At 44.4% G+C, this 437,500-nt stretch overlaps 4 protein-coding genes and 1 long non-coding RNA gene across 6 annotated transcripts; 3 read left to right on the top strand and 2 right to left on the bottom strand.

The window, feature by feature from the left end:
- The first annotated feature begins 83,398 nt into the window (after positions 1-83,398).
- On the top strand, positions 83,399-100,483 carry LOC115163648 (28S ribosomal protein S22, mitochondrial). Its single transcript, XM_029715693.1, has 7 exons — positions 83,399-83,896; positions 98,255-98,402; positions 98,566-98,730; positions 98,865-99,120; positions 99,194-99,338; positions 99,698-99,803; positions 99,930-100,483. Exons 1-7 carry the CDS (start codon positions 83,823-83,825, stop codon positions 100,017-100,019), a joined length of 984 nt encoding a protein of 327 aa, XP_029571553.1. The 5' UTR covers positions 83,399-83,822; the 3' UTR covers positions 100,020-100,483.
- A 4-nt stretch (positions 100,484-100,487) lies between these two features.
- Positions 100,488-120,999, bottom strand: LOC115163647 (coatomer subunit beta'). 2 transcript variants are annotated; one of them, XM_029715692.1, is made up of 23 exons: positions 120,582-120,999; positions 119,584-119,721; positions 119,335-119,421; positions 119,088-119,214; positions 118,804-118,952; positions 118,452-118,598; positions 116,809-116,908; positions 116,447-116,589; positions 115,951-116,150; positions 113,651-113,761; positions 113,464-113,552; positions 113,230-113,336; positions 110,827-110,970; positions 110,560-110,690; positions 107,195-107,402; positions 106,949-107,059; positions 106,448-106,662; positions 106,093-106,185; positions 105,531-105,711; positions 103,866-103,937; positions 101,940-103,709; positions 101,838-101,894; positions 100,488-101,632 (listed from the first exon to the last, which is right to left on the bottom strand). In XM_029715692.1, exons 1-23 carry the CDS (start codon positions 120,582-120,584, stop codon positions 101,540-101,542), a joined length of 4,476 nt encoding a protein of 1,491 aa, XP_029571552.1. In that variant the 5' UTR covers positions 120,585-120,999; the 3' UTR covers positions 100,488-101,539. The 2 variants fall into 2 exon arrangements, with proteins under 2 accessions (XP_029571552.1, XP_029571551.1); XM_029715691.1 differs by having other exon boundaries at positions 101,838-103,709; positions 120,582-120,998.
- A 3,499-nt stretch (positions 121,000-124,498) lies between these two features.
- Positions 124,499-132,255, bottom strand: LOC115163646 (retinol-binding protein 2). Its single transcript, XM_029715690.1, has 4 exons — positions 132,080-132,255; positions 126,339-126,517; positions 125,339-125,440; positions 124,499-124,654 (listed from the first exon to the last, which is right to left on the bottom strand). Exons 1-4 carry the CDS (start codon positions 132,150-132,152, stop codon positions 124,601-124,603), a joined length of 408 nt encoding a protein of 135 aa, XP_029571550.1. The 5' UTR covers positions 132,153-132,255; the 3' UTR covers positions 124,499-124,600.
- A 63,830-nt stretch (positions 132,256-196,085) lies between these two features.
- On the top strand, positions 196,086-436,753 carry LOC115163883 (calsyntenin-2-like). Its single transcript, XM_029716093.1, has 3 exons — positions 196,086-196,475; positions 376,879-377,001; positions 436,554-436,753. The coding sequence occupies exons 1-3, from the start codon at positions 196,394-196,396 to the stop codon at positions 436,751-436,753; spliced, it is 405 nt and encodes a 134-aa protein (XP_029571953.1). The 5' UTR covers positions 196,086-196,393.
- On the top strand, positions 323,662-324,582 carry LOC115163645 (uncharacterized). The gene is made up of 2 exons (XR_003869782.1): positions 323,662-323,694; positions 323,831-324,582. It is a non-coding gene; the product is annotated as an uncharacterized LOC115163645 (long non-coding RNA).
- Positions 436,754-437,500: the final 747 nt, after the last annotated feature.

Genomic DNA, 437,500 nt, shown 5'->3' with positions numbered 1-437,500 from the left:
CCATGGCCGAGCAGGCTCACACAAGTCTAAGATCACGATACGCAATGCCAAGTGTCGGCTGGAGTGGTGTCAAGCTCACCGGCATTGGACTTTGGAGCAGTGGAATCGCGTTCTCTGGAGTGATGAATCACGCTTCACCATCTGGTAGTCTGACGAACGAATCTGGGTTCTGATGCCAGGAGAACACTACCTGCCCCAATGCACAGTGAAACTGTAAAGTTTGGTGGAGGAGGAATAATGGTCTGGGGCTGTTTTTCATGGTTTGGGCTATGCCCCAAAGTTCCAGCGAAGGGAAATCTTAACGCTACAGCACACAATGACATTCTAGACAATTCTGCGCTTCCAAATTTGTGGCAACAGTTTGGTGAAGGCCATTTCATGTTTCAGCATGACAATGCCCCCATGCACAAAGTGAGGTCCAAACAGAAATGGTTTGTCGAGATTGGTGTGGAAGAACTTGATTGGCCTGCACAGAGCCCTGACCTCCACCCCATCGTACACCTTTAGGATGAATTGGAATGCCAACTGTGAGCCAGGCCTAATCACCCAACATCAGTGACCGACCTCACTAATGCTCTTGTGGCTGAATGGAAGCAAGTCCCCACAGCAATGTTCCAACATCTAGTGGAAAGCCTTCCCAGAAGAGTGGAGGCTGACATAGCAGCAGGGGGAGGGGTGTTGAATCAACCCCATGTTAATGCCCATGATATTGGAATGAGATGGTCGATGAGCAGGTGTCCACATACTTTTGGTCATGTAGTGTATATTATTTAAAACATCTGCTGCTTGGTCAGACAGACAACCGAAACACACATAGAGAGTTTGGGCAGAGATTCTCAATGATATGATACCCATTATCAAAGACTCTCAGAGTATGTGTGTCCTCATGGTTTTGATATGGTGATACCCAATATCAAATATGTGGTGTTAGTTGGTTGAGAATGTGACCATAAGGAGGAGCTGGAGCTGGTTGCCCACCCACCTTCTAAAGAACTACTAGTCTCCCCTCATGACGCACAACCCACACACATAAGTGCACAAACACACCCATACAGGTAACTACCAGAATAAAGGAAACACTTGAGTAAATGAGGGATACAAAGTATATTGAAAGCAGATGCTTTCACACAGGTGTGGTTCCTGAGTTATTGAAGCTATTAACATCCCATCATGCTAAGGGTCTCGTATAAAATGCCCAGTTGCCCACTGTTTTGACAACCATGGTTAGATGAAGAGATCTCAGTGACTTTGAAAGAGGGGGCAATCCTCCCCTACTTTCCTCCATGTATGTCAGACTAGCCATCCTCCCCTCCTGTCCTCCCTGTATGTCAGACAACCCATCCTCCCCTCCTGTCCTCTCTGTATCAGACTAGCCATCCTCCCCTCCTGTCCTCTCATTATCAGACTAGCCATCCTCCCCTCCTGTCCTCTCTGTATCAGACTAGCCATCCTCCACTCCTGTCCTCTCTGTATCAGACTAGCCATTCTCCCCTCCTGTCCTCTCTGGATCAGAATAGCCATCCTCCCCTCCTGTCCTCTCTGGATCAGACTAGCCTTCCTCCCCTCCTGTCCTCTCTGTATCAGACAAGCCATCCTCCCCTCCTGTCCTCTCTGTATCAGACTAGCCATCCTCCCCTCCTGTCCTCCATGTACGTCAGACTAGCCATCCTCCCCCCCTGTCCTCCATGTACGTCAGACTAGCCATCCTCCCCCCTTGTCCTCCATGTATGTCAGACTAGCCATTCTCCCTTCCTGTCCTCCCTGTACGTCAGACCGGCCATCCTCCCCTCCTGTCCTCCATGTACGTCAGACTAGCCATCCTCCCCTCCTGTCCTCCCTGTACGTCAGACCGGCCATCCTCCCCTCCTGTCCTCCATGTATGTCAGACTGGCCATCCTCCCCTCCTGTCCTCCATGTAAGTCAGACTAGCCATCCTCCCTTCCTGTCCTCAATGTAAGTCAGACTAGCCATCCTCCCTTCCTGTCCTCCATGTATGTCAGACTAGCCATCCTCCCCTCCTGTCCTCCATGTACATTAGACTAGCTGTCCTCCCCTCCTGTCCTCCATGTACGTCAGACTAGCAATCCTCCCCTCGCCTCCTCCATGTACATCAGACTAGCCATCCTCCCCTCCTGTCCTCCATGTACATTAGACTAGCCATCCTCCCCTCCTGTCCTCCATGTACGTCATACTAGCCATCCTCCCCTCCTGTCCTCCATGTACGTCATACTAGCCATCCTCCTCTCCTGTCCTCCATGTACATCAGACTAGCCGTCCTGCCCTCTTGTCCTCCATGTACGTCAGACTGGCCATCCTCCCCTCCTGTCCTCCATATATAACAGACTAGCCATCCTTCCCTTCTGTCCTCCATGTACATCAGACTAGCCATCCTCCCCTCCTGTCCTCCATGTATGTCAGACTAGCCATCCTCCCCTCCTGTCCTCCATGTATGTCAGACTAGCCATCCTCCCCTCCTGTCCTCCCTGTACGTCAGACCAGCCATCCTCCCCTCCTGTCCTCCATGTATGTCAGACTGGCCATCCTCCCCTCCTGTCCTCCATGTACGTCAGACTAGCCATCCTCCCCTCCTGTCCTCCATGTAAGTCAGACTAGCCATCCTCCCTTCCTGTCCTCAATGTAAGTCAGACTAGCCATCCTCCCTTCCTGTCCTCCATCTAAGTCAGACTAGTAATACTCCCTTCCTGTCCTCCATGTATGTCAGACTAGCCATCCTCCCTTCCTATCCTCCATGTATGTCAGACTAGCCATCCTCCCTTCCTATCCTCCATGTATGTCACACTAGCAATCCTCCCCTCCTATCCTCCATGTATGTCAGACTAGCCACCCTCCCCTCCTGTCCTCCATGTACATTAGACTAGCCATCCTCCCTTCCTATCCTCCCTTCCTATCCTCCATGTATGTCAGACTAGCCATCCTCCCTTCCTATCCTCCATGTATGTCAGACTAGCCATCCTCCCTTCCTGTCCTCCATGTAAGTCAGACTAGCCATCCTCCCCTCCTGTCCTCCATGTATATCAGACTAGCCATCCTCCCCTCGCCTCCTCCATGTACATCAGACTAGCCATCCTCCCGTCCTGTCCTCCATGTACATTAGACTAGCCGTCCTCCCCTCCTGTCCTCCATGTACGTCACACTAGCCATCCTCCCCTCCGTGTACATCAGACTAGCCATCCTCCCCTCCTGTCCTCCATGTACATCAGACTAGCCGTCCTCCCCTCCTGTCCTCCATGTACGTCATACTGGCCATCCTCCCCTCCATGTACATTAGACTAGCCGTCCTCCCCTCCTGTCCTCCATGTACGTCATACTAGCCATCCTCCCCTCCATGTATGTCAGACTAGCCATCATCCCCTCCTGTCCTCCATGTACGTCAGACTAGCCATCCTCCCCTCCTGTCCTCCATATATAACAGACTAGCCATCCTTCCCTTCTTTCCTCCATGTACATCAGACTAGCCATCCTCCCCTCCTGTCTACCATGGATGTCAGACTAGCCATCCTCCCCTCCTGTCCTCCATGTATGTCAGAAAAGCCATCCTCCCCTCCTGTCCTCCATGTACATTAGACTAGCAGTCCTCCCCTCCTGTCCTCCATGTACATTAGACTAGCAGTCCTCCCCCTGTCCTCATTGTACGTCAGACTAGCCATCCTCCCCTCCTGTCCTCCATGTACATTAGACTAGCAGTCCTCCCCTCCTGTCCTCCATGTACTTTAGACTAGCCTTCCTCCACTCCTGTCCTCCATGTATGTCAGAATAGCCATCCTCCCCTCCTCTCCTCCCTGTAAGTCAGACCAGCCATCCTCCCCTTCAGTCCTCCATGTACGTCAGACTAGCCATCCTCCCCTCCTTTCCTCCATGTACATCAGACTAGCGATCCTCCCCTCCTGTCCTCTCCGTATCAAACTAGCCATCCTCCACTCCTGTCCACCCTGTATGTCAGACTAGCCATCCTCCCCTCCTGTCCACCCTGTTTGTCAGACTAACCATCCTCCCATCCTGTTCTCCATGTACGTCAGATTAGCCATCCTCCCCTCATTTCCAACCTGTGTGTCAGACCAGCTATCCTCCCCTCCTGTCCTCTCTGTATCAGACTAGCCATCCTCCCCTCCTGTCCTCCATGTAAGTCAGACTAGCCATCCTCCCTTCCTGTCCTCCATGTAAGTCAGACTAGCCATCCTCCCCTCCTGTCCTCCATGTACATCAGACTAGCCATCCTCCCCTCCTGTCCTCCATGTACGTCAGACTAGACATCCTCCCCTCCTGTCCTCCATGTACGTCAGACTAGCCATCCTCCTCTCCTGTCCTCCATGTACGTCAGACTAGCCATCCTCCCCTCCTCTCCTCCATGTACATTAGACTAGCCATCCTCCCTTCCTGTCCTCCATATACATCAGACTAGCCATCCTCCCCTCCTGTCCTCCATGTACATTAGACTAGCAGTCCTCCCCTCCTGTCCTCCATGTATGTCAGAATAGACATCCTCCCCTCCTCTCCTCCCTGTATGTCAGACCAGCCATCCTCCCCTTCAGTCCTCCATGTACATCAGACTAGCCATCCTCCCCTCCTGTCCTCTCTGTATCAAACTAGCCATCCTCCACTCCTGTCCACCCTGTATGTCAGACTAGCCATCCTCCACTCCTGTCCACCCTGTATGTCAGACTGGCCATCCTCCCCTCGTGTCCTCATTTTACTTCAGACCAGCCATCCTCCCCTCCTCTCCTCTCTGTATCAGACTAGCCATCCTCCCCTCAGGTCCTCCCTGTATGTCAGACTAGCCATCTTCCACTCCTGTCCTCTCTGTATCAGACTAGCTATCCTCCACTCCTTTCCTCCATGTAAGTCAGACTAGCCATCCTCCCCTACATGTACGTCAGACTAGCCATCCTCCCCTCCTGTCCTCCATGTAAGTCAGACTAGCCATCCTCCCCTCCTGTCCTCCATGTAAGTCAGACTAGCCATCCTCCCCTCCTGTCCTCCATGTACGTCAGACTAGCCATCCTCCCCTCCTGTCCTCCACGTATGTCAGACTAGCCATCCTCCCCTCCTTTCCTCCATGTATGTCAGACTAGCCATCCTCCCCTCCTGTCCTCCATGTATGTCAGACTAGCCATCCTCCCCTCCTTTCCTCCATGTATGTCAGACTAGCCATCCTCCCCTCCTTTCCTCCATGTATGTCAGACTAGCCATCCTCCCCTCCTGTCCTCCATGTATGTCAGACTAGCCATCCTCCCCTCCTGTCCTCCCTGTATGTCAGACTAGCCATCCTCCCCTCCTGTCCTCCATGTATGTCAGACTAGCCATCCTCCCCTCCTTTCCCCCATGTATGTAAGACTAGCCATCCTCCCCTCCTGTCCTCCCTGTATGTCAGACTAGCTATCCTCCCCTCCTGTCCTCCCTGTATGTCAGACTAGTTATCCTCCCCTCCTGTCCACCATGTATGTCAGACTAGCCATCCTCCCCTCCTGTCCTCCCTGTATGTCAGACTAGCTAACCTCCCCTCCTGTCCTCTTTGTATCAGAGTAGCCATCCTCCCCTCCTGTCCTCCCTGTATGTCAGACTAGCCATCCTCCCCTCCTGTCCACCATGTATGTCAGACTAGCCATCCTCCCCTCCTGTCCACCCTGTATGTCAGACTAGCTAACCTCCCCTCCTGTCCTCCATGTACGTCAGACTGGCCATCCTCCCCTCCTCTCCTCCCTGTACATCAGACTAGCCATCCTCCCCTCCTGTCCTCCACGTATGTCAGACTAGCCATCCTACACTCCTTTCCTCCATGTATGTCAGACTAGCCATCCTCCCCTCCTGTCCTCCATGTATGTCAGACTAGCCATCCTTCCATGTATGTCAGACTAGCCATCCTCCCCTCCTTTCCTCCATGTATGTCAGACTAGCCATCCTCCCCTCCTGTCCTCCATGTATGTCAGACTAGCCATCCTCCCCTCCTCTACAACATGTATGTCAGACTAGCCATCCTCCCCTCCTGTCCTCCCTGTATGTCAGACTAGCTAACCTCCCCTCCTGTCCTCTTTGTATCAGAGTAGCCATCCTCCCCTCCTTGTTCCCTGTATGTCAGACTAGCCATCCTCCCCTCCTGTCCACCATGTATGTCAGACTAGCCATCCTCCCCTCCTGTCCTCCCTGTATGTCAGACTAGCTAACCTCCCCTCCTGTCCTCTTTGTATCAGAGTAGCCATCCTCCCCTCCTGTCCTCCCTGTACGTCAGACTGGCCATCCTCCCCTCCATGTACGTCAGGCTAGCCATCCTCCCCTCCTGTCCTCCATGTAAGTCAAACCAGCCATCCTCCCCTCCTGTCCTCCATGTACGTCAGACTGGCCATCCTCCCCTCCTCTCCTCCCTGTACATCAGACTATAGCCATCCTCCCCTCCTCTCCTCCCTGTACATCAGACTAGCCATCCTCCCCTCCTCTCCTCCCTGTACATCAGACTAGCCATCCTTCCCTCCTCTCCTCCCTGTACGTCAGACTAGCCATCCTTCCCTTCTGTCCTCCATGTACATCAGACTAGCCATCCTCCCCTCCTGTCCTCCCTGTATGTCAGACCAGCCATCCTCCTCTCCTATCCTCCGTGTTTGTCAGACTAGCTATCCTCCCCTCCTGTCCTCCATGCAATTCAGACTAGCCATCCTCCCCTCCTGTCCTCTATGTATGTCAGACTAGCCATCCTCTCCTTCTGTCATCCATGTACATTAGACTAGCCATTCTCCCCGCCTCTCATCCATGTATGTCAGACTAGCCGTCTTCCCCTCCTCTCCTCCATGTATGTCAGACTAGCAATCCTCCCCTCCTGTCCTCCCTGTATGTCAGACTAGCCATCCTCCCCTCCCTGTATGTCAGACTAGCCATCCTCCCCTCCTCTCCTCCATGTATGTCAGACTAGCAATCCTCTCCTCCTGCCCTCCCTGTACATCAGACTAGCCATCCTCCCCTCCTGTCCTCCATGTATTTCAGACTAACCATCCTCCCCGCCTCTCCTCCATTTAGGTGTAAGATGGATGAACAGGAAGAATCAGCCCCCATCTCACAGGGAGGTGAACTAGGAGTCACACTCTTTTCACACCTTCTCTCTTTTTCTTTCAGTCTGAGACACACACGCACACACACATGTACACTCTCTCTAGCTGGTCTCTCAAACGTTGGCATTCTCCCTCTCAGCTCAACCGTAGCGCCCACCAGACGAGAAAGAGGGGAAGCTCCTTATCTCTTTCTTCTTCTTCTCTTTCCCTCCCTCTCTTGATCATCTGTCTGTTTCTCCCTCTCTGGGAGACTCCATCGTATCACACTAATCAGTGGATCTAAGATATGAAGATATGAACTTAAATAGTTTTGCTCATTTGGTTCTCCTAGGGGGTTTCACAGACTCGTCTCTGAAAAGTAGAGATTAACTTCTGTCTAGACATATTTTAACTAAATAAAACATCATATTTTAACCCAGTGGCAAGGTCAAGGTCATGAGCACGGGTTCAACAGGATGCCAAGGTTAAAAATAGATGAATGAATATGATCTATATAAAGCCTTTGGCCTTCCACACTCCAACTGTAAAAAGCCCATTAGTGATTTAGAAGGAAACAAACACTCCTCTCCTACTTTGTAGTCTTCCTTTCTTTCCAATCTGCACACTTACTCACTGGCACAGATCATTTCATAACAGGCCCGGGGAGGCGTTCGTTTGTGTGTATACATCAAAGCCCTGCACACGCACACAGAGGAACACGCCCGAAATAAAAGGAGCGCAAGAAAACAAACACAAGTCTTTGTTCTGGTGGTGGAGTCCCGTCTCGGCCCTGATTAGAGAAGAAGGAAAAGAGAAGGAGAGAGCGAGAGAGAGGGAGAGGGAGAAAGAGAGAGAGAGAGAGAGAGAGAGAGACAGACAGACAGAGAGAGAGAGGGAGAAAGAGAGAGAGGGAGAGAGAGAGAGAGAGAGGAGGAGGAAGGCTCAGATCTTCCGAACTCTCGCTACGATGTTCCGATCTCAACTCCCCGTCACAAACGCTCCGGAAGCAGAAATTATTTTAGAAGGGTTCAGAATACTGAAAGAACCGGAAAGTGTCCGTTGTCGTACCCTCGGATTGCTGGGAAGTGGCCCTGTGATGGGGTTAGGGACAGTGGCACGACATGGCTAATAGCTGATTACAACCTGCAGCATGCTCTTGTTACGTGCCATTGAAAAAAGACAGTGGATCTTTCACTGAATGTGGGTTTGAAATGAAACGCTGAAGATCTGCAATGAGCACCATGGAATAATGCATCTATCTAGTAGTGCATTCCAACTGGCTTTTTAACAGGTATGTCTGAGTTCATTTGAAGTGAAATGCCTTTTTTTGAGCTGTCAAAATGTCTCACTTCTAACCTTTAACCCCATCACCCCTCCCTGCTCCCCTACAGCCCAGAACTAGCTGCCAGGATCTCAGACAGCATGCTCTGAGTAAACTTAACCCAGTGGCAAGGGCAAGGTCATGAGCACGGGTTCAACAGGAAGCCAAGCTTCAAAAATAGATGCATGAAAATAATCAATATAAACCCTGTCAGTAGTGTCACTCTGATTCCACAACAAGGGAAGGCAGGATTCAACAAACAGCAGTATAGAGTGAGAGCTGCGTCTACTTTTTCTGATTCATGTGATTTTGGGCTGCACCTCCAATCCCAATGGTTGAAGAGCTGTCCAGTGTCCACTCCCCTCCTAAATCTCAACAGAAACACATCTTACATCATAACACTGCTACAAATGCCTTGATTGCAACTGCTACCACTTCCATCACTATGCATTTCAATATGGCATCACATTTAGCCTGGTTTGAATTGATCTATGGATGTGAAAAAATAGTTGTATGTTTGTGTGGTGTGTGAGATTGTATCTGACTGTTGTAAATCACACACAGGTGTGTTCCCTTCCTGCTTCCCATGACTGCCTCCCAGCTAACCTTCCGGCCACATACCCCCTCTCTTTCTCTCCCCCTCTCTCCCCTCCTCCCCTGTAACACTCTCTCTAACTCTCTTCCCCTCTAACTCTCTCTCTCTCCCTCCCCCGCTAACTCTCTCTCTCCCTGTTTAAATCCCTCTCTCTCTAACTCTCTCTCTCAATTCAATTCAATGGACTTTATTTGCATGGGAAGCATATGTTTACATTGCCAAATCAAGTGAAATAGATAATAAAGACATTTCAAATGTCATATTATGGCTATATACAGTGTTGTAACGATGTGCAAATAGTTAAAGTACAAAAGGGAAACAAATATACATAAATATGGGTTGTATTTTCAATGGTGTTTGTTCTTCACTGGTTGTCCTTTTCTTATGGCAACAGGTCACAAATCTTGCTGCTGTGATGGCACACTGTGGTATTAGATATGGGAGTTGATCAAAATTGGATTTGTTTTCTAATTCTTTGTGGGTCTTTGTAATCTGAGAGAAATATGTGTCTCTAATATGGTCATACATTTGGCAGGAGGTTAGGAAGTGCAGCTCAGTTTCCACCTCATTTTGTGGGCAGTGTGCACATAGCCTGTCTTCTCTTGAGAGCCAGGTCTGCCTACGGCGGCCTTTCTCAATAGCAAGGCTATGCTCACTGAGTCTGTACATAGTCAAATATTTCCTTAAGTTTGGGTCAGTCACAGTGGTCAGGTATTCTGCCACTGTGCACTCTCTGTTTAGGGCCAAATAGCAATCTAGTTTGCTCAGTTTTTTTGTTAACTCTTTCCAATGTGTCAAGTAATTATCTTTTTGTTTTCTCATGATTTGGTTGGGTCTAATTGTGTTGCTGTCCTTGGGCTCTGTGGGGTCCAGCTTGCTTAGGGGACTCTTCTCCAGGTTCATCTCTCTGTAAGTGATGGTTTTGTTATGGAAGGTTTGGGAATCACTTCCTTTTATGTGGTTGTAGAATTTAATGGCTCTTTTCTGGATTTTGATAATTAGCGGGTATTGGCCTAATTCTGCTCTGCATTCATTACTTGGTATTTTACGTTGTACACTGAGGATATTTCTGCAGAATTCTGCATACAGAGTCTTAATTTGGTGTTTGTCCCATTTTGTGAATTCTTGGTTGGTGAGTGGACCCCAGACCTCACAACCATAAAGGGCAATGGGTATGTATATTTTTTTGTGTGCTCTAGGTCAACTGTGTCTAGATGGAATTTATATTTGTGGTCCTGGCAACTGGACCTTTTTTGAAACACCAATATTTTTGTCTTATGAGATTTAATGTCTGGGCCCAGGTCTGACAGAATCTCGAACTCTCTCTTTTTAATTCCCCCCCCCCCTCTCATGTGGTACCTGTAGCTAGCATAAGGTCTTATGACAATAATACACAAAATGTACAGTACCAGTCAAAAGTTTGGACACACCTACTCCTTCAAGGGCTTTTCTTTATTTATTACATTGTAGAATAATAGTGAAGACATCGAAACTATGAACTAACACATTTGGAATTACAGTATGTAGTAACCAAAAAAGTGTTAAACAATTCAAAATGTATTTTATATTTTATATTCTTCATAAAGATAAACCCTGGAACAAGTAGGTGTGTCCAATCTTTTGACTGGTACTGTATATGGTATAACAACAAGACAACATGTCAGCATAATATCACACTACTGTATGTTTTCATTCAGCACCTTGTGTCTGTCATATATCATCTATCTCCCCATATGTTATTGTAAACGCCATTCATACAAATAGAGCATACTCAGGGTTAAAGCACACTCAGGGTAATGCTACAGACACATTACAGATAGGGTTAATATAGATTCATTACTCCCTGTGTTAATATACAGTGCCTTGCGAAAGTATTCGGCCCCCTTGAACTTTTCAACCTTTTGCCACATTTCAGGCTTCAAACATAAACATATAAAACTGTAATTTTTTGTGAAGAATCAACAAGTGGGACACAATCATGAAGTGGAACGAAATTTATTGGATATTTCAAACTTTTTTAACAAATAAAGAACTGAAAAATTGGGTGTGCAAAATTATTCAGCCCCCTTAAGTTAATACTTTGTAGCGCCACCTTTTGCTGCGATTACAGCTGTAAGTCGCTTGGGGTATGTCTCTATCAGTTTTGCACATCGAGAGACTGAAATTTTTGCCCATTCCTCCTTGCAAAACAGCTCGAGCTCAGTGAGGTTGGATGGAGAGCGTTTGTGAACAGCAGTTTTCAGTTCTTTCCACAGATTCTCGATTGGATTCAGGTCTGGACTTTGACTTGGCCATTCTAACACCTGGATATGTTTATTTGTGAACCATTCCATTGTAGATTTTGCTTTATGTTTTGGATCATTGTCTTGTTGGAAGACAAATCTCCGTCCCAGTCTCAGGTCTTTTGCAGACTCCATCAGGTTTTCTTCCAGAATGGTCCTGTATTTGGCTCCATCCATCTTCCCATCAATTTTAACCATCTTCCCTGCCCCTGCTGAAGAAAAGCAGGCCCAAACCATGATGCTGCCACCACCATGTTTGACAGTGGGGATGGTGTGTTCAGGGTGATGAGCTGTGTTGCTTTTACGCCAAACATAACGTTTTGCATTGTTGCCAAAAACTTCGATTTTGGTTTCATCTGACCAGAGCACCTTCTTCCACATGTTTGGTGTGTTTCCCAGGTGGCTAGTGGCTAACAACTTTAAACAACACTTTTTATGGATATCTTTAAGAAATGGCTTTCTTCTTGCCACTCTTCCATAAAGGCCAGATTTGTGCAGTATACGACTGATTGTTGTCCTATGGACAGAGTCTCCCACCTCAGCTGTAGATCTCTGCAGTTCATCCAGAGTGATCATGGGCCTCTTGGCTGCATCTCTGATCAGTCTTCTCCTTGTATGAGCTGAAAGTTTAGAGGGATGGCCGGGTCTTCGTAGATTTGCAGTGGTCTGATACTCCTTCCATTTCAATATTATCGCTTGCACAGTGCTCCTTGGGATGTTTAAAGCTTGGGAAATCTTTTTGTATCCAAATCCGGCTTTAAACTTCTCCACAACAGTATCTCGGACCTGCCTGGTGTGTTCCTTGTTCTTCATGATGCTCTCTGCGCTTTAAATGGACCTCTGAGACTATCACAGAGCAGGTGCATTTATATGGAGACTTGATTACACACAGGTGGATTCTATTTATCATCATTAGTCATTTAGGTCAACATTGGATCATTCAGAGATCCTCACTGAACTTCTGGAGAGAGTTTGCTGCACTGAAAGTAAAGGGGCTGAATAATTTTGCACGGCCAATTTTTCAGTTTTTTATTTGTTAAAAAAGTTTGAAATATCCAATACATTTCGTTCCACTTCATAATTGTGTCCCACTTGTTGTTGATTATTCACAAAAAATTACAGTTGTATATCTTTATGTTTGAAGCCTGAAATGTGGCAAAAGGTTGAAAAGTTCAAGGGGGCCGAATACTTTCGCAAGGCACTGTAGGTTCATTACTCGCTGGGTTAATATAGGTTCATTAGTCCCTGGGTTAATATAGGTTCATTACTCCCTGGGTTAATATAGGTTAATTACTCCCTGGGTTAATATAGATTCATTACTCCCTGTGTTAATATAGGTTCATTACTCCCTGGGTTAATATAGGTTCCAAAGACAACTGCCTCGTTACTCCTCAGCATTTCAATTGGTGTGTGTGTGTGTGAGTGGAGGTGGCTGCAGACATCTGGCCAGACAGAGGACCCTCTGTTCCCTATATGTTTTCCTTGGGAGCTCAAGGCTGAAACCTTGGTCTACTACCTATCTCTCATCATGATTGAGATGAGAGCCATTCAAATCATCAAGGTCTATGTCTGTTGGCTGTACAGCACTGCAGGTTATATACTTTCACTTTCTCTATATACTGTAGTACATTAAGACAGGGATATTATCAATATTATGACAGTGTTGTGTACACATTATGACAGGAAATGGGATATCAAAAGATAGTAGTAGTTTATTCAGGTTGCATCCTCCTACATCTCCTACAGTCTAGTCTAGTGGTGGTAAATCTCTCTCACAATCCTGTCAACATGGTACTTTCCAAGTATTTACTACAACAATGTGTGTGGTACTTTTTGGAACTAAAATTAGTGAGTACCTAGAAAATGGTTGAGCTAGTTTACAGAAAGCATTTGTGTTTTTCATTAAAAGCCTGAGAGAGAATAGAATATCAGTTGAGACTATATCAGGTGAGATTATATCAGAGGAGACTATATCAGGTGAGATTATATCAGAGGAGACTATATCAGCGGTGACTATATCAGTTGAGACAGTACCAGTGGAGACTATATCAGCAGACACTTTATCAACTGGGACTATATTAGCGGAGACTACATCACCGGAGACAATATCAGCGGAGACAATATCAGCTGAGACTATATCAGCTGAGACTATATCAGCTAAGACTATGTCAGCTGAAACTATATCAGCGGAGAAAATATAAGCCGAGACTATATCAGCGGAGACTATGAAAGCGGAGACTATATCAACGGAGACTATATAAGCGGAGGCCATAACAGCTGAGACTAAATAAGCGGAGACTATATCAGCGGAGGCTATATCAGCGGTGACTTTATCAGCTGAGTCTACATCGGCGGACACTATATCAGCTGAGACTACAACAGCGGAGACATTATCAGCTGAGACTATATCAGCGTAGACTATATAAGCTGAGACTATATCAGGGAGACTATATCAGCTGAGACAATAACAGCTGAGACTATATAAACTGAGACTATATCAGGGAGACTATATCAGCTGAGACTATATCAGCGGAGACTAAAACAGCTGAGACAATATCAGCGGAGACTATCAGCAGAGACTATATCAACTGAGACTATATCAGCGGAGACTATATCAGCGGAGACTATATCAGCTGAAACTATTTAAGCGGAGACAACATCAGCTGCGACTATATCAGCTGAGACTATAACAGCGGAGAATATATTAGCTGAGACGATATCAGCGGAGAGTAAATCAGCGATGACTATATCAGCGGAGATTATATTAGCGGAGACTATGTCAGCGGAGACTATATCAGCAGAGACTATATCAGCGGAGATTATGTCAGCAGAGACTATGTAAACTGAGACTATATCAGCGGAGACTACATCAGCGAAGATTATATCAGCTGAGACTATTTCAGCAGAGACTACATCAGCGGATACTATATCAGCTGAGACTCTATCAGCTGAGACTTTGTCAGCAGAGACTATGTCAGCTGAGACTATATCAGCGTAGACAATATCAGCGGAGACTATATCAGCTGAGACTATATCAGCGGAGACATTATAAGGCGAGACTTTATCAGCGGAGACTATGAAAGCAGAGACTATATCAGCGGAGACTTTATCAGCTGAGAAAATATCAGTGGTGACTTTATCAGCTGAGTCTACATCTGCGGACACTATATCAGCTGAGACTACAACAGCGGAGACATTATCAGCTGAGACTATATCAGCGTAGACTATATCAGCTGAGACTATATCAGCGGAGACTATATCAGTGGAGACTATATCAGCTGAAACTATATCAGTGGAGACTATATCAGCGAAGACTATACCAGCTGAGAACATATCAGCAGAGAATATGTCAGCTGAGACTATATCAGCGGAGACAATGAAAGCGGAGATTATATCAGCGGAGACTTTGTCAGCGGAGACTATATCAGCGGAGACTATGTCCGTAGAGACAATATCATCAGAGAAATATCAGCGGAGACTATATCTGCTGAGACTATATCAGCGCAGACAATATATGCAAAGAATACATTAGCTGAGACTATATCAGTAGAGACTATATCAGCGGAGACTATATCAGCGGAGACTATATCAGCGGAGACTAAATTAGCTGAGACTTTATCAGCGGACACAATATCAGCTGAGACTATATCAGCGAAGAACAGACCAGCTGAGACTAAATCATCGGAGACTAAATATGTGGAGACTATATCAGCTGAGAATATATTAGCGAAGACTAAATCAACAATGACTATATCAGAGGAGATTGTATTAACTGAGATTTTATCAGCTGAGACAATATCAGCGGAGAATATATCAGCTGAGACTATATCAACTGAGACTATATCTGCTGAGACTATATCAGCGCAGACAATATACACGGAGAATACATTAGCTGAGCCTATATCAGTAGAGACTATATCAGCGGAGACTAAATCAGCAGAGACTATATCAGCGGAGACTATATCAGCGGAGACTAAATTAGCTGAGACTATATCAGCGGAGACTAAATTAGCGGAGACTCTATCAGCGGAGACTATATCAGCGGAGACTCTATCAGCTAAGACTATATCAGCAGAGAAAATATTAGCTGAGACTACATCAGCGAACACTATATCAGCGGAGACTATATCAGCGGAGACTGTATCAGCTGAGATTATATCAGCAGAGACTATGTCAGCTGAGACAATATCAGCGGAGGCAATATCAGCGGAGAATATTTTAGCGGAGACTATTTAAGCTGACACTATATCAGCGGAGACTTTATCAGCGGAGACTATATCAGCTAAGACTATATCAGCTGAGACTATATCAGCGAAGAACAGACCAGCTGAGACTAAATCATCGGAGACTAAATATGTTGAGACTATATCAGCTGAGACTATATTAGCGAAGACTAAATCAACAATGACTATATCAGAGGAGATTGTATTAGCTGAGACTCTATCAGCGGAGACTATATCAGCAGAGATTATATCAGCGGAGACTATATCAGCTGAGACTATATCAGCGTAGACTATATCAGCGGAGACTATATCAGCTGAGACTATATCAGCAGAGACTATATCAGCTGAGACTATATCAGCGGAGACTATATCAGCGGAGACAATATCAGCGTAGACTATATCATCTGTGACTATATCAGCTGAAATTATATCAGAGGAGACAATATCAGCTGAGACTATATCAGCGTGAGAAAATATCAGCTGAGACGATATCAGCGGAGACTATATCAGCTGCGACTATATCAACGGAGACCATATCAGCTGAGACTATATCAGAGGAGAATATATTAGCTGAGACTATATCAGCGTAGACTATATCAGCGGAGACTATATCAGCTGAGACTATATCAGCAGAGACTATATCAGCTGAGACTATATCAACTGATACTACATCAGCGAACACTATATCAGCAGAGACCGTATCAGCGGAGACTATATCAGCTGAGACTATATCAGCAGAGACTATATCAGCTGAGACTACATCAGCGGAGACTATATCAGCTGAGACTACATCAACTGATACTATATCAGCGGAGAATATTTCAACTGAGACTATATCAGCTGAGACTTTGTAAGCAGAGACTATATCAGCTGAGACTATATCAGCAGAGACTATATCAGCTGAGACTACATCAGCGGAGACTATATCAGCTGAGACTACATCAACTGATACTATATCAGCGGAGAATATTTCAACTGAGACTATATCAGCTGAGACTTTGTAAGCAGAGACTATATAAACTGAGACTATTTCAGCGGAGACTATGTCAGCAATGACTATAACAGCGGAGATTATATCGGTGGAGAATATATCAGCTAAAACTAAATAAACTGAGACTATATCAGCTGAGACTATATCAGCGGAGAACAGACCAGCTGAGAGTAAATCATTGGAGACTACATATGTGGAGACTATATCAGCTGAGACTATATCAGAGGAGACTAAATCAGCAATGACTATATCAGCGGAGATTATATTAGCTGAGACAATATCAGCTGAGACACTATCAGAGGAGAATATATCAGCTGAGACTAAATCAACTGAGACTATGTCAGCGGAGACTATATTAGCGGAGATTATATCAGCGGAGATTATATCAGCGGAGACTATGTCCGTAGAGACAATATCATCGGAGAAATATCAGCAGAGACTATATCAGCTGAGACTACATCAGCGGAGACCAAATCAGCGGAGACTACATCAGCGGAGACAATATCAGCGGAGACTGCATCAGCAGAGATTATTTCAGCGGAGACTATATCAGCGGAGACAATATCAGCGAAGACTATATCAGCTGTGACTATTTCAGCGCAGACGATATCAGCGGAGACTATATCAGCTGAAACTATATCAGCGGAGACAATATCAGCTGAGACGATATCAGCGGAGACTATATCAACGGAGACTATATCAACTAATACTATATCAGCTGAGACTATATCAGCGGAGAATATATTAGCTGAGACTATATCAGCGAAGACTTTATCAGCGGAGACTATTTCAGCTGAGACTATATCAGCGGAGAATTTATTAGCTGAGACTATATCAGCGAAGACGATATCAGTGGAGACTATATCTCCTGAGACTATATTAGCTGAGACGATATAAGCTGAGACTTTATCAGCGGAGACTATTTCACCTGAGACTATATCAGTGGAGACAATATCAGCGTAGACTATATCAGTGGAGAATATATCAGCTGAGACTATATCAGCAGAGATTATATCAGTGGAGAATATATCAGCTGAGACTATATCAGCAGAGATTATATCAGTGGAGAATATATCAGCTGAGACTATATAAACGGAGATTGCATCAGCAGAGAAATATCAGCGGAGACTATATCAGCTGAGACTATATCAGCGGAGACAATATACGTGGAGAATACATTAGCTGAGACTATATCAGCAGAGACTATATCAGCGGAGACTAAATCAGCTGAGACTATATCAGCGGAAAATATATCAGCTGAGACTATATCAGCAGAGACTGTATCAGCGGAGACTGTATCAGCGGAGACTGTATTAGCGGAGACTAAATCAGCAGAGAATATAACAGCAAAGAATATATCAGCAGAGACTATATCAGCTGAGACCATATCAGAGGAGACTATATCAGCGGAGACTATATCAGCGGAGACTAAATCAGCTGAGACTATATCAGCTGAGAATATATCAGCAGAGACTATATCAGCTGAGAATATATCAGCAGAGACTATATCAGCTGAGAATATATCAGCAGAGACTATATCAGCTGAGAATATATCAGCAGAGACTATATCAGCTGAGAATATATCAGCGGAGACTATATCAGCGGAGACTATATCAGCGGAGACTATATCAGCTGAGACTAGCCACTTCCGGGTTTGGAGCGAGTAGTCGTGCTGCACCCCGCTCCGCAGGTAATATTACATCTCTTTACATTGCAACGGTTTGATTTGTTTGATCTGAGCAATTCTTTAGCTAGCTACTTAGCTGTCTTTGTATCAAAGATAATTGTGTAGTTTAGAGTAATTATCGAGGTTAGCTAGCCAGCTATTTTCGAGTTCCAGGTCTCCGGCAGCCTCTGGAACTGCCGATCTGCGGCCAACAATGCAGAGTTCATCTCAGCTTATGCTTCCCTCCAGTCCCCCGACTTCTTGGCACTGACGGAAACATGGATTACCACAGATAACACTGCTACTCCTACTGCTCTCTCCTCATCTGCCCACGTGTTCTCGCACACCCCGAGAGCTTCTGGTCAGCGTGGTGGTGGCACTGGGATCCTCATCTCTCCCAAGTGGTCATTCTCTCTTTCTCCCCTGACCCATCTGTCTATCGCCTCCTTTGAATTCCATGCTGTCACAGTTACCAGCCCTTTCAAGCTTAACATCCTTATCATTTATCGCCCTCCAGGTTCCCTTGGAGAGTTCATCAATGAGCTTGACGCCTTGATCAGTTCCTTTCCTGAGGATGGCTCACCTCTCACAGTTCTGGGTGACTTTAACCTCCCCACGTCTACCTTTGACTCATTCCTCTCTGCCTCCTTCTTTCCACTCCTCTCCTCTTTTGACCTCACCCTCTCACCTTCCCCCCCTACTCACAAGGCAGGCAATACGCTTGACCTCATCTTTACTAGATGCTGTCCTTCCACTAATCTCATTGCAACTCCCCTCCAAGTCTCCGACCACTACCTTGTATCCTTTTCCCTCTCGCTCTCATCCAACACTTCTCACTCTGCCCCTACTCGGATGGTATCGCACCGTCCCAACCTTCGCTCTCTCTCCCCCGCTACTCTCTCCTCTTCCATCCTGTCATCTCTTCCCTCTGCTCAAACCTTCTCCAACCTATCTCCTGATTCTGCCTCCTCAACCCTCCTCTCCTCCCTTTCTGCATCCTTTGACTCTCTATGTCCCCTATCCTCCAGGCCGGCTCGGTCCTCCCCTCCTGCTCCGTGGCTCGACGACTCATTGCGAGATCACAGAACAGGGCTCTGAGCAGCCGAGTGGAAATGGAGGAAAACTCGCCTCCCTGCGGACCTGGCATCCTTTCACTCCCTCCTCTCTACATGTTCCTCTTCTGTTTCTGCTGCTAAAGCCACTTTCTACCACTCTAAATTCCAAGCATCTGCCTCTAACCCTAGGAAGCTCTTTGTCACCTTCTCCTCCCTCCTGAATCCTCCTCCCCCCCCCTCCTCCCTCTCTGCGGATGACTTCGTCAACCATTTTGAAAAGAAGGTCGACGACATCCGATCCTCGTTTGCTAAGTCAAACGACACCGCTGGTCCTGCTCACACTGCCCTACCCTGTGCTTTGACCTCTTTCTCCCCTCTCTCTCCAGATGAAATCTCGCGTCTTGTGACGGCCGGCCGCCCAACAACCTGCCCGCTTGACCCTATCCCCTCCTCTCTTCTCCAGACCATTTCCGGAGACCTTCTCCCTTACCTCACCTCGCTCATCAACTCATCCTTGACCGCTGGCTACGTCCCTTCCGTCTTCAAGAGAGCGAGAGTTGCACCCCTTCTGAAAAAACCTACACTCGATCCCTCCGATGTCAACAACTACAGACCAGTATCCCTTCTTTCTTTTCTCTCCAAAACTCTTGAACGTGCCGTCCTTGGCCAGCTCTCCTGCTATCTCTCTCAGAATTACCTTCTTGATCCAAATCAGTCAGGTTTCAAGACTAGTCATTCAACTGAGACTGCTCTTCTCTGTGTCACGGAGGCGCTCCGCACTGCTAAAGCTAACTCTCTCTCCTCTGCTCTCATCCTTCTAGACCTATCGGCTGCCTTTGATACTGTGAACCATCAGATCCTCCTCTCCACCCTCTCCGAGTTGGGCATCTCCGGCGCGGCCCACGCTTGGATTGCGTCCTACCTGACAGGTCGCTCCTACCAGGTGGCGTGGCGAGAATCTGTCTCCGCACCACGTGCTCTCACCACTGGTGTCCCCCAGGGCTCTGTTCTAGGCCCTCTCCTAATCTCGCTATACACCAAGTCACTTGGCTCTGTCATATCCTCACATGGTCTCTCCTATCATTGCTATGCAGACGACACACAATTAATCTTCTCCTTTCCCCCTTCTGATAACCAGGTGGCGAATCGCATCTCTGCATGTCTGGCAGACATATCAGTGTGGATGACGGATCACCACCTCAAGCTGAACCTCGGCAAGACGGAGCTGCTCTTCTTCCCGGGGAAGGACTGCCCGTTCCATGATCTCGCCATCACGGTTGACAACTCCATTGTGTCCTCCTCCCAGAGTGCTAAGAACCTTGGCGTGATCCTGGACAACACCCTGTCGTTCTCAACTAACATCAAGGCGGTGACCCGTTCCTGTAGGTTCATGCTCTACAACATTCGCAGAGTACGACCCTGCCTCACACAGGAAGCGGCGCAGGTCCTAATCCAGGCACTTGTCATCTCCCGTCTGGATTACTGCAACTCGCTGTTGGCTGGGCTCCCTGCCTGTGCCATTAAACCCCTACAACTCATCCAGAACGCCGCAGCCCTTCTGGTGTTCAACCTTCCCAAGTTCTCTCACGTCACCCCGCTCCTCCGCTCTCTCCACTGGCTTCCAGTTGAAGCTCGCATCCGCTACAAGACCATGGTGCTTGCCTACGGAGCTGTGAGGGGAACGGCACCTCCGTACCTTCAGGCTCTGATCAGGCCCTACACCCAAACAAGGGCACTGCGTTCATCCACCTCTGGCCTGCTCGCCTCCCTACCTCTGAGGAAGTACAGTTCCCGCTCAGCCCAGTCAAAACTGTTCGCTGCTCTGGCACCCCAATGGTGGAACAAACTCCCTCACGACGCCAGGATAGCGGAGTCAATCACCACCTTCTAGAGACACCTGAAACCCCACCTCTTTAAGGAATACCTAGGATAGGATAAAGTAATCCTTCTAACCCCCCCCCCTTAAGATTTAGATGCACTATTGTAAAGTGGTTGTTCCACTGGATATTATAAGGTGAATGCACCAATTTGTAAGTCGCTGGATAAGAGCGTCTGCTAAATGACTTAAATGTAAATGTAAATATCAGTGGAGACTATATAAACGAAGACTACAGCGGAGACTTTAACAGTGGAGACTTTATCAACTGAGACTATATCAGCGGAGACTATATCAGCTGAGACTATATCAGCTGAGACTATATCAGCGGAGATGATATCAGTGGAGACTATATCAACGGTGACTTTAACAGCGGAGACTTTAACAGCGGAGACTTTATCAGCTGAGACTATATCAGCGGAGACTTAATCAGCGGAGATGATCTCAGTGGAGACTATATAAACGGAGACTTTAACAGCGGAAACTTTAACAGCGGAGACTTTATCAACTGAGACTATATCAGCTGAGACTATATCAGCGGAGAATATATCAGCTGAGACTACATCAGCGGTGACTATATCAGTGGAGACTATATCACCCGAGACTGTATCAGCCGAGACTGTATCAGCGGAGACAATATCAGTGGAGACAATATCAGCGGAGACTATATCAGCAGAGACTATATCAGCTGAGACCATATCAGAGGAGACTATATCAGCGGAGACTATATCAGCGGAGACTAAATCAGCTGAGACTATATCAGCTGAGAATATATCAGCAGAGACTATATCAGCTGAGACTATATCAGCGGAGATGATAACAGTGGAGACTATATCAGCTGAGACTATAACTGTGCAGACTTTAACAGCGGAGACTAAATCAGTGGAGACTATATCAGCTGAGACTATATCAGCTGAGAATATATCAGATGAGACTATATCAGCGGAGACTATGTCCACTGAGACTAAATCAACAGAGAATATATCAGCGGAGACTACATCAGCTGAGTTTATATCAGCAGAGACTATATCAGCGGAGACTAAATCAGCTGAGACTATATCAGCTGAGAATATATCAGCAGAGACTATATCAGATGAGACTATATCAGCGGAGATGATAACAGTGGAGACTATATCAGCGGAGACTATAACTGTGGAGACTTTAACAGCTGAGACTATATCAGTGGAGACTATATCAGCTGAGACTATATCAGCTGAGAGTATATCAGCTGAGATTATATCAGATGAAACTATATCAGCGGAGACTATGTCCACTGAGACTAAATCAACAGAGAATATATCAGCGGAGACTACATCAGCTGAGACTACATCAGCTGAGACTATATCAGCTGAGACAATATCAGCGGAGACTATATCAGCGATGACTGTATCAGCGGAGATTATATTAGCTGAGACAACATCAGGGGAGACTATATCAGCTGAGACTATATCAACTTAGACTATTTCAGCGGAGACTATATCAGCGGAGACTATATCAGCGGAGACTATATCAGCAGAGACTATATCAACAGAGACTATATCAGCTGAGACTACATCAACTGATACTATATCAGCTGAGAGTATATCAGTGGAGAATAGATCAGCTGAGACTATATCAGCGGAGACTACATCAACTGAGACTATATCAGCGGAGACTACATCAGCTGAGACTATATCAGCGGAGACGATATCATTGGAGACTATATCAGCTGAGACTGTATCAACAGAGACTAAATCAGCGATGACTATATCAGCGGAGGTTATATTAGCTGAGACTATATCAACTGAGATTATATCAGCGGAGACTATATCATCTGAGACTTTATCAACTGAGACTATATAACTGAGACTACATCAGCGGAGACTATATCTGCAGAGACTATATCAGCAGAGCCTAAATCAGCGCAGACTATATCAGAGGATATTAAATCAGCGGAGACTATATCAGCTGAGACTATATCAGTGGAGAACAGATCAGCTGAGAATATATCAGTGGAGACCATATCAGTGGAGACTATATCAGCTGAGACTATATCAGCGGAGACTAAATCAGTGATGACTATATCAGCGGAGACTATATCAGCGAAGACTATATCAGCTGAGACTATATCAGCGGAGGCTAAATCAGCAGAGATTCTATCAGCGGAGACTATATCAACTGAGACTATATCAGCAGAGAATATATCAGCTGAGACTACATCAGCGGAGACTATATAAGCGGAGACTATATAAGAGGAGACTGTATCAGCCGAGACTGTACCAGCGGAGACAATATCAGTGGAGACAATATCAGCAGAGACTATATCAGCAGAGACTATATCAGCAGAGACTATATCAGCAGAGACTATATCAGCTGAGACTATATCAGCTGAGACCAAATCAGCGGAGACAATATTAGCGGAGCCTATTTTAGCGGAGACTATATCAGCGGAGACTTTATCAGCGGAGACTATATCAGCTGAGAGTATATCAGCTGAGACTATATCAGCGGAGACTATATCAACGGAGACTATATCAACGGAGACTTTAACAGCGGAGACTATATCATCTGAGACTTTATCAACTGAGACTATATAACTGAGACTATATCAGCGTAGACTATAAAAGTGGAGACTATATCAGCTGAGACTTTATCAGCGGAGACTATATCAGCGGAGACTTTATCAACTGAGACTATATCAGCTGAGACTATATCAGCTAAGAATATATCAGCTGAGACTACATCAGCGGAGACTATATCAGAAGAGGCTATATCAGCGGAGACTGTATCAGCAGAGACTGTATCAGCGGAGACAATATCAGTGGAGACAATATCAGTGGAGACTATATCAGGGGAGACTTTTTTTACAGAGACTATATCAGCGGAGACTATATCAGCAGAGACTTTAACAGCGGAGACTATATCAGCGGAGACTATATCAGCTGAGACTATATCAACTGAGACTATATCAGCGGAGACTATATCACCGGAGGTTATATCAGCGGAGACTATATCAGCGGAGACTATATCTGCGGAGACTATATCAGATGAGACTATATCAGCGGAGACTATGTCCACTGAGACTAAATCAACAGAGACTATATCAGTGCAGACTATATCAGCGGAGACAATATCAGTGGAGACTATTTTAGCGGAGACTATATCAACGGAGAATATATCAGCTGAGACTATATCAGCGGAGACTATTTTAGCGGAAACTATATCAGCTGACTATGTCAATTGAGATATGCTTTGAGAATATAATTCCTATCAGAGATACACACTGCTGGGCTGTTGTAGGAGTGACAGTTATGAAGAAAAAAAACCCCATGGGACCCTTTGTGGATAGAGCACGGCATGCACACACACACACACACACACACACACACACACACACACACACACACACACACACACACACACACACACACACACACACACACACACACACACACACACACACACTTTTCATGGTGCTGTAGGGAAATAGATGATGTCTAAGGGGAAGTTCACCTGTGTCTGCTTCCCTATCTCTCCTCTGTCACAGACTGCCCTCATCTATCTGTCAGACCAGAGGTGTTGACACACAACATGTTCCCTGTATCTGGGAACAACTAATACCTCCCTCCTCCTGTTCACCCAACACCATCCTATCTACCACCTCCATCCCTCCTACCCCAACATGAGGCCAGAGTCCTCCTGGGAACCAAGCATCTCCACCCACCGCCCTATCAGATTGTTGACATATATAGAGATACACTCGCAATGAAAATATTTTCCTCTTCTGAACACTGACATTGGCCTACATGCTCTTTCTCCCCTTTGGGAGAGCTTCTCTCGCTCTCTGTGTGTGTGTGTGTGTGTGTGTGTGTGTGTGTGTGTGTGTGTGTGTGTGTGTGTGTGTGTGTGTGTGTGTGTGTGTGTGTGTGTGTGTGTGTGTGTGTGTGTGTGTGTGTGTGTGTGCGTGTGTGTGTGTGTGTGCTGACATGTGCACTAAATGTCTCCCACTGGCATTCCTTGCCTCTTTCTCACTACGAGGGAGGTTGACAAGGAGAGGGGGGTCAGACTGAGGGTAGACAGTCATTTTAGGGTATTAGTTAGACTTGGGGGGATAATGGGATAGGGGGCATCTAAGCATGCAATGTGTTGTGTCAATAGAGGCTAACATAGGGGCCTTGTTGGTCAATCCAGTGAGACAGAAGGTCAATACGTCGGAGATAGATGGATAGTAGGGAACCAATGTGTAAAAGAGTAGACGAGAACAGGACTCACTCACAAATTCCTGTCACAACGGCTGGAACATAGTGCAGCAACAAATGCTCTCCACTTCTGTTGGTCTCTGGCCATCTTCTCCACTGTGCCCCAGCTCTGCTGATGTTGCTGTAGTTCTGTCCCCACTGTTCTCCACCACACCATGTCTTGGGGCCTGCCCACCAGAGTCCAATGGATAGCTGTTCTTGGGATGGGGGATGGAGTAAAAGGAATGGTTCTGGGAGCAATACAAACCACAATGTGGCGTGCTGGGGTAAAGTGAGGGGACTGGAGGTGATGGTAGCTATGATTCCTGGCTGAAGACCTAAAAGGCTAGGTCACTTCCTCAAACCCCCCTATACTGCCCCGACGCTACCCCAAAGGATCCCAGTGAAAACAATCACTTGTCTGGGACCCCCGAGGACCCCAGTGGACATATACATATGTGGAACTGCCTGATTATTTTTACCTGACACAGGAAGGACCCCTCTGATAATAAACGGTGTGTGTGGGGTGATGACAGATCTCGTTAACCCATTTATGAACGAGAGGAGCACTGGAATGGAGAGACAGGGGCGGTGGGGTGTGATGTGAACGTGAACATAGACGGCTCCCCAAGGTTTGCTCCAGACCTTTAAAAACACAATGGAGATCACACATACACCTACACACACAGCATAGACTACCATCCTTTCACTTAAATCCAAGACCGATTGACTTCCAAGATACAGGGATAGTCCTCAATTAAAAGCTTTAAATTAATTCATTCTGTCACGCCCTGATCTGTTTCACCTGTCCTTGTGATTGTCTCCACCCCTCCAGGTGTCGCTTATTTTCCCCGGGGTATTTATCTCTGTGTTTCCTGTCTCTCTGTGCCAGTTCGTCTTGTATGTTTCCAAGTCATCCAGCGGTTTTCCAGTTCTCCTGCTTATTGCATTCTCCTTTTTCTTGTCCTCCTGGTTTTGACCCTTGCTTGTTTATGGACTTTGTACCCGCCTGCCTGACCATTCTGCCTGCCTTGACCACGAGCCTGTCTGCCACTCTGTACCTCCTGGACTCTGATCTGGTTTTGACCTTTTTGCCTGTCCCCGACCATTCTCTTACCTACCCCTTTGGATTAATAAACATTGTAAGACTCCAATCATCTGCCTCCTGTGTCTGCATTTGCTTCATCCCTGTGCCTTCCTGTACCATCGTCTCAATCCTGCTGAGAGGAACTACAGTGTTGGCCACCGAGAACTCCTGGCGGTGAAGATGGCGTTGGAGGAGTGGAGGCAGTGGCTGGAAGGAGCAGAACAGCCATTCCTGGTCTGGACCGACCATAAAAACTTGGAATATCTCCGTTCAGCCAAGCGCCTCAACTCAACTTTAGACTATCCTGGGTCTAAAAATTTGAAGCCTGATGCTCTCTCCCGCCTATACAGTTCCTCTGCCACACCCTCAACCTCTGAAACCATTCTCCCTACCTCATGCCTTGCTGGCACAACGCTCCCAACCTGGACCTGATGGGGGTCCGGCTAACTGGCTGTTTGTCCCTTACCCAATCCGGTCCCGGGTCCTGGAATGGGCTCATTCCTCCAGGCTAACCTGTCATCCAGGGTCCCGACGTACACTAGCCTTCCTTCGACAATGTTTCTGGTGGCCCACAATGGTCCCTGACGTCTCTGCCTTCATCACCGCATGCACTGTGTGCTCAAAACAAGACTCCGCGGCAAGCTCCTTCTGGCCTCCTGCAGCCACTACCGGTTCCTAATCATCCCTGGTCTCATATTTCTGGACTTCGTCACTTGGCTCCCTCCGTCTGATGGCAACACTGTCATTCTAACAGTAGTCGACCGGTTCTCCAAGTCCGCCCATTTCATCCCTCTCCCAAAACTACCTTCTGCCAAGGAGACAGCCCAGCTTATGGTGCAGCATGTCTTCCGGATCCATGGACTCCCTGTAGACATGGTCTCCGATCGGGATCCTCAGTTCTGGAAGGCATTCTGCACCCTTATTGGGTCGTCGGCCAGCCTGTCATCCGGATTCCATCCCCAAACTAACGGTCAGTCGGAGCGAGCGAACAAAGACCTGGAGACCACCTTAAGGTGCCTGGTCTCAACCAACCCCACTCCCTGGAGCCGTCAACTGGTCTGGGTGGAGTATGCCCGAAACACTCTTCCCAGTTCTGCCACAGGACTCACCCCATGGAGCACTCGAAAGGGGAATCAGCCTCCACTCTTCCCTGAACAAGAGCAGGAGGTCAGGGTACCCTCGGCCCAGATGTTTGTCCACCGCTGTCGACGTACCTGGAGAAGAGCCAGGGCGGCTATTCTCAAGACCAACTCCAGGTATCGTTGACAAGGGGACCGTCGCCGGACCCCAACTCCCCACTACCGCATTGGGCAGAGGGTATGGCTTTCCACTCAGGATCTGCCCCTTCTGGAAGAGTCCTGCAAGCTGTCTCCCTGGTTCATTGGTCCTTTTCCCATCTCCAGAGTCCTGAGTTCCACTGCTGTCCATTTTGTATTACCCCGTACCCTCCATATTCACCCTACCTTCCATGTGTCTAGGATTAAGCCTGTGTCTCACTGTCCTTTGACTTCTGTCTCCAGGCCCATCCCTCCCCCCCGCGTTATCGGTGGCTAGCCAGCGTATACGTTGAGACGCCTCCTGAGGGTTCGACCACGGGGCAGGGGTTTCCAGTACCTGGTTGACTGGGAGGGTTATGGTCCGGAGGAGAGGTGCTGGGTTCCTGCTAAAGACATCTTGGACCCGGCCCTCATTGCCGATTTCCACCGCCGACACCCCGGTCAGCCAGGTATGCGCCCAGGTAGGACGCCAGGGGTACTGTCACGCCCTGATCTGTTTCACCTGTCCTTGTGATTGTCTCCACCCCTCCAGGTGTCACTTATTTTCCCCAGTGTATTTATCCCTGTGTTTCCTGTCTCTCTGTGCCAGTTCGTCTTGTATGTTTCCAAGTCAACCAGCGTTTTTCCGATTCTCCTGCTTTTTGCATTCTCCTTTTTCTAGTCCTCCCAGTTTTTACTCTTGCCTGTTTCTGGACTCTGTACTGCCTGACCATTCTGCCTGCCTTGACCACGAGCCTGTCTGCCACTCCGTACCTCCTGGACTCTGATCTGGTTTTGACCTTTTTGCCTGTCCATGACCATTCTCTTGCCTACCCCTTTGGATTAATAAACATTGTAAGACTCCAACCATCTAACTCCTGTGTCTGCATTTGGGTCTCGACTTGTGCCTTGATAAATTCAAAAGTCATTAGATATTTATATATTACGGTATATGACCATGGATTGTAGTATGTGTTGAATGCAATGTGGGGAATACCAAACCCCCTGAACAACACTGGACAGGGTCACAGGGGACCAAACCACAGCATCTAGGAACCAGAGCTTTACGGGCTGACTAAAGTCTACCTACTATTGTCTTGCCAGCTACATCAACACTAAGTCCTAGTCAGATGTTGACCACAGACAGATGTTTGGCTCCTGAAGATAGCCAATAATAATTGACTCAGAGAATGACAGACAGAAATGTACTGTGGCCCATCTAACAGTCTTGACTAAGACACAGAGAGACAGGCCCATACCAACTCTGCCGGCTGCCACCCTGTTGACCACAAGAACAACCTAACTCAGAGCAGGTGAACAAGTGTATATCCTGACCCTCTATAGAAGAGCTGATAGGCCACAGCACTATGACATTCACTGAAAACCAGGAAGAAAGACAGATGGAAGAGAAACATCTGGACAGAAAGAAAGTGATGAATAAAATGAAAAACGACAGTGGATAATAAGAAAGAGTTTAGGAAAAGTAGAGAGGAAATCAAAGAAGATAATGAAGAAAGATTGAATAAGAGATCAAAGGGGAAAGAAATGTCCAGTGCAGTTGACATCCCAGGCATCCCATTGCTAGTTGGCCTGTGGCCAGCGTTCTAATGAGTGTCCAGTAGGAAATGGACTGATTCCCTCTCCCGAGCTTCAAACCAACTTCCTGAGGAGTCCCCACTCCTTTGAAGGGGGCACGTAGAGGGGGTAGTGTGCCACTAGGTCGTCAAGGTGACGGGACGGCCTGGCAACAAAAACAGGAAGTGGGGGTAAGGCGGCGGCGCTCTGATTGGACTACTCCCCACCTCGCTTGTGTGCGTGCCCTCAGATAAGAGGCTGAGTGGTGATGCATTCCCCGCCCCTTACCTCTCTATAATTTGACATATTTGTGTTAATGGGACGGGCACTTAAAACAAACATGAGGATTATCAAATTGTGATTTAAATGTACTAAGCCAAGCACACACACACACACACACACACACACACACACACACACACACACACACACACACACACACACACACACACACACACACACACACACACACACACACACACACACACACACACACACTGTACCATGTATGTAGGATCAATACACTCTTTTGGCTTATCCATCTCTCTCTCCCTCTCTCACACCCACACCAACACAAGGGCAGGGCATGGTAACTCCCTCCCCTATATCTCTCTCTTTATCTTTCTCTCCCTCAGGCTTGTCTGTCCTTGAGCTCCATATCAGACAAAACACTGACCCTCCTTCACTGAAAGCCAGTTGTCTGAAAAGCTTAAGGGTTCTACCAACTTAACCAACCTGGGGAATACAATCTATGTGTAGGTGGCGCACATACATGGTAAGGTAAGATTGTGTGCTTGTGTGAGTGTGTGCTTGTGTGCGTGTGAGTGTGCCCGTGTGCCTGTGCGTGTGCGTGTGTGTGTGTGTGTGTGTATATGAGAGTGCGTGCTTGTGTGCGTGTGTGTGTGAGTGCCCTCACCTGAGCCCCCAACACCTGAGAGAGAGATGTGGGATCTGAGAGTTTGTCACAACTCTAGGGGCTGCTCTCACATGTACCCAGACAAAGACCCCAACACCTGCAGGTGTAGAGGTCAGGGGTCAGGGTGGGAGAGAAGGGGGAGAAGGGTGACTGTCTTTAAGCATGAGCAGAGAAGAACATGACTGGGTGTGTGTATGTGTGTCCATGTGTTCATGTACCTGTGAGTGTGTGTGTGTGTGTGTGTAGATATGTGTGTGAACATGCACGAGTAAAGAGGGATAGGAATAGGATGTGTGTGTAACATGCATGAGTAGAGAGGGATATGAATAGGATATGTGTGTGTGCAGGTTTGTGTGTGTGTCTCTCTCCACGTCAGTGCCTCTCCATACAGCACAGGTGTGCAGTGGGGCTATTGTGATCCGTCGGTATCGCCCCTCACTTCTACCTGTCAGCTACCTGGACTTTGAAGTCTGCAAAGCCTTTCACACTCCCTGTGTGTGTGTGTGTGTGTGTGTGTGTGTGTGTGTGTGTGTGTGTGTGTGTGTGTGTGTGTGTGTGTGTGTGTGTGTGTGTGTGTGTGTCAGCATTCCAACGGCTCAAAGCTTCACACACACACACACACAGACAAAGGGACGGAGGGGGAGCGAGAGAGGGAGAGAGGAAATAAATAACAAAAGAACAGGAGGAGAGTAAAGTATATGAAAACACTTGTTCTATATCAAAGACATAAGCTCCCAACTCTACACCACCACCATGTCCTACAATGTTATGTGTATTTCACTTAAGACAAACAAAAAACTCTATGTATCTCATCACTTAACTTGCATTGAAATTATACTAGTAGGGCAAATTCATTTGATATGTATTTTTTATTTTTTATTTACGTGGCACAACTATACCCCCCCACCCACCCGTTCTCTCTACCCTCTATCAAACTCCCTAACCATCTCTGGTGATATGAAGTTTGGCTTACTTGGGTAATCTAGTCTCTCTTTCTTTCAGCTATTTTCTTATGCACTGTAAATATGCAGTAAAAACAAATAGATCTCTTCACTCTCTCTCCCTCTACTCTCCTCCTTCTCTCCACCCTCCCTTCCTCTCTACCACTGTCCCTGTCAATATGTGCTATTAGTTATGTCTGGATGTCTCTGGTATCATGTACTGGTTAGTTATGTCTGGATGTCTCTGGTATCATGTACTAGTTAGTTCTGTCTGGATGTCTCTGGTATCATGTACTAGTTAGTTCTGTCTGGATGTCTCTGGTATCATGTACTAGTTAGTTCTGTCTGGATGTCTCTGGTATCATGTACTGGTTAGTTCTGTCTGGATGTCTCTGGTATCATGTACTAGTTAGTTATGTCTGGATGTCTCTGGTATCATGTACTAGTTAGTTCTGTCTGGATGTCTCTGGTATCATGTACTAGTTAGTTCTGTCTGGATGTCTCTGGTATCATGTACTAGTTAGTTATGTCTGGATGTCTCTGGTATCATGTACTAGTTAGTTCTGTCTGGATGTCTATGGTGTTTTCAGTCAGGCTGGCTGATGGCTACCGTCGACTCAGGTGATGACAGATGACAGACCTCTGATCACACAAACACACCCTTACCACGTGTGTGTGTCTCTCTGTGTGTGTGTGTGTGTCTGTGTGTGTGTAACCACACTTTTGCTGGTTATAATCTATGTGACCAGACATGCACGTCTTTTTAACATCTGTTTGTTTGGAACAATGAAAAGGATAGATAAAGGGAAGGGTGGTGTCTAGGTGCATTCAGGTTCCTTTTTGTATTTGACCGTTGCACTTTAAGGGTTGGTTTTACAGTTCACGTTAATTAGTGCAGAGATGTGTGTGTACTGGTGTGTGCATGTGTGTGTGAGTTGAGCCCATGTCTGTGTATCCCAGGTGTGTTATGGTGCTTTTATCCCAGGCAGATCCTGGGGAATGGTAAGAATTTCTCCCAGCCGGTCCGGTCACAGTTCCCCGGCCCAAGCCCCATTCTCACTCCACACCCCTGCCCTTACACCACTGACAGACAACCCGCAAAGAGCAGACACCTGGCCTATCTCTCTGACACACACACACACACACATTCGCATGCACTCGTACACATGCACGAAAGCAAGCACACATACTGACAAGCATGCACACACAGGCTTATAAACGGACTCACATACACACATTCATGAACACACATGATTACAAACGCACTCACATACACACATTCATGTACACACAAAGACACAAACACACAAAGACTCAAGGCACTCTCATACACAGATGCATACTATAACTTGTACATACACACACACTGACACAGAGACACACACCCTTGGGAGCAGCGGGGAAACCCTGGGATCAGCAGAAACACTCTAGAGAAATAAGAGAAGTGAAGAGAGACCAGATGGAAGATAGACCTCAACACCAGTCATCAGAGAGAGAGAGAGATATAGGAGGAGGGAGAGAGAGATATAGGAGGAGGGAGAGAGAGAGAAATAAAGAGAGAGGGGGAAATATAGGGAGAAAGGGAGAGTGAAAGAGAGAAGAGAGAAGAGTGAGAGAGCGAGAGAGAGAAGTGAGAGAGAGAGAGAGAGAGAGAGAAGAGAGATACAGTGAGAGGGGGTGAGAATTGAGAAAGAGAGAGAGCAAGCGAAGAAAGGAATACGAAAGTAAAAAAAGAAAGCTGTGTGAGTGAAGGAGCCAGCCCATTATGTCTTGTTTGTGGAGGCTAAAAGGTTAAGGTTGTCTTCTGTCTGTCTGAGTGTCAGCGAAGGTGGAGCCAACCTGTCAATCAGCCGTTAACACCACCTGAGTGTTCTTTCAACCCTCACTTCCTCTCCTCACCACTCCCTGTCAATCACACCAAGCCTCACAGACACCACACTCACTGTGTGATTTTGGTTTTACTATCCTTGTGGGGACCAGAAAAATGTAAATAAGTGGGGACATTTAGCCGGTCCCCACATGGAAAAATGCAATTTTAAGGTAAGGGATTAGGTTTAGGGTTAAGGGTTAGCTTTAGGAGTTAGGGTTAGGTTTAGGGTTAGTGGTTAAGGTTAGGGTTGAGGTTAGGGTTAAGGATAGAGTTAGGTTAAGGGTTATGGAAAATAGGATTTTGAATGGGATGCAATTGTTTGGTCTCCATAGGATAGTAAAACAAATGTCTCTCTCTCTCTGTGTGTGTGTGTGTGTGTGTGGGTGTGTGTGTCCCTCAAATAAGATGTGCATCTAAGTTGTTGGTGGAATATTTATTTTATTCATATTTTTGAAGTTTAACAATCATCTCCACTTGAGTGATTTAAAGCATTGTCTCCTCAATAGACCAACTTAAGGAGCGACAATAATTTAGCTAGAAGAGAATCCCGCACCTCTCTCCCTTCCCCCTTCCCCCATCCCAAACACCCCAGGGCATGACCCGCTCTGTCTCTTTTTCTACACATCTCCAGCCAAGACAAACATAAGGTGTGATACATTCACCTTCTCCTCCACCCTTCAACCCCTCACCTGGCCTAGTTTCAGCACATATAGGGCTGAGGGAAGGGCTTCACCACCATGGCAAATCTGACTGCTGCAACAACCAGGGGCGGACTGGGACAAGAATTCAGCCCTGGCATTTTATCCACACCAGCCCACAGCACTGCGCAAACATATTTTTTATTTATTTACTGTAACTGTAGCAATTCTGACATTTTGCATCGCAATATGCAATGATTGATTGATTCATATTATGCTGTAAATGTGCTGTGATTGGCCTTTTTTATGTACTGAGTTGATGGGTAAGTTTTATGTGATAATATTGGAATGATTCAACTTTTTACGTGGAAATTGGTGAAATTTGCAAGCCCTTGCACAATATGCAAGGAATTTATGCTTTTTCTTAAAAAGTTTGCAATCATGTGTTCTCCCTGAATCAATGCCTACCCTAAGTCTTAATTACTAGCTCAGGGCTCCAGACTAACATGTCACTGGTGCCACTAACTTTTATACAACTTCAACTTTTATCCAAGAAATAAGTCATTTTTTTATATAACACCTTTAAGCAAGAATGCATGACTCAAGATATTTTGTGCAACCTAATCCAGTTATTTTCATGAATGTTTGTTTGACAAGACTATAGTTGCTATATATTTACAGTCAAAATCTGACAAAATAGCGCTACCTAATACCATGGGCTAATTAATTTGGGGTTCAGCACCTGAGGAAGTGTAAACACAAAACACATTAACTAGATCGCAAACTCTAAATATAATAACCTTGGCTAATAGCCATGTGTTCATCCAACAGTAAATGTAATGTCCTTAAAAGACTTTTCAGTTGTAGGCTACTACCCATTACCAGGGGTGGGCAACTCCAATCCTCGAGGGCCTGATTGGTGTCACAGTTTTGCCCCAGCTAACACAGCAATAACTAATCATCTCCAATAATCACCTAACCATGATCTTCAGTTTAGAATGCAATTTGATTAATCAACTGTGTTTGCTAGGGATAGAGAAAAAGTGTGACACCAATCAGGCCCTCGAGGACTGAAGTTACCCACCCCTGCATTAGACCTATAGGCCTATGCCCTCTCAATGGCCTGTGTGCACTTTAAAGCCTATCACGGCATGTGTGTAGGTGGCAGAGAAGTCAGGCGCAGGAGAAACAATCTTGGTGGCACTGGAAAAGTTTAAAGTAAAACAAACTCCTTAACCAAAGTGCAATAAAAAAGTAACATGGGTACAAAAACCCGTTGCGCACCAAAAATGACAACACGTGCAAAAACAACAAACAATCTCTGACAAGAACATGAGGGAAAACAAAGGGTTAAATACACAACATGTAATGAATGGGATTGGAACCAGGTGTGTAGGAAGACAAGACAAAACCAATGGAAAATGAAAAATGGATCAATGATGGCTAGAAGACCGGTGACGTCGACCGCCGAGCACCGCCCGAACAAGGAGGGGCATCGACTTCGGCAGAAGTCGTGACAAAGCCATATCAAATATCTCGGTTGCAAAATAGTTGCTATTGAGCTGAATATTGAATGTACCTACAGAAAGCTGAGGCCCTTCTCTCTTCGAAAAATTATTTTAAAAAACTATTAACAGGCCCTTGGGCCCTTGGCCATGTCACCTTTTTTATTTATTTGTAATTTTACAAATAAAAAATATTTTTCTGTATGTCAATTTTGACCAGCCCACCCAACTAAAAAAATGGTCCAGGCCATCTGGCATTTGCCAGAATTGCCAGCTGGCCAATCCGCCCTTGGCAACACCCAATCCTTCAAATGAAACCAGTTCAGTTTCGTTATATGTTACTTCTAAGCTGTTAGTGAGGGATACAGACAAATTACATTATTGCTATAAAAGTGCAAAGTAAGAAATACAAAGGATCACCATAGCATGGAGCAATAAAAGACAGCAGGATAAAATGAAAGAAACAACAGAGAGAGAGAAAGCCACTCTAAGTGCATGTATCCACACAGCTGTAGTGTCTCTGTCACTGTTGATCTCTGTTTCACTGAGAATTCCACTGTGGGCCTCTAATAGGCTGGAGAGGCCCCTGACTGCACACAGTGACATGCTATTGGTTCCCCAGGGGCCACGGACCTCCCTCCCACACAGACAGACAGCACACACACTGGCCCTGTCACAGTCAAAATCAAATCAAATCAAATTGTATTGGTCACATACACATGGTTAGCAGATGTTACTGCGAGTGTAGTGAAATGCTTGTGCTTCTAGTTCTGACAGTGCAGCAGTATCTAACAAGTAATCTGACAATTCCACAACAACTACCTAATACACACAAATCTAAGTAAAGGGATGGGATAAGAATATGTACATAAATATATGGATGACCAATGACCGAGCGGCATATGCAAGATGCAATAGATGGTATAATATACAGTATATACATATGAGATGAGTAATGCAAAATATGTAAACATCATTATTAAAGTGGCATTAATAAAGTGACTAGTGATCCTGTCACAGGCGTCAACATGAGCAGACCAAGGTGCAGCGTGGAATATGTTCATCTTGTATTTTAATGCCAAAAATGAACACTTTACAAATAAAACAAATATGACAGCTGACAGTTCCGTCAGGTACTTACAACAAGACAGAAAGCAACTACCCACAAACAACAAAGGAAAAACAGGCTGCCTAAGTATGGCTTCCAATCAGAGACAACGGTAGACATCTGCCTCTGATTGGAAACCATACATAGAAAAGCCAAAACATAGAAAACAAAACATAGAAAGCCCACCCACCTATCACACCCTGGCCTAGCTAAACAGAGAAAACACAGCTCTCCTAGGTCAGAGCGTGACAGTACCCCCCCTCAAAGGTGCGGACTCCCGGCCGCAAACCTGAACCTATTTGGGAGGGTCCGGGTGGGCATCTATAATTGGCGGCGGCTCTGGTTCGAGGTGTAGCCCCCACACCGCCCGCTGATCACCCCGCTTCTGTGTCCCTGGAGGAACCAGACCGTGGATCAGCGCTGGAGGCTCTGAACTGCCGACCGCCGCTGAAGACTCTGGGCTGCAGGCCGCTGCTGAAGACTCAGGGCTGCAGACCGTCGCGGAATACTCCGGGTTGCAGACCGTCGCCGAAGACTCCGGGTTGCAGACCGTCGCCGGAGACTCCGGGCTGCAGACCGTCGCCGGAGACTCCGGGCTGCAGACCGTCGCCGGAGACTCCGGGCTGCAGACCGTCGCCGGAGACTCCGGCCTGCAGACCGTCGCCGGAGGCTCCCGACTGGGGAGCGTCTCTGTAGGTTCCGGACAGGGGACCTTCGCTGCAGGCTCCGCACCATGGATCATCATTACTGGTTCTGCGCCATGGATCATCACTGGAGGCTTTGTGCCATGGATCATCACCGGAGGCTCCGGGCCATGGACAATCACTGGAGGCTTCGTGCCATGGATCATCCTCACAGGCTCCGGGCCATGGATCATCACTGGAGGCTTCATGCCATGGATCATCCCTAAAGGCTCCGGGCCATGGATCATCAGATTTCCCACTTCCTGGTTGGATTTTTCTCAGGTTTTTGCCTGCCATATGAGTTCTGTTATACTCACAGACATCATTCAAACAGTTTTAGAAACTTCAGAATGTGTTCTATCCAAATCTACTAATAATATGCACCTTCTGAGCCTGCGTAGCAGGCAGTTTAATTTGGGCACACATTTCATCCAGACGTCAAAATACTGCCCCCTACCCTAGAGAAGTTAATGACTTCTCCCCATCTTAGCTACTGTTCTATCAATATGACACTGACAGTTTACAATCCAGGGTTACTCCAAGCAGTTTAGTCACCTCAACATGCTCAATGTCCACATTATTCATTAAAAGTTTTAGTTGAGGTTTAGGTTTTAGTGAATTATTTGTCCCAAATACAATGCTCTTAGTTTTTGAAATATTACAGACTAACTTATTCCTTGCCACCTATTCTGAATCTAACTGCAGTGCTTTGTTATTCAATGTTGCAGTCATTTCAGTCACTGTAGTAGCTGACGTGTATAGTGTTGAGTCATCCGCATACAGACACATTGGCTTTACTTAAAGCCAATGGCATGCCTTTAGTAAAGATTGAAAATGGTCCTAGACAGCTGCCTTGGGGAATTCCTGATTCTACCTGGATTATGTTGGAGGCTTTAAAGAACACCCTCTGTGTTATGTTAGACAGGTAACTCTTTATCCACAATATAGCAGGGGGTGTAAAGCCATAACACAAGTTTTGCCAGCCGCAGACTATGATCGATAATGTCAAAAGCCGCACTGAAGTCTAAAAAAACAGCCCCCACAATATTTTATCATCAATTTCTCTCAGCCAATCATTAGTCATTTGTGTAAGTGCTGTGCTTGTTGAATATCCTTCTCTATAAGCATGTTGAAAGTTTGTTGTCAATTTGTTTACTGTAAAATAGCATTGTATCTGGTCAAACATAATTTCTTCCAAAAGTTTACTAAAGGTTGGTAACAGGCTGATTGGTCGGCTATTTGAGCCAGTAAAGGGGGCTATTCTTAGGTAGCGGAATGACTTTTGTTTCCCTCCCAGCCTGAGGGCACATACATTCTTGTAGACTTAAATTGAAAATATGGCAAATAGGAGTGGCAATTTGTAAGTCGCTCTGGATAAGAGCGTCTGCTAAATGACTTAAATGTAAAATGTAAAATATCGTCTGCTATTAGCCTCAGTAATTTTCCATCCAGATTGTCAGACCCGGTGGATTGTCATTGTTGATAGACAACAATCATTTTTTCACCTCTTCCACATTAACTTTACAGAATTTAAAATTACAGCGCTTGTCTTTCATTATTTGTCACACCCTGACCTGAGAGAGACGGTTTATTTCTCTATTTTGTTAGGTCAGGGTGTGGGGTGGGCATTCTATGTTTTATATTTCTATGTTTTGGCCAGGTATGGCTTCCAATCAGAGGCAGCTGCCTATCGTTGTCTCTGATTGGGAACCATACTTAGGCAGCCCTTTTTAACTCCTTGAGTTGTGGGATCTTATTTTTGTACTGCTCGGTAAGCCTGCGAGACGTGACAGTCGTTTACCATTGTTTATTATTTTGTTTAAGCGTCCTGAGTAAAAATAAATATCAAGATGAACACTTACCACGCTGCACCTTGGTCTACTCCTTTGGACAACCGTTACATTATTTGGTAAGATATATTTGGATCTTCAGTGTCAGCATTTGTTGCTGTCATGCCTAAATTTGCTAATCTTGCCAATGAAAAAAAATCATTGAAGTAGTTGGCAATATCATCTGGTTTTGTGATGAATGAGCCATCTGATTCAATGAATGATGGTGTTCGAGCCAAATAGTTAATTTGTATACAATAACCAAAGCATTATTAGTTGAATTATTTACTGCACACAATAGCCTTCATTTATTGCACTTATAAGGTATTAGAATTAGAGGAATTATGAGGAACATTTTCGTTTTCCCATCTTTTATATCAGAAAGTCCGTAAGTTTTATATGCTTGAACGAAGTAGCATCCTTTATCACGTTTCAGGTAAGAGCCAAATGCAGACTGTGTTGAAGTAACAATGTTTATTACAGCAACAGGGGCAGGCAAACGACAGGTCAAGGCAGGCAGGTGTTGATAACTCAGAGTAGTGGGGCAAAGGTACAGGACGTCAGGCAGGCTTTGGGTCAAGGCAGGCAGAAAAGGTCAAAACTGGGAAAAACAGGAAGAATCAATAGACAGGAACAGAGGGAAAAATGATAGTAGGCTTGACGAAACAAAACGAACTGGCAACAGACAAACAGAGAACAGATATAAGTACCCAGGGATAATGGGGAAAATTGGCGACACCTGGAGGGGGGGTGGAGACAAGCACATGGACAGGTGAAACAGATCAGGGTGTGACATCCTTTTGTTTGTAAACTTGCAATCCGAAGTGCCAGACTGCCATCATCTCTACGGACGTGCAGTAAAGCCTGCGGTGAGTGTGTGTCCGAAATAGCCCCTCTCTCGCCAGGGCAGCGGTCATATTTATTGGACGGAATAGAGAAAATATGCCATTACAGATGGAGCTGTGTTTGCCTTTTTTCCGAGAATTTCATTTAAGGTGCTCCAAAGCTTTGTACTATCATTCTTTATTTCATTTATCTTTGTTTCATAGACAATTTAGCGACACATTGGTAGGGATTAAATGAGCTGGGCTTGGGTCATTGATAAGTCATTGTCTCAACGCAGCCTTATAATGTTGTGAAAGGATCCAGGAACCCAAATGATTTGGGTGGATCCCATCCTCCTTGTAAGAAAGCCTGTCCAGTTGGTAGAGCATGGTGTTTGCAACGCCAGGGTTGTGGGTTCGATTCCCACGGGGGACCAGTACGGAGAAAGTTGGTAGAGCATGGTGTTTGCTCTACCAATGGTGTTTGCTCTACCGACCAGTACGGAGAAAGTTGGTAGAGCATGGTGTTTGCAACGCCAGGGTTGTGGGTTCGATTCCCACGGGGGACCAGTACGGAGAAAAAATGTATAAAATGTATGCATTCACTACTGTAAGTCGCTCTGGATAAGAGCGTCTGCTGAATGACTAAAATGTAAATGTAAATGTACTGCTGTGAACTCAAATCTCAGTTTTGGACATTATTTCCTTTCTGACCAATTTATTCATCACTGTGCGTGAATACCAAAACTGTAAGTAAGGTATATGTTTTCCCCCTGTTTTACTAACGACGTTGTCAATAGGTTAAGAATATTTTAGTCATTATTACAACTTTGTGTCTCGTTTTTTTATGCTAGCTATCTAACATTGTTAGCTACATGTTCGCCTGTCATTGTTAGCTGGTTAGTCTGATGTTGCTAACTACTTGTATTTTTGTTTCAGTCATTGGATTAATATAACAGATGAGAGCTGTAACGTTATATATTTTGTTATTGCTAAATGAATGTACCTTATCTTATGTCACGTCCTGACCAGTAAAAGGGGTTATTTGTTATAGTAGTTTGGTCAGGGCGTGGCAGGGGGTGTTTGTTTGTGTGTTCTATATTTTCTATTTCTATGTTCATTATGTTCCCTATCTATGTTTTGTATTTCTGTGTTTTGGCTTGGTATGGCTCTCAATCAGGGACAGCTGTACATCGTTGTCGCTGATTGGGAGCCATACTTAGGTAGCCCTTTTTCCACCTGTCTGGTGTGAGATGTTGATTTTGCATTGCTGTTTGTAGCCTGCGAAACTGTTCATTGTGTTGCATGTTGTTTATTGTTTTGCTGGTTCACCGTTTATATTAAAATATGATGAACCCACGCTGCGCCTTGGTCTCACTCTAACGACGGACGTTACATCTTAGTATTGTAACGCGTGTCGAGGACCAAGACGCAACAGGGAAGTGTATACTCATCTTCTTTTTTTAAAATTGAAGAAGGAGAAACAAATGAAACACGTATACAATTAACGGAAACGACACTAACAGTTCTGTCAGGTGATAAGCACAAAACAGAATACAACTACCCACAATACAAACAAACCCCTAATTATAGGACCTTCAATCAGAAGCAACGAGGAGCCGCTGCTTCCAATTGAAGGTCAAGAACAAAACTGCACATAGAAACAGAGTGACTAGAATAAACATAGAAAATACCCTACCATAGAACATATACCAAACCTCTAGACCACTCTAATCAGACACCCCTTGTCTATACACAGAGACTAACAATCCCCGAAACATATAAACAAAATACTCCCTGCCACGTCCTGACCATACTAAACACTAACAAATAACACCTTTACAGGTCAGAACGTGACAAGTATTGATGCCATTGTATTCATGTTTCTTAATTACATTTCCAGATAATCAAAACTGAGTGACATGGCACAGAATTGCAAACATTGTTAATCTCCGATCAACATTAAAGAACCTTAAACTGAGGAACCGCCTCTCTCTCGCCGTCTCTAATAGGAGTACCATCTTCATAACTTCACCTACTCAATCAGTGTATAAATTCCAGAAGCATCACCCTTTAAGTCACTCCTTATTATACAAGCTTTTTTTTCCAGAAGTTATCAAAATTGTAAATACATTTTACACCCACAGAGCTGCAATAGTCTTGTTGCCAGTTACAGAGGGCTAAAAGTCTGCTGAACCGTTCAATGCCACGATTTAGGGAGTGCAGAGGGCTAGATATTATGGGGCGTTTGTTGGTGTCAAGTAGTGAGCCAATCAGTTCTTTAAAAATCTTCAGCTGTTCTGAGCTGCCCTTCATAAATCCATTGAATCCCACATGAACTATGATAGACTCAATTTCCTGATGCTGATTTAAAATGTAGTAGCTTATTGGTGTCCTGTACTCCTGCTCCTGGATAGCACAACGTTTTTGTTTAAGGTACTGAGACATTTCTCACCACTGGACTGCCCAATACAACGGCCGGAGAAGGAATGTAGAAATCTTCCCATTCCCACCCCTCACACAATTCATTGAGCCTTTCACGGGCCCACAAGAAGCAGGATAGCATATGCTCTCTCTCAGATTTGGGGCGGCAGGTTGCTACTGGTAAGAGGATTTGGCCACTAACCGAAAGGTGGCTAGATCAAATCCCTGAGCTGACAAGCTAAAAAGCTGTCGTTCTGCCCCTGAACAAGGCAGTTAACCCACTGTTCCTAGTCCGTCATTGTACATAAGAATTTGTTTTTAACTGACTTGCCTAGTTAAATAAAGGTTAAATAAAATATAAAATAATAAAAAAAATAAAAAAAGATCCAGAGAGAGGGAAAGGAGCCGAACTTGAAGACGCTGCTAAAGTCAGCATAGTTGGACAAGGGTGTAAAAAACACAGCTTCTACAGCGCTGGTAATGTTTGTTAGCTATTCCAGGTGAAGCGGGCTCCATTGCAAACTACCTAGCTAGCTGGCTAGTTGGTATCAGGTGTTCACACAGGTATTTTAGTTCCGGAGTTTTCGGCATCAAGTCGGTGTCCCCCGACAGCAGCTGGTGGAACCTTGGGAGACCTTCAGGACTGGAGAATCTGCTGCTTTGGGACTGCAGGTGAGGTGTGCCTGCTCTGGGACTACAGGTGAGAAGTGCCTGCTCTGGGACTGCAGGTGAGGTGTGTATGCTCAGGGACTGCAGGTGAGGTGTGTCTGCTCTGGGACTGCAGGTGAGGTGTGTCTGCTCTGGGACTACAGGTGAGGTGTGCCTGCTCTGGGACTACAGGTGAGGTATGTATTCTCTGGGACTACAGGTGAGGTATGTATTCTCTGGGACTACATGTGAGGTGTGCCTGCTCTGGGACTGCAGGTGAGGTATGTAATGTATTCTCTGGGACTACAGGTGAGGTATGTATTCTCTGGGACTGCAGGTGAGGTATGTATTCTCTGGGACTGCAGGTGAGGTATGTATTCTCTGGGACTACAGGTGAGGTATGTATTCTCTGGGACTACAGGTGAGGTGTGTCTGCTCTGGGACTGCAGGTGAGGTATGTATTCTCTGGGACTGCAGGTGAGGTGTGTCTGCTCTGGCACTGCAGGTGAGGTGTGTCTGACTGGGACTGCAGGTGAGGTATGTATTCTCTGGGACTGCAGGTGAGGTGTCTCTGCTCTGGGACTACAGGTGAGGTGTGTCTGCTCTGGGACTGCAGGTAAGGTGTGCCTGCTCTGGGACTACAGGTGAGGTGTGCCTGCTCTGGGACTACAGGTGAGGTGAGTATTCTCTGGGACTACAGGTGAGGTGTGTCTGCTCTGGGACTACAGGTGAGGTGTGTCTGCTCTGGGACTGCAGGTGAGGTGTGCCTGCTCTGGGACTGCAGGTGAGGTGTGTCTGCTCTGGGACTGCAGGTGAGGTGTGTCTGCTCTGGGACTGCAGCTGAGGTGTGTCTGCTCTGGGACTGCAGCTGAGGTGTGTATTCTCTGGGACTACAGGTGAGGTGTGTCTGCTCTGGGACTGCAGGTGAGGTGTGTCTGCTCTGGGACTGCAGGTGAGGTGTGTCTGCTCTGGGACTGCAGGTGAGGTGTGTCTGCTCTGGGACTGCAGGTGAGGTGTGCCTGCTCTGGGACTACAGGTGAGGTGTGTATTCTCTGGGACTACAGGTGAGGTGTGTCTGCTCTGGGACTACAGGTGAGGTGTGTCTGCTCTGGGACTACAGGTGAGGTGTCTGCTCTGGGACTGCAGGTGAGGTGTGTCTGCTCTGGGACTGCAGGTGAGGTGTGTCTGCTCTGGGACTGCAGCTGGGGTGTGTCTGCTCTGGGACTGCAGCTGAGGTGTGTCTGACTGGGACTGCAGATGAGGTGTGTATTCTCTGGGACTACAGGTGAGGTGTGTCTGCTCTGGGACTACAGGTGAGGTGTGTCTGCTCTGGGACTACAGGTGAGGTGTCTCTGCTCTGGGACTGCAGGTGAGTTGTGTCTGCTCTGGGACTGCAGCTGAGGTGTGTCTGCTCTGGGACTGCAGGTGAGTTGTGTCTTCTCTGGGCTGGGTCTTCTGTCCAGGTGAGTTGTGTCTTCTCTGGGCTGGGTCTTCTGTCCAGGTGAGTTGTGTCTTCTCTGGGCTGGGTCTTCTGTCCAGGTGAGTTGTGTCTTCTCTGGGCTGGGTCTTCTGTCCAGGTGAGTTGTGTCTTCTCTGGGCTGGGTCTTCTGTCCAGGTGAGTTTTGTCTTCTCTGGGCTGGGTCTTCTGTCCAGGTGAGTTGTGTCTTCTCTGGGCTGGGTCTTCTGTCCATGTGAGTTGTGTCTTCTCTGGGCTGGGTCTTCTGTCCAGGTGAGTTGTGTCTTCTCTGGGCTGGGTCTTCTGTCCAGGTGAGTTGTGTCTTCCCTGGGCTGGGTCTTCTGTCCAGGTGAGTTGTGTCTTCTCTGGGCTGGGTCTTCTGTCCAGGTGAGTTGTGTCTTCTCTGGGCTGGGTCTTCTGTCCAGGTGAGTTGTCTTCTCTGGGCTGGGTCTTCTGTCCAGGTGAGTTGTGTCTTCTCTGGGCTGGGTCTTCTGTCCAGGTGAGTTGTGTCTTCTCTGGGCTGGGTCTTCTGTCCAGGTGAGTTGTGTCTTCTCTGGGCTGGGTCTTCTGTCCAGGTGAGTTGTGTCTTCTCTGGGCTGGGTCTTCTGTCCAGGTGAGTTGTGTCTTCTCTGGGCTGGGTCTTCTGTCCAGGTGAGTTGTGTCTTCTCTGGGCTGGGTCTTCTGTGCAGGTGAGTTGTGCCAACTCTTCGGAAACTGGTACAAACTGGTGTGTGTGCCTAATAAATGTCTCTTGTTGTGTATGTCTGAGAATGTGTGTCCAGGACATAATTTTTGAATATTATGCAATAGCAAAATAAACTCAGAAGAAAAAGAAACGTCTTCTCACTGTCAACAGTGTTTATTTTCCTCCTCATGGCCTGTTCCAGATTTGCCAGTTCTTGCTGTGAGATGTTACCCCACTCTTCCACCAAGTCACCTGCAAGTTCCCGGACATTTCTGGGGGGAATTGCCCTAGCCCTCACCCTCCAATCCAACAGGTCCCAGACATGCTCAATGGGATTGAGATCCGGGCTCTTCGCTGGCCATGGCAGAACACTGACATTCCTGTCTTGCAGGAAATCACGCACAGAACGTGCAGTATTGCTGGTGGCATTGTCTTGCTGGATGGTCATGTCAGGATGAGCCTGCATGAAGGGTACCACATGAGGGAGGAGGATGTCTTCACTGTAACGCACAGCGTTGAGATTGCGTGCAATGACAACAAGCTCAGTCCGATGATGCTGTGACACACTGCCCCAGACCATGACGGACCCTGCACCTCCAAATCGATCCCGCTCCAGAGTACAGGCCTCGGTGTAACGCTCATTCCTTCGATGATAAACGTGAATCCGACCATCACCCCTGGTGAGACAAAACCGCGAGTCGTCAGTGAAGAACACTTTTTCTCAGTCCTGTTTGGTCCAGCGACGGTGGGTTTGTGTCCATAGGCGACATTGTTGCCGGTGATGTCTGGTGAGGACCTGCCTTACAACAGGCCTACAAGCCCTCAGTCCAGCCTCTCTCAGCCTATTGCGGACAGTCTGAGCACAGATGGAGGGATTGTGTGTTCCTGGTGTAACTCGGGCAGTTGTTGCTGCCATCCTGTACTTGTCCCACAGGTGTGATGTTCGGCTGTACCGATCCTGTGCAGATGTTGTTACCCATGGTCTGCCACTGCAAGGACAATCAGCTGTCCGTCCTGTCTCCCTGTAGCTCTGTCTTAGGCGTCTCACAGTACGGACATTGCAATTTATTGCCCTGGCCACATCTGCAGTTCTCATGCCTCCTTACAGCATGCTTAAGGCACATTCACGCAGATGAGCAGGGACCCTGGGCATCTTTCTTATGGTGTTTTTCAGAGTCAGTAGAAAGGCCTCTTTAGTGTCCTAGGTTTTCAGAACTGCGACCTTAATTGTCTACCGTCTGTAAGCTGTTAGTGTCTTAACGAACGTTCCACAGGTGCATGTTCATTAATTGTTTATGGTTCATTGAACAAGCATGGGAAACAGTGTTTAAACCCTTTACAATGAAGATCAGTGGTTACTTGGATTTTTAAGAATTACATTTGAAAGACAGGGTCCTGAAAAAGGCCCGTTTTCTTTTTTTGCTGTTCAAACACCTGCAGTTGGTTGCTTCCCAATGCATTTAATTGAATTGTGTGAAAAAATATCATTCTACAGCATGAGAGAGATAGAGAGCAGAATTATATATTGTTTAGAGAGTGAAAGATAAATAAAGACAAAAAGAACAAGAGAGTTAGAGCGAGAGAATGAGCGAGAGAATGAGCGAGAGAATGAGCGAGAGAATGAGCGAGAGAATGAGCGAGAGAATGAGCGAGAGAATGAGCGAGTGAATGAGCGAGAGAATGAGCGAGAGAATGAGCGAGAGAATGAGCGAGAGAATGAGCGAGAGAATGAGCGAGAGAATGAGCGAGAGAAAGGATAGGAGGTGGAGTTGGCAGGGCTCTGACTTCTCAAAACAGACAAAGGGATGGGAGGAGGAAGAGGGAGAGGCAGATGGAGCTGGAAAGATAGAAAAACACAGAGAAAGAAAGAGAGAGAAAGAAAGAAAAGACAATGATAAAGTAGGACTCTAAAACAGAGATGTAGACAGACAGAGAGTCTATAGAAGAAGCAAATAGAGAGAGAGAGAGAGAGAGAGGATTAGGCCAGGCGGACGGAGGGATGGAGGGAGCATCAACACACTCCTTGTCTGCTCCACAAGGAGCTGTTAGCTATCTCTCCATCATCGTCATGTCATCACTCAATTAAAAGGTTACGCTTTGTTTATTCTTTCTATTACTTTGGAAAACATCAACAAGCACTTATTACCAGGACACACAGCCTCCAGTCGGGCTACTAATTGTGTGTGTGTGTGTGCGCGTGTTTGTGCATCTCAGTGAGACTATGACTGAGATTGTGCAAGATATGTCTCAGAGAGTTTGACTTATGCCAATGAAGCTCATTCAATTGAATTTGTCTATAAATTTGAATTTGTACATGTGAGTAACACTGTCTGTTCTTTGTTTGTTTGCAACTACAGGGCCTTCGAAAAGTTCAGACCCCTTGACTTTTTTCACATTTTGTTAGGTTACAGCCTTGCTCTAAAATTGCTTAAATTGTTTTTTTTCTTCTCATCAATCTACACACAATACCCCATAACGACAAAGCAAAAACAGGTTCAGAAATGTTTGCTAATTTATTAAAAATAAAAACTGAAATATCACATTTACATAAGTATTGCGACCCTTTACTCAGTACTTTGATGTAGCACCTTTGGCAGCGATTACAGCCTCGAGTCTTCTTGGGTATAACGCTACAAGCTTGGTACACCTGTATTTGGGGAGTTTCTCTTATTCTTCTCTGCAGATCCTCTCAAGCTGTCAGGTTGGATGGGGATCGTCGATGTACAGCTTCTTTCAGGTCTCTCCAGAGATGTTTGCTCGGGTTCAAGTCCAGGCTCTGGCTGGGCCACTCAAGGACATTGAGACTTGTCCCAAAGCCACTCCTGCGTTGTCTTGGCTGTGTGCTTAGGGTTGTTGTCCTGTTGGAAGGTGAACCTTCACCTCAGTCTGAGGTCCTGAGAGGAACTCTAGTGCAGAGGAACTCTGGAGCTCCGTCAGAGTGACTATTGGGTTCTTGGTCAACTCCCTGACCAAGACCCTTCTACCCAGATTGCTCAGTTTGGCCAGGGCGGCCAGCTCTAAGAAGAGTCTTGGTGGTTCCAAACTTCTTCCATTTGAGAATGATAGAGGCTACTGTGTTCTTGGGAAGCTTCAATGTTGCAGAAATGTTCTGGTACCCTTCCCCAGATCTGTGCCTCTACACAATCCTGTCTCGGAGCTCTACGGACAATTCCTTCGACCTCATGGCTTGGTTTTTGCTCTGACATGCACTGTCAACTGTGGGACCTTATATAGACAGTTGTGTGCCTGCCCAAGTCATGTCCAATCAATACAATTTACCACAGGTGGACTCCAATCAAGTTGTAGAAACATGTCAAGGATGATCAGTGGAAACAGGATGCACCTGAGCTCAATTTTGAGTCTCATAGCAAAGAGTCTGAAATAAAGTATTTCTGTTTTTTTATTTTTAATACATTTTCAAAAATTTCTAAACCCCTGTTTTCGACTTAAAAAAAAGTTATCCATTTAAGAATAAAGCTGTAACATAACAACATGTGGAAAAAGTCAAGGGGTCTCAATACTTTCCGAAGACACTATGAGAATGAACGTATTGGTTCGACCGTGTGTTCGTGTGTGTGTGTGCGGGTGTGTGTGTGTGTGTGTGTATGTACCAGGAGACAGACAGAGATACGCAGGTAAATTGGGAAGCAGTAGATAAAACAGCTAGGCATGTCTATGTTGAGTCATTACTCATCTCTTCCTCCCTCCCTCCCTCTCTCTCTATCTTCCCATCTGTTATCTGTCTTCACAGTCGTCCTGTAGGGTTTAGATAGTCATCTCCCCAAATCTCAGACAGAACACACACCAGCACATACATACCAAAGAACATGTGTGTGTCTAGCTTCAACTGCACATGTGTGTTTGAAAGTGTGTGTGTGTGTGTGTGTGTGTGTGTGTGTGTGTGTGTGTGTGTGTGTGTGTGTGTGTGTGTAGAGCAGGAAGCACGCTTCTCTGTGATGCGATGCTGGCGATAAGGGCGGTGGGGGTGTGAGTGTGTGTGTGTGGGGAGGGAGGGAGGGGTGACGTAGTTCAGTGGCAGGACACCGTCGTGCATGCTGGTATTCGTGAGAGGTTCCCACATACCAGGGCGGGGTGGAAGGTGGAGGGGGCGGGGGAAGGGGGGTAAGGGCGTGGGCCCAAAGACTGTCTGCCAGCTACTGACAATAACCACTGTAACAGCACACCAAAACATCTGACTACTGCAGTGAATCCAACAAACACTCATCCCTCAATCAGACTGGCTTTACCGTATTTACACAGTAGACAAAACATTATTTCCCCCTATGGTCAAATGAGCTAGCAGAATGCTAATACTCCTAGGTAAAGCTGACATGCACCCTCTCTACCAAAGCCAGACAGTCTGTGGGGTCATTGGTCAGATATCAGTCAGAGCTACAGTTACTAGTTATCATTGAGTTATCATTTGACATTCAAAGAGACTTCATAAGGGAGTCACTAGCTGTATTTGTCTGAAGCAGGGTGAATAATGCCATCTCTGGGATGGGGTAGCGGGGCAGTGTTGTGCTATGACGACTCTATTAGCCAACATATTCTTAAACCTGACATAGGGGTGTCATATGGCATTCATAGAGCCTTCATAAAGGCCGTAATTGTTGTCTGGAGCAGACTGAGTGTATAGTGTAGTCTGTGGTGTCTGGGATTGGTAGTGGGGTTAGTGTATAGTGTGTTGTGTCTGGGTTGGTAGTGGGGTAAGTGTATAGTGTAGTGTCTGGGGTTGGTAGTGGGGTAAGTGTTGTGTGTAGTGTCTGGGGTTGGTAGTGGGGTTAGTGTTGTGTGTAGTGTCTGGGGTTGGTAGTGGGGTTAGTGTATAGTGTAGTGTGTAGTGTCTGGGGTTGGTAGTGGGGTTAGTGTATAGTGTAGTGTCTGGGGTTGGTAGTGGGGTTAGTGTATAGTGTAGTGTCTGGGGTTGGTAGTGGGGTTAGTGTATAGTGTAGTGCCTGGGGTTGGTAGTGGGGTTAGTGTATAGTGTAGTGGCTGGGGTTGGTAGTGGGGTAAGTGTATAGTGTAGTGTCTGGGGTTGGTAGTGGGGTTAGTGTATAGTGTAGTGTCTGGGGTTGGTAGTGGGGTTAGTGTATAGTGTAGTGTCTGGGGTTGGTAGTGGGGTTAGTGTATAGTGTAGTGTCTGGGGTTGGTAGTGGGGTTAGTGTATAGTGTAGTGTCTGGGGTTGGTAGTGGGGTTAGTGTATAGTGTAGTGTCTGGGTTGGTAGTGGGGTTAGTGTATAGTGTAGTGTCTGGGGTTGGTAGTGGGGTTAGTGTATAGTGTAGTGTCTGGGGTTGGTAGTGGGGTTAGTGTATAGTGTAGTGTCTGGGGTTGCTAGTGGGGTTAGTGTATAGTGTAGTGTCTGGGGTTGCTAGTGGGGTTAGTGTATAGTGTAGTGTCTGGGGTTGCTAGTGGGGTTAGTGTATAGTGTAGTATCTGGGGTTGCTAGTGGGGTTAGTGTTGTGTTATGACGTCTCTATCAGCCAGGCTACAGCAGCAGGGGTCTGCAGTGACGGACTAGAATGTGTCTCTGGCTAACAGGCCGGCTCTGGCCTTGCTGGGGTGTCAACTGATGCACAACTATAACACTGTCAGCTTCAACCCACCCCCCTCCCCCCATACACACAGGAACAGTGTTTAAAAGTGGTTGTCGGGGCAACTGAGAGGACAAAACAAAAGCAGCGATGTGTAGACCGCTAAACAAACATACAAACACAATGGCTGTGGAGGAAGATTGAGAGATGCAGGGTGAGTGTATGTGTGTACATACATATGTGTGGGACTTATGGTTAGTAGAGTGCATTTATGTGAATGAGCTTGTCCTGTGTGAGTGACGTTATCTGAGAGTTTGTGTGTGTTTGTGTCTTTGTCATTGTGTGTCATTTTAAACCCTAGCATTTCCTTCCTAAGGCGTTGCTCTACTGGAGGTGCAGTCATAGTGTGTGTGTGTGTGTGTGTGTGTGTGTGTGTGTGTGTGTGTGTGTGTGTGTGTGTGTGTGTGTGTGTGTTTGATTTTTATTATGGAAACTGTTATGAAAACACACTTATCCGACACACTTATCCCCACTCTCTCTTTCTCTCTCTCTCTCTCTCTCTCTCTCTCTCTCTCTCTCTCTCTCTCTCTCTCTCTCTCTCTTCCTTCCTCCCTCTGTGCTTGTGAGTGTACCTCCACAGTTTACCTCTTCTGTCAACATGTCTCAAGAGTTTACACACATACACACACAAACACACCTCATAACCCTCCTACCATTGCACCCCAAGGGCTAGAGGGCCCATATGTTGTATACCCCCGTCTACCCAAATGATTGATACACTGAGTGTGTGATAGCCATCTCAAAGCCAGTGCTAGGCGTGTGGCTCATCAACGTGAAAGACAGGATGGATAGAGGGATGAAAAGAGCGAAAAGGTAAATATTTAGGCCAGTTATCACTGGTGTTTACTTTAAGAGCAGAGATTGTTTGTTTGAAGCCTCTTTCTGTCAGACGACGTGTAAACTTGGCTACCAGATAAAGAGTCACCCTCTTCGTTCTAAAAGAGAGGAGAGAGGGAGGAAAAGAAAACAAACAGAAAAACAAATTAAAGAGTGCTTTTCTCATCGCTCTTATCTTCATCAGAAACATGTACTGTACCGTGGCACAACAAATACTTAGGCCCCAAAACAGAAATAGAGAAATAGAGCACTTACACTGGGGCTGGAGAGAGGAGAGAGTTAATACATTTTCTCTTAACTCTTCCTGATGTGACCACGTAACCTGAGCAGGAATAACTCTGGGCCCTGGTTATTAAGCTACTGGCCGTACAGGAGAAACTCCCGGCCTTGGTTATAGACCTTCTGGCCATACAGATAAAACTCCTGGCCCTATTCACAAGTTAACACATCTGAAATTTAGGCAGGGTGAAAGAGGAGAAGTTTAGGGGAGAGAACCCCAGGATGGAGGGAATAAACTGGGACAAGGGTGAAAAATAAAAGTTGTGAGGAGAAATGAGGACAGGACACGAGACATGAGGAGAAAGAGATGGAGCGATAGAGAGCAGGTAGAGATGGAGCGATAGAGAGCAGGTAGAGATGGAGAGATAGAGAGCAGGTAGAGATGGAGAGATTGGGAAGAAGGTTCTGTGTTTGAATGTGAAATAGTATTTTTGTGCGTAGTGTTCTTAAGATCCAGGTCCAGTTCTGTGCTCTCTGGCTGGTGGTCCAAAGTCGACTACTTCTCATTCCAATCAAGTGTTTACTCAAGAAATAGAATAGACAATAAGGGGGTGGCGGGAGGAATGAAGGAATGGAGTTAGCGTGGTGCACATTCAGTCACTTTAAATGACATACCTTGGCCAGACAACTCGAGTGCCCAGAAATTGCTTTCCACGCCGTGCACTGATTCTGGGCTAACAGCATTACAGTAACATGATTATCCCCCTTATCCCCCCTCCTCCTCTGCTCTCCAACCTCCCCAATCTCAACCACCCCTGACCCCTTAGACTGCCTCCCCCGGGACCCCTAAAACAACACACCCCTACGAGGCTCTGGCAAGCTCCGAATACACCCCACTCTAAAACTCTGGACCCCCTGCTTCCTCTAACCCCTCTCCCCTTCTCTACAACCCCCCAAAAGTCTGCAATCCTTTCTTGTCCCCCTATAGCCTCTCACCCCTCTCCTCCCACCCCTCCATAACCTCCAGCCCACCTCTCCCCTCTTGTGCCTCCCATTCCTGGACTGCCCAGCCCTCTTGATTTAGTCTGACTCTGATTATGATGATATGGAGAGGGTCAATACGGATTACAGATGAAGAATCTTCATTTGAGCCAGTTTGCTACAGCAGGAAAATAATCATGCAGCAACGGGAAAGGTGAATTATTATGTGGATTATAATTAAAGGAAATGTTTTCTAGGGGTTGGTTAGGGCAAATTATGAAAATGTAAATTTTTAGAAGCCTTTTTAAACCTTGAATACAGAACAAATTTGCATTTCCTGAAGTGCAGGAAAATTCTCAGCAAAAAAAGAGTGATCAAATTAAGATCCTGCCCCTGTATACTACCAACAGGGGTAGAACTTCACATTTCTAAATCATACCTTAGATTATAGTACAGCTGGGAATGAAACCTAACAGTGGACAACTTGGCTACATTATCTAACCCAGATCAACCTACATTCTAAATCAATAACATCATGTTATTAGGCCATTATAAACAGCTTTGGCAATAATATCTTTACAGCCATGGCAATAAGGAATATTTGAATTTAATTGGAAAATAATGAGTCTCTAGTTGCTGTTCTCAGACCAGTCTAATTGTGGACATCAGTGAATGAACACACACACCAGACAGACCCTATACACAAGTGGAGGTTGCTGAGGGGAGGGTGGCTCATAACATGGAAACCATGTGTTTGGTACCATTCCATTGATTCCGCTCCAGCGATACCATTCTCCTCAATTAAGGTGCCACCAACCTCCTGTGTTATACACTGATCTGGAATCAGCCCCAGCCATGGCAGTAATGCTCTCTTCTGGCCTTATGGGCACATTTGACCCTGATGTGTTTTAAATGGGAATTTGTTTTCCTCCCCCTGGATATTTTTTACTTTTTTTTTAACCTTTATTTAACTAGGCAAGTCAGTTAAGAACAAATTCTTATTTTCAATGACGGCCTACCGCGGCCAAACCCGGACGACGCTGCCTTATGGGTCTATCACGGCCGGATGTGACACAGCCTGGATTCGAATCAGGGATTGTAGTGACGCCTCTTGCACAGAGATGCAGAACTAAGCGCCAACTGTACAAGGCTGCGAGTGCATCTAATCTCCTCCCTGCTTTTCCCAATACCCAATAACTGTCTTCTCTCAATCAACAACTAGGGGATTAATGTGTGTGTTGGCAAAGGCTACAATTGTGTGTCTGAACAGTAGGGAGGGAGAAAGAGCGTCTGTGAGAGAGTGGTCAGATATAAGAAAATGAAAAGACCGCGCGCACATTCTCGAGATATTTTGCGTTCATATGAAAGGCTCTCGCGTGGCGGGACAGCGCGCTATTTCAGCTGCAGGTTATTGTCGCTGAAAGATTCTCTCTTACAGTGAAAATATTGTGGTACATCTGCACACACTTAGCTCTTGTCCACACACCTCGTGTGGAGTATGTAAAAAGTAAAGAAGGGAGCCTGGGAGGGCTGTCAAATGTGTTGAAATGTTGGTTGGCTCACAAAGGAATAAAAACATTATCTAAACGTCATAAGCAGCCATAACGCCCTCAGCAGCGCTATTGATCAACAAAGCCGCTAATTGGAACAGGACAGACAACTCACCCCACGGCTCTTTACTTGAAAAGACACTCCTTCCACGGCCCCCCATATTCAGATACCCGCGCGTTTCCGTGCGTTTGTTATTCAAAAACAAATGACAGGTATTCTCTACTAATATCTTCTAATACTTTCAACATTGTGATGGGTGAAATTGAGAAAATGAGAATGGACTCACTCAATGGAAGAGGAATTCTTTGATGTGAAGTGGATGGGAGGTCTTCTTGGTTTTTCCAACTGCGCACCCAACACAAAGAAATGACTATTTGTAACGTTTTTACTAGACCTATATGCGTTAATTCTGTAGACTCGTGCACGTCACGTCGACTTATTATACAGACAAACAAGTCAAACCGGGTAAGGTCGTTACAAATCCAACCGGCATCATAATAGGATGACACAGTTTATTTCATAGGGTGAAACTGTATATGGCGCGAGACCCCGGGAAACCCCACTCTCTCCTCCAAGCCTTGGGAGTTGTATGCAGCACCATGGAAACGACGGCCTTGCCTGCCTCTCTCGTTATTTGGTCAGTATGTTGTACAAATTTCCCTGTGTAGCAGAGGTATAGGGATCACCGCCGCGAACTGTGCCCAACCTCTTTACCTTATGGAGTTCGTTACTGTGCCACCGAGTTCAGGCCTGACAGATCCAATAACCCTGCGCGATCGTTCAGGGGAGAAATTGCTCGGAGCTATCTGCGCCGAAAAACGCCCCTCGCCTCACCCCGCTTTAAAGCTATGATCCTTATCGTAATTAATTCAATAAAGTGGTAATGTGCTGCAAACCTCGGCCCCCTCCATCAGATGTGGACCGAGGGATATAGGCTTTCTGGCCGAAACGGTTTCAGTCAGTTCAGTGTCTCAGCGCCGCTATAGGTAACAAGGAGCAGACAGGAGTTTAGACAGCGATATGTAGTCTATGTCTGCACCGGCGCGAGTAAAGAGGCTTAATCGAATTTGCTTTAGACTTTAAAAAGATACTTTCTGGGGTTTGTGTTAATAACCTAATAAAAATAGAAAGCGAGAAAGTCGAGCCAAGGTCAACAGTCAATGGAGGCCATTTTTAATTTGGAGAACTAGAGCCGGCTTTGTGTAATAGGCCTACAATCCTGCAGATGGACACGGTGGCTTCCAGCGGTGGTAGAACATCAGAGGGGTATTATGTCGACGTAATTACTGCAACAACTGTTATTAAGGGGACCCGAGGAAGGCTAAATGTCTTAATGCAAATAAACGAATCACCCTTTTATATAGACTACCCTATGTAAAGGATGAGCATAGAAGCATCGAATGAGAGACTTAATTAGCTGAATATGCTGTAATATTAGGTTACACTTGCTGTAAGCACATGTTGCTTGTGCGTAAACTTGTAACCTCGTGCGCAAAGTGGAATGCTTATTTTTGAGGCATAGCCTAAGTGTTTGTTTGAAAACAAACAAACAAACAAACAAACAAACATTTAAAATATGTGTTACCCTTAGTTAATAACTTTAAAATCTGAGTTTAAGCATGTATCAAAGGCCTGGGTGAACTTTTTACCCGCAGCGTTACCTAAGGTTGCAACGGCGCCCCTCAACTCTGGACCTCGAAGCCAGTTCCACTGCATCTTTTCCTTGTTCCCCTCTAATCAGGGACTGATTTAGACATGGGACACCAGGTGGGTGCAATTCATTATCAGGTAGAACAGAAAACCAGCAGGCCCCGGAGCTCGTAGCCCGTAGCCTACTCCTACATCTAGTCCTTGATGTTGGAAATATGTTTTTTCGTTTTTCAAAACCTATTCCACTCTGCTATTGACAAGTAATGGAATCGCAGTGACCACTACATTTACCCACCGTGCCAAGACGCATTACCTGAAATAATATCAATATTATCAGTGAAAACACTGACCATGTCAACACAACGATTTAGGGTAATTGGGAACGCGACCCGGTTTAAGATATAATAATAATAATAAGTACTACTGTGTATTGTTTTTCTTAAACACTAAGTAATTCTACGGGTTTCTTGATTCAAATACTGATTGTTTTAGGAAGGGTGAAGGGTTTCTCTGGCGTCATATAAAGACCCTGAGCCATGGTGAGTGAGTGAGTTAGAGAGGGCGAGGTATTAAGACCCCGAGCCATGGTGAGTGAGTGAGTTAGAGAGGGCGACGTATTAAGACCCCGAGCCATGGTGAGTGAGTGAGTTAGAGAGGGCGACGTATTAAGACCCCGAGCCATGGTGAGTGAGTGAGTTAGAGAGGGCGACGTATTAAGACCCCGAGCCATGGTGAGTGAGTGAGTTAGAGAGGGCGACGTATTAAGACCCCGAGCCATGGTGAGTGAGTGAGTTAGAGAGGGCGACATATAAAGACCCCGAGCCATGGTGAGTGAGTGAGTTAGAGAGGGCGACGTATTAAGACCCCGAGCCATGGTGAGTGAGTGAGTTAGAGAGGGCGACGTATTAAGACCCCGAGCCATGGTGAGTGAGTGAGTTAGAGAGGGCGACGTATTAAGACCCCGAGCCATGGTGAGTGAGTGAGTTAGAGAGGGCGACGTATTAAGACCCCGAGCCATGGTGAGTGAGTGAGTTAGAGAGGGCGACGTATAAAGACCCCGAGCCATGGTGAGTGAGTGAGTTAGAGAGGGCGACGTATTAAGACCCCGAGCCATGGTGAGTGAGTGAGTTAGAGAGGGCGACGTATTAAGACCCCGAGCCATGGTGAGTGAGTGAGTTAGAGAGGGCGACGTATTAAGACCCCGAGCCATGGTGAGTGAGTGAGTTAGAGAGGGCGACGTATTAAGACCCCGAGCCATGGTGAGTGAGTGAGTTAGAGAGGGCGACATATTAAGACCCCGAGCCATGGTGAGTGAGTGAGTTAGAGAGGGCGACGTATTAAGACCCCGAGCCATGGTGAGTGAGTGAGTTAGAGAGGGCGACGTATTAAGACCCCGAGCCATGGTGAGTGAGTGAGTTAGAGAGGGCGACGTATTAAGACCCCGAGCCATGGTGAGTGAGTGAGTTAGAGAGGGCGACATATAAAGACCCCGAGCCATGGTGAGTGAGTGAGTTAGAGAGGGCGACGTATTAAGACCCCGAGCCATGGTGAGTGAGTGAGTTAGAGAGGGCGACGTATTAAGACCCCGAGCCATGGTGAGTGAGTGAGTTAGAGAGGGCGACATATAAAGACCCCGAGCCATGGTGAGTGAGTGAGTTAGAGAGGGCGACGTATTAAGACCCCGAGCCATGGTGAGTGAGTGAGTTAGAGAGGGCGACGTATTAAGACAACCGATTTTGCATACTTGTAAATACGAAACAAATATAACTAAAAGGCTATCATGCAATGGATCGACCATCTTGTTGGATAAAAAACAATGTAAGGTCCTAAATCCAGAGTTGTGTGCTAAGGAGGGCTCGTGCGCCACAAGGCCACAGGCTCAGCCTCATCTCCCATTACAGCTCATCCATAGCGACAGAAAACGGATAGGAAGAGGGGCGGGTGGCTGCTTTTTGGCACGGATATAAAAACATTTTTCAGGGAGATAAAGACAGTTCTCTAGATCTCTAAAATTAAAGCATTGTTTTCTCAAGTGGACATACTCAAATTAAAATCCTCTGTATCACTTGATCTCTTTCAGTATAGAGAATGTGGCCTTTCCTATTTTACCTATTGTAAAAATTGTTAAGAGTGTGGAAATGTTATGTTATGTGTGGAATTGCGCAAATCAAACCATTCTCTTACCAGTCACCAGTGGTCACAGCAGAAGGGGGGAGGGGGGGTGTATTTGACCAACGTTTGCACCCGCCCCCCTCGGATTGATTAAATTGGATCAAGATGACACCAATAATTGGTTCAAGCTGCGGCCCGCGCGCAGACCCAATGATCCATATCTAACTCCTTTTGTTGCTAGTGTCCCTTTTCCCGCGCTGGGCTCCATTTGGAATTGTTTAGTTTGGCTCTGTCACAAGCGTTTTAGCGCAATCCCCGCAGAAAACAGCGGCGCACTGACATCATGAGAGCGACGGAAAGGTTACATTTTTCACAGATGTCTGGGAAATGATCGGCTCTCTCTTTTTATGGTCACTATTTAATCGTTCTCATGTTCTCAGAAGAATGGCTGAGGCATTCTATGTGAGGATTTCTCTTCACAGGGCAACATTGATGAAAAGTGTTGAGAAAAATATTTCATAGTTTGTTAGTGGAGGGAACTACAGATATATGTTAAAAAATTGCTGTCCTTTGGTCTCATAGGGAAATTAATTAGAACTAATTCAAATTCGAATTCCTATTTTACATTGAAAGGCCTGCTTATGCATGTTTGATAGTGTTTAAATATGTAATTCTTTCTAAATTAGTGATTTATTTTCGATGTACTTGGCCAAGCCAAATGTTTTCGATTGGGAAGATTGTTTAAGATTGGGACTGAGACACGTGGATATAAAAACATAATCAGAAACAATATACACCTCGGTATTCCAGAGAGTGTCCTGCCATTGCCAACTAAATAGGTTTGACATGTTTGTTTTGCTTCTAGATTCCGGACTACTGGAATCTACTTTCACCCTTCAGGTCGTTGATTTGTCCCAGCACGACGCGTCACCTTGACTTCACCTCGTTCCCCACTCCAGAATTTCGCAAAAACGCATCAAGACAGTAGCCTATAAGCCTAAAAACTAGGCCTACTTATTATTAGGCCTATGTGATTTATTATTTTACACACCACATGTTCCCTGCATTTCAGTTTTCCACTTCTGTAAATGAAAGGCATTACATTACAGGTGGCGCACGGGGCAATAGGAATAATCAAATCAAGTAAATGGTGCGGTTATCTTATCATAGGTCGTGATCAGAAGCGTCTCCGCTTTCCCCAGCTTTTGCCGATGCATTCAATTACGCGCGCATTATCTAATGCCCTATGTCCGAGCCCTTGTGATCCCGCTGCGCTGGGAAGATGAGGAAAAACACTCCCTGTCACATCCGCTTGAGAGAAAGCCGTGTGGATCTCATCTCTTCGTCACCAAGGCTACTAATCACATTTCCATCCAGTAAGGCGCATGCAGGATTTCCTGATTCTTCCCGCCCCATTAGCTAACATGTTTTATATGTGCTGGGGTCAGGCCCAGCGCAACTCCCAGGAAGAAACACTATACCTGCCTTTTGAGCAGGCTGGAGGTAGATTCTGGGAGGAAACAACTGCTATCCCAAGAGGAGAAGGGCAGGGACTATATTTCACCTCAGACTAGAGTACAATAATAACGGAAAAATATTAATCCAATAAAAAAAAAAAAATCATTTCAGCAATGGACAGGACTTGATGTACCTCATCTACTATGTTATTTAACTAGTGTTTTGTGCTGTATAAAACGGTATAACCATTAAACACATACAGTATATTCCATGATAGTAGCCCTAAATATGCCTACGTGCAGCTTTCTGATGATTTGTATGAATAAAACTGCAGAAAAACCTGCTACATCAATGACATGAAAGAAAGACTAACAATTCTTACCATGGCTAGTCCAGTAGTGTAGCCAGAAATTAGTTGGTGGGTGGAATCATTTGAACTTTTAATCTCAGGCTATTCTAAACATTTTGCCATGAGGCTAAAATACCATTTTGCATTTTTAAAGCTAATTAAAGCTAAAATATAGGTGTGTTGACTGTTATAAAGGCACTGGATTATGAGCTGTCTTGTTTGCTAAATGAACAAATGAAATAGGCAGTGGCATGGTCCATATAGCCAAAGAAGCACAGTGACATATATCTCAATGCAGTCATATTCGTGGCTTATTGGCTTTCAGGTATTCCATTTTGGCCACCCATGCGAGTGAATGTCTTTCCACTTAATCTGCTATGAATTCTATCTGATGGTTTTTGCATGTTTAGGTAAAAAGACACACAATCTGATTGGGTGGGCCTGGCTGCCCAGTGGGTGGGCCCCTAGAGACTAATAGAGACGCAGTGAGAGCAGACACAGAAACTCCCTGTGTGTGTGTGTGCGTGTGTTTGCGTGTGTGCATGTGTGTGTTTGCATGTGTGTGTTTGTGTGCGCGTGTGTGTGTTAGCTGCATTTCTATTATGTGTGAAGAGTGATCAGAAACAGGGTTGAAAGGCAGGGGTGATAGATAAGGTACCAGAAGGTTTGGAGAGGGGTACAGGTCTACTTTAGTCCAAACAGATGTAATGATATTGGAAAGGGGTACAGGCCTACTTTAGTCCAAACAGATGTAATGATATTGGAAAGGGGTACAGGCCTACTTTAGTCCAAACAGATGTAATGATATTGGAAAGGGGTACAGGCCTACTTTAGTCCAAACAGATGTAATGATATTAGGAGAGGGGTACAGGCCTACTTTAGTCCAAACAGATGTACTGATATTGGAAAGGGGTACAGGACTACTTTAGTCCAAACAGATGTACTGATATTGGAAAGGGGTACAGGCCTACTTTAGTCCAAACAGATGTACTGATATTGGAAAGGGGTACAGGCCTACTTTAGTCCAAACAGATGTAATGATATTAGGAGAGGGGTACAGGCCTACTTTAGTCCAAACAGATGTAATGATATTGGAAAGGGGTACAGGACTACTTTAGTCCAAACAGATGTACTGATATTGGAAAGGGGTACAGGCCTACTTTAGTCCAAACATATGTAATGATATTGGAAAGGGGTACAGGCCTACTTTAGTCCAAACAGATGTAATGATATTGGAAAGGGGTACAGGCCTACTTTAGTCCAAACAGATGTAATGATATTGGAGAGGGGTACAGGCCTACTTTAGTCCAAACAGATGTACTGATATTGGAGAGGGGTACAGGCCTACTTTAGTCCAAACAGATGTACTGATATTGGAAAGGGGTACAGGCCTACTTTAGTCCAAACAGATGTACTGATATTGGAAAGGGGTACAGGCCTACTTTAGTCCAAACAGATGTAATGATATTAGGAGAGGGGTACAGGCCTACTTTAGTCCAAACAGATGTAATGATATTGGAAAGGGGTACAGGACTACTTTAGTCTAAACAGATGTAATGATATTGGAGAGGGGTACAGGCCTACTTTAGTCCAAACAGATGTACTGATATTGGAAAGGGGTACAGGCCTACTTTAGTCCAAACAGATGTACTGATATTGGAGAGGGGTACAGGCCTACTTTAGTCCAAACAGATGTACTGATATTGGAGAGGGGTACAGGCCTACTTTAGTCCAAACAGATGTACTGATATTGGAGAGGGGTACAGGCCTACTTTAGTCCAAACAGATGTACTGATATTGGAAAGGGGTACAGGCCTACTTTAGTCCAAACAGATGTAATGATATTGGAGAGGGGTACAGGCCTACTTTAGTCCAAACAGATGTACTGATATTGGAAAGGGGTACAGGCCTACTTTAGTCCAAACAGATGTACTGATATTGGAGAGGGGTACAGGCCTACTTTAGTCCAAACAGATGTACTGATATTGGAAAGGGGTACAGGCCTACTTTAGTCCAAACAGATGTAATGATATTGGAAAGGGGTACAGGACTACTTTAGTCCAAACAGATGTACTGATATTGGAAAGGGGTACAGGCCTACTTTAGTCCAAACAGATGTACTGATATTGGAGAGGGGTACAGGCCTACTTTAGTCCAAACAGATGTAATGATATTGGAAAGGGGTACAGGCCTACTTTAGTCCAAACAGATGTAATGATATTGGAAAGGGGTACAGGCCTACTTTAGTCCAAACAGATGTACTGATATTGGAAAGGGGTACAGGCCTACTTTAGTCCAAACAGATGTACTGATATTGGAAAGGGGTACAGGCCTACTTTAGTCCAAACAGATGTAATGATATTGGAGAGGGGTACAGGCCTACTTTAGTCCAAACAGATGTAATGATATTGGAAAGGGGTACAGGCCTACTTTAGTCCAAACAGATGTACTGATATTGGAAAGGGGTACAGGCCTACTTTAGTCCAAACAGATGTAATGATATTAGGAGAGGGGTACAGGCCTACTTTAGTCCAAACAGATGTACTGATATTGGAAAGGGGTACAGGCCTACTTTAGTCCAAACAGATGTAATGATATTGGAGAGGGGTACAGGCCTACTTTAGTCCAAACAGATGTAATGATATTGGAAAGGGGTACAGGCCTACTTTAGTCCAAACATATGTACTGATATTGGAAAGGGGTACAGGCCTACTTTAGTCCAAACATATGTACTGATATTGGAGAGGGGTACAGGACTACTTTAGTCCAAACAGATGTACTGATATTGGAAAGGGGTACAGGCCTACTTTAGTCCAAACAGATGTAATGATATTGGAAAGGGGTACAGGCCTACTTTAGTCCAAACAGATGTACTGATATTGGAAAGGGGTACAGGCCTACTTTAGTCCAAACAGATGTAATGATATTAGGAGAGGGGTACAGGCCTACTTTAGTCCAAACAGATGTAATGATATTGGAAAGGGGTACAGGCCTACTTTAGTCCAAACAGATGTAATGATATTGGAAAGGGGTACAGGCCTACTTTAGTCCAAACAGATGTACTGATATTGGAGAGGGGTACAGGCCTACTTTAGTCCAAACAGATGTACTGATATTGGAGAGGGGTACAGGCCTACTTTAGTCCAAACAGATGTACTGATATTGGAAAGGGGTACAGGCCTACTTTAGTCCAAACAGATGTAATGATATTAGGAGAGGGGTACAGGCCTACTTTAGTCCAAACAGATGTAATGATATTAGGAGAGGGGTACAGGCCTACTTTAGTCCAAACAGATGTAATGATATTAGGAGAGGGGTACAGGCCTACTTTAGTCCAAACAGATGTACTGATATTGGAAAGGGGTACAGGCCTACTTTAGTCCAAACAGATGTACTGATATTGGAGAGGGGTACAGGCCTACTTTAGTCCAAACAGATGTACTGATATTGGAAAGGGGTACAGGCCTACTTTAGTCCAAACAGATGTAATGATATTGGAAAGGGGTACAGGCCTACTTTAGTCCAAACAGATGTACTGATATTGGAAAGGGGTACAGGCCTACTTTAGTCCAAACAGATGTAATGATATTGGAAAGGGGTACAGGCCTACTTTAGTCCAAACATATGTACTGATATTGGAAAGGGGTACAGGCCTACTTTAGTCCAAACAGATGTACTGATATTGGAAAGGGGTACAGGCCTACTTTAGTCCAAACAGATGTACTGATATTGGAGAGGGGTACAGGCCTACTTTAGTCCAAACAGATGTACTGATATTAGGAGAGGGGTACAGGCCTACTTTAGTCCAAACAGATGTACTGATATTGGAGAGGGGTACAGGCCTACTTTAGTCCAAACAGATGTACTGATATTGGAAAGGGGTACAGGCCTACTTTAGTCCAAACAGATGTAATGATATTGGAAAGGGGTACAGGCCTACTTTAGTCCAAACAGATGTAATGATATTGGAAAGGGGTACAGGCCTACTTTAGTCCAAACAGATGTACTGATATTGGAAAGTGGTACAGGACTACTTTAGTCCAAACAGATGTACTGATATTGGAAAGGGGTACAGGCCTACTTTAGTCCAAACAGATGTACTGATATTGGAAAGGGGTACAGGCCTACTTTAGTCCAAACAGATGTAATGATATTGGAAAGGGGTACAGGCCTACTTTAGTCCAAACAGATGTACTGATATTGGAGAGGGGTACAGGCCTACTTTAGTCCAAACAGATGTAATGATATTGGAAAGGGGTACAGGCCTACTTTAGTCCAAACAGATGTAATGATATTGGAAAGGGGCCTACTTTAGTCCAAACAGATGTAATGATATTGGAAAGGGGTACAGGCCTACTTTAGTCCAAACATATGTACTGATATTGGAAAGGGGTACAGGCCTACTTTAGTCCAAACAGATGTAATGATATTGGAAAGGGGTACAGGCCTACTTTAGTCCAAACAGATGTACTGATATTGGAAAGGGGTACAGGACTACTTTAGTCCAAACAGATGTACTGATATTGGAAAGGGGTACAGGCCTACTTTAGTCCAAACAGATGTAATGATATTGGAAAGGGGTACAGGCCTACTTTAGTCCAAACAGATGTAATGATATTGGAGAGGGGTACAGGCCTACTTTAGTCCAAACAGATGTAATGATATTGGAAAGGGGTACAGGCCTACTTTAGTCTAAACATGTAACGATATTGGAGAGGGGGGTTTCTCAAGGCTGAGAGTGGGTGCTGGCCAAAGAGGCAGGGAGTTGTTCTTTACTATTGGTAGATGTGTTGGTGCGTACACTGTATTGAAACACTTCCTCTGTTTTGAAACCCCTCTCCACATGTACGTATGAGCTCTGAGCAGTGCAGCCCCGACTGTTGAGGGTGATAACATTACTAGCATCCGCTACATGACTCTCTGAAGAGAGGGAGGGAGAGAAAAAATATAAGTGAGAAATAAAGAGAGAGCATGAGTGACTGAAAAATAGATTGAGTCAGAGATGGAGACGGCGAGAGAAAGAGAGAGAGAGATGAAATGATCAAAAATACAGACAACAAATTCCAATTGGCTATACTAAAATTCTTTAACATCATCCTTAGCTCTGGCATCTTCCCCAATATTTGGAACCAAGGACTAATCACCCAATGACCCCAATAACTACCGTGGGATATGCGTCAACAGCAACCTTGGGAAAATCCTCTGCATTATCATTAACAGCAGACTTGTACATTTCCTCAGTGAAAACAATGTACTGAGCAAATGTCAAATTGGCTTTTTACCAAACTATCATACGACAAACCACGTATTCACCCTGCACACCCTAATTGACAAACAAACAAACCAAAACAAAGGCAAAGTCTTCTCATGATTGTTGATTTCAAAAAAGCCTTAGACTCAATTTGGAATGAGGGTCTGCTATACAAATTGATGGAAAGTAGTTGGGGGAATAATATACGTCATTATAAAATCCATGTACACAAACAACAAGTGCGCAGTTAAAATAGGCAAAAAACACACACATTTCTTCCCACAGGGCCGTGTGGTGAGACAGGGATGCAGCTTAAGCCCCACCCCCTTCAACATATATATCAACGAATTGGCGAGGGCACTAGAAAAGTCTGCAGCACCCGGCCTCACCCACTAGAATCTGAAGTCAAATGTCTACTGTTTGCTGATGATCAGGTGCTTCTGTCACCAACCAAGGAGGGCCTGCAGCAGCACCTAGATCTTCTGCACAGATTCTGCCAGACCTGGGCCCTGACAGTAAATCTCAGTAAGACCAAAATAATGGTGTTCCAGAAAAGATCCAGTCGCCAGGACCACAAATACAAATTCCATCTAGACACCGCTGCCCTAGAGCACACAAAAAACTATACATACCTCGGCCTAAACATCAGCGCCACAGGTAAATTCCACAAAGTTGTGGAAGATCTGAGATACAAGGCAAGAAGGGCATTCTAGGCCATCAAAAGGAACATAAAATTCGACATACCAATTAGGATCTGGCTAAAAAAACTTGAATCAGGTATAGAACTCATTGCCCTTTATGGTTGTGTGGTCTGGGGTCCGCTCACCAACCAAGAATCCACAAAATGGGACAAAGACCAAATTGTGACTCTGCATGCAGAATTCTGCAAAAATATCCCCCGTGTACAACATAGAACACCAAATAAAGCATGCAGAGCACAATTAGGCCGATACCTGCTAATTATCAACATCCATAAAGAGATGTTAAATTCTACAACCACCTAAAAGGAAGCGATTCCCAAACCTTCTATAACAAAGCCATCACCTACAGAGAGATGAACCTGGAGAAGAGCCCCCTTAGCAAGCTGGTCCTGGGGCTCTGTTCACTAACAGACCCCACAGAGCCCCAGGACAGCAACTCAATTAGACCCAACCAAATCATGAGAAAACAAAAATATAATTACTTGAGACATTGGAAAGAATTAACAAAAAAACAGAGCAAACAAGAATGCTATTTGGCCCTAAACAGAGAGTACACAGTGGCAGAATACCTGACTACTGTGACTGACCCAAACTTATGGAAAGCTTTGACTATGTACAGACTCAGTGAGCATAGCCTTGCTATTGAGAAAGGCCACCGTAGGCAAACCTGGCTCTCAAGAGAAGACAGGCTATGTGCACACTGCCCACAAAATGAGGTGGAAACTGAGCTGCACTTCCTAACCTCCTGCCAAATGTATGACCATATTAGAGACACATATTTCCCTCAGATTACACAGATCCAAAAAGAATTTGAAAACAGACCCGATAAACTCCCATACCTACTTGGTGAAATACCACAGTGGGCCATCACAGCAGCAAGATGTGTGACCTGTTGCCACAAGAAAAGGGCAACCAGTGAAGAACAAACACAATTGTAAATACAACCCATATTTATGCTTATTTATTTTCTCCTTTGTACTTTAACCTTTTGTACATCGTTACAAAACGGTATATATACATAATATGACATTTGTAATGTCTTTATTCTTTTGGAACTTTTGTGAGTGTAATGTTTACTGTTAATTTTTTATTGTTTATTCCACTTTTGTATATTATCTACTCCACTTGCTTTGGCAATGTTAACATATGTTTCCCATGCCAATAAAGCCCCTTGAATTGAATTGAATTGAATTGAGTTGAATTGAGAGAGAGAGAAAGAGAGTATCGTGAGAGAGAGTTATCCAGAGACTGAGTTGAGCAGTGAGGGTTAGGCTGATTCTATTTCACTTAATGTAACCAGGGAGGGCGGCGGAGCCCCAGTGTTGGCCGCACACGGCCCTTTAGTGTAAATAGCCATCACAGCCCTGACGCTCCGGCACATGTGAACACGCCGTAGCGGTGTTATATGACTCTGTCTAACTAAACAGCGCACAGACACAGAAATTCCTGCTGCGCCTTTTTTCCCATTGCCCCAGAGAGAGAGACAGAGAGAGAGACAGAGAGAGAGAGAGCGAGAGAGAGAAAGAGAGAGAGAGAGAGCAAGAGAGAGAGACTGAGGAAACATTTTCTTGGCAAGCAGAGAAATAAAATTATCAGAAAGAGACATGCTTTACAACGAGAAAGGAAGGGGAGACAGAGGGAGACAGAGGGAGAAGGAGAGAGAAGGAGAGAGAGAAGCAGAGATCTCCTGGAGTGAAGAGTTCATCATCTCTTCATAAATACATGTATGCAACTATGTATTGAGTTCAATGGTCTCCTGGGGGACGGCAGCACCATGACCTGATCGGCTGCAAGCCTGAGGTTTAGGCGCCTGATTGGCTAAGGCATTCCACATTCCGACCCACTTTGACATGCACTCTTATTGATGTCGCTGTATCACATTATGGTTGACGTTTTCTGTACGCTGAAAGAGCAATGAAATGTGCAAAAATAGCCATATTACATACAATACTATTTATCTCAAAATGGTCAACTTGAACAACCAGTGGGGTGAGCGAACCATAGTCTGACTGTGGTGGAGTTGTGTTTGGTCTGGTTGTGTTTTAAGTTGGGTAGCAGTCTATATCTACATGACCACTCATACTGCACTTACTGCCGTCACTCATCGACCACGTCACATGTGTCAGCTCGGACCGGCAGCCCTGGCAGCGCGCGGCGCATTCCACCACAGGGTAAAACAACACGCTACATCCTCCTATTGTGCCCACCTTATACCCACCACCCCACCTTCCGCCTATGTCCCGCCTCTAACCCAGGGCATATGTGTGGGTGCCATCCTGTCGCAGCCAGGCAGGCGTGATGGTGTGTGCATGCTTATGCATGGTCACGCGTGTGTGTGCCGCCTGCCGAGGTGTAGAGGGGAACCGGATGCGCACACGCACACACACACACGCGCACACCCACACACACACACACACACACACACACACACACACACACAGGGTTCTCCTTTAGGCCCCATGTAAAACAACCTGTGTGTGTGCTGTTTCCTTCTCGTATAATGGAGGCTTTTATCCATAGCGATCTAAGGGCTGAGGGTTGCAGGAGCAGGGTATAAGCTGAGAGTTGAAAGATGAGGCAAGAGCAGCTCTCCTAAGGCAAGATCCTCTAGGTCAGAGATCATGGAAGATGTGAATGTTAGCCATACAAAAACACACTTACTAACTGCTTATGAAGGCGTTATGTATAGTTTATGAATGTGTTATGAAGTCCTTAAGTAGGAACAAATATAAATTGGTACTAAATCACGTGTTACCAATGTTTCTGACATAGCGTAAAGCTAGAATACAGAAATAACTTTATCACAAGAGACTGTTGGCCATTAGCTTTGACATGCAACATTATTTGCAACATGTAACCATTATGACACTCTTCTGGTCTGTTATTATTGACACAACTGTTCATGTCAAATTCCTGAGTGGACAAGTAGGTTCTAAGACAATACAATAGCCTACAATACAACTGCATCACCTCTCATTTGGGTCGACCACCACCATAAGCATATTTCCAAGAAGTGAGCTGCAGAGTGACTAGTGACTGACCACAATTCATCTTTTAAACGATCTTTCGACATCATATTTCTGTATTCAGAAAGTGTGTGGTTGTAGTGGCGCCAAAGGACCTGCTACTTTTTGTTTATCAAACTCACCGATCAGGAGTAGTGGCGTTGGTCATGCAAAATTCCAACTGATCACACCCGGATCCACACCGAAGCCCTGGCACCTGGCCAACGGGGATTTCACTCCACTCCCAAACCTGTTGGGAAGGAGAGAGGAATGAAAGAACACAGCAAACCCAGGGGTAAACGAGGGAATTAACTCATTTAACCAGGAAAATATATAAATTAATGATTGAATGAAAGATTGGAAGAGTGTGGGAAAGAGTAGAAAACTGAGAATAGGTAATTGGGAGATGACGCCCATTGAGTCAGCCATGAGGTCTGTATGGGTTGTGTTAAAAAGAGCCCTCATGGAGTGAATGAAAAATGTCTGTGAAATAACTGAACCAAAATAATCAAACCCAACCCACTTCCATCCCCCACGACACTCAGAGGGTGAATGCAGTTTTATCAGTACTATATATCAATTTTTTGCAACTTTTAAAGACTGATTTGTGACACAACTGATAATGGACACTCCAAAATCCTTTCCCTAACTATTCTGGAAGACTATTTTTCCTACTCAGGCCTATGGCAAATATGGACGACAACACAATAAAGCGCTTGGATTATTCAATCATCGACATATATTGAAAACAGTTCCTAACTCTACTTAGTACTGACAACACATTTCCAAAACAGAAATAAGAACACTATCTTATCTTTTCCATGTTTGGGATTGTTACTATTTGATTGACCGCAACTATGTCAATTTGCCAATTTCCTAAACAGAGTCATCCCAAGAAAGAAAACATCCAAGGAAAAGCAAATATTAACACAAATATGTTATTACAAATACCAATGCATTTGAGAATGCACATGCATTCACACACACACACACACACACACACACACACACACACACACACACACACACACACACACACACACACACACACACACACACACACACACACACACACGTACCAGGGCTGTCTCTGTGGTAATCTGAGACCGGAGGGGACCTTTCAGAGGAAAGCAGCTCAAAGCTAAGTAAGAGCAGCTGATGTTGCATCATACTTCAAACATTCTTCAAATTAACATTATGTCAAAGGCTACAGAGTGCTCTCTCTCTCTCTCTCTCTCTCACACACACACACACACACACACACACACACACACACACACACACACACACACACACACACACACACACACACACACACACACACACACACACACACACACACAGACACACTAACTCTCTGCCCAGTTACGTTCAAGCTGGTAAGGGGGAGAGGGGAGTTCTAAATCTGAAACTCTGGACCTTACAATATTTTCCTTAATTTATAAACACTGTTATTTGTAGGTTGTGTTTTAAAGCAGTGCGAGTGGAGATTCTCACCAAGCAAGTGAACAAACGTTGCAGATGTTTCTAGAACGTTCCAGGACAGCTGTTGGAATGTTTTCCCACCGCATGACAGAGGACAAGAAAGCACAGCCAATGGCTTCCCTGACCCAGGTCACCTGACCAGGTCACTTGACCAGAACCCGACCATTGGCGCTGTGGTCAGCTCAACCCAGCCCACGCGGCTGTGTGTGCACAGATCTAACGCCAAACGCAGAAAGAAGATGTCAGTCAGCGACTTCAAAAGCGATCCACTCCTACACAGAGGGAGATTCTGCAGCCAACGGAATGGACCCAGGTCCATGTATCCTGCTGGAGTGGGTGAGGTCAGACAGACAGACAGACAGACAGACAGACAGACAGACAGACAGACAGACAGACAGACAGACAGAATGACAGACAGACAGACAGACAGACAGACAGACAGACAGACAGACAGACAAGCAGGCAGACAAGCAGACAGACAGAGACAGACAGGGAAGCAGAGAGACAGACAAATATTTTGCACACACACACACACACACACACACACACACACACACACACACACACATACATACACACATAAAATACGCTACACTCAGAAATACGCAAGAACACATATTTCCTGCAGGAATTTGTGACAACTCCATTTATGTAAATTGTATTTCACTTTCTGCACAGTGGTCTCTATTTAGGTGAAGGCCCGTATGGATGTAGGATCTTAATTTTATCTCTTTTGTTTCTGAGCATTTTCCTGCACAGCAGGAAGTGCAAACCTGTAGTGTATTTGCATTTTAAAAAGGCTTCTAAGTTTATAATTTCCACTTTGAAAATTTCAACTTGATTTGCCCTAACGAAAAGTATCAATCCCTACAAAAATGTCAATGGATTATAATCCACATAATAATTCAAATTTCAGGTTGCTGCAGGATTATTTTCCTGATGTAGAAAACTGGATCAAATGAAGATCCTACCTCTGTACAAACACAGCCATAACACCAGTGGCCAGACTAACAGGTGTTATATGAATAATCATCATAGGAACATGTGCTAATGAATGACTAGTTAGAAAACAGCCAGGCTGTAAGTGATTGGTGCCGACAGACATGTGAAAACATCTTACATGTCTACCACTAATAAGGACTAAAGACTCAGAGAGCTCTGAAAAGAAACATAATCCTTCTACGTGTGAGTGTATCATCTGTATATGTATAAGTGATGTGTTTGTAAAACAATGTTGAATATTCTAAATATAGCCAGCAAAAAACAGACCACCACCTCTCCTGTAGAAACCTTCACAATCTGAGATCTGAGGAGCTCATTATGAGTGAGAGGTGACTGACTAACCCACCCACCATCCTGCCAGTGTCACTCTACCCAGAGAAGTTGATGGCCTAGGCCTACAGACACTGTGAAGAGCTGGGAACCCAGTCAGATTGTAGGTGGCCCAGGCCCCAGGCCTACAGACACTGTGAAGAGCTGGGAACCCAGTCAGATTGTAGGTGGCCCAGGCCCCAGGCCTACAGACACTGTGGATGAGCTGGGAACCCAGTCAGATTGTAGGTGGCCCAGGCCCCAGGCCTACAGACACTGTGGATGAGCTGGGAACCCAGTCAGACTGTAGGTGGCCCAGGCCCCAGGCCTACAGACACTGTGGAGGAGCCTGGAACCCAGTCAGATTGTAGGTGGCCCAGACCCCAGGCCTACAGACACTGTGGAGGCGCTGGGAACCCAGTCAGATTGTAGGTGGCCCAGGCCCCAGGCCTACAGACACTGTGAAGGAGCTGGGAACCCAGTCAGACTGTAGGTGGCCCAGGCCCCAGGCCTACAGACACTGTGGATGAGCTGGGAACCCAGTCAGACTGTAGGTGGCCCAGGCCCCAGGCCTACAGACACTGTGGAGGAGCCTGGAACCCAGTCAGATTGTAGGTGGCCCAGACCCCAGGCCTACAGACACTGTGGAGGAGCCTGGAACCCAGTCAGATTGTAGGTGGCCCAGACCCCAGGCCTACAGACACTGTGGAGGCGCTGGGAACCCAGTCAGATTGTAGGTGGCCCAGGCCCCAGGCCTACAGACACTGTGGATGAGCTGGGAACCCAGTCAGACTGTAGGTGGCCCAGGCCCCAGGCCTACAGACACTGTGGATGAGCTGGGAACCCAGTCAGACTGTAGGTGGCCCAGACCCCAGGCCTACAGACACTGTGGATGAGCTGGGAACCCAGTCAGACTGTAGGTGGCCCAGGCCCCAGGCCTACAGACACTGTGGAGGAGCTGGGAACCCAGTCAGACTGTAGGTGGCCCAGACCCCAGGCCTACAGACACTGTGGATGAGCTGGGAACCCAGTCAGACTGTAGGTGGCCCAGGCCCCAGGCCTACAGACACTGTGGAGGAGCCTGGAACCCAGTCAGACTGTAGTGGTGCTGCATCAGCCAGGTGGAGGGTCAGGGAGAGGAGCTGTTCTCATCAACAGCTATAGAGAAAATATAAGATAATATCCCATAATATCCCAATGAGCATTCCTAGCGCCCTCTAGTGTTCAATGTGAGGGATAGCACATAAAGAGTCCCAGAGCACTTACAGTAAATATATTGAAAGTAATACAAAGAACCAAAAAAAAAGATAGACTGGGATGGGAAGAAGGAGAGGAAGAGGAAGAGGGAGAATGGTCATCTGATGTGCCTCTTAGTCACACCAGCTGGTGGCTGCATGTATGGTGTTATTAGGTGTTATCAGTGTGTTACTAGACAGTGTTTGTATGGTGTTATTAGGTGTTATCAGTGTGTTACTACACAGTGTTTGTATGGTTTTATTAGGTGTTATCAGTGTGTTACTACACAGTGTTTGTATGGTGTTATTAGGTGTTATCAGTGTGTTACTAGACAGTGTTTGTATGGTGTTATTAGGTGTTATCAGTGTGTTACTACACAGTGTTTGTATGGTGTTATTAGGTGTTATCAGTGTGTTATTGGACAGTGTTTGTATGATGTTATTAGTGTGTTACTAGACAGGGTTTGTATGGTGTTATTAGGTGTTATCAGTGTGTTACTACACAGTGTTTGTATGGTGTTATCAGTGAGTTACTAGACAGTGTTTGTATGGTGTTATCAGTGAGTTACTAGACAGTGTTTGTATGGTGTTATTAGGTGTTATCAGTGTGTTATGGTGTTTGTATGGTGTTATTAGGTGTTATCAGTGAGTTACTACACAGTGTTTGTATGGTGTTATTAGGTGTTATCAGTGTGTTACTACACAGTGTTTGTATGGTGTTATTAGGTGTTATCAGTGTGTTATTGGACAGTGTTTGTATGATGTTATTAGTGTGTTACTAGACAGTGTTTGTATGGTGTTATTAGGTGTTATCAGTGTGTTACTACACAGTGTTTGTATGGTGTTATCAGTGAGTTACTAGACAGTGTTTGTATGGTGTTATTAGGTGTTATCAGTGTGTTACTACACAGTGTTTGTATGGTGTTATCAGTGAGTTACTACACAGTGTTTGTATGGTGTTATTAGGTGTTATCAGTGAGTTACTACACAGTGTTTGTATGGTGTTATCAGTGTGTTACTAGACAGTGTTTGTATGGTGTTATCAGTGTGTTACTAGACAGTGTTTGTATGGTGTTATTAGGTGTTATCAGTGTGTTACTACACAGTGTTTGTATGGTGTTATCAGTGAGTTACTAGACAGTGTTTGTATGGTGTTATTAGGTGTTATCAGTGTGTTACTACACAGTGTTTGTATGGTGTTATCAGTGAGTTACTACACAGTGTTTGTATGGTGTTATTAGGTGTTATCAGTGAGTTACTACACAGTGTTTGTATGGTGTTATTAGGTGTTATCAGTGTGTTACTAGACAGTGTTTGTTAGGTGTTATCAGGGTGTTACTAGACAGTGTTTGTATGGTGTTATTAGGTGTTATCAGTGTGTTACTAGACAGTGTTTGTATGGTGTTATTAGGTGTTATCAGTGTGTTACTACACAGTGTTTGTATGGTGTTATTAGGTGTTATCAGTGTGTTACTACACAGTGTTTGTATGGTGTTATTAGGTGTTATCAGTGTGTTACTAGACAGTGTTTGTATGGTGTTATTAGGTGTTATCAGTGTGTTACTACACAGTGTTTGTATGGTGTTATCAGTGTGTTACTACACAGTGTTTGTATGGTGTTATCAGTGTGTTACTACACAGTGTTTGTATGGTGTTATCAGTGTGTTACTAGACAGTGTTTGTATGATGTTATCAGTGTGTTACTAGACAGTGTTTGTATGGTGTTATTAGGTGTTATCAGTGTGTTATGGTGTTTGTATGGTGTTATCAGTGTGTTACTAGACAGTGTTTGTATGGTGTTATCAGTGTGTTACTAGACAGTGTTTGTATGGTGTTATTAGGTGTTATCAGTGAGTTACTACACAGTGTTTGTATGGTGTTATTAGGTGTTATCAGTGAGTTACTAGACAGTGTTTGTATGTTGTTATTAGGTGTTATCAGTGTGTTAGAGAACAGTGTTTGTATGGTGTTATCACTGTGTTAGCAGACAGTATTTGTATGGTGTTATCAGTGTGTTGTCAGTAGACAGTGTTTGTATGGTGTTATCAGTGTGTTGTCAGTAGACAGTGTTTATATGGTGTTATCAGTGTGTTGTTAGTACACAGTGATTGTATGGTGTTATCAGTGTGTTGTTAGTACACAGTGATTGCATGGTGTTATCAGTGTGTTGTTAGTACACAGTGATTGTATGGTGTTATCAGTGTGTTGTTAGTACACAGTGATTGTATGGTGTTATCAGTGTGTCAGTTGACAGTGTTTGTATGGTGTTATCAGCGTGTTGGTAGATACACAGTGATTGTATGGTGTTATCAGTGTGTCAGTTGACAGTGATTGTATGGTGTTATAAGTGTGTTGTCAGTTGACAGTGTTTGTATGGTGTTATCAGTGTGTTGTTAGTACACAGTGTTTGTATGGTGTTATCAGTGTGTTGTTAGTAGACAGTGTTTGTATGGTGTTATCAGTGTGTTGTCAGTAGACAGTGTTTGTATGGTGTTATAAGTGTGTCAGTTGACAGTGATTGTATGGTTTTATCAGTGTGTTGTCAGTAGACAGTGTTTGTATGGTGTTATCAGTGTGTTGTTAGTAGACAGTGTTTGTATGGTGTTATCAGTGTGTTGTTAGTACACAGTGTTTGTATGGTGTTATCAGTGTGTTGTCAGTAGACAGTGTTTGTATGGTGTTATCAGTGTGTTGTCAGTAGACAGTGTTTGTATGGTGTTATCAGTGTGTCAGTAGACAGTGTTTGTATGGTGTTGTCAGTGTGTCAGTTGACAGTGTGTAACTCTGCTCTGCTCTTCATCATCAGAGAGTCATCAGACTAGGGAACACACAGTACATCCCTCTTTCTCTTTCTCTGTTTCTTACAAACACTCTCACACGCAAATCTTAAATCTCTCCAACCGACAATAATAACAACAACAGATGTCAGGATTTTGCATGTTACCCCACTTCCATAACATTCCCCAGCGTTCCCCTCTGCTCCGCATTGCTCCTTTTTCTGTCGTGACAGGGCTGACAGCGATTGATCACCTCTTCTTCCGACAATTCTGATTCGGAGCCGGGAGCGTCTCTGGCTAAAATTAGTGGAAGGCTCAATCAACAGTCTAATTCGGAGCTGGAGTATGTGTGTTGGGGGGAGGAATAGGGGAGTAGGGGAACAGGTTGTGTGTGTGTTGGGGGGAGGAATAGGGGAGTAGGGGAACAGGTTGTGTGTGTGTTGTGGGGAGGAATAGGGGAGTAGGGGAACAGGTTGTGTGTGTGTTGGGGGGAGGAATAGGGGATTAGGGGAACAGGTTGTGTGTGTGTTGGGGGGAGGAATAGGGGAGTAGGGGAACAGGTTGTGTGTGTGTTGGGGGGAGGAATAGGGGAGTAGGGGAACAGGTTGTGTGTGTGTTGGGGGGAGGAATAGGGGAGTAGGGGAACAGGTTGTGTGTGTGTTGGGGGGAGGAATAGGGGAGTAGGGGAACAGGTTGTGTGTGTGTTGGGGGGAGGAATAGGGGAGTAGGGGAACAGGTTGTGTGTGTGGTGGGGCGAGGAATAGGGGAGTAGAGGAACAGGTTGTGTGTGTGGTGGGGGGAGGAATAGGGGAGTAGGGGAACAGGTTGTGTGTGTGTTGGGGGGAGGAATAGGGGAGTAGGGGGAACAGGTTGTGTGTATGGTGGGGGGGGGGGGAATAGGGGAGTAGGGGAACAGGTTGTGTGTGTGGTGGGGGGAGGAATAGGGGAGTAGGGGAACAGGTTGTGTGTGTGGTGGGGGGAGGAATAGAGGAGTAGGGGAACAGGTTGTGTGTGTGGTGGGGGGAGGAATAGGGGAGTAGGGGAACAGGTTGTGTGTGTGGTGGGGGGAGGAATAGGGGAGTAGGGGAGCAGGTTGTGTGTGTGTTGGGGGGAGGAATAGGGGAGTAGGGTAACAGGTTGTGTGTGTGGTGGGGGGAGGAATAAGGTAGTAGGGGGACAGGTTGTGTGTGGTGGGGGAATAGGGGAGTAGGGGAACAGGTTGTGTGTGTGGGGGGGAATAGGGAAGTAGGGGAACAGGTTGTGTGTGTGGGGGAGTAGGATAACAGGTTGTGTGGGGGGGAATAGGGGAGTAGGGGAACAGTTTGTGTGTGTGGGGGGAATAGGGGAGAGGGGAACAGGTTGTGTGTGGGGGGAATAGGGGAGTAGGGGAACAGGTTGTGTGTGGGGGGAATAGGGGAGTAGGGGAACAGGTTGTGTGTGTGGGGGAATAGGGGAGTAGGGGAACAGGTTATGTGTGTGGGGGAATAGGATAACAGGTTGTGTGTGGGGGGAATAGGGGAGTAGGGGAACAGGTTGTGTGTGGGAGGAATAGGGGAGTAGGGGAACAGGTTGTGTGTGTGGGGGAATAGGGGAGTAGGGTAACAGGTTGTGTGTGGGGAGAATAGGGGAGTAGGGGAACAGGTTGTGTGTGGGAGGATTGGGGAGTAGGGGAACAGGTTGTGTGTGTGGGGGAATAGGGGAGTAGGGGAACAGGTTGTGTGTGTGGGGGAATAGGATAACAGGTTGTGTGTGGGGGGGAATAGGGGAGTAGGGGAACAGGTTGTGTGTGGAAGGAATAGGGGAGTAGGGGAACAGGTTGTGTGTGTGGGGAATAGGGTAGTAGGGGAACCGGTTGTGTGTGGGAGGAATAGGGGAGTAGGGGAACAGGTTGTGTGTGGGGGAGTAGGATAACAGGTTGTGTGTGTGGGGGGAATAGGGGAGTAGGGGAACAGGTTGTGTGTGGGGGGAGTAGGATAACAGGTTGTGTGTGTGGGGGAATAGGGGAGTAGGGGAACAGGTTGTGTGTGGTGGGGGAATAGGGGAGTACAGGAACAGGTTGTGTGTGTGGGGGAATAGGGGAGTAGGGGAACAGGTTGTGTGTGGGAGGAATAGGGGAGTAGGGGAACAGGTTGTGTGTGTGGGGGAATAGGGGAGTAGGGGAACAGGTTGTGTGTGGGGGGAATAGGGGAGTAGGGGAACAGATTGTGTGTGGGGGGAATAGGGGAGTAGGGGAACAGATTGTGTGTGGGAGGAATAGGGGAGTAGGGGAACAGGTTGTGTGTGTGGGGGGGGGGGACAGGGTGTAGTGGAGGCTTCTGAGTGCTGGGGCAGATCAGTAGCTGGATCCCGTGGGACTTCCTGTTCCTGTGGGACACTGGCTCTGATTACTGTCACTGACCAGAGAGTGCGTTCCCTCCCATCTTTTGTTCGCTTTCTTCTAGTCCCTCAAAAGTTGAGGTTGATGTGGTACGCAATGAGGCCCGGGCCCAGTGTAGCTCCCTACTGAGAAGCACCTTTCATACCTCTTTTTACTCAACCCCTACTGAGAAGCACCTTTCATACCTCTTTTTACTCAACCCTACTGAGAAGCACCTTTCATACCTCTTTTTACTCAACCCCTACTGAGAAGCACCTTTCATACCTCTTTTTACTCAACCCTACTGAGAAGCACCTTTCATACCTCTTTTTACTCAACCCCTACTGAGAAGCACCTTTCATACCTCTTTTTACTCAACCCCTACTGAGAAGCACCTTTCATACCTCTTTTTACTCAACCCCTACTGAGAAGCACCTTTCATACCTCTTTTTACTCAACCCCTACTGAGAAGCACCTTTCATACCTCTTTTTACTCAACCCCTACTGAGAAGCACCTTTCATACCTCTTTTTACTCAACCCCTACTGAGAAGCACCTTTCATACCTCTTTTTACTCAACCCCTACTGAGAAGCACCTTTCATACCTCTTTTTACTCAACCCCTACTGAGAAGCACCTTTCATACCTCTTTTTACTCAACCCCTACTGAGAAGCACCTTTCATACCTCTTTTTACTCAATCCCTACTGAGAAGCACCCCCCCCACACCCAGTTTCCCCAGCTTGACCTCTGCCCTCCTCAGAGCCTGGTTATTAGCTTCTTTATCAGTGCCACGCTCCCCCCCCCTCCTTCTCACAGGCCTTCTCGCGTTGCATGTAAACCAAGACAGGCTTTAGTTGGAAACAAATGCAGTCCAAATGCCTTTCGAACGGTGGAGGTGCAGCAGTGTCTGGTGGCTAGTTGGTTCTAGTTTCATTTGGAGGGGGAGTTTGGGGGTAGTCTGTGTGATTGGTGTGATGATGAGTGTGTACATGTGTGTGTGTGTGTGTGTGTGTGTGTGTGTGTGTGTGTGTGTGTGTGTGTGTGTGTGTGTGTGTGTGTGTGAGAGAGAGAGAGAGAGAAGGGAGACAGTAAGGGGTGAAGTTGGGGTGAAAAGCATAAGAAAGGTTGGGAGGCATATAGCTTAGTGCATGGCATGGGGCTAGTCTGGGCTTGACTAGAAACCAGTGAGCATGAACAGATGTAGGCAGGTCAAGGGAGGTCAGAGGGTGCAGGTGAACTATCCCTCTAGGAATGATCTCTTTCTCTCTCTCTCTCTCTCTCTGATTCCATGATGGTTGGAGGCACTAGCTTCACTCGGTAATAATCATAAAAAGATGCAGGTTGTAGTTGTGGAGGAACCCATCGCTATGTCACTGTGCCCTTCTCTCTTCCTCCCTCTCCTCAATCTCTCCCTCACTCCTATCTGTCTTCTCTGTCCTCCTATCTCCTTCTCTCCCATTCTCACTCCTCTTCGTTCAAAGACGAGGAGGAGAGGAGGAGCTGCTGTCCTTGAGACTGAAGCCACAGAGATGCCCCTGTTTTTCAGCTGACACATACACACACACACAAACATTTTACATGTATCTAACCCTTAATTTTTGGCACTAAACAGTCTCCATATATACTTCCGTAGATTTTTTTAATTGGTACCGTGGCCTTCAGACGAGTCTTGTGAGGCCTGTAGGCGTCCTAGACCAAATCAACTGACATGTACAGTACGTGTTCGTTAGAGTCTCACCTTTCCACAGAGGGGTGTAGCCCAAACTGTTCAGACACTACAGATAGAAGTTGACAGATTGGCTGTACTGACTTCAGACGAGTCACAAGACATTTGTTGGGGTTGTAGAGCAAAACAAAGAACACCGTAGTGTTTGTGAGAGTCTCATCTTTCATAACAGTTTGTCGGCTAAACCAATTGGACACTACAGACTATTTTGTGAGAAGACCATTTACCGCAGATGCAGAAGTGCGACATAGGGGCACGGACATGGACCTTAGGGGGTTTAGAACACTTATTTCAGAAGCATTTGAGAGTTTTCGTCTTCTTTCTACGTCAGGGTCAATAAATGCTGTTCTACTAAAAGTCATTGACATTACAATTCACTCTGAATTAAACATTATTTTAACTATACAGCATTGGTAGTATTTATTTTCTCACATTTTGGTCATATAGTTTTTCAAGAAGGACCGTCCTCCTTCATAGTAACAAACCTTTCGGTTTCACCTCTGAATCCGTTCTCCTCTGTAAAGCCTCCTCTGAATCCGTTCTCCTCTGTAAAGCCTCCTCTGAATCCGTTCTCCTCTGTAAAGCCTCCTCTGAACCCGTTCTCCTCTGTAAAGCCTCCTCTGAACCTGTTCTCCTCTGTCCACCCTCCTCCTCTGTCCACCCTCCTCTGAACCCGTTCTCCTCTGTCCACCCTCCTCTGAACCTATTCTTCTCTGTCCACCCTCCTCTGAACCTATTCTCCTCTGTAAAGCCTCCTCTGAACCCGTTCTCCTCTGTCCACCCTCCTCTGAACCTATTCTCCTCTGTCCACCCTCCTCTGAACCTATTCTCCTCTGTCCACCCTCCTCTGAACCCATTCTCCTCTGTCCACCCTCCTCTGAACCCATTCTCCTCTGTCCACCCTCCTCTGAACCTATTCTCCTCTGTCCACCCTCCTCTGAACCTATTCTCCTCTGTCCACCCTCCTCTGAACCCATTCTCCTCTGTCCACCCTCCTCTGAACCTATTCTCCTCTGTCCACCCTCCTCCTCTGTCCACCCTCCTCTGAACCCGTTCTCCTCTGTCCACCCTCCTCCTCTGTCCACCCTCCTCTGAACCCATTCTCCTCTGTCCACCGTGCAGAAAGACAAATAAACATAGACTGACTCGCTCCCTGAGTGCCCCCCTCACCGCCCGCCATAGCAGCCCCTCTATCAGAGAGCCCCTCCACTCAGGTTTCACTTCTCTGAGCTTCCTGCTGCGCCCAGTCACGCTGACACACACCCTTACACTCAACCAGTCCAATATTGAATGCGTGGGTGTGAGAAAATATGTAGGCCTACATGTGTGTCTAGGTATTTCAGGTTTGTGGTCAATCCCATGTCAATTTAGGTAGTGAATTGGAATTCAAGAGCTGAAAAACACCCTAATTGCACTTTACATTTCTTGAATAGAAATGTTTATGAACCTCCTGCTCGATTACCTGAATCTAAATGCAATTGACCCTAACCCAGATGTAAATATAAAACATAGACACTGCATTAGGAAACGTAATGTAACAAAATGTAGAAAAAGTCAAGGGGTCTGATTACTTTCCGAATGCACGGTATGTGTGTGTGTTGAGCTTGATCCTGACTCATCATGGTTGTCACCAAGCTTCCTGTTTGTATTAAACAATCTCTGTCCAGAGAGATAAAGGAGGGGGAGGGTCAACAGATATGTAGAAAGAGAGACAGATTTCTTCTCCCTACTCTCCCTCTATCTTACAGAAAAATAAAGACAACATAGAGGACAATTAGAAATCCCTCTCAGAGCACTCCCTCTGAGAGCACTCCCTCTGAGAGCACTCCCTCTCAGAGCACTCAGATGTGGGTAGCAGGATTAGGGCTGTCAGCAGCGCGACAGCTGCGTACATCTGGAGCTGTTGGCCCCTTACAGCTCAATCCTCACATCGTTACATACAGCTAGCTACAGCTACCCCACTGTCTGCCCTGCTTTACTCTGCTGTGCTACACATCACGTCATTACTGACAAACACACACCTTTACCCTGCTCTATCTTACATCCCCCATCTACTGTCTAGCCCTTCCCTGGGGGAAGGATTTATGTGTGACACATGCTGTTTTTCATGATGACGTACAGATAGGTATCTCTGGTTACGTGACTGTATAATATGCTGGTGGCTTGTGAGTGTGTGTGTGTGCCGTGGGCTCACTGTGAGAGATAGCCACCTGGTCTTTCATAATCCCTCTATAGAAGATTTAAGCAGTGATCACTCCTACATGTTACCTGGGACGACCAGAGAATGTCTGCCAAAGCCAGGCTATTTTTTCTCAATGAATAGATATTCAACAGTCCAAAAAGTCTCCTTGGTTTCGCTCTCCTTTTATTGTGGAATACACTATAGTGCACAATGACAATTCAATTGCCTACCATTATAGAACTGTCCAATCAGTTGCTGACTTATGGGTCAGAATGAATAATTATCTAACAAAATGTTTGTGACTTCCTTAAAGTTTTCATACAAAAATATCGCCCTAGAATCTATCCCACGACCATTTATTATTAAGAATGTTTCAAAAATACTTGGAGATATTTTTTACAGACCAAATCATAAGGTGTTTGACAGTAAATATGTGCTAAAGTGCAACGTTACGTGTCTATGTTTTTGTAGATGTCTACATTTTGTTTTGTATGGCTGCATGAGAAAGTGTTTTGTATGTCTGCATGAGAAAGTGTGTGTGTGTGTGTGTGTTCCCTATCATCCAGACAGATTTCATAGCTATCTATCAGACAGTGCAGGAACACATTGTAACGATGGTGTAGGAATGTCTAGTACTCTGACTCAAAGCTTTGCCTCAAGGATAGGCAGACGTCACATAGCAGTGCAGAAAAACAACCAAATGGCCAAATATAGGAATAGCTGAATTCTTACATCAGACACAGTTATACCATGCAGAGAGAAGGAAAGATAATTGCTGTTTTTTAAGCATGGGCGCCCAAAGAGCATGGCACTCCAACATGTTGACACCCATGGCATCTACATTTAATCTATTTATTTATTTATTTATTTATTTTTGTAATGAGAAAAGACTGTCTGTATTGGTAAGACAAACATAATACATGTGTATGGTACTTACAATTTGAGGACAATACTAAATTCCTAATTCCAATCTAGGACTACATGTCACAGTTTCATGAGCATCACCACTGTAACCATGAACGACTTGCAAGTGGACACAGAACAAATGATCAATTAGCGCCATCTTGCGAACATCCTTTATAAAACACTCACACAATCGAAAGACACCATCTCCCATGATTCCCCCATTTCTAAGTCGTATGTAAAGGTCACGTCAGTGTGCGCGATAAGGTAACTACAAACATGGCAGCGCTTTTTTCAATATGATGCTTATGTAGAAGCAATTCTCGGGTCAGAAATGTCGATGAAAACACACGTGTACTTGTCAGATGTAGCAGAAGGATGCTGTGCAGTGCACCGTCTTACAGTAGTAAGTCGTTTATTTTGTCGCCACACAGAGAAATGGGAGTTCTACCGCTGACCTTGTAGCATGTGCAGCTATTGTTGTCTAACGTTAGCTGCCTATGCTAGCTAGCGTTCAATTTTCAGTATTTTAATGGTACTAGTAGCTATACTCGAAGCGATTTACACAAATGTAGACGACGTACATTTTTGCCACGTTCAAAACTGGGAACTCAAATCTCCGATTTCAGTGCGTTCAAGACAACTTAGAACTCGGAGAAAACGAGCTCCGACTGGAAAAATCGAACCGTCATCCAACTAGGATTTCTTAGTCGGAAACTCCGGCCTCTTTCTAGGGCTCCGACTCGAAGAGAGATCACTGGCATCGTGATTTGACCATTTTTTCCCAGTTCTCAGTAGACTTGAAGGCACCATTAGCATTTTTTTCAGCATAAACTACTGGTGGTTTCAAGACAACTGGGAACTCAGGGGGGAAAAAAAAACGTCAGTGATATTCTGCTCGGAAAGTCGGAGCTCTTGGAAGTTCCCAGAGTTCTCGACATTTCCCGACTTGGATGAAGATTTAAAAGATTTTTCCCAGTCGGAGTTTTTTTTTCTTCTCCCAGTGTATTGAACAATCGGAAGTTGGAGATTTCCCGAGGTCTGAGTTCCCATTTGTTTTGAATGTGACAGCAGTCAGACTTAGCGCATCACATGCATATTATCTGGCTACCATTGAGTTAATTTAAAGGGAAAATCCACCCCAAATAACTAATTCCTTTAATTTACAGTGTTAAGTAACTATGTGAGAACAATATTTTATGTGAATAAATAAGGCTGGTAGCAACGTGGAAATCTGTTGCAGCTGAAGTCTACTACAAAACCGACAATGCAATGCTCTCTCCATGGGCTGGCTAGGTAGCTAGATAAAAAGCAAACGTAGTTAAACATTATAGCCAACTATCAATTTAGGAGTCCACAATCTCGCCATGTTCAACCTGCAGATCGATGTGTCTCGCAGAGTGGAGTCTGACATTCGCAACGGCACTATGCAATGCACCCTGGACTGAAGAGGCAGACATATGAGAATTGTGGTGGACCCTCCTGTTATATTACACATTCCTCAAGGTAGGAATATTGCAAAAATATGAAAAATGGCTCATTTGAGAGAAGACAACGTCCTGCGTTATGACTTAGGCCATTATTGAAATCTGACGTATGATAGACGTTTTTGCGATCTAAAAGTCATATTCCTATTAACTTCCAGTGTAGTGAGTGGCTTTATTACAATGCTACGTCATAATGGCCAAATTTCTGCCTGCTTGAACGGCAATAGCGCAGATACACATGAACAGGGGGGCAACTTTAGTTTTAGAAGTGGGTGGGGGGGACATAACCTGGCGGTGAGTCTGGGGGTCCTCCCTCAGAATTGTTTTAGGCATCTAAAGCTAATTTCCTGCATTTCTACTGGGGCTGTCCCTGACACACAAATAAACAAATTATTGGTCGACCAAGAGTCGTTTTTTTTCTTCAACCAATCGATTGGTCAAAAAAATATAAACGGGAAGAGTGCGCTTGTTTCATATGGAAAAGCGTTGCGGTAGCTATTGATAAAGAACATCGAGATGAAGCCGCTGCTTTATAAGTGGGATGCACTGAGTGCTACATCCTGAGGGGTTCGTGCTGATTGTACGGAGATTGTGACAGATGGTTAAATAGCATCCCTTGAGAAGGCATGAACAAGATGTTTGTCAGGAGAACTGCAGTATTATCATAAGGAGAAGTGTACTTGGAATACGGAGTAGGAATGGAGGAAAAAAGAGAGGCAGAGGAGCTCCAAGAGGGTACGCTTGAGTCGGTTGAAAATGGTGGAAAAAAGGGAGATGGTTTGTTAAAGAAGAATGGTAGAAAGTGTTAGCAGAGAGAGTTGAAGACAGGAGGAGAAATGGAAGTGAATGAAGGCGGAGTATCGGCGGTGGTAGGTGTGGTGACGTTCTCGTAGCCCGAGACATGCACCGAGGTTCAGGATAAAGATGAGTCTTTAGTTTTTGGGAAAAGTGGGCCGTTGGCTTTTGGCTGATCCATTTGTGGTTTCAGGGTGGGTGAAAACAAATTATTGAAAGGAGGGATTACTGGGGTAGTGGTAAAAGTTGACCAACTGAAGGGGAAGATTCCCTGGTTTCATTCTCTTCATTTGTTGCGATACAGACAGGGTGGCGAAATGAGTCGTCTGTTCTCTTGAGTTTTGATGTTGAGTCTTTGCCCGACAGTGATGTTAGGATATACGTTTTTCTGTATGAGCTTTTGTGCCGAATACATTACATTGTTACAGGTGTCAAGCTTTCGGGCATGTGGCAGAAATATGTAGGAGGGAGGTTCTTAGGTGTGAGAAGTGTGCAGAAGGGCATGAGACAAAGGAATGTGTAGCATTGGGGAAAGTAATGGTATGTGTTTATTGTAGGGGTGCCGAAGGGGCTGGGGATCAGAAATGTCCTGTGTGAGAGAGGCAGGTTGAGGTTTCCAGGGTTAGAGTAGTGTGGAATTTGTCATGCTGAGGCAGTGAAGAACGTAAAGGAAGATGGGTCAAGGTGGAGGGATCCTGAGAGGAGTGGTGTGAGTAGTAGATCTGTATCTGTAGAGGGATAAACCAACAAGTGATATGTTTCACAAAAATAGGATTTATAGCAATGGTTATCAATAGGTATAGACCGACATGACATTGTTGGCTGATACCGAAATCAAATATTTTCCTTGTCAAAAAACCCAATACTGATATTTAAAGTTTAGGTCCTTTTTAAGCATTCTAGTACAGTTAAATATTTGAAACAAACACTCACCAAAAAGTTATTTTGTCAATATTTACATATGTCCCCATTACCAGTGAAACATAATCAAAACCTATTTCTTTCGCTTACTTGCTGTGCTGTTTCCTTGTTCATTTGTTTCATTCTCAACCAGGATTTCAAGCAGTGAAGTTTCAGCTCTGTCTGTCTGTGGCCTCTCTTCCTTGGTGCGCACTGCCACTGTGTCCATTTCCATCTTGTCCAGCTGTTTGTAACATTTCAAGCGTCGAATTAGTGGTCCTTGTACCTAGCATGGCGGCGACACAGTAAAGAGGCTCACAGAGAATGCCACCGAATCACTTGCTCACACCCTCTTTTAAAGTACTTTTGCAAGTTGTAACCCCACTGTCTGTGTCGGCAGTTATGTTGAGCAGGCGTTTCAATGCCATGACAGAGGGTATCGCGTCTGCTGCAGACGCAGTTGATGAGCTTATTTTTTGAGTCAGTTGTTCAAATGGAGCTAGGAGTATGTTCATGTTTTAAAATGCCATGGAAATGGCAGCAGCGGTATGAGAACCAGCACATTATTGAGCATGCAATACGGCTTTCCTCAGTACGAAATCCCCGTCGACCCATGCTCATGGGGCTGACATCGCTGGTCCAAATGTCAGTTGGGAAGCTAATAGCAAGTAGCTCATGGATGTGCGTTTCAACAATACTGTGTAACACCGTTAGAGCAAGATCTGAAAAAGAACGCCTACTTGGTAGTGTGTACCGGGGCTCGACCAGTCGGCGAAAGCCAACATCATCCACGACAGAGAACGGTTGATTGTCAAGGGCAATGAATACCATTATCTTGGCATTTAATGGATTTGGCATTAGTTGTCTCGCTGAAATGTTCTTACTCTTTCAAATGAATGCTCCACTTGTTGACTGCTCGATCCACACAGCAGACATTGTGGGCTAGGTTAGGAATGCTGTGTTGCACGTGTAGCGCTATATTTTTGAGGCGTCAATACGTCATCTACCTAGGCTATATGGGTATGGGCCGATGTTGGCATTTTTAGCTAATATCGGCCGCTTACCGATTATATCGTGCATCCCTAGTTATCAACTGTACTGCAGGGATGGAATGTAAGTCGCAGAAAATGGACATTGTGGTGGCAGCTGCAGAGAGGTATTTGGCTGTGAGTAACTTGACGTCAGTTACAGGGTTTAAGTGGTGTCGTCCCATCCTTTCAAGCTGTTGGCATGAGGTAGAACTAAATAGATTTAAATAGTGGAGTATGGTGGTGTTTATTGATAAAAAAAATGGTGTATTGTTAGATGGTAGGGTATGTTAATTATTCTATATTTTTTTTCAAACAAAGTATAAGGGAGTTTTTCTCTAGTCTAGTAGGTGGTGGTAATGCAACATTTATTGGATGCCAACCGCCGTTAAACCTCATCGAAGAAGGAGAGAGCCTAACCAGGAAAAAACCAGAAAAAACCTGTTCCTGAACCCCCCTGCTGCTGGCCTTGGCAGATTCTCACATAATGCCCCAGAAGTTTCTGGTAATAGGCTACACCAGCGGTCGGAAACCTTTACCATTTGGAGTGCCAAGTTATCCTACCATTTCTACCAATCTGAGTTCCAGTTATTATTTTCATATGCACATTTTCGTGGAACAGTTTCATTTCATGTTTAATAGTCTAAAAATCATTATCTGGTTAATTGCAAGGGTTAAGAAGTAATCAGGTATTTTATGACGTTTCCACTGGATCAGAGCATTATATTTTCCCTTTCATGTAGAGTGGTTATTGAAAGGACAGAGCTGGAAATATTGTTCAATTATCACTAGTCTAAAAACAGATTTCATTTAGTTGCTGTTTGAGGTGAAGAAAGATTACTTTGAAGCTCCACAGGTCATTAGTGGTGGTGAGTTAAGACAATCAGAAATACTATCAGACATCCCCAAATGGGCACATTTGTAGACCTACAAGTCCTATTTCTATATGAATAATCAGGTGCGCGTCATTACTCAACATTGACAGGAGCGTTTCAAACAAAAGACAATTAATAAATTAACAAGACTCATAAATGGAATGAAATAAACTTGTTTCTCACAAGTGTAGCATAGGTTGAGTTTTGCATAACACATGTCCACTCCGACAATGAGAAATGTAAATGACTGATAGTAATAATACAGGGCCTACAATCAACACCTGCCAAATGTGGGTAGATTTTGGCGTTGGCGGGTAAGATGTCCATTTCACCAGCCACATTGTCGGGTGGTCAGGGCTCCACAGTGCGAGCATTTCACTCCCATTTGGGAATAAAAATAGACAAGTATGATCATGTAGTAATTGTTTTCAAAAGTATTTGTGCCGTTTTGTTTCAAAGTTGGTAAATTAATCACACAAAGTCAAAAAATTACAAATCCTATGGCCTATCCCACCTCGAGGTGCAACACTGCCTGGCTAGGGGCTGTGTGCACGTGAAGAGATGGGTGAAAGATTTGTTTTTAGATTTGCTGTGCACAGGCATAAGTTTATCTGAAAGGAATGTCTACTGAAGTGAGACTGCCCTTTTGTTCCTTGGCTATTTACGTTTTGTTTACAAGCTAGGTTGTTTTTCAATCGTTAAGTTTCAACTGCTAGGGAAGAGAAGATAACACAGCTATTAGTCATATTCCGTCTCACAGGCACATCAATCTCGAGTCACGTTACCATGGTAACCTCCCACCCTTAAAGGTGGTCGGTGAATTTCTTCTCTTTTGTGATATTTAGGTTAAAAGGTTCAGGTCACCAAAAATCTGAAATTAAACAATATACCACAATACGTCTTACCAGTAATACATGTCGTTTTAGAAACAAGTCCCATGTGTCTCAGTTGGTAGAGCATGGTGCTTGCAACAACAGGGTTGTGGGTTCGATTCCCACGGAGGACCAGTACATAAGTGTGAATGTATGCACTCACTACTGTAAGTTGCTCTGGATAAGAATGTCTGCAAAATGACTAAAATGTAACAATGTAACATTTTAAATGTAAACATTACAAAGCATGTTCATTTTGTTTTTGTTTTGTGATGTAATTTTAGCCGGGAAAAATATATTTTGTCTGTTAAAAAGTCTGAGTGACTGGTACATTTTACATTTTTAGTCTACTTGACACAGTGGCTGCTGAACCAACAACTACATTTTAGGCCAGGGGTGGGCAAACCTTTTGGTTGAGGACCACATCGGGATTTAGAATTTCAACGGAGGGCTGCATTTTCTTGGGGGACCAATTGTTTGTTAAATTCAATTTGTGGGGGCATCCCGAGTGGCGCAGCGGTCTAAGGCACTGCATCGCACTACAGACCCAGGTTCGATCCTAGGCTCTGTCACAGCTGGCCGTGACTGCGAGACCCATGAGGCAGCGCACAATTGGCCCAGCGTCGACCGGGTTTTTTATTTTATTTCACCTTTATTTAACCAGGTAGGCTAGTTGAGAACAAGTTCTCACTTACAACTGCGACCTGGCCAAGATAAAGCAAAGCAGTGCGACACAAACAACAACACAGAGTTACACATGGAATAAACAAACATACAGTCAATAATACAATAGAAAAAGTCTATATACAGTGTGTGCAAATTAGGTAGTAGAAAGGCCATAGTGGTGAAATAATTACAATATAGCAATTAAACAATGGAGTGATGTGCAGGAAATGAATGTGCAAGTAGAGATACTGGGGTGCAAAGGAGCAAAATAAATAACAATATGGGGATGAGGTTGTTGGATGGGCTATTTACAGATGGACTATGTACAGGTGCAGTAATCTGTGAGCGGCTCTGACAGCTGGTGTTTAAAGTTAGTGAGGGAGATATGAGTCTCCAGCTTCAGTGATTTTTGCAGTTCGTTCCAGTCATTGGCAGCAGAGAATTGGAAGGAAAGGAGGCCAAAGGAGAAATTGGCTTTGGGGGTGACCAGTGAAATATACCTGCTGGATCGCGTGCTACGGGTGGGTGCTGCTATGGTGACCAGTGAGCTGAGATAAGGCGGGGCTTCACCTAGCAATGACTTATAGATGACCTGGAGCCAGTGGGTTTGGTGACGAATATGAAGCGAGGGCCAGCCAGCAAGAGCATACAGGTCTCAGTGGTGGGTAGTATATGGGGCTTTGGTGACAAAACGGATGGCACTGTGATAGACTGCATCCAATATGTTGAGTAGAGTGTTGGAGGCTATTTTGTTAATGACATCGCCAAAGTCAAGGATCGGTAAGATACCCTCGTAAAACTGACTATGTTTGGCAGCATGAGTGAAGGATGCTTTGTTGCAAAATAGGAAGCCGATTCTAGATTTAATTTTGGATTGGAGATGCTTAATGTGAGTCTGGAAGGAGAGTTTACAGTCTAACCAGACACCGAGGTATTTGTAGTTGTCCACACATTCTAAGTCCAAACCGTCCAGAGTAGTGATGCTGGACGGGCGGGCAGGTGTGGGCAGCGATCGGTTGAAGAGCATGCAATTAGTTTTACTTGCATTTAAGAGCAGTTGGAGGCCACGGAAGGAGAGTTGTATGGCATTGAAGCTCGTCTGGAGGTTAGTCAACACAGTGTCCAAAGAAGGGTCAGAAGTATACAGAATGGCGTCGTCTGCGTAGAGGTGGATCAGAGAATCACCAGCAGCAAGAGCGACATCGTTGATGTATACAGAGAAGAGTGTCGGCCCAAGAATTGAACCCTGTGGCACCCCCATAGAGAGTGCCAGAGGTCCGGACAACAGGCCCTCCGATTTGACACACTGAACTCTATCTGAGAAGTAGTTGGTGAACCAGGCGAGGCAGTCATTTGAGAAACCAAGGCTGTTGAGTCTGCTGATAAGAATGTGGTGATTGACAGAGTTGAAAGCCTTGGCCAGGTTGATGAATACAGCTGCACAGCATTGTCTTTTATCGATGGCAGTTATATCGTTTAGGACCTTGAGCGTGGCTGAGGTGCACCCACGACCAGCTCGGAAACCAGATTGCATAGAGGAGAAGGTACGGTGGGATTCGAAATAGTCAGTGATCTGTTTGTTAACTTGGCTTTCGAAGACATAGGTCTGTAGCAGTTTGGGTCTAGAGTGTCTCCCCCGTTTGAAGAGGGGGATGACCGCGGCAGCTTTCCTATCTTTGGGGATCTCAGACGATACGAAAGAGGTTGAACAGGCTAGTAATAGCGGTTGCAACAATTTCGCCGGATAATTTTTGAAAGAGAGGGTCCAGATTGTCACGCCTGGCTGATTTTGTAAGGGTCCACATTTTGCAGCTCTTTCAGAACATCAGCTATCTGGATTTGGGTGAAGGAAAAATGGGGGAGGCTTGGGCACGTTGCTGTGGGGGGTGCAGGGCTGTTGACCGGGGTAGGGGTAGCCAGGTGGAAAGCATGGCCAGCCGTAGAAAAATGCTTACTGAAGTTCTCAATTTTCATGGATTTATCGGTGGTGACAGTGTTTCCTAGCCTCAGTGCAGTGGGCAGCTGGGAAGAGGTGTTCTTATTCTCCATGGACTTTACAGTGTCCCAGAACTTTGGGGATTTTGTGCTACAGGATGCAAATTTCTGTTTGAAAAAGCTAGCCTTTTTTTGTGCTGGTCAAGGGCAGTCACGTCTGGAGTGAACCAAGGGCTGTATCTGTTCCGGGTTCTACATTTTTTTTGAATGGGACATGCTTGTTTAAGATGGTGAGGAAAGCACTTTTAAAGAATAACCAGGCATCCTCTACTGACGGAATGAGGTCAATATCCTTCCAGGATACCCGGGCCAGGTCGATTAGAAAGGCTTGCTCGCTGATGTGTTTTTAGGGAGCGTTTGACAGTGATGAGGGGTGGTCATTTGACCGCAGACCCATTACAGACGCAGGCAATGAGGCAATGATCGCTGAGATCCTGGTTGAAGACAGCAGAGGTGTATTTGGAGGGCAGGTTGGTTAGGATGATATCTGTGAGGGTGCCCGTGTTTACGGATTTGGGGTACATGGTAGGTTCATTGATAATTTTGTGTTTTTAAATTTGTGTTTTTGGTGGTCTTCCTAAGCCAGGATTCAGACATGGCTAGGACATCCGGGTTGGCAGAGTGTGCTAAAGCAGTGAATGAAACAAACTTAGGGAGGAGGCTTCTAATGTTAACATGCATGAAACCAAGGCTTTTACGGTTACAGAAGTCAACAAATGAGAGTGCCTGTGGAATGGGAGTGGAGCTAGACACTGCAGGGCCTGGATTAACTATCACCAGAGGAACAGAGGAGTAGGATAAGGGTACGGCTAAAGGCTATAAGAACTGGTCGTCTAGTACATTTGGAACAGAGAGTGAAAGGAGCAGGTTTCTGGGTACGGTAGAATAGATTCAAGGCATAATGTACAGACAAAGGTATGGTAGGATGTGAGTACAATGGAGGTAAACCTATGCGTTGAGAGACGAGAGAGATATTGTCTCTAGAAACATCATTTAACTTCTATGGGCTAGGTGGGACGCTACCTGATATTCCACTGACACAGCCAGTGAAATATCAGGGCGGCAAATTCAAAAACAACAAAATTCTACTTTCTCAAACATACACCATTTTAAAGATACACTTCTCCTTGATGTAACCACATTGTCCGATTTCAAAAAGGCTTTACAGCGAAAGCAAAACATTAGATTATGTTAGGAGAGTACATAGACAATAATTATCACACAGCTATTTTCCAAGCAAGGACATGTGTCAATAAAACCCAAAACACAGCCAAATGAAGCACTAACCTTTGACGATCTTCATTAGATGACACTCCTAGGACATTATGTTACACAATACATGTATGTTTTGTTCGATAAAGTTCATATTTATATCCAAAAACAGCATTTTACATTGGCGCGTGATGTTCAGAAAATGTATTCCCACCAAAACCCCCGGTGAATGTGCACATCAATTTACAAAAATACTCATAAACGTTGACAAAATATATATAACAATTATTAAAAAAATTATAGATAGACTACCCCGCTCTGTCAGATTTTAAAATAGCTTTACGGAGAAAGCACATTTAGTACATAGCTCAGCAAGCACGGTGAGCTATACAGACACCCGCCAAGTTCGGGGCAACCTAAACTCAGAATTAGTATTAGAAATATTCTCTTACCTTTGCTGATCTTCGTCAGAATGCACTCCCAGGACTGCTACTTCCACAAGAAATGTTGTTTTTGTTCCAAATTAATCCATATTTATGTCCAAATACCTCTGTTTTGTTCGTGCGTACAGATCACTTATCCAAAGGCATAACGCGCGAGAGCGGAACCAGAGACAAAGTCAATGTTCCATTACCGTACTTAGAAGCATGTCAAACGCTGTTTAAAATCAATCTTTATGGTATTTTTAACGTAAAATTGCGATAATATTCCAACCGGACAATAGCATATTCATTCAAGGAGAAAAAGAAGGAACTGCGTGCTCGGGTGACTGCGCATATCCAATCCCTTTGTTGCCAGGCAGACCACTCAGAAACTGAGCTCCTATACTCTGCCTGGTGACAGGAGAATGCTCAAACCACTTTCTGAAGGCTTTAGACAGCCAATGGAAGCCTTAGGAAGTGCAACGTAACCCCACGGATACTGTAGTTTCGAAAGGGACTAGAAAGAAGAAATACAATTCTCAGATCCTCCACTTTCTGGTTGACTTTCTCATGTTTTTGCCTGCCATATGAGTTCTGTTATACTCACAGACACCATTCAAACAGTTTTAGAAACTTCAGTGTTTTCTATCCAAATCTACTAATAATATGCATATTGTAGTTTCTGGGCCAGAGTAGTAACCTGTTTAAATTGGGTACGTTTTTCATCCGGCCGTGAAAATACTGCCCCCTAGCCCAGACAGGTTAACCTGTTGGGGATAGGGGGCAGTATTTGCACGGCCGGATAAAAAACGTACCCGATTTAATCTGGTTACTACTCCTGCCCAGTAACTAGAATATGCATATAATTGTTTGATTTGGATAGAAAACACCCTAAAGTTTCTAAAACTGTTTGAATGGTGTCTGAGTATAACAGAACTCATATGGCAGGCCAAAACCTGAGAAGATTCCAAACAGGACGCGCCCTCTCTGACCATTTCTTGGCCTTCTACACCATCTCTATCCAAAACAAAGGATCTCTGCTGTAACGTGACATTTTCTAAGGCTCCCATAGGCTCTCAGAAGGCACCAGAACGTTCAATGATGACTTTGCAGGCCATGGCTGAAAAACAGTAGCGCATTTGGTAAGTGGTCGATCTGAGAACAATGAGACTGGCGCGCGTGTGCACGAGACGACTCCATGTTTACATTTTCAGTCTTTGAACGAAAACAGGGTTTCCCGGTCGGAATATTATCGCTATTTACGAGAAAAAAAGCAGAAAAATTGATTTTAAACAGCGTTTGACATGCATCGAAGTACGGTAATGGAATATTTAGAATTTTTTTGTCACGAAACGCGCCGGGTGCGTCACCCTTCGTTACCCTTCGGATAGTGTCTTGAACGCACAAACAAAACGCCGCTATTTGGATATAACTATGGATTATTTGGAACCAAACCAACATTTGTTATTGAAGTAGAAGTCCCGGGAGTGCATTCTGACGAACAACAGCAAAGGTAATCCAATTTTTCTTATAGTAAATCTGAGTTTGGTGAGTACCAAACTTGGTGGGTGTCAAAATAGCTAGCCTGTGATGGCCGGGCTATCAACTCAGAAGAAAAAAAAGCGATAATATTCCTACCGGGAGTCGTTTTCGTTCAAAGACTGAAAATTAAAACATGGAGTCGTCTCGTGCACACGCGCGCCAGTCTCATTGTTCTCAGATCGACCACTAACCAAATGCGCTACTGTTTTTCAGCCATGGCCTGCAAAGTCATCATTCAACGTTCTGGTGCCTTCTGAGAGCCTATGGGAGTGTTAGAAAATGTCACGTTACAGCAGAGATCCCCTGTTTTGGATAGAGATGATCAAGAAGGCCAAGAAATGGTCAGAGAGGGCGCTTCCTGTTTGGAATCTTCTCAGGTTTTGGCCTGCCAAATGAGTTCTGTTATACTCAGACACCATTCAAACAGTTTTAGAACCTTTGGAGTGTTTTCTATCCAAAGCTAATAATTATATGCATATTCTAGTTTCTGGGCAGGAGTAATAATCAGATTAAATCGGGTACGTTTTTTATCCGGCCGTGAAAATACTGCCCCCTATCCATAACAAGTTAACATTCAAAATGGGTGAATCTTTCCTTTAAGTTACTAGCTAGCTCGGGTCCATCGTGACAACAATGACGCAGAACCCAAGCCGGCTGCACGCATGTGCCATCGTGCATAAATGTATTTTGTCCCCCTACACCAAACGCGATTACGACACGCAGGTTAAAATATCAAAACAAACTCTGAACCAATTACATTTAATTTGGGAACAGGTCGAAAAGCATTAAAAATTTATGGCAATTTAGCTAGTTAGCTTGCACTTGCTAGCTAATTTGTCCTATTTAGCTAGCTTGCTGTTGCTAGCTAATTTGTCTTGGGATATAAACATTGAGTTGTTATTTTACCTGAAATGCACAAGGTCCTCTACTCCGATTAATCCACACATAAAACGGCCAACCGAATCGTTTCTAGTCATCTCTCCTCCTTCCAGGCTTTTTCATCTTTGAATTTATATGGTGATTGGCATCTAAACGTTCATAGTATTACTACACTGACCGGCAACACAGTTCGTCTTTCAATCACCCAATGAGGAGATGGCACGTGGGTACCTCCTGCTATAAACCAATGAGGAGATGGGAGAGGCAGGACTTGCAGCGCGATCTGCGTCAGAAATAGTAAGGAGTTCTATTTTAGCCCTTGGCAACGCAGACACTCATTGGCGCGCGCAATAATTGAATAACAGATTCCTACACGACGCGAGCGGTGTGGTCAGCCTATTAGTTGCACTCCGCCAGTTTCCATGTGTTCTTTGTTTAGTGGCTGGCTTCAATATAGCTACTTTCGCAACTATCAAAAAATGCTGGGATACACTTTTTCACAAAATAATAATCTCACTGGGCCAGAATTACCTCAGGCATGATCATTGGAGCAATGCTCGAAAGACCTGTCGCTGCAGCTACTCCATCCCATCTATTCTTTAAGTACCGAGTCCACCTTAAGATTCTCTGGAGAACATGTAACAATGATCTCAAATCAAATTTATTTATATAGCCCTTCTTACATCAGCTGATATCTCAAAGTGCTGTACAGAAACCCAGCCTAAAACCCCAAACAGCAAGCAATGCAGGTGTAGAAGCACGGTGGCTAGGAAAAACTCCATAGAAAGGCCAAAACCTAGGAAGAAACCTAGAGAGGAACCAGGCTATGAGGGGTAGCCAGTCCTCTTCTGGCTGTGCCGGGTGGAGATTATAATAGACCATGGCCAAGATGTTCAAATGTTCATAAATGACCAGCATTGTCAAATAATAATAATCATAGTAGTTGTCGAGGGTGCAACAAGTCAGTAACACAAGAGTAAGTGTCAGTTGGCTTTTTCATAGCCGATCTTTGAGAGTATCTCTACCCCTCCTGCTGTCTCTAGAGAGTTGAAAACAGCAGGTTTGGGACAGGTAGCACGTCCGGTGAATAGGTCAGGGTTCCAGCAGGTCTGGGACAACAGGTCTGGGACAGGTAGCACGTTCGGTGAACAGGTCAGGGTTCCATAGCTGCAGGCAGAACAGTTGGAACTGGAGCAGCAGCACGGCCAGGTGAACTGGGGACAGCAAGGAGTCATCAAGCCAGGTAGTCCTGAGGCATGGTCCTAGGGCTCAGGTACTCTGAAAGAGAGAGAGAATTAGAGTGAGCATATTTAAATTCACACAGGACACCGGAAAAGACAAGAGAAATACTCCAGATGTGACAGACTGACCCTAGCCCCCCGACACAAACTACTGCAGCATAAATACTGGAGGCTGAGACAGGAGGGGTCAGGAGACACTGTGGCCCCATCCGATGAAACCCCCGGACAGGGCCAAACAGGTAGGATATAACCCCACCCACTTTGCCAAAGCACAGCCTCCACACCACTGGAGGGATATCTCCAACCACCAACATACCATCCCGGGACAAGGCGAGTATAGCCCACAAAGATCTCCGCCACGGCACAGCCCAAGGGGGGGCGCCAACCCAGACAGGAAGACCACGTCAGTGACTCAACCCACTCAAGTGACGCACCCCTCCCAGGGACGGCATGGAAGAACACCAGTGACTCAGCCCCCGTAATAGGGGTAGAGGCAGAGAATCCCAGTGGAAAGAGGGGAAACCAGCCAGGCAGAGACAGCAAGGGCGGTTCGTTGCTCCAGCCTTTCCATTCACCTTCACACCCCTGGGCCAGACAACACTCAATCATAGGACCTACTGAAGAGATGAGTCTTCATTAAAGACTTAAAGGTTGAGACTGAGTCTGCGTCTCTCACATGGGTAGGCAGACTATTCCATAAAAATGGAGCTCTATAGGAGAAAGCCCTGTCTCCAGCTGTTTGCTTAGATATTCTAGGAACAATTAGGAGGCCCGCGTCTTGTGACCGTAGCGTACGTGTAGGTATGAACGGCAGGACCAAATCGGAAAGATAGGTAGGAGCAAGCCCATGTAATGCTTTGTAGGTTAGCAGTAAAACCTTGAAATCAGCCCTTGCCTTAACAGGAAGCCAGTGTAGGGAGGCTAGCACTGGAGTAATATGATACATTTTTTTGGTTCTAGTCAGGATTCTAGCAGCCGTATTTAGCACTAACTGAAGTTTTAGTGCTTTATCCGGGTAGCCGGAAAGTAGAGCATTGCAGTAGTCTAACCTAGAAGTAACAAAAGCAAGGATACATTTTTCTGCATCCTTTTTGGACAGAAAATTTCAGATTTTTGCAATGTTACGTAGATGGGGGGAAAAAAGCTGTCCTTGAAACAGTCTTGATATGTTCTTCAAAAGAGAGATCAGGGTCCAGAGTAACGCCGAGGTCCTTCACAGTTTTATTTGAGACGACTGTACAACCATCCAGATTAATTGTCAGATTCAACAGAAGATCTCTTTGTTTCTTGGGACCTAGAACAAGCATCTCTGTTTTGTCCGAGTTTAAGAGTAGAAAGTTTGCAGCCATCCACTTCCTTATGTCTGAGACACAGGCTTCTACCGAGGGCAATTTTGGGGCTTCACCATGTTTCATTGAAATGTACAGCTGTGTGTCATCCGCATAGCAGTGAAATTTAACATTATGTTTTTGAATGACATCCACAAGAGGTAAAATATATAGTGAAAACAATAGTGGTCCTAAAACGGAACCTTGAGGAACACCGAAATGTACAGTTGATTTGTCAGAGGACAAACCATTCACAGAGACAAACTGATATCTTTCCGACAGATAAGACCTAAACCAGGCCAGAACTTGTCCATGTAGACCAATTTGGGTTTCCAATCTCTCCAAAAGAATGTGGTGATCGATGGTATCAAAAGCAGCACTAAGATCTAACAATCATTCCAGTGGTTGACGATTGAAAAGTATCTAGAAAGCTTGTATTCAAAAGGTTTGTACATACCATCTTTGGTTTGTACTTGGCACCATTCTTCCTGTTTCGCAGCATCAGTGAGATCACTTCCTGTGTCAATATGCGCAATGTGACTAGCTCTGATGCAGGTCGTACCTGCAGATCCGAGACCAGAGCTAGCTTCATCCATCTCTGAAGTCATTAATTTGTTTCTAGGTTCTCCAGATGCCTATGTGAGGCATCTGCAGAGGTGCAGGACATCCTAACCAGAATCACAGGCTTGGACCTGAAGGTGTTCAGACCCATCAAACAGGAGCTGAAGCCCCCCACATACAAACTTATGACAGATGCACAGTTGAAGGAGGTATGGACACACACATACACATGGTAGGGCAGATAGTTTGTCTGTCATGCGGAGTAGGGAATGGCTCTACATCTGCTGCAACATTTTGAACATTTCATTTGGCAGATTACACCCCTGTACAGCTAGTGTCAGTCTTGTTAATGTGTTCCTGTTTGTGTTGTAGGCGACCCAGAGTGCAAGGGAGCAGGCCCAGAGGCTGCTGAAGATGCCTCCAGTGCTGCTGGAGAGGAAGCCCATCAACGATGTCCTGTCTGAGGACAAGATCCTGGAGGGCATGGACACAGCCAGATACGTCTTCACTGACATCACCTTCAACATACCACACAGGGTAGGAGATCGAGGAAGTGTGTTTGTTTGTGTCCACCAACGTTACATTCAACATGCAGTACAATGCCTCAAACAATTAGTGCCCTTTTGTCATGTTTTGTTCTCTCTTCCATGGTCACCACCTGGTGTTTCCAGGAGCGGTTCATAGTGATCCGGGAACCCACCGGGACACTGAGGAAGGCATCGTGGGAGGAGAGAGACAGGATCCTGCAGGTCTACTTCCCTAAAGAGGGCCGCAGGCTCACAGCACCCCCTGTCTTCAAGGAGGAGAACCTGAAGATGGTGTTTGGCCAGGATCGTCATGAGGATGTGTTGGATCGGTGCCAGGTCCAGTTTGAACCTGACTCCTCAGAATACATCAGGGTTACACTTCTCAACAGGCTGTCCAGATGTATGCTTCAGTTATTATTACCCATTAGCAGTTAGTAAAACCCTCTCCCTATTGGCTGTGCTCTGTTGTCCAGGGCATGCTGCCACCTATGAGGATCTTGAGAAGATGGGGAAGTATGATCTGCTGCGTTCCACCAGACATATTGGAGGCCTGGTCTGGTACCTGGTCAATGCCAGGAGGGTGGATGGACTCATCATAGACATGCTGCAGAAAGACCTGTGAGTCTGTGTGTGTTAGACCAGTGGCTACCAACCTTTTTCGGTTACTCTAACACCCACTGAATTTAGCTCTGCCCGGAGTACCCCTGAAGTACCCCCTCGTGAATTTTACCAGTAAGCCTATGGTCTCATGAATCTCCTGGTACCCCCTGTGGATAGACCAAGTACCCCTTGTTGGGAACACTGTGTTAGAGGCTTGTTTTTCTTCTACATGACACCCCATGCCATCTGTTTATGACTCCAAATGCCATATGTTATAAGTGTTTTGTAGGCATTGGGACAAGTAATGATTTAATAACACCATAACTGTCATTGTTAGCCCAGAGTAACATCTCATAACACTGGTTGTGTTGTTCTAGATGGCAGGATGCAGTGAGTCTGGTGGGTCTGTTCAAGGTCCATCCACACAGTGAGACAGCCCAGGAGGCCTCCAACCAACAGGCCTCTGGACTGGACCTGCTCAACGTGAGGCCCTACCAGCAGACACTAGTGTATCTCAGAACCGGATTTATAGGTTGCACCAGTCACCATATTGGTAGACGTGATACACAGTAACCCTTTGTTTAACCTCTTGTGTCTGTTCCCCACCAGATCTACGCTAAGCGGGAGTCCCAGAGGGCAGGATACGTAGTGCTGGCCCTGCAGGCCTACGAACAGACTTCCGCAGAGAGCTCCGTCTGACCGTCATGCATCACACCTAACCACTGGAGAGCTCTGTCACATCACAGCATAGCTCCATCTAACCGTCCCATACATTTCACACCCACAACAATAAACCAACGGAGCAGTGACATTCTCCCCAATGACCTGCCTATCCATGACCCAATCTTTAATCAACTGGACAATTACAGTAAACAGAATTACTTAGTCCTGGAACTATGGAGCTCATATGAACCACTTGCAAGCCAAGTGTCCATAGCCATTGAATGGCATCAAAATGTGCACATCATTGGGATGCACCAAGCTTGTCTTCTATCGACACAGTGCAGATATTCACTTCTGCATTTCAACCTTGTCATTTGTCCATAACCTTAATCATACTGTATCTCAACATTGGAACTGACTGTATGCTGTTTAATTATCATGATGCATGTACATACAAAATACATTTTTTAAATACATTTATTAAATCTGAATTATTCCTATGGCCTGATTCAGACAAACACTTGTCATCTTTATTGAGTTGATAACAGTTAATTACACAACATTTTCTAGACCAGTCATACATAAGGCACTTGGGTTCACATCTGTAACAATGAAGCAGGTTCCTTATTAAAAACAGCAGATGCAGCATGCTTGCCAAGACATGTAGAGGTATACTGAAGACAAGCTCATGACCTGTGGAGAGGACCTAACCTAACTAATGAAAGATAGATCAAAGCCTGGTTAGCTAGGGGTAAGAGGTACAGTAGTAAACTATTCCCATCTTCCTATGTGAGAGGATAAGGTAAACATGTCAACACTATCATTCTTTACTGTAGGTCAATGTGAAAGTTGGGTGAAGTACTAAACAAAAGATTTCACCATTTTTTTTACCTTTACTTAACTAGGCAAGTCAGTTAAGAACAAATTCTTATTTTCAATGACGGCCTTGTTCAGGGGCAGAACGACATTTGTACCTTGTCAGCTCGGTGATTCGATCTTGCAACCTTTCGGTTGCTAGTCCAACACTCTAACCACTAGGCTATGCTGCCGCCCCATTAGTTGGATTCCATTGCTAAATGTTTGCAATGGAAAAAGTTTACTCTAGGAACCAACCTGAATTTGTGCAATAGAAACTTGTTTTCTATTTGGAGCAAACAGTTTCTATTGCAAAATATTTTGCAATGAAATACGACTATGGAATACAACCCCGGGTTGTGTTCAGCATGTGCGAAACCAGAGAAATTGATTTGACACAGTACATTTGACCTGTTCAATAAGAAGGCAAATTTTGTTTCCCGTTTTAAAACATTTCCGTTTGTTCCAAATGAATGAACCCAGTCCACCCCATTATCACCCAAAGCATTATCCCACGGTGTTTCACAGTTAATGTGTAAAGATGGAAAGACATGAACTCATCCACCCCACCTTTCACCAGTTTCACTGTAAAGGTAAAAACACCCCTGTCCCCCACACACACACACACACTCCCATTCACTAGGAGTATGAACAACACTATGTTCTTTGGTCACTTTAAGGACATTTCTCCACCAAGACTTTCAGTCGTCTAAGAAGTCATCGTCCAGATTGACGTCTGTGGTGTCGATGTCATCATCCAGATCAAACATGTCCAGGTCCAGGTCGTCAAGGCCCTGGAGGAATAAGTCATGTATGTGAGTCAGTGGAAAACTGTAGGCGAGGGTGAACTACCTTGCTGGTAAATTGTTGTCCCGTAACATTTATATAGAGTACATCATTGTTCAATATCAATACAAATGAAAAGATGATTTCCAATATAGATTAGCATTCTAAATACTGTGCAAGTCATGACAGGATGTATAGACTGGTTAGGTTTACCTCATCATTCAGGTCCAGCAGGTCCATGGATGCTGTTGCTACTGCTACAGGCGCTGCCTCCTCCACACCTTTTCCCTCTAAGAGGGCAACTAGAGGGGCTGCCTCCTCCACACCTTTTCCCTCTAAGAGGGCAACTAGAGGGGCTGCCTCCTCCACACCTTTACCCTCTAAGAGGGCAACTAGAGGGGCTGCCTCATCCACACCTTTACCCTCTAAGAGGGCAGCTAGAGGGGCTGCCTCATCCACACCTTTACCCTCTAAGAGGGCAACTAGAGGGGCTGCCTCATCCACACCTTTACCCTCTAAGAGGGCAGCTAGAGGGGCTGCCTCATCCAAACCTTTACCGTCTAAGAGGGCAGCTAGAGGGGCTGCCTCATCCACACCTTTACCGTCTAAGAGGGCAGCTAGAGGGGCTGCAGGGGCTGGCTCTGCGCCTGGTGGAACCACCTGGGTGAGGGCTGGTAGGGGCTCTACTGCTGGGGCTGCTGCAGCCTCGTCCTCTACAGCTGGGTTTGTAGCTGGATCTATGGCTGGGGCTAGGTCTATGGCTGGGGCTAGGTCTATGGCTGGGGCTAGGTCTATGAGTGGTACTGGGGCTAGGTCTATGGCTGGGGCTAGGTCTATGGCTGGGGCTAGGTCTATGAGTGGTGCTGGGGCTAGGTCTATGGCTGGGGCTAGGTCTATGAGTGGTGCTGGGGCTAGGTCTATGGCTGGGGCTAGGTCTATGGCTGGGGCTAGGTCTATGAGTGGTGCTGGGGATAGGTCTATGGCTGGGGCTAGGTCTAAGGCTGGGGCTAGGTCTATGAGTGGTGCTGGGGCTAGGTCTATGAGTGGTGCTGGGACTAGGTCTATGGCTGGGGCTAGGTCTATGAGTGGTGCTGGGGATAGGTCTATGAGTGGTGCTGGGGCTAGGTCTATGGCTGGGGCTAGGTCTATGAGTGGTGCTGGGGCTAGGTCTATGAGTGGTGCTGGGGCTAGGTCTATGGCTGGGGCTAGGTCTATGGCTGGGGCTAGGTCTATGAGTGGTACTGGGGCTAGGTCTATGGCTGGGGCTAGGTCTAAGGCTGGGGCTAGGTCTATGAGTGGTGCTGGGGTAGGTTCATTCTCTTCTACAATGACTGGGGCTTTTTCAGATGCTGCTATGGGTTCTGCTACTGCCTCAGTAATGGGTGCTTCTGCTGCCACTGCCACTTCTATGGTAACAGGTGCTTGTTCTGTTACTTCCTCTGTAACCATGGGTTCTGTTGCTATGACTTCTAGTACTGCTGCGGCAAAAGGTGCTTCAGCTTCCACCTCCGCTTCTATGGTAACAGGTTCTGGTTCTGTTGCTATAGGCACTGGCGCTTCCTCGGCAACTGGTGCTTCTGTTACAATGAGTTCTATGACCGACTCTGTAACAGGTGCAGCTGTTGCTATGGACTTCATTGTTGCAGGTCCTTCCACAACAGGCTCCTCTGGTGTTGCTATGACTTCTTCCTCTGGGGTGGACTGTGCTACCTCTGGCACCAAGAGGGGTGCTTCTGTGTCATTTTCTATGGTGACAAGAACCTCTATCTTAGTGATGGTATCTTCCACTGATGTTGCCTCCTTTGGCTTGGGAGCTTCCACTTCAACAATAATGGGTTCCTCCTCTGCCAGCTCAATGGATTCTTCCACTGCAGCCATAGTTGGTTCCACTACTGTCACTGGGATAGATTCTTCTACTGCTGGGGTAAACTCCACTACTGCAGCTGCAACAGGTTCTACCTCTTCCATGACAATGGACTCTTCCACTACTGGAGCTTCTGGAGCTGCAGCCTCCACCACTGCTGCCATTACAGGGGTTTCTACCACTGCTTCCAATACAGGGGTTTCATCCATGCTCCCAGCAACCTAGAACAGTGACAGTAATGTACTTTAATTAAGATTGACAAGTTGACAAATCACACTGAATGGTTGTGTCTAAACTAGGTCTTATGTAAGTAGTACTACATATCACAGCTGTGGCCATGTCCAGTATTCCAGTAGGTGTGAGATTTCAGACTTTACCTCTGGTTCAGCAGGCACTACTTTTGGCACATAGTCTGCAGATTCCCCCAGGACATTCCTATTCTCATTGGACTGAAGAGTAGAGAGGCAGAACAGCGAGCGGAGAGGCAGAACAGCGAGCGGAGAGGCAGAACAGCGAGCGGAGAGGCAGAACAGCGAGCGGAGAGGCAGAACAGCGAGCGGAGAGGCAGAACAGCGAGCGGAGAGGCATTATTACGACAGTACTATTACAAGTACTGTACAAGACTTATACTATAATAACAAGCATTATTATAATATGATTTATTTGACCAGAAAACAAGGGCAGAGGTACAAAGGTGTTATGGTAACTGTAAAGGTCAAATCATTGACCTGTATTTTACTGGTGGTCACATACATTGTGTCTTCATCAGTGCATCACATGAATCTATAATGCTCGGCTAGTATTGCACCACTAGGTGTTGCTAGCACACTACATAACATAACTAACATAACTATACTGAACAAAATATAAACACAACATGCAACAATTTCAAAGATTTTACTGAGTTACAGTTCATATAAGGAAATCAGTCAATTGAAATAAATTCATTAGGCCCTAATCTATGGATTTCACATGACTGGCAATACAGTTGGTCATAGATACCTTTTTTTTTTAAAGTAGGGACATGGATCAGAAAACCAGTCAGAATCTGGTGTGACCACCATTTGCCTCATGCTTTGCAACACATCTCCTTTGCATAGAGTTGATCAGGCTGTTGATTGTTGCCTGTGGAATGTTGTCCCACTCCTCTTCAATGGCTATGCGAAGTTACTGGATATTGGCGGGAACTGGAACACGCTGTCATACCCGTCGATCCAGAGCATCCCACACATGCTCATGTCTGGTGAGTACTAGGACATTTTCAGCTTCCAGGAATTGTGTACAGATCCTTACGACATGGTGCCGTGTATTATCATGCTGAAACATGAGGTGATGGCGGAAGATGAATGGCATGACAATGGGTGCATTCAAATTGCGATAAAATGCAATTGTGTTTGTTGTTCGTAGCTTATGCCTGCCCATACCATAACCCCACCGCCACCTCTGTTCACAATGTTGACATCAGCAAACCGCTCGCCCACACGACGCCATACACATGGTCTGCAGTTGTTAGGCCGGTCAGACGTACTACCAAATTCTCTATAACGATGTTAAAGACGGCTTATGGTAGAGAAATTAGCAACAGCTCTGGTAGACATTCCTGCAGTCAGCATGCCAACTGCACGCTCCTTCAAAACTTGAGATATCTGTAGCATTGTGTTGTGTGACAAAACTGCACATTTTAGAGTGGCATTTTATTGTCCCCAGCACAACATGCACCTGTGTAATGATCATGCTGTTTAATCAGCTTCTTGATATGCCACACCTGTCAGGTGGATGGATTATCTTGGCAAAAGCGAAATGCTCACTAACAGGGATGTAAACACACATTTTTTTGTGCACATGGAACATTTCTGGGATCTTTTATTTCAGCTCATGCAACAGGGGACTTTACATGTTGTGTTTATATTTTTGTTCAGTGTAAGATGGAAAGAACATGTTCAATCAGGGTTGTGTTAAATAGGTATGAAACAGAAGAAAATGATCCAAAACGGCTGCAAAAGTTTTGCCACAATGTGCCCAAGATGTGTGTATCTACTCACGGTGATGAGAGGGTACTCTGCGGCGGGTCTCAGCCTGACGTTGGTCTCCTTGAGGTAGTCTTCGGCCAGGAAGGCCTCCTGTAGGCCGGGGAACAGGTTGCTGTAGTCTGTAGGGTCGGCCAACGCATCAGCTGCCTTCTGGTTCACCTTCCCCAGGCTCTCCTTCCACAGCTTCACCACTCTGGAGGCAGAGAGGTCAGAACACGTGTATACGCACAAACGCACACACTCACACAGACACGCACGCACACACACAGACACACAGACACACATAGACAGACACATACGCACGCACGCACGCACACACACATAGACACACACACAGTTGTGCAGGTTAGCGTTTTTCTGAATCATGTGCTGGAGGTAGCTCTGCAGAGTGGTCACTTGTCATAAATTCAGATTTTAACAATACTGCTAACCCGAACGCTTAACCCTAACCTTAAATTAAGACCAAAAAGCTAGATTTTGTTTTCATGCATTTTTTTAAAATATAGCCAATTTAGCCAAGTTGTGTCTCCAGGGCAAGATTGAGATAATCAAGGTCAAGCTGCCAGGGCTGTACCTAGACACATGGCTGGGCAGGTATGTTCGGGCCAGGAATGCAGCCTCTGGCAGCCGGTTGGTTTTAATGAGGAGCTCCAGACATTTGTCCAGTCTAGAAGGAAAAAACAGAAATATGGAAATACAATGACTAATGATGAAACCAAGGACATTGACATTTCCAGATCATAAACATAAAGCACACCAAGATCCAATAATGAATTATAAATGATGAAACGATAAGAACAATTTATTGAGAGATGATGATGTACATATAAACGTTAAACCTAAACACCAACCAGTACTCTCTGCTCACTCCTCCTCACCTCCCCCTGTAACATCTACCCCCGCACCCTTCTCTCCCTAAACACACTTACTTCCCCTGGAGGAAATAGGTGAGGAAAGCCACGTTGGTCTTGCCGTCTCTCTCTGCCCCCTCTGCCAGCTTGCCCACCATGCTGGCGTTACCCGAGGCTGTGGCCAGCAGCAGTAGCCCCCCATGGTCCTGGGCATGGTGCAGACACTCCTGGGCCAGGACAAACTGGCACTTAGTGGTGGCCAGCTCTGCCAACTGCTTCCACTTCTGCTCCGACTGCAGGGCACCGTGCCAGGGAGAGAGGATGTGGAGAGGGAGAGAAAGGGACGGGGGGAAGAGAAAGAGGGAACAGGTATGTCATGTTAGAAAGACATTCATCACAAACACAAAACAGAAGCCCTATTCACTCTGCTTTCGATTAGTTAAAAATATGATAAGATATACCCTTTAGGTATATATATCCTGTAGGTCTCCAAATATGTCTGCAAAGATCAACATTTGGCCCTACATTTCTCAATACTTCCCTTGCATTCCAAGACTTTCTCTTTACGTGTTGTCTCACCTCTGCCTCCACAGCCAGCTGGTAGGCGATCTTCAGTTCTCCTAGCTGCAGAGCCAACTCAAACCTGTGTTCTGGGTCTGTGGACACAGCCAGGGCCTGCTGAATGAAACCCTGCAGAGAGATGGAGAGAGGAGAAAGGGTTACACACACAAAAGATACACATAGACACTAGAGAGGACACACACAGAAATGGTGTGCGTTAAGACACACACCAATGTAAAAATACACCCACCCTCCCAGTCTCACCTGTTTCTCTAAAAAGTGGGCGACCCTGGTCCTCATCTCTTTAGGGATGGTGGGTAGGACCCTGTCGGCCATCCCAAAGTCCCTCCTCATTACAGCAGTCTGGTACTCCAGCACCGACACCAGCAGAGAGTAAGTAACGATGTTCAGCTCCTTATCACCCAGATACAGACGGTCATCCTTAGGGATGTAGCCCAACAGGTACATAGTTCTATAGCAGACAGACAGGGAGTCAATACAACACCAGTATTTTAGACAGACAGGTACATAGTTCTATAGCAGACAGACAGGGAGTCAATACAACACCAGTATTTTAGACCGACAGGTACATAGTTCTATAGCAGACAGACAGGGAGTCAATACAACACCAGTATTTTAGACCGACAGGTACAGTACATAGTTCTATAGCAGACAGACAGGGAGTCAATACAACACCAGTATTTTAGACAGACAGGTACATAGTTCTATAGCAGACAGACAGGGAGTCAATACAACACCAGTATTTTAGACAGACAGGTACATAGTTCTATAGCAGACAGACAGGGAGTCAATACAACACCAGTATTTTAGACAGACAGGTACATAGTTCTATAGCAGACAGACAGGGAGTCAATACAACACCAGTATTTTAGACAGACAGGTACATAGTTCTATAGCAGACAGACAGGGAGTCAATACAACACCAGTATTTTATAGACAGGTACATAGTTCTATAGCAGACAGACGGGGAGTCAATACAACACCAGTATTTTATAGACAGGTACATAGTTCTATAGCAGACAGACAGGGAGTCAATACAACACCAGTATTTTAGACAGACAGGTACATAGTTCTATAGCAGACAGACAGGGAGTCAATACAACACCAGTATTTTAGACAGACAGGTACATAGTTCTATAGCAGACAGACAGGGAGTCAATACAACACCAGTATTTTAGACAGACAGGTACATAGTTCTATAGCAGACAGACAGGGAGTCAATACAACACCAGTATTTTAGACAGACAGGTACATAGTTCTATAGCAGACAGACAGGAAGTCAATACAACACCAGTATTTTAGACAGACAGGTACATAGTTCTATAGCAGACAGACGGGGAGTCAATACAACACCAGTATTTTAGACAGACAGGTACATAGTTCTATAGCAGACAGACAGGGAGTCAATACAACACCAGTATTTTAGACAGACAGGTACATAGTTCTATAGCAGACAGACGGGGAGTCAATACAACACCAGTATTTTATAGACAGGTACATAGTTCTATAGCAGACAGACGGGGAGTCAATACAACACCAGTATTTTAGACAGACAGGTACATAGTTCTATAGCAGACAGACAGGGAGTCAATACAACACCAGTATTTTAGACAGACAGGTACATAGTTCTATAGCAGACAGACAGGGAGTCAATACAACACCAGTATTTTAGACAGACAGGTACATAGTTCTATAGCAGACAGACGGGGAGTCAATACAACACCAGTATTTTATAGACAGGTACAGTACATACAGTTGAAGTCGGAAGTTTACATGCACTTAGGTTGGAGTCATTAACTCATTTTTCAACCACTCCACAAATTTCTTGTTAACAAACTATAGTTTTGGCAAGTCGGTTAAGACATCTACTTTGTGCATGGCACAATATATTTTTCCAACAATTGTTTATTGACAGATTATTTCACTTATAATTCACTGTATCACAATTCCAGTGAGTCAGAAGTTTACATACACTAAGTTGACTGTGCCTTTAAACAGCTTGGAAAATTCCAGAAAATTATGTCATGGTTTTAGAAGCTTCTGATAGGCTAATTGACATCATTTGAGTCAATTGGAGTTATACCTGTTGATGTATTTCAAGGCCTACCTTCAAATGCAGCGCCTCTTTGATTGACATCATGGGAAAATCAAAAGAAATCAGCCAAGACCTCAGAAATAAAATTGTAGACCTCCACAAGTCTGGTTCATCCATGGGAGCAATTTCCAAACGCCTGAAGGTACCACGTTCATCTGTACAAACAATAGTACGCAAGTATAAACACCATGGGACCACGCAGCCGCCATACCGCTCAGGAAGGAGACGCGTTCTGTCTCCTAGAGATGAACGTATTTTGGTGCGAAAAGTGCAAATCAATCCCAGAACAACAGCAAAGGACCTTGTGAAGATGCTGGAGGAAACAGGTACAAAAGTATCTATATCCACTGTAAAACGAGTCCTATATCGACATAACCTGAAAGGCACCTCAGCAAGGAAGAAACCACTGCTCCAAAACCACCATAAAAAAGCCAGACTACGGTTTGCAACTGCACATGGGGAAAAAGATCGTACTTTTTGAAGAAATGTCCTCTGGTCTGATTAAACAAAAATCTAACTGTTTGGCCATAATGACCATCGTTATGTTTGAAGGAAAAGGGAGAGGCTTGCAAACCGAAGAACACCATCCCAACTGTGAAGCACGGGGGTGGCAGCATCATGTTGTGGGGGTGCTTTGCTGCAGGAGGGACTAGTGCTCTTCACAAAATAGATGGCATCATGAGGCAGGAAAATTATGTGGATATATTGAAGCAACATCTCAAGACATCAGTCAGGAAGTTAAAGCTTGGTTGCAAATGGGTCTTCCAAATGGACAATAACCCCAAGCATACTTCCAAAGTTGTGGCAAAATGGCTGAAGGACAATAACGTCAAGTTATTGGAGTGACCATCACAAAGCCCTGACCTCAATCCTATAGAACATTTGTGGGCAGAACTCAAAAAGTGTGTGCGAGCAAGAAGGCCTACAAACCTGACTCAGTTACACCAGCTCTGTCAGGAGGAATGCTCAAAAATTCAAGTTAAACAATTTAAAGGCAATGCTACCAAATACTAATTGAGTGGATGTAAACTTCTGACCCACTGGGAATGTGATGAAAGAAATAGAAGCTGAAATAAATAATTATTTCTACTATTATTCTGACATTTCACATTCTTAAAATAAAGTGGTGATTCTAACTGACTTTAGACAGGCAATTTTTACTAGGAGTAAATGTCAGGAATTGTGAAAAACTTAGTTTAAATGCATTTGGCTAAGGTGTATGTAAACTTCTGACTTCAACTGTAGTTCTATAGCAGACAGACAGGGGAGTCAATACAACACCAGTATTAAGGTGAGCACATAGCTTGAATGAAAGGAAACATGACACACAATGACTTAAGGAAATGACATTCTGACATAACATTTTGTTAGGCATGAATCCTTTATGTTTTAGGCCCTAGGGAACTGTAAGAGTTGAGCGAGATTTGAAATATTGAAACACATGCATAACAGGTCATTTGAGGTCAACAGGTCAATGGTTTGTAGCAGTTTCAGCAGGTAGGTATAGTCTTACCTGTCCAGGTGGGCGATGGTGACAATCTCTCCTCCTACGTAGTAATTGAGTCTGTTGACTGAGCTGGTGTAGATGAAACAGTCTCCCACCCACAGACCTGTCTTCACCACCTCCTGAATCTCACCCAACACCTAGAGAAAGGGGGGTGAGGGGGGAGAGAGAGACCGAGAGTGGGAGAGATATAGGTATAGAAGAAAATGTTAGAGTAGAAATACAAAATAAATTGTCCTGTCCAGAATCTAATCTCTAGATGTCGCGTAGTCTCACCTCGAAGGCGTCCTCTATCCCATCCTCGGTGACTCCCTCCTTGGTCTCCTGTGCTGTTGCCACTTTCTCAGCCAGGTAGCGCAGCACAAAGAAAGACTCCTCCGTGGCGATACACACCAGCTCCCCAGACTCTGACCAGAAGACCTGAGGAAAGAAGAGGTGGTTACAGGAGGGTTGTGTCACTGTGGATAGGAGGTTAGAGAAGGGTTGGGTCGCTGTGGAGAGGGGGTTAGAGAAGGGTTGGGTCACTGTGGAGAGGAGGTTAGAGAAGGGTTGGGTCGCTGTGGAGAGGAGGTTAGAGAAGGGTTGGGTCGCTGTGGAGAGGAGGTTAGAGAAGGGTTGGGTCGCTGTGGAGAGGAGGTTAGAGAAGGGTTGGGTCACTGTGGAAAGGGGGTTAGAGAAGGGTTGGGTCGCTGTGGAGAGGGGGTTAGAGAAGGGTTGGGTCGCTGTGGAGAGGGGGATAGAGAAGGGTTGGGTCGCTGTGGAGAGGGGGTTAGAGAAGGGTTGGGTCGCTGTGGAGAGGGGGTTAGAGAAGGGTTGGGTTGCTGTGGAGAGGGGGTTAGAAGGGTTGGGTCACTGTGGAGAGGGGGTTAGAGAAGGGTTGGGTCGCTGTGGAGAGGGGGTTAGAGAAGGGTTGGGTCGCTGTGGAGAGGGGGTTAGAGAAGGGTTGTGTCGCTGTGGAGAGGAGGTTAGAGAAGGGTTGGGTCACTGTGGAAAGGGGGTTAGAGAAGGGTTGGGTCGCTCTGGAGAGGGGGTTAGAGAAGGGTTGGGTCACTGTGGAAAGGGGGTTAGAGAAGGGTTGGGTCGCTGTGGAGAGGGGGTTAGAGAAGGGTTGGGTCACTGTGGAAAGGGGGTTAGAGAAGGGTTGGGTCGCTGTGGAGAGGGGGTTAGAGAAGGGTTGGGTCGCTGTGGAGAGGAGGTTAGAGAAGGGTTGGGTCGCTGTGGAGAGGGGGTTAGAGAAGGGTTGGGTCACTGTGGAAAGGGGGTTAGAGAAGGGTTGTGTCGCTGTGGAGAGGAGGTTAGAGAAGGGTTGGGTCTCTGTGGAAAGGGGGTTAGAGAAGGGTTGGGTCACTGTGGAAAGGGGGTTAGAGAAGGGTTGGGTCGCTGTGGAGAGGGGGTTAGAGAAGGGTTGGGTCGCTGTGGAGAGGGGGTTAGAGAAGGGTTGGGTCGCTGTGGAGAGGAGGATAGAGGAGGGTTGGGTCGCTGTGGGGAGGTTAGAGAAGGGTTGGGTCGCTGTGGAGAGGGGGTTAGAGAAGGGTTGGGTCGCTGTGGAGAGGGGGTTAGAGAAGGGTTGGTTCGCTGTGGAAAGGGGGTTAGAGAAGGGTTGGGTCACTGTGGAAAGGGGGTTAGAGAAGGGTTGGGTCGCTGTGGAGAGGGGGTTAGAGAAGGGTTGGGTCGCTGTGGAGAGGGGGTTAGAGAAGGGTTGGGTCGCTGTGGAGAGGGGGTTAGAGAAGGGTTGGGTCGCTGTGGAGAGGGGGTTAGAGAAGGGTTGGGTCGCTGTGGAGAGGGGGTTAGAAGGGTTGGGTCACTGTGGAGAGGGGGTTAGAGAAGGGTTGGGTCGCTGTGGAGAGGGGGTTAGAGAAGGGTTGGGTCGCTGTGGAGAGGGGGTTAGAGAAGGGTTGGGTCGCTGTGGAGAGGGGGTTAGAGAAGGGTTGGGTCGCTGTGGAGAGGGGGTTAGAGAAGGGTTGGGTCGCTGTGGAGAGGGGGTTAGAAGGGTTGGGTCACTGTGGAGAGGGGGTTAGAGAAGGGTTGGGTCGCTGTGGAGAGGGGGTTAGAGAAGGGTTGGGTTGCTGTGGAGAGGGGGTTAGAGAAGGGTTGGGTCGCTGTGGAGAGGGGGTTAGAGAAGGGTTGGGTCGCTGTGGAGAGGGGGTTAGAGAAGGGTTGGGTCGCTGTGGAGAGGAGGTTAGAGGAGGGTTGGGTCGCTGTGGGGAGGTTAGAGAAGGGTTGGGTCGCTGTGGAGAGGGGGTTAGAGAAGGGTTGGGTCACTGTGGAGAGGGGGTTAGAGAAGGGTTGGGTCGCTGTGGAGAGGGGGTTAGAGAAGGGTTGGGTCGCTGTGGAGAGGGGGTTAGAGAAGGGTTGGGTTGCTGTGGAGAGGAGGTTAGAGGAGGGTTGGGTTGCTGTGGGGAGGTTAGAAGAGGGTTTGGTAGCTGTGAAGAGGGGGTTGGATCGATGTGGGGAGGAAGTTAGAGGAGGGTTGGATCGCTGTGAGGAGGAAGTTAGAGGAGGGTTGGATTGCTGTGGGGAGGAAGTTAGAGGAGGGTTGGGCGCTGTAGGTGGCTTTTCACCCTCTTGACCTGAGCTAGGTGCTGCCTGGACCTGCTATAATCTGTAAATGGTCATGTGTCTGAAAGTTGATACAGATCACCTGTGGATTAATAAGTTTAATTACTGTAGCCGACTCACGTGTTTAGGCTGGATCTCAATGCGGCGGACCAGTTCTGTGTTCTCCCAATCGTAGAAGGCCAGACCACTCACTGACCTCACGCCCAGCAAGAACCCACCATGGATACCTGCAGGGGATGATACACACATATCATTAGGTATAACATGTCAGCAGATCATCTGCATGCAGACACACACACACCCACACATAGGGAGTCAGTTCATACTGGATCAAATATGATATGTTTGTCTTACCTTCTGCCCCAAAGTCTGGTTTAAAAGACTTATTTTCCTTGAAGTTCTTGAAGATTTTGACCATACTGGTGCTCTCCCGAGTAGCATACCTGCCATAGAAACAACAGTGGTTAAGTCAGCCTGACCATACTAGACCGTGGATGGTCCATAGATGACTGTGTATGAGTGTGCGGTTGACTTGATTTACTCTGAGGAGTCGTGGCCCCAGACAAACTCCTGTGCTGAACCGAAGCTCTTGTTCCTCAGGGCCATTGCAGTGTAGATGATGTACTCTCCATCCCCACACACCACCACAAACCTGTAACACACAGACACACACAGACACACAGACACACGAGACTAGTTAGTGTGTGATCATACACCAATGGAGGCTGCTGAGGGGAGGACGACTCATAGTAATGGATGAAATGGAGTCAATGGAATGATATCAACCACGTTGGATACCATTCCATTTACTCCCTTCAAGCCATTATTATGAGCCATCCTCCCATCAGCAGCCTCCACTGACACGAACACACACACACACACACACTGTCCATTTATGGTCCTGTAAGGCTCAGTTGGTAGAGCATGGTGCTTGCAACACTAAGATTGTGGGTTCGATTCCCGGGGCACACCAGTACATACAAATGCATGCTCGCATGACTGTAAGTCACTTTGGATATGCTATTTAGCATCTGCTAAATAGCATATATACAGTACCAGTCAAAAGTTTGGACACACCAACTCCTTCCAGGGTTTTTCTTTATTTTTTACTATTTTCTACATTGTAGAATAATAGTGAAGACATCAAAACTGTAAAATAACACATGGAATCATGTAGTATCCAAAAAAGTGTTAAACAAATCTAAATATATTTGAGATTCTTCAAAGTAGCCACCCTTTGCCTTGATGACAGCTCTGCACACTCTTGGCGTTCTCTCAACCAGCTTCATGAGGTAGTCACCTGGAATGTATTTCAATTAACAGGAGGGCCTTGTTAAAAGTAAATTTGTGGAATTTCTTTACTTCTTAATGCGTTTGAGCCAATCAGTTGCGTTGTGACAAGGTACAGTAGGGGTGGTATACAGAAGATAGCCCTATTTGGTAAAAGACCAAGTCCATCCGGCCGTGTATCACATCCGGCCGTGATTGGGAGTCCCATAGGGCGGCGCACAATTGGCCCAGCGTCGTCTGGGTTTGGCTGGGGTAGGCCGTCATTGTAAATAAGAGTCGGTTCTTAACTGACTTGACTAATTAAATAAAGGTTTCATATTATGGCAAGAACAGCTCAAATAAGCAAAGAGAAACGACAATCCATCATTACTTTAAGACATGAAGGTCAGTCAATGCAGAAAATGTCAAGAACTTTGAAAGTTTCTTCAAATGCAGTCGCAAAAACCATCAAGTGCTATGATGAAACTGGCTCTCAAGAGGACCGCCACCGGAAAGGAAGACCCATAGTTACCTCTGCTGCAGAGGATAATTTCCTTAGAGTTACCAGCCTCAGAAATTGTAGCTCAAATAAATGCACATCTCACCCTCAACTGTTCAGAGGAGACCGCAGTCTTCATGGTCGAATTGCTGCAAAGAAACCATTATTGCTGCAAAGAAAGCATTACTAAAGGACACCAATAAGAAGAGACTTGCTTAGGCCAAGAAACACGAGCAATTGACATTAGACCGATGGAAATCTGTCCTTTGGTCTGATGAGTCCAAATTTTAGATTTTTGGTTCTAACCACCGTGTCTTTGTGAGACACAGAGAAGGTGAACGGATGATCTCTGCATGTGTGGTTCCCACTGTAAAGCATGGAGGAGGCGGTATGATGGTGCTTTGCTTGTGACACTGTGTGATTTATTTAGAATTCAAGGCACACTTAACCAGCATGGCTACCACAGCATTCTGCAGCGATACGCCATCCCATCTGGTCTGCGCTTAGTGGGACTATTATTTGTTTTCCACAGGACAATGACCCAACACACCCCCAGGCTGTGTAAGGGCTATTTGACCAAGAAGGAGAGTGATGGAGTGCTGTATCAGATGACCTGGCCTCCACCACCTGACCTCAACCCAATTGAGATGGTTTGGGATGAGTTAGACTGCAGAGTGAAGGAAAATCAGCCAACGAGTGCTCAGCATATGTGGGAACTCCTTCAAGATTGTTGGAAAAGCATTCCAGGTAAAGCTGGTTGAGAGACTGCCAAGAGTGTGCAAAGCTATCATCAAGGCAAAGGGTGGCTACTTTGAAGAATCTCAAATATAAAATATATTTTGATTTGTTTAGCACTTTTTTGCTTACTACATGATTGCATATGTGTTATTTCATAGTTTTGATATCTTCACGATTATTCTACAATGTAGAAAATAGTAAAAAATTAAGAAAAACTCTGGAATGAGTTGGTGTGTCCAAACTTTTGACTGGTACTGGATATATATATTTTTTACATTTGATGAGCAACTAGTACACACATGCACACAAACACGGTAACACACGCACACACTGACCTGCCGTTGGGGTTGTGCTGGATGGTCTGGGGATAGATTTCACAGCTGCCCATGTCTTTGACGGCCAGGGACAGCCTCTCTCCGTCCTGTATATCAGCCTCTCCCATGGCCTTCAGGTTGGCCTGCTGCACCTCAGAGTGCTTGGCCCACATGATCTTACCGTTAGAGTCCATAGACATGGCTGGTTCCTCACGGCCCAACTGGGAGGGACGGGGGGATGAGGAGAGAGAGGGGGGAGAGAGAGGGAGAAGAGGGGGGAGACAGTGAAGAAGATGAGACAGAGGAAGAGAAGGAGTGATGTTCAAATCATAATATTTCAACTCCAGCTGAACATACAACTTGGACATACATGGGTGACATGTCGGCCTACAGAATCGAACTGGCCCTGTTTGAAAACAATGCAAGCATTCTATATGATTACCAACAATACTAATAATCTGATCACTGACCCCACGTCATTCTTGATGTGTAGTTTAGAGTTTCCTTAAGTTGGTACCTTGATGATGATGCTGCCTTCATCATATCCCAGCGCCACACTGTTGGCGCCTCGCTGGCCACACACACACCACACACGTTCCATCCCATAGTTCAGTGTGTTTTCCAGGCGGTACGTGCTGGAATGCCAGACTCTCACTGTGCCTGTATGTCCATAAGAAGATGGAAGAAGGGAGGAGAGAAAGAGATTTACATGTGAGAGGGTGGTCAAACATAGATAACGGATCCAGGGAAGACTAGAACTAGTCAACATGACAAGAAAACACCATGTTATTACCACGGTACAATGTTACTATGTTATAACATAGGTAAACACCTTGTTATTCCATTCCAAAGGGATAAGGTAAACACTACACTACCCACCGTCCTCGGAGCCTGTGAGGATGATTGGCAGCTCAGGGTGAAAGCTGACACAGGACACATTCTGGGTATGGCCCTCTAGAGTCTGCACACACGTCTTATTCTGGAGGTAGAGGAGAGGACTAGAGTAGAATCAGTCCACTCAATATATATCATCACTAGGACAGACGCGTAGTACTTCAACTGTGTGTATTTTCTGATCTGAAAAGTGTGTGTGCTGTGCATATTCATATGTGTTCCATTCTTCGTTTGAGAGTGTGGAAAAACTGTGTGTACGTGTGCATATAAACTGTGTGTACATGTGCATATTAACTGTGTGTACATGTGTACAGTCGTGGCCAAAGGTTTTGAGAATGACACAAATATTAATTTCCACAAAGTTTGCTGCTTCAGTGTCTTTAGATATTTTTGGCAGATGATACTATGGAATACTGAAGTATAATTACAAGCATTTCATAAGTGTCAAAGGCTTTTATTGACAATTACATGAAGTTGATGCAAAGAGTCAATATTTGTGTTGACCCTTCTTGTTCAAGACCTCTGCAATCCGCACTGGCATGCTGTCAATTAACTTCTGGGCCACATCCTGACTGATGACAACCCATTCTTGCATAATCAATGCTTGGAGTTTGTCAGAATTTGTGGGTTTTTGTTTGTCCACCCGCCTCTTGAGGATTGACCACAAGTTCTCAATGGGATTAAGGTCTGGGGAGTTTCCTAGCCATGGACCCAAAATATCAATGTTTTGTTCCCCGAGCCACTTAGTTAACACTTTTGCCTTATGGCAAGGTGCTCCATCATGCTGGAAAAGGCATTGTTCGTCACCAAACTTTACCTTGATGGTTGGGAGAAGTTGCTCTCGGAGAATGTGTTGGTACCATTCTTTATTCATGGCTGTGTTCTTAGGCAAAATTGTGAGTGAGCCCACTCCCTTGGCTGAGAAGCAACTCCACACATGAATCGTCTCAGGATGCTTTAATGTTGGCATGACACAGGACTGATGGTGCCCCGATCCCGCAGCTGAATCAACTTTAGGAGACGGTCCTGGCGCTTGCTGGACTTTCTTGGGCGCCCTGAAGCCTTTTTCACAACAATTGAACCGCTCTCCTTGAAGTTCTTGATGATCCGATAAATGGTTGATTTAGGTGCAATCTTACTGGCAGCAATATCCTTGCCTGTGAAGCCCTTTTTGTGCAAAGCAATGATGACGGCACGTGTTTCCTTGCAGGTAACCATGTTTGACAGAGGAAGAACAATGATTCCAAGCACCACCCTCCTTTTGAAGCTTCCAGTCTGTTATTCGAACTCAATCAGCATGACAGAGTGATCTCCAGCCTTGTCCTCGTCAAAACTCACACCTGTGTTAATGAGAGAATCACTGACATGATGTCAGCTGGTACTTTTTTCACTGCTGAAATGCAGTGAAAATGTTTTTGGGGGATTCAGTTCATTTGCATGGCAAAGAGGGACTTTGCAATTAATTGCAATTCATCTGATCACTCTTCATAACATTCTGGAGTATATGCAAATTGCCATCATACAAACTGAGGCAGCAGACTTTGTGAAAATTAATATTTGTGTCATTCTCAAAACTTTTGGCCACGACTGTACATAAACTGTGTTTCCATGTTTATTTCCATGTGTACCTGGTAGTCCCAGATCTTGACCAGGCGGTCGTCAGCTCCTGATATAAGATAGGGCTTGTCCCCTCCGCTGTAGTAGTCGATACAGTTGACTCCTTTCTCATGGCCCTCCAGAGTGAAGTTAGGGGCGGAAGATCCCAGCTGCCACACCTGCAACAGCCAAGGGCCAAATAATACTTCAATGTATTACTGAAATGTAGTGGTAATAATTTACAACAACTGTATAGAATTCATGAAACATTACACATCTATAAGCAGTTCAACATAACAACAATCAAACCAACAACTGTAGTGCTACAAACACAAAGATTAGTGTGTGTGTGTGTGTGTGTGTGTGTGTGTGTACTGTATGTACCTTAATGGCCCTGTCCAGGGAGGCGCTGGCGAACTGGTTGTTGTCTTTAGGGTTGATGACGATCTGCATGACATAGTGGGTGTGGCCCTCAAACACCTGACCACACACCCACTTCCTGTCCCAGTCCCAAAGCTTGATCAGCATGTCATCTGGACACACAAACAAACACAAACACACACACGATCATGTTCACAATATTCAATGGTTGATGTTTGTAATTTATGTATATAAAGAGAGAGAGAAAGAGAGAAAGAGAAAGAGAGAATGAAACAAACACAACATACCACTGCTGGTAAGGATGTAAGGTTGTGTTGGGTGGACTGCGATGCAGCGGATGTAGTCAGAGTGGGCCTCAAACATGTGAGCTCTCTCCAGAGTGTTGTAGTTAAACACACGGATCTGCATGTCATCCTGGGGAGGACCAGAGAAGAGCAAGAGAGAGGGGGGAGAAGGTGAAGGGAGAGAGGGTGGAACTCTGAATAGGACAGATAGATGCATTATAAGCAGTTATAAGGGTGTTATAACACTTACTGCTCCAGCAATGACCCAGTGCTTCCTCGCCACAAACTTAGCCACTCTCACAGGCAGGTCACACACCTCGAATGTCTTCACCAGGGTCTACACAGATTCAAAAGAAGCACCAGCATCATGCTCATCATCATCATAGAGAAACAATCCATTCATATATCACTCAAGAACATAATGTGCAGCAAGGTCTACAATGAATGGATGAATGAATGAATGAGGCCTGAATCCTAAATGAGAATGAATGTTGTTTACCTGTGTCTCATGGTTCCAGACACAGACACTGCCATTATACAGGCTGGCAACCATCCATGGTTCAGTTGGGTGCAGGTCCACACTCTTCACACGGTCCGACCGAGCGGTCAGCTTCCGCTTGATGTCCAACCGGAGAGGCTGAGAGGGACAGAGGGAGAGAGAGAACCCAATATATTAAGTCATATTCTACCTCTGACTCCTAACTTAACCAATACCAGACACAGTATCTTATTTTGATACTAACCAGATTACTCTTCACTCCTATGTATATGCAGATCAGTTGAACGGAAACAATAAATAAAACATCTGATTTGACAGAGACCAGATCTGAGTATGTTTTTATGGAGACAGGTCAGATACACTTCCCTTTTTTCTCTTTTTTTTTATATGTATTCAAATTAGTCTGATTACGCTTATCAATAAAACTATAAGTGTATCCAAACCATAACAGCTATACACTTGTAGGCCTACAGTAGATACAACGTTTCACAAAGTGGCACCAAGTCAACTGTTAAGCTTGTGGGGAGGGTTAATATGGGGGCGTGTCTGTTTACTGAAGCTCATTCCACCACATTCGAGGTGCATGAATGATTCTCTCTGGTCTGGAAATTCCCAGGCATTAGCCATTTGCGATAAAGTAGTTTAGGAAAAAAATCGTTATATAAAGTTGCATATTGAAGTACTAGCATATTTAGTAACTGACCAATCGATCAGAGACTTCATGAGTCTTTTGAATACCATATTGTTACATTATTGCCATTTCTAGAGTTTCTGAAATATCTTCAAAAACTCGATCATTCACAACTAGCCAGGCATAGGTTAATTCATTGGATGTGGTCTAAATTTGTTTTCAATCAGGTAGCAATCGTAAAAAAAGCTATTCACATTTTTTTTTAAAGCCTAAAACGACTGGCCTGAGCGGCAGCGGGTCTTTATCAATACTTTCACTCTAAATCTATGTTGCACTTCATTCAAAATCTATGTTTTCATTTCCTTACCATGTTTCTACGTCTGCGGGTAGTGTTTGGTCAAAGTGCCCGGCCACCCTGAGAAATGAGTCGGGCTGGTAGACTAGTTTGGAGCGGAGAGTCTTCTTGGCGACGTGGATTCTATGGAGCTTCCTGGCTGCACTTCGCAAGATCCGGTGGAGCAATAGTACAGTCTGTACCTAACATGACCATACTATGCGGTGTGTATGTAGGTTACAGAGAAATGTATGGACGTTCGACTACAGGCTAAATGTAGCCTACCCACTTTCCCCTCCAAAAAAGATATACATAAATAAAAACGAATAAATGAATGAATTATAAAGATAATCATTAATTTGAACATCTTAAACATTGCCTAATGTCCTATTTGTACAAATGATCTCCCTATTTCTAATGTGTATAAATATGCTAACTTGATGAATGAATAGTCTTGCAGATGTTTATCAGGCTTACACTACAGTACCTAGGCTTACCCAATATAGTCCATGCAGTATTCAAATCAAATGAAACTTTATTTGTCACATGCGCCGAATACAACAGGTGTAGACTTTACCGTGAAATGCTTACTTACAAGCACTTAACCAACAGTGCAGTTCAAGAAGACTTAGGAAAATATTGACCAAGTAGACTAAAATAAAAAGTAATATTAAAAAGTAACACAATAAGAATAACATTAACGAGGCTATATACAGGGGGCCACAGGTACCGAGTCAGTGTGCGGGGATACAGGTTAGTTGAGGTAATTTGTACATGTAGGTACATGCTGGAGGAAACAGGTACAAAAGTATCTTTATCCACAGTAAAACGAGTCCTATATCGACAAAACCTGGAAGACCGCTCAGCAAGGAAGAAGCCACTGAGCCAAAACCGGCATAAAAAAACTGACTACAGTTTGCAACTGCACATGGGGACAAAGATCTTACTTTTTGGAGAAATGTCCTCTGGTCTGATGAAACAAAAATAGAACTGTTTGGCCATAATGACCATCGATATGTTTGGAGGAAAAAGGGGTAGGCTTGCAAACCGAAGAACACCATCCCAACCATGAAGCACGGGGGTGGCAGCACCATGTTGTGGGGGTGCTTTGCTGCAGGAGGGACTGGTGCACTTCACAAAATAGATGGCATCATGAGGCAGGAAAATGTTGTGGATATATTGAAACAACATCTCAAGACATCAGTCAGGAAGTTAAAGCTTGGTTGCAAGTGGGTCTTCCAAATGGACAATGACCCCAAGCATACTGGCTTAAGTAGCTTAAGGACAACAAAGTCAAGGTATTGGAGTGGCCATCTCAAAGCCCTGACCTCAATTCTATAGAAAAATTGTGCGCAGAACTGAAAAAGCGTGTGCGAGCAAGGAGGCCTACAAACCTGACTTAGTTACACCAGCTCTGTCAGGAGGAATGGGCCAAAATTCACCCAACTTATTGTGGGAAGCTTGTGGAAGGCTACCCGAAACGTTTGACCCAAGTTAAACAATTTAAAGGCAATGCTACCAAATACTAATTGAGTGTATGTAAACTTCTGACCCACTGGGAATGTGATGAAAGAAATAAAAGCTGAAATAAATCATTCTCTCTACTATTATTCTGACATTTCACATTCTTAAAATAAAGTGGTGATCCTAACTGACCTAAGACAGGGAATTCTTACTAGGATTAAATGTCAGGAATTGTGGAAAACTGAGTTTAAATGTATTTGGCTAAGGTATATATTTAAACTTCCGACTTCAACTGTAGGTCCTGAATGGCAGGAAGCTTAGCCCCAGTGATGTACTGGGCTGTTCGCACTACCCTCTCTAAATGCCGAGATGCCGAGCAGTTGCCATACCAGGTGGTGATGCAACCGGTCAGGATGCTCTCGATGGTGCAGCTGTAGAACCTTTTGAGGATCTGGGGACCCATGCCAAATCTTTTCAGTCTCCTGCGGGGGAAAAGGTTTTGTCGTACCCTCTTCACGACTGTGTTGGTATGTTTTGGACCATGATAGTTTGTTGGTGTTGTGGACACCAAGGAACTTGAAACTCTCGACCCGCTCCACTACAGCCCCGTCGATGTTAATGGGGGCCTGTTCGGCCCGTCTTTTCCTGTACTCCACGATCAGCTCCTTTGTCTTGCTTACATTGAGGGAGAGGTTGTTGTCCTGGCACCTCATTGCCAGGTCTCTGACCTCCTCCCTATAGACTGTCTCCTCATTGTCGGTGATCAGGCCTACCACTGTTGTGTCTTCAGCAAACTTAATGATGGTGTTGGAGTCGTGTTTGGCCATGCAGTCTTAGGTGAGCAGGGAATACAGGAGGGGACAAAGTACACACCCCTGAGGGGCCTCTGTGTTAAGGATCAGCATGGTAGATGTGTTGTTGCCTACTCTTACCACCTGGGGCAGCCCGTCAGAATGTCCAGAATCCAGTTACAGAGGGAGGTGTTTAGTCCCAAAGTCCTTAGCTTAGTGATGAGCTTTGTGGGCACTATGGTGTTGAACGCTGAGCTGTAGTCAATGAAAAGCATTCTCACATAGGTGTTCCTTTTGTCCAGGTGAGAAAGGGCAGTGTGGAGTGCGATTGAGATTGCTTAATCTGTGGATCTGTTGGGGCGGTATGCAAATTGGAGTGGGTCTAGGGTGTCCGGGAGGATGCTGTTGATGTGAGCCATGAGCCATGACCAGCCTTTCAATGCACTTCATGGTTACCGACGTGAGTGCCACAGGGCGGTAATCATTTAGGCAGGTTACCTTCACTTCCTTGGGCACAGGGACTATGGTGGTCTGCTTGAAACATGTTGGTATTACAGACTCGGTCAGGGAGAGGTTGAAAATATCAGTGAAGACACTTGACAGTTTGTCCGTGCATGCTTTGAGTACACGTCCTGGTAATCCGTCTGGCCCAGGGGCTTTGTGAATATTGACTTGTTTAAAGGTTTTGTTCACATCGGCTACCGAGAGCGTTATCACACAGTCATCCAGTACAGCTGGTTCAGACCAGAGTTCAAACCATGCTGGTGTTGCAAGAAGCACGTTCCAAACAACTAAGCAATCACATACTTGTGTCATAACAATTAGAATGTTATACGCTCCCAGCTCTATGCCTACGATGCTTTATGGTCGAAGTGTTCTACTTTAAATCGTTTAACTGCACCCTTTGTTGAGGTTTTCAAATCTGTCAGGTCTTGATAAGAAAGCCTGGGTGATGTGAGGAATACTCTCCCAATCTTGTATTCAAAGTCCACACCTCCTCACTGTTGCATGCTGAAAGGTTCCGTAGACCTGGTGTTCTGTCATTGATAATCACTTAGATCTGTCCCTGTGAAGTAGTAGATCAGGTCGCAGGCCTTCACAACCCAACTGAACATCATATACTGTACGCTATTCATATATGTCTTCTTCTGGTCATCTACTGTACAGTGTACAATCTATTCGATTGATTTGCCAATTTACACATAGTTCTGTTCTCTCACAATGACGCACTAATTTGAGAAGCTATGTTATGTTTTTAAAAGTTCATACTGTTGTTTTTATTTGCAAGTACTGTCAACTCTGGTCAACATACACCCATATACATATTAATTTAACTTAAAGTCAATGCATCCCATCTGCTTGGGTTGAATTAAGTATTTATTAAATGTATGTACAATCACATCATAAATACATAACATAATTATGCAGGCAGAAACACATGTATGTAATGTTCTTCTTGCTCTTTTGCACCCCAGTATCTCTACCTGTACATCATCATCTGCACATCTATCACTCCAGTATTAATGCTAAAATGTAATTTTTTCACCTCTATGGCTTATTTATTGCCTTACCTCCCTAATCTTCTACATTTGCACACACTGTACATTGATTTTTCTATTGTGTTATTGACTATATGTTTGTTTATGTGTAACTCTGTGTTGTTGTATTTGACGCACTGCTCTGCTTTATCTTGGCCAGGTCACAGTTGTAAATGAGAACTTGTTCTCAACTGGCCTACCTGGTTAAATAAAGGTGAAATAATAAAAAAAAAATACAAAAATTACAACAAATACGGTTTTAGGGTTTCTTCTTGAACACTTGTTTGCAGACTTTGTCTTCAACATAGATGTCCTGAAAGAAAAAGAGACGGACAGAAAGACAATGAGACAATCACATAACATGTAGTCTGCATCCGAACCGGCACCCTATTCCCTATACCAGGGATGTAAAGTCATTCCATGGAGGGTTGAGTGTCTGAGGGTTTTAGTTTTTTCCTTTCTATTAATACCTAGACAACCAGGTGAGGGGAGTTCACTAATTAGTGACCTTAATTCATCATTACAAGGGTGGAGCGAAAACCCGTAGACACTTGGCCCTCAATAAAATGGGTTTGACATATGTGCCCTATATAGTCCACTTCTGGTAAGAAGTAGGGCCCTATAAAGGGAATAGGGTGCCATTTGGCATGAAGCCCTATAGGGATTATAGTATTCCTTCTCTTTCTCAGAGCTGGAAATCAAGATTGACTTTACAACTTCCACTGTACTGATTGACATACGGAAGTACACCTTCTCACTTTATTATCATGAAAAGTCCAGAGTGTAAATCTGAATGAGGATATGTATAAAAACTGAAGGATTGATAGCTGTCTGTCTCTTTATCTCTCTCCTCAGAAATTTACTAAATGTATAGAGCTTCTGTTGTCTTAGGTATGAAGAATCTGTAACGTTCTGTATGTTCAGGTTGAAGTCTAGGACATTTCTTTCTCTCTCTTTTCTGTGTCTAAACCCCTCCCCCCATCTGTCTTGCTCTCACCAGGTGTAGCAGGTCTCCTTCTATCCATTGCTTCCAGCCACGATTGGCCTTCTCTCCCTTCTGCACAGCCACCAACTTATCTCCATCCCAGGTAACCAGTGTCTGAAGAACACACACACACACACACACACACACACACACACACACACACACACACACACACACACACACACACACATACACACACACACACACACACACACACACACACACACACACACACACACACACACACACACACACACACACACACACACACACATAGTTAGCTTACCATAGACAAGCATTTACCCAAATGTCCCACAGCTAAGATATCAGGCTGGTATCATAGAGGTAACATAGTAAACGAAAATACGTGAAACTCAAATTAGTATATGTTACATTTGGTATGGTTGCATAAGACAGAAGGTTACTTAAGGCAAAAACAAAAGTGGGGTAGTTGGTCAGGGTGGATGGCGTGAACATCTAGCAACCCAAAAGTTGTGTGTTCTAATTGTAATTGGTAACATACCATGCACATTTTAATTCAGAACATATCATACTAAGTGGATGATGTATATCCACAAATTAAAACATACCATACCAAATGTAACATATCATACTAATTTGGGTATCCCGTATTTTCGTTTACTATGTTACGTCTAACCCTGAGTCCAGGCTGAAGATATGTGTTTATGTTTCCATAAAGCCAGGGTCAACAACCCACAGCAGTGCTTATGGCTGTCTCTTGAATTCTAATCTGAGAGAGACTGGACCAAACCTTTTAAGATGCTTGGATTGTGGGCTATGTGTGTGAGGGCTATGTGACCATACAGTATGCATTAACAAACTGAGAGTCAAGGGAAAGCAGGAGATGAAAACCTATAAGAAATGTAAATAAAAAATGGTGGAATAGAATAAAAGGAGAGAACATGATGGAGAGGGTAAAGGTTAGGGTTTGGAACCGGTTAGGACGGAGTGCAGTGACACTCTGACGTGGTCATAGTGGTTGTGGTCCTACCTGGATCGTCCTGTTGTCCAGTCCCTTAGTGACCTCCTCAAACTCCTCCCCGACGGTGAAGTTGACCTCGTAGTTCCTGAAGGTGCTCAAGGTCTTGGTCTCAAACTTGTCTCCGTTCTGGACGATCACCTTGGTCTGGGTCAGGTGGGCAGCGATCTTACGGGTTGCAAAGTCAATATCTGGAGGAAACACAATGAAACAACAATGTCAATGTTTAAATATGCTCTGCACTTTCCATGACATAGACTGACCAGGTGAATCCAATCCCTTATTGATGTCACTTGTTTCATCCACTTCAATCAATGTAGTTGAAGTGGAGGAGACAGGTTAAAACAGGATTTGTAAGTCTTGAGACAAATGAGACATGGATTGTGTATGTGTGCCATTCAGAAGGTGAATGAGCATGACAAAATATTTAAGTGCCTTTGAACGGGGTATGGTAGTAGGTGCCAGGCGCACTGATTTGAGTGTGTCAAAAACTGCAACGCTGCTGGGTTTTTCAGAATGGTCCACCACCTGAAAGACATCCAGACAACTTGACACAACTGTGGGAAGCATTGGAGTCAACATGGGCCAGCATCCCTGTGGAATGCTTTCAACACCTTGTAGAGTCCATGCCCTGAAAAATTGAGGCTGTTCTGAGGGCAAAATGGGGTGTAACTCAATATTAGGAAGGTGTTCCTAATGTTTAGTACACTCAGTGTATACTGTAAACAGGATAAGTATGAAGTATGAACTTCTTAGGGCTAGGCGTCCCGCTAGCGGGACAACTTCCGGTGAAACAGTAGCTATTACAGTGAAAGCATGCCAAGTGATTGTTTGAGGACGGCGCCCCACATCAAAATATTTTTCCACCGGCACAGGTTTCATAACTTCACAAATAGCGATTAAATATTCACTTACTTTTTTAAAATCTTCCTCTGATTTGTCATCCAAAGGGTCCCAGCTATAACATGTAGTGTCGATTTGTTAGATAAAATTCTTATTTATATCCCTAAAGTCAGTTTAGTTGGCGCCATTGATTTGAGTAATCCACTCGTTCAACATGCAGAGAAAGGAATCTGAAAATCTACCCCTCAACTTTGTTTCAACAAGTCAAAATACGTTTCTATTTACTCCTCAGATACCCTAAAATGTCATCAAACTATAATATTTCTTACGGAAAGAAGTATGTTCAATAGGAAACCGATTTTACAGGTGGGTCTTGTCTTCATGGCGCGCGCAAACACGAATTTCCAAGACTGTGTCCCTGTACTAAAACTGATATTTGTTATTCGTTTTGGAAGTTACAAGCCTGAAACCTTGATAATAGACTGCTGACACCCTGTGGAATCCATAGGAATTGCCTCCTGGGAGCTAGACTTGAGTATGCCCTTATACTTGCCATTGTAAGAGCATGGTCTCTCTCAAAAACAAAATTCCGGATGGTTTTTCTTTGGATTTTCTTCTACCATATCTATTGTGTTATATTCTCCTACATTATTTTAATGTTTCTACAAACTTCAAAGTGTTTTCTTTTATATGCATACACTGGCTTCAGGGCCTAAGCAACAGGCAGTTTACTTTGGGCATGTCATTCAGGCGGAATTTGAGAAAAAAGGGGCCGTGCCCTAATTAAGCAATAGGGCCCGAGGGGGTGTGGTATATGGTCAATATACCACAGCTAAGGGCTGTTCTTATGCACGACACAACTATTGCTATTATAAACTGGGTGGTTCGAGCCCTGAATGCTGATTGGCTGACAGACCGTATATCAGACCTTATAGCACGGGTATGACAAAACATTTATTTTTACTGCTCAAATTAAGTTGGTAACCAGTTTACAAAAGCAATAAGGAACCTCGGGGGGTTGTGGTATATGGCCAATATACCATGGCTAAGGGCTGTTCTGTATCCTTAAGAACAGCCCTTAGCCGTGGTACAGTTGAAGTCGGAAGTTTACATACACCTTAGCCAAATACATTTAAACTCAGTTTTTCCACAATTCCTGACATTTAATCAGAGTAAAAATGTTTAAAGCCATTTAGGATCACCACTTTATTTTAAGAATGTGAAATGTCAGAATAATAGTAGAGAGAATTATTTATTTCAGCTTTTATTTCTTTCATCACATTCCCAGTGGGTCAGAAGTTTACATACACTCAATTAGTATTTGGTAGCCTTGCCCTTAAATTGTTTAACTTGGGTCAAACGTTTCGGGTAGCCTTCCTTAAGCTTCCCACAATAAGTTGGGTGAATTTTGGCCCATTCCTCCTGACAGAGCTGATGTAACTGAGTCAGGTTTGTAGGGCTCCTTGCTCGCACACGCTTTTTCAGTTCTGCCCACAAATTTTCTATAGGATTGAGGTCAGGGCTTTGTGATGGCCACTCCAATACCTTGACTTTGTTTTCCTTAAGCCATTTTATGACAACTTTGGAAGTATGCTTGGGGTCATTGTCCATTTGGAAGACCCATTTGCGACCAAGCTTTAACTTCCTGACTGATGTCTTGAGATGTTGCTTCAATATATCCACATAATATTCCTGCCTCATGATGCCATCTATTTTGTGAAGTGCACCAGTCCCTCCTGCAGCAAAGCACCCCCACAACATGATGCTGCCACCCCCGTGCTTCACGGTTGGGATGGTGTTCTTCGGCTTGCAAGCCTCCCCCTTTTTCCTCCAGACATAACGATGGTCATTATGGCCAAACAGTTCTATTTTTGTTTCATCAGACCAGAGGACATTTCTCCAAAAAGTACGATCTTTTTCCCCATGTGCAGTTGCAAACCGTAGTCTGGCTTTTTTATGGTGTTTTGGAGCAGTGGCTTCTTCCTTGCTGAGCGGCCTTTCAGGTTATGTCGATATAGGACTCGTTTTACTGTGGATATAGATAATTTTGTACCTGTTTCCTCCAGCATCTTTACAAGGTCCTTTGCTGTTGTTCTGGGATTGATTTGCACTTTTCGCACCAAAGTATGTTTATCTCTAGGAGACAGAACGCGTCTCCTTCCTGAGTGGTATGACGGCTGCATGGTCCCATGGTGTTTATACTTGTGTACTTTAGTTTGTACAGATGAAAGTGGTACCTTCAGGTGTTTGGAAATTGCTCCCATGGATGAACCAGACTTGTGGAGGTCTACAATTGTTTTTCTGAGGTCTTGGCTGATTTGTTTGATTTGAAGGTAGGCCTTGAAATGCATCCACAGGTTCACCTCTAATTGACTCAAATTATGTCAATTAGCCTATCAGTTGCTTCTAAAGCCATGACATAATTGTCTGGAATTTTCTAAGCTGTTTAAAGGCACAGTCAACTTAGTGTATGTAAACTTCTGAACCACTGGAATTGTGATAAGTAAAATAATCTGTCTGTAAACAAATGTTGGAAAAATGACTTGTATCATGCACAAAGTAGATGTCCTAACTGACTTGCCAAAACTATAGTTTGTTAACAAGAAATTTGTGGAGTGGTTGAAAAACGAGTTTTAATGACTCCAACCTAAGTGTATGTAAACTTCTGACTTCAACTGTATATTAGCCATGTACCACAACCCTCGGGCCTTATTGCTTTATTATAAACTGGTTACCAATGTAATTGGAAGAGTTGAAAGTAATATTTTGTCATACCCGTGCTATACGTTCTGATATACCACGGCTTTCAGCCAATCAGCATTCAGGGCTCAAACCACCAACCAATTTCATATAGACTCTGTTCACCTTGGTTGGACAGTGAGGTGTGTATAGTATACTGTTTTATTGTGTTCCCTTGTGCATTAGCCACCAGTCCCACTCTTCAGTTATGAGACTGGAGCTCAAGTTCTAGAATTACTATTCCACTCAGACCAGCTCTGTTGACCATCTCATTTACCCTTTTTAAAATGGCCTTGTACCAGAAATAGAGCTGAAAAAGTTAAACTGTGAGCCTGCACTGCATTGCATTGGCCACAAAGTGTAAATTCAATTCCTACCCATCTCTCTTTTTGATGAAGCTCTTTTATTTACCCATCCAAATATGTTCTCCCTCCCTCTGTTTCCATATGGCTCTAATTATCGATCTGTTCATGGAAATGAGAGAGCGTCACGGAATGGGAGTTATAACACGGAGGGAGTTATAACACGGAGGGAGTTATAACACGGAGGGAGTTATAACACGGAGGGAGTTATAACACGGAGGGAGTTATAACACGGAGGGAGTTATAACACGGAGGGAGTTATAACATGGAGGGAGTTATAACACGGAGGGAGTTATAACGTTATGAATTGCAAATAAAGTCATGAATAATAAAAGACTTGTGGTTTATCAACGCCATGCTGAGTGGATGGATGAGGGCCTTCGCTTTTCAGCGACATGCCGACGCCTCTTGGCAGAGCTTGGGATGGGATTTTTTATTCTCTTGAATGGGGACGATAAAAATGCTTAAAAGAGTAAATCAATATTTGTTCGACGTGGTAACAAGCGGGAGCCATTCACACAAACATTGGAGGTTAAGTCGCCATGACAGAAGCTCAATAAGTAACTGAAGCAGCACCACATCCTCTTTTCACTCTCTCACAATCTCACTCACTAACACTCTCAAATAAAGTATTTAAACTAACATTGTCTCTGACATCCCCCTCTCTATCAGACACACTCGTGCACACACACATAGACATATGCACACACACACACACATACACACACACAACACACTCTTCCTCTGTCAATTCCCTCTCTCCTCTCCACTCCTTCCTTCCCTCCCTTCCTCCCTCTCCACCATCTCGCTTTGCATATCTAGTATCTCTCTCTGCATATCCAGTATATCTCTCTGCATATCTAGTATCTCTCTGCATATCTAGTATCTCTCTCTGCATATCTAGTATCTCTCTGCATATCTAGTATCTCTCTCTGCATATCTAGTATCTCTCTCTGCATATCTAGTGTCTCTCTGCATATCTAGTATCTCTCTCTGCATATCTAGTATCTCTGTTTGCATATCCAGTATCTCTCTCTGCATATCTAGTATCTCTCTGCATATCTAGTATCTCTCTCTGCATATCTAGTATCTCTGTCTGCATATCTAGTATCTCTCTGCATATCTAGTATCTCTCTCTGCATATCTAGTATCTCTCTCTGCATATCTAGTATCTCTCTCTGCATATCCAGGATATCTCTTTGCATATCTAGTATCTCTCTGCATATCTAGTATCTCTCTCTGCATATCTAGTATCTCTCTGCATATCTAGTATCTCTCTCTGCATATCTAGTATCTCTGTCTGCATATCTAGTATCTCTCTGCATATCTAGTATCTCTCTCTGCATATCCAGTATGTCTCTCTGCATATCTAGCATCTCTCGCTGCATATCTAGTATCTCTCTCTGCATATTTAATATCTCTCTCTGCATATCTAGTATCTCTCTCTGCATATTTGATATCTCTCTCTGCATATCTAGTATCTCTCTCTGCATATTTAATATCTCTCTCTGCATTTCTAGTATCTCTCTCTGCATATCTAGTATCTCTCTCTGCATATTTAATATCGCTCTCTGCATATCTAGTATCTCTCTCTGCATATTTAATATCTCTCTCTGCATTTCTAGTATCTCTCTCTGCATATCTAGTATCTCTCTCTGCATATCTAGTATCTCTCTCTGTATATCTAGTATCTCTCTCTGCATATCTAGTATCTCTCTCTGCATATCTAGTATCTCTCTCTGCATATCTAGTATCTCTCTCTGTATCTCATGTCCCTATTTTCCAACAGACATTAGAACAACAGCTTACCAATGGCCTTCATGATATCCTCAAAGTTCTCGTTGGTGACCATCACCCATTGTCCATTGAAGTCTGCAGGCATCTTGGCACCGGCCGGGTTTGTGTTACTGTATATGCCCTGTATCTGTCTGTGGGGAATTTGCTCACACACACACACACACACTGCAAGAGGTAGAGTCAGATTCTATGGTCCCAACCCTTTATATTCAGCCTGTTTACGTGTGGAACTAAGGGGCAGGGTTCGCCTGATAACACTCTCTATATTTCTTAGAGAGAGAAGGGGCAGGTGTGTGTGACTGTATATGTGTTTTACGTGTGTTTGTCCGTCTGTGTGTGTGTGTGTGTCAAGTGTGGAGGCACTTAGCGTCAGCTAACCCACTGCCTCTTAACAGGCTAGCCGGATCCCTTGTTCATTGTAATGATGCAGAAAGGAAACAAGATGGAGAGCACCAGCTAGAGCAATGAGAGCTAGTTCCCCTGTCACCTGTCAACACAGACACTAAAAAGCAATGCTGAGGAGAAGGTCAGAAGGTCGTTTCTCTCTTCTGAAACAAGAATAAATATAGACTAGGTTTCCAGTTCAAACACAGAATATACTGAGTGTACATTTGACTATTTTCTTCATGTTAAGACAGAAAAATAATGGGAGTCAAAGCAACACACTGGCATTTGCATTTTCTATCCTGGTTGCTAGATGTGTAGGTGCTTTAGCCAACTCCTATGCTTTAGCCCAGGGACACTGGCTAAAGTATTACAGATCTGGCAACCAGGCTCGATGCAATCTGCAGGGAAAGTAAAAAAAACTTCCTGTACATTTTCCCAGATTGTGATTGCATGTTTGCCAATTAACTCTATATCTGTAAGTGGTTTGTGGTTATATTTGCCTTGACTTTAATTCTTCCTAATGAATTACAATAACCTACCGTATTTCTGACTTGAAATCCCTTCTCATAAACAATGTTGATTAGTGTATTTGTGTGTGTGTGAGAGCGAGAGAGAGAAAGCAAGAGATAATGAGCTGATTACTTTGTTATCTGCCACATATGGCTGATATCACTAGGATGGTCCCATAATCTGCTGCATGAAATCTATCATATCAGCAAAGGAAGGGGGGACAGAGAGGAACACCGGAGGGACAGAGAAAGAGAGAAAAAGAGAGAGAGGGACACAGAGAGAGAGAGACTAAGAGAGTGAGAAAGAGAGAGAGAGGCAGAGAGAGAGAAAGGGACAGAGAGCGGGACAGAGAGAGATGTAGAGAGAGAGAGACAGTGAAGAACAAACACCATTGTAAATATAACCCATATTTATGTTTATTTATTTTCCGATTTGCACATGATATGACATTTGAAATGTATATATTATTTTGGAAGTTTTGTGAGTGTAATGTTTACTGTAATTAGTTATTTTTTATTTATTTCACTTTTGAAACATACATTTCCCATGCCAATAATGTCCCTTAAATTGAAATTGAATTGATAGAGGGGGGTAGGAGCAGAGGGAGAGACGCATCGAGAGAGAGAGGAAGTGAACATGAGAGGGGTATACAGAGTTCAACCTAGGAAAGACCTCTCTCAAGGTCTAAAACATAGAGAAAATTATAAAATGCCTTTATCTTTCAAGCATAAGGCATATGGTATGTTTACAGTAATGTGCATGATGTTTCTGCTATGGTATGTTTACAGTAATGTGTATGGTGTGTATACAGTAATGTACATGATGTTTCTGGCATGGTATATTTACAGCAATGTGAATGATATTTCTGCCATGGTATGTTTACAGTAATTTGCATGGTACTGTATGTTCACAGTAATGTGCATAATGTATCATTTAGTATTCCTATTGTGACCTTGAGCTCATAAACACTGCATTAAGGACATAGATCATGCATGAGCTTGGTGTAGGTTGAACCCAGTGTTATTCATTTATCAGGATTGAGTTCACTGTTAACCTAAACCAAAATCTTATTCCATAAATACATGCAACCAACAACAGCTGAACAACGGCTCTGCATATATTGTGTTGTATGTACTCCTGACTACACAATTCATTTACCTGCGGGGACAATAAAGTTGTAATTTAATTCAAATTGAAACGGGGCAGTATTTCACACGATTATTGCATTTGCATCACATCAAAATAACAGTTTGACAGTTTGACTGTGATGTGAATTGAACTCTTGAGTTGCTTTGAAGGGGTGAAAGGTCGATGTCTGAAATGTTTTATCACCCCTCTGATAAGATCAAAATAGCACTATTATCATCGGAACTTTCACCCCGTCATTGCCACGCAACTGAGTAAAGTCTCACGGAATGGAAATGTTGTCATTCACCTGAGTAAGTGTTTCTTAAAACTAGTGCTGGCTGAGTAGCCTTGTTCTTCCTTCATAATGTAAAAGCCTACAGAATGCAGAATCCAATTACTTAACCCTCTAGAAAACCTTTTTGCCCCCGATTTTCCATGGTGTTTTACTACCCTAATGGCACAGCATTGCCCTGAGGCAACCCATAAAGATTCTGTGTGTGGGGGGTAAAAGTGTTTTATATTATTGAAGATTGTTTTATATTGTTGATACATTATCAGAAAGACAAAATATTCAAAAAAAATAGGATAATCCAAAATGAGTGCAGTAGAGGGCTGATTATGACAGTTTTTCTCAATTGCTAAAACAAAATTTCTGAAACCTTGCTCCATTTCCTGAAAACATTAAACACAAAACCTCATCTTCAAGCACCATTTACATAACCTCTGACTCCTCTCGCAAAATGAAACATTCGCCTTCAAAACAGTTTTACCTGTGTTCAAAATCAAACACTGCTCTCAAATCATAAACAAAGTGATCAAAATGATATACACTCTCAAGCAGTCAGTTAACAATACACCGCAAAAGTAGAAAACAAATTGTTCAAAACATACAATTCTCAGGGAGAAGTAAATTATTTATCTAAAAAAATATTCAGATTTTTCCGTCATTGTCTTTTGATGAACAAAAACATGTTCTATCATAGTAGCTCAAAATTGATCAGAAATTACTACTCTGCTTTGCTCTTTGCAATTTTGTTTTTGTTCTTCCTCCTCCTTGTACCCCTATTTTTACAGTACTGTACCCTGCATCTCACAAACTTGTCCTTTGTCTCTGTGATACTGTAATTCTTGTTCTTTGTTGATATGAACCTGCAACCAGTCAAAATCTATTGAGCAGTCAGTACTGTTAATAAATGGAAAGCACAATGTTCAGGGCGATACAATTTGTCCATTGTACAGTATACAGCCTACAATGCACTGTACTACAGTATACAATACTAAAAGGGACAAAAATCAAAGGAGTAAACGTGATCAATGTGCTTCTTCTTGTCTTTGGGCTGGGTCAGGCCAGAGTACTTCGTCGACATCACAAGCAATATTGTCCCTCCTGAGGCAACGGGGGAAGAAGCCTCTTGTGTGCCGTATCCAGCCCTGACATGATTCCTCACCTATATCACCACAGGCTAAAACCATGGCTTGCAGCAGATTTACTCTGGTGTAGGGTTGTCTATCATACACTTTCCATCTCCAAGAGGACAAAAACTCCTCAATCGGATTCAGGAAAGGCGAGTATGGAGGGAGGTACAAGTTCATAAACTGCCCATTGATGTTAAACCATTCCCTTACCTGAGCAGCTCGGTGGAAACTGACATTGTCCCACACTATCACATAGGTGGGAATGGGATTCTCATTTAGCTCTTGACCCTGCTGCTCTTGAACCTGCTGCTCAAATAAAATATCTCTTAGATTGGCAATAAGTCTTAGAAGGTGCCGGGTGTTATATGGCCCGATTGTAACATGGTGATGTAGAACACCATGGTTGCTGATAGCAGCACAGATTGTGACATTGCCACCTCGTTGACCAGGGACTTCAACAATGGCCCGCTGTCCAATCAGGTTTCGGCCTCTCCTTCTCCTCTTTGTTAGATTGAAGCCTGCTTCATCGACAAAGATGAACTCATGGGGTCTGTCCAAGGATTCCAAGTCAAATATTGTCTGTGTAGAAATACAATATACTGTATGTAGGATTTTGTAAGTCGTACAGAGACAGTGCTATACTGTAGAGTACAATTAGGCCTACTGTATGCACTTCTGATTCACATACATTGTATGTACTGAAGAGTAATGTCATTCACATAGTATGTGTTAGTACTGTAGACAATCTGGATTACAGTAAATGTTTCTGAATGTACACTTACTTGCACATACTGAGCTCGCAGTTCTTTCACCCTTGGTGAGTTGCGCTCAAAAGGTACTCTGTATACTTGTTTCATTCGCAACCTGTTACGATGGAGGACACGGTCAATTGTGGAAATGCTCACACTGTCGATTCCCTGGAGGTGTGTGTTGTCTTGTATCACTCGTTCCTGGATTTCTCTGAGTCGTATTGCATTATCTTGAAGGACCATGCCAACTATAACGGCCTCTTGCTCCCGAGTGAATATAGCTGTCCTTGCACCTGCATGTGGCAGTCTTGCAATTCTACAAAAAGTAGTTGTGCAGTTACAAAACATATTCATGCAGTACAATACATACAGTGATTAACTTTACAAATGTCTATTGAAACAGCTGCATATAGTGTAGTACAGTAAATTTGCAATTACAAAAATACAGTAGTATACTGTACCTGTTCTCTTCTCTCAGTGTCCTTACTATGGTGGACACAGAAAATCGGCTCAAATTGGGTTGCACTCTAAGTCCTGCTTCCCTCATTGTCAGTCCATGGACAAGAACATGGTCTATAACTGTTGCTTGAATTTCATCAGATATTTCCACTCTTTGTCTTCCTCTTCCTCTTCGTCCTCCTCTTCCTCTTTCTTGCCCTCCTCCTCCTCGTCGCCCACCTCGCATACGCACTCGTCCTCGTCCTCTCACATTGTTTCTTCTATCCATTCTCAGACTTTCTCCTTCCCACCTTCAACAACCTGTTTGCTCTCTGAACTGGCTTATATTGGTTGTGTCACATCATTTGAAACAGGTTAAATCCATTTTGAGTGGTTGTGTTCAATCAATGACATGTGTTCTCTATTTGTATTTGATTGTTGCCACTTGTGTTTACCAGTATGGATGACATGTGCATTAGAGTGCAGAATGTGTTTTGAGAATGAGAATGTGTTTAGAGTTTTGCTGAAAAGTCTAAGTGAGATCTGCAAATTGTGTTTTACCATGTGAAATGGTTTAAGGTATTGACAACAGACTGCATAATTAGCTAAATGAGTCCAGGCAGCTGAGAACTTTGTTCAGCCAATGGGTTTTAGTGTTTTAGCAATTGAGAAAAACTGTAATTACAGTGCCTTGCAAAGGTATTCATCCCCCTTGGCGTTTTTCCTATTTTGTTGCATTACAACCTGCAATTGAAATTGATTTTTATTTGGATTTCATGTAATGGACATACACAAAATAGTCAAAATTGGTGAAGTGAAATGGAAAAAAAGACGTGTTTAAATTTATTTTTTTATTTTTTATAAAAAATTTAAAAAACCGAAAAGTTGCCACGTCCTGACCAGTAAAGGGGTTATTTGTTTTTATAGTTTGGTCAGGACGTGGCAGGGGGTGTTTGTTTTATATGGTTTGGTCAGGACGTGGCAGGGGGTGTTTGTTTTATGTGGTTCGGGGTGTGTATGTGTATGTAGAGGGGTGTTTGATTTATGTATTCCGGGGTTTTGGTCATTGTTCTATGTTTGTATATTTCTATGTCTGTTCTAGGGTGTTTAGATCTGTGTTTAGGTAATTGGGATTGGGGCCTTCAATTGTAGGCAGCTGTCTATCGTTGCCTCTGATTGAAGGTCCTATAATTAGGAATGTGTTTGTCATGGGAATTGTGGGAGGTTGTTCTTTGTACTGCTGTGTGAGCCGACAAGACTGTTCGTTCGTTTATTGTTTTGTTTATTAGTCGTGTTCACAATAAAAGTTAAGATGAGCACTCAACCCGCTGCGCCTTGGTCCAATTACTACGACGACCGTTACAAAAGTGGTGCGTGCATATGTATTCACACCTTTTGCTATGAAGCCCCTAAATAAGATCAAGTGCAATCAATTACCTCCAGAAGTCACATAATTAGTTAAATAAAGTCCACCTGTGTGCAATTTTAGTGTCACATGATCTGTCACATGATCTCAGTGCATATATATTCACCTGATCTGAAAGGCCCCAGAGTCTCCAACGCCACTAAGCAAGAGGCACCACCAAGCAAGCGGCACCATGAAGACCAAGGAGCTCTCCAAACAGGTCAGGGACAAAGTTGTGGAGAAGTACAGATCAGGGTTGGGTTATAAAAAAATATTAAAAACTTTGAACATCCTACAGAGCACCATTAAATCCATTATTGAAATTTTTTTTAAGAATATGACACCACAACAAACCTGCCAAGAGAGGGCTGCCCACCAAAACTGACGGACCAGGCAAGGAGGGCTTAATCAGAGAGGCAACAAAGAGACCAAAGATAACCCTGAAGGAGCTGCAAAGCTCCACAGCGGAGATTAGAGTATCTGTCCATAGGACCACTTTAAGCTGTACACTCCAAAGAGCTGGGTTTTACAGAAGAGTGGCCAGAAAAAAGCCATTGCTTAAAGTGTTCACCAGAAGGCATGTGGGAGACTTCCCAAACATATGGAAGAAGGTACTCTGGTCAGATGAGACTAAAATTGAGTTTTTTGGCCATCAAGATAAACGCTATGTCTGGCCAAATCCAAAACCCCTCATCACCCCGAGAATACCATCCCCACAGTGAAGCATGGTGGTGGCAGCATCATGCTGTGGGGATGTTTTTCATCGGCAGGGACTGGGAAACTGGTTAGAATTGCAGGAATGATGGATGGCGCCAAATACAGGGAAATTCTTGAGGGAAACATGTTTCAGTCTTCCAGAGATTTGAGACTGGGATGGAGGTTCACCTTCCAGCAGGACAATGATCGTAAGCATACTGCTAAAGCAACACTCGAGTGATTTATGGGGAAACATTTAAATGTCTTGGAATGGCCTAGTCAAAGCCCAGATCTCAATCCAATTGAGGATCTGTGGTATGACTTAAAGATTGCTGTACACCAGCGGAACCCATCCAACTTGAAGGAGCTGGAGCAGTTTTGCCTTGAAGAATGGGCAAATATCCCAGTGGCTAGATGTGCCAAGCTTATACAGACATACGCCAAGAGACTTGCAGCTGTAATTGCTGCAAAAGGTGGTTCTACAAAGTATTGACTTGAATAGTTATGCACGCTCAAGTTTTTTTCAAAATATTTTGCATCTTCAAAGTGGTAGGCATGTTGTGTAAATCAAATGATACAAACCCCCCCCAAAAATCAAATTGAATTCCAAGTTGTAAGGCAACAAAATAGGAAAAATCCCAAGGGGGGTGAATACTTTCGCAAGCCACTGTAGGTGGGTGATTATATTTACCTATTTCAAAGGTGTTATTTTCAATATCCCAACTCCTTGAGACACCCTTGAAGAGTGGGATCACAGCCAGGGTCTGCCAATGGCAATCATGGGGCAATTAGTGCCTTGCTTAAGGGCACATAGCCATATTTTTCACCTTGTTGGCTCGTTGGGGGTCGAATTAGCAACCTGATGGTTACTGCTCCAACTCTCTAACCAGTAGGCTACTCGCTGTCCTGAGAGTATCGTGTGCTATAGCCACCCACTTTTTGTTATAGACTGGGCTCACCAGCAACAACTTCTATGCCAAACATGGATTGTATTGTCTGTTAACCACACGAGGGTAGTATTGTAACATGGAAAACAAGTCATTTTTACTTGTGCATGCTCTTCACATGCTCAGACTCTGCAGCAAACACTGGGCAAGCCAGAAGCTTCAAAGATTTAAACCATTTTAAGGCAGTCTGACAAACCTGTAAAACAAATGTCAAATAAAAATGTGAGGAAGACCTGGGAGACACTATTGATGATGATGAGGTTTATTGCACTGGTCATCCCCAAAGCCAGCACTTCCTTTGGCTGCCTTTCCTTCCAGTTCTCTGCTGCCAATGACTGGAACGAATTGCAAAAATCTCTGAAGCTGGAGTCTTATATCTCCCTCTCTAACTTTAAGCATCAGCTGTCTGAGCAGCTTACCGATCACTGTACCTGTACACAGCCAATCTGTAAATAGCACACCCGACTACCTCATCCCAATATTATTACTTACCCTCTTGCTCTTTTGCACCCCAGTATCTCTACTTGAACATCATCATCTGCACATCTATCACTCCAGTGTTAATGCTAAATTGTAATTATTTTTGCCTCTAAGGCCTATTTATTCCCTTACCTCCCTAATCTTCTACATTTGCACACACTGTGCATAGATTTTTCTATTTTTCTTTTCTATTGTGTTATTGACTGCACGTTTGTTTATGTGTAACTCTGTGTTGTTGTTTTTGTCGCACTGCTTTGCTTTATCTTGGCCAGTTCTCAATTGTAAATGAGAACTTGTTCTCAACTGGCCTACCTGGTTAAATAAAGGTGAAATAAAAAATAATTTAAAAAATGAATGAATGGATACAGATATGTTTGAATGCCCAGTCCTGTTCATATAATCTCAAACATAAATTACTACAGTTTAAGACCATCCATAGAATGTACTATATGAAACTGAATATCATGCATTCGTAAATGTAGTTCCTCTGCTGGAGGTGTAAAACAATAAAGGGGACATATTTGCATATGTTATGCCCTTGTGAAGGCTGGTTGAATTCTGGCAAAGAGTACGTTCTTTTATCTCAGTATGTCTACAGATTAATCCTGTTTTTGTTTGCTTGGAAATGTTGATACTGGAGAATGTTACCAGAAGAAACTGTGTAACCTAGCATTTATAGTGGCTAAGAAATGCATTGCCATTAAAGGTTGGTTATCCACCCACAATGTAACAATGGATGGCAGAGATGTCAAGTTATGTATCACTAGATTTGATTTAATACAAGATTAAGGGTATACTGTGCAACTTTCAAAAGGTCTTGATGCCTTATATGGAATACTGTATTACAGACTTCTTGTCTCAGTCTGTAATACAAACATGTCTCAAGCAGACCACCATAGTCCCTGTGCCCAAGAACACCAAGCTGTCTAAATGACTACCGACCCAGAGCACTCACGTCTGTAGCCATGAAGTGCTTTGAAAGGCCGGTCATGGCTCACATCCACACCATTATCCCAGGAACCCTAGACCCACTCCAATTTGTATACCGTCCCAATAGATCCACAGATGATGCAATCTCTATTGCACTCCACACTGCCCTTTCACACTTGGACAAAAGGAACAACTATGTGAGAATGCTATTCATTGACTACAGCTCAGCGTTCAACACCATAGTGCCCTTAAAGCTCATCACTTAGCTTAGGACCCTGGGACTAAACACCTCCCTCTGCAACTGGATCCTGGACTTCCTGACGGGCCTCCTTCAGGTGGTAAGGGTAGGTAACAACACATCCGCCACTCTGATCCTCAACACTGGGGCCCCTCAGGGGTGCATGCTCAGTCCCCTCCTGTACTCCCTGTTTACTCATGATTGCACGGCCAGGCACGACTCCAACACCATCATTAAGTTTGCCGATGACACAACAGTGGTAGGCCTGATCCCCGACAACGATGAGACAGCCTATAGGAAGGAGGTCAGAGACCTGGTCGTGTGGTGCCAGGACAACAACCTCTCCCTCAATGTGATCAAGACTAAGAAGATGATTGTGGACTACAGGAAAAGGAGGACCGAGCACGCCCCCATTCTCATCGACGGGGCTGTAGTGGAACAGGTTGAGAGCTTCAAGTTCCTTGACGTCCACATCACCAACAAACTAACATGATCCAAGACAGTCACACCAAGACAGTCATGAAGAGGGCATGACAAAACCTATTCCCCCTCAGGAGACTGAAAATATTTGGCATGGGTCCTCAGATCCTCAAAAGGTTCTACAGCTGCACCATCCTGACTGGTTGCATCACTGCCTGGTATGGCAACTGTGTGGCCTCCGACCGCAAGGCACTACAGAGGGTACGGCCCAGTACATCACTGGGACCAAGCATCCTGCCATCCAGGACCTCTATTCCAGGCGGTGTCAGAGGAATGCCCTATGAATTGTCAAAGACTCCAGCCACCCTAGTCATATACTTTTCTTCTGCTACCGCACGGCAAGCGGTAACGGAGCACCAAGTCTAGGTCCAAGAGGCTTCTAAACAGCTTCTACCCCCAAGCCATAAGACTACAAACATCTAATCAAATGGCTACCCAGACTATTTGCATTGCCCCCCCCCCTCCTATTTTACGCTGCTGCTACTCTCTGTTATTACCTATGCATAAGTCACTTTAATAACTCTACCCACATGTATATACTACCTCAATTACCTCAACTAACCGGTGCCCCCGCACATTGACTCTGTACCGGTCCACCTGTATATAGCCTCGCTATTGTTATTTTACTGCTGCTCTTTAATTATTTGTTACTTTTATTTCTTATATTTTTATCTTCTAAAAATGTGTTGGTATTTTTCTTAAAGAAATAAAGGAGAGCCGCTCACTATAGGAGCTCAGATGCAAAAATATTTATGTCCAACGTTTGGACAGACAAGCTGTCTTCATCAGGGTATAATTGTAACGAAGCCTCTCTATGGAGGGGGTTGTGTGCAATCAGTAGCAGGAGAGCAGAAGGGTTCCAGGAAAATCCACACAACGACACATACAGGGGAGAAACTTCAACTCCCTAATGCCTACAAGCAAAATGTTCACGGTAACACATACCGTACAAACAACTAACAATGCCCGTGGTGCAGGCACGCTTTAAATGTTGCCTACAGCAAAATAATCCCGCACACAGCCTAACCTGCTGCGGGGAAATATAAAGCCACCGAAATCAACAAAACAAGACACAGGTGTGTAAAACCAGACAGAACTAAATGAAAAGGAAAATGGGATCGGTGGCAGCTAGTAGGCCGGCGACGACGACTGCCGAGCAACGCCCGAACAGGGAGAGGAGCCAATTTCGGTGGAAGTTGTGACAATAATGACAAACACTGCAGGATGACTAATTTATATAGTGTCAAAAGACACACACAGGTGTCTGTAATCATGGCCGGGTGTGGCCTGATATCATTGGTTAATTCTCATATATTAAAATAGCATACAAAAAACATAAATGGATAGCGTTCGACCATAGATACAATTTGGCTACATAAGCCTCCAAACATTTACAGTAGCAAAATCACAATGGTATTTTTCTTAAACTGGCATTGTTGGTTAATTAAGGGCTTGTAAGTAAGCATTTCATTGTAATGTCTACACCTGTTGCATTTGACACATGTTACATATACGATTTGATTTGAAAAGGAGCCTGTATTGAAAACATGCCCACGTCCTGGCCCTGGAGGTCTGCCGTAATGTTGGTTGTCACTGTGGCTTTGGCCTAACACACCTGAAACCAATAATGAATGTTTCACTAAGATCCTAAAGCTGAGTGGGGTGCGTTGGGTTGGGGCGCTGCAGTTTGGTGGAGACTAGGGGCAGGACAGGGCAATCCAGCTATATTGATTGAAAGTAAAAGAGCTCTACATTACTATTAGGCCTATGATATGAATTACAGTGCCCTTCGTAATTATTGGGACAGTGAAGCATTTGTTCTTCTTTTGGCTCTGTACTCTAAAAGTTTGGCTTTGAAATCAAACAAAGACTATGAAGTTAAAGTGCAGACAGTCAGCTTTAATTTTAGGATATTTTAATCGATTTTGGGTGAACCGTTTAGAAGTAACGGCACTTTTTGTACATAGTCTCCCCATTTTAGGGGAGCAAAAGTATTTGGACAAATTCACTTGTATGTATATTAAAGTAGTACAAAGTTAAGTATTTGGTACCATATTCATAGCACGGAATGACTGCATCAAGCTTGTGACTCAACACATTTGTTGGATGCATTTGCTATTTCTTTTTGTTGTGTTTCAGATTATTTTGTGCCCAATAGAAATGAATGGTAAATAATGTATTGTGTCATTTTGGAGTCACTTTCATTGTAAATAAGGATAGAATATGTTTCTATACACGTCTACATCAATGTGGACGCTACCATGATTACAGATAATCCTGAATGAATCGTGAATAATGAAAGTTACAGACACACAAATATCATACCCCCAAGACATGCTAACCTCTCACCATTACCTTAACTGGGGAGGTTAGCACTTTCTTACTCATCATTATTCACGATTCATTCAGGATTATCCATAATCATGGATGCATCCACATTCATGTAGAAGTGTTTAGTACCTCAAATTGGCTTTAGATGCCCCCCAAAAGTTGGAGAGAGGACCCCAGCCCCCCCGCTAGGTTATGTCCTGCCACCTTCTAAAACCAAAGTTGTGCCCCTGAACACAGGAGTCTAGACAACTGATTTCATAACCCATCTAATGGGCTGGCTGCAAATATGACAGCTCGTGTGTGCTTCGTTTTGGAGGCATCAAAGATCAGTGGTGTAACGTAAATAAGTAAAAATTCTTTGAAGTACTACTTAAGTATTGTTTTTGGGTATCTGTACTTTAATTGAGTATTTATATTTTGGACAACTTTTACTTTTACTCCACTACATTCCTAAAGAAAATGCACTTATTACACCCATACATTTTCCCTTACACCCCAAAATACTCGTTACATATAGAAGACTTAGAAGATTTTTTAAATGTTCTTTATGCTCTTAAAGAGCTGTTCTGTGGCCACTCACAGTCTCCTGAATAGAAATCTGTGTGCTCAGGTGTCACAGAGACAATCAAAAGGTTTCCAATATACCAGTACAGTACAATATAATAACTTTTATTTCATTCTCAGGACTGCAGGAGGCTGTTCCAAAATCACCAGCTTTCAACCACTCTATGCTCCATCAGAGAAGTCTGACATAGCTGTACAAAGCAAAAATGTTCATAGTACTGTACATGCACATGTAGGATCTTAATTTGAGCCAGTTTGCTACAGCAGGAAAATAATCCTGCAGTAACAGGAAATGTGAGTTATTATGTGGATTATAAATCATGGACATTTTCGTAGGGGTTGATACATTTTTCGTAAAGGAAAATCAAGTCTGAAATGTCAAGTGGAATTTACAAACTTCAGAAGCCTTTTTAAACCACAAATACACAACAAGTTTTAAATTTCACCTGCAACAGGTTGATCCAATTAGGATCCTACACTTATACACGTGCACACGCACACACACACACACACACACACACACACTTCCAGGCGCCCAGGACAAAAAGGGCCAGGACAAAATGTATTGAATGCCCATTCTGTTCACCACAATAAAAGCCTTTCTTACAGGAGGGCACTTGTGGAGACGGTCTTTATTTATTTTCTATGTGAAGCCCAGGTGAGTGGCCTATGTATGTGTGTGTGCGTCTACAGATGTAGGATCTTAATTTGAGCCAGTTTGCTACAGCAGGAAAATAATTCTGCAGCAGCAGGAAATTTGAATTATTATGTTGATTATAATTCATGGAAAGCCAGTATGAGGGTTTGTGCTCAGACTAGAATGAAAGGCAGCCGGTGCGTGGGAGAGAAAATATCTGTAGAGTTCAAAAGGTACTCGCACTCAAAACCATGAAAATGAATAACCTAAAGATGCAGCGATGCAAAAATAATATAAGGAATTTAATCCATCCTCGAAAGAAGTCCTCCCTTCGTCAAATCAGACATCCTTTTTGGTCCTCCCTTCCTATAAGCAGAAACTCAAACAGGAAGTACCCGTGCTAAGGTCTATTCAACGCTGGTCTGACCAATCGGAATCCATGCATCAAGATGTTTTTGATCACATGGACTGGGATATGTTCCGGGTTGCCTCTGAGAATAACATTGACGTAAACACGGACATGGTGACTGAGTTCATCAGGAAGTGTATAGGGGATGTTGTTCCCACTATTACTATTAAAACCTACCCAAACCATAAACCGTGGATAGACGGCAGCATTCCCGCAAAACTGAATGCACGAACCACCGCATTTAACCATGGCAAAGTGACTGGGAATATGGTTGAATACAAACAGTGTAGTTATTCCCTCCGTAAGGCAATCAAACAGGCAAAATGTCAGTACAGAGACAAACGGGTCAGACACGAGACGTATGTGGCAGGGTCTACAGACAGTCACAGATTACAAAGGGAAAACCAGCCACCTCAAGGACACCGACATCTTGCTTCCGGACAAGCTAAACACCCTCTTTGCCCGCTTTGAGGATAACACAGTGCCACCGATGCGGCCCGCTCCCAAGGACTGTGGTCTCTCATTCTACATGGCCGGCCTGAGTAAGACATTTAAGCGTGTTAACCCTCGCAAGGCTGCCGGCCCAGACGGCTTCCCTAGCCGCGTCCTCAGAGCATGCGCAGACCAGCTGGCTGGAGTGTTTACAGACATATTCAATCTCTCCCTATCCCAGTCTGCTGTCCCCACTTGCTTCAAGATGTCCACCATTGTTCCTGTACCGAAGAAAGCAACGGTAACTGAACTAAATGACTATCGCTCTGTAGCACTCTCTTCTGTCATCATGAAGTGGTTTGAGAGGCTAGTTAAGGGTCATATCACCTCTTCCTTACCTGACACCCTAGACCCACTTCAATTTGCATACCACTGGGTAATCTACATGTCTCTCCTATAGTAATATACCACTGGGTTATCTGTAGATGAACGTCACTTCCTGTTGTACACGGAACGAGGAAGAGCTCGGTTTTCTTTGTTTGAAAAGTTTGTTGTTTAAAAGTATATTGGAAGGTTCTTGGTAGCAACCTAGCTTCTTATTTTGGATCCCACGATGCAGTTGCCATCAGTTGCTGGGACTGCTTGTATCTTTCCAGTGATCCTGCCAACCAAGGACGGGTGTGAGGAGCTATTTGGTATCGCAGCTAGCCTAGCTGCTAGCTAGCTGGAAATAAAAGCTAGCATGGTGTTCTTGAACGCAGCCCATGACGCGGTTAGCCATTGTGGCTGGGACCACGGATTGTCCTGGGTTTGTGGCTGTCTAGATCCCTGCTGTTTGTTGTTTTACATTTTTCCCATGACTTGCCCTGTCTGTAACTGTGAGGAGTAACAGCCTAACATACGTTGCTAGCTATCATGATAAAGACCAATGCTGGCTGGAGTACCACTGAGTACAGTGCCAGTGGTGTCTCTCTATCACACATGAAGGATCTTTGAAACAAACAAAAAGAGACCTACAAGCAGTTGTTACAACAACAAGAAAATAGCTTCAAGTGTTTTGTCCAAATACTCCTGAATTCTACTAATAAAAGAATGGATGACCTGACCAGAGAGGTCCAGGACCTGAAGAACAGTTTGCAGTTCTCCCAGGGTTAGCTCAATGAGTTGAAGCAGGAGAACAGCAAAATGACATCAGTCTGTAAGTCATTGAGAGTGGACATCAGTTCTGTATGTGAATCCATTATAACAATGACAGATAAATCAGACTATCTCGAGGGACAATCAAGGCGGAACAACATGGTTGTGGATGGAATTGCAAAATCTGGACGGAGTCTGAGGACAAAGTGAGGGAAATGATCTCTGAGAAATTGAAAGTGGACCACAGGAAGATTGAGGTGGAGCGTGCCCACAGGACTGGAAAACCCACCACCGGCCCAGGTGACAGGCCCAGGCTAATAGTGGTCAAGTACCTGAGGTTCAAGGACAAGGTAGCTGTTCTGGAAAGAGCCAAGAACTTGAGAGGAACGTATCTTCCTCATCGAGGACTATCCTGAAGCTGTGCGCCAGAAGAGGAAAGAACTGATACCAGCCATGAAAGCTGCCAGAGCGCGTGGGGACATTCCATACATCCTCTATGACAGGCTCATTGTCCACCCTCCCAGAAGCCTGGATGGGATGAGAGAGCCAAGCCTATGGGTTCATAGCCTCAACCCCGCACCACACACACACACACACACACACACACACACACACACACACACACACACACACACACTCACACACACACACAATTGATTAATGGACTGCTGAATGTCTATTTTTTTCTCTTGCTTTGTGTGCTCTTTTCAATATTATGTCTATCTTTCATAAGCTACCCAGGAAAAGGCTGAAAATAGCCCATATTAATATATGTAGCCTTAGAAATAAGGTTCATGAAATCGATAACTTGCTAACATCAGATAACATTCATATATTATCATATTAGACATTTCTGAGACTCACTTAGATCATTCATTTGATGATACATCAGTAGCAATACAAGGATATAACATCTATAGAAGAGACAGAAATGCTTATGGGGGAGGTGTTGCTGTATATATTCGGAGCCATATCCATGTAATGCTTAGAGAATATCTTACGTCAAGTGTTATTGTAGTGTTGTGGTTGCAGGTTCACTTGGCACATCTAAAGCCTTTTCTTTTGGGGTGTTGCTATAGGCCACCAAGTGCTGTCAGTATCTAAATAATATGTGTGAAATGCTTGATAGTGTATGTGATGTAAACAGAGAGGTCTACTTTCTTGGGGACCTAAATATTGACTGGTTATCATCAAGCTGTCTGCTCAATAGGAAGCTTCTTACTTTAACCAGTGCCTGTAATCTGGTTCAGGTTATTAATCAACCTACCAGGGTTTTTACAAACACTACAGGATCATCCACATGTATTGATCAAATTTTTACTAATGCTGTAGAACTTTGTTCTAAAGCTGTATCCGTACCCATTGGATGCAGTGATCACAATATAGTGTCTATATCCAGAAAGCCAAAGTTACAACAGCTGGGCCTAAAATAGTGTATAAGAGATCATACAAAAGATTTTGCTGTGACTCTTATGTGGATGATGTTAAAAATATTTGTTGGTCTGATGTGATTAATGAGGAGCATCCAGACGTTGCACTTGATGAATTTATGAAATTGCTTCTTCCAATTATTGATAAACATGCACCTGTTATGATACTGACTGTTAGAACTGTTAAGGCTCCATGGATTTATGAGGAATTTAAAAACTGCATCGTTGAAAGAGATGGGGCAAAAGGAGTGGCTAATAAGTCTGGCTGCACATCTGACTGGCTTACATCTGCCTGGCTTACACATCTGACTGGCTTACTGGCAAATCGAGAAATTATGCGACTAAACTCAACAAAAAGAAGAAGAAACTTTATTATGAAGCCAAGATCAATGATATAAAGAATTATGGCCTTTTTGGAGGGAGTACTTTAAATGAAATTATGGGCAGAAAGACAAATTCAACTCCGTCTTTCATCGAATCAGATGGCTTATTCATCACAAAACCATTTGATGTTGCCAATTATTTTTATGATTATTTAATTGGCAAAGTGGGCAAGCTTAGGCAGGAAATACCCACGACGAACAAAAGTCCATGGAGAATAAGAGCACCTCCTCCCAGCAGCCCACTGCACTGAGGATAGGAAACATTGTCACTACCGATAAATCTACGATAATCAATAATTTCAATAAGCATTTTTCTATGGCTGGCCATGCTTTCCACCTGGCTACCCCTACCCCGGCCAACATCTCAGCACCCCCTGCAGCAACTTGCCCAAGTCCCCCCCCCCCCCCCCCCGCTTCTCCTTCACCCAAATCCAGACAGCTGATGCTCTGATCTGGATCCCTACAAATCAGCTGGGCCAGACAATCTGGACCCTCTATTTCTAAAAATATCCACCGAAATTGTTGCAACCCCTATTACTTGCCGATTCAACCTATCTTTCGTATAGTCTGAGATCCCCAAAGATTGGAAAGCTGCCGTGGTCATCCCCTTCTTCAAAGGGGGAGACACTCTAGACCCAAACTGTTAAAGACCTATATCTATCCTGCCCTGCCTTTCTAAAATCTTCGAAAGCCAAGTTAACAAACAGATCACCGACCATTTTGAATCCCACCATACCTTCTCCACTATGCAATCTGGTTCCGAGCTGGTCGTGGGTGCACCTCAGCCATGCTCAATATCCTAAATTATATCATAACCTCCATCGATAAGAGACAGTACTGTGCAGCCGTCTTCATCGACCTGGGCAAGGCTTTTGACTCTGTCAATCACTGCATTTTTATCGGCAGACTCAATAGCCTTGGCTTCTCAAATGACTGCCTTGCCTGGTTCACCAACTACTTGTCAGATAGAGTTCACTGTGTCAAATCGGAGGGCCTGTTGTCCGGACCTCTGGCAGTCTCTATGGGGGTACCACATGGTTCAATTCTTGGGCCGTCTCTTTTCTCTCTGTATATATCAATGATTTCGCTCATGCTGCTGGTGATTCTCTGATCCACCTCTACGCAGACGACACCATTCTGTATACATCTGGCCCTTCTTTGGACACTGTGCTAACAAACCTTCAAACAAGCTTCAATGCCATACAACACTTCTTCTGAGGCCTCCAACTGCTTTTAAATGCAAGTAAAACTAAATGCATGCTCTTCAACCGATCGCTGCCCAAACCCTCCCGCCCGAATAGCATCACTACTCTGGACGGTTCTGACTACAAATACCTAGGTTTCTGGTGAGACTGTAAACTCTCCTTCCAGACTCACATTAAGCATCTCCAATCCAAAATTACATCTAGAATCAGCTTCCTAATTTGCAACAAAGCATCCTTCACTCATGCTGCCAAACATACCCTCGTAAATTTGGCGATCCTACCGATCCTTGACTTCGGCGATGTCATTTACAAAATAGCCTCCAACACTCTACTCAGCAAACTGGATGTAGTCTATCACAGTGCCATCCGTTTTGTCACCATTTTACATTTACATTTACGTCATTTAGCAGACGCTCTTATCCAGAGCGACTTACAATGCCCCATATGCTACCCACCACTGCAACCTGTATGCTGTCGTTGGCTGGCCCTCACTACATTTTTGTCGCCAAACCCACTGGCTCCAGGTCATCTATAAGTCTATGCTACGTGAAGCCCTGCCTTATCTCAGCTCACTGGTCACCATAGCAACACCCACCCGTAGCACGCGCTCCAGCAGGTATATGTCACTGGTCCCCCCCAAAGCCAACACTTCCTTTGGCCGCCTTTCCTTCCAGTTCTATGCTGCCAATGACTGGAACGAATTGCGAAAATCACTTAAGCTGGAGTCTTATATGTCCCTCTCTAACTTTAAGCATCAGCTGTCAGAGCAGCTTACCGATCACTGTACCTGTACACAGCCAATCTGTAAATAGCACACCCGACTACCTAATCCCCATATTGTTACTTATCCTTTTGCTTTTTTGCACCCCAGTATCTCTACTTGCACATCATCATCTGCACATATATCCAGTTTTAATGCTAAATTGTAATTATTTCGCCTCCATGGCCTATTTATTGCCTTACCTCCCTAATCTTCTATATTTGCACACACTGTACATGGATTTTTCTATTGTGTTATTGACTGGTCGTCTGTTTATGTGTAACTCTGTGTTGTTGTTTTTGTCGCACTGCTCTGCTTTATCTTGGCCAGGTCGCAGTTGTAAATGAGAACTTTTCTGAACTGGCCTAAAAGTTAAATAAAGGTGAAATAAAATTACAATTAAAATTAAAAATTGTGTTAGCTAATCCAAGTTTATAATTTTAAAAGGATATTTGATTATTATATATATTTTTTTACTTTCGCAATTATGTTAGCCCAGCTGAAAACTGTGGTACTGATTAAAGAAGCAATAAAACTGGCCTTCTTTAGACGAGTTGAGTATCTGAAGCATCAACATTTGTGGGTTTAATTCCTTTCTCAAAATATCCAGAAACAAAGCCCTTCTGAAACTCGTCAGTCTATTCATGTTCTGAGAAATGAGGGCTATTCCATGCGAGAAATTACCAAGAAACTGAAGATCTCGTACAACGCTGTGTACTACTCCTGTCACAGAACAGCTCAAACTGGCCCTAACCAGAATAGAAAGAGAAGTGGGAGGCCACGGTGCACAACTGAGGAAGAGGACAAGTACATTAGAGTGTCTAGTTTGAGAAACAGACACATAACAAGTCCCCAACTGGCAGCTTCATTAAATAGTACCTGCAAAACACCAATCTCAACGTCAACATTGAAGAGTCGATTCCGGGATGCTGGCCTTCTAGGCAGAGTTGCAAAGAAAAAGCCATATCTCTGTCCAGTGTCTGTGTTCTTTTGCCCATCTTAATAATTTTTTTATTGGCCAGTCTGAGATATGGCTTTTTCTTTGCAACTTTTACTTTTGATTTTGACCCTCCCTTTGTTCAGGGACACATTATTCCATTTCTGTTAGTCACATGTCTGTGGAACTTGTTCAGTTTATGTCTCAGTTGTTGAATCTTGTTATGTTCATACAAATATTTTCACATGTTAAGTTTGGTGAAAATAAACGCAGTTCACAGTGAGAGGACGTTTCTTTTTTTGCTGAGTTTATATAGGTACGCTTTATTTTATCTGGTTTAGCGTCCCAGATAAAGTTAAATATTTTTTGCTCATATGATTTGAAAAACGAATCATCAGGAGGAGGCAGCGCCATAAGTAAGTGAGAAAACTGAGATATGACTACGGAGTTAATGAGGGCAATTTTTTCTAAGTTTTCTAATGAAATTCATTGTGGAGAGCTTATTTAAATATTTTGTGATATGAATACTAAGTATGTCTACTTCACCATCAGCCCATTTTATAGGTAAACTGCAGGTTATTGTAAAAGTTGTATTTTTTAAAGATCCAATACATAATATTGTACACTTATCATAATTAGGTTTTAGTCCAAAGAGTACAGAAAAGTTATCTAGATCTTCAATGAGACATTGCATGGATCTAGCTTGCGGACTTAATATAAAACTTGAGTCATTGGCATACATGGCCACTTTTGTTTTTAAGCCTTGGATTTCTAATCCTCTAATGTTGATATTGGATCTGATTTGAATAGCTAGCATTTCGATGGCCATAACGAATAGATATGGTGACAGCAGACACGTGTGCCTTTTTAAAAGTGTATGTAGTTTTGTCCTTGAGCTGTTCTTGTCTAATGATGTTCTGTATTATGTCATTCTGGATTATGTTTCATGTTTTGTGTGGACCCAAGGAAGAGTAGCTGCTGCTTTTGCAACAGCTAATGGGGATCCTAATAAAATACCAAATACCAGATCCACAGACGATGCAATCGCCATTGCACTGCATACTGCCCTATCCCATCTGGACAAGAATGCTGTTCATTGACTACTGGGTCCTGGACTTCTTGACAGGCCGCTCCCTGGTGGTGAAGGTAGGAAAAAACACCTCCACTTCGCTGATCCTCAACACAGGTGCCCCACAAGGGTGCATGCTTAACCCCCTCCGGTACTCCCTGTTCACCCATGACTGCGTGGCCACACACACCTCCTACTCAATCATCAAGTTTGCAGACGACACAACAGTAGTAGGCTTGATTACCAGGAGACTGAAGAAATTTGGCTTGGCCCCTAAGACTCACAAACTTTTACAGATGCACATTTGAGAGCATCCTGTTGGGCTGTTACACCGCCCGCAACCGCAGGGCTCTCGAGATGTTGGTGCGGTCTGCCCAACGCATCATTGGGGACACACTGCCTGCCCTCCAAGACACCTACAGCACTCGATGTCACAGGAAGATCAAAAAGATCATCAAGGACATCAACCACCGAGCCACGGCCTGTTCACCCCACTATCATCCAGAAGGCAAAGGTCAGTACAGGTGCATCAAAGCTGGGACCGAGAGAATGAAAAATAGCTTCTATCTCAAGGCCATCAGACTGTTAAATAACCAAAACTAGCTGGCAACCACCTGGTCACTCAACCCTGCACCTTAGAGGCTGCTTCCCTATATACATAGACATGGAATCACTGGTCACTTTAATAATGGAACACTAGTCACTTTAATAATGTTTACATACTGCTTTACTCATTTGATATGTATATACTGTATTCTATTCTACTGTATTTTAGTCAATGCCACTCCGACATTGGTCATCCTAATATTTATATATTTCTTAATTTCCTTCTTTTACTTTTAGATTTGTGTTTGTTGTTGTGAATTGTTAGATACTACAGCACTGTTGGAGCTAGGAACACAAGTAATTTGCTACACCTGCAATAACATCTGCTAAATATACTGCTCAAAAAAATGAAGGGAACACTTAAACAACACATCCTAGATATGAATGAAATAAATAATCTTATTAAATACTTTTTTCTTTACATAGTTGAATGTGCTGACAACAAAATCACACTAAAATAATCAATGGAAATCCAATTTATCAACCCATGGAGGTCTGGATTTGGAGTCACACTCAAAATTAAAGTGGAAAACCACACTACAGGCTGATCCAATTTTGATGTAATGTCCTTAAAACAAGTCAAAATGAGGCTCAGTAGTGTGTGTGGCCTCCACGTGCCTGTATGACCTCCCTACAATGCCTGGGCATGCTCCTGATGAGGTGGCGGATGGTCTCCTGAGGGATCTCCTCCCAGACCTGGACTAAAGCATCCGCCAACTCCTGGACAGTCTGTGGTGCAACGTGGCATTGGTGGATGGAGCGAGACATGATGTCCCAGATGTGCTCAATTGGATTCAGGTCTGGGGAACGGGAACACAATCGGCAACATTTTACATGTACTTGGCACTTTAGAGCTATTTGACCAGTCAGTCAAATACACAATAGTTGCTTTGAGGATCAGAATGTGCTGTTGGACTGAGGTACACTACATGACCAAAGGTATGTGGACACCTGCTCATCAAACATCTCATTCCAAAATCATGGGCATTAATATGGAGTTAGTCCCCTCTTTGCTGCTATAACTGTGTGGCCTACCACTTCGCGGATGAGCCGTTGTTGTTCCTTGACGTTTCCACTTCACAATAACAGCACTTAGAGTTGGCATACATTTGACAAACTGACTTATTGGAAAGGTGGCATCCTATGACGATGCCACGTTGAAAGTCAATGATTTCTTCAGTAAGGCCATTCTACTGCCAATGTTTGTCTATGGAGATTGCATGGCTGTATTCTCAATTGTATACACATGTCAGCAAAGGGTGTGGCTGAAATAGCAGAATCCACTAATTTGAAGGGGTGTCCATATACTTTTGTATATATAGTGGGTCGTGTCTCTGGCTATCATTAAATGTGAAGGCTTATTTTATCAATTCAATTCTCTGTAATTAATATTACGTGATTAAACTAATCATGTAAATTTAATTAACTAGGAAGTCAGGGCACCACGGAAAATCTTCAGATTACAAAGTTATAATTTCCCGAATATAACTCTTCAGATATTTTAATATCTGATCAATTAGTCTTCTATTAATGAATTGTTCTTTACCTCACGTCAGTCTCATTTCAAACGTCGTAGAATTATTGGTTATGTCACGTCCTGACCAGAAAAGGGGTTATTTGTTATTGTAGTTTGGTCAGGACGTGGCAGGGGTGTGTTTGTTTTATATGGTTTGGGGTTTGTTGGGATATGTGTTTATGTAGAGAGGTGTTTGTTTAGAGTATTCCGGGGTTTTTGGTTATGTTCTATGTTTTGTATTTCTATGATCTGTCTATGTTGTGTATTTCTTTGTGTTGGCCTGGTATGGCTCTCAATCAGGAACAGCTGGACATTGTTGTTGCTGATTGAGAGTCATACTTAGGTAGCCCTGTTTTCACATGTCCCTTGTGGGAAGTTGTTTGTGCATTGCTGTGTGTAGCCTGCAAGACTGTTAGTCGTTCGTTCGTTTTTTTCTTGTTTTTGTTACGTGTTCTAATAAAAGTTAAAATGAGCACTCAACCCGCTGCGCCTTGGTCCACTTCATACGACGACCGTTACAGGTTATCTGCACGAACCCAGCCTAAACCATGAATCACCCATACACCAATTGGCTTAATCATTTATTTACTAACTAACTAAATAATCACAGAAATGCATAAACAAACAGTAGATATTGGTTACTAACAATGATAGGGAAGATTCCCTAGTGGGCTAAGCCGATATGACGGCTTGGTGGACAAAGGAAAGGGGTTATGGACTGATAAAGGAGTGGGAAAGACAAAATGGATTCACTATACACAGTGGATAATTATATTCATTGAAATGCTAATCCTTTGCACATGAATGGCCGCTCATTCAGGAATAATTGCAATAAATATATTTACGCCCGTATATCATTGTTGTCTTCTCTGTTAGAATCGTCAGTCCGTCTGCTGTAGAGTCAGTTCATCAGAGAGTCTCTGGTTACTTCCCCAGAAGTCACAATGTCTTTCATGGTTGAAGCTTTATCAGTGGCTCCGGATAGTGTCTATTGTAATGGATACGTCAGGCGTCCATTGTTCTTAGAATAGATGTTTCGGCGGTTGTCGGAATTCGCATCCTATGTTTACATAATATCTAGCTGCAGTCTAGTAATTATATCTAAGATTTTCTCTTATTCTGTAGGGATCGATAGTCTCAGAGTTTAACTATTTCCAGCCGTGTAGCCAATGCTCCACGTGGTATGGTTTTCTAGTCTTGGGAATTCAACCATTTGCAACCTCATCTCACGCTGGGTTTTGCTTAGTCTGATGTGAATTTCCTCAGGAGTGGGTTTTATTCATAACAATAGAAAAGGGCAGTTCCATGATGCCAGATCATGTCTGTGCTCACGGAGGTGTGGCCGCTGACTAGTTCAACTTTACAGGGAATTCAAATCTCTCAAATTAAAGTTTAACATCACATTACATCATTTCACAAATAGTTTCATCTTTACTCATTCATTTTATTCAAGAATTAGATGCAAACCCCATAATTGAGAAATGTACACATTCAGAGATTTAGTTGTGTGTGTTTCCTGTCCTTCAGGGAGGTCGTTAAATGAAACACACTCAACATTGCCACACTCTCAAAAGTGGACATATTGTTTAATTCTCCCATTTTGGGGATTTAGGAGTTTGGCCAAGTGAAATCCTTTGTTCACTCTGTGCTCTCTCTCTCTCTGTATGACCAGGGGGAGAGAGTCTCCGCCAGGAATTTACGACCTGTGCAATAAAACCTGGGTTTAGGAGAGAGAGAGTGAGAGAGAGAGAGAGAGAGAGAGAGAGAGAGAGAGGGGGAAGCCACAATCTACATCCAGAAAGGGCCACGTCATGACAAGTGCATGTTAAGGACGCTTCCAAGGAACAAGTGTTGGAAAACACTTGATACAGAACTTGTGGCAGGATATAATCAGTGGCACCTGTTGAAGTTAGCATAGGGCTAACGTGTGCCATGTTATCTGATGGGACAAGCTACAATGTAGCATTCGGTCACATAAGTAAATCGCCGATTTTAATTGACGGTTAAGCATTTTGAGCTGGAGAACTCATTTACCTTCAAACCATTTTTTTATGTTCGGAAGTATGACCCCACTTTGAATAGTCCTTAGTCTATTGTTGTGATTATTGTTTTTTTGTACTGCAGGTGTCTGATGTCAAATCCAGTCCAGTCCAGTCTTTGTGTTTACATTGCAAAAATGTGCTATCTCAAGCTTACTCACACATAAGGATATAGTTTGTGCGTTCTTTGCACTGTACATACTGAAATGCCAGCAGAGAGAATAGAATTGAATGGCAAGAAAACAGTAACAAGATGGATACATAGATGGAACGTTTTATTAGACCAGCAATGATCAGCATTGGCTATCATTGACCAGCATTGATCCAAATTGACCAGCATTGACCTGCATTGATCAGTATTGACCAGCATTGACCACAATTGATCAGCGTAGACCAGCATTGACCAGCATTGACCATTATTGATCAGCATTGAACATCATTGATCAGCATTGACCAGCATTGACCTGCATTGATCAGTATTGACAAGCGTTGACCAGTATTGACCAGCATTGATCATTATTGACCAGCATTGACCAGAATTGATCAGCGTAGACCAGCATTGACCAGCATTGACCATTATTGATCAGCATTGAACATCATTGATCAGCATTGACCAGCATTGATTAGCATTGATCAATATTGAGCTTATTGAGAAAATGACAAATGACTGCTTACTCTCTTTCTGCCTTTGAGAAGTAATGCATGTGTTTGGTGATTTTCAGATAAAATATTTTTTTAAGGACAGTTCTGTTAGTTCATTTTCTTTGAAATGTTTTTCAAATATTTTACATTGATTGAATGATAAAACATGACGTGATTCTTGAGAATTGTGTCGCAATACTGTTTACACAACTGATAATGACCCCCCCCCACCCCCACCCCCCCAGGGGATGGCTAAGTCTCCCACAGCCCAGCATGACTCGCTGTCCAAGGTAACCATTGACCAGCATTGATCAGCATCGACCAGCATTGATCAGCATTGGCCAGAGTAGCATTGACCAGCATTGATCAGCATTGACCAACATTGATTTTCATTGATCATCATTGACCATAATTGATCAGCATTGGCCAGCATTGACCAGCATTGATCAGCATTGACCAGCATTGATCAGAATTGGTCAGCATTGACCAGCATTGATCAATATTGATCAGCATTGACCATTATTGATCAGCATTTACTAGCATTGGTCAGCATTGACCAACATTGATCAGCACTGACCAAAATTGACCAGCATTAACCAGCATTGGTCAGCATTGATCAGCATTGACCAGCATTGATCAGCATTGGCCAGCATTTGCCAGCACTGACAAGCATTGACATGCATTCACCAGCATTGATCCAAACTGACAAACATTGATCAGCATTGACTAGCACTGATCATGATTGATCAGCATTGATCAGAATTGACCTGCATTGATTAGCATTGATCAGCATTGACCAGCATTGATCATCATTGTCCAGCATTGACAAGCATTGATCAGATTTGACCAGCATTGATCAGCTTTGACCAGCATTGATCAGCATTGGCCAGCATTGATCAGCATTTCCCAGCATTCACCAGCACTGATTAGCATTAACCAGCATTGATCCAAATTGACCAGCATTGATCAGTATTGACAAGCATTGTTCAGCATTGGTTAGCATTGATCAGCATTGACCAGCATTGATCAGCGTAGACCAGTATTGACCAGCATTATTCAGCATTGATCAGCGTCAACCAGTATTAACCAGCATTGATCAGCATTGACCAGCATTGATCAGTGTAGACCAGCATTGATCAGCATTGACCAGTATTGACCAGCATTATTCAGCATTGACCAGCATTGACCAGCATTGATCAGTGTAGACCAGCATTGGCCAGCATTGACCAGCATTGCTCAGCATTTACCAGCATTGACCAGTATTGATCACCTTTGACCAGCATTGACCAGCACTGACTAGCATTGACCATCATTAACCAGCATTGATCCAAATTGAACAGCACTGACCAGCATTGATCAGTATTGACCCAGCATTAATCAGCATTGACCAGCATTGATCAGCGTAGACCAGCATTGACCATTATTGACCAGCATTGTTCAGCTTTGACCAGCATTGACCAGCATTGAATAGATTTGATCAGCAATGACCAGCATTGAGAAAATAACATATGACTGACTGCCTACTCTCTGAGAAGTACTGTATGTGTTTGGTGATTTACATTTTTTTTTAGGACAGTTCTGTTTGTTCGTTTTCTGAGAAATGTTTTTCAAATATTTTACATTGATTGAACAGTAAATTATCACGTGATTTCTGAGAATTGTGTCGCAATACTGTTTACGCAACTGATAATGACCACATTTCCTCCAAAAGGGTAGTGGATGGCTAAGTCTCCCACAGCCCAGCATGACTCGCTGTCCAAGGTAACCAGGCTGCCGAGTGGCGCAGTGGTCTAAGGCACTGCATCTCAGTGCAAGAGGCGTCACTACAGTCCCTGGTTTGAATCCAGGCTGAATCACATCCAGCTGTGATTGGTAGTCCCATAGGGTGATGCACAATTGGCCCAGTGTCATCTGGGTTTGGCCAGGGTAGGCTGTCATTGTAAATAAGAATTTGTTCTTAACTGACTTGCCTAGGTAAATAAAGGTTAAATCAAATCTTCCTGGTCCCTCATCAAGATTCCTTATGTAGGCCTACGCACACAGACGCTGATATTTGAGTCAATATTTGTCTCTGGGTCTCTCTGTCTGTCTCTGGGTCTCTCCAGTCCATCTCTGAGTCTCTCAGTCTGTCTCTCTCATTTTTGTTGCTCTGTGTTGCTTCACCCTGTCCTCCTATATAGTCACATAGAGCATGCTGCTGCCTCTCAATAGAAAGGTGCTTTTGATTTATGATAGTCTTGTCAAGTATCTGGCCTTGTGTGTGTGTTGTGGAAGTTCAGAGCTGTACTGGTTCAGAGATCTCCGTCTGTTAGTGACTGATGTCACAGATATCTGGATTTGGGCTGGTCTGAGCTGCTCACACTGGTCACAGTCAACTTGCCTTTATCCCCCAGGTAGGGGGGAGGGAGAGGGAGAGAGAGAGACGCTCACATAGTCAATCAAATTGGCTTGCACGCACACATAAAGATGCAGGCAAACACACACATTCTCTTCCATAAATCGATATACCAGGAAAACACTTTTCGGGCTGTTTTAACCTGTTGGGGTGTAGGGGGCAGTATTTTCACGTCCGGATGAAAAATGTACCCAAATTAAACTGGTTACTACTCTGGCCCAGACACTAGAATATGCATATTATTAGTAGATTTGGATAGACAACACTCTGAAGTTTCTAAAACTGTTTGAATGGTGTCTGTGAGTATAACGGAACTCATATGGCAGGCAAAAATCTGAGAAAAATCCAACCAGGAAGTGGAAAGTCTGAGAATTGTAGTTCTTCTTTTGATTCTCTATCAAAACTACAGTTTGTGTGGGGTCACGTTGCACTTCCTTAGGCTTCCATTGGCTGTCAACAGCCTTCAGAAAGTTCTTTCAGCATTCTCCTGTCACTGGGCAGATAACAGGAGCTCAGTCAATCAGTGAACTGCCTGTGGACAAAGGGATTGGATATGCGCGATTTCGCGAGCACGCCGTTCCTTCTTTTTATTCTTGAATGAATATGCTATTGTCCGTTTGGAATATTATCACAATTTTATATAAAAATACCATAAAGATTGATTTTAAACAACGTTTGACATGCTTCTAAGTACGGTAATGGAACATTTTGACTTTTCGTCTCTGGTTCCGCACTCGCGCGTTATGCCTTTGGATAAGTGATCTGTACGAACGAACAAAACGGAGGTATTTGTACATAAATGTGGATTATTTCGAACAAAAACAACATTTCTTGTGGAAGTAGCAGTCCTGGGAGTGCATTCTGACGAAGATCAGAAAAGGTAAGAGAATATTTATAATACTAATTCTGAGTTTAGGTGACCCCGAACTTGGCGGGTGTCTGTATAGCTTGCTGTGATGGCGAGCTTTGTTCTCAGAATATTGAAAAATGTGCTTTCTCCGTAAAGCTATTTTAAAATCTGACACAGCGGTTGCATCCAGGAGTAGTCTATCTATAATTCTTTAAATAATTGTTATATATTTTGTCAACGTTTATGATGAGTATTTTTGTAAATTGATGTGCACATTCACCGGGGGTTTTGGTGGGAATACATTTTCTGAACATCACGCGCCAAATCAAAATGCTGTTTTTGGATATAAATATGAACTTTATCGAACAAAACATACATGTATTGTGTAACATAATGTCCTAGGAGTGTCATCTGATGAAGATCGTCAAAGGTTAGTGCTTCATTTAGCTGTGTTTTGGGTTTTATTGACACACGTCCTTGCTTGGAAAATGTCTGTGTGATTTTTTTTGTCTATGTACTCTCCTAACATAATCTAATGTTTTGCTATCGCTGTAAAGCCTTTTTGAAATCGGACAATGTGGTTACATCAAGGAGAAGTGTATCTTTAAAATGGTGTGAAATAGTTGTATGTTTGAGAAAGTTGAATTATGAAATTTTGTTATTTTGAATTTGCCGCCCTGATATTTCACTGGTTGTGTCCCGCAGGTGGACGTAGCCCATAGAAGTTAAAGTATAATAGCATGGTAATTCACACAAGCTTTGCTGAGGTGTCCAATTTCACAGAGCTAGATACACAGATAAGGTTAAGTGTCTCAGTCAAAGCCACAATTTGTATACCTAGTCGCTCAGGGATTGAAAGCAACGACCTTTCAGTTACTGGCCCTGATATGTACCAGTTACTGTCACATCTCCTCCTGCTACGCCCTCTGGTGTTCATCCGGTGTCTTCTTGACCTGCAGTTACTCCCCCTTGCACACTCTCTCTCTCTCCCTCTCCCTCTCTGTGGGATTGTGTGGTTGGAGACAAGTGTGCTGGAGTCAGAGCAGATCCCTACCAGCTGCAACTCGTCCTGTAATCAAGACCTCTACAAATACTCAGTCCTGCCACTTCCACTCTGCCTGATTGTAATCTCTGCTCAGTCAGTTCATGATTCTAGCCATTTATGATTTTTTAAGATCTTGTTACTCTGCTGTGCCTGTTTCCCTGCCTGACACCGTTTATCCTCTCATTGCAGTTTACCGCTCTGGCTCCTGTCTCTCGTTCCACATCACCCAACTACCTACAGTGAGGGAAAAAAGTATTTGATCCCCTGCTGATTTTGTATGTTTGCCCACTAACAAAGAAATTATCAGTCTATAATTTTAATGGTAGGTTTATTTGAACAGTGAGAGACAGAATAACAACAAAAAAATCCAGGAAAACGCATGTCAAAAATGTTATAAATTGATTTGCATTTTAATGAGGGAAATAAGTATTTGACCCCCTCTCAATCAGAAAGATTTCTGGCTCCCAGGTGTCTTTTATACAGGTAACGAGCTGAGATTAGGAGCACACTCTTAAAGGGAGTGCTCCCAATCTCAGTTTGTTACCTGCACAAAAGAAACCTGTCCACAGAATCAATCAATCAATCAGATTCCAAACTCTCCACCATAGCCAAGACCAAAGAGCTCTCCAAGGATGTCAGGGACAAGACTGGAGACCTACACAAGGCTGGAATGGGCTACAAGACTATCGCCAAGCAGCTTGGTGAGAAGGTGACAACGGTTGGTGCGATTATTCGCAAATGGAAGAAACACAAAAGAACTGTCAATCTCCCTCTGCCTGGGGCTCCATGCAAGATCTCACCTCGTGGAGTTGCAATGATCATGAGAACGGTGAGGAATCAACCCAGAACAACACGGGAGGATCTTGTCAATGATCTCAAGGCAGCTGGGACCATAGTCACAAAGAAAACAATTGGTAACACACTACGCCGTGAAGGACTGAAATCCTGCAGCGCCCGCAAGGTCCCCCTGCTCAAGAAAGCACATATACATGCCCGTCTGAAGTTTGCCAATGAACATCTGAATGATTTAGAGGGCAACTGGGTGAAAGTGTTGTGGTCAGATGAGACCAAAATGGAGCTCTTTGGCATCAACTCAACTCGTCGTGTTTGGAGGAGGAGGAATGCTGTCTATGACACCAAGAACACCATCCCCACCGTCAAACATGGAGGTGGAAACATTATGCTTTGGGGGTGTTTTTCTGCTAAGGGGACAGGACAACTTCACCGCATCAAAGGGACGATGGACAGGGCCATGTACCGTCAAATCTTGGTAGAGAACCTCCTTCCCTCAGCCAGGGCATTGAAAATGGGTCGTGGATGGGTATTCCAGCATGACAATGACCCAAAACACATGGCCAAGGCAACAAAGGAGTGGCTCAAGAAGAAGCACATTAAGTTCCTGGAGTGGCCTAGCCAGTCTCCAGACCTTAATCCCATGGATCATCTGTGGAGGGAGCTGAAGGTTCGAGTTGCCAAACGTCAGCCTCAAAACTTTAATGACTTGGAGAAGATCTGCAAAGAGGAGTGGGACAAAATCCCTCCTGAGATGTGTGCAAACCTGTTGGTCAACTACAAGAAACGTCTGACCTCTGTGATTGCCAACAAGGGTTTTGCCACCAAGTACTAAGTCATGTTTTGCAGAGGGGTCAAATACTTATTTCCCTCATTAAAATGCAAATCAATTTAAAACATTTTTGACATGTGTTTTTCTGGATTTTTTTGTTGTAATTCTGTCTCTCACTGTTCAAATAAACCTACCATTAAAATTATAGACTGATAATTTCTTTGTCAGTGGGCAAACGTACAAAATCAGCAGGAGATCAAATACTTTTTTCCCTCACTGTAGCTCTGGATTACTCACCACCAGTACCTTGGATTCCCCTCAGCACCTGTTTACCTTGTCCTACTCAGCTAACTCTAACCTCAGTCTCCACATCTGTTTTTTCTGCAACTCCTCCAAGCTTCCTTGGATCTGCACTCCATATCTTCCTGTGTAACAATAAATATTTTGATTAATTCATTCCTGTTTCCTCATCTGAGTCTGCTCTTGGGTTCCCCTGTGTCGCTCCGCCTAACAGTTACTGTGTATCATGTACTCCTGATATGTACCAGTTACTGTGTCATGTACTCCTACGATCATGCAGTAACGTTAGTCACTAAGCAGTTTAGAGGTTACACCGGCGGGCCCGGTGGAAATAAATTAATAAAACCAAAAGCTTACCTTGACTTGGAAGAGTTCCAGTGTTTTGTTGGGTAGTCATAGCCAGCTAGCTAACATAACATCTCTCTGTTTGAGCTGGGCGCTTTGAGTAGGCTAAACTAGCTAACTGCATTCTCTAGTTAAGTGAAACTAAAAGTGAAAAATAAATCTTTCTCTCTTGCTTCTTCATTTTTGAAGAAATTCAATTGTTAAAAACCTTTCAACTATTGTCTTTCTCTCTCCTTGAGTCAACTACTCACTACATTTGGGCTCCAGAGTGGCACAGCAGTCTAAGGCACTGCATCTCAGTGCAGTGCTAGCGAGCTAACTATGCTTTCAGTACTAGATTCATTCTGATCCTTTGATTGTGTGGACAACATGTCAGTTCATCCTGCAAGAGCACTGATAGGTTGGAGCACGTCCTCTGGAAGTTGTCATAATTACTGTGTAAGTCAATGGAAGGGGGTGAGAACCAAGAGCCTCCTAGGTTTTGTATTGAAGTCTATGTACCAAGAGGAGGACAGAAGCTAGCTGTCCTCCGGCTACACTCTGGTGTTACCCTACAGAGTGCTGTTGAGGCTACTGTAGACCCATTTTAATCAATTATTTGGTGATGTGAATATATTTAGTACAGTTATATTTAAAAAGGATAACTTGTTTTTTTTATGTTTTACCATTTTATTTGTATGAAATTCACTGAGGATGGTCCTCCCATTCCTCCTCTGGGGAGCCTCCACTGATACTCAGTGTACAGTCGTGGCCAAAAGATTTGAGAATGACACAAATATAAATTTTTCACAAAGTCTGCTGCCTCAGTTTGTATGATGGCAATTTGCATATACTCCAGAATGTTATGAAGAGTGATCAGATGAATTGCAATTAATTTCAAAGTCCCTCTTTGCCATGCAAATGAACTGAATCCCCCCCAAAAAAACATTTCCACTGCCTTTCAGCCCTGCCACAAAATGACCAGCCGACATCATGTCAGTGATTCTCTCATTAACACAGGTGTGAGTGTTGACGAGGACAAGGTTGGAGATCCCTCTGTCATGCTGATTGAGTTCGAATAACAGACTGGAAACTTCAAAAAGAGGGTGGTGCTTGGAATCATTGTTCTTCCTCTGTCAATCATGGTTACCTGCAAGGAAACACGTGCCGTCGTCATTGCATTGCACAAAAAGGGCTTCACAGGCAAGGATATTGCTGCCAGTAAGATTGCATCTAAATCAACCATTTATCGGATCATAGGGAACTTCAAGGAGAGCGGTTCAATGGTTGTGAAGAAGGCTTCAGGGCGCCCAAGAAAGTCCAGCAAGCGCCAGGACTGTCTCCTAAAGTTGATTCAGCTGCGGGATCGGGGCACCACCAGTAGAGAGCTTGCAGTGAGGCGAAGACTTTTGGAGGATGGCCTGGTGTCAAGAAGGGCAGGAAAGAAGCCACTTCTCTCTAGGAAAAACATCAGGGACAGACTGATATTCTGCAAAAGGTACAGGGATTGGACTGCTGAGGACTGGGGTAAAGTCATTTTCTCTGATGAATCCCTTTTCCGATTGTTTGGGGCATCCGGAAAAAGCTTTTCCGGAGAAGACAAGGTGAGCTCTACCATCAGTCCTGTGTCATGCCAACAGTAAAGCGTCCTAAGACCATTCATGTGTGGGGTTGCTTCTCAGCCAAGGGAGTGGGCTCACTCACAATTTTGCCTAAGAACACAGCCATGAATAAAGAATGGTACCAACACATCCTCCGAGAGCAACTTCTCCCAACCATCCAGGAACAGTTGGTGACGAACAATGCCTTTTCCAGCTTGATGGAGCACCTTGCCATAAGGCAAAAGTGATAACTAAGTGGCTCGGGGAACAAAGCATCGATATTTTGTGTCCATGGCCAGGAAACTGCCCAGACCTTAATCCCATTGAGAACTTGTGGTAAATCCTCAAGAGGTGGGTGGACAAACAAAAACCCACAAATTCTGACAAACTCCAAGCATTGATTATGCAATAATGGGCTGCCCTCAGTCAGGATGTGGCCCAGAAGTTAATTGACAGCATGCCAGGGCGAATTGCAGAGGTCTTGAAAAAGAAGGGTCAACACTGCAAATATTGACTCTTTGCATCAACTTCATGTCATTTTCGATAAAAGCCTTTGACACTTATGAAGTTGTAATTATACTTCAGTATTCCATAGTAACATCTGACAAAAATATCTAAAGACACTGAAGCAGCAAACTTTGTGAAAATTATTATTGTGTCATTCTCAAATCCTTTGGCCACGACTGTATGTGAATAAAATTTCCGACTGCCATTGAACAGCACAAAAACATCCTGTGGCGTATAGCATTAGCATCAAATAGCCCCCGCGATATGCTACTTTTCAGGGAAGTTAGGAACCAATATACACAGGCAGTTAGGAAAGCAAAGGCTAGTTCTGGGACACTGTAAAGTCCATGTAGAATAAGAGCACCTCCTCCCAGCTGCCCACTGCACAGGCAAGGAAACACTGTCACCACCGATAAATCCACGATAATAGAGAATATCAATAAGCATTTTTCTACGGCTGGCCATGCTTTCCACCTGGCTAACCCTACCCAGGTCAACAGCCCTGCACCCCCCACAGCAACTTTCCCAAGTCTCCCCCACTTCGCCTTCACCCAAATCAAGATAGCTGAAAGAGATGTTCTGAAAGAGCTGCAAAATCTGGACCCCTACAAATCAGCCGGGCCAGACAATCTGGACCCTCTCTTTCTAAAATTATCAGCCGAAATTGTTGCAACCCCTCTTACTAGCCTGTTCAACCACTCTTTCATATCGTCTAAGATCCCCAAAGATTGGAAAGCTGCCATGGTCATCCCCCTCTTCCTACCCTGCCTTTCTAAGGTCTTCGAAAGCCAAGTTAACAAACAGATCACCGACGATTTCGAATCCCACCGTACCTTCTCCGCTATGCAATCTGGTTTCCAAGCTGGTCATGGGTGTACCTCAGCCACGCTCAAGGTCCTAAACAATATCATAACCGCCATCGTCAAGAGACAATATTGTGCAGCTGTATTCATCGACCTGGCCAAGGCTTTTGACTCTGTCAATCACCACATTCTTATCGGAAGAATCAACAGCCTTGGTTTCTCAAATTACTGCCTCGCCTGGTTCATCAACTACTTCTCAGATAGAGTTCAGTATGTCAAATCGGAGGGCCTGTTGTCTGTCCCTTGGCAGTCTCTATGGGGATGCCACAGGGTTCAATTCTCGGGCCGACTCTTTTCTCTGTATACATCAATGATGTCGCTCTTGCTGCTGGTGAGTCTCTGATCCACCTCTACACCTGACGACACCATTCTGTATACTTCTGGCCCTTCTTTGGACACTGTGTTAACTAACCTCCAGACAAGCATCAATGCCATACAACTCTCCTTCCGTGGCCTCCAACTGCTCTTAAATGCATGTAAAACTAAATGCATGCTCTCAACCGATCGCTGCCCACACCTGCCCGCCCATCCAGCATCATTTCTCTGGACGGATCTGACTTAGAATAGGTGGACAACTGTAAATACCTAGGTGTCTGGTGAGACTGTAAACTCTCCTTCCAGACTCACATTAAGCATCTCCAATCCAAAATTAAATCTAGAATCGGCTTCCTATTTCGCAACAAAGCATCTTTCACTCATGCTGCCAAACATACCCTCGTAAAACTGACTATCCTACCGATCCTTGACTTCGGAGATGTCATTTACAAAATAACCTCCAACACTCTACTCAGCAAATTGGATGCAGTCTATCACAGTGCCATCCGTTTTGTCACCAAAGCCCCAAATACTACCCACCACTGCGACCTGTATGCTCTCGTTGGCTGGCCCTCGCTTCATATTCGTCGCCAAACCCACTGGCTCCAGGTCATCTATAAGTCTATGCTAGGTAAAGCCCGCCTTATCTCAGCTCACTGGTCACCATAGCAGCACCCACCCGTAGCACGCGCTCCAGCAGGTATATGTCACTGGTCACCCCCAAAGCCAGTTCCTCCTTTGGCCGCCTTTCCTTCTAGTTCTCTGCTGCCAATGACTGGAACAAACTGCAAAAATCACTGAAGCTGGAGACTCATATTTCCCTCACTAACTTTAAGCACCAGCTGTCAGAGCAGCTCACAGATCACTGCACCTGGGCATAGCCCATCTGTAAATACCCCATCCAACTACCTCATCCCCATACTGTTATTTTGTTTTTGCACCCCAGTATCTCTACTTGCACACTCATCTTCTGCACATCTATCACTCCAGTGTTTAATTGCTATATTGTAATTATTCTGCCATTATGGCCTATTTATTGTCTTACCTCCCTAATCCTACCTTATTTGCACACACTGTATATAAACTTATTCTATCATATTATTGACTGTAGGTTTGTTTATTCCACGTGTAACTAACTCTGTGTTGTTGTTCGTGTCACACTGCTTTGCTTTATCTTGGCCAGGTCACAGTTGTAAATGAGAACTTGTTCTCAACTGGCCTACCTGGTTAAATAAAGGTGAAATACTTTTTTTGAAAATAATGAATGAATAAATAAATAAAGGCCTGAGTGTTACTCGTAATTTAATAAAGTGTTCTTAGTATGTTTTACCCACCAAGAGTGAAAAGCATGGAAAAGGTTAAAGGTTAAAGAGTTAAAATAGCCCCTGTGATAGCCCCTGTGATGGCTACAATTATGTCATTTTCATTCTGACACTACAAAGAAAGTAAAGTCTAGATTGTTTGGAGAATTAGACTGCCAGCGTGACTCGCCAATACCGAGCAGGGCAGCAAGCCACATCGGAGAGGCCCAGATTGTTTTGTTGCTAAGAGCTTGGAAGCCATTTTCTCTGTGCCTCATGGTTCAGAATAATGTTGAGTTTCTTAAGAGACAGATTATCTGTGTTATTAGTAGGGAGGGCTAGAAGCACTGTTTTCCTTTTTGTCTTTTTGTCAATCTACCCATCACCCCCTCTCTCTTCTCTCTCTGTCTCTCTCTTTTTCTTGCCTCCTTTCTTGCCACCTCCCCCTTTTTTCCCCCTTAGTTCTCTGTAGAGGCTTGACCATCTGAGGTCTTGGCTGATGCAGGTGTGTGTGGATGTTCTTCACACAGAACTAATATCACCTCAGCTGCTTCCTCTTTCTAACTTCTATTAACCTTCACCACCTCTGACTGACCCATCCTTCCCAGTACAGTACCTACCAACAATATTGTTTCCACACATATCTTACTGGTGTACCCAGGTGTGTGTATGGCCTAGGCTTGAGCCAAAACAGTCCCCACCAACTCTAAGCCACTCATAGGCCTGAGTCACACCTGTCAATCACCTTATTATACGACAGTGGGTTCAGCGGTATCTAAAGGTTGTCGATAGGCTCCTTTCCCTCTTTTGGAAGAAGAAAATTAGAAAAGGACAGAGTGAAACCAACAAGTCGAGAGATAAAGTGACCTTTGCTTCCATGTGGAGAGGGAGAGAGAGAGATGGAGAGAGAGGACAGATGAGAAATAGGGACAACATGAAAGCATGAAGGGGGAGCGATAGAGAGGGGGAGTGATAGAGAGGGGGAGCGATAAAGGAGAAAAGGAGAGAGAGACCACAAGAGTGAAGCAGGGGGGCAAGGAGAGCCACGGTGGGCAGAGTTCATTAAAATTCTCATCTCCTCACCAGCAGGAGTCCCAACGAGCAGCACTCCCAAGGCCCACAGGGCAGAGGGCTGTGTGTGTGTGTGTGCGTGGGTGCGTGCGTGCGTATGTGTGTGTGAGAGATAGTGTATGAGTGTGTGAATGTCGTGTGAGATGGTGTGACGTGAGCTTTATAATGGAGACATAGCTCACGGGCATAGGTTTGTGCGTGTGTACATGTGCATAAGGTATGTGTTTGGTTGTGAGATGCAGTAAAGTCAAGTGTCCTGCAGCGTACTTGGTGGGATGGACTAACTCACCATGCGCAGGCTGGACTGACTGTTTGATGGACGGACTATTTTCCCTCCACTTCCTCATCTTCATCTTCCTCCTTTCCTAGATGATCTCCACTGTAAACAGAGAAACACGTTTAAGCCCAATCATCCATGAATCCCTTTCCATCACTCCACACTTTCTTCCCTCTCCCTCCATCACTCTTCTCCTCCTCCCTCTCCCTCTATCCTCCACACCTTCTTCCCTCTCTCCACATCACTCTTTTCCTCCTCCATCTCTCTCTATCCGCTATCCTCCACATCTCCTTGTCTTGCCAATCATCTTCACTCGTTCCTCAACCCGCTCAAAGAAAAGCCTGGATTTAAAAAGCTTATGTGCTTCAAACAGTTTTTCTTCCATTACAAAACGAGGCCAAAGCAATTAACCTGTTTCAAACTCTTCATCTCCGTCCACAAAACAAGTATATTTGTCCCCAGCAACAGGGAACTCGGTTTATTAGTTCCATGCAAACTGAGTTTAATAAAAAAAAGGCATCTTATAGCCAATGTTCCTGCCATCTCAAATCTTAACGGGCACCAAAAATATAGCTTCATTAGCATTGCAAATTAGTTGAGCGCTATGTGTGTGTGTGTGGGGGGGTATGTGTGTTTGTGTGTATGTGTGTGATGACTAGAGCGCTAAAATAAAACTGTCAACATAAATAAGCAGGTTTAACAGAGGGGAACCGTTTCTTCAGCGCTCCAAACCTACCAGTTCCCCCGCCAGGCTAAACAAGAAGCTACAACAACTCTTCTGAAACGCTTAACAACAAGAAGCAGAACGTACATAGGCAAAGTGGCCGTGTTAGAGAGGGGATTCTACAGTATGTTGGTGTTTAGGTGTTTGTAGTTTGGCCAGAGAGTGGAGAATTATCACTAGCTGTGTTGATGTGATGAAGGTGGTGAGATTAACAGCTGTTTGTTGAGGTTCCTGATGAGAGAATAAATTAGATTTCAAGTGATGAGTGCTGATGAGTGTGATGAAAGTAGTTGCAATTCTGAGAGAATGGAGATTTACAACAATTTATATGTTAATACATTAGTTTGACAACTTCTGTAGTTGCTGATAAAAATGAATAATATGGTAATATCAATAAGGTCAAAGTGTTACAGGTTATACTATTTCATTGAAAAACAAGCATCAGAGCCCTTGAATAGTATTGAGCAGAAGCACAGAGGGTATACAGCCAGCATTATAGGATAAAATAGCGTAGGTGGAGTCGGGGGGATATTCACTTCATATTCAAACTGAACAACCTACTCCATTCTGCCAATGGGCAAATCAGTTTGATTTGGTCTGAAAATCCTAGCTATTGGATTAACTTGTTTATTTTCATAGTTAATTTAATTTCTCACCTTCCCTTTGTGTATGTGTGTGTGTGTGTGTGTGCGTGTGTGTGTGTGTGTGTGTGTGTGTGTGTGTGTGTGTGTGTGTGTTGCACGTGTGTATGTGTGTGTGTGTTCGCAGACAGATATGTGGGATCTGTGGGACCATTGTTGCCTTCAGGGGATTTGTTTTTGTAAGTGTGTGTGTGTGTGTGTGTGTGTGTGTGTGTGTGTGTGTGTGTGTGTGTGTGTGTGTGTGTATGTGTATGTTTGTGTGTATATGTGTGTGCGTTACATCTCTTATTTCTCTAAAACGATGCTTTTGCGACTTGTGTCAACTTCTTACGATGAACACAGATTGAGAGGAAGAAGAGAACGCAGATGAGGAAGAGGAGGAAGATGTTAATGAAGAGGAGGAGGAAGATTATGATGAAGAGGAGGAGGAAAAGGAGGAAGATAAGAAAGAGGAAGAGGAGGAAGAGGAGGAGGAAAAGTAGGAGGACGAATACACAGAAGGAAAGAAAAAACAACCTCAAAAATAGAAAGAGTCATAGCACACATACTGTATTGTCACGCCTGCTTCCACTCCCCCTCTCTGGCGCTCGAGGGTACCAGGCTGCCCTTCATTATGCACACATGTCACCATCATTATGGCGGCTGCGCAATATTGGACTCACCTGGACTCCATTACTTTGTTGATTACCCCCTCTATATCTGTCTGCTCCTCAGTTTGTTCCCTGTGTCAGCACTGATGTCGTTATTTTTCCCCTGACCAGATGCTGTTCCTGTTCTGTTTCATGTCCGTGTTTCATTAAACGCTCACTCCTTGTACCCGCTTCTCGTCTCCAGCATCAATCCTCACAGAATGCTGACACTGGTAAAGGAAGCGTAAGGTAGTTTTTGTTTTTTGTTTTGGTTGGTGACGTCGGGTCCGGGTGCCATCGCCGATGAAACCGGGGGTGCCTCAGCTAGCTGGTCGGGCTTCCACGCCTTAGCTGGCTCGAGAGGTCATCTTGCCTCGGTTGGCTCGGCACACAATCATCCCCCGTCATGATTCAGCCGGCCCATCAGGCTCCCACGCCTCAGCCGATTCATCAGGCTCTCACGCCTTAGCGGGATCGTCAGGCTTTCACACCTCAGCCGGATCATCAAGCTCCCACGCCTCAGCCGGCTTGCCAGGCTTCTACGCATCAGCCAGCTTGTTGAGCGCCCATGCCTCGGCCGGTCAGTCAGGCTCGCCCAGGTGGGATGCCGGGTGGTGCCCCTAGAGGCGGGGTTCTGTCATGCCTGCTCCCACTCTCCCTCGAGCGCCAGGCTGCCCTTCATTACGCACACCTGTCACCATCATTACGAGCAGCTGCGCAATATTGGACTCACCTGGCCTCCATTACTTTGTTGATTACCCCCTCTATATCTGTCTGCTCCTCAGTTTGTTCCCTGTGTCAGCATTGATGTTGTTATTTTTCCCCTCTATAGACGATGTTCTTGTTTTGTTTCAAGTCCGTGTTTCATTAAATGTTCACTCCTTGTACCTACTTTCTCGTCTCCAGCGTCAAACCTCACACTGTATATTAAGAATGACTTATCCTAGAGGTCTGTGTTGCTGTCCTATGAAAGCAGAACTCATTACAAGCCAATCAGATGAACTTTACAGAGACAACCAGCTAAGTGTTAACCTTATGAAAATTACAGTCTTTATGTTCAACCAAACAAGCAGAAATCCCTACACACCACCTCATGCAGTACGGCACAGCACCCACCTCACCACAGTCTGAGAGAGACAGAATGTTACGGTATAGGGACAGGGTGAGAGATACAGAATGATAGGGTAGAGACAGGGTGAGAGAGACAGAATTATAGGGTAGAGACAGGGTGAGAGATACAGAATGATAGGGTAGAGACAGGGTGAGAGAGACAGAATGATAGGGTAGAGACACAGGGTGAGAGAAACAGAATGATAGGATAAAGATAGACAGGGTGAGAGAGACAGAATGATAGGGTAGAGACAGGGTGAGAGATACAGAATGATAGGGTAGAGACAGGGTGAGAGAGACAGAATGATAGGGTAGAGACACAGGGTGAGAGAAACAGAATGATAGGATAAAGATAGACAGGGTGAGAGAGACAGAATGATAGGACAGATAGACAGGGTGAGAGAGACAGAATGATAGGAGAAAACAGACAGGGTGAGAGAGACAGAATGATAGAACAGATAGACAGGGTGAGAGACAGAATGATAGAACAGATAGACAGGGTGAGAGAAAGAACGATAGGATAAATAGACAGGGTGAGAGAGAGAATGATAGGATAGATAGACAGGGTGAGAGAGACCGAATGATAGGACAGATAGACAGGGTGAGAGAGACAGAATGATAGGAGAAAACAGACAGGGTGAGAGAGACAGAATGATAGGATAGATAGACAGGGTGAGAGAGAGAACGATAGGATAAAAAGACAGGGTGAGAGAGAGAATGATATGATAAATAGACAAGGTGAGAGACAGAATGATAGAACAGATAGACAGGGTGAGAGAGATAGAATGATAGGATAGATAGACAGGGTGAGAGAGATAGAATGATAGGACAGATAGACAGGGTGAGAGAGACAGAATGATAGGAGAAAACAGACAGGGTGAGAGAGACAGAATGATAGAACAGATAAACAGGGTGAGAGAGAGAATGATAGGATATATAGACAGGGTGAGAGACAGAATGATAGAACAGATAGACAGGGTGAGAGAGATAGAATGATAGGTCAAAGAGAGACAGTGTAAGCGATAGAATGATAGGATATATAGACAGGGTGAGAGAGACAGGAGGAGGATAAAGAGACAGGGTGAGAGACAGAATGATAGGATAGATAGACAGGGTGAGAAGGACAGGTATATGGGATATATAGACAGGGTGTTTGATGCGTTCAGTCTTGGTTTTCAGACTGTTACTTTTGATTTTGACCCAGGGACACATTATTCCATTTCTGTTAGTCACATGTCTGTGGAACTTGTTCAGTTTATGTCTCAGATGTTGAATCTTGTTATGTTCATACAATTATTTACACATGTTAAGTTTGCTGAAAATAAATGCAATTGACAGTGAGAGGGCATTTCTTTTTTTGCTGAGTTTATATTCAGTACCAGTCAAAAGTTTGGACACACCTACTCATTCAAAGGTTTTTCTTTATTTTATCTGTTTTCTACATTGTAGAATAATAGTGAAGACATCAAAACTATGAAATAACATATATGGAATCATGTAGTAAAACAAATCAAAATATATTTTAGATTTTAGATTCTTCAAAGTTGGCACCCTTTGCCTTGATGACAGATTTGCACACTCTTTGCATTCTCTCAACCAGCATCACCTGGCATGCTTTTGCAACAGTCTTGAAGTAGTTCCCACATATGCTGAGCACTTGTTGGCTGCTTTTCCTACACTCTGCGGTCCAACTCATCCCAAACCATCTCAATTGGGTTGAGGTTGAGTGATTGTGGCCAGGTCATCTGATGTAGTACTCCATCAATCTTCTTCTTGGTCAAATAGCCCTTACACAGCCTGGAGGTGTGTTGGGTCATTGTCATGTTGAAAAACAAATGATAGTCCCACTAAACGCAAACCAGATTGGATGGCGTATCGCTGCAGAATGCTGTGGTAGCCATGCTGGTTAAGCGTGCCTTGAATTCAAAATAAATCACTGAGTGTCACCAGCAAAGCACCCCCACACCATCACACCTCCTCCTCCATGCTTCACAGTGGAAACCACACATGTGGAGATCATCAGTTCACCTACTCTGCGTCTGACAACGACACGGCGGTTAGAACCAAAAATCTTAAATTTGGACTTATCAGACCAAAGGACAGATATCCACCGGTCTATTGTCCATTGCTCGTGTTTCTTGGCCCAAGCAAGTCTATTCTTCTTATTGGTGTCTTTTAGTAGTGGTTTCTTTGCCGAAATTCACGCAGTCTCCTCTGAGCAGGTGATGTTGTGATGTGTCTGTTACTTGAAATCTGTGAAGCATTTATTTGGGCTGCAATTTCTGAGGCTGGCAACTCTAATGAACTTATCCTCTGCAACAAAGGTAACTCTGGGTCTTCCTTTCCTGTGGCGGTCCTTATGAGAGGCAGTTTCTTCACAGCGCTTGATGGATTTTGCGACTGCACTTGAAGAAAGTTTCAAAGTTCTTGAAATGTTCCATATTGACTGGCCTTCATGTCTTAAAGTAATGATGGACTGTCATTTCTCTTTGCTTATTTGAGCTGTTCTTGCCATAATATGGACTTGGTCTTTTACCAAATAGGGTTATCTTCTGTATACCACCCCTACTTTGTCACAACACAACTGATTGGTTCAAAGACATTAAGAAGGAAAGAAATTCCACAAATTAACTTTTAACAAGGCACAACTGTTAATTGAAATGCATTCCAGGTGACTACCTCATGAAGCTGGTTGAGAGAATGCCAAGAGTGTGCAAAGCTATCATCAAGGCCAAGGGTGGCTACTTTGAAGAGTCTCAAATATAAAAAACGTTACTACGTGATTCCATATGTGTTATTTCATAGTTTTGATGTCTTCACTATTATTCTACATTGTAGAAAATAGTAAAAAAATAGCAAAACCCTGGAATGAGTAGGTGTGTCCAAGCATTTGACTGGTACTGTATATATATACTTTTTTGGGGTACATTTTTTGTTGTTGTTTTGCATGTTATTTTGGCATTATTACATGTCACATATCAGTTTGCAAAGAATGTATAATTGAGTTAATAAAGCAGCATACAAACATGGTCTCTTTTTTTGTTTTCTTGAGTAAGGCAGCTCCAAAAAGTAGATGTTTCAGCCTAGCTAAGTGCTTTCTGTTGTGGTGGGGCAGCCAGGAGAAACTTTTATATTTGTATTTATTATGGATCCCCATTAGCTGCTGCCTTGGGAGCAGCTACTCTTCCAGGTGTCCAGCAAAATTAAGGCAGTTTATACCATTTTAAAAACATTACAATACATTCACAGATTTCACAACACACTGTGTGCCCTCAGGCCCCTACTCCACCACTACCACATATCTACAATACTACATCCATGTGTGTGTATGTATAGTGTGTGTGTGTGTGTGTGTGTGCATGTGTCTGTGCCAATGTTTGTGTTGCTTCACAGTCCCCGTTGTTCCATAAGGTGTTTTTTTTATCTGTTTTTTAAATCTAATTTTACTGCTGGCATGAGTTACTATGTTCTACTTAAACTATGGAGCGCAGAGGTTGGTAATATTCTCTAGTTGCACAGTCATTGGCTCAGTGTTCTGTCACTCATGGGGACACTACGTCACTGCAATATCTACAGGTAGAGCTAGAAAATTCAAGCCTCTTGGCTGCAGTCATAGATTTACATTAGAATTGACCATCCAAGAAGGCTCAAGGTCATTGGCCACAGATAAAATGATGTCAAATCACCTTATATCTACCGTAGCTTTGATTGGACTGATCATGTCAACATCATACTTTCAAAATCTTTGCTAGCAAGTTATCAGTAATCATCATGAATCAAGTCGAAAATCTACTGGCAAGTTCTTTTCAATCCTTGTCATATGAAGACAAAGTATCGGTGCTCATTGATTGGCCATTGGACATAAACATTACACAATAAGTTGGAAATTGCAAATTCAAAAATGATTGGTTTGGAAGGAATCAGTGGCTAACTGCAAGCTTTGCAAAGCAATCCCTAGCCTGCTATTCAGTGGAGAGCATGTGGTCCTAGTCTGGGTTTAAGGGTCTCTTTTCCAAGCTTAAAATGATTATTATTGTCTCCCAACACACCATGGGCCAGAAAAGATTGAATACATTGGCCATGCTGTCAATCCAGCATGACTTCCGCCACGTTCGAAAAAAGTTTTGAACGGTCATCCAACTCCAGCTCCCAATTGGTGCAGCGGTCTAAGGTGCTGCATCTCAGTGCTAGAGGTGTCATTACAGACCCTGGTTTGATTCCAGGCTGTATCACAACCGGACATGATTGGGAGTCCCATAGGGTGGTGCACAATTGGCCCAGCGTCGTCCGGTTTAGTGTTTGGCCGGGGTAGGCCGTCATTGTAAATAATAATTTGTTCTTACCTGACTTGCCTAGTTAAATAAAGGTTAAATAAAAATGTAATAAATAAACAACTTGCAATTCAAAGTCTGGAACACGGGACTCTTTCTAGAGTTCCGACCTGAAAATCATGTCATGATTCAACCTTTTTTTCCTGAGTTCCCAGTTGTCTTGAAAGCACCATCAATCCAGAGAATGCCAGACTTTGATGACAAGGTTGAATGACATCATTTGCCCACAAGAAGGACCGCCGAGCTACCTTCCTGTTCAAGTAAGCACAGAACAACAAGGTGAGTCCAAAAATGTCTGGTATGCTGCTGAATAAATGATCTAATATGCCAGGGAGATATGTATACTGTAGCTAAGAAAGTAATACTACATCTAAGTGTATGTTATGTAGTAAGCTGTTAGTAGCCCAATTTCCCTAATAATTTGTTCCCTTTCCCCCTCATCACTTAGCCTAGTGTTCTGACATGTAGCCTATAGCCTGTTTTAGAGAAATGTAATCATCAAATATTGTGCTTTCATTGTCTTCCTATATGCCCCCTTTATTTACCCTAAGGCTCTGACTTGGTGTACAGGAGAATACTGTAAAAAAAACGACCCATGTTCTGAAATGTCGCTGTACATTTCAAAAGTGCAGAACAAATAGACGTATTGACTACTTCCGTTCTAGCTCACTCATTAATGTCTTAATCGAAATTACGGATTGCCTCTTATCCGCTCGTCGTTCACTTATGCCAATGTTTGTACATATCATTTGTCATTAGAAACCACATTTGTTTAAGCAAGTTAGCCATATCAGCTATGTTTTTTTAAAGGCAGTAAATGAGGGTGAATGAACTGTTTCCCTGCCAGACAAGGCTCCGCTGATAGCCAGATGTAGCGGTCGTAAGGATTCACTCCATGATGCTGAAAAGAAAGCTCTGCTGTTGGGACAGCTTTATGTAGGCCCTAACAGTTTGTGGGCACCGTTTGTCACCGTTAGTGCAATTAACGTGTTGGGTTGTGTAGTGGCTTTCCTGACATGCATCTAAAATTAGGGAGTTTGCCCCACCAAGATTTAAATGCTAAAATTGTCACTGCTGTTATACACAGATTTTCTGTCATTTGTTAATGAAGGTTATTTAGCAAGCTTAGCAACTTTGATCATTTGACTTTTGTTTGAATGCCGTTACAAAGTTTGTCTAATTCGACAATGCTATAATCGGGGTGCGCTCTGTGAGTTCTGAGCAACCTCTGAGTTGAGATAGCCTATACTTATGAATTAATTGAGGAACATGATAACCAGTGTTGGGGAGTAGTGAACTTACATGTAGTTCAACTAGTGATTTAAGTACATTTTGAGGCAGCTTGGTGGTAGTCGAACGTCCATGTCCGTGTCCCGTTTCTTGTAAGCGGTAGCTTTAGCCCAGCACAGATATTGCCTGTAATCCATGGTTTTTGGTTGGGATACGTTCTTATAGTCACAGTGGGGATGATGTTGTCTATGCACTCATTGATGAAGCCCGTGACTGATGTGGTAAACTCCTCAATGCTATCGGATGAACCCTGGAACATTTCCCAGTCTGTACTAGCAAAACAGTCTTGTAGCTTCGCGTCTTCTTCATTGGACCACTTTCGTATTGAGTGTGCCACTGGTACTTCCTGTTTGAGATTTTTTTGTAAACAAGAAGCAGGAGAATAGAGTCATTATCAGATTTGCCGAAGGAAGGACGAGGGAGGGCTTATATGCATTTCTGTGGGTAGAATAAAAGTGGTCTAATGTTTTAACAACTCTAGTGTGGCAGGAGACATGTTAGTTAAAGTGAGGTATAACAATTTAAGTCTCCCCGCGTTAACGGGGTTGATTCCACCATGTGGAGTAGTGGTAAGGCTAGGCGTCATGCTAGCGGGACACCTTCCGGTGAAACTGGAGGGCGTGCAATTCAAATAAATAATCCTAAAAATTATGGATATTAAACATTTAGGAACATACAAGTGTCTATATCGGTTACAACCTTAAATTCTTGTTAATCTAACTGCACTGTCCGATTTACAATAGGCTTTACAGCGAAAGCATGCCATGTGACTGTTTGAAGACGGCACACCACATCAAAATATTTTTCCACCGGCACAGGTTTCATAAATTCACAAATAGCGATTAAATAATCACTTACTTTTTGAAAATCTTCCTCTGATTTGCCATCCAACGGGTCTAACATGTAGTGTCGTTTTGTTAGATAAAATCCTTCTTTATATCCCAAAAACTCAGTTTAGTTGGCGCCATCGATTTGAGTAATCCACTCGTTCAACATGCAGAGAAATGAATTCGAAAATCTACCCTAAAATTTGTTTTAACAAGTCAAAATACGTTTATATTTACTCCTCAGATAACCTAAAATGTAATCAAACTATAATATTTCTTACGGAATGAAGTATGTTCAATAGGAAACCGATTTTATCAGGTGCGTAATTTCTTCAGGGTGCGTGCAAACACGAATTTCCAAGACTGTGTCCTTCTGCTAAAACTGAATTTTCTTATTCATTGTTGAAGTTACAAGCCTGAAACCTTGAACATAGACTGCTGACCCCCTGTGGAAGCAGGGAGATAATTATCAATATGACCTTTCTCTTGCATATCTAAGAGGATGGTCTCTCCCCAAAAAATTCTGGTTGGTTTTTCTTTGGATTTTCTCCTACCATATCTATTGTGTTATATTCTCCTACATTATTTTAACATTTCTACAAACTCCGAAGTGTTTTCTTTCCAATGGTACCAATTATATGCATATCCTGGGTTCAGGGCCTGAGCTACAGGCAGTTTACTTTGGGCACGTCATTCAGACAGGAAGTGGACAAAAAAGAGGCCTAGCCCTAAGAAGTTTTAAACACAACATGATCAAATCAGCACTGACAGATGTTTTGTGGATACTAAAACACATACACACATACAGGCATGCACACACTCACTCACATGCACAGACCTGCACTCAGGCATACACACAAACACAAACACACACACACACACACACACACACACACACACACACACACACACACACACACACACACACACACACACACACACACACACACACACACACATACACACACACATTTAACAGCCACAAAACCATGGCACATAATCTCACCCTACACTCATCGAATGAAAAAACAATCCACACTACAGCACCCTACCCAAATCCCAGACTTTGTTGATTTAAGAGTGCAATTTTTCTCTCTCTGCTTTCGCTCTCTCTCTATCTTCCTCTCTCTCCTCTCCCCTCTAAACCATGTCCAAAGACATTTGGCATCGACTACCTCTGTTATCTGAAATGTGGGCCTTCTCTCCCTCTCTTCTCTCTCCCCAAGGCCTGTCTTTCATCCCCTATTTCCCCCCATTCCTCAGTCCTGCTCTTCCTAACCTGAAACCCTTATCTACTGGTTGTGCCATTAGGCTCTTGGTTACACAATCAGAAATATTCACAAATTAGTTCCCATCTTTTTCCCTCTTTACCCGTTTAGATTGCCCATACCAACCACATCCCCCAACTCTTCCCCCTCAATCCTGCCCTCCTTCCCATATATGGACTGTAAAGTAGATTACAGCGGAAAATGTCATAAAGTCCATGGAGAAGAAACTAGCATTCATATTGCATAGGTGACTCTGCTATCTCTCTCAATTCAATTCAAAGGGCTTTACTCTCTCTCACTCTTTCTCTCTGTCTCCCTGCCCTACTCTCACTCTTTCTTTCTCTCTCTCTCTCTCTCGTTCTCTCTCCCCTACCCTATTTTATCTCTCTCTCCCACTGCTGTGCCCTGCCCTGCACTACTCTCTCTCTGTTTCTGTCTCTGTCTCTGTCTCTGTCTCTGTCTCTGTCTCTGTCTCTTTCCCGGCCCTACTCTCACACTCTCTTTCTGTCTCTCTTGTTCCCTCTCCCCCTGCTCTGCCCTGCCCTGCCCTGCACTACTCTCTCTCTGTGTCTCTGTCTCTGCCTCTGTCTCTGTCTGTCTCTCTCTCTCTCACGCGTGCGCACGTGCACTTTCTCTCTTGCTCTCTCTCCCCCTTCCCTACTCTCTCTCTTTCTCTCTCCCCTGCCCTACTCTCTCTCCCTCTCACTATTCGTCTCCCCTATGCTCTCTATCTCCCTCCCCCTTTGACCTACCTCTCCCTCTCTCCTTCTTCTCTCTCCATTCCCCCTCCTATTGGTCATCCTCCATTCCAAACAGCTTGTCTATGAGGTGAATCTCTTCCTCTTCTTCTTCCTCCCCATGAAGTAACCCCTCCATCCTTCACCGTGCTACTCTTAAATCCCCACTCCATGCGGACACAGCCTCTAATTTTGGGAATCTGCTGGATCCACATCTGGGCCAGAGAACTAGGGTAACTAGAGAGAACACACAACACAACATGGAAATAAATTACTTTATGGCGGCTGTGCTGAGGCTCAGGGAAGAGGGAGCTGAGAACAGATAGTGGTACTCTCCTTAAATCCTCCATTGCTCAAAAAGTCTCTTTTTCTCTTCTTCATTCTATCTCTCTGTCAAAGGAGCCCTGAGTCACTTAGCTTGCTTCAGTCCTGTTGAATAATTACGTCAGTGATTGTCAAGTAATAGAAATAGTTCAACACTAGTGGTGTGAAACGGTTCTAGAGTGAATGGAAATGGAAGGTACGTAATAACAATTGCGGTATTTGAAAATCCAATCTGAAATATTGACTGAGAATGAATACCTCTCAGGGCTATGGCATATTGTCACACACTGGGCAGCTAATAATTCCTCCCTCCCACCCACCTTCCCTATCTCCCCCTCTCCCTCCCACTCCCTCGCCCCATCTCTCTACTGTCTTTCTAGTCTGCCTGTGATTGAGTAGCTGGGGTATTGAGCTTGCCTGCAGCCAGCACAATGTCTTAGTTAGGCTCAGGCTGCAGGCAAGCTTTACTTACAATTCATATTGTCAATCCAAAAAACAGTGTGCCCTGTATCCATTCTATGGCCCCTTTAAACGTCTTAGAGCTAGGCGTCCCGTCAGCGGGACACCTGTCGACAACATCCGGTGAAATTGGAGGGCGCGCAATTCAAAGTTTTGTTTTGTTAGATAAAATCCTTCTTTATATCCCAAAAAGTCAGTTTAGTTGGCGCCATCGATTTGAGTAATCCACTCGTTCAACATGCAGACAAAATAATCCAAAAAGCTACTGCTAAACATTGTTACAACAAGTCAAACTACATTTCTATTTAATCCTCAGGTACCCTAAAATGTAAATGAACTATAAAATTTCATACGGAAAGAAGTATGTAAAATTTGCAAGTGCGCGTCCTCTTCGTCGTGAGCCGTACAGACTGATTTCCAACTTTGACTCCCGGTACCAAAATTATTCCTCGTTTTGGAAGAAACAAGCCTGAAACCTTGAACAAAGACTGTTGAAATTGGAGGGTGCGCAATAGGGAGTCATAGGAATTGCAGTCTGGGAGCTGGAATTGCATAGGACCCATAGCTTTCCATTGAAAGAGCATGGGATCTCAAAAATAATCTGGTTGTTTTTGGGGGGATTTTCGGCTACCATATCAATTGTTGTATAGTCTCATACATTATTTTAACATTTATACAAACTTCAAAGTGTTTTCTATCCAATGATACCAATTATATGCATATCCTGGCTTCTGGGCCTGAGCTACAGGCAGTTTACTTTGGGCACGTCAGTCAGGCAGAAATTCTGAAAAAAGGACCATAGCCCTAAGAAGTTGTATTGCCATTCTCTATCTATTTCAATTTATTTCTACTTGAGAAAACTTTGATTGAGGTCTGTAGGAACATTTTAGACTATGCTGGAGAGTAGTTCTGCGTTTCGAAAGACAAGGAAGAAGGAGAGGAGGATGAAGAGAGAGAGAGGACAGAGTGAGCGTGACCTACCTGTGTAACTCATCTGTGTTTCTGTCTCACTGTTGGCAGCATGCAGACTACAGGATTTTACATTGTCAGTGTGCATCACGTCAGAGTGCTGTGCTGTGCTCTCACCCCAATCTACTGCTCGTTTACATGGATTCCATGTATCTTTTTTCCCCCCTACTGATTCACTCATAGTCTGTACAAATGTCATGGCCTTGAAGGAGCCAAGCAGGAGCTTCACAAGGCAGCAGCAGCAGAACCAGAGACTAAAGATATGGAAGCACACCGAGTACTATAGTACATAATATAAATGAGGAATGTTGCTGTCCGTGGTGCTGAAATAGACTCTGCGTGTGTGTGTGTGTGTGTGTGTGTCTGTGTGTGTGTGTGTGTGTGTGTGTGTGTGTGTGTGTGTGTGTGTGTGTGTGTGTGTGTGTGTGTGTGTGTGTGTGTGCGTGTGTGATTGATCTGTTGATGGTGCTACCAGCTAAAGCCAACTGAGCTGCACAGCCATACATATGGATTGTATTTTTTTCTCTCTCTCGCCTTCTCCCTCCTCCCTCTCCCTACCCCTCTCTCCCTTTCCCTACCCCTCTCTCCCTCTCCCTACCCCTATCTCCCTCACGCTACCCCTCTCTCCTTCTCCCTACCCCTCTCTCCCTCTCCCTACCTCTCTCCCTTTCCCTACCCTCTCCCTCTCCCTACCCCTATCTCCCTCACGCTACCCCTCTCTCCTTCTCCCTACCCCTCTCTCCCTCTCCCTACCTCTCTCCCTCTCCCTACCCCTCTCTCCCTCTCCCTACCCCTCTCTCCCTCTCCCTACCCCTCTCTCAATCTCCCTACCCCTCTCTCAATCTCCCTACCCCTCCCTCCCTCCCTCTCCCTACCCCTCTCCCCCTCTCCCTACCCGTCTCTCCCTTTCCCTACTCCTCTCTCCCTACCCCTTTATCCTTACCCCTCTCACAACCCCTCTCTCCCTACCCCTCTCTCCCTCTCCCTACCCCTCTCTCCCTACCCCTCTTTCCCTCTCCCTCTCCCTACCCCTCTCTCCCTCTCCCGACACCCTCTCCTTACCCCTCCCTCCCTCTCCCTACTCTTCTCTCCCTCTCCCTACCCCTCTCTCCCTATCCCACTCTCCCTCTCCCTAACCCTCTCTCCCTCTCCCTACCCCCTCTCCCTACACCAGCCATGCAGGCTAATAGATGGAAGCCTCTCGCCAAACACAATGGCCAAATTTGATAAGCAATGATCGTGTTGTACGGCTCAATTCACTAATAGATGTACTATAGCACCATACCTTTGTTTTCTAACGATCTGGTTGGTTATGAAACCGCAGATCAATTCCAACTGGTTCCTCTATTGGCTAGAGGTTCCACCATCTGTCATATAGGGGCCCTATTCTGGCAGTGGAGGGAGGAGAGATATTGGCCTGTACATACCGGCCTATGTAGTTTGTCCCCGTCAGGATCTTAAATAGAACCAGAATCTATTATTCAAACAGTCCATAACTGGCAATAAATGTTAGCTGAGACTCTGCAGCCCACCGCAGGACAGTGGAAACCACAGGGCTGGAGGTAGAACTAGATCGGCATTTTTAGACCTGGGGGCTTTCATGTAGTGACCACCAACTGATGGACTAACCACATGATAACCATATAGTGACCACTTGTTGACCTCACTCTGATCACAGCTACTGCTCTGCATTGTGACTTCAAACCAGATACCACAGGGAGCTTAGGATCATCACTGAGATTGCATTGCAACTGGATTCTGACTTTATAATCTGAACATAATTATCATACAGTGATAACAAAATGACCACAAACTGATTTAAGTTACATACTGACCACACATAACATAATCATCACACAGCTACTCATTCAAACCACAACCACAACAGAACCACAAAGGCAGGGAGGGAACTCAAGCCACTGCCACTGGCAGCCTAATGCTTGAGTCGAGCGGTGGGTGACACCAGCCTTAGCGTCTGGATAAGCAGGCAGACGAGAGCTCCGGTTATAATTGACTAAAGGAATGCATTGAACATACTGATGAACACGGTGGCACAACGCTGCATTGCATTTGCAAATGGCTTTAGTTGTCTAATGGCAAGCGCAAAGGAAATTACTTTCAGACAGAACAACACAGAAGACAGGGCGAAGTAATGTAGCTTTCCAGCCCAGCTCATTTTCTCTAAACTAAAGTGATTCTCTGTACCCCCTAAGGCTTCTGTGGTGGAACATTTTAGAGAGAGAGTTAGAGAGAAACTTTGTGAAAGTTCTAATTTCAGTGTCTCTCTGTGTCTCACTGAGCACCTGGAAACTACAAACGTTGTGCTCTTTATGTGTCTTTTATGGAAAGGATCAGTACTAGGATTGTGATTATTATAAGACCTGCTATTAACTTCCATCCCAACCCAATCGAAAACAAAACAGCACACGAACAGAGCAGAGATTCAAGGCAAATATATGCTATATTTCCCTCCATCTCTCTATCCTTTCCTTCACTCTCCCTCTCTTTTTCTATAGCGAGTGGCCAGACTGTAGCATAGCGGGGGTGGCTGGAGAGTTCTGGAGAGAGCTGGAGAGAACTTGAGTGTTCTGGAATGTTCTGCAGAGTTCTGGAGTTCTGGAGAGCGCTGGAGAGTACTGAAGTGTTCTGGAGAGAGCTGGAGAGTTCTGGAGAAAGCTGAAGACTGTGTCGGACATGTTCAGGATGGGTGGAGAGTAGACAGAGAGAGTGTGTCTGTCTTAGTGCTATTCAGTTCAGAGGCATTGGCCAGAGCACGGTCCAACATAAAAGTATATCTCCCGCCAACAGCTCCGTTCTGCTCCATTCCTCTCCATGTCTGGTCTGGTCTGTGTCTCTGTGTGTGTGTGTGTGTGTGTGTGTGTCTCTGTTCACTCCACGTCTGACCTGGCAGCCACCCAGCAACCACTCCACTCATCTCCCTCCAAACAGCACACACCATGGCCGGCCCGGAAGCGTTTTATAATGAAGCAAAGCTGAAGGCAATGGGAGCAGTAAATAAAAAGAAGGATATTAGATGGGCTATTAACATGATGCTGGGCTATGATAATGAAAGGGGTTTGTTCTCAGTGTAGTAAAACACTGACCCAAGGAATAGTCTTGACTATCATTGCAGCACTGATAATACGGAACATGACCATGCTGATATCTGAAGATGCTGATACCATGCATCCGGTCACCCATTCATCCGTTCATCCATTCATCCATTCATCCATTCATCCGATCACCCCTTCACCCATTCATCCGTTCATCCATTCATCCATTCATCCAATCACCCCTTCACCCCTTCATCCGTTCATCCATTCATCCATTCATCCGATCACCCCTTCACCCATTCATCCGTTCATCCATTCATCCAATCACCCATTCACCCATTCATCCGTTCATCCATTCATCCGATCACCCCTTCACCCATTCAGCCATTCATCCGTTCATCCGTTCTCGGCTATTTGAAGAGCTGAAATGAACCTGAACCTGAACTAACTGGTCTCTACGTACTGTCTTCCCACAGAATTATGTGCTAGATAGATAACACTGTCTATATGACTATTCTCCATCCTCAGAGCTCTCCCTGAATTGACTAGTCCAGGCAGAGCATGCAGAGATACAGTACATTCGGAAAGTATTCAGACCCTTTGACTTTTTCCACATGTTGTTACGTTACAGCCTTATTCTAAAATACATTAAATCAATGTTTTTCCTCATCGATCCACTCACAATACCCCATAATAACAAAGAAGAAAATGTGTTTTAGAAAACCTGCTCCGGAGCATTCAGGAACTCAGACTGGGGCGAAGGTTCACGTTCTAACAGGACAACGACCCTAAGCACACAGCCAACAAAACGCAGCAGTGGCTTTCTGACAAGTCTCTGAATGTCCTTGAGTGGTCCAGCTAGAGTCTGGACTTGAACCCGATCTAACATCTCTGGAAAGACCTGAAAATAGCTGTACAGCGACGCTCCCCATCCAACCTGACAGTGCTTGAGAGGATCTGCAGAGAAGAATGTACCAAGCTTGTAGCGTCATACCAAAGAAGACTTGAGGCCTTAATCGCTGCCAAAGGGGCTTTAACAAAGTACTGAGTAAAGGGTCTGAATACTTAAGTAAATGTGATATTTCCGTTTTTTTTAAATACATTTGCAAACCTGTTTTTCCTTTGTCATTATGGAGTATTGTGTGTAGACTGATGAGGGGAAAACACAATTTAATAATTTTAATTATTTTAGAATAAGGCTGTAATGTGACAAAATGTGGAAAAAGTGAAGGGGTGTCACATCCTGACCATAGTAAGATGTTATTTTCTATGGTAGAGTAGGTCAGGGCATGACAGGGGGGGTTATTCTATGTTTTTGTATTTCTATGTTCATGTTCTAGTTTTGCATGTCTATGTTGGTTTTGTTTGGGATGATCTCCAATTAGAGGCAGCTGGTCCTCGTTGTCTCTAATTGGAGATCATACTTAAGTAGGGCTTTTTTCCACCTGGTGTTGTGGGATCTTGTTTTTGTACAGCTCTGTAAAGCCTGCGGAACGGGACGTTCGTTTTCCGTTATTTGTTGTTTTGCTTTAGTGTTCTGAGTTTAATAAATATTTATCATGAACACTTACCACGCTGCACCTTGGTCTTCTCCTTATGACGATCGTTACAAGGGGTCTGAATAATTTCCGAATGCACTGTATTCCAGCAGGAATGCCCCTCTTGAGATACTCAGAACATTTAAAAGAGTATTAATCAGATTGCTCAGCTCACCGGCCAATACACACACACACACACACACACACACACACACACACACACACACACACACACACACACACACACACACACACACACACACACACACAGAGACAGAGCAGGCAGATAGGGAATAGAAAACAAACTCTCTCAGCAGGCTTGGAGTGCACCACATGAAAGGGCAGCTTCTGACCTGCGTGTGCACTAGTCTTGCAATTCAATTTGGAGTCACAACATGCAAGCTGACAGAGACCGGTTTATTGTCTAAATGTTACATGACTGGGAGAGGATGTTGTGAGGTGGCAACCACAGTTGGTGATTCATATACTTTAAATCGCAGAGACACAGGAATAGAACAGCAGGACAGGACAGGGAGTACTTCTTCTCACCTTTGCTGTTTGCTTCTTTCACTGAAAGCTGAGGACATATTTAAAGAGTGACTGCCTTTACAAAGCAACGAATCCCTTTGAAAACGGACTAAGTGGCATCGATATGAGTCTGAAACAGTTATTCTAGTGTTTAAATTGACTACAAATTGTAAATAACATAATTTTGGTCATAGGGTCAATCAGGTGTAAAACGGAGTGTGGACATCCGTTGGTCAAAAGGGTAAATGGAGGTTGGGTTTTGATTTGACTATGTCCATTTGCCCACTAACATTCTTTTGACCGCTGCTCGCAGGCCTGCTCCTGCCCATGTCAAACACGTACTGTAGGTGTGCTAGCCCACTAGTCCAGCAATCAACACAGTGCTGGGTGCGGCCCAGGCAGCGAGTGGTGCTTTCCACCCGCTTGTCCTGGATCGAGGTGAGCGCTTTTCTCCACAATTCAAGTTTGGAAAGCTTACTTTGATTGACCATTTCTACCGATCTTTCGAAGTCATTGTCATGTGGTTAATAATACAAATTGGAATTAAAATGATACAAATCTAAAAATAAAAATTCCTGTAATTCTAGAGCACAAGCCTATATGGACACATTGATTCACCATGAGGAATTGGCGGCTAAAGAAATAAGCAGAAAGGAACTAAGGGTGTTTTCCAGTGGAGGCTGCTGAGAGGAGGACGGCTCATAATGATGTCTGGAACGGTGCAAATGGAATGGCATCAAACCATGTGTTTGATGTATTTGATACCATTCCACTCATTCCGCTACAGCCATTACCACGAGCCCATCCTTCCCAATTAATGTGCAACCAAACTCCTGTGGTTTTCACATTTACATTCGGAAAGTTTTCAGACCCCTTGACTTTTCCCACATTTTGTCACGTTACAGCCTTTTTCTAAAATAGATTTTTTTTTAAATGTCCTGATCAATCTACACGCAATACCTGATAATGTGTCACGTCCTGACCATAGAAGCTTTTCTCTTCTATGGTAGAGTAGGTCAGGGCATGAGATCATACTTAAGTAGTTGTTTTTCCCACCTAGGTTTGTGGGAGATTGTATATTGAGTAAGTATATGTTGTACCTCTTCGTCACGGTTTGTTGTTTTGTTTAGGAGTTTATTTGTATGTTTTGCAATAGTATCACAGTTTAAATAAAATGTGGAACGAAACACACGCTGCGCCTTGGTCCCATTCTTCAGACAGCCGTGACGTAATGACAGTCAGTCAGCTTTAAAAGAACCGATCTCAGTCTTTTTAAAGTGAACTCTGGGTTTAAAAAAAACAAAATATCGCAGTTCTCTTTGCATTCACACTGCCTTTGCCTTTGAATGAGGACTCAACTCTTTTGCAGTTCACTTCACCTTTTTTAAGGTCCAAGTCCTCTTTGCATTCCCATTGCTATGTTTAGAAAAGAACCAAGATATCTTTCCAACATTCACTCAGTGCACGCTGGGTAAAAGTACAGGACAAGCCATTCCATCAGAACGTTCAATCGGAAAGCTAGATATACTGTACCTACTTACATTTTGGAAGCTAATAGATTGCATTTTGTTAAAAGATGAGACATAACAATTGTAATCAGAAGATAATATTAACATGTAGATATTACTGGTAACAGATGAATTACCAAAAGAATAACTGCATACTAAATAATGCTGTAGGCCTAATTTAAAATTGTACACTGAATGTAGGTTACTTTAAGAGCTATAATGCATTGTAGCTCTCACCATATATGTGGCTGTCTTCTCACTCTATTCAAACCCCACAATTGAATAAACAGCTTATGAAGCTATATTAGCCAAAAGATCAACATATTAAAACAAATAAAACTCTATATTATGAAAACAAAGTCAATATTAAGAAGGTGTTCCTAATGTTTGGTATACCCAGTATATATGAAGGTTCAGCCCAAAACTGTCTGCAACATTGTATAAATTAGCCTTTTCGTGGCCTTCAGAGTTTCCCTGGCCAGTGAATTTTGGACAGACACAACTGTTTTGCGCAAAGGGAAATGTGTTCAGGTATTTTATGATATTTCCACTGGATTTATGTGTCACGGTTGTCGTCGGTGAATGAGGACCAAAACGCAGCAGGTATGTGTTTTCTCATCTTGATGATTATTTATTTACAAAATGAATACCAAAATAACAAAACACGAAAATGAACGAACGAACAACAAACAGTCTGGTAAAGCATAAGGCTGAACACAGAACAATCACCCACAAATAACAAACACAAACACACCCTACTATATGGGACTCTCAATCAAAGGCAGATAGACAACACCTGCCTTCAACTGAGAGTCCCAACCCCAATTAACCAAACATAGACATACACTTACTAGACTCCACATAGAAATACTTAAACATAAACCAAAACCCGGAATTACTAAATCAACCACCCTTTTAACAAAAACACACCACCCTGAACCACATAAAACAAATACCCTCTGCCACGCCCTGACCAAACTACAAAAACAATTAACCTTATACTGGCCAGGACGTGACAGTACCCCCCCCTTAAAGGTGCTACCCCGGAAGCACCTTAACAAAAAATAACCCCAAGCAACACCAAAAGAAAAATTCCCCTTTTCTAAAGGGAGGGAAGGGAGGGTGGCTGCCGTCAACGACGGCACTGTGCTACACCCCCCCTCCCCAAAACACCTATTTCTGGAGGTGGCTCCGGCTCAGGCCGTTCCAGGCTGTCTGGGTAGTCTGGCAGCTCGGGACAGTCTGGGCAGTCTGGCAACTCGGGACAGTCTGGGCAGTCTGGCAACTCGGGACAGTCTGGGCAGTCTGGCAACTCGGGACAGTCTGGGCAGTCTGGCAACTCGGGACAGTCTGGGCAGTCTGGCAACACGGGACAGTCTGGGCAGTCTGGCAACTCGGGACAGTCTGGGCAGTCTGGCCACTCCGGCAGTTCATGGCAGTCTGGCCACTCCGGCAGTTCAGGGCAGTCTGGCCACTCCGGCAGTTCAGGGCAGTCTGGCCACTCCGGCAGTTCAGGGCAGTCTGGCCACTCCGGCAGTTCAGGGCAGTCTGGCCACTCCTGCAGTTCAGGGCAGTCTGGCCACTCCGGCAGTTCAGCGCAGTCTGGCCACTCCGGCAGTTCAGCGCAGTCTGGCCACTCCGGCAGTTCAGCGCAGTCTGACCACTCCGGCGACTGTTGACTGGCGGGCAGCTCCGACGACTGTTGACTGGCGGGCAGCTCCGACGACTGTTGACTGGCGGGCAGCTCCGACGACTGTTGACTGGCGGGCAGCTCTGACGACTGTTGACTGGCGGTGCTGGGTTTACGCACTTGAAGGCTAGTGCGGGGAGCGGGAACAGGACGAGTCGGACTGGGTTGACGCACTTCCGGGTCCGCACGAGAGACAGGAGCTGGAAACCCAGGGCTATGGAGGCGCACAGCCGGTCTAGATCTTACCTCCTGCACAACCCGCCTTTGCTGGATGGAACTAGTAGCCCTGTACGAGCGGGGTGCTCGTACAGGGCAGACTGGGCTGTGCAGGGGCCTGATGGTAGCCGTGCGTAGAGCGGGAGTTGGGTAGCCTGGTCCTCGGAGGCGTACCGGCGACCAGATGCGCTGCGCAGGCATCCTCCTACCAGGCTGGATGCCCGCTGTAGCACGGCACCTGCGAGGGGCTGGAATAACTCGCACCGGACTGTGCGTGCGTATGGGTGAGATAGTGCGCCTCTCAGCGAAACATGGCGCTCTCCACCCCATACGCTCCTCCATATAACCACGGGTAGCTGGCCTCCGGCTCTTCCTAGGCCTAGCCAAACTACCCGTGTGCCCCCCCCAAAAGAAATCTTGGGGGTGCCTCTCGTGCTTCAACGCCAGTCTTGTCCCTCGGAAACGTTCCCGGTCCATACCCGCCTTACTCCTTTCCTCTCTCTCGCGTACCACCTGTTTCCAAGGAAGGCGATCTTTCCCTGCTTGGATCTCCTCCCAAGTGTAGGAGCCTTCTCCCTCCAAGATCTCCTCCCAAGTCCATCTCTCTCGTTTGTCCTCTTCGAAAACCGTCTGCTCCTTCCTCTGCTGCTTGGTCCTTGAGTGGTGGGTGATTCTGTCACGGTTGTCGTCGGTGAATGAGGACCAAAACGCAGCAGGTATGTGTTTTCTCATCTTGATGATTATTTATTTACAAAATGAATACCAAAATAACAAAACACGAAAATGAACGAACGAACAACAAACAGTCTGGTAAAGCATAAGGCTGAACACAGAACAATCACCCACAAATAACAAACACAAACACACCCTACTATATGGGACTCTCAATCAAAGGCAGATAGACAACACCTGCCTTCAACTGAGAGTCCCAACCCCAATTAACCAAACATAGACATACACTTACTAGACTCCACATAGAAATACTTAAACATAAACCAAAACCCGGAATTACTAAATCAACCACCCTTTTAACAAAAACACACCACCCTGAACCACATAAAACAAATACCCTCTGCCACGCCCTGACCAAACTACAAAAACAATTAACCTCATACTGGCCAGGACGTGACATTATGGGATCCTCAGAGCATGACATTTTGCTCTTTCACACCGAGGCCTGGTGATTATCAAGAGGGAGAGTGTTGTAAACATTTATCAAATACTGTGAGGAACTTTATCTATTCACAATGGATTTGTTTTTATTGACTTCGTTGACACTGTGAGGTGAAGAAAAAAAAGGACTGAGAAGCTCAGCTTATTAGTGGTGGTGAGATAAGACAATCAGAAATCAGACATCCTACATTTGCGCGCAGCAGGCCATTTAGCCTACTTCTATGAGTGCTCAGATTCACATGCTCTGTAAACATTAAGAGGACAGAGAAACCAGACAATTGCTCATTTCCCACATGGCGCCTCCAAACAAAATACAATGAAAAAAACGGTATGGTATGAATGGTATGAAATCAGTGGAGGCTCCTCAGAGGAGGAAGGGGTAGACCATTCCTACTCAGTGAATTTCATAAAAATAGTAAAATATTTAAAAAGTTGTCCTTTCCAGATAAAACTATACTAAATATATTCACATCACCAAATAACTGATTAAAACACACTGTTTTGCAATGAAGGTCTACAGTATAGCCTCTGCGCTCTGGGGTAGCACCATTGTGTAGCTGGAGGACAGCTAGCTACCGTCCTCCTCTGCATACATTGACTTCAATACAAAACCTAGGAGGCTCGTGGTTCTAACCCCCTTCCATAGACATACACAGTAATTATGACGACTTCCAGAGGATGTCCTCCAACCTATCAGAGCTCTTGTAGCATGAACTGACATGTTGTCCACCCATTCAATGGATCAGAGAATGTATCTAGTACTGAAAGCATAGCTAACACTGCTGTGCATAAAATGTGGTGAGTAGTTGACTCAGAGAGAGAAAGACAATAGTTTTTAACGAATGTATTTATTTTAAAAATGAAGGAGAAGCAGAGAGAGAGTGAGAGAGAGATTTTGCTGTATTTTTTTCAGTTACTTAGCTAGCTAACGAAGCTACCTAATTTAGCCTTCTCAAACACCCAGCTCAAACAGAGAGGAATGCTATTTATGTTAGCTAGCTGGCTAAGGCTATCCAACACTAGAACTCTTCCAAGTCAAGGTAAGCTTTCGGCTTTATTAATTTATTGCCACTGGGGCCCGCTGGTGTAACTGCTAAACTGCTTGCTTTACACTGTGCTGCGTGATTGTAGAGGGTTTACTAAAGTGTTAGTTCTAGTAGCTATGTTGACTATGATGTTAGCTAATATGGTGACATTAACAACGATGTAGGCTGTGTGTGTGTAACTGATGTGAAATGGCTAGTTAGTTAGCGGTGGTGCTCGCTAATAGCGTTTCAATCAGTGACGGAACCTACACTGTTACATGTGGCAGTAACCAGTTATGCGGTATAAAGGTTTAGCTTGGAAAGTTTTTTTTGCCTGGTCACGTGCAGCTGCTGTGTTGTGCACTGAAGTCCACAAGCGAAGGGAAAAGGTGAGAGGAGAGCACATAGATGCAAGAAGGAAATATACAATGAGCAAAGTGATGATGGTGTTTGTTTGTGGCTGCTATGAAAGTCAACTTCATGGGTGGTCAGGGGTGTGTTCATTCCGCCGATTCTGTTGAAAGACTTTTCTTAAACTGAAGCTAACAGAACAAAACGAGGATAAACCTACCTGAATTTGTCCAATAGAAACCCTCATTTGCAACTGTTTGGACTAATTATTACACTGTAGATCAGCTAGATTCAGGCAAGAGTGTGTAAGGAGGTATGTAATATGTCACTGTCTGCAATCTTGATTACTCCAATTTGCCTCTTGACCTGTGCATCTACTTCTAATCTTTCATTTGAATTTTAGGTTGTAGCAACCTGATGATGGGTATACGGAAAATGTAAGTATCACGTAGTAGCCTAAGCCTATCCATGTTACATTGAACTGGCTGAATGGAATATGAATAACAGTCATCCAATATGCTGTAATAGAAATAAGGCCATGCTCCACCAACAGCCACTGTATGAAATAAACCAAAACTTGTTTCTCACAAGTGTAGCAGGTTGTGAACTCTGCAAACAACATTTCCACTCCAAGAATGAGAAACAATGACTGTATAGCCCTAATTAATCCCACCATTAACATAAATTAATGTAACCAAATGACAGGGATTAACAGTAAATGGGGAACTGATCAAAGAGCAAACAATTAACACAATAAAACAATGAATGCGCAATAATTGGCAGAAGACAGCGCAGAGCATTCTGGAGAGGACGTTCTGGAGAGAGACTATATCTTCGCCACACACACCTTCTCTTTCTTCTTGTCTCAACATTTCAAATTATACTCAAGAAACCTTATCTTCACACATATTTTAGATTCATTGCTTTTCACTGACAGCCAGCTATACTTTATTAGAAAGGTGATTTTTTTTCAACCCCCCCTGCGCTCAGCACCCCCTACTCAAAACATCCTCCCAGGGCTATGGGTACCTGTATGTGGAGGCAAGTGGATAAGATGGCTTGGTCTCGTGACAGTGGTAGCCTAATGAGCTAAATATCAGTATAATATTCACAATAAATGATTCTTATAAAATTGGTCCGATGAATAATTTCAGACAATGAAGAAGTGTGTGTTCACGATGCTGTTTAGTGCTGAGTGATAGGAGGGAGCGGTATGACAGAAACAAATCTGAATATGAATCCATATCTCTCCTCCCCGTGACGTAACAGTCTAGTCCGGGGGAGCGGTGGTCTCCGGTCCCGTCTTATCACTAAGCAGTTAGTTGGGCATCCAACAACCATCGAACGAGCACTGTTAACTATACCGCGCAGCTTCACGGTTTCTTCGCGGAAGAAGCCTCATCTCTGCCTCGCTTTGTGTATTATTCCACTCTTCGCTCGCTATCTTTAGTCGAAGTCGGACATATCATTAGGTAACAGTTTTACGGCTTGAAGGAGAGAAAACGTTGGGACAAGCTGAATAGAAGGAGCGGGCGGAAAGGATCGAGAGAGAGAGAGAGAGAGAGAGAGAGAGAGAGAAAGAGGTCACCGTGCCCTGTCTGCATTTCGCTCTCACCACGCCATGAAGATGCAGAGAATATCCGAGGTGGTGCTGCTGATGGCCGGGGTTGCTTTGGGGCTGTGTGCCTGTCACATAGTGAAAGGTAGGTTAAGAGGAACTTGGCGCTCACTACCCACTTGCATGGTGCGCTCCCTCTGTCACTTTGCAATGTGCTTATTGTTGAAGAGGCGGCAATGGGAGGGAGGAATATAGGGAGAGAGCGTCCATATCGGAGTATTTTCACCTCTAATGTGGGCTGATTGCGCTGTGATTGTATTCATTTAGAATCTCTGATATCATATGGTTAAATGGCTGTGATTTGTAAAGCAGTCGGGGCAGGGGGTGAATTATAGGGAGGCTGGCTGATAGGTCTATTTCCGAGTGGAGGTGCCTCTGGGACCTGCCATTTCTTATCAGGAGGAGTGGTGCCGCTGCGTTGAGTGTACCAATGTGTCCAAGTTTTCACTGTGACATCTGCCTATGGATATGGTCCCTCACCATGTGATAGGCATGTTATAGCCTGCCTTCTCGAGCCGACCGAGACAGATCTTGGGTTTTTGAAGAGATATGAGCTGGTAAGAATAGTAGAAAGTAGTCTGATATCTTATTGATGATGAGGACTATTTAGGCATATAATGTCCTGATGCTGATATAAATATGAGTAAGCCCCTACTTATCAGATACGATGATGTCGATGCTGCTGCTGATGGTGATGATGGTGCTTATTATTATTATTATTATTATTATTATTATTAGCCTAGGCCTGTTCTTTTTCTTTTGTTATCAGCCATATAATTATCATCACAGACTTTTTAGGCTAATATTTTTTATTGCAGAATGATGAGCGATTAATTTATATCGTTAATGGATTGCGAACTGCACTCCCTCGGTGAGCTAAATATATCTGTGTTATAGCACATATGAGACTAACTGCTCTCGAGCTGCTCACGAACCACCCCGGTGCCACAGGTAAATTGGTGGATGTGGCACCAGGTACACATGAATAAACTCCCCTTAGACTGTGGCTGCTGTTTGGGGAGCGTAATAACAAATGTTGCACCTGTCACTTTGTCTGACAGCAGTGGCAGTTGCCGGATGCATGATTAGGTGTTGCTCGGCGCCTGTCCCTGTGCGTCGGATAGAAAGCAGCCTTTGCGTCTGCCTTCACATGCGCCCAATAGGCCTATTTGTCTCTATCTGTTGACCTAGTAGTATGGATGCATATGATAATAACTAATGATCTGAGTAGCTTGTGCTTCATCTGCATTTTCAATTGAATATGATTATAGACTGACCCGGAGCACAGCGCGCGCCTGTGTGTCTGTGTCTGTGTGTGTGTGTGTGTGTGTGTGTGTGTGTGTGTGTGTGAGCGAGAGATAGGGAATGCACTAGCTGTCTATGGTGCTGATTTGCAATAAAAGCCTGAGTGTGTTTTAATGTGTTGTCAGTGGTGCTGAAGTTACCCATATGAGTGTTTGTTGGTGTTTGTTTGCAAGTGGATACATGGTCTGTCACCAACTCCATCCGCAAATGTGTAGACTTTGTTCATCTGGAGATAGCATGATAGCAGCTCAGGACTGTTGGACTTTTCAAGCCACTGCTCGGCTGCGAAGTGAGAAGTAAACACATTACCGTTGAGTCAATGGGGGTGGAAACGCCGGCACACCGCGGTTCTAATTGTGTCCCCAGGGCCGCAATATAGGAGAAAATGAGAGCCCATTGTTTACGATACAATACATGACCAAAAGTATGTGGACACCTGCTCGTCGAACATCTCGTTCCAAAATCATGGGCATTAATATGGAGTTGGTCCCCCCTTTGCTGCTATAACAGCCTCCATTCTTCTGGGAAGGCTTTCCACTAGATGTTGGAACATTGCTGCGGGGACTTGCTTCCATTCAGCCACAAGAGTATTAGTGAGGTTGGGCACTGATGTTGGGCGATTAGGCCTGGCTTGCAGTCTGTGTTCCAATTAATCCCAAAGGTATTCAATGGGGTTGAGGTCAGGGCTCTGTGCAGGCCAGTCAAGTTCTTCCACACCGATCTCGACCAACCATTTCTGTATGGACCTCGCTTTGTGCACAGGGGCATTGTCATGCTGAAACAGGAAAGGCCCTTCCTCAAACTGTTGCCACAAAGTTGGAAGCACAGAATCGTCTAGAATGTCATTGTATGCTGCAGCATTAAGATTTCCCTTCACTGGAACTAAGGGCCCTAAACAATGAAAAACAGCCCCAGACCATTATTCCTCCTCCACCAAACACAGTTGGCACTATGCAATGGGTCAAGCAGCGTTCTCCTGGCATCTGCTAAACCCAGATTTGTCTGTCTGACTGCTAGATGGTGAAGCGTGATTCATCACTCCAGAGAATGCGTTTCCAATCCTCCAGAATCCAATGGCGGTGAGATTTACACCACTCCAGTCTACACTTGGCATTGCGCATTGTGATCTTAGGCTTGTTTGCTGGCTGCACGGCGAAGGAAACCCATTTCATGAAGCTCCAGACGAACAGTTATTGTGCTGACGTTGCTTCCAGAGAGTTTGGCAATTGGTAGTGAATGTTGCAACTGAGGACAGACAATTATTTACGCACTACATGCTTCAGCACTCGGTGGTCCCTTTCTGTGCCACGTTGAAAGTCACTGACCTCTTCAGTACAGACCATTCTCCTGCCAATGTTTGTCAATGGAGACACACCTGTCAACAAAGGGTGTGGCTGAAATAGGCGAATACACTAATTTGAAGGCGTGTCTTCATGCTTTTCTATATGTAGTGTATATGCTGCTATCCTGGCCCACTAGACGCATTTAAAGATGGCATTTTCAATTGCCATCTTTAATTCCGTGTAAAAGCGAGAGAAACGTGTGAGACATACAGTAACATTCTGAACATGTCACATAGTAACATTATCTTCTGTCATGATGCAGCTTTTTCTTAAAATGTTCCATGCGACAGTTGAACGGTGCATCTACTGTATGTCCTGTAAGTAACTAGAGAAGACTCAGGAATTGGCCGTTCTCCAGGACAACTTTGAGGCGAGGTCTTCCCCTGTCATTTTCTGTGTAGCCACCGTTGTATTTCAAGAACCATGAACTACATACAACTCTCCTTCCGTGGCCTCCAACTGCTCTTAAATACAAGTAAAACTAAATGCATGCTCTTCAACCGATCGCTGCCTGCACCTGCCCGCCCGTCCAGCATCACTACTCTGGATGGTTCTGACTTAGAATATGTGGACAACTACAAATACTTAGGTGTCTGGTTAGACTGTAAGCTCTCCTTCCAGACTCACATCAAACATCTCCAATCCAAAGTTAAATCTAGAATTGGCTTCATATTTCGTAACAAAGCATCCTTCACTCATGCTGCCAAACATACCCTCGTAAAACTGACCATCCTACCAATCCTCGACTTCGGCGATGTCATTTACAAAATAGCCTCCAATACCCTACTCAATAAACCGGATGCAGTCTATCACCGTGCCATCCGTTTTGTCACCAAAGCCCCATATACTACCCACCACTGAGACCTGTACGCTCTCTTTGGCTGGCCCTCGCTTCATACTCATCGCCAAACCCACTGGCTCCAGGTCATCTACTGTGGTTCAGTTGGCCTCCCTGTGGCTCAGTTGGTAGAGCATGGTGTTTGCAACGCCAGGGTTGTGGGTTCGTTTCCCACAGGGGGGCCAGTACGAGAAAAAAAAATGTATGAATTGAAATGTATGCATTCACTACTGTAAGTCGCTCTGGATAAGAGCGTCTGCTAAATGACAAAAATGTAAAAATCTACAAGACCCTGCTAGGTAAAGTCTCCCCTTATCTCAGCTCACTGGTCACCATATCAGCACCCACCTTTAGCACGCGCTCCTGCAGGTATATCTTGCTGGTCACCCTCAAAGCCAATTCCTCCTTTGGCCGCCTCTCCTTCCAGTTCTCTGCTGCCAATGACTGGAACGAACTACAAAAATCTCTGAAACTGGAAACACTTATCTCCTCACTAGATTTAAGCACCAGCTGTCAGAGCAGCTCACAGATCACTGCACCTGTACATAGCCCATCTATAATTTAGCCCGTACAACTACCTCTTCCCCTACTGTATTTATTTATTTTGCTCCTTTGCACCCCATTATTTCTATTTCTACTTTGCACTTTCTTCCACTGCAAATCTACCATTCCAGTGTTTTACTTGCTATATTGTATTTACTTTGCCACCATGGCCTTTTTTGCCTTTACCTCCCTTATCTCACCTCATTTGCTCACATTGTATATAGACTTATTTTTCTACTGTATTATTGACTGTATGTTTGTTTTACTCCATGTGTAACTCTGTTGTTGTATGTGTCAAACTGCTTTGCTTTATCTTGGCCAGGTCGCAATTGTAAATGAGAACTTGTTCTCAACCTGCCTACCTGGTTAAATAAAGGTGAAATAAAAATAAATAAATAAAAACTAATGACACTCCTTTTAATCAAAGAGATCCTCAAGGTATCCGCTACAACTCTAGAGCTGTGTGTTTATGCCCGTAAGTATGTGTGTTGGTCCATGTTGACAGCAGCCAAGTATGCAAAACTCCGAAGAGGCGGCGAAGCTATTTACAAAGGCATTATTGCATTCACGGTTGCACACTGAGGATCAAACGATCTCTCCCACAACCCACCATGTCTCACGCTCAGCAGCGTGGTGGGGAGAATTTTTTCGCGGTTGAGTAGAAAGCGGTGCAGAGGTTTTTGCCAGAGCTGCCCGGAGCTGCGCTTTTGTGTAATTCCAAGCAATACGAACCATGAATTTAGATAGCTCATTACCTACAGTGTGTGTATTTTCATTTAGCTTCCCACAGCGTCTGTTTCCATCGAGGAACCTTTTGCAGCTTTATTATTTTGGGGGGTAAACACACAACTATTATTTTTCAATCAGAAAGTACACACAAGCAGTACTTCAAATGTAATATGACTCAGTCCATAGAGGAAGCAAAGTATTAACTGGTAATACAATTTGGCCAACTGCAGGAGTATTTTGGATGCTTTTGGTTGACTACTGTATATGTGAAAATGAGGTACAGAATGCATATTTCAATGCACAAGGTTAAAATAAATCAAGATAAACAGAGCTATGATTAACAGAAATGTCCACCTTCATTATGAAATAAGGTATTATTTCAATATAGGCTATGCTTCCTCTATAGAAGCACCTGACATATACACTGTGTATACCAAACATCAGGAACGGCTTCCTAATATTCAGTTGCACCATTCTGTATAAACGATGAGAATAGAAAGGTTAAGAACAAAGGTTCATAACCTTTGTGAAACATCACAGAACACTGGCAAATATAAATCAAAACTGGATGGTGTTCAGGGATTTTTATTTTGTTTTTATTTCACCTTTATTTAACCAGGTAGGCAAGTTAAGAACAAGTTCTCATTTACAATTGCGACCTGGCCAAGATAAAGCAAGCAGTTTGACACATACAACAATACAGAGTTACACATGGAGTAAAACAAACATACAGTCAATAATATAGTGGAAAAATAAGTCTATATACAAAGTGAGCAAATGAGGTGAGATAAGGGAGGTAAGGCAAAAAAGGCCATGGTAGCAAAGTAAATACAATATAGCAAGTAAAACACTGGAATGGTAGATTTGCAGTGGAAGAAAGTGCAAAGTAGAAATAGAAATAATGGGGTGTAAAGGAGCAAAATAAATAAATAAATGAATAAATAAAGTAGGGGAAGAGTTAGTTGTTTGGGCTAAATTATAGATGGGCTATGTATAGGTGCAGTAATCTGTGAGGTGCTCTGACAGCTGGTGCTTAAAGCTAGTGAGGGAGATAAGTGTTTCCAGTTTTAGAGATGTTTGTAGTTCGTTCCAGTCATTGGCAGCAGAGAACTGGAAGGAGAGGCGGCCTAAGGAGGAATTGGCTTTGGGGGTGACCAGAGAGATATACCTGCTGGAGCGCGTGCTACAGGTGGGTGCTGCTATGGTGACCAGCGTGCTGAGATAAGGGGGAACTTTACCTAGCAGGGTCTTGTAGATGACCTGGAGCCAGTGGGTTTGGCGACGAGTATGAAGCGAGGGCCAGCCAACGAGAGTGTACAGGTCACAGTGGTGGGTAGTATATGGGGCTTTGGGGACAAAACGGATGGCACTGTGATAGACTGCATCCAATTTATTGAGTAGGGTATTGGAGGCTATTTTGTAAATGACATCGCCGAAGTCGAGGATTGGTAGCATGGTCAGTTTTACGAGGGTATGTTTGGCAGCATGAGTGAAAGATGCTTTGTTGCGAAATAGGAAGCCAATTCTAGATTTAACTTTGGATTGGAGATGTTTGATGTGAGTCTGGAAGGAGAGTTTACAGTCTAACCAGACACCTAGGTATTTGTAGTTGTCCACATATTCTTAGTCAGAACCGTCCAGAGTAGTGATGCTGGACGGGCGGGCAGGTGCAGGCAGCGATCGGTTGAAGAGCATGCATTTAGTTTTACTTGTATTTAAGAGCGGTTGAAGGCCACGGAAGGAGAGTTGTATGGCATTGAAGCTCGTCTGGAGGGTAGTTAACACAGTGTCCAAAGAAGGGCCAGAAGTATACAGAATGGTGTCGTCTGCGTAGAGGTGGATCAGAGACTCACCAGCAGCAAGAACGACATCATTGATGTATACAGAGAAAAGAGTTGGCCCAAGAATTGAACCCTGTGGCACCCCCATAGAGACTGCCAGAGGCCCGGACAACAGGCCCTCCTATTTGACACACTGAACTCTATCAGAGAAGTAGTTGGTGAACCAGGCGAGGCAATCATTTGAGAAGCCAAGGCTATTGAGTCTGCTGATGAGTATGTGGTGATTGACAGAGTCGAAAGCCTTTGCCAGGTCAATGAATACGGCAGCATAGTATTGTTTCTTATCGATGGCGGTTAAGATATCGTTTAGGACCTTGAGCATGGCTGTGGTGCACCCATGACCAGCTCTGAAACCAGATTGCTTAGTGGAGAAGGTGCGGTGGGATTCGAAATGGTCGGTAATCTGTTTGTTGACTTGGCTTTCGAAGACTTTAGAAAGGCAGGGTAGCATAGATATAGGTCTGTAGCGGTTTGGGTCAAGAGTGTCCCCCCTTTTGAAGAGGGGGATGACCGCAGCTGCTTTCCAATCTTTGGGAATCTCAGATTACACGAAAGATAGGTTGAACAGGCTAGTAATAGGGGTTGCAACAATTTCGGCAGATAATTTTAGAAAGAAAGGGTCCAGATTGTCTAGCCCGGCTGATTTGTAGGGGTCCAGATTTTGCAGCTCTTTCAGAACATCAGCTGACTGGATTTGGGAGAAGGAGAAATGGGGAAGGCTTGGGCAAGTTTCTGTGGGGGGTGCAGTGCTGTTGACCGGAGTAGGGGTAGCCATGTGGAAAGCATGGCCAGCCGTAGAAAAATGCTTATTGAAATTCTCAATTATAGTGGATTTATCGGTGGTGACAGAGTTTCCTATCCTCAGTGCAGTGGGCAGCTGGGAGGAGGTGCTCTTATTCTCCAAGGACTTTACAGTTTCCCAGAACTTTTTTGAGTTTGTGTTGCAGGAAGCTAATTTCTGCTTGAAAAAGCTAGCCTTGGCTTTTCTAACTGCCTGTCTATATTGGTTTCTAATTTCCCTGAAAAGTTGCATATCACGGGGTCTGTTCGATGCTAATGCAGAACACCACAGGATGTTTTTGTGTTGGTTAAGGGCAGTCAGGTCTGGAGAGAACCAAGGGCTATATCTGTTTCTGGTTCTACATTTCTTGAATGGGGAATGCTTATTTAAGATGCCTTGAGGAAGGCATTTAAAAAAAATAACCAGGCATCCTCTACTGAAGGGATAAGGTCAATATCCTTCCAGGATACCCGGGCCAGGTCGATAAGAAAGGCCTGCTTGCTGAAGTATTTCAGGGAGCGTTTGACAGTGATGAGTGGAGGTCGTTTGACCGCTGACCCATTACGGATGCAGGCAATGAGGCAGTGATCGCTGAGATCTTGGTTGAAAACAGCAGAGGTGTATTTAGAGGGCAAGTTGGTTAGGATGATATCTATGAGGGTGCCCGTGTTTACGGGTTTGGGGTTGTACCTGGCAGGTTCATTGATAATTTGTGTGAGATTGAGGGCATCAAGCTTAGATTGCAGGATGGCTGGGGTGTTAAGCATGTCCCAGTTTAGGTCACCTAGCAGCATGAGCTCTGAAGATAGATGGGGGGCAATCAGTTCACATATGGTGTCCAGAGCACAGCTGGGGGCAGAGGGTGGTCTATAGCAGGCGGCAACGGTGAGAGACTTGTTTTTAGAGAGGTGGAGTCAAGCCAGCTCTGGCTGGGCCACTCAAGGACATTCAGGGACTTGTCCCCGAAGCCATTCCTGTGTTGTCTTGGCTGTGGGCTTAGGGTCATTGTCTTGTTGGAAGGTGAATCTTCGCCCCCAGTCTGAGGTCCTGAGCACTTTGGAGCAGGTTTTCATCAAGGATCTCTCTGTACTTTGCTCTGTTCATCTTTCCCTCGATCCTGACTATTCTCCCAGTCCCTGCCGCAGAAAAACATCCCCACAGTATGATGCTGGCACCACCATGCTTCACCATAGGGAAGGTGCCAGGTTTCCTCCAGACGTGACGCTTGGCATTCAGGCCAAGGAGTTCAATCTTGGTTTCATCAGACCAGAGAATCTTGTTTCTCATGGTCTGAGAGTCCTTTAGGTGCCTTTTGGCAAACTCAAAGCAGGCTGTCATGTGCCTTTTATTGAGGAGTGGCTTCCGTCTGGCCACTCTACTATAATGGCCTGATTGGTGGAGTGCTGCAGAGATGGTTGTCCCTCTGGAAGATTCTCCCATCTCCACAGAGGAACTCTGGAGCTCTGTCAGAGTGACCATCAGGATCTTGGTCAACTCCCTGACCAAGGCCCTTCTCCCCCGTTTGCTCAGTTTGTCCAGACGGCCAGCTCTAAGAAGAGTCATGGTGGTTCTAAACTTCTTACATTAAAAAATGATGGAGGCCACTGTGTTCTTTGGGACCTTCAATGCTGCAGACATGTTTTTATACCCTTCCCCAGAGCTGTGCCTTGACGCAATCTTGTCTCGGAGCTCTACGGACAATTCCTTCGACCTCATGGCTTGGTTTTTGCTCTGACATGCACTGTCAACTGTGTGACCTTATAGAGACAAGTTTGTGCCTTTCCAAATCATGTCCAATGAATTGAATTTACCACATGTGGACTCCAATCAAGTTGTAGAAACATCTCATGGATGATCAATGGAAACAGCATGCAACTGAGCTCAATTTTGAGTCTCATAGCAAAGGGTCTGAATACTTACATAAGTAAGGTATTTCAGTTTTTTATTTATTTTAGATTCTTCAAAATAGCCTCAATGTCACAGACGTCGTATGAATTGGACCAAAACGCTGCAGGAATGTGTACGCTCATTATCTTCTTTTATTATATAAAATGAACACTGAACAAAAAGAATGACGAAAACAGTCTTGTCAGGTGCAACAAACACTAAACAGTAAACAACTACCCACAAATCCCATAGAAAAAACACCCCTCTTAAATAGGACCTTCAATTAGAAGCAACGAGGAGCAGTTGCTTCCAATTGAAGGTCAACCCAATAAACACCATATAGAAATAGACATACTAGAACTAACATAGAAATAGACTAACAAAGAACATAGCCCAACAAACCCCGAAACACTCTAAACAAACACCCCCTGCCACGCCCTGACCAAACTACAATAACAAACAACCTATTTTACTGGTCAGGACGTGACAGTACCCCCCCCCCCCCCCCCCCAAAGGGGCAGACCCCGGAAGCACCTCACACAAAAAATAAACACAAAAAAATAAACCCCAAAACAAAAAATAATCCTAACTAAAGGGAGGGAAGGGAGGGTGGGCACCGTCACCGATGGTTCTTGTGCTACACCCCCCCCCAACCTCCTACTACGGAGGTGGCTCAGGCTCCGGCCTTACTTCCCAACCTAACCTGTCCACCCCCGCTAAATGCTTATTATATTTTACCCATCCCGAAGTCTCTGGGCTATGGCGCATCGCTGAAGACCTCGGGCTGATGCGCGTCGCTGGAGGCCGTCTCTGTCAGTTCTGGGCTGTGGGCCGTCTCTGTCGATTCCGGACTGTGGGCCGTCTCTGTCGGTTTCGGACTGTGGGCCGTCTCTCTCGGTTATGGACTGTGGGCCGTCTCTGTCGGTTCCGGACTGTGGGCCGTCTCTGCCGGCTCCGGACTGTGGGCCGTCTCTGCTGGCTCCGGAATGTGGGCCGTCTCTGCTGGCTCCGAACTGTGGGCTGTCTTTGCTGGCTCCGGACTGTGGGCCGTCTCTGCTGGTTCCGGACTGTGGGCCGTCTCTGTCGGTTCCGGACTGTGGGACGTCTCTGTCGGTTCCGGACTGTGGGCAGTCTCTCTCGGTTACGGACTGTGGGCCGTCTCTGTCGGTTCCGGACTGTGGGCCGTCTCTCTCGGTTATGGACTGTGGGCCGTCTCTGTCGGTTCCGGACTGTGGGCCGTCTCTGCCGGCTCCGGACTGTGGGCCGTCTCTGCTGGCTCCGGAATGTGGGCCGTCTCTGCTGACTCCGAACTGTGGGCTGTCTTTGCTGGCTCCGGACTGTGGGCCGTCTCTGCTGGTTCCGGACTGTGGGCCGTCTCTGTCGGTTCCGGACTGTGGGACGTCTCTGTCGGTTCCGGACTGTGGGCAGTCTCTCTCGGTTCCGGACTGTGGGCCGTCTCTGCCGGTTCCGGACTATGGGCCGTCTCTGCTGGCTCCGGACTGTGGGCCGTCTCTGCAGGCTCCGGACTGTGGGCCATCTCTGGACGGGGCACTGTTGCCGGACACTCTGGGCGGAGCACTGTTGCCGGACACTCTGGACGGGGCACTGTTGCCGGAAGCTCTGGACGGGGACTGCGCACTGAAGGCCTGATGCGTGGGGCTGGCTTAGGAGGCGCCAGACTAGGGACACGCACCACAGGGCTAGTGCGAGGAGCAGGAGCAGGACGAGCTGGACTGGGCTGACGCACTGGAGGCCTGGTGCTTGGGGCTGGTACTGGAGGTACCAGACTGGAGACACGCACCCCAAGGCTAGTGCGAGGAGCGGGAACAGGATGTAATAGACTGGGCTGACGCACTGGAGGCCTGGTGTGTTCTGCCTTTGGAGGCGCCAGACTAGAGACACGCACCTCAGGGCTAGTGCGAGGAGCAGGAACTGGATAAACCGGGCCGTAAGTAGGCACTGGAGGTCTGGAGCGCACCTTTAATTTAACATTTGCCTTGATGACAGCTTTGCACACTCTTGGCATTCTCTCAACCAGCTTCATGAGGTAGTCATCTGGAATGCATTTCAATTAACAGGTGTTCCTTGTTAAAAGTACATTTGTGGAATTTCTCTCCTTGATGCATTTGAGTCAATCAGTTGTGTTGTGACAAGGTAGGGGTGGTATACAGAAGATAGCCCTATTTGGTAAAAGACCAAGTCCATATTATGGCAAGAAAGCTCAAATAAGCAAAGAGAAATGACAGTCCATCATTACTTTAAAACATGGTCAGTCAATTCAGAACATTTCAAGAACTTAGAAACTTTCTTCAAGTGCAGTCGCAAAAAACATCTACCGCTATTATGAAACTGGATCTCATGAGGACCGCCACAGAAAAGGAAGACTCAGAGTTACCTCTGCAAAGGATAAGTTCCTTAGTTAACAGCTTCAGAAATTGCAGCCCAAATAAAAGCTTCACAGTGTTCAAGTAACAGACGCATCTCAACATCAATTGTTTAGAGGAGGTTGTGTGAATCAGGATTTCATGGTCGAATTGCTGCACAGAAATCACTACTAAAGGACACCAATAAGAAGAAGAGACTCGCTTGGGCCAAGAAACACGAGCAATGGACATCAGACCAGTGGAAATCTGTCCTTTGGTCTGATGAGTCCAAATTTGATATTTTTTGTCCCAACCGCCATGTCTTTGTGAGATGCAGAGTAGGTGAACGGATGATATCCGCAGGATCTCCGCATGTTCCCACCGTGAAGCATGGAGCAGGAGGTGGGATGGTGTAGGGGGTGCTTTGCTGGTGACTCTGTCTGTGATTTATTTAGAATTCAAGGCACACTTAACCAGCATGGCTGACACAGAATTATGCAGCGATACGCCATCCCATCTGGTTTGCACTTAGTCCCACTATCATTTGTTTTTCAACAGGACAATGACCCAACACACCTCCAAGCTGTGTAAGGGAAATTTGACCAAGAAAGAGAGTGATGAGTGCTGCATCAGATGACCTGGCCTCCACAATCACATGACCTCATCCCAATTAAGATGGTTTGGGATGAGTTGGACCTCAGAGTGAAGGAAAAGCAGCCAACAAAAGTGCATATGTGGGAACTCCTTCAAGACTGTTGGAAAAGCATTCCAAGTGAAGCTGGATGAGAGAATACCAAGAGTGTACAAAGCTGTCATCAAGGCAAAGGGCGAACTTTGAAGATTCTCTAAAATATAAAATATATTTTGATTTATTTAACACTTTTTTTGGTTACTACATGATGTCTTCACTATTATTCTGCAATGTAGAAAATATAAAAAATAAAGAAAAACCCTTGAATGAGTAAGTGTGTCCAAACTTTACTCTGGTACTGTATATATATGGGCGATTGGAAATTATGCAAACAATTACATTGATGAAAGCTACAATCTATCTGCAATTTTAAAGCTGATCTACCCCCTCTAAAAATAAAAAAACAACACTAATAAGGGATCATAGCTTTCACCTGGATTCACCAGGTCTGTCTTTGACATGGAAAGAGCAGGTGTTCTTCATGTTTTGTATAGTCAGTGTACATTGTTCATACAATAATACTTTTTTGGTGTGTGTGCGCGCGCGTGTGTGTGTGTGTGTGTGTGTGCGTGTGAGAGATAGAATAAGCAGAAGAGCGAGAGTAAAGAGGAGCCCATCAGCCAATAAAAAAAGTGTTGACAAAGAAAAGGTGGCAGATTTATGTCCCCCTTTTGAGCGAGGAAGTGCATTATCGGAGCGCTCTATAAATCCCCGGCCGGAGGCAGCACAAATCCTGCCTGCCGTGCTGCGACTAGAAAACCATGGTTCAACATGTAGGAGGACATGTTGTTACCTATTATATTATATTTAGCCAACGCTTTTATCCAAAGCGACTTACAGTCATGCGTGCGTGTATTTTTACGTATGGGTGGTCGTGGGAATCAAACCCTCTACCCTGGCGTTAAAAGCACCATGCTCTACCAACTGAGCTACAAAGGACCACCTCTCTGATCTCAGTACAGCCTTGCTTGTCTCTCCTATGTTTAGGTCTGGGTGGGAAAACCAAGGCTCAGGGTGGAGGAGTTTAGTACATCACTGATCCTAGATCAGTAATCTCTTTCATTTATATCAGACTCAGCTATTTATCTGATTTCAAATCAGTGCTCTTATCTCAGATTATGGCAAAGTATGGAGGAGTGCTACCTCATTGATCTCAGCTTTGCCTTATCGACCTTGCTTCTGATCAGGGTTTTGCTAATAGAATAGTCTTAATTCACTGATCTCAAATCAGATTCTTCTTCTTATATAGACCATTGTTTAGTGATCAACTCAGTGGCCTTGTTGTTAGAGTGTCCATCTGGTGATTGGATGGTTGGGAGTTTGATCCCAGGTTGAGCCATACCAAATACTGCAAAAATGGGACCCAATGCATCTCTGCTTGGCACTCAGCATTAAGGAGATAGATTCGGGGTGAGGCTGTTTATTTTATTTAGCTAGGCAAGTCAGTTAAGAACAGATTCTTATTTACAATGACGACCTACACCAGCCAAACCCGGACGACGCTGGGCCAATTGTGCACCGCCCTATGTGACTCCCAATCACAGCCTCGAACTCAGGCCCTGTGTGTAGTTAACTGACCCTCTCTGCCCATTCATCGCCATTTTACCTGTTGTTGTTGTCTTAGCTGATTAGCTGTTGTTGTCTTACCCGTTGTTGTCTTAGCTAGCTCTCCCAATCAACACCTGTGATTGCTTTACGCCTCGCTTTATGTCTCTCTCAAATGTCAATATGCCTTGTATACTGTTGTTTAGGATAGTTATCATTGTTTTAGTTTACTGCGGAGCCCCTAGTTCCACTCAACATGCCTCAGATACATCCTTTGTCCCACCTCCCACACATGCGGTGACCTCACCCAGCATAACTAACGCATCCAGAGATGCAACCTCTCTTGTCATCACTCAATGCCTGGGTTTACCTCCACTGTACCCGCACCCCACCATACCCCTGTCTGTACATTATGCCCTGAATCTATTTTACCACGCCCAGAAATCTGCTCCTTTTATTCTCTGTCCCCAACGCACTAGACGACCAGTTTTGCTAGCCTTTAGCCGTACCCTCATCCTACTCCTCCTCTGTTCCTCAGATGATATGGAGGTTAACCCAGGCCCTGCATGTCCCCAGGCACGCTCATTTGTTGACTTCTGTAACCGAAAAAGCCTTGGTTTCATGCATGTAACATCAGAAGCCTCCTCCCTAAGTTTGTTTTACTCACTGTTTTAGCACACTCCGCGAACCCTGATGTTCTTGCCGTGTCTGAATCCTGGCTTTAGGAAGGCCACCAAAAATTCTGAGATTTCCATCCCCAACTACAACATTTTCAGTCAAGATAGAACTGCCAAAGGGGGAGGAGTTGCAATCTACTGCAGAGATAGCCTGCAACGTTCTGTCATACTTTCCAGATCTATGCCCAAACAGTTCGAGCTTCTAATTTTAAAAATGTATCTCTCCAGAAATAAGTCTCTCACTGTTGCCGCCTGTTATAGACCCCCCTCAGCTCCCAGCGGTGCCCTGGACACCATATGTGAATTGACTGCCCCCCATCTATCTTCAGAGTTCTTTCTGTTAGGTGACCTAAACTGGGATATGCTTAACACCCCGGCAGTCCTACAGTCTAAACTAGATGCCCTCAATCTCACACAAATTATCAACAAACCCACCAGGTACAACCCTAAATCTGTAAACATGGGCACCCTCATAGATATTATCCTGACCAACTTGCCCTCCAAATACACCTCTGCTGTTTTCAATCAGGATCTCAATGATCACTGCCTCATTCCCTGCATCCACTATGGGTCCGCGGTCAAACGACTATCCCTCATCACTGTTAAACGCTCCCTAAAACACTTCTGCAAGCAGGCCTTTCTAATCGACCTGGCCCGGGTATCCTGGAAGGACATTGAGCTCATCCCGTCAGTCGAGGATGCCTGGTCATTCTTTAAAAGTGCTTTCCTCACCATCTTAAATAAGCATGCCCCTTTCAAAAAATTTAGAACTAAGAACAGATACAGCCCTTGGTTCAACTCCAGACCTGACTGCCCACAACCAGCACAAAAACATCCTGTGGCGTTCTGCACTAGCATCGAATAGTCCCCACGATATGCAACTTTTCAGGGAACCAATACACGCAGTCAGTCAGGAAAGCAAAGGCTAGCTTTTTCAAACAGAAATTTGCATCCTGTAGCTCTAACTCCAAAAAGTTTTGGGACACTGTAATGTCCATGGAGAATATGCTGCCCACTCCACTGAGGCTAGGTAACACTGTCACCACCGATAAATCCTCGATAATCAAGAATTTAAATAAGTATTTCTCTTCTTCAATGAGCATTTCTCCATGCTTTCCTACTGGCTACCCCAACCCCGGCCAACAGCTCTGCACCCCCCGCAGCTACTTGCCCAATCCTCCCCAGCTTTTCCTTCACCCAAATCCAGATAGCAGATGTTCTGAAAGAGCTGCAAAACCTGGACCCGTACAAATCAGCTGGTCTAGATCTCCTGGACCATCTCTTTCTAAAATTATCCACCACCATTGTTGCAACCCCTATTACCAGTCTGTTCAAGCTCTCTTTCGTATCGTCCGAGATCCATAAAGATTGGAAAGCTGCCGTGGTCATCCCCCTCTTCAAAGGGAGTGACACTCTAGACCCAAACTGTTGTAGACCTATATACATCCTGCCCTGCCTTTCTAAAGTCTTCGAAAGCCAAGTTAATAAACAGATCACTGACCATTTCGAATCCCACCGTACCTTCTCCGCTGTGCAATCTGGTTTCCGAGCTGGTCACGGGTGCACCTCAGCCATGCTCAAGGTACTAAATTATATCATAACCGCCATCGATAAAAGACAGTACTGTGCAGCCGTCTTCATCGACCTGGCCAAGGCTTTCTACTCTGTCAACCACCGTATTCTTATCGGCAGACTCAACAGCCTTGGTTTCTCAAATGACTTCTCAGACAGAGTTCAGTGTGTCAAATCGGAGGGCATGTTGTCCGGACCTCTGGCAAACCTCCAAACAAGCTTCAATGCCATACAACACTCCTTCCGTGGCCTCCAACTGCTCTTAAACAATAGTAAAACTAAATGCATGCTGTTCAACTGCTCGCTGCCCGCACCCACACTCCAGACTTGCATAACTACTCTGGACGGTTCTGACCTAGAATATGTGGACAACTACAAATACCTAGGTGTCTGGCTAGACTGTAAACTCTCCTTCCAGACTCATATTAAACATTTCCAATCCAAAATAAAATCTAGAATCGGCATCCTATTTCGCAACAAAGCCTCCTTCACTCACGCCACCAAACATACCCTTTTAAAACTCACTATCCTACCGATCCTCGTTTTCGGCGATGTCATTTACAAAATAGCCTCCAACACTCTACTGTGCAGGCTGGATGCAGTCTATCACAGTGCCATCCATTTTGTCACCAAAGCCCCATATACCACCCACCACTGCAACATGTATGCTCTAGTCGGCTGGCCCTCACGACATATTCGTCGACAGACCCACTGGCTCCAGGTCATCTATAAGTCTTAGCTAGGTAAAGCTCTGCCTTATCTCAGCTCACTGGTCACGATAACAACACCCACCCATAGCACGCACTCCAGCAGGTATATCTCACTGCTCATCCCCAAAGCCAACACCTTCTTTAGCCGCCTTTCCTTCCAGTTCTCTGCTGCCAATGACTGAAACAAATTGCAAAAATCGCTGAAGCTGGAGACTTATATTTCCCTCACTAACTTTAAACATCAGCTATCTGAGCAGCTAACCGACCACTGCAGCTGTACATAGCCCATCTGTAAATAGCCCATCCAATCTACCCACCTCATCCCCATATTGTTTTTATTTACTTTTCTGCTCTTTTGCACACCAGTATTTCTACTTGCACATCATCATCTGCACATCTACCACTCCAGTGTTAATTTGCTAAATTGTAATTACTTCGTTACTATGGCCTATTTATTGTCTTAGCTCCTCACGCCATTTGCACACACTGTATATAGACTTAATTTTTGTTCTATGGTGTTGTTGATTGTACACTTGTTTATTCCATGTGTAACTCTGTGTTGTTGTTTGTGTCGCACTTCTTTGCTTTATCTTGGCCAGGTCGCAGTTGTAAATGAGAACTTGTTCTCAACTAGCCTACCTGGTTAAATTAAATAAAGGTGAAATAAAACATTTTAAAAAAAATGCTTGGGGCTTGGGTTATTTCTTCATGGTCTCTTATCTCTTGCACTCCTTTCTAGTTTTCCAGGAGGTGAACAATGTGTGTGTGTATGTGTGTGTGTAGGTGTGTTATAGATGGAGATAAGCCTCTACTAATCACAGTGGCCAGGTGAGCTCTCTTGCTCCCCTGCTCTCCCTCTGGGGCTATTGCTGACCATACTTAGCACTAGACAGGCCCATTGATTTACTCTCTGAGGTGTGAAGGGGGAGAGAGGAAGAAAAGAGAAAGCGAGAGAGAGAGAGAGAGAGAGAGAGAGAGAGAGAGAGTGAGTGAAGAAAACACCAGAGGCTTTTATAGAATTAAGAAGGAACGTCCCTTGTCTTTGAGAGTGCTCCCTGAGGAGAAGGGCGGAGAGGAGAGGAGAGGAAGGAGGGATTGCTTAGCGAGGGAAAGGAATAATAGAAGCAATTAGAGATAGATGGAGAAAAGTATTCACCCTCCTTCACCCCAGTGTTCACCCCACCTTTTAACAACAGCAGCAGCAAGAGACAAGGAACACACCTCACAAACCCATTAGTGCCCAGAGTCTCCAGCATGACTGTGTTTTTTATATTTTTTATTTCACCTTTATTTAACCAGGTAGGCCAGTTGAGAACAAGTTCTCATTTACAACTGCCACCTGGCCAAGATAGAGCAAAGCAGTGCAACACAAACAACACAGAGTTACACATGGGATAAACGAACGTGCAGTCAATAACACAATAGAAAAGTCTATATATGCAGTGTGTGCAAATGTAGTAAGATTAGGGAGGTAAGGCAATAAATAGTCCATAGTGGCGAAATAATTACAATTTAGCAATTAAACACTGGAGTGATAGATGTGCAGAAGATGAATGTGCAAGTAGAGATACTGGGCTGCAAAGGAGAAAAAAAAATTACGATATGGGGATGAGGTAGTTGGGTGGGATATTTATTTTTGCAATTCGTCCTAGTCATTGACAGCAGAGAACTGGAAGGAAAGGCGGCCAAAGGAGGAGTTGGCTTTGGGGGTGACCAGTGAAATATACCTGCTGGAGCATGTGCTACTGGTGGGTGCTGCTATGGTGACCAGTGAGCTGAGATAAGGTGGGGCTTTACCTAGCAAAGACTTATAGATGACCTGGAGCCAGTGAGTTTGGCGATGAATATGAAGCGAGGGCCAGCCAACGAGAGCGTACAGGTCGCAGTGGTGGGTAGTATATGGGGCTTTGGTGACAAAACGGATGGCACTGTGATAGACTACATCTAATTTGCTGAGTAGAGTGTTGGAGGCTATTTTGTAAATGACATCGCTGAAGTCAAGGATCGGTAGGATAGTCAGTTTTACGAGGGTATGTTTGGCAGCATGAGTGAAGGATGCTTTGTTGTGAAGTAGGAAGCCGATTCTAAATTTAATTTTGGATTGGAGATGCTTAATGTGAGTCTGGAAGGAGAGTTTACAGTCTAATCAGACATCTAGGTATTTGTAGTTGTCCACATATTCTAAGTCAGAACCGTCCAGAGTAGTGATGCTAGACGGTCGGGTGCGGGCAGCGATCGGATGAAGAGTATGCATTTAGTTTTACTTGCATTTAAGAGCAGTTGGTGGCCACGGAAGAAGTGTTGTATGGCATAGAAGCTCGTCCTGAGGTTTGTTAACACAGTGTCCAAAGAAGGGCCAGAATTATACAGAATGGTGTCGTCTGCGTAGAGGTGGATCAGAGAATCACCAGCAGCAAGAGCGGCATCATTGATGTATACAGAGAAAAGAGTCGGCCCGAGAATTGAACCCTGTGGCACCCCCATAGAGACTGCCGGAGGTCCGGACAACAGGCCCTCCTATTTGACACACTGAACTCTGTCTGAGAAGTAGCTTGTGAACCAGGCAAGGCAGTCATTTGAGAAACCAAGGCTGTTGAGTCTGCCGATAAGAATGTGGTGATTGACAGAGTCGAAAGCCTCTGTCAATCTCTGTCAGAGCCGAAATCAGACTGTGTGACTGTATGTGTTTAGCTATATTTGTGGGGACCAGAAGTTGCCACAAGAATAGTAAACAAACATTTTACCAACTGGGAACATTTTGTTAGTCCCCACAAGGTCAAATGCTATTTGTAAGGGGTGTAGGGTTAAGGCTACAATTAGTGTCAGGGTTAGAATTAGGGTTAGGGTTTGGAGCTAGGGTTAGGTTTAGCGTTAGAGTTAAGGTAAGGTTTTGGGTTCAAGGTTAGGGTTAGCGTTTAGGTTAGGGTAAGGGTAAGTGTTAAGGTTAGGTTTAGGGATAGGTTTTACAGAAAATAGGATTTGGAATGGGACTGAATTGTGTGTCCCCTCAAGTTTAGGTATACAAGATTGTGTGTGTATGTGTGTGAGATAGAGAGAGCGATTAAGAGTGTTTGTGTTTTCTTTGTTTTCACGCAACACTAAAACAGAATAGAAACTTTTAGATAGAGGCTGTTGGCAAGACTCTTTCCCTGACACTTCAGCCAACTGTCTGGACATGCCCTTACACACACCCCCTGTCCAGAGTGCTAACCAACGTCCTCCTCTTCTGCCTTGTTCTCTTCCTCGGTCTCCTTTTCTCCAATCAATCGCTTCCACACCAATCTCACCAGCTCCCCCTCTCCATTTGTCAAAGCTGACAAGCTCAGATATCTCGCTTGTGCGCACACTTTCTCTTTCTCTCTCTCTCTCTCTCTCTCTCTCTCTCTCTCACTGATTAATCTCCATTTTATATGAAGAACAAGCTAAAACAACAGCAAGAAGAGGGTTTGTGGAGCTCAACAGACAAGCCTGGAGGAGCCGTGTTGATAGCGTGACCTGTTCCTCTCCACCACCAGAGTCCAGCTGATCTCAGAGGAAATGAACAGAGGGAGACATGGAGAGAATGCCGTCTCCCAGTGACACATATCAATACCATGTGTAGTTGAAATGTGACTCATGAGTCACACACACACATGCAGACATACACACTCAAACATTGATCGATCAAGCTCCTCAGGTGACAGAATACACACTACCACCCTCACATATGGTATGTATCTGTCATTTATAGAATAAGCAACAGATGAAGTACTCATTAGGGGTGCAACCCCCCTCCCCTCTCCTCAGTAGGGTTGTGTGTCAGAGCAGCCCCCATCCAGGACCCCTGACAGTCATCTACAGGGGGTCTTCCATCTGCACACACATCAGTCCCATGTCCCATGAGCTGTTTGACACATTTAGAACACGCTTAGTGCATTAGGACTCTCTTACGCACTAAACACACTTCGTGTGTGACGGTCATCCATCACTGTCTACTCTAACCTGTGATGGCTGTGATGTGCTGTTGGTCCCCTGATGTACTCCTGAATGTCAACCCTATCTGTATGTCAGACCCTTCCCTGACACTATGTCCTATAGAAACACCACACGTTCCTACTATACACTAGAGGAGACACTAGGCCCCAATACAACATCCATGAATACATACAGTATAACAAAATGTGATATCAAAGTATATTAATATTATCACTACCGCCTTTCACTCCTCCTACATGCTCATTAACACCTCATTATTATTGCCAGAAATGGTCTTTGTGAAAACTGGCTGTCCACCAGGGCAGAAATGGTCTTTGTGAAAACTGGCTGTCCACCAGGGCAGAAATGGTCTTTGTGAAAACTGGCTGTTCACCAGGGCAGCGACACCAGAGAGGAGATAAGAGAAAAATGGATTAAAAAAAGACTCTGTGGTGACATTTCTTCCCACTACTCCAACAATGTCACAACGTGTGTGTGTGTGTGTGTGTGTGTGTGTGTGTGTGTGTGTGTGTGTGTGTGTGTGTGTGTATGTGTGTGTGTGTGTGTGTGTGTGAGCAGCCCGTCTGCCAACTTCCCCTCAATCTGTAAATGAATAGCATATGGGATGACAACTGTTGCCTTCATGTGGAAATAGACAGATTAATTCAAATGAAACTTAGATAGGAGAACAGACAAGCTAGTGACGAGAGCTTAACACCATCATCAAAGTACCAGAGCACAGGGAGAGTGTGTGTGTGTGCGTGTGTGCGTGTGTGTGTGTGTGTATGTGTGAGTTTATTGGCATGGATGGGGGATTTGGGAAATATAATGCTAAAATAACAATTCTTGCTAAACCAACGTGTATTTCCTTGCTAACAATGAACATAATAGAATCCTATCCAATTCACAAATTAATTTGATATTGAAAGAAAGTAACTGTGTACAGTATAAGTTGTGTTTCAATCTCTTGTCTTGATGTATTATATGTGTGTGTGAGTGTCAATACGGTTTGTCTGCATGGGTGCACGTGCATGCACATGTCTGTGTTTGTGTGTGTTCTTTATGGCAGTTCAGTGGAGAGTCCAGGATCATACAACTTATAGGAGTGAGTAGAGTACATGCTGTCCTGCAGTCTGGACTGTTTTGAGTTATGGTACATGCTGTCCTGTTGTCCTGTAGTCTGGACTGTTTTGAGTTATGGTACATGTTGTCAGGTTGTCCTGTAGTCTGGACTGTATTAAGTTATGGTACATGTTGTCCTGTAGTCTGGACTGTATTGAGTTGTGGTACATGTTGTCAGGTTGTCCTGTAGTCTGGACTGTATTGAGTAGTGATACATGTTGTCCTACAGTCTGGACTGTATTGAGTTGTGGTACATGTTGTCCTGTAGTCTGGACTGTATTGAGTTGTGGTACATGTTGTCCTGTAGTCTGGACTGTATTGAGTTGTGGTACATGTTGTCCTGCAGTCTGGACTGTATTGAGTTGTGGTACATGTTGTCCTGCAGTCTGGACTGTATTGAGTTGTGGTGCATGTTGTTCTGTTGTCCTGTAGTCTGGACTGTATTGAGTTGTGGTACATGTTGTCCTGCAGTCTGGACTGTATTGAGTTGTGGTGCATGTTTTCCTGTTGTCCTGTAGTCTGGACTGTATTGAGTTGTGGTACATGTTGTCCTGCAGTCTGGACTGTATTGAGTTGTGGTACATGTCGTCCTGCAATCTGGACTGTATTGAGTTGTGGTGCATGTTGTCCTGTTGTCCTGTAGTCTGGACTGTATTGAGTTGTGGTACATGTTGTCCTGTAGTCTGGACTGTATTGAGTTGTGGTACATGTCATCCTGCAGTCTGGACTGTATTGAATTGTGGTACATGTTGTCCTGTTGTCCTGCAGTCTGGACTGTATTGAATTGTGGTACATGTTGTCCTGTTGTCCTGCAGTCTGGACTGTATTGAGTTGTGGTACATGTTGTCCTGTTGTCCTGCAGTCTGGACTGTATTGAGTTCTGGTACATGTTGTCCTGTTGTCCTGTAGTCTGGACTGTATTAAGTTATGGTACATGTTGTCCTGTAGTCTGGACTGTATTGAGTTGTGGTACGTGTTGTCAGGTTTTCCTGTAGTCTGGACTGTATTGAGTAGTGATACATGTTGTCCTACAGTCTGGACTGTATTGAGTTGTGGTACATGTTGTCCTGTAGTCTGGACTGTATTGAGTTGTGGTGCATGTTGTCCTGCAGTCTGGACTGTATTGAGTTGTGGTACATGTTGTCCTGCAGTCTGGACTGTATTGAGTTGTGGTGCATGTTGTCCTGTTGTCCTGTAGTCTGGACTGTATTGAGTTGTGGTACATGTTGTCCTGTTGTCCTGTAGTCTGGACTTTATTGAGTTGGTTGTGGTACATGTCGTCCTGCAGTCTGGACTGTATTGAGTTGTGGTACATGTTGTCCTGCAGTCTGGACTGTATTGAATTGTGGTACATGTTGTCCTGTTGTCCTGCAGTCTGGACTGTATTGAATTGTGGTACATGTTGTCCTGTTGTCCTGCAGTCTGGACTGTATTGAATTGTGGTACATGTTGTCTTGTTGTCTTGCAGTCTGGACTGTATTGAATTGTGGTACATGTTGTCCTGCAGTCTGGACTGTATTGAGTTGTGGTACATGTTGTCCTGCAGTCTGGACTTTATTGAGTTGTGGTACATGTTGTCCTGCTGTCCTGTAGCCTGGACTGTATTGAGTTGTGGTACATGTTGTCCTGTTGTCCTGTAGTCTGGATTGTATTAAGTTATGGTACATGTTGTCCTGTAGTCTGGACTGTATTGAGTTGTGGTACGTGTTGTCAGGTTTTCCTGTAGTCTGGACTGTATTGAGTAGTGATACATGTTGTCCTACAGTCTGGACTGTATTGAGTTGTGGTACATGTTGTCAGGTTTTCCTGTAGTCTGGACTGTATTGAGTAGTGATACATGTTGTCCTACAGTCTGGACTGTATTGAGTTGTGGTACATGTTGTCCTGTAGTCTGGACTGTATTGAGTTGTGGTGCATGTTGTCCTGCAGTCTGGACTGTATTGAGTTGTGGTACATGTTGTCCTGCAGTCTGGACTGTATTGAGTTGTGGTGCATGTTGTCCTGTTGTCCTGTAGTCTGGACTGTATTGAGTTGTGGTACATGTTGTCCTGTTGTCCTGTAGTCTGGACTTTATTGAGTTGGTTGTGGTACATGTCGTCCTGCAGTCTGGACTGTATTGAGTTGTGGTACATGTTGTCCTGCAGTCTAGACTGTATTGAATTGTGGTACATGTTGTCCTGTTGTCCTGCAGTCTGGACTGTATTGAATTGTGGTACATGTTGTCCTGTTGTCTTGCAGTCTGGACTGTATTGAATTGTGGTACATGTTGTCCTGCTGTCTGGACTGTATTGAGTTGTGGTACATGTTGTCCTGCAGTCTGGACTTTATTGAGTTGTGGTACATGTTGTCCTGCTGTCCTGTAGCCTGGACTGTATTGAGTTGTGGTACATGTTGTCCTGCAGTCTGGACTGTATTGAGTTGTGGTACATGTTGTCCTGCAGTCTGGACTGTATTGAGTTGTGGTACATGTTGTCCTGTTGTCCTGTAGTCTGGACTGTATTGAGTTGTGGTACATGTTGTCCTACAGTCTGGACTGTATTGAGTTGTGGTACATGTTGTCCTGCAGTCTGGACTTTATTGAATTGTGGTACATGTTGTCCTGCAGTCTGGACTGTATTGAGTTGTGGTACATGTTGTCCTGCGGTCTGGACTGTATTCAATTGCTGTACATGTTGTCCTGTTGTCCTGTAGTCTGGACTGTATTGAGTTGTGGTACATGTTGTCCTGCAGTCTGGACTGTATTGAATTGTGGTACATGTTGTCCTGTTGTCTTGCAGTCTGGACTGTATTGGATTGTGGTACATGTTGTCCTGCAGTCTGGACTGTATTGAGTTGTGGTACATGTTGTCCTGCAGTCTGGACTGTATTGAGTTGTGGTACATGTTGTCATGTTGTCCTGTAGCCTGGACTGTGTTGAGTTGTGGTACATGTTGTCCTGCAATCTGGACTGTATTGAGTTGTGGTACATGTTGTCCTGCAGTCTGGACTGTATTGAGTTGTGGTACATGTTGTCCTGTTGTCCTGTAGTCTGGACTGTATTGAGTTGTGGTACATGTTGTCCTGCAGTCTGGACTGTATTGAATTGTGGTACATGTTGTCCTGCAGTCTGGACTGTATTTAGTTGTGGTACATGTTGTCCTGCGGTCTGGACTGTATTGAATTGTTGTACATGTTGTCCTGTTGTCCTGTAGTCTGGACTGTATTGAGTTGTGGTACATGTTGTCCTGCAGTCTGGACTGTATTGAGTTGTGGTACATGTTGTCATGTTGTCCTGTAGCCTGGACTGTGTTGAGTTGTGGTACATGTTGTCCTGCAGTCTGGACTGTATTGAGTTGTGGTACATGTTGTCCTGCAGTCTGGACTGTATTGAGTTGTGGTACATGTTGTCCTGTTGTCCTGTAGTCTGGACTGTATTGAGTTGTGGTACATGTTGTCCTGGAGTCTGGATTGTATTGAATTGTGGTACATGTTGTCCTGCAGTCTGGACTGTATTGAGTTGTGGTACATGTTGTCCTGCGGTCTGGACTGTATTGAATTGTTGTACATGTTGTCCTGTTGTCCTGTAGTCTGGACTGTATTGAGTTGTGGTACATGTTGTCCTGCAGTCTGGACTGTATTGAGTTGTGGTACATGTTGTCCTGTTGTCCTGTAGTCTGGACTGTATTGAGTTGTGGTACATGTTGTCCTATTGTCCTGTAGTCTGGACTGTATTGAGTTGTGGTACATGTTGTCCTATTGTCCTGTAGTCTGGACTGTATTGAATTGTGGTACATGTTGTCCTGCAGTCTGGACTGTATTGAGTTGTGGTGCATGTTGTCCTGTTGTCCTGCAGTTTGGACTGTATTGAATTGTGGTACATGTTGTCCTGCGGTCTGGACTGTATTGAATTGTTGTGCATGTAGTCCTGTTGTCCTGCTGTCTGGACTGTATTGAGTTGTGGTACATGTTGTCCTGCAGTCTGGACTGTATTGAGTTGTTGTACATGTTGTCCTGCAGTTTAGACTGTATTGAGTTGTTGTACATGTTGTCCTGCAGTTTAGACTGTATTGAGTTGTGGTCCGTGACTCTCACCTCTACACAGTGGTCCACCATATCTCCACGTCCTACAGAAAAGCAGTCACAATGGACTATGAATCCTTGCCCCTTCCTGCTTTCCCAGAACTGTGTATGTGTGTGTGTATGTGTGTGTGTGTGTGTGTGTGTGTGTGTGATTGTGATTTAGTGTGAGTGTGTGTGTCTATGAGTAAGTTATTATATGGCACTGCCCCTCACTTTAAATCTCTTTGTGATATATACTTCTTCATTAGGAGACATCTGTCTCACAACACACACACACACACACACACACACACACACACACACACACACACACACACACACACACACACACACACACACACTGCTCTATACAGGGTGTTTATGGTGGCATCAGTTAGGAGAGCGTGAGGGAAACAGCTGGTGCCAGTCTTTGTAGAAGACCTGTCACGGATGTTGCATTTTCATCTCTCCTCCTCTGAAGTGGGTCAGTGACATACACAGGCTGCTCCTTTCCTCCCGGTCAAGGTGTACCTCATTTCCCTGCGGTTGTAACATTTCTTTATTTTTGTTCCTGATGAGAAAAAAAATGTCTCGTTTGCACTGTTCAACCAATCCATGACATGTGGAGGAGTTAAAATGGAGCGTGGCCTTGTTAACATCTTAAAATGGAAGTTGTGTCACAGGCTCTCTTACCATTTCCCCTAGCCAGCTAACAGGCTCTCTTACCATTTCCCCTAGCCAGCTAACAGGCTCTCTTACCATTTCCCCTAGCCAGCTAACAGGCTCTCTTACCATTTCCCCTAGCCAGCTAACAGCTGAGAGCAGACAGAAGAGGGAGCATGAGGCACAAGGCTCATGTCTACAGAACCCTTCTTTGTATGGGCTGGTGAGAAGCTAGTTGGTTTAAATGTAGTCTTACGTGCCAGGAGTCTATGATGCAGAGGGAATATGATTACTCACAGGTTAATTTGTGATTGAACTACAGTTGTATCCAGTGGAGGCTGCTTAGGGGAGAACGGCTCATAATAATGGAGCAAATGGTTTGGCATCAAACACCTGAAAACCATGTGTTTGATATTTTTGATACCATTCCACTGATTCCACTCCAGTCATTACAACGAGCCCAAATATTGTGCCACCTGTGGTTGTATCGCAATGTAGGTAACCTGGTCATGTCTTCCTGTTTGTTTTATGTAGTGTTTTCTAAACCTATTCTGTTGTCATCATCACCTTCATCCTGTCCCATGAGCTGCTGGTAAGATCTGGGTTACTGTGTACTGTCGCTCCTCCCTCCAGCATCCGCTGTTGTGTATCTGCCACTTGCTCTGGTGGATTATCTTAACGATCTCTCTCTCTCCCTATCTCTTCTTCCTCTCTCTCTCCTTCCTCTCTCTCTCTCTCTCTCCTTCCTCTCTCTTCTCATCTCTCTCTCCCTATTTCTTCCTCATCTCTCTCTCTTTCCTTCCTCTCTCTCACTCTCTCTTCCTCATCTCTCTCTCTCTCTCTCTGTCTTTCTCACTCTCTCTCCCAGATCTCTCTCTCTCTCCCTCTCTCTCTCTCTATCTCTCAATCTCTTGCTCTCTCTCTCTCTCCCTCTCCCTTCCTCCTCTCTTTGTCTTTTTCTTTCACTTTCTCCCTCTCTTCTTCTTTATCCCTTTCCCTTCCCCCTGGGTCTCCCAGCAGGCTTCTTCCTACAACAGTATTAGTGCATCTCTAATTACTAGAGCAAAGGCTTTGCCTGGTCTTAAAACAGACTATTTTCTATTCTCTATTCTCTCATCCCCTCAGCATATCTATCTAGTCTCTATCACTTACTATACTATCACTCAACTCCCCCTCACTCAACTCCCCTTCACTCAACTCCCCCTCAGGATATCTATCTAGTCTCTTTTTAACTAGGTATAATATCACTCAACTCCCCCTCACTCAACTCCCGCTCACTCAACTCCCCTTCACTAAACTCCCCCTCAGGATATCTATCTAGTCTCTTTTTAACTAGGTATAATATCACTCAACTCCCCCTCACTCAACTCCCGCTCACTCAACTCCCCTTCACTAAACTCCCCCTCAGGATATCTATCTAGTCTCTTTTTAACTAGGTATACTATCACTCCACTCCCCCTCACTTAACTCCCCCTCACTCAAATCCCGCCCACTCCACTCCCCCTCACTTAACTCCCCCTCACTCAAATCACGCTCACTCAACTCCCCCTCAGGATATCAATCTAGTCTCTTTTTAACTAGGTATACTATCACTCAACTCCCCCTCACTCAACTCCCCTCAGGATATCTATCTAGTCTCTTTTTAACTAGGTATACTATCACTCAACTCCCCCTCACTCAACTCCCGCTCAGGATATCTATCTAGTCTCTTTTTAACTAGGTATAATATCATTCAACTCCCCATCACTCAACTCCCCCTCACTCAACTCCCCTTCACTCAACTCCCCCTCAGGATATCAATCTAGTCTCTTTTTAACTAGGGATACTATCACTAAACTCCCCCTCACTCAACTCCCCTTCACTAAACTCCCCTTCACTAAACTCCCCTTCACTAAACTCCCCCTCACTAAACTCCCCCTCACTCAACTCCCCCTCACTCAACTCCCCTTCACTAAACTCCCCCTCACTAAACTCCCCCTCACTCAACTCCCCCTCACTCAACTCCCCCTTCACTAAACTCCCCCTCACTCAACTCCCGCTCAGGATATCTATCTAGTGTCTTTTTAACTAGGTATAATATCATTCAACTCCCCCTCACTCAACCCCCCCTCACTCAAATCCCCCTCACTCCACTCCCCCTCACTTAACCCCCCCTCACTCAAATCCCGCCCACTCAACTCCCCTTCACTCAACTCCCCCTCAATCAAATCACGCTCACTCAACTCCCCCTCAGGATATCAATCTAGTCTATTTTTAACTAGGGATACCATCACTCAACTCCCCCTCACTCAACTCCCCTTCACTCAACTCCCCCTCACTCAACTCCCCCTCAGGATATCTATCTAGTCTATTTTTAACTAGGTATGCTATCACTCAACTCCCGCTCACTCAACTCTCCCTCACTCAACTCCCCCTCACTCAACTCCCCTCACTCAACTCCCCCTCACTCAACTCCCCCTCACTCAACTCCCCTTCACTCAACTCCCCCTCACTCCACTCCCCCTCACTTAACTCCCCCTCAATCAAATCACGCTCACTCAACTCCCCCTCAGGATATCAATCTAGTCTATTTTTAACTAGGGATACCATCACTCAACTCCCCCTCACTCAACTCCCCCTCACTCAACTCCCCTTCACTCAACTCCCCCTCACTCAACTCCCCCTCAGGATATCTATCTAGTCTATTTTTAACTAGGTATGCTATCACTCAACTCCCGCTCACTCAACTCTCCCTCACTCAACTCCCCCTCACTCAACTCCCCCTCACTCAACTCCCCTTCACTCAACTCCCCCTGACTCAACTCCCCTTCACTAAACTCCCCCTCAGGATATCTATCTAGTCTCTTTTTAACTAGGTATACTATCACTCAACTCCCCCTCACTCAACCCCCCTTCACTCATCTCCCCCTCACTCAACTCAACTCCCCCTCACTCAACTCCCCTTACTTAACTCCCCCTCACTCAACTCCCCTTACTTAACTCCCCCTCACTCAACTCCCCTTACTTAACTCCCCCTCACTCAACTCCCCTTCACTCAACTCCCGCTCACTCAACTCTCCCTCACTCAACTCCCCCTCACTCAACTCCCCCTCACTCAACTCCCCTTACTTAACTCCCCCTCACTCAACTCCCCTTACTTAACTCCCCCTCACTCAACTCCCCTTACTTAACTCCCCCTCACTCAACTCCCCTTCACTCAACTCCCGCTCACTCAACTCTCCCTCACTCAACTCCCCCTCACTCAACTCCCCCTCACTCAACTCCCCTTCACTCAACTCCCCCTCACTCAACTCCCCTTACTTAACTCACCCTCACTCAACTCAACTCCCCTTCACTCAACTCCCCCTCACTCAACTCCCCCTCACTCAACTCCCCTTCACTCAACTCCCCCTCACTCAACTCCCCTTACTTAACTCCCCCTCACTCAACTCCCCTTCACTCAACTCCCCTTCACTCAACTCCCCCTCACTCAACTCCCCTTCACTCAACTCCCCTTCACTCAACTCCCCCTCACTCAACTCAACTCCCCTTCACTCAACTCCCCTTCACTCAACTCCCCCTCACTCAACTCAACTCCCCTTCACTTAACTCCCCCTCACTCAACTCCCCCTCACTCAACTCCCCTTCACTCAACTCCCCCTCACTCAACTCAACTCCCCCTCACTCAACTCCCCCTCACTCAACTCCCCCTCACTCATCTCCCTCTCACTCGTCTCCCCCTCACTCAACTCCCCCTCACTCCGTAAAGGCACAGGTAGTGTAGGGATTGGAGGGCTGAGGGTATAGCTTTCAATCTACAGGTATGGTCTGCCAAGGTGACTATTGCCCATCTTCAGAGCATGAATCTACTGCTGAGACCCCGTTTACCCCTGCTCAGTATGTGTATGTGTGTAAGATGCAATGTGTGTGAGTGTGTATGGTGTGAGTGTGTGTGGTGTGTATGTGTGGCATGTGTGTGTCTCCCTTTAGATGGCCTATGGCCCCCAGTTCTCATTACTGTGTGAGGGTATGTCAGAGTCCAGCCCTAACATCTGTCTCTGAGAGTAGAGTAGAGTAGAGTAGAGCAGCCCTCTACCAGTCACTGAGAGGAAGGGTTATATAGATCCTCTAGTACCAGAGAAACAATCCCGCTGCACCCAACTTTTTTACCTAAATATGTAGCACCACCGAACCTCTATGGGCTGACAGTGGGCATGGTGGGAGGTGACGAGTCCGCATCATAACACTTTTCAAATGTTAAAACTGGTCCGAGATATTAGAGCAGGGATCATCAACTAGATCAGCCGCGGGCTGATTCTTTCCTGAGTGGATGGTCGGGGGATGGAACTTAATTACCAATCATTTGTAGACTGCACATTGACTGCATTGGAAAACTTGACAACATATTTCCAAAATTAAAATCAATTGGAGCTCATTTCCTGTAAAAACAGTCTTTTATGTCTAACAATGAACAAAAATAACTACATTTGTTCTGAAAACTTGGGGGGCCAAATAAAACCACCTGCAGGCCGCCAGTTGGTAAACCCTTTATTAGGGGACGATTTAACATCCCATCAGCAATACCCAGTACCCTAAAACTCTACTATCAGACATTTCACACCTGCATCCTCCCCTCAAACTCTAAATATAAGTTAGCTATACAGCTGAGCCTACACTTCAGAAACCATGCAGCTGCGCCCAGCCGCCAAAGGCATTTATATAGCAGAGAGAAACCACTCAACTACAATGTGATGCAAACACTACGTACATACCAGAGGGAAATAGAGGCTGTGTCTGAAGTCATGCTCTGGTTAGAAGTAGTGCACTACATAGGCTACAGGGTGCCATTTCAGACACAGCAGAGACACTATCATGCTGCTTCCTGATGATCCCCAAAGGGTGGTTGGCATACTGCTGGACCCTGGTCCTTCTAATGGCCCACCTGCTGCTGTGGTACATATGGATGGACAGACAGACTAGGCAAATAGTGCTGTGTGTGTGTGTGAGTGTGTTCTGAAATAACAATTATTGCCTAAGGTCATCCGAGTTCTATCCTTTATGTTGAGTGTGTTCCTTTAATGTTTTTCAAAGTCCTTGCGTCTGTGTGCTTTTGGTGTGATTTGTCCTTTCACCTGTGTGTTTGAGAGCTAGTCTTAGAACAATCCACTCCAAACTCCCTCATTGCTCAGCAGTCATGTCTTATTTACCTTTACCTCCCTCCCGCCTCCTTCTCCTTCTCCCTGTGTGTGTGTATGTGTGTGTGTGTGTGTGTGTGTGTGTGTGTGTGTGTGTGTGTGTGTGTGTGTGTGTGTGTGTGTGTGTGTGTGTGTGTGTGTGTGTGTGTGTGTGTGTGTGCTCAGCAGAGCTTCACTGTGGAGCAAATGACTGGTCTCTGGCTGTGTGTGTGATTTTCCAGTGGTGACGGTGCTTTCATCCATGTAGTCTCTCTGGGGTTCCGGTCCTTTCATCCATGTAGTCTCTCTGGGGTTCCGGTCCTTTCATCCATGTAGTCTCTCTGGGGTTCCGGTCCTTTCATCCATGTAGCCTCTCTGGGGTTCCGGTCCTTTCATCCATGTAGTCTCTCTGGGGTTCCGGTGCTTTCATCCATGTAGTCTCTCTGGGGTTCCGGTGCTTTCATCCATGTAGTCTCTCTGGGGTTCCGGTGCTTTCATCCATGTAGTCTCTCTGGGGTTCCGGTGCTTTCATCCATGTAGTCTTTCTGGGGTTCTGGTGCTTTCATCCATGTAGTCTCTCTGGGGTTCCGGTGCATTCATCCATGTAGTCTCTCTTTCATCCATGTAGTCTCTCTGGGGTTCCGGTGCATTCATCCATGTAGTCTCTCTGGGGTTCCGGTGCTTTCATCCATGTAGTCTCTCTGGGGTTCCGGTGCTTTCATCCATGTAGTCTCTCTGGGGTTCCGGTGCTTTCATCCATGTAGTCTCTCTGGGGTTCTGGTGCTTTCATCCATGTAGTCTCTCTGGGGTTCCGGTGCTTTCATCCATGTAGTCTTTCTGGGGTTCTGGTGCTTTCATCCATGTAGTCTCTCTGGGGTTCCGGTGCATTCATCCATGTAGTCTCTCTTTCATCCATGTAGTCTTTCTGGGGTTCCGGTGCATTCATCCATGTAGTCTCTCTGGGGTTCCGGTGCTTTCATCCATGTAGTCTCTCTGGGGTTCCGGTGCATTCATCCATGTAGTCTCTCTGGGGTTCCGGTGCTTTCATCCATGTAGTCTCTCTGGGGTTCCGGTGCATTCATCCATGTAGTCTCTCTGGGGTTCCGTCTGCTGCTTCTCTTCTGCTGGTTCTCTTCGCTGCTGCTTCTCTTCTCTTCTAGATATGGGAGTTTATCAAAATTGGGTTTGTTTAGGAATTCTTTGTGGATCTGTGTAATCTGAGGGAAATGTGTCTCTCTAATATGGTTATACATTAGGCAGGAGGTTAGGAAGTGCAGCTCAGTTTCCACCTCATTTATTTTGGCAGTGTGCACATGGCCTGTCTTCTCTTGAGAGCCAGGTCTGCCTACGGTGGCCTTTCTCAATATCAAGGCTATGCTCACTGAGTCTGTACATAGTCAAAGCTTTCCTTAAGTTTGGGTCAGTCACAGTGGTCAGGTATTCTGCTACTGTGTACTTTCTGTTTAGGGCCAAATAGCATTCTAGTTTGTGCAGTTTTTTTTGTGAATTCTTATCTTTTTGTTTTCTCATGATTTGGTTGGGTCTGATTATGTTACTGTCCTGGGGCTCTGTGGGGTCTGTTTGTGCTTGTGAACAGAGCCCCAGGACCAGTTTGCTTAGGGGACTCTTGTCACAGAATATGTCGTACTCTTCGGCGAATATGTCGTATTTAAGAGAGAAGGACCAAGGCGCAGCGGGATTGTGGACACTCATGTTTATTAAAGGAAACATGTAAGGCATCCACTTGAACAAAAACAACAATAAACAGTACTTACAATGGTAACAGTGTGGCAGGCTCAAACCAACGCAGTGCACACAAACAATTCCCCACAACCCCAAAGACAAACACACACACCTATATAGGACTTCCAATCAAAGGCAACTATACATACCTGCCTTCAATTGGAAGTCCCAATCATCAACATTAAACAAACACAAACCACCTGCCACATCCTGACCTAGACTAAGCAATATGCCCTCTGCTGGTCAGGACGTGACAACTCTTCTCCAGGTTCATCTCTCTGTAGGTGATGGCTTTGTTATGGAAGGTTTGGGAATCGCTTCCTTTTAGGTGGTTGTAGAACTTAACGGCTATTTTCTGGATTTTGATAATTAGCGTGTATCAGCCTAATTCTGCTCTGCATGCATTATTTGGTGTTTTATGAGGATATTTTAGCAGAATTCTGTATGCAGAGTCTCAATTTGGTGTTTGTCCCATTTTGTGAATTCTTGGTTGGTGAGTGGACCCCAGACCTCACAACCATAAAGGGCAATGGGTTCTATAACGGATTCTCTGTCTCTCTCTCTCTCTCTCTACTCTCTTTTCTCTACCTCTTGCTCTACTCTCTCTCTCGCTGCCATCATTGTTAATACAGAGCTGAGATGTTTGTTGTGTATCACACAATCCCTTTTGACTCAGCACAGTCTTGGAATGGAACCTTTTATTGGTGTAAAAAGTTATTATGATTTCTGCTTTTACCACCCGGGTCATGAAGGTCTTTGTGAACAAATACAGTTAATGAAATGCCACCAGAGAGAAGGGGAAGCGTATAATACCAGGGCGGATTTGAGGCAGTAGCCAGAGATTACAGTTTAGAGTTTTACTACACAGATGCACTCCACTAAAACAATTCTACCATAGATGAAGTGCTTATGGTTGTTGTAGTGGTGTGGGGTACAGTGGGAGGATGGTGGGGGGTACAGGAGGAGCATGGTGGGAGAACAGAAGGAGGATGGTGTGGCGGTACAAGAGAAGCGTGGTGGGGGTACAGGAGGAAAATTATGGGGGAGTAATGGGGCGGATAGTGGGTGGTACAGGAGGAGGTTGGTGGAGGTACAGGGGGAGGATGGTGGAGGTACAGGGAGAGGATGGTGTGGCGGTACAAGAGAAGCATGGTGGGGTACAGGAGGAGGATGGTGGAGATACAGGGGGAGGATGGTGGAGGTACAGGGGAGGTTGGTGGGGGTACAGGAGGAGGTTGGTGGGGGTACAGGGGGAGAATGGTGGAGGTACAGGGGGATGATGGTGGAGGTACAGGGGGAGGATGGTGGAGGTACAGGGGCAGGTTGGTGGGGGTACAGGAGGAGGTTGGTGGGGGTACAGGGGGAGGATGGTGGGGGTACAGGGGGAGGATGGTGGAGGTACAGGGGGAGGATGGTGGAGGTACAGGGGGAGCATGGTGGGGGAACAGAAGGAGGATTGTGTGGCGGTACAAGAGAAGCATGGTGGGGGTACAGGAGAAGGATGGTGGAGGTACAGGGGGAGGATGGTGGGGGGGTACAGGAGGATGTTGGTGGAGGTACAATAGGAGGACGGTGGCGGTACAGGAGGAGGTTGGTGGAGGTCCAGGAGGAGGATGGTGGGGGTACTGGGGGAGGATGGTGGAGGTACAGGGGGAGGATGGTGGAGGTACAGGGGGAGGATGGTGGAGGTACAGGGGGAGGATGGTGGAGGTACAGGGGGAGGTTGGTGGGGGTACAGGAGGAGGTTGGTGGGGGGTACAGGGGGAGGATGGTGGAGGTACAGGGGGAGGATGGTGGAGGTACAGGGGGAGGATGGTGGAGGTACAGGGGGAGGATGGTGGGGGGGTACAGGAGGAGGTTGGTGGAGGTACAGGGGGAGGACGTTGGAGGTACAGGAGGAGGATGGTGGAGGTACAATAGGACGGTGGGGGTACAGGAGGACGTTGGTGGAGGTACAGGGGGAGGACGGTGGAGGTACAGGGGGAGGACGGTGGAGGTACAGGAGGAGGATGGTGGGGGGTACAGGGGGAGGATGGTGGAGGTACAGGGGGAGGATGGTGGAGGTACAGGAGGAGGTTGGTGGAGGTACAGGGGGAGGACGTTGGAGGTACAGGAGGAGGATGGTGGAGGTAGAATAGGAGGACGGTGGGGGTACAGGAGGACGTTGGTGGAGGTACAGGGGGAGGACGGGGGAGGTACAGGAGGAGTATGGTGGTGGGTACAGTGGGAGGATGGTGGAGGTACAGGGGGAGGAAAGTGGGGGTACAGGGGGAGGATGGTGGGGGTACAGGGGGAGGGTGGTGGGGGTACAGGGGAGGCTGGTGGAGGTACAGGGGGAGGATGGTGGAGGTACAGGGGGAGGATGGTGGGGGTACAGGGGGAGGATGATGGAGGTACAGGGGGAGGATGGTGGAGGTACAGGGGGAGGATGGTGGGGGGGTACAGGAGGAGGTTGGTGGAGGTACAATAGGAGGACGGTGGCGGTACAGGAGGAGGTTGGTGGAGGTCCAGGAGGAGGATGGTGGGGGTACAGGGGGAGGATGGTGGAGGTACAGGGGGAGGATGGTGGAGGTACAGGGGGAGGATGGTGGAGGTACAGGGGGAGGATGGTGTGGGGTACAGGGGGAGGATGGTGGGGGTACAGGGGGAGGGTGGGTGGGGGTACAGGGGGAGGATGGTGGAGGTACAGGGGAGGATGGTGGGGGTACAGGGGGAGAATGTTGGGGGTACAGGGGGAGGAAAGTGGGGTGTACAGGGGGAGGCTGGTGGAGGTACAGGGGAGGATGGTGGGGGTACAGGGGGAGGAGGATGGTGGGGGTACAGGGGGAGGATGGTGGGGGTACAGGGGAGGATGGTGGAGGTACAGGGGGAGGCTGGTGGAGGTACAGGGGAGGATGGTGGGGGTACAGGGGGAGGATGGTGGGGGGTACAGGGGGAGGATGGTGGAGGTACAGGGGGAGGATGGTTGGGGTACAGGGGGAGGATGGTGGAGGTACAGGGGGAGGCTGGTGGGGGTAAAGGGGGAGGATGGTGGATGTACAGGGGGAGGATGGTGGAGGTACAGGGGGAGGATGGTGGAGGTACAGGGGGAGGATGGTGGGGGTACAGGGGGAGGCTGGTGGAGGTACAGGGGGAGTATGGTGGGGGTACAGGGGGAGCATGGTGGGGGTACAGGGGGAGGATGGTGGAGGTACAGGGGGAGGATGGTGGGGGTACAGGGGGAGGAGGATGGTGGGGGTACAGGAGGAGGATGGTGGAGGTACAGGGGGAAGATAGTGGAGGTACTGGGGGAGGAGGATGGTGGGGGTACAGGAGGAGGATGGTGGAGGTACAGGGGGAAGATAGTGGAGGTACTGGGGGAGGAGGATGGTGGGGGTACAGGAGGAGGATGGTGGAGGTACAGGGGGAAGATAGTGGAGGTACTGGGGGGGAGGATGGTGGAGGTACAGGGGGAGGCTGGTGGAGGTACAGGGGGAGGATGGTGGGGGTACAGGGGGAGGATGGTGGAGGTACAGGAGGAGGATGGTGGGGGTACAGGAGGAGGATGGTGGAGGTACAGGGGGAAGATAGTGGAGGTACTGGGGGAGGAGGATGGTGGGGGGTACAACGCTCTAATCGCTAGGATACCTGCCGCCCTGTATGTTTATGTATGTTTATGTACATGTGATGAGTGTATGTGTGTGTGGTCACTTTTCCAGCCAAGACAGGTCTTTTTGTGTGACTGTTTCCATTTTATGTTAAACATGTTGGGCACCATGTTTCCACTCCTTAGGGCCATTACCAGTACTGCTGCCAGGGGCAACCAGCCTGATCATGGGATTGGTATGTATCCGTGTGTGTGTGTGTGTGTGTGTGTGTGTGTGTGTGTGTGTGTGTGTTGTGTGTGTGTGTGTGTGTGTGTGTGTGTGTGTGTGTGTGTGTGTGTGTGTGTGTGTGTGTGTGTACAGTATGTGTGTGTTTGTATGTGGGTGGCAGGCAATCTGTCGCATGTTTTCGGTTTATCTAACACGCTCACCACTGGAAATCTGTCTCTCTTTCTCTCTGTATGGAGAGCTTTCTCTATCCCTGGATAGATACCTAACATCTTTCTCTCTGTATGAAGGACTTTCTCTATCCCTGGATAGATACCTAACATCTTTCTCTCTGTATGGAGAGCTTTCTCTATCCCTGGATAGATACCTAACCTCTTTCTCTCTGTATGGAGAGCTTTCTCTATCCCTGGATAGATACCTAATCCCTTTCTCTCTGTATGAAGGGCTTTCTCTATCCCTGGATAGATACCTAACCTCTTTCTCTCTGTATGAAGGGCTTTCTCTATCCCTGGATAGATACCTAACATCTTTCTCTCTGTATGAAGGGCTTTCTCTATCCCTGGATAGATACCTAATCGCTTTCTCTCTGTATGGAGGGCTTTCTCTATCCCTGGATACATACCTAACCTCTTTCTCTCTGTATGGAGGGCTTTCTCTGTCCCTGGATAGATACCTAACCTCTTTCTCTCTGTATGGAGGGCTTTCTCTATCCCTGGATAGATACCTAACCTCTTTCTCTCTGTATGGAGGGCTTTCTCTATCCCTGGATAGATACCTAACCTCTTTCTCTCTGTATGGAGGGCTTTCTCTGTCCCTGGATAGATACCTAACCTCTTTCTCTCTGTATGGAGGGCTTTCTCTGTCCCTGGATAGATACCTAACCTCTTTCTCATTATTTTCCTCAGGGGGCTTTTTAGTCATTCAGTTTGTGTCATTCTTTTGTTTTTTATCTAGTTTGTTGTGTGGTAAACATTTCAGCTTTTATTTTTGTCGTTTTCTTTGTTCTTCTTTTTTTTGTAAAGCACATTGCGTTGCATTCCATGTCTGAAATGTGCTGTATAAATAAAGCTTGATTTTATTTGACCTTTTCTCACACTGTCGCTCTACCTTGTATTCAATAAGGGATCTGTAATTTTGTTTTGAGTGAGGTGTATTTTTTCTGCTCATTGATGTACCTTTATTTTGATTGGTGTATTGAAAGGCATGATGGGATATTAGCTGGATGATGTCACAGCAGAACACGCTGACAGCCATCTTCCTCTGCCCTTAGTTACGCTGACGATAATATCCACTCATCATTTAGGTGATACTTTCCCATCATTTATTTCCCTGGAGACGTCGGGTTAGTTACCGAGAAACGACCCTAAATCAAGAAAAACCATACCAAGGGGTCAGCCTGTTAAGTGTGTCCTCCACTTTCACTAACAGCCACAGTTAGGGTTATTGCTGGGGCATCACTGTTATCATATAAAAGCGCATCACTTATAAGACGCCATCTTGACAAATAGTGTCTGAGGCTACAACAGAAAATCAATTATTCTCTCCCACATTGATCCGAACAACTGTAAAAGCCTTTCTATCCTGCTTTTCATTCCCTATACATTTTTTAGGAGCAGAGTCTCCCCCCCCCCCCCTTCTCGCTCTCTCTCTCTCAGTGCTTGGGACAGGGTTATATTATCTGGCAGCTTTTCACACCAGTGCTCTAAGTTTTAAGAGGCTGTTAAACATGTCTCTCTGTGGCTTCGTTAGAAAGATGGAAGCCTTTTATTTATTTGGTTTTAATTGGAGGGGAAATTACACCACTGAATAATAAGATGTGCTTCGTAATTGTTCTTATTTTGTTAAATATTTTGGTACGTTTTCTAAACCTGGAAACAAACATGATTGCTGTTTTGTAGCCGTGTTGCATAGCAACAGTGTCTTCAAGGATTTGAGTGTGTGTGTGTGTGTTTGTGTCTGCCCCAACCTTAACTCCCTCTCTCACCTGTCTAAAGGCTGTCCGGTGTTTCAGCCCAGGGGATGTGGGTCATTACTGTTGTTGTTTGTTCCACGGTTGCTATGATGTCATAGTTCTGTGTGTCTAGGGACTGGCTGTGTTGTGGTGATGTCATACTTCTGTGTGTCTAGGGACTGTCTGTGTTGTGGGGACCTCATAGTTCTGTGTAGGGACTGGCTGTGTTGTGGTAACATCATAGTTCTGTGTTTAGGGACTGTCTGTGTTGTGGTGATGTCATACTTCTGTGTGTCTAGGGACTGTCTGTGTTGTGGTGACCTCATAGTTCTGTGTAGGGACTGGCTGTGTTGTGGTAACATCATAGTTCTGTGTTTAGGGACTGTCTGTGTTGTGGTGATGTCATACTTCTGTGTGTCTAGGGACTAGCTGTGTTGTGGTGATGTCATAGGTTTGTATGTCTAGAGACTGGCTGTGTTGTGGTGATGTCATAGTTCTCTGTATCTAGGGACTGGCTGTGTTGTGGTGCTGGTGTGTCCAGGGACTGACTGTGTTGTGGTGATGACATAGTTCCGTATGTCTAGAGACTGGCTGTGTTGTGGTGATGTCATAGTTCCGTATGTCTAGGGACTGGTTGTGTTGTGGTGATGTCATAGTTCTCTGTATCTAGGGACTGGTTGTGTTGTGGTGACATCATAGTTCTCTGAATCTAGGGACTGGTTGTGTTGTGGTGATGTCATAGTTCTCTTTATCTAGGGACTGGTTGTGTTGTGGTGACGTGGTGCTGTTGTGTCCAGGGACTGGTTGTGTTGTGGTGACATGGTGCTGGTGTGTCCAGGGACTGGTTGTGTTGTGGTGACGTCATTGTTCTCTGTATCTAGGGACTGGTTGTGTTGTGGTGACATTATAGTTCTCTGTATCTAGGGACTGGTTGTGTTGTGGTGACATCATAGTTCTCTGTATCTAGGGACTGGTTGTGTTGTGGTGACGTCATAGTTCTCTGTATCTAGGGACTGGTTGTATTGTGGTGGCGTCATAGTTCTCTGTATCTAGGGACTGGTTGTATTGTGGTGGCGTCATAGTTCTCTGTATCTAGGGACTGGTTGTGTTGTGGTGACGTCATAGTTCTCTGTATCTAGGGACTGGTTGTGTTGTGGTGACATCATAGTTCTCTGTATCTAGGGACTGGTTGTGTTGTGGTGACGTCATAGTTCTCTGTATCTAGGGACTGGTTGTGTTGTGGTGACGTTATAGTTCTCTGTATCTAGGGACTGGTTGTGTTGTGGTGACGTCATAGTTCTCTGTATCTAGGGACTGGTTGTGTTGTGGTGACATCATAGTTCTCTGTATCTAGGGACTGGTTGTGTTGTGGTGACGTCATAGTTCTCTGTATCTAGGGACTGGTTGTGTTGTGGTGACGTCATAGTTCTCTGTATCTAGGGACTGGTTGTGTTTTCGGTGACGTCATAGTTCTCTGTTCTTAGGGACTGGTTGTGTTGTGGTGACGTCATAGTTCTCTGTATCTAGGGACTGGTTGTGTTGTGGTGACGTCATAGTTCTCTGTATCTAGGGGCTGGTTGTGTTGTGGTGACGTCATAGTTCTCTGTATCTAGGGGCTGGTTGTGTTGTGGTGACTTCATTGTTCTCTGTATCTAGGGACTGGTTGTGTTGTGGTGACGTCATAGTTCTCTGTATCTAGGGACTGGTTGTGTTGTGGTGACGTCATAGTTCTCTGTATCTAGGGACTGGTTGTGTTGTGGTGACGTCATAGTTCTCTGTATCTAGGGACTGGTTGTGTTGTGGCGACGTCATAGTTCTCTATATCTAGGGACTGGTTGTGTTGTGGTAACGTCATAGTTCTCTGTATCTAGGGACTGGTTGTGTTGTGGTGACGTGGTGCTGGTGTGTCCAGGGACTGGTTATGCTCTCAGTTTAACTGCTGTGGCCCTCTGGGAGGTCTGCTCATGCTGTTCACACTCAGAGTGTCTTTCCATGTCAGAGACAGACAGGACACACTTTCCAGTTATTGGGGCTAAAAATAAACCTTTGACCTTGACTGGAGAGAAATAGAGGAACACAGGAAGAGAGGGATGGAGAGAAAAGGGGGGGAAACAGAAAGAGAGATGGTGACTGATAGGTGGTAAGGAGAAGTGGTAAGGAGAGGTAGTAAGGAAAGGTGGTAAGGAGAGTTGGTAAAGAGAGGTGGTAAGGAGAGGTGGTAAGGAGAGGTGGTAAGGAGAGGTGGTAAAGAGGGGTGGTAAGGAGAAGTGGTAAGTGAACAGAAGATTTGTTTGTGTGTTTGTGGTGAGGATATGAGCGTTTGCAATTTGAGTTGTTGACTCTTTTCAAATCAAATCAAATCACATGTTATTGGTCACATACACATTTTTAGCAGATGTTATTGTGGGTGTAGAGAAATACTTGTGTTCCTAGCTCCAACAGTGCAGTAGTATCTAAGAATTCACAACAATGCACACAAATCTAAAAGTAAGCAAATGGAATTAAGAAATATATAAATATTAGGACAAGCAATGTCAGAGTGGCATTGACTAAATACAGTAGAACAGAATACATTATATACATATGAGATGAGTAAAACACTATGTAAACATTATTAAAGTGACTAGTGTTCCATTATTAAAGTGGCCAGTGATTCCATGTCTATGTATACAGGGCAGCAGCCTCTAAGGTGCAGGGTTGAGTAACCAGGTGGTAGCCGGCTAGTGATGGCTATTTAACAGTCTGATAGCCTTGAAATAGAATCTGTTTTTCAGACTCTCTGTCCCAGCTTTGATGCACCTGTACTGACCTCACCTTCTGGATGATAGCGGGGTGAGCAGGCAGTGGCTTGGGTGGTTGATGTCCTTGATGATCTTTGGCCTTTCTGTGGCCTTTCTGTGACATCGGGTGCTGTAGGTGTCCTGGAGGGCAGGCAGTGTGCCCCCGGTGATGCGTTGGGCAGACCGCGCCACCCTCTGGAGAGCCTTGTGGTTGCGGGCGGTGCAGTTGCCATACCAGGCGGTGATACAGCCCGACAGGATACTCTCAATTGCGCATCTGTAAAAGTTTGTGAGGGTGTTAGGGTGAAGCCGAATTTCTTCAGCCTCTTGAGGTTAAAGAGGCGCTGTTGTGCTTTCTTCACCACACTCTATATGTGGGTGGATCATTTCAGATTGTCAGTGATGTGTGCACTGAGGAACTTGACGATTTCCACGTACTCCTCTGTGGTCCAGTTGATGTGGATAGGGGCGTGCTCCCTCTGCTGTTTCCTGAAGTCCACGATCAGCTCCTTCATCTTGTTGATGTTGAGGGAGAGGTTATTTTCCTGGCACCACTCCACCAGGGCCCTCACCTCCTCCCTGTAGGCTGTCTCATCATTGTTGGTAATCAGGCCTACTACTGTTGTGTCGTCTGCAAACTTGATGTTTGAGTTGGAGGTGTGCGTGGCCACGCAGTCATGGGTGAACAGGGACTACAGGAGGGGACTGATCACATACCCTTGTGGGGCCCCTGTGTTGAGGATCAGCGAAGGGGAGCTGTTGTTCCCTACCTTCACCACCTGGGGTCAGCCCGTCAGGAAGTCCAGGACCCAGTTGCACAGGGCGGGGTTCAGACCCGGGGTCCTGAGCTTAATGATGAGCTTGGAGGATACTATGGTGTTGAAGCCTGAACTATAGTCAATGAACTGCATTCTTACGTAGGTATTCCTCCTAGTATGGTTGTGGCTATAGGAAATAGGAATGGGATAATTAGAGAAAGAGGAATCACTGGATTCTAAAAATACAAAGAAATAGGTGTATTCAAAGATTAAACTGTTTTATAATAATGATATAACATTTTATTTTGAGCGCTTTTTAAGACAAGATATCGAAAGGATTGGGGGAGAAAGAGTGTGTGATTGGGGGAGAGGTAGGAAAGCAACATGTTGGTCTATAAAGAGAGACTACACAGCAGTTCTCCCAAAGACCCTTTCATGTCAGAACATTCTGCCTATTATATATCTCTTTGATGCTTGCTTTTCTGATCCATTCTTCAAAGTTAAATGGAAGTGAATTACTGAAAATCACAGACACCATATTGACTTCCTCCATCTTGTCTTTTCATCAACAACAGCCACATAGCTTTGTGACTCTGTTGTTGACAAAGACTGATGTTTAATGGTTAGTTAAAGTTGAATAGTTGTTTCCATAGAAAACAACTGTATTCACTGCCTATACTATGTCCTTCTGTGTGTGTGTGTGTGTGTGTGTGTGTGTGTGTGTGTGTGTGTGTGTGTGCGCGCAAGTGCCTGTGTGCATCCGTGTATGTGTGTGTCTGTGTGTGTGTTTGCATGCGTGAGGTTTGCATGCGTGAGTGCCTGTGTGTGTGTGTGTGTGTGTGTGTGTGTGTGTGTGTGTGTGTGTGTGTGTGTGTGTGTGTGTGTGTGTGTGTGTGTGTGTGTGTGTGTGTTTGTTTGTGTGTAAGCCTCTGAGTCAACTTAAATTCATCTCTCATGGAAATGGGTTTATATTGATATGTCATAAATTGAACTAACAAGACTCTTGTCACCTCCAATAACATGTAACAGCTGCACGGAGCTGCAGCAACAGAGTTCTTCACCCATCACACGTTCCGACCGAGCCAACAACACCGTGACAGAGAAAACACAATGAACCCCTCCCTCAGCCAACACCTTCCCAATCACATCCTTTCAACTTGGACACAACGTTAATCATCAGGAGACTTTTTCTATTTTTTATTTATTTTTAATTGTCATATCGTTCCAATGAAGAGCCTGTGTGTTCAAAGCACCTTTCATAATGGAATGACTGTCAGTATATAGGAACGTCTACATTTGTGTTGTCGTGTCTCTGATTGACTAAATTATGTGACAGGCTATTTTATCAAATAGATTACCTAATGTTTGATTGATTACATGATTGAATTAAACCATGCAACAATTAACTCGTTAATAACCAGGGGCACCACGGAAGAGTGTTTGTAGAGCAGTTGTCTTCCGAATAAACTCTTAAAGATCTGAAGGTCTTTTATATCAATAGCAGTCAATTATTAATCGTCACGTTATTCAGTCTCATCTGAACGTCGTAAAATTTTTGGTTATCTTCACGAACCCTGGCTAACAAGTTGAATCAGCAATACATAAATTGGCTTTATTATTTATTTACTAAATACCTAAATAATCACACAGAATTACATATACACAGGATGGATCATACATTGATTACTAATCATGTCATAAAAGAAAAAGTCCCTAGCGGACGAAACCGATATGCCGGCTGGTTACACAAAGAAAGGGGGTTGGGTTTGAATCAAAGTGTCACGGTTGTCGTAGGGTAAAGTGGACCAAGACGCAGCGGGGAAATGTGCGCTCATCTTCTTTTATTTAAATGGACAAAGAAGGTAAACCAAAATAAATACGTACACAAAAACACAACGACAAATAACAAGTAAGGCACAGAGCTATACACAGCATAATCTCCCACAAATACTAAAACAAACACATACCTAATTTATAGAACCCTCAATCAGAGGCAACGAGAAAACACCTACCTCCAATTGAGGGTTCAACCCCCAATTAACTAAACATAGAAATACAAATAACAAGACTGAACATAGAAATACATAAATAGAGGTCGACCGATTAATCGGAATGGCCGATTAATTAGGGCCGATTTCAAGTTTTCATAACAATCGGTAATCGGTATTTTTGGCCACCGATTTGCCGATTTTTTTTAATAAAAAAAATATATATATATTTTTACACCTTTATTTAACTAGGCAAGTCAGATTAAGAACACATTCTTATTTACAATGACGGCCTAGAAACGGGGGCTAACTGCCTTGTTCAGGGGGGATTCGTTTTTTGCAACCTTCGGTTACCAGTCCAACGCTCTAACCACCTGCCTTACATTACACTCCACAAGGATTAACAGGCTGACTACCTGTTACGCGAGGGCAGCAAGAAGCAAAGGTAAGTTGCTAGCTAGCATTAGACTTATAAAAAACTATCAATCTTAACATAATCAGTAGTTAACTACACATGGTTGATGATATTACTCGTTTATCTAACGTGTCCTGCGTTGTATATGATCGATGCGGTGCCTGTTAATTTTCATTGAATCACAGCCTACTTCGACAAACGGGTGTTGATTTAATAAGCGCATTTGCGAAAGAAGTACTGTCGTTGCACCAATGTACCTAACCATAAACATCAATGCCTAACAGGAATATTTAGACTTAGTCACCCGTTAGATAAAATACGGAACAGTTCCGTATGTCACTGAAAGAAAAAAAAACGTTTGTTTTCGAGATGATAGTTTGCGGATTCGACCATATTATTGACCTAATGCTCGTATTTCTGTGTGTTAATTATATTCTAATTAAGTCTATGATTTGATAGAGCAGTCTGACTGAGCGGTGGTAGGCAGCAGCAGGCTCGTACGCATTAATTCAAACAGCCCTTCGCTGTGCATTGCACTGTTTATGACTTCAACCTGGGTGGGTATAATTTGTGGAACGTTCCAACAGGAATCTGTTCCAAAAACTTTGTAAATAACAAGGTTTCCAAAAAACAACGCATACAAAGTTGTATAGCGGCAGAATAAGATACCGGGTAGGGAGGGGTCTATTTCATTGCGTTTTTCACTCATCACGTTTATTCCGAAAAATGTCTGTCCTCACATGTCTGTTTGCCAATGGACAAACATTAAGAATAAGCTATGTGGTGAGTTGATGCCTATTCGGCAGCTAGGTTTGTATGCGTTGCTACTTTGTATGCGTTGTTGGTTGGCAACCTTTTACTTTACATTTTTTGGAACAGATTCCTGTTGGAACGTTCCACAAATTATACCCACCCCTTCAAGCCTGTCAACTCCCAAGATTAGGCTGGTGTAACCGATGTGAAATGGCTAGCTAGTTAGCCGGGTGCACGCTAATAGCGTTTCAAACGTCACTAGCTCTGAGACTTGGAGTAGTTGTTTCCCTTCCTCTGCATGGGTAACGCTGCTTTGAGGGTGGCTGTTGTCGATGTGTTCCTGGTTTGAGCCCAGGTAGGAGCGAGGAGAGGGACGGAAGCTATACTGTTACATTGGCAATACTAAAGTGTTTATAAGAACATCCAATAGTCAAAGGTATGTGAAATACAAATCGTATAGAGATAAGTAGTCCTATAATTCCTATAATAACTACAACCTAAAACTTCTTACCTGGGAATATTGAAGACTCATGTTAAAAGGAACCACTAGCTTTCATATGTTCCCATGTTCTGATCAAGTCACTTAAACATTAGCTTTCTTACATGGCACATATTGCACTTTTACTTTCTTCTCCAACACTTTGTTTTGCATTATTTAAACCAAATTCAACATGTTTCATTATTTATTTAAGGCTAAATTGATTTTATTGATGTATTATATTAAGTTAAAATAAGTGTTCATTCAGTATTGTTGTAATTGTCATTATTAAAAAAATAAATAAATAAAAAGAATCGGCCAATTAATCAGTATCGGGTATTTTGGACCTCCAATAATCGGCATCAGTATCGGCGTTGGAAAATCATAATCGGTCAACCTCTATACATAAACATAGAACAGTGCCCAAAACCCGGAATACTAAATCAAACACCCTACAACTAACACAACCAGCCCGAACCACATAAAACAAATACCCCCTGCCACGTCCTGACCAAACTACAATAACAAATAACCCCTATTACTGGTCAGGACGTGACAGTACCCCCCCCCCCCCACACCCCCCAAAAGGTGCAGACCCCGGATGCACCTCACTCAAATAAACAAAATAACCCCAAAACAAAATAAATCCCCTAAACTAAAGGGAGGGAAGGGTGGGTGGCTGCTGTCAACGACGGCTCCTGTGCTACACCCTCCCCTCCCCAACCAACCTATACTGGAGGTGGCTCAGGCTCAGGTCTACTTCCCCCACCCAACCTGTCCACCTCTGCTGAATGCTCAGGGCTGTAGAGCGTCTCTGGGAGCTCCGGACTGTAAGCCGACTCTGGAAGCTCCAGACTGTAGGCAGACTCACTCGGTTCCGGACTGTAGGCAGACTCACTCGGCTCCGGACTGCAGACAGACTCACTCGGCTCCGGACTGCAGGCAGACTCACTCGGCTCCGGACTGCAGGCAGACTCACTCACTCGGCTCCGGATTGCAGGCAGACTCACTCGGCTCCGGACTGTAGGCCGTCTCACTCGGTTCCGGACTGTAGGCAGACTCACTCGGTTCCGGACTGTAGGCAGACTCACTCGGTTCCGGACTGTAGGCAGACTCACTCGATGCCGGACTGTAGGCAGACTCACTCGGTGCCGGAGTGTAGGCAGACTCACTCGGTACCGGACTGTAGGCCGTCTCACTCGGTGCCGGACAGTAGGCAGACTCACTCGGTTCCGGACTAGACACTGTTGCCGGATACTCTGGACGAGGTACTGTTGCCGGACACTCTGGACGAGGTACTGTTGCCGGACACTCTGGACGAGGTACTGTTGCCGGACACTCTGGACGAGGTACTGTTGCCGGACACTCGGGACTGGGCTGACGCACTGGAAGCCTGATGCGTGGGGCTGGTAGTGGAGGTACCAGCCTGGGGACACGCACCTCAGGGCTAGTGCAGAGAGCAGGAACCCGGCCGAGTTGGACTGGGCTGATGCACTGGAAGCCTGATGCGTGGTGCTGGTACTGGAGGTATCAGACTGGAGACACGCACTTCAAGGCTAGTGCGAGGAGTGGGAACAGGACATACTGGACTGGGCTGATGCACTGGAAGCCTAGTGCGTGGTGCTGGTACTGGAGGTATCAGACTGGAGCCACGCACTTCAAGGCTAGTGCGAGGGCGACTCTGGCTGCGCCGATTCCGGACTGTAGGGCGACTCTCTCAGTTCCGGACTGTGGGCCGTCTCTCTCAGCTCCGGACTGTGGGCCGTCTCTCTCGGCTCCGGACTGTGGGCCGTCTCTGCTGGCTCCAGACTGTGGGCCGTCTCTCTACGGGGCACTGTCGCCGGACACTCTGGACGAGGCACTGTCGCCGGACTCTCTGGACGAGGCACTGTCGCTGGACACTCTGGACGAGGCACTGTCGCCGGACACTCTGGACGAGGCACTGTCGCCGGACACCCTGGACGAGGCACTGTCGCCGGACACTCTGGACGAGGCACTGTCACCGGACACTCTGGACGGGGACTGCGCACTGAAGGCCTGATGCGTGGGGCTGGCTTAGGAAGCGCCAGACTAGGGACACGCACCACAGGGCTAGTGTGAGGAGCAGGAGCAGGACGAGCTGGACTGGGCTGACGCACTGAAGGCCTGGTGCGTGGGGCTGGTACTGGAGGTACCAGACTGGAGACACGCACCCCAAGGCTAGTGCAAGGAGCGGGAACACGTCGTACTAGACTGGGCTGATGCACTGGAGGCCTGGTGCGTGGTGCTGGCTTTAGAGGCGCCAGACTGGAGACACACACCTCAGGGCTAGTGCGGGGAGCGGGAACAGGATACACTGGGCCGTGGAGGCGCACTGGCGGTCTCGAGCGCAGGACTGGCACTACCCGTACTGGCTGGGTGCCCGCTTCCCCCCGGCAAATGCGGGACGCTGGCACCGAGCACACCGGCCTGTGGATGCTCGGCCTCGACGCCGTGCGCATTATCCCATAGCACAGGGCCTGACCAGTACCACGCTGCCTCCGGTAAGCACGGGGAGTTGGCTTAGGGCTCAACCCTGGCCTAGCCAGGGCATCTCGGGCTCCCTTAACTCCTCCATAGCTTTGGATATGCTCATCCTCATTTCCGCCCATGTCCATCCTTCTTCATCGTGCTCCTTCCTCCGCTGCTTGGTCCGTTGTTGGTGGGTAGTTCTGTCATGGGCGTCGTAAGGATTGGACCAAGGTGCAGCGGGAACGTGTATACTCATCTTCTTTATTTTTATTAAAAGAAGGAAAAACAAAAGAAACACGTATACAAAACAACAAATGACACTAAACAGTCCTGTCAGGTGCACAGACACAAAACATGAGACAACTACCCACAAATTCCATAGAAAAAACACCCCTCTTAAATAAGACCTTCAATTAGAAGCAATGAGGAGCAGCTGCTTCCAATTGAAGGTCAACCCCATTAACCAAACATAGAAATAGAAAGACTAGAACTAACATAGAAATAAACTAACAAGAACATAGCCCAACAAACCCCGAAACACTCTAAACAAACACCCCTCTTACATAGGAACATAGCCCAACAAACCCCGAACCACATAAAACAAACCCCCTGCCATGTCCTGACCAAACTGCAATAACAAATAACCCCTTATACTGGTCAGGACGTGACAATTACAGTAACTTTCTCCTGCAACAGGGTGGTCAGATTAAGATCCTACATTTGTAGCTGCTACGACCGCTAGCAACCGCTGGGCTAATTGGCAAGCTGTAAACGCTAATGCGAATCCATACAAAACCCAAAGCAGATCTCTTCTTCTCCCTCATCACATCTCAGCTAAGACAGCCCCCTTTTGTGCTAAGACAGCCCCCTTTTGTAATGGAATTAATGAGGGAATAGGAAATGCCCTGGTTGGAGAATTAAGTGAATGTGATATGTGGTCTACAGTAATTAGGCCCAACACAGAGAAGCCTGCTACAGTAGCGCTGCTTAGCGCTTTGAACGTGACTATTCCCACGTAGGACTTGATATGATTATTATGGGACTTCTGTCACTTCTTCTCTTCAAAGTGATGAAAAGGGTTTTATTATTTTACCTTTAAAAAAAGGACAGATCAGCAATGTCTGGATGAAAGGGAGCTTTCAAAACTATGCTTGCCTGCATGCCGCAAAAAGTGCTTAGTTTAATAAATGTTTCTGTTGCTGTTTCTCCCTCTCTGTCTGTCTCTCTCCCTATCTGTCTCTCTCACTCTCTGTCTGTCACTCTCCCTCTCTGTTTGTCTCTCTCCATCTCTGTCTGTCTCTCGCCCTCTCTGTGTGTCTCTCTCCCTCTCTGTGTGTCTCTCTCCCTCTCTGTCTGTTCTCTCTCTCCATGTCTGTCTCTCCCTCTCTGTCTTTCTCTCTGCTTCTCTCTGTCTCTCTCCCTCTCTGTCTGTTCTCTCTCTCCCTGTCTGTCTCTCTCCCTCTCTGTCTTTCTCTCTGCATCTCTCTCTGTCTCTCTCCGTACCTCTCTGTCTGTCTGTCTCTCTCCGTACCTTTCTGTCTCTCTCCCTCTCTCTCTGTCCCTCTCCCTCTCTCTCTGTCCCTCTCCCTCTCTCTCTGTCCCTCCCCGTCTGTCTGTTCTCTTTCTCCCTTGTCTGTCTCTCTCCCTCTCTGTCTTTTTCTCTGCCTCTCTCTCTGTCTCTCTCCCTCTCTGTCTGTTCTCTCTCTCCCTTGTCTGTCTCTCTCCCTCTCTGTCTTTCTCTCTGCCTCTCTCTCTGTCTCTCTCCCTCAAATTCAAATTCAAATTGAACGTGCTTTATTGACATGAAAAACATTGCGGCAATATTGCCAAAGCAAAAATGTACACAAATACATTGTAATAAATAATGAAGAATAATATAAAATAGTAGCAAATAATAACATAAATAAAGAAAAGAGTTATAATAACAACAATAAAATGGTAACAGTCAATAGTAGAAATACAATAAATATGTAAGGATAAACATGGAAAATGAAACTATAACTAATTTATAACTAACTGTCATCCTCACCATTACATCAGTACTACCATCATCATTACTACTACTACTACCACCACCATCATTAAACTGTTATCATTTCCATCACCACTACTACCTGTACCTCCCTCTCTGTCTCTCTCTCTCCCTCTCTGTCTCTCTCCCTCCCTCTCTGTCTCTCTCGCTCCCTCTCTGTCTCTCTCCCTCTCTGTCTGTCTTTCTCCCTCTCTGTCTCTCTCCCTCTCTTTCTCTCCCTCTCTTTCTCTCCCTCTCTGTCTCTCTCCCTCGCTCTCTGTCTCTCTCCCTCCCTCTCTGTCTCTCTCCCTCCCCATCTGTCTCTCTCCCTCCCTCTCTGTCTCTCTCCCTCCCTCTCTGTCTCTCTCCCTCCCTCCCTCTCAGTCTCTCTCCCTCTCTGTCTGTCTGTCTCTCTCCTCTCTCTCTCTCTCTCTCCCTCCCTCTCTGTCTGTGTCTCTCCCCCTCTGTCTCTCTCTCTCTCTCACTCTCTGTGTGTCTCTCTCACTCTCTGTCTCTCTCCCTCTCTGTCTCTCTCTCTCTGTCTGTCTCTCTCCCACTCTGTCTGTCTCTCTCCCTCTCTCTCTCTCTCTCCCTCTCTGTCTCTCTCTCTCTGTCTGTCTCTCTCCCACTCTGTCTGTCTCTCTCCCTCTCTGTCTCTCTCTCTCCCTCTCTGTCTCTCTCTCTCCCTCTCTGTCTCTCTCACTTCCTTAAAGAGCTATTGGTAGGATTACGGTGTCAAATATTTTGGTCCAAATTCTAATTGGGATGTTGATTTTGAATAATTTCATTTGTATTGCATACAACGCTCTGCCGGCTTTTTCTTTGAGTACTTTCACTGCCATATTAAAGTTTCCCGATGCATCTCTGGTAATACCAAGTTATTAGTAAGTTTTTGTTTGCTCAATTATGGTGTTGTTCAGGGTGAATTTATATTTGTGTTTCTGACATCTGTTTTTTTTCTCATGATTTTCAATTTTTTGTATTTACTGCCAGGGCCCAATTATGGCAATATTGCTCTAGAATGTTAAGGTTCTGTTGAAGACCTTCTTTGGTTGGTGATAGAAGTACCAAGTAATCAGCATATAGCAGGTATTTTACATCTGTGTCAAATAGTGTCAGTCCTGGAACTGTGGAATGGTCCAACATGTCTGCTAATTCATTTATATAAATGTTGAAAAGGTTTGGACTCAAACTGCAGCCTTGTCTCACACCTCGACGTTGCAAAAATAATTATGTTCTTTGGTTTTTGATTTTTATTGCACACTTGTGTTCTGTGTACACACATTTTATTACGTTATACACCTTACCACCAAAGTTTGAGAATTTTGTAGAATAGTCCTTCGTGCCAAATAGAATTGAAATGCTTTTTTAAAGTCAATAAAGCAAGAAAAGATGTTGCCCTCTTTTGTTTGGTGTCCGTGTTTATTAATTAGTGTGTGTAAGGTGTATATATGGTCAGTAGTGTGATGGTGTTTATTAATTAGCGTGTGTAAGGTGTATATATGGTCAGTAGTGTGATGGTGTTTATTAATTAGTGTGTGTAAGGTGTATATATGGTCAGTAGTGTGATGGTGTTTATTAATTAGCGTGTGTAAGGTGTATATATGGTCAGTAGTGTGATGGTGTTTATTTATTAGCGTGTGTAAGGTGTATATATGGTCAGTAGTGTGATGGTGTTTATTAATTAGTGTGTGTAAGGTGTATATATGGTCAGTAGTGTGATGGTGTTTATTAATTAGTGTGTGTAAGGTGTATATATGGTCAGTAGTGTGATGGTGTTTATTAATTAGTGTGTGTAAGGTGTATATATGGTCAGTAGTGTGATGGTGTTTATTAATTAGTGTGTGTAAGGTGTATATATGGTCAGTAGTGTGATGGTTGGGGAGAAAAACTACTTGACATTTGCTTGTTACATTTTTTTTCTTGAAGAAAGAAATGCTACAGAAAACCTTTCCCAAGTTTCTGTTTATGCAAATTCCCCTGTAATTATTGGTATCTGATTTGTCTCCAATTTTGTGGACAGGGGAGATGACATCAGGAAAGCAGACAGAATTTAGTACCATGTTGAACAATTTAAGCACAACATTTTGGAACTCAGCACACTGTTTTTCAGCATTTCATTTCTGATGTTATCTAGACCAAAAGCCTTCTTTGGTGTAGTGGCTTCCTTTCCTCTTTACCATAGCCACTGCCCAAGCCTGAAGCGGGGTTGTTTGGTACGTATACAGTCCACACTCAAGGTTTCCAAAAAGCCAAACATTCAATGTGATCCAGGGATATGGTGCAACAAAAATGTTTATTCTTCTTATATCTAACAGGAAAAAGATTATCCAATCAACTTAAAACATAGATTACTTGATATGGAAAATACACAATATGACCTGTCTGTATGTCTGTATGTCTGTAGGGTCAAAAGACTATACCTCTCCCGCATCTAGCAAGGACTCCTCCCCCCGAAGGCCCAACTACCTGTCTTTATCCTAACACACTTACCGCAGTATAATGAATGGGCAAGAATTACTTAATATTCAAACATAGAGCCAATACACAAAAAATTCTATACCAGAGCACTATTACAGTTCATAGCTATATACAAATATACAAGGTGCCAGAATTTAGTACCATGTTGAACAATTTAAGCACAGCATTTTGGAACTCAGGTGTGCTGTTTTTCAGCATTTCATTTCTGATGTTATCTAGACCAAAAGCCTTCTTTGGTTTTACAGATTTGAGCTTTTAGTTCTTGTTGGGTTATTGGGTAATCTAATGGATTTAGGTTGTTTTTAAATGACTAATTCAAGAATGTTCAATTGTTCTTGAATTTCTAATTGGCTATATTGTAAGTTTTTTTGTGGAATGTTTTTGTATATATTGGCTAATTCTTGTGGCTTTGTCGTGCTTAAATAGTTCCACATGTACCAGAACTGATTTTGGTCAAATGCGTTTTCAATTTCATTGACTGTCCCTATCTGTTTGTCTCGCTCTCTCTCTGTCTGTCTCTCTCCCTCTCTCTGTCTCTCCCCTCTCTCTGTCTCTCCCCTCTCTCTCTCCCTCTGTCAGTCCCCCCTCTCTCTGTCTCTCTCTCCCTCTCTTTCTGTCTCCCTCTCTCTCTCTCTCCCTCTGCCAGTCTCTCCATCTCTCTACGGCTCTCTTTCCATCTCTCTACGGCTCTCTCTCTGTCTCTCTCTCACTCTGTCATTCTCTCCCTCTCTCTCTGTCTCCCTCTCTCTCTGTCAGTCTCTCCCATTCTCTCTGTCTCTCTCTCCCTCTGTCAGTCTCCCCTCTTTCTGTCTCTCTCTCCCTCTGTCAGTCTCTCCCTCTCTCCATCTCTCTACGGCTCTCTCTCCCTCTCTCTCCATCTCTCTACGGCTCTCTCTCTGTCTCTCTCTCCCTCTGTCAGTCTCTCCCTCCCTCTGTCAGTCTCTCCCTCTGTCTCCCTCTCTCTCTGTCAGTCTCTCCATCTCTCTCTGTCTCCCTCTCCCTCTGTCAGTCTCTCTCTCTCTGTCAGTCTCTCCCTCTCTCCATCTCTCTACGGCTCTCTCTCCCTCTCTCTCCATCTCTCTACGGCTCTCTCTCTGTCTCTCTCTCCCTCTGTCAGTCTCTCCCTCTGCCAGTCTCTCTCTTCCTCTGTCAGTCTCTCCCTCTGTCTCCCTCTCCCTCTGTCAGTCTCTCCCTCTCTGTCAGTCTCTCCCTCTCTCCATCTCTCTACGGCTCTCTCTCCCTCTCTCTCCATCTCTCTACGGCTCTCTCTCTGTCTCTCTCTCCCTTTGTCAGTCTCTCCCTCTGCCAGTCTCTCTCTTCCTCTGTCAGTCTCTCCCTCTGTCTCCCTCTCCCTCTGTCAGTCTCTCCCTCTGCCAGTCTCTCTCTTCCTCTGTCAGTCTCTCCCTCTGTCTCCCTCTCTCTCTGTCAGTCTCTCCCTCTCTTTCTGTCTCTCTCTCCCTCTGTCAGTCTCTCCCTCTCTTTCTGTCTCTCTCTCCCTCTGTCAGTCTCTCCCTCTCTCCATCTCTCTCCCTCTCTCTCCATCTCTCTACGGCTCTCTCTCTGTCTCTCTCTCTCTCTCTCTGTCAGTCTCTCTCTCCCTCTGTCAGTCTCTCTCTCCCTCTGTCAGTCTCTCCCTCTCTCAGTTTCTCTCCCTCTGTCAGTCTCTCCCTCTCTCTCTGTCAGTCTCTCCCTCTCTCTCTGTCTCCCTCTCTCTCTGTCAGTCTCTCCCTCTCTCTCTGTCTCCCTCTCTCTCTGTCAGTCTCTCCCTCTCTGTCTCTCTCCCTCTCTCTCTGTCAGTCTCTCCCTCTCTCTCTGTCAGTCTCTCCCTCTCTCTCTGTCTCCCTCTCTCTCTGTCAGTCTCTCCCTCTCTCTCTGTCTCCCTCTCTCTCTGTCAGTCTCTGCCTCTCTCTCTGTCTCTCTCTCCCTCTCTCAGTCCCTCCCTCTCGGTCTCCCTCTCTCAGTCTCTCTCTCCCTCTGTCTCTCTCCCTCTCTCTCTGTCTCCCTCTCTCTCTGTCTCTCTCTCCCTCTGTCAGTCTGTCCCTCTCTCTCCATCTCTCTACAGCTCTGTCTCCCTCTGTCAGTCTCTCCCTCTCTCTCTCTCTGTCTCTCTCTCCCTCTGTCAGTCTCTCCATCTCTCTACGGCTCTCTCTCCCTCTCTCTCCATCTCTCTACGGCTCTCTCTCTGTCTCTCTCTCTCCCCCTGTCAGTCTCTCTCTCCCTCTGTCAGTCTCTCTCTCCCTCTCTCTCTCCCTCTCCCTCTCTCTCTCCCTCTTTGTCTCTCCCTATCTATCTATCTATCTATCTATCTATCTATCTATCTATCTATCTATCTATCTATCTATCTATCTATCTATCTATCTATCTATCTATCTATCTATCTATCTATCTATCTATCTATCTATCTACCTCCCTCCCTCCCTCCCTATCTCTTTCCCTCTGTCTGTCTCTCTCTCTCCATCTCTGTCTGTCTCTCTCTCCCTCTGTCATTCAGACACACAGTGAGACACACATTGTATGGTACATATTGTAAAAACCGTACAGAACCAGGCAGTTTGTGTTTACGTCTGTGTAGCTGAGCTTCTGACAATGTATTGCCATGTTTATCTATCTGTGTGTGTGTGTGTGTGTGTGCGTTTGCCTGTGCATGTGTGTTAGGGTTAGGGTCAATTCCATTTCAATTCCAGTCAATTCAGGAAGTACACTGAAATACCAATTCTCTTCAATGCTTTTCAATGAGGAACATTTGGAAGTAGAATTAGAATTTGGTTTACTTTCTGAATTGACTGGAAATGAAATGGAGTTGACTCCAACCCTGGTGTGTGTGTGTGTGTGTGTGTGTGTGTGTGTGTGTGTGTGTGTGTATGTGTGTGTGTGTGTGTGTGTGTGTGTGTGTGTGTGTGTGTGTGTGTGTGTGTGTGTGTGTGTGTGTGTGTGTGTGTGTGTGTGTGTGTGTGTGTGTGTGTGTGTGTGTGTGTGTATTTGTGTTTATAGTAGAGCTGGTATATGGCTGTATGACAATCTGGCAGACAGCTTTCTGTTTCCTCTGGGAGTCTGTCTGTGTTCCATCCACCAGTGTGTTTCTCAACGAGAACATCCTAATCCCTTCTACTCACACTCCCACTGCACCAAACACCTCAACAAAGCCCAAGACACGACAGAATCTACTCTCAAGGCCTAGCAAAATCCCCATACAGAAACAGCATCTCTAGAACAAAGCCTTAACTGAATGGTGCCATCTACAAAGTCCCAGTATTACCCACTACTGTACCCAGATATTCTCCATCTGAACAGAAAGTGAGCCAGCAGCAGTGCAGTAGTATCAGATATGCTGGGTAAGTGTTGTTAGTGGTTAGAATGGAGGACTGTACTGTGCTGTACTGTGTCACTGTCAAATCAAATGTTATTGGTCACATACACATATATAGCAGATGTTATTACGGGTGTAGCGAAATGCTTGTGTTTCTAGCTAGTTTCTAGAATGGAATTAAGAAATTATATATATATATATATATATATATATATATATAATTTCTTAATTCCATTCTATATATACCATTCTATATATACAGTTGAAGTCAGAAGTTTACATAGACTTAGGTTGGAGTCATTAAAACCGCTCCACAAATTTCTTGTTAACAAACTATAGTTTTGGCAAGTCAGTTAGGACATCTACTTTGTGCATGACACAAGTCATTTTTCCAACAATTGTTTACAGACAGATTATTTCACTTATAACTCACTGTATCAAAATTTCAGTGGGTCAGAAGTTTACATACACTAAGTTGACTGTGCCTTTAAACAGCTTGGAAAATTCCATAAAATGATGTCATGGCTTTAGAAGCTTCTGATAGGCTAATTGACATCATTGAGTCAATTGGAGGTGAACCTGTGGATGTATTTCAAGACCTACCTTCAGAATCAGTGCCTCTTTGCTTGACATCATGGGAAAACCAAAAGAAATCAGCCAAGAAAAAAAATTGTAGACCTCCACAAGTCTGGTTCATCCTTGGGAGCAATTTCCAAATGCCTGAAGGTATCACGTTCATCTGTACAAACAATAGTATGCAAGTATAAACATCATGGGACCACGCAGCCGTCATACCGCTCAGGAAGGAGACACGTTCTGTCTCCTAGAGATGAACGTACTTTGGTGCGAGAAGTGCAAATCAATCCCAAAACAGCAAAGGACCTTGTGAAGATGCTGGAGGAATCAGGTACAAAAGTATCTATATCCACAGTAAAACGAGTCCTATATCGACATAACGTGAAAGGCCGCTCAGCAAAGAAGAAGCCACTGCTCTAAAACTGCCATAAATAAGCCAGACTACAGTTTGCAACTGCACATGGGGACAAAGATTGTACTTTTTGGAGAAATATCCTCTGGTCTGATGAAACAAAAATAGAACTGTTTGGCCATAATGACCATCATTATGTTTGGAAGAAAAAGGGGGAGGCTTGCAAGCCGAAGAACACCATCCCAACCGTGAAGCACGGGGGTGACAGCATCATGTTGTGGAGGTGCTTTGCTGCAGGAGGGACTGGTGCACTTTACAAAATAGACGTCATAATGAGGTAGGAAAATTACATGGATATATTGAAGAAACATCTCAAGACATCAGTCAGGAAGTTAAAGCTTGGTCGTAAATGGGTCTTCCAAATGGACAATGACCCCAAGCATACTTTCAAAGTTGTGGCAAAATGGCTTAAGGACAACAAAGTGAAGGTATTGGAGTGGCCATCACAAAGCCCTGACCTCAATCCTATAGAAAATTTGTGGGAAGAACTGAAAAAGTGTGTGCAAGCAAGGAGGCCTACAAACCTGACTCAGTTACACCAGCTCTGTCAGGAGGAATGGGTCAAAATTCAGCCAACTTATTGTGGGAAGCTTATGGAAGGCTACCTGAAACGTTTGACCCAAATTAAACAATTTAAGGGCAATGCTACCAAATACTAATTGAGTGTATGTAAACTTCTGACCCACTGTGAATGTGATGAAAGACATAAAAGCTGAAATAAATCATTCTCTCTACTATTATTCTGACATTTCACATTCTTAAAATAAAGTGGTGATCCGAACTGCCCTAAAACAGGGAATTTAATGTCAGGAATTGTGAAAAACTGACTTTAAATGTAATTGGCTAAAGGTGTATGTAAACTTCTGACTTCAACTGTATATATATATATATATATAAATAATATATATATAACTATATTTATATACACTACATTACCAAAAGTATGTGGACACCTGCTCGTCGAACGTCTCATTCCAAAATCATGGGCATTAATATGGAGTTGGTCCCCCCTTTGCTGCCATAACAGCCTCCACTCTTCTGGGAAGGCTTTCCACTAGATGTTGGAACATTGCTGCGAGGACTTGCTTCAATTAAACCACAAGAGCATTAGTGAGGTTGGGCAAATTATGTTAGGCGATAAGGCCTGGCTTGCAGTCTGAATTCCAATACATCCCAAAGGTGTTCGATGGGGTTGAGGTCAGGGCTCTGTGCAGGCCAGTCAAGTTCTTCCACACCGATCTCTACAAACCATTTCTTTATGGACCTTGCTTTGTGCACAGGGGCATTGTCATGCTGAAGCAGAAAAGGGCCTCCCCAAACTGTTGCCACACATTTGGAAGTACAGAATCGTCTAGAATGCCATTGTATGCTGTAGCATTAAGATTTCCCTTCACTGGAACTAAGGGCCTAAACCCAGTTGGCACTATGCATTGGGGCAGATAGCGTTGTCCTAGCATCCGCCAAACCCAGATTCGTCTGTCGGACTGCCAGATGGTGAAGCGTGATTCATCACTCCAGAGAACGCGTTTCCACTGCCCAAGAGTCCAATGACGGCGGGCTTTACACCATTCCAGTCGAAGCTTGGCATTGCGCATGGTGATCTTAGGATTGTGTGTGGCTGCTCTGCCATGGAAACCATGGAAAGCTTCCAGAGGTGCCACGTTGAAAGTCACTGACCTCTTCAGTAAGGCTATTCTACTCCCAGTGTTTGTCTATGTAGATTGCATGACTGAGTGCTCGATTTTATTCGCCTGTCATCAACGGGTGTGGCTGAAATAGCCAAACCACTAATTTGAAGAGGTGTCCACATACATTTGTGTATGTAATGTATCTGTGGGGAGATGTATGTGGGTGGGTAACCTAGTCAACATCATTAGGTGGTTTCGCTACCTCATACCATATACAGCCATCTATAATGTTAGTGACTCTGCAAACTCTTTCTGCTTTTACCGGTCTATCAAGATATTCATTTATATTCTTATTTTAATACCTTTAAATATCACCCACTCCCTGGCTGACTACAGTGAAGTGGGAGGAAGGACTGTGGTTTGTCAGGAAAAAACGCTGACATGAAAGAGCAGGTTGTTTTATATGTTCTCTGTGAAACGGCACAGTGCTGGAAGGAGGGTTTTCCATTTCTAACGAACACGCGGTTAGCGGTGGGCTCACACAGCACTGCAGCATTCTGTTATGGAAAGCAGGACATGAATAGCTGAATATGACCAAGGAGGTGGTTATCGGAACAAAAGCAAGGGATGACTATTCATTTTTTCTCCCTCAATTGTATTAAGGGATGCATTCACACAAAGGCTTTTAGCAACGCTCTGTGTGTGTGTGTGTGTGAGTGTGTGTGCGGTATGAATTTATAGTAGGTGTCAATTATTTGTGCGTACTTATGTGTGTACTGCAGGCAGGAGAACTAGTCACCGTACATTTCAATTTTAGTTCACTCATCATTTATTTCAAAGTCTCAATCTTTGTTTGATATTGTAAAGACAAAAAAAGTGATTATGTGAAGAACTAGAGTGTTATCGTAGATCCAGCGGCAGGACAGAGGTTTTGTATTTCCCAACCAATTCAACTGGAACTACACCTTCATCTTTCTTCTCCGGAGTGGAAGGAGATCCATGGAGACCTAACAAATCAAATCAAATCCATTTGTATTGGTCACATGAGCCGAATTCAACAGGTGTAGACCTTACAGTGAAATGCTCACTTACAAGCCCTTAACCAACAATGCAGTTTTAAGAAAATGCCCCAAAAAAACAGTAAGTGATAAAAGTAACAAATAATTAAAGAGCAGCAGTAAAATAACAATAGCGAGGCAATATACAGGGGGTATCGGTACAGAGTCAATGTGCGAGGGCACCGGTGTCGAGGTAATTGAAGTAATATGTACATGTGGGTAGAGAAATTAAAGTGGCTATGCATAGATAATAACAGAGTAGCAGCAGCGTAGAAGAGGGGGGGAAGGGGGGGACAATGCAAATAATCTGGGTAGCCATTTGATTAGATGTTCAGGAGTCTTATGGCTTGGGGTAGAAGCTGTTTAGAAGCCCCTTGGACCTAGACTTGGTGCCCCTGTACTGCTTGCCATGCTGTAGCAGGGAGAACAGTCTATGACTAGGGTGGCTGGAGTCTTTGACAATTTTTAGGGCCTTCCTCTGACACCGCCTGGTATAGAGGTCCTGGATGGCAGGAAGCTTGGCCCCTGTGATGCACTGGGCCGTACTCACTACCCTCTGTAGTGCCTTGCGGTTGGAGGCCGAACAGTTGCCATACCAGGCAGTGATGCAACCCATCAGGATGGTCTTGATGGTGCAGCTGTAAAACCTTTGAGGATCTGAGGACCCATGCCAAATCAGTCTCCTGAGGGGGAATAGGTTTTTCCATGCCCTCTTCACAACTGTCTTGGTGTGCATGAACCATGTTAGTTTGTTGGTGATGTGGATGCCAAGGAACTTGAAGCTCTCAACCTGCTCCACTACAGCCCTGTCAATGAGAATGGTGGCATGCTCGGTCCTCCTTTTCCTGTAGTCCCAAAATCATCTCCTTTGTCTTGATCACGTTGAGGGAGAGGTTGTTGTCCTTGCACCACACGGTCAGGTCTCTGACCTCCTCCCTATAGGCTGTCTCATCATTGTCGGTGATCAGGCCTACCACTGTTGTATCATCGGCAAACTTAATGATGGTGTTGGAGTCGTGCCTGGCCGTGCAGTCATGAGTGAACAGGGAGTACAGGAGGGGACTGAGCACGCACCCCTGACGGGCCCCCGTGTTGAGGATCATCGTGGCGGATGTGTTGTTACCTACCCTTACCACCTGGGAGCAGCCTGTCAGGAAGTCCAGGATCCAGTTGCAGAGGGAGGTGTTTAGTCCCAGGGTCCTTAGCTTAGTGATGAGCTTTGAGGTCACTATGGTGCTGAACGCAGCGCTGTAGTCAATGAATAGCATTCTCTCATAGGTGTTCCTTTTGTCCAGGTGTGAAAGGGCAGTGTGGAGTGCAATAGAGATTGCATCGTCTGTGGATCTGTTGGGGCGGTATGCAAATTGGAGTGGGTCTAGGGTTCCTGGGATAATGCTGTTGATGTGAGCCATGACCAGCCTTTCAAAGCTCTTCATGGCTACAGACGTGAGTGGTACGGTTTGGTAGTAATTTAGGCAGGTTACCTTAGTGTTCTTGGGCACAGGGACTATGATGGTCTGCTTGAAACATGTTGGTATTACAGTCTCAGACAGGGAGAGGTTGGAAATGTCAGTGAAGATACTTGCCAGTTGGTCAGCGCATGCTCGGAGTCCACGTCCTGCTAATCCCTCTGGCTCTGTAGTCTTGTGAATGTTGACCTATTGAAAGATCTTACTCACATCGGCTGCGGAGAGCGTGATCACACAGTCATCCAGAACAGCTGATGCTCTCATGCATGTTTCAGTGTTACTTGCCTCAAAGCGAGCATAGAAGTTATTTAGCTTGTCTGGTAGGCTTGTGTCACTGGGCAGCTCTCGGCAGTGCTTCCCTTTTTAGTCTGTAATAGTTTGCAAACCTTGCCACGTCTGACGAGCGTCGGAGCCGGTGCAGTAGGATTCAATCTTAGTCCTGTTTTGACCCTTTGCCTGTTTGATGGTTCGTCAGAGGGCATAGCGGGATTACTTATAAGCTTCCGGGTTAGAGTCCCGCTCCTTGAAAGCAGCAGCTCTACCCTTTAGCTCAGTGCGAATGTTGCCTGTAATCCATGGCTTCTGGTTGGGGTATGTACAGTTGAAGTCGGAAGTTTACATACACTTAGGTTGGAGTCATTAAAACTCGTTTCTCAACCACTCCACAAATTTCTTGTTAACAAACTATAGTTTTGGCAAGTCGGTTAAGACATCTACTTTGTGCATGACACGAGTAATTGTTTACAGATTGATTCATTCTGTCACGATTGTTTGTAGAGAAGGACCAAGGCGCAGCGTGAGTATCGTTCCACATCTTTATTAATATGTGAAACTTTGCAAGACATACAATAAACTATAAACAAAATAACAAACCGTGACGACGGCGGTGCAACATGCTCTAACTCAAAATAAGATCCCACAAACAACAGGTGGGAAAAAAACTGCCTAAATATGATCCCCAATCAGAGACAATGATAGACACCTGCCTCTGATTGGGAACCATATCAGGCCAACATAGAAATATAACATCTAGATTACCCAGCCTAGTCACACTCTGACCTAACCAAAAATAGAGAATAAAAAGATCTCTAAGGTCAGGGCGTGACAATTTCACTTATAATTCACTGTATCACAACTCCAGTGGGTCAGAAGTTTACATACACTAAGTTGACTGTGCAACTTTAAACAGCTTGGAAAATTCCATAAAATGATGTCATGGCTTTAGAAGCTTCTGATAGGCTAATTGACATCATTTGAGTCAATTGGACGTGTACCTGTGGATGTATTTCAAGGCCTACCTTCAAACTCAGTGCCTCTTTGCTTGACATCATGGGAAAATCAAAAGATATCAGCCAAGACCTCAGAAAAAAAATGGACCTCGACAAGTCTGGTTCATCATTGGGAGCAATTTCCACATGCCTGAAGGTACCACGTTCATCTGTACAAACAATAGTACGCAAGTATAAACATACCGCTCAGGAAGGAGAAGCATTCTGTCTCCTAGAGATGAACGTACTTTGGTGCGAAAAGTGCAAATCAATCCCATAACAACAGCAAAGGACCTTGTGAAGATGCTGGAGGAAACAGGTAGAAAAATAAGTATATCCACAGTAAAACGAGTCCTATATCGACATTACCTGAAAGGCCGCTCAGCAAGGAAGGAGCCACTGCTCCAAAACAGCCCTAAAAAAGCCAGACTACAGTTTGCAACTGCACATGGGGACAAAGATTGTACTTTTTGGAGAAATGTCCTCTGGTCTGATGAAACAAAAATAGAACTGTTTGGCCATAATGACCATTGTTATGTTTGGAAGAAAAAGGCAGAAGAACACCATCCTAACCGTGAAGCACGGGGGTGGCAGCATCATGTTGTGGAGGTGCTTTGCTGCAGGAGGGACTGGTGCACTTCACAAAATAGATGGCATAATGAGGGAGGAAAATTATGTCGGTATATTGAAGCAACATCTCAAGACATCAGTCAGGAAGTTAAAGCTTGGTCGCAAATGGGTCTTCCAAATGGACAATGACCCCAAGCATACTTCCAAGTTGTGGCAAAATGGCTTAAGGACAACAAAGTGAAGGTATTGGAGTGGCTGTCACAAAGCCCTGACCTCAATCCTATCAAGAATCTGTGGCCAGTGACTGATGTGGTAACCTCCTCAATGCCATCGGAAGAATCCTGGAATATATTCCAGTCTGTGCTAGAAAAACAGTCCTGTAGTTTAGCATGTGCTTCATCTGACCGCTTCTTTATAGACCGAGTCACTGATGCTTCCTGCTTTAATTTTTACTTGTAAGCAGGAATCAGGAAGATAGAATTATGGTCAGATTTACCAAATGGAGGGCGAGGGAGAGCTTTGTACGCGTCTCTGTGTGTGGAGTAAAGGTAGTCTACAGTTTTTTTCCCGTCTGGTTGCACATTTAACATGCTGATAGAAATGAGGTAAAACTGATTTAAGTTTCCCTTCATTAATGTCCCCAGCCAGTAGGAGCGCCGCCTCTGGATTCGCGTTTTCCTGTTTGCTTATGGAGGTATACAGCTCATTGAGTGCGGTCTTAGTGCCAGCATCGGTCTGTGTTGGTATATATATGTGTTTTTAGTTCATCCCTTTTATTTTCCAGCGATTGAACATTGGCTAACAGCACGGATGGCAAAAGCAGAGTAGCCACTCGTCACCTGATCCTCACAACGCACCCCAATTTCCTTCCTTAAAATCTCTGTTGTTTTTTTCCTGCGAATGACAGGGATGAGGGCCTGTTCGGGTGTTAGGAGTATATCCTTCCTGTCTGACTCATTTGAGAAAAATGATTTGTCCAAATTGAGGTGAGTAATTGCTGTTCTGATGTCCAGAAACTCTTTTCGGTCATAAGAGATGGTAGCAGCAACATTATGTACAAAATAAGTTACAAACAATGCGAAAAAACAAACAAAATAGCACGGTTGGCTAAGAGCCAATAAAACAGCAGCCATCCTCTCCGGCACCATCATAGATCACACTTTGTGTGTCGTTGTGTGTAAGAACACAAAAGCTAATAGTACAGGTTTATTTATTTATTTGGATCTCCATTTGCTTTTGCACAAGAAGCAGCTACTCTTCAACAAAGTCAACAAAACTTTTCCTGGGTTCCACAAAAATCTTTCTGGGTTCCACAAAAATCTTCCTGGGTTCCACAAAACTCTTCCTGGTGTCCACAAAACTCTTCCTGGTGTCCACAAAACTCTTCCTGGTGTCCACAGAAGGTGTAACCATCTGATGTTAGCCCTATTGAGTCTGCTCAGCAGGAGGTGCTGGGTGGGGGGTGAGGTGATGATTCAAAAGGTGTAAAAAAGTAGTTGTGTTTAAAAACAGTCTTATCTTAGTATCAGGTGAAAGTGAGAACACGGAGTATTGTACAATTCCGTCAAGCGAGTTAAATGTCCTTTATCCTTCCAGTACATCTGCACACTGGAAATCAATCTTTGGGATCTAAGCCATACTCCCTCCCTCCCTCTTTCAATAAAGCCATGCTCCTTGTCACGTTTGACTTTAACCCCCCCCGACGGGTAGCCATTGATCACTTCCTCCATCCTCTCTCCTCTCTTCTCCTCGCTCTCATTCTTTTCATCAGGTCTAAAAGACAGGACGATGGGGTGGTCTTTATCTCATCATGGGGACAGATGAGGGTCTTTTGTAGTGGTCCGTGACACTCAGCAGGACAGGGTGACACAACTGACTGATTCATAATCAGATGAACACGTCCTCCACTTTACCTCTGTCTTATCTCTCTCTCACTCTTTCCCCCCGCCCTCTCTCGCTCTCTATAAGCTGCTAGCTTTTAATGTAATGCACCTCTGGCTAGGAGTTAATTGTTTGATTGGTTGTTTAGCGGGTGGAGGGTTGAGTTGGGTGAGTGAAAGACTGTGGTTGGTAGAGAAAATATTCAGTATTCAGGGAATATGAATGACAATCTGCTGTCTAGCTAACTACAGCACTGTTACACCTCCAATGTTTGGGTATTTCTAGTTAGCTTATGCTTGTGCCAAGGACTTAGCTGGCCTTCACAGAAGACATACGGTGGTGCTGCTTACTGTGACATCAAAGCATCTCCCTAGTGAATGCACTGTGATTTCAAGTTGTCAACTTTTCTTGGAGAGATAATTGTAAAAGTGCCAGACGATAGTAGGGTCTGATTTGTTTGTCATTGTCCTCCCTCCTTCAACTAGTGTGATACATCTGACAGTGGCTGGAAAGCTTCTAAACCTCTGTTGCAGTTTGACCTGCGAGGGCTATTTAGGATGGATCCCCTGGGTCCATTACGGCCCTCCTGCCCACTCTCTCTCCCCTTACACACACACAGGCACGCACACGCATGCACACACACACACGTGAGCCCACTAACACACACACACACGCACGCACACATACACAAACAAACACACACATCCTTTAGAAGGGTGTAGGCAAATTGGCAGTGATTATTGTGGTTATTGTGATTGCTGTCATTGTTCCCCTTGATCATCATTATCACCAGTGCATTTCCAGCATTCCGTTCAACGCCGATTCTCTGTTTACCCTAACACCATACCAGCCGGGGAGAACGAGAGAGAGGCGTCACAGATACACCAGTCGTTAGCTCTCTCTCCTTCTCTCCTTTTCTCTCCAGTCTGTCTCTCCAGTCTGTCTCTCCACTCTGTCTCTCCACTCTGTCTCTCCGCTCTGTCTCTCCGCTCTGTCTCTCCACTCTGTCTCTCCACTCTGTCTCTCCACTCTGTCTCTCCACTCTGTCTCTCCACTCTGTCTCTCCATTCTGTCTCCATTCTATCTCCATTCTATCTCCACTCTCTCTCCACTCTCTCTCCACTCTGTCTCTCTATTCTGTCTCTCCACTCTGTCTCTCCACTCTGTCTCTCCACTCTGTCTCTATTCTGTCTCTCCACTCTGTCTCTCCGCTCTGTCTCTCCGCTCTGTCTCTCCGCTCTGTCTCTCCACTCTGTCTCTCCATTCTGTCTCCACTCTCTCTCTATTCTGTCTCTCTATTCTGTCTCTCCACTCTGTCTCTCCACTCTGTCTCTCCACTCTGTCTCTCCATTCTGTCTCCACTCTCTCTCCATTCTGTCTCCACTCTCTCTCCACTCTGTCTCTCCACTCTGTCTCTCCACTCTGTCTCTCCACTCTGTCTCTCCACTCTGTCTCTCCGCTCTGTCTCTCCGCTCTGTCTCTCCGCTCTGTCTCTCCATTCTGTCTCCACTCTCTCTCTATTCTGTCTCTCTATTCTGTCTCTCTATTCTGTCTCTCCACTCTGTCTCTCCACTCTGTCTCTCCGCTCTGTCTCTCCGCTCTGTCTCTCCGCTCTGTCTCTCCGCTCTGTCTCTCCGCTCTGTCTCTCCGCTCTGTCTCTCCGCTCTGTCTCTCCGCTCTGTCTCTCCATTCTGTCTCCACTCTCTCTCTATTCTGTCTCTCTATTCTGTCTCTCCACTCTGTCTCTCCACTCTGTCTCTCCACTCTGTCTCTCCACTCTGTCTCTCCACTCTGTCTCTCTATTCTGTCTCCATTCTCTGTAATTATCTCCTCACACTTTATTACTCTCCCGATTTCTTTCTCTTATTTCTGTCTATTTAAAAAAAAAATCCTTTCTTTCTTTTTTTTCTTTTTTTCTTTCTCCCTCCCTCTCTCGCTCTCTCTCTTTCCCTTTCCGTGTGCAAGCCATCTAAATCCAAATCTCTCAGTCATTTCGGCTCAAATGGATTTCCTTAGTCCAAATAGAGTGAGGTTGGAACAGGGCTCCCAGCATTTGAGTGTGTATAATATGGCACCAATATTAATTCTCTCTCAAACAGAAAGTGATTCCAATTCAAATATACTCTATTCCCAGTTCACCAGCAGGTTCTTCTGTCATTTCTAGAATAATCTGACACCCTCATCTCTCTCAATATTCTTTAATCTAAATAAATGCTTAAGTATAGTTTGCATTCAGTCTTCTGCCTATTGTCCACATTGGAGGATTTCTGAAATGGGTTTTGGGTATTTCTGTCTCACAACCAATCGCAAATCCCTTTGTTGTGGAGATTCAATCCATTTTGATTGGTTTGGAATCCCATCATGGTCCAACCACATCACAACGCTGTAGCAGGTTGACATTTGAATTGGAGAACTTGGACACAATACGTGTGCTATCCAATCAGTGTATGAGTGTGTGTAAGGTACGCCTCTGTGTCAGACTGTACAGTGACATGTTGTCTCTCTCTGAATCCTGACAGTAAGCCTCTATCATCTCATCACCATGTCAGCCCTCAAGACTCAACTGTCAAAATGAGCCATGTGTGTGTGTGTGTGTTTGTTAGGATAGGATGATAAGATTGTGTGTGTGTGTGTGTGTGTGTGTGTGTGTGTGTGTGTGTGTGTGTGTGTGTGTGTGTGTGTGTGTGTGTGTGTGTGTGTGTGTGTGTGTGTGTGTGTGTGTGTGTTTGTTAGGATAGGATGATAAGATAGGATGTGTGTGTAAGGGGAGGGAGAGTGGGCAGGAGGGCCATAATGGACCCAGGGGATCTATTCTCACACAGTCCTCCCTAAATAGCGCTCACTGCCCAAAGCTTTATCATTTCCTGGTATCTCACCCATCAATCATCATGTCCTCAAATACAGCAGTCACTCCCTGAAAGAGAGGAAGAGAGAGGGAGTGAGAGAATGAGAGGGAGACGAATACACAGGGAGACAGAGAGAAAGAACCACGGAGAGAGAGAGAGAGAGGACATATTTAATTAAGATTGTAATCGGCTGACACTTTTAAAAGCGTTGAAACTTTGCCTCATCTCCAGCACTGTTTGATCCCCAGTGGTGGTGGCCTATGTTCCTGCTCAGTGTTCTGTGTGGGTTGACTCTGCATTCCATTTGTCCTTAGAGCTCTGAGTCACAGAGGGCATCCATTCCTCTTCAAGTCTCTGTGGGATGAGGATGTCTGTTATTGGACTGCTATATCATTTGTTTGTTGGTTATTGTTGGTTGTTTGCGTCAGAGCTGTCCCACAGTAAAGTAGGTTGACAGACTGGGCCATTACCTTGTCACTGGCACTGTGATTACTGCAGTCATGTTGTTGATAGTGATGGGAGGGTAAATGGCTGCATGGTAGATAGCCACCAAAGCGTCTCATCCTATGTGATATTACTAGTGACGCTTTAGGCTTGCTGTTGTATGGACGACATTTTAGAGTTCTTTTAGTTGTTGTGAGTGTGAGGAACTCTGTGTGATGTTTGCTTTCTCTCCATCCTGAGAGCTAGAATAGCCATGTTGACACCTTGTACGCCACGAGGAACACATCGTTAGCGTTCTGACACCTGTGATATAGCTGTCTTCACACCTTTATTCTTGTCACGTACAGTAGGACGATAACCGTTGGAATGAACACGAACAGGTCTTCAACCACACCTCAGTGTTAATGATGAGGTGAGAGTTCTACACTGAAGGGAACTTCTCACCAAACCTCTCAACAACAAAAAGTTTAGAAATATGACGATTGTGTTGTCCAGAAGACACAGCAATCATAATTATGATGCTCAAAACTGCCATAACCATGGAAGTGACCTTCAATGCACCTAGTTTCCATTTCAAGTATCATCTCACAATGGAAAATGTTGTATTTCAGTGATAAAGAAAATCTGGAATAGATTCTCAGTTGGGTTTAAAATGCAAAGTAGCCTTCCCAAAACAACAGGATATTTTTGAGTCAGTCTACATTGTGCGGTCCAGATTATGAACAGACTGTTGTGGAAAATGTACTCACCATGACCCTGTCTTTCAACTCCTCCTGTTCCTCTCCATTCTCAAAAGCTCATTATTATCGAGACGATTCCTGTTCTCTTTCATCTCTGTGTCTGGCGCGCCATGGCCATGTTGTCTGCCTGTCACTAATTGATACGAGAAAGAGATTTTCATTAGTATCTTCCGTCAGGGAAAATGTTATAAATATTATGAACCTACAACTCTTATCTTTTCATAATTTGATATGGAACAAACAAACAGCTGGGAGATTTCAGAGATGAGTAATATATCTGATATCTTGAATTGGTTTTCATCTGTTTATATATTTGACACCCTATCACAGACTGAGGACAGGGTAGCTGTAATCCTTTTGTAGATGTCAGTATGGCTGGATGATGGGTAGGCTAATCTGTTTCCAGCCTCCATTGTGGACTGACTTGGGGATGGCAGCTAGACAGGTGATATAAAGAAGAGCGTAAAAACGTTGATCTCGTTTTCTCTTTCTCCTTTCGCTCTACCTTTCTCTCGGGCGACGGCCTTGCCCTGGCGGATTAACCTGACATTTCTTCAGGTCTCCTGTTTTATGCTGCCGATCTCTCTCCCTCTCTCCCTCTCCCACTCTCTCCCTATCTATCTCTCCCTCTCCTTCTCTCTTCACTCAGATTAGATTTTTTTTAAGTTTTTGCTTGTTGTGATGTTGGTTTGGTATCATTGCTGTTGTTGTTTGATAAGAGAAGAATGCGGGTGAATGGGACCCTGACATTGCCTGGCAAGGTGTAAGCTGGGAGATACGGTGCTGTGTACAGACGTGACTTGTTATTTTTTGTCTGAGAGGAACTGGAGATGTTCTGTGCGATGTGGCCTAGGGTCTGTTTGGAGGACGCTTTAGCATGGCGCTACTATATAGTATGTATCGTTCTGTGGTCTGAGAGGAGTGGAGGGCTCTTGGGAAGAGAGGGAGAAAGGGTGAAAAGAGAGGGCTGTAGTCAGTGGAATATAAGGGGGCCGACGGGGGTAGAAGCAGACACACACACAATGACCACTCAGGGGCCACTTCAATGTCCCCAAGTCTCTTCGCCTCTTCTACATAATGTTACTAGGTCTCCTCTAGTCTAGTCTAGTGATACCTCCTCTATATAATGTTACTAGGTCTCCTCTAGTCTAGTCTAGTGATACCTCCTCTACATAATGTTACTAGGTCTCCTCTAGTCTAGTCTAGTGATACCTCCTCTACATAATGTTACTAGGTCTCCTCTAGTCTAGTGATACCTCCTCTACATAATGTTACTAGGTACCCTCTAGTCTACTGATACCTCCTCTACATAATGTTACTAGGTCTCCTCTAGTCTAGTCTAGTGATTCCTCCTCTACATAATGTTACTAGGTCTCCTCTAGTCTAGTCTAGTGATTCCTCCTCTACATAATGTTTCTAGGTCTCCTCTAGTCTAGTCTAGTGATACCTCCTCTACATAATGTTAATAATTCTCCTCTAGTCTAGTCTAGTCTAGTCTAGTGATACCTCCTCTACATAATGTTACTAGGTCTCCTCTAGGCTAGTCTAGTGATACCTCCTCTACATAATGTTACTAGGTCTCCTCTAGTCTAGTCTAGTGATACCTCCTCTACATAATGTTACTAGGTCTCCTCTAGTCTAGTGATACCTCCTCTACATAATGTTACTAGGTCTCCTCTAGTCTAGTGATACCTCCTCTACATAATGTTTCTAGGTCTCCTCTAGTCTAGTGATTCCTCCTCTACAGAATGTTACTAGGTCTCCTCTAGTCTAGTCTAGTCTAGTGATTCCTCCTCTACATAATGTTACTAGGTCTCCTCTAGTCTAGTCTAGTGATACCTCCTCTACATAATGTTACTAGGTCTCCTCTAGTCTAGTCTAGTGATACCTCCTCTACATAATGTTACTAGGTCTCCTCTAGTCTAGTGATACCTCCTCTACATAATGTTTCTAGGTCTCCTCTAGTCTAGTCTAGTGATACCTCCTCTACATAATGTTACTAGGTCTCCTCTAGTCTAGTCTAGTGATACCTCCTCTACAAAATGTTACTAGGTCTCCTCTAGTCTAGTCTAGTGATACCTCCTCTACATAATGTTACTAGGTCTCCTCTAGTCTAGTCTACTGATACCTCCTCTACATAATGTTTCTAGGTCTCCTCTAGTCTAGTGATTCCTCCTCTACATAATGTTACTAGGTCTCCTCTAGTCTAGTCTAGTGATACCTCCTCTACATAATGTTACTAGGTCTCCTCTAGTCTAGTCTACTGATACCTCCTCTACATAATGTTACTAGGTCTCCTCTAGGCTAGTCTAGTGATTCCTCCTCTATATAATGTTACTAGGTCTCCTCTAGTCTAGTCTAGTGATACCTCCTCTACATAATGTTTCTAGGTCTCCTCTAGTCTAGTCTAGTGATACCTCCTCTATATAATGTTACTAGGTCTCCCCTAGTCTAGTCTAGTGATTCCTCCTCTACATAATGTTACTAGGTCTCCTCTAGTCTAGTGATACCTCCTCTACATAATGTTTCTAGGTCTCCTCTAGTCTAGTCTAGTAATACCTCCTCTATATAATGTTACTAGGTCTCCTCTAGTCTAGTCTAGTGATACCTCCTCTATATAATGTTACTAGGTCTCCTCTAGTCTAGTCTAGTGATACCTCCTCTACATAATGTTACTAGGTCTCCTCTAGTCTAGTGATTCCTCCTCTACATAATGTTACTAGGTCTCCTCTAGTCTAGTCTAGTGATACCACCTCTACATAATGTTACTAGGTCTCCTCTAGTCTAGTCTAGTGATACCACCTCTACATAATGTTACTAGGTCTCCTCTAGTCTAGTCTAGTGATACCTCCTCTACATAATGTTACTAGGTCTCCTCTAGTCTAGTCTAGTGATACCTCCTCTATATAATGTTACTAGGTCTCCTCTAGTCTAGTCTAGTGATACCACCTCTACATAATGTTACTTGGTCTCCCCTAGTCTAGTCTACTGATACCTCCTCTATATAATGTTACTAGGTCTCCTCTAGTCTAGTCTAGTGATTCCTCCTCTACATAATGTTACTTGGTCTCCTCTAGTCTAGTCTAGTGATACCTCCTCTACATAATGTTACTAGGTCTCCTCTAGTCTAGTCTAGTGATACCTCCTCTACATAATGTTACTAGGTCTCCTCTAGTCTAGTCTAGTGATACCTCCTCTACATAATGTTACTAGGTCTCCTCTAGTCTAGTCTAGTGATACCTCCTCTACATAATTTTACTAGGTCTCCTCTAGTCTAGTGATTCCTCCTCTACATAATGTTACTAGGTCTCCTCTAGTCTAGTCTAGTGATACCTCCTCTACATAATGTTACTAGGTCCCCTCTAGTCTAGAGATTCCTCCTCTACATAATGTTACTAGGTCTCCTCTAGTCTAGTCTAGTGATACCTCCTCTACATAATGTTACTAGGTCCCCTCTAGTCTAGAGATTCCTCCTCTACATAATGTTACTAGGTCTCCTCTAGTCTAGTCTAGTGATACCTCCTCTACATAATGTTACTAGGTCTCCTCTAGTCTAGTCTAGTAATACCTCCTCTACATAATGTTACTAGGTCTCCTCTTGTCTTATCTACTGATACCTCCTCTACATAATGTTACTAGGTCTCCTCTAGTCTATTCTAGTGATACCTCCTCTACATAATGTTACTAGGTCTCCTCTAGTCTAGTCTAGTGATTCCTCCTCTACATAATATTACTAGGTCTCCTCTAGTCTAGTCTAGTGATACCTCCTCTACATAATGTTTCTAGGTCTCCTCTAGTCTAGTCTAGTGATACCACCTCTACGTAATGTTTCTAGGTCTCCTCTAGTCTAGTCTAGTGATACCTCCTCTACATAATGTTACTAGGTCTCCCCTAGTCTAGTCTAGTGATACCTCCTCTACATAATGTTACTAGGTCTCCTCTAGGCTAGTCTAGTGATTCCTCCTCTATATAATGTTACTAGGTCTCCTCTAGTCTAGTGATACCTCCTCTACATAATGTTACTAGGTCTCCTCTAGTCTAGTGATACCTCCTCTACATAATGTTTCTAGGTCTCCTCTAGTCTAGTGATTCCTCCTCTACAGAATGTTACTAGGTCTCCTCTAGTCTAGTCTAGTGATTCCTCCTCTACATAATGTTACTAGGTCTCCTCTAGTCTTGTCTAGTGATACCTCCTCTACATGATGTTACTAGGTCTCCTCTAGTCTAGTCTAGTGATACCTCCTCTACATAATGTTACTAGGTCTCCTCTAGTCTAGTCTAGTGATACCTCCTCTACATAATGTTACTAGGTCTCCTCTAGTCTAGTCTAGTGATACCTCCTCTATATAATGTTACTAGGTCTCCTCTAGTCTAGTCTAGTGATACCTCCTCTACATAATGTTACTAGGTCTCCTCTAGTCTAGTGATACCTCCTCTACATAATGTTTCTAGGTCTCCTCTAGTCTAGTCTAGTGATTCCTCCTCTACAGAATGTTACTAGGTCTCCTCTAGTCTAGTCTAGTGATTCCTCCTCTACATAATGTTTCTAGGTCTCCTCTAGTCTAGTCTAGTGATACCTCCTCTACATAATGTTACTTGGTCTCCCCTAGTCTAGTCTAGTGATACTTCCTCTACATAATGTTACTAGGTCTCCTCTAGGCTAGTCTAGTGATTCCTCCTCTATATAATGTTACTAGGTCTCCTCTAGTCTAGTCTAGTGATACCTCCTCTACATAATGTTACTAGGTCTCCTCTAGTCTAGTGATACCTCCTCTACATAATGTTACTAGGTCTCCTCTAGTCTAGTCTAGTGATACCTCCTCTACATAATGTTACTAGGTCTCCCCTAGTCTAGTCTAGTGATGCTTCCTCTACATAATGTTACTAGGTCTCCTCTAGGCTAGTCTAGTGATTCCTCCTCTATATAATGTTACTAGGTCTCCTCTAGTCTAGTGATTCCTCCTCTACATAATGTTACTAGGTCTCCTCTAGTCTAGTCTAGTGATTCCTCCTCTACATAATGTTACTAGGTCTCCTCTAGTCTAGTTATACCTCCTCTACATAATGTTACTAGGTCTCCTCTAGTCTAGTCTAGTGATACCTCCTCTACATAATGTTACTAGGTCTCCTCTAGTCTAGTGATACCTCCTCTACAGAATGTTACTAATTCTCCTCTAGTCTAGTCTAGTGATACCTCCTCTGCAGAATGTTACTAATTCTCCTCTAGTCTTGTCTAGTGATACCTCCTCTACAGAATGTTACTAGGTCTCCTTTAGTCTAGTCTACTGATACCTCCTCTACATAATGTTACTAGGTCTCCTCTAGTCTAGTCTAGTGATTCCTCCTCTACATAATGTTACTAGGTCTCCTCTAGTCTAGTCTAGTGATACCTCTTCTATATAATATTACTAGCCCTCCTCTTGTCTAGTCTAGTGATACCTCCCCTACAGAATGTTACTAGGTCTCCTCTAGTCTAGTCTAGTGACACAGTACCTTTTCAACTTCCTGACTTATACATCCTATGCCTCTATTAAAAGAGAGACTGATTATGAGTGGAGAAAAATAACTGGGATATAGAAATATCAGAGATAGGGAGACACAGAGTGAGAGAAAGAGAATAAAGGGCGGTTTATACTTGCTTTAACGACATGTCTGTAGACAACGCTGGTCAAAACGTCATTACATTAATACTACGGTAGTAAACTCAGCAAATAAAGAAACACCCCATTTTCAGGAATCTGTCTTTCAAAGGGTTTGAACACTGTTTCCCATGCTTGTTCAATGAACCATAAACAATTAATGAACATGCATCTGTGGAACGGTCGTTAAGACTAACAGCTAACAGACGGTAGGCAATTAAGGTCACAGTTATGAAAACTTAGGACACTAAAGAGGCCTTTCTATTGACTCTGAAAAACACCAAAAGAAAGATGCCCAGGGTCCCTGCTCATCTGAGTGAACGTGCCTTAGGCATGCTGCAAGGAGACATGAGGACTGCAGGTGTCGCCAGGGCCTTACATTGCATTTACCGTACTGTGAGATGCCGACGACAGCGCTACAGGGAGACGGGACACACAGCTGATTGTCCTCGCAGTGGCAGACCACATGTAACAACTCCTGCACAGGATCGGTACATCCGAACATAACACCTGCGGGACAGGTACAGGAATGCAACAACAACTGCCCGAGTTACACCAGGAACACACAATCCCTGCATCAGTGCTCAGACTGTCCGCAAAAGGCTGAGAGAGGCTGGACTGAAGGCTTGTAGGCCTGTTGTAAGGCAGGTCCTCACCAGACATCACCGGCAACAATGTCGCCTATGGGCACAAACTCACCGTCGCTTGACCAGACAGGACTGGCAAAAAGTGCTCTTCACTGACGAGTCGCGGTTTTGTCTCACCAGGGGTGATGGTCGGATTCGCGTTTATCGTCGACGTAATGAGCGTTACACCGAGGCCTGTACTCTGGAGCAGGATCGATTTGGAGGTGGAGGGTCCGCCATGGTCTGGTGTGATGTGTCACAGCGTCATTGGACTGAGCTTGTTGTCATTGCAGGCAATCTCAACGATGTGCGTTACAGGGAAGACATCCTCCTCCCTCATGGGGTACCCTTCCTGCAGGCTCATCCTGACATGACCCTCCAGCATGACAATGCCACCAGCCATACTGCTCATTCTGTGCGTGATTTCCTGCAAGACAGGAATGTCAGTGTTCTGCCATGGCCAGCGAAGAGCCAGGATCTCAATCCCATTGAGCACGTCTAGGACCTGTTGGATCGGAGGGTGAGGGTTAGGGCCATTCCCCCCAGAAATGTCCGGGAACGTGCAGGTGCCTTGGTGGAAGAGTGGGCTAACATCTCACAGCAAGAACTGGCAAATCTGGTGCAGTCCATGAGGAGGAGATGCACTGCAGTACTTAATGCAGCTGGTGGCCACACCAGATACTGACTGTTACTTTTGATTTTGACACCCCCTTTGTTCAGGGACACATTATTCAATTTCTGTTAGTCACATGTCTGTGGAACTTGTTTAGTTTATGTCTGTTCTTGAATCTTGTTATGTTCATACAAATATTTACACATGTTAAGTTTGCTGAAAATAAACGTGGTTGACAGTGAGAGGACATTTCTTTTTTTGCTGAGTTTATATCTGTGGTCCATCGCGCAACTGTCGGCTTCTTTGTTGCACAGACATTAAAACATTGTATGTCTCTGCGACTGGCACAATGACCATTGTCATGGTTACTGGGCTGCTACAGCAACAATAGCAAATCCATCTGTGACAAGACGGTGCAAGAGTTCTAAAATGATCAGATATAATTACCTACTTGTATTTTGTCACATTCACAACCCTAAGCTGTTTTCTGTAAGCTCGCCATCATTACCTTGTAAATAATGATGTTGTTGTGGTGCGTTTATTTTCCTGTAATAATGAATAAAAAGTAACTAAAGTTAAGGCATTGTCAGCTATACTCTGGTCATTATTTGAGCTGGCTAGCCAGCTAGCTAGCTAAGACGCTAGCAACAAACCATAACGTTGTTTTGAAAGTTGCTTTTAGTTGCCTTGCTCCCTAGTTTGACATTTACTAAATTCATTTTTTATGCTATTTGGTGGTCCCGTGTGGCTCAGTTGGTAGAGCATGGTGTTTGCAATGCCAGGGTTGTAGGTTCGATTCCCACGGGGGACCAGTACGGAAAACAAAGAAATGTATGCATTCACTACTGTAAGTTGCTCTGGATAAGAGTGTCTGCTAAATGACTAAAAATGTAAAAGTTTGGAGCACCGGGCTGCTGATATCATGCAGAGGCTGTCGTTTATGCTTTATCATAACGACAACCGTAGAATATTCATGATGTCACTGTGACAACTGTCTACAGACATGTTGATAGACCAACTGTATACTAGTCTTAACGGGGTGGCAGAGATGGAGAGGAGAGGCTGGTTTCAGAGTACAGAACGAGAGGAAGACTTATCTTCAAGTTAAGCAAAAGTGACATTTTATTGCGAAATTCAACATAATGCTTTATAGGCTTTCATAAAACCCAAATTATCATAACAATTCTGAGTTGTAATTTTGACAAATGGGGACATTTGTGACAGTGTAGATAGATAAATAAAAACATTGGTTTTATAGCTGCTCTGTCTAGGGTGGATTAGAAATGAAAGTTTCATTGGAAACCTGTTTGGATATTTTCCTGTAGAAGGGTATGGTATAGGAGAGAAGAAGTTAAGAGAGTGTTCATGTGAATTTGTTTATGTGTTTGTGCGGCATTGTGTCTTTCATCTGTCGTTGGCTATTTGTCAAGCCTTCATGCACAGTACTTGTTTCCAGCCTTGATAAACCAAAATGATGTACCCACACATTCCCATCTATTGACAGGCTTGGGTTTTCAGGTATATTTCACACTCTGTTCAACGCTTTCTATCTGAATGTTAACAGTAGCCTTCAGAAAGTATTCATACCCCTGTATTTATTCCACATTTTGTTGTTACAGCCTGAATTCAAAATGGATGAAATAGTTTTTTTCTCACCAACTACACACAATACCCCATAATGACAAAGTTAATTTATTGAAAATTAAATGCATAAATATCTCCTCTCCTGTCCTACTTTCAGCCTTTTTACCTTGATGGGGGGGCTTTCTTTTTACCTTGGTGGGGGGCTCCCTTTTTACCTTGGTGGGGGTGCTTCCTTTTTACCTTGGTGGGGGGCTTCCTTTTTACCTTGGTGGGGGGCTTCCTTTTTACCTTGGGGGACTTCCTTTTTACCTTGGGGGGCTTCCTTTTTACCTTGGTGGGGGGCTTCCTTTTTACCTTGGTGGGGGGCTTCCTTGCCATCATGCATTACGGCTTAATAAAAGTGTCACGCATACTCCCTCTCTGGCCTCTAGGTCACCAGGCTGCTCATTATGGCGCACACCTGTCACCATCGTTACGCACACCAGCGCTTCATCAGACTCACCTGGACTCCATCACCTCACTAATTACCTCTGTAGTGGCTTCCTTTCCTCTTTACCATATCCACTGTCCTAGCCTGAAGCGGGTTTGTTTCGTACGCATACTGTTCACATTCAAGGTTTCCAAACGGCCAAAACATTCAATGAGATCCAAGGATATTCTTATATCTAACAAAAAAATGATTCTCCAATCAACTTAAAGCATAGATTACTTGATATGGAAAATACATAATATGACCTGTCTGTATGTCTGTATGTCTGTATGGTCAAAAGACTATACCTCTCCCGCATCTAGCAAGGACTCCTCCCCCCGAAGGCCCAACTACCTGTCTTTATCCTAACACACTTACCACAGTACAATGAATGGGCAAGAAATGAGTACATCTCAATAAGGTAAATATAAATCATAAAGGTACGTACCTAATATTTCATCATATACATTAATGTTTAATATATTTACACAAATGTACATGGAGCTCTGTATGTTCTGTCTTTTATACAAATATGTCCAAATCGGCTCTAACAACCTCCCTATATATGTCACTCCCTTTGGTTCCTTCCCCAGGCATTATTATTATTGTTTCCGTTTAAGTTTCCTGTCTGTGCGTTGTTCATGTTTCTTGGTTTGTATTATGTTTCATTTATTTATTAAATTATTCACTCCCTGAACTCGCTTCCTGACTCCCAGCGCACACGTTACAAAAAGACAACCTCCCACTATTTGTTAATCACATGGTTGGAACAGAGAAATTGCTCTTACACACTCGACAATGTGGGTGCTAGCCATGCGCTATTTCTGCATGGTCACATGCGGCCATTTTGAGTATATCTGTCTCAATGTCCCTCTGGAGAAGATAGCAATCTTATCTGGCTTTGTAATAGTTTCCATTTCTGTTGATTAGAGAGTTCCTTATCTTAATTGCAGATTAATACAATACCTTTATTGTCCACTTGAGTGGGTGGGTCTTCTTGTTCAGGTCAGCACATAGCAAATTAAGTTGAAAGAATTTACAATCACAGTCTGTATGTCATAGATGAAGGGTATGAAGTTGTAGGAGACAGTATGACAGGGTTAATGGAAGGAGGGCAACACAAATCAACTCAGAAGTCAGTTTAGGGATCACAGTGACTTCAATAAGAGAGGGATGGACAGATGATTTGTGTCACCGTGTTTATAGTGTGAAGCCCGTTAGCAAGCTTTGGCTTATTATTCAGCCAGGTCATCAGTCACAATGTAATTAAAAACCTCTTTCCTCTGGCTTCTCTGTGTGTGTGTGTGTGTGTGTGTGTGTGTGTGTGTGTGTGTGTGTGTGTGTGTGTGTGTGTGTGTGTGTGTGTGTGTGTGTGTGTGTGTGTGTGTGTGTGCGTGCGTGCTTGGGTCTAAATTCTCTTTCATTAGCTGTTTCATGAGCTCACGCTGTGTGTGTGTGAAAGAGAGTGAGTGTGTGCAATATTTGTTTATTAAAATGGTTCATCCTTTGTGTGTGTGAAATTTGTTTGTGTGATCTGGCAAGAGACCACTAGACCCAACAGCCATACCGTCCATCTTGTGAAATCAGCCTGCTGACTGGCAGGTTTGTGACCTACATGCTGGTTGACCAGAGGTGATTGAGTCGCGCCCACCTGCCAATCAGGTTGAACAACGGTGACAGAGTTAGAGGAATCATGTATTCTTCTGTCATATATCACATATTCACAATGACATGAAGTACAGTCCAGTCTTGATGAATGCTGTGACTTGGGACAGTTGTGAATGCAGCACACTGAAATGGAGCTGCGACACAATAATGTATTTGGTTTGGGACTTGTGAGTTTGAACTTTTCTGATATACATTTATCAGGACGTGGGTCAACTCTATGGATAAATACACCGGCTGGACAAAACATTACGGACACGTGCTCTTTCCATGACATAGACTGATCAAGTGAATCCAGGTGAAAGCTATGATCCCTTATTGATGTCACTTGTTAACTCCACTTCAATCAGTGTAGGTGAAGGGGAGGAGACAGGTTAAAGAAGGATTTTTAAGCCTTGAGACAATTGAGACATGGATTGTGTATGTGTGCCATTCAGAGGGTGAATGGGCAAGATGAAAGATTTAAGTGCCTTTGAAATGGTGATGGTAGTAGGTGCCAGGCGCACCGGTTTGTGTCAGGAACTGCAACGCTGCTGGGTTTTTCACGCTCAACAGTTCCCCATGTGAATCAAGAATGGTCCACCACCCATAGGATATCCAGTCAACTTGACACAACTGTGGGATGCATTGGAGTCAACATGGTCCAGCATCCCTGTGCAACGCTTTCGACACCTTGTAGAGTCCATGCCCAGACAAATTGAGGCTGTTCTGAGGGCAAAATGGGGGAGGGGGGGGGTGCAACTCAATATTAGGAAGGTGTCCTTAATTTTTTGTAAACTCAGTGTATATCTCAGACTTAGAGTTGTAACTACATCATTATCTGAGTTTAAACCCCATTACATTCTTAGGCCAGAGGGTTATATAAATGACAATAGATTTCTAATTAGAGGTAGTGTTCACATTAAGCTGTCTGTAAGGTTAGGTGTTCCTTTGCCCCCCTGTCCTCATCTCCACTGGTCTGCTGTGGTTTAAATGGCATTATATGTTAATGTGGGTATGCCTCACTGCAAGTCCCAGGAGTCATGGAACAGCATGATTAGGAGAGTAAATAAATACACTAACAGTAGGAAATGGCATGGGCAGTTAGTGTGTGTGTGTGTGTTTAGGTAGACCATGTGTGTCACTGCAGTGTGTTTAAGTAGAGTGCGTAGGAGTGGTGGTTTCAGTAGTCAAACATTTCCACAGCCTGCTCTACTATGCTCTACTCTGCTCTGCTCCACTCTGCTCTATTCTGCTATACTGTACTTTGCTCTGTTCTGCTCGACTCTGCTCTACTCTGCTATACTCTGCTCTACTCTACTCTACTCTGCTGTACTCTGCTCTGCTCTACTCTACTCTGCTCCACTCTGCTCTACTCTGCTCTACTCTACTATGCTCTACTCTGCTATACTGTACTCTACTCTGCTCTACTCTACTATACTGTACTCTACTCTGCTCTACTCTACTCTGCTCTACTCCACTCTGCTCTACTCTGCTGTACTCTACTCTACTCTGCTCTACTCTGCTCTGCTCTACTCTACTCTACTCTGCTCTAATCTGCTCTACTCTACTCTGCTCTACTGTACTCTGCTCTGCTCTGCTCTACTCTGCTCTGCTCTACTCTGCTCCACTCTGCTCTACTCTGCTATACTGTACTCTGCTCTACTCTGCTATACTGTACTCTGCTCTACTCTGCTCTGCTCTACTCTGCTCCACTCTGCTCTACTCTGCTCTACTCTGCTCTACTCTACTCTACTCTGCTCTACTCTGCTATACTGTACTCTGCTCTGCTCTGCTCTACTCTGCTCCACTCTGCTCTACTCTGCTCTACTCTGCTCTACTCTACTCTGCTCTGCTCTACTCTGCTCTACTCTACTCTGCTCTACTTTGCTCTACTCTACTCTACTCTGCTCTGCTCTGCTCTACTCTACTCTGCTCTACTCTACTCTGCTCCGCTCTGCTCTACTCTACTCTACTCTGCTCTGCTCTACTCTACTCTACTCTACTCTACTCTGCTCTGCTCTGCTCTGCTCTACTCTACTCTACTCTACTCTGCTCTGCTCTGCTCTGCTCTGCTCTACTCTACTCTACTCTACTCTACTCTGCTCTGCTCTGCTCTACTCTACTCTACTCTACTCTACTCTGCTGTACTCTACTCTGCTCTACTCTACTCTACTCTGCTCTACTCTACTCTGCTGTACTCTACTCTACTCTACTCTACTCTACTCTACTCTACTCTACTCTACTCTACTCTACTCTACTCTACTCTGCTGTACTCTACTCTGCTCTACTCTGCTGTACTCTACTCTACTCTACTCTACTCTGCTGTACTCTACTCTGCTCTACTCTACTCTACTCTACTCTGCTGTACTCTACTCTGCTCTGCTCTACTCTACTCTACTCTGCTCTACAACTGAAAATCACTAAGCAGACGTTTACTCTTCATGATACTCGGATATCGTCTGTTTGAACAGCTTCACACAGCGCATCTCTGGAGAATAGAAATATGTGTCTGTTTGATCGCGAGTGTGTATAATTGTGTGTGTGGGTGTGTGTGTGTTTGAATGTTTCCTTGTGTTTTTGTGTATGTGTACAGAATCGTGTCTGTGTGCACACAAGAGTGTGTACGTCTGTTCATTTATTTAATTAATCTCGTCGTTTCGTACATACGCCTGTGTGTGTGTGCTGGTGTGTGTTACTTGAAATCAGGAGTCATGCAGAGCTGAGAGCTCATTTGTCATTCTGCAAACAGAGCAAACTCTTTCCTATTCTGTGTGATTCCAGTAGTGTCAACACGTTCACAGCCTGCACTCGGTCAAGCCTCACACAGGTTCAAAGTGCAACACAGTTCAACATGATTTCAACAGCCATGCAAGCAGAGAAGCTTTTGGAGCATTGAATATAACTCCATTCCAACTCTTTCACGCCATAATGAACAGTTTCATAGAACCTGTTTGAAATATAACTTTTATACACACTGTATTCACACTGTGAACGCTAGCCCTAGGCTAAGGGATGTCCTTGCAGCTGTTTTATTATGTGAATGTGCATGGTTCACCATACAATCGTCTCTGAGTTTCTTCTGAATATTAAACAGGCATTAGTCATGTATGTCATGTTCAAGTTATGTGTCCTGTTTGAAAAGGTCACCTGGTTGATCCTCCTGCTTTTCATAATGATGCTGATATGATGGCCTGACCCAACGGCCTCATGGGAATTGTAGTATGACAGAGCTAGTGGCCATGTTGATGGCCTGACCCAACGTCCTCATGGGAATTGTAGTATGACAGGGCTAGTGGCCATGTTGATGGCCTGACCCAACGGCCTCATGGGAATTGTAGTATGACAGGGCTAGTGGCTATGTTGATGGCCTGACCCAACGCCCTCATGGGAATTGTAGTATGACAGAGCTAGTGGCCATGTTGATGGCCTGACCCAACGCCCTCATGGGAATTGTAGTATGACAGGGCTAGTGGCCATGTTGATGGCCTGACCCAACGTCCTCATGGGAATTGTAGTATGACAGGGCTAGTGGCCATGTTGATGGCCTGACCCAACGTCCTCATGGGAATTGTAGTATGACAGGGCTAGTGGCCATGTTGATGGCCTGACCCAACGCCCTCATGGGAATTGTAGTATGACAGAGCTAGTGGCCATGTTGATGGCCTGACCCAACGCCTCATGGGAATTGTAGTATGACAGGGCTAGTGGCCATGTTGATGGCCTGACCCAACGGCCTCATGGGAATTATAGTATGACAGGGCTAGTGGCCATGTTGATGGCCTAACCCAACGCCCACATGGGAATTGTAGTATGACAGGGCTAGTGGCCATGTTGATGGCCTGACCCAACGGCCTCATGGGAATTGTAGTATGATAGGGCTAGTGGCCATGTTGATGGCCTTGCCTGGGACTCTCTGCATTATTGAGTTGTATATTTATGTACACTATGCAGTATTTACAAAAGTATGTGGACACCCTTTCAAATTAGTGGATTCGGCTATTTCAGCCACACCCGTTGCTGACAGGTTTATAAAATCGAGCACACAGACATGCAATCTCCATAGATAAACATTGGCAGTAAAATGGCCTTACTGAAGAGCTCAGTGACTTTCAACGTGGCATCATCATAGGATGCTACCTTTCCAACAAGTCAGTTAGTCAAAGTTTTGCCCTGCTAGAGCTGCCCCGGTCAACTGTACGTGATGTATTGTGAAGTGGAAACGTCTAGAAGCAACAACAGCTCATCCGTGAAGTGGTAGGCCACACAAGCTCACAGAACGGGACCGCCGATCGCTAAAGCGCGTAGCACGTAAAAATCGTCTGTCCTCAGTTGCAACACTCACTGCCGAGTTCCAAACTGCCTCTGAAAGCAACGTCAGCACAATAACTATTCATTGGGTGCTTCATGGAGTGATTAATCACGCTTCATGCCCATCATTTTGGAATGAGATATTTGACGAGCAGGTGTCCACATACTTTTGGTCATGTTGTTTTTTTGTGTGTGATTATTATTGGGTCTTCGACATTGAATAGTTAGGACTACAATAAAACATAATTAATAACTGACTCGATTCTCTTTGATCTATTTTGGCAGTCATCAAATATGGTTTCCATTTCATAGCAAGCTAATATAGTTACCTCATCATCAATTTATATTGCTGATGTAAACGTCCGCATCAATAATTCCCCATGTTAATCGCTCTGAGAATAGATGTTCTAATATCTCTCCATGCATTTTCCCCAGGCACACAAACCCTATAGCCCACAATTATCTCCATTGATACCCAACTCAGAGGAGACTAAAAGGCCCTGGAGAACACATTTATCTAGCATCTCATCATCCGTTCAATATTGCTCTGACAAGAGGAGGCCGATTGCCTGTGTGTGAAAACCCCAAGGCTCTAATATAGGTCCCAATAAGGTGTGTGTGTTTCTGTGTGTGTGTCCGTGTGTGTGTGCATGTTTCCGTGTGTGTGTGCACATTTCCGTGTGTGTCTGTGTGTGTGAACGCAGCCTAAGTGAACCCAACAGCCTGGATCTCCCGATCGCCTCCGTCCCACCCCTCTCTCTTCTATTTCTCCACAGCCCTCCCCTGTTTGAATTGCAAAGCACTGCATTTTAAAGGCAGTCTGACAGATAAGCTGAGAGCTGTTGAGCACATTTCCAGACAGTAGTCCATGTTATTATTTTGTAATTGTTTATGTACAGGAGGGACGGGGAGATTTATTCAGGGCTGGATGTGTCTCCCTGGGATTACTGTGTTTTACACTATGGTGCTTGTCTCATGGTATTTCTGCAATACCTGGCTGTACACTCGGGATATATTAGACGGAGTGAGGTATGTTTTGTAGTATGTGTGTGTGTGTGGTTTTTACTTGGTGTACTTCTGCTTTATACCCACTCTTCGGGGAACAAGAAGCAGGCTCATATGAGGTTGTGTTTGTGTGTGTGTGTTTGTGTGTGTGTGTGTGTGTCTACACACTGTCAGCGGTACTTTGTCTGAGCAGAGAAGGAAAGCTCTTAAAGAGTAGAAAAACCACCAGAGCTTGTGAGAATCGGCTCGGCAGGCAGTGATAGATGATCACAGAGTGGCTTCTTTAAGATCGAGTCCTGCTGCATCAGGAATCACAGAGCCATTCACCCCACACATATAGACCAGCAGAGAGACCAGTGGAGAAACCAGTCTCAGTGGCTGTACAGACAGAAACAACAAGATAATGAGTACACACATGCACGCACACACACACACACACACACACACACACACACACACACACACACACAGACACACACACACAGACACAGACACAGACACACACACAGACACACACACAGACACAGACACACACACACACAGACACACACACAGACACACACACAGACACACACACAGACACACACACACACACACACACACACACACACACACACACACACACACACACAGACTGTGTACCACACATTGTCTAAAGACCAACCAGTTTATGTGCTCACCAGTGCATTAAGAACTAGCTGCAGACAGACAGCAGATTGCTAGAGGTCGAGGTTTATCCCAAAAGGGTGTTTGAGCTTTATGTCAGACATTATCCTGTAATAACAGACAAATGGTCAACCTCACATCACACACTCAATTGGGTGTTGTCCCATTTTGTGAATTCTTGTTTGGTGAGTGGACCCCAGAAATCACAACCATGGAGGGCAATGGATCCATAAATGATTAGAGTATTTGTAGCCAGTTCCTAATTGGAATATGAAATTTGATGTTCCTTTTGATGGCATAGAAAGGCCAGAATGTTCACAACCTGCAGTACCAGTCAAAAGTTTGGACACAGCTACTCATCCAAGGGCTTTTCCTTATTTATACTATTTTCTACATTTTAGAATAATAGTGAAGACATCAAAACTATGAAATAACACATATGGAATCATGTAGTGACCAGAAAAGTGTTAAACAAATCAAAATGTATTTGATATTTGAGATTCTTCAAGGTAGCCACCCTTTGCCTTGATGACAGCTTTCCACGCTCTTGGCATTCTCTCAACCAGCTTCATGATGTACAGTAGACACCTGGAATGCATTTCAATTAACAGGTGTGCCTTGTTAAAAGTTAATTTGTGGAATTTCTTTCCTTCTTAATGCATTTGAGCCAATCAGTTGTGTTGTGACATGGTAGGGGTGGTATAAGGAAGATAGCCCTATTTGGTAAAAGACAAGTCCATATTATGGCAAGAAAAGCTCAAATAAGCAGAGAGAAATTACAGTCCATCGTTACTATAAGACATGAAGGTCAGTCAGTGTGGAAAATTTCAAGAACTTTTAAAGCTTCTTCAAGTGGGGTCGCAAAAATCATCAAGCGCTATGATGAAGCTGGCTCTCATGAAGACCGCCACAGGAAAGGAAGACCTAGAGTTACCTGTGCTGCAGAGGATAAGTTCGTTACAGTTACCAGCCTCATAAATTGCAGCCAAATAAATGCTTCACAGAGTTCAAGTAACAGACACATCTCAAAATCAACTGTTCAGAGGAGACTGCATGAATGTCACGGGCGTCTTAAGGAGTGGACCAAAATGCAGTGGGTATATTGATCATCTTCTTTACTTTATTAAAGAAAAACACTTAAACAAAACAAACGACGAAAACAGTCCAGAAAGGTGCCCAGACTATACCAGGAACAATCACCAACAAACACAAGTGAAAACAAACACAACTAAATATGGCCTCCAATTAGAGACAACAACAACCAGCTGCCTCTAATTGGAGGTCATTGACAAAACTAACATAGAAATAGAAAAGCTAGATAAACACATAGAAATAGATAACCTAGAACATAAACCAAAAACCCCGAAACACACAAAACAAACACCCCCTGCCACGCCCTGACCAAACTACAATAACAAATAACCCCTTTTACTGGTCAGGACGTGACAATGAATTGTTGCAAAGAAACCACTACTAAAAGACACCAAAAAGAAGAAGAGACTTGCTTGGGCCAAGAAACACGAGCAATGGACAATAGACCGTTGGAAATCTGTCCTTTGGTCTGATGAGTCCAAATTTGAGATTTTTGGTTTCAACCGCCGTCTTTATGAGACGCAGAGTAGGGGATCAGATGATCTCTGCATGTGTGGTTCCCACCATGAAATATGGAGGAGGAGGTGTGGGGGTGCTTTGCTGGTGACACTGTCAATGATTTATTTATAATTCAAGGCACACTTAACCAGCATGGCTACCACAGCATTCAGCATTCTGATACACTATCCCATCTGGTTTGCGCATAGTTGGACTATCATTTGTTTTTCAACAGCACAATGACCCAACACACCTCCAGGCTGTGAAAGGCTATTTGACCAAGAAGGAGAGTGATAAAGTTCTGTATGAGATGACTTGACCTCCACAATCACCCGACCTCAACCCAATTGAGATGGTTTGGGATCAGTTGGACCGCTGAGGGAAGGAAAAGCAGCCAACAAGTGCTCAACATAACTCCTTCAAGACTGTAGGAAAAGCATTCCATGGGAAGCTGGTTGAGAGAATCCCAAGAGTGTGCAAAGCTGTCATCAAGGCAAAGGGTGGCTACTTTGAAGAATCTCAAATATAAAATACATTTTAATTTGTTACCATTTTTTGGTACTACATGATTCCATATGTGTTATTTCATAGTTTTAATCACTTCCCTATTATTCTACAATGTAGAAAATAGTAAAAATAAAGAAAAACCCTTGAATGAGTAGGTGTGTCCAAACTTTTGACTCTCTCTTTCTTTCTCTCTGTCTCTCTCTTTCTCACTCGCTCACTTTCTCACTCTTACACACGCACACACACGCTTTGGCAGGGACAATGTGTCGTGTCAACCAATGGTGCCAGGGGTAATAGTGGTTTGCCATAGCAGTGCCTCTCTCTGGGTGGTATGAACGTGGGCATACATATATTACATGGATTGAGATATTGCCATGGAAACAGTAGAATGACATAATCAGAAACAAAAGAGTTATAAAGGTCAGGTGTCATGTCTACACTGTGGCACTCTGTGGCCTGCATTTATCAAACCCCCACGCAGATGTTCAGATCAGCTATCTTAATTTGACCAGTTTCTCACAGCAGGAAAATAATCATGCAGCAAAAGGACGTGTGAATTATTATGTGGACTATAATTAGGGCCCTGTGTTTCGGGCTATCATGTCACATGACCTTGATTTGAAACTTTTCCAGAAATGAGAATTAGACTAAAACTGAAAGAAATTGTCTGAGGATGTTGCTGGACCATCTGACATAAAAAGAAAAGGGAACAGTTTGTAGGGGTTTTCATCAGGGCTAACCAAATCTGACATTTTAAAGTGGAAATAACAAACTTTAGCAGCCTTTAGAATCAACACTGTAACAGTATCATATAGTCAACCACATGTACATCAACACTGTAACAGCATCATATAGTCAACCACATGTACATCAACACTGTAACAGCATCATATAGTCAACCACATGTACATCAACACCGTAACAGCATCATATAGTCAACCACATGTACATCAACACCGTAACAGCATCATATAGTCAACCACATGTACATCAACACCGTAACAGTATTATATAGTCAACCACATGTACATCAACACCGTAACAGCATCATATAGTCAACCACATGTACATCAACACCGTAACAGTATTATATAGTCAACCACATGTACATCAACACCGTAACAGCATCATATAGTCAACCACATGTACATCAACACCGTAACAGTATTATATAGTCAACCACATGTACATCAACACTGTAACAGCATCATATAGTCAACCACATGTACATCAACACCATAACAGCATCATATAGTCAACCACATGTACATCAACACCGTAACAGCATCATATAGTCAACTACATGTACATCAACACTGTAACAGTATTATATAGTCAACCACATGTACATCAACACCGTAACAGTATTATATAGTCAACCACATGTACATCAACACTGTAACAGCATCATATAGTCAACTACATGTACATCAACACTGTAACAGCATCATATAGTCAACCACATGTACATCAACACCGTAACAGCATCATATACATCAACACCGTAACAGTATTATATAGTCAACCACATGTACATCAACACCGTAACAGTATTATATAGTCAACCACATGTACATCAACACCGTAACAGCATCATATAGTCAACCACATGTACATCAACACCATAACAGCATCATATACATCAACACCGTAACAGTATTATATAGTCAACCACATGTGCATCATTGCTGTAACTCTCATGGTACTCTCCCGTTCTTGCAGACAGACACACACAGTACCCCATTCCCCTGTTTCACCCACTGAGATACCACACAGTACCCCATTCCCCTGTTTCACCCACTGAGATGCCACACAGGACCCCATTCCCCTGTTTCACCCACTGAGATGCCACACAGGACACCATTCCCCTGTTTCACCCACTGAGACAGGACCCCATTCCCCTGTTTCACCCACTGAGAGGCCACACAGGTCCCCATTACCCTGTTTCACCAACTGAGATGCCACACAGGACCCCATTCCCCCGTTTCACCCACTGAGACAGGACCCCATTCCCCTGTTTCACCCACTGAGAGGACACACAGGACCCCATTCCCCTGTTTCACCAACTGAGATGCCATACAGGACCCCATTCCCCTGTTTCACCCACTGAGATAGGACCCCATTCCCCTGTTTCACCCACTGAGAGGCCACACAGGACCCCATTCCCCTGTTTCACCCACTGAGAGGCCACACAGGACCCCATTCCCCTGTTTCACCCACTGAGAGGCCACACACGACCCCATTCGCCTCCTTCACCCACTGAGACAGGACCCCATCCCCCTGTTTCACCCACTGAGAGGCCACACAGGACCCCATTCCCCTGTTTCCCCCACTGAGAGGCCACACAGGACCCCATTCGCCTGTTTCACCCACTGAGACAGGACCCCATTCCGCTGTTTCACCCACTGAGAGGCCACACAGGACCCCATTCCCCTGTTTCACCCACTGACACAGGACCCCATTCCCCTGTTTCACCCACTGAGACAGGACCCCATTCCCCTGTTTCATCCACTGAGAGGCCACACAGGACCCCATTCCCCTATTTCACCAACTGAGATGCCATACAGGACCCCATTCCCCTGTTTCACCCACTGAGATGCCACACAGGACCCAATTCCCCTGTTTCACCCACTGAGATGCCATACAGGACCCCATTCCCCTGTTTCACCCACTGAGATGCCATACAGGACCCCATTCCCCTGTTTCACCCACTGAGAGGACAGGCTGAGCTCATGTGAGATAAGTGTCGGTGTAATCAGTGGTTATTGTGAACAGAGATTAAATCTACATTATCTATGATAATTACCATTTTCATCATCACTAGATAACGACTAATCAGCTCTCCTGGAATATCTGTCCTAGAGCAATAACAATCACACATATGCACACATGCACACAAACTCATGCACTCACACACACACGCACAAACTCGAGCAAACACACACGCAGGGACACGCAAGGACACACACACACACACACACAGGGACATGCATATGCACCAACACACATATCCACACAGACTCATAAACCTCCTAACCTCCCGCATGTGGTTTCTTTCTGTTTGTGGGTTTGTGTATCACAAGTCTATTATCCAATATCCATTACCCCCTCTCTCCCTTCAAACCCAAACTCCATGATAATTCCTTCCTCTCTCTCCAAAATCAATTTCCAATTCCAATTATTCATCCATTGCTCTAGACCCAGACACTGTGTAGCCTGACAAATGTGAGCTCCACAAACCCTCTTGCCGCTGTTGTTTTAGCTTGTTGTTCATATAAGAAGGAGATGAATGAATGAGTGTGAGAGAGCAATAGAGAGAGAGAGACAGACCTAACCAAATCATGAGAAACCAAAAAGATACTTACTTGAGACATTGAAAAGAATTAACAAAAAAACAGAGCAAACTAGAATGCTATTTGGCCCTAAACAGAAAGTACACAGTGGCAGAATACCTGACCACTGTGACCCAAAATTAAGGAAAGCTTTGACTATGTACAGACTCAGTGAGCATAGCCTTGCTATTGAGAAAAGCTGCCGTAGGCAGACCTGGCTCTCAAGAGAAGACAGGCCATGTGCACACTGCCAAAATAAATGAGCTGGAAACTGAGCTGCACTTCCTAACCTCCTGCCAAATGTATGACCATGTTAGAGACACATATTTCCCTCAAATTACACAGATCCACAAAGAATTAGAAAAAAAAACATATCTACTGGGTGAAATACCACAGTGTGCCATCACAGCAGCAAGATTTGTGACCTGTTGCCACAAGCAAAGGGCAACCAGTGAAGAACAAACACCATTGTAAATACAACCATAATGATGTTTATTTATTTTCCCTTTTGTACTTTAACTATTTGCACATCTTTACAACACTGTATATAGACATAATACGACATTTGAAATGTCTTTATTCTGTTGGAACTTGTGTGAGTGTAATATTTACTGTTCACTTTTAATTGTTTATTTCACTTTTGTTTGTCCTGTTCACTTGGTTTGGTAATGTAAACACGTTTCCCATGCCAAGAAAGCCCCTTGAATTGAGTGAGTGAGTGAGTGAGTGAGTGAGTGAATGAGAGAGAGAGAGAGAGAGAGAGAGAGAGAGAGAGAGAGAGAGAGAGAGAGAGAGAGAGAGAAACAGTACTAGGCAGACACCACAGCTGTTTCTGCCAGGTTCCCTTGCCAGTGGTGCCAGATCTGAGGTGTCAATTTGAAAGAGGGGAGATGGTAGGAGATGGCAGAGAGGGATGGGGAGAGATAATAAAATAGTTTGATGAGGGAAGGAGAGGTAAGATATAAAGAACCATGCACTTTTGGCACAGTTTGTTTTGGCTTCTTCCATATTGGAAAGAGTGCTGAAATGGGATGAATACCATATTATGCATACATCATTAATTAAATAACATGACTTATTTATTCATAGTATCATGCAGTTTCATCTTTCATAGACTGCATCAATAGTTACTTTACTCTGTTATCAGAGTAATGTGTGTCTACTGTGTAGTGTGCCTAAGAGGCATGCAAGCTTTTCCTATTGAACGTCCAACCAACTGCTATCTCTGACTTTACAGTAGACTAAAACTTACATGCCCGCTTTTTTTCAGTTTGACAATACAGAATGTCATTCTCTCCATTGCCATTGAAACATAGAAGGATAAATAAGCCATTGTTTTGTTTTGGGGGGCGATGTTAGTTTGTTGTTGGGTTTCTCTCTGCCCTGCTAACTCTCTGTGTGACCTGTAGCTACTCTTGGTGACAGTGGATGGGATTAAAGAGGTCACACACTCTCTGAAAGTCACCCTCCCTTCTTTCAGCTGTGTTTATGGCTCTATTTTGCCGCTCTGTGCTGCAATTTCAACATTTCAATATTTCATCTAAAAATTTCTGGACCAGAGTGCAGAGATGCTGCATTATTTAGTGGCATCTCCAATCTGGGCGAGGAAACATGTAACACGCACAGTCTCTCACTCTCTCACACTCTCACTCACTCACTGGGTTTTCTAGTGTGCTGAGTATATCATCATTAATATGCTTTGTTTAACTGATTGAACACACTTTTTTTGTAACTTATATTTGTGGTGTGTTTTTCATTTAAGCCCTTTTTGGCTTCCAACCTCACCTGCACACTGCTTTTTCCTGTTTTTTTTTTATCTGTACTGTTTTGTCTTTCAGTTAGGGAGAGCTAGGGAGAGCTAGGGAGAATTAGGGAGGACTATGGAGAGTTAGGGAGGACTAGGGAGAGTAAGGGAGAGCTAGGGAGAATTAGGGAGGACTATGGAGAGTTAGGGAGGACTAGGGAGAGTAAGGGAGAGCTAGGGAGAATTAGGGAGGACTATGGAGAGTTAGGGAGGACTAGGGAGAGTAAGGGAGAGCTAGGGAGAATTAGGGAGGACTATGGAGAGTTAGGGAGGACTAGGGAGAGTAAGGGAGAGCTAGGGAGAATTAGGGAGGACTATGGAGAGTTAGGGAGGACTAGGGAGAGTAAGGGAGAGCTAGGGAGAATTAGGGAGGACTATGGAGAGTTAGGGAGGACTAGGGAGAGTAAGGGAGAGCTAGGGAGAATTAGGGAGGACTATGGAGAGTTAGGGAGGACTAGGGAGAGTAAGGGAGAGCTAGGGAGAATTAGGGAGGACTATGGAGAGTTAGGGAGGACTAGGGAGAGTTAGGGAGAACTAGGGAGAGTTAGGGAGAGTTATGGAGAACTAGGGAGAGTTACGGAGAACTAGGGAGTTTAAGGGAGACCTAGGGAGAGTTCGGGAGAACTAGGGAGAGTTATAGAGAGTTGGGAAAAACAAGGAAGAGCTAGGCAGTGAGAGGGGGAGGATGAAAGACAAAGGGAAAGAGTTATAGATGAGTAGAGACACCCAGATTGAGCTAAAGGCCATGCTTCGGTCATCCACCTTTCTCCATCCCTCAAACGGAGCGCTGCAATATTACAGACCCTGTTATATTACAGACCCTGTTATATTTCAGACCCTGTTATATTACAGACCCTGTTATATTACAGACCCTGTTATATTTCAGACCCTGTTATATTACAGACCCTGTTATATTTCAGACCCTGTTATATTACAGACCCTGTTATATTACAGACCCTGTTATAATACAGACCCTGTTAAATTACGGACCCTGTTATATTACGGACCCTGTTATATTACAGACCCTGTTATATTACAGACCCTGTTATATTACAGACACTGTTATATTACAGACCCTGTTATATTACAGACACTGTTATATTATGGACCCTGTTATATTACAGACCTGTTATATTACGGACACGGTTATATTACGGACCCTGTTATATTACGGACCCTGTTATCTTACGGACCCTGTTATATTACGGACCCTGTTATATTACGGACCCTGTTATATTACGGACCCTGTTATATTACAGACCCTGTTATATTACAGACACTGTTATATTACGGACCCTGTTATATTACGGACCCTGTTATATTGCGGACCCTGTTATATTGCGGACCCTGTTATATTACGGACCCTGTTATATTACAGACCCTGTTATATTACAGACACTGTTATATTACAGACACTGTTATATTACGGACCCTGTTATATTACGGACCCTGTTATATTACAGACCCTGTTATATTACAGACACTGTTATATTACAGACCCTGTTATATTACAGACCTGTTATATTACAGACCCTGTTATATTACAGACCTGTTATATTACAGACCCTGTTATATTACAGACCTGTTATATTACAGACCCTGTTATATTACAGACCATGTTATATTACAGACCCTGTTATATTACAGACCCTGTTATATTACAGACCTGTTATATTTCAGAGACCCGATATACCGTGGCACCCACAGAGTATCAATCACTATGGAGAGAAAGAGATTTAAAAATAGGCTGAGTATAAAAAGTTGGGAGGCATGAGAAGAGAACTTTATCAGAGACTTGTAGTGATAGAGAGAGGGGACAGCAAAATGGTATTTACCCTTGGCACTGTGTAACAACATAATCAAATATCACCAATTCCTCTAATTTATTGTCTTCACAAGGAGGCGAAAATTGTGTTTTTTGCTATCGATGTATGGTACTGCGTGTAATAGGATGTGAATTATATAGATTTGTATGTCAGAGTGTGGAGAGTGCATGGGCAGCTGAATATAATAGCAGGGTACCTTTTGACATTGCTGCTAGCTACTCTGTTCCTATTGATGGGCGGAGACGCTAAATTCCACCACTACAATAGCAGAACTAGGTTAGGGGTGGGAGCAAGGGGGTCTGGGCAGGGGAAAATGGACATGAAACCTTGAAGAAGGCAGCATAGTTTATTGTCTATTACATTGATTGCATCAGAGACACAGTGTGCAGCTTTTGTGTTATTTTGTCAGAGTTCTGGGCAGGTGCTCTATGTCTGACCTGTGTGTATGGTACCATGTGTGACCTGTGTGACATTGCTTCTGTGAGTCTTTCAGCAGACATCTGATCTGATCTTTACAGCTGAGTTGATACAGACATACTGTCGTTTATTGTTGGCTCAAATTAGCTATTTTCTAAGACTATTTTCAATGTGTTCTCTGTGTCTCTGTACAGGACTAAGAAAAACTTCATAACAAGCGATATTATCACCCTCCACACTGGGAAATCTTCAGAGGCCTTTCTCTCTTTTTCTCTCTCCATCTCTCTCTTTCAATCTTTCTCTCTCCATCTCTCTCTCCATCTCTCTCCATCTCTCTCTTTCAATCTTTCTCTCTCCATCTCTCTCTCCATCTCTCTCTCCATCTTTCTCTCCATCTTTCTCTCTCCATCTCTCTCTCTCCATCTTTCTCTCTCCATCTCTCTCTCTCTCCATCTTTCTCTCTCCATCTCTCTCTCCATCTTTATCTATCCATCTCTCTCTCTCCATCTCTCTCTCCATATTTCTCTCCATCTTTCTCTCCATCTCTCTCTCTCCATCTTTCTCTCTCCATCTCTCTCTCTCCATCTTTCTCTCTCCATCTCTCTCTCCATCTCTCTCTCCATTTCTCTCTCTCCATCTCTCTCTCCATCTTTCTTTCCATCTTTCTCTCTCCATCTCTCTCTCCATCTTTCTCTCCATCTTTCTCTCTCCATCTCTCTCTCCATCTCTCTCTCCATCTTTCTCTCTCCATCTCTCTCTCCATCTCTCTCTCCATCTCTCTCTCCATCTTTCTCTCTCCATCTCTCTCTCTCCATCTCTCTCTCCATCTTTCTCTCCATCTTTCTCTCCATCTTTCTCTCTCCATCTCTCTCTCCATCTTTCTCTCTCCATCTCTCTCTATCTTTCTCTCTCCATCTCTCTCTCTCCATCTCTCTCTCCATCTTTCTCTCTCCATCTCTCTCTCCATCTCTCTCTCCATCTTTCTCTCTCCATCTTTCTCTCTCCATCTCTCTCTCCATCTCTCTCTCAATCTTTCTCTCTCCATCTCTCTCTCCATCTCTCTCTCCATCTTTCTCTCCATCTCTCTCTCCATCTCTCTCTCCATCTCTCTCTCCATCTTTCTCTCTCCATCTCTCTCTCCATCTCTCTCTCCATCTTTCTCTCTCCATCTCTCTCTCTCCATCTCTCTCTCCATCTTTCTCTCTCCATCTCTCTCTCCATCTCTCTCTCTCTCCATCTCGCTCTCCATCTTTCTCTCTCCATCTCTCTCTCTCCAGCTCTCTCTCCATCTTTCTCTCTCCATCTCTCTCTCTCCAGCTCTCTCTCCATCTTTCTCTCTCCATCTCTCTCTCCATTCTTTTTTTTCTGATGAGTTGATTTCACAACTCAATGATGTGGACAGGGTACAGTTAAATGTAGTCATGTGTGACTGTGAATAACAATAACCCTAACCACTCCTCATAAGGGAATCATAATCAATATATACACTGGGGCTGACGCTACATAAAAGACAAGTGGTCATTTCCTCAGACGAAGGGACTCCTCTGTTTATGGTTATGGTTTGGGTGACTGCATCTAGGGAAATGAGATAGCTTTTTATTGGGATGCCCTTGGCTATTGGTAGATTTCTGATTGGTGTGTGTCTGTCTGATTGGTGGGATTTTTCATTGGGAAGTGGTTTTGATTGGCTGGCTTTGAATTGTAGGAATAAAGATTGAAGGGATTGACAGTTCATTTTATTGGCAGACTGTAATATCATGCTTTATGATTGATTAGCAGACACGTGTGTGTGTGTGTGTGTGTGTGTGTGTGTGTGTGTGTGTGTGTGTGTGTTTGTGTGTGTGTGTGTGTGTGTGGGTGTGTGTGTGTGTGTTTCTGTATGTGTGTTTGTTTGTGTTGTGTGTGCAAATGTGTCTGGATCATAGTCTTTCCTGTATGGTTGACATGGCACTACATGTACACAACCTGACCAAAAGTATGTGGACATCTGCTTGTCGAACATCTCATTCCAAAATCATAGGCATTAATATGGAGTTGGTCCCCCCTTTGCTGCTAAAACAGCCTCCTCTCTTCTGGGAAAGCTTTCCACTAGATGTTGGAACATTGCTGCAGGGACTTGCTTCCAGTCAGCCACAAGAGCATTAGTAAGGTCTGGCACTGATGTTGGGCGATTAGGCCTGGCTCGCAGTCAGCATTCGATTTCATCCCAAAGGTGTTCAATGGAGTTGAGGTCAGGGCTCTGTGTAAGCCAGTCAAGTTCTTCCACACCGATTTCAACAAACCATTTATGGATCTCGCTTTGTGCACAGGGGCATTGTCATGGTGAAACAGGAAAGGGCCTTCCATAAACTGTTCCCACAAAGTTGGAAGAACAGAATCATCTAGAATGTCATTGTACGCCATAGCATCAAGATTTCCCTTCACTGGCACTAAGGAGCGTAGCCCGAACCATAAAAAACAGCCCGAAACCATTATTCTTTCTCCACCAAACTTTACAGTTGGCACTTGGCATCTGCCAAACCCAGATTTGTCCGTCAGACTGCCAGATGGTGAAACGTGATTCATCACTCCAGAGAATCCACTGCTCCAGTGGATTATCCGCTGCTCCAGAGACCAATGGTGGCGAGCTTTACATCACTCCAGCCGACACTTGGCATTGCGCATGGGGCTACAGCCCATTTTATGAAGCTGCTGGCGAACAGTTATTGTTCTGACGTTGCTTCCAGAGGCAGTTTGGAACTCGGTAGTGAGTGTTGCAACTCAGGACAGGTGAATTTTACGCGGTTTAGCACTTGGCGGTCCCATTTTGTGAGCTTGTGTGGCCTACCACTACAGCATTCCACTTTCACAATAACAGCACTTCCTGTTGACCGGGAAGCTCTAGCAGGGCAGAAATTTGATGAACTGCCTTGTTAGAAAGGTGGCATCCTGTGACTGTGCCAAGTTGAAGGTCACTGAGCTCTTCGGTAAGGCCATTTTACTGCCAGTGTTTGTCTATGAAGATTGCATGGCTGTGTGTTCGATTTTATACACCTGTCATCAACTGGTGTGAAATAGCCAAATCCACTAATTTGAATCGGTGTCCACATACTTGTGTATATATAGTGTATTCAGAGAATTTTATCTATGCATGAAACTGAGAGCAATTCCTCATCAATTAGGTTGTTCATTCTCTGGCATAATCAAATCAGGCCATTTTCAAAATACATAATTCAATCAATTCCCCTCATTTAGGTTGAATAAATAAATATCTGTGTCTCTAATTGAAGTGGGATTTTGTGTGCGTGTGTGTACGTGCATGCAGATAAATTGATTCAGAATGTACTACACACACTGTGTACGTGTCGAGAGAAGTTGTTCAGAACGTTCTCTAAGTGTGTGAACATCTTTGAAATTTTCTTGCATTTCTCTCTCTCTGTCTCCCCCCCGCATCTGTCACTATGTATGTTTGTCCAACATGTTAGTGATGGTCTGTATCTGAGAACAGCTAGACTGTGTTTACCTGACTCCTTGTGACATCTCTCTGTGGTTCTCAATACATCCACTCTTAACCTCAGTCTCCCTCCCCCTTTCTCTCCTCCTAACTCCAAGCTGTGATTGTCGGCTAATCGATGTCTGCTTTGTAGCTCTGGGTCTGTAATGTTTTCTGCTTCCTGTGCATTGTTCCCTGGTCAGAACCAATCTTTAGTTGTATTCGGAGTTTGAAAACCCACAAACAGTTCAGAATGTTTATGTTGTATAACGAACTGTCTATTGGTTTTGAGTGGTATTGAGTGGGCTCCAGGCTGTAGCCATTGTTGAGCTATTACCATTGTCTTGGAAAAGGCATGGAGAGCTTTAGTCTCTAACGCTCTGACTTTCTTTCTTTCTCTTGTTCTTTTTTTCTCTCTCTCTTCCAACACGATCAGGAGGAGAATGTGAAGCATTTTTTTGTTGTTGGTTGCTGTAACTCTTCTCTCTCGCTCTCTATTTCTATCTATATACAGTGGGGAGAACAAGTATTTGATACACTGCCGATTTTGCAGGTTTTCCTACTTACAAAGCATGTAGAGGTCTGTAATTTTTATCATAGGTACACTTCAACTGTGAGAGACGGAATCTAAAACAAAATCCAGAAAATCACTTTGTATGATTTTTAAGTAATTCATTTGCATTTTATTGCATGACATAAGTATTTGATACATCAGAAAAGCAGAACTTAATATTTGGTACAGAAACCTTTGTTTGCAATTACAGAGATCATACGTTTCCTGTAGTTCTTGACCAGGTTTGCATACACTGCAGCAGGGATTTTGGCCCACTCCTCCATACAGACCTTCTCAGCACAGGACGTACTGGGCTATGGAGGCGAACTGGAGACCAGGAATGCTGAGCAGGCCTACTCCTTCCTGGCTGAATGCCAATCTTAGCCCGACACCGGTGAGGAGCTTGCACCGAGCGCACCAGGCTGTGAGTGCGTATGGGCGATACAGTGTGCATCACACCATAACCCAGTGCTCGTTCAGTCACTCACTCCCCAGCACGCCCGCTCCGCAGCGCTCTTAACTCTTAACGCCAGCACCTCTCTCTGGAATCTTGCGTCGAACTCCGCGCTTGACTCCCTGACTGGCTCCGGTTCACTCCTCAGCTCTCCACGGTAAGCACGGGAAGTTGGCTCAGGTCTCCCCCCTGACATTGCCAAACTCCCCGTATGCCCCCCCAAAAAAGATTTTGGGGGCTGCCTCTCCCTCTTGCCTCTTGGTGGATATAGCGCCTCGTAGTATCCATTTTTACTGCCTCAATTTCCTCCCTCGGTTGGCGATACTTCCCAGCCTGCCTCCAGGGTCCTTTACCATCCAAAATCTCCTCCCAAGTCCATTCTTCCAGCTGATCCCTACCATGCTGCTCTGTCCTTTTGTGGTGGGTTGTTCTGTCACGGCTGTTTAAAGGATCGGACCAAAGCGCAGAATGGTTGTAGTTCCACATATTTATTATTACCGTGAAACGTTTGCAATACACCAATAACTTGAAACAGCAAAACAACAGACCGTGACGCAGAGAGAAATAACACTACTCCAAAATTACCAACCCACAAACACAAGTGGAAAAACTCCCTACATAAATATGATCTCCAATTAGAGACAACGAGAACCGGCTGCCTCTAATTGGAGATCATCCCAACAAACCCAACATAGAAATAGAAACCTAGAAAAACCACATAGAAACAGATAACAAGAAAACCACCCAAAAACACCCCTTGTCACGCCCTGACCTACTCTACTATAGAAAATGACATCTTACAAGGGTCAGGATGTGACAACAAGCAGAGACTAATACGTAGCCAAATGTGAGATGTTGATGATGAAGATGCCAAATTCTGTAATGTTCTTCCTCGTACAGTATAGATATTTGCTACTCATGCTCTTACTGTACTCATTTATAATCAGTAATCAATAATGCTCTCTTCCATTTCTGCATCTTCCCTTTCTCGCTCTGTCAATTGCTGTGTTTCTTTTTCTTTGACCCCTTTCTCTCTCACTTACTATCTCTCTTCCCTTTCTCTGCTCTGTTTTTCTCACCTCTCTCCATCTCTCTGTTCTCACTGTTCTCTTTCATTCACCTCTTTCTCCATCTCTCTGTTCTCACTGTTCTCTTTCATTCACCTCTCTCTCTCCATCTCCCTGTTCCCACTGCCACTGTTCTCTTTCTCTCTGACTCCCCCCTTCTCTCTATCTCCCTCAATTCAATTCAGTTCAATTCAAGGGGCTTTATTGGCATGGGAAACATATGTTAACATTGCCAAAGCAAGTGAATTAGATAATAAACAAAAGTGAAATAAAGAATAAAAAAATGAACAGTAAACATTACACTCACAGAAGTTCCAAAAGAATAAAGACATTACAAATGTCATATTATGTGTATATATACAGTGTTGTAACGATGTGCAAATTGTTAATGTAGAAAATGGAAAATAAATAAACATACAGCTGAAGTCAGAAGTTTACATACACTTAGGTTGGAGTCATTAAAACTTGTTTTTCAACCACTCAACAAATTTCTTGTTAGCAAACTATAGTTTTGGCAAGTCTGGTAGGACATCTACTTTGTGCATGACACAAGTAATTTTTCCAACAATTGTTTACAGACCGATTATTTCACTTATAATTCACTACATCACAATTCCAGTGGGTCAGAAGTTTACACACACTAAGTTGATTGTGCCTTTAAACAGCTTGGAAAATTCCAGAAAATGATGTCATGGCTTTAGAAGCTTCTGAGGTGTGGCTGTATTTCAAGGCCTACCTTCAAACTCAGCGCCTCTTTGCTTGACATCATGAGAAAATCAAAAGAAATCAGCCAAGTCCTCAGAAAAAAAATTGTAGACCTCCACAAGTCTGGTTCATCCTTGGGAGCAATTTTCAAATGCCTGAAGGTACCACGTTCATTTGTACAAACAATAGTACGCAAGTATAAACACCATGGGACCACGCAGCCGTCGTACCGCTTAGGAAGGAGACACGTTCTGTCTCCTAGAGAGGAACATACTTTGGTGCGGCAAGTGCAAATCAATCCCAGAACAACACCAAAGGACCATGTGAAGATGCTGAAGGAAACAGGTACAAAAGTATCAATATCCACAGTAAAACAAGTCCTATATCGACATAACCTGAAAGGCCGCTCAGTAAGGAAGAAGCCACTGCTCCAAAACCGCCATAAAAAAGCCAGACTACGGTTTGCAACTGCACATGGGGACAAATATCATACTTTTTGGAGAAATGTCCTCTGGTCTGAAGAAACAAAAATGGAACTGTTTGGCCATAATGACCATCGTTATGTTTGGAGGAAAAAGGGGGAGGCTTGCAAGCCGAAGAACATCATCCAAACCGTGAAGCACGGGGGTGGCAGCATCATATTGTAAGGGTGCTTTGCTGCAGGAGGGACTGGTCCACTTCACAAAATAGATGGCATCATGAGGATGGAAAATTATGTGGATATATTGAAGCAACATCTCAAGACATCAGTCAGGAAGTTAAAGCTTGTTCGCAAATGAGTCTTCCAAATGGACAATGACCCCAAGCATACTTCTAAAGTTGTGGCAGAATGGCTTAAGGACAACAAAGTCAAGGTATTGGAGTGGCCATCACAAAGCCCTGACCTCAATCCTATAGAAAATGTGTGGGCAGAACTGAAAAAGCGTTTGCGAGCAAGGAGGCCTACAAACCTGACTCAGTTACACCAGCTCTGTCAGGAGCAATGGACCAAAAATCATCCAACTTATTGTGGGAAGCTTGTGGAAGGCTAACCAAAACGTTTGACCCAAGTTAAACAATTTAAAGGCAATGCTACCAAATACTGGTTGAGTGCATGTAAACTTCTGACCCTCTGGGAATGTGATGAAAGAAAAAAAGCTGAAATAAATTATTCTCTCTACTATTATTCTGACATTTCACATTCTTAAAATAAAGTGGTGATCCTAACAGACCCAAGACAGGGAATTTGTACTAGGATTAAATGTCAGGAATTGTGAAAAACTGAGTTTAAATGTAATTGGCTAAGGTGTATGTAAACTTCCAACTTCAACTGTAAATATGGGTTGTACTTACAATGGTGTTTGTTCTTCACTGGTTACCCTTTTCTTGTGGCAACAGGCCACAAATCTTGCTGCTGTGATGGCACACTGTAGTATTTCACCCAGTAGATATGGGAGCTTATGAAAATCGGGGTTGCTTTCGAATTCTTTGTGGATCTGTGCTATCTGAGGGAAATATGTGTCTCTAATATGGTCATACATTTGGCAGGAGGTTAGGAAGTGCAGCTCAATTTCCACCTAATTTTGTGGGCAGTGTGCACATAGCCTGTCTTCTCTTGAGAGCCATGTCTGCCGTAGCCATGTCTGCCTACGGCGGCCTTTCTCAATAGCAAGGCTATGCTCACTGAGTCTGTACATAGTCAAAGCTTTCCTTAAGTTTGGGTCAGTCACAGTGGTCAGGTATTTAAAAGAAGAAAAAAAAATTCACCTTTATTTAACCAGGTCGGCTAGTAAATGAGTACTTGTTTTCAACAACCGAGACTTGGCCAAGATAAAGCAAAGCAGTGCGACAAACAACAACACAGAGTTACACATGGAGCAATAAACAAGCATACAAACAATAACACAATAGAAAAAAAGAAAGTCTATATGCAGTGTGTGCAAATGGCGTGAGGAGGTAGTAGCGAATGAATTACAATTTAGCAAATTAACACTTGAGTGATAGATGTGCAGATGATGTGCAAGTAGAAATACTGGTGTGCAAAAGAGCAGAAAAGTAAAGAAAACAATATAGGGATGAGGTAGATAGAATGGATGGGCTATTTACAGATGGGCTATGTACAGCTGCAGCGATCGGTTAGCTGCTCAGATAGTTGATGTTTAAAGTTAGTGAGGGAAATATAATTCTCTCCATCTCCAATTTTTGCAATTCGTTCCAGTCATTGGCAGCAGAGAACTGTAAGGAAAGGCGGCCAAAGTAGGTGTTAGCTTTGGGGATGACCAGTGAGATATACCTGCTGGAGCGCGTGCTACGGGTGGGTGTTGTTATCATGACCAGTGAGCTGAGATAAGGCGGAGCTTTACCGAGCATAGACTTATAGATGACCTAGAGCCAGTGGGTCTGTTGACGAATATTTAGTGAGGGCCAGCCGACTAGAGCATACAGGTCGCAGTGGTGGGTGTATATGGGGCTTTGGTGATAAAACGGATTGCACTGTGGTAGACCGCATCCAATTTGTTGAGTATACTGTTGGAGGCTATTTTGTAAATGACATCGGCAAAGTCGAGGATCGGTAGGATAGTCAGTATTACGAGGGTATGTTTGTATGCGTGAGTGAGTGAAGGAGGCTTTGTTGCGAAATAGGAAGCCGATTTTATTTTGGATTGGAGATGTTTAATATGAGTCTGGAAGGAGAGTTTACAGTCTAGCCAGACACCTAGGTATTTGTAGTTGTCCACATATTCTAAGTCAGAACCGTCCAGAGTAGTGATGCTAGTCGGGCGGGTGCGGGCAGCGAACTGTTGAAAAGCATGCATTTAGTATTCTACCACTGTGTAGTCTCTGTTTAGGGCCAAATAGCATTCTAGTTTGCTCTGTTTTTTTGTGAATTCTTTCCAATATGTCAACCAATTATCTTTTTGTTTTCTCATGATTTGGTTGGGTCTAATTGTGTTGCTGTCCTGGGGCTCTGTGGGGTCTGTTTGTGCTTGTGAACAGAGCCCCAGGACCAGTTTGCTTAGGGGACTCTTCTCCAGGTTCATTTCTCTGTAGGTGATGGCTTTGTTATAGAAGGTTTGGGAATTGCTTCCTTTTAGGTGGTTGTAGAATTTAACGTCTCTTTCTGGATGTTGATAATTAGCAGGTATCGGCCTAATTCTGTTCTGCATGCTTTATTTGGTGTTCTATGTTGTACACGGGGGGATATTTTTCCTGAATTCTGCATGCAGAGTCTCAATTTGGTGTTTGTCCCATTTTGTCAATTCATGGTTGCTGAGCGGACCCCAGACCACACAACCATAAAGGGCAATGGGTTCTATAACTGATTCAAGTATGTTTAGCCAGATCCTAATTGGTATGTCGAATTATATGTTCCTTTTAATGGCCTAGAATGCCCTTCTTGCCTTGTCTCTCAGATCTTCCACAACTTTGTGGAATTTACCTGTGGCGCTGATGTTTAGGCCGAGGTATGTATAGTTTTTTGTGTGCTCTAGGGCAATGGTGTCTAGATAGAATTTGTATTTGTGGTCCTGGCAACTGGTCCATTTTTGGAACACCAGTATTTTGGTCTTACTGAGATTTTCTGTCAGGGCCCAGGTCTGGCAGAATCTGTGCAGAAGATCTAGGTGCTGCTGTACGCCCTCCTTGGTTGGTGACAGAAGCACCTGATCATCAGCAAACAGATAACATTTGACTTCAGATTTTATTAGGGTGAGGCCGGGTGCTGCAGACTTTTGTAGTGCCCTGCCAATTCGTTGAAATATATGTTGAAGAGGGTGGGGCTTAAGCTGCATCCCTGTCTCACCCTACGGCGCTATGGGAAGAAACGTGTTTGCCTATTTTAACACACTTGTTGTTTGTGTACATGGATTTTATAATGTCGTACGTTTTTCCCCCAACACCACTTTCCATCAATTTGTATAGCAGACCCTCACGCCAAATTGAGTTGAAGGCTTTTTTTAAATCAACAAAGCATGAGAAGACTTTGCTTTGTTTTGTTTTGTTTGTTTGTCAATTAGGGTGTGCAGTGTGAATATGTGGTCTGTCATACGATAACTTGGTAAACGTCCAATTTGACATTTGCTCAGTACATCGTTTTCACTGAGGAAATGTATGAGTCTGCTGTTAATGGTAATGCAGAGAATTTTGAGGATTTTCCCAAGGTTGCTTTTGACACATATAACACGGTAGTTATTGGGGTCAAATTTGTCTCCACTTTTGTGGATTGGGGTGATCAGTCCTTGGTTCCAAATATTGGGGAAGATGCCAGAGCTAAGGATGATGTTAACGAGTTTTAGTATAGCCAATTGGAATTTGTTGTCTGTATATTTTATCATTTCATTGAGGATACCATCAACACCACAGGCCTTTTTGGGTTGGAGGCTTTGTATTTTGTCCTGTAGTTCATTCAATGTAATTGGAGAATCCAGTGGGTTCTGGTAGTCTTTAATAGTTGATTCTAAGATTTGTATTTGATCATGTATATGTTTTTGCTTTTTGTTCTTTGTTATAGAGCCAAAAAGATTGGAGAAGTGATTTACCCATACATCTCCATTTTGGATAGATAATTATTTGTGTTGTTTAATTAGTGTTTTCCAATTTCCCCATAGACACTAACCAGAAGTGGTTAGTGTCTATGGATTCTTTTCTACATTGAGCTGATTTCTGACGTGTTGTTCCTTCTTTTTCCATAGTGTATTTCTGTATTGTATACTCCCTCCCCCCTCCCTCTCTGTCCCCCTCCCTCACTCTCTATACCTTTCATTCTCCTCCCTCCCTCCCTCCCTCCCTCCCTCCCTCCCTCCCTCCCTCCTTTTTGTTTTTATTGTTATGGAGTGGAGCAGCTGCAACTCTCCACTCCTGCAGCTGCTCTGGGGTACAAAGGCACACACACACACGCAGGTACGTACATACGCACACACAGACGTAGGTATGTATGTACACACACACTTGCGCGCAAGGACACAAGTAAGAACACAACTGCATTCAAGACCATACACTCACACTTGCCTTACTGTAAACAGCCATCACACCTCCACATCCACACACACCCACAAAGCGGTAGATCTGTTATGGTCAGAGTCTGTAATTAAGTAAACAGCCTCTTCATGGTGACAGAGCAGGAGTCCCTGGGGCTAGCGAGGACACAGCTGAATTAACTAGCAGATGACCTGGAGACACACACACACACATGTACACACACACACACACGTACGCATTGACGTACACATTTGGACATGCACACTATTTATAATTTCATGAGATAGTGACAGGGTAGTCAGTGTTCAGATGATCCCAAAGAGACTGACAACATTGAGTCAGAGTTTTAATTTGAAAGAGGTCTGTTCTAATGTGCATAATAAACACAAATAATTGTCTGAGAGCAGCCAGATTAGTTTTTAATTTAATGTTCTCAAAACAAAATCCTCCCACAAATAGAGTAATACACATTAATGAGATTTCATAGTGCTTAGTGTGGGACAACGAGCGTGTGTGTGTTTTTGTTCAGTGTGTGTATGTGTGTGTGTGTGTGTGTGTGTGTGTGTGTGTGTGTGTGTGTGTGTGTGTGCGCGCTTGGGTCTAAATTCTCTTTCATTAGCTGTTTCATGAGCTCACGCTAGCTGATCAGCAATAAACTGCACGCACGCGCACACTCACTCACTCTCTCACTCACTCACTCACTCACTCACTCACTCACTCACTCACCGGCAAAGAAAGAAGGCGAAGTCGCCTTTGGGGGAGACTAACTCTGCCCCTCCTCTCTCCATTCTTTATTTCGTCTCTCCCTCCTCTCTCTCCCTCCTCTCTCTCTCCCTCCTCTCTCTTTCCCTTCCCTCTTTTCCTTGCCTTTGTTTTGGAGATTCAACTTTAATTCTGAGCCTCTTGTCCTTGGTGGATAAGAATGATCATGATGAATAATGGATGGAATCACATTCATGTGTACAGTATGTAGATGCATGCATGAAGGATGGTCCTGGAGATATGCGGTGAACCTTCTGTCGAGTCCCTCTTATAACAGCTTCATTAGACAAGGTCATGTTCATTAACAATACTACTCCTGTGCTATAGATTGAGTGTCTGGTCCTGATCATTGACAGTGAAACTAATGCAGCTATTTTCATCCTCTAAATGCTGCCATTTGAAAATCCTGTCTGTGCATCACCTCTCACAGTGGATTATATAGGATCATCTGTTCATCTTTCTTTCCCTCTTTCTTTCTCTGTCTCCTCTCCCTCTGCCTCTCTGTCTCTCTGTCTCTCTCTCTCTCGCTCTCTCTCTCTCTCTCTCTCTCTCTCTCTTTCTCTCTCCCTCTCTGTCTTTCCTACTTTCCTACTTTCTTTCTTTCTCTCTCTCTCTTTCTCTCTCTTCCCCCTCTCTCTTCCTCCCAATCTCTCTGTCTCTCTCTACCCCCCCTCTCTCTCTACCTCTCCATCTCTCTCTGCCTCTGTCTCCCTCTGTCTCCTTCTTTCTGTATGTATCCCTATCTCTACCCCCCACCCCCTCTCTCTGTATGTATCCCTCTCTCTGTATGTATCCCTCTCTCTGTATGTATCCCTCTCTCTGTATGTATCCCTCTCTCTACCCCCCCTCCCACCCGCTCCCTCTCTCTCTCCCTCTCTCTCTCTCTCTCACTGACACACACCTCCCCCTCAGGTCAGTGACTCTCCTTAAAAAAATCACACTATCAGCTCTGCTGGTGATAAAGGCAAACGGAGCCATGTCACAATGTCACATTCAGCATGTTACTTCACCTGTCGCCATGGTCCTGGCATGGCATTTTATAAAAGGGACTCCTTCTGTTAGGGCCCTCAAGTTCAACATCTAATTTTGATTTACATTTGGTTGAGTTGTCAACTAATTTGAATTCAAAGTGAAATCAACAAAACATTTCACCATGTTATTAGATTTAGGTTAAAAGTTATAATAAAATGCTTGATGAGGTTTTGCAAATCCATTCAGTTTTCCACACTGATTCAACGTCATCACATAGATTTGGGGGGGCTGAAATTATGTGGAAAAAGCTTTTTTTTCCATCTAATCAGGGACCAAGTTAGAACTTGGCCACCAGGTGGGTACAATTCATTATCAGGTAGAACAGAAAACAAGCAGTAGGGAATCGGGTGGTGGCACTTTGCATCATCCTACAGATCTGGGATCTTAATTTGACCCTGCTTCTCACAGCAGGAAAATTATTCTGCAGCAACAGTAAATGTGAATTATTATGTGGATAATAATTCATGGACATTTAGGTAGGGTTTGATTCATTTTTCGTTAGGGCAAATCAAGCCTGAAATTTGTTAATGGAAATTACAAACAGAAGCCTTTTTAAACCTTGAATAAACTACAAATGTGTATTTCCTGCAGGAGAGGAAAATTCTCACATCTGTATACTCTCATATGATCTTTTCAGAACTCTCTCGGTAGCGGTTCCCCTTAACCACAGATCTATGATCAGATTGCTCTACCTCCAATCCTAACACAGTTCATGTAATCTCATGCTTCTGCAAGTCTCATGTCTGCAAATCTGTTCCAATGGAAGGTTGAAATAGAGTGTTACTGTCACGTCTACTCCCGCTCCCCCGCTCCAGTGCTCGACAACGCCAGTTTACTAACCATCGGTCCTGGCAACCCATTGTCGTGTCTTTGGCGTCATTAAACTTAACACTATTTAGTTTATCAAATCAATTCTCTGTAATTATTATTACGTGATTAACTAATCAGATAGATGTAATTAACTAGGAAGTCCAAGGAAAATATTCAGATTACAAAGTTAGAATTTTCCTAATATAACTTTCAGATATTTTGATATCTGATCAATTAGTCTTCTAATTAATGAATTATTCTTTACCTCACGTTAGTCTCATTCCAAACATTGTAAATTGTTGGTTATCTGCACGAACTCAGTCTTCACTATGAGTCATCCATACATCAATTGTCTCAATCATTTATTTATTAACTAACTAAATAATCACAGAAATGCATAACAAACAAACAAGTAACCCATTCAGCATACTTTACTAGCGTTATGGTGACTGGAGCAACATGGTACATAAATACAGATACGCCTGTGGCCTACCCACGCTGTATTAGCGCGCCGGTAGGCGGACAGAATACTTCAGCTCGGTCACCGAACAGATATATCTTTTAATTTCTAACCTTACTGGCTCTATGCCCTTGCTCTAGAAGTTAATATTGACCGACAGAAATAGTACCGTTTGGCCTAACGGACTAAATCTGGAATGTATCACTCATTGCTCTGACGCTAACGACACATGACCGGAAGCGCTCTCAAAATAGCTTGTTCAAATAGAAACACACACACACAACCAATTTGTATACAAAGCAGTCTGTTTGTACAATTCCGTTTGCACAAATGATATATAGAATTCAACAGCAAAGTCGAATTCTATCTTAGATTCCTTGCACGGGGCGTCATACATGTCGTGTCTTTGGCATCATTAAACTGAAGTCTGTTTAGTTTATCAAATCAATTCTCTGTAATTATTATTACGTGATTAACTAATCAGGTAGATGTAATTAACTAGGAAGTCGGGGCACCATGGAAAATATTCAGATTACCACGTTAGAATTTTCCTAATATAACTTTCAGATATTTTGATATCTGATCAATTAGTCTTCTAATTAATGAATTATTCTTTACCTCACGTTAGTCTCAATCCAAACGTCGTAAATTGTTGGTTATCTGCACAAACCCAGTCTTCACTATGAGTCATCCATGCATCAATTGTCTCAATCATTTATTTATTAACTAACTAAATAATCACAGAAATGTACACACAAACAAGTAGATATGGTTACAAGGAAATGATAGGGGAATGTGCCCTAGTGGGCTAAACCGGCTTGGCGGCTTGTTAGACAAAGGGACTGAGAAGGCCGCGAAAGACAAAAGATTCACTACACAGTTGATAATTATAACAATTGAAATGCTACTCCTTTGCACATGAACGCTCACTCATTTGGGAATAATTGCAATCAATATATATATTTACGCTCAGTGTGTCGTCGTGATCTCTGTTGGAAAGTTTGTTTCTGTTTGAGAGTTTGTCCACCCTGTCTCGCTCTGCTGTGGTTAGAATGGATAGTTCAGAGTAACATTCAGCAATGTTCTTATGGGATAGATGTTTCGGCGGTTATTGGTCCTCACATTCACGGGTATATTATTCCTAGCTGCAGACTAGTAATTAGTATCAAAGAGTAGCTCTTATTCTGTCGGATCGATAGTCTTAGAGTTTAACCACGTGGTATGGTTAAAAGATTCAGCAATCTACTCAAACCTTAACTCCCTCTGTGATGAGGTACTGGTCTGAAACCTTAGCCCTCTCGTGGTTATCGAGGTAAGCTGGTCTGAAGGGATTTCCCCCCGGTGGGGGTTATATTCGTAACAGCAAAAACGGGCTGTCCCATGACGCCAGATCAATATCTATGCTCATGGGGAGGGCCAATGATTTAGTTAAAATCCAAAGGGAATTGGAGTTTCCTTCATTAAACAGTTTAAAATCACATTACATAATTTCACAAATAGTTTCACCTTTACTCATTCATTTTATACAACAATTAGATGCAAGCCTCACAACTGAGACTCTTGTATAAACAGGGTTATGGTAATGTGGCTGTATTGTCTCTCATGAGTTTCACAAAATTGTACAAAATGGACCAGTTCATAGCTGGCTACTTCACCGACCATTTATACATTCTCCAGAACACGAATATTGTTCAGTTCTCAAGTTCTGTGATGTGGAAGAAATTCCTTTGTTCTCTCTATGAAACCTTCTCTCTCTCTATACTGTCTGGCCATGAGGAAGAGAGTCTCCTCCAGGAATGTACGACCTGAGATAACAGCAGCCTGGGTGTAGGCGAGGGAGAGAGGGGGAAGGCACCCTATTCCCAAGAAGAGGGACACGTCTTGACACCATCATATCACACACCTGGACTTCCTCACTACCCTGATTACTCCCCCATTATCCAGCACTCCCTCTCCAGCACTCCCTAGCTCTTCAGGCAGTATTGGTTCTGTTTTCATGTCCAGACGCTTCTCTTATTTTGTATGCTCCATGATCGTTATTATTAAATTCACCATCTACACCAGCTTCCTTACTCCCTGCATCTATGTTACAGTGATGCACATTGGACCAAGGCCATAGCCTACACGTTGTGAACCTCTGTGAGTCTGCCAAGGTCTGAAAGTGAATTCCTCCGTTAGCTAGTCAAGCTGCAGTATAGCTTCTGTTCAAGCTTTCTTGGAAAGAGCTGGCCTTGAAATCTGCTCTGCCATTGACTGTGACTTCAGCCGTTTCTCCTCTTTTTGTGTTGAAAGGGAGAGAGGGTGTGTGTCTAAGTCAGGCAAACTCAAATCAATACACTTAAGCATGGGTGTCTACACACACACACACACACACACACACACACACACACACACACACACACACACACACACACACACACACACACACACACACACACACACAACCCCCTAACCCCCTAACCCCCTAACCCTTTACACACACTTTCCCTCTCCCTGTCTGATATTCAGACTTATAATCAATTCCTGCTGGTTAGCTTTTCTGCAACTATTTGTGTTCACACCCTCTCTCTCCCTTTCTCTTCTCTGTGTTCCTGCCCCCTTATTTCTTTTTTCTCCCCTTTCTCTCTTCTCCATCTCTAATACACACACTCTCAGATACCCCCCCCCCCCCCCACAGCCTCTTACACCCCCCCCCCCCAGCTCATGTCTGTCTCTGATTGATTGTCAGTCAGCTGAAGTCCAGTCTGGGCTGGTCTCAGAGAGCCAGGCCCTGTAGGGAGGCTTATCCAGGCCTCAGCATCCAAACCTCATAGAATGAGCTCCCCTCACCGCCAAGCCACAGCCTAGACACAGACACAGGGAATTACACACTACACCAATCACACCAGCTAACACCACTATTAGCCGCTGCTGATAACTTAGCTAGCCAGCCGTCACACTAATAGGGAACTCTGTGTGTGTAAGGACAGTGTGGAGTGAGGTAGTGTGCGTGTGTGTGCTGACTCCTCTGCTGAGGCCTAGGCTTCGTCATCATTAGGTCTGGGCTGTGATGAGAGAGATAGCGATAGAGGGATGACGATAAAGAGGAATGGAGGGAGAGAAAGAATGAAAGAATTAAAGAGAGAGAGAGTTCATTGGTCTTTGAGCTAGTAGCCTCAACATAATAGTCGCTCACTATCACACCATCAGGACTAATGACGCACACACACACACACACACACACACACACACACACACACACACACACACACACACGTATGCACGCTCAAACACACGCCTTTCAGCTGTTCACCAACCTGTGAAAATAAACCTCTCTCTACATTGAGTATCTCTCTCCTCCTCCTTGATGGGTCTCTGTGTTTCCCCGTAGAGATGAACAATAGGAACCCTTTCCACTCGTCCTCCCATACCACTCCTCTTTGTAATCTCTCCCTCGTTCCCTTGCTACTAGGCCTTAGCAGATGGTCTTTCATCATGCATTGTTCTCATTATGGTTCCTCGTGCCGTGGCGCGCACATCAAAACACAACACTTAATCAGCTTAAGAACATTCCAAGAAGCCTAACTACATGCCTACTCCATAAGGGGAAGAAAGAGGGAGTAGGGGAAGAAAGAGGGAGGTAGAGAGAGAGGTAGGGAAGGGAGTGAGGGAAGGAGTGAGAGTTTTCTGTGAATCATCTCAAAATGGACTGTTATACTATACTAATTACAATGTAATTTGTACATACCACCATATGTGGACTAGGGAAAGAGATGTGTGGTAAGATGAGTCATTTTCGTGTGTGTGTGAAATTCTGGGTGGCAGGTAGCCTAGTGGTTAGAGTGTTGGGCCAGTATCCCGTGTGGCTCAGTTGGTAGAGCATGGTGTTTGCAACGGTAGGGTTTTGGGTTCGATTCACACGGGGGACCAGTACAAAAAAAAGAAATGTATGAAATGTATTCACTACTGTAAGTTGCTCTGGATAAGAGCGTCTGCTAAATTACTAAAATGTGTAAAATGTAACTGAAAGTTTGCTAGTTCAAATCCCTTAGATGACTAGGTGAAAAATCTGTTGCTCTGCCCTAGAGCAAGGCACTTAACCCCAATTGCTCCAGGGTCACCATCAATAATGGCTGATCCATGACTGTGCCCCCACTGATTAGAGCGGGGGGGGGGGGGGGGGTTCTGGCTTTACTGGTGTGTGTCACTGCCATATTCATCAAGGTTGCTTTTAGCCCTGATTCTTATCTTCTGTCATTAGGCTGACTGCATTTTGGTTGTCCTTGTCCTCTTTCTCTCTCTCTCTCTCTCTCTCTCTCTCTCTCTCTCTCTCTCTCTCTCTATCCCTCTCTTCATCTCTCTCTCCCTATGTATCTCTCTCTCTTTCTCCCTCTCTCTCTCCCCTTCTTTATCTCTCTCTCTCTTTCGCTCTCTTTCTCCCTATGTATCTCTCTCTCTTTCTCCCTCTCTCTCTCCCCTTCTTTATCTCTCTCTCTCTTTCGCTCTCTTTCTCCCTCTTTATCTCTCTCTCTTTCTCCCTCTCTCTCTCTTTCTTCCTCTCTTTCTCCCTCTCTTTATCTCTCTCTCTCTCCCTCTCTATCACCTCTTCTATTTCACTTTCTCAACTCTGTCATTTTCCCTCTAACACACCACCCAGCTACCCTTCCATTATCTCTATAGAAACAGACAGAGGCAGTGCATTATCTCTATAGAAACAGACAGAGAGGCAGTGCTGTATGTACATACCTTTGATCATAATGTTGGATTGGTTACAGTGCACTATCCTGATTGGATGTAATTGTAATGTAATTGGTTGATAGACTGACTGGTTGATAGTTGATTGGCTATTCTATAGGCTCCACATTGCCTCTACATGATGATGAGGAGGAAGAGGAAGATGAAGAGGAGGAGGATGAGGGTGATGAGGATGATGATGAGGATGATGATGATGACGAAAAGGAGGAGGAGGAGGATGTCATGACTCTCCTGGTCGAGGATCCAAGGCCTCAGATCAGCTTGGCAAATGGCTGACAGATACCCAGGCCCCCCTCTCTCCCACAGGAGAGGAGAGGGGGGGGGCTAGGCCGGTTTTATGACACCTCACACCAATCGTAAATCTTATGCAGCAGAGAATCCTCTCCTGCTCTTCAGTACCAACCAAATGAATGCCTTTGTCCTCCAGGAAACGTTTGCCGCCAAAACTATAACGTCCAAAAAAAGTTCATATTGGAACACTATTTCTAAGATAGGAATATTAAGAATGGTCAGTGGGGATCTAAAGAATAATCATGTCATTTTGCGATGTTATTAAAAATTGTATGAATCAAATGCTGTAACTTCAGTTTATATCCAATAGGATGTTAATACAATATGAAGAACGATGAAACTATTTTTCTTAAGACAGGAATGTGATTTTAGGATCATAGGTTTCATGTCCCTTGCACATTAACTAAGCCACACCCCGAATGAGGTCAGAAGAGCATGTCAGTGTGATGGAACCTCCCTTTTTGACCAGAGCGCTTAAAAGGACTCACTAAGAATTGACATGCAGACCAGCAGACGTGAAGTGTGAGCTAAACATTACAAATGGTTGAAACTCCCAGACAAGAAAGCATGCAGCTGTGGCTACATGTTGAAATGGTTGGAAATTCTGAAACTCAACACGAGGTGAAGAAGATAAAGACTAGACCTTATTTTTTATTTCTTTAACCTTTATTTAACCAGGAAGGGTTCATTGAGATTTGAAATCTCTTTTTCAAGAGCGTCCTGGCCAAGACAGGCAGCACCAAGTCATTACACAAATACAGACAGACAACATGAACAACTACAGGTAATCTATTGAAAAAACAGAATTCACAAGAGTATAACAAAATCATAAAACAGCAAATTATAAACATTGACAGGTCAGGGAATCAGCCTCAAAATCCTTCATCAATGATTTTTTTTAAACAATCGGGACAAGTTCTTCCAGTTTAAAAGTATTTTGTAAGGCGTTCCAAGCCGATGGCGCAGAGTACATAAAAGCCCTTTTACCAAATTCAGTTCGGACATTTGGAACAGTTAGCAGGATAAAGTCCTGCGAACGAAGAGAGTACCCACCACATTTCTGAACAATAAAAATGCCCAAATAAAAAGTTAGTAAAGTCAAAATGGCTTTATATATAAAAGTATACCAGTGACCTTGCCTACGATTGACTAGAGAAGGCCAACCAACCCTGGTATATAGAGTGCAGTGGTGTGTAACGGTTTTGCAGTTGAAAATAAATCTCAATGCGCCATGGTAAAGGTTGTCGATTGATCTCAAACACTGAGCGGAAGCATTCATATATAAAATATCCCCATAGTCTAGTATAGGCATAAATGTGGCTGATACTAGCTTCATTCTGGCTTCAAAAGAAAAACAGGCCTTATTCCTAAAATAAAATCCCAACTTCAGCTTCAATTGTTTTGTAAGTTGTTGAATATGCAACTTAAAATAGAGGCCGTCATCAATTAAAATTCCAAGATATTTATGAGGTTACAGTCTCAGTCTCATTGCCCTGACAGGTAGTAATATGTGAAAGGTTCAGAGGTCTATTTCTTGCTTTAGAAAACACCATTAGTTTAGTTTTGTCAGTATTGAGGATAAGCTTCAATTGACACAAGGTATGTTGAACAGTGAGAGACAGGGCACAACAATAAATAACAGTATCATCAGCATAAAATTGAAGTTGCGCATTTTACAATTTTTTTTTATAAATGATTTATATAAATAGTGAATAAGAGGGGACCAAGCACAGAGCCCTGTGGCACACCATTACAGACAGCCAATTTAACAGACATGAGCCCATCAAATTCTATCAGACAGATAAACATTTCCAGTCTGCAGCTGGGCATGTAAAAGTGGTCCAAGAACTTTGAATAAAGACACGAGGTGGGAAGCATGAAAATCCCATCTCAGACAATCACTGAGTATCTGTTCTGAAGAAACACCACTCCAAGCCAGGACAACTAAGAATGCCATTGTGACCTCTGGTGGACCATCAGAGCCTTACACCCATCGAGCCATTCCCCAATAGAAGGATCGATTGGTTTCAACAGAGAGATGAAGAACAAAGACTTCTACACGTAAAAACATTGCATTTCTTACCCAAACGGCCGGCAGTTTGTGTGCAAGGTATATGATTAATGTTTGAACAGTTCTAGAATGTGTCCACGATAAATGTCGGTTTCTCCTATCTCTCTATTTTCCCCACCCCCTTCTCCATCTCTGTGTAATAAGCAGTCATATCTTGTCAGTTCACTAGGGACTTTTGTCTCATGTAAGTGTGTATGTGTATTCTGTGATATTATTTAGTTAGTTATGAAATAAATAATTAAATACATTTTGTGTAGAACTGAATAATCAGAAAAGGCTGGGGTTCTTGCGGATTCAAGAAGTCTGCGACGTTGAGAATGAGACTGATATGAAGTAATGATTAATAAGTGACTGTTATCGATATATAACTTTAGAGGTGAATCTTGGAGATGGTAACTCTATAAAGAACATCTTCCAAATCAGTTAATTGTTACATGATTAATTTAATCTGGCAACAATTAAACTTTGTTAGTGGATTTGAATAAATAACAGTCATCAGATTAATGAAAGTCACGTCAAGACAAGGAGGAGGAGGAGGATGATGAGGAGGAGGAGAATGATGCCATTGCCGTTGAACATCAACATAATTTTCCTTCTCTCTTGTTCTGATTTGTTTCGGATTTCCTTCGGAGTGTTCGCACATTTCCCGCAATCTATCACAGCGTTTCCATAACGATAGCACAGATCTCTGTCAGTCAATGGCTTCCATCCACACGTTTGGCTTTAATTTATGAATTTAGTGCACGGCCACCATCACGCCACAACAGACACAGGGAACCATGCCAACACTACGTCACCAAGAAAGCCAACGAGTGTCTTCGTATGATAGGATGTTTACATGGCAAGATGCCTAAAAATGAAATGGATACGATTATTGCCAGTCTCCAATTTGTGTTTGTAGAGAACTGGTCTCCTGTTATCAACTCCAGAAAATAATTGCTTATGTTTGTGTGTATGATATCTTTTATTTATTTGATTTAACCTTTATTTAACTAGGAAATCAATAACAAATTCTTATTTACAATGACAGCCTACCTTGGCCAAACCCGTATGACGCTGGGCCAATTGTGCGCCGCCATATGGGACTCGCAATCACAGCCGGTTGTGATACAGCCTGGAATCTAACCAGGGTCTGTAGTGACGCCTCTAGCACTGAGATGCAGCGCCTTAGACCGCTGTGTATTCAGTCATATCAACACTGTTGTGCTTTCTTCAAGTAGAAACATGGGCCTTGGTTATTTGACGAGAAACACTTTCAAATGAAATGCGTTCCTAAACTTACTGTATGACTCATGTTACTGATGTTGCTGGCTGAAGAGGTCACACACCTGATTTTACAGGTAGAAATCAGTCTAGGACCAAAACCAGCATACCTTTCAGCCCCTTAGAACCCCTAATGTAGTGTTGAGTTAAACTCCCCAGTCAGCTGTTAAAGAGAGCAGTATCTCCTGATGTAGTGTCTGTTCAGGGAAGCTCTGATTCCAAGTCAGCTGTTAAAGAGAGCAGTATGTCAAAGCAGCAGGGGAGAGCAGGGAGAAAGACAGGACACGTCTCAATGTAGCGCCACAGGGGGCATACAGCAAAGGGCAGTCACAGACTTGTCACAGCTTGCGTCAGTGTTTTAGAGAGGTAGAGAGTGCTATGTGAGTGTGTGTGTGTGTGTGTGTGTGTGTGTGTGTGTGTGTGTGTGTGTAATAGAGACTATACGCTTGTTTCATGTGTGTGTGTATCAGCCTACCAACCTCTCTGCTCCTTTTCCCTCTTCACCCCTTTTCCACTTGGAATTCCTTCCTGGAAGTCCTTCCTAGGATCCCCCTTTCTTCCTGGAAGTCCTTCCTAGGTCCCCCCTTTCTTCCTGGAAGTCCTTCCTAGGTCCCCCCTTTCTTCCTGGAAGTTCTTCCTAGGATCCACCTTTCTTCCTGGAACTACTTCCTAGGATATACCTTTCTTCCTGGAACTCCTTCCTAGGATCCACCTTTCTTCCTGGAACTCCTTCCTAGGATCCACCTTTCTTCCTGGAACTACTTCCTAGGATATACCTTTCTTCCTGAAACTCCTTCCTAGGATCCACCTTTCTTCCCCGAACTACTTCCTAGGATCCACCTTTCTTCCTGTAACTCCTTCCTAGGATCCACCTTTCTTCCTGTAACTCCTTCCTAGGATCCACCTTTCTTCCTGTAACTCCTTCCTAGGATCCACCTTTCTTCCTGTAACTCCTTCCTAGGATCCACCTTTCTTCCTGTAACTCCTTCCTAGGATCCACCTTTCTTCCTGTAACTCCTTCCTAGGATCCACCTTTATTCCTGGAACTCCTTCCTAGGATCCCCCTTTATTCCTGGAACTCCTTCCTAGGATCCACCTTTATTCCTGGAACTCCTTCCTAGGATCCCCATTTATTCCTGGAACTCCACTACACATCCTTAGATTAGTTCCTCCTGTTGACACCCACCCTACCTCCCCTTCTCCTCCCTCTTCCTCCTCTTCCCCTCCCTCTCCGTAACCCACTCCCCCTCTCCTTCAGTCTTTTTCATTTAAATGGAAATTTTTATATACCTTGAAGGCTTTATGACTCAGCATCAGCACTCTGTGATGAACACTTGGACTTTATCTGATGTGCTTCTCACACCGTCAAGGGCCTTAGCTATGCTTTTCTAACGTTCCCCTAACGTTCTCTACGGGTTTGGGTGCCGACTGGCTGCAGAGTTTGTTTTGGACAGGGCCCAGCCCTTGGCATATTAATGTGCTATTCCTTCACTGAGGTTTGATTGCTGTGTAGAATTTAGGTCATTTATATATCTAATGTAATGAGCTGCTGGACGGAGGCCGGGTATTTTCCAGTTTGGATAATTGCCTCAATGGACTATGTATTATCAGATGCACACACATGCGCGCACACATGCGCGCACACACACACACACACATGCGTACGCACCCCAACCCTGTTCATCACATCGTGATTGCCATGATACTGCTTCATGTCAATGATACAACACCTGACAACATGACAGCAGGTGACAGTGTGACAAAACCTGGCGTAACAAGTCACCTGCAGCCATGACCTTAGCGTGTGTCATGAAATCCTCCACGAAGTAACACCAACTCACTAACACTTTCTTATTCCTTTTATTTTAAACACCTTTTCTCTCTCATCCGTTTTCCAGTGCTGCCAAGTTGCTGCCAAGTTGCTGCCAACTCCCCGCCAACACATGCTCTTGTCTTCCAAAGTTTTTTTTCTCTCAATATATGTTATTTTTGTCTCTCAATATATCTTATTTTTTTTATCTCCCTCATAATCTCACTCTGTACATTTCACTTTATTGGACACTCCATCCTCTCCATGTGGATTAGCTGTATTCAGGTGGTTATCATGACAATCAGCAGAGCACAGCTACTTTGGGACTCTATTGGGAGGAAACAGCTGACTGTGCAAGGACCTACATGCAGTACAGGGTTAGATTGAGGAAGGGAAGGGGGATGGAGAGAGAGATATTAGGAAAGATGGAGAAAGGTAGACATTTACACTGTGATAGTCTACAATGGGACAGGGCATCAGTCTACAGACCAGCAAAATGATACCTTCCTCATGTGTTGCATTTCTGCGGCTTGGCTGGTGGCTTATGTCCGATGGGTACTCCAATCATACTGTGTACTGTATTTTGTTCTATTAGGGATATGATGTGCTGGACACTAGCATACAGCACAGTACAGGTCTACAGTGTAATCACTGACAGAAGAGAAAAGAGAGCGGATCAGGGCCTACCATTTTAATGCATCTCATTAATACGGAATAAGAGGCCTTGCAATGTGGAGAGGGATGGGAAGAGAGGGAGAGAGGAAGAGAGGGAGAGAGAGACGGGGAAGAGAGGAAGAGAGGGATGGGGAAGAGAGGAAGAGAGGACGAGAGAGAGAGAGAGACGGGGAAGAGAGGAAGAGAGGGATGGGGAAGAGAGGAAGAGAGGAAGAGAGGAATGGGGAAGAGAGGGAGAGAGGAAGAGAGGGATGGGGGAAGAGAGGAATGGGGAAGAGAGGAAGAGAGAGACGGGGAAGAGAGGAAGAGAGGGATGGGGAAGAGAGGGAGAGAGGAAGAGAGGGAGAGAGAGACGGGGAAGAGAGGAAGAGAGGGATGGGGAAGAGAGGAAGAGAGGACGAGAGAGAGAGAGAGACGGGGAAGAGAGGAAGAGAGGGATGGGGAAGAGAGGAAGAGAGGAAGAGAGGGATGGGGAAGAGAGGGAGAGAGGAAGAGAGGGATGGGGGAAGAGAGGAATGGGGAAGAGAGGAAGAGAGAGACGGGGAAGAGAGGAAGAGAGGGATGGGGAAGAGAGGAAGAGAGGAAGAGAGGGATGGGGAAGAGAGGAAGAGAGGAAGAGAGGGAGAGAGAGACGGGGAAGAGAGGAAGAGAGGGATGGGGAAGAGAGGAAGAGAGGAAGAGAGGGAGAGAGAGATGGGGAAGAGAGGAAGAGAGGGATGGGGAAGAGAGGAAGAGAGGAAGAGAGGGATGGGGGAAGAGAGGAATGGGGAAGAGAGGAAGAGAGAGACGGGGAAGAGAGGAAGAGAGGGATGGGGAAGAGAGGAAGAGAGGGATGGGGAAGAGAGGAAGAGAGGAAGAGAGGGATGGGGAAGAGGGGAAGAGAGGGATGGGGAAGAGAGGGAGAGAGGGATGGGGAAGAGGGGAAGAGAGGGATGGGGAAGAGAGGGAGAGAGGGAGGAATGGGGAAGAGAGGAAGAGAGATGGGGAAGAGAGGAAGAGAGGAAGAGAGGGATGGGGAAGAGAGGGAGAGAGGGATGGGGAAGAGAGGGAGAGAGGGATGGGGAAGAGAGGGAGAGAGGGATGGGGAAGAGAGGGAGAGAGGGATAGGGGAAGAGAGGGAGAGAGGGATGGGGAAGAGAGGGAGAGAGGGATAGGGGAAGAGAGGGATGGGGAAGAGAGGGGAGAGAGGGATGGGGAAGAGAGGGAGAGAGGAAGAGAGCGATGGGGAAGAGAGGGAGAGAGGGATGGGAAGAGAGGGAGAGAGGGATGGGGAAGAGAGGGAGAGAGGGATAGGGGAAGAGAGGGAGAGAGGGATGGGGAAGAGAGGGAGAGAGGGATAGGGGAAGAGAGGGAGAGAGGGATGGGGAAGAGAGGGAGAGAGGGATGGGGAAGAGAGGGAGAGAGGGATAGGGAAGAGAGGGAGAGAGGGATGGGGAAGAGAGGGAGAGAGGGATGGGGAAGAGAGGGAGAGAGGGATAGGGGAAGAGAGGGAGAGAGGGATGGGGAAGAGAGGGAGAGAGGGATGGGGAAGAGAGGGAGAGAGGGATGGGGTTGTAGGGTTTTATTAAACTACTATCTCACACACAAACAAGGGTGTGCATGCACCAGTGGCGGTCGGTGCCGTTTAAGATGAGGGAGAATTATTACATTTTTCAAGAGCATTGCCTTATTTCTATTACAGCATATTGGATGAATGTCATTCATATTCCATATTGTAACATTGATACGTTTAGGCTCCTATATGATACTCACATTTTCCCTATACCCATCATGAGGTTGCTACAACCTAGTCTATGAATGAAAGTTTACAATGTAGGTGCACACAGGTTTAGATCATTTTTTGTAATCAAGGTGACAGACAGTGACACAGTCAATACCGTCTTTCACACTCTTGCCTGCATCTAGTTGATCTAGGGTGTAATCATTAGTCAACAGATGCAAATGAGAGTTTCTATTGGACAAATTCAGGTATGTTTATCCCTGTTTCTTCCATTTCTTTCCATTTAAGAAATGTTTTTCAACAGAATCGACGGAATGAATACATCTCTGATCACACACAAACAGTTAACTTTCATAGCAACATTCAAACAGCTCGTTGTATTCCTTCTCGCGGTCTCCTCCTCTCACCTTTCCCCTTCACTTGCAGACTTCAGTGCACACCACATCAGCTGTCTGTGACTGGGTGAAAAAAACTTTCCAAGCCAAACCTTCCTATCATAACTGCTACACACAGCCTACATCATTGTCACCATATTAGCTACAGTAACGTCAAAGTCTACATAGCTAATAGAACTAACGCGTTAGTGAACCCGCTACAATCATGCACTACAGTGTACAGTAAGAAAGCAGTTTAGCAGTTACACCGGCGGGCCCCAGTGGCAATAAATTAATTAAACTTTAACTTGAAAGAGTGCCGGTGTTGGATAGCCATAGCCAGCTAGCTAACATAGCATCCCTCTCTGCTTGAGCCGGGTGTTTGTGTCAGTTAAACAAGCTAACTGCATTTGCTAGCTAAGTGAAAGTGAAAGTAAACCAAATATTGCTAGCTCTCTCTCCTGATTAATTTTGGAAGAAATCAATTTGTTCAAAACTGTTCAACTATTGTCTTTCTCTCTCTTTGAGTCAACTACTCACCACATTTTATACACTGCAGCACTAGCTAGCTGTAGCTTATGCTTTCAGTGCTAGATTCATTCTCTGATCCTTTGATTGGCTGGACAACATGTCAGTTCATGCTGAAAGCACTCTGATACGTTGGAGGACGTCCTCCGGAAGTTGTCATAATTACTGTGTAAGTCTATGGAAGGGGGTAAGAACCATGAGCTTCCTAGGTTTTGTATTGAAGTCAAGGTACCCAGAGGAGGACAGAAGCTAGCTGTCCTATGGCTACACCATGGTGCTACCCTACAGAGTGCTGTTGAGACTCCTGTAGACCTTCATTGCAAAACATTATTTGGTGACGTGAATATATTTAGTATAGTTTAATCTAAAAAGGCTAACTTTTTTATTGTTTCACTATTTTAATTTTTATGAAATTCTCTGAGGAGAATGGTCCTCCCCTTCCTCCTCTGAGGAGCCTCCACCGGTATGCACACACATGATTGCATAGACATAGGTACTCTCCTTGTGTGTCCTTTGTGGCTGTGCACAGGTTAAGACCAACATTGTAGCACAAATGTTGTATTAGCATTTACTGGGGAAGATGCGGAGGCCGCCAGCAGGGAGACAATTAACATCTGAAAGGTTATCTATAATTCCTCTCCTACACACATCCATCCCTAGGCCAGGTCCACACACGTACATGCAGACACACACACACACACACACACACACACACACACACACACACACACACACACACACACACACACACACACACACACACACACACACACACACACACACATTGTTAGAGGCCAGAAATGGTAGGTGCCAAAACATTTTATTAGGCCAAATAAACTAAATCAATAATTAATTATATTATTCAAGAGTTGGATTATATCACAATGCAATTAAAGATTGTATCTTGTTTTCTGGGTGTGCTGTTGATAAGGTGAGCTTCCTGTGCAAACTCTGTATAATGAGATTATTGTTGCGTAAAGATTGGTGGAGGACAGAAGTTACACTGTAATTAATTGGACAGCAGATCACCTCACTTGTTCTGATTGGCCCCTGGACCTGATCTTTCAGCCTGTGATTAGCTTCTACCTACCACCTTGACCCCTGCCCTCAGGGTAGTTGCGATGGTGTTAGTGACAGTGATGTGTTGTATGTCTGACAGTCAGATCCATGCAAAGCCATACTACTGTTTTTTTCAATCGCTAGGACCCATTTCTCAATACTTAGGTCACTTTTTCAAAACTCTTCACACAGTGAACACAACAGCAGTCTATGTGGGTTAAACTGTGGATCATTTTTCATTGCTTTGGCACAAAATGCATTCAACGACTACATCTTTTAAATTTCATGAATTATTTTCTCACTCAGACACAACCACCACCAAAACTCTATATGCCTACAGGCCAATTTGCACATGTTTACATACTCTTTTCAAAACTGTTAAACTCAAAACCTAACATAACACAACATTGAATAAGACAGCAATTTGCTACATTTCTACAGTAATACCATATTGAAATATATTCCAAATCTAAAAAATGAAATGCTATCAAAACAATTAGACCAACCACAGCTGATTCCCATTGTAGCTGAACACCTACCCAGGTGTTAGTCTTTCAATTTCATTACCATCTATACAAAAGGGGACATTTTAGGAATAATGCTGTACTGTAATGTAAACATGGACCCAGCCAGCGATAGAGAAGTGGCTGACAGAGGAAGAAGAGTGGCTGGGAGAGGGAAAGGAGTACATACAGTTGAAGTCAGAAGTTTACATACACCTTAACCAAATACATTTAAACTCAGTTTTTCACAATTCCTGACATTATAATCAGAGTAAAAATTCCATCTTAGGTCAGTTAGGATCAACACTTTATTTTAAGAATGTGAAATGTCAGAATAATAGTAGAGAGAATGATTTATTTCAGCTTTTATTTCTTTCATCACATTCCCGGTGGGTCAGAAGTTTACATACACTCAATTAGTATTTGGTAGCATTGCCTTTAAATTGTTTAACTTCGGTCAAACATTTCGGGTAGCCTTCCACAAGCTTCCCACAATAAGTTGGGTGAATTTTGGCCCATTCCTCCTGACAAAGCTGGTGTAACTGAGTCAGGTTTGCAGGCCTCTTTGCTCACACATGATTTTTCAGTTCTGCCCACACATTTTCTATAGGATCGAGGTCAGGGCTTTGTGATGGTCACTCCAATACCTTGACTTTGTTGTCCTTTTGCCATTTTGCCACAACTTTGGAAGTATGCTTGGGGTCATTGTCCATTTGTAAGACCATTTGCGACCAAGCTTTAACTTCCTGACTGACATCTTGAGATGTTGCTTCAATATATCCACATCATTGTCCTTCCTGATGATGCCATCTATTTTGTGAAGTGCACCAGTCCCTCCTGTAGGAAAGCACCCCACAACATGATGCTGCCACCCCCGTGCTTCACGGTTGGGATGGTGTTATTCGGCTTGCAAGCCTCCCCCTTTTTCCTTCAAACATAACGAGTTATGTTTTTTGTTTCATCAGACAAGAGGACATTTCTCCAAAAAGTACAATCTTTGTCCCCATGTGCATTTGCAAATCGTAGTCTGGCTTTTTTTATGACTGTTTTGGAGCAGTGGCTTCTTCCTTGCTGAGTGGCCTTTCAGGTAATGTCGATATAGGACTCGTTTTACTGTGGATATAGATACTTTTGTACCTGTTTCCTCCAGCATCTTCACAAGGTCCTTTGCTGTTGTTCTGGGATTGATTTGCACTTTTCGCACCAAAGTACGTTCATCCCTAGGAGACAGAACGTGTCTCCTTCCTGAGCGATATGATAGCTGCGTGGTTCCATGGTTTTTATACTTGCGTACTATTGTTTGTACAGATGAACGTGGTACCTTCAGGTGTTTGGAAATTGCTCCCAAGGATGAACCAGACTTGTGGAGGTCTACATTTTTTTTCTGAGGACTTGGCTGATTTCTTTTGATTTTCCCATGATGTGAAGCAAAGAGGCACTGAGTTTGAAGGTAGGCCTTGAAATACATCCATAGGTACACCTCCAATTGACTCAAATGATGTCAATTAGCCTATTAGAAGCTTCTAACGCCATGACATCATTTTCTGGAATTTTCCATGCTCTTCAAAGGCACAGTCAACTTAAACTTCTGTCTCACTGGAATTGTGATACCATGAATTATAAGTGAAATAATCTGTCTGAAACAATTGTCGGAAAAATTACTTGTGTCATGCTCAAAGTAGATGTCCTAACCGACTTGCCAAAACTATAGTTTGTTAACAACAAATTTGTGGAGTGGTTAAAAAACGAGTTTTAATGACTCCAACCTAAGTGTATGTAAACTTCCGACTTCAACTGTATGCGTGGTGAAAGAAGACTGAGTGGAAGATCAAGAGCTGTAGTCTCAGATGAGATTAGGGCTACTATAATTGATCATGTAATAAATCATGGTCTATCAATGAGAGAGGCTGGTCTGAGAGTGCAGCCAAATCTGCAACACTCAACAGTGGCATCTATTGAGAGAAATTTCCGGCAAAACAACAGGTAAGATGTGCATTCTGCAAGGGCATCTGACAGAACTGCACATTACACAAGTAAATTGAGCAAAGCCTAATTGTTTTTGTATTTCTGCGTAGGACCCAACGGTTACCTCCCACAGGCAGGAGAGGTAGGATTTTCACTGCTGTGCAGGAAACTGCAATAGTTGAAATGGTCATCAGAAACAATGGCATAAAACTCACAGAGATTCGGGACAGAGTGTTGGCAGACAACATGACATTTGGAAATATTCACAATGTAAGCATAACAACTATTTCTAGAGTCCTGAAACAACATCAAGTCAGGATGAAGCAGTTGTACACTGTCCCCTTTGAGAGGAACTCTGAACGAGTCAAGCAACTCAGGAACCAATATGTCCAGGTAAGATGACTATAAAATACAGAACTAGTTTTGAACAAAACCAAACAGGACAGAGGCACACAATGACATGTTTTTAGGTATAATGTAAACTACTGTAATAGCCTAACTCTTATGTTGCCTTGTGGATTTATTTTAGAGAGTCATGGAGATTGAAGCCAGGCAAACACCCCACATATTCATCTTTATGGATGAGGCTGGTTTCAACTTGGCCAAAACATGGCGGTGAGGAAGGAATGTTATTGGGAAAAGAGTCACAGTGGATGTCCCGGGCCAGAGGGGTGCCAACATCACAATGTGTGCAGCAATATCCTCTGATGGATTGCTGTTACACAAACCGCTAATTGGGCCATACAAAACCGAGTGTCTCATTTCATTCCTGAATGACCTCTATGGAAGGGTTGTGCCAGGTGAGGAAAGGGTTGCAGTGAGGTGAAATCGGCCAACGTTTGTAATTGTATGGGACAATGTGGCATTTCACCACTCCTGTGCAGTCACAGAGTGGTTTACAGCCCATCCCAGGATGGTGTCACTTTTTCTCCCACCTTACTCTCCATTGCTCAACCCCATAGAGGAATTATTTTCCTCATTGAGGTGGAAAGTTTATGACCACCATCCACATGATCAAATGTCCCCCTTGTACGCAATGAATGCTGGATGCCTGGACATATCTGCAGAAGATTGCCAAGGATGGACCAGGCATGCCAAAAGATTCTTTCCTAGGTGTATTGCCCAAGATGACATAAGATGTGATGTGGATGAGAACCTGTGGCCAAATGTGGAAGACAGGGTTGACTAGCGTTGCTACTGCATCTGTATCGGTAGATGGTGTATATACAAATTATTGTATTTTGGAATCACTCAATGCCATAAAATGACATAAAACATATTTATTTATTTATTTCACCTTTATTTAACCAGGTAGGCAAGTTGAGAACAAGTTCTCATTTACAATTGCGACCTGGCCAAGATAAAGCAAAGCAGTTCGACAACATACAACAACACAGAGTTACACATGGAGTTAAACAAACATACAGTCAATAATACAGTAGAAAAATAAGTCTATGTACAATGTGAGCAAATGAGGTGAGATAAGGGAGGTAAAGGCAAAAAGGCCATGGTGGCAAAGTAAATACAATATAGCAAGTAAAACACTGGAATGGTAGATTTGTAGTAGAAGAAAGTGCAAAGTAGAAATAATGGGGTGCAAAGGAGCAAAATAAATAAATACAGTAGGGGAAGAGGTAGTTGTTTGGGCTAAATTATAGATGGGCTATGTACAGGTGCAGTGATCTGTGAGCTGCTCTGACAGCTGGTGCTTAAAGCTAGTGAGGGAGATAAGCATATTGCATCATGTCTGACTCATTCCTGTAACATATGTAACATATACTGTAACATATACTGTAACATATACTGCAGTGAATTATTGTCACGCTTGTGTGTAGGAACGGACCAAAGCGCAGCGTGAGTTTCATTCCACATCTTTTATTTGAATGTGAAACTTTGCAAGACAAACAATAAACTATAAACAACACACAAACCTTGACGCCAGCAGTGCAACATGCACTAACTCAAAAAATAATCTCCCACAAACACAAGTGGGAAAAACAACTACTTAAATATGATCCCCAATTAGAGACAACGATGACCAGCTGCCACTAATTGGGAATCATACGAAAACCCCAACATAGAAAAAAGAAACTAGAACACAACATAGAAAAATTAAACTTGACAAAACCCCCCAGTCACGCCCTGACCTACTCTACTATAGAAAATAAGAGCACTCTATGGTCAGGACGTGACAATTATAAACAGTAGAGTGGTGTCATTCTTGTTTGGTAAAGACATTTTACAAAAGAAAACATTGTGTAATGCTACCTGTTGTTAGTATTTTTTAGGTCATTGTTTCATGAGTGACAAAGTGTGCTTGTTGGGTGACAACCTTTGCTAGTGTAATGGAAGAATGAGTTGATTTGAGACATGTATGAAGTGTTTTGGTAGTTTTAGTGTATTTTGGATGTGAAATTAACTGCTGTGCCAAGCTGAAAATTGGTTAGGAGGACTGTGTGAAGAGTTTTGAAAAAGTGACCTAAGTATTGAGAAATGGGTCCTAGCGATTGTAAAAAACTGTATTATGAGTCTCATTGTAGTTAATCAAATGTTATTACATGGTACAGTACATAGGTCTGTCAATCAATCAAGCAACCAAAGGCATTTCAATCTAAGTCTTTGTAATGAGGCGGATGACTCATTGCAGAAGGCAGAGTCACATCTAACGATCAATTGAAATGAATAGAAATGATGAATAAGAAAGCAAAACAAGACCTGGGAAAATGACGGGGAGGATTGTGCTGTAGGGTGGTAGTAAAATAATTCTCTCTTCTCCTCCATCCCTCTTTCCTTCCTTCCTCTCCCCATGCCCTCGGCCCCTGCTCCCCCTCTCTTATCTTCTCTCCCTCTTTCCCCTTCTCTCCCTCGCTCTGGTCTGCCAGGTTCAGCTGCGGTGAAGAGCTCTGAAAAATGGATGAGTGTGTTGCGCTCCCCCTCTTTTCCCTCCCTCTACAGTCTGATCATGCGTGGCTGTAATATATTTATTTTGCCGGTAACGAGAGTGATGGACAGAGTTTCTTTCGTTTTTTCACAGGGCTAGACTGTAAAAAACAAGACCAGTCATTCTGTCTGTCTGTCTGTCTGTCTGTCTGTCTGTCTGTCTGTATGTGTGTGGGTGTGTCTGTATGTGTCTGTGTGTGTGTGTGTGGGGGTAGAGGTTAAAGATTTACTTCTTCTTCACTCCTCACATACAGTGAGGGAAAAAAGTATTTGATCCCCTGCTGACGATCATTTCTTTGCCCACTGACAAAGAAATGATCAGTCTATAATTTTAATGGTAGGTTTATTTGAACAGTGAGAGACAGAATAACAACAACAAAAAAATCCAGAAAAATGCATGTCAAAAATGTTATAAATTGATTAGCATTTTAATGAGGGAAGTAAGTACTGTTCAAATTAACCTACCATTCAAATTAGGGCAAACGTACAAAATCAGCAGGGGATCAAATACTTTTTTCCCCTCACTGTACATACCACCTCACAAGATACAGTACACCTGTGTCCCTATCACACCTCTCCACACACACACACACACACACAAAGTCTAGAGTCTTCTGTGCATGCATTCATGAGTAACAGTTAGTGTATGTACACAAGCCTCCCTCTGTCGTTGTGTATGCCTCTATATTTCCTCTACACAATGTAAATGTAACAATTGCTTAACACTATGGGCTACTGTATGTTTAAGCGTAAACTCTATTGGACCAGTTAGGTTCGCTACTGGAGCAGTAGGGAGAAATTAAAACCACACAACTGAATAATTTAGGAAAAGAATGCCGGCTTGTATTTTGTAAATAAAAACACTTACAAAAAAAGGAATCACCTTGAGTAAATATTGATATGTGAAATTTGTACAATGAGCTCAATATGAATGAACTACATCAATAGTACAATTGACAGATATCGGCCATATATCCCGCATATAGTTTACTAGGGTTCACCGAACTCTATCTTAATCTGAGGGACTGTCAGATTTCAATGTTCAGTTCAATAGCAATACAAAAACATGAATCCACAGAAAAACACAACCCAATTCACAAATACTGACTTATAAACCACTATGAGATGGAATCAAATGTCAGTGACTGTGCCTATCAATAAACACTGTAAGGTGTTTAAGTGTAGCATGTGATTATAACAATCCTACTGCAATGTATGATGCAATGATGTCTTGCAAGAAAAATCCTACCACAAAGTAGTATGGCAGTGCAAATTCAGTGTTCTCCAAGGAAAATAAATCTTTGCATGCAAATCTTCTTATGGATGTTCTGGGTTCGGGCGGCTCGCCATCCTTGGTGGAACTGAATCCATACTCAAAACCTGACCGGTTTTACAAACAGCATCACACAATATATATATCATGAGTACCTTCTCATATAACCATTAATATAGTGCTTAGCTTTAATCTCTTACAGGAATAAGAAAATACAACTTCGTCAAAATGCTTTACACCTTAACTACAGCACTAGGCTCACGTGGGCTGAACAATAACTAGCCTGGGCAAATGAGAAGTACTAGGGCTTACACCTACATGTCATTTCTTATAAAGTAATCTAAAACATAACAGTGTACCAAAATGGACTATCATACGAGTTAATCACATTTTATAAAAGTAGGAAAACTAAAATAGTTTGCCATGCATGATTAGCATGATCAATAACGTTTGCTATTTAAATTGATCGATAACTGAGCTAGCCTAAATGTTAACGGCTTGTGCGTATGCTTGTTTCAGTATGAACATGCACAAAATGCTAGCAATAATTTAGCTAGCCTAATCGCCGGCAGATCGTTTTCCTTATGAAAAATCATGGCGTCAATCTTTCCCTCAATCCCTTCACAGCACGTTTGTATAGATAAGTGAGTGTTAATATCAAGTTCTCTCTTTTTAGTTCAGGTTTATACAACTTCTCAATGATTTGAAATGTACTTTTTCTTCCAATCGCAGTAGCTCTTCACATTCCGTACTAGCTCTTTTTTTTGCATGTTGGCACCAACTGGTGTATAACGTGAGGTTAGGAATATTGAGTTTTGATTATCTCAAAATAAACTGCTTGTCATGCAGCTTCTCACAGTTGATTTGTAATTGCTGTCAACTTAAACATACAGTTGAAGTTGGAAGTTTAAATGTATTTGGCTAAGGTGTATGTAAACTCAGTTTTTCACAATTCCTGACATTTAATCCTAGTAAAAATACCCTTTCTTAGGTCAGTTAGGAAGGATCACCACTTTATTTTAAGAATGTGAAATGTCAGAATAATAGTAGAGAGAATGATTTATTTCAGCTTTAATTTCTTTCATCACATTCCCAGTGAGTCAGAAGTTTACATACACTCAATTAGTATTTGGTAGCATTGCCTTTAAATTGTTTAACTTGAGTCAAACATTTCGGGTAGCCTTCCACAAGCTTCCCACAATAAGTTGGGCGAATTTTGGCCCATTCCTCCTGACAAAGCTGGTGTAACCGAGTCAGGTTTGTAGGCCTCCTTGCTAGCACATGCTTTTTCAGTTCTGCACACACATGTTCTATAGGATTGAGGTCAGGGCTTTGTGATGGCCACTCCAATACCTTGACTTTGTTGTCCTTAAGCCATTTTGCCATAACTTTGGAAGTATGCTTGGGGTCAATGTCCATTTGGAAGACCTATTTGCGACCAAGCTTTAACTTCCTGACTGATGTCTTGAGATGTTGCTTCAATACATCCACATAATTGTCCTCATGATGCCATCTATTTTGTGAAGTGCACCAGTCCCTCCTGCAGCAAAGCACCCCCACAACATGATGCTGCCACTCCCGTGCTTCAAGGTTGGGATGGTGTTCTTCAGGCTTGCAAGCCTCCCCCTTTTTCCTCCAAACATAACGATGGTCATTATGGCAAAACAGTTCTATTTTTGTTTCATCAGACCAGAGGACATTTCTCCAAAAAGTACGATCTTTGTCCCCATGTGCAGTTGCAAACCGTAGTCTGGCTTTTTTATGGCGGTTTTGGAGCAGTGGCTTCTTCCTTGCTGAGCGGCTTTTCAGGTTATGTCGATATAGGACTCGTTTTACTGTGGATATAGATACTTTTGTACCTGTTTCCTCCGGCATCTTCACAAGGTCCTTTGCTGTTGTTCTGGGATTGATTTGCACTTTTCACTCCAAAGTACATTCATCTCTAGGAGACAGAACACATCTCCTTCCTGAGCGATATGACGGCTGCGTGGTCCCATGGTGTTTATACTTGCGTATTATTGTTTGTACAAATGAACGTGGTACCTTCAGGCATTTGAAAATTGCTCCCAAGGATGAACCAGACTTGTGGAGGTCTACAATTTTTTTCTGAGGACTTTTGATTTTCTCATGATGTCAAGCAAAGATGCACTGAGTTTGAAGGTAAGCCTTGAAATACAGCCACACCTCCAATTGACTCAAATGATGTCAATTAGCCGATCAGAAGCTTCTAAAGCCATGACATCATTTTATGGAATTTTCCAAGCTGTTTAAAGGCACAGTCAACTTAGTGTGTGTAAACTTCTGACCCACTGGAATTGTGATACAGTGAATTATAAGCGAAATAATCTGTCCTAACCGACTTGCCAAAACTATAGTTTGTTAAAAAATACATTTGTGGACTGGTTGAAAATCAAGTTTTAATGACTCCAACCTAAGTGTATGTAAACTTCTGACTTCAACTGTATCAATAGCAATTTAGTATAATATGATTGGTTTCTGGAATCTCACTAGTAACGATATGTATTCAACGTTATTTGACCTGCGGTACATAAAGCTCTATATGAATCCAAACAATTATAATTAGGTATGTGTCTGAGGAATATGTGTCTCTCTCTCTTGCCCTCTCTTTCCACATCCACAGTCTACATTATTGATTAAAGGTGAGTTAGCGTGGGGACTAGACAGAAGGTCAAGAGACTCAATCAAATGTATATTTTAAGCCCTTTTTACGTCAGCCGATGTCAGAAAGTACTGTACAGAAACCCAGCCTAAAACCCCAAACAGCAAGCAATGTAGAAGCACAGTGGCTAGGAAAAACTCCCTAGAAAGGCTAGAACCTAGGAAGAAACCTAAAGAAGAACAAGGCTCTGAGGGGTGGCCAGTCCTCTTCTGGCTGTGCCGGGTGGAGATTATAACAGAACATGGCCAAGATGTTCAAACTTTCATAGATTACCAGCAGGGTCAGATAATAATAATCACAGTGGTTGTCGAGGGTGCAACAGGTCAACACTTCAGGAGTAAATGTCAGTTAGCTTGTCATAGCTGATCATTCAGAGTTAGAGACAGCAGGTGCAGTAAAGAGAGAGTCCAAAACAGCAGGTCCGGTACAAGGTAGCACGTCCAGTGAACAGGTCAGGGTTCCATAGCCGCAGGCAGAACAGTTGAAACTGTTCTGGGGACAGCAAGGAGTCATCAGGCCAGGCAGTCCTGAGGCATGGTCCTATGGCTCAGGTCCTCCAACTCCGAGAGAGAATTAGAGGGAGCATACTTAACCTGTTGAGGACAGACGTTCCGCTAGCAGAACCCTGTTCCGCCTGCGGAACCCCTAGCCAACAGCCAATGGCATCGCACGGCGCGAAATACAAAACCAACTAAAATACCACAATTCAATTTTCTCAAACAATCAACTATTTTACACCATTTTAAAGATAAGACTCTCGTTAATCTAACCACATTGTCCAATTTCAAAAAGGCATTACAGCAAAAGCAAAACATTAGATTATGTTAGGAGAGTACATAGACACAAATAATCACACAGCCATTTTCCAAGCAAGCATATATGTCACATAAACCCAAACCACAGCTAAATGCAGCACTAACCTTTGATGATCTTCATCAGATGACACTCCTAGGACATTATGTTACACAAAATATGCATGTTTTGTTCAATCAAGTTCATATTTATATCAAAAACCAGCTTTTTACATGAGCATGTGATGTTCAGAACTAGCATACCCACCGAAAACTTCCGGTGAATTACTAAATTACTCATGATAAACGTTGACAAAATACATAACAATTATTTTAAGAATTATAGATACAGAACTCCTTTCTGCAATCGCTATGTCCGATTTTAAAATAGCTTTTCGGCGAAAGCACATTTTGCAATATTCTGAGTACATAGCTCGACCATCACGGTTAGCTATTTTGACATCCGCCAACTTCGGGGTCACCTATACTCAGAATTACTATTAGAAAAATTGGATTACCTTTGCTGTTCTTCGTCAGAATGCACTCCCAGGACTTCTACTTCAACAACAAATGTTGTTTTGGTTCCAAATAATCCATAGTTATATCCAAATACCTCCGTTTTGTTCGTGCGTTCAGGTCACTATCCGAAGTGTAACGCGCGAGCGCATTTCGTGACAAAAAAATTCAAAATATTCCATTACCGTAGTTAGAAGCATGTCAAACGCTGTTTAAAATCAATTTTTATGCTATTTTTCTCGTAAAATAGCGATAATATTCCAACCGGGCAACATTGTATTCATTCAAAGGCTGAAAGCAAAAAATGGAGAATTCTCATGAACGCGCATGTCCAGTCTCACTGTCCCCAGGCTGACCACTTACAAACTCTGCTGCTGTACTTTGCCCAGAGACAGCAGACACCCCATTCCACTTTCTGGCGGCTTTAGAGAGTCAATGGAAGAGTTAGAAAGTGTCACGTTACAGCACAGATGCTGTAATGTCGATAGAGGTGCAACAGAAGGACAACAAATTGTCAGACAGGGCACTTCCTGTATGGAATCTTCTCAGGTTTTGGCCTGCCATAGGAGTTCTGTTATACTCACAGACACCATTCAAACAGTTTTAGAAACTTTAGAGTGTTTTCTATCGAAATCTACTAATTATATGCATATTCTAGTTAAATCGGGTACGTTTTTTTATCCGGCCGTGAAAATACTGCCCCCTATCCCAAAGAAGTTAAATTCACACAGGACACCGGATAAGACAGGAGAAATACTCCAGATATAACAGACTGACCCTAGGCCCCCGACACAAACTATTGCAGCATAAATACTGGAGGCTGAGACAGGAGGGGTCGGGAGACACTGTGGCCCTGACAGGGCCAAACAGGCAGGATATAACTCCACCCACTTTGCCAAGGCACAGTCCCCACACCACCAGAGGGATATCTTCAACCACTAACCTACTACCCTGAGACAAGACCGAGTATAGCACACGATGACCTCCCCCACGGCACGCACCTGAGGGGGGCACCAACTCAGACAGGAAGATCACGTCAGTGACTCAACCCATTCAAGTGATGCACCCCTCCTAGGGACAGCATGGAAGAGCACCAGTAAGCCAGTGACTCAGCTCTCATAATAGGGTTAGAGGCAGAGAATCCCAGTGGAGCGAGGGGAACCGGTCAGGCAGAGACAGCAAGGGCGGTTCGTCGCTCCAGTGCCTTTCCGTTCACCTTCACACCCCTGGGCCAGACAACACTCAATCATAGGACCTACTGAAGAGATGAGTCTTCATTAAAGACTTAAAGGTCGCAATAAAAATCGCAATAAAAATGGAGCTCTATAGGAGAAAGCCCTGCCTCCAGCTGTTTGCTTAGAAATTCTAGGGACAGGAAGGAGGCCTGCGTCTTCTGACCGTAGCGTACGTGTACGGCAGGACCAAATCGGAAAGATAGGTAGGAGCAAGCCCATGTAATGCTTTGTAGGTTAGCAGTAAAACCTTGAACCCTAGCCTTAACAGGAAGCCAGTATAGAGAGGCTAGCATTGGAGTAATATGATCAAATTTTTTGGTTCTAGTCAAGATTCTAGCAGCCGTGTTTAGCACTAACTGAAGTTTATTTAGTGCTTTATCTGGGTAGCCGGAAAGTAGAGCATCGCAGTTGTCTAATCTAGAAGTGACAAAAGCATGTATATATATTTCTGCATAATTTTTGGAAAAAAGCTGTCCTTGAAATATTCTTGATATGTTCGTCAAAAGAGAGATCAGGGTCCAGATTAACACTGAGATCCTTCACAGTTTTGTTTGAGATAACTGTTTCTTGGGACCTAGAACTAACATCTCTGTTTTGACTGAGTTTAAAAGTCAAATATTTGCCGCCATCCACTTCCTTATGTTTGAATCACAGGCTTCCAGAGAGGGCAATTTTGAGGATTCACCATGTTTCATTGAAATGTACAGCTGTGTGTCATCCGCATAGCAGTGAAAGTTAACATTATGTTTCCGAATGACATCACCAAGAGGTAAAATATATAATGAAAACAATAGTGGTCCTAAAACGGAATCTTGAGGAACACTGAAATGTACAGTTGATTTGTCAGAAGACAAACCATCCACAGAGACAAACTGATATCTTTCCGACAGATAAAATCTAAACCAGGCCAGAACTTGTCCATGTAGACCAATTTGGGTTTCCAATCTCTCCAAAAGAATGTGGTGATCGATGGTATCAAAAGCAGCACTAAGGTCTAGGAGCACAAGGACAGGTGCAGAGCCTTGGTCTTACGCCATTAAAAGGTAATTTACCACCTTCACGAGTGCAGTCTCAGTGCTATGATGGGGTCTAAAACCAGACTCTCTCTCTCTCGCCTGATCAACAGGCTATCTGGTGGGCTGGTATTGTTGTCCTTTTCTGTCACTACTTCAAGGGCTTGTACTAGGGATTTCACATGAATTTGAGTGGATAGCTAAAACTTTCGTGTTGATTTAAAAAAAAGCATGTTTACCTTTATTTAACTAGGCAAGTCAGTTAAGAACAAATTCTTATTTTCAATGAAGGCCTAGGAACAGTGGGTTAAAAACTTCTTTGGGATAGGGGGCGGTATTTTGACGTCCGGATGAAAAACGTGCCCAAAGTAAACTGCCTGCTACTTAGGCCCAGAAGCTAGGATATGCATATAATTGGTAGATTTGGATAGAAAACACTCTAAAGTTTCTAAAACTGTTACAATAATGTCTGTGAGTATAACAGAACTGAAATGGCAGGCGAAACCCAGAGGACAAACCATCCCCCCCCAAAAATGTTTTATCCTACCACTGATTTCAATGGCTGGCACTTTTATAATAGGGCGAAATCGTGATCGATTGCAGTTCCTAGGGCTTCCACTAGATGTCAACAGTCTTTAGAAAGAGTTTCAGGCTGGTTTTTGGAAAAATGAGCCAGAAATTGTAGTTTTTCTAGGTGGCTCCCATTTTGGCTGTGGTGTTTCCAAGCGCGTGAGTGAGAGCGTATTCTTTGGTATTTTTCTCCGGTAAAGACAATAACGATTCTCCGTCCTAAATTTTATCATTTGTTTGCGTATTAGGTTACCTATTGTTTGATTATAAACATTGACTGACTTGTTTGGATATGTTTATTGGTAACGTTTGCGATTCATTTTGTATGCATTTTGAAGGAGGGGAACCGAGTGGATGATTGACTGAAGTGCGCCAGCTAAACTGAGTTTTTATGGATATAAAGAAGGACATTATCGAACAAAAGGACCATTTGTAATGTAACTGGGACCTTTTGGAGTGCCAACAGGAAAGGTAAGGCATATATTGTATCGCTATTTCTGACTTTCGTGTCGCAACTCCCTGGTTGAAAATGATTTGTTATGCATTTGTGTGCTGGGCGCTGTCCTCAGATAATCGCATGGTTTGCTTTCGCCATAAAGCCTTTTTGAAATCTGACACGGCGGCTGGATTAACAACAAGTTAAGCTTTATTTTGATGTATTGCACTTGTGATTTCATGAAAGTTTAATATTTATAGTAATTTAATTTGAATTTGGCGCTCTGCAATTTCACCGGAAGGTGTCGAAATGGGATAGGTGTCGAAATGGGCTAGTGTCCCACTGATCCGCAATAAGTTTTAACTGCCTTGTTCAGGGGCAGAACGACCAGAACGACCAATGATCAAGAGAATATCAAAGCATATTCAGTTTACCATCAAATATATCAAATCATACTGAAGCGACATATGAACTGGGGATTGTGTGATGTGAGAGAGATATAGGGTTTGTGTGCGTCTGTGTGTATAGTAGGGATGTCTGTGTGTATAGTAGGGATGTCTGTGTGTATGGTAGGGATGTCTGTGTGTATGGTACAGCACCTCAGGCTCAGCTCAACTCTGCCGATAGCCTCTAGCCATCAATGATTTGTCTGTTAGTTATTAGTATCCAATGTGTAAACGATTGACTTTAATGTCGATGTGTGTAAACTCTCCAGGTCAGATGGAATACATCAAATACGATCAAACTTCAACGTGTGTGTGCGTGCGTGTGTGTGCGTGCGTGCATGTACTGTGTGTTTAATCTTGTGGCATTCTATTGATTTATAATAACTCAGTGTGAGTCTATATCACCTAAAACTTCATTCCAATGTCACAGTGCACAAGGTACAGTCTCTCTCAACATCTAACCGCCTCTCCCTGTCTCTCCTTCTTTATCTCATTCCTCCACTCTCCCTCCTCCACCCTCTCTCTCCTTCTGTAAATTGCTTCAGACCTCTGTTTGATGCTAAGAGGGCTTTGAACTGGAAGCACTATCTTTTTACGCTGGTCTCCGTCTCCATGGTCAGCCTGAGCCTTTAATATTCATGGGAAGGCCCAGGCCTGAAATACTGATCAAGGTAATAGGGTGGTGGGGGTTACGCAGCAGAGGACTGCTCTCTCGCTCCCTGACTGGGAGCTGGGTTATATATAGTAGGGTGGTTTATACAGTAGTGGTTATATTACATGAGGGTGGTGGTTATATACAGTAGGGTGGTGGTTATATACAGTAGGGTGGTGGTTATATACCGTAGGGTGGTGGTTATATACCGTAGGGTGGTGGTTATATACAGTAGGGTGGTGGTTATATACAGTAGATGTGAGTGCTACAGGTTGGTAGTCATTTAGGCAAGTTACCTTGGTGTTCTTGGGCACAAGGACTATGGTGGTCCACTTGTAACGTGTTGGTGTTATAGACTCGGTCAGGGACAGGTTGAAAATATCAGTGAAGACACTTGCCTGTTTGTCAGCGATTTACTGTCGCAGTAACAATAACACATTTCCTGAAGAAAAGACTCCTGAGTACATTTAAAGATAATACAGTAAAAGGTTCACGTTAGAGAACATAGTGCAAGGTTCACAATTAAAGAGCACAGATTGGGGTCGATGTGGCAATGTCTCAGCAGAGGTCAGGTTTGTTAAGTAAACAGAAATTCTAATATTTTCCCCATTGACTCCTTTGAGGAAATATTTTAACTTCAGTTTACTTCCTGAATTGACTGAATTTAAAATGGAATTGACCCGACCCTGACCTCCACTGAGACATTGCCCCATACAGTATGTAAGCCCAAAAATCAACTTGTCAGTGCTAGGCCTATTCACATGTGGCGTTACAAACTGTCACGCCCTGACCTTAGAGAACCTTTTTTATTCTCTATTTTGTTAGGTCAGGGTGTGACTTGGGTGGGCATATCAATGTTTCTATTTCTTTGTTGGCCTGGTATGGTTCCCAATCAGAGGCAGCTGTTTATCGTTGTCTCTGATTGGGGATCATACTTAGGCAGCCCTTTTTCCCACCTGTGATTGTGGGATCTTGTTTTTGTATAGTTGCCTTGTGCACTGCAATACTGCACGTTTGTTATATTCTTTGTTGTTTTGGTTGTAAGTTTCACTATTAAAGAAAATGTGGAACTATACGCACGCTGCGCCTTGGTCCATTCATTCAGACGAGCATGACACAAACAGGGGACAACATGTTTGAAAAAGTTACGGTGGTAGAACCTATTCAAGTGCTGTGTGTTACAAAAAGTGGACAACATGCTTGAAAAAAGTAATCTCAATGCATTTGAGCAAGGAAATAATAAATTAAGGAAAATGGCTGATTTAAGAAACACCATGACCTACAATTATTAGCCTACTGTACATACTGCAAAGGTTTTAAAGAGAACACGTTACAGTAGCACTTCCACCATGGTTGGGGTCAATTCCTTTTCAATTCAGGCAGTAAACAAAAATGTCAATATCAATTCCAATTTTTCTCATTGTCTCCTATGAGATGAAATTAGAACTGGATTTTCAGTTTACTTCCTGAATTGCAACGGAATTGACCCCAACCCTGGTGGAGGTGCTACTGTAATGATGATTAGAGGGTAAGAGAAAGTGTCTTTTGTGGTTCCTTTCCTAAACAATAAAATTAATTCAACAATGTCAACAAATAATGATTTGAAGGTGATTTTGGGATTATAAAACAATGTATTATTTAAAGTAAACTGAAATTCCAATATCAATTGAGACAGCTCAACAGGCACAATACCTTCCAAAAGATCATCAAAAACATGTGATGGGGTGGAAATACTGCAGTGACGCAACAGCATCACTTCGCACAACATTTTTTATATTAAAGTCATGGCTGGCTTTTGTTCTCAGGCCAAACTCTTTACGGATGTGTAGTGACTTGGCTCAGTGTTTAGTTCTGAGATTTTGCTTAGAATATCAGTGTCATTAAACAGTTCTTGAATCTAAAGTATTGGAACATACACCGTTGTATGTCCAGGTTGTCTAAGTCTAAAACATACTGTACTGGCATTACCATGGGATAGTTTCTCAAAAGATGTCAGTTTTAGCTGATAAAGCTTATAAAAAAAAATATGTATATTAACCTTAAAACCAAATGCTATGGAAACAAAAATATAAAATAAATATAAATGTCCAGGTGAAGACTCAGGAGTGTATGTTTTCATACACAAGAAGTAAAGTCGCAACAATAGAATTCAATGCAAATTCCACCTGCATAGTTCAGGGAAAAGCCCATGTAAAGCACTAATATACTAATATACTAATATACTAATAGCACTAATATCAAACCAAATATTTTGACAATCTTTTGTAATGTATTCTAGCAGCTCAGCATAACATTTCTTACAGAATCAAACACAATGTCATACAAAAAAAGACTCAAACATTAAGCCACATTTGGTTATGTTGGAATAAAAACAAAGAGTGTTACCAGCTTGTGGTAGACATTTGGTCAATGCTTACACATGTATCATCAAATCATTCTTCAGGCCTGTAGCCTTGGGTTCAGTTTTCTTCTAAACCTAGCAGGATTTTCGGAATGATCTCGAACGTGTTGGACAGTTCTTTCGGATAACTGAGATGTAGAGCATAAATCAGACCAAACATTACCAGGAAAGCGTCCGGCAGTCTAGGGAGGTCAATCACCACAACGTCACTCTCCTTCGACGACAGAGATTATAACCGGATTGCAGTGGACTGGATTTTCCGTGTTGTCACCAACGATTGTCAGCGGGGCTACCGGTGAGTCACCAAACTCTGGCTCGTCTGAATCCTCCACCTGAAATACACAATGCACTTCAGATGAGAATGCTAGATAGACATGTTATATAGCAATATATCTTCGCTGACCGATGGTTGGCTAGATAGCCCATACTCACCCATCTAATCCTCTCAGATCCCTTCAGGAGCTAAGGTAGGTTGATTGGGAATGGGCACAATAATTAAAAATAACCAGAATGACAGGAAACCTAACTTGCATGTTTTGAAAAATCCGGAGACTGCCTCGCACAGCAACACAGGAAGAGCACGGAGAACAGTTGTACGCCTTGTGTGGGCATCATGTACTTCCTAAAGGGATACATAAATGTCAATTTTATGACATAGGCTTACTAATCTTACCTGGTAACAGAGAAAAATTCAAATATTTAGCCTTAAATCACTTGTGACATGTGCTGAGCTTGGTTTAATAAGGAACCTGGTACAATGGAACCAATGGAATAGTCCCAAAAGGGCAAACTCTCAGGTGCCTTTTAGATACTTACTAAGCCTAGTCCTGGACTAAAAAGCAAGCTCAATGGATAATCTCCTTAGAGAATGATTTTAGTCCAGGACTAGGCTTAATCTGTGTCTGGGAAATCTCCCCTCAAGGTTTAATAAGTAGTTGATATTTGCATTCGACCAAGATCTGATTCCAGTGCAATAATTATCAGAGTCCTCTGTATTACCTGTAGATCATGACACCTCAGAATGTCAACCAAAGTGTCAGCAGTCCTTCCAGTCTTTGATGCCCTTTGTCTATACAAGGTCATCAACCGAAGAGTGTGACGGACAATCTCAGCATATAAAATGTTTGGCAGGTTGTGGTTTGAAAATTCACTGGCGCTCTGCATACACCTACATTTGGAAATGACAGACAACAAAGGACAGTACTTAGAAGTTATCACAAGTTTGGAACACAGTATTACAACTTAATTCAGTATAACTAATATATTAAAGCAGATCAAATTTGTGTATAAACAGCATTGCAAGTTTACCTGCGACTCCATGCACAGAGCAGGCCAGAGATCACGGACCTCCTTTACAGGTGGAGTGTAAACCCTGGCGCAGCAGGGCGAATGTGGTCTGCATCTTCATATCGATCATGGGTAAGTTCTTTTCCGTCTTCTGAACTTCTTGGACCATTTCCTGCCTCAGCATTTCAAGACTTTCCGAGTCCTCTCCAAGGGGAAAGTTTGGCAGAAAGGTATATTCAGCCCGGTCTCTTTATGTTTGAGTGCGGTGGTTCATTCTCTAAATTGAATCTGATTCTGATTCTTTTTCCTGCACTTTATGGAAACCTCCTGACATCATGCTCTCCTCAACTTGGTTCTGTAGTTACCCATCTTGAATTTGATGCTGTTCTTCCATCCATTCCACCCAGTGTCAGATCCTGGCTCTTTCAGACGGGTGTTTCAAAACAAGAGCTTCAGCTGCCTTTCCTATCTCTGTAATTTGGGTAAGTCTTGAAACTGTACACATTAGAAGCAACTTTCTCTAAGATATCATGTTTTTGGTCTCTAGACAACTGAAGTAATTTTCCATTCCTTTCAAAGGCAGCATTTCCTTCTTTAAGCTTCAACTCTACCTCTAATGCAAAAGTAGGCATGGGAAAAACGTCTGGCGGCCACCTACTGAGGCGCTCTGGGGAAGACACATCTGAAAGTATTTATGTGTCAGCTGTAGAACTTGTATCTCCTTCCACTTTTTTTAATTTAACCTTTATTTAACTAGGCAAGTCAGTTAAGAACAAATTCTTATTTACAATGACGGCCTACCCCGGCCAAACCTGGAAGACGCTGGGCCAATTGTGCATTGCCCTATGGGACTCCCGAACACAGCCAGATGTGATGCAGCCAGATGTGATGCACTAAAAGGTGCAGGGTTGCCTTTTATGGCAACTTCTCAATGTCCATCAAGCAGGTAAGTTGTCCATCAAAGTTAGGGTCTTCATACTGCAAACTTGGCCTTCAAATTGTTTATCAAGTCATCAACAGATGCTGGACTGGAGCTGAGGTTTATCTTCCTTGTATGGTCAGCATCAACAAGGCAAAGTATCATGGTTTGGGGAGCTGCAGCTGCCATTGCTTAGGAAGAACACAACGTTGAGAGGTTGCACTTGGAATATCAAAACATTAGATAAATAATGACTCACCATAAAATGTTCAACTCTGTCTCACTCGTAGTAACCCATTGGGGGTCAACAGCAGCTGCCATCAATGTTGTATGCAGATGTTGTGTGTGTCTGTGTGCTTGTGTAAAACTATGTTCTTAGAAATCACCCCCAGAGATAATGTACATACCATACACAAGCATGCTGAGGTTAGCGGGGGTTGCCAGCTTCAGCTCCAATCCTCCTTTGACGTGAGGTGTTTTTAATCTCTACAGCTGGAGGTGCTGGAGTTTCTTACAAATATAAATTGTGTTTTTTTTTGTTTTTCTTGTCAGTTTGAGTTTTGCTGTGTGTGTTTACATAGTTAGTATGTGTCTGTGGATACGTGTTTAATCTGTGTGTGTGTGTGTGTGTGTGTGTGTGTGTGTGTGTGTGTGTGTGTGTGTGTGTGTGTGTGTGTGTGTGTGTGTGTGTGTGTGTGTGTGTGTGTGTGATTAGTGAGCTGTGGAGCAGACCGTAGCTACTCTGTCTGTTGATGAGTCTCTTTTTTCTGCATCAAGGCCACAAGGACAGGCTTCCATCTATCCTGAAGGAATATACACTCTCTCTCTCCCTCTCCAGTAGATACATTATGACTGATATTACTGATCACTCTCCAGTAGATATTACTGATCACTCTCCAGTAGATATGACTGGTGTTACTGATCACTCTCCAGCAGATATGACTGGTATTACTTATCACTCTCCAGCAGATACCGTATGACTGATATTACTGATCACTCTCCAGTAGATACCGTATGACTGGTGTTACTGATGACTCTCCAGTAGATGTGACTGGTGTTACTGATCACTCTCCAGTAGATGTGACTGGTGTTACTGATCACTCTCCAGTAGATATGACTGGTATTACTGATCACTCTCCAGTAGATATGACTGGTGTTACTGATCACTCTCCAGTAGATATGACTGGTATTACTGATCAGTTTCCAGTAGATATGACTGGTGTTACTGATCACTCTCCAGTAGATATGACTGGTGTTACTGATCACTCTCCAGTAGATATGACTGGTATTACTGATCACTCTCCAGTAGATACAGTATGAACGGTATTACTCATCACTCTCCAGTAGATATGAATGGTACTACTGATCACTCTCCAGTAGATATGACTGGTGTTACTGATCACTCTTCAGCAGATATGAATGGTATTACTCATCACTCTCCAGTAGATACAGAATGACTGGTATTACTGATAACTCTCCAGTAGATATGACTGGTGTTACTGATCACTCTCCAGTAGATATGACTGGTGTTACTGATCACTCTCCAGTAGATATGACTGGTGTTACTGATCCCTCTCCAGTAGATTTGACTGGTGTTACTGATCACTCTCCAGTAGATATGACTGGTGTTACTGATCACTCTCCAGTAGATATGACTGGTGTTACTGATCCATCTCCAGTAGATTTGACTGGTGTTACTGATCACTCTCCAGTAGATATGACTGGTGTTACTGATCACTCTCCAGTAGATATGACTGGTGTTACTGATCCCTCTCCAGTAGATTTGACTGGTGTTACTGATCACTCTCCAGTAGATATGACTGGTGTTATTGATCACTCTCCAGTAGATATGACTGGTGTTACTGATCCCTCTCCAGTAGATTTGACTGGTGTTACTGATCACTCTCCAGTAGATATGACTGGTGTTACTGATCACTCTCCAGTAGATACAGAATGACTGATATTACTGATCACTCTCCAGTAGATACCGTATGACTTGTATTACTGATCACTCTCCAGTAGATGAAGTTCGACTGGTGTTACTGATCACTCTCCAGTAGATATGACTGGTGTTACTGATGACTCTCCAGTAGATATGACTGGTGTTAATGATGACTCTCCAGTAGATATGACTGGTGTTACTGATCACTCTCCAGTATATAAGACTGGTGTTACTGATCACTCTCCAGTAGATATGACTGGTGTTACTCATCGCTCTCCAGTAGATATGACTGGTGTTACTGATCACTCTCCAGTAGATATGACTGGTGTTACTGATCACTCTCCGGTAGATATGACTGGTGTTACTGATCACTCTCCGGTAGATATGACTGGTATTACTCATCACTCTCCAGTAGATATGACTGGTGTTACTAATCACTCTCCAGTAGATATGACTGGTGTTACTGATCCCTCTCCAGTAGATTTGACTGGTGTTACTGATCACTCTCCAGTAGATATGACTGGTGTTACTGATCACTCTCCAGTAGATACAGAATGACTGATATTACTGATCACTCTCCAGTAGATACCGTATGACTTGTATTACTGATCACTCTCCAGTAGATGAAGTTCGACTGGTGTTACTGATCACTCTCCAGTAGATATGACTGGTATTACTGATCACTCTCCAGTAGATACAGTATGAACGGTATTACTCATCACTCTCCAGTAGATATGAATGGTACTACTGATCACTCTCCAGTAGATATGACTGGTGTTACTGATCACTCTTCAGCAGATATGAATGGTATTACTCATCACTCTCCAGTAGATACAGAATGACTGGTATTACTGATAACTCTCCAGTAGATATGACTGGTGTTACTGATCACTCTCCAGTAGATATGACTGGTGTTACTGATCACTCTCCAGTAGATATGACTGGTGTTACTGATCCCTCTCCAGTAGATTTGACTGGTGTTACTGATCACTCTCCAGTAGATATGACTGGTGTTACTGATCACTCTCCAGTAGATATGACTGGTGTTACTGATCCATCTCCAGTAGATTTGACTGGTGTTACTGATCACTCTCCAGTAGATATGACTGGTGTTACTGATCACTCTCCAGAAAATATGACTGGTGTTACTGATCCCTCTCCAGTAGATTTGACTGGTGTTACTGATCACTCTCCAGTAGATATGACTGGTGTTATTGATCACTCTCCAGTAGATATGACTGGTGTTACTGATCACTCTCCAGTAGATATGACTGGTGTTACTGATCACTCTCCAGTAGATATGACTGGTGTTACTGATCCCTCTCCAGTAGATTTGACTGGTGTTACTGATCACTCTCCAGTAGATATGACTGGTGTTATTGATCACTCTCCAGTAGATATGACTGGTGTTACTGATCCCTCTCCAGTAGATTTGACTGGTGTTACTGATCACTCTCCAGTAGATATGACTGGTGTTACTGATCACTCTCCAGTAGATACAGAATGACTGATATTACTGATCACTCTCCAGTAGATACCGTATGACTTGTATTACTGATCACTCTCCAGTAGATGAAGTTCGACTGGTGTTACTGATCACTCTCCAGTAGATATGACTGGTGTTACTGATGACTCTCCAGTAGATATGACTGGTGTTAATGATGACTCTCCAGTAGATATGACTGGTGTTACTGATCACTCTCCAGTATATATGACTGGTGTTACTGATCACTCTCCAGTAGATATGACTGGTGTTACTCATCGCTCTCCAGTAGATATGACTGGTGTTACTGATCACTCTCCAGTAGATATGACTGGTGTTACTGATCACTCTCCGGTAGATATGACTGGTGTTACTGATCACTCTCCGGTAGATATGACTGGTATTACTCATCACTCTCCAGTAGATATGACTGGTGTTACTAATCACTCTCCAGTAGATATGACTGGTGTTACTGATCACTCTCCAGTTTGTTTGACTGGTGTTACTGATCACTCTCCAGTAGATATGGCTGGTGTTACTCATCACTCTCTAGTAGATATGACTGGTGTTACTGATCCCTCTCCAGTAGATATGACTGGTATTACTGATCACTCTCCAGTAAATATGACTGGTGTTACTGATCACTCTCTAGGAGATATGACTGGTGTTACTGATCACTCTCCAGTAGGTATGACTGGTATTACTGATCACTCTCCAGTAGATATGACTGGTGTTACTGATCACTCTCCAGTAGATATGACTGATATTACTGATCACTCTCCAGTAGATATGACTGTTTTTACTGATCACTCTCCAGTAGATATGACTGGTGTTACTGATCACTCTCCAGTAGATATGACTGGTGTTACTAATCACTCTCCAGTAGATATGACTGGTGTTACTGATCACTCTCCTGTAGATATGACTGGTGTTACTGATCACTCTCCTGTAGATATGACTGTTATTACTAATCACTCTCCTGTAGATATGACTGGTGTTACTGATCACTCTCCAGTAGATATGACTGGTGTTACTGATCACTCTCCAGTAGATTTGACTGTTATTACTGATCACTCTCCAGTAGATATGACTGTTTTTACTGATCACTCTCCAGTAGATTTGACTGGTGTTACTGATCACTCTCCAGTAGATATGACTGGTGTTACTAATCACTCTCCAGTAGATATGACTGGTGTTACTGATCACTCTCCTGTAGATATGACTGGTGTTATTGATCACTCTCCTGTAGATATGACTGTTATTACTGATCACTCTCCTGTAGATATGACTGGTGTTACTGATCACTCTCCAGCAGATATGACTGGTGTTACTGATCACTCTCCAGTAGATATGACTGGTGTTACTGATCACTCTCCAGTAGATATGACTGGGGTTACTGATCACTCTCCTGTAGATATGACTGTTATTCCTGATCACTCTCCAGTAGATATGACTGGTGTTACTGATCACTCTCCAGTAGATATGACTGGTGTTACTGATCACTCTCCAGTAGATATGACTGGTGTTACTGATCACTCTCCAGTAGATATGACTGGTATTACTGATCACTCTTCAGTAGATAAGACTGGTGTTACTGATCACTCTCCAGTAGATATGACTGGTGTTACTGATCACTCTCCAGTAGATATGACTGGTGTTACTGATCTCTCTTCAGTAGATATGACTGGTGTTACTGATCACTCTTCAGTAGATATGACTGGTGTTACTGATCACTCTTCAGTAGATATGACTGGTGTTACTCATCACTCTCCAGTAGATATGACTGGTGTTACTGATCTCTCTTCAGTAGATATGATTGGTGTTACTGATCACTCTTCAGTAGATATGACTGGTGTTACTGATCACTCTTCAGTAGATATGACTGGTGTTACTGATCACTCTTCAGTAGATATGACTGGTGTTACTCATCACTCTCCAGTAGATATGACTGGTGTTACTGATCTCTCTTCAGTAGATATGACTGGTGTTACTGATCACTCTTCAGTAGATATGACTGGTGTTACTGATCACTCTTCAGTAGATATGACTGGTGTTACTGATCACTCTTCATTAGATATGACTGGTGTTACTGATCACTCTCCAGTAGATATGACTGGTGTTACTGATCTCTCTTCAGTAGATATGACTGGTGTTACTGATCTCTCTTCAGTAGATATGACTGGTGTTACTCATCACTCTTCAGTAGATATGACTGGTGTTACTGATCACTCTTCAGTAGATATGACTGGTGTTACTGATCACTCTTCAGTAGATATGACTGGTGTTACTCATCACTCTCCAGTAGATATGACTGGTGTTACTGATCTCTCTTCAGTAGATATGACTGGTGTTACTGATCACTCTTCAGTAGATATGACTGGTGTTACTGATCACTCTTCAGTAGATATGACTGGTGTTACTGATCACTCTTCAGTAGATATGACTGGTGTTACTGATCACTCTCCAGTAGATATGACTGGTGTTACTGATCACTCTTCAGTAGATATGACTGGTGTTACTGATCACTCTTCAGTAGATATGACTGGTGTTACTCATCACTATCCAGTAGATATGACTGGTGTTACTGATCACTCTTCAGTAGATATGACTGGTGTTACTGATCACTCTTCAGTAGATATGACTGGTGTTACTCATCACTATCCAGTAGATATGACTGGTGTTACTGATCACTCTTCAGTAGATATGACTGGTGTTACTCATCACTATCCAGTAGATATGACTGGTGTTACTGATCACTCTTCAGTAGATATGACTGGTGTTACTGATCACTCTTCAGTAGATATGACTGGTGTTACTCATCACTATCCAGTAGATATGACTGGTGTTACTGATCACTCTTCAGTAGATATGACTGGTGTTACTCATCACTATCCAGTATACATAGGGTGTCCAATAAAAAAACACATGTTTTTCCCAATTGGTAAAATAATATGTTATGTTTCGTAGTTTATAGCCCTGTTGTCAATTTACGGTTCAACCACTGTTTGGATTCTAACTATAGGATCACAAGGAGGTTAAGTTTTGATTATCTCTTTCTTTCTTTCTTACTTTCTTTCTTTCTCTCTTTCTCTTTCTCTCTTTCTCTCTTTCTCTCTCTCTCTCCCCCTCTCTTTCTCTCTCTAAATATTTTGCCTTCTCTCTCCGTCTTTCTTTCTCCATCTTTATTGCTCTCCATTTTTCTCTCTCTCTCGCTCTCTCTCAAGCTCTCTCTCTCTCTATCTTTTCTCTCTCTCTCAAGCTCTCTCTCTCCCTCTGTCCCTCCTCTCACTCATCTCTCCATCCTTTTATCTCTCTCTCTTTTTTCTCTCTCCATCTTTCTCTCTTTCTCTCTCTCTCTCTTTCATCACAGTCCTCTGGCCGTTGCCCAATATTTATAATAGAATAGAGAGAGGGCAAATGGAATGGACTGCCAGGAGGAATCACACACTGCTGACTCCTCTCAGAAACACTAAGTGACTGGGGACTAGAGGTGTGTGTCTGTGTGTGTGTGTGTGTGTGTGTGTGAGTTTGTGTGTGCGTGTGCGCGCACACACACACCGTGTTAACCAGATTACAGTGCGTAACACACCTCTCTGTACAAAGACGGTTTTATTTACTCAATGTGTTCTCATCCTGTTTCCCTGCTGGCCGCAGGCGGCCCCAAACAATCATGCATATTCTCCCAGGATCAAAAGAGAGAAGTTTCTCTCTCAATGACATACACAAAGACACGCACACATACTGTACACACACACACATGCCTTTTCCCCTCTCCTTTCAACATGAAATTAACTCTCTCAACAAGCTGATACGATTACAACTTTTTTACATATGAAATGTTTCTCGTCATGTCTGTCTGTGAGGATTGTTTTCTTCTGTGATTAATAACTGGCTGTTGCCCAGGTTGCAAAATACCATGGGCATTACCATCCGGCATTAATCATTTCAGTCATCACAGTTCTACTTATAGCATCAGTGAATTACAGTTAGTATATCATATACACATGCTAACATGCTAATTTATTCAACTTTATATCTGAATATTACAACTATCTTACTAAATCAAACAGTATAAGCAGTACAGTTGAACGGATGTGCCATATGATCCAAGATTCATGAATGCAATTATGGGCTGAGCTAGTTCATGCAGTCAATTAGACTGATACTTCCAAAGTTAACATTTAACTCATGCTGCAGAGCCATTAGATCGGAAGGGCCATAATTCGAATGTGAAGAAATTATACTTTTCTGTGGTTTCAGTAAATATGTCTACTTCAAAAGTATTATTTTTTTTGCTGTGTGCGAGAGAGGAGTTGTTTTATGACTGGCGTTGTGCCCCTATATTAATGGATAAAAGCCCCCCGTCTCTCTCGCTCTTTCTCTCTCTCTCCTCAGTGGGTAAGAGTGGCTCTGTGCATCTCGGTGCAGTCAGGTTCTACCTATCTCTGCAGGTTAATAAGTCCCCATCTCCAAAAATAGGGCTGCTGCCCTCCCCACAGCACAACACAACACGACCACGCAACACAACATGGCACAACACGACCATGCAACACGACACAACACGACCACACAACACGACACAACACGACCACGCAACACAACATGACACAACATGACCATGCAACACAATACAACACGACCACACAACACAATACGACACAACACGACCACACAACACGATCACACAACACGACACAACACGACCATGCAACACAACATGACACAACACGACCATGCAACACAACATGACACACATGACCACGCAACACAATACGACACAATACGACCACACAACACAATACGATACAACACGACCACACAACACAATACGACACAACACGACCACACAACACAACATGACACAACATGACCACACAACACAACATGACACAACATGACCACACAACACAACATGACACAACATGACCACACAACACAACATGACACAACATGACCACGCAACACGACACAACACAACCACGCAACACAGCACGGCACAACACGACCACGCAACACAACATGGCACAACACGACCACGCAACACAACACAACACGACCACGCAACACAACACGACACGACCACGCAACACAACACGACACAACACGACCACGCAACACAACATGGCACAACACGACACGACCACGCAACACAACACGACATAACACGACCACGCAACACAACACGGCACAACACGACCACGCAACACAACATGGCACAACACGACCACGCAACACAATACAACACGACCACGCAACACAACACGACCACGCAACACAACATGGCACAACACGACCACGGAACACAACACGACCACGCAACACAACACGACATAACACAACCACGCAACACAACACAACACGACATAACACGACCACACAACACGGCACAACACAACCACGCAACACAACACGTCACAACACGACCACGCAACACAACACGGCACAACACAACCACACAACACGGCACAACACAACCATGCAAGACAACACAACACGACCACGCAACACAACACGACCAAGCAACACAACACGGCACAACACGACCACGCAACACAACACGGCACGACACGACCACACAACATGGCACAACACAACCACGCAAAACAACACGACACAACACGACCACGCATCACTGCAAGCATCTCACTGCAGGGGAGGTGGAGAATAGTACAGTATACTCTTTCTCTTCCTCTCTCTTTTTCTCTCTTCCTCTTGCTGTCCTTCACTTGTTCTTTTTTGGTTTCATCAGAGAGTGTTTTCTTCAGCCAGGAGAAATCCAACTTTTGATAAGACCTTGAACTTTACTTCTGAGCTCCATCTGGGGAGAGACAAAGACAACAGGAAGAAATATAAAAGAAAGGGGATGAACAGAAAGAGAGAGAGAGAGTAAGAGAGAGTGTGTACTGAGTGTGTTTTATTGAAGCCTCTGGAAATGCATGATTGGATTTGTGTTAGAAGAGCTGAACCATGGTGGTTTCACAGTGTTATCCCAGGGTTAGCCCACCTCAGAGTTAACTCAGGGTTGGATCATGCTTGGTTTAGATTTAAATATTGAATTGATGTAGCTAGAGTTGACCGGGACATCACAGCAGGTGTCTGAGTGTTCTCCAACCCATTCTACCCCTGGAGTGAAACCAGTAACTCCACCACCACCCCACAGGGAGGAATCTGGCACAGTGACAATGCCCAGAAACTCACCTTGTCTGAGGCTACCACCACCATCACACAGGGGGGGATCTGGCACAGTGACAATGCCCAGAAACTCACCTTGTCTGAGGCTACCACCACCATCACACAGGGGGGAATCTGGCACAGTGACAATGCCCAGAAACTCACCTTGTCTGAGGCTACCACCACCATCACACAGGGGGGGATCTGGCACAGTGACAATGCCCAGAAACTCACCTTGTCTGAGGCTACCATCACCATCACACAGGGGGGAATCTGGCACAGTGACAATGCCCAGAAACTCACCTTGTCTGAGGCTACCACCACCATCACACAGGGGGGGATCTGGCACAGTGACAATGCCCAGAAACTCACCTTGTCTGAGGCTACCATCACCATCACACAGGGGGGGATCTGGCACAGTGACAATGCCCAGAAACTCACCTTGTCTGAGGCTACCACCACCATCACACAGGGGGGAATCTGGCACAGAAACTCACCTTGTCTGAGGCTACCACCACCATCACACAGGGGGGAATCTGGCACAGTGACAATGCCCAGAAACTCACCTTGTCTGAGGCTACCATCACCATCACACAGGGGGGAATCTGGCACAGTGACAATGCCCAGAAACTCACCTTGTCTGAGGCTACCACCACCATCACAAAGGGGGGGATCTGGCACAGTGACAATGCCCAGAAACTCACCTTGTCTGAGGCTACCACCACCATCACACAGGGGGGGATCTGGCACAGTGACAATGCCCAGAAACTCACCTTGTCTGAGGCTACCACCACCATCACACAGGGGGGAATCTGGCACAGTGACAATGCCCAGAAACTCACCTTGTCTGAGGCTACCACCACCATCACACAGGGGGGAATCTGGCACAGAAACTCACCTTGTCTGAGGCTACCACCACCATCACACAGGGGGGAATCTGGCACAGTGACAATGCCCAGAAACTCACCTTGTCTGAGGCTACCATCACCATCACACAGGGGGGAATCTGGCACAGTGACAATGCCCAGAAACTCACCTTGTCTGAGGCTACCACCACCATCACACAGGGGGGGATCTGGCACAGTGACAATGCCCAGAAACTCACCTTGTCTGAGGCTACCACCACCATCACACAGGGGGGAATCTGGCACAGAAACTCACCTTGTCTGAGGCTACCACCACCATCACACAGGGGGGAATCTGGCACAGTGACAATGCCCAGAAACTCACCTTGTCTGAGGCTACCATCACCATCACACAGGGGGGAATCTGGCACAGTGACAATGCCCAGAAACTCACCTTGTCTGAGGCTACCACCACCATCACACAGGGGGGGATCTGGCACAGTGACAATGCCCAGAAACTCACCTTGTCTGAGGCTACCACCACCATCACACAGGGGGGGATCTGGCACAGTGACAATGCCCAGAAACTCACCTTGTCTGAGGCTACCACCAGCAAACACACAGTAATGAAAGTAAATCCTGACAGTCTGGCGTAACACCTGTAATTCAGCCAGAAAACTGAACCAATACTCTGAATTGTAGTTTTCCAATTGTCTTTGGATGTCTGTAGGAGAAAATGGCGAAAATACATCAGATGAATCATAGGACTTAGTCTTAGAGGACATTCAGACTGTTTCAGATATTTAGATGGCCAACATTTAGATGGCCTCCATGTATGATTTCCCAGACAGTGTACCAGACATGTTATTTATCTGTGTGTTGGAGGTGAGCAGGTTAGAGTCAGAGAGGGACAGGTGTGTGGTGGTGGCCTTGGGGTGACAGGTGCAGTGACAGCCAGATGTAGCGAGCAGTCACCTTGGCTGTGTGCTGGTTGAGTAATGAGGAGCTTTTTATTCTTCCAGACTACCAAAACACTGCTGTCAGATTTATTTGCTGAACGTGCCGACAACTCTAATCTTTTTATCTTTGTTTATCCTTCCTACCTTCATTCCCCTCATTCTTTAGGAGACGACAAACACACCTACGCTGCGCCCCTCACCTCCGACTGCCGGCACCGGCATGTTTTCTGTCATGTTGCTTTGTGAGGCAAAAGGTGTTCAGAGAGGAGCTACATCATCATTTTTTAGGGGGTGGATCAGCTTTAATGTTGCAGATAGATTGTAGCCTCCATCAATATAATAGTCTGCATCATTTCTAATCCCCCACATATTTTTTTTTGTAAATATATACATTTGTGTCAAAAGTTTTGACACACCTACTCATTCAAGTTTTTTTTTTTTATTTGTACTATTTTATTCATTGTAAAATAATAGTGAAGACATCAAAACTATGAAATAACACATATGGAATCATGTAGTAAACAAAAAAAGTGTTAATCAATGTTGATAGATTGTAGATTCTTCAAAGTAGCCACCCTTTGCCTTGATGACAGGTTTGCACACTCTTGGGGTTTTCTCAACCAGCTTTGTGAGTTAGTCACCTGGAATGCATTTCAATTAACAAGTGTGCCTTGTCAAAAGTTCATTTGTGGAATTTCTTTCCTTCTTAATTCGTTTGAGCCAATCAGTTGTGTTGTGACATGGTAGGTGTGGTATACAGAAGATAGCCCTATTTGGTAAAAGATCAAGTCCATATTATGGCAAGAACAGCTCAAATAAGCAAAGAGAAACAACAGTCCATGGTTACTTTAAGACATGAATGTCAGTCAATACGGAAACGTTTCTTCAAGTGCAGTCACAAAAAACATAAGTTCATTAGAGTTTCCAGCCTCAGAAATTGCAGCCCAAATAAATGCTTCACGGAGTTCAAGTAACAGACAATATCAACTGTTCAGAGGAGACTGCGTGAATCAGGCCTTCATGGTCAAATTGCTGCAAAGAAACCACTACTGAAGGACACCAATAAGAAAAAGAGACTTGCTTGGGTCAAGCAACACGGGCAATGGACATTAGACCAGAGGAAATCTGTCCTTTGGTCTGATGAGTCCAAAGGTGAGATTTTTGGTTCCAACCGCCGTGTCTTTGTGAGACACAGAGTAGGTGAACGTATGATCTCCGCATGTGTGGTTCCCACTGTGAAGCGTGGAGGAGGAGGTGTGATAGTGTGGTGGTGCTTTGATGGTGACACTGTCAGGGATTTATTTAGAATTCAAGGCACACTTAACCAGCATGGCTACCACAGCATTCTGCAGCGATACGCCATCCCATCTGGTTTGCACTTAGTGGGACTATCATTTGTTTTGCAACAGGACAATGACCCAACACACCGCCAGGCTGTGTAAGGGCTATTTGACCAAGAAGGAGAGTGATGTAGTGCAGCATCAGATGACCTGGCCTCCACAATCACTCGACCTTAACCAGGTTGAAATGGTTTGGGATGAGTTGGACCGCAGAGTGAAGGAAAAGCAGCCAACAAGTTCTCATCATATGTGGGAACTCCTTCAAGACTTTTTGAAAAGCATTCCAGATGAAGCTAGTTTAGAGAATGCCAAGAGTGTGCAAATCTGTCATCAAGGCAAAGGGTGGCTAGTTTGAAGAATATAAAATATATTTATATTTGTTTAAAATGTTTTGGTTACCTCATGATTCCATATGTGTTATTTCATAGTTTTGATGTCTTCACTATTATTCTACAATGTAGAAAATAGTAAAAAATAAAGAAAAACCCTTGAATGAGTAGGTGTGTCCAGACGTTTGACTGATACTGTATGTTTTAAAAAATAATACATGTTCCTTTATTATTTTCCTCTAACCCTACTACCCTTCACCTAATTGGAGTAAACTAATGGACAACAACACTTAGTCTTCTACTTCCAGCTTACTTATTCTACAGTCGTGGCCAAAAGTTTTGAGAATGATACAAATATAAATTTTCACAAAGTTTGCTGCTTCAGTGAGTTTAAATATTTTTGTCAGATGTTACTATGGGATACTGAAGTATAATTACAAGCATTTCATAAGTGTCAAAGGCTTTTATTGACAATTACATGAAGTTGATGCAGAGTCAATATTTGCAGTGTTGACCCTTTTTTTTCAAGACCTCTGCCATCTGCCCTGGCATGCTGTCAATTAACTTCTGGGCCACATCCTGACTGATGGCAGCCCATTCTTGCATAATCAATGCTTGGAGTTTGTCAGAATTTGTGGGGTTTTGTTTGTCCACCCGCCTCTTGAGGATTGACCACAAGTTATCAATGGGATTAAGGTCTGGGGAGTTTCCTGGCCATGGACCCAAAATATCAATGTTTTGTTCCCCGAGCCACTTAGTTATCACTTTTGCCTTATGGCAAGGTGCTCCATCATGCTGGAAAAGGCATTGTTCGTCACCAAACTGTTCCTGGATGGTTGGGAGAAGTTGCTACCGGAGGACGTGTTGGTACCATTCTTTATTCATGGCTGTGTTCTTAGGCAAAATTGTGAGTGAGCCCACTCCCTTGGCTGAGAAGCAACCCACACATGAAGGGTTTCAGGATGCTTTACTGTTGGCATGACACAGGACTGATGGTAGCGCTCACCTTGTCTTCTCCGGACAAGCTTTTTTCCGGATGCCCCAAATAATCGGAAAGGGGATTCATCGGAGAAAATGACTTTACCCCAGTCCTCAGCAGTCCAACGTCTGTACCTTTTGCAGAATATCAGTCTGTCCTCAATGTTTTTCCTGGAGAGAAGTGGCTTCTTTGCTGCCCTTCTTGACACCAGGCCATCCAAAAGTCTTCGCCTCACTGTGCGTGCAGATGCACTCACACCTGCCTGCTGCCATTCCTGAGCAAGCTCTGTACTGGTGGTGCCCCGATCCCACAGCTGAATCAACTTTAGGAGATGGTCCTGGCTCTTGCTGGACTTTCTTGGGCGCCCTGAAGCCTTCTTCACAACAATTGAACCGCTCTCCTTGAAGATCTTGATGATCCGATAACTGGTTGATTTAGGTGCAATCTTACTGTCAGCAATATCCTTGCCTGTGAAGCCCTTTTTGTGCAAAGCAATGATGACGGCACGTGTTTCCTTGCAGGCAACCATGTTTGACAGAGGATGAACAATGATTCCAAGCACCACCCTCCTTTTGAAGTTTCCAGTCTGTTATTCGAACTCAATCAGCATGACAGAGTGATCTCCAGCCTTGTCCTCATCAACACTCACACCTGTGTTAACGAGAGAATCACTGACATGATGTCAGCTGGTCCTTTTGTGGCACGGCTGAAATGCAGTGGAAATGTTTTTTGGGGATTCAGTTCATTTGCATGGCAAAGAGGGACTTTGCAATTAATTGCAATTCATCTGATCACTCTTCATAACATTCTGGAGTATATGCAAATTGCCATCATACAAACTGAGGCAGCAGACCTTTTGAAAATTACTATTTGTGTCATTCTCAAAACTATTGGCCACGACTGTATATACATTTTACGGACAAAATGTATTTTACAATAGTTATCTTTTGTATAGTTTTAATCCCTTCCATCAGCTTTCCTCTACCCCTCCCATCTATCTCTGATGACTATCCGGTTTTGATTTCTATTTCCCATATATTTTTAATTGTGCTGTTTCACAAAGGTGCTGAACCTATATACATTTCACGGACCCAGTATATTTTACATTAGTTATCTTTTTGTTTTTAGTCCCACCTTTCAGCTCCACTCAACCCTCCCATCTATCTCTTAACACCATCCAGTTTCGATTTCTATTTGCCATATCGTTTTTAACTGTGCTGTTACGTTTTACAAAAGTTTTGAACCTTTCTATTCTCATAGTATCTACAGATTGTAAATTAAAGATTTTTTTTGCTAAAAGTATTATTATATTATTGATCGACTGACTATGACTTTTCAAATCATCCAGCAGTGCTATTTGCATAGTTAGCTCCAGGTAAATGTTGCAATTCTTTAGCCATTCCTGAACCTGCCACCAAAAACAAAGGACAGTATCAAAACAAATGACTTAATGATTATGTCTCTTAGCAGCTAAATATGCAGAGCTGGGATGGTTGTATCCCCCATACATATATATAACATTCTATTGGTTCTATTGACGGATAAGTTCCTGACTTTTTCCCCCTTCCACTTTCCTCTTCCATTTTTGCAGTAATGCTGCAATAAGTTGGTTGTAATTTTGGGTAGAGCAGACATTTCCATATATTTTAGTTAGCTACATGTGTGACATAACTCCACAAATAGACAGGTATTTTCCTTTCCATGGTAGCAAGATTTTATCTATTTTTGCTAACTTTCTATAAAAATGTATTGTAGTGACATAATTTCTTTATTTCGGTATATGAATACCGAGTGTGTCCACATCACCGTCAGATCATACTGCACTGTCGGAGCTAGAAGCACAAGCATTTCGCTACACCCGCAATAACATCTGCTAAACACGTGTATGTGACCAATACAATTTCATTTGATTTGATTTTGGTGGTAAACTACACGGTAATGTAAAAGTTATATTTTTTTGTGATCCAATATGTAATATAGTACACTTATCACAATTTGGTTGTAATCCAGAGAGGTTATAAAAAGTGTCTATAACCTCTATGAGGCTGTGGAGGGAGGCCAATTGTTGCATTTCTAGTCCCTTGATGTTATTGTTGAATCATATTTTAATAGCTAAAGTTTTTATTGCCATAGTAAATAGATATTCCGATGATATTCCGACAACCTTGTTTTACTCCTCTTGACAGTTTAATACTTTCTGAGAAGTAGCCATTATTTAATATTTTACACATAGGGTTACTATACATAATTTTGACTCATTGTATGAGAGATTCTCCAAAATTGAAATATTCTAAGCATTTATATATAAATTCCAGCAATACTTTATCAAAAGCCTTTTCAAAGTCAGCTATGAATAACAAACCTGGTTTCCCCGATTTTTCATAGTGTTCTATTGTTTCCAGTGCTTGTGTTATATTATCTCCAATGTATTGTCCATGTAAAAAACCTGTCTGATTAGGATGAATAATATCCGACAATACCTTTTTAATTCTATGCGCTATACATTTTGCTAGAATGTTTGCATCACAAAACTGTGTAAGGGGCCTCAAAATGTTGTAATGGACTGGATATTTATATTTACCACTTCGGTCCTGATTCAGTAAAAATGAAATCAGACCTTATTGTTGAGTATCTGATAATCTACCATTTTTATAGGAGTGGTTAAAACATGTAAATAATGGTCCTCTGAGTACATCAAAAAAAGGTTTGGAATACCTTAACTGGTATGCCATCCAGCCTTGGAGATTAAAGTTGGCAAAGATCTTCAGGGTTCAAAGGAGAGGAAAAGACAATCAGAAAAATAGAGAATGAGTGACAAGGGGAGAGAGAGAACAGGGTTAAGGAAAGGGGAGAGCGAGCAAGAGAGAGAGAGAGAGAAAGAGAGAGAGAGAGAGAGAGAGAGAGAACAGATAAACAGATGAGCTCCCACATTTTTCAGCATGTTTTTACAAAAATATAGATTTAAAGTCAGACAAACTTGGATTTCTCAGCAAGGACATATACAGGATACTACCCTCCATAACATAACCTTAAGTCCAAATCATAACTCTAAACTTACAACCTGATTTTGGACAAAATCACCTGGAAGGATTCCTACCTCCCACCCCGAGCGTGTCAGACCAGACCTCTTCATTATACAACCCCATAGACAAGCAACCCAAAGTGGAAAGGATGAATTCACCCAGCTGGAGGTAAGGCAGGTGGAGCTAGAACACCAGGAGAACACACTCCAGTCAGCACAATAATAGTCCAGCTCAACAACACCCCCTCAACTAGACCCGGAGAGCTGGAAGTGGAGAGAGACATATCTGCACTCTGGACTGTGGTGAGACAACATCAACAGGAGAAAGAGCACTAGAGGAGAAGGTGAAAGTGCTCAAGGACAAGGTGTGAACGATGACGCGTGACACAGAGGAACAACCCATTAGAGACCTGGCCACCCCTGCAGAGAAACCTGCAGAACAGCCCACCTCAGATCCTGACCAAAGTCTCGACACCACAGCAGAACAGTCCGCTCCAGACCCTAACCATAGCCTCGACATCACAGTAGGACAGTCAAATGAAGAACCCTTTGCCCAGGGGATCCCACCCCCTTTCAGCACCCCCACCCCCCACCCCGTCAGCCAACCTGATAGTCCTCCTGACAACCCCTCCCCCCCACACCCACAGAAGCCTCAGATTGTACTCCTTATGGATTGAAATGGGAAATATATACAAGAAAAAAAACTTTTTCCCAAACACATGGTGTCTAAACTCTGGTGCGGCCTTCTGTCTGAGGACCAACTATGGTCACGCAGCCACATAATAATACACACAGGCACAAAGGACCTGAGAACACAGCAGGAAGGGGTGGACACAGCACTCAAGGGAGTGATTGAAAAAGCTTCTTCTATTTTCCCCAATGCACAAGTGGTTATCTCCGCCCTGCTACCACAAAAAGACCATACAGTGGGTAAACGCAAGTATTTCCTGTGACTGTGCCTCCAAACCAAATATCTAACAGGCTCACCACTCCACCCTGGACTTGAACATCCTTTACGACCAGGTCCACCTATACAAGGCAGCAGTGCCCACTTTCGCCCGGAACCTAAAGGACATCGCCCTCAACCGCATCCCCAACACCTCACAGAGGAGCAACAGATCAATAGACACCCCGCCCAGACCAGCAAGACACTCTCCCAGACATGCCCAACCCCCACTCTTACACTAGCCCAAGCCAATGACATGTACCAGATGCTCAGCAGGCTCTGCTCACACTTACTGGGTTGAGGCCAAACCACACGATTAACAACATTTGACACTTTATGGAACACAAAGCCTTCACTATTTCATCCTGGTTTATACAAGACCTGAGGTCATCTGCCCTTGGCCTAAAGAGCAGGAACTTGAACTTAACCAAAGAAATCAGAAATACAGACATTGTCATCCTACAAGAAACATGGTATAGAGGAGATGGACACACTGGTTGCCCTAAGGTTAGAGAGAGCTGGTAGTCCCATCCACCTAACTACCAGGTGTGAAGCAGGGAAGGGACTCAGGGGGTATGCTAACTTGGTATAGAGCAGACCTAACTCACTCTATTAAATTCATCGAAACAGGAACATTTTACATTGGGCTAGAAATTCAAAAGGACATTTTCTCAACATAGAAATATGTCCTCCTGTGTGCTTTGTATATACTCCCCCCCCCCCCCACTAGAATCCCCATACTTTAATGAAGACAACTTCTCCATCCTGGAGGGTGAAATCAATAATTTCAAGGCCCAGGGACATGTACTAGTCTGTGGCAACCTAAATGCCAGAACTGGACATGAACCTGACACCCTCAGCACACAGGGGGACAAGCACTTACCTGGAAGTGACAGCATTTCCTTCCCCCATATTCTCCCGCGAGGCACAATGAAGACAAAATAACCGACGAAAACCGACGAAACTCCTGCAGCTCTGTTGCATGCTGGGTATGTACATAGTCAATAGTAGGCTTCGAGGGGACTCCTATGGTAGGTACACCTATAGTTCATCTCTTGGCAGCAGTACTGTAGACTACTTTTCACTGACCTCAACCCAGATTCTCTCAAAGCGTTCACAGTCAGCCGACTGACACCCCTATCAGATCACAGCAAAATCACAGTCTATTTGAACAGAGCAATACTCAATCATGATTCATCAAAACCAAAGGAACTGAATAATATTAAGAAATGCTACAGTGGGAAGGAAAGTAGTGTGGAAACCTACAAAAAAAATTAGGTAACAATAATTTCAATCCCTTTAATCCAACTTCCTGGACAAAACGTTTCACTGTGATAGTGAAGGTGTAAACTTGGCAGTAGAAGCCTAAACAATAAACAAACCCGTTTCAGGAAACCAGGCGTTTGTCACAGGTCACTTGAAAGTCGTTTGAAAGTACAATGAGGGAAAAAAGTATTTGATCCCCTGCTGATTTTGTACGTTTGCCCACTGACAAAGAAATGATCAGTCTATACTTTTAATGGTAGGTTTATTTGAACAGTGAGAGACAGAATAACAACAAAAAAATCCAGAACACGTCAAAATTGTTATAAATTGATTTGCATTTTAATGAGGGAAATAAGTATTTGACCCCCTCTCAATCAGAAAGATTTCTGGCTCTCAGGTGTCTTTTATACAGGTAATGAGATTAGGAGCACACTCTTAAAGGGAATGCTCCTAATCTCAGCTTGTTACCTGTATAAAAGACACCTGTCCACAGAAGCAATCAATCAATCAGATTCCAAACTCTCCACCATGGCCAAGACCAAAGAGCTCTCCAAGGATGTCAGGGACAAGATTGTAGACCTACACAAGGCTGGAATGGGCTACAAGATCATCGCCAAGCAGCTTGGTGAGAAGGTGACAACAGTTGGTGTGATTATTCGCAAATGGAAGAAACACAAAAGAACTGTCAATCTCCCTTGGCCTGGGGCTCCATGCAAGATCTCACCTCGTGGAGTTGCAATGATCATGAGAACGGTGAGGAATCAGCCCAGAACTACACGGGATGATCTTGTCAATGATCTCAAGGCAGCTAGGACCATAGTCACCAAGAAAACAATTGGTAACACATTATGCCGTGAAGGACTGAAATCCTGCACCGCCCGCAAGGTCCCCCTGCTCAAGAAAGCACATATACATGCCCGTCTGAAGTTTGCCAATGAACATCTGAATGATTCAGAGGACAACTGGGTGAAAGTGTTGTGGTCAGATGAGACCAAAATGGAGCTCTTTGGCATCAACTCGTCGTGTTTGGAGGAGGAGGAATGCTGCCTATGACCCCAAGAACACCATCCCCACCGTCAAACATGGAGGTGGAAACATTATGCTTTGGGGGTGTTTTTCTGCTAAGGGGACAGGACAACTTCACCGCATCAAAGGGACGATGGACGGGGCCATGTACCGTCAAATCTTGGGTGAGAACCTTCTTCCCTCAGCCAGGGCATTGAAAAGGGGTCGAGGATGTGTATTCCAGCATGACAATGATCCAAAACACACGGCCAAGGCAACAAAGGAGTGGCTCAAGAAGAAGCACATTAAGGTCCTGGAGTGGTCTAGCCAGGGGAGTTGGGGGAGCTGAAGAGAGCTGAAGGTTTGAGTTGCCAAACGTCAGCCTCAAAACCTTAATGACTTGGAGAAGATCTGCAAAGAGGAGTGGAACAAAATCCCTCCTGAGATGTGTGCAAAGCTGTTGGCCAACTACAAGAAACTTCTTACCTCTGTGATTGCCAACAAGGGTTTTGCCACCAAGTACTAAGTCATGTTTTGCAGAGGGGTCAAGTACTTATTTCCCTTATTAAAATGCAAATCATTTTATAACATTTTTGACATGCGTTTGTCTGGATTCTTTTGTTGTTATTCTGTCTCTCACTGTTCAAATAAACCTACAATTAAAATTATAGACTGATCATTTCTTTGTCAGTGGGCAAACGTTCAAAATCTGTAGGGGATCAAATACTTTTTTCCTTCATTGTAAACTTTTTTATTTTTTCATCAAAATGTGTTTTTGGCCAGAAATTCCTTCTTGAACATGTGAATTTTCATGTGCCTTAATAATAAATGTGTATGCCATCTGTTCATACGAATAAAATGGTTAAATTACGTGCCTAGTTGGTTTAGCCACTAAAGTCATCAACCTTACCGCTAGCCATGATTTACTGAGATCATGAGTGGCCTGCACATGCCGAGAGTTTGGAATGGTCTAACAACTTCTGTCTATTTGAGCTGGTCATGATGTGTAGGTAATCCTAAAGTGGCTTTTTTTATGAATCGCGTAGTAAAACTGCATAAGTGATCACTTTCTGAAGAACCGAGTTTTGAAATCAGTGGAATTTGAGTATGATAGCTAAGGAGAAGGAGAGAACACCTGTCTCCGGATTACATCTTCAAGCTAAGGGCAACCATGGCATCCACGACAGGAGATGCGTCCATCGATGATGTAAACGGGTAAGATAGTTTAACTAGCTACATTTTTTGATATTACAGATTTCTAATTCTGAAATAAAGTATTTTCATTTCAAATTAAATTCTACTGTTAGCTAGCTAGCTAACGTAACCTGGTTGGCTTCCTAGCTAACGTTACGTGTATGATCTTATTATTGGTATCTCAGAGCCATTTGATTGGCTAGTTATAGCCTAATTTTAGCTAGCTAACATTGAACCTGGTTGGTTAGCTACCTGCAGATTCATGCAGGGTAGTAACGTCATGAGTTGGGTTTATGGTTCATTGTTTAGTTAGCTAGCGCACGTTCGTAAATTCAGTCTGGCAGTCTACTCTCGTCTGAGTGTGCCAGAGCACAGAATAATGGCCGGTGTCAGTAAATGTTGGAAAAAAAGCGCAATTAAATTGTTGCCAGCAGCACAATTACAGTCACCAACGCTCTGGATAACATGAAAACAGCCTAATCAGCTCTGCAAGGGCGAGTAAAATGGTCAGAGTGGGGTGTTCTCTCATTTGTTTCTGGAAGTAGCTAACAAGCGAGCCAATGTTAGCCAGTTAGCTTGGGTGCTTGACTGCCGTTGTAAGGTCAGAACGTTCAGATCAACCCTACTCATTGGCCAGAGCGTCCAGTGTGCGCTCTGAGCGATCCGAGAGCGAAACGCTCTGAATTTCCAAACAGATAATCTGACAGCACAGTTGCAGTCACCAACGCTCTGAATAACAGAGCAGCCTAACCAGCTCTTCTAGGGCGAGTAATGTTGAGTGAGCTGTTCTCTCATTTGTGTCTGGATGTAGCTAGCAAGTTTGCTTTGGGGCTTGACTGCTGTTGTTAGTACAGAATGCTCGGATCAAAGCTTGGATCAACCCTTAAAGAGATGGGTGGGGCTAAAGCTTAAGAGGGTGTGAATGATTCTGAATGGGTGAAGACAAAGAAGGGCTCTCCAGTAGTAGTATCAAAACATTCAAAGGGTACTTTCTCAAAAGTGAGTTTACGAGTTTATCAACTTTCAAAGCAGAGTTACTTTCCCATTGTTCCTCAACTGTAATGTATGATATATCATTTTCTAGCTCAAAGTCTCTACTTTTATCCAATGTAAAAAACACAATTTCAAATTTTGCTACATCAGATTTGAGCCAGTCAGTCACATATTTGACCTCTCAGCTTCCCTATTAAATCTAACAATTTCAAACAGAAAACCGAAGGATGATGGCCCTATAACAAAGAACAACCAGCAATAACATATACATGATCAAATACAAATCTTGAATTCTCCAATTAAATTGAATGAATAACAGGAATAAATACAAACCCTCCAACCCAAAAAGGCATGTGGTGTTGATGGTATCCTCAATTAAATTCTAAAATATACAGACCATAAATTCCAATGGGCTATACTTAAACTCTTTAACATCATCCGTAGCTCTGGCATCTTCCCCAATATTTAGAACCAAGGACTGATCACCCCAATCCACAAATGTGGAAACAAATGTGACCTCAATAGCTACCATGGGATATACGTCAACAGCATCCTTGGAAAATCTTGGAAAATCCTCTGCATTATTATTTACAGCAGACTTGTACATTTACTCAGTGAAAACAATGTACTGAACAAATGTCAAATTGGCTTTTTACCAAATTACTGTACGTGTTCACCCTGCACACCTTAATTGATAAACAAACAAATCAAAGCAAAGGCAAAGTCTTCTCATGCTTTGTTGATTTCAAAAAAGCTTTTGACTCAATTTGGCATGATGGTCTGCTATACAAATTGATGGAAACACTGTGTTCGGGGGAAAAACACAAAACATTATTAAATCCATGTACACAAACAACAAGTGTGCAGTTAAAACAGGCAATAAAACACACACATTTCTTTCCATAGGGCAGTGGGGTGAGACAGGGATGCAGCTTAAGCCCCACCCTCGTCAACATGTATATCAACAAATTGGCTAGGGCACAGTCTGCAGCACCTGGCACCACCCTATTAGAATCTGAAGTCAAATCTCTACTGTTTGCTGATGTAACGTCTGCTGCCAAGTCAAACTCTGAAATACGTAGATACACTGAACGCAGCTCACTTTCCAGCTCACACTCTCAAACACACAGATCCCCTGAACACAGCTCACTCTCCAGATACCAATCACCTGAATTCTGAACACCTGTTCACACACCTGTATGTCATTATCACACAGTATTTAGTTAAGTTCTTTGCACCCCATTATTGTGAGGTATTGTTTGTTTTTTGACACTTCTATTCGGAGCTCTGTTTTCCCGTAATGTAATCCTCCCGTGTATGATAGTTTTGGCCTGCCTCACTAACAACACCTTTTGCCTATTCCCTCCCTGTACTTTAGTCTATCGGATTTCCTGTTTTCAACCTATTGCCTGATCTCCAAGACAACGTTACTAGCCTTTTCCATGCCTGTACTGTTGCCTTTTTGAACCCCAAGTGTATAACCTTCTGCCTGCCCCTGGAACCAGCTACCTGCTTCCTCCTGTGGTCCTTTACCAATAAATGCCTGCTGCGCCCTGCGCTTGAAACCAGTTCTGTCTCCCATCGTGGTCATTTCAGCTGATAATTTGGTGATTCTATCTCCAACCAAGGAGGGCCTACAGCAGCAACTACGTAGATCTTCTGCACAGATTCTGTCAGACCTGGGCCCTGACAGTGAACCTCAGTAAGACAAAAATAATGGTGTTCCAGGTAAGATCCAGTTGCCAGGACCAAAAATGCAAATTCCATCTAGACACCTTTGCCCTAGAGCTAACAAAAAACTACACATACCTCGGCCTAAACATCAGCGCCACAGGTAACTTTCACAAAGCTGTGAACAAGCTGAGAGACAAGGCAAGAAGGGCCTTTTATGCCATCAAAAGGAATCTCAAATTCGACATACCAATTAGGATCTGACAAAAATATGCTTTAATCATTAATATAACGCATTGCCCTTTATGGTTATGAGGTCTGGGGTTCCGCTCACCAACCAATAATTTACAAAATGAGACAAACACCAAATTGAGACTCTGCATGCAGAATTCTGCAAAAATATCCTCCATGTACAACGTAAAATACCCAATTTATTTATTTATTTATTTCACCTTTATTTAACCAGGTAGGCAAGTTGAGAACAAGTTCTCATTTACAATTGCGACCTGGCCAAGATAAAGCAAAGCAGTTCGACAACATACAACAACACAGAGTTACACATGGAGTAAAACAACATACAATCAATGATGCAGTAGAAAAAAATAAGACTATATACAATGTGAGCAAATGATGTGAGATAAGGGAGGTAAAGGCAAAAAAATGCCATGGTGGCAAAGTAAATAAAGTATAGCAAGAAAAAACACTGGAATGGTAGATTTGTAGTTTGAAGAAAGTTCAAAGTTAAAATATAAATAATATGGTGCAAAGGAGCAAAATAAATAAAATAAATAAATACAGTAGGGGAAGAGGTAGTAGTTTGGGCTAAATTATAGATGGGCTGTGTACAGGTGCAGTGATCTGTGAGCTGCTCTGACAGCTGGTGCTTAAAGCTAGTGAGGGAGATAAGTGTTTCCAGTTTCAGAGATTTTTGTAGTTCGTTCCAGTCATTGGCAGCAGAGAACTGGAAGGAGAGACGACCAAAGGAGGAGTTGGATTTAGGGGTGACCAGAGAGATATACCTGCTGGAGCGCGTGCTACAGGTGGGTGCTGCTATGGTGACCAGTGAGCGGAGATAAGGGGGAACTTTACCTAGCAGGGTCTTGTAGATGACCTGGAGCCAATGTGTTTGGCGACGATTATGAAGCGAAGGCCAGCCAACGAGAGCGTACAGGTCGCAGTGGTGGGTAGTATATGGGGCTTTGGTGACAAAACGGATGGCACTGTGATAGACTGCATCCAGTTTATTGAGTAGGGTATTGGAGGCTATTTTGTAAATGACATCGCCGAAGTCGAGGATTGGTAGGATGGCCAGTTTTACGAGGGTATGTTTGGCAGCATGAGTGAAGGATGCTTTGTTGCGAAATAGGAAGCCAATTCTAGATTTCACTTTGGATTGGAGATGATTGATGTGAGTCTGGAAGGAGAGTTTACAGTCTAACCAGACACCTAGGTATTTGTAGTTGTCCACAAATTCTAAGTTAGAACCGTCCAGAGAAGTTATGCTGGACGGGCGGGCAGGTGCAGGCAGCGATCGGTTGAAGAGCATGCATTTAGTTTTACTTGTGTTTAGGAGCAGTTGGAGACCACGGAAGGAGAGTTGTATGGCATTGAAGCTCGTCTGGAGGGTTGTTAACACAGTGTCCAAAGAAGGGCCAGAGCACAATTAGGCCGATACCTGCTAATTATCAAAATCCAGAAAGAGACGTTAAGTTCTACAACCACCTAAAAGCAAGCGATTCCCAAACCTTCTATAACAAAGCCATCACCTACAGAGAGATGAACCTGGAGAAGAGTCCCCTAAACAAGCTGGTCCTGGGGCTCTGTTCACTAACAGACCCCACAGAGCTCCAGGACAGCAACTCAGTTAGACCCAACCAAATCATGAGAAAACAAAAAGATTATTACCTGACACATTCGAAAGAATTAACAAAAAACTGAGGAAACTAGAATGCTATTTGGCCCTAAACAAAGAATACACAGTGGCAGAATACCTGACTACTGTGACTGACCCAAAATTAAGAAAATATTTGACTATGTACAGAGTCCGTGAGCATAGCCTTGCTATTGAGAAAGGCTGCCGTAGGCAGACCTGGCACTCAAGAGAAGACAGGCTATGTGCACACTGCCCACAAAATGAAGTGGAAACTGAGCTGCACTTCCTAATCTCCTGCCAAATGTATGACCATATTAGAGACACATATTTCCCTCAGATTACACATATCCACAAAGATTTCAAAAACAAATCCAATTTTGGTAAACTTCCATATCTATTGGGTGAAATACCACAGTGTGCCATCACAGCAGCAAGATTTGTGACCTGTTGCCACAAGAAAGTGCAACCAGTGAAGAACAAACACCACTGAAACCTATATTTATGCGACCTATATTTATATTTATACACTGCTCCAAAAAATAAAGGGAACACTTAAACAACACAATGTAACTCCAAGTCAATCACACTTCTGCGAAATCAAACTGTCCACTTAGGAAGCAACACTGATTGACAATAAATTTCACATGCTGTTGTGCAAATGGGATAGACAACAGGTGGAAATTATAGGCAATTAGCAAGACACCCCCAATAAAGGAGTGGTTCGGCAGGTGGTGACCACAGACCACTTCTCAGTTCTTATGCTTCCTGGCTGATGTTTTGGTCACTTTTGAATGCTGGCGGTGCTTTCACTCTAGTGGTAGCATGAGACGGAGTCTACAACCCACACAAGTGGCTCAGGTAGTGCAGCTCATCCAGGATGGCACATCAATGCGAGCTGTGGCAAGAAGGTTTGCTGTGTCTGTCAGCGTAGTGTCCAGAGCATGGAGGCGCTACCAGGAGACAGGCCAGTACATCAGGAGACGTGGAGGAGGCCGTAGGAGGGCAACAACCCAGCAGCAGGACCGCTACCTCTGCCTTTGTGCAAGGAGGAGCAGGAGGAGCGCTGCCAGAGCCCTGCAAAATGACCTCCAGCAGGCCACAAATGTGCATGTGTCTGCTCAAACGGTCAGAAACAGACTCCATGAAGGTGGCATTAGGGCCCGACGTCCACAGGTGGGGGTTGTGCTTACAGCCCAACACCGTGCAGGAGATTTGGCATTTGCCAGAGAACACTAAGATTGGCAAATTCGCCACTGGCGCCCTGTGCTCTTCACAGATGAAGCAGGTTCACACTGAGCACATGTGACAGACGTGACAGAGTCTGGAGACGCCGTGGAGAACGTTCTGCTGCCTGCAACATCCTCCAGCATGACCGGTTTGGCGGTGGGTCAGTCATGGTGTGGGGTGGCATTTCTTTGGGGGGCCGCACAGCCCTCCATGTGCTCGCCAGAGGTAGCCTGACTGCCATTAGGTACCGAGATGAGATCCACAGACCCCTTGTGAGACCATATGCTGGTGCGGTTGGCCCTGGGTTCCTCCTAATGCAAGACAATGCTAGACCGCATGTGGCTGGAGTGTGTCAGCAGTTCCTGCAAAAGGAAGGCATTGATGCTATGGACTGGCCCGCCCGTTCCCCAGACCTGAATCCAATTGAGCACATCTGGGACATCATGTCTCGCTCCATCCACCAACGCCACGTTGCACCACAGACTGTCCAGGAGTTGGCGGATGATTTAGTCCAGGTCTGGGAGGAGATCCCTCAGGAGACCATCCGCCACCTCATCAGGTGCATGCCTAGGTGTTGTAGGGAGGTCATACAGGCACGTGGAGGCCACACACACTACTGAGCCTCATTTTGACTTGTTTTAAGGACATTACATCAAAGTTGGATCAGCCTGTAGTGTGGTTTTCCACTTTAATTTTGAGTGTGACTCCAAATCCAGACCTCCATGGGTTGATAAATTGGATTTCCATTGATTATTTTTGTGTGATTTTGTTGTCAGCACATTCAACTATGTATAGAAAAAAGTATTTAATAAGATTATTTCATTCATTCAGATCTAGGATGTGTTATTTTAGTGTTCCCTTTATTTTTTTGAGCAGTATATTTGCACATCATTACAACACTGTATATATACATAATATGACATTTGAAATGTCTTCATTCTTTTGGAACTTCTGTGAGTGTAATATTTACTGTACATTTTTATTGTTTATTTCACTTTTGTTTATTATCTACTTCACTTGCTTTGGCAATGTTAACATATGTTTCCCACGCCAATAAAGCCCTTAAATTGAATTGAGAGAAAACAGTGAAAAATTAGCATTAAGGGTAGAGGGAGGGGAAAAGAGAAAGGGCTTATTGAAGGGGAGGGGAAAAGAGAAAGGGCTTATTGAAGGGGAGGGGAAAAGAGAAAGGGCTTATTGAAGGGGAGGGGAAAAGAGAAAGTGGCTAGTGCTGAGGGATAGAGAAAGGAGAGAGGGCATGGGGATTATAAGTAGGGTTAATATAGAGATACACAGTTGATTTAATGTTCTCTGTGTCTTCTCAGGGAGGATATTCTAATATATTTCTAATAATTCACATGGGCCTGTTGATGGACATCTCTGTGTTGCTGGAAGTTAGCATGGGTAACTGTTACTGTAATTGCCTGTTAGTGTCCATAATGGATAACTGTCTCTGCAGCGCTTACTTTTCGTTAGGCTGATACATTCATCACAGCCTCCTGTATTGACCTTATCTATCACAGTTTCATTTCCTACAGAGTTATTTTTTATTTACAACTGTTTCTCTTCTCCTCCCATCTGCCTTACGGGGTCTTCAGCTTCCTCCGCCTGCCCGATGAGTTGGGTGCACCAGCCAGGCGAGCGCACCATCTGACCATCCCCACCACAGTCAGAAATTAATCAGCCGTTACGGCAATGCCGGGAGTGATGTTTCGAGTCAAATGACTCTGCCGGCTCAATTAGCGGTGAAATGGCGGAGGGTAATTGTCACGGCAACGAGCAGGGGTGTAAAAGGTCAGGAGTGCATGTTCTAAACCTCACCTCGACAGGATCGCATTAGCCTGTAGGGCCTGTAGGACAACTCTATTCCCTCCATCCACTGGGAAATAATTGAAAAATATATTCAGTGCCCTTAAACTACCCCTCATTAATGATAAGGGGAAATTACATGAGAAAGCTATTATTATGACAATACTATCAATTCTATTATAAATGTGAATTAAATTGGGTCAATACACCTTTGTCAATGTATGACTCTATGATAGCAGCTTGGTTGAAATAGGTCTGTGATGTCTACACGATGTATTTCCTCCACAGCTCCTCCCTTCTCAACATTACTCTGGCCTATCATAATCACACAGCACTTTGGGCCTGCTGCTCCTCCATCCAGTGTCTGCTCTCAGACTGCTCCTGAATGGACACATGAAAGCCGATGGCCTAATCACTCTTATTATGTGCAGAGATGCTAGTACTTTGAAAAACCATTGGAGAACAAACTACCAGTGCTTCATAAACACACTGATGTGGAATAGATTCAGGGCGTACTGCTCTGGGTTGGTCAAAGCTCTTTATTGCCTTACTATTTTTTCATTGAAATTGATAAAAGCATTATAACAAATAATAGGGCAACAAAGACCTTGTACTGTTGTGCATCTGTCCAGCATGGAGTGTGTCTCTAGTCTAGACCATAGGGCACATGTTTGTGTCTAGAGTTATTTGTTGTTTATTTCGTTGCTTTGTAGAGATAACCGGGCTTCTGTGGAGAACATGCCACTTTTGTGGCATTTTTGCTCAGAGCCCTGGGCTCTTGTTTAGAGCACAGTGTCTTTGAATGCTGTTCACATGCACCCCATCGTGTTGCTTTCAGTTTTTCTCGATGTGTTGCTCTCTGTGTTGCTCTCTGTGGAGTCTGATGGAAGATCCTGTGTCTCAGAGGGGAGCTGTGTCCAAAGCCTTCCCACAAAGAGCCCGGCTGGTTTTATCTAGTGGAGCGCGCTGCCAGAAAGGTCAGGGTATTTGAATTTCTGCTCAGGTCTAAAAAAGCAAATAATAAAGCCAGGTTAAATCAAACAAGCAGCGAGAGAGAAAAAAGGAGCGGCACATTAATTTCTGACATGTTCTCAAGATATAACAAAAAAAGAAGAAGAAGCTCTCTACCTTTTGGTAATCGTGTTTTCCCAAGACAGGCATGGGTTTTAGCGAGGCGCTGAACCAACATCCCTCAATTCACAAACAGATGTTATCACATGGCATTTAAGCACTGCCAGAAGTACCCAATAAAGGTATTTGCTTTTTAAAATTGAGGGTGCAGGCGCAACGAGTCCCCCAAGGGCTCTCTTTCTCATCTTAAGGTGTTTCTTAAAACATACATCCTATTAGTGGCAGCCTAAACCCTTCAGGCTGGAGAGGTAGAAGACGAGACAAACATCTCCACGCAGATCAAACAACATCTTCAAATACCTGGGGATGGGTACGGCGTCCACACTGGTGTTCTTATCAGGGGAGACCTCTCAATCAGAGGCTGGCTTGGGCATTTCGTATATTTATTTATTTTATTTAACCTTTATTATACTGTTTTTTCTCATTGAGATAAAATCTATTTTCCAAGAGAGACCTGGTCCGACAGCAGCAGAGGGAACAAGGTTTCAGACAGAACAACTTACATACACTAACACAACCCTGAACAAAACTATAGACACACATACAGTACAACAATTACATATCACGTAAAGAAACACAAATGTCAGAACTAAATAAACAGCTGTCCTAAAGACAGTTACTCTCTTCTGGGATATTTACATCGACCAAATGTTTAAACTCCACCAACGTGACTAGATCATCAAATATTTAAATGTTTAGGAAAGAATTCCAGGACCACGGAGCTGAGTAACGAAAACTATTTCTACCATGACCTGTTCTAATTCTTGGTACTGTTAAAAGCAAATGAGAATAGGACGTCATTTATATTTATTTACTGACCTGATTTAAAAAATAATATAGATAAAGTGCTATTTTACTCAAAATTGACTTATAAATCAGTGTATACCAGTGTTTAAGCCTATGCAAGGTCAATGACGACCAGCCAACAGCGCTGTAGAGATCACAATGATGTGTTAAATGTTTATGGTAATGAACCTGATATATACTGAATCAAGTGCTCTCAGGGTAGTGGTTGAGGCCTGCATATACAGTTGAAGTCGGAAGTGTACATACACCTTAGCCAAATACATTTAAACTCAGTTTTTCACAATTCCTGACATTTAATCCTAGTAAAAATTCCCTGTGTTAGGTAAGTTAGGATCAACACTTTATTTTAAGAATGTGTAATGTCAGAATAATAGTAGAGAGAATGATTTATTTCAGCTTTTATTTCTTTCATCGGATTCCCAGTGGGTCAGAAGTTTACATACACTCAATTAGTATTTGGTAGCATTGCCTTTACATTTTTTTACTTGGGTCAAACGTTTCAGGTAGCCTTCCACAAGCTTCCCACAATAAGTTGGGTGAATTTTGGCCCATTCCTCCTGACAGAGCTGGTGTAACTGAGTCAGGTTTGTAGGCCTCCTTGCTCGCACACGCTTTTTCAGTTCTGCCCACAAATTTTCTATAGGATTGAGGTCAGGGCTTTATGATGGCCACTCCAATACCTTGACTTTGTTGTCCTTAAGCCATTTTGACACAACTTTGGAAGTATGCTTGGGGTCATTGTCCATTTGGAAGACCCATTTGCGACCAAGCTTTAACTTCCTGGCTGATGTCTTGAGATGTTTCTTCAATATATCCACATAATTTTCCATCCTCATGGTGCCATCTATTTTGTGAAGTGCCCCAGTCCCTCCTGCAGTAAAGCACCCCCACAACATGATGCTGCCACCCCTGTGCTTCACGGACGGGATGGTGTTCTTGGGATGGTGTTCTTGCTTGCGAGCCTCCCCCTTTTTCCTCCAAACGTAGCGATGGTCATTATGGCAAAACAGTTCTATTTTTATTTCATCAGACAAGAGGACATTTCTCCAAAAAGTACGATCTTTGTCCCCATGTGCAGTTGCAAACCGTAGTCTGGCTTTTTTATGGCTGTTTTGGAGCAGTGGCTTCTTCCTTGCTGAGCAGCCTTTCAGGTTATGTCGATATAGGACTTGTTTTACTGTGGATATAGATACTTTTGTAACTGTTTCCTCCGGCATCTTCACAAGGTCCTTTGCTGTTGTTCTGGGATGGATTTGCACTTTTCGCACCAAAGTATGTTTATCTCTAGGAGACAGAACGCGTCTCCTTCCTGAGCGGTATGACGACTGTGTGGTCCCATGATGTTTATACTTGCATACTATTGTTTGTACAGATGAACGTGGTACCGTCAGGCGTTTGAAAATTGCTCCCAAGTATGAACCAGACTTGTGGACGTCTACAATTCTTTTCAGAGGTCTTGGCTGATTTCTTTTGATTTTCCCATGATATCAAGCAAAGAGGCGCTGCATTTGAAGGTAGGTCTTGAAATACATCCACAGGTACAACTCCAATTGACTCAAATTATGTCAATTAGCCTATCAGAAGCTTCTAAAGCCATGACATCTTTTTCTGGAATTTTCCGAGCTGTTTAAAGGCACAGTCAACTTAGTGTATGTAAACTTCTCACCCACTGGAATTGTGATACAGTGAAATAATCTGTCTGTAAACAATTGTTGGAAAAATTACTGTTGTCATGCAGAATGTAGATAACCGACTTGCCAAAATTATAGTTTGTTAACAAGAAATTTGTGGAGTGGTTGAAAAATGAGTTTAATTACTACAGCCTAAGTGTATGTAATCTTCTGACTTCAACTGTATATATATATCACTCAAATCCAAAGCCACCAGTAATGTACATCCTGGTAGTGTTGGCGTGGTGATGGTGTTGAGTGGTGTTTGAGTGGTGGTTGTAACGGCTGTCTGAGGAAGAAGTGGACCAAAATGCGGCAGAGTTAGGGTTCGTCATATTTAATACACGAACACTATGCAATTCACAAAAAACAACAAAACTGACAGCCAACACAGTCCTGTCAGGTGCAACCACAATGACAAGCACAATTACCCACGAAACACAAAGGAAACGTAGGCAACTTATGTGTGACTCCCAATCAACCACAACCCTCTACAGCTGTGCCTGATTGGAAGTCACACGGCCAAAATCAATGAAACAATAAAAAAACACACACTCCCTCTGCCACGTCCTGACCCAACTACCCCCTCTACTGGTCAGGACGTGACAGTGGTGATGTTGGAGTGTTGGTTGTGTTGGAGTGGGGGTGGTGTTAGAGTGGTGGTGGTGGTGGTGGTGGTGATATTGGAGTGGTGGTGTTGGAGTGGTGTGGTGGTGTTGGGATGGTATTGGAGTGGTGGTGGTGTTGGGATGGTGGTGTTGGAGTGGTGGTGGTGGTGGAATGGTGTTGGTGATGTTGGAGTGGTGGTGGTGCTAGAGTAGTGGTGGTGGTGTGGTGGCGGTGTTGGAGGGGTGTGGTGGTGGTGTTAGAGTGGTGGTGGTGGTGGTGATGTTGGAGTGGTGGTGGTATTGGAGTGGTGGTGTTGGAGTGGTGTGGTGGTGTTGGGATGGTATTGGAGTGGTGGTGGTGTTGGGATGGTGGTGTTGAAGTGGTGGTGGTGGTGGAATGGTGGTGGTGGTGATGTTGGAGTGGTGGTGGTGCTGGAGTGGTGGTGGTGGTGTGGTGGCGGTGTTGGAGTGGTGTGGTGGTGGTGTCAGAGTGGTGTTGGTGTGGTGGTGGTGGTGATGTTGGAGTGGTGTTGTGGTGGTGGTGGTATTGGAGGGGTGGTGGTGGAGTGGTGGTGGTGTGGTGGTGATGTTGGTGTGGTGGTGGTGTTGGAGTGGTGGTGGTGGTATTGGAGTGGTGTATTGGAGTGGTGGTGTTGGTGTTGGAGTGGTGGTATTGGAGAGGTGGTGGTGTTGGAGTTGTGTGGTGGTGGTGTTAGAGTGGTGTTAGCATGGTGGTGGTGTTGGAGTGATGGTAGGGTTGGCATGGTGGTGTTGGAATAGTGGTGGTATTGCAGTGGTGGTGGTGTTGGAGTGGTGGTGTGGTAGTGGTGTTAGCGTGGTGGTGGTGTTGGAGTGGTGGCGGTGGGGGTGTTGGGGTGGTATTTGAGGGGTGGTGGTGTTTGTGTGGTATGGTGGTTGGGGTGGTATTGGACTGGGGGTGGTGTTGGTGTTGGAGTGGTGGTGTTGGATTGGTGGTGGTGGTGTTGGGGTAGTGTTAGCATGGTGGTGGTGTTGGAGTGGTGGTAGTGTTGGCATGGTGGCGTTGGAGTAGTGGTGGTATTGCAGTGGTGGTGGTGTGGTGGTGGTGTTGGAGTGGTGTTAGCATGGTGGTGGTGTTGGAGTGCTGCTAGTGTTGGCATGGTGGTGTTGGAGTAGTGGTGGTATTGCAGTGGTGGTGGTGTGGTGGTGGTGTTGGAGTGGTGTTAGCATGGTGGTGGTGTTGGAGTGCTGCTAGTGTTGGCATGGTGGTGTTGGAGTAGTGGTGGTATTGCAGTGGTGTGGTGGTGGTGTTAGCGTGGTGTTAGCGTGGTGTTGGAGTGGTGGTGGTGGTGTTGGGGTGGTATTTGAGTGGTGGTGGTGTTGGGGTGGTGGTGGTGGTGGTGTTGGAGTGGTATTGGAGTGGTGGTGGTGTTGGAGTGGTGGTGGTGGTGTGGTGGTGGTGTTGAGGTGGTATTGGAGTGGTGGTGTTGGGGTGGTATTGGAGTGGTGGTGGTGGTGGTGGTGTTGGGGTGGTATTGGAGTGGTGGTGGTGTTGGGGTGGTATTGGAGTGGTGGTGGTGTTGGAGTGGTGGTGGTGGTGGTGGTGCTGGGGTGGTATTGGAGTGGTGGTGGTGTTGGGGTGGTTTTGGAGTGGTGGTGGTGGTGTTGGAGTGGTGGTGGTGGTGTTGGGGTGGTATTGGAGTGGTGGTGGTGGTGGTGGTGGGGTGGTATTGTGGTGGTGTTGGAGTGGTGGTATTGGATTTGTGGTGTTGGTGTGGTGGTGGTGTTGGAGAGGTGGTGTTGGTGGTGGTATTGGAGTGGTGGTGGTGTAAGAGTGGTGGAGGTGAAGTAATGCTGGTGGTGTTGGGGAGGTATTGGAGTTGTGGTGGTGTTGGAGTGGTGGTGCGGGTGTGGTGGTGGTGTTGGTCTGCTTCAGTGTCCTACTAGGCCAACTGCCTAATTTTTTCCCAAATTGTCAAAAATACATATTTTTCGTCAGAGACCACACAATCAAAATGTGTACCTTCCTTTCTGATCTGTTGTGATTCTGTGTTATGATTCATGTAATTACAATGAGATTAAATATTGTTACGATATATAGTTTCTGGTGCTTACTAGAGCACTTATGTTTAGTTGTGTTTATATACTGACAGTGCCTTAAGTCTTAGACGGAGTGATTCCATGAATTACTGAAGTGGGTTCCCGCTGTAATTACACATACACCAAGGAACAAAGGCTCTGGAATGTGAAGTGGCACTAGAGACAGCTGTACAAATTGTTTGGTGTATGGACTTTTTTCTCTCCTTCTCCTTCACTGAATGTCAGATAATGTACCCATAAGAAAGTGATACACATGTATTTAGGTAATTTTCACTTGGATGTGTATCACCCAAAACACCCTAGTTTGGTATTGTTAACAACCAACAATTTCCTTGTACAGAAATCACAGGATGAAATTTGGGCATTGCTGTTCACTCCTGAGTCAGAGAAAGCCCTGAGTAAGTGAAGGAGTTGAGGAGGAAATGGGCTGTTGTTGCCGTTTTAAAACCCCTTACCTTTGATAGAGAGATGGTATATAAAACGGTGAGCTAGCTAGCTAACTCCTGCTTCACGGCCCTCAGGGGCTTTGCTCAATTATGCCGTGCTAATCGTCCTACTGCTCATGGACTTTGTTTTGGCTGGGCCCAGGAAGTAGTGCTCTGCTGGCAGTTCAATAGTGGTCATTGATCAAGCCTGGCGGAGCGCTCTGAGACCTACAGGGAATGTTTGAGAGAGAAAAGAGAGGGAGAGAAAAGAGGTAGGGGAGATTAGGAAAATGAGAATGTTTCTCAGAAAAACTAAAGAATGGAGATCCTCTGCCAGGAAAGGTGGTGTGTGTGTGTGTGTGTGTGTGTGTGTGTGTGTGTGTGTGTGTGTGTGTGTGTGTGTGTGTGTGTGTGTGTGTGTGTGTGTGTGTGTGTGTGTGTGTGTGTGTGGCTGTATTTCCAAGTGGGAGTTGCAGTGGGGGGAGGAAAGAAAAGCTGTTGTATTCATTTTTCACAAAGCCAGTCTCAGTTCACCCAGTAATTACACGCAGACTGAAAATGTATCAACAACTGTGAACACCTGACTGACATTCTCTCTCTCTCTTTCTCCATCCCTCTTTCACACACTCCTTTCTCTATCGTAGTGAACAAACACAAGCCATGGATTGAGACGTCGTACCATGGGGTGATCACAGAGAACATGGACATCGTCCTACTGGACCCTCCCCTGGTGGCCCTGGACAAAGACGCCCCCGTGCCCTACGCAGGTATGGTACACCCCACTGCTGTGTGATTTGGTATTTTGGTATTTTATTAGCATCCCCATTAGCGAAAGCAGCAGCAACTCTTCCTTGGGTCCACACAAACATGAAAAGTGATAGAATGGTGAGCGAAGTACCAGGTTGTGATGAATGGGTTAGCGAAGTACCAAGTTGTGATGAATGGGTTAGCGAAGTACCAAGTTGTGATGAATGGGTTAGCGAAGTACCAAGTTGTGATGAATGGGTTAGCGAAGTACCAAGTTGTGATGAATGGGTTAGCGAAGTACCAAGTTGTGATGAATGGGTTAGCGAAGTACCAAGTTGTGATGAATGGGTTAGCGAAGTACCAAGTTGTGATGAATGGGTTAGCGAAGTACCAAGTTGTGATGAATGGGTTAGCGAAGTACCAAGTTGTGATGAATGGGTTAGCGAAGTAACAAGTTGTGATGAATGGGTTAGCGAAGTACCAAGTTGTGATGAATGGGTTAGCAAAGTACCAAGTTGTGATGAATGGGTTAGCGTCATTCACTCAGAGGACAATTTACTCGCTCTTAACTGCTGTGGTTGATCTTGGTTCTTGGAAGCTCTAGTAAATCATTAAAATAAAATGCATTAAGCCGGAACATGTTATTTCGTACTTCTGCTTTCCAAGAAATAAAACAGATGTATACTTTCTTATTTAAAACCACTAGCTTTAAACTAGTACTACCAAACACATTCCTATGAAAGCTATTCACTCCCTTATGTCCTTTAACCATGTATGAAACCAATACTAACATGTTTCCCTCTCAGTAGTGCAAATACAATTAGATTGAATCAATGTGATGGTGAACACTCCCCTATTGGGTTGCCAGTCCCAGTGGGTTGTCATTAGCTACAGGCTAACTGGCCAGCCTGGCTCCACTGCCTCCTGCCAGGCCTCTTGATGTGGCCAAGGCCTCAGTGTGGGGTTGGCTCCTGGGCTGGTGCCCACTCTCAGAACCCCCCAGGCTGGGTTGGAGCAGCTCTGATGTAGGCTGGCGAGAAGGACGGCTGGATATGGTTGTCTGATTTTTTTCTTCTAGCATGTGGAGGCAGTGTAGTGGCCTGAGAGGGTTGCCTGTAATGGCCACCCTACAGGGAGAGAGAGAGACAGAGAGAGAGAGAAATAACATATGGAATCATGTAGTAACCAAAATATGAAAATAATGGTGTTCCAGTTGCCAGGACCACGAACACAAATTCCATCTCGACACCGTTGCCCAAGAGCACACAAAAAACTATACATACCTTGGCCAAAACATCAGTGCCACAGGTAACTTCCACAAAGCTGTGAATGATCTGAGCGAAAAGGCAAGAAGGGCCTTCAATGCCATCAAAAGGAACATACATTTTGACATACCAATTAGGATCTGGCAAAAAAAACTTGAATCAGTTAAAGAACCCATTGCCCTTTAAGGTTGTGAGATCTGGGGTCTGCTCACCAACCAAAAATTCACAAAATGGGACAAACACCAAATTGAGACTGCATGCAGAATTCTGCAAAAATATCCTCCGTGTACAACATAGAACACCAAATAAAGCATGCAGAGCAGAATTAGGCCGATACTCACTAATCCAGAAAAGAGCTGTTAAATTCTACAACCACCTAAAAGGAAGCGATTCCCAAACCTTCCATAACCTTCCATGTACAGACTCAGTGAGCATAGCCTTGCTATTGAGAAAGGCAGCCAAAGGCAGACCTGGCTCTCAAGAGAAGACAGGCGTGCACACTGCCCACAAAATGAAGTGGAAACTGAGCTGCACTTTCTAACCTCCTGCCAAATGTATGACCATATTAGAGATACATATTTCCCTCAGATTATACAGACGCACAAAGAATTCAAAAACAATTCCAATTTTGATAAACTCCCATATCTATTGGGTGAAATACCACAGTGTGCCATCACAGCAGCAAGATGTGTGACCTGTTGCCACAAGAAAAGGGCAACCAGCAACCATGTTTATTTATTTTCCCTTTTGTACTTTAACTATTTGCACATCATTACAACACTGTATATAGACATAATATGACATTTGAAATGTCTATATTATTTTGGAACTTTTGTGAACTTTTGTTCTACTGCAAATGTTGTATTGTTTATTTCACTTTAGTTTATACTATTTCACTTGTTTTGGCAATGTTAACTTATGTTTCCTTTGTCAATAAAGCCCCTTAAATTGAATTCAACTGAGAGAGAGAATTGAATGAGAGTGAGAGATAGATAGAGATAGAGATGAGACAGCAGGGAAGGAGTTGGCTGACACACACCTTATCTTTCTCTCTCTCTCTATCATGTTTCTTTCACACTACCTTTCTCTCTCTCTCTCTCTCTCTCTCTCTCTCTCTCTCTCTCTCTCTCAATTCAATTATTTTACCAAATAGGGCTATCTTCTGTATACCACACCTACCTTATCACAACACAACTGATTGGCTCAAACGCATTAAGAAAGACATTTCACAAATTAACTTTTAGCAAGGCACACCTGTTAATTGAAATGCATCTACCATGAATCTGGTAGAGAGAATGCCAAGTGTGTGCAGAGCTGTCATCAAGGCAAAGGGTGGCTACTTTGAAGAGTCGTTTAACACTTTTTTGGTTACTATATGATTCCATATGTGTTATTTCATAGTTCACTATTTTGTCTTCACTATTTTTCTACAATGTAGAAAATAGTAAAAAAAAAAAAACATTGAATGAGTAGGTGTGTACAAACTTTTGACTGCTACTGTACATAATACACAAAAGTGAAATAAACAATAAAATTATGTCATATTATGTCTATATTCAGTGTTGTAACGATGTGCAAATTGTTCTCTCTCCCTCTCTCTCTCTGAGCTGTGGTCACGAGTATCTTCTGGAGACAGTCTGGGGCTCACAGTCAGTCAGTAATTAACTGAAGGGAGTTTTGTTTTAGGGGGCTTTGCCTAGGTACTATTCACACCTCATTAATTTCAATGCCTTGACTTAATACCTCGCTCTCCCTCTCTCTGACTGACACAATGTCAGACAGCACACACACACACACACACACACACACACACACACACACACACACACACACACACACACACACACACACACACACACACACACACACACACAGGCCCATAACAGGCCCATTGGAAATCATGTCCAGCAATTCCAACTGCTAAACTTCACATGGGCTTTTTAAGAGTCTACATTAACTTTTAAGCTATAGTGGATAATTAGTCAATCAGCTCCCACCAACTGGAGTGTCCATTATACTGCTTTTCCAGAGAGGCTGTTGGTGCGACTGCTACTTTACAGCAGAGGGTTGGTCATTAAGTATTGAGTGAACCGGGGTTAATAGCTAGGCTGTACAGAGAGCTACATTACAGCCACAGGCTACAGCCTCTCCTCACTTACTAATGTGGTTGAATGGGTAGGGTCGCAGCGGGGAGACACAAGCACGTACGCACACACACAGACACACACAAAATGCAAATGCACTCGTTCTGAATGTTCACTTGTGCAATCAGTCAGTCTTCCTATCCTTTGTTGTTCTACTAGACTCCGGTGCATCATACACACCCATATGCACACAAACACACAGGCATGTTCCAATCACTTGAGGGATCCAGCTCATCTTGTAAAGTTGTGCTGATGTGTCTATTCATCAGCACTGGTTTTGTTTCACTGCTCCCCCTCGGTGGTGCTCTGTGTGGTGTGACTATGTCTGCTTTAGTTAGCTTGTTCCTACAGTAGGTTGAGTCAGCGCTTTTTCTGTGGAATTATTTGCTCTTAGGGATGGTTGTTGATAATTTCAGTATACCTATATGGACTTTAACTGCAGGTGCACAAGTTCACTTCTACATGTGATATGTTAGTATGTTCTATGGCCCTCAAAATTACATCTGGACCTCAAAGCTAGTTCCAGGGACTGATTTAGACCTTGGACACCAGGTAGATGCAATTGATTATCAGGTACAACAGAACATCAGCAGTAGTCCGGACCTCGTAGGGTAAGATTTGAATACCCCGGTTCTATGGTATGCACAGTCCTATTTACCACCATTACATAGATACAGTGATATTGGTGCCATGTTCAATCAAAACCAATAATCGTATCCTGACAAACACCCTCAGGCAAAATATTTCTATATCACTAGATTCAATAAAATATCTGAGCTCACTAAACACCATCACACATACATTTACTTTATTTTCTAAGTATCCTATTTCAGACAGACGCTCTGTCCCTCCCTATTCACTGGTAGCTAACAGCAAGAGTCTTCTATCTGGGTGGGACTGTCTGGTAATGTGATGAGCGTCTGAGGATCCTCGTAATGACGCAGAGTAAACAGATACGAGCAAACACACAGTGGGGCTAATGTGTTGTGATTAATTAGCCTCCGTCGTGCTGTCGGTCTGAATGGGAGACAGAGAGCTAGCGTAACACTCCTCCACACACTGCTAATGACAAACAGCCTGTCATTAGCTTAGCGGGTAGCGCCTAGCGGGTAGCGCTTAGCGGTTAGCGGCTCCTCCTCACCATACAGCAGGCTAGGGCTGAATGGTGGATGGATAGCATTAAACAGCCTCTCATTAGCCTAGTGGGTAGCACCTAGCGGCTAGCGGCTCCTCCTCACCATACAGCAAACTTGGAGTGGATGGTGGATAGATAACATTTGCATAGTATTAAACCGGCATAATGTGTAAATTAATGTATAGTGATTATCATGTTTTAGGGAAGACCCAGATGCAGACTGTGTCAAAGTGACAAACGTTTATTACTAGAACAGGGGTCAGGCAAAACGACAGGTCAGGGTAGGTAGAGGTCAGTAATCCAGATCAGAGTCAAAAAGGTACAGAACAGCAGGCAGTCTCAGGGTCAGGGCAGGCAGAGGTCAATAATCCAGATCAGAGTCCAAAAGGTACAGAGCGGCAGGCAGGCTCAGGGTCAGGGCAGGCAGAGGTCAGTAATCCAGATCAGAGTCCAAAAGGTACAGAACGGCAGGCAGGCTCAGGGTCAGGGCAGGCAGAGGTCAATAATCCAGATCAGAGTCCAAAAGGTACAGAGCGGCAGGCAGGCTCAGGGTCAGGGCAGGCAGAGGTCAGTAATCCAGATCAGAGTCCAAAAGGTACAGAGCGGCAGGCAGGCTCAGGGTCAGGGCAGGCAGAGGTCAGTAATCCAGATCAGAGTCCATAAAGTACAGAACGGCAGGCAGTCTCAGGGTCAGGGCAGGCAGAGGTCAATAAATCCAGTGTGATGTGACAAAGTACAGAACGGCAGGCAGGGTCAGGGCAGGCAGAATGGTCAAAACCGGGAAAACTAGAAAACAGGATCTAGAAACAGACAAGCGCAAGGGGAAAAACGCTGGTAGGCTTGACGAACAAAACGAACTGACAGAGAACAGAGTTATAAATACACTGGGGAAAATGGAGAAGATGAGCGACACCTGGAGGCGGGTTAAAACAAGCACAAAGACAGGTGAAACAGATCAGGGTGTGACAGTGATGATTTATTGTTTTGTAACGTGATGGAGTGTAGCCTAATATGGGCTTTTGTAGCAAAATTCTGTCCCATTAGTCATTGGTTCCACTGGAGATTGTTGGAACATTCAAATGGGCATTCCAACATTGAACCCACTGTGTTTCAGCCCTGACAGTGTAATAACTAATAACTAATAAATTGAATTAACATATTTTCAGTCACAGAGTATAAATGCTACCTATCTGGCATGTTAATTTAGAGTGATTAAAGATTATGTATTAAGATGTAGATAAAAAAACATATTGGATTAGAGATGCCCTAAAGACCCTTTGTGCCTTTGAAAACTAAGTTAATGAGTGGAGGAAAAGATGGGAGAGGCTAGAGGGTTGCTTTTAATACTCTTACAGATGTTTTGAACAGGTACCGCTGTGTCTATATTCCTTCAGAACCCAGGAGTTCAAAGATGTAGCTTGAAAAAATTAATTAAAAAGAAACAGATTCATAAAAATTTTGCGAGAGAGAGAGAAATATCAGGTCCGTTCCGAGGCAGACCGATGCCTCTCCTCTTTCGAGTCGTTCATTCCTTTTCTCTATTTCTCTGACTGGTAATTAAAAACCATCCCTCATGTGCTCTGCCATTTTGTGGAGGACTGAATTTTGACCCCTGGACCGTGCCTCATATTGCTTTCTCTCTCTCTCTCTCTCTCTCTCTCTCTCTCTCTCTCTCTCTCTCTCTCTCTCTCTCTCTCTCTCTCTCTCTCTCTCTCTCTCTCTCTCTCTCTCTCTCTCTCTCTCTCTCTCTCTCTCTCTCTCTCTCTCTCTCTCTCTCTCTCTCTCTCTCTCTCATGCTACCACTCAAACTCAATATGTGATCAGCTATAGTACACAATATATACAGTGCATTCGGAAAGTATTCTGACCCCTTGAATTTTTCCACATTTTGTTACGTTACAGCCTTATTCTTAAATGTATTAAAATGTAATTTTTCCCCTAATCAATCTACACACAATACCCCATAATGACAAAACAAAAACAAGTTTTTAGACATTTTTGCAGATGTATTATACATAAAAAACTGAAATATGACATTTACTCAGTACTTTTATGAAGCACCTTTGGCAGCAATTACAGCCTTGAGTCTTCTTGGGTATTAAGCTACAAGCTTGGCACACCTGTATTTGGGGAGTTTCTCCCGTTCTTCTCTGCAGATCCTCTCAAGCTCTGTCAGGTTGGATGGGGAATGTCGCTGCACAGATATTTTCTCTCCAGAGGTATTCGATCGGGTTCAAGTCCTGGATCTGGCTGGGCCACTTTTGTGTTGTCTTGGCTGTGTGCTTAGGGTCATTGTCCTGTTGGAAGGTGAACCTTCAACCCAGTCTGAGGTCCTCAGTGCTCTGGAGCAGGTTTTCATCAAGGATCTCTCTGTACTTCATTCTGTTCATCTTTCCCTCGATCCTGACTAGTCTCCCAGTCCCTACTGCTGAAAAACATCCCCACAGCAGGATGCTGCCACCACCATGCTTCACCATAGGGATGGTGCCAGGTTTCATCCAGACGTGACGCTTGGCATTCAGGCCAAATCGTTCAATCTTGGTTTCATCAGACCAGAGAATCTTGTTTCTCATTGTCTGAGAGTCCTTTAGGTGCCTTTTGGCAAACTCCAAGCAGGCTGTCATGTGCCTTTTACTGAGGAGTGGTTTCTGTCTGGCCACTACCATAAAGGCCTAGGAAGAGTGTTGGTGGTTCCAAACTTCTTCCAATTAAGAATGATGGAGGCCACTGTGTTCTTGGGGACCTTCAATTCTGCAGACATTTTTTGGTACCCTTCCACAGATCTGTGCCTTGACACAATCCTGTGTCTGTCACGGTTGTCGTAAGGAGAAGCGGACCAAAGTGCAGCGTGTGTGTCGTTCCACATTTTATTTACAATGTGAAACTATGCGAAACATTAACATAAACTAAAGAACAAAACAACAAACCGTGACACAGAGTTGAAACATACACTACTCAAAAAACAATCTCCCACAAACTCAGGTGAAAAAAAAACCCTACTTAAGTATGATCTCCAATTAGAGACAACGAGGACCAGCTGCCTCTAATTGGAGATCATCCCAAACAAAACCCCAACATAGAAATACAAAACTAGACCCTGACAACCTAGAATAGAAAACATAGAAGAAGAAAAAACTGTCACGCCCTGACCTACTCTACCATAGAAAATAACATCTTTCTATGGTCAGGACGTGACAGTGTCTGAGGTTTATGGACCATTTATTTGACCTCATGGCTTGTTTTTTTGCTCTTGGGACCTTATATAGACAGGTGTGTGCCTTTCCAAATCATGTCCAACCAATTGAATTTACCACAGGTGGATTCCAATCAAGTTGTAGAAAAATCTCAAGCATTATCAATGGAAACAGGATTCACCTGAGCTAAATTTCGAGGTATTTCTGTTTTTTCACTTTGTCATTATGGGTTATTGTGAGTAGATTGATGAGGATTTCAAAAACAATCAATTTTAGAATGAGGCTGTAACGTAACAAAATGTGGAAAAAGTAATTGGGTCTGAATACTTTCCGAATGCCCTGTAGGGACGCTATATTCCTTAACCCTTTAGAGACAATACACAGCCTTCATTCCAGCTGTGGACGGAAATATTGCTGCTTTAGAATGCTTTTGGATCATATCCTGGCCAACTTCAGTGAAACAGCTTCCATTGCATGTTCTACATACCAGAGTTGCACTATAATTGGTCTGTAGTTATGGCCAGAAGTGTACTGTAGCATTCTGTAGACCCTGTCCTGAGCACAGAGACAAAGGAGCCATCATTATGCCGTTGTTCCCAAACTCATTTATTAATGAAGTACTGAAATGCAATCTGCTTCCTCACTGAAGCACACAGATGAGCCAAATCGTCTTTGTAATTAGATATTTTTGTTTCTCTACCAACTCGTGTTTTGTCTCCTGACGGGTTAGTGAACCACAGAAGAAGAAGAAGTGGGAGGAGTTGTCATTAGTTACTTGAAAAAGTAATATACTATATTTTACTCGTTACATTTAACAAAAGTAACGCGTTACTTTACAATATTACTTTGTGTGGAAAGTAACATGTTATATTTAAACAATAAGGCAAGAGGGGGTGTGGTATATGACCAATACATGGCTAAGGGCTGTTCTTATGCACGTATTCAGCACTTAGCCATGGTATATTGGCCATATACCACAAATCCCTGAGGTGCCTTATTGCTATTATAAACCTGTTACAAATGAAATTAGAGCAGTAAAAATAAATGTTTTGTCATACCGTGGTATACGGTATACCATGGCTGTCAGCCAATCAACATTCAGGGTTCGAACCACCGAGTTTACAACAGTAGCTATATTACTTTGCATTACTTTCATGAAAAAAAACTCAAAATCTCACCATTTGTTTGATTGTTGTAGGGCAATGCGAGCCTCGCGCAATCTACCAAAGATAGTCTACTTACTAACTCAGGTTTGATCACTAGTTACTCCTTTCATCTGTGGTGCTGCTTTCCTGTGCAAGTCTAAAACTGATCACTAAATATGGGCTGCTTAATTTGCCATAATAAATACTGTAAGCTAAAATCTTTTTCTCGAGCTGCCAGTTCTGGTTATTCTCCCAGACAATATTAGATAGAACGCCGGCGGCGACGCCAGCCTTGAGGGACAACAGCCCGTGGTTATCTTGGTTTCCCCATTGGCATACGGCAAAAACTGGACCTTTTTCAAATGTAATTTTCTTGTTGTCTGCATGTTTTATAAAATTACAAAACTACAGTTGAAGTCGGAAGTTTACATACACTTAGGTTGTCATTAAAACTCATTTTTCAACCACTCCACAAATTTCTTGTTAATAAGAGGTTAACAAACTATAATTTTGACAAGTCGGTTAGGACATCTACTTTGTGCATGACACAAGTAATTTTTCCAACAATTGTTTACAGACAGATTATTTCAATTATAATTCACTGTATCACAATTCCAGTGGGTCAGAAGTTTACATACACTAAGTTGACTGTGCCTTTAAACAGCTCGGAAAATTGGCTTTAGAAGCTTCTAATTTACATAATTTGAGTCAATTGGAGGTGTACCTGTGGATGTATTTCAAGGCCTACCTTCAAACTCAATGCTTCTTTGCTTGACATCATGGGAAAATCAAAAGAAACCAGCCAAGACCTCAGAAAAGGGTGAGTCCATATAGATGCATATGGGTGAGTCCATATAGATGCAACTGATTTAGATGATGATTGAATGTTGCAGAAAATATACTGTATATGTTACAATGCTACAGAAATAGGCAGCAATTATGCAGAGCATATCGGTGTGTATGTGTGTCTGTGTTTCTTTATAATTATTATACAGGCTCTCAGGGCTTCCAGTTTATGCAGATCAAAATGTTATCACACTGTAGTGTCTTTGAGGTTTAAAAAGCCTTCTGAAGTTTGTAATTCCAATTTTGAAATTTCAGACGTGATTTTCCCTAACAAAAAAAGGTATCTACCCCTAGAAAAATAATTATAATCCACATAATAATTTACATTTCTTGTTGCTGCAGGATTATTTTCCTACTGTAGCAAACTGGTTCAAATTAAGATCCTACATCTGTATTTAAAATCAGCCACCCAGTCTATCACTTTGGCTTCTGAAAGTTTAGGTCTTTCTCGTTCCCCACTTTTTTTCCACTTCCCTGTTATCTGCAACACTTTTCTCCTCCAGACTCCTCCAATGTTTGATTTTCACAGAAACTCTCTCTCTCTCTCTCTCTCTCTCTCTCTCTCCCCTGATAACTCAGGGCGCTTCAGGCTACTCAGTCTCATTTCTACCCTGCTCAGTCCTTCAAGATAGGCCGGAAACACTGAAAGCCATACTTCAATGTAATCTCCTCTCTCATATTTCCCAGCCTTCACTGCTGCTGTGAGAAGAAATGGGAGAGGCACTTTCTTTAACTTCAACACATCTCATAACATTTGAAAGATTAGTGGAGTCTGTGTGGGTAGCTGGACAGGTAGGAGGACTGACAGTGAAGGTGAACAGGTGGTCACAGGTCAGGTGACCAAGGAATGGATGAGACTGAGGCAGGAATTCCTTTAACCATAAAGTGGTATATTTACTGGGTAGTTTGTGGTGGATTCATGGACGCACAGAACATCTGGATTAGACGGAGTTAAGGAAGAGAAAGCAGCGAGATCGGGCGATGGTGATTTCCTCCTTTTAATGAGTTAAGATCTGTCAGACATTTCCACCTGACCTAATTAAAGGGCCCCTGGCCCAGCTGAGCAAGTGGCCATGAATTAAAGGATTCTTCCACCAACTCCATGGGCCTTTTCTGCAGCCACCCCGGAAATGTGTTAAATTCCACACTTCTCACAAAGGCTCATTGCTCGCCGTACTCTGTCATCACAGCGAGAGGAATTAGTCGGGAAACTGGCCGGATATATATCCGGATCTTTACCTGGATCTCCACTGATCTAACACGACCATCGTTCCCAGGCATGGTCTTAGTGATACAGCCCACCGGCCAGGAGGCTCGAGGCAGCTGAGGGTCCACTATCATTACCACTTGGCCAGTTTCCAGGCTGTTTGTTTCTCTCCGCCATTTCCCTCTGTGCTGGAGGCTTGGTAGGTAATCCTGAATGAATCGGGCCCAGAAATGGGCAGCCAACATCTGGCTGTGTCGCCACCGGCGCCTGCCAAAGAGGTTGGTATCATCATACATGGCTTGAGGAAGTGACGCATCTCGGCGTCCCATCAAGAGCATATTCGGTGTAACCAGATCGGGGTCAGCGATGTCTGCAGAGAGATATCCCAAGGGTTTGGAGTTCAGTATCCCTTCCACCTCTATGAAGACGGTCCGCAAGACAGTTTCAGTGACAGTTTGGTCCCCCAGGACGACTCGTAAGGCCGTCTTTACAGATTTGATCTCTTGCTCCCATGTTTCTCCAAAATGAGGAGCTCCTGTAGGGTTAAATTTGAATGAGATTTGTTGGTCCATCAGCTGATCCCGGAGGCTGGGTTCCATGGCTTGGAAGGCTTCCTCCAACCTGGCTTCTCCTGCCTTGAAGTTTGTGCCCCTGTCTGCCAGGATCTCGTAGGGTTTCCCCCGTCGAGAGATAAACCGCCGTAGGGCTATGAGGAAGGCTTCAGTATCCAAACTCTCCAGTAGGTCCAGGTGGACACATCTAGTTGTCAAACACTTGAATAGAATGCCTGAGTGCTTTTCCACTCGACGACCTAGCTTGATCGTCAAGGGGCCAAAGCAATCTACTCCTGTTGACCAGAAGGGTGGTTTGAGGATGCGCAAGCGAGCAGGTGGTAAATCTGCCATTTTGGGCACTGTGGCTCCCGCCTGCCATCTCTGACATTCCACGCAGGCGTATTGGTGCTTAGTGGCCATGAATTAAAGGATTCTTCCACCAACTCCATGGGCCTTTTCTACAACATTAGTGCAACAGATGGAGGCTTTAAATTCCAAATTCAGGCAGTACTCATCGACAGAGCACGCAATAACTCTCTCACACTCACTCACTCACTCACTCACTCACTCATTCACTCACACACACACACACATGCGCACATGCGCACACGCACGCATGCAAGCACAGGCGCACACAAATGCAGCTCAGGACACCACTGTGCTCACCCACACACTCCTTACTGACCACACGTCCCTTGTACCACACGTCCCATTTTCTTGTTCATCTTTCTTATTTCTCTCTCAGTCCTTGAGCCACACAGATGCACCTCCATCAACTGAAGCTCTTGAAAGAATTTCACTGGGCGGGAGGATGGAACATGCAGTTCTTACACAAGGGCCAAGAAAGCAGCAGCCATCCTAAAAAGAAATCTTTTGGCTTTGTTGACTATATGGTTCACAGAACATAGCATAGCATTGAGTGGGAGCACCATTCAGTTCCACATACAGATGTGCAATCTTAATTTGATCACTCTGTTGTCGTAGAGAATTTTCCTGCGCATCTGGACATGCAAACTTGTAGTGTATTCAAGGTTTAAAAAGGCGTCTAAAATTTGTAATTTCCACTTGAACATTTCAGACTTGATTTGCCCTAAGAAAAAATGTATCAATCCCTACTACAAAAATACCCATGAATTATAATCGACATAATATTTGACATTTCCTGTTGCTGCAGGATTATTTTCTGCTGTGAGAAAGTATTCAAATTAAGATAGCACACCTGTAGAAACTCACGGAGAGTGACTATAAATTGTAGTATTGCTCTCCCAGGCAGTCACCATTATTGTTATGAGTGTTCTGGTCTTCAGGGTCTACTGTAGAGGAAATGTATGTCTTATTTCAAAAGCAATCATATACTGTAACTACATCAGTCCACGTATTCACTACCTTACTCCATGTATCCACTACCTCAGTCCATGTATCCACTACCTCAGTCCATATATCCACTATGCCAGTCCATATATCCACTGCCAGTCCATGTATCCACTACCTCAGTCCATGTATCCACTATGTCAGTCCATGTATCCACTACCTCAGTCCATGTATCCACTACCTCATTCCATGTATTAACTACCTCAGTACATGTACCCACTACCTCAGTCTATGTATCCACAACCTCAGTCCATGTATTCACAACCTCAGTCCATGTATTCACTACCTCAGTCCATGTATTCACTACCTCAGTCCATGTATTCACTACCTCAGTCCATGTATTCACTACCTCAGTCCATGTATTCACTACCTCAGTCTATGTATCCACAACCTCAGTCCATGTATTCACAACCTCAGTCCATGTATTCACAACCTCAGTCCATGTATTCACTACCTCAGTCCATGTATTCACTACCTCAGTCCATGTATTCACTACCTCAGTCCATGTACCCACTACCTCAGTCCATGTCTCCTGCCTAGCCTTAATCATATGACTAGTTCGACATAATTAGTGCCTGGAGGTTTTCCTGACCAAGTGAACTGATTAGGAAAAACTCCAGTCCTTATACACAACCAGCGCTGAAATCGTTCATATAGAGTTTTCAAATCAGCTTCAACTGTTGGCACTCATTTTTCTAAATTGAACGAAATAAGCGGGAGAAACTCACAGATCTACGCCGGGATCTCCCCTCTGGGATGAGTGGGGAGCTCACTATCAGAGCCCCACTTTTGCTTCATTAGCTCAGCTATCTATCTCTGTCCGGGTTTTTTATTACTCATGTTATTGCGGCTAATGTAATTTCCACATGTTCCCTAACATGTAAATCAAAGACCCGACGAACTGACAACCCTGGAGTGTAGCGAGGGGGGGGGCAGTGGGAGAAAGAAAGAGGAGGGTATAGATGGGGGTGTAGAAGATGGCAGTAGATAGACGGGGGTGTAGAAGATGGTATGAGATAGATGGGGGTGTAGAAGATGGTAGGAGATAGACGGGGGTGTAGGAGATGGTAGGAGATAGACGGGGGTGTAGGAGATGGTAGGAGATAGACGGGGTGTAGAAGATGGTAGGAGATAGACGGGGGTGTAGAAGATGGTAGGAGATAGACGGGGGTGTAGAAGATGGTAGGAGATAGACGGGGGTGTAGAAGATGGTAGAAGATAGACGGGGTGTAGAAGATGGTAGGAGATAGACGGGGGTGTAGAAGATGGTAGTAGATAGACGGGGGTGTAGAAGATGGTAGGAGATAGACGGGGGTGTAGAAGATGGTAGGAGATAGACGGGGTGTAGAAGATGGTAGGAGATAGACGGGGGTGTAGAAGATGGTAGTAGATAGACGGGGGTGTAGAAGATGGTAGTAGATAGACGGGGGTGTAGAAGATGGTAGGAGATAGATGGTAGTAGATAGACGGGGGTGTAGAAGATGGTAGGAGATAGACGGGGGTGTAGGAGATGGTAGGAGATAGACGGGGTGTAGAAGATGGTAGGAGATAGATGGTAGTAGATAGACGGGGGTGTAGAAGATGGTAGGAGATAGACGGGGGTGTAGGAGATGGTAGGAGATAGACGGGGGTGTAGGAGATGGTAGGAGATAGACGGGGGTGTAGAAGATGGTAGGAGATAGACGGGGGTGTAGAAGATGGTAGGAGATAGACGGGGGTGTAGGAGATGGTAGGAGATAGACGGGGTGTAGAAGATGGTAGGAGATAGACGGGGGTGTAGAAGATGGTAGGAGATAGACGGGGGTGTAGAAGATGGTAGGATATAGACGGGGTGTAGAAGATGGTAGTAGATAGACGGGGGTGTAGAAGATGGTAGGAGATAGACGGGGTGTAGAAGATGGTAGGAGATAGACGGGGTGTAGAAGATGGTAGGAGATAGACGGGGTGTAGAAGATGGTAGGAGATAGACGGGGTGTAGAAGATGGTAGGAGATAGACGGGGGTGTAGAAGATGGTAGGAGATAGACGGGGGTGTAGAAGATGGTAGGAGATAGACGGGGTGTAGAAGATGGTAGGAGATAGACGGGGGTGTAGAAGATTGTAGGAGATAGACGGGGGTGTAGAAGATGGTAGGAGATAGACGGGGGTGTAGAAGATGGTAGGAGATAGACGGGGTGAAGAAGATGGTAGGAAATTGATGTGGGAGTGAGAAAGATGGGAAGAGAAAGGCAGAACATTTTACATTTACATTTACGTCATTTAGCAGACGCTCTTATCCAGAGCGACTTACAAATTGGTGCATTCACCTATGATATAAAGGAGGAAAATGGTATACAGTAATGGTGATTGGTATGGTCTACAGCTATGGAGAGAGGGACCGGAGAGAGGGAGAGAAGGGGAGAGAAGGAGAAGGGGAGCAGGAGCCGAGGGCATGGGTAGAGGAAGGCAGGAAAGAAGGATAGAGGAGAAGAGAGAATTCCTTTACTACCACCCCTCAGCACAATCCTACCCATCTTTTTCCCAGGTCTTGTTTTGCTTTCTTATTCGTAATTTCTATTCATTTCAATTGATCGTTAGATGTGACTCTGCCTTCTGCAATGTAACATCCACCTCATTACAAAGGCCGATATTGAAAATGTATTTGGTTGCTTGATTGATGAATTGATTGACAGTGCTATGTACCATGTAATATTATGTGATTAACCACAGTGAGACTCAATATAATATGGCTTTGCATGGATCTGCCTGTCAGACATACAACACATCACTGTCACTAATGCCATGGCAACTAACCTGAGGGCGGGGATCAGGGGTCAAGGTGGTAGGTAGAAGCTAATCACAGGCTGAGTGATCAGGTCCAGGAGCCAATCAGAGAAAGTGAGGTGATCTGCTGTCCAAATAATTACAGTGTAATTACTGTCCTCTACCAATCGTTACGCAACAATAAACTAATTATACAGATTTTGCACAGGAAGCTTACTTTATCAAGAACACACCCAGAAAACAAGATACAATCTTTAATTGCATTGTGATATAATTCAACTCTTGAATAATACAGTGAATAAATTATAGTTTCTTTAGCCTAATAAAATGTTTTGGCACCTACCATTTCCAGCCTCTAACAGTGCGTGCGTGCGTGCGTGCGTGCGTGCGTGTGTGCGTGTGTGTGAGCCTGCCTGTGCATATGCATGCATATACCGATGTTTGTTCAAGCACACACACTCTGAATCACTGGTCATGTCATAACATGATGATTATGAATCACTGGTCATGTCATAACAGGATGATTATGAATCACTGGGCATGTCATAACAGGATGATTATGAATCACTGGTCATGTCATAACAGGATGATTATGAATCACTGGTCATGTCATAACAGGATGATTATGAATCACTGGTCATGTCATAACAGGATGATTATGAATCACTGGTCATGTCATAACAGGATGATTACAAATCACTGGTCATGTCATAACAGGATGATTATGAATCACTGGGCATGTCATAACAGGATGATTATGAATCACTGGGCATGTCATAACAGGATGATTATGAATCACTGGGCATGTTTAACAGGATGATTATGAATCCCTGGGCATGTCATAACAGGATGACTCTGAATCACTGGGCATGTCATAACAGGATGATTATGAATCACTGGGCATGTCATAACATGATGATTATGAATCACTGATCATGTCATAACAGGATGATTATGAATCACTGGGCATGTCATAACAGGATGACTCTGAATCACTGGGCATGTCATAACATGATGATTATGAATCACTGATCATGTCATAACAGGATGATTATGAATCACTGGTCATGTCATAACAGGATGATTATGAATCACTGGGCATGTCATAACAGGATGACTCTGAATCACTGGGCATGTCATAACAGGATGATTATGAATCACTGGGCATGTCATAACAGGATTACTATGAATCACTGGGCATGTCATAACATGATGATTATGAATCACTGGTCATGTCATAACAGGATGATTATGAATCACTGGTCATGTCATAACAGGATGATTACGAATCACTGGTCATGTCATAACAGGATGATTATGAATCACTGGGCATGTCATAACAGGATGATTATGAATCACTGGTCATGTCATAACAGGATGACTCTGAATCACTGGGCATGTCATAACAGGATGATTATGAATCACTGGGCATGTCATAACATGATGATTATGAATCACTGGGCATGTCATAACAGGATGACTCTGAATCACTGGGCATGTCATAACAGGATGATTATGAATCACTGTTCATGTCATAACAGGATGATTATGAATCACTGGTCATGTCATAACAGGATGATTATGAATCACTGGTCATGTCATAACATGATGATTATGAATCACTGGTCATGTCATAACAGGATGATTATGAATCACTGGGCATGTCATAACATGATGATTATGAATCACTGGGCATGTCATAACAGGATGACTCTGAATCACTGGGCATGTCATAACAGGATGATTATGAATCACTGTTCATGTCATAACAGGATGATTATGAATCACTGGTCATGTCATAACAGGATGATTATGAATCACTGGTCATGTCATAACATGATGATTATGAATCACTGGTCATGTCATAACAGGATGATTATGAATCACTGGGCATGTCATAACAGGATGACTCTGAATCACTGGGCATGTCATAACAGGATGATTATGAATCACTGGGCATGTCATAACATGATGATTATGAATCACTGGTCATGTCATAACATGATGATTATGAATCACTGGTCATGTCATAACAGGATGACTCTGAATCACTGGGCATGTCATAACATGATGATTATGAATCACTGATCATGTCATAACAGGATGATTATGAATCACTGGTCATGTCATAACAGGATGATTATGAATCACTGGGCATGTTTAACAGGATGATTATGAATCACTGGTCATGTCATAACAGGATGATTATGAATCACTGGGCATGTCATAACAGGATGAGTCTAAATGATCTCAGATCAGGTATGATGTGTCGGTGGACCAAAGCAGATCAATTAGACATGCTATTTATATTTGATGGGTGAGATATGTTTAGGTACATGGTAATTACTTATAGGTTAGAGTGATAGGAAATGCAGTTACAGAATGGTGATGTGCGGTGATAAGTGTGATTATTTATCTGGCTTTGATGGTGATGTAGTTAAAGGGGTGGGAGATGCATGGGTTAGGTTGTGGGAATCATACACACATGCCCCTGGAGCAAAGGGCCTTGCTCAAGGGCACAGCAACTGATTTTTTTCACCTTGTCAACTCTTTGAATCGAACCAGTGACTTTTAGGTTACTGGCCCAATGCTCTAACCCTGAGGATACCTGCTGCCCTTATGACCAAATACTGGAGGTCAGAGAGAGAAAAAAACATGTCTGTTCCATCTAGATATGCTACAGAGGTTGGTGTACAGGACTTAACATCCTTCACTTGTAACGGGAGCAGCACCAGGACAGCATACCTTAGTTAAACTCAGTGCCATTAACATTTAAAGACTGAGAGACAGAGTTACAGAGGAGAGGGTGAAGGAGAGAAGGAAATGGGTGGAGAGGAGAGACAGAGAGACGGACAGAGATACAGACTGTGAGAGAGCAGTGGAGGCCGCTGAGGGGAGGACGGTTTATAATAATGGCTGGAACAAAGCAAATGGAATGGCATCAAACACATGGAAACCAATTAATTCCGCTCCAGCCATTACCACAAGCCCGTCCTCCCCAATTAAGGTGCCACCAACCTCCTGTGTAAGAGAGAGACTTCCCTCTTAGATTTTGTTATCATCTTACCTCTATCCCTTCCCCCTATCTACCTCTCCTCTTCCCCATTTTTCCCTCTCTCTCTCTCTCTCTCTGAGTCCAGGGCGAGAGCAGCGTCTGACTCCATGTGAAGGTGTTTATCACTAGAGTGATTGAGGGCAGACCTTGAGTGCCTTCAGCCTGGCATGATGTGTCTGTAAAGATGTGTGTGAAATGAGCTGTGATTTCTCCATTCATATTTAAAACCTCTCTGCATCTGACTCTGTGCCTCGGCCCTCCCTCATCACTGCGTCTGCATTGTCACTGCTGCTGGCAGTGTCTACTTTGTAGTCCACCCCAGGCATCCAAAAAGCTCCTTTACTGCAATGCATCTATTCACATGAACTACATCTGACTGCTCCCGGTGTTATGAGAGGTCAGGACCGCAGCGATAATAAGCGCCACCTGCATTACGAAGGATTTCTTTAATTCAATATGTTAATTGCGACGAGGAGTGTAATGGCTCTGTAATCAGTGTGATGATAATAAGATGGATATGCGGGTGACTGGAGCTCTAGTGCGTAACGATGTCTTATGCGGTAGTTGTGTTGTGTTAATCCCTTGTGTGATGAGCTTATTCAACATTGAGAAGCTATAAGCACTGTAATGACGCAATCTCAGAGAGAAAATGTATTGCGTAATCCAGATGTAGCTACCGTGTGGGTTTTCCCTCTCTCTAAGTAATTCATGAGCCCTGAGCTTAGAGAGGATACGGAAGTTTGACTTCGTCCAAAAAGTGTCCCAGTGTGATCTGGCTTACTATAAGTCTTATTTCCGCCTACAACCATCATTCCGAAAGTTCTGATATATTTTGCCTTGATTGAATCATCCAAATACACAGATGATGAAACAAGCATGGTAAACAGGAAATAAAATAGAAAATACAAACATCTTATTGGTTCAGCTGCTGGACTGAAACAGATAGTGAAAACATTTTACAAAAGAACAACTCTTCAACTCTTTTGCTCCAAATAAACAGACAATGGACTTCCTTTGTCATAAGGTACAGAAATGTTTTCATTGATTTGGACCTCTTTCTGGGTCAGTGGAGACAGACGCTCACCCTGTTAATGGTGTGACCCTTTTATGTGGCCAGGGCCACTGTCGTCATAAAACTACCTCTCCCATTAATGTAAGCCGAGACAGGTTGAGTCCTCGGGCTGATGTCACTGCCATACTCTAGACTAATGTACCCATCGTAAAAAGCCTCACCTGATGATACAGGGTACTTTAGCGATATTGAGGTTCTGTCGGAGAGTGCCCGAGGAACATTAACACATGAGTGCGGATTTCACTCACTCAAAAGGGGCCTTGTCCCGAGGTTTGGTCTCTAAAGAGCCTGATGGGAAAAAAATAGGTCCTATCTCCAGACTGGCTTACCATCTCGCCCTGCAGAAAGAGGTCCTATCTCCAGACTGGCTTCCCATCTCGCCCTGTAGAAAGAGGTCCTATCTCCAGACTGGCTTACCATCTCGCCCTGCAGAAAGAGGTCCTATCTCCAGACTGGCTTCCCATCTCGCCCTGCAGAAAGAGGTCCTATCTCCAGACTGGCTTACCATCTCGCCCTGCAGAAAGAGGTCCTATCTCCAGACTGGCTTACCATCTCGCCCTGCAGAAAGCAGAATTGTTTATAGGAATGAGCCCTTCTCGCTAAGTAATCATCAAGTGTCTGAGTGTTTTATCTGCTGTGTTAAATCACAGTCTGGCTTTTAACTATACTTTCACCACCTCTGGGCTCTGTTCCCCAAATAAACAGGACCTCTCATTTTAGGAGGCGCCTTGCATTTGCCCAGAGGTCATTTGCTTGTTGTCTTTTATTTTGGCTTGTGAAACTGACTGCATTTGTATGGCATTACAGTATATCTACCCCAGTGGGCAACAACGTGCACACCCCCAATGTGTTTAGTTGGTCTCTTCCACTGTCCTTTCAAATGACCCTTGGGATCATCGGAGCACACTAAGTCCTGGATAAAAATAGGGGAGTGCTTTGCATTATTGACAGGCACAGAACATCATCCTGTCCATCGGCATTCTGGGAGTTTATTAGAGTGTCACAACGCCTCTCTCAGGGAACGTCTGTCTGTGTTGTATTTATCCTCTACACTGCTGGTTCATCCCTGTCATTCTCCTCTTGCCTGATCCCCTTTCACATCCTGACAGTTACAAATGGACGAAAGAATAACTGAAAAGGGCCGGTGCTTCCCCGCACCGCGTAGTCTTTCACTGGAGCTGTCAAATTTCATTCAAATGAAAGGCAGGGACAGAGAAAGCACAAAGAGCTGGGGGGGGGGAGATAATGGAAAGAGATAGAGAGAAAAAGAAGGGAGAAGATGAATGGTTTGGTCGTTTATCAACTGCTGTTTGACACACGGGAAGTGGTGATGAGTCGGCGTGATAAAAGAGACACAGGAAGTGATGAATGTGTCCAACAGGAAGTGATAAATGTGTCCAGCTTGTAAACTTTAATGGCCAAGCCTTGGACTGGAGCGATCTGCCGATATTTAATTAACTGTAATGTGATCAATCAGAGAGTTAAGGATGGTACTGTACTGGTGGGGCTCAGCGCCAGACAAACAGGTCCTATAGCTCATTACACTGGAGAGGCCTCAGAGGAAAAGCAACAATCAACAAATGAGCCTGGGATGTTTGGCGCTGGATGGAGCTGGTTTCGGTGTGTCAGCATCAGTTGGTTTCAGGAACAAATGCATCCTTATAAACCTCAGAGTTGCAGCTGTGAATTCTGCTCAGAACAAAAACATTTTTATCAACGTGTTGGTGTTTCTGTGTGTATGTGTGGATGTTTAAGCTAATCAAATAAAATCAAAGTTTATTTGTCACGTGCGCCGAATACAACAGGTGTAGACCTTACAGTGAAATGCTTACTTACAGGCTCTAACCAATAGTGCAAAAAAGGTATTAGGTGAACAATAGGTAGGTAAAGAAATAAAACAACAGTAAAAAGACAGTGAAAAACAGTAGCGAGGCTATATACAGTAGCGAGGCTATAAAAGTAGCGAGGCTACATATAGACACCGGTTAGTCAGGCTGATTGAGGTAGTATGTACATGTAGATATGGTTAAAGTGACTACACATATATGATGAATAGAGAGTAGCAGTAGCATAAAAGAGGGCTTGGCGGGTAGTGGGTGGCGGGACACAATGCAGATAGCCCGGTTAGCCAATGTGCCGGAGCACTGGTTGGTCAGGCCAATTGAGGTAGTATGTACATGAATGTATAGATAAAGTGACTATGCATATATGATAAACAGAGAGTAGCAGCAGCGTAAAAGAGGGGTTGGGGGCACACAATGCAAATAGTCTGGGTAGCCATTTGATTACCTGTTTAAGAGTCTTATGGCTTGGGGGTAAAAACTGTTGAGAAGCCTTTTTGTCCTAGACTTGGCACTCCGGTACCGCTTGCCATGCGGTAGTAGAGAGAACAGTCTATGACTGGGGTGGCTGGGGTCTTTGACAATTTTTAGGGCCTTCTTCTGACACCGTCTGGTGTAGAGGTCCTGGATGGCAGGCAGCTTAGCCCCAGTGATGTACTGGTGATGTACTACCCTCTGTAGTGCCTTGCGGTCAGAGGCCGAGCAATTGCCGTACCATGCAGTGATGCAACCAGTCAGGATGCTCTCGATGTTGCAGCTGTAGAACCTTTTGAGGATTTCAGGACCCATGCCAAATCTTTTTAGTTTCCTGGGGGGGAATAGGCTTTGTCGTGCCCTCTTCACGACTGTCTTGGTGTGTTTGGACCATTCTAGTTTGTTGTTGATGTGGACACCAAGGAACTTGAAGCTCTCAACCTGCTCCACTACAGGCACGTCGATGAGAATGGGGGCGTGCTCAGTCCTCCTTTTCCTGTAGTCCACAATCATCTCCTTAGTCTTGGTTACGTTGAGGGATAGGTTGTTATTCTGGCACCACCCGGCCAGGTCTTTGACCTCATCCCTAAAGGCTGTCTCGTCGTTGTCGGTGATCAGGCCTACCACTGTTGTGTCGTCTGCAAACTTAATGATGGTGTTGGAGTCGTGCCTGGCCATGCAGTCGTGGGTGAACAGGGAGTACAGGAGGGGACTGAGCACGCACCTCTGGGGGGCTCCAGTGTTGAGGATGTTTTGCTACCTACCCTCACCATCTGGGGGCGGCCCGTCAGGAAGTTCAGGATCCAGTTGCAGAGGGAGGTGTTTAGTCCCAGGATCCTTAGCTTAGTGATGAACTTTGAGGGTACTATGGTGTTGAACGCTCAGCTGTAGTCAATGAATAGCATTCTCACATAGGTGTTCCTTTTGTCCAGGTGGGAAAGGGCAGTGTGGAGTGCAATAGAGATTGCATCATCTGTGGATCTGTTTGGGTGGTATGCAAATTGGAGTGGGTCTAGGGTTTCTGGGATAAGGGTGTTGATGTGAGCCATTACCAGCCTTTCAAAGCACTTCATGGCTAAGGACGTGAGTGCTATGGGTCTGTAGTCATTTAGGCAGGTTACCTTTGTGTTATTGGGCACAGGGACTACGGTGGTCTGCTTGAAAGATGTTGGTATTACAGACTCAATCAGGATAATGTTGAAAATGTCAGTGAAGACACCTGCCAGTTGGTCAGCACATGCCCGGAGCACACGTCCTGGTAATCCGTCTGGCCCCGCAGCCTTGTGAATGTTGACCTGTTTAAAGGTCTTACTCACGTCGGCTACGGAGAGCATGATCACACAGTCGTCCGGAAACGCTGATGCTCTCATGCATGCCTCAGTGTTGCTTGCTTCGAAGCGAGCATAGAAGTGATTTAGCTCATCTGGTAGGCTTGTGTCACTGAGCAGCTAGCGGCTGTGCTTCCCTTTGTAGTCTGTAATAGTTTGCAAGCCCTGCCGCATAAGACGAGCGTCGGAGCCGGTGTAGTATGATTAAATCTTAGCCCTGTATTGATGCTTTGCCTGTTTGATGGTTCGTCGCAGGGCATAGCAGGATTTCTTAGAAGCTTCCGGGTTAGAGACCCGCACCTTGAAGGTGGCAGCTCTACCCTTTAGCTCAGTGCAAATGTTTCCTGTAATCCATGGCTTCTGGTTGGGGTATGTACATACAGTCACTGTGGGGACGACGTCCTCGATGCACTTATTGATAAAGCCAGTGACTGATGTGATGTACTCCTCAATGCCATCGGAAGAATCCCGGAACATGTTCCAGTCTGTGATAGCAAAACAGTCCTGTAGTTTAGCATCTGCTTCATCTGACCACTTTTTTATAGACCGAGTCACTGGTGCTTCCTGCTTTAATTTTTGCTTGTAAGCAGGAATCAGGAGGATAGAGTTGTGGTTGGATTTACCAAATGGAGGGCGAGGGAGAGCTTTGTACGCGTCTCTGTGTGTGGAGTACAGGTGATCTAGAATTTTTTTCCCTCTGGTTGCACATTTAACATGTTGATAGAAATTTGGTAGAACTGATTTAAGTTTCCCTGCATTAAAGTCTCCGGCCACTAGGAGCGCTGCCTCTGGGTGAGTGGTTTCCTGTTTGCTTATTTCCTTATACAGCTGGCTGAGTGCGGTCTTAGTGCCAGCATCTGTCTATGGTGGTAAATAAACAGCCATGAAAAGTATAGCTGAAAACTCTCTAGGCAAGTAGTGTGGCCTGCAATTTATCACAATATACTCTACTTCAGACGAGCAAAATCTAGAGACTTCCTTAGATTTTGTGCACCAGCTGTTGTTTACAAATGTGCACCGACCGCCCCCCCTCGTCTTACCGGAGTGTGCTGTTCTATCCTGCCGGTGCAGTGTATATCCCGCTAGCTGAATATCCATGTCGTCATTCAGCCACGATTCCGTGAAACATAGGATATTACAGTTTTTGATGTCCTGTTGGTAGGATATTTGTGATCGTACCTTGTCTAATTTATTGTTCAATGATTGCACGTTGGCGAGTAATATTGACGGTAATGGCAGCTTTCCCACTCGCCTTCTGCGGGTCCTGACCAGGCATCCCGCTCTGTGTCCTCTGTACCTGCGCCTCCTCCTCTTGCAAATAACGGGGATGTCGGCCCGGTCGGGTATTTGGAGAATGTCTTGGTTGTCCTGCTTGTTGTAAAAAAAATCTTTGTCTAATCGGAGGTGAGTGATCGCTGTCCTGATATTCAGAAGCTCTTTTTTGCCGTAAGATACGGTGGCAGAAACATTATGTACAAAATAAGTTACAAATAACGCGAAAAACCCCCACATAATAGCACAATTGGTTGGGCGCCCGTAAAACTGCTGCCATTTCTTCTGGCGTGCTGTAGCAAAGGAAAAACGGGATGTGTAAGCTGTTATACAAAGTCACACACATTAGATTGGCGAGCCATGAGCTCCTGTGGTAGCCAGACTAATGAGCTCCTGTGGTAGCCAGACTAATGAGCTCCTGTGGTAGCCAGACTAATGAGCTCCTGTGGTAGCCAGACTAATGAGCTCCTGTGGTAGCCAGACTAATGAGCTCCTGTGGTAGCCAGACTAAGACCCAATGATAACGTCTAAACCTACTAGTAGTCTTACTTCTGCTAGATGTAAGGCTCTTAAATCCTACCCATCTTTTCTCACTCCCTCCCTCCCTCCCCCTCTTTAGTCATCTCTTAATTTGCCTAATGGCTGGTGGTATTTTAAGATGAGTTTGCCTTGAGTTCACTTTCAGTTCTCCTAAAAGCACTCTTTGTCTCTGTTCTGTTTTCCCACATCTGAAACCCATTCTGTTTCCCCACATTATACGTCCCTCAGCCTGTCTCCTCTCCCTTCCATTACCCTTCTTGTTTTCACACAATCCACCCGTCGTCATTCTTTCATTTCTGTAACAGAAGCCTTGACCTCTTCCACTTCTTCCGTTGCCTGCTCTGACTGAGACCAGCAGCCAATAAGAAGCTTGCTAAATGCTGCAGAATGCTGTTTATCAACTCTGTTTATCAACTCTGGTAACTCACTGACGCTTGGATTCAACAATTTGTCTGGATAATCGTGTACTCATCTGCTCAAGTTGCTGCAACTTTCTATTCTATCTTTACGTGACTCATGCATACATTAATGATTCCATTATCAGCCCAGCAAGTATTTAGGCATTTTTTTGTATCTGAACTGAAGTACGTCACTGATGACCCAAAACAACACTTGGCTCAAAGAGAGCTATAAAGTGGAAAGTTTCACTTCTTACTGTACACCCACCCAGAATAAACTGTCCAGACAAAATCTGACCTTGCCTTGAAGAGAGATTCTAAATACATTTTACAGCCGTAATTGTATTCCCCTCAGGCAAGGCCAACAACCTATAGCATATGAAACTCTCACACATTTCTGTGTCTTAAAGCACATGAAGTGCCTTTTGCGCTTATATAAAAACATACTCAGAAATCATCCACCACTTCCTCTGTAAGACCTGGATCCCACTGCTGCCACCAAGTGTTTTAGCTGTTCACCTCCATTTCCTGTCTGACCATCATGGTGAACCACAGAATAAACTCTTTCTTTCCTCTGGTTACTTACCATCCGTCACAGAGGCGCAGGAGAGACAGAGAGGTGAAAAATGTATTATGAAAATATATGAATTGGCTCATAAAAGTGGGCATGATTAAATTAAGAGTCTAGTAAAATTAAGTCTGATTCGCCATAATGAAACTGCCTGATTTAGATTTAGTTGTTTGGATTGGCGGATTTGATGTGATTGGGAGGATGGGAGATGGTGTGGCGGTGGGAGAGGTGTTGGTTCAGTGGAATTATAAAGTCTGGGGAACGCTGGCACACAGCATACCAGTGGTGACACATCACACCTCAGGGAGTTTCATCTTCACACTCCGCTATGCTACATGGACAGCATGCTAGGTTTTGATTTGTCACATGTAATCATGTCTGCTCTGCCGTCTTCATCAAAGGCATGCTACTGTAGGTGTTGATTTGTCACATGTAATCATGTCTGCCCTACGGTCTTCATCAAAGGGCCGTCTTACTGTGGTGTTGAAAATGGTTTGAAGGCTTTCTCTCTCTGTTGCTCTGTGTTGTTGATGAAGATGAAGATGATGATAATCAATGTGAGGTATGATCTTGGTGGTCTTTAAATGTATCTATCCAGCCATATATCAATATTCATAGCAAGTTGGTGCGTTTTCATGTGGTGGATTTGAATGTGGTTTTCAAGTTCCTGTGTGGCTCAGATGGTAGAGCATGGTGTTTGCCAGGGTTGTGGGTTCAATTCCAATTGGCATCACTATGAAAAAGTACATAAATGTATGCCCTCGCTGCTGTAAGTCACTCTGGATAAGTGAGTCTGCTAAATTCCTAAAATGTACATTTCTTTGAGGACATCATTGATAATGTTCTTGCCTAATTTTAATGTTGATAGGACAGTAAAGTACATTATATTTATGTGTGATACTGGTTACTATGGAGATTTCCCCAGAAGGCAGATGAGAGTCTAGGCTGGATGAGTTCATCTGTGGGGCCTGGCTATCAGTCCTTCATCTCATCCCGGGGCCTGGCTATCACTCCTTCATCTCATCCCGGGGCCTGGCTATCACTCCTTCATCTCATCCCGGGGCCTGGCTATCACTCCTTCATCTCACCCTTGGGCCTGGCTATCACTACTTCATCTCACCCTTGGGCCTGGGTATCATTCCTTCATCTCACCCTGGGGCCTGGCTATCACTCCTTCATCTCACCCTTGGGCCTGGCTATCACTACTTCATCTCACCCTTGGGCCTGCCTATCACTCCTTCATCTCACCCTGGGGCCTGGGTATCATTCCTTCATCTCACCCTGGGGTCTGGCTATCATTCCTTCATCTCATCCCGGGGCCTGGCTATCACTCCTTCATCTCACCCTGGGGCCTGGCTATCACTCCTTCATCTCACCCTGGGGCCTGGCTATCACTCCTTCATCTCACATTGGGGCCTGGCTATTACTCCTTCATCTCACCCTTGGGCCTGCCTATCACTTCTTCAACTCACCCTGGGCCAGGCTATCACTCCTTCATCTCACCCTGGAGCCTGACTATCACTCCTTCAACTCACCCTTGGGCCTGCCTATCACTCCTTCAACTCACCCTTGGGCCTGCCTATCACTCCTTCATCTCATCCCGGGGACTGGCTATCACTCCTTGATCTCACCCTGGGGCCTGGCTATCACTCCTTGATCTCACCCTGGGGCCTGGCTATCACTCCTTCATCTCACCCTGGGGCCTGGCTATCACTACTTCATCTCACCCTTGGGCCTGGCTATCACTCCATCTCATCCCGGGGCCTGGCTATCACTCCTTCCTCTCTCCCTTGGGCCTGGCTATCTCTACTTCATCTCACCCTTGGGCCTGCCTATCACTCCTACATCTCATCCCGGGGCCTGAGTATCACTCCTTCATCTCACCCTGGGGCCTGGGTATCATTCCTTCATCTCACCCTGGGGCCCGGGTATCATTCCTTCATCTCACCCTGGGGTCTGGCTATCACTCCTTCATCTCATCCCAGGGTCTGGCTATCACTCCTTCATCTCACCCTGGGGCCTGGCTATCACTCCTTCATCTCACCCTGGGGCCTGGCTATCACTCCTTCATCTCACCCTTGGGCCTGGCTATCACTCCTTCAACTCACCCTTGGGCCTGCCTATCACTCCTTCAACTCACCCTGGGCCTGGCTATCACTCCTTCATCTCACCCTTGGGCCTGCCTATCACTCCTTCATCTCACCCTGGGCCTGGCTATCACTCCTTCATCTCAGCCTGGGGCCTGGGTATCAAAATTTCATCTCACCCTGGAGCCTGACTATCACTCCTTCATCTCATCCCGGGGACTGGCTATCACTCCTTGATCTCACCCTGGGGCCTGGCTATCACTCCATCTCAGCCTTGGGCCTGGCTATCACTACTTCTTCTCACCCTTGGGCCTGCCTATCACTCCTTCATCTCACCCTGGGGCCTGGCTATCACTCCTTCATCTCACCCTGGATCCTGACTATCACTCCTTCATCTCACCCTGGGGCCTGGGTATCATTCCTACATCTCACCCTGGAGCCTGGCTATCACTCCTTCATCTCACCCTGGGGCCTGGCTATCACTCCTTCATCTCACCCTGGGGCCTGGCTATCACTCCTTCATCTCACCCTTGGGCCTGGCTATCACTCCTTCATCTCACCCTGGGGCCTGAGTATCACTCCTTCATCTCACCCTGGGCCTGGCTATCACTCCTTCATCTCACCCTTGGGCCTGGCTATCACTCCTTCATCTCACCCTGGGGCCTGGCAATCACTGAAGGAAGTAGGGGTGCTGAGGGTGCTGCAGCACCCTTTGAAAAATATGAATAAATGGTGAAAAATAAATATGGGTCACTGGGCCTTTACTAGTCCTGTGTTAGCGGGCCGATATAGCATCCCCATCAGGATGGTGATCTGTGTTGTGTGCCAGCTTACCTGTGTGTGTGTGTGTGTGTGTGGGTGGGTGGGTGTGTTTCCTCCACTCTCCCCTGCTGTGTGTGAGAAGCTGGGTTTGCTGTGGCCTGTAATTGTAATCACAACACAGCCTCTCTCTCTCTCTCTCTCTCTCTCTCTCTCTCTCTCTCTCTCGTCTCTCTCTCTCTCTCTCTCTCTCTCTCTCTCTCTCTCTCTCTCTCTCTCTCTCTCTCTCTCATTTGGTGTTAATAAATGTGTTGTTAATAACGACCATGTATTTAATGAAGATTGGAAAATCACTAACTGTGTACTGTAGCTGTTAGGGGTGAGGGGGCAGAGTGTGTGATACTGGGTAAAAGAGAAGGAGAGAAGGGTGAGGGTGGGGGCTTTGTTGTTGAAGAAATAACAACGTTAAGAAGGTTTTGTAATTTTGTGGATGAAATGCGTCATTTAACTTGGAACAAATTTGTACACAGCTCTGTGGTGTTGTAATTAGAATGGGGTGGTGTTGTGGAGCTTTTGATGAAAGAGGGGCGTTAGACTGAGTCAAAATATGTGTTGCTCTCTGGAACACTTGCTTCAGCCCACACTTTCTCACTTTGAGCAGCAATAACAACAACAGAGAGAATAAACGTAAACATATTAGCCCCAGTACATTAGACGTGTACAGTCCTATTTGTTACATTCAGAGAGGTTGATGTTGGTAGAATGTAGATTGAATTTACGACCTAATTTCATAGGCAGTTGACTTTGTAGCTGTTGACTCTTGGGTTAATAAGAGTTTGGAGTCAGCCAGAGATGACTGGCAGGATGTGAGAGATTGAGAAGATAGACAGTGTTGGTTTTATTTGTGTCATGGAAGCGTTGTGAATGTGAGAATAACACTTCATCTAACACCTCACACTGTCAGTAAACGCTTCCGTTTCACTGTGAAACCTTCCATGATGATTGATAGCGAGGTTCAAGAACAATCTCAGAGGAGAAGAGAAGGTGTAGAAAGCAGGAAGGAGAGCAAGAGGAAAAAGACATGAGTGAAAAGACAATCAGAGAGTACATATCTGTGTTCTTCACTGAAGGTTGTGGAACAGTTTCTGCTGTCTTTATATGAGTGTGTATGATTGGTGTGTGCTACTGCTAATGGCCTTTTAGAACCCAGAGCACCCTTTTCCCCAGGGCCCCTCACCTCTCTCCCTTCTTAACTCTATGTGACTGACAGTCATTGTTGTTCTGGAGTCATCAATAACAAACGGTCCCACTGCTCGAAGCCCTGCTGAGTCATTACTCAACAGGTCAATCACCCCAAGAGACCCACTTCCACTGGCTACTCCCTTGTCCCTTATGACATCATAAACAGTGTATGAAGTCATTTGACAAGTCTGTGTGTGTGTGTGTGTGTGTGTGTGTGTGTGTGTGTGTGTGTGTGTGTGTGTGTGTGTGTGTGTGTGTGTGTGTGTGTGTGTGCTTTTTTGTGTGTGTGTGTACACCTGTGTGCTTTCACATGGCACTGAGACTTCTGTGAAAAGTGTCTCTGGTCTAAAGCTACTCCAGGGACTGCTGCTCTGCACTTAACCTCCTTCAGTCTCACACAGACAGTACACTTCATCCATCATAGTCTGCTGTCACTCTGTCTTCGTCGTTTTCAATGGCTAGGCCTATGGCTTATAACAAGGTCAACACAGGACAAACATTGTCAGATGAAAATATGTACCAAATAACTTTTCATCCAAAAGCCGAGGCTCGGAAACAAGTCATCTGATCTACATGATGCACCTGCTTTTGGAATACAATTTCAGTTTAGGAATTACTAATTCTAGTTTGTCATTCTCATAACATATTTTACCTCATTTTTGCTCTCCCTCGTTATCATTCTTTCCTCTGTCCTGGGTTACTAAATGTCTGTTTCACACAAATCCCTCTTTATATTCCTCAGGCGCTCACATTCCAGAGTTGGTTAAGGATGACTGTTACCGGCAGTCATATTTGTACTGCCTCCCCGGGAGAGAGAGAGAGGGAGAGGGAGAGGCAGGGAGAGAGAGAAATGGAGAGACAAAATAGAGGGATATAGAGCAAATAAGATCATAAATGTCCCATAATTCACTCTGTTGAATGTTGGATGACGGTACTGTATCTCTTTCCTAGTTTGAACTTTCTTCCTCTGTGGTGTCTTTAGCACTGGTAAAGGCCTTGTGGTTTATGTGAAGTGAATGAGGAGACTAAGGGTGCTTCATTGGGTGTTTGATTTGGGCTGTGTGGTTTAAGTGCTTTTGATTTGTTCTGCTCCTTTCACTCGGGCTGTTTGATTTGGGATAAATGCTTAGTTGGGAAGAAGAAGACATTTTATGTTTTTTCTCTTCTCTCTAACTTTTTCTTTCTTGCTCTTTTGCTCTCTTTCCCTCGTCTCTCTCTCTCTCTCTTTCTCTCTCATCTCTCTTTCTTTCTTTCTCTCTCTCTCGTTTCTCTCTCTCTCTCTCTCTCTCTCTCTCTCTCTCGTTTCTCTCTCTCTCTCTCTCTCTCTCGTTTCTCTCTATCTTTCTCTCTCTCTTGTCTCTATCTCTCTTTCTTTCTTGTCGCTCTCTCTCTCTCATCTCTCTTTCATCTCTCTCTCTCTCTCCATGCTGTTTTTCATAGCTTGCCTTTTGAAATATGATTTTCCTCAAATGGAAGTCGTGATTGCAGTGAATAACACATAATGAAAAATGAACTGAAATAAAATAATATAATTTATCATATGGTAAGAAGCTGGTGGTTAATTTGCATATTGATTAATTAATTGCTGCTGCTGCTACTTCTGCTCTGAACAATGTCTGCTAATTAGCCACTGCTCATTAGTTACATTACGATTGGTTCGAGGGGCTGTGAGAGCTCTAATGTGATTGGTTAAAGGGCTGGGGGTGATCTAGTGGGATCTCACTGGATCTGTTGAGATATAGGAGTTTCCTTGCTCCAGGAAAGAAGTTGCCCTTTGGCAAATATCTAGGATCAGCTTACCCACCCCAAATCATAATCTTAACCATGAAGTGTCCTTCGATCAGTCTCTGGGGCAGTTTCAGGACATGGTTTGGAAATATCCCAGTATCTTGCAGGGCATCAGAGATGAGATCAAATCATGGGAATGAGATTAAAGTAAATGAAGTTAGGGAAGGTCAGTGATGGGTCTCCAGTTCTCACTCTCTAGTAATGTAATAAAGACAGCCAGAGAGAAAAAGAGGAGGGATTTGATTATAATCCCAACACTGTCTCTCTTTGTCACGCCCTGACCATAGAGAGCCTTTTATTCTCTATTTTGGTTAGGTCGGGTGTGACTAGGGTGGGTAATCTAGGTTGTTTATTTCTATGTTGGCCTGGTATGGTCCCCAATCAGAGGTAGCTGTTTTTCGTTGTCTCTGATTGGGGATCATATTTACGCAGCCATTTCCCCACTGTGTTTTGTGGGATCTTGTTTATGTGTAGTTTCCTGTGAGCACTTCATTTGCTTCACGTTTCGTTCGTTCCTTATTGTTTTTGTGCGTTTCATTCAATAAACATGTGGAACCCATATCACGCTGCGCTTTGGTCTGAATGTTATTACGATGATGGAGACAGAAGATCCCACCAAACCAGGACCAGGAGGAGAAGGTATCCTGGGCTTGGGAGGAAATCATGGAGGGACACGAAAGCCTTCCTTGGAAGCAGACGCAAGGAGATAAGGGAGGTCAGCGACGACGCCGGGGTTCGCGGTCACAACAAAAGCCCAAAAAACAGCCCCAAAATGTTTCTGGGGGGGGGGGGGGCACACGGGGTGGTCGGCAGAGCCGGAGGAGTGAACCAGAGCCAGTCTGGGAGAAGATGGAGAAATTGGAGGAGAGTGAACGGAGAAAGTCAGAGACCGTCAGGGAGTTGATGGAGAAATTAGAGGAGAGAGAAAGGAGAGAGTTGTTGTGTTGGTGTATGATGCACAACATTCACCCTAAGGAGCGTGTTATCAGTTTGATGCCACCTTAGTCAGCTCTCCGTACTCATCCTGAGGAGCGTGCTATCAGTCTGGTAAAATCTGTGCCGGCTCCACGCACCAGGTCTCCAGTACGCCTTCCCAGCCCTGTACGTCCTGTGCCAGCTCTCCGCACTCGCCTTGAGGAGCGTGTCATCTGTCCGGTACCATGTGTGCCGGCTCTACGCACCAGGTCTCCAGTGAGCCTCCACAGCCCAGTGCGTCCTGTGCCAGCTCCCCGCACTCGCCATGCGAACTGTGTCATCGTTCAGGTACAATTTGTGCCGGCTCTACGCACCAGGTCTCCAGTGCACCTCCACAGCCCAGTTCGTCCTGTGCCAGCTCCTCAAACTCGCCCTGAAGAGCGTGTCACCAGTCCGGTGCAACCTGTGCCGGTCCCACGCATCAGGCCTCCAGTGCGCCTCCTCAGTCCGGTACGTCCTGTGCCTACTCCACGCACTCGTCCTGAAGTGCGTGTCACCAGTCCAGTGCCACCTGTACCGGCTCCACGCGCTAGGCCTCCAGTGCACATTCACAGTCCAGAGCTTCCGGCGACGGTCCCCGGTCCAGAGCTTCCGGCGACGGTCCCCGGTCCAGAGCTTCCGGCGATGGTCCCCGGTCCAGAGCTTCCGGCGACGGTCCCCGGTCCAGAGCTTCCAGCGACGGTCCCCGGTCCAGAACCTCCTGCGACGGTCCCCGGTCCGGAACCTCCTGCGACGGTCCCCGGTCCGGAACCTCCTGCGACGGTCCACGGTCCAGAACCTCAAGCGACGGTCAACAGTCCGGAAGCTCCAGCGAGGGTCAACGGTCCGGAGCTTCCAGGCAAGGTGTCCAGTCCCGCTCCATGGCCGGAGCCCTCCTTTGCGCCGGTGCCCAGTCCTGGCACGGTGTCCAGTCCCGCTCCAAGGCCGGAGCCTTCCTCTGCATTGGTGCCCAGTCCAGGCACGGCGTCCAACCCAGCTCAATGGCCGGAGCCTTCTTCTGCGCCGGTGACCAGTCCAGGCACGGCGTTCAGCCGGCACCATGGCCGGATCCGGGGTCTGGGCGGGGGTTACGACCTGCACCGGAGCCGCCACCAACGCTAGATGCCCACCTAGACCCTCCCCTATAGAGTCAGGTTTTGCGGCCGGAGTCCGCACCTTTGGGGGGGTACTGTCACGCCCTGAACATAGAGAGCCTTTTTATTCTATTCTGTATTTGTATTTATTCTGTATTTGTCACAATGTAATAGGAAATGCAGCTCTGTCTATACCTCTCCCCTGGAGCAGAGTGAGCACAGCCTGTCCTCTCTGGGCAGCCAGGTTTGTCTGTGACGACCAGTCTCTATAGCAGGTCTGTGCTCACTGAGTCTGTACCTAGTCAATGTTTTCCTCAGTTTTCTATCAGTCACAGTGGTCAGATAGTCTGCCACCAAGTACTGTCTGTTTAGAGCCAAATGGCATTGAAGTTTACTTTGATTATTTGTGGTGTCTTTCCAATAGGTGATATATTTTTATTTTTGTTTTGTGATGATTTGGTTCTCTCTCTCTCTCCCTCCCTCCCTCAGCTCATGCACATGGTCTTTTAAGAAGATGCTTAGTCAGCATTACTGTATAGGAGTTGACATATTCCTCCATCTTCATTTCAGTGATGAACAAGCGTTCATTCCTCATGCGCCTCTGACTTCCTGATAATGGCTACACAACCACCCTGGCTCTCATACAGAGAAGAGGACAAGAACTCAGGGAGATGGGTTAACCTTTGTGACCCGGCCTGGTATTGTCATATTGAAATTGAAGTGTAATATATTTCTAGGACAGTGGGATATGCTATATGGTGTGTAGCTAATAGGAGAGGAGAACCAGGACTTTACAGACAATGACTCCATCAGGGGAAAGATGCTGATGCAGCTGGGTGCAGTCTTCCATGTTCCTCTCTCATCTTTTAATATACTGTACACACTTGGACGCAGAAACACACATGCACACACACACACAGTCTTGTTTAACTAACCTTGTGGGGACACACAATTGATACCCATTTAAAATCATATTTTCCCTAACCCCTAAACCGAACACACACTGCTGCCTAATTAACCTTTCCTATCCGGTCAGGAGTGTGGTGTGAAACAGTGCCTGCGTAGCTGTAACCCTCTCCCTCACACATAGCTACTCCCAGAATGCTTTGCATTATTGATGGACAAGCAACCACTTACCAATGTGAGCCAGAGTGTGTATGTTTTCTGTCTGCCTGCCTGTCTTCCTGAATGTCTGTATGTTTATTTTATTTGACCTTTATTTAACTTGGCAAGTCAGTTAAGAACAAATTCTTATTTACAATGACGGCCTAGGAACAGTGGGTTAACTGCCTTGTTCAGGGGCAGAACGACAGATTTTTACCTTGTCAGCTCGGGGATTCAATCTAGCAACCTTTTGGTTACTGGCCCAACGCTCTAACCACTAGGCTACCTGCCGGCAGACAGTCTGTCCATCTGTCTGCCTGTCTGTCCATCTGTCTGCCTGTCTGTCCATCTGTCTGCCTGTCTGTCCATCTGTCTGCCTGTCTGTCTGTCTGTCTGTCTGTCTGTCTGTCTGCCTGTCTGCCTGTCTGCCTGTCTGCCTGTCTGTCTGCCTGTCTACCTGTCTGTCTGCCTGTATGTCTGTCTGCCTGTCTGCATGTTCATCCACATACAGTAGTCTACATCCTGACACTCCCCCTCTGCAGAACATAATATCTATAGAGTTGAAATACATTCCTCTGACAAGCGCTACTAATATATCAATGATTGGCTCTGAAGCTCTTCTCTGTGCACACATACACACACACACACACACACACACACACACACACACACACACACACACACACACACACACACACACACACACACACACACACACACACACACACACACACACACACACTCATACAAACATACACAGCTCTGTATGAGAGGATTAGGCTTGTTTTCGGAGCTTGTCCTTGTCATGTCTCCCTGCCTGTCCTCCTGATGTCTCGGCCCCTGAGCCACCCCAGATCACACGTGTCACTCCTCTGTGACATGCTGACATTTACCAGACAACAATTTCATAGTGACAGCGTCACCACCGGGGACTTACTGATCGCCAAAAAAACACATACACACACACACATACATACACACACACACACACACACACACACACACAGACACACACACACACACACACACACACACACACACACACAGACTGCTGGGATTTTTTAAAAACATTTTTATAGGTCGGACTTTGAAGTGTGAGAAAGGGGCGAGAAACCGTATCCACAATGCATTGGTTCACAATGACTTCAAAAGAAAAATATGACATTTACAAAACTGACTGACATTTACGAGAACTGTTGTTGTCGCTGCTGTTATTATTTCCATCATTATCTTATCTTCCTAAGTATACTGCAGCAGTGCTCCGGTGGATGATAGATTTAGAAGCTGTTTTGGAAAACAACTTAACATAGCTACCATCATAACCCTCTCAGGCAGATAGGTATTGGCATTCACAAGATGTCGCTCATGTTTTCCATGTATTGATTTGTTGTCGACACCTCAACCTCAACAGCCTAGTTTTACAGATGTTGTCTCTGGCCGTTAGAACACTGAACTGACTTTACAGATGTTGTCTCTGGCTGTTAGAACACTGAACTGACTTTACAGATGTTGTCTCTGGCTGTTAGAACACTGAGCTGACTTTACAGATGTTGTCTCTGGCTGTTAGAACACTGAACTGACTTTACAGATGTTGTCTCTGGCTGTTAGAACACTGAACTGACTTTACAGATGTTGTCTCTGGCTGTTAGAACACTGAACTGACTTTACAGATGTTGTCTCTGGCTGTTAGAACACTGAGCTGACTTTACAGATGTTGTCTCTGGCTGTTAGAACACTGAGCTGACTTTACAGATGTTGTCTCTGGCTGTTAGAACACTGAACTGACTTTACAGATGTTGTCTCTGGCTGTTAGAACACTGAACTGACTTTACAGATGTTGTCTCTGGCTGTTAGAACACTGAGCTGACTTTACAGATGTTGTCTCTGGCCGTTAGAACACTGAACTGACTTTACAGATGTTGTCTCTGGCTGTTAGAACACTGAACTGACTTTACAGATGTTGTCTCTGGCTGTTAGAACACTGAACTGACTTTACAGATGTTGTCTCTGGCTGTTAGAACACTGAGCTGACTTTACAGATGTTGTCTCTGGCTGTTAGAACTCTGAGCTGTATGGATCGCCAGAGGACAATGCCTTCTATTAACCCTATACTGTAATACATTCATAATGCATCCGTAGTGTATCTGCCCCTTGTCAGTGCATTGTAAGACTTGTTTTTTTATTTTTATTATAATTTTTTTTTAAATCACCTTTATTTAACCAGGTAGGCAAGTTGAGAACAAGTTCTCATTTACAATTGCGACTTGGCCAAGATAAAGCAAAGCAGTTTGACACATGCAACACCACAGAGTTACACATGGAGTAAAACAAACAAACAGTCAATAATACAGTAGAAAAATAAGTCTATATACAAAGTGAGCAAATGAGGTGAGATAAGGGAGGTAAAGGCAAAAAGGCCATGGTGGCGAAGTACATACAATATAGTAGTAAAACACTGGAATGGTAGATTTGCAGAGGAAGAAAGTGCAAAGTAGAAATATAAATAATGGGGTGCAAAGGAGCAAAATAAATAAATAAATAAATAAATAATACAGTAGGGGAAGAGGTAGTTGTTTGGGCTAAATTATAGATGGGCTATGTACAGGTGCAGTAATCTGTGAGCTGCTCTAACAGCTAGTGCTTAAAGCAAGTGTGGGAGATAAGTGTTTCCAGTTTCAGAGATTTTTGTAGTTCGTTCCAGTCATTGGCAGCAGAGAACTGGAAGGAGAGGCGGCCGAAGGAGGAATTGGCTTTGGGGGTGACCAGAGAGATATACCTGCTGGAGCGCGTGCTACAGGTGGGTGCTGCTATGGTGACCAGCGAGCTGAGATAAGGGGGAACTTTACCTAGCAGGGTCTTGTAGATGACCTGGAGCCAGTGGGTTTGGCGACGAGTATGAAGCGAGGGCCAGCCAACGAGAGCGTACAGGTTGCAGTGGTGGGTAGTATATGGGGCTTTGGTGACAAAACGGATGGCACTGTGATAGACTGCATCCAATTTGTTGAGTAGGGTATTGGAGGCTATTTTGTAAATGACATCGCCAAAGTCGAGGATCGGTAGGATGGTCAGTTTTACGAGGGTATGTTTGGCAGCATGAGTGAAGGATGCTTTGTTGCAAAATAGGAAGCCGATTCTAGATTTAACTTTGGATTGGAGGGTGTTTGATGTGAGTCTGGAAGGAGAGTTTACAGTCTAACCAGACCCCTAGGTATTTGTAGTTGTCCACATATTCTTAGTCAGAACCGTCCAGAGTAGTGATGCTGGACGGGCGGGCAGGTGCAGGCAGCGATCGGTTGAAGAGCATGCATTTAGTTGTAGTTGTATTAAAGAGCAGTTGGAGGCCGCGGAAGGAGAGTTGTATGGCATTGAAGCTCGTCTGGAGGGTTGTTAACACAGTGTCCAAAGAAGGGCCAGAAGTATACAGAATGGTGTCGTCTGCGTAGAGGTGGATCAGAGACTCTCCAGCAGCAAGAGCGACATCATTGATGTATACAGAGAAAAGAGTTGAGAATTGAACCCTGTGGCACCCCAATAGAGGCTGCCAGAGGTCCGGAAAACAGGCCCTCCGATTTGACACACTGAACTCTATCAGAGAAGTAGTTGGTGAACCAGGCGAGGCAATCATTTGAGAAACCAAGACTATTGAGTCTGCCGATGAGGATGTGGTGATTGACAGAGTCGAAAGCCTTGGCCAGGTCAATGAATACGGCTGCACAGTATTGTTTCTTATCAATGGTGGTTAAGATATCGTTTAGGACCTTGAGCGTGGCTGAGGTGCACCCATGACCAGCTCTGAAACCAGACTGCATAGCGGAGAAGGTGTGGTGGGATTCGAAATGGTCGGTAATCTGTTTGTTGACTTGGCTTTCGAAGACCTTAGAAAGGCAGGGTAGGATAGATATAGGTCTGTAGCAGTTTGGGTCAAGAGTGTCCCCCCCTTTGAAGAGGGGGATGACCGCAGCTGTTTTCCAATCTTTGGGTATCTCAGACGACACGAAAGAGAGGTTGAACAGGCTAGTAATAGGGGTTGCAACAATTTCGGCAGATAATTTTAGAAAGAAAGGGTCCAGATTGTCTAGCCCGGCTGATTTGTAGGGGTCCAGATTTTGCAGCTCTTTCAGAACACCAGCTGACTGGATTTGGGAGAAGGAGAAATGGGGAAGGCTTGGTCGAGTTCCTGTGGGGGGTGCAGTGCTGTTGACCAGGGTAGGGGTAGCCAGGTGGAAAGCATGGCCAGCTGTAGAAAAATGCTTATTGAAATTCTCAATTATAGTTTATTTATCGGTGGTGACAGAGTTTCCTATCCTCAATGCAGTGAGCAGCTGGGAGGAGGTGCTCTTATTCTCCATGGACTTTACAGTGTCCAATAACTTTTTGGAGTTTGTGTTGCAGGAAGAAAATTTCTGCTTGAAAAAACTTGCCTTGGCTTTTCTAACTGCCTGTGTATATTGGTTTCTAACTTCCCTGAAAAGTTGCATATCACCGGGGCTGTTCGATGCTAATGCAGAACGCCACAGGAAGTTTTTGTGTTGGTTTAGGGCAGTCAGGTCAGTCAGTCACGTGTGAATGTGCTTATCTTCCCACAAACTGTAGACCATGAGTACACACAGTTTCTAGTGGTTGAAGTATTGCATTGCAAGAAAACAAAAGTAGCCTGGTAGCCCTGAGCAAATGGGGAATATACACACATTTTGCAAAACATTAAGAGCACCTTCCTACTTAATGTTTTGTTCACTCAGTGTCTGTTCACTTATTCATGACTAGATGCAATCATTTGCTGTTAGTGAGAAAAAAAGTGATTTATTGTGTTTTAGCATTCTGAAATAATTACAAATATATTTCCCATTATTCATTTAATTTCCATGATCATTGCAGAATAAATTCCTCACCTTTTCTGACTGTGATAGTTTCATACTCGCGAAATAGTGTCACGACTTCCACCGAGGGTGGTTCCTCTCCCTGTTCGGGCGGTCCTCGGCGGTCAGCGTCGCCGGCCTACTAGCCGTCACTGATCCATTTTTCTTTTTCCGTTTGTTTTGTCTTTGTTTTTTTCACACCTGGTTTCATTTGCTTTCATTTCTGTGTGTATATTTTACCCCTGTTGTCTGCTTAGGTTTGTGTGGGATTATTTGTCTCAGGTTGCTCGTTGAGGTTGTGCCTCAGTTTATTTCACGTATATACCGATTGTGTATAAGTTTGAGGAGCGTTGTTTTTTCCTCCCATGAGTAACTGCATTCTCTTTTTGTCATGGGCGTTGCTATTGGTATTGTACCTGTCTTTTTGTTGTGGACTTGCCTATTAAAAGACGCTCCTTGGACATCTCTGCTCTCCTGCGCTTGACTCCTTCACCTACCTCATAATCAAAACCTGACAAATAGCTTATAGGCCTACAACAAGTTAGGATATGCCACCATTTGTCCCATCTCTCATCCACTTCACAGTAGTAAAAAGATAGACTATTTCAATTATTTTGCTCTATGTGATCCGATCAGATACGCAGTTTAACGCTAGACCCGACGGTTAATCTTTTCCATTGATTTCTCGAGTAGACAATACTTAATTTAGAAACATAATACACTGCTCAAAAAAATAAAGGGAACACTTAAACAACAAAATGTAACTCCAAGTCAATCACACTTCTGTGAAATTGTCACGATTCCCACCGACGGTGGCGCCCCCTCCTGCTCGGGTGGCGCTCGGCGGTCGTCGTCACCGGCCTATTAGCTGCCACCGATTCCCTTTTGCTTTTCCCTTTTTTTATTTTGTGACACCTGTGGTCAATTAGCCATTAGAGGGGCTATTTAGTTTAGCTGGCCCGCTCCTGTTCGTGCGGGATTAATGATTGTTTCTTTGACAGACGGCTTATGTTCGTGTCGACGTTGTTTTGACGCCGTATGTACTTTCTCCCCTGTGTGTGGGAACATTTGTTTTTTGTGTGAGTGTATATTAAAAACACCACTACCCTGTGTTCGCTGCTTCCTGCGCCTCATTCCTCCTCCACGACTACCAAGCCGTAACAGAAATCAAACTGTCCACTTAGGAAGCAACAATGATTGACAATAAATTTCACATGCTGTTGTGCAAATGGAATAGACAACAGGTGGAAATTATAGGCAATAAGCAAGACACCCCCAATAAAGGAGTGGTTCAGCAGGTGGTGACCACAGACCACTTCTCAGTTCCTATGCTTCCTGGCTGATGTTTTGGTCACTTTTGAATGCTGGCGGTGCTTTCACTCTAGTGGTAGCATGAGACGGAGTCTACAACCCACACAAGTGGCTCAGGTAGTGCAGCTCATCCAGGATGGCACATCAATGCGAGCTGTGGCAAGAATGTTTGCTGTATCTGTCAGCGTAGTGTCCAGAGCATGGAGGCGCTACCAGGAGACAGGCCAGTACATCAGGAGACGTGGAGGAGGCCGTAGGAGGGCAACAACCCAGCAGCAGGACCACTACCTCCGCCTTTGTGCAAGGAGGAGCAGGAGGAGCACTGCCAGAGCCCTGCAAAATGACCTCCAGCAGGCCACAAATGTGCATGTGTCTGCTCAAACGGTCAGAAACAGACTCCATGAGGGTGGTATGAGGGCCCGACGTCCACAGGTGGGAGTTGTGCTTACAGCCCAACACCGTGCAGGACGTTTGGCATTTGCCAGAGAACACCAAGATTGGCAAATTCGCCACTGGCGCCCTGTGCTCTTCACAGATGAAAGCAGGTTCACACTGAGCACATGTGACAGACGTGACAGAGTCTGGAGACGCCGTGGAGAACGTTCTGCTGCCTGCAACATCGTCCAGCATGACCGGTTTGGCGGTGGGTCAGTCATGGTGTGGGGTGGCATTTCTTTGGGGGGCCGCACAGCCCTCCATGTGCTCGCCAGAGGTAGCCTGACTGCCGTTAGGTACCGAGATGAAATCCTCAGACCCCTTGTGAGACCATATGCTGGTGCGGTTGGCCCTGGGTTCCTCCTAATGCAAGACAATGCTTGACCTCATGTGGCTGGAGTGTGTCAGCAGTTCCTGCAAGAGGAAGGCATTGATGCTATGGACTGGCCCGCCCGTTCCCCAGACCTGAATCCAATTGAGCACATCTGGGACATCATGTCTCGCTCCATCCACCAACGCCACGTTGCACCACAGACTGTGCAGGAGTTGGCGGATGCTTTAGTCCACGTCTGGGAGGAGATCCCTCAGGAGACCATCCGCCACCTCATCAGAAGCATGCCCAGGCATTGTAGGGAGGTCATACAGGCACGTGGAGGCCACACACACTACTGAGCCTCATTTTGACTTGTTTTAAGGACATTACATCAAAGTTGGATCAGCCTGTAGTGTGGTTTTCCACTTTAATTTTGAGTGTGATTCCAAATCCAGACCTCCGTGGGTTGATAAATTGGATTTCCATTGATTATTTTTGTGTGATTTTGTTGTCAGCACATTCAACTATGTAAAGAAAAATGTATTTAATAAGATTATTTCTTTCATTCAGATCTAGGATGTGTTATTTTAGTGTTCCCTTTATATTTTTGAGCAGTGTATATAATACATATAGGATAACTATTGCACCTTTCAGGACATGATGGGTTCATGTTTCTGAAGTAGCCATATAACAAATTACTATGTGCATCTCTCATTTAATTGGGCCTATTAGATAGGCTATTATAATTTCAAGTTTTTGCTCTGTGGATCCAAAAGGGAACGAGGTTTATAAAATACAGTAGAATTTAACAGGTGAACAGACAGTTGATCTTTGCAGCATATTTAGGTTCGGGAGAAAGTAAATTCCAAAACATTATCGAATTCAAACAATCTGTTTACAGTCCACAACAATTTGCAATTGTTTATGTGTTTCAGAAATGTCCAGATACAGCAAATGTCACTGCAAAAGAAAACCTTCTGCCAACACCTCCAAAGACATTTGATCAGTTCACCATTGCTATTTCCTTTAGATATACTGTCTTGTCCTACCTCCAATAATTCCAAAGTGAACCCCAAAAGGTGAATGATGGGTGTTTTTCAGGTGGAGTTATAATGCTTGTTCACATGTGCACAGTTCCATGACAGGTCTGATTTATAATGGGAAACATGCGTATGTCAAATAAAATATAAGTGTATTTGTCACGTGCGCTGAATACAACAGGTGTAGACCTTACAGTGAAATGCTTACTTACAGGCTCTAACCTGTTATTGTATGGTGTGCGCCAAATTTATAAATCTCAATATTTGTGTGAGCACACAGTCTTTTAAAAAATGGCACATGCAGATATTTAATGTAACATTTAAACAGAAATTATGAATGAGACCCCTGAGTTTTACTGGGGAAGAGGAACCAAAATGCAAGGGTGAATTAAATAGGCAAGGGAGTGACTTGGAAAGGGGTGACGCTGAGGGGTGTGTGTGTGTGTGTGTGTGTGTGTGTGTGTGTGTGTGTGTGTGTGAACGGAAATGGCAATATTGAGGTTGTTACCACATCTCGAGATATGCTAATTGATATCACAATGTCAAAGTGGAACACCCACCGAACATCACAGACCCCATATATCAATCCAGAATGACCATCTTAAATCCATCACGAAATGTGATTCTTGACATCTACAGATAGACCAACATCCGCCTGGGTGTTGGGGTGGTGTTGACCTCTACTGCTGTTGCGAGGGGAGATCCAAGTCGTCAATAGAAATAAATTAGCATTAATATCTAGTCTCACGCCTCCGCTAGCTGCTAATTAGCCTGCGTTTCCACGGTAGCGCCAGCTGTAATAACAGCCAACCGTATCCAGGGCACGTTTTTATGCTCGTTAGCCTAGCGTGTTTCATATGTACAGTCATTGTGCCTTTTGTTTGGCAAATGGAGATAGATTTTCATTTTTTTTGTCTGAAAGCATTTTCCCTCCGTTTTTTTCATCATCACAGAAAAACCTGTTCAAAGAGTTGTTTTTGACCTGAGCTAGCCTGCTGAGTTAACTGTAAAGCTACTGTCTCGGTATGACCTGCACTCAGACTAGCCCGGCTGGATCGGACTGGATCAGACCAGGAAATGACATGGTGTGGAGACAGGAACACAATGGTGAGGCAGCAATTACACTTCCTGCAATTCTAGGACGAGGGGAAAATGGAGGTTTGGAGTACTATTTGAGAGCCCTTGCTTTCGGAACACTCACACTGAGAAAATAACCCAACAATTTGAGCCTAGAGTCAATCAAAGCCTTTCTTCCTCATGTCAGGCCCATTTCCATTGGTTAGCAGGGGTCCTCTAGCTCTGGCCACAGCTTGCTAGTGAGGACAGGATTGATGTCATATAACAATAACATGTGACAATTAGCAGACGTATTTATCCAAAACGCCTTACAGTCATGCGTGCATACAATTTACTTATGGGTGGCCCCGGGAATTGAACCCACAACCCTGACGGTGCAAGCACCATGCTCTTCCAACTGAGCTTTGATGTCATTGATTCATATGTTGGAGATTGCTTAAGACACAGGTGGGTAACTCCAATCCTAAAGGGCTGTACTGTAGCACCGTTTTTTGTTCCAGCCCAGCACTATCACACCTGACTAAAGACCATGATAAGTGGATTACATCATTTGTGTTGGAACAAAAAACGGTAGCCCCGTAGCTCAAGTCCACCACTGTTTTAATCTTATCAGATGTTTTGTTTTCAGTAGAGTAGTGGCATTGGAACTAACACTGTGGAAAATATGACTTCAGATCTAACATGAGAAGCTGTCATCATAAACCAGTACAAACACTCAAATATAAAAACCTGCTTTGTATTGCCGTCTTTAATCAGCCTTTAATCATCGCTGTGTGTGTGTGTGTGTGTGTGTGTGTGTGTGTGTGTGTGTGTGTGTGTGTGTGTGTGTGTGTGTGTGTGTGTGTGTGTGTGTGTGTGTGTGTGTGTGTGTGTGTGTGTGTGTGTGTGGCGCTGTGGGCAGAGAGGGGGAAGTTGGCATTTGGTCCCCTGGCCCAAAATTATCCCACTTCTGTTTGAGCAAAGGATTAGAATAAAGATGGAATGAACAGTTTTTTAGGGAGAGAGAGAAAGAGATGGAAGATTAATTCAGAGGGGAGATAAAGAAATGTGCAGAGGAGAGATGAAGGATACACTGGCAGAGGAGAGAGAGCGAGGAAGATAGTCCAGGAGAGAGGAAGAGGAGAGTGACAGAGGAGAGAGGGAGAGGAGGATAGTCTGGCAGATGAGAGAGGGAGAGGAAGATAGTCCAGGAGAGAGGAAGAGGAGAGTGGCAGAGGAGAGAGGGAGAGGAGGATAGTCTGGCAGAGGAGAGAGGGAGAGGAGGATAGTCTGGCAGAGGAGAGAGGGAGAGGAAGATAGTCCAGCAGAGGAGAGAGGGAGAGGGGAGAGGAAGATAGTCCAGCAGAGGAGAGAGGGAGAGGAGAGAGGGAGAGGAAGATAGTCCAGCAGAGGAGAGAGGGAGAGGAAAATAGTCCAGCAGAGGAGAGAGGGAGAGGAAGATAGTCCAGCAGAGGAGAGAGGGAGAGGAGAGAGGGAGAGGAAGATAGTCTGGCAGAGGAGAGAGGGAGAGGAAGATAGTCTGGCAGAGGAGAGAGGGAGAGGAAGATAGTCTGGCAGAGGAGAGAGGGAGAGGAAGATAGTCTGGCAGAGGAGAGAGGGAGAGGAAGATAGTCCAGCAGAGGAGAGAGGGAGAGGAGAGTGGCAGAGGAGAGAGGGAGAGGAAGATAGTCCAGCAGAGGAGAGAGGGAGAGGAGAGTGGCAGAGGAGAGAGGGAGAGGAAGATAGTCTGGCAGAGGAGAGAGGGAGAGGAAGATAGTCCAGCAGAGGAGAGAGGGAGAGGAAGATAGTCTGGCAGGGGAGAGAGGGAGAGGAAGATAGTCTGGCAGAGGAGAGAGGGAGAGAGGTGGGTTTTGGACAAGAGAGGGGAAAATTAATATTAACAGGAGAAAGGTGAGAGGTGGAGGACTAGTAAAGGACAGAGAGACAGATGGAGGTAAGAGGTGTGGTAAAGGAGAGATGGTCAAATGGAGGGCGAGGTGTGGTAGAGGACAGAGGAGAGATAGATAGATGGAGGGAGAGGTGTGGTAGAGGACAGAGGAGAGATAGATAGATGGAGGGAGAGGTGTGGTAGAGGACCGAGGAGAGAGAGATAGATGGAGGGAGAGGTGTGGTAGAGGACCGAGGAGAGAGAGATAGATGGAGGGAGAGGTGTGGTAGAGGACAGAGGAGAGATGGATAGATGGAGTGGGAGGTGTGGTAGAGGACCAAGGAGAGATAGATAGATGGAGGGAGAGGTGTGGTAGAGGACCAAGGAGAGAGAGATAGATGGAGGGAGAGGTGTGGTAGAGGACCGAGGAGAGAGAGATAGATGGAGGGAGAGGTGTGGTAGAGGACCGAGGAGAGAGAGATAGATGGAGGGAGAGGTGTGGTAGAGGACAGAGGAGAGATGGATAGATGGAGTGGGAGGTGTGGTAGAGGACCAAGGAGAGATAGATAGATGGAGGGAGAGGTGTGGTAGAGGACAGAGGAGAGAGAGACAGATGGGGGAGAGGTGTGGTAGAGGACAGAGGAGAGATTGACTAAAGGAGGGAGAGGACATAGGAGAGATGGAATGGTGGAGGGAGAGGTGTGGTAGAGGACAGAGGAGAGAGAGATTGACAGATGGAGGGAGAGGTGTGGTAGAAGACACAGTTAGTGAGATGGACAGATGGAGGGAGAGGTGTGGTAGAGGACACAGTTAGTGAGATGGACAGATGGAGGGAGAGGTGTGGTAGAGGACAGAGGTAGAAAGAGGGGTGGGTTGTTTTCCTCTTCCTGGTGTCAGGCCATCACCTTACATTTTCAATCTGTTCTACCTGTCAGGTGTTGAACATGTTAATGAAGACACACTGGAGAGCTGAGAGGCAAGGGACTCACACACACACATACTGTACATACGCATACACACACAAGCATACACACACAGAGAGAGAGAAGAATAGACATGTATACACAGCGAGAGGGCTAGTGATCCTAGCATTTACCACTATTCCCAGCCCACACACACACACACACACACACACACACACACACACACACACACACACACACACACACACACACACACACACACACACACACACACACACACATACACACACATACAGACACACACACACACACACACACACACACACACACACACACACACACACATACATACATACAAACACACATACATTACATACACCTGCCATTTCAAAATCATGGGCATTAATATGGAGTTGGTCCCCCCTTTCCTGCTATAACAGCCTCTACTCTTCTGGGAAAGCTAGATGTTGGAACATTACTGAAGGAACTTGCTTCCACTCAGCCACAAGAGCATTAGTGAGATCGGGCACTGATGTTGGGTGACTAAGTCTGTCTCGTAGTCAGTGTTCCAATTCATTCCAAAGGTGTTCGATGGGGTTGAGGTCAGCGCTCTGTGCAGATTAGTCAAGTTCTTCCACACCGATCTCGACAAACCATTTCTGTATGGACCTCGCTTGTGCACAGGGGCATTGTCATGCTGAAACAGGAAAGGGCCTCCCCAAACTGTTGACACAAAGTTGGAAGCGCAGAATTGTCTAGAATGTCATTGAATGCTGTAGCGTTAAGATTTCCCTTCACTGGAACTAAGGGGCATAGCCCAAACCATGAAAAGCAGCCCCAGACCATTATTCCTCCTCCACCAATCTTTACAGTTGGCACTATGCATTCGGCAGATAGCGATCTCCTGGCAGCCGCCAAACCCAGATTCGTCCGTCAGACTGCCAGATGGTGAAGCGTGATTCATCACTCCAGAGAATGCGTTTTCATTTCTCTAGAGTTCAATGGTGGCGAGCTTTACACCACTCCACCCGACACTTGGCATTGCGCATGGTGATTTTAGGCCTGTGTGCAGCTGCTCGGCCATGGAAACCCATTTTATGAAGCTCCCTGTGAGCAGTTCTTGTGCTGACGTTGCTTCCAGAGGAAGTTCGGAACTCTGTAGTGCAACTGAGGACAGTCTATGTTTTTTACGCGCAACGCGCCCTTCAGTACGGCATCTCTAGCAGGGCAGAAATTTGACAAACTGACTTGTTGGAAAGGTGGCATCCTATGACGGTGCCACGTTGAAAGTCACTGAGCTCTTCAGCAAGACCATTCTACTGCCAATGTCTATCCAGATTGCATGGCGTTGTGCTCTATTTTATACACTGGTCAGCAACGGGTGTGGTTGAAATAACCGAATCAACTAATTTGAAGGGGTGTCCACATACTTTTGTATATACTGTATAGTGTACATACACACAAATAGAGACAGGTGTAGGCATAGCACGAAGTCGAGTCCAATGAGCCATTGCCAGTTTTTCCTCAGTTGCTGTGAAATAATCTGCCTATCATTTTCTCTCATCTCTCTCCCTCACTCCGCCTCATACACAAACACATTTGGCAGAACCTGCCCTATCTTTCTACTCCCTAGTCCCTGGCCCAATTTGAACAGTATCAATGAGTGATGGTGGCCCACCGGTGCCAAAAGACATGAGTGGAAAAAGTTAGGTGCCGTTCTGTGAAGCATTTTACATTACTTCTCCCTCTGCAACAAAACTTCTCTCCAATGAGAGCAGAGAGAACATTTTGCCTCTAAGCATTTTAGTTTGGATTACACGGTGTGTATGCAGGGAACTCAGTTCAGACAGACTCTCATAAAGCCTTGCATATTTTACCATTTCAATGGCCAGAAGATCACCCTGTATAAGCTTCTGATCCCGATAAGACTTCTGAACTGCACACACCCTCCAACATTGGAACTACACAATCACACAGAAACCCACATACACACATACAAAAAAGTTTACTTTGGGATTTCACTTGTCAAGATGATAGCAAAGCAGTAATCTGGCTGCTGATTGGCTGTCTGACTGATCTGAAGAGTCAATCATAAATGCTGTTTCAGCAGGATTCTCTAGGGCACATCACTACAGGCTCATAAAGTTCCCTGAAACAAATATCTTCACAACAGCTATTCATAGACATATCTTTGTCACAATTATTTTCTCCCTCTCCACCTCTCTCTCCTCCCATTCTTCCTCTCTTCTTCTCTCCTATCTTTTCACTTCTCCTCATCTCCTCTTTTCATACCCTCTCCCTCTCTTCTCTCTCCTCTCTTCCTCCTCTCCTCTCTCTCTTCCCCTGAAGGTAAACTGCATTGAGAGCGATGTCACCTGAGGCAGTCCTACAGTGTGAACCATCCTACCTCTCTAACTTCATCAGCTCCACATGTATCCTGTGTATTCTGTTCCTGCTCATCCCAAAGTGCCAGCTCCTTTTGCACCATTATTTTGAATGGTGTGGAAGCACTAGTCACTACACAAACTACAGTAGCAATGGGCTATAAGTAGGTGAGGCTCCTCTACAGAGAGAGATACAATGAACTCTGTGACTTCATTGGAATTATGTAACACTGAATTAATAGTCTTATTGATTTTTCGTTGTGAATTGGAGTCATCAGCCTTGGGTAGCGATATTTACATTGTAAGGGGAAGCTACAGTACGTGGCTGATGCTAATTCCAGTCATTCACCCAAAAGATATCATGATACTATAGTGCTTTGTTGCTCCTCCATATAAAAGAAAGGCCCCATGGCCAGAGGCAGGGCCAAATGACTGGCTGTTATAGAGAATAGGCCTGAAGGTTAAGTACTATCCTCTGGGGTATTAAAAGGGTCATAAACTCTAATAGGGATATTTGAACGCATTGAACTCTAAATGGCCTTGCATGAGAGGAGCGTGGACACATGCTTTTTCTCCCCCAGGCCATTCTACACAGGGAAGTAGAAAATAGAAACTATTGATTTCCAGTGTGCTTTTATGTGATTGCCTTAGCTATGTTCTGTTTGTGTTTTGGTCCATTTTTTCTTCTCTTTCATTCGTTGCCTGTCCTTATACAGGGAGGCCAGGGCTTTGGTGGTGATTGGACGTACATTAATAGAATACATAGTGCTTGTGATTCATTAATGTCTTGGAGTAGGCTAAAGACCATAACACAGACTGAACTGGGTAACTACCACAAGGGATAGTTCACCCAAATGACAAAATGGCACATTGGTTTCCTTACCCTGTAAGCAGTCTATGGACAAGGTTTGACAGCAATTCATGCTTTGGTTTAGTTTTCCTGGCTCTGTTTCTACATGCTAATGTTTTAGCATTCAAGTCATCAGACTGATATTATACATTATACAGTGAGGGAAAAAAGTATTTTTTTTTAGGTTTATTTGAACAGTGAGAGACAAAATAACAACAAAAAAATGCAGAAAAACGCATGTCAAAAATGTTATAAATTGATTTCCATTTTAATGAGGGAAATAAGTATTTGACCCCTCTGCAAAACATGACTTAGTGCTTGGTGGCAAAACTCTTGTTGGCAATCACAGAGGTCAGACGTTTCTTGTAGTAGGCCACCAGGTTTGCACACATCTCAGGAGGGATTTTGCCCCACTCCTCTTTGCAGATCTTCTCCAAGTCATTAAGGTTTCGAGGCTGACGTTTGGCAACTCGAACCTTCAGCTCCCTCCACAGATTTTCTATGGGATTAAGGTCTGGAGACTGGCTAGGCCACTCCAGGCAAACTTCAGACGGCATGTATATGTGCTTTCTTGAGCAGGGGGACCTTGCGGGCGCTGCAGGATTTCAGTCCTTCACGGTGTAGTGTGTTACCAATTGTTTTCTTGGTGACTATGGTCTCAGCTGCCTTGAGATCATTGACAAGATCCTCCCGTGTAGTTCTGGGCTGATTCCTCACCGTTCTCATGATCATTGCAACTCCACGAGGTGAGATCTTGCATGGAGCCCCAGGCCGAGGGAGATTGACAGTTCTTTTGTGTTTCTTCCATTTGCAAATAATCGCACCAACTGTTGTCACCTTCTCACCAAGCTGCTTGGCGATGGTCTTGTAGCCCATTCCAGCCTTGTGTAGGTCTACAATCTTGTCCCTGACATCCTTGGAGAGCTCTTTGGTCTTGGCCATGGTGGAGAGTTTGGAATCTGTTTGATTGATTTCTGCTGTGGACAGCTGTCTTTTATACAGGTAACAAACTGAGATTAGGAGCACTCCCTTTAAGAGTGTGCTCCTAATCTCAGCTCGTTACCTGTATAAAAGACACCTGGGAGCCAGAAATCTTTCTGATTGAGAGGGGGTCAAATACTTATTTCCCTCATTAAAATGCAAATCAATTTATAACATTTTTGACATGTGTTTTTCTGTATTTTTTGTTGTTGTTATTCTGTCTCTCACTGTTCAAATAAACCTACCATTAAAATTATAGACTGATCATTTCTTTGTCAGTGGGCAAACGTACAAAATCAGCAGGGGATCAAATACTTTTTTCCCTCACTGTAAGATAAACATTTGTGAAAGATTATTGGAATCTGTGTTGGTTGCTGGACAGGTAGGATGACTGACAATAGTGAAGGTGAACAGTTGGTCACGGGTCAGGTGACAGAAGAATGGATAAGACTGAGGCAGGAATTCCTTTAACCACAACAAAGTGGTATATTTACTGGGTAGTTGTCTGTGGTTGATTCATGGACGAACAGAATGTCTGGATTAGACGGAGTTGAGGGAGAGAACGCAGTGAGGTTGGGCGGTTGTGATTTCCTCCTTTTAATGAGTTGAGATCTGTCAGACATTTCCACCTGACCTAATTAAAGCGCCCCTGGCCCAGCTGAGCAAGTGGCCATGAATTGAAGGATTCTTCCACCAACTCCATGGGCCTTTCTACAATTTGTCTTCTGCAATTCTCTGCATTCACAACAACAGATGGTAGTTCAAGACAAACACATTGGCACAATCATGACATTGTTAATTGAAAGTGAAAAGTGTACGTTTAGCCAGGTAGCACATGGACTCGCACTAGCTTCTATCTATAGAGCCTACCATCTGCATAGAAACTGAATCTACCATCTGCATAGAAACTGAATCTATCATCTGCATAGAAACTAAATCTACCATCTGCATAGAAACTGAGTCTACCATCTGCATAGAAACTGAATCTACCATCTCCATAGAAACTGAGTGTACCATCTGCATAGAAACTGAGTCTACCATCTGCATAGAAACTGAGTCTTCTATCTGCATAGGAACTGAGTCTACCATCTGCATAGAAACTGAATCTACCATCTGCATAGAAACTGAGTCTACCATCTACATAGAAACTGAGTCTACCATCTGCATAGAAACTGAGTCTACCATCTGCATAAAAACTTAGTCTACTATCTGCATAGAAACTGAATCTACCATCTGCATAGAAACTGAATCCACCATCTGCATAGAAACTGAATCTACCATCTGCATAGAAACTGAGTCTACCATCTGCATAGAAACTAAGTCTACCATCTGCATAGAAACTGAGTCTACCATCTGCATAGAAACTGAATCTACCATCTGCATAGAGACTGAATCTACCATCTGCATAGAAACTGAATCTATCATCTGCAAAGAAACTAAATCTACCATCTGCATAGAAACTGAGTCTACCATCTGCATAGAAACTGAATCAACCATCTGCATAAAAACTGAGTCAACCGTCTGCATAGAAACTGAGTCTACCATCTGCATAGAAACTGAGTCTACCATCTGCATAGAAACTGAATCTACCATCTGCATAGAGACTGAATCTACCATCTGCATAGAAACTGAATCTATCATCTGCAAAGAAACTAAATCTACCGTCTGCATAGAAACTGAGTCTACCGTCTGCATAGAAACTGAATCAACCATCTGCATAGAAACTGAGTCAACCGTCTGCATAGAAACTGAGTCTACCATCTGCATAGAAACTGAGTCTAACATCTGCATAGAAACTGAATCTACCATCTGCATAGAAACTGATTTAGAAAAATATATCATCAATCATTAGGACTAGTTTCCGCAACTGTTGCCATGTCAACAAAGAAGGATTTCTAACTGGGAATAAAAAGCTACTTTATCTTACCCAGGAACATCCCTCCATCCATCCATCCCTCCATCTCTCTATCCCTCCATCCATCCCTCCATCTTTCCCACGGAGTCCTGTATAATAGTGGTCTCAGTGGGAGAAACTCCTGCAGTGTTGTGTTTATGCTGATTGGCTGTTTGATTGCTTTTAGCTCTCTGTAATTGGCTGACAGTAGGTGATGGAGTAGTAGTCACATGCCTGTTTAACTGATTGATATTTCCTGCTGTTGTCTGGGAGTGTGTTTGCTGTAATGTTTCTTGTGTTGATGATGTGTTGGGTGGTGGTCTGTTATGGACTGTTGGCTAGAGGCTGGGTGGTAGTCTGTTATGGGCTGTTGGCTAGAGGCTGGGTGGTGGTCTGTTATGGACTGTTGGCTAGAGGCTGGGTGGTAGTCTGTTATGGACTGTTGGCTAGAGGCTGGGTGGTGGTCTGTTATGGACTGTTGGCTAGAGGCTGGGTGGTGGTCTGTTATGGACTGTTGGCTAGAGGTTGGGTGGTGGTCTGTTATGGACTGTTGGCTAGAGGTTGGGTGGTGGTCTGTTATGGACTGTTGGCTAGAGGCTGGGTGGTGGTCTGTTATGGACTGTTGGCTAGAGGCTGGGTGGTGGTCTGTTCTGGACTGTTGGCTAGAGGCTAGGTGGTGATTTGTTATGGACTGTTGGCTAGAGGCTGGGTGGTGATTTGTTATGGACTGTTGGCTAGAGGCTGGGAGGTGATTTGTTATGGACTGTTGGCTAGAGGCTGGGTGGTGGTCTGTTATGGACTGTTGGCTAGAGGCTGGGTGGTGGTCTGTTATGGACTGTTGGCTAGAGGCTGGGTGGTGGTCTGTTATGGACTGTTGGCTAGAGGCTGGGTGGTGGTCTGTTATCGACTGTTGGCTAGAGGCTGGGTGGTGGTCTGTTATGGACTGTTGGCTAGAGGCTGGGTGGTGGTCTGTTATCGACTGTTGGCTAGAGGCTGGGTGGTGGTCTGTTATCGACTGTTGGCTAGAGGCTGGGTGGTGGTCTGTTATGGACTGTTGGCTAGAGGCTGGGTGGTAGTCTGTTATAGTCTGTTGGCTAGAGGCTGGGTGGTGGTCTGTTATGAACTGTTGGCTAGAGGCTGGGTGGTGGTCTGTTATGGACTGTTGGCTCGAGACTGGGTGGTGGTCTGTTATGGACTGTTGGCTCGAGTCTGGGTGGTGATTTGTTATGGACTGTTGGCTAGAGGCTGGGTGGTGGTCTGTTATGGACTGTTGGCTAGAGTCTGGGTGGTGGTCTGTTATGGACTGTTGGCTAGAGGCTGGGTGGTGGTCTGTTATGGACTGTTGTCTAGAGGCTGGGTGGTGGTCTGTTATGGACTGTTGGCTAGAGGCTGGGTGGTGGTCTGTTATGGACTGTTGGCTAGAGGCTCGGTGGTGGTCTGTTATGGACTGTTGGCTAGAGGCTGGGTGGTGGTCTGTTATGGACTGTTGGCTAGAGGCTGGGTGGTGGTCTGTTATGGACTGTTGGCTAGAGGCTGGGTGGTGGTCTGTTATGAACTGTTGGCTAGAGGCTGGGTGGTGGTCTGTTATGGACTGTTGGCTAGAGGCTGGGTGGTGATTTGTTATGGACTGTTGGCTAGAGGTTGGGTGGTGGTCTGTTATGGACTGTTGGCTAGAGGTTGGGTGGTGGTCTGTTATGGACTGTTGGCTAGAGGCTAGGTGGTGGTCTGTTATGGACTGTTGGCTAGAGGCTGGGTGGTGACGGTGTGTGTGTGTGTGTTGTTTTGGCCCTGTTCCTGTGTCTATGCTGCGTTATTGACGTGTATCCTGCTGGTGTTTTGTGACTAACTATATTGACATAGGGGAAGTGGGTGCTTGGGGCCTCACACGCTGTCGGCCCTCCTAAACACCCAACCTGCCCCTGAGCAGTCAGAGTAAAACACTACTGATTTGTTTAGGACTCTGTGAGTCGTCCAGTGGACTGCCTGTAGAGAAGAGATTAAGGCTCATGGTCTGATGCACAACAAATAGCTATTAGGTACACATCCTAAAACTGATTCAGTCCCAGAATGCAGCAGTACAGCCATATTGTGTTGTGGACTGGAGCTGTGTGATGAGTACAGTTGTGTTTCTCAGACTCACAGAGCAGAGAGTGTGTTCTGTGTTCTCTCAGTCAGAGAGACAGTGGGTTCTGTCTGTCAGTCAGAAAGACAGTGGGTTCTGTCTGTCAGTCAGAGAGACAGTGGGTTCTCTCTGTCAGTCAGAGAGACAGTGGGTTCTCTCTGTCCGTCAGAGAGACAGTGGGATGACATTAACTCCCTCAGAGTAGCCTTTATGTAATTAAGGGTGAAGGGACAAGGTTGAGCTAATCATGTCTGAGTCCCCCCTCTGTGCTCGTGGAGAGAAGAGTATTTTTAATTAAAATCTCCTGTACACACACACACACACACACACACACACACACACACACACACACACACACACACACACACACACAGAATCTCATGCCACTCTGGTTTCTTCAGCTCAGGCTCTAGCCAGAACACACAAGCCAGATTAGAATGAATTCTTCAGAAACGGACAGACAGCTTCTCTTCTAGTGTGTGTTTTTTTCATTCCTCGTCTGACTAATTTCATGAAGAGCATAATTACAGTGTTTTCAATTTGGCCTCAACTCTGGAGCTATGTGGCTGACAGTCTCTCTCTGCCCTGCAGCTGAGAGGGCCGGGGGAGGAGAGGGTGTGAGAGAAATATGTGTGTAAAGTGCAGAGAGGAGGTTGTGGGGCAATCAAGAGCCAATTGGTGTGTGTGTGATGGGGTACAGGGAGAGAGAAGCAGAGGTAAGATAGGGCTCTATACATAACTAGGTAACTAGATGCAAAATCTGAATTCTTTAAAGAACCGCTAGCCTTCAGTAACTAACCACAATTTCAATAAACCCATTATTGATATTATTATGTTATTACTGTTGGTATAAACTTGTTATTATCTCTGTAAGCTGCTCAACTGCTGTAATACTGCACGTACTAGTACCAGCCAGTTAATGTATAATGACAGTTCTAAAACAATTGAGTAACATTGATTTTGTATGATTTGATTAGATAGCTGTCTATCGTGCGGTGTGTGTTCAAACAGTAGGAGGATGAAAGTCATGTCAGTGCTGATTTAGAGCGAGGGTTCTGGCATTACCGCTGTGTGTGTGTGTGTGTGTGTGTGTGTGTGTGTGTGTGTGTGTGTGTGTGTGTGTGTGTGTGTGTGTGTGTGTGTGCGTGTGCGTGTGCGTGTGTGCGTGTGCGTGTGTTTGGTCACTCTCCAGCAGTGAAATCAGAGCTTGCCTTAGGCAGTGCCCATGTTCCCGTCCTCCCAAACGTTCTTCTCCCCTGCCTCCATCCATCCATCTCTGCTCTCCTCTCTGCTCTTATCAACAACCTCAGATTGATATTCTCCACCTCCACATCTCACACACTTAAGGGTGCTGTATGGTCACTATCCAGCTGTGTGTGTGTGTGTGTGTGTGTGTGTGTGTGTGTGTGTGTGTGTGTGTGTGTGTGTGTGTGTGTGTGTGTGTGTGTGTGTGTGTGTGTGTGTGTTTTGGTCACTATCCGTGTGTGGGTGTGTGTGTTTGGTCACTATCCGTGTGTGTGTGTGTGTGTGTGTGCGTGTGTGTGTTTGGTCACTATCCAGCTGTGTGTGTGTGTTTGGTCACTATCCAGCTGTGTGTGTGTGTTTGGTCACTATCCAGCTGTGTGTGTGTGTTTGGTTACTATCCAGCTGTGTGTGTGTGTTTGGTTACTATCCAGCTGTGTGTGTGTGTTTGGTTACTATCCAGCTGTGTGTGTGTGTTTGGTCACTATCCAGCTGTGTGTGTGTGTTTGGTTACTATCCAGCTGTGTGTGTGTGTTTGGTTACTATCCAGCTGTGTGTGTGTGCATGCTTTGACCCATTTTTATGAGTGTGTTGTGATCCGGTTCGTCTTATCAGGGATGCTCTGTCAGGTCTGATAATGACTGGGGTCCCCCAGAGTGTTTTGGCCCTCAGGCTACAAAAGCACACACCACCACTGGTACTACTGATAATAACTGCAGTTAGTCCCCTTGATATTATTTCTTAGCGCAGCTGACTCAGTGCCCCTCTGTAGAACTTAAACCATGACATCTAGTTCCTGCTCCTTCTCACTGCCATCTACTCATAATGTCTCATTCATCTGCACCCATTAGATTAGTCTCTCCTTGAAGACTACCATGCCGTTGCCTGGCTTTTTCTCATCATAAATCTATCTCATAAAAGGCTAATGTGACACGGAGACACATATTTAGCTAACAATTTAGCACAGCAAATAGGGTGGTGAGTCCCACAGCTCTGCCAAGTGCCAGCCACCCAACATCTGTTCCTGTTACCATGCTGCTGCCGAGCCGAAGCCGAGCCGGGGCCATCGGTTCAAACCTAATCTGTCCTTCAGAAAGGCTCTCCTCTGCTGGGGGATCTGATATCAGCCTGGAGGTGTGACAAGCAGCTAGCAGCCCAGAGTGAGGCGATGTGTTTATTCATTCAACTTTGAAAAAGAGGAGGTCTGCCATGACAGTCAACGCTGGTCACCTTGACCCCTCCGCTCCCTGAGCTAAAATGTAATCACGAATTGGGTGTAGGGGTTCCTTGTCTTGCCAAGCACCGAGGTGGAGGAGTTGAGCATATCTTTAGTTATACCTTAATAATGGGAAACTTCTTCACTTGGCTGTGCCCTTACAATAAAAGATTGCAGTTTTGAAACTGCAGTAAAAGTGCAGTAACTGCAGTCGACTGTGATATTTTGGACGCAGTAATTGCACAATAACTGCAGTGTACTGCAGTTGAACTGCAGTTATACTGCACTGTAACTGCAGTTACACTACAAAATGACTGTAGTAAATAGTATTTTGGTCACAGTATTTGCAGTGTCCTGCAGTTATAGTGGACTCTGACTGCAATATGTTTTTATAAGGGTCTAGGTTTATTTTTCCTACTACAGTGATGGATTTTTTATTTGAGCATTTTGTGGTGGCAAGGCAACCTCACCCATCGAGACTGTTACGTCCTCTCTCTCCTCATCACACACCATTTGCTTTGATGCCATTTTATGATTATTTTCCCAAGCGGAATGCTTCTATGCCTCTGCATTTATTTCTGATGCGTTATTCTTCAGGTAATACAAAGAGGCCGTCTTAAACAGCTTACTGAGTAGCTCTCTCTCTCCATCTCACTCTCTTTCTCTCTCTCTCTCTCTCTCTCTCTCTCTCTCCCTCTCCCTCCTTCTCTCCATCTCGCTCTATCTGTCTCCCCCTCCCTCTCTCCATCTCGCTCTCTTTTTCTCTCTCTTTCTCACTCTCTCTCACACTCTCTCTCTCTCACTTCCTCTCACTCACTTGCTCTCTCTCTCTCTCTCTCTCTCTCTCTCTCTCTCTCTCACTCCACTGTGGACAAATTGTCATTTCAACACTCCCACTGTAGAATGAAATGGGATAATGTTTGACCGGGATGAAAGGGAAGAGAAAGGGAAGGAGGGGAAAATAAAGTTGCTCTTATCACAACTGGCCAGCAGCGATGTGCACACAAAGCTCTGGCGGAATCCAATTTAGTCCTTCCTGTTAGTTTAAATGATTATCGGCGCAATTAGCCGTCTCAGGTCAGACTTTAAAGCTCGTGCTAAGTGATTTCCTCAAATCCCCCAGTAAAACGCGGGCAAGCGCCACGTTTCTAAAGCACTCGCCTTGCCAACTCCAAAACAGACTCCACCTTATCCAACCTGCTCATAAATGTCAGACGACTTGTTCTGGTCTGCCTCATTGTTTAGCTTTGTAAATGAATGTTCTATTCCTTCGTTGTCTCTCAAACAAACCATGGTGACTTTGAGAGGCAGTGTTTCTTTTTGTGTCAAGCTTTTACGTACTTACTAAATTGGTGATTGTTTGTCTGGTCTGGAGTGACAACGTGTGATGGGAGTGAGCCGCACACTGTGGGCAGGTTGGTTTGTCCTTCTTCAGGAGAGGGATTAGCTGTTGAATGAGTGAGTTAGTCCTGTTCCAGAGAGGGTGGCTTTGTGGGAGACTCTGCTGTGGATACTTATTGTTGTTGTTGTTGTTTCTCTCCCTGTCTGCTCGAAAATTCAACTGGAACCTTCCAGGGAATTGTTATTACTGAGGTATTCTTTACAGTGCTCAACTAGTAGGAGAAGTCAAATCCCCAGTGCTGCTGAGTCTGATTACGTGAGCACACTGCACATGCTGGAAAAATGTATGTCTGCTCAGATGAGTCTGCATATCTCCACAACAGTATAACACTCTCTCACATAAAGAAACCAACAAACCCCTCCTCTCTTCGCCACTACTTTTTGACTTTAACGATCAAGTGGTAGTAAATACACAGTCCCTCACCTCTCTCCCCTCCTCTCCCTCTCTCTCTTTCCAGGGGAGATCTGTGCGTTTAAGATCCATGGTCTGGAGGCTCCGTTCGAGGCGGTGGTGTTGAATGGGACATCTGGTGAGGGCCAGCTGAGGGCCAGGGGCCTGGTGGACTGTGAGCTGCAAAAGGAGTACACCTTTATCATCCAGGCCCATGACTGTGGAGCAGGACCTGGGGGCACCGGGGGGAAGAAGTCCCACAAGTGAGTTTATGAGGCAGGATGTATTTTTGTCTGTTGGTCTTTATGAAGCATATGAATTCAATACCATGCTCCCTGCAACACTGCATTCTGAAGCCAAGCCTACTGTGATCAAATAACATTTGATTACTGTAAGTAACAGAAGTGCATGTCATTCTGGCTGCAAAAGGTCTTAGGGACATCCCACTTTCTCCTTGATCCCCTTCACCTCAATGTCTGATCCTGGCTGACCCCAGGTACTTACTTCCCTGTAGTGTTTCAGCAGTGTAGGATGAAAACAGACAGTATATTATTTTAAAGTGGTGCACTGATGAAAATGATTCACCACACTTACAGGAGCACCTATGAGCTGAGGATTCCTCTGATATTGCTTTCTCCACAGTCTCTTATGACTGTGTTATTTCCCCTCTGTGTGTGTCTCTCCTCACTCTCTCTCTGCTCACACCTCTCACCTTCCTCAGCGGGAGCTCACACAGAAAACTAGTGTCTCCTTCACACACACAAACATGCGCACCAGGCCTGTAATTATAGCAGCAGGTGTGTGTAAAGGTACGGTACACATTGTCCTGGGTCGTATTCTTCTGGTTATCCCTGCATTCCTGATTGTGGGACGTATGAAGAAACACAGCTAAACGTAGACATACATTCTATGACACAGGTTCTTTGTGAGCACACAGGGATGAGGGTCTTAGCTTTAATAGCCTGTCCAGGCGTTCCTTCTGTTGTCTGTGTCCCGGAGGAGCAGTCTGACCTT

This window comes from Salmo trutta, chromosome 26 (assembly GCF_901001165.1).
Source record: "Salmo trutta chromosome 26, fSalTru1.1, whole genome shotgun sequence".
NCBI classification, from domain to species: Eukaryota; Metazoa; Chordata; class Actinopteri; order Salmoniformes; family Salmonidae; genus Salmo; species Salmo trutta.
The sequence above is the reverse complement of the archived record's forward strand: the minus strand, read 5'-3'. Positions and strand labels throughout refer to the sequence as shown.

What these genes read in the sequence shown, in the direction of transcription:
- LOC115163648 (XM_029715693.1), top strand. Translation starts at nt 83,823, where the DNA reads ATGCACCCTGGACTGAAGAGGCAGACATATGAGAATTGTGGTGGACCC. An exon ending in CCTTCAACATACCACACAGG is followed by an intron (nt 98,731 to 98,864) that starts GTAGGAGATCGA and finishes TGGTGTTTCCAG; the next exon opens with GAGCGGTTCATAGTGATCCG. An exon ending in CTGGACTGGACCTGCTCAAC is followed by an intron (nt 99,804 to 99,929) that starts GTGAGGCCCTAC and finishes GTTCCCCACCAG; the next exon opens with ATCTACGCTAAGCGGGAGTC.
- LOC115163647 (XM_029715691.1), bottom strand. An exon ending in GGATAGAGGACGCCTTCGAG is followed by an intron (nt 110,691 to 110,826) that starts GTGAGACTACGC and finishes CCCTTTCTCTAG; the next exon opens with GTGTTGGGTGAGATTCAGGA. An exon ending in TAGTGCCTGCTGAACCAGAG is followed by an intron (nt 103,710 to 103,865) that starts GTAAAGTCTGAA and finishes TCACTGTTCTAG; the next exon opens with GTTGCTGGGAGCATGGATGA.
- LOC115163646 (XM_029715690.1), bottom strand. Translation starts at nt 132,152, where the DNA reads ATGCCTGCAGACTTCAATGGACAATGGGTGATGGTCACCAACGAGAAC. An exon ending in GGATATCATGAAGGCCATTG is followed by an intron (nt 126,518 to 132,079) that starts GTAAGCTGTTGT and finishes TGTTTCCTCCAG; the next exon opens with ATATTGACTTTGCAACCCGT. An exon ending in AAGGAGACCTGCTACACCTG is followed by an intron (nt 124,655 to 125,338) that starts GTGAGAGCAAGA and finishes TTTTTCTTTCAG; the next exon opens with GACATCTATGTTGAAGACAA.
- LOC115163883 (XM_029716093.1), top strand. Translation starts at nt 196,394, where the DNA reads ATGAAGATGCAGAGAATATCCGAGGTGGTGCTGCTGATGGCCGGGGTT. An exon ending in TGCCTGTCACATAGTGAAAG is followed by an intron (nt 196,476 to 376,878) that starts GTAGGTTAAGAG and finishes TCTCTATCGTAG; the next exon opens with TGAACAAACACAAGCCATGG. An exon ending in CGCCCCCGTGCCCTACGCAG is followed by an intron (nt 377,002 to 436,553) that starts GTATGGTACACC and finishes CTCTCTTTCCAG; the next exon opens with GGGAGATCTGTGCGTTTAAG.